The following is a 576716-nucleotide window of genomic DNA, read 5'->3' on the forward strand; positions in this document are numbered from 1 at the left end:
GAGGGAAAAGGGTGAGGAGTTCAAATAAACAGTTGTGATATGGTGTGAATTTACCCAGTGTCCTTGCACCTTCGGGATCCACTGATTGTGCCATTCTCAATGCTTCAGTTGTTGCTATGTCAACATTGCATGGCACTACAACCAGGTTAATGGTCTCTTGTTTCTTAATAAACTTCAAAATAAGACGTCTGATCTAAATGGAAATGAAAGGCAAACATTACTAAGAGTATTATCTGTTGAAACAGACTGCTTACATCTGTCAGCGGTACTTAGTGAATCTGAGATAAGGAGAACTTACCATTCAGTTACTGTAGGGCAAGACATGACCCAAAACACACTGGAAATGCATCTAAAGAGTTGAGTCCCAGGCTTGATGCATTGATGGACCAAATACTAACCTTTAAACTACTTTAACATACATTATGTTAATTTGTCCAAATACTTAACTTCTTCAAATGAGAGGTGGGTAGAAACAGAAAGTGCTTTAATTTCTAAACGGTAAAACATATACATGAAAATACACTGAAATAAAGATGACATTCTGTACTTTTGCCTCATATTCGTCAACAAAGCCACATTCCTGGAATATAAAGCCACTGTCCAAATAAATGTGGAAAGCACTATATATGATTCAGTGAAGTTAAGGTTCAAAATGCACATTCATAATAGTTACATTGTCTACATAGAGTATCTACTTCCTCCTAACCCACATTCATAATAGTTACATTGTCTACATAGAGTACCTACTTCCTCCTAACCCATATTCATAATAGTTACATTGTCTACATAGAGTATCTACTTCCTCCTAACCCACATTCATAATAGTTACATTGTCTACATAGAGTATCTACTTCCTCCTAACCCACATTCATTTTCAGACACTAACCTGATCACCAATATCCTCTGGTTGGCCTGTGACAGGTACTCTGGTAATCCCAGGTAGATCAATAAGTGTGAGGTCACATACATCAGGAGAAGTGATCTCCAGCGTGATCAGGTCATCACAGATCCCAACACCATCTCCGGCTAGAGTATTCTGAGCTTTAAAACAAGTAATTAGGCAACGTTATTCACCCCTGTGAATTTGACATCTAATGAAACCTATAAGCCAACATAAAATGACACTGTCAGTATGTATCTACTGTATATTGTGGGGGTTAAACAGTGAAATGTTATGCTTTGAATTCAGTTGAAACTTGCATACCAGTTCTGACATGAATCTCAACCAATGAGGGGTCCTCAAAAGTCTCCACTACCCCTTGATAGCTGATCTTTGCCTTCCATTTTCCTCCAAAACTCTTCCTTAGTTTCAATTCCAATGGACACCTGGTGACAATACCTAAGAGAAAATAGATTTATTTTAAATAAAAGTTGCACCCAATTGGTATATGTTATGCCATTTGTTATGCAATATAAGAAATGCAGCCTATAAATTGTAAAGAGAACATTTACTGATCTACCTGATAAAATTATGCAGTAGCAGATGCATGACAACATGTTTCCACTCATGCAGCGCTGACTTGAGGAAGACCCAGTTGGGTAGAAACATGTTTCTTCATGCATCTGCTACTCTCTACTCAAAGATAGTTTTCAACTGATCCATCTTACCACTTCCTCTGGGTAGTGCCACCCCAGATAACGCCTCAAGCACTGAGCTCTTCCCTGAGCTCTGGTCTCCAACCACAGCAATGGCTGGCAATGCCAAGTCCTTCTCGATTCCGATCGATCTCAGAAAGTCAATGAGTTCGATGAATGGCCGCACTTGTCTATCCAAATGGCTGTAGAATACCCCACTTTGCATACCATCTCTATATCTGCAGACAAATAAATATACCAAGCAAATGTAGGAAAACCAAGATATGTTTGATAAAATTCAAAGCCAATCAGTTATGAATGAAGATGGAAATTAAGTCTTTAATTAGAAAATTGGAAACAAACATGGATCAATTGTTTGGATTTCAACTTACCTTTCCTCATCCTCAGAACCTGCACCTGGTCTGTGCATTTCTTGATGAAACACACATGCACCAAGAATACATGTAAGGTTAGATGTCATTTGTTCTTCGGTTAAAACTTACAATTTCCATAACAAAAAAATGTACTTACTCAGTATTGCTCAGCTGTGTTTGTCAGAGTAGAAAGAGCACACTGCAGAGACCTGTCAGTATACCTTTGTCCTGCAACAATGTGCAAAAAGGTTACAACCCTAGAATGGACACAGTCTGTAACATCATAACAATGTCCAAAGTACGGTAAAGGAGTGGCTTTATGTGAGCATCTTATGTGAGCATCTTATAAAGGTGCTGATTTCAAAGAAATATAAACTGGGTGCTCCAGTTTACAATAAAGGATGTGGGCCAATCTATGCACTCATCTAAATCTGACCACTATTCATTCCAATGATAAAACTATTCCGTTTTATCATTGGAATGTGATACCAAACAAGGCAACTGTGTGCTTTAGGGCCATGCGGACACCTCCGAGCTGTCCGGCAGGCAGTTTGGCGTGTTTATCCAACTGGATTAAAAAAAATATATATAATAATAATAATAATAATAATGATGATGTCACCTCCACTTTTAAAACCAAGTTGCGCCCCTGATCTTGGGAGTACCATTATGGTTGAATGTCACCATTTCAGACAAGGCAGTATTTAAGAGAGCCCTTAATTACATTCAAAGGTAAATTAACATTAAAACGCCATTTAGCTAACAGCTGATCATTGATGTTCATGATTGATGTAAATCTGCTAGTTAGCTGGCTTGATTTATTTTACTGATTGTGATTTACCTCTCTGTCTTGCCACGCTCTTCTGTGTGTATCAGCCAACCAGACTGAATATTTATGATGATGTAGGCTAAATCAAGTGTTATCAAGTGTTAATCAAATGTTATGCTGCTGTGGCAGTACTGTTGAAATTTAAACTAGGTAGCTAGCTACACACACACTTGACCGTGTAACCAAATCTCTCAAGTCATGCATGTGGATACATGGCATGCAATCGCCGTACAGTGCAGACTGGGAAAAGGGCTCCTAAGGATCCATACAGAGCAGATCAACAGGCGCAACTAGCGGCCGGGGTGGGGGTTGGCCAACTTGACAAAGACTTGTGGGCAGTGGGTTCCGGACAATGAAAAAAAATAATTTGGGGGGGAATTTTACCACCACCCCAAAGGGCACTTGAGGCTAGAAGGGCAAAGGGATATGTGCTCTGCACATTTTTTTTATGTTTCAGGAATCATGGCCCTCTGATTTTAAACACTTTTGACTGGGATCGATTTATAAAGGCTTGGCACAATGCTATGGTCCAACCAGAAGGATTCCCTCTCTACCATGTGTGGTGCGGAGAGCTATTATGTTTATGCACTGAATTACTAGTGGAAGAAATTCATAAATGGCACAAAATCAAAATGTAGGTTAAAAATGATATTGTTCTTATTAATAATGTCCCTATTGTCCTTATCCATAAAAAGGACCAACCCACATAGTTAAAAAATATTAGCTCTGATCCATTGCGGGGACAAAGTCACCAGATGCTTGCTGAGCGTGGATTCAGTTGTGTTGAGGCCTGTCGTGCTCCAGCTCTATTTCTGCCCCATGCAGCCTCCTTCCTTCTCCCTTCTCCCTCTGCGCTGGGTCTCTGGACCCCTTTTAATCACCACCCTGACACCAGATTGCAAATGACATTAGGTATCAATCTATCAACCCATCACTGCTCTGCTCCCTTACCCCCCGTCCTAGAGGAACCGCCAACCCGTGCTCTCAGCATAGGAAAAGTTAATCACAAATTACACAAAAAGGGTGAGGGAGAGAGGGAGGGAAAAATTTGACAGAAATCAGAAAAAACATTTAGCATTTTAAATAGCTGCCAAATCAACCAGGCCCCATTAATTAAAGGACACGGCCCGTCACAGCTGAACTGAAATCTCACTCAAATTTACTGTAAAACAGTGTCAGGGAGAATTATATTTTTTCTCCCTCACGGTAAACCACGTAACCTGGGCTACAGACTTCATCATAATTGGATGAGGACAATTTATGCTGGGCAGAGAGATTAATGATATGGAAACCCCCTTACTCAGTCAGTCAGTGAGGTATAGTAAGTGGATTTCATACACTGGCCAGTTATTCACTCACATCCATCCCCATCCCATCTCGGCGGATGAATTATCGATTACTTATTCTGGCATTGTTGCGTAATTGAGGAGAGTTTAATATGCAAACCATTTATTTAGTGGAGCTGAACTTGGAACCAGACGTGAAGGGGAATAGGATAATCATATGCTCAACGACTGAAACCACAGCAAACAGAATACACAATATCCTGCTCTAAAGTGTGAGGTGTGCAAGCCTCAAGCCTATTCTGTACGGCCAGTGGAAAGAATTTCCATTCAGAAGTACAGCACCAGCATGTGTGGGCGACCTGTAGTACTATCGCTGTTGCATGCTGGGATTCTGCTCCTAGCAATCTACTCCCGACCGTTCCCCAGCTACCTTCCCTCCATCTTCTGCCTTGCGACTTCTCCCCAGAGACACCTTATTGTTTGAACAAAACTTTCCACGGTGGTCTATCTGACTGTTCAGTGGAATAGAGGTTGGCACTTTGGCTTGGACTGAGTGCAGTGAAGTGAACAGCTGAGAGAAAGCAAGGCGTTAAAAATACATTCACAAATGGCTTTTAACAGATCAACTGCGACAGCAGCATTGTACCAATGGCCTCCTCCCTACAGCTTTCTCGTACAAATTGTGACAGCACCTGTTTTTTGTAGACAGCGGGGTGTCCTAGCAGTAGAGGTGCATGGGTAAAATCACTGGGGAAGCCAGAAAAAAAAAGCCATACTACCCCCCCCCCCCCCAAAAAAAATGTATTATTCACATACAGATGTTCAGCAGATGTTATTACAGGTGTAGCGAAATGCTTGTGTACTCTGGTGTTGAAGGCTGAGCTGTAGTCAATGAACAGAATTCTTACATAGGTATTCCTCTTGTCCAGATGGGATAGGGCAGTGTGCAGTGCGATGGTGATTGCATCATCCATGGATCTATTGGGGCGGAATGCGAATTGCAGTGGGTCTAGGGTGTCGGGTAAGGTGGAGGTGATATGATCCTTAACTAGCCTCTCAAAGCACTTCATGATGACAGAAGTGAGTAATACAGGGCGATAGTCATTTAGTTCAGTTGCTTTCTTGGGTACAGGAACAATGGTGGACATCTAGAAGCAAGTTGGGACAGCAGACTGTGATAGGGAGAGATTGAATATGTCCGTAAACACTCCAGCCAGCTAATCTGCGCATGCTCTGAGGACACGGCTAGGGATGCCGTCTGGGCCAGCTTGTGTTGTGATAATTGCGTTGTTTGCTCTATAATTGTCATGTTCGTCGTAAGAATGAGCGGACCAAAGCGCAGCGTGAGTAGAGTCCCACATATTTATTGAGGTGAAACTTCAAACAACAAATAAATAAAGGAACGTGCAGTTCGTACTGCACATAGCACTAAACACAAACAATATCCCACAACACAGGTGGGAAAAGGACAACACTAAGTATGATCCCCAATTAGAGGCAACAATCATCAGCTGCCTTCGATTGGGAACCATACTCACACCAACATAGAAATTAAAGACTAGAACACCCCCTAGTCACGCCGGGGGCTCTCTATGGTCAGGGCGTGACAATAATCTGTTAGTTCATATGCCTTGCGACCATGATATATAGGCCTAAAGGCCAAGACAATAGGAAGACACAGTGGCAGAATAAATTTAACCACACCGTTGTTTCATCACAAAACCGGAGAGCAACCTCTGTCCGGTGAAGTCCACAAAGCATATTTCATGTAACAAACAGTTACAAGACCTACAGCATGGTCAAGCAAGTTAATGTTTCCAACATTTTCGGACCACAAAACAACTATTGATTTAGAACCATGGAGAGTTATCACAAGTCGCAAAGAAAACGGGAGCTGCCTCCACTATTCCAGCACCATTTCAACTTGCAACATTTCAACATCATCAAATCACCTATGCTTAGTCTAATACAGTGACAACTAAAAGACACCAAAAACGATTTAGTCCAATCAACGTAAGCTAAATATGATGTAGCTGTCCATGGTTCGGATTTATGTGTGCGTGTGTACGTTTGTGCAAGTAGAAAAACATGTTATCTCACCATACTTGTAGAGAAACGCAAATTCCATCCTCTCTTTCATGTTGACGAAACGGAATACAGTGAGGGAAAAAAGTATTTGATCCCCTGCTGATTTTGTATGTTTGCACACTGACAAAGAAATGATCAGTCTTTAATTTTAATGGTAGGTTTATTTGAACAGCGAGAGACAGAATAACAACAAAAAAATCCAGAAAAACGCATGTCAAAAATTGTATAAATTGATTTGCATTTTAATGAGGGAAATAAGTATTTGACCCCTCTGCAAAACATGACTTAGTACTTGGTGACAAAACCCTTGTTGGCAATCCCAGAAGTCAGACATTTCTTGTAGTTGGCCACAAGGTTTGCACACATCTCAGGAGGGATTTTGTCCCACTCCTCTTTGCAGATCTTCTCCAAGTCATTAAGGTTTCGAGGCTGATGTTTGGCAACTCGAACCTTTAGCTCCCTCCACAGATTTTCTATGGGATTCAGATCTGGAGACTGGCTAGGCCACTCCAGGACCTTAATGTGCTTCTTCTTGAACCACTCCTTTGTTGCCTTGGCCGTGTGTTTTGGGTCATTGTCATGCTGGAATACCCATCCACGCCCATTTTCAATGCCCTGGCTGAGGGAAGGAGGTTCTCATTCAAGATGTGATGGTACATTGCCCCGTCCATCGTCCCTTTGATGCAGTGAAGTTGTCCTGTCCCCTTAGCAGAAAAACACCCCTAAAGCATAATGTTTCGACCTCCATGTTTGACGGTGGGGATGGTGTTCTTGGGGTCATAGGCAGCATTCCTCCTCCTCCAAACTCAGCGAGTTGAGTTGATGCCAAAGAGCTCCATTTTGGTCTCATCTGACCACAACACTTTCACCCAGTTGTCCTCTGAATCATTCAGATGTTCATTGGCAAACTTCAGACAGGCATGTATATGTGCTTTCTTAAGCAGGGGGACCTTGCGGGCTCTGCAGGATTTCAGTTCTTCACGGCGTAGTGTGTTACCAATTGTTTTCTTGGTGACTATGGTCCCAGCTGCCTTGAGATCATTGACAAGATCCTCCCGTGTAGTTCTGGGCTGATTCCTCACCGTTCTCATGATCATTGCAACTCCACGAGGTGAGATCTTGCATGGAGCCCCAGGCCGAGGGAGATTGACAGTTCTTTTGTGTTTCTTCCATTTGCGAATAATCGCACCAACTGTTGTCACCTTCTCACCAAGCTGCTTGGCGATGGTCTTGTAGCCCATTCCAGCCTTGTGTAGGTCTACAATCTTGTCCCTGACATCCTTGGAGAGCTCTTTGGTCTTGGCCATGGTGGAGAGTTTGGAATCTGATTGATTGCTTCTGCGGACAGGTGTCTTTTATACAGGTAACAAACTGAGATTAGGAGCACTCCCTTTAAGAGTGTGCTCCTAATCTCAGCTTGTTACCTGTATAAAAGACACTTGGGAGCCATAAATCTTTCTGGTGCACAATTGGCCCAGCGTCGTCCAGGTTAGGGGAGGGTTTGGTCGGGGTAGGCCATCATTGTAAAATAAGAATTTGTTCCAAACTGACCTTCCTAGTTAAATAAAACAAAAAGCTGGTTAGCAACAACACAACAAGATGCAACAATTCAAGATGTTTCTGTCAATGACGTATTTCTCTTGATGCGTTGTGTTAGGAGTGACGCAAAATCCAAACTGGCTTCCCTTGACAATTTCTTTGGTGCGCCAGGACCATTCACAGTTTAGCTCAACGCTGATTGGATATTATTTCCTACTTTTTTTAATCAAGGGAGACCAAATGCTCACTGGCTTCCCTTGCATTCAGTGCTACAGGTGGCAACAATGTCATACTCTTTTGGACCAGACAGCATCAGATAGATGGCCTACACATACAGAGACAGAGGGGTGCTGTTTCCCTTGCTCTGAAGCTTTCTCTGCTGAGATACAGTACATTTGGAAAGTATTCAGACCCCTTGACTTTTTCCACATTTTATTACGTTAGAACCTTATTCTAAAACTGATTAAATAGTTTTTTCCCCCTCACCAATCTACACACAATACCCCATGATGACAAACAAAAAACTGAAATATAATAATTTGCATAAGTATTCAGACCCTTTTACTCAATACTTTGTTGAAGCACCTTTGGCAGTGATTACAGCCTCAAGTCTTATTGAGTATGACACTACAAGCTTGGCACATCTGTAGTTGGGGAGTTTCTCCTATTCTTCTCTGCAGATCCTTTCAAGCTCTATCAGGTTGGATGGGGAGCATCGCTGCACAGCTATTTGCAGAGATGTTCGATCGGGTTGAAGTCCAGGCTCTGGCTGGACCACTCAAGGACATTCAGAGACTTGTCCCGAAGCCACTCCTGCGTTGTCTTGGCTGTGTGCTTAGGGTTGTTGTCCTGTTGGAAGGTGAACCATCGCCCCAGTCTGAGGTCCTGAGCACTCTGGAGCAGGTTTTTATCAAGGATCTCTCTGTACTTTGCTCCGTTCATATTTCCCTCGATCCTGACTGGTCTTCCAGTCCCTGCCACTGAAAAACATCCCCACAGCCTGATGCTGCCACCACCATGCTTCACCGTAGGGATGGTGCCAGGTTTTGTCCTGATGTGATGCTTGACATTCAGGCCAAAGAGTTCAATCGTGGTTTCATCAGACCAGAGAATCTTGTTTGTCATGGTCTGAGAGTCCTTTAGGTGCCTTTTGGCAAATTTCAAGCGGGCTGTCATATGTCTTTTACTGAGGAGTGGCTTCCATCTGGCCACTCAACCATAAAGACCTGATTAGTGGAGTGTTGCAGAGATGGTTGTCATTCTGGAAGGTTCTGCCATCTCCACAGAGGAACTCTGGAGCACAGTCAGTGACCATCGGGTTCTTCTCCCCCGATAGCTCAGTTTGGCCAGCTCTAGGAAGAGTCTTGGTGGTTCCAAACTTCTTCCATTTAAGAATGATGAAGGCCACAGTGTTCTTGGGCAACTTTAATGGTGCAAAAATGTTGCCTCGACACGGTCCTGTCTCAGAGCTTTACAGACAATTCTTCGACCTCATGGCTAGGTTTTTGCTCTGACATACACTGTGAACTGTGGGACCTTATGTAGACAGGTGTGTGACTTTCCAAATCATGTCCAATCAATTGAATTTACCACAAGTGGACTCCAATCAAGTTATAGAAACATTTCAAGGATGATCAATGTTAAAACTGTTTTCTGCCCCTCCCAAAAGATAGAATTTGTAGATAATTGGCCCTCTTTCTGGGACTCACCCACAAACAGGACCAAGCCTGGCCTGTTGAGGAGTGACGGACTCCATCCTAGCTGGAGGGGTGCTCTCATCTTATCTACGAACATAGACAGGGCTCTAACTCCTCTAGCTCCACAATGAAATAGGGTGCAGGCCAGGCAGCAGGCTGTTAGCCAGCCTGCCAGCTTAGTGGAGTCTGCCACTAGCACAGTCAGCGTAGTCAGCTCAGCTTTCCCTATTGAGACCGTGTCTGTGCCTCGATCTAGGTTGGGCAAAATTAAAAATGGCGGTGTTCGCTTTAGCAATTTCACTAGTATAAAGACCTCCTCCATTCCTGCCATTATTGAAAGAGATTGTGATACCTCACATCTCAAAATTGGGTTACTTAATGTTAGATCCCTCACTTCCAAGGCAGTTATAGTCAATGAACTAATCACTGATAATAATCTTGATGTGATTGGCCTGACTGAAACATGGCTTAAGCCTGATGAATTTACTGTGTTAAATGAGGCCTCACCCCCTGGTTACATTAGTGACCATACCCCCCGTGCATCCGGCAAAGGCGGAGGTGTTGCTAACATTTACGATAGCAAATTTCAATTTACAAAAAAAAAAACAACAATGACGTTTTCGTCTTTTGAGCTTCTAGTCATGAAATCTATGCAGCCTACTCACTCACTTTGTATAGCTACTGTTTATAGGCCTCCTGGGCCATATGCAGTGTTCCTCACTGAGTTCCCTGAATTCCTATCGGATCTTGTAGTCATAGCAGATAATATTCTAATTTTTGGTGACTTTAACATTCACATGGAAAAGTCCACAGACCCACTCCAAAAGGCTTTCGGAGCCATCATCGACTCAGTGGGTTTTGTCCAACATGTCTCTGGACCTACTCACTGCCACAGTCATACTCTGGACCTAGTTTTGTCCCATGGAATAAATGTTGTGGATCTAAATGTTTTTCCTCATAATCCTGGACTATCGGACCACCATTTTATTACGTTTGCAATTGCAACAAATAATCTGCTCAGACCCCAACCAAGGAGCATTAAAAGTCGTGCTATAAATTCTTAGACAACCCAAAGATTCCTTGATGCCCTTCCAGACTGCCTCTGCCTACCCAAGGACGTCAGAGGACAAAAATCAGTTAACCACCTAACCGAGGAACTCAATTTAACCTTGCGCAATACCCTAGATGCAGTTGCACCCCTAAAAACTAAAAACATCTGTCATAAGAAACTAGCTCCCTGGTATACAGAAAATACACGAGCTCTGAAGCAAGCTTCCAGAAAATTGGAACGGAAATGGCGCCACACCAAACTGGAAGTCTTCCGACTAGCTTGGAAAGACAGTACCGTGCAGTATCGAAGAGCCCTTACTGCTGCTCGATCATCCTATTTTTCCAACTTAATTGAGGAAAATAAGAACAATCTGAAATTTCTTTTTGATACTGTCGCAAAGCTAACTAAAAAGCAGCCTTCGCAAATGGAGGATGGCTTTCACTTCAGCAGTAATAAATTTATGAACTTCTTTGAGGAAAAGATCATGATCATTAGAAAGCAAATTACAGACTCCTCTTTAAATCTGGGTATTCCTCCAAAGCTCCATTGTCCTGAGTCTGCACAACTCTGCCAGGACCTAGGATCAAGGGAGATACTAAAGTGTTTTAGTACTATATCCCTTGACGCAATGATGAAAATAATCATGGCCTCCAAACCCTCAAGCTGCATACTGGACCCTATTCCAACTAAACTACTGAAGGGGCTGCTTCCTGTGCTTGGCCCTCCTATGTTGAACATAATAAACGGCTCTCTATCCACCGGATGTGTACCAAGCTCACTAAAAGTGGCAGTAATAAAGCCTCTCTTGAAAAAGCCGAATCTTGATCCAGAAATTATAAAAAACTATCGGCCTATATCGAATCTTCCATTCCTCTCAATAATTTTAGAAAAAGGTGTTGCACAGCAACTCACTGCCTTCCTGAAGACAAACAATGTATACGAAACGCTTCAGTCTGGTTTTAGACCCCATCATAGCACTGAGACTGCACTTGTGAAGGTGGTAAATGACCTTTTAATGACGTCAGACCGAGGCTCTGCATCTGTCCTCGTGCTCCTAGATCTTAGTGCCGCTTTTGATACCATCGATCACCACATTCTTTTGGAGAGATTGGAAACCCAAATTGGTCTACATGGACAAGTTCTGGCCTGGTTTAGATCTTATCTGTCGGAAAGATATCAGTTTGTCTCTGTGAATGGTTTGTCCTCTGACAAATCAATTGTAAATTTCGGTGTTCCTCAAGGTTCCGTTTTAGGACCACTATTGTTTTCACTATATATTTTACCTCTTGGGGATGTCATTCGAAAACATAATGTTAAATTTCACTGCTATGCGGACGACACACAGCTGTACATTTCAATGAAACATGGTGAAGCCCCAAAATTGCCCTCGCTAGAAGCCTGTGTTTCAGACATAAAGAAGTGGATGGCTGCAAACTTTCTACTTTTAAACTCGGACAAAACAGAGATGCGTGTTCTAGGTCCCAAGAAACAAAGAGATCTTCTGTTGAATCTGACAATTAATCTGGATGGTTGTACAGTCGTCTCAAATAAAACTGTGAAGGACCTCGGCGTTACTCTGGACCCTGATCTCTCTTTTGAAGAACATATCAAGACTGTTTCAAGGACAGCTTTTTTCCATCTACGTAACATTGCAAAAATCAGAAATTTTCTGTCCAAAAATGATGCAGAAAAATGAATCCATGCTTTTGTTACTTCTAGGCTGGACTACTGCAATGCTCTACTTTCCGGCTACCCGGATAAAGCACTAAATAAACTTCAGTTAGTGCTAAATACGGCTGCTAGAATCCTGACTAGAACCAAAAAATTTGATCATATTACTCCAGTGCTAGCCTCCCTACACTGGCTTCCTGTTAAGGCAAGGGCTGATTTCAAGGTTTTACTGCTAACCTACAAAGCATTACATGGGCTTGCTCCTACCTATCTTTCCGATTTGGTCCTGCCGTACATACCTACACGTAGGCTACGGTCACAAGACGCAGGCCTCCTAATTGTCCCTAGAATTTCTAAGCAAACGGCTGGAGGTAGGGCTTTCTCCTATAGAGCTCCATTTTTATGGAATGGTCTGCCTACCAATGTGAGAGACGCAGACTCAGTCTCAACCTTTAAGTCTTTACTGAAGACTTATCTCTTCAGTAGGTCCTATGATTAAGTATAGTCTGGCCTAGGAGTGTGAAGAGGAACGGAAAGGCTGGAGCAACGAACCGCCCTTGCTGTCTCTGCCTTGCCGGTTCCCCTCTTTCCACTGGGATTCTCTGCCTCTAACCCTTTTACAGGGGCTGAGTCACTGGCCTACTGGTGTTCTTCCATGCCGTCCATGGGAGGGGTGCGTCACTTGAGTGGGTTGAGTCACTGACGTGGTCTTCCTGTCTGGGTTGGCGCCCCCCCCCTTGGGTTGTGCCATGGCGGAGATCGTTGTGGGCTATACTCGGCCTTGTCTTAGGACGGTAAGTTGGTGGTTGGAGACATCCCTCTAGTGGTGTGGGGGCTGTGCTTTGGCAAAGTGGGTGGGGTTATATCCTGCCTGTTTGGTCCTGTCCGGGGGTATCATCGGATGGGGCCACAGTGTCTTCTGATCCCTCCTGTCTCAGCCTCCAGTATTTATGCTGCAGTAGTTTATGTGTCGGGGGGCTAGGGTCAGTCTGTTACATCTGGAGTATTTCTCTTGTCTTATCCGGTGTCCTGTGTGTATTTAAATATGCTCTCTCTAATTCTCTCTTTCTGTCTTTCTCTCGGAGGACCTGAGCCCTAGGACCATGCCTCAGGACTACCTGGTATGATGACTCCTTGCTGTCCCCAGTCCACCTGGCCGTGCTGCTGCTCCAGTTTCAACTGTTCTGCCTGCGGCTATGGAACCCTGACCTGTTCACCGGACGTGCTTGTTGCACCCTCGACAACTACTATGATTATTATTATTTGACCATGCTGGTCATTTATGAACATTTTAACATTTTAACATTTTGACCATGTTCTGTTATAATATCCACCCTGCACAGCCAGAAGAGGACTGGCCACCCCTCATAGCCTGGTTCCTCTCTAGGTTTCTTCCTAGGTTTTTGGCCTTTCTAGGGAGTTTTTCCTAGGGAGTTTTTCCTAGCCACCGTGCTTCTTTCACATGCTTTGCTTGCTGTTTGGGGTTTTAGGCTGGGTTTCTGTACAGCACTTTGAGAATATCAGCTGATGTACGAAGGGCTATATAAAAATACATTTGATTTGATTTGATTTAGGCAGAATAATTATCATATCACACAAATCGTGTAGCCTACATTAAAGCCAATGCATGAGAATTGTGAATACAAAATGTACTTTTCCCAACCAATGAGTGGAAAATGTAAATGTCCCATACCTCGAGTCAATTTCCCCTCCTTACGTTTCATATGTTGAGGCCTGATAAAGTGATAACTATGCTATATACAGCTTGTTAAACCATCAGAGCCGGAGGAAATATATAATAAAAAAGCAGGAAAGTAACAGAGTGGTGATACCATTTCCCCTACTGTTTGGGGAGGATGCGTGGCTAATGAAATGGACCATACAGGAGACATACTGCTGATACAGGGGTAAGTACAGAGCTAGTGCTGCTCCTCACCTCCCCCGGGCAAGATTTAGGCATTACTAGGAGCAGCCTACGGATGGGCCCCTCCATATTCACCATCCACCATCCAACCTCTTGTCTAAAACCCACTAATAACAGCCAGACTATGGGTTGCCTTGCATTGCCTTCTCAAGTGCATCAGCCCTCCGCAAGAGGCACAGCGTATGTTCCACTCGGAGCTGTTTTAATCAGGGGAGGGCGTGGCACCACACTGCATAGCCATACATCCTGCAGATCGTTCATAATCAGCCCATCCTGAGAGGAGCCAGGCAGCTACACAGGCCTATCGTTCCAGCAGCAATTAGCATACTGGTACACTAATAGGGATGTGTGTGGAACTCTTCATAGTAATTGAAGTGTTGACTCACAAAAGGGTTCTGATCGTTAGATACAACAGCTCATCGATTACTGCGAAGAATGGAACAAAATCCATATGCAGCCAGAATATAGTTGTGAAGTCAGTGAGGCTATCGAATAAAGTGTTGCTGTTGAGTGAATCGCCTCCAAGAAAAGATACAAGAGAGATATAAATATGACAGTCAATGGGTCAATGTCTTTGTTGTTCCAAGCCCTCCAGATGGCCCATTAAGGGAAGAATCAAGATTTAACAACAACAATTATGTTAAGATCCCAACAGTATGACTAGAATTTAAACACCTGCAGAGGTCCTTACAACTAATTTGGGACAAATCCTTTGAGTGAGACAATAACTCGGGACAAATATGAAGAAACTCGGGACAAATATGAAGAAACTCAATTAACATTTAGCCAAGTGATAAAATAGAACAACACAAACAACTGCACCTTCTGGGCACAGTGGAAATAAGGCCTCATTAGGCAGATGGAAATTATTAAAATGAGTTAATATGAAGTAGTTCCCCAGTGCAAGGCTGCATGGGTAAAAAGAGCAGAGTTTAGTTTATTTGCTCATAGCCAAAAAAAAACCATACAAAATAAGATGAAAATAGAGAGAAAATCAAAAAAACTGTTGCACAGTTGAGGTTTAAAAATGTTTAAGAAAACAGGCTTATGAAAACCTCCAAGTGCATAAATGATAGCATGCTGTGTTTAACTTACATGCCAAAAGCTATAGAAGTCTTATCAAGTTGTAAAGTTGCCACCTTCTGACCGCCTTGATCTGCTTAAAATCAAAACCAAATCCTATCCATAAAACCTAATGCTCATGGTATCTTTAAATAAGATAACAAGACTTATTCCATTCCACCAAATTACTACTTCTACTGTATCCCCATCCTCTCAAATCAGAAACCTAGCCATTGGGTAGGCTAGATAGCTTCATTGATTCAATCCATGTCTATTTCACATAGACAACAGCATATCTAGTCCTGGAATCATAATATAATTAAAAAGATGTCAGGGACAAGAGGCTGGGAAGGGATGGGGGAATGTTCCTCTCTGGTAACGCCTAGTCCTAATGTCTCCTCTCCTTTATGATCTTTTAATAAAGTAATATGTCATTGTAACAGCTTTGGGTGTCTGTTCATATGGCTGTTCCTGGGAACTATATAGCCATCCCCAATCTCCTACTACACCACTTTGCCCTGGCAGTACCTTGACCCCCCTTCATCATCATCATCTCTGAGATTTGTAAGTCGCTCTGGATAAGAGCGTCTGCTAAATGACTTAAATGTAAATGTAGATGCATTTCCAGTCATTTCCCAGATAAATACAGTGACTCCATTCTTCAATTTGTTCCTGGCACTGCCTGCAGGCATGATATTGATTTACTGTTTTTGCCATGCAGCTTATGGCTTTGTCCAGACATATTGTAAAACACAATAGCGAAAAGCAGTAAATCTGCAATTTACACTTCCTCCTGCACAACAATGTGCGTGCACCATTTTTCAGGTGGCAGGCCTTGAGTGTGCTGTCATAAAACCACAGATAGCCCACGTGATGTTATTAGATACACATGCTGTGTAAGAAACAGATTTAGTTTATGGAACACTTCCATCATCTCTCCATTCCTCATCCATATCTAGTGCTATAATTATACTTAAAGGCATTTTTATTGCACTTTCAGACCGTTTTTAAATAAGAAGCACCAAACCCAGGCATATCTTCCAAGTGCAGTTATGTCGCTGTCACTTTGAGAAAAAGAGTGGGGATATGCAAATCTGATGGCGTTCTATAAACATGATGGTGACTTCCTCTTTTGTTTGTCATCTACATGTAGGCTACTCATATGAATCAAATCAAATCAAAGTTTATTTGTCACATGAATACAACAGGTGTAGACCTTACAGTGAAATGCTTACTTACAGGCTCTAACCAATAGTGCAAAAAAGGTATTAGGTGAACAATAGGTAGGTAAAGAAATAAAACAACAGTAAAAAGACAGGCTATATACAGTAGCGAGGCTATAAAAGTAGCGAGGCTACATACAGACAGTATGTAGTATGTAGTATGTAGTATGTACATGTAGATATGGTTAAAGTGACTATGCATATATGATGAACAGAGAGTAGCAGTAGCGTAAAAGAGGGGTTGGCGGGTGGTGGGTGGGACACAATGCAGATAGCCGGGTTAGCCAATGTGCAACTGGTTGGTCGGCCCAATTGAGGTAGTATGTACATGAATGTATAGTTAAAGTGACTATGCATATATGATAAACAGAGAGTAGCAGCAGCAGAAAAAGAGGGGTTGGGGGGCACACAATGCAAATAGTCCGGGTAGCCATTTGATTACCTGTTCAGGAGTCTTATGGCTTGGAGGTAAAAACTGTTGAGAAGCCTTTTTGTCCTAGACTTGTTGATGTGGACACCAAGGAACTTGAAACTCTCAACCTGCTCTACTACAGCCCCGCCGATGAGAATAGGGGCGTGCTCAGTCCTCCTTTTCCTGTAGTCCACAATAATCTCCTTAGTCTTGGTTAGGTTGAGGGATAGGTTGTTATTCTGGCACCACCCGGCCAGGTCTCTGACTTCCTCCCTATAGGCTGTCTCGTCGTTGTCGGTGATCAGGCCTACCACTGTTGTGTCGTCTGCAAACTTAATACTGCTGTTGGAGTCATGCCTGGCCATGCAGTTGTGGGTGAACAGGGAGTACAGGAGGGGACTGAGCACACACCCCTGGGCAGCACCAGTGTTGAGGATCAGCGTGGCAGATATGTTGCTACCTACCCTCACCACCAGGGGGCGGCCCGTAAGGAAGTCTAGGATCCAGTTGCAGAGGGAGGTGTTTAGTCCCAGGATCCTTAGCTTAGTGATGAGCTTTGAGGGTACTATGGCGTTGAAGGCTGAGCTGTAGTCAATGAATAGCATTCTCACATAAGCGGTCCTTTTGTCCAGGTGGGAAAGGGCAGTGTGAAGTGCAATAGAGATTGCATCATCTGTGGATCTGTTTGGGCAGTATGTATTTCCTTATACAGCTGACTGACTGCAGTCTTAGTGCCAGCATCTGTCTGTGGTGGTATATAAACAGCCATGAAAAGTATAGCTGAAAACTCTCTATGAAAGTAGTGTGGGCTGCAATTTATCACAATATTCTCTAATTCAGGCGAGCAAAATCTAGAGACTTCGTTAGATTTCATGCACCAGCTGTTGTTTACAAATATGCACAGACCGCCCCCCCTCGTCTTACCGGAGTGTGCTGTTCTATCTTGCCGGTGCAGCGTGTATCCCGCTAGCTGAATATCCATGTCGTCATTCAGCCACGATTCCGTGAAACATAGGATATTACAGTTTTTGATGTCCCGTTGGTAGGATATTCGTGACCGTACCTCGTCTAGTTTATTGTCCAATGATTGCACGTTGGCGAGTAGTATTGATGGTAACGGCAGCTTTCCCACTCGCCTTTGTCTCTGTACCTGCGTCGCTTCCTCTTGCAAATAACGGGGATGTCGGCCCTGCCAGGTGTTTGGAGAATGTCTTGTGCGTCTTGTTTGTTGAAGAAAATATCTTTGTCTAATCCGAGATGAGTGATCGCTGTCCTGATATCCAGAAGCTCTTTTTTTGCCATAAGATACAGTTGCAGAAACATTATGTACAAAATAAGTTACAAATAACCTGAAAAAACCCCACATAATAGCAGAATTGGTTGGGCGCCCGTAAAACTGCTGCCATTTCTTCCGGTGCCATTTTAGAACCAATATGGCCATTATAAGCCTTTCCATTATGATGCATTTAATATGAAAGTTTATGGGCCGTATATATGTGGACCTGGAAAGGTCACATAAATAGAGAAGAGAGCCATCAAACTGTAATTAAGGAAGAGCCCTAATGTCATCATCACTGCTGACGTCTGATTTCAATACCCAGGAAAGGTAGTCAGGAGAGAGCAACACTTTTACTCAGTTTACTATGGGACTTCCACATAACTCTTCCCAGTCCACTACATGTTGTGTTTACAGCATGGGTAGTAGTGACCGGCAGACCGCCCAACATTAATAGGCCCACGTGTCCTACTGTTCTACTTCCCTTAGCCATTATGGGTTAATGTATGATCTGGTTGCTAGAGGGAAGATTTTTGTCCCCCACATCTAGGAATAAAAGCCAGAAAATATAAAATTAATATTTCATAGCGCTGCATCGCCTGTCAGACAAAATTGTGTGGACATCCCGTCAGTAAATGGCTAAAAGATTGATGAAATTTGATGTCCCCAGGCTGAGCATGAACCAGCTTGTGGGGGTGTTGATACACAGGCTATTTTGGAGGATTCGTAGTTCTCTCCTCTGAGCTACTAGTGGGCTGGCCGACTGACTGACGCATCGTTGCCCACACCACAGTGGTCTAGTAAATGAAAAGCAATGTCACAATAACTTCCAATCTTTGTGCCGGTCCAAATAAAATCACTGGCTCCTCATTGCTATGTAATTGACATGGAGTACTCAGCAAATAAACCATATTATCTCTCAATTCAATTTAGAACTCTTATTTGTGAAGGAACTCACCAATACATGCACTGACTAAGAAACATTTTTCCTCAGAAAATGTATTTAAATTCCAATTTGGTTAACACAATGCAGTCAATGTTCTGTACATTCAATTACCATAATGATATATTGACTTTCTCTGTGAAATATATTTCACTCGTGAAAATGCAATATTATAAATGTAGAGTAATAAAAATGTGCTTTGTTTATCAAAGAAATTGTGTGTGCAACTGTGCCTCAAATGCCTGACTGTTTTTTGTTTATCTATGACAGATTGAATGATTAAAGTGATATTATTGTTCCCGAGTGGCGCAGTGGTCTAAGGCACGGCATCTCAGTGCAAGAGGTACCCCTACAGTCCCTGGTTCAATTCCAGGCTGTATCACATCCAGCCGTGATTGGGAGTCCAATAGGGTGGTGCGCAACTGGCCCAGCATCGTCTGGGTTTCGCCGGGGTAGGTCGTCATTATAAATAAGAATTTGTTCTTAACTGACTTGCCTAGTTAAATAAAGTTTCCATTAGAAAAAAATCTAATTGTATCTGCCTCAAAGCAACAGTTCCTCTGTTGTACCTCAAAACAAATTCTAGATGAGAACTAAATGATTAAAAGCTAATTAATATTTCCCATCATGTTTTCCTGTTTCATTCCACACTTCATGTATTCCCTTGTTTAAATTGTTTCCAATTCTTAGCATGAACGCATAAAACACCAATTATTGTGACTACATTAGGCACTGCAGTGAACAATGAATGTGGAAAGAAAACAGACAAACCAAAAGTAGCGGAAACAATCATCATATTGGTTTTGACAATGACAGATCCTAGCTGTGGAACAGCAGAATCTCACAGATTTGACATGGTCCCATCTTGCTGAATCTGTCAAAATGGCTCTTGAACTTTCACTCTAGAGTTTAAAACACACAGCCCAAAGGAGCTCCTGCATGGGTTTTAAGTAATGTGGTTTATCCCGACAGTGAAGATAAAAAGGTAGAGCTTGGGGGTGAGGAGAAAAAAACTACAGAGGTCTCCTGAGAGCTCACTGAAGGTTAGCTGTGCAATTTTAGGCCGAGATAAGGCCAGTAGTAAATTCAATTATTCCTTAAAGCCTCTACCAGCAATTAATTTACACACAGAGCGTTACCAACACGATTGAGGGTTCTTTGACCTTCTTTTGCACTCCATAAATGCCCCGGCTATACAAATAGCTTCTGCATGAAATTACATGTTTAAATGTTTAAATGCAGTCTTATTTCACTCCTGCAATTGCATCACTGACTTCTTGTGGAGGTGGCGGTGGCAATTTGGCCCCAAGGCTGAACCAGGATAGATAAGCATCCTGTCATGTATGTATGTATTATACGGCAGACATGGTCCATCATTGTCTTTACCATGTATATTCACCCTTTGGATAGATATGAATGTCATCCAGTTGAATATATCAGGTTTGTAGCATGGAAATGAACATTTTCAATCATGGCACGTGCCAGTGGGCTGTACACTCTGAAGGTTTCTCCAGTGGTTTGATGGGAATTCCTCAGTGGGGTTGTTTAAACATCTGACATTTGATTGTAAGGGAACCAAGATCTCCTCCTGAGACTAACCATTGATCCCCAATTTGTACCAACTAATTTCCTCTCTAGATGGTCATCAGAGAAATGATTGTGGGTTTGGTTATCAATGAACAAACAAGCAACCAACTTCAGTCCATCAGATCCACTGACAGAACAAATAGTTAGTGTTAGCTAATCGTACCCCTGATCACCTGATTACCATACTGATGATGCCTTCAAAGGAAAACTGGGTCATTTTTTTCCCACTCAGAGGACATTCAGATCTGAAGCCCTCACTTCCTGAATGATGTGTACGCCGAGGAACTTAAAACTCTCCACCCTCTCCACTACTGTCCCCTCAGCTGTTTGTCCGTGATGTGTACGCCAAGGAACTTATAACTCTCCACCCTCTCCACTACTGTCCCCTCAGCTGTGATATTGACTGGTTCTGATGCAATCTTTTGCTCAACTGCTGAAATGTGGGACACCACACTGTCGGTTATATGAATTTAAAAAAAAGTGTATTTAAAATAAAAATACATATTTTGATAGAGCTCATTATCTTCTCCAAAGGCATTTTCGGCTTCAAAAGCAGCGGGAGTGGAGGAGAGGGAGTGGGATCTTCAGAGACGCTGTGAGATGCGATGGGCTTGATACTCTGGATATCCATCTCTTATTAATTATTCCTGCAGGCATGTCATTATCCCCACCATCCTCCCTCTATAAAGTACTCTCCATATGGCTCCTTAGGCAGAGGGCATTATTTTGTGTCTCAACAGGCGGTCATGGTGAGAGAGGGTTTGCAGAGCGTGAGAAATGTGCTGACGCTTCAACTCCATGAAACAGTGAAGAGGAAAAGGAGGGGGGCTATGTAAAAAACGAACTGCCGCCCCCTTGATTCATTTTATTATGACCTGCGCTCCTTCCCATGCTCATAATTATTTAAGTTAATTTAAGTAATTAAACACCTCCTGAGACTAAAGGAGGGCTCTCAGACGTAAGTGATGTGGGGCTGGAGCCCTTGTCGCCTAGCCGCAGTTGATGGCAAGGTGCTGATGCCAAGCGCTTCCACTCAGCACTCCAGTAGCCTAGTACTATAGCAACAGGCAGGGTGGAACTCTTCTGCCTACACAATAGTTCTGTGCATTCAGAGTCACAGTCCGGAAACAGCCACAGCATATCAGGGAGGCAGCATGCAGCAGTGATATTCAGATAACTTCTATGGGCTAGGTGGGACGTTAGCGTCCCACTCTATTCAACAGCCAGTGGAATCGCGTGGCGCGAAATACAAATACCTCAAAAATGCAATAATTTTAATATTTCAAACATACAACTATTTTACACCATTTGAAAGATAAGACTCTCGTTAATCTAACCACATTGTCCGTTTTCAAAAAGGCTTTACAGCGAAAGCAAAACATTAGATTAAATGTATGAAAAATAAAATGCATGAAAATGTATGCATTCACTACTGTAAGTCGCTCTGGATAAGAGCGTCTGCTAAATGACAAAAATGTAAATGTAAATGTATGTTAGGAGAGTACATAGACACAAATAACCGCACAGCCATTTTTCAAGCAAGCATATATGTCACAAAAACCCAAAACACAGCTAAATGCAGCACTAACCTTTGATGATCTTCATCAGATGACACTCCTAGGACATTATGTTATACAATACATGCATGTTTTGTTCAATCAAGTTCATATTTATATCAAAAAACAGGTTTTTACATTAGTATGTGATGTTCAGAACTAGCATTCCCACCGAAAACTTCCGGTGAATTTACTAAATTACTCATGATAAACGTTGACAAATTACATAATTATTTTAAGAATTATAGATACAGAACTCCTTTATGCAATCGCTATGTCATATTTTAAAATAGCTTTTCGGCGAAAGCACATTTTGCAATATTCTGAGTACATAGCTCAGCCATCACGGCTAGCTAATTTGACACCCGCCAAGTTCGGGGCAACCTAAACCCAGAATTACTATTAGAAAAATTGGATTACCTTTGCTGTTCTTCGTCAGAATGCACTCCCAGGACTGCTACTTCCACAACAAATGTTGTTTTTGTTCCAAATAATCCATAGTTATGTGCAAATACCCCCGTTTTGTTCGTGCGTTCAGGTCACCCTCCAAAGGGTAACGCGCAAGCGTATTTCGAGACAAAAAATGTCAAAATCTTCCATTACCGTACTTAGAAGCATGTCAAACGCTGTTTAAAATATATTTTTATGGTATTTTTCTCGTAAAATAGCGATAATATTCCAACTGGATAATACTGTATTCATTCAAAGAGGAAAATAAAAAATGGCGAGGTCTCGTGAACGCGCATTTCCATTCCCTTTGTCCTCAGGCAGACCCCAATCCGCTTTCTGGCAGCTTTAGAGAGCCAATGGAAGCCCTAGAAAGTGCAACATAACCCCACGGATACTGTAGTTTCGATAGACAAGCAAAAGGAGAACTACAAAATCGCAGACAGGCCACTTCCTACTTGGAATCTTCTCAGATTTTTGCCTGCCATATGAGTTCTGTTATACTCACAGACACCATTCAAACAATTTTCGAAACTTTAGACTGTTTTCTATCCAAATCTACTAATAATATGCATATTCTCGTTTCTGGGCAAGAGTAGTAACCAGTTTAAATCGGGTACGTTTTTTTATCCGGCCGTGAAAATACTGCCCCCTAGCCCAGACAGGATAACAAACATGGTGCAATATGAAATAAATAAATCAATTGATTGGAGACCTGCCTCAGCATCTTCCCTTGAAATGGACTGATACAATGTCACAAGAACTAACTGTGTGTGTGGTGTGTTTCTGTGTCCTGTTTACTCAATCAAATATGTAAGGAAAGCTACAGTACAGTACAGTACAGTGGTGGAAAAAGTACCCAATTGTCATACTTGAGTAAAAGTAAAGATACTTAAAAGAAAATTACTCAAGTAAAAGTGAAAGTCACCCAGTAAAATACTACTTGAGTAAAAGTCTAAAAGTATTTGGTTTTAAATATACAGTACCAGTCAAGGTTTTTCTTTATTTTTACTATTTTCTACATTGTAGAAAAATAGTGAATAAAATCAAATCAAATCAAATGTATTTGGTTAGCAGGTGTTAATGCAAGTGTAGCAAAATGCTTGTGCTTCTAGTTCCGACCATGCAGTAATATCTAACAAGTAATCTACCAATTCCACAACAACTACCTTGTAGTTGAATGAATACAAATATGTACATAAAAATATATAAATGAGTGATGGCCGAACGGCATAGGCAAGATGTAATAGGTGGTATGGAGTACAGTTTATACATATGAGATGAGTATTGTAGGGTATGAAAACATATAAAGCAGCATTGTTTAAGGTGGCTAGTGATACATTACATCAGGATGGCAAGATGCAGTAGATGGTATAGAGTACAGTATATACATATGAGATGAGTAATGTAGGTTATGAAAACATTATATAAAGTGGCATTGTTTAAAGTGGTTGGTGATACATCTAATTACATCAAGACGGCAAGATGCAGTAGATGTATGGCCTACAGTATATACATATGAGATTAATAATGTAGGTTATGTAAACATTATCTAATATAAATAATATAAAGTGGCAAGTGATAAATTGATTACATCAATTTTCCCATTATTAAAGTGGCTTTGAGTTGAGTCAGTATGTTGGCAGCAGCCACTCAATGTTAGTGATGGCTGTTTAACAGTCTGATGGCCTTGAGATAGAAGCTGTTTTTCAGTCTCTCGGTTCCAGCTTTGATGCACCTGTACTGACCTCGCCTTCTGGATGTTAACGGGGTGAACAGGCAGTGGCTCGGGTGGTTGCTGTCCTTGATGATCTTTTTGGCCTTCCTGTGGCATTGGGTGGTAGAGGTGTCCTGGTGGGCAGTTAGTTTGCACCCGGTGACGCGTTGTGCAGACCTCACTACCCTCTGGAGAGCCATCCGGTTATGGGTGGAGCAGCTGCCGTACCAGGCGGTGATACAGCCCGACAGGATGCTCTCAATTGTGCATCTGTAAAAGTTTGTGAGTGTTTTTGGTGACAAGCCAAATTTCTTCAGCCTCCTGAGGTTGAAGGGGCGCTGCTGCGCCTTCTTCACCACGCTGTCTGTGTGGGTGGACCATTTCAGTTTGTCCGTGATGTGTACGCCGAGGAACTTAAAACTCTCCACCCTCTCCACTACTGTCCCATCAATGTAGATAGGGGGCTGCTCCCTCTGCTGTTTCCTGAAGTCCACGATCATCTCTTTTGTTTTGTTGACATTGAGTGCAAGGTTATTTTCCTGACACCACACTCCGAGGGCCATCACCTCCTCCCTGTAGGCCGTCTCGTCGTTGTTGGTAATCAAGCCTAACACTGTAGTGTCGTCTGCAAACTTGATGATTGAGTTGGATGCGTGCATGGCCACGCAGTCGTGGGTGAACATGGAGTACAGAAGAGGGCTGAGAACGCACCCTTGTGGGGCCCCAGTGTTGAGGATCAGCGGGGTGGAGATGTTGTTACCTACCCTCACCACCTGGGGGCGGCCTGTCAGGAAGTCCAGGACCCAGTTGCACAGGGCGGGGTCGAGACCCAGGGTCTCGAGCTTAATGACGAGTTTGGAGGGTACTATGGTGTTAAATGCTGAGCTGTAATCAATGAACAGCATTCTTACATAGGTATTCCTCTTGTCCAGATGGGTTAGGGCAGTGTGCAGTGTGATGGCGATTGCGTCGTCTGTGGACCTATTGGGTCGGTAAGCAAATTGGAGTGGGTCTAGGGTGTCAGGTAGGGTGGAGGTGATATGGTCCTTGACTAGTCTCTCAAAGCACTTCATAATGACGGAAGTGAGTGCTACAGGGCGGTAGTCATTTAGCTCAGTTACCTTAGCTTTCTTGGGAACAGGAACAATGGTGGCCCTCTTGAAGCATGTGGGGACAGCAGACTGGGATAAGGATTGATTGAATATGTCTATATACACACCAGCCAGCTGGTCTGCGCATGCTCTGAGGACGCGGCCGGGGATGCCGTCTGGGCCTGCAGCCTTGCGAGGGTTAACACGTTTAAATGTTTTATTTACGTTGGCTGCAGTGAAGGAGAGCCCGAAGGTTTTGGTAGCGGGCCGTGTTAGTGGCACTGTATTGTCCTCAAAGCGAGCAAAAAACTTGTTTAGTCTGTCTGGGAGCAAGGCATCGTGATCTGCGATGGGGCTGATTTTTCTTTTGTAGTCCGTGATTGACTGTAGACCCTGCCACATACCTCTCGTGTCTGAGCCGTTGAATTGCGACTCCACTTTGTCTCTGTACTGACGCTTAGCTTGTTTGATTGCCTTGCGGAGGGAATAGCTACACTGTTTATATTCGGTCATGTTTCCGGTTACTTTGCCCTGATTAAAAGCAGTGGTTCGGGCGTTCAGTTTTGCGCGAATGCTGCCATCAATCCACGGTTTCTGGTTGGGGAATGTTCTAATAGAATCTGTTGGTACGACATCACCGATGCACTTATTAATGAACTCGCACACCGAGTCAGCATATTCGTCAATGTTGTTGTTCGCAGCAATGCGGAACATATCCCAGTCCACGTGATCGAAGCAATCTTGAAGGGTGGATTCCGATTGGTCGGACCAGCGTTGTACAGACCTGAGGGCGGGAGCTTCCTGTTTTAGCTTCTGTCTATAGGCTGGGAGCAACAAAATGGAGTCGTGGTCAGCTTTTCCAAAGGGAGGGCCTTATATGCGTCGCGGAAGTTAGAATAACAATGATCCAGGGTTTTACCTGCCCTGGTATCACAACCGATATGCTGATAGAATTTGGGGAGCCTTGTTTTCAGATTAGCCTTGTTAAAATCCCCGGCTACAATAAATGCAGCCTCAGGATGTGTGGTTTCCAGTTTACATAGAGTCCAATGAAGTTCTTTCAGGGCCATCGATGTGTCTGCTTGGGGGGGATATACACAGCTGTGATTATAATCGAAGAGAATTCTCTTGGTAGATAATGCGGTCGGCATTTGATAGTGAGGAATTCTAAGTCAGGTGAACAAAATGACTTCAGTTCCTGTATGTTGTTATGAACACACCATGTCTCGTTAATCATAAGGCATACACCCCCACCCTTCTTCTTACCAGAGAGATGCTTGTTTCTGTCGGCGCGATGCGAAGAAACCAGGTGGCTGTACCGACTCAGATAGCGTGTCTCGAGTGAGCCATGTTTCCGTGAAACAAAGAACGTTACAGTCTCGGATGTTTCTCTGGAATGCTACCCTTGCTCGGATTTTGTCTACCTTGTTGTCAAGAGACTGGACATTGGCGAGAAGTATGCTCGGGAGCGGTGCGCGATGTGCCTGTCTACGGAGCCTGACCAGAAGACCGCAGCGTCTGCCCCATCTGCGGCGCCGTTGTTTTGGCTCGCCAGCTAGGATCCAATCCATTGTCCTGGGTGGTAGGCCAAACAGAGGATCCACTTCGGGAAAGTCGTATTCCTGGTCGTAATGTTGGTGAGTTGACGTTGCTCTTATATCCAAAAGTTCCTCCCGACTGTATGTAGTAAAACCTAAGATTACCTGGAGACATCAAAACTATGAAATAACACATATGGAATCATGTACTAACCAGAAAAGTGTTAAACAAATCTAAATACATTTTAGATTCTTCAAAGTAGCCACCCTTTGCCACAGCTTTGCACACTGCCATTATCTCAACCAGCTTCACCTGGAAAGCTTTTCCAACAGTCTTGAAGGAGTTCCCACATATGATAAGCACTTGTTGGCTGCTTTTCCTTCACTCTGCGGTCCAACTCATCCCAAACCATCACAATTGGGTTGAGGTTGGTTGATTGTGGAGGCCAGGTCATCTGATGCAGCACTCCATCACTGTCCTTCTGCGTCAAATAGCCCTTAGACAGCCCGGAGATGTGTTGGGTCATTGTCCTGTTGTAAAACAAATGATAGTCCCACTAAGCGCAAACCAGATGGGATGGCCTATCGCTGCAGAATGCTTTTGTGCCATGCTGGTTAAGTGTGCCTTGCATTCTAAATAAATCACAGACAGTGTCACCAGCAAAGCACCCCCACACCATCACACCTCCTTCTCCATGCATCACAGTGAGAACCACACATGTGGAGATCATCCGTTCACCTACTATGCGTCTCACAAAGACACAGCGGTTAGAACCAAAAATCTCAAATTTGGACTCATCAGACCAAAGGACAGATTTCCACCGGTCTAATGTCCATTGCTCGTGTTTCTTGGCCCAAGCAAGTCTCTTCTTATTATTGGTGTCCTTTAGTGGTAGTTTCTTTGCAGCAATTCGACCATGAAGGCCTGATTCACACAGTCTCCTCTGAACAGTTGATGTTGAGATGTGTCTGTAACTTGAACTCTGTGAAGCATTTATTTGGGCTAACATTTCTGAGGTGCAGTTAACTCTAATGAACATATCCTCTGCAGCAGAGGTAACGCTGGGTCTTCCTTTCCTGTGGTGGTCCTCATGTGATGAAACTCATCATAGCGCTTGATGGTTTTTGCGAATGCACTTGATTAAACTTTAGAAGTTCTTGAAATTTTCCAGATTGACTGACCTTCATGTCTTCAAGTAATGATGGACTGTTGCTTCTCTTTGCTTATTTGAGCTGTTCTTGCCATAATATGGACATGGTCTTTTACCAAATAGGGCTATCATCTGTATACCCCCCCTACCTTGTCACAACACAACTGATTGGCTTAAACGTATTAAGAAGGAAAGAAATTCCGCAAATCCACTTTTAACAAGGCACACCTGTTAATTGAAATGCATTCCAGGTGACTATCTCATGAAGCTGGTTGAGATAATGCCAAGAGTATGAAAATCTGTTATCAAGGCAAAGGGTGGCTACTTTGAAGAATTTCAATGAAAAATATATTTAGGTTGTGTATAACACCTTTTTGGTTACTATATGATTCCATATGTGTTATTTCATAGTTTTGACGTCTTCACTATTATTCGACAATGAAAATAGTAAAAAAATAAAGAAAACCCCTTTAATGAATAGGTGTGTCCAAACGTTTGACTGGTATTGTACTTAAGTATCAAAAGTAAAAGTACAAATCATTTCAAATTCCTTATATTAAGCAAACCAGATGGCATTTTCTTTTTTAAATGTTTTATTCACGGATAGCCAGGGGCACATTCCAACACTCATTTACAAACAAAGCATGTGTGTTTAGGGAGTCCGGCAGATCAGAGGCAGTAGAGATGACCATAGATGTTCTCTTGATAAGCGCATGAATTGGACCATTTACTTTTGGGTGTTAGGGAAAATGTATGTAGTTAAAAGGACATTCTTTTCTTTAGGAATGTAGTGAAGTACAAGTAAAAGTTGTCAAAAGTATAAATAGTACAAAAGTATAAATAGTAAAGTACAGATACCCCAAAAACCTACTTAAGTAGTACTTTGAAGTATTTTTATTTAAGTAATTTACGCACAGCACTTATATCCATATGTACACAAAATCACCCTCCATGAATACAGTATATTAGGGAATAATTACTGACATTTGCATGAAATGGACAAAAGTGCAAGGCTCTGCCACTGAATTAAGTATGATTGATCCACACCCTCTCAGTGCTACCTAAAAACATTTAAAACCATCTTAGACTAGACTGGCCAGTCAGAGTGCAAGAAGTGTAAAATAAGGGGGAGCTGGCATGGCGGGATAAGCACTGAGTAGCACTTATAAAGGTACAGGCCATTAAACCAGAGCTGAGCGCATTGAACGGGAAGCCGATTGATGACATCATGCGCCGCTGGAGAGGAATGGCTTAATTAAAATTTAATCCGACAAATATTCATGTCCATTTAATGATCCCAAATCACTTCATTCCACATGAATGATGAATGTTAATGAACCAAAGGATGGATAAATTGAGTCAGAGGCGAGGGCCAAGGGATGTGACCAGCCACCAGTGTATCGGCACATAAACAGTCACTTCTTCCCAGGGGTTACAGGAGAGGGGACAAATGTAGAGGAACAAAACCCATACGTGACGTCACCACAGGCAGGTGGCCTAGTTCTTGGGCTGGCCTGGTCATCGCGTCTCACTTCTTTAAATGCTCATTCACTCTCATCTCGCACCGCAGTGATATTACCCTTTGGTCTTGTTCTTCACTTCAATCAAAAATAATGCAGGTTCCAAGATATGGGGGCAGAGACTGAAACCAAAGTGGCCAATGTTAATCATGCTAATTGTGTAACATGTTGACATTTCATTTCTCTGGCAAGAAGTGCAATGCCAACATTCCAATCTTTCAATACACTTACTGTAAGTGTCTCCTTAATTATTATAAACATTTAAAATGTCATAGTGCTTGTTATATGCTGTGCTTACTAGATTAAGATGAGAGATACAGCTACAGTGAGGGAAAAAAGTATTTGATCCCCTGCTGACTTTGTACGTTTGCCCACTGACAAAGAAATGATCAGTCTATCATTTTAATGGTAGGCTTATTTGAACAGTGAGAGACAGAATAACAACAAAAAAATCCATAAAAACACATGTAAAAAATGTTAGAAATTGATTTGCATTTTAATGAGGGAAATAACTATTTGACCCCTCTGCAAAACATGACTTAGTACTTGGTGGCAAAACCCTTGTTGGCAATCACAGAGGTCAGACGTTTCTTGTAGTTGGCCACCAGGTTTGCACACATCTCAGGAGGGATTTTGTCCCACTCCTCTTTGCAGATCTTCTCCAAGTCATTATTAAGGTTTTGAGGCTGACGTTTGGGAACTCGAACCTTCAGCTCCCTCCACTGATTTTCTATGGGATTAAGGTCTGGAGACTGGCTAGGCCACTCCAGGACCTTAATGTGCTTCTTCTTGAGCCACTCCTTTGTTGCCTTGGCCGTGTGTTTTGGGTCATTGTCATGCTGGAATATCCATCCACGACCCATTTTCAATGCCTTGGCTGAGGGAAGGAGGTACTCACCCAAGATTTGACGGTACACAGCCCCGTCCATCGTCTCCTTGATGCGGTGAAGTTATCCTGTCCCCTTAGCAGAAATACATCCCCAAAGCATAATGTTTCCACCTCCATGTTTGACGGTGGAGATGGTGTTCTTGGGGTCATAGGCAGCATTCCTCCTCCTCCAAACACGGTGAGTTGAGTTGATGCCAAAGAGCTCCATTTTGGTCTCATCTGACCACAACACTTTCACCCAGTTGTCCTCTGAATCATTCAGATGTTCATTAGCAAACTTCAGACGGGCATGTATATGTGCTTTCATGAGCAGGGGGCCCTTTCGGACGCTGCAGGATTTCAGTCCTTCACGGCGTAGTGTGTTACCAATTGTTTTCTTGGTGACTATGGTCCCAGCTGCCTTGAGATCATTGACAAGATCCTCCCGTGAAGTTCTGGGCTGATTCCTCACCGTTCTCATGATCATTGCAACTCCACGAGGTGAGATCTTGCATGGAGCCCCAGGCCGAGGGAGATTGACAGTTCTTTTGTGTTTCTTCCATTTGCGAATAATCGCACCAACTGTTGTCACCTTCTCACCAAGCTGTTTGGCGATGGTCTTGTAGCCCATTCCAGCCTTGTGTAAGTCTACAATCTTGTCCCTGACATCCTTGGAGAGCTCTTTGGTCTCTGCCATGGTGGAGAGTTTGGAACCTGATTGATTGCTTCTGTTGACAGGTGTCTTTTATACAGGTAACAAACTGAGATTAGGAGCACTCCCTTTAAGAGTGTGCTCCTAATCTCAGCTCGCTACCTGTATAAAAGACACCTGGGAGCCAGAAATCTTTCTGATTGAGAGGGGGTCAAATACTTATTTCCCTCATTAAAATGCAAATCAATTTATAACATTTTTGACATGCGTTTTTCTGGATTTTTTTTTGTTATTCTGTCTCTCACTGTTCAAATAAACCTACCATTAAATTTATAGACTGATCATTTCTTTGTCAGTGGGCAAACGTACAAAATCAGCAGAGGATCAAATACTTTTTTCCCCTCACTGTAGGGGCAACATGTCAATTTATCTTACCATAGCGAGACAAGAGATGAGGTATATACTATAGCTGTGGGTGTTTACTAAGTGAATGCATATTGCTTTCAGCAAGCATTGTGTAAATCTAGATTATTATTTACATAGTTAAATATGACATGAGGTCATTCTGAGAATAATTAGTTGAACAGTTTACAATTTACCAAGCTTGTTGCATTTTTTCAACTTTGACACAATGTTGCTGTTCCAATACATTCAATCCCTATCTGCACTCCGTCATTGGTCAGTTCCACTATCTAACGCTGTGTTAAGTACGAATGAGATTGTCTATGAAATAGAATCCAGGTATACCCAGTAAAGATAGAGTAAAAAGTCCATATTTCTATTTCTATTAAGATTGTTTTCTATTTCTCTTTTTTGCTTTTACAAAAGCTCAATAGTAGGCTATGCCCTTGTTACCACAAGCAAATCAAACCAGTGTTCTTCATGAGGATGCAGTCTATCATCGGAACAACACTGCCATCTGCTGCCATTCTGGAGAGAAACCAATGGGTTAACTCCCTGCCACGACAAAAGAATGCTATCTATGCCACTTGAATAGAGAGCAATCCCAATTGGTATTTCATATTATGAATCTGAAATATGACAATATTTAGGTTTCATCCAAAATTCCATGGAAAAACTACTAAACAGATGTATTCGTGAAATAAAAAACGGTCAGCAGAACCTTTGTTTTCTTTCAGCGTCTCTTCGTTTTTTTTCTTACTCAAAGCGACTAGATCAGCTTGTCTGCTTGTTGTTCCCCACTTTACTCCAATTTCCGCCTATTTTCTGGTTCTGTGGAACTGCTGTTCCTTAGTGCTCTCCTGAATTCCATTCAATGCTATAAAAAGGGAAAAGGCATCAGGGAGATATATGGGCTAATAGCTATTCTGGGTCCAAAAATAGATTAATGTGCCTTAGTCATCAGAGTGCATTGCTGCACAAGTGTGGTTTTATGGTATAGATTTTTTATCGCCAACTGACAAAGATTCAATGCATTTTAAATCATAAATATTGAATGTGAAAGTGCTGATACATCAAGTGTTAACTACCCTATACTGTACACGACACGTGATGCCCATAACAAACTGGGCTGTAAAAAACTGGATGATTTTAGTATTATACTATATATACTGCTCAAAAAAATAAAGGGAACACTTAAACAACACATCCTAGATCTGAAAGAAAGAAATAATCGTATTAAATACTTTTTTCTTTACATAGTTGAATGTGCTGACAACAAAATCACACAAAAATAATCAATGGAAATCCAATTTATCAACCCATGGAGGTCTGGATTTGGAGTCACACTCCAAATTAAAGTGGAAAACCACACTACAGGCTGATCCAACTTTGATGTAATGTCCTTAAAACAAGTCAAAATGAGGCTCAGTAGTGTGTGTGGCCTCCACGTGCCTGTATGACCTCCCTACAACGCCTGGGCATGCTCCTGATGAGGTGGCGGATGGTCTCCTGAGGGATCTCCTCCCAGACCTGGACTAAAGCATCCGCCAACTCCTGGACAGTCTGTGGTGCAACGTGGCGTTGGTGGATGGAGCGAGACATGATGTCCCAGATGTGCTCAATTGGATTCAGGTCTGGGGAACGGGCGGGCCAGTCCATAGCATCAATGCCTTCCTCTTGCAGGAACTGCTGACACACTCCAGCCACATGAGGTCTAGCATTGTCTTGCATTAGGAGGAACCCAGGGCCAACCGCACCAGCATATGGTCTCACAAGGGGTCTGAGGATCTCATCTCGGTACCTAATGGCAGTCAGGCTACCTCTGGCGAGCACATGGAGGGCTGTGCGGCCCCCCAAAGAAATGCCACCCCACACCATGACTGACCGGTCATGCTGGAGGATGTTGCAGGCAGTAGAACGTTCTCCACGGCGTCTCCAGACTCTGTCACGTGCTCAGTGTGAACCTGCTTTCATCTGTGAAGAGCACAGGGCGCCAGTGGCGAATTTGCCAAACTTGGTGTTCTCTGGCAAATGCCAAACGTCCTGCACGGTGTTGGGCTGTAAGCACAACCCCCACTTGTGGACGTCGGGCCCTCATACCACCCTCATGGAGTCTGTTTCTGACCGTTTGAGCAGACACATGCACATTTGTGGCCTGCTGGAGGTCATTTTGTAGGGCTCTGGCAGGGCTTCTCCTGCTCCTCCTTGCACAAAGGCGGAGGTAGCGGTCCTGCTGCTGGGTTGTTGCCCTCCTACGGCCTCCTCCACGTCTCCTGATGTACTGGCCTGTCTCCTGGTAGCGCCTCCATGCTCTGGACACTACGCTGACAGACACAGCAAACCTTCTTGCCACAGCTCGCATTGATGTGCCATCCTGGATGAGCTGCACTACCTGAGCCACTTGTGTGGGTTGTAGACTCCGTCTCATGCTACCACTAGAGTGAAAGCACCGCCAGCATTCAAAAGTGACCAAAACATCAGCCAGGAAGCATAGGAACTGAGAAGTGGTCTGTGGTCCCCACCTGCAGAACCACTCCTTTATTGGGGGTGTCTTGCTAATTGCCTATAATTTCCACCTGTTGTCTATTCCATTTGCACAACAGCATGTGAAATGTATTGTCAATCAGTGTTGCTTCCTAAGTGGACAGTTTGATTTCACAGAAGTGTGATTTACTTGGAGTTACATTGTGTTGTTTAAGTGTTCCCTTTATTTTTTTCAGCAGTGTATTTTACTGCCACATTATGAATGACAGCTATAAATCCTGTGAAAATGAATGCTCTAGTGGGGATCCTGTAAATAAAAACAGCCTTCAAAAGAGTCCCATTGATATTCTACTCTTCTATCTTTCCAGTGTAGTCCTTATACCCAGCCACAATCACAATCTCTATGGGATTTGTCCAGGCATGGGGGAAATTAGACTTTTAATGAAACTAATTAATATAGCAGCCACACACAGTTCAAGTGCCATTTGATTAGGGAGGAAGTCAAGCTTTTCACATGGCTCATTTGACCTCGACACTATGATGCTGCCATCCCCACAAGGCCAGGGGCATACCTCGCAGTGTACTTGAGTAAGTGATCCGATCGCATGCACTGGACTGAGGAATGTACATGTCCAGGAAATTCTTATCAGCATGCACATCGACTTCCAAGGGGATGAGGAGACCTGTGGACAGAGTGGGAGGAGGGCACACTATTACAGTATGTCTGAATCATCACCCTCTCTACTCTATAGAGCTGTTAGTAAGGATAGGCACTTGCTGCAGGAAATGTCAGCGATCTACAGATGAAGTTAGGCAACGTGGTCCCATGGCAATTCGCATTCATCAGCATGTAAATCTGTGACACTCCATTTAGTATGATATGTCGCACAATGTCATACGAATTAGAGGATGTATATTGCTCAGTCCCTTCCTGTACTCCCTGTTCACGCATGACTGCACGAGCCAGGCACAACTGCAACACCATCATTAAGTTTGCCAATGACAATGACTTGACAGCCTATAGGGAAGAGGTCAGAGACCTGGCTGTGTGGTGCCAGGACAACAACCTCTCCCTCAACGTGATCAAGACAAAGGAGATGATTGTGGACTACAGTAAAAAGAGGACCGAGCACGACCTCATTCTCATCGACGGGGCTGTAGTGGAGCAGGTTGAGAGCTTCAAGTTCCTTGGTCACCAACTAACATGGTCCAAGATCACCAAGACAGTTGTGAAGAGGGCACAACAAAACATATTCCGCCTCAAGAGACTGAAAAGATTTGGCATTGGTCCTCAGATCCTCAAAAGGTTCTACAGCTGCACCATCGAGAGCATCCTGACTGGTTGCATCACTGCCTGGTATGGCAACTGCTCGGCCTCCGACCACAAGGCACTACAAAGGGTAGTGCGAACGTCCCAGTACATCACTGGGACCAAGCTTCCTGCCATCCAGGACCTCTATACCAGGCGGTGTCAGAGGAAGGCCCAAAAAGTGTCAAAGACTCCAGCAACCCTAGTCATAGACTGTTCTCTCTGCTACCGGAGCGCCAAGTCTAAGTCCAATAGGCTTCTAAACAGCTTCTACCCCCAAGCCATAAGACTCCATATAATCGAATGGCTACCCAGACTATTTGCATTGACCCCCCCCCCCCCCCCCCGCCCTCCCTCTCTTTTACACCACTGCTGCTCTCTGTTATCATCTATGCATAGTCACTTTAATAACTCTACGTACAGTTGAAGTCAGAAGTTTACATACACTTAGGTTGGAGTCATTAAAACTTGTTTTTCAACCACTCCACAAATGTCTTGTTAACAAACAATAGTTTTGGCAAGTCATTTAGGACATCAACTTTGTGCATGCCAAGTCATTTTTCCAACAATTGTTCAGACAGATTATTTCACTTATAATTCACTGTATCACAATTCCAGTGGGTCAGAAGTTTACATACACTTAGTTGACTGTGCCTTTAAACAGCTTGGAAAACTCCAGAAAATTATGTCATGGCTTTAGAAGCTTCTGACATCATTTGAGTGAACTGGAGGTGCATCTGTGGATGTATTTCAAGGCCTACCTTCAAAATCAGTGCCTTTTTGCTTAACATCATGGGAAAATCAAAATAATCAGCCAAGACCTCAGAAAATAAATTGTAGACCTCCACAAGTCTGGTTCATCCTTGGGAGCAACTTCCAAATGCCTATAGGTACCACGTTAATCTGTACAAACAATAGTAAGTAAGTATAAACACCATGGAACCACGCAGCCATCATACCACTCAGGAAGGAGACACGTTCTGTCTCCTAGAGATGAACGTACTTTGGTGTGAAAAGTGCAAATCAATCCCAGAACAACAGCAAAGGACCTTGTGAAGATGCTGGAAACAGGTACAAAACTATCTATATCCACAGTAAAACGAGTCCTATATCGACTTAACCAGAAAGGCCGCTCAGCAAGGAAGAAGTCACTGCTCCAAAACCGCCACAAAAAAGCCAGACTACGGTTTGCAACTGCACATGGGGACAAAGATGGTACTTTTTGGAGAAATGTCCTTTAGTCTGATGAAACAAAAATTAAACTGTTTGACCATCGTTACGTTTGGAGGAAAAAGGGGGAGGCTTGCAAGCCAAAGAACACCAACCCAACCGTGAAGCACGTGGGTGGCAGCATCATGTTGTGGGGGTGCTTTGCAGCAGGAGGGACTGGTGCACTTCACAAAATAGATGGTATCATGAGGTAGGAAAATGATGTGGATATATTGAAGCAACATCAAGACATCAGTCAGGAAGTTAAAGCTTGGTCGCAAATGGGTTTTCCAAATGGACAATGACCCCAAGCATACTTCCAAAGTTGTGGCAAAATGGTTTAAGGACAAAGTCAAGGTATTGGAGTGGCCATCACAAACCTTGACCTCAATCCTATAGAACATTTGTGGGCAGAACTGAAAAAGCTGGTGCGAGCAAGGAGGCATACAAACCTGACTCAGTTCTGTCAGGAGGAATTGGCCAAAATTCACACAATTTATTGTGGGAAGCTTGTGGAAGGCTACCTGAAACCTTTGATCCACGTTAAACAATTTAAAGGCAATGCTACCAAATACTAATTGAGTGTACGTAAACTTCTGACCCACTGGGAATGTGATGAAAGAAATAAAAGCTGAAATAAATCATTCTCTACTATTATTGTCACGAAACTCATCGTGGTGTTGCAGGGAAGACCAAAATGCAGCGGGTATATGGATACTCATTCTTTTTAATGAAAAAATGTAAAGCATCCACAGAACAAAAACAATAAACAGTACTCACGACTCACAACAGTGTAGCAGGCTAAATAACACAGTGCTCACAAACAATTCCCCACAAACACACCCAACTAATATAGGACTTCCAATCAAAGGCAACACCACACAGCTGCCTTCAATTGGAAGTCCACCCCAATGAACTCTACATAGAAACACCCAACCTAGACAGAACATAGAAAACACAACTTCTTCTGCCACGCCCTGACCAAAACGTATACACCTACTCCACCTGCTGGTCAGGACGTGACAATTATTCTGACATTTCACATTCTTAAAATAAAGTGGTGATCCTAAGACAGAGAATTTTTACTAGGATTAAATGTCAGGAATTGTGAAAAACTAAGTTTAAATGTGTTTGGCTAAGGTGTATGTAAACTTCCGACTTCAACTGTACATCCACATATTACTTCCATTAAGCGGTGCCGGTACCCCCCTGTATATAGTTTCGCTATTGTTATTTTACTGCTGCTCTTTAATTACTTGTTACTTTTATTTCTTATCCTTATCCGTATTTTTTTAACTGCATTGTTGGTTAAGGGCTCGTAAGTAAGCATTTCACTGTAAGGTCTACACCTGTTGTATTCGGCGCAAGTGACTAATACAATTTGATTTCATATTATCATAGGTCTTAACTGGTCGTTCAATAACATACTAATTGGATAATGTTAATGTTTCATACATCTTGGAGGATGTATAGTATTATATGTCTTTCTCTGAGACCAGGTTGCTTGTTGCATCACAACAAAGGAGAATTAGGGGTAGAATTTAGGTAGGTGGTTAGGTGAACTAACAATAAAGGTTTGGATAACTTATGTGAAAGATTAGGGGATCTAAAACAAATTTGGTTAGGTGAATTACGTAGCAGGTTAGGTGAATTGGGTTACATTTAGAATAAGGGTTAGGAGAATGGTTAGCTAAAATGTTACCGTTGTATTCACTGTAAATTAATTTCTCATGTCACTATTTAAAATATATAGATAGATAGATAGATAGATAGATAGATAGATAGATATGCAGAGTTAAGATATATATATATATCTTTATCTTAACTCTGCATTGTTGGAAAAGGACCTGTACATAAGCATTTCACTGTTAGGCTACCTTTTTTTTTACCCCAAATGTGACAAATAAAATTTGATTTGATTCCCCGACACGACTAGAAAACAAAACCTTTAGATTGCTAGAAGGTCCGGATTACGCCCACCCCTCCTCCCTGACCAACTTCCCTACTTTCCTTTCTTTATAGACCATTAGTAGGTGTCTTAAGTCTTGGAGCAGTTAAGCTGTCTTAAAGTATATTTCATATGACTCTGAGGCCAGGATGAGTTATCACCAGTGTATTGGTTTCACACCTTGCCCACCGGCATATCGGACAGCTGGGGACATTCAATCAAATCAATCAATCAATCAATCAATCAATCAATCAATCAATCAATCAATCAATCAATCAATCAAATGTATTTATAAAGCCCTTTTTACATCAGCAGATGTCACAAAGTGCTATACAGATACCCAGCCTAAAACCCCAAAGAGCAAGCCAGGCAGATGAAGAAGCACGGTGAAAGGGAAAAACTCCCTAGAAAGGCAGGAACCTAGGAAGACAACCTAGAGAGGAACCAGGCTCTGAGAGGTGGCCAGTCCTCTTCTGGCTGTGCCGGTGGAGATTCTAAGAGTACATGGCCATTAAGGGTAGATCGTTCTTCAAGATGTTCATAGATGACCAAAGGGGTCAAATAATAATCACAGTGGTTATAGAGGGTGCATCAGGTCAGCACCTAAGGAGTAAATGTCAGTTGGCTTCATAGCCGAGCATTTAGAGGACGAGACAGCAGGTGCGAGAGAGAAAGAGAGAAAGATCCAGGGAGGCTCAGGAATCCTTGCATGATGTTCCGCGTGTTGTAACATTCAGTAAATACAAACTTGACAGGAAGCTAATGGGGGTGAGGCTCATGTGTACTCAACTAATTACATGTTATTTGCAGTGGGGTAAAGTACTTTGCTATTTATATTTTTGACTACTTTTATTTCACTACATTCCTAAAGAAAAGTATGTACCATACATTGTCCCTGACACCCAAAAGTACTAATTTAATTGTCAATGCTTAGCAGGACAGGAAAATGGTCTAATGCACACACTTACCAAGAGAATATCCCTGGTTATCCCTACTGTCTCTGATCTGGCGGACTCACTAAACACATGCTTTGTTTTTAAATTATGTCTGACTGTTGGAGAGTGCCCCTGGCTATCTGTAAATAAAAATAAAAACTAGAAAATGGTGCCATCTGGTTTGCTTAATATAAGGAATTTGAAATGATTTATACTTTTACTTTTGATAATTAAGTATATCTTAACAATTACATTTACTTTTGATACTTAAGTATATGTAAAACCAAATCTTTTTTTACTTTCACTCAAGTAGGATTTTACTGGGTGACTTTCACTTCAGTTATTTTCAATCTTTACTTTTACTTTAATATGACAATTAGGTAATTTTTCCACCACTGGTTTATTTGATGGCATGCCTTTTTTTTTTTTTACAGGAGCTCAACGGCATATGTCGCAAAACATGATGGTTATTGCAACTCGAGTTGACGAATGATGGCAGTTTTACTTTACGGTCGTACCACGGATCAACTGTATAAAAATCGCGCCTTGTAAATTTTTGACATCCGGATAAAGTGCATTAGATATAATTAAAGCGAAATGGGAGTAGCGGATGAAGCAGACCGGACTCTCTTTGTTGGAAATTTAGATCCAAAAGTGACGGAAGAACTTTTATTCGAGCTCTTTTTACAGGTGCAGTAGCTTTGAACTAACTAGCTACGATATAGCTAATGTTAGCTAGCTAATGTCAGCTAGCTAAATTAATTGCGATAATTTCTCTAACTTTTTCGACAAATAATGATGTGGAAGCTTCTGACCCGTGTAATTATCTAGCTATCCAGATCAATATAGTTCATTCAGCCTTAGCTAACTACCTACTAGTATGCAGCAACGACGTTAGTTAGCTATATTAGCGAACACATCTCTAGCTCTGGTCCATTGTACGACAACTATAAGTTGCCTCTGATTTGTCGCCTTTCATAGATCCCCAGCTTTCGTTTCTCCAAAACACAAAATAAAACACTTGCGCAGGCCCCGGATGCACATGCAGTGCAGATCCGATGCATCCGCGTGGACCAGAGCTAGCACACCAAGTCCGCGAGCACAGTGGCAAACTTATTTTACAGTTGTGTTCTTCATCGTCTGTTTTGTGTTCTCTTTGATGCAGGCAGGACCTATGTTCAAAGTGAAAATCCCAAAAGACAATGATGGAAAACAGAAAGCGTTTGGGTTTGTCTGTTTCAAGCATGAGGTGTCTGTACCCTATGGCATGAACCTGCTCAATGGGGCAACTCTATTCGGAAGAACTCTCAAAATACAGTTCAGAGCAGGTGTAAACCCCATACTAATCATATAAATTTATTTGTTAATGTTTTACTTGGGTCTGCCTGCAATTGAGATGTCATTATTTGGATAAATATTTATAGGAAGCAGTCACATTAACAGCCCAGGGAACTCCCAGAACCAAAGCCCTGTGAATACTCCCAATCCACATGGGGCTGGGGGCAGGTATGTTGTAACCTAATGCAAAATCCTCCAACAATGTTAGTATCCATATGTAGGGAATGTATTGTGCATCAATAGCCTCTATTTGTCTGTGTTATGGAATGCCATGTTTCTTGTGCAGATATGACAAGAGCCCAGACCTGGGGTCCATCCAGAGGTCTTTCTCCTCTCCTGATAGTCTGCAGAGACAGGCAATGGTGAGCATACCTTCATCCACACTGACCATTACTCTTGTCAAGCCATTCAATTACGCACTATCCTCGTCTCCAGTAGTGACACTTATGTCACATTGTTGCGATGTGAACCTGCAAGTAACAATTTAATTTTACTGTGTATCCTGAGCATATGACACAGTACTCCATGGTGGCCTGTATCATGATCATTTAACCAGTTGACATGGATCAGTAAAAGTGATTTCAACAGATGAACAACATGTGGCAGATGCAGCAGTTCCTGGGCGTGAATGGCGGCTTCCCAGCCGGCGGGATCGGGCTTCTGGGGCAGCCACCACAGCAGCTACAGAGTGGAGGTGGTGGGTCCTGGCAACAGGACAGCTCCTCACCTCGAGGCAACAGGCAGGGGTACCAGCAGGACAGCGGCAGGGAACAGCGCTACCCAGGAGGCTCTGAAACCGGCTCCAACCGGCGCCAGCGAGATGACCAGCGAGGTGAACACTATCACCATGATGACAGGAGCGGGAGCAGCGGAGGCGGCCGTAGCAGAGATGACAGGTGGCGGGACGGCTCCAGAGATGGTCGGTGGAGACGATACTGATGGACTATGGAAACTTTTAAGGATTATTGTGACTATTTTTCACTTTAAATGACCTATATTTTATAATTTTACAGGATGCCACACTCATTGTGCAAATCCTGATCATATTGAGAGAAAAAAAAACACAATTACAAGCTCAGGAGATGCATTGTTTTTAAACAATCTGTTAGTCATATGTTTAGGATAATGACTTTTTTTTTTAAATACACTGGACTGTGTCCAAGTAAAAACAATCATTTTTTTAATTACCCATGAGGTTTTCCAATTGTTTTACTGTGACAAATTGTAAAAAAAATGTATTGGGAGATGAAATATATTTTCATACCATCCCCTGGAGAATTGGAGAATTGTTAAATCTATCAAAACTGATCATTATACCCCTTAGAAGGGGCGGTTGTCCATTTTTTGGTTTGAAAAGCTGAGCTATTTGTCAAGACTTGGTATTTCATTTCTACAAGGTATGGTGCTCAACTGTTTGTGGTCAATTGCTCAGGTATTTGGTACTATTTCAGCTATATAATCTAATTCCACCCGCAGCACTCTATAGGCTGAAATTTACTGTGACATTTGTTTCTTATGTTACAACTTTAAATTGCAAATGTGATTTTTGGATTAGTCTATTTTAAATTGGAGTACTTTACAATTGTAAGATACACAACAGATTCCATGTACATGTGACACTAGATATTTTCATGAAATATTGGCATAAAAATAATTTGTCTACACTTATTTTATTTACATTTTTTTGGTCTTCTGTTTACAGGAAAAGCATTACTCTGAAAACATCCATTGAAATGTTGCTACAACTGGTACTTTTTACAGACGTGCTTAAGATCACAGATGTGAACCACGCACACCTGCCTGACTCATCTGTCTTTAATGGACCATGTGTAACCAATATGCTTATGCAGTGGGTTAGAAAGTAATCTGCAGGTTGTGCCACACACACCTCTTTATTGACTCAGGAAGATGACCAAGACAACTGATTTGTAGTCTACTCTATTTGGTATGCTCATTCAAGTGAAGGTTTATAGCTTTGTCGCCTAACTGTTTACATAGAATCTATTTCACATTGTGTAACTTTACTATGCAAACTAACTTGTCAAGATGGAGAATGGTGGGACAATATATGGTGGGACAATCATATCATTGCTGACATGTCCCATTGAAGTGTCACCTTTTCATCACTTGAGCAATCAAATGAGGTGTTATTTCTGACATATGGTAGGCTGTAGCTTTAATGCCTGGTCACCTTTGGATATGATTTAAAACAATTGTTCAGCCATGGAATTAGTTATACTTTGGTCATTGTTTCAGCCCAGGCTTGAAACCTCATGTTACAATTAGTGGCCCTGCTGTATGTGATGCCCTTTGAAAAAGTTTGCTTACAACAAAGTGCCTGCCGAAATCCCTCAATGTCCACGTTGAGGTCATAAATACCCTTCCAAAAGTGCTTAGGCCGCTAACAACTGCTCCCGTTGTGTATCAAGATGTACATCCCCAATAAAGCTCTGGGTCCAAAGGTGGAGGTGCATTTGCTCCCACTACACTAAACTCTTTGTCTTGCTTAATCTGGCAAGTGTCAGATTCTGCTCCGATGCTTGGAAGTGGCTCTAATGAAGAGTATCCTCAGTTCCCTGTCACAGGCAGTACTGGAAAGGCTGTAATTACCCCTGCTGGCTGGGGCCTAACTGTTTTAATTGATTGATCTGCTTGGCGTCTCTAGTACTAGAGCAGACGGATTAGAGGCACAGTCAGTGGCCGCTCCTGTGTGGATTTATAGACGGATGCGTCATGACCATAGGGGGCACGGGTACATACTGCCTCAGATTTGTCCTGTTTAACAACAAAACATTTATATTTTTGTTATTGTTCCTCTATGATACTGCCACCTAGCAATTTTATGAAGTTGACTTTAGCCCAGATAGGTTCCCAAGATACCAATAATCCATTTCAGGCTATCAATCCAGTTAGAATAGCTATTCTCAAACTATCTTAGCTGGCATGCCTACTGGCAAGGTTGGTAGACATTAGAAAAACAGGCAATTACTAAATGTACTTAAGACTCACATTCCTTTCAACCTTTTACCCAGATTTTAGCAGAGAAGCATATCTTGTTTCTTATTTAAAAAATAACCAGTCGAGGATATAGACTGCTCAAGAGGTATGCTTAGATATGCAGAAAAAAATGCACATTTTTTACATGAACTTAATGATTATGGCTCTAGATTGCAGGAAAAGGCTGTTTCGACATAGGTTGTAATATGTCTTTTTTGGTGGGTGCAGTTGGCTTCCCCAGTGATTTTACCCATGCACCGCTACTGCAGACCCTATGTAGATTACTGCCGCCATGTTCAAAGTGTGAAGGATTATGGGGAAGAAAACATGGAGCTCTGCATGGGAAAAATTTAGCTCTTTTGGGTTTGATGGCTTGATCAAAGGGAAAAGATGAGAACAACTGTGAGAGGCTGCTGCTGTCTTTAAAGTTGGGAGACTGGATGGCGGGGGCGGGGGGGTCAGTGGGGTTTGGGTACATTGGGGGTTTGGATACTTTGGCACCAATGAACCCTGCAACCTGAGTGCAAGGATTTGAGTTGATGGAAGCAGGCTCCTGGGCTGCAGGGAGGGAAGGGAAAGGGGTGTGCTTCTATATAAAGGCGCATCATGCACCCCAAAAATCTGAGGGGGCACAAAGTGTGTGAGGATGGCTGGGCTGTCTGGTCCGGCACCATCTGTACATTTTTAGAATTGTGCATTTTTCAAACACTTGAAACAGCTTTTTCCTGCAATCTAGAGCCATAATCATTACGTTCATGTAAAAAAATATGTACACTTTTTTCTGCATATCTAAGCATACCTCTTGAGCAGTCTATATCCTCTTGACTGGTTATTTTTTAAATAAGAAACAAGATATGCTTCTCTGGTTCTACATTTTTTTAATGGGGCATGCTTATTTAAGATGGTGAGGAAAGCACTTTTAAAGAATAACCAGGCATCCTCTACTGACGGGATGAGGTCAATATCCTTCCAGGATACCCGGGCCAGGTCGATAAGAAAGGCCTGCTTCCTGAAGTGTTTAAGGGAGCGTTTGACAGTGATGAGGGGCGGTCGTTTGACCGCACACCCATTACGGACGCCGGCAATGAGGCAGTGATCGCTGAGATCCTGGTTGAAGGCAGCAGAGGTGTATTTGGAGGGAAGGTTGGTTAGGATGATATCTATGAGGGTGCCCCATATGTACGGATTTGGGGTTGTACCTGCTAGGTTCATTGATAATTTGTGTGAGATTGAGGGCATCAAGCTTAGATTGTAGGTTGGCCTGGGGTGTTAAGCATGTCCCCGTTTAGGTTACCTAGCAGCACAAGCTCTAAAGATAGATGGGGGGCAATCAATTACATATGGTGTCCAGGGCACAGCTGGGGGCAGAAGGTGGTCTATAGCAAGCGGCAACGGTGAGAGACTTGTTTCTGGAGAGGTGGATTTTTTAAAGTAGAAGCTCAAATTGTTTGGGCACAGACCTGGATAGTAAGACAGAACTCTGCCTTTATGGTAGAGTGGCCAGATGGTAGCCACTCCTCAGTAAAAGGCACATGACAGCCCACTTGGAGTTTCTCTGGTCTGATGAAACCAAGATTAAACTCTTTGCCCTGAATGCCAAGCATCATGTCTGGAAGAAACCTGGCACCATCCCTATGGTGAAGCATGGCGGTAGCATCATCATGCTGTGGGGATGTTTTTCAGCGGGCAGGGACTAGGAGATTAGTCAGGATCGAAGCAAAGATAAACGGAGCAAAGTACAGAGAGATCCTTGATGAAAACATGCTCCAGAGAACTCAGGACCTCAAACTGGAGCGAAGGTTCACCTTCCAACAGGACATCGACCCTAAGCACACAGCCAAGACAACGCAGGAGTAGCTTCGGGACAAGTCTCTGAATGTCCTTGAGTGGCCCAGCCAGAGCCCAGACTTGAACCCGATTAAACATCTCTGGATAGACCTGAAAATAGCTGTGCAGTGATGCTCACCATCCAACCTGACAGTGCTTGAGAGGATCTGCAGAGAAGAATGAGAAAAACTCCCCAAATACAGATGTGCCAAGCTTGTAGCGTCATACTCAATAAGACTTGAGGCTGTAATCTCTGGCAAAGGTGCTTCAACAAAGTATTGAGTAAAGGGTCTGAATATTTATGTAAATGTAATAATTCCGGGTTTTTTCTCCATATAAATTTGCAAACATTTCTAAACTCTATTTTTGCTTTGTCGTTATGGGGTATTGTCTGTAGATTGATGAGGGAAACATACAATTTAATCAATTTTAGAATATGGCTGTAATGTTACAAAATGTGGAAAAAGTCAAAGGGTCCGAATACTTTCCGCATGCCTAAAGGCGGAGACAATAAGACACAGTGGCAGAATAAATGCAACCACACCTTTGTTTTATCAAAAACCGGATAGCAACCTCTCTCCAGTGAAGTCCATAAAGCATATTGTATGTACAGTAACAGACAGTTACATGAACTACAGCATGATGTACAGCATGGCCAAGCAAGCGGGCAAATCAACAACTATTGATTTAAAACCACAGAGAGTAATGCCAAATCGCAAAGAAAACAGGAGCTGCCTCTATTCCAGCACCATTTCAACTTCAACATCATCCTCCCACTATGTCTGCCGAATTCTTTCTCTCTGCTCTTGTTTTCCTTAATAGGATGTCGGTGGGCGGAGCTGTGAGGGTCGTCAGCGAAATGGGAAACGCCGAGAGACTCCACGCAGACAATGTTTTTTTGCTGTTGTGGCATTTTGGGACTTCTTTGTGTTAGTTTATTTTGGCACCTCTCAACACCACTCATTATCACCATTTATGCACGCATCCACTCACTTACACACACACAATTTTTATTTTGTATATAGGTTACTTTATTTAATACATGTATTGTTGTTATTTATGTATCTCCGCGTTGTCTCTCTCCTTGTTATGGCCTACGAGCCGGTTCGTTACATTAGTCGAATACAGTGACAAAAGATGCAAAAAACGATTTAGTCCAAGCAACATAAGCTAAATATGATGTGGCTGTCCATGGCTCTGATTTGTGTGTGTGCGCGTTCGTGCAAGTAAAACAGATGTTGCCTCACCCTACTTGTAGAGAAAAGCCGATGTCATCCTCCTCTCTTTAATGTTGACGAAACGGTCATAGAGTACACGCTTTTATTTTTTATTGGCCTAGGCTACCTGGCTAAAATGTTTGCTCGCTATCCTAACTTCCAATCATCGGCAACGTTAGCTAGTTAACATTCGCTTTCTACATCTAGTTACATATTGCACTTCCATCCTCTCAGGCCAGGGGTACAACAATATATGAATTAATGGTTGGATCAGAAGCGCCGTTATAATCATTGGCCAGTACGGAGAAATAACTCAAAATCCTTATCTCCATCCATGTCTAATTTAGGAAAGGGACAATTTTAGCTAGCTGGCTGCTAGCTAGCCACCGGAGAACAAAAACACAACAAGATGTAACAATTCAAGCTTCTCTGTCAATGAGGTGTGCTCTAAATGGGATTTGATAGGAGTGAAGCGAAATCCAAACTGGTTTCCCTTGACACTCTTTTTTTGGTACCCCACTACCATTCTCAGCTCGCTCGGTTTAGCTCAACGCTGATTGGCAAAAGTGTATACTTTTTTGTCAAGAGAGGCCAGAAGCTCGCTGGCTTTCCTTGCCTTCGACGCTACCGGCGGCAACAATGTCATACTCGTTTGGACCAGACCGCATCAGATAGATGGGCTACACATAGAGAGACAGAGGGGCGCTGTTTCGCTCGCTCGGATGCTTTCTCCTGTGAGATACATTCATCCTCTTGCGAACTGAAGGAACATTATGAAACACAGAGACCAAAGTTAAACTATTATTCATGTATTTTTTCTTAGTCCATTTTTTGGGTGGAAGCATGGCTTGCCTTGGCATCCATGAATACACGCCACTGGCAGGGAGTTATATTTACCCCCACGGCTTGGGAAAATGACAATAATTTATGTTCATGCCACAATTTCAAAGTGTAAACTTGACACTATCGTCTGATGTTAGCGCTGCTGTGGTCTTTCTTCTGCTTAAACACATAATAAAATGAGCCATCTGAAATGTACATAATGTCCATTGAACTGCACATTGAGTTGGTTATCTGAACCGTTTCAGGAAAGCAATCGGGTGATATATGAGCCTACATTTTCATTTTAGCCTATCTGTAACTTTTAATTACATATGTTGTATTACAATCTCAGTTTCTGATACTTCAGCAGGAATACATTTTAAACGTTCCACTGAGACCAAAGGTGGAGCACTGTTTAAGTTTCCTCGTCCAACCATAACGAAGCCCCTGAAGGCATATTGGAAAACATACGGAAAATATGCAGCCTCCCAGCTAAGGAATCACACTTGTCAATTGATGTGTGATTGATTACTAGTTTCCCTTGCATCTGTAACTAGTAATGAAAATAGGTTATAATGGACTTTTGGGCGTTGATATTAATTAACTCACTTTATGAGTAAGATAATAGTTTATTTTATTGGACATTTTAGCATCGGTTGGAGTATTGTTATCAGTCACGTATAAAACTATTTCTGACATATGCCTAAACTGTTGCAGGGTCATATAAGACCCACCAATAAAATACAATGTATTTCTCTAAGCCTACTGATTTATCAGTGTTCTTGTATACTTTGCCCAATTTTCTGTAATTACTTTCGATGGCCCAGCAGTTGATATATAGCCTACAACTGTTTATTTCCTGGTGAAATCAAGTAAATAATCTAGATTATTTTAGTTAAATTACATTTACAAGACCCAAAAGTTAAAATGTGAAAGACAGTAGGCCTATATCTTGGCAGTTACCCACAAACACAAACGAATCAGTAATTGCCTAGTCCTCTCCCTGTTTCATTGAAAAATAGATAGGTATTCGCTTTTAGGCAGTTATCCTATAGCCAGTAGGTAGGTATTCGACAACACTTGATAGTAATAAAGCCAGAAGTTAAATTGAGGGTAAATAATACATATTTGAATGACGTCATTTTTCTTTGCAGGTAAAAAGGAACATAACCTTACTTAAAACGCATCTTTATGTTTGAGTCTTTATGTTTGAAATGTCGGCTGCTTACTTACCTTGAAAATATATCCATGCCATAGCTTTTTGGTTTTAACGTCAAATTCGTTGACAAATAGGACTACAAATCGTTATAACGGCATAATAAACAAATAACCAAACAGTTAACGGCACAATAACAACAATACAATAATAATAATAATAATCTGCTATTACCATTTTAAAAAATACCTTTAGTGTGTTATTGTGTTAGGCTGCGAAAGTAAATTTGGAATAGAAAAGACGATCGTAAAACAAGTGCATAAGAAATTACAAAGGCTAAAAGGTTCTCTTTCAACTCACAACAATTATACTCGCGGTAGTCTGCAATCAGCGTTGTACTGCAAAACATGTTTAGTGTTACTGTTCGTTAATAGTCGTTTATAGTCGTTTTTCTTATCCCTTAATTGCTTTTAAAGAATAGCTACTATAATAATAATAATAATATGATTTTGATTGATGTGTAAGCCCAAATTGATTAAATACATTCATTCCTACGTAGCCTACATATACATTAATTCATTTTATTCCCACCAGTTAGTATAGTCGTTTATAGTAGTTTTTATTATCCCTTGATTGATTTTAAAGAATAGCTATTACAATAATAATAGTGTATTTTTTATTTGTGTGTGAGCCCAAATGCATCAAATAGACTACATGCGTACGTAGGTTACCTATACATTCATTGTAATCCCACCAGTTGGGCCTAACATAATAGGCCTGAAGCTTGTGACAAAATATCATGCTTTTGTATGACCAAACATTTCAATTCATTCTATTTAGTAGTCTACACACTTCTCTATTACAATTAACTACGCACATCCAAGTAATTTCCGAGATTGAGAGTTGCGTCTCAAAATCAGTAGTCCTATTGATTTTCGTGAAATAATATGAACACAATAATTAGCTGATAAAAGGTTAGGCCTAATACTAAAGCAGATAATAATAATGCTAATGATAATAATAATAATACCTCCAATGGTCATCTGAGATATTGTATAATATGGCTAATGTTCCTACTGTAAAGTTTTTAAACTCCTTGTGCAATTAGACTGGATATAGGGAAGACCAAAGGAGCGAGACCGGTTTGGGCTGCGCTGAGAGAGCGAGAGCGGTTGAGGGAGAGAGAGAGTGTGTCTGTAAGTCATAGAGAGATAGTGCGTATTAGACCATATTAGACCATATTAGAGACACATATTTCCCTCAGATTACGCAGATCTACAAAGAATTCGAAAACGAACCCGATTTTGATAAACTCCCATATCTACTGGGTGAAATACCATAGTGTGCCATCACAACAGCAAAAGTTGTGACCTGTTGCCACAAGAAAAGGGCAACCAGTGAAGAACAAACACCAATGTAAATACAAACCATACTTATGTTGATTTATTTTCCCTTTTGTACTTTAATCATTTGCACATCGTCACAACACTGTATATATACATAATATGACATTTGTAATGTCTTTATTCGTATGGAACTTACGCGAGAGTAATGTTTACTGTTCATTTTTATTGTTTATTTCACTTTTGTATATTATCTACTTCACTTGCTTTGACAATGTTAACATGTGTTTTCATGCCAATAAAGCGCCTTGAATTGAATTGAATAGTGGGAGAGAGAGAGGGACAGTGCGAGAGAGGGAGAGAGAGCGAGAGAGACGTTGATTGACATCTGCACTGTCATGCAGTAAAGATGTGTATGGGGAGATCGTTTATATATAGCCGCGCGTCCGGGCACATTGTACTCAGCTCATAATAACCACTCTGAAGCGCACTGCGCGGCTCAAGTTGAAGGCAACTGCAGTTAGTGCTGCTCAGGGATAGAACAAAGCAAGCCTGTTCCGAAAACGGAAAACTAAAATGCACCAATAAATCGCTTGAAGACACCCAACTCTCAAGTTTGAACTGGTTTCATTTTGATATTTTGAGTTCATATTTGGGCACAGTGCGAAAGCCAAGCACATCGGGAAATCATGCACTGTCAAGCCGAGTTGAGACTCTCCTCCCCGGTACAGCTGAAAGCAGCCAGGCGTCGCTACAAGACTTTTATGATTGACGAAATTCTTTCCAAGGAAACTTGTGATTACTTTGAGAAGCTTTCTCTTTACTCAGTATGCCCTTCACTCGTCGTTAGGCCTAAACCTCTGCACTCATGTTCGGGTAAGTGAATATGCTTGAACTCTGTCAAATCAAGGGATGCTGATGAATGCATAATGGTGTTAATGGTTTATATATAATATTTCTATGCATGCAGTGAATGCTAATCATCATTGTATTAAAACTACATCTGATTTTGTTTATCATGAACAAAGTGAGTTATAGGCATATTCTTCTTATTCTTCTGTAACGTTCAGGCTATCGTCCATCATGTGTCTACTCATATCACGAAATACATAAGGCTAATGATTATATTAGGAGTATTGACCAAATATCTTACATTCAATTTTCAGTAGAGACCATAACATGACGCAACACACCTGTGCAGAATCTATTACATGTCAAATAACAGCTTTAGAGAAATTGAGCTGCATTTGCATGACTTTATTTTCGATAAATCTACTCGAATATAAGCAAATAAGGAACAGGGAGAGGTCCAGAATCACATTAGACGTCATGATTGTCAATCAATGTTTAACAATGCAAGACAACAATGCTATAGACATGGACCATGTGTAAAATGAATTCAGGCGACTGGCCTGACTTGTACTTTTACTCATGGTGGTCCTTTATATTCGTGTTAGGCCTATATAGGTCTATATTGATCAAAGGTCTATATTATGGTGAATACTATTGTGATAGCCTGCTATTTACAGAGATTTTGTCATGTAACTTTAACCTGTGAAATTATTAAATCAAAAACACCAAATAAATGCAACATGTACAGTAGATTTAATTTAGACCCCAGTGTTTTAGTAACTTATTTGTTAGACTTGAAAGTTTTAATTTCCTTTTAAAACAGCAGATATGATTGAATCCATTTCCAACCCAAAACATTATTTCACAGTTTAACAGTAATTTCCATGTTATTTCATTCACAATTAAAACCTAATGCACTGGGACCTATAACATTTATTTAACAATTCCTCAATACACTGTCTCACAAGCAATCAGCAAATCCCTCCAATCAGTCTAGACTATTAGTCTACTGTATTACTCTGACATTCAGATCATTATCAGCATCAGTCTTTTATGTTCATGTTAAAGATACAGGATGAACCAAGTCCCAGTGTTGTAATCAAGGCGGTTTGTAAAGTGAAACCTGGTTCCCCGTTAATTATGTTGACACTGTTAACTTAACATATTCTCTTCTGACAAAAGACACATAAACTCAGAACACACAACAACCAACCCTGCACTTAGTTGAACAGCAGGCTTTTGGTTTCTAGAGCCGTAACCACTAGGCCACTTGTCCTCATTCAGAAGGATTCATGTGGGCGCTGTGCTAAACCCAGAGCCTTGCCTAATTACTTTTACTGCTGCCACTTTGCATTTACTGAAGCATGGGCAATGCCCTCTACCTAACTCTCTTTCTGTGTATATGGGGGTGCAAGATGTGGCCCGAGTTCCACGGTTTGATATTGGTGAGGGCAGGTACATGGTGGTTAAGGGCAAGGTTAGTATGTCATCACTGATGGACATTTGTCTGCCTGACACTACAGTTGATTGTGCAAACACCATGAAAGTTTACAGTATGCTGATAAAGTGTGCAAGTCAGGCCCAATGACCTTTATTCATAGAAGTATGTTGCTTTGTGAAGAGAGATTCATTGCAATTGTCATCTCGTAAATTGCAGCACAACTCATAATTTCATGGGTTACGTGCACTTCATCCAACTGTTTCATTGAGGAAGACTACCTTCATTCTTCATTCAGTATCCCGAAAGGCCAATCAAAACAAATAATTATTGCATGTTCTTCCTTAATCAATACAAGCAGATTTGAAAAAGCACAAAACAAAACATTGTCACAAAGTGTGAAGACACAGATAATGCTTTGTTTACAAATCATCTAGCAGCACTTGACCTGTTCACCGGACGTGCTACCTGTTCCAGACCTGCTGTTTTCAACTCTCTAGAGACAGCAGGAGCGGTTGAGAGACTCTCAAAGATCGGCTATGAAAACGCCAACTGACACTTACTCTTGAGTTGCTGACTTGTTGCACCCTCGACAACTACTATGATTATTATTATTTGACCATGCTGGTCATTTATGAACATTTGAACATCTTGGCCATGTGCTGTTATAATCTCCACCTGGCACAGCCAGAAGAGGACTGGCCACCCCTCATAGCCTGGTTCCTCTCTAGGTTTCTTCCTAGGTTTTGGCCTTTCTAGGGAGTTTTTCCTAGCCATTGTGCTTCTACACCTGCATTGCTTGCTGTTTGGGGTTTTTAGGCTGGGTTTCTGTACAGCACTTTGAGATATCAGTTGATGTAAGAACGGCTATATAAATACATTTGATTCGATTTGATTTGATTTCTCTAAATCATCATCAACATCAACTCCTTTTTCTTCCCACTTATCACGGCTTACTAACTGTAATTTAAACACAATTACTGTTGTTCTGCAGTCAGTCATAAAAACTTTCACCACTGTGTTATAATTATACAGGGAATTGATAAATACATTTTCCTAAAATGCATTTGGCATGAAAGACTATCACATTTTTGTCCTTCAATTGCAGCAGCATTTCTAAATCCATTCTTAATGGGTTATCCTGCTGTTATGAGTCAAAACAACATTGACTACTGCTCTCTCAAGTAACTATTATGATAATTGCCTAAACTATGAAATAATAGCCGCTGCAATTTGATGATGACAGTGACAAAGGTATAAATAGCAGGCGATGTGTGGTTTAGGTGTGTGCCAGAGGGCACTATAAAGGGTTTTGGCAACCCTGTGATGGATGGATAGAGTAACCAGCCCACCACCACTTATTCGTAGCTGAGGAGGTGTGAGACACAGTATAGTCCCGCACTTCAATGGCTTGTAACGCTCAATATAGAAGCTGGCAGGCTTATAGGCCCAGGGCCAGTGAAAGGCCATTGGCCCGATGTGGTCCCCATCAGTGAAAGTGGACTCTATATTTTTACAGTGTGGAGCTTCTGCTCCAGCAGTTACCAGTAGAGGCTGCTATAGGACAGTGGTGCTGGGCAGGCAACAAACCAGGCTGTGAGGCCTGGAGGGCTTTTACCCAAATTAACAGCTGTTTGTTTGTTCTTGATGTAATATGGCATCAACTAGTAGGATGCCACTCAACATGTCAACAAAGCGATTACTCCTCTCTTTGATCCGGCAACCCCCTCTGTTCTGTGATGATTTTGTCTGTCACAGATCACGCCTCTCTGCTCCCTGCTTTATGTTTCACAACGGTCCATTTACCTGTGCCAAGCCAAATGCCCTTACGACAGTGTACACAGTAAAACCAGTTGATGAGCTCAGAGCGTATTCTCTGCTCTCGTTTTGTGCCTTGTAAAACTACAGGAGTGATAGACCTGCTAGACAGACCTGACCTTCAGCAGAACATTACCTTGCTGGGGAGCAGTGAACAGTGTAATGGCAGGTTACAATATTTCATTTGGAGTCTTATCTCTCAGCAGAACCCAGGGCAAGGCTTTTAGTTGGATTTCTGTAAGGAGGTGAGAGAGATAAAGATCTACTCCAGCGTAATCTCACATGACAGAGCGATGAAAAACGGCCAAATAGGAGGGTGTGGACCTCGAGTTGCCCAGGTACTGCAGCATAGTCCTATGCCACCGCTGAGGGTTTAGGGAAGAAAGCAGGGAGAGCCAAGGGTTTTCATACCATTTTAACAGTTAATCCACCACAGACAATAAGGCCTGCTATTAACCATGAGGCTAGCTTGAGGAGTAGGATCATGTCTCTGTTAACACACACACACACACACACACACACACACACACACACACACACACACACACACACACACACACACACACACACACACACACACACACACACACACACACACACACACACACACACACACACACACACACACATTTTTACAGTAGATTGCACTGCACGCTGCACTGCACACACAATGCCGTCGTATTGAAAATGAGAAAATAGCATCACAACACTACACATAACATTCAAGAAACATCAAAACATCTCATGAAACCCAAATTTGAGTTGAAATTGGCACTTAACTGGTCTGATCTGTGAGAGTTGAAACAGATTAAAAAGCAGCATACCCTGTTGCCCATCCCATCCCTGCAGTGTTTGACTTGGGCTGGCTTGGCAAGATGGCTGTTGAGTGAAGAAATATATGTCTAATGTAACACTTCTCAACCTGTCACCACATGATGTACCCAAAGCAATACATGTTGCTGTAGGTTCATTTGGCCTTGAGTGCCAAGTCTTGAATCATCATCTTGGAATGCAATTAAACAAAGAGAAAAGGTGCAGAAAATAAGGAGTAAAAAGCAAACAACCAATGAGCTTGTTGCTGGAGATTTCACTGCAAACAGTAAAATGGTGACTCATTCTACTGAGTAACTGCCATTGTCAAAGCCTTCAAATGATAAACAGTACCAGTTAAAAGTTTGCATACACCTACTCATTCAAGGGTTTTTCTTTATTTTTACTATTTTCTACATTGTAGAATAATTGTGAAGACATCAAAACTATGAAATAACACATATGGAATCATGTAGTAATGAAAAAAGTGTTAAACAAATCAAAATATATTTTATACTTGAGATTCTTCAAAGTAGCCACCCTTTGTCTTGATGACAGCTTTGCACACTCTTGGCATTCTCTCAATCAGCTTCATGAGGTAGTCACCTGGAATGCATTTCATTTCAACAGGTGTGCCTTCTTAAGTTAATAAGTGCAATATCTTTCATTCATAATGCGTTTAAACCAATCAGTTGTGTTGTGACAAGGTACAGTGAGGGAAAAAAGTATTTGATCCCCTGCTGATTTTGTACGTTTGCCCACTGACAAAGAAATGATCAGTCTATCATTTTAATGGTAGGCTTATTTGAACAGTGAGAGACAGAATAACAACAAAAAAATCCAGAAAAACACATGTCAAAAATGTTATAAATTGATTTGCATTTTAATGAGGGAAATAAGTATTTGACCCCTCTGCAAAACATGACTTAGTACTTGGTGGCAAAACCCTTGTTGGCAATCACAGAGGTCAGACGTTTCTTGTAGTTGGCCACCAGGTTTGCACACATCTCAGGAGGGATTTTGTCCCACTCCTCTTTGCAGATCTTCTCCAAGTCATTAAGGTTTTGAGGCTGACGTTTGGCAACTCGAACCTTCAGCTCCCTCCACAGATTTTCTATCGGATTAAGGTCTGGAGACTGGCTAGGCCACTCCAGAACCTTAATGTGCTTCTTCTTGAACCACTCCTTTGTTGCCTTGGCCATGTGTTTTGGGTCATTGTCATGCTGGAATACCCATCCACGACCCATTTTCAATGCCCTGGCTGAGGGAAGGAGGTTCTCACCCAAGATTTGACGGTACATTGCCCCGTCCATCGTCCCTTTGATGCGGTGAAGTTGTCCTGTCCCCTTAGCAGAAACACCCCTAAAGCATAATGTTTCCACCTCCATGTTTGACGGTGGGGATGGTGTTCTTGGGGTCATAGGCAGTATTCCTCCTCCTCCAAACACGGCGAGTTGAGTTGATGCCAAAGAGCTCCATTTTGGTCTCATCTGACCACAACACTTTCACCCAGTTGTCCTCTGAATCATTCAGATGTTCACTGGCAAACTTCAGACAGGCATGTATATGTGCTTTCTTGAGCAGGGGGACCTTGCGGGCGCTGCAGGATTTCAGTCCTTCACGGCGTAGTGTGTTACCAATTGTTTTCTTGGTGACTATGGTCCCAGCTGCCTTGAGATCATTGACAAGATCCTCCCGTGTAGTTCTGGGCTGATTCCTCACCGTTCTCATGATCATTGCAACTCCACGAGGTGAGATCTTGCATGGAGCCCCAGGCCGAGGGAGATTGACAGTTCTTTTGTGTTTCTTCCATTTGCGAATAATCGCACCAACTGTTGTCACCTTCTCACCAAGCTGCTTCGCGATGGTCTTGTAGCCCATTCCAGCTTTGTGTAGGTCTACAATCTTGTCCCTGACATCCTGGGAGAGCTCTTTGGTCTTGGCCATGGTGGAGAGTTTGGAATCTGATTGATTGATTGCTTCTTTGGACAGGTGTCTTTTATACAGGTAACAAGCTGAGAGTAGGAGCACTCCCTTTAAGAGTGTGCTCCTAATCTCAGCTCGTTACCTGTATAAAAGACTCCTGGGAGCCAGAAATCTTTCTACTTGAGAGGGGTTCAAATACCTATTTCCCTCATTAAAAAGCAAATCAATTTATAACATTTTTTAAATGCGTTTTACTGGATTTTTTTGTTGTTATTCTGTCTCTCACTGTTCAAATAAACCTACCATTAAAATTATAGACTGATCATTTCTTTGTCAGTAGGCAAACGTACAAAATCAGCAGGGGATCAAATACGTTTTTCCCTCACTGTAGGTGGTATACAGAAGACAGCCCTATTTGGTAAAAGACCAAGCCCATATTATGGCAAGACCAGCTCAAACAAGCTAAGAGAAACGGCAGTCCATCATTACTTGAAGACATGAAGGTCAGTCAATCTGGAAAATTTCAAGAACTTTGAAAGTTTCTTCAAGTGCAGTCGCAAAAACCATCAAGCACTTTGATGAAATTAACTCTCATGAGGACCGCCACAGGAAAGGAAGACCCAGAGTTACCTCTGCTGCAGAGGAAAAGTTTATTCGAGTTAGCTGCACCTCAAAAATGTTTGCCAAAATAAATGCCTCACAGAGTTCAAGTATCTCAACATCAACTGTTCAGAGGAGACTGCGTGAATCAGGCCTTCATGGTTGTATTGATGGAAATAAAACACTACTAATGGACACCAATAATAATAAGAGACTTGCTTGGAAACACATATAATGGAGATTATACCGGTGGAAATCTGTCCTTTGGTCTGATGAGTCCAAATATGAGATTTTTGGTTCTAACCGCAGTGTCTTTGTGAAACGCAGAGTAGGTGAACGAATGATCTCCGCATGTGTGGTTTCCACCGAGAAGCATGGAGAAGCTTTGCTGGTGACATGGTCTGTGATTTATTTAGAATTCAAGACACACTTAACCAGCATGGCTACCACAACATTCTGCAGCGATACGCCATCCCATCTGGTTTGCGCTTAGTGAGATTATAATTTGTTTTTCAACAGGACAATGGCCCAACCCACCTCCAGGCTGTGTTAGGGCTATTTGACCAAGAAGGAAAGTGATGGAGTGCTGCATCAGATGACCTAGCCTCCACAATCATCCGACCTCAACTCAATTGAGATGGTTTGGGATGAGTTGGACCGCAGAGTGAAGGAAAAGCAGCCAACAAGTGCTCAGCATATGTGGGAACTCCTTCAAGACTGTTGGAAAAGCTTTCCAGTTGAAGCTGGTTAAGAGAATGCCAAGAGTGTGCAAAGCTGATATTAAGGCAAAGGGTGGCTACTTTGAAGAATCTAAAATCTAAAATATATTTAGATTTGTTTAACACTTGTTTGGTTACTACATGATTCCATATGTGTTGTTACATAGTTTTGATCTCTTCACTATTATTCAACAATGTAGATAAGAGGAAAAATAAAGAAAAACCCTTCAATGAGTAGGTGTGTCCAAACTTCTGACTGGTACTGTATATAATGTAATTTAAACTCTAAAAATCTACATTTTTAAAAACTTCAATAACGATTACATTATCGATACTGCATGATAAACAGGCATGTGTGTATCAAATGTTTCCAGCCTATTCTTGATCTATTATTAGGAAGTATTTATTCTGTAATGACTACCACAAGCACATTGCCAGTCCGATCATTCCGATTGTGCTTGTCAAGAGTATCAGTGTGCTTTAGCATGGACAGAGTGCGCTCTCCCTGCTACACAAATGGTTTATTTGTAGGGTTTTGACCGGGCATTGGCCCTTGTCAACAATGTGTCAGATCTGGGCTCAGGAAGCCAGCTCAGTTGTCAGTGGAAAGTCATCATGAGGTCTGATTTTTCCCTTCTGACAAGCATCCAAAAGACACAGCTGTCACAACTCTAAAGACAACCTCAAGCTCTGCATTGACAGGAGATTTCCTGAAGAACGTGAAAGAAATCAAGATGTTTCCGTTCTTGCTTTTCAATCAATCTTCTCATTTAAAGTGACAGGAACAATTCATCACTTGGACTTATTATGTTATGATATTTCTGTGTATTTTGTATTATTCCATAATAATACAAATATATTTCTGAAAGACAGATATATGTGTTAAAATGTAACAGAGATAAATATGCCATTTAATAAAAAACAAGTTAGGACATCTGCACAGTTCCCCTCAGTTTGTCACAATCTCAGCATCAAAGACAGAGGTAATATAGGAGAGAAACAGAAAGAGAGCGAAAGAGAACGAAAGAGAGAAAGAGAAAAAGAGAGAGAGCGTTGTGGAGGGAAGGAGGCATCATGTCCAGACAGCAGCAGTAGCAACGATTCTCCGAGGTGAACGATTAGTGATGAGCTCAGTGCCCTGCGATGATGTCTTGCGTGATGTCATATATATAGGGATGAGCCCGAGGTGCTGTCTGAGAGAATGGGGGATGTAGATATGGTAGACCCCCCCCCCCAGTGCCATGCTCAATTACCTCCCAGACCAACCAACCCCACACCAGCTCCCATAACTGCTGAACATTACTGAAAATGTCAGAGAAAGGGGATACAAATTTAAGACAACGGTCTGCCTGGGTGTATCCTCTCAGTTGTGTTGTGTGTGTTGGGTTTGAATAATATAGCTTGTCTATGTATTGGTGGAGAGATAAGAGAGGCAGATCCACCACAGGCAGTGAGGAACACACAAGGGGAAAGAGTATACTGTGTATGTAATGTGACAGCATAATGTCCTCTCTACTCCGTCATTGTATTTTATCTCTCTCTATATCTTCTTCCTATGCACATCCCTCTCTCCTGCCACATAGCAGACAGAGCATTAGTTTCTATGTCAGTCTTAGTTCAGTCGTAAATTATGCCATGGGGATCTGCTGTTTATTTGAAGCCATAAGGTTTTTTCCACCAGATATTATGTTTATGCTGGAGCGCCGTCCTTGGTCTTGGCTCCAGTGGGTGGCCACCCCAGACATTTGTTACTTTTTATTGATTCTGGCGTCTCGCTGCTTCTGTCTGCATAGATAAAGAGATAGAGAGAGGTGGGGGGTGGGCGGAGAGCAAGACGAGAGAGAGAGAGGAATCATGGGGGAGAGAGTTAAACGGCGAGGGGCATAGTCACTTTGGATTTACATCCTTGTGTGTGTGTGTGTGTGTGTGTGTGTGTGTGTGTGTGTGTTCAGGGTGGCAAAGACACATAATTTATCTGGCCAAGGAATTTTTTTATTGGTGGGTTCAGAGTAGCAGAGTAAAACACACAGTGCGTCATTAAGATCAAAACCTTCTACATCAAAGAGGTCAAATCACTTTTCATAAAAAAAGAGCAATTTAAAAGAACCCAGTCTAAATGATTATTACAGGTCTATAAAAACTACCATCCGTGGTGATGCATACAGTACCAAATAAAACCACTACTAAAAATAAGAATTTAAAAGTACAATTGTATTTATTGCTCTGCATTTTACCCTGCCTCTGACCTATCTCTCTTTTTGCTTTTTTAGGGTCCTCCTCACTGCGGGCCTACCCCCTCCTCTCAGTCATCACGCGGCAGCCCCCCAACCTGCCCCCTCACCTTTCCCAGCCCTCCTCCCCTGGCCGGGTTCCCAACCTGACCCTGCTCTCCCCCCAGCACCACTCCCGGGTCTCCGAGCCCTCCCACAGCAAGACACCTGTCAGCATCAGCAGCGAGTCAGACACGGAGCACAGCACCCCCCGGCTGAAGAAGCCTAGACGCAGCCGCACCATCTTCACTGAGCTGCAGCTCATGGGCCTGGAGAAGAAGTTCCAGAAACAGAAGTACCTCTCCACCCCTGATAGGTCAGTATCGTATTGCATCTCACCACTGATAGGCCAAAATGAAAGCAGAGTCTGATTGGTTACTTGAAAGAAGCTACCTCCTGATAGATCAGTGTTATACTACCTCTCAAATGTCATACCGTATTTCATTCGGTGACACTCAAGCTGGTGAAAATGAAAAAATTCTGTGAAAGCAACCAAACTTCATAAAACATAAAACAAATGCAATAGCTGACTAGAGGTTCAGCATCAACATCATAACATTTTGATGTATGTCCTAGGTAATGTGTCATGTAATGTTAAGTTCTCTAATCCAGGCATTACCTCAGCAGTCTAGTGGAGACAAGAGTAACGTTTTAACCATAAGCTTTTGAAAGCCTCAACAAAGAAACACTGCTCTATTCAAGAAAATCGGGACATCTGCCAACACAAGCAAACAGAAATATACTCCATTGATTGACTGCCAATCATGTAATATATGTGCAGGTGTATATAAAATGCATTTAGCTTTATACACTGTATTTAGATGAGGTAATATTCATGTTAATATCCATGTCGTAGGTTCCAGCCCCTGGGTCATTTTCGAGACCTGACATACGGCCATAATACATTTTCCATTTTATTTTAAACCCTACTTTCAGATTTGGCCTACCGGACGTATTTCCATTATAACCCAAGTTAATATTGAGCCATAAACCTCAGATTTTCCTTCGGTCGAGCAACAAGAACACCAGACAGCTAGTAAACCTCAGCAACACATGGTTACAACAGCTTGTTCAGAGCGAGAAGATAAATCATTATTTTACTAAAACTCAACAGCCACAAAATGCTTTGAAAATGGTCAGTTATTTTTTAGATTGTTGTAGATTTGTACTAAAAAGCCACCACTGTATTTACTGGAACTTTACTATTTTAAAACCTGCCTGTTCCTTCTCCTTGGCCCTGAAGAATCTGAAAAAGAATTGGGAGAGCATGTTTGTTATCAACCCTGTTGGGGATTTATGAGGCAAAACAGGCGGGGTTGGCTTAGATTGTTGACAACATGTAAACTATCTTTAGTCTCCAATGTTTATTGAAAACATAAATACATTTGTAGGATGAGCACTTGTTGTCTCTAAAACACATCGTTACAGTTGTTGATTAGCTAGCTAGCCATATTAGCATAGACGTGACATCAGTAAAAACACGTCAAAACAAAACATGGTATCAAGAACAAGCTGAAACTAGCTGAAACAAGCCAACTACGATTCCCCACATGGCAGCTTCTTGTTATTTTTGCTAGCTATCTGGCCATCCAGAATCACAACAACACACGGCGTTCTGCCATGTTGAAATATGCGCATTATTGTTGTGAAGTTATCAACTAACCTGTTTATACACATCTCATCCTGGGGAAAACTCCCACAATGCATCTCTTCTTCAATGCAAATCACACTTCTCTGTTCTAGCCAATGAGCCACACCACACCTCCCCTGTGAACTCCCAGGCAGGCTGAGGTAGACTACAACAGCCCAGCGGTGATCCAAACGACCCACCCTGCCCTCACTGACAAATCTGTATAATGCCAATAATCAAATTCCCACTGGCTGTGATGAACTAGTTAAACCCACAGCTGGATGGAAAACATAAACAGAGAAAATCCCCTTTCAAAGCCCACATCACAAGTGTGGCGTGCTCCCCAGTTCACTTTGTTATGATCCAAAGATAACTCCTTGTCTCTGCTTTTTTTCTTTAGCTATTTCTTGGCTTGGAGACATTGTGGTCTTTGACTGAGACAGTGCTCTGAGGAAAACAGCATATAAAAAGCCCCTAACACCACACCACAGACTGTAATGATTTAAATCATTAGGCAATAATGATTTTATTTAATTGAGATTAGTACAATCAGCATCATCATCATTATCATTATGCATTAAGCTGCAACTAAAATCCCTGCTGATACAGGTTAGAGACTTGAACAGCAAACAGAGGACTTGTAAGTGCCTCCAGCACAGAGTCATTCTACAGTACTGTATGGGAGTCTGTTGCTGTAAGTGTGTGGTTTCCCTCCATAGAAGACTAATGACCATAAATAACTGGGGTGCTTTCCCCTCCTGAAATTACTTTCTTTGCCTCCAGTTCCTCCACTGGGCGGTTTGCCTGTATTTTTTGGTGTAGAGTGTTTTTAAAAAAAGTATGCACACACACTTTTCTTCTGCACTCAATCATTGAGGCCGTGCGGCTGTCTATACTGTCTACAGTTGTATGGACTGAAGTTCCCTCTATGTAATACTTTCAAATCAGGTCAGATAGACATGGTGAGGGCGGGAAAGAAGGGAGGATGAGAAGATAGGAAGAGGAGACAAGATCAGAGGGTAAGCTGATGGATCAGTAGTAATCTAGTCTCTCTCTCTCTCTCTCTCTCCCTCTCCCTCCCACACCCCCCCCTCTCTCTCTCTCTCTCTCTCTCTCTCTCTCTCTCTCTCTCTCTCTCTCTCTCTCTCTTACATCAAATGAAAGCCAGTTCCACTCATTTGAGTGTGAAGGACTTGAGATTTCAAAAACCAGATAAAGCCCCCTCCCTCTGTAGGCTGATCCGTCTTTCACTGACCCCCTTCCTGGGATATCATGTTACACGCCAACCAATATCCTTATTAGTCATGGATCAGAACATGTGGTGGAAGTGTCCAGGATTCCATACCCCCCTGAACATCCAGATACAGATGCTTTGATTGGATAACTGAACTCCCTTACAGATGTTCAATAAGGGTTATCCTATATGCTGCAGGTGTAAAGTCTCTCTCTGGACCATAAGAGGGTGTATCAAAGAGACTACAGTACTTTGATGCACCATGCCAGAATGTGGTTATAAAGTCATGGTTAGGATGCAAGCTGGTCTCCAAAGGGAACGCCACCTAGATGATACAATATATATAGCTGATGATGGCATGCATTTCAGGGCAGGATAGTCAACAGGTGATTGGAAAGATAAAGTAACTCATTCATTTTAGTTTGATTACTCCAGCTACACCCTCTCTGTGTAAATCAGTTGTCTATCTCCTGCTGCTTTTCATCTTATAAAGAATGAACTCAAGTTTAAAAAACATGTACACTGAGTTGCTGTGTATACTGTGTGTCTTTGTTTCCCTGCAGACTAGACCTGGCCCAGTCCCTAGGCCTCACACAACTTCAGGTGAAGACCTGGTACCAGAACAGAAGGATGAAGTGGAAGAAAATGGTGAGAGTGCCACACACCCATAACAACAATGACCCTGGGTCAGTGTAGAGAGAAGGAGTGGTAGGGGTTGAAATGTCTGGGTTTGAGGCATGATGAGGGACTGGGACACCAAAGTCTAGTCTAGTCAGGTCAGCAGCTCAGAGAACAAAAGTCTCAAATCGTTAACTCCCCAAATTAATGACTGTACGTGGGGCAGTTCAGAGCCATACATCTTCCCTTAATTACTATAATAACCATGGTTGCCTTTGACCGCAGCCAGCATTTATCACAACCCCACTGAGCCATGTGTCTGTGTTTGTGTGGGATACGTTGCTCCAGGTGCTGAAGGGAGGACAGGAGGCCCCCACCAAGCCCAAGGGCAGGCCCAAGAAGAACTCCATCCCCACCACCGAGGAGATAGAGGCACAGGAAAGGCTGGCCAGGCTGGCTGAGGATGAGAGGATGAGGATCGCAGCCGAAGAGGCCTTGGCCCACGGAAAAGCTCCCCAATCGGAACCCCAGAACCTCAGCACGGTCGCCGGGGCAAGAGAGACCCACAATCTCACGGCGGTGAGCGAGGGTCGAGTTCAGCGAGAGCAGCCACTCCCAATGCAGTCAGAGACACACGCCACCAGCTAAATAAGACAATTATTAATGTATGAATGAAACAGCTAAAGACTGGTGCTGACTGGAATACAGAAACACTTACTGTAGTGGCTCAAGATCGCTGAAAAAAGCCTGTCTGGTGTAGATTATTCAGTCGTGTTTGAGGTTTTACTGTACTGGATGACTTTCATAGGTACGGTAGATCATTTGGGTTTTGCCATATCACTTTTGGCATATACTGGAATAAAACGAGTTTACATATAGTGTCAGTCATATACATAGAAATGAAAAATCCATAATTGTACAGTGCATTTTGTCCCTGTGTCAACAGTGTCACCTCCCCAGCCTCAAACCTGCTTGTTCTACTGCGAGAGGACTCCTTTAGTCACATGCTATACAGTTTGCCTAAGTATTGTAGTTATAACATAACATAAAATGACCACACTGGTCATGGTGCCTTTTTCTCTCAGAGGATATCACAAGTTTTATCAGTCTAGAAACACCAAGGTTTATTAATAATAAATTAAGTGTTATTTTACAGTGTTTGACTTTTGCTTATTAAAAACAATACATAATTACTATATGCTCTGGATTACAGTTAACACTGCCGTTGTACCTGTTCTGTACAGCTTTGAACGAAATTGTATTTCTGTCCCAGAGCCACAGCATCGTCTCGTTTAATTATGTTGTGTTCCTTTTGCATTTGATGTTTCCAAAACAATATATTTCAATTTGTATCTATAAAGACATGCACTGTAACATACTGTAGCAATATTCTTGAAAGAAAAATATATGTTAGATAATGATATGCAGTATATGTAAATTATTATATTTTAATTTGGAGAAAAATAGGGTGTATCGAATCCTTTACTTTTCTCTTTTGACTCTGGGGCAGAGTGATTTTACTGCCACGAGGGAAGCCTCTTAAACTGTCAGAGACTGTAGAATTGAATAAATCACAGCCTGTGCCAAAGAAACGAGGAAACTGCCAAACATTTAAAATCTTTTAGAGAGGTTCTCAGCCTGCAGGCCTTTGCATCAACGGAGCCCCCCTCCAACTCTGCCTTAGACTCCCCACATAAAACTGTCTTCAGCTGCTTGTCAACACTTTTATTTTCCGCTTTGGCCTCCTGTTGTTTCCTTCCAAAGATGTCTATTTGGAAAGAGTTCCTTTTTTAAAACAAAAAATCTATTTTTAGTTTGATATAAACTAGTACAGTATTTTTCTGATGTAAATAATGCTTGTTGGTAAGCTACTGAATAGTTGTTTTGGCATGGACAACAAAATGCTGATTGTTCTGTATGTTGTTATTTTTACCATGTGTTTTGTGCTTTTATATACACTTAATAAAATGGCAATCATTTCCATATGAATGATGAAAGTCCACCATTATTATTATTATCATATGAATTACTATTTTAAAAACATTAAATAGCAGACCACAAGCATGGACTCCAAGGTTAGTTGATTTTCAGGAAACCACATTTGTATTTTAACACTATTTGAACCAGAATGAAGTGTACTCCTAGGCTTATTTAATCTTCATCCATAAAAATATCTTTATGCTCTCACTATGCTACAAGGAATCTTTGGTTTGATCTGATATGCAATGCAACCACATATGCATGAAACCCTCTGCCGACATGCAGCAAGAGGTTCGAGCTGAGTTGACACAAAAGCTTGTCATAGATATGTGTAACGGCTGTCTGAAGAGAGAGTGGACCAAAACGCAGCGGAGTTAGTGTTCGCCATATTTAATACTTGAACGGAACACTATACAATTACAAAAAACAAGAAACTGACAGCCAAACAGTCCTGTCAGGTGAAACACACTAACAGAAACAATTACCCACAAAACCCAAAGGAAAAACATGCACTTATGTGTGACTTCCAATCAGCAACAACGAGCTTCAGCTGTGCCTGATTGGGAGCCACACACGGCCCAAAACAAAGAAATACAAAAACATAGAAAAAGGAACATAGAACGCCCACCCAATGTAACACCCTGGCCTAACCAAAATAAAGAACAAAAAACCCCTCTCTATGGCCAGGGCGTTACAGTACCCCCCCCCCCCCCCCCCCCCCCCCAAGGTGCGGACTCCGGCCGCAAAACCTGACACTGAAGGGGAGGGTGGGCCTTCATACGGCGGCGGCTCAGGTGCGGGACGTGGCCTCTGCCCCACCCTTGGCGTCACCCTCTTAGGTGGCGCACCTGGCTGCGCCGAAGGTCTGGTGGGCGACCCTGACTTCGCAGGCGGGCCACTCTGGCTGATCCGGGCAGGCGGGCCGCTCTGGCTGATCCGGGCAGACGGGCCGCTCTGGCTGATCCGGGCAGACGGGCCGCTCTGGCTGATCCGGGCAGACGGGCCGCTCTGGCTGATCCGGGCAGACGGGCCGCTCTGGCAGCTCCGGGCAGACGGGCCGCTCTGGCAGCTCCGGGCAGACGGGCCGCTCTGGCAGCTCCGGGCAGACGGGCCGCTCTGGCAGCTCCGGGCAGACGGGCCGCTCTGGCAGCTCCGGGCAGACTGGCCGCTCAGGCAGCTCCGGGCAGACTGGCCGCTCTGGCAGCTCCGGGCAGACGGGCTGCTCTGGCAGCTCCGGGCAGACGGGCGGCTCTGGCAGCTCTTGACTGGCGGGCGGCTCTGGCAGCTTCTGACTGGCGGGCGGCTCTGGCAGCTCCTGACTGGCGGGCGGCTCTGGCGGCTCCGGACTGGCGAGACCCACTGGAGACCTGGTCCGTGGAGCAGGCACAGGACTGACCAGGATGGGGAGACCCCCTGGAGGCCTAGTCCTAGGAGGTGGCACAGGACGGACCAGGATGGGGAGACCCACTGGAGGCCTGGTCCGAGGAGGAGGCACAGGCTTAACCAGGATGGGGAGACCCACTGGAGGCCTAGTCCTGGGAGGTGGCACAGGACGGACTAGGCTGGAGAGATCCACTGGAGGCCTGGACCGAGGAGGAGGCACAGGATAAACCGGGCTGTGGGGGAGCACTGGAGTTCTGGCCTTTACGCTCTTTACCCATACTCCAGGCTGACTGCCCACTTCGGCCCGGCACGGGCGGAGAACAGGCATTGGGCGAACTGGACCCTCCCAGCGCCCTGGAGACCCAGTGCGCAACGCTGGCGCAGGATAACCTGGACCGAGGAGGCGCACTGGAGACCAGATGCGCTGAACTGGCACAACCCATCCTGGCTCGATGCCTGCTGTCGTATGGCACTTGCAGGGGGCTGGCATGTAGCTCTCCGGGCTATCAACGCATACTGGGGACACCGTGCGCTTTACCGCATAACACGGTGCCTGACCAGTACTGCGCTGCCTCCTGTAAGCACGGGGAGTTGGCCCAGAATTAAATCCTGGCTCTGCCACACTCCCCGTGTGCCTCCCGCAGTGGGAGATCGAAGCGGCAAGAGCGGAGAGGTGATGGTATGAGGAGAGAGAGCGCAACATGCACGAGAGGCAGCCCCCCCCAAAAAATTGGGGGGGGGCTGCCTCTCGTGCATGTTGCGCTCTCTCTCCTCATACCATCACCTCTCCGCTCTTGCCGCTTCGATCTCCCACTGCGGGAGGCGATAATCCCCAGCCTGAGTCCATGGTCCCTCTCCGTCCAGGATTTGTTCCCACGTCCATGAGTCCATCATGCTGCTCTCCTGGTGCTGCTCCTTCCTCCGCTGCTTGGTCCTTTTGTGGTGGGTAATTCTGTAACGGCTGTCTGAAGAGAGAGTGGACCAAAACGCAGCATTCCATTGTCAACAGCCAGTGGAATCCCGTGGCGCGATATTCAAATACCTTAGAAATGCTATTACTTCAATTTCTCAAACATATGACTATTTTACACCATTTTAACCTGTTAGGGCTAGGGGGCAGCATTGACACGGCTGGATAAAAAACATACCCGATTTAATCTGGTTACCACTCCTACTCAGTAACTAGAATATGCATATACTTATTACATATGGATAGAAAACACCCTAAATTTTCTAAAACTGTTTGAATGGTGTCTGTGAGTATAACAGAACTCAAATGGCAGGTCAAAACCTGAGAGATTCCTTTACAGGAAGTGGCCTGTCTGACCATTTCTGGAACTTCTTTGCCATCTCTATCATTTACTAAGGATCTCTGCTCTAACGTGACACTTCCCACGTCGTCCATAGGCTCTCAGAGCCCGGGAAAAAAGAGAATGTCGTCATTCCAGCCCCAGGCTGAAACACATTATCGCCTTTCTCAAGTGGCCCATCAAGAGACACTAGCTTATGCGCATGACCCCGACCGCCCCCGCCTTTGGGATTTTTTCCTCTGTTTGCCGAAAAGGAGATTCCCTGTCGGAATATTATCGCTTTTCTACGAGAAAAATGACGTAAAAATTGATTTTAAACAGCGGTTGACATGCTTCGACGTACGGCAATGGAATACTTTGAATTTTATTGTCAGGAATTGCGCCAAGCGCGCGACACTTCTTTACTATTTCGGATAGTGTCTGGAACGCACGAACAAAACGCCGCTATTCGGATATAACGATGGATTATTTTGGACCAAACCAACATTTGTTATTGAAGTAGACGTCCTGGGTGTGCATTCTGACGAAGACAACAAAAGGTAATGACATTTTTATAATAGTAAATATGATTATGGTGAGTGCTAAACTTGCCGGGTGTCTAAATAGCGAGCCCGTGATGCCTGGGCTATGTACTTAGAATATTGCAAAATGTGCTTTCACCAAAAAGCTATTTTAAAATCGGACATATCGAGTGCATAGAGGAGGTCTGTATCTATAATTCTTAAAATAATTGTTATGCTTTTTGTGAACGTTTATCGTGAGTAATTTAGTAAAATGTTAGCGAATTCCCCGTAAGTTTGCGGGGGGTATGCTAGTTCTGAACGTCACATGCTAATGTAAAAAGCTGGTTTTTGATATAAATATGAACTTGATTGAACAAAACATGCATGTATTGTATAACATAATGTCCTAGGGTTGTCATCTGATGAAGATCATCAAAGGTGAGTGCTGCATTTAGCTGTCTTCTGGGTTTTGGTGACATTATATGCTGGCTTGAAAAATGGGTGTCTGATTATTTCTGGCTTGGTACTCTGCTGACATAATCTAATGTTTTGCTTTCGTTGTAAAGCCTTTTTGAAATCGGACAGTGTGGTTAGATTAACGAGAGTCTTATCTTTAAATGGCTGTAAAATAGTCATATGTTTGAGAAATTGAAGTAATAGGATTTTGAAGATTTTGAAAATCGCGCCACAGGCTGGCAGTGGCTGTTACGTAGGTGGGACGAATTCGTCCCGCCGGTCCCATAGAGGTTAAAGACAAGACTCTCATTAATCTAACCACACTGTCCGATTTCAAAAAGGCTTTACAACGAAAGCAAAACATTAGATTATGTCAGCAGAGTACCCAGCCAGAAATAATCAGATACACATTTTTCAAGCTAGCATATAATGTCACAAAAACCAAAACCACAGCTAAATGCAGCACTAACCTTTGATGATCTTCATCAGATGACACTCCTAGGACATTATGTTATACAATACATGCATGTTTTGTTCAATCAAGTTCATATTTATATCAAAAACCAGCTTTTTACATTAGCATGTGACTAGCATGTGACTAGCATTCCCACCGAACACTTCCGGTGAATTTACTAAATTACTCACGATAAACGTTCACAAAAAACATAACAATTATTTTAAGAATTATAGATACAGCACTCCTTTATGCAATCGCGGTGTCCGATTTTAAAATAGCTTTTCGGTGAAAGCACATTTTGCAATATTCTGAGTAGATAGCCCGGCCATCACAGGCTAGCTATTTTGACACCCACCAAGTTTGGCACTCACCAAACTCAGATTTACTATAAGAAAAATTGGATTACCTTTGCTGTTCTTCATCAGAATGCACTCCCAGGACTTCTAGTTAAACAACAAATGTTGGTTTGGTTCCAAATAATCCATAGGTATATCCAAATAGCGGTGTTTCGTTCGTGCGTTCAAGACACTATCCGAAGGGTAAAGAAGGGTGACACGCCCGGCGCGTTTCGTTACAAAAAATTTCAAAATATTCCATTACCGTACTTCGAAGCATGTCAAACGCTGTTTAAAATCAATTTTTATGCGTTTTTTCTTGTAAAAAAGCGATAATATTCCGACCGGGAGTCGTTGTTTTCGTTCAAAGACAGAGAAAGTAAAATGGACTCATTGTTCTCAGATCGACCACTTACCAAATGCGCTACTGTTTTTCAGCCAGAGACTGGAGAGTCATCATTCAACGTTCTGGCGCCTTCTGAGAGCCTATGGGAGCCGTAGAAAATGTCACGTTACAGCAGAGATCCTTTGTTTTGGATAGAGATGATCAAGAAGGCCAAGAAATGGTCAGAGAGGGCGCTTCCTGTTTGGAATCTTCTCAGGTTTTGGCCTGCCATATGAGTTCTGTTATACTCACAGACACCATTCAAACAATTTTAGAAACTTTAGGGTGTTTTCTATCCAAACCAAACAATTATATGCATATTCTAGTTACTGGGCAGGAGTAGTAACCAGATTAAATCGGGTACGTTTTTTATCCGGCCGTGCAAATACTGCCCCCAACAGGTTAATCAGGACAACAGTTTTCAGCTGTGCTAACATAATTGCAAAATGGTTTTCTAATGATCAATTAGCCTTTTAAAATGACTAACTTGGATTAGCTAACACAATGTGCCATTGGAACACAGGAGTGATGGTTGCTGATAATGCGCCTCTGTACTCCAACATAGATATTCCATAAAAAATCTGCCGTTTCCAGCTACAATAGTCATTTACAACATTAACAATGTCTACACTGTATTTCTGATCAATTTGATGTTATTTTAATGGACAAAAAAATGTGCTTTTCTTTCAATAACAAGGACATTTCTAAGTGACCCCAATCTTTCGATTGGTAGTGTATATGTTTGACTATTTAAATGTAGTACGCCACTTGCCAGTCAGAGCCAGGTTGATGTGAATGAGCAGTGATTCACTCAACCAAGCCACCTGGTTGAATTAGAACTAGAAAAACAGATCGATTGGAGCAGGTACAGTGGATCTGTTTTAATTGCAGAAACCGAGGGCAACATGTCCCTATTAAAGCCTTGTGAAAACAAAGGCTGTGGTTGGCAGCCAGCTAGGCAGGCAGGCCTGTTGTATGAGCTGTGAGCTGAGCCAAGCGGAGCGGCAGGTCTCCACAGGTAGGGAGCTGAGCACTGCTGCTGGGTAATTGTTGTATGGCGAGGTAATGAAGGGTTACAAAAACAGCCCTGGGTAAAACACCAGAGGTCTAATTGAAGAATCGGTGTTGTCTGTGCCCAATGATGTTTGTACCATGTTTTGTGCTGCTACCATGTTGTGCTGCTGCCATGTTGTGTTGCTACCATGTTGTTGTCATGTTGTGTTGCTATCATGCTGTGTTGTCATGTGTTGCTGCCATGCTATGTTGTTGTCTTAGGTCTCTCTTTATGTAGTGTTGTGGTGTCTCTCTTGTCGTGATGTGTGTTTTGTCCTATAGTTTTTTTTAAGGCCTTTTGCCTTTTGGTAGGCCGTCACTGTAAATAAGAATTTGTTCTTAACTGACTTGCCTAGTTAAATAAAGGTAAAAAAATAAATAAACAAAGAGCCTGTCATTTTGTCACAGGTTCAGACTCAGGTCATAAAGAGTGGAGCTGGTGTCAATCCTAACCCCCCCGGTAAACATCCATCGCGCACCTTCACCTGTCATCTTAACTCACGCTCTGCAGACAATTAGCCCTGTTGATTTGAGGCGTGCACTCAGTGTTTTAGTCCCTTCTCTGTTATGACAGGGGAAGCAATTTCTAAATACCAAGGGTAGGAGGCACAGCAGGCGTACTAAAGTCAATAGAGGGAGATCCTGCCGACAACAGGAACAATCACCCTATTGTTTTCAACAGCAGCAGAGGAGAACATTACCGTGAACAAGTATATAAACATCCATATGGATGACATATGTGTTGGTCCACCCCACTTCATGTCACGTTATTTGTTATTGGGGTTATTTGTTATTGTAGTTTGGTCAGGACGTGGCAGGGGGGTATTTGTTTTATGTGGTTCGGGGTTTGTTAGTATATGTGTTTATGTAGAGGGGTGTTTGGTTAGAGTATTCCGGGGTTTTTGGGTTATGTTCTATATTTCGTATTTCTATGCTCTGTCTATGTTGTGTATTTCTTTGTTGGCCTGGTATGGCTCTCAATCAGGAACAGCTAGCTGTACATCGCTGTTGCTGATTGAGAGTCATACTTAGGTAGCCTGTTTTCACCTGTCCCGTTGTGGGAAGTTGTTGTTGCATAGCTGTTTGTGTAGCCTGCAATACTGTTTGTTCGATCGTTTTGTTTCGTTTGTGTTCTAATAAAGTTAAGACGAGCACTCAACCCGCTGCGCCTTGGTCCATTACGTACGACGACCGTTACACTTCAATTCAAGCGTGATTGCGAAATGTTCATAAAGCTAGGCGTTCAAATATAATTTTCACCATCAGTATCAGTTGTATTTGACAGATACTGTTACTAAAAAGGACGAAGTATTTTACAATCAGTTCAAACAGGCTTATTATCATTAGGATGCATTTTTAAATGAGCATAACCTATTTCCTGTTTTCCTCATTAACTAACAGCAAACTTCAAAAACTCAATGAATTTGATTATCTTTGTATCCTTTCCTGTTGTTAAGCAATCATGTTCTTTCATCTAGAGAGGTCAACCTCTTAACATCAACACCTTGGTATAGCCAAATCAATTATTACTCCACTTTACGATCTCTTCTCCAGCTAATGTATATACTATGCTGATTACAGTGCTGTCCGCCGCCCTGTCGTCTTGCTCTAGCTAATGCCCTGGCTGGCTGGCTGGCTCCCTCCCTCCCTCCCTCCCTCCCGGCTCTCAGACTCGTTCTTGCTGCAGGTACAATACCGGTCAAAAGTTTTAGAACAGCTACTCATTCAAGCGTTTTTCTTTATTCTTACTATTTTCTACATTGTAGAATAATAGTGAAGACATCAAAACTATGAAATAACACATAAGGAATCATGTAGTAACTAAAAAAGTGTCAAACATCTAAATATATTTTATATTTCAGATTCTTCAAACAGCCACCCTTTGCCTTGATGACAGATTTGCACACACTTTGCATTCTCTCAACCAGCTTCACCTGGAATGCTTTTACAACAGTCTTGAAGGAGTTCCCACATATGCTGAGTATTTGTTGGCTGCTTTTCCTTCCCTCTGCGGTCCGACTCATCTCCACAATTGGGGGATTGTGGAGGCCAGGTAATCTGATGCAACACTCCATCACTCTCTTTCTTGGTCAAATAGCCTTTACACAGCCTGGAGGTGTGTTAGGTCATTATTGTGTTGAAAAACAAATGATAGTCCAACTAAGCCCAAACCAGATGGGATGGCATATCGCTGCAGAATGCTGTGGTAGACATGCTTGTTAAGTGTGCCTTGAATTCAAAATAAATCACAGACAATGTCACCAGCAAAGCACCCCCACATCATAACACCTGCTGCTCCATGCTTCTCGGTGGGAAATACACATGCGGAGATCATCCTTTCATGCACACCGCTTCTCACAAAGACACGGCGGTTGCAACAACAACAAAAAAATGTTGGACTCCAGACCAAAGGACAAATTTCCACCGGTCTAATGTCCATTGCTCGTGTTTCTTGGCCCAAGCAAGTCTCTTCTTCTTATTGGTGTCCTTTAGTGGTAGTTTCTTTGCAGCAATTCGACCATTAAGGCCTGATTCACACAGTCTCCTCTGAACAGTTGATGTTGAGATGTGCCTTTTACTTGAAGTCTATGAAGCATTTATTTGGGCTGCAATTTCTGAGGCTGGTAACTCTAATGAACTTATCCTCTGCAGCGGAGGTAACTCTAGGTTTTCCATTCCTGTGGCGGTCCTCATGAGAGCCAGTTTCATCGTAGCACTTGGTGGTTTTTGCGACTGCACCTGAAGAAACTTTCAAAGTTCTTGACATTTTCTGGATTGATTGATCTTCATGTCTTCAAGTAATGATGGACTGTCATTTCTCTTTGGTTATTTGAGCTGTTCTTGCCATAATATGAACTTGGTATTTTACCAAATAGGGCTATCTTCTATATACCCCCCCTATACCACAACAGAACTGATTGGCTCAAACGCATTAAGAATGAAAGAAATTCCACAAATTAACTTTTAAGAAGGCACACATGTTAATTGAAATGCATTCCAGGTGACTACCTCATGAAGTTGGTTGAAAGAATGCCAAGAGTGTGCAAAGCTGTCATCAATTCAATGGGCACTTTTTTGGTAACTACATGATTCCATGTGTGTTATTTCATAGTTTTGATGTTTTCACTGTTATTCTACAATGTAGAAAATAGTAAAAACAAAGAAAAACTCTTGAATGAGTAGGTGTTATAAAACTTTTGACCGGTGGTGTATATCAAATGGATTGTTAGTGAAGTTGATCATCACCGGCTCAGTGGTATCGGTCCAAAACAATCCCACTTATCCCAGCCCTCCCTCTGGCCAGCCCCGGCGTTAATGACTCGTCTCCCAGGCAGATCGTGCCCTGCAACAATCAAGCAAACTATCATGGCTGGCAGTAAAATTTAATAGACAACACTAAAAGGGCATGGAGGCTAAAATGGTGGTGGTTACTGTCATAGTAGACTCAGAGTTTGATCGTAACTCATCCTGAGGCACAGCTGAGTAGGCTGCGGCCCGTACACACAAAAGCCACCAGGGCCTATGTGATTATTTTTTTATCACGGACTGGTCTGGCCTCTGGGAACTCCCCCCATTGGCTGGTTTAGTCCTCTGGTATTATATTGTTTTTCCTTTCATAAGATACACAGACCCTCAAACCCTCTCAGCAATGGAGCAAGGGGAGACAGCTTTCATGGCAACATTAGGCTCCAGCAACAGGGGCTGTGAATACGAGACCATGGCAACATATATTGGTTGCAGTGGCTTTACTCCCTCGCCCCCTTTTCTCCCTCCCAGTCACCTCCTTCCCTTTGCCAGCATTTCACTCAGGGTTTTCTCTAATGATAAAGAACAGCTCCTAATGCACTTAATTTAGGCAACATGAAAACCAAGCTCAATAGGCTTGTAATCTATATTTTACACCGAGACGCAGGTTTATAAGGGAAGCCGTAGTCAAAGCCAAGGAAATGTCTCTGCGAGAGGGGAAAAAGTGCAACACCACCAACTGTGTAATGTGGGATCAACTTAGTTTCAGGAATGCTGCGCAATTACGTATTTGTTGAAAGCCCTTTTCATAGTTCCTGAGCCCAATAGAAATTAAATGTGCCGATAGTTTTGTCAGGAGCCGTGCCAGTCAGACGACTCCCTCTCTCCACAGTCAGTCAGGAGCCGTGCCAGTCAGATGACTCCCTCTCTCCACAGTCAGTCAGGATCTGTGTCAGTCAGACAACTCCCTCCCTCCCCTGATCCCTCCCTCCCTCCCTGCACAGTCAGTCAGGAGCAGTGCCAGTCAGATGACTCCCTCCCTCCACAGTCAGTCAGGAGCCGTGTCAGTCAGACGACTCCCTCCCTCCCTCAACAGTCAGTCAGGTGGCGTGCCAGTCAGATGACTCCCTCCCTTCACAGTCAGTCAGGTGGCGTGCCAGTCAGATGACTCCCCCTCTCCACAGTCAGTCAGGAGCAGTGCCAGTCAGATGACTCCCTCCCTCCCTTCACAGTCAGTCAGGTGGCGTGCCAGTCAGATGACTCCCTCCCTTCACAGTCAGTCAGGTGGCGTGCCAGTCAGATGACTCCCCCTCTCCACAGTCAGTCAGGAGCAGTGCCAGTCATATGACTCCCTCCCTTCACAGTCAGTCAGGTGGCGTGCCAGTCAGACGACTCCCTCCCTCCACAGTCAGTCAGGAGCAGTGCCAGTCAGATGACTCCCTCCCTCCACAGTCAGTCAGGAGCCGTGTCAGTCAGACGACTCCCTCCCTCCCTCAACAGTCAGTCAGGTGGCGTGCCAGTCAGATGACTCCCTCCCTTCACAGTCAGTCAGGTGGCGTGCCAGTCAGACGACTCCCTCCCTCCACAGTCAGTCAGGTGGCGTGCCAGTCAGACGACTCCCTCCCTCCCTCCCTCCACAGTCAGTCAGACAAAACCCTCCCTCCACAGTCTGTCAGGAGCCATGTCAGTCAGACAACTCCCTCCCTCCCTCCCTCCCTCCCTCCCTCCCTCCCTCCCCTCCCCTCCCTCCCTCCCTCCCTCCCTCCCTCCCTCCACAGTCAGTCAGGAACCGTGCCAGTCAGACGACTCCCTCCCTCTAAAGTCAGTCACGTTTTAATCTGGCTCTTGATTGTTCTCTCCTCGTAGAGCTACCAAAGAAAACTTCCCCAAAAGACTGTTTCCTCTCAGTCAAGTTTTCTTTGAATGCGGTTATTCTTGTTTTCAGACATGAATCCTCACTCTTGAGTTAGGACACTTTCCTGTGTTGACAGAGACAATTTTCCCTGGCTAGGGGTGGATGGTTACAGCCTCTTTCCACTTGGAAAGGTGTGTATGGACGGGTTTATTGTCAGCCATTCTGTGTTGTGTTGGGCATCAAGGAGCTCAGGTGAGTGATGTGTCTCATGATATTTGCACAGGGGGAAAAAAGGGGATATTTGTGATTGGCAGGCTGTGAGGAGCGTCTATTCATTTTCACAGCAAATTTCCCGTCTCCTCTGTCGACTGCTCTGACAGAGACACATGTCAGCGTGGTTGTGAAGGGCTCCTGCTCCTCTATGCTGCCTGGCTGGTGTCAGAGAGGAGGCAGGGGTCAGCCATCAGCCAAAGGGTGGTGCCTGGCTGTGTGATTGACAGGTCTTTGAACAGGAAGGTTCTTTCTGTTGAGTGGAGGGATTGTGGTGGTGATCACAATGAAGTATAGAACAATGTTACTGTGTAGGAGATGCGGCCAACACATCAGCTCACAAACAAGTCCAGAGCCACCCATGCCTGTCGCATGCATCACTTAGCACTGAAACAAACAGAGGGTTAACCGCAAACACCCAAAGCACACACAGCACCTGTAGGTGAGCCAGAGTGCAGGAATGATTCATCCCTCCTATTATGCGCATGTCACTACAGATCTCAAACACATTTCTATTAGACCGCCGCCATAATTTACACGTTTGGATTACTAACCATAGAAGTAACATGTTGCTTTTTTTCTGTTCGAAAAACACAAGTCTATTTTACGTTATAGACTGTATTTGACTGTACTACAATTACCTGCTTCATATATTTTTAAGGGACCCTTGGCACAGGCGATGGATGCTGTGGCACCATCAGTAAAACACAAGTTATCCATGTTTAATGAGTCCAGAGGTAGGAGTAATTCAAACTGCCATGTTCCAGCACCACAATAGCCGTGGTGAGGAGGATTTTTTGTGTGAAAAAAAAAACATTAAAATTCCATTTTGTTTTACAAGCATTAGTTTCGATTGGAAAGTTATCGCAAGCTTTATTAAACTGCAGCTGCTTCTAGTTACATAATGGAAAATGTAAGCTATGGTCTTGCCAGCTTGAGAAAAGGGTCTAAAGCAATGTTGGACTTGAGACAATGGCAGCAAGTAGGAATAGGATAGCAAATGATGGTGTGGAGGTGTCAGTGATTGTGGCTGATGAGTATATGACTCTAGGCCTGCCTATAGTTATCTGATCATACAGTATGCATATGTATGTACGTGTGTTCTCTCTATGCTCTCCTGCTGCACTCCCCAAACAAAACCTCCATTATCTCGCAGCACAGGGCTCACTCAGGTGAGTCAGATGCCTCTTGAGTAGCTGTCCAAAACATCAGAAACCACAGTACCATGAAGAGAAAGCCTGCCAGCACATCACTCTGCACCCCAGCCCTCCCCATGTTGTGGTGCTGGTTGCTATAAACATTTGGGTAATTTGCATTAAGCATGCAATACTGTAATGTTTCCTTCAAGATGTTATCTGCTTGGGTCTGGCGTGCCGCCCTGTATTCAGGACTCACAGGAAGAGGAGGAGAAGGAGAGGGAGGAGGAGAGGGAGGCGGCGGCGGCAGTTGGGTCTCATGTGTCCATGCCCTTGTGGACGATTTCATAAGCGCTTAACCCTTGTGTGGTGTTCGGGTCTGTGGGACCCATTTTCAGTGTTTACTAAAATAAATACAAATTCAACCTGACCCCCCCCCCCCCCGCCACTGGACCCGAGGGTAATAAAAGTGTGGGAAAGTGTGTGTGTAGGTGAAAACAAGTAAAAATTAAACACAAATATTTGCTGTGTGCCTTCACTCTGTCTTCCACCTCCCTGGGCCTGCTGTTTCAACATAGCACCAAGAACCTGTCTGTCTCCCTGCCTGTGTGTCTCCCTGTAAGTCTGCCTGTCTGCCTCTCTGCCTGTCTCCCACTTTTCTTGCACTCTTTACCCTTTGTAGTGTGTGAAACTACACAATGTCTTGCGGGAACCTGCACAATGTTATTACAATACATTTATTTGATACATTATTTCGATACATTGTAGAAAATGCTGTATTTTCCCTCACTCTACCGCAGCCAGGTGCAAATTGGGGGAGGGACACAACAAATAAATAGCTTTGCATGTGTGGCTCCTTACCACAATCAATCAGTATGGCAAAAATAATCTCTGCTCAGAGGGCCTTAGAAATATTTTTTGCAGAGAGAGAAGCTAGTGTGGAAGGAACGTCTTCCACTTTTGAAGATGAAGAATTTTCTGAATATTAGGATCATGTCTCTCTCAATTCGGAGTCTGACAGTGAGTTGGAAGAAGGAGATGAGGTTGACCCTCAGCCAGCCTCAGGACCAGCAGCCTGCAGGAGAAGAAATAAGGTGAAATTGAATGTTCTTCTTGCTCATGGAATGAGCCACCTCGCATGGCTGCCAATGTGATGAGGATGCAACCAGGGCCGACGCGGATGGCGGTTACTTATGTGCAGAACATAGTCTTCTTTTGAAGAAGACACCATCCAGAAAACCATTCTGGACTGCACTAAATTGGAGGGAAGGCGGGTTTTTGGAGAGAGATGGACCAAACTCATTTACATGCACACTTTGGGGTTCCTATCCTTGCTGGTGTTTTCGGATCCAATGGGGAATCCACAGAATCCCTGTGGGATGCAGAAACTGGCAGAGAACATTTCCATGCAACAATGTCTCTGGAAAACTTCCATTTTTTTTTATCCGCTTCGATAACCGAGACACCAGACCAGCTCAGCGGCAGAGAGACAAGATAGCTGCAATCAGGTCAGTGTGGGACAAGTGGGTGGACCGCACAAGCTGGGACAGGAGCTCCTCAAGAGGAATCTGACGATGGTTGGAACACTTCGAATAAACAAGCTAGTGTCACGGTTGTCGTCGGTAATGGAGGACCAAAACGCAGCAGGTATGTGTATGCTCATCGTGTGTATTTATTTACAAACTAAATGAACACAAAAACAACAAAACGAAACGAACTCACGAACAACAAAACAGTCTGGCAAGGCACAAGGCTAAACTCAGAACAATCTCCCACAATTAAACAGACAAACACACCCAACTAATATAGGACTTCCAATCAAAGGCAACACCACACAGCTGCCTTCAATTGGAAGTCCACCCCAATTAACCAAACATAGACATACAACTAACTAGATCAACATAGAAATACGTGAAACTCAAACAGTGCCCAAAAACCCCGGAATACTAAATCAAATGCCCTTACTACAAAAACACCACCCTGAACCACATAAAACAAATACCCTCTGCCACGTCCTGACCAAACTACAATACCAATTAACCCTTATACTGGCCAGGACGTGACAGCCAGAGCTCCCACCTTAGCTGTTGAATACACAGAACAAGCCAATCAATTCCTCTAAGTTTGTGTTCACTGCCGACATGTCCCTAGTGTCCTATGTGCCAAAGAAAGGCAAAAATGTTGTACTCAGGAGTACGCTGCATAGGGATGGGAGAATCTGTGGCCAGGAACATCAAAAACCAGAAATTAAAATGGATTACAATGCCACAAAAGGAGGGGTGGACAATTTAGACAAGCTGGTGACTGGCTCAACTGCAAAAGAAGAACCCTATGCTGGCCACTTGTGATATTCTTCAGCTTCTTGGACATCTTGGCGTACAACGTGTTTGTCACCTGGATGGCGTTGAACCCAGATTGGAACAAAAAGAAGCTCCAGAAGAGAGGGCTCTTTCTTGAGGAGCTGGGCAAGGCATAGTTAAGACCTTAAATCCAGAGGAAGCAACATATCCCAAGGACCCCAGCTTCTGCAGTCATCGTGAAGAAGATTCAGGAGGAGGATGCTGGTGCCCCATCCACCCAACCCACAGAACATACAACTCCAATAGCGGAAGTAAGTGTGAGTGATGTTGTTGCATGTGTGTGTGTCTGACTCTCCTACCTTGGCCTGCTGTAACTATATATGTGAGTGAGTGAGATGTTAGTAAAATTCATGAACTAAGTGTTTTCATCATTCTAGATTGCAGCCGGTAGCAACAAGAAGAAGCGCTGCAATGTGTGTGGACCCAAGAAGGACAGGAAGACACAGTACACATGTATTAAGCGCAAGAAATACATTTGCAACACACACACAGTTAAACTCTGTGGTGTGTAGACCGGCCTTAATTTGTGTTCAATGTGGCTTATTTATCATTTCCTTAAAATACTATATGTAAAATTTGTCCTTCCAATTTGTTCAGTTCAAAGCATTAAACATCAGTAGTGATGAAAACTTTGTTTCATTTATATTTGTTCAAGATAAACATGATTTATTCCACCCATGTTTTGATTATAATTGATTTTTGTTTACAAAAATCTCATTTTATTAAAAAAACAAATAGCGCTTTTATTGATGAATGTAATCGAGCGGAGGTAAATGGAAAATATTAACCATGTATGCTGTCTATATTGCTTGTAATTGATATAAGTCAACATCTAAGTACTATGTATTGTTTTAAAAACCCAATAAAGTTGTGGGTCCATCAGACCCACGAACATTAGGTGAATAACAAAAACATGAACACCACACAAGGGTTAAAGGTGATGAAACAAAAGGGCATGGATAAGTTGCTTTGTTGTTGTATGAGTCTGAGTGTGGATGATTTGTGCGCGTCATTTCTTTAACTGACAAAAAAGGCTCTCATCACTGATCATTGAAATGGCACACTGATGAAAATGATAACTATATTATATATTTTTTTAATGGTGAGGAAAGGAAATCATTTTAGCATTTGACAAAAATAGGAAACAAAACATTTAACACATAAATCAATTAGTTAAGTTGCGCTGTCTCTGAACCTAAATAAATCAAAGTACAAGTAACCCACGCTAATGTGAAAAAGCATAGTGACATACACTCTAGTAGCAGCCTGAAAATGCATCAGAGAATGATGATGTTTTTCTTTCCTGTGGTGTGGGTGGTAATGATTTGATTTCCCTAATATGCAGGGACGAGGTTCTTCCTGATTAGACTGTAGGGAACAAAAGAAAGATTAACAAAATGTCCACCCGAATGGCTTTAAGAATGATAGAGGGAGAGAGAGAAAGAGAAAGAGAGAGAGAGAGAGAGAGAGAGAGAGAGAGAGAGAGAGAGAGAGAGAGAGAGAGAGAGAGAGAGAGAGAGAGAGAGAGAGAGAGAGAGAGAGAGAGAAACATTGTGCTAGATGTGATCTCATGGTCATCAAAAGAAATAAAGAAAAAGTTTCACTATCTTTCTTCCACCAAAGGGGATTTTCTTCAGAGTTGGGGGGTTAATTGTTTGAAACGAATAGTCCCAATATCACAACTCTTTATAACTCAATCCTCTTGACAGATGGACAAGTCATCTGAGAGGACACTTTCTCTCATCCTCCACCCCCTCATATGCAATGGCATTCTGGGACATCTGGTGTAAAAAAAATAGGATGGGAGAGTGATCCCCAGGCCCTTCAGTGTATCATATCACACAAGATATGTGGACTCCCTGCTCCAGGACCTCCTGATTTCACGGTGGACATGGGAAAGACAACAGAGAGGTGTGGAAGTGTGTTTGTTCAATTTCACTTCTTATCTACGAGTTGAACCAGCGGAGCACAAGAGTGCGAGGTCAGACATCCAGGCGTAGTCTCTCTAAATCTGTCTTTGACCCCTCTCACCTTCACCTGGTCCAGTTTCAGGGATGCTAAAAGGCAACACAACTGCTACTGATTTTCATTCAGAATTTTGGAAATTATATTACTTTTGATTATGTTTATTACTTTGTTATTACACACATTTGTAAAGCTTTTTTTAAAGTGCAAAAACTTATGGAAATTTAAAGCTAATCACAAATCTTAATAAAAAGGCACCTGGTACAAGTGAATTCATCCACAAACACAAACATAATTTTATATACTGTATCTCTTAAATGATCGCGTTTTCATGAATTTGATTAAACCATCTTGAAACCACTCAAAAGATTATAGGACAGTCTACAGAAGTAAAGTGGTCATCAATTTCACAGTAAATTACACTAGTGAGCCTGATAACCGTGCTGTCAAGAATACACTTCAGACTCAAGGCCACCTCTTCTGCTTTCCTTGACTGCCTCACTCAGATGGGTCTACCATAGTTATTTAAACCCCATATCTCTGCATTTCATGGTGCTAAATCACTCAGGTCGTGTCAACACAAGTGCTTTCGTGCTGTCAAAGTGTGAGCTGCTCCTTCCCATCAACAGTCTGGACGGAGGTTGAAGTGACGAGAGGAAGAGCTGCCATAAATCTGAGTGCTGTGACATGGGAGGCGGGAGAGTTAGTGTTTGTGTGCTGCTCTAATAACAGCCATTGGGGACTCCACTTCCATGACTTAAGTCCGGTTTACTTAGGGCCTGCTGCTGTCAGGGGATTGGTATGGCAGTAGTGAAGACAAGAGACACTGTAGTGTAGGTATAGCAGGCCATCTAAGACGTCCTGCGTAATTTGGAGGGTTGTGGATGACATGGAGTGGGCGTGAGGACATTGTCCTCTTATCGTGTACCTCTTTTCAGCAGGCTCTTTCCTCCCATTGCATGGCAACCCCTTGATTGACAATAAAGCATGCAAAATACAATGAACAAAATATAAATGCAACATGTAAAGTGTTGGTCCCATGTTTCATAAGCTGAAATAAAAGATCCCAGAAATGTTCTATACACACAAATAGCTTTTTTCTCTCAAAATTTGTGCACAAATTTGTTTACATCCCGGTTAGTGAGCATTTCTCCTTTGCCAAGATAATCCATATACCTGGTAGGTGTTGCATATCAAGAATCTGATTAAACAGCATGATCATTACACAGGTGCATCTTGTGCTGGGGACAATAAAAGGCCACTCTAAAATGTGTAGTTTTGTCACACAACACAATGCCACAGATGTCTCAAGTTTTGAGGGAGCGTGCTATTGGCATGCTGACTGCAGGAATGTCCTCCAGGGCTGTTGCCAGATAATTGAATGTTCATTTATCTACCATTAGCCACCTCCAAAGTCATTTTAGAGAATTTGGCAGTATGTCCAACCGGCCTGACAATGGCAGACCACGTGTATGGCATTGTGTGGGTGAGCGGATTGATGATGTCAGCATTGTGATCAGAGTGCCCAATGGTAGAGGTGGGGTTATGGTATGGGCAGGCATAAGCTATGGACAACAAACACAATTGCATTTTATCAATGGCAATTTGAACGCACAGAGATCCCGTGATAAGATCCTGAGGCCCATTGTCGTGCCATTCGTCCGCCGCCATTACCTAATCAGCATGATAATGCACAGCCCCATGTCGTAAGGATCTGTATACAATTCCTGAAGGCTGAAAATGTCCCATTTCTTCCATGGCCTGCATACTCATTTCACCCATTGAGAATGTTAAGGATGCTCTGGATCGATGTGTACGACAGCATGTTCCAGTTCCCGCCAAGATCCAGCAACTTCGCACAGCCAAGGAAGAAGAATGGGACAACATTCCACAGGCCACAATCAACAGCCTGATCAACTCAAAGAGACGTGCCACGCTGCATGAGGCAAAAAGGTTATCACATCAGATAATGACTGATGTTCTGTTCCACACCCCTACCTTTTTTTAAAAGGTTTCTGAGACCAACAGATGCAACTGTATTCCCAGATGCATCTGTAAACCCAGTCATGTGAAATCCATAGATTAGATCCTAATGAATGTATGTCAGTTGACTGATTTCCTTATATGAACTGAACTCAGTAAATCTTTGAAATTGTTGTTACAAACAACGCAGATAAAGAAACAAAAAAAACAATTGGTTGGGGGCACGTAAAACGTCTGCCTTCTGCTTACATAACATTTGATTTGATTTGATGTTGCGTTTATATTTTTGTTCAGTATACACACACAAAGTATGTTGGGTATCCTCTAAAATGCTTGCCTAAAAAAAAGTGTGATATGAAGGACTTTCGATATTCCTATTCCTAACCTCCGTTGAACATCTTGTATTTTGATAGTCTTTTTAATGTTATAGGTGGGTCAGTGACGAAGGGCACAATAGATGATTGTTCACTGACGGCCTTGGAGGCAAAATAATGGTTGATGACTCTTTATCAACAGGCCCAGAGCAAGTCAAAGACCCAGAAGAGCAATTGACAAAGTTTTTGCCAGGACTGACACAATGTCAGAAATTATTTGCTTAACGCCAATACCTTGGACGAAGTAAAACATTTAGTTGAAAGAGACACCTGATAAAGTATACACATTCACCCACACCCGCATCCAAATAGCTAGCTTGCTCATTATGCAACATGTACTTCACTACATTGTCGTATGTGCAGGGTTAAACAAACAGAGCAGTTGCTAAGATAAACAGTGAATAATACCTGTCCTTTATGTAATACCTGTGCTCTACAGTATGTTAATAATACCTGTTCTCTATGTTAATAATACTTTCCCTCTATACCAGTCCTGCATCAGCCGCTTTTTATAAATGTTCACTTGCTATGTCCTCGTTGTGATTTTATGGACGTGTTCGGTGCATCTTGTCTATACACTTTTGTAATATTTGTGAAATGCATATTGTTATGTTTGGTAGCACTTATTTATTTTTCCTTTGCCTCCAACTCCTTTCCATACGTGGAACGGATGTGGGTGGGGCTAGGTCTACATAGAGGTGCTGTTTTCAGAAAATTCACAAAAGCTCTGACGAAGGCCGTTAGGCCAATACGTAAGCTTATTAAATATCAGTGATACTATCAAGATCAGTGTGCGGTTTCCTTTTTTTTCCTTCATCCTATAAATGTTCACCTAAAATGATATACCCAAATCTAACTGCCTGTAGCTCAGGCATTGAAGCAATGATATGCATATTCTTGATACCATTTGAAAGCAAACACTTTGAAGTATGTGGAAATGTGAAATTAATGTAGGAGAATGTAACACATTAGATCTGGTAAAAGAAAATACAAAGAAATGTAAAAAGGTAAAAGAAATGCAAGAGAAAAGCCACACATTCAGCTAGATGGTGTCCACAAGAGGGAAACAGTGTATGTGCAAAGTTTCAGACTGATAACTTCAAGAATGGGCAAGCTACATGACATTTAGTATGAAGTCACCCAGGTGTCCTTCACGATTTGCCCAAATGTACCCAAGTGGCCTCCAAGTGGCCGAATTGGTAAATTGGTAAATTGATACAACTATAGAAAACCTACAAAAATGCTATGTTAATAACAATTAGAAGTTTGCATACTCCCAGGAATGTAATACATTATGGATTAAAGCTTCCCTACATAAAATGTACTAACAGGAGACGTGACAAGAATGCTGATCTAATGTCTCCATACACAGAAGTGAAATATATAAGATAAGGGCCAAGTTAGCAGCCAACACTGATCTTATGTCATAAGTGAACACACCACAAACCACACACAAAGTATAGATATTTATTTTTTTACAGTATTTAGAAAACCCCCACACAAGATTGTGCTGCTGGTCCCAAGTCTCTTTCTGCTGTTAAGCACTTACCATCCTCTACTTGTCGGCTGGCTGGGTATTCACACTTCTAGATGGCCAGGCGGGAATTTGTTGTGGAGCCAGAGAGAGCAGCAGTCAGACTAAGTGGGGGATGGAGGACTTGAATGTTGTCTCTTTGAAGTCAGTCTTCACCACTATTGGAGATAAAGAAATAAAAATCAGTAAGAACTCAAGTTTATTACTTATTTTATTGAACCTTTATTTTAGCAATGCATCAAATAAACAACACATCTATAAACATATATTATATAGAGTGGAGAACACTGTGGTGAAGTGTGTGTACCAATTATTATTTAACCTGTTAGGGCTAGGGGGCAGTATTGACACGGCCGGATAAAAAAACGTACCCGATTTAATCTGGTTACTAGTCCTGCCCAGTAACTAGAATTTGCATATAATTATTGGCTTTGGATAGAAAACACCCTAAAGTTTCTAAAACTGTTTGAATGGTGTCTGTGAGTATAACAGAACTCATATGGCAGGCAAAAACCTGAGAAGATTCCTTACAGGAAGTGCCCTCTCTGACAAGTTCTTGTTCTTCTTGGCTCTGTTTATTGAAAACTGAGGATCTTTGCTGTAACGTGACACTTCCTACGGCTCCCATAGGCTCTCAGAACCCGGGAAAAAGCTTAATGATATCGAGGCAGCCCCTGTCTGAAAAACATTAGCGCGTTTGGATAGTGGCCGGTCAGAGTACTATGAGACTCAGGCTCGTGCACGAGGGGATCCCATGCTTTTATTTTCTCTCTCTTTGAACGTAAACACGCTTTCCCGGTCGGAATATTATCGCTTTTTTACGAGAAAAATGGCATCAAAATTGATTTTAAACAGCGGTTGACATGCTTCGAAGTACGGTAATGGAATATTTTGAATTTTTTTGTCACGAAATGCGTCGTGCGCGTGACCCTTATTTACACTTCGGATAGTGTCTTGAACGCACGAACAAAACGCCGCTATTTGCATATAACTATGGATTATTTTGAACCAAACCAACATTTCTTATTGAAGTAGAAGTCCTGGGAGTGCATTCTGATGAAGAACAGCAAAGGTAATAACATTTTTCTTATAGTAAACTTGACTTTGGTGAGTGCTAAACTTGCTGGGTGTCTAAATAGCTAGCCCTGTGATGCCGGGCTATCTACTTAGAATATTGCAAAATGTGCTTTCACCGAAAAGCTATTTTAAAATCGGACATAGCGAGTGCATAGAGGAGTTCTGTATCTATAATTCTTAAAATAATTGTTATATTTTTTGTGAACGTTTATCGTGAGTAATTTAGTAAATTCACCGGAAGTTTGCGGGGGGTATGCTAGTTCTGAACGTCACATGCTAATGTAAAAAGCTGGTTTTTGATATAAATATGAACTTGATTGAACAAAACATGTTGATTGAACAAAACATGAATGTATTGTATAACATAATGTCCTAGGGTTGTCATCTGATGAAGATCATCAAAGGTTAGTGCTGCATTTAGCTGTCTTCTGGGTTTTTGTGACATTATATGCTAGCTTGAAAAATGGGTGTCTGATTATTTCTGGCTGGGTACTCTGCTGACATAATCTAATGTTTTGCTTTCGTTGTAAAGCCTTTTTGAAATCGGACAGTGTGGTTAGATTAATGAGAGTCTTGTCTTTAAAATGGTGTAAAATAGTCATATGTTTGAGAAATTGAAGTAATAGCATTTCTAAGGTATTTGAATAACGCGCCACGGGATTCCACTGGCTGTTACGTAGGTGGGACGAAATCAGGCCACTTCCTGTAAAGGAATCTCTCAGGTTTTGACCTGCCATTTGAGTTCTGTTATACTCACAGACACCATTCAAACAGTTTTAGAAACTTTGGAGTGTTTTCTATCCAAAGCCAATAATTATATGCATATTGTAATTACTGGGCAGGAGTAGTAACCAGATTAAATCGGGTACGTTTTTTATCCAGCCGTGTCAATACTGCCCCCTACCCTCAACAGGTTAATAATGCCTGTTCTCTATGTTAATAATACCCGTCCTATATGTCAATAATATTCATCCTGTATCGGATGACACTGCTCCACCCCATACATTTCTTAATATAAAAATGGTATTTAACCAGATGAACGAATAAGGCAACATAGAGATTATATACAAATATTATTAGTAATCTAATTCCTAATTCTATGTTGTAATAATCGGTACACCTCTAGGATGTGTTAACGAACCAATGTTTTCTATTGTGCAGAACATCAACAAAGGTTTTCCCAATGATCTAAAATGAAGTCAGTCAATAACTTACCAAAAATATTATTCGACATTCAAAACATGATCAAATTAAATGCATTTACACAAATCATTCATAAGAGCAGTATTAGGATGAGGTAATTGAGAACAAAGGTCTCTCTGGCATCTCTGGCACAGTATGAACATAATTTATTTTCTCTTAATTTCATTAAAACCTCAAAGTTGGCTGAAGACCTCCCACACCATCCCCATGGAAAAAAATGCTTGTTCATTGTAGATCTCTATCTCAGAAGGTTTTCAATTTCTCAATAGTTATTAGACAAGGATCCTTGTTACAAATTCTTTATTTTATTAAGGCAATAAATCTACCAGCACCACGGCACAGTGGGGAAATAAAAACCTTATTTTCCCCTTGGCAGAGATGTTCTATATAAATAAACAACTATCTTCTTCATCACCCTTCACAATTACTCCTTTTTCCTCTCCTCCTTCTCTTCTGTCTTTCTCAGGTGAAAGGAAACTGTTGCCACATTCAAGTGCTCAGTCAGCCATGATGTACTCACCATCTGACAGTAATCCTGGCTGGGCTCTCAGTGTGTGTGTGTGTGTGTGTGTGTGTGTGTGTGTGTGTGTGTGTGTGTGTGTGTGTGTGTGTGTGTGTGTGTGTGTGTGTGTGTGTGTGTGTGTGTGTGTGTGTGTGTGTGTGTGTGTGTGTGTGTATGTTAGTCTGGGTGCATGTGTGCGCTGACAGCAACCTGCTGGGTGAGCTCAGAGCGAGTTGCCTTGATGACACTGTAACACATGACAGCAGAGAGCATCCTGCTCCTCAGAAACCAGTCCCCTTTAACTCTTTCCTGCCACTGAGCAAGCTGAACAAGTCAAACCTACTGTGCTCTACACATTCCTCTTTTGTCCAACAGCAATACTACAATACAAAGGAGGATTGTCTTGAAGATAAGGAAGGAAACAAGATTATATCTACTGTTAATTGATTTAATAATTTTTTTTAAACAAGATGTGTGTAGGTCTCTGTAGGCATGTTTTGAATGTAACATTATGGTGACTGAATAAATTGTGAAAATAATATTCAGAAACTGCAGTGGGCAAAACATAATACACTTTACATACAGTACACTCAAGTGTCGATCTATCTCTAAGGACTGCACACAAACTAAATACGACTAACAGTAGCAAACGTACACCAGCTGTTGTTTTTTTTCAGTAGAAGCCCGGGCTATGGTTCTGGATGCAGACAAAGGTGGATTGCTATAGAGACGTAAAAAGAAATCTGTGTCTGCTTTTCATGCAGGGCCAAATTTGGTTCTGTTGAACTCCCACACAACCAGGGAGGTTTCCACTAGCTCATCTGAAGAACCCAATCCTTCCTAAATTACAGGGAGATTTAGCTGGATTACACTGCCTCTGAGAATCCCAGGGAGAGCCTGGCTATGATATCCATCAGAGGAGACAGTGGGGAGCACCTGTTGCCACACAGTTGCCCAGAACAGGCAGTTTAGCCCCCGATTTGAGCCAGCTCAACAGGCTGTATTTTGGCTCATTCATAAAAAGAAAATAAATACATTACCTTGGTTCTTAATTTATTTTGAAATTAGCCATATGCTTTTTCTTCTCTCTGATAAAGGCAATTCTGCTTAAAAATAGGTACCTTCTGTAATGTGAAATGTGCTTTGAATTTCACAGTATTACCTCATAACGGGCAAAATATGTCTTTAGCATTCATCATAACATAGTGCAAGCCTTGCTTTATTATCTGTGCAAGCATTTTACTATGTGTATTACATACAGTAATTCAGTTATATGTCATTATCTTGAAATAGCGAGCAATAAAAAAGACAATTTCAAGAAAGTTGTGTCATAATAAGTTAGTAAAACAGAAGTAATTGACATGACTAATAGCACAAATTACTCTTAATACAGTGGTGCAGTGTCACCAGTGAAGCATGCAAGAATGATCATTCATAAAGTAAGTACACATCTTAAAAGCTATTTCACTTGTAGGGATACATTCCAGGAAACAGTAATAGGGTTATTTGACTGTTCAGCATTTGAGGGATCATTCCTTTCTCAAGAATGGCACTGCAGCAAAACAATCAAAAGACTCTTATCTAAATGAATCCACAGTACCTTTTTCCCCAGAGTCAAACAAAATCGCAGAATAGTTTTGGGTACTGTAGAAGCCTACTAGTATAAGACTCCACAGGCACTTCCCATTTTGGAATTTGCAGTGTGTATGTACAGTAGGGCACAAGGTTGCAAACAAAGATGGTGCGTGAATATTGCTATGGCGGGGCTTTGAAGGACACATTATTAAGTGATTATAGATAACTTCTGAAAATACAGCCATGCTTAAACCTCTTAAGGATCTACGGGATCGGTGTCCCTATACCCGGGACGGTTGTTGCTAACGTGCGCTAATGTGACATTGTAAGTAACAGCAAACTTCCCAGGACATAGACATGTCTTAGTGGTCAGAAAGCTTCCATTCTTGTTAATATAACTGCACTGTCCAATTTACAGTAGCTATTACAGTGAAAAAAGACCATGCTATTGTTTGAGGAGCGCGCACAACAACAAAAATCTTTTCACGGCAACTGGTTTGATACATTCACCTCTGAAGGTAAATAATGTACTTACTTTGAGTAATCTTGCTCTGATTTGTCATCCTGAGGCTCCCAGAGATAAAATGTAGTATAGATTTGTTTGATAAAATCTATTTTTATATTCAAATGTAGGAACTGGGTTCTACATTGAACCCCCGCTGTCTCTGAGTTCAGGCATATGCCCATTCATCAGATGGACACAATTCCTCTCCCAGAACCCCACATGCATGTGTGTTTGAGCACACACACACAAACACACACACACACACACACACACACACACACACACACACACACACACACACACACACACACACACACACACACACACACACACACACACACACACACACACACACACACACACACACACACACACACACACATACATACACATACACTTTGTCATAAACGGAAACCCCACGGGAACCTTTACCCAATAGAATCTCTCCCCCACAGGAACCACACCTATTGGAATTCTCACAAACAATCGCAACATTGTTTCAATAATATATAGAACTTCTCTATCAGCTCTGGCATATAAAGCTTTTTTGAGGCCTTGCTCACAATTCATTCTGTGGCAGCACAATGACCAAACGATATACTGTATTACATTTACATTTACATTTACGTCATTTAGCAGACGCTCTTATCCAGAGCGACTTACAAATTGGTGAATTCACCTTAAGATATCCAGTGGAACAACCACTTTACAATAGTACATCTATATATTTTTTGGGGGGGAGGGCTAGAAGGATTACTATATCCTATCCCAGGTATTCCTTAAAGAGGTGGGGTTTCAGGTGTCTACGGAAGGTGGTCATTGACTCCGCTGTCCTGGCGTCGTGAGGGAGCTTGTTCCACCATTGGGGTGCCAGAGCAGCGAACAGTTTTGACTGGGCTGAGCGGGAACTGTGCTTCTGCAGAGGTAGGGAGGCGAGCAGGCCAGAGGTGGATGAACGCAGTGTCCTTCTTTGGGTGTAGGGACTGATCAAAGCCTGAAGGTACGGAGGTGCCGTTCCCCTCACAGCTCCGTAGGCAAGCACCATGGTCTTGTAGCGGATGCGAGCTTCGACTGGAAGCCAGTGGAGTGTGCGGAGGAGCGGGGTGACGTGAGAGAACTTGGGAAGGTTGAACACCAGACGGGCTGCGGCGTTCTGGATGAGTTGTAGGGGTTTGATGGCACAGGCAGGGAGCCCCGCCAACAGCGAGTTGCAGTAATCCAGACGGGAGATGACAAGTGCCTGGATTAGGACCTGTGCCGCTTCCTGTGTGAGGCAGGGTCGTACTCTGCGAATGTTGTAGAGCATGAACCTACAGGATCGGGTCACCACCTTGATGTTAGCGGAGAACGACAGGGTGTTGTCCAGGGTCACGCCGAGGCTCTTAGCACTCTGGGAGGAGGACACAAGGGAGTTGTCAACCGTGATGGCGAGATCATGGAACGGGCAGTCCTTCCCCGGGAGGAAGAGCAGCTCCGTCTTGCCGAGGTTCAGCTTGAGGTGGTGATCCGTCATCCACACTGATATGTCTGCCAGACATGCAGAGATGCAATTCACCACCTGGTTGTCAGAAGGGGGAAAGGAGAAGATTAATTGTGTGTCATCTGCATAGCAATGATATGAGAGACCATGTGAGGATATGACAGAGCCAAGTGACTTGGCGTATAGCGAGAATAGGAGTGGGCCTAGAACAGAGCCCTGGGGGACACCAGTGGTGAGAGCACGTGGTGCGGAGACAGATTCTCGCCACGCCACCTGGTAGGAGCGACCTGTCAGGTAGGACGCAATGCAAGCGTGGGCCGCGCCGGAGATGCCCAGCTCGGAGAGGGTGTATGTGAGGCTCTTGATCATATCTTTGATCGTGACACTGGTGAGGAGGACAGAGTACTTGTTAAACTTTGACACAAAGTAGTCTGTGATAAATAGCACAGTGTGTTTCATCTGAGTATTGGTTATAGTCAAAATAATCCATACATTATGTAGCGGGGTGCGTATTTGGCAGCAGAGAAGTCAGCATCAGGAGAGGAGAACTAATAACCGGAGATTTATTAAGCAAAACCAACGGCATCCAGAACAACAAGATAAATGGGCACAAAAATAACCCGTTGTGCGCTCACGGGGAACGTGCACAAGCACTACAATAAACAATCCCACACAAAGACATGGGGGGAACAGAGGGTTAAATACACAACAAGTAACTGAGGGAATTGAAACCAGGTGTGAGGAAAAACAAGACAAAATACATGGAAAATGAAGAATGGATCGATGATGGCTAGAAGACCGGCGACGCCGACCGCCGAGCGCCGCCCAAACAAGGATAGCACCCGACTTCGGCGGAAGTCGTGACACATTATGCTTTTTTTTTTACTCAAAAACGAGTTGTATGAGCTCAGGTCAATGAGGCCTACAGGCCATAAATAGCAAATAGAAGTTCAAAACATGTAATGTTCACAAGAACTTAAGTTGATAAAAAGATCTAACACAACATTAGGCGATAATATATGTATTATTATGGATTTATAATCAGCTATAATGGGGCGGTCATTTTGGACAGGGAACAGGTCTAGGATAAAAAAAATACTCAACCTTTCAAGGACCACACCTCAGTCTTGCAAAACCTTTCTCTCAGAAGATTTGTTCACATGTCCACTGACAGCACTCACAGTCATGCGAAGAATGAGCAAGCATGTACTGTAATAGTTCAGTAATAATGTACTGCGGTTCAATGTGAAATCCCAGAGACAAGTCTGTCAAAGGCAAGTCTGTTTTAGCTATTTTTATTAACTAAATTGAAAGGATATAAGACTATTACTTCTATGTTCTACATCTTGTAAAAATATCTAATCACAAGGCACAAAGTACCTGAAATACTGCAATTAGTGAAACAGAGCCCCTGTTCCAGCTCCATTTGTAATGTGTATTTAAGGTAGGAGCTAAACACACACTATCTGTCTACGAAGTGATGGTCTGAGTTGGAGACAAAGGCTTTGTCTACCCCAAGAGAAGATGTAACGCATCTGACCATCCTTAAACTAAATAATATGGGGCAATGAATAAAGCAATAGGATGTACTACGCTTGTCAGAGGGAAAACAAGACAGGTAATAGTACAGGAAAACAACCTGCGGTTGCTAGGGAACAGGCAAAAACAAAGAGAGTGGAGAAAGAGATGTGGTTTGTGTAAATAAGCCTGGAGGGACAAGGGCCCAATAATTGGAGCATAGAAGCCAGTTTCAGAACTAGGCCTGTATCATCCACCGACAGTGAAATACCAGCATCTCTAGTTAGTTATTTTCCAATATTTTTGTTCCTTCTCCTGCTAAGGTTATTGTAAGGCAAACTATGTGCTCAGGACAAATTATTGACATGTGTCACAGTCAGTTTGGGAACCATGTCATGTTGTCATTCCTGGATTGCCAATGCTGATTTCCACAACACGTCTATCTGGAGAATGAAATAATGGAGCCAGTTAAATAGAAAATAAATTGTCAATCACCATATTCTATCACCTGCTTGTCTTCTTTGTTCAAGACATATCAGCTGCCCACAATGGATGTTGTCACGTGTGCTCCCTCTCCGACCTCTAGGTCACCAGGCTGCTCGTTAAGGTGCACACCTGTCACCACCGTTACGCACATTAGTGCAATATGACACTCACTTCTACTCCATCACCTCCATGAATACCTGCCCTATATATGTAACTCCCCTTGGTTCCTTCCCCAGGCATCATTGTTTCTGTTTCTTGTCTGTGCGTTGTTTGTGTTCCTTGTTTTGGATTATGTTGCGTTTTTTATTAAAAACTCACTCCCTGAACTTGCTTCCCGATGCTCAGCGCACATCGTTACAGAATGACGCCTCACCAAAGGAAAGCTTCAGGGAGTTGTTTTTGTGTTGGAGGTGATGTCAGGTCCTGGCGTCAGGACCGAGGCAACTAAGGAGGTCTCAGCCGGCTCATCAGGCTCTCAATCCTCAGCCGATTAGTCAGATTTCTGAGCCTCAGCGGAGGCGACCGGTCCGCTACTGATCCCCAGGATCCTCCCTGTGGTTGGCGTCCTGCAGCTGGAGCCGAACGCGCTGGGGAGAGGGTACTGTCACGTATGCTCTCTCTCCTCTGCGCTCTAGGTCGCCATGCTCCTGCGCCTCAGCTGGATCGACAGGTTCCTGTGCCTGAGCAGAGGTGACTGGTCCGCTCTTGATCCCCGAGATCGTCATCTTGGTCGGCGTCCTGTGGCTGGAGCCGCTCGTCGGGAGGGGGTACTGTCACGTGTGCTCTCTCTCGACCTCTAGGTCACCAGGCTGCTCGTTAAGGTGCACACCTGTCACCATCATTACGCTCATTAGCGCAATATGACACTCACCTGGACTACATCACCTCCATGATTACCTACCCTATATATATCACTCCCCTTGGTTCCTTCCCCAGGCATCATTGTTTCTGTTTCTGTTTCATGTCTGTGCTTTGTTTGTGTTTCTTGTTTTGGATTATGTTGCGTTTTTTTTCTCATTAAAACACTCACTCCCTGAGCTTACTTCCCAACTCTCATCGCACATCGTTACAGATGTACTGTATCTACAGTGCTTTAGGAAAGTATTCAGACCCCTTGACTTTTTCCACATTTTGTTACGTTACAGCCTTTTTCTAAAATTGATTAAATTATATTTTTCACTCATAAATCTACACCCAGTACCCCAAAATGACAAAGTAAAAAAAGATTTTTAGAGATTTTTGCAAAAAAAATTTAAATGACATTTACATAACTATTCAGATCCTTTACTCAGTACTTTGTTGAAGCACCTTTGGCAGTGATTACAGCCTCGAGTCTTCTTGGGAATGATGCTACAAGCTTGGCACACCTGCATTTGGGGAGCTCTACCATTCTTCTCTGCAGATCCTCTCAAGCTCTGTCAGGTTGGATGGGGAGCGTTGCTGCACAGCTATTTCCAGGTCTCTCCAGAAAGGTTTGATTGTGTTCAAGTCCGGGCTCTGGCTGGGCCACTCAAGGACATTCAGAGACCTGTCCCGAAGCCACTCCTGCGTTGTCTTGGCTGTGTGCTTAGGGTCAATGTCCTGTTGGAAGGTGAACCTTCGCCCCAGTCTGAGGTCCTGAGCGCTCTGGAGCAGGTTTTCATCATATGCTCCGTTCATCTTTCCCTTGATCCTGACTAGTCTCCCAGTTCCTGCCCCCTAAAAACATCCCCACATTATGATTCTGCCACCACTATGTCACAGTAGGGATGGTGCCAGGTTTCCTCCAGACATAACGCTTGGCATTCAATTCAAAGAGTTCAATCTTGGTTTCATCAGACCAGAGAATCTTGTTTCTCATGGTCTGAGAGTCCTTTAGTTGCCTTTTGGCAATCTCCAAGCGGGCTGTCATGTGCCTTTTAATGAGGAGTGACTTCTGTTTGGCCACTCTACGATAAAGGCCTGATTGGTGGAGTGCTGCAGAGATGGTTGTCCTTCTGGAAGGTTCTCCCATATTCACAGAGGAACTCTGGAGCTCTGTCAGAGTGACCATCGGGTTCTTGGTCACTTCCCTGACCAAGGCCCTTCTCCCCTGATTGCTCAGTTTCGCCGGGCGGACAGCTCTAGGAAGAGTCTTGGTGGTTCTAAACTTCTTCCATTTAAGAATGATGGAGGCCGCTGTGTTCTTGGGGACATTCAATGCTGAAGACATTTTTTCGTACCCTTCCCCAGATCTGTGCCTCGACACAATCCTGTCTCGGAGCTCTGAGGGCAATTCCTTCGACCTCTTGGCTTGGTTTTTGCTCTGACATGCACTGACGACTGCGGGACCTTATATAGACAGGTGTGTGCCTTTCGAAATCACGTCTGAATCAATTTAATTTACCACAGGTGGACTCCAATCAAGTTGTAGAAACATCTCAAGGATGATCAATGGAAACAGGATGCACCTGAGCTCAATTTCGATTTTCATAGCAAAGGGTCTGAATACTTATGAAAATAATGTATATACATTTAATAAAACATTTCTAAAAACATGTTTTCACTTTGTCGTTATGGGATATTGTGTCTAGATTGATGAGGAAAAAGGGAAGGAGTCTGTGTCACAGTATCCACAGAAAATGGTGCCCCTCCTCGGCCAGGCGGCGCTCGGCGGTCGTCGTCGCCGGTCTACTAGCTGCCACCGATCTATGTTTCTGTGTTCGTTGTGTTTTGTCTGTTTAACCTGTTATGGCTAGGGGGCAGTATTTTCATGGCTGGATAAAAAACGTACCCGATTTAATCTGATTATTAGTCCTGCCCAGAAACTAGAATATGCATATAATTATTAGCTTTCTAAAACTGTTTGAATGGTGTCTGTGAGTATAACAGAACTCATTTGGCAGACCAAAACGTGAGAAGATTCTGTACAGGAAGTACCCTGTCTGACCATTTCTTGAACTTCTTTGCCATCTCTATCCATTACAAAGGATCTCTGCTCTAACGTGACACTTACTATGGCTCACATGGTCTCTCAGAGCCCGGGAAAAAGCTGAATGACGTAATTCAAAGCCCTGGCTGAAACACACGAGCGCTTTTGCTAAGTGGTCTATCAGAGGACAAAGGGCTTAGGCTCGTGCACTGGCCGCCCCCGTCTTTCTGTTTTTCCCTTTATTTGCCGAAACACAGATTCCCGGTCGGAATATTATCGCTTTTTTACGAGAAAAATGGCATAAAAATTGATTTTAAACAGCGGTTGACATGCTTCGAAGTACGGTAATGAAATATTTAGAAATCTTTTGTCACGAAATGCGCCATGCGCGCGACCCTTATTTACCATTCGGATAGTGTCTAGAACGCACGAACAAAACGCCGCTGTTTGGATATAACGATGGATTATTTTGGACCAAACCAACATTTGTTATTGAAGTAGAAGTCCTGGGAGTGCATTCTGACGAAGAACAGGAAAGGTAATCAAACTTTTCTAATAGTAAATCTGATATTGATGAGTGCTAAACTTGGTGGGTGTCTAAATAGCTAGCCCTGTGATGCCGGGCTATCTACTGAGAATATTGTAAAATGTGCTTTCACCGAAAAGCTATTTTAAAATCGGACATATCGAGTGCATAGAGGAGTTCTGTATCTATAATTCTTAAAATAATTGTTATGTTTTTTGTGAACGTTTATCGTGAGTAATTTAGTAAATTCACCGGAGGTTTGCGGGGGGTATGCTAGTTCTGAACGTCACATGCTAATGTAAAAAGCTGGTTTTTGATATAAATATGAACTTGATTGAACAAAACATGCATGTATTGTATAACATAATGTCCTAGGTGTGTCATCTGATGAAGATCATCAAAGGTTAGTGCTGCATTTAGCTGTCTTCTGGGTTTTTGTGACATTATATGCTAGCTTGAAAAATGGGTGTCTGATTATTTCTGGCTGGGTACTCTGCTGACATAATCTAATGTTTTGCTTTCGCTGTAAAGCCTTTTTGAAATCGGACAGTGTGGTTAGATTAACGAGAGTCTTGTCTTTAAAATGCTGTAAAATAGTCATATGTTTGAAAAATGGAAGTTTTCGGGTTTTAGAGGAATTTGTATTTCGCGCCACGCCCATCATTGGATATTGGAGTCGGTGTTCCGCTAGCGGAACGTCTAGATGTAAGAGGTTAAGTCCGCACCTGTTTCCTTTTCTGTAATTAGTAGGGGGGGTATTTAGTTTGTCCCTTTTGGTTTGTGTTTTGTGCGGGATTGTTTATTCGTCAGCGGGCAGGTCTGTGAACGTTCTGTGTTTTTGCAAATTTTTCCCCAGCAGATTCTCGCTAGAGGAATGTTATAGTTGCCGGGCTGCGCCCCGTGTGTATCTTTGTTTTCTCGGGGTTTACTGTGTTCCCGTGTGGTATCTGGGCATACCCTATGCCCTTTTGTTACACCGAGTGGTTTTTCGGTGCAATAAATATACTGTTCTACGGCACTACTGGACTACGTCTCCTGCGTTTGACTCTGCCTTTTCCTCCTGCCTTACGGAATCATGACAGAATCCCGCACCAATAAAAATATGGAGTCAGCAGGAGCGGAAGCACCATCAGTGGCAGAGCAGGTGTCACAGCACTCCAACCTCCTCCACCGCCTGGGCTCGGCGATGGACCAAGTACTGGCCAGATTGGAGAACTGGGAGAGAGGGGCTTCAATCACCGGACCAGCTCCGGTTCCTCAGCCGGCGCCTCTACCAACCCCTCCTGAAGCGTGCGCGAGCGGCATCCGGATTATGCCACCGAGGGAGTTTGACGGGACAGCTGCGGGATGTAAGGCGTTTTTACTACAGATTGAACTCTACCTGGCGACCGTTCGCCCCTCTCCCTCCGACGAAGAAAAGGTGAGCGCCCTCGTCTCTTGTCTTACGGGTAGAGCCCTGGAATGGGCCAACGCGGTTTGGGATGGCCCAGACTCGGCTCGGTGTGACTACCCGGAGTTCACCCGCCGCTTCCGGGCGGTATTCGATCATCCCCCGGAGGGCAAGGCGGCGGGTGAGCGATTGTTTCACTTAAGACAGGGGACGAGGAGCGCTCAGGACTTCGCCCTGGAGTTCAGGACTCTCGCCGCGGGGTCAGGGTGGAATGAGCGGGCCCTGATGGATTCTTATCGCTGCAGTCTCCGAGAGGATGTCCGCCGGGAGCTGGCCTGCAGGGACCACGCCATCACACTGGACCAGCAGGTGGATTTATCCATCAGACTGGACAACCTGCTGGCTGCCCGGGGACGTTCCAGTCGGGCCTGTTCGTTCCACCTCCCAGCCCTCCTGCTCCACAGCCCATGGAGATAGGAGGAGCTGCATCGAGGAGGCCCGGGGGGAGGGGCCTCTCCTGCACCCACTGCGGGCGCAGAGGACACACTGCGGACCGGTGCTGGAGGGGTCCCCCCGGGAGTTCGGATGGCAGGCAGAGCACCACATCGACCCACCAGGTGAGTCAGCACCAGCCACACCCAGAGCCCCCTGTCGACCACCTGTACCTTTCAGTTTGTTTTCCCGATTTTTCCCCTCACTTCCAGTATAAGGCACTAGTCGATTCAGGTGCAGCTGGGAGTTTTATGGACCGTGGGGTCGCTAAAAGGTTAGGGATTCCCCTGGTTCAGCTGGACCACCCCTTCCCTGTGCACGCCTTAGACAGTCGACCACTAGGGTCCGGCCAAGTGGGGGAGGCTACTGTACCACTGGTTATGGCGACGTGGGGGGGTCATGTGGAACGTATCAGCCTCTTCCTCATTGACTCCCCGGCGTTTCCAGTGGTACTGGGTATCCCCTGGCTAGCCACTCACTACCCTCAGATTTCGTGGGGACAGAGGGCTCTTAAGGGGTGGTCGAGGGAGTGCTCAGGTAGGTGTATAGGAGTTTCCATCGGTGCAACCACGGTGGAGAGTCCAGACCAAGTCTCTACTGTGCACATTCCCTCTGAATATGCCGATTTGGCTATCGCCTTCAGTAAGACGAAGACGACCCAATTACCACCCCATCGAGAGGGGGATTGTGCGATAAACCTCCAGGCTGACGCGGTCCTTCCTAAAAGCCACGTGTATCCTCTGTCTCAGGAGGAGACAGTGGCTATGGAAACATATGTCGCTGAGTCAAGGCGGTGACCCGATCCTGTAGGTTCATGCTCTACAACATTCGCAGAGTACGACCCTGCCTCACACAGGAAGCGGCGCAGGTCCTAATCCAGGCACTTGTCATCTCCCGTCTGGATTATTGCAACTCGCTGTTGGCTGGGCTCCCTGCCTGTGCCATTAAACCCCTACAACTCATCCAGAACGCCGCAGCCCGTCTGGTGTTCAACCTTCCCAAGTTCTCTCACGTCACCCCGCTCCTCCGCTCTCTCCACTGGCTTCCAGTCGAAGCTCGCATCCGCTACAAGACCATGGTGCTTGCCTACGGAGCTGTGAGGGGAACGGCACCTCCGTACCTTCAGGCTCTGATCAGGCCCTACACCCAAACAAGGGCACTCCGTTCATCCACCTCTGGCCTGCTCGCCTCCCTACCTCTGAGGAAGCACAGTTCCCGCTCAGCCCAGTCAAAACTGTTCGCTGCTCTGGCACCCCAATGGTGGAACAAGCTCCCTCACGACGCCAGGACAGCGGAGTCAATCACCACCTTCCGGAGACACCTGAAACCCCACCTCTTCAAGGAATACCTGGGATAGGATAAAGTAATCCTTCTAACCCCCCCCTTAAAAGATTTAGATGCACTATTGTAAAGTGGTTGTTCCACTGGATATTATAAGGTGAATGCACCAATTTGTAAGTCGCTCTGGATAAGAGCGTCTGCTAAATGACTTAAATGTAAATGTAAATGAGTCCTTGAGACAGGGATACATTCGGCCATCTAAATCCCCTGTCTCCTCGAGCTTCTTTTTTGTGAAGAAGAAGGAGGGAGGTCTGCGCCCGTGCATTGACTATAGAGGTCTAAATTCGATCACAGTGGGGTTCAGTTACCCGCTACCTCTCATTGCTACGGCGGTGGAGTCATTTCACAGGGCGCGCTTCTTCACCAAACTAGATCTCAGGGGCGCGTATAACCTGGTGCGTATCCGAGGGGGAGACGAGTGGAAAACCGCATTTAGTACCACATCTGGCCATTATGAGTACCTCGTCATAAAATGCTCCCGCTGTCTTCCAATCCTTTGTGGACGAGGTTCTCAGAGACATGCTCGGACAGGGTGTGGTGGTGTACATCGATGACATTCTGATCTTCTCCGCCACACGCGCCGCGCATGTGGCTCTGGTGCGCAAAGTGCTTGGAGCATAACCTATACGTCAAGGCTGAGAAATGTGAGTTCTCCAAATGAGCCGTCTCTTTCCTGGGATATTGCATTTCCACCACAGGGGTGGTGATGGAATGTGACCGCGGTACGGCCGTGCGTAATTGGCCGACCCCTACCACGGTGAAGGAGATGCAGCGGTTCTTGGGGTTCGCCAATTATTACCGGAGGTTTATCCGGGGTTTTGGTCAGGTGGCAGCTCCGATTACCTCACTGATGAAGGGGGGTCCGGTGCGACTGCGGTGGTCGGCAGAGGCGGACAGAGCCTTCCGTCGTTTGAAGGTTCTGTTTACCGACGCTCCGGTGCTGGCGCGTCCGGATCCCTCTTTGCCATTCATAGTAGAGGTGGACGCGTCCGAGGCTGGGGTCGGAGCAGTGCTGTTGCAGCGCTCGGGTGCTCCTCCGAAGCTCCGCCCCTGTGCATTCTTTTCTAAGAAGCTGAGTCCGGCGGAGCGCAACTATGACGTGGGGGACAGGGAGTTGTTGGCCGTGGTCAAGGCTTTGAAAGTGTGGAGACATTGGCTTGAGGGGGCACGTCACCCTTTTCTCATCTGGACCGACCACCGTAACCTGGAGTACATCCGAGCAGCGAGGAGACTTAATCCTCGTCAGGCCAGGTGGGCCATGTTCTTTACGAGGTTCCAATTCACCCTTTCCTACATTCCGGGGTCTCGGAACCGGAAGGCCGACGCACTGTCGCGTCTCTACGACTCTGAGGAGCGGACCATCGATCCGACTCCCATACTCCCAGCGTCCTGTCTAGTGGCACCGGTGGTATGGGACGTGGATGCGGACATCGAGCGGGCGGTTCAGGCGGAACCCACTCCCCCTTCATGTCCCGCGGGTCTGAAGTTCGTTCCGCTTGGTGTTCACGATCGCCTGATCCGATGGGCTCACACTCTACCCTCCTCGGGTCATCCTGGAGTGGAACGGACAGTGCGAGGCCTGAAAGGAAAGTACTGGTGGCCCACCTTGGCTGAGGATGGAAGACACTATGTCTCTTCCTGTTCGGTGTGCGCCCAGTGCAAGGCTCCTAGGCACCTGCCTCGGGGGAAATTACAGCCCCTCCCCGTCCCACAGCGACCTTGGTCTCACCTCTCCGTGGATTTCCTTACGGATCTCCCGCCATCTCAGGGGAACACTACCATCTTGGTTGTTGTGGATCGGTTCTCGAAGTCGTGCCGCCTGCTCCCATTACCCAGTCTTCCTATGGCCCTACAGACCGCGGAGGCCCTATTCACCCATGTCTTCCGGCACTACGGGGTGCCCGAGGACATCGTATCTGATCGGGGTCCCCAGTTTACTTCCAGGGTGTGGAGGTTGTTTATGGAGAGGCTGGAGGTCTCGGTCAACCTGACCTCGGGTTTTCACCCCGAGAGTAATGGGCAGGTAGAGCGCATTAACCAGGATGTGGGCAGGTTCCTGCGGTCGTATTGCCAGGACCGGCCAGGGGAGTGGGCGAGGTTCGTGCCATGGGCCGAGATGGCCCAGAACTCTCAGCGCCACTCCTCTACTAACCTGTCACCTTTTCAGGTTGTGTTAGGTTATCAGCCGGTCCTGGTGCCCTGGCAGCAGAGCCAGACGGAGGCTCCTGCGGTGGAGGAATGGGTACAGCGCTCTCAGGAGACCTGGAGGGCTGTCCAGGAATGCCTGAGGCGAGCGATAGATCGACAGAAAGAGAGCGCTGACCGCCACCGCAGTGAGGCTCCCGTTTATAATCCGGGAGACAGAGTCTGGCTCTCGACCCGGAACCTGCCCCCCCGCCTGCCCTGCTGGAAGCTGGGTCCGCGATTTGTGGGGCCGTTCAAAGTCCTGAGGAGAATTAACAAGGTGTGTTATAGGTTGCAACTCCCATCATACTACCGTATTAACCCCTCGTTTCATGTGTCTCTACTCAGGCCGGTGGTAGCTGGTCCACTACAGGACGCTGAGGTGCGGGAGGTCCCTCCGCCCCCCCCTGGACATCGGGGGGGCCCCGGCGTACACAGTCCGGGCCATCCTGGACTCCCGGCGTCAGGTAGGGGGCCTACAGTACCTCGTGGACTGGGAGGGGTACGGTCCAGAGGAGAGATGCTGGGTTCCGGTGGGGGACATTTTGGATCCCACTATGCTCCAGGAGTTCCATCGTCTCCGTCCAGACCGGCCGGCGCCTCGCCCTCCGGGCCGTCCCCGAGGCCGGCATCGGCGCGCTGCGGGAGCCGCGCGTCAGGGGAGGGGTACTGTCACAATATCCACAGAAAATGGTGCCCCTCCTCGGCCGGGCGGCGCTCGGCGGTCGTCGTCGCCGGTCTACTAGCTGCCACCGATCTATGTTTCTGTGTTCGTTGTGTTTTGTCTGTTTTAGTCCGCACCTGTTTCCTTTTCTGTAATTAGTAGGGGGGGTATTTAGTTTGTTCCTTTTGGTTTGTGTTTTCTGCGGGATTGTTTATTCGTCAGCGGGCAGGTCTGTGAACGTTCTGTGTTTTTGCACATTTTTCCCCAGCGGATTCTCGCTAGAGGAATGTTATAGTTGCCGGGCTGCGCCCCGTGCGTATCTTTGTTTTCTCGGGGTTTACTGTGTTCCCGTGTGGTCTCTGGGCACACTCTATGCCCTTTTGTTACGCCGAGTGGTTTTTCGGTGAAATAAATATACCGTTCTACGGCACTACTGGACTACGTCTCCTGCATTTGACTCTGCCTTTTCCTCCTGCCTTACGGAATCATGACAGTCTGAATAATTTCCAGAACTACTGTATGTTCGTATCTATGGAAAGGTAGAGGGGAAATTACAATGAGGTGTCTGCAATTGAACCTGCCACTCTAAACTGCTGAATCATGATTATGTCTGTTTTAATAACCTGTCCCCTGTTGTCTGACAACAAATTGTTCATGTCTACTAATGAAAGGTTAACTGCATACTTTGACCTTTTGCAGGAAAAGACCTTCCTGTACAGTTATAGAACAAATTGAGACGGCCTTGCTCTTACTACTGCTGGTAGCATAAAATATTAACTTCATGAGTTCCTTCAACCTTCCTTACAGCGTGTAATTTTTATGACAGACATGCTAAAAGAGTCAAGCAGTTGAACGTGTGGTGCTGAAATCTGTCCTTGGTTACCATGGCCTTGCAGGTCTCCCTGTTCTGCTGAAGTGATACCTGCGCTCCAGTTTCGATGCAGTTTCACTCAACCGGGTAGACCAGGGATATTCCTTAGAAGTGCAGGGCCACATTTACAGAACACACACACCCTGTCACACCACAAAATTCATACACACAGGGACAGCATCCTGTGATGTGTTTCTTTGCATAACATGTGAAGTGGTGGAATGAGTATGTATGACCACAGAGATCATTACAGAGGCTTAGATGTGTGTGTTTCAGCACCTCTGTCTCGTCTTTGACAAGAGCTGACTGACCTTAATCACCTCAACACTTGCAATGCAAGTGTCACAGTTCCTCAAGTCCCTCCATGTTCCACAACTTCAATGAAAATGGTAATGGTAACATGGCACGTAGCATGACAAGAAGCTATTTCAAACTGTTGCAAAACATGATCAGTAATGGAGACTGCCATGAGTAAGATACTACTCAAAAGAAAATCCTGTGGTAAAAACAACCCAACCAGCGCTGGGTAAATATCGGACCGAACAAACTCTGGGTTATTTTAACCTATGCCAGTTGGGTTGCGTGAATAACCCAACATATTGGGTTGTTTGGAATACCCAAACATGGTGTAATTTAACCATCCTTTTTTTACCATCAGTTGGGTTGACCTAGCAGCTGGGTCTTTTTAATTTAATCCATATGTTGTTTTCAGGAGGCATGGCCTATTAAGGGCATAACTTTTTGATCTTTTTTTTGTGGGGAGGGACCTGTAAGAGTAAATGTCATTCCCATTCAGGATGTTAAGTTTGTACACTGCAGTGCAAATTTAAATTTCCTTGAATATATTTTTGCACTTTACATATTCTATGTAATTCAAACATTATTATTTATATATCCCAACTGTCACGTCCTGACCCTAGTAAGATGTCATTTTCTATAGTAGAGTTGGTCAGGGCGTGTTTTTTCTATGTTTTCTATTTCTATGTTTAGTTCTAGTTTTCTATTTCTATGTTGGAGTTTTTTGGGATGATCTCCAATTAGAGGCAGCTGGTTCTAATTGGAGATCATCCCAAAAAACTCCAACATAGAAATAGAAAACTATAACTAAACATAGAAATAGAAAACATTAAAAAAAACACCCAAACACCCCCTGTCACTCCCTGACCCACTCTACTATAGAAAATGACATATTTCTAGGGTCAGGATGTGACACCAACATTGAGATACAGATGAACTGGTATGACATTTACTCTCACGGGTGGCCAAAAATAACTATCTGAATGACACGCCACTACTAAGCCACGCCTCCAGTCTTCTGAGTTGATCCGCTGGGTCACATCTCAATAACCCAGCAGATTTGAAAGAAAACAACCCAACTAAATAACCTAAATAACCCAATGCCTGCAACCCATTCATTAATTTATTCATTAATTTGTTTATTCAATTATTCATTCATTCATTCACATCATAAAGAAAATTGACACTCACGGTGAGATACTCAAGGAAAGTGCTCAAGGCCAAATGATCAAAGGGAGTAGCACAACAAGGAAAACTTTTAAGGAATTTGTCATTTCACAAATACTTTCCTCCTATTAACAGGACAACATATAAATAGACTTGTTAGGCTCTTGACATAAACAGCATCTTTAATAACATCTTATTAAACATGCCAAAAACTAACAGCTGGCTCTAACTAACCAGACATAAGTCCTTCCCTCTCAAGAGCTTTTGACAATACTCTTGAACATAGAGAAGTGGAGAAGGTGCATAGCTCATCACCCGCTTGCTTTCTTCACGCTTTTGGCTGGATGTCGTCGGTCGGCCCAGCTGCTGCCGATGTCAGTCGTCACCATCACGGCCGTGGTGTGGAGCGCTCAGAGCTACTTCATCACACGGCTAAGTGGTGCTCCATTTAAAAGGGGGCTAAAATGACCGCAAAGGCACTAATAAAGCCATTCAGATGAGAGGGCTTCTCCCGAGGTTCATGGGGCTGCTCATGAATACATGAAACGTTCTCCCTTCCAAAATGCCTAGGTGTATCCTTCAACTGTAACTTTCACTGCTCAATCACTCATTTATGCACTGGGAGGGCGGCTTTCAAAGCATGCCAGCACGTGCAGGTGCATGGGACGTTTACTTTGCATGTACACTAACTAAACCACAACCAACAGTATCTTTTTTTCCAGGAGGAAAACAGCTCCTGATACGGTCATTATATTAATTAGTGTGGCTTTTGATTGGCTTTGATATTGCAATAACTGCCACTGCAGCAAAGTTGGTAATTAAACATATTTGAAACTGCATTGCTATCATGTGGAAAGACATCTATAGTGAAGTTCACATTTTTCCAATGGAAGTTAATTACTCTCTGCCAATTTTGCAATGATGACAACAATGGTCTGCAATGCAGTTGAAGGCCATTTGCTTTTTTTGGGACAAAATAGTTGATGCGCTTCCCATCAAGTGGTGAAGAGACATGCATCTGCTACCCAAGGTATATTCTACTATGACATAACAACATTAGCCGCAAAACAACGCTGTGTTGGATCTGTTCAGATTGAGTTGTGCTAGAGACTGTCGGACAGAGGGTGACATTGATATTCCCTCCAGGTTTAACTCACACACACAGAGAAGTGTGTCTGTAGCTCTGGGATAAACACCATAAGGCCAATTAACCATACAGAGATAGCAACATTTGTGTAAGAATTCATGGGGATAGAGACACCTGTCTGGCTGTAAATATGTTTTTTAAGAGAGCCTCAATCATACCTTAATGGGATGAGACAGTACATATCTTATATGGGGCGGCAGGTAGCCTAATGGTTAGTGCATTGAGCTAGTAACCGAAAGGTTGCAAGGTAAACAAGGTAAACATCTGTTGTTCTGCCCCTGAACGAGACAGTTAACCCACTGTTCCTAGGCCGTCATTGTGCATAAGTATGTCTTCTGACTTGCCGAGCTAAATAAAAAAATATATATGTACTGGATCGTGGAATCAAATCCCTCGTCACTGAACCCCCTCACAGTTTTTTTTGGCAACCTGGGATTCACCTCAAAGGCATCCTAAGTCTATAAATTAAAAACAATTACAGCATTGGTTGAAAAAACACAATGCTTGTGCATCTGTGTGAAGCTTGACATTTCGGGAAGCCTGCCAACACATAATAGATGGCCCTGGCTGGGTGTGAACATGAGTTTGTAAATCAATCTTCTGCTAGTGCACTGAGGGACAGAAATGCTAAACTTCTGCTGCAAATAAATCATGGCTGGGCCTATTGAGGTACACTACCGTTCAAAAGTTTGGGGTCAATTAGAAATGTCCTTGTTTTTGAAAGAAAGCACTTTATTGTCCATCAAATTAACATCAGATTGATCAGAAATACAGTGTGGACATTGTTAATGTTGTAAATGACTATTGAAGCAGGAAACGGCTGATTTTTTATGGAATATCTACATTAGCGTGCAGAGGCCCATTATCAGCAACCATCACTCCTGTGTTCCAATGGCATGTTGTGTTAGCTAATCCAAGTTTATCATTTTAAAAGGCTAATTGATCATTAGAAAACCCTTTTGCAATTATGTTAGCACAGTTGAAAACTATTGTTCTGATTAAAGAAGCAATAAAACTGACCTTCTTTAGACTAGTTGAGTATCTGGAGCATCAGCATTTGTGGGTTCGATTACAGGCTCAAAATGGCTAGTTGACGTCAGAAGTTTACATAAACCTTAGCCAAATACATTTAAACTCAGTGTTTCACAATACCTTGACATTTAATCCTAATAACGATTCCCTGTCTTAGGTCAGTTAGGATCACACAATGACAGAATAATAATAGAGAGAATGATTTATTTCAGCTTTTATTTCTTTCATCATATTCCCAGTGGGTCAGAAGTTTACATACACTCAATTAGTATTTGGTAGCATTGCCTTTAAATTGTTTAACTTGGGTCAAACTTTTCAGGTAACCTTCCACAAGCTTCCCACAATAAGTTGGGTGAATTTTGGCCCGTTCCTCCTGACAGAGCTGGTGTAACCGAGTCAGGTTTGTAGGTAACCTTGCTCGCACACACTTTTTCAGTTCTGCCCAAATTTTCTATGGGATTGAGGTCAGGGCTTTGTGATGGCCACTCCGATACTTTGCCTTTGTTGTCCTTAAACCATTTTGCCACAACTTTGGAAGTATGCTTGGGGGTCATTGTCCATTTGGACGACCCATTTGCGACCAAACTTTAACTTCCTGACTGATGTCAATCTATCCACATCATTTTCCTGCCTCATGATATCATCTATTTTGTGAAGAGCACCAGTCCCTCCTGCAGCAAAGCAGCCCCAAAACATGATGCTGCCACCCCCTTGCTTCACGGTTGAGATGGTGGTCTTCGGCTTGCAACCCTCTCCCTTTTTACTCCAAACATAACGATGGTCTGTTTGAAAAATGAGGTTTAATGACTCCATCCTAAGTTTATGTAAACTTCCGACTTCAACTGTAGATGTACTTCTTCAGGCTAAGGTCTATTTTTCTGCACTTCTTGTCTGACTGACGTGCCCAAAGTAAACTACCTGTTACTCAGGCCCAGAAGCCAGGATTTGCATATAATTGGTACCATCGGATAGAAAACACTTTGAAGTTTGTGTAAATGTTAAAATAATGTATGAGACAACACAATTGATATGGTGGGAGAAAATCCAAAGATTTGTTTTTTAGAGAGTTCATGCTCTTTCAATGGATAGCTATGGGTCCTATGCAATTCATATGGCTTCCACTAGATATCAACAGTCTTTGTTCAAGATTTCAGGCTTGTTTCTTCCCAAAGGAGGAAGTATTTTGAGTTTTGGTACAGGGAGTCAGAGTTGGAAATCAGTCGCGCACACTTGCTAATTTAGCTTTTCAATCAAATGTATTTATATAGCCCTTCTTACATCAGCTGATGTCACAAAGTGCTGTACAGAAACCCAGCCTAAAACCCCGAACAGCAAGCAATGCAGGTGTAGAAGCACGGTGGCTAGAAAAAACTCCCTAGAAAGGCCAGAACCTAGGAAGAAACCTAGAGAGGAACCATGCTATGAGGGGTGGCCAGTCCTCTTCTGGCTGTGCCGGGTGGAGATTATAAAAGAACATGGCCAAGATGTTCAAATGTTCATAGATGACCAGCAGGGTCAAATAATAATAATAATCACAATGGTTGTCAAGGGTGCAACAGGTCAGCACCTCAGGAATAAATGCCAGTTGGCTTTTCATAGCCGATCATTCAGAGTATCTCTACCGCTCCTGCTGTCTCTAGAGAGTTGAAAACATGGGGTTGGGAGGGGCTGCGCGTAGGGAGACTGGAGTAGGAGCCATCACGTGCACCATCTGTGGCCGCAGAGGGTACACTGCTGGTCAGTGCCATGTCGGCTCTTCTGGGAGTCGAGGCAACAGGCAGGGCACTCTGGTGTCACCCCAGGTGAGTCTGCACCACACTCATCCAGAGTCCTGTTTGTTTCCCTGATTTTCCCCCGCATTCCCAGCATAAGGCGTTCGTCGATTCAGGCGCAGCTGGGAATTTTATCGACAGAGCGTTAGCCCTTAGTTTAGGGATCCTCATTATTCCTGTAGTTAGACCTTTCCCGGTTCACGCTCTGGATAGTTGACCATTAGGGTCCGGGCTAATCAGGGAAGCCACCATCTCCCTGGGCATGGTGACGCAGGGGGGTCACAAGGAGAGAATCAGTCTCTTCCTCATTGGCAATAGAGGGCTCTGATGGGGTGGTCGCGAGAGTGCTCGGGGAGGTGTGTAGGGGTTTCATTGGTGTAACCAAAGGTGTAAAGTCCAGACCAGGTCTCCACCGTGCGCATCCCCCCTGAATATGCCGATTTGGCTCTCGCCCTCTGTAAAAAGAAGGTGACTCAATTACCACCTCATCGACGGGCGGATTGTGCGATAAATCTCCTGGCAGACGCTGCGCTTCCCAGGAGTCACGTGTATCCCCTGTCGCAAGCGGAGACGGTGGCTATGGAGACATATGTCTCTGAATCCCTGCGTCAGGGGTACATTTGGTCTTCCACTTCACCCGCCTCCTCGAGTTTCTTTTTTGTGAAGAAGAAGGATGGAGGTCTATGCCCGTGCATTGACTATAGAGGTCTCAATCAGATCATGGTGAGGTACAGTTACCCGCTACCACTTATCGCCACGGCGATTGAGTCAATGCATGGTGCGCGCTTCTTCACGAAACTGGATCTCAAGAGTGCATATAACCTGGTGCATATCCGGGAGGGAGACGAGTGGAAGACAGCGTTTAGTACCACCTCAGGGCATTATGAGTACTTAGTCATGCCATACGGGTTGATGAATGCTCCATCAGTTTTCTAATCCTTTGTCGACAAGATTTTCAGGGACCTGCACGGGCAGGGTGTAGTGGTGTATATCGATGACATGTGTCCTTGGTACGCAAGGTACTTGGACGACTGTTGGAGCATGTTCTGTATGTCAAGGCCGAGAAATGCCTGTTCTTTCAGCAGGTTGTCTCCTTCCTAGGGTATTGCAATTCCACATCAGGGGTGGAGATGGAGAGTGACCGCATTTCAGCCGTGCGTAATTGGCCGACTCCCACCACGGTAAAGGAGGTGCAGCGATGTTTAGGGTTTACTAATTACTACCAGAGATTTATCCGGGGTTTGGCCAGGTGGCTGCTCCCATTACCTCACTGCTGAAGGGGGGTCCCGTAAGATTGCAGTGGTCGGCTGAGGCGGACAGGGCTTTTGGGCAGCTAAGAGCTCTGTTTACTTCGGCGCTCGTGCTGGCCCATCCGGATCCATCTTTGGCGTTCATAGTGGAGGTGGACGCGTCCGAGGCTGGGATAGGAGCCGTGCTCCCACAGCTCTCGGGTACGCCACCATAACTCCGCCCCTGTGCTTTCTTCTCGAAGAAGCTCATTCCAGCGGAGCGTTACTATGATGTCGGGGACCGGGAGCTATTGGCTGTGGTTATTGCGTTGAAGGCGTGGAGACATTGGCTTGAGGGGGCTAAACACCCTTTCCTCATCTGGACTGACCACCGCAAGCTGGAGTACATCCAGGCAGCGAGGAGAATGAATCCTCATCAGGCAAGGTGGGCCATGTTCTTTACCCGTTTTGTGTTTACCCTGTCCTACAGACCAGGTTCCCAGAATACGAAGGCAGACGCACTGTCCCGGCTGTATGACACAGAGGAGCGGCCCATGGATCAGACACCCATACTCCCGGCCTCTTGCCTGGTAGCGCCGGTCGTGTGGGAGCTGGACGCGGACATTGAGCAGGCGTTGTGTACAGAGCCCGCTCCCCTCCAGTGTCCTGTCGGGCGTATGTACGTTCTGTCTGCTGTCCGTGACCAGTTGATCTATTGGGCCCACACGTCACCCTCCTCTGGTCATCCGGGGATTGGTCGGACGGTGCGCTGTCTGACTGGGAAGTACTGCTGGCCCACCTTGGCTAAGGACGTGAGGGTTTATGTTTCCTCCTGCTCAGTGTGTACCCAGTGTAAGGCTCTGAGAAACCTGCCCAGAGGTAAGCTGCACCCCTTACCCGTTCCACAACGACCTTGGTCACACCTGTCTGTGGATTCTTTAACCGATCTACCTCTTTCACAGGGAAACACTATGATCCTGGTCGTTGTGGATTGTTTCTCTAAGTCCTGTCGTCTCTTCCCTCTGCCCGGTCTTCCTACGGCCCTACAGACTGCGGAAGCCCAGACTGTGGAAGCCCCTACACATGTCTTCTGGCACTACGGGGTGACTGAGGATATAGTGACTGATCGAGGTCCCCAGTTCACGTAGAGAGTCTGGAAGGCGTTCATGGAATGTCTGGGGGGTCTCGATCAGCCTTACCTCGGGTTTTCACCCTGAGAGTAATGGGCAGGTAGAGAGAGTCAACCAGGATGTGGGCAGGTTTCTACGGTCCTATTGTCAGGACCGGCCGAGGGAGTTGGCGGCGTTCATGACATGGGCCGAGATGGAGCAGAACTCGCTTCGCCACTCCTCCACTAACCTCTCCCCCTTTCAATGCGTATTGGGGTACCACCCGGTTCTGGCACCGTGGCATCAGGGTCAGACCGAGACTCATGCGGTGGACGACTGGTTCAGGTGCGTGGAGGAGACATGGGAGGTCACCCATGTTCACCTCCAGCGAGCCGCGCTTCGCCAAAAGACCAGCGTGGATCATCACCGCAGTGAGACCGGGTCTGGCTCTCGACCTGAAACCTGCCCCCTCCGCCTGCCCTGCCGGAAGCTGGGTCCGCGGTTTGTGGGGCCATTCAAAGTCCTGAGGAGGGTGAACAAGGTGTGTTTCAGATTACAGCTTCCCTGTGATTACCGTATTAACCCCTCGTTCCATGTGTCTCTCCTCAGGCCGGTGGTGGCTGGTCCTCTCCAGAGATCTGAGGTGCGGGAGGTCCCTCCGCCCCCTCTGGACATTGAGGGGTCCCCGGCGTACTCCGTTCATTCCATCCTGGATTCGAGGCGTCGGGTAGGGGGCCTTCAGTACCTCGTGGAGTGGGAGGGGTACGGTCCGGAGGAGAGGTGCTGGGTTCCGGTTGCTGATGTTTTGGACTCCGAACTGCTGCGGGAGTTTCACAATCGCCGGCCGGATCGCCCTGCGCCTCGCCCTCCGGTTCGTCCCCGAGGCCGGTGTCGGCGCGCCGCTGGAGCCGCACGTCAAGGGGGGGGGGCACTGTCACGACTTCCGCCGAAGTCGGCTCCTCTCCTTGTTCGGGCGGCGTTCGGCGATCGACGTCACCGGCTTTCTAGCCATCCCCACTCCATTTCTCATATGTCCATTTGTTTTGTCTTGTTCCATACACACCTGGTTTTCATTCCATAATCACACTGCATGTATTTAGTCCTCTGTTACCCTCCATGTCTTTATGTGTAATTGTTTCGTGTTACGTGGTTATCATTACGCGCCCAACTGGGTTTTCATGTTTCCGTGTTTTTTGCACACGGTTTGTTTATTTTGTATTACAGTGTCTTTTGCCTTGTGGGCTGGAGGTTTTCAAGAAGCTGCGTTCTTCTGTTATTTTCTTTACTGCCATAATAAAGTGTGCGCTTGTTCAATACTCCCTGCTCTCCTGCACCTGACTTCTCCACCAGCAGCACACAGCCCTGACAGATGTGGGGCGCCGGCCTCAAACAATCACATGGCATGCTTTCGCTGTAAAGCCTATTGTAAATCAGACAGTGCAGTTAGATTAAAAATAATTTAAGCTTTTAACCGATATAAGGGGGGCACTGTCCTAGATGTTTAATATGTCCTAGATGTTTAATATCCATAATATCCATAATTTTTATGATTGTCTATTTGAATTGCGCGCCCTCCAATTAAATGATATCTTTATATAAAACAATTCCAGTCATTTCAATAAATGTTATACCCCTTGATCTTCAAGAATAGGACTTGGAAATATGGAAGTGTAGATTAGCCAAATTGTTTTACCTAAGCATAACCCCAAAACTAAGGACTTATTTGCCAGCCCTACTCTGTTTTTTATACTTTTTGTTGTCATGAAGGCCTGATTGGGCTCATTGATTCGAGTTGAAAAATACATGCTGCTCTCGTGAAATGGCATGCTTTGAGCACTACTGAAAAGTGCTATTTACATGTGAAAAATGAAAGCCACATGCTACATTTGCTCTAGGCCTAATATTTACATTTTTGTTGGTGACACTTTGATATCGTGATAATACGCTACTGTTTAAAAGGAACATCCACAGATGAAGCTGGCTGAGAGAATGCCAGGAGTGTGCAAAACTGTCATCAAGGCAAAGGGTGGCTATTTCAAGAATCTCAAATCTCAAATATATTTGGATTTGTTTAACACTTTTTTGTTTACTACATGATTGCATGTGTTATTTCATAGTTTTGATGTCTTCACTATTATTCTAGTCCACAAATAAATGTAGCAACTACAGATTAGCCCTTTAAATATATCAAAAGTGTACCAGTTAGAGCTTGTGTCCATTAGGCCTATGGATTTTTTTATTTTTATTAGCATGAATTAGATTGAGCACCACTTTTATTCCATAGGTTGGGATCCGCACTATGCAGCTGTTGCAAAAGCACATTTTTCACTGGCTGTCCACTGGTTTCAAAATCAATGACTGATAGGTAGCTTAAACTTCTTGAATTCAACCATTATTGGGTTCAAACACATTTAGATTTCTGAACAGCCATCCACAACAACCACAATCCGTAAGGCGAGAGAGCAGCAGTGTAATTCACATCAATGCGCTGTGTAGATATCAATAATATGTTATATCTGTATCACAGTAGACTACACCACCGCTATTATTCTTACCTCCAAGCATAAATAAAAGTTGTATAATATTTGGATGCTGACAGCAGTCGCTCCATTGGAAGACATACCTTGGACTGTAGCCTACAAAAGCCTATTCCTGCGCTTTTCCCTCGATCGATCAAACACATTTGGTTTGTCATCAAAGTGGTCTCTGACCTGTGGTCAGACTCGCTCAGGTGGATCAAACTTAAAATTGGGCCTTTTTTCAATGCTGATTTGAATGTCATTGAGATAACCTCTAGGGGACCCCTTCCCGTTCTTATCCTGTTAACGGGATTGATTTTGACAACAGCCAGTGGAAAATCAGAGCGCCAAATTCAAAACAGCTAAAATCTCATAATTCCATTTTCTCAAACAATCAACTATTTTACACCATTTTAAAGATAAACTTCTCGTTAATCCAACCACATTGTCCGATTTCAAAAAGGCTTTACGGCGAAAGCATAAAATTAGATTATGTTAGGACAGTTCCAACACAAATAAAAACCACACAGCCATTTTCCTAGCACGGACAGGCGTCCCAAATACCAGAAATTCAGCTAAAATTATGCACTAACCTTTGACGATCTTCATCAGATGACACTCCTAGGACATTATGTTACACAATACATGTATGTTTTGCTTGATAAAGTTCATATTTATATCCAAAAACAGCATTTTATATTGGCGCGTAATGTTGAGAAATGTTTTCCCTCCAAACCTCCCGGTGAATGAGCACAATGAGCACACATATTACAGAAATACTCATCATAAACTTTGATCAATATAGAAGTGTTATGCACAGAATTATAGATACACTTCTCCTAAATGTAACCGCTTTGTCAGATTTCAAAAAAGGTTCACGGCGACAGCACAATTTGCAATAATCTGAGTACAGCCCAGAAGACACCAATAACAAGCAAACAGAAACCCGCTATCTTGGAGTCAATAAAACTAAGAAATGACATTATAAATATTCACTTACCTTTGATTATCTTCATCAGAAGACACTCCCAGGAACCCCAGCTCCACAATAAATGTTCGATAAAGTTCATATTTATCTCCAAATAATCAATTTTGTTCGCACGTTAGGTTCACTATCCAAATCCACAACGCGCATGCTTACTTAGTCCAGACGAAAAGTCAAAAAGTTATACTACAGTGTCACGTCCTGGCCAGTATAAGGTTAATTGTTTTTGTAGTTTGGTCAGGACGTGGCAGAGGGTATTTGTTTTATGTGGTTCGGGGTGGTGTGTTTGTGTAAAGGGTGTTTGATTTAGTATTTCCGGGTTTTTGGTTGATGGTCTATGTGTTTGTATTCTATGGTTAGTCTAGTGTGTGTGTTTCTATGTTTGGTTAATTGGGGTTGGGACTCTCAGTTGAAGGCAGGTGTTGTCTATCTGCCTTTGATTGAGAGTCCCATATATTAGGGTGTGTTTGTGTGTGTGATTTGTGGGTGATTGTTCTGAGTTTAGCCTTGTGCCTTACCAGACTGTCTGTATTTCGTTCGGTCACTTGTTTTGTTATTTTGTACGTTCATTTTGGAAGTTAATAAATCTCAAGATGAGCATACACATACCTGCTGCGTTTTGGTCCTCCATTACCGACGACAAGCGTGACAGAATCACCCACCAACTATGGACCAAGCAGCAGAAGAAGGAGCAGAGGGACTTCGAGTTGGACTGGCGGGAGAAGTGTACCTGGGATGAAGTTCTGGACGGGGCCGGACCTTGGCACCAGGCTGAGGATTATCGCCGCCCGCAGTGGGAAATTGAGGCAGCCAAGGCAGTGAGGCGTAGGTACGAGGCCATGGACGCGCTGAGGGAGAAGCACGAGAGGCACACCCAAGATTTTTTTTGGGGGGGGCACACGGGTAGTTTGGCTAGGCGTAAGAAGAGCCGGAAGCCAGCTACCCGTGGTTATATGGAGGAGCGTATGGGGTGGAGAGCGCTATGTTTCGCTGAGGAGCGCACTATCTCACCCATACGCACGCACAGTCCGGTGCGCGTTATTCCAGCCCCTCGCAGGTGCCGTGCTAGAACGGGCATCCAGCCTGGTAGGAGGATGCCTGCGCAGCTAATCTGGTCGCCGGTACGCCTCCGAGGACCAGGCTACCCAACTCCCGCTCTACGCACGGCTACCATCAGGCCCCTGCACAGCCCAGTCTGCCCTGTACGAGCACCCCGCTCGTACAGGGCTACTAGTTCCATCCAGCCAAGGCGGGTTGTGCAGGAGGTAAGATCTAGACCGACTGTGCGCCTCCATAGCCCTGGGTTTCCAGCTCCTGTCTCTCGTGCGGACCCGGAAGTGCGTCAACCCAGTCCGACTCGTCCTGTTCCCGCTCCCCGCACTAGCCTGGAGGTGCGTGTTCATAATCTGGTAAGCCCAGTACCAGCACCACGCACCAGGCTACAAGTGCGTCAACCCAGCCACGCCAGTCAACAGTCACCAGAGCTGCCCGCCAGTCAACAGTCGTCATCAGAGCTGCCCGCCAGTCAACAGTCGTCATCAGAGCTGCCCGCCAGTCAACAGTCGTCATCAGAGCTGCCCGCCAGTCAACAGTCGTCATCAGAGCTGCCCGCCAGTCAACAGTCTTCATCAGAGCTGCCCGCCAGTCAACAGTCGTCAGAGCTGCCCGCCAGTCAACAGTCGTCAGAGCTGCCCGCCAGTCAACAGTCGTCAGAGCTGCCCGCCAGTCAACAGTCGTCAGAACTGCCCGCCAGTCAACAGTCGCCAGAGAGGTCAGACTGCGCTGAACTGCCGGAGTGGCCAGACTGCGCTGAACTGCCGGAGTGGCCAGACTGCGCTGAACTGCCGGAGTGGCCAGACTGCGCTGAACTGCCGGAGTGGCCAGACTGCCCTGAACTGCCGGAGTGGCCAGACTGCCCTGAACTGCCGGAGTGGCCAGACTGCCCTGAACTGCCGGAGTGGCCAGACTGCCCTGAACTGCCGGAGTGGCCAGACTGCCCAGACTGTCCCGAGTTGCCAGACTGCCCAGACTGTCCCGAGTTGCCAGACGGTCCAGACTGTCCCGAGTTGCCAGACGGTCCAGACTGTCCCGAGTTGCCAGACGGTCCAGACTGTCCCGAGTTGCCAGACGGTCCAGACTGTCCCGAGTTCTCCAGACGGTCCAGACTGTCCCGAGTTGCCAGACGGTCCAGACTGTCCCGAGTTGCCAGACTGTCCCGAGCTGCCAGACTGCCCCGACAGCCTGGAACGGCCTGAGCCGGAGCCACCTCCAGAAATAGGTGGGTTGGAGAGGGGGGGTGTAGCACAGTGCCGTCGTTGACGGCAGCCACCCTCCCTTCCCTCCCTTTAGAAAAGGGGAATTTTTTTTGGTGTTGCTTGGGGTTATTTTTTGTTAAGGTGCTTCTGGGGTAGCACCTTTAAGGGGGGGGGGGGGGTACTGTCACGTCCTGGCCAGTATAAGGTTAATTGTTTTTGTAGTTTGGTCAGGACGTGGCAGAGGGTATTTGTTTTATGTGGTTCGGGGTGGTGTGTTTGTGTAAAGGGTGTTTGATTTAGTATTTCCGGGTTTTTGGTTGATGGTCTATGTGTTTGTATTCTATGGTTAGTCTAGTGTGTGTGTTTCTATGTTTGGTTAATTGGGGTTGGGACTCTCAGTTGAAGGCAGGTGTTGTCTATCTGCCTTTGATTGAGAGTCCCATATATTAGGGTGTGTTTGTGTGTGTGATTTGTGGGTGATTGTTCTGAGTTTAGCCTTGTGCCTTACCAGACTGTCTGTATTTCGTTCGGTCACTTGTTTTGTTATTTTGTACGTTCATTTTGGAAGTTAATAAATCTCAAGATGAGCATACACATACCTGCTGCGTTTTGGTCCTCCATTACCGACGACAAGCGTGACAGAATCACCCACCAACTATGGACCAAGCAGCAGAAGAAGGAGCAGAGGGACTTCGAGTTGGACTGGCGGGAGAAGTGTACCTGGGATGAAGTTCTGGACGGGGCCGGACCTTGGCACCAGGCTGAGGATTATCGCCGCCCGCAGTGGGAAATTGAGGCAGCCAAGGCAGAGAGGCGTAGGTACGAGGCCATGGACGCGCTGAGGGAGAAGCACGAGAGGCACACCCAAGATTTCTTTTTGGGGGGGCACACGGGTAGTTTGGCTAGGCGTAAGAAGAGCCGGAAGCCAGCTACCCGTGGTTATATGGAGGAGCGTATGGGGTGGAGAGCGCTATGTTTCGCTGAGGAGCGCACTATCTCACCCATACGCACGCACAGTCCGGTGCGCGTTATTCCAGCCCCTCGCAGGTGCCGTGCTAGAACGGGCATCCAGCCTGGTAGGAGGATGCCTGCGCAGCTAATCTGGTCGCCGGTACGCCTCCGAGGACCAGGCTACCCAACTCCCGCTCTACGCACGGCTACCATCAGGCCCCTGCACAGCCCAGTCTGCCCTGTACGAGCACCCCGCTCGTACAGGGCTACTAGTTCCATCCAGCCAAGGCGGGTTGTGCAGGAGGTAAGATCTAGACCGACTGTGCGCCTCCATAGCCCTGGGTTTCCAGCTCCTGTCTCTCGTGCGGACCCGGAAGTGCGTCAACCCAGTCCGACTCGTCCTGTTCCCGCTCCCCGCACTAGCCTGGAGGTGCGTGTTCATAATCTGGTAAGCCCAGTACCAGCACCACGCACCAGGCTACAAGTGCGTCAACCCAGCCACGCCAGTCAACAGTCACCAGAGCTGCCCGCCAGTCAACAGTCGTCATCAGAGCTGCCCGCCAGTCAACAGTCGTCATCAGAGCTGCCCGCCAGTCAACAGTCGTCATCAGAGCTGCCCGCCAGTCAAAAGTCGTCATCAGAGCTGCCCGCCAGTCAACAGTCTTCATCAGAGCTGCCCGCCAGTCAACAGTCGTCAGAGCTGCCCGCCAGTCAACAGTCGTCAGAGCTGCCCGCCAGTCAACAGTTGTCAGAGCTGCCCGCCAGTCAACAGTCGTCAGAGCTGCCCGCCAGTCAACAGTCGTCAGAGCTGCCCGCCAGTCAACAGTCGCCAGAGAGGTCAGACTGCGCTGAACTGCCGGAGTGGCCAGACTGCGCTGAACTGCCGGAGTGGCCAGACTGCGCTGAACTGCCGGAGTGGCCAGACTGCCCTGAACTGCCGGAGTGGCCAGACTGCCCTGAACTGCCGGAGTGGCCAGACTGCCCTGAACTGCCGGAGTGGCCAGACTGCCCTGAACTGCCGGAGTGGCCAGACTGCCCAGACTGCCCAGACTGTCCCGAGTTGCCAGACTGCCCAGACTGTCCCGAGTTGCCAGACGGTCCAGACTGTCCCGAGTTGCCAGACGGTCCAGACTGTCCCGAGTTGCCAGACAGTCCAGACTGTCCCGAGTTGCCAGACGGTCCAGACTGTCCCGAGTTGCCAGACGGTCCAGACTGTCCCGAGTTGCCAGACGGTCCAGACTGTCCCGAGTTGCCAGACTGTCCCGAGCTGCCAGACTGCCCCGACAGCCTGGAACGGCCTGAGCCGGAGCCACCTCCAGAAATAGGTGGGTTGGAGAGGGGGGGTGTAGCACAGTGCCGTCGTTGACGGCAGCCACCCTCCCTTCCCTCCCTTTAGAAAAGGGGAATTTTTTTTGGTGTTGCTTGGGGTTATTTTTGGTTAAGGTGCTTCTGGGGTAGCACCTTTAAGGGGGGGGTACTGTCACGTCCTGGCCAGTATAAGGTTAATTGTTTTTGTAGTTTGGTCAGGACGTGGCAGAGGGTATTTGTTTTATGTGGTTCGGGGTGGTGTGTTTGTGTAAAGGGTGTTTGATTTAGTATTTCCGGGTTTTTGGTTGATGGTCTATGTGTTTGTATTCTATGGTTAGTCTAGTGTGTGTGTTTCTATGTTTGGTTAATTGGGGTTGGGACTCTCAGTTGAAGGCAGGTGTTGTCTATCTGCCTTTGATTGAGAGTCCCATATATTAGGGTGTGTTTGTGTGTGTGATTTGTGGGTGATTGTTCTGAGTTAAGCCTTGTGCCTTACCAGACTGTCTGTATTTCGTTCGGTCACTTGTTTTGTTATTTTGTACGTTCATTTTGGAAGTTAATAAATCTCAAGATGAGCATACACATACCTGCTGCGTTTTGGTCCTCCATTACCGATGACAAGCGTGACATACAGTTTGTAGAAACATGTCAAACGATGTATAGAATCAATCTTTAGGTTGTTTTTATCATATATCTTGAATAAAATTCCAACCGGACCTATCCGTTCTCTTTAGGAGTGAATATGAACTCAGCTCGCTCCCAAGTCCTTGCGCATGACTGAGCCCATGCCTTATAATGGGACACCTACTTCCTTGTGCTGTTATTCCCATCAAATTCACCATAGAATCTTCAAACACCATTCTAAAGACTGTTGACATCTAGTGGAAGCTTTAGGAAGTGCAAAATGAACCCTAAGTCACTGTATACAGTCAAGGCAATTACTTGAAAAAACTACAACCTCAGATTTTTCACTTCCTGCTTGACTTTTTCTCAGGTTTTTGCCTGCCATATGAGTTCTGTTATACTCACAGACACCATTCAAACAGTTTTAGAAACTTCTGAGTGTTGTTTATCCAAACCTACTAATAATATGCATATTCTAGTTTCTGGGCCAGAGTAATAACCTGTTCAAATTGGGTACGTTTTTCATCCGGCCGTGAAAATACTGCCCCCTAGCCCCAACAGGATAACAGAGAAGAGTCAAAGATTTTTTTCTGAAAAACATCCTTTCTGAATATAAAAGTAATCCTCGAAGTAATGTAGTTTTTCAAAAGTATCTGTAAACTGATTACAATATTTTTGCTGGTAACATAACGGATTACAGTTACCGTTTTTTGTAATCCCTTACATGTAACGGATTACATGTAATCTGTTACTCCCCAACCCTGTATACAATATGTCAGACACCAGTGGCCCGATTTTGACTAAACTTGGGTGAATTATGAGTCTTGCCATAGACATTTGTCATTTATAAAATTACACTGATTGGCCCAAAGGAGGGACAACATGTTTACTGTTGCCTAGTTTGATTTGGTTATTAAATTAACAAAATAATACCATCGGAAGCTAAAGCATCCTGTTATACTACTGAACATCCAAGGAAATGTACTGGACCATCTAAATCACTCAAACAAATCAACCGAACAAACCATGAACCGTTTTCGGGCCGTTTGCCCCAAAATAGACCAAAACGTACACAGCCCCAGAGGATAATGCTTTACACTAGGTTTGATAACGTCACGGCTGTTCGAAGGAGCGGACCAAAATGCAGCGTGTTCGTAGATCCACATATTTATTAAACATGAAACTGAATGCAATACACTTAAATACTTGAATATACAAAAACAACAAACCGTGACGCAGAGGGGAAAACACACAATTCAAAATATAATAACCCACAAACGACAATGAGAAAAACCCCTACTTAAATATGATCTCTAATCAGAGGCAATGAGGATCAGCTGCCTCCAATTAGAGATCAACCCCAAACAATCCCAACATAGAAATAGACAAACTAGAACTTAAACATAGAAATAGAAAACATAGAACAACCCAAAACACCCCCTGTCACGCCCTGCCCAACTCTACTATAGAAAATGACATCTTACTAGGATCAGGACGTGACAGATAAACTAACTGTAGACAGATCTATGCTATGGTATCTTACTGTGCAAACACAGAGAGAGAAAATAGTTAACCTCACTCAGCAGGACAATAATTCCTGGCATTCATTTATCACAGAGTAGAGAGCGAGCTGCAAATCTTGACATCTATCCAGCTGTGACAACAGCATTTCCCAGAGTCAAACGCTCACATTATGAGGAACTACTATCTTGACTACTTTGTGCAATAATCATTTTGTCAGGTCTAACACACCACTTGCAAAAACTTGCTGGATTTGAGTTAATGTTGTATTGATAAATCTCATAATGCTGGGGGATCAACTCACTGTGCGTCTGACTGATGTTGTCATAACAGGCAGGCATGGCATGGATAATGGAAAGTTTAACAATCTATCATGTGTGCATTACGACCAGAGCAGTTCTCCAAAATATTCACTGCTAAAGAGCAACAATAAAGAGAAATAGATTGGAGAGAAGGAGCCAAGGAGGTGAGGAAATGCAAGGAGGGAATGCAAGGAGGAGGAGATGGGAATGCAGCAGATTCATATTGCTGGAGACCCAGGTAGCTTAAGTTTCCTCAGGTTTCAGCTCGAGAGCCCATCAGTGTTTACAGTGAAAAAAGGACATCTTAGGGCCTCCCGTTGTCTATCTCCATGGCTGTAGGATTCAACAAACACTTCCATTAATCTTAATTGGCTGTCAGCCCATTCCTGCATCAGGCTGGAGCACAGGCATGAATCACAGGCCTCCGACCCAAACATTGCCACAGGTTTCCGTGGAGACACCCGAGCAATCTGGGGATAGCATTATCCATCGTGTGAAAAGTGCCCTCTGTGTTGTGTCACTTGATTGGAATCTCTACACGATTCTGACTCTCATGAGGTTTGCATTGCTGTTTTGTGGTGTGGTTGACTCACTCTGAGATTTAATTCATAATAAAATAAATAAACCTTCTCATACAGGAATCTTCTGTCATATCGGTTCACGATGCAACAGCAACAACAATGGGATGCACCAGAGTTTTTCTCTGACTTTGATGGCAAAACAGTATGCTTTCAAAAGCAATAGAATAATTTGTTTTATAACATTTATGGATTCAACCATTTAATTTCAGACAAACCAGTACGAAAACCCATGTGTTTACTCTTCATGACATATGAATCCCCCTCATTAAGTTAGCGAAATAGAGAAGTGGAGAAGGGGGCCCTCGAACCTAGAGTCTGTCCCCAAAACACTGGACTATTATCTGGCCTCAATCCTTCTCTGTTCAGAGGTTCTATTACGTGCAAGCAAAGACCATTTATATATATCTGCTCCTGGGCAAAACTGTATAGAAGAGGAAGTAAGAAAAGCATCTATTCATAACTGTTAAAAAACAGAGCCCTTCCTGCAGGCCTATTGCTGCTGATAGACTTATTCCCATTGACTGATAAGGAGAAGCACATCTTTCACCAGTTATTCACCTGGAGGGCTTACTTAGAGAGATGCACAATTCACCATTCAGGATCTGGTGTTACACACGTCTATCTGTCTCTTAAGTGGCATACACGAGTTGAGTTGTGGCATAAATAAAGATAATCTGTCAACTGTATGAAGAGGAATAACCATACTGAATGACTGCACGGGGGAATACAGTGCACTGAGGTTAGAGAATAAACCACAGCAATCAAGTATAGGTCAAAAAAGAAAAAAAATTGTGATTCTGAATAGTGCAGTAACTTCGCCCACATTGGGCATAAAGAGGAGAGCTGAAGGCAGTGCAGAGAGTTGGTGGGGAGCCCAGCCAGGCTCGGAAGCCGTCCAACAAAGATGATGTAATAGAGTTTTAAGTAGTTCTGCTGCTTTGGCAGTTAGAGAAAAGTCTGTCTTCTTGGGGTGCCTTCTTGGGGTGCCATAACAATCCCTCGATTCATTTCACCCTCTTACCGCCTTGAAGGAGGCCAGGTCGTATCACTGTGAAGGGGGACGATTGAGAGAGCTGCAGCCCCTTGCCCCCTCCCCCTCCTCTCTCTTGGTGGCGGTGGTGTAAGCAACAAGCAAAGAGGCCTGCAATATGTCAGTCTGAGACATGCAGTCTTCGCTCCCAGCCACGGTCTCAGTGTGGTGTGATTGGGCAGGACTGAAGGATGAGCTCTGAACACCCAAAACTTAAAGAGACATCTCTGCTTCCCCCCAGAACTGCTATACTAAATCAATGGAAGAGAGTCTGACACATTTGATATATTATATTGAATATACATTGAATCATTGAGCCATTGTTCAAAAAATTCATTATATAGTTTCCTTCTCAAATATATTTGATAGGAGATATGGGTATCACTTTAGAAACAAATAGCTGAGTCTAAAAAAGCAGGTTGCTAGCTCTATGTATGTGAGTGATAGATTTAAGGTGGGAATGACAGAAGTACAAAAACACCCACTACATAGCCCTGTCAGTGAGGGTAATAGTACAGTGATTCATTGCAGTAGCTCAATTAAATGCAGGCTTATTCCTCTCTTTCAGAGAAGTTGGGCAGTGTTGGTTTACACAAGGTATATTTACACAAAACTAGCATCTCAGTACACGTTCAGATGAGTCACGTTGCTAAAATTGAACAGTTTATACAGCAACCGAGAGTGCATTGTCCGACTACGGTGTGCAATCACATCCATTCAGACAGAGCCCATTCAGACACACTGTGGGGGCCGTTATCCTGCACTAATCCTAGGTAAACACAGAGGATGTTATGAATGCAGGGTCAATGAAGCAAATGCTTGTGAAGGTAAATCGTTTTCTGTGCGATATCAATGGGTCAAATAATCCTTGACACCTTTACACAATTGGCTTAATCTCTGGAATAAATCATGAAATTAACCTGTTTTCAATGGTCGTTTATTGACAAATCTGCTAAATCACACAAGGAGGGAGTATATTCAGAGGCACAGAAAATGTTTTACAAAAATAACAATTAATGAAAAAGGGAAGGGAAAGGGGGATACCTAGTCAGTTGTACAACTGAATGCATTCAACTGAAATGTGTCTTGCACATTTAACCCAACCCCACTGAATAAGAGAGGTGCGGAGGGCTGCCTTAAGGTGTGACATACTTCATTGCTGACAATGTCTTACTTTACCTTGTGATCAGAAACAATTAATCAGTCACATTCCATTATTATTGTCTGCATACATTGCTCTGAGGGTGGAACAGATTTAGTGATAAGTCATAAACCCTTAAATCTGTTTATTCTTCCCACAGGAATCAGTGGTGTGATTTGGCAGCTACAATGACCTTATCATAAAGAATAAATTAAAAGTAGAATAGAAGCAAGAACATTAACTACAGTACATGAAGAGACATTTATTACAGTAACTACAAATGTTTAATTGGAATTTATCTGTCCATTCTGATCCTCATTGTGACAATAATGCTAGTACGAACTCAGACGCAGAGAAACACAGCAGGCAGAGGTAAGGGTAAATCCAGAACATTTACTAAGGTCTTCACAGAAAAAAACTAAGCAATACTAGCACACAGACCAAAACATAAGACCTAAGCAAAGATCCCTGCCCACAGAGGAACCTAAATAGCCAGGCAACAGGTGAACCGAGAGGGCAATCAACCACAGGTGAAACCAATAATAACAATCAGGGTAACCTGGACACTAGAAACAAAGTAAGGGTGCCCTCCAGCGGTAACCTAAGGGAGCACACTCAAAAATGAAACAGAAACTGTGACACCCGTGTAGTCATAACAAAGGAGAGTGATAGAGTGCTACATCAGATGACCTGGCCTCCACAATCACCCGACCTCAAGCCAATTGAGATGGTTTGGGATGAGTTGGACCACAGAGTGAAGGAAAAGCAGCCAACAAGTGCTCAGCATATGTGGGAACTCCTTCAAGACAGTTTGAAAAGCATTTCAGGTGAAGCTGGTTGAGAGAATGCCAAGAGTGTCATCAAGGCAAAGGGTGGCTATTTTGTATATTTTTTAAATTTATTTAACCTTTATTTAACTAGGCAAGTCAGTTAAGAACACATTTTTATTTACAGTGATGGCCTACCGGAGAACAGAACTGCCTTGTTCAGGGGCAGAACAAAATATTTTTGCCTTGTCAGCTCGGGGATTCGATCCAGCAACCTTCCGGTTACAGGCCCAAAGCTCTAACCGCTATGCTACATTCCGCCCCAGAATCTAAATTCTAAAATATATTTGTATTTGTTTAACACTTTTTTGGTTACTACATGATTCCATATGTGTTATTTCATAGTTTGATGTCTTCACTATTATTCTGCAATGCAGAAAATAGTAAAAATAAACAACAACCCTGGAATGAGTAAGTGTCCAAACGTTTTACTTGTACTGTATATAAAACCAACCAGTCAGTGTATGATCTAATAATAACTGTTTGTATTCCCCAGCCTTCAAAAACAGCCAGTAGCCCTATGGCAGATCTATTGAATGCCAATTTAATAAAGTCGCTATTTTTTGGCCCCATGGCAATGATAGTGAATGCTGCCTGTGTTACAAAACAGTCAAGGTTACTCGGGAAATATTGAAAATGACGAGATGTTCATTTGAATACATTTTTTTATTTAATGTCAACAGACTGTTGTGCCAGGCAGCCTAATATTACCGGTTGGTTTGAGTCTCTGTGCAGCATTTAAAGATCATTGATATAAATGGTGGTAGTGGGAAACACTCGCCTTAGGCTTGATTGAAGAGAGTACAGAGACCAAAGATCTGCCAGTGCATATGAAGCTAACCCAGTCTCATATCCACATTACATTATGCCACACTTGATCAGACTAAAGCTCTATTATTGGTCACAGGAGAGGACATTTGCAGAGAATGGTTTGTTTTATGAAGCAGGTCATAAAAATACAGGGGTACAGCACTTAAAAAGTTTGTAAAAGGGACATGTCACAGGAGTAATTACTTTAAGCCACCACTTTAATCTGTATAGAAGAATGTTTAACTTCAAATCAAATGTAATAGTCTGGGTGGCCATTTGATTAATTGTTCAGTAGTCTTATGGCTTGGGGGTAGAAGCTGTTAAGGAGCCTTTTGGTCCTAGACTTGGCGCTCCGGTACCGCTTGCCATGTGATAGCAGAGAGAACAGTCTATGACTTGGGTGACTGGAGTCTTTGACAATTTTTTGGACTTTTCTCTAGTACCGCCTTGTATAGAGGTCCTGGATGGCAGGAAGCTTGGCCCCAGTAATGTATTGGGCCATATGCACAATCCTCTGTTGCGCTTTACGGTCAGATGCCGAGCAGTTGCCATACCAGGCGGTGATGCAACTGGTGAGGATGCTCTTGATGGTGCAGCTGTCAAACTTTTTGAGGAACTTGGGACCGATTTAACTGGGGACCGATGCCAAATCTTTTCAGTCTCCTGAGGGGTAAAAGGGGTTGTGCCCTCTTCACGACTGTCTTTGTGAATTTGGACCATAATAGTTCGTTGGTGATGCGGACACCAAGGAACTTGAAACTCCCGACCCGGCTCCACTACAGCCCCGTCAATGTTGATGGAGGCCTGTTCGGCCCGCCTTTTCCTGTAGTCCACGACCAGCACCTTTGTCTTGCTCACATTGAGGGAGAGGTTGTTGTCCTGCCACCACACTGCCAGGTCTCTGACCTCCTCCCTATAGGCTGTCTTATCGTTGTTGGTAATCAAGCCTACCACTGTTGTGTCGTCAGCAAACTTAATGAAGGTTTTGGAGTCAGTGTTTGGCCAGTCGTGGGTGAACAGGGAGTAGAGGAGGGGACTAAGCATGCACCACTGAGGGGTCCCAGTGTTGAGGATCAGCTTGGCAGACGTGTTGTTGCCTACCCTTACCACCTGGGGTCGGACCGTCAGGAAGTCCAGGATCCAGTTGCAGAGGGAGGTGTTTAGTCCCAGGGTCCTTAGCTTAGTGAAGAGCTTTGTGGGCACCATGGTGGTGAACACTAAGCTGTAGTCAATGAACAGTATTCTCACATAGGTGTTCCTTTTGTCCAGGTGGGAAAGGGCAGTGTGGAGATTGCGTCATCTGTGATCTGTTGAGGCAATATGCAAATTGGAGTGGGTCTAGGGTGTCCGGGAGGATGCTGTTGATGTTAGCCATGACCAGCCTTTCAAAGCACTTTATGGCTACCGACATGAGGGCTATGGGTCGGTAATCAATTAGGCATGTTACCTTTGCTTCCTTGGGCATAGGAACTATGATGGTCTGCTTGAAACATGTAGGTATTACAGACTCGGTCAGGGAGAGGTTGAAAATGTCAATGAAAACACTTGCCAGTTGGTCCGTGGATGCTTTGAGTACATGTCCTGGTAAGAAATGTCTGGCCCGCGGCTTTGTGAATGTTGACCTGTTTAATGGTCTTGCTCACATGGGCTACCGAGAGCATTATCACACTGTCGTCTGGAACAGCTGGTGCTCTCATGCATACTTCAGTGTTGCTTTCCTCGAAGCGAACATAAAAGGAATTTAGCTCATCTGGTAGGCTCACGTCACTGGGAAACTCGTGGCTGGGTTTCCCTTTGTAGTCCATAATACTTTTCAAGCCCTGCCACATCCGACGAGCATCAGAGCCGGTGTAGTAGGATTCAATCTTAATCCTGTATTGACGCCTTGCCTGTTTGATCGCTCATCTGAGGGCGTAGTGTAATTTCTTATTAGCGTCTGGATTAGTGTCCCGCTCCTTGAAAGCGGCAGCTCTAGCCTTTAGCTCGATGCGGATGTTGCCTGTAATCCATGGCTTCTGGTTGGGATATGTACATACGGTCACTGTGGAGACAATGTTGTCGATGCACTTATTGAGGAAGCCGATGACTGAGGTGGTATACTCGTCAACGCCGTTGGATGAATCCCGGAACATATTCCAGTCTGTGCTAGCAAAACAATCCTGTAGCGTAGCATCCGCGTCATCTGACCACTTCTGTATTGAGAGAGTCACTGGTACTTCCTGCTTTAGTTTTTGCTTGTAAGCCGGAATCAGGAGGATAGAATTATTGTCAGATTTGCCAAATGGAGGACGAAGGAGAACTTTTTATGCGTCTCTGTGTGTGGAGTAAAGGTGGTCTATAGTTTTTTTCCCTCTGGTTGTGAAATGCTGGTAAAAATTTGGTAAAACAGATTTAAGTTTGCCTGCATTAAAGTCCCCGGCCAGTAGGGGTGCCGATTCTGGATGAGCATTTTCTTGTTTGGTTATGGCCTTATACAGCTTGTTGAGTGCGGTCTTAGTGCCAGCATCGGTTTGTGGTGGTAAATAGACGGCTACAAAGAATATAGATGAGAACTCTCTTGGTAGATAGTGTGGTCTACAGCTTATCACAAGGTACTCTACTTCAGCAATTAGTTAAATTTTAGACATATCTGTCACAAGGTGTGGCTCAAGGAAGCAGGAGAGGTAGAGTCAAGCGCAGGAGACAGATGATTCCGTGAATACTTTAATATATACACATGGAAAAAAGGTACAAGCACGGTCGGGCAGGGCGTATAAATAAAATGCACCACCCTCTCCAAACATAACGCAGGGATGCAGCCCAATATAAACTCCGCGTAAAACACGGGCAGAGGAAAAACACAGAACCTCACTTCAAAACATGAGCCCTGACAAAAACAATCCCACACAAAACACAAACCTACCTAGCTAGACTAAATACCCCCCCCCCCCCACTAACAACTAATACAAAACAGGTGCGTGCCTATCCTAGACCTAACTAACAGAACGTGAAACAGAGGATCGATGGCAGCTAGTAGGCCGGCGACGACGACCGCCGAGCGCTGCCCAGGCGAGGAGGGGCGCCACCATCCGTAGGTGTCGTGACAATATCGCACCAGCTGTTATTGACAAATAGACACACCCCCCACCCCTTGTCTTACCAGACGTAGCTTCTCTGTCCTGCTGATGCATGGAAAATCCCACCAGCTCTATATTTTCTGTGTTGTCGTTCAGCCACGACTCTGTGAAACATGTCCCGTTGGTAGGATAGTCTTGATTGTATATCATCCATTTTGTTTTCCAATGATTGCACGTTGGCCAATAGAACAGATGGTAGTGGAGGTTTACTCACTCGCTTACGAATTCTCAGATGGCATCCTGACCTCCGCCCCCTTTTTCTCTGTCTTTTCTTCACTCAATTGACAGGGATTTGGTGACGTCCCCGAGAAAGCCACGTTGGACTCATGAAAGAAAAAAGATGAACCTTCCAATTACATTGAGGTAATGGCCATGTTAGATCACAGAAAAAGCTCAAATAATTTGGGGGGTGATTACGTTGGGTAAAGCCATTACATTATTTTCAAACTCGTTGGATATGAAGGAAAGATTAAAACTAATGGTAAGCGCAAACATTCAAGGAGAGTAAATTGTCCTAATGGATGTTTATCACAAGGTACCTGTCATTTAACATGTTCATCTGGCTTGAGCAGTCAGGGGATATATATATTTTTCAGTTTTTTATGGCCATGGCAGAGCTTTTCAGCTTTCCTTGAAATATGAGAGCAGCACAATAGGTTACCTATTCACACAGACCTCAGACAAACCCATCACTACTCCAACAACAGCACAGAGCCAGTCAAAAATCACTTCATTTTACACTCCCATCGAGAGCAGACACACTTATTGCATTTGGCGTTTTACCTCTTGATCCTTGTATGACCATAAAATATGTTTCCAAGTAAAGATACTCACGATCTCACACATGCACCTCACACTCAAAGCCTCTGCAATGACTGAAGTGAATGTCCAGTTTGTTGAATGACGTGTTTGTATTCCTTAAAGAGTAATTGATTATTATTACATAATATGTGCAGCAATTTACAGTATTTTATTTACATTTCTACATGTATTCAGTCATATTATCCACAGTTAATATGCAAGAAAATACTGAAACTGACTTACAGCACAGTAGCAACAAGTGGGGTAATATGTTGTGTAATTACCATGTAAGTTAGTAAGTTCAGAACAATATCTTCATTCGCCTTTTTGCATATTCATGGCACCAGAATAGTGAGAACCATCATTCCCTGGTAGTAGGCTAATGTAAAGTACGGTACAGCCCTGCGTATTTGGATGTATTTTTTATATATTATTTTGACAAATCATATGAATTACTATTTTGAAAACATTATTAGAACTTATGTTGTGTTTGCAGTATATCATAACTGTAACAGGCGTCGTTGTGAAGAGACCAAGGTGCAGCGTGGAATTTGTTCATCTTTGTAATTTAATGGAAAAATGAACACTTTACAAATAAACAAAACGACTGCCAACAGTTCTGTCTGGATAACTAGAACTAAACAGAAATTAACTACCCACAACAACCCTGTGGGAAAAGGCTGCCTAAGTATGGCTCCCAATCAGAGACAACGATAGACAGCTGTCCCTGATTGAGAACCATACTCGGCCAAAACAACGAAATGCCAAAACATAGAAAAAAGGACATAGAATGCCCACCCTAGTCACACCCTGGCCTAACCAAAATAGAGAATAAAAACCTCTCTATGGCCATGGCGTGACAATAACAATATGATATTTTTCACTGGCTCACCACATGAGAGTAGAACTAGGCTGCACCCAGGCAGATACACAAGCTGAGCGACCACTACGTCAACAGAGTTTTGCAAATGAAACACCTCAGGCTTCCCTTTTTCCCTTCCCTGTCAAGTAGAGGGAGGATTTGCAACATATTAAGACTTTTGATTCTCTGTCATTTAGTAATTATGTGTGTCGTGTGGGGGAAATAGGGAGAAAATCCTCATGGACGAGATGAAAGGACACCATCTCTGGGACAGAGAATTGAGCTAAAACACAGGACTTCTGCTAGAGTGTGAATTACCCGCCGTGGTCTCTTTCCTCCATCTCTGTCTCTCTGTGGAGAGTCACCGAGTGGCCACCTTTGAGCATGGCACTGAGCTGATGTGATCTAATGGCAATAAAATGCCAAATAAAACTTATGGACAGCAATTGCCAGAGCCGGAGCCATGTAGCACAATGGATCATTGTTATGGAATGGGTGAAGTCATGCCGTATGCTCAATCTATCAGTCCTGCTTCTCTCCACTTTCTTTTTTTAATTCGACAGATATTAACTGGTATCTATGTGTTATGATGTCATGTTTTATTTCAGGGCTCTTCTGAAAAAGAGACTTTGATCTCAGCATGACTCCCTGTCAAAATAAAGGTTAAATAAAACATTTATCTTCTTGTACATGTACATGTGCTTAATAGTTATGTGAAGGGTTCTCAGATAAAACAATACTAGGACCAGAGAAAAAATCTTTGATGCTCAATCTCTCACAACTATGCTTTGAACAGTTAGAACATCGTAGTCTTAAGATCATGATTTATGAGTGTCTGTATACCGTCAATAATAGGGCATACAGTGGCTTGCGAAAGTATTCACCCCCTTGGCATTTTTCCTATTTTGTTGCCTTACAACCTGGAATCCAAAATGATTTGTTGGTGGTTTGTATAATTTGATTTACACAACATGTCTACCTCTTTGAAGATGCAAAATATTTTTTATTGTGAAACAAACAAGAAATAAGACAAAAAAACTGAAAACTTGAGCGTGCATAACTATTCACCCCTCCAAAGTCAATACTTTGTAGAGCAACCTTTCGCAGCAATTACAGCTGCAAGTATCTTGGGGTATGTCTCTATAAGCTTGACACATCTAGCCACTGGGATTGTTTCCCATTCTTCAAAGCAAAACTGCTCCAGCTCCTTCACGTTGGATGGGTTCTGCTGGTATACAGCAATTTTTAAGTCATACTACAGATTCTCAATTGGATTGAGGTCTAGGCTTTGACTAGGCCATTTCAAGACATTTAAATGATTCCCTTAAACCACTCAAGTGTTGCTTTAGCAGTATGCTTAGGGTCATTGTCCTGCTGGAAGGTGAACCTCCGTCCCAGTCTCAAATCTCTGGAAGACTGAAACAGGTTTCCCTCAAGAATTTCCCTGTATTTAGCGCCATCCATCATTCCTTCAATTCTGACCAGTTTCCCAGTCCCTGCCGATGAAAAATATCCCCACAGCATGATGCTACCACCACCATGCTTCACTGTGGGGATGATTGTCTTGGGGTGATGAGAGGTGTTGGGTTTGCGCCAGACATAGTGTTTTCCTTGATGGCCAAAAGGCTCAATTTTAGTCTCATCTAACCAGAGTACCTTCTTCCATATGTTTGGGGAGTCTCCCACATGCCTTTTGGCGAACACCAAACATGTTTGCTTATTTTTTTCTTTAAGCAATGGCTTTTTTTATGGCCACTCTTTCGTAAAGCCCAGCTCTGTGGAGAGTACGGCTTAAAGTGGTCCTATGGACAGATACTCCAATCTCCACTGTGGAGCTTTGCAGCTCCTTCAGAGTTATCTTTGGTCTCTTTGTTGCCTCTCTGATTAATGCCCTCCTTGCCTGTTCCATAAGTTTTGTTGGGCGGCCCTCTCTTGGCAGGTTTGTTGTGGTGCCATATTTTTTCAATACTTTAATGATGGATTTAATGGTGCTTCGTGGGATGTTCAAAGTTTCAGATATTTTTTATAACCCAATCTTGATCTGTGCTTCTCCACAACTTTCTCCCTGATCTGTTTGGAGAGCTCCTTCATGGAGCCTCTTGATTAGTGGTAGCCCTTGCTTAGTGGTGTTTCAGACTCTGGGGCCTTTCAGAACAGCTGTATAAATACTGAGATCATGTGACACTTATATTGCACACAGGTGGACTTTATTTAACTAATTATGTGACTTATGAAGGTAATTGGTTGCACCAGATCTTATTTAGGGGCTCCATAGCAAAGGGGTGAATACATATGCATGCACCACTTTTCCGCAAATTTTTTGAAACAAAGATTCAAAAAGTTTTTTTTTTCATTTCACGTCACCAATTTGGACAATTTTGTGCATGTCCATTACATGAAATACAAATAAAAATCCATTTAAATTACAGGTTGTAATGGAACAAAAAAGGAACAAAGCCAAGGGGGATGAATACTTTTGCAAGGCACTGTAATTCATAGTTTAACACATACAGGGATAGGTGTTCCGTCAACGGGACAGGTGTAAGTCATGTAGCGCCGTGTGTCATGATTGCACATTTTAGAGAAACAACAAATGTTGGTACATATAAGTGTCTTATATTGGCTGAAAGCTTAAATTCCTGTTAATATAACTGCACTGTCCAATTTACAGTAGCTATTATTACAAAACAATGTCATGCTATTGTTTGTCGAGAGCTCCTAACAACAAAACACTTTTTTACTGCGATAGGTTTGATAAATTCACCTCTGAAGGTGAAATGTGTACTTACATTCTGAAATCTTGCTCTGATTTATCATCCCAAGGGTCCCAGACCATGAAGTGTGGTTTTGTTAGATAACATCATTTTTCATATCCTAAAAAGGTCCATATAGCATGCACGATCGATTTTGTATTTCCACTTGTTCAATTTGCAAAGAAAGGAATCTGTGAAAATCTAACCCTAACCATTGTTTCAACCAGTCAAATTACGTTCGTATTTTTTCCTCAGAGATCCTAGAACGTAACCAGACTTCACTATATCATCAGGAGTGTCGTATATCCGATAGGACACCAAATGTGGTCAGAGAGCGACGCCTTTATAGCGTGCCGATGACACGGGCGGTCTTCACTTGATTGACTGTAACTGTGTCAAATAAGCACCAATTGGGGCCAAACAAAGCTAGCTAGATAGCCAATGAGCTGGACTTTACGGGAGTATGTGGAAACCCTGTAACTGTCGCACAATTTTGCTGCTAACCTTGTGCGACCGCAAGCCTTTTCCTTTTGGACAAAAATTGCAAGAATATGGAGAGGTATGAAGCTATGAAAAATGAGTGTTTTGCAAATGTTGAACTTACAATATGGCTACTAATACTGTAAAAGCTAAATCAAAGTCCAAGTATACAGATTTGACGATTTTCTTGCAGAAAAATGTAATGTAAATGTAAATGCGTCCTTCACGATTTTCCCAAATGTACCTGGGTGACTTCCCACTAAATGTCATGTAGTTTGCTCATAATTCAAGTTATCAGTCTGAAGCTTTGCACATACACTGCAGCCCTCTGGTGGAAACCATCTGAATTACAACCAGAGTGATGGCTAGATTAGATTTGGGACCTTTCTGTTGCATTTCAAAGATAGGGGTAGAAAAAAATTCAGACCATTTGCTATGAGACTCGAAATTGAGCTCAGGTGCATCCTGTTTCCATTGATCATCCTTGAGATGTTTCTACAACTTTATGGTCAATTCAATTAATTAGACATGATTTGTAAAGGCAGGTGTGTACCTGTCTATATAAGGTCCCATAGTTGACAGTGCATGTCAGAGCAAAAACCAAGCCATGGGGTCGAAAGAATTGTCCGTTGAGCTCCGAGACAGACAGGATTGTGTCAAGGCACAGATCTGGGGAAGGGTACCAAAACATTACTGCAGCATTGAAGGTCCCCAACAACACAGTGGCCTCCATCATTCTTAATTGGAAGTTTAGAACGACCAAAACTCTTCCTAGAGCTGGCCACCCGGCCAAACTGAGCAATCGAGGGAGAAGGACCTGGGTCAGGGAGGTGACCAAGAACCTGATGGTCACTCTGGCAGAGCTCCAGAGTTCCTCTGTGGAGATGGGAGAACCTTCCAGAAGGACAATCATCTCTGCAGCACTCCACCAATCAGGCCTTTATGATAGAGGGGCCAGACGGAAGCCACTCCTCAGTAAAAGGCACATGACAGCCCACTTGGAGTTTGGGCAGGGACTGGGAGACTAGTCAAGATCTAGAGAAAGATGAACGCAGTAAAGTACAGAGTACAACATTTCCTTGATGAAAACCTGTTCCAGAGTGCTCAGGACCTCAGACTTGGGCGAAGGTTCACCATCCAACAGGACAAAGACCTTAAGCACACAGCCAAGACAACATAGGAGTGGCTTTGGGACAAGTCTCTGAATGTCCTTGAGTGAACCAGCCAGAGCTCGGACCTGAACCCGATCGAACATCTCTGGAGAGACCTGAAAATAGCTGTGCAGCGATGCTCCCCATCCAACCTGACAGAGCTTGAGAGAATCTGGAGAGAAGAATGGAAGAAACACCCCAAATGCAGGTGTGCCAAGCTTGTAGCGTTATACCCAAAAGACTCGAGGCTGTAATCGTATTATTTTATATTCTTTAATAAATGTGCAAAAAAAGTATTTGTCATTATAGGGTATTGTTTGTCGAATAATGCATGCAAAAATTTATTTAATACACTTTTAGAATACGGCTGTAACGTAACAACATTTGGAAAAAGTAAAGGGTTCTGAAAACTTCCTGATTGCACTGTATCTTGATTTGTATTTTGGAATCTAATGCAGAAACATGTAATGCATGTAAACTTTGTGTAAACTCCACTGTTGGTATTCTGTCTCTAAATGTTATCTATCACTAGCAGCACCATATCACCAAGTCACATTCTGAGTATGTGTAAACGTACTTGGTGAATAAAGGTGATTCTATTTCTGATTCTGAAAAGTGTCAGTCAGCCATTAATCAACAAGACATTAATCACAAACACTTTATAATGCATTCATCATGCATAACACCATATGTCTTACATTGAACTGAACTCAGATTTTTGTAAACACATAATTACATACCTTCTAACCCGCATCATCGACATAAATCATGATAAGTCTTCCTGTCATTACCCGTTCTGCAAGCTAGGTAATAATTTAGTATGTTACCCTGATCTTGGGCATAAAGTATGCATGGGTAGTAATTCATTCCAGACAGTATCAATGGGCAGGTGAAATTTAACTAGGACTCCTAAATCTCTCACATCATTTATGTGGACTCTACGCTTCTTGTTCAGGATCGTCTTTCATCAGGACTTTTTAATTGCATTTATCGTTGTGTGATTGTAAACACACGACATTTGAAAGGATGTTTACTAGAGTGACTCAGGCCAAACAGGCTGAAGTTTTAACACTCACAGCTGAAACATCTGTTATTTCCCCTATGGGCATAAAGGGGCAGATATTTCATCAGTGTTGGTCTTGTGTAGAGAGAAAATCTACTACACCATCACTCTTGCTTAATCCCAAGCATTTAGCTGAAACTGTGCAATTACTTTGAGTACTTCTGATCTGTTACATTCAATTAGTTGTTTCATGTATTTAGAGGTAAATTTACTCTAGCAAGGGCACCAAAACAGGTTCAGTACTTTCTAAGGATCACAGACATGTAACCGCCGAGCGGCCCTCAGAGCTACATTCCCTTTCTCTTGCTGCGTCCCCACCACCACCAGTCCTCTTCAGAGAAGCCGCCACGGCCCTGCCACTGCCAGCACCAGCAGGCCGTCCACGTCCCACCCTCCGCCATCCTCCGTTACTCTGGCGTCGCGTGACATTCTTTCCCACAGGCAGTCACATAGTTCCAGCGTCTCCTCATGCAAGGGGGCCTGGGACATTGCAACAGGCGAGGGGCACTTCAAGGCCACAGCTGCAGCCTGTCGCTCCAGCAGCCAGCTCCGGTTTGTAATCATTATTAAAGGCTTGACCCCAGAGGCATCTCTGCCGCTGTTCGCACCCCCACCCACCCCCAATAGTGCTGCAGAGGGCTCCTCTAAAGGCGACTCCAGTTACCCATCAGTGGCCGGGGGGGGGATAGGTTGCCCGGTGGTGATGGGAGTGCCATGGTTTGGGCAAGGGAGGGCAGTGCTCACTGTCCAGGCACTTTCCACCTGTAGAGCCACATATTCAGGTGATAATCCAGCTAATGGAGCTTTGTCTCAGGTCTGACACCGAGTAAGGAAAACCCTAAAGCTTTGAAGGGCATAATGGTGGTCATTCATAATGCTAAATGTGAGTGAGAGCCACATTTTCAGGTGATACTCCAGCTAATGGATCTCTGTCTCAGGTCTGACACAGTGTGAGGAGAAACCCTAAAGCTTTGATGGGCATAATAGTGGTCATTCATAATACTAAACGTGAGTGAGAACATGTCTGGTTCTGAAAGCACGGCTGATCCCGTGCCCCAGCGTGGCCTTGCCCTCCTGTCTGTCTGGCCAGGACTGTGGGGGTGGCAGGCGTCTGTTATTAGCTCGTTAGCCCTGGTGTGATGAAGAAGGAATTTATAGATACAATTTGCAACCTATATCAGTCCTTGGGAAATCTGATCGTCCCTTTATTACAAGAATACAATATGCAGTCATTGCTGCTGGAGCTTTCCTGCTTTCCTCGTTAGCCACCGTTAAAGCCCATGCATTAGTGGTTGGCTTGGAAACCAGTGGACCCTAAACACCACCCACCTATTGGCCGAATAACATCTCACATGCTCTGGCTACTGGTCACCTCCAGTGACCCCTTCCATTGGCCATCATCTACTTGTAAAGCCTATTGTGAATAGGCCTAATACTGCCAAGGCAACCATATACAGTACCAGTCAAAAGTTTGGACACACCTACTCGTTCAAGAGTTTTTCTTTATTTTACTACTTTCTACATTGGAAAATAATAGTGAAGATATCAAAACTATGAAATAACACATAGAGTTGATGTTGAGATGTGTCTGTTACTTAAACTCTGTGAAGCATTTATTTGGGCTGCAATTTCTGAGGCTGGTAACTCTAATGAACTTATCCTCTGCAGCAGAGGTAACCCTGAGGCTTACTTTCCTGTGTTGGTCCTCATATGAGACAGTTTCAACTTAGCGCTTGATGGTTTTTGAGACTGCACTTGAAGAGACTTTCAAAGTTCTTAATATTTTCTGGATTGACTGACCTTCATGTCTTAAAGTAATGATAGACAGTTGTTTCTCTTTGCTTATTTGAGATGTTATTGCCATAAATAGGGCTATCTTCTGTATACCACCCCTATACCACAACTGACTGGCTCAAACGCATAAAGAAGGAAAGAAATTCCAGAAATTAACTTTTAACAAGGCACACCTGTTAATTGAAATGCATTCGAGGTGACTACCTCATTAAGCTGATTGAGAGAATGCAAAGAGTATGTAAAGCTGTCATCAAGGCAAAGGATGGCTACTTTGAAGAATCGCAATTCTGAAATATATTTTGATTTGTTTAACACTTTTTTGCTTACTTCATGATTCCATATGTGCAATTTCATAGTTTTGATGTCTTTACTGTTATATACAATGTAGAAAATAGTAAAAATAAAGAAAAACCTTTCAATGAGTAGGTGTGTCCAAACCTTTGACTGATACTGTATATTTACTTTCCCTATATGCATGATTTTTCCCCAGTTACCTGTGTTTATCACACAACTGCGTGCTTCCTGATAACAATCATTAGGACAAGTGTTCCTTGCGCTCATGGTAGCTTGAGGACATGTGGGCCAGATGGCGAGCCGTTAACAGCTAGGATGCAGCAGTCTCTTCGTTCCTTTTTTTATTCCACACGTCAGATATTGATGTAATATCCTTGAGTCACTAAAAACAGCAGCAGCAGGTGTCAAATAATGGCAGCCTTGTCAGACGAGGGGGAGTTGTCTTTTCAGGTGCGCTGTTGTGGTAACAGGTTACATGGACTTTGATAACTATTCATTAAAGATTCCATGCTAGGTACGCCATGCAACTGGAGCATGATTTCCCCCCAGCAATTCACCGTACACATACTATAAACAATAAATCAGCGGTTTTATTGCCCATCTACCTATGGATGATGACTCACCTCGTGGCAACTGACATTCTATAAACCAACATCAAGTTTATTGACCTTTTGTTGTTCTATACCGAGGAAATAAATCATGCAGAGAGGACATTGTTTCCATATTTTAAGAAAAACAACAACATGCGACAAATTGTACAGTATAATTTGCCTTTTGAAACAATAGTTTTACCTTTAAAACTTTCCATATAGATTGGATGTCCAGTCATCTGTCATCAGGAGCTTAACTTAGACAATCTTTATAGTAGACTGTGAAGGCTTGTGCTTAACTGTATAAGGAGCCTCTTTATCATCTCCATAATGCAGTATGCCTCAACCCTTAATGTTGACTGCAACCTTTGACCCCAGCTCAACTTTCCATATCCAAGGATTTATAATGCACTGGGTAGTATTATTCTCTACAAAACTGAATATACAGCCAAAGGTGAATTGCATTGTTTGGCTAAAAGAAAATAATGAATACAATGAAGTATGCCTTCTACAATTACCATAGCTCTTCAATATCATGGCTATTATTTGAATAGATAATTCCTCTGGATAAAGCCTCAACAGAGCCATCTCATTAGCACATTTCATTATGGAATCTAAACTTTTTACATAATCTTGGTATTGTGGGATGAAATTATTTTGCGAAGATAACAGTAATGAAAATATGGATAACGTAATCAATTAACAGCACAAAGCAAAATGTCACATTATGTTTATACAAAGCAATAGACTCAGAGCTTTGTATGGATTATCATATTTGCTATTAGATGCTATCTACAGACAGCCATTAAGTATGATGTGCCAGCTGTGATAAAAATTCCCATGATTGTTTATCTTTGCTTTGTTGCACCATATCTATACAAACATACCTCACAAAGAACCATTGAAGCCCGGAAATGAAAACAGAACTAAAACAAAAGTACACCCAAATTGCTAATTGGTATGCATCCTGAAAACATATCATCCTAAAAAAATGTCCGCTGCCAATCTTCTCTATGTACTACGTTCACCATAGTAATGCCATGTAACACCATAATGTACTCTGGCAATAATGAGCACCTGGCAATGTATTTTATACAGTATGGCTAGCCTGACCCTGAAACAGAGCAGTCACTAGTGGCGAGGATCATCCAGCACTGTGGCCAGGGTTGACAGAGCTTCAGCAGGGTTCTGTGGTATTGGGGGTGGGTAGGTGGTACTGTCTCTCTATGGTATGGATTCACTCCAGGAACAACAGTGACATATATAGATAGATGCAGAGACAGTCAGGCTCTGCCCTGCCTCTTTGTCCACCTTCCCTTTTGCTTTGTTGATTTGTTGATTTTTGGTTTCTATACGATCAGGCCCCCTGAGCGCTGAGTGGGCGGGCCAGGACCCCTGAGCTCTGTGTGGGCGGGCACTAGACATAATATGGTAGTGGTGATGGACGAGAGGGGGGTGGGAGGGGGGGACCCCCAGGAGTGCTGCCTGAGAGGGGTACACTGTAGCAGGATGCCAGTCATGGCTCAGTGGTCCCAGCGGCACGAGCCTCCGACACTTAACAAGCACCTTCCAGTTGTCCCGAGCCTTGACCCTGTCTCGTCTTAAGACCCTTATGGAGCTTAGACAGCAGGGAACCTCTGGGGCATTATCAATTACACTCTGTCATACTATAAGAATATCTTAGATTACTTTTTTGCAGTGTGGTTTAAGGCAACTTTAAGTTAACGTTAATTGGAGCAATTATCTACTAAAAAGTGCATCAAGTGTCTTAGATCAACTAGACAGTTTGGAACTGAGTATTTTGACCAGTCTCATTAAGAGAGTGGCGCTGTAGTAGCCTACTACTACGATGGTGACATATCACTCAGAGGGTGGGCTGGGTAGACAGACAGACAGACAGACAGACAGACAGACAGACAGACAGACAGACAGACAGACAGACAGACAGACAGACAGACAGACAGACAGACAGACAGACAGACAGACAGACAGACAGACAGACAGACAGACAGACAGACAGACAGACAGACAGTGACTTCACTAACCCCATGTCCGGGGATATGGGTGCTACATTTAATATATTCTAAGGCTGGCCAGGCTGACCTCAGCTGCCCAAATCCCAGTGTTTGACAGGCAGGCCGGGCCAGGGCAAGGAGATGTCTCAGCCACAGCATCCCATTACAAGACCATAACAGGCAGTGCTTCGGAGTAACAAGGACACATTCTCTGGCTTCTTGCAGTCCTCTGGGATGGAATGGATCACATTCTGAAATCCATAATGTAGACTGAAGGGGTGTAAGAACCAAAATGGTGTTGCGAATTCATTTAAAAAAGTGCCAACGTGTATTGAAGGGTGATATAAGGTTGTGGACCAGTGAAATGTACAACTGGAGCACGTCCAAATGGATCTACTGGCCAGGGACCATGGGAGCGGTATTTAAACAGAGCTCGTTGTACACTATCAGGGACAGAATGTGCCAGTGCTGAAACACGTTGGGTAATACTGATGCTACCCAATGGCATGTAGAGTAGAGCAGGGATGACGAATACCACTGTTTGTGTTTGAAAGTGTTTTAGAGGCAGTAAAAAGGCTGGGCCGACCGTTGCAAGTCACAACCTGGAAGGCCTATGGTTTTATTAATATTTCCACACAAGGAAAAGAGGAAGAGCCATGCTATGCTAATGTTTTTATTCCCTTGGTTATGTGGGATACTGCCAAAAATATCACAAGGTGTTATTATTCCAACAGAAAGGCATACGTACGTACTTCAAACCACGAGACAATACATAATTCAGGAAAATAAAAGGTTTGGTTGTGTTGGAAGGGAAACAATGGAATACATTAATGAGCCACGTATGACAAGAATAACAGTACTTTATGAATATTTGCAATTCAAGTGAGGATAAGGCAGAGTTCATGGAACAATGTTAATGACAAATCGTAAAAACCAAAGTCTTTGAGCTACATTCTTCTCCTCATTCAAAGCATACTGAGTTATGTTATGTATTCTGAAGCCTTTCTATCTATACATGTCCATCATCCTTTCCCAAGCTGACACATTTAAGATCAGCACTCCACATGCTGGCCAATTAATGTGTTGGACAATTGCCAAGTGTGGATTCGATGGAAAATTAGCTGCCCCCTTTGTCTAATGGAAAGGGAATATAGACAAAATGCTCCACACGTGTTACGTAACCCTCAATTGTGCTTTTGAAATGTGTCTTAATGTTGCTCTAATTTGGGAGCATTAAACAATTGTGCTCCATCAGCAGAGAGAGGTTGAGAGGGCCTTCCTCCTACCCTCAGTCCAGCTCTCTGCCCCTGGACCAGCTGGCTTATAACAGCACCACACTCACCCTCAACAAATCACTTTTGTCTCCATCCATCAAAGCAACATTAATATTCCAAACCCGCCCACCTCTATCTTGGACTCTACTGTATGTCTTAATTACCTTGGGCCATGCCAGGAGAAGACGACCTCACTGTATCAGCTCTCTCGTACTGTCAATTACCAAACACTTACACCCCATCAGGGACTTGAGACTCTTTCAAGCTCGCCCTCCATCGCATTGGGTAGCAGCGGCTCAGGGGGCTTGGGTATCAGAAACCCGGGACAATGGCAACAACTGCACATCTAATTTAGCCCCTTGTTTATCGTGAGTTTGTAACAGGATCTGGACTACAATACCGTGGAGCACAATGGAATGGCGATCTGGTTGCTATTGTTTTTCAAGCTAATTAGACCTCAGGCATGCCAACGAATCCTCCGAGGTGCACCCCCAGAGTCAAATGACGGCTAAAAGCGGCACCGTTAGAAAAGAGCCCTATAAGTCCATGGTATTTGGGGATGTGTAACGTGGCGGCCCAGTTATCTGGTCGTTATATGGTCCGATGATGGCAGGCCCGGGATTCAACAGGTCACTTAGGGAGAAGGGTGTCCACACCACACGGAGGTTGTTTTTGCTTTTAGGGAGGTTTAATGTGGCCCTCTTAATCTTTTTTTGTGTGCTGCCAATTCACATTGTCCTATCCAGGACTGTCACTTGAGGCAAGCAGGGGATTGGGTAACAGAAGGGGTGGTGTGGACTGTTGCCTATACACTTTACCCAGCCATTTTCCTTCATACTGTACATACTTCTAAACCAATCAACCCAAGCCTCAGAACAAAGGATTATAATTAGTCTATTCTTAGAGGAAAAGTTTACGGTAACGCTGGCTCTATTATTATGTTATAATTAGCTCAACAAGAGTAGTCCAATAAATGTGAATAATTTTACTCTTACACTTTAAATGTCTATATATGTAGATCTATTGTGATAGCTCTGCCACTAGTTAGCTCCCTCATCTATAAATGTGGTTTGCTCCATTCTCACTTCACTTATAGAGCTTGCCTGTTGATTGAAGCCAACCCAGTTTTGTGGAAACAACCTCTGCCCTTAAAGCATTAGCCTCTGACCTGCGACAGGTGGAGAGAGTGTCTTTTCAGCGAATTGGACCAAGTGTGAGGGGCCGCTAGCATCTCCTCTCAGCTCTCTGGACAAATATTATCATTTGCTGAGGACTACCGAGATGAGGATGGTGCAGACTACATGTGAGGTCCAGCAACACGTGTTCTCCAGGAGTGAATGCTGTGTCTGGGCATATAGAGCGTCTAGGAAGAGATGATCCACCATGCAAAACAACCCAGACATCTGTCTCACTTTCAGTTGCACACAGCACACTCATAAAGCCAGCTAGGACTGTGAATGCTGAGATAAAATCATGTATAAGACATTAGGTTAATGATGAATGAATAAGTTATCAATTAAGCTGTGATAGAGCAGTAAGAAGTTATAGAGTGGTAATAGAGTGGTTATAGAACAGTAATATATTACAGGGCCTTTAATTGACTCATTTTCAGACTAGCGTAGCACATGGGGATTTGTGAAACTCACTCTTCAACCTGAAGTATACCCACTTGTCCCACTGAATAGCTAGCTTTTCACCTGGCGTGACTTGGGGAGGGTGTTCACGTGTGCTAGCAAGGCAGAGGTTCTGGGTTTAAGCCTCATAATAGCTGAATCAGGAGAAAGTGGTACTCGCTAAGCAAGCAGCATGTCATCTGCTACAAATGGTTCCATGACGGATCTGCAGATGCACTCAGCTCAATGATGGGGTCACTGTGGGGTCGCTGTGGAGTAAGTTTGGGGTGTGAATGTAGCACATGGGGATGTGTGAAACTCACTCAGCCTGAAGTGTCCCCACGTGCACCGCCCAATAGCTAGATTTTCCTTTGGTGTGACTGGTAAGATGCTTCGGGAGGGCGGTCACATGTGCTAGCAAAGCAGTGGTCCTGGGTTCAAGCCTTGGTGTGAGCCAAATCAGGAGGAAGCTGCACTCACTAAGCAAGCAATATGATTGATGTATGTTGCACTAGCTTCAGCATGTAATGTAGGATTTAAATGTACTTATTTCTCAATCAAACAACATTATTTCACTATAATTAAAATGGCTATTTGAACCAGAGAATGAACTTTCCTTTAAATAAAATCCCCTCTCCTTCTCCCGATCTTCTCCCATTAAACCCATATGTCTCAGGCAGACACTGTGTGTTATAGCGGTTGTGTGTGCTCATGCCAGGGCTGAGAGCTAGGGACCTGTTGGCTCAGCACCACATGTACAATCTTTGATGTGCAGCTATGTACAGATGTAGGATCTTAATTTGAGCCAGTTTGCTACAGCAGAACAATTATCCTGCATCAACAGGAAATGTGAATTATTATATTGATTATACCTAATGGACATTCTCGTAGGGGTTGATGCATTTTTTTTGTAAGTGAAAACCAAGTCGGAAATTTCAAAGTGGAAATTACCAACTTTAGATGCCTTTTAAAACCTAAAATACACTACAGGTTTTACATTTCCTGCACTCCTATATCTGTAGTTTTTCTGGGGCCAGGCTGTTGGGCAGCAAAGAGGAGGTCAGATAAGCTTTTCCAATAGATATCGGCAATCTCTCTGGTCTGTCCTCATCACGGGGGAGATTGCTTGCAAGTGGCCCTCGGAGACTCAGCCTTACGTGGCTCTGATGGCAAACAAGTTTTGTGTGTATGTCAGGGAGAGTTCCCGGGCCTGCAGGGCCAGGCCAGGTGACACATCAAAGCGTCCCACTGCGCTGCTATCCCCAGAATGCGACACTATGGTGTCGGCAAGTTTGCCTCTGATCAGGACGGGAGAGGCTCGCCAAATGCAGGGGACTTGGGCGCTGGCTCGATTTGAAACGTAGGCTGTACAGTTTGAAAAAGCCATTCGCTTGCCGTTTTTCTGAATGGAGTCTGGACTGAGGCAAGTAGGAACGATTTATTTATTTTCAGCCCAAGGTAAATAAAAAAGTAAAGGCTCTTATTTTTGGTTTTCTTCAGCTGTCTGCTCTTGCTTTTTGAATATAAAAGCATTCATATAATTTAGCAGAAACTCTTATCCAGAGTGACTTACAAGAGCAATTAGGGTTAAGTGCTTTGTTCAAGGTCACATCAGCAGAGTTTTCTCTTAATCGGCTCAGGGATTCAAACCAGCAACCTTTTGGTTATTGGCTCAACACTCTTAACTGCTAGGCTACCTGCCACACATTTTATAGCCTGCCTCAATGAGAATGGAAATCATTGTGTTATATTTGATGATGATTGAATGCACATATTATTAATACAATGCTACATAGCTATAGAGTTTAAGAAACTATTTGTGATTTTTGCCTGTTCTAATGCAATGCTGGTAATGTGCTTAACTTAATGACATCAACATAGTAATTTACAATGTCAGGAAGATCTTATGACAGGAGACAGGTTAAAGATTGATTTTTAAGCCTTGAGACAATTGAGACCTGGGTTGTGTATGTGTGCCATTCAGAGGGTGGATGGGCAAGACACAATATTTAAGTGCCTTTGAATGGAATAGGAGGTGCCAGGCGCACCGGTTTGAGTGTGTCAAGAACTGCAAGGCTACTGGGTTTTTCACACTCGACAGTTTCCTGTATGTATCGAGAATGGTCCACCACCCAAAGACATCCAGCCAACTTGACACAACTGTGGGAAGCATTGGAGTCAACATGGTCCAGCATCCCTGTGGAACGCTTTCGACACCTTGTAGATTCCATGCCTGACAAATTGAGGCTGTTCTGAGGGCAAAAGAGGTGCAACTCAGTATTAAGAATGTCCACCTAATGTTTTGTACACTCAGGTTATATTGAGATGTCAAGAGAGTGAGACACTCCAAGATATTCTCACACTGGTGCTTCACCAATGCCCTCTGCTGGAGGAGCCACATACCTCAGGTTTTCTGAAGAAAATCACAGATGTAAGAACAATAGCAAACACTTCACCGAAACTGAATTTTCAATTTTTCTGATTACGATACCCACACACGAACACACCTGTCAACACTACAGGGCTCAGGTTACATGGGGGCCATTTGGGTTCCCTCTTTCAGTCGCATATTGTAATTCTTTAGTAGTCTGTAGGCCATTTTGGAAAAGGACACTAATTAGCTCACTTACGGCCCACCAACTGACTCTGTCATCTAGTGGCTATTGAGAAGAGAAGAGGCAGCCCCCTGCTTCTCCCAGCTGCTCAAATACATTATTGTAGAAAACCCTCTGTGTCTGGCCAGCTGTCTCATTATTTTCACCACACAATCCTCCTAAAGTCCTCCAAAACCACATGCTTTAAATATGGCAGCGTGTCTGTCTGACCGTCGAAAGTCACATCAGGAGCACTTACTGTACGAAAGGCCCTATCAGGTGGCTGCTGAGTAATATACAATGAGTATTCTAACCTAACAATTTCACAACAATTACCTTATACACACAAGTGTAAAGGAATGAATAAGAACATGTACATAAAAAATATATAAATGAGTGATGGTATAGAACGGCATAGGCAAGATGCAGTGGATGGTATAGAGTACAGAATATACATATGAGATGAGTAATGTAGGATATGCAAACATATAAAAGTGGCATTGTTTAAAGTGGCTAGTGATACATTACATCAAGATGGCAAGATGCAGTAGATGGTATAGAGTACAGTATATACATATGAGATGAGTAATGTAGGGTATGTAAACATATTACAGTGGCATTGTTTAAAGTGGTTAGCGATACATTACATCAAGATTACAAGATGCAGTAGATAGTATAGAGTACAGTATATACACATGAGATGAGTAATGTAGGGTATGTAAACATTATATGAAGTGGCATTGTTTAAAGTGGCTAGTGATACATTTATTACATCAATTTTTCCATTATTAAAGTGGCTGGAGTTGAGTCAGTATGTTGGCAGCAGCCACTCAATGTTAGTGATGGCTGTTTAACAGTCTGATGGCCTTGAGATAGAAGCTGTTTTTCAGTCTCTCGGTCCCTGCTTTGATGCACCTGTACTGACCTTGCCTTCTGGATGATAGCGGGGTGAACAGGCAGCGGCTCAGGTGGTTGTTGACCTTGATGATCTTTTTGGCCTTCCTGTGACATTACCCTGAGGAAGGCACAGTGATGCCAAAACGTTGGTAAATACCCATTAAATTGCTGGGAGTTATTACATGGAGTGTGCAACTTCCTTTATTTTGATAGTTTATAGTTTATTCGCCGTTAGTCAGCACCTCCACACAAACTATTATTTTGGGTGTGCGCCAGCTCATGTTTTTTTATCTGTATTTCAAGGCCAACATTCAAACTCAGTGCCTCTTTGCTTGACATCATGGGAAAATCAAAAGAAATCAGCCAAGACCTCGTTTTTTTTTTAGGCCTTCACAAGTCTGGTTCATCATTGGGAGCAATTTCGAAATGCCTGAAGGTACCACGTTCATCTGTACAAACAATAGTACACGAGAATAAACACCATGGGACCACGCAGCTGTCATACCGCTCAGGAAGGAGACGCTTTCTGTCTCCTAGAAATGAACGTACTTTGTTGCGAAAAGTGCAAATCAATCCCAGAACAACAGCAAAGGACCTTGTGAAGATTCTGGAGGAAACAGGTACAAAAGTATCTATATCCACAGTAAAACGAGTCCTATATAAACATAACCTGAAAGGCCGCTCAGCAAGGAAGAAGCCACTCCTCCAAAACCGCCGGTTTGCAGCTGCAGATGGGGACAAAGATCGTACTTTTTGGAGAAATGTCCTCTGGTCTGATGAAACAAAAATAGAGCTGTTTGGCCATAATGACCATCGTTATGTTTGGAGGAAAAAGGGGGAGGCTTGCAAGCCAAAGAACACCATCCCAAACGAGAAGCACGGGAGTGGCAGCATCATGTTGTGGGGGTGCTTTGCTGCGGGAGGGACTAGTGCACTTCACAAAATAGATGGCATCATGAGGATGGAAAATTATGTGGTTATATTGAAGCAGCATCTCAAGACATCAGTGAGGAAGTTAAAGCTTGGTCGCAAATGGGTCTTCCAAATGGACAGTGACCCCAAGCATACTTCCAAAGTTGTGGCAAAATGGCTTAAGGACAACAAAGTGAAGGTATTGGAGTGGCCATCACAAAGCCCTGACCTCAATCCTATAGAAAATTTGTGGGCAGATCTGAAAAAGCGTGTGCGAGCAAGGAGGCCTACAAACCTGACTCAGTTACACCAGCTCTGTCAGGAGGAATGGGCCAAAATTCACTCAACTTTTTGTGGGAAGCTTGTGGAAGGCTACCCGAAACGTTTGACCCAAGTTAAACAATTTAAAGGCAATGATACCAAATACTAATTGAGTGTGTGTAAACTTCTGACCCACTGGGAATGTGATGAAAGAAATAAAAGCTGAAATAAATCATTCTCTCTACTATTATTCTGACATTTCCCATTCTTAAAATGAAGTGGTGATCCTAACTGACCTAAGACATTACATTTTTACTAGGATTAAATGTCAGGAATTGTGAAAAACTGAGTTTAAATGTATTTGGCTAAGGTGTATGTAAACTTCCGACTTCAACTGTATATCACCTATCTTGGCTAGCTAGCTATCAGTCTCAGACCAGACACATCTATATGACCACAGGGTCTTTAAGGGAAGCAAAGTCTTTGGACTGTGTAGTAAAGCTCTAATGTACTCACTGAATACCATTTGCATATACATTCCCCCAGTGAATAATTCACACAGTATCACGTATGAAGGTAAGACCCAGATGCAGACATGTCAAATTAACAATGGTTTAATGATCCAACAGTGGCAGACAATAGACAGGTCAAGGCAGGCATGGGTCAGTAAACCAGAGGAGGGGCAATGGTACCGGACGGCATGCTCAGGGTCAGGGTAGGCAGAGTAGTCAGCGAGGCAGGCTTAGCGTCAGGACAGGCAAGGGTCAAAACCAGGAGGGTGAGAAAAAGAGACTGGGAAAAGCAGGAGCTGAGAACAAAAACGTTGGTTGACTTGACAAACAAGTCGAACTGGCAACAGACAAACAGAGGACACAGGTATAAATACATAGGGGATAATGGGGAATATGGGCGAAACCTGGAGGGGGGTGGAGAAAATCCCAAAGACAGGTGAAACAGATCAGGTTGTGACACACAGTTTTGCCAGTAAGTAACATTTAATTGTTTCATCAGAATGCTCATTAGTGTAAAACACAACACTGGGTGTAATGTCATCTTGGCTCTGCTGAGTGAACAGCATTTGTTGTTTGTTTGCAGCCTATTTACACCTCAGCAGTTTAATTAGGAACTTACACCTCCAGAACCAGCTAATTTGTGTATTTATTTATTTTCTAGTGGAACATTCATTCATAATGCAACTACCCTATTGTGAGTTTATAATCCTCTCATGCCAGACTCACACCATGTAGTTCTGAGCAGTGGCATTACAGCTTTCTCTCAGTCAGATAGAATACTATTTTCAGTTTTACTAAAATGTCCATGTCAATCCTTTCTCTCCCCTTTGTCACATGGTCCATGTCCAGTATTTTCATAAAGTAATGTTTTAAAGAACTAACAGAAATACACAACAAGCCTCAGTTAATCTCCACAGAGTTCAGTCAACGTTTACATTGTTTTCCCACACAGAGGCCAGAACAAAACCACCTAGCAATTTCCCTCTCTCTCCCTTCCCCTCATTCACAGATAAGATGAAGATGAGAGAGTGATAAGGGATGTGTTGTGCTGAATTAATAGTGCCAGTCTGACCTGACTGATCCAGGGAATGCACTGCCTCTTGCATACAACTAAGGAATAGCACCATCAGAAAACGTATGTTTATTCTCACCGGAGGTACTGTTGTGTTAAGGGCAGTCTTCCAGAATAACTCATTGATTGTGTAACGTAGCGAGAAGCAACCATTTTGGAATCACAAGCTCTCTGATTCAGCTCAGGAGTTGTTTTCCAACGTAAGAAACACAAAACGTGCAATGTTTATGGTAACTGGGATGCAAACACCTTTAAAAAGTTTAACAGGAACCTGTTTTTCTCACTTTCTGCTTGAAAATTTGATTTCCGCACATTGACAATTTGTCTGTGTAAATGCGTGTGGGTAATTATAGCACAAGGCTGTTGGCTATGAAAATATCTACTATGAAAATTCATAACATTCGCATGTGTGGTTTCACTAGGGGAAAGTTAGACGTCAATAATGTAATCATACAATCTGAAGTGGAATAGAGTGACAGCAAATATGGTGTTTTGTTTACAAGCACAGATACTAGCTCTCATATGAATATGCCACTCGCTGAAGTGTGAAGTGGGTAGTAGGCCTACTGGAGTTGTGAATCGTCCTGTCAGTTTCAGTCAGTCAAATTCACCACTTCAAACGGTCCTAATTAACTGAACCCTGCTTCCTCAAAGAGGTGAGGATGGCTGCCTGTTATTGTAACTCACTAAAGAGCTTTATTGACCTTGATTAGGTCTCCACAAGTGCTTTAAGCTGAGATAAAAGACCAGATAACACGTAAGCGGCAATGATTTATTCCTGTTTCCCCTTCAGTAAAGCTGACAGCTATTACATTCGGACATTGTAAAAACGTTAAGACCCTTAGAGAGCTCCAATAAAGCAGCTCCTCCATCAGGCATGACCGCTGGTTAATGAGCTCTGCCATATACTAGTGTGACACAGGACATGAACATGGTCATGTTGTGTTTATACAGTATGTGACTGAAGCATGGTTGTTTGTTGTTGTTGTGTTCTGGTCATACAGCCCTGTAGGTGTGACACAGGAACATGTGTTAGGGATAGATAATTGTTCAATATCATTTTCTCTCTGCTGACCCAAACAGTTATTATACAGAACCAAGAGGGTCTAATAAACCAAGGCCTGGTACCAGAACCAATACATAGGCTGGGTAAAATGTTTTATGACAGAGTTTGATATTTTATTATTGAGAAATGTGTTATAGTGTGTTTAGGGTATAAGCTACATGTACGTATTTGGCATAACAGAGAAATGCATATGAACAAAAACCTAATATGCAACAAATATAAGAGCATCCTCCAATACCTTTATGAACAACATCCCCCGACCCTGCAGCAAATGCTAGTTTGTGACTCACACACATAGTGCAGGGCGCTTTAAGTTATCTCTGTGTAGCCTAATCAATGATCATAATCTGTTGGATGAACCTCCTTAGTAAATCAGAAGAGGCGCGATAAACATTAATTCTGTTGTTATCTTCGTTAGGCTTTACGTGGATCATATTTCAAACGTCTTCTTCCACATCACGTGTTTCACGTAGCGTGCTATTGTCAATCCTGTCTCTTCTCATTTAATAAGGAGGTTTATTGGACCTTCCTTAGAAAGCCTTGTTTCTGTTTACTGATTGACTGGGTCAGCAGAGAGACAATAATCTTGAACATTCAATTTTCCCATACACATAGGCCTAGTCGTGTTGTTCTGGCCACACAGGGCTTGCATTCATACTGGCCAATCAGACAATAGCATCATAGGTGGGAGATTGTGAGTGTCATTGTCATACTCAAAGCAATATTGATGAACCATGAATGTCATGACTATGGCTGAAGAAAATGTAATGATGATGATAACAAGTGAAGTGCAGTGGCTGGTTCAATAGGTTTGGGGTCTGTGTGTTTACCCAGGGCTTTGAAGCTACAGTACAGTATGGACACTGGAGCTGGGGCTTTTGGGCTTAAGATAGACTGGGGAAAATAGAGAGAAAGCAAAAGAAGAGAGAGGGAGAGTGACGAGAGAGAGAGAGAGAGAGAGAGAGAGAGAGAGAGAGAGAGAGCTATGCCAGGACAAATCAAGGTTTGGAGAGGATTAAAATCTGGTCTCAGTATACTGGCCTCCAGAAACAAACACAGTCCTCAGCAGTGTCCAAATCCTCCATGCTGGCCCTGTGTGTCTCCACACTGCCATCCATGGCTGACTTCCCTTGCAGATGTAAGCATTGCCTTACTTTGATCAAAGCTTTATCATGCATTGCTAAACCCTGGCCATATCACACTTAGCCAGCCCTACGTTTTAAATTATTTAATTATTCCCTGACAGTCCAGTAGATGGTGCCAAAGCAGTGTCAGAGAGCTGAGATAAACTGAGTGTGCTGCCAGGCAGATATCCCCACAGACGGAGAGGAAGTGGGTCTGATGAACAGGGTTTTCACCACCACTGAGGGGGTGAGATTTGGATGAGTGGGTGGAATGGGAGATGTTGTGAAAATAGGAGGTCTAAAGTCCCCCCCACCGCTAACAAGATTTACTAAACATCTGCTGTGTTCTGCAGATTGATCTGTTATTTATGTAACCATGCGTTCCCTTTAACGCCCTGCTTGCACAAAGACCTGGGTGTATTTTTACATGTAATACCTCACGTCCCTTTAATCTGGCATCCTCTTAACGGTGTGCATCTATTCAAAACACTGCCATATCCCTAGCTCTAAGCTCCTTAGTGTGAAAAGATACACAAATATGTAAATTTATGTTTTTTTTCCATCTTCCTTTCTTTCTCTCCCTGGGAGACAAATGTTTATTTTCAATAGAATTGAATGCATTGAAGTTTAAAATTGATAATTGTTAATCCTAAGAACATCCTTCTTTCCATTTCATATAGGCCACAGAATATTTTTGGTGAAGATGCTACAGTACAAAATAAACCTACATGCCTAACTAGTAGCTAGTATCTAAGACTATATAACTCATTTATATATATGTTTAAATTCAATGGGTCATAAAATTATTTAGGAAAACAATTAGAACCTGTATCTGTCAGTGATTGTCTACTCCACCACTGTGATTTTCAGTTGACATTGCTAGAGTAGACTAGAAGTTATTTTTCTTATCTGAGAAATGTCCATTGAACGCAACACTTTGTATGAGGGTGAATAGGTAACTGATTGAGTTCTCCTTTTCTTATAGTGAATTGGATAGTCTGCACAACGTACACTGAATGTATAAAACATTAGGAACACCTACCTAATATTGAGTTGCATCCCTTTTGCCCTCAGAGCAGTCTAAATTTGTCAGGGCAGGGTGTCCATGTTGACTCCAATGATTCCCACAGTTGTATCAAGTTGACTTACCTAGTTAAATAAAGGTTAAATAAAAAAGTTGTTTGGATGTCCTTTGTGTGGTGGACCATTCTTGATACACACAGGAAACTGTTGAGCGTGAAAAACCCAGCAGCATTGCAGTTCTTGAAACAAACCAGTGCCGCTTGCACCTACTACCATACCCCGTTTAAAGGCACTTAAACTCTTAAGGATACGCCCCTTTTTTTAAATGTTCACCTAAAATGACATACCCAAATCTAACTGCCTGTAGCTGAGGCCCTGAAGCAAGGATATGCATATTCTTGGTACCATTTAAAAGGAAATCTTTTGGACTTTGGGAAATGTGAAAGGAATGTAGGAGGATATTTCAGAATAGATCTGGTAAAAGATAATACAAAGAAATAAAACAACCATTCTTTTGTATTTTTTTTGTACCATCATCTTTGAAATGCAAGAGAAAGGCCATAATGTATTATTCCAGCCCAGGTGCAATTTAGATTTTGTCCACTAAATGGCAGCAGTGTATGTGCAACGTTTTAGACTGATCCAATGAACCATTGCACTTCTGTTATAAATGTTTTATCAAGACTGCCCAAATGTGCCTAATATGTTTATGAATAACTTTCCATGTTGAAAATTATGCACTCTCCTCAAACAATAGCATGGTATTCTTTCACTGTAATAGCTACTGTAAATTGGACAGTGCAGTTAGATTAACAAGAATTTAAGCTTTCTGCCAATATCAGATATATCTATGTCCTGGGACATTTTCTTGTTACTTACAACCTCTTTGTAATCACATTAGCCTATGTTAGCTCAACTGTTCCGTTGAACAGGAAGTACAGAAGTGACTGCTACGGGGTGATAGTCATTTAGTTCAGTTACCTTTGCTTTCTTTGGTACAGGAGCAATGGTGGACATCTTGAAGCAGGTGAGGACAAAAGACTGGGATAGGGAGAGATTGAATATGTCGGTAAACACTCCAACCAAGTGGTCTGCGCATGCTCTGAGGACCCGGCTAGGGATACCTTTTGGACCGGCAGCCTTGCAAGGGTTAACACACTTGAATGTCTTACTCACGTCAGCTGCGGAGAATGAGAGCCCACAGTCCTTGGGAGTGGACTGCGTCGGTAGCACTGTGTTATCCTCAAAGCAGTCTAAGGTGTTTAGCTTGTCCGGGAGCAAGTCATCGCGATGTGGCTGGTTTTCCCTTTGTAATCCATGATTGTCTGTAGACCCTGTCGTATACGTCTCATGTCTGAGCCATTGAATTGCGACTCCACTTTGTGTCTATACTGACGTTTTACCTGTTTGATTGCCTTACGGAGGGAATAACTACACTGTTTGTATTCAACCATATTCCCAGACACCTTGCCGTGGTTAAATGTGGTGGTTCGCGCTTTCAGTTTTGATCTGTCCACGGTTTCTGGTTTGGGTAGGTTTTAATATTCACAGTGGGAACAACATCCCCTATACACTTCCTAATGAACTCAGTCACCGTTTCAGTGTATACGTCAATGTTATTCTCAGAGACAACCCGGAACATATCCCAGTCCGAGTGATCGAAACAATCTTGAAGCATGGATTCTGATTGCTCAGACCAGCATTGAATCGACCTTAGCATGGGTACTTTCTGTTTGAGTTTCTGCCTATAGGAAGGGAGGATCAGAATGGAGTCGTGATCTGATTTGCGGAAGGGAGGGTCGGGGGGGGGTGGGGGCTTGTAGCCATCCCGGAAGGGAGAGTAACAATGGTTGAGAGTTTGTAGCACGAGTACTACAGGCAATGTGTTGATAGATCTTCGGTAGCATTTTCCGCAAATTTGCTTTGTTAAAATTCCCAGCTACAATAAATGTGGCCCCGGGATATGTGGTTTCCAGTTTGCACAAAGTCAAGTGTAGTTCCTTGAGGGCCGTCGTGGTGTCCGCTTGAGGGGGAATATAAATAGCTGTTACTATAATCGAAGAGAATCACAATCACACCATGAGTAGTTCATCAGGAAACATAAGCCACCGCCTTTCTTCTTCCAGGAGAGTTCTTTATTCCTGTCTGCGCGATGTACTGAGAACCCAGCTGGCTGAATGGACGGGGACAGTATATCCAGAGAGAGCCATGATTCTGTGAAACAGAGTATGTTACAGTCCCAGTCTCTGGAAGAAGATCCTCTCCCTGAGCTCATCTACTTTATTGTCCAAGGACTGAACATTAGCGAGTAAAATACTCGGAAGCGGTGGTTGATGCGCACGCCTCCTGAGTTGGACTAATAGTTCACTTCGAATACCTCTTCTCCGCCGGTGGCGTCTTGGAGCAGCATCTGGGATAAGTTCAGTTGCACTGGAGGTAACGAACAAAGGATCCAATTCGGGAAAGTCTTATTTCTGGTCGTAATGCAGGTGAGTTACCATCGCTCTGATACCCAAAAGTTGTTTCCGGCTGTATGTAATAACACAAAAAACATTTTGGACCAATAATGTAAGAAATAACACACAAAAAAACAAAATAATTCAACGTTGCTTAGGAGCTAGAAGCAGAGCTGCCATGTCTGACGGCGCCATCTTACTCTTACCTGTCTATGTCTTGGAAAGAGCAGGTGTTCCTAATGTTTTGTACAATCAGTGTGTACTGGCTCTTGCTCATGTGCTATAGATGTGTAGAAGGCAGAAAGAACACAGAAAAAGCTCAAGATGTTTCCACAAAGAATGGGACAGGCTTTGGTGATTTCCCTGCATATTAGTGTAGTTGTCTGGTGCGAAATGTGACGTGCTTAGTTTTCCAATGGGCATATTTTCATGTTGAATCTGCCTGCATGGCAGGAGCACAATAAGTCCTAGCCTTCACATTCTGATTGAAAATATTTATTTTCTTCACTTTTCAATTACAGCTTGCTCAATGCCGAAGCCCGTCTCCCGCATCACTTGCCAATCCAAAAATGGACGGAAGAGCCCTAGATAGTAGAAATAAGACAAATTAGACGTGTCCTGTCGAGACAAAATGAGAGATGGTATGCTAAATATTTCCATGACATCCAGGAGATGGGGAGAGTAGGGTTGTCAGTGCATCTGAATAGAATGCAGTCTCAATGCATCATCCCCATCCAAAAACAATGAGGATGACTGACTGGCTCTCCGAAGTGAACGTCTCAACATTAAAAAACTCAAAAAGAAAGTGGCCGGTGTACAGGCCTGTATCTGTGTGTATAGAGAGCAAAGACGCTAACGATAAAAGTTTAACCTAGTTTCTTGAATGAGTTCAAAAGTAATATCAAGAAATCCCTGCTGTGCTACCACTGCCATGTATACTCTACAGTGCAATTAATGCAGATTGAGGAAGGCTAAACCACTGTGGGGCTAAACCACCATTTGCATGTAGAGGAATGGCCTGGATAAGAGAAATAGAGTATATGTTCCCTCAGAGGATGTGGTTTAGAAAGTCTAATTTCAGTGTTTCCCCTATATGCATTTAAGATGTATAGATATTACCCCCCCCCCCCCCCCCCCCCCCGCTAACTCTGCCACTGCTGCTGAAAAACATCCTAGGGGAAACACTGACTTTGATTCTCCATTGGTATTCATGACTGATATTTGGGCTAGCTTGGGCCGCCCTACACCAGAGACCTAGTCTGCTGCTTTTAAACGAACCGCCCACCTCAATCAATGTGTTCATGGTCTACAGTTCCTCAGAGAAAAAATTGGACTGACCCAATGCAACACTTACAAACACTTATCCTTCCCCTCGTCAACAACAGACACAGAGGCTATTAGTTCAGAATGCTCTGAGTGAAGCAAAATCATTACTGTGAACCGTTGGTCTGCACTACCCTGCAGATTTATGTATACGGTGTGAAAAGCTGACCACTAAGATTTCATTAGATCTTCAGGGGTTAAACCCACCAATCTAAAGTGCGGGAGCTATTCAGTGTTTTCTGAATTTCCTAGTGAGAAACATAAAGTATGGATATTTGCAGGGAAGAGAAGGGGAATCGGTTACCAATCGTGCTTTGAAGTGCTTCACAGGCTATGTTCCTTTTTAGGTACCTCAGCCTGCTGTCCTCTGTCAACTCAAAAATGTTTCCTCCTTTTAATAACCAGGTGAAGAGCCCCCTCTCTCTCCTCTGTACTCCAGCTTTTCTCTTTATTTGGCAATCCACAGGCTCCTGCACAGTGACCCGGAGTGAGGAAAATTAAAAGATAAGGCCCTGTAGGGGAACGAGGATCATACAACTAATAAACTCTCCTGACCGTGAACGCTGCCCTCGATATGCCCTAATTTCTTTTAGAGGCTTTTTTTCACTTAATTCAGAGCAACCCTTGCCAAGGCTTAGAGATGCCTTTTACGGCTTAGCTTTTCTCTTTCTTCCTCCTCTGCTACTCCTCTGTTAATAGCTCCCTCTCACCCAGACGGTCAATAATTCAGGATTTCCTAGTAAAGTGATAAGAGTACATGGCTTGCTAGGTGCCAGGAACATCCCCAACACTCTTGTCTCTAGTATCTGTTAAATAATTGGTAATGCATATTTCTTCTAAATGCTTTCATCGCTACAATTTTCTACCATAGTGGAGTAAGGTGCTTTCACAAATCTCCCATTCACAGTGTGACAGCTATAGAACATGGCAGAGGATGGTAAAGCAATAGACCCAGCCTCCTTTTGAGAAGCGTCCACTGCCAAAGTACAGTAAGTACATCATGTAGCTCGCAGGGACATTATTGTCATGAAGTATGATGCTCTAGACTTATTCAGTGAGTCCCTTGGCAAGATGGCTCTTTTTATGGGCGCCAGCAAAGCACAAGGTGATGACACGGCATTTGTGTACGGCACAGTTTAAGTGGTTCAACCGAGATGTGTTCTCTGAGTTTAATACTGTGACGTGGATTGTAAAGTCTACAGAGTAATGGGCAGAGCAGGTCACCAAGGTAAGACTTCTAGCAGTGGGCCTGACAGGCAGCATGAGTTTAACAAACTTGAGTGATTTCTTAAGCAAAGCCTTGAGAAGGGGGGGGGGGGGGTGTGACCTGGCCATGACCTGAGTCAGAACACACTAGGTGAGGACAGCAGAGGAGTCAGTAGCTGCTGCTGGCTCACAGCTCAATTGAGAGCAGGAGGAGGAATGGAGGGCTGTTTTCTTCACCCTCTCTCTTGCTTTATCTCTCTCTCTCTCTCTCTCTCTCTCGTTTGAATAGTGCAGCCTAATGAGCCATGCAAGGTAATTAGCAGCAACAGCAGCCTCCACAAACATTCCCCGCCCCCTCCCTCTCTTCTCTCCTCTCCTCGCCCCCTCTTTCCTCTCTTCTCTCCTTTCCTCTCTTCCCTGCCATGGAGGTCTTACCTGCTAGTGACGAGAGAGGGCAGTAGGGCCATTCTCAGCAAACAGGCATATGGACAGCATCTAAACAATACTACCAGCCAGCCAGGCAAATGGATAGAAAGACAGACACATGAGATGATAGACAGATATTTTTACAGTTGATTAACTGCAATAGGGATCCCTCTTTCCCAAGGGACTTTCCACTAAAAGTGAATGGTAGGAAATTGATTCAACTATGTGTAATCTGACCTCCAGCCTATGGATATGGGGTCTTCACCTGAGGGGCATTGGTGAATGTCCTTTGTGGAGAGCAAATGGGTTGTTCATACCAGTAGATTGAAGATCTGTATTAAAACTGGCAACACATATGATTCAAACCATTGCGATCTATTCAACCATGTATTTTCTAACTTTGAAGGTGCATTAGGTTTACATGAAAGATGCCCTCCATGGGAGGACCATAAAGTGATTGGCAGGGGGAATGGGGATATTAATGGTCTACTAGCCTAACCAGCCATGCGGATGGATGGACAGGGGTTCAGGATGGGAGTGGGGTGGTGCTGGTGGGGGTGGTGCTGGTGGAGAGTGTTGGAAGTCAAACTGGCTTACAGGACTGATCCGAAATAAACCGGTGAGCTGGCCCCGTCCACTGTTCCCACTCCAGCTTACATTCCAGCTATTGATTCCATGGATTGTAATGAGTTGTTCAGGGCCGTGTGGGATTCCCCTCTGGCTGCCTTCCACTCGTTGTCCTCTGTTTGTCTTTTCTTGATGAGACTAGGAGTTGTTGTTGTTTTGTTTATTAGTGTTTGGTTACCCCTCTCCCCTCCATGAACAAGGTTGCTTATCACAGTTTGATAAAATAAGCATTAATCCTCACACGTCTCTTCTTGTATTTCCATTTCTAAGTCTTGTTGGTTTCATAACATGTTTACCTCAGCCTTATGCCTAAATCAATATAGATTTCTAACTTTGGATTTATTAGAATCCTCCCCTTGCAGCTAGATGGATGCACTGCAGGTGCTTAGTATGAGATCTGGGGTACTTGTCTAAATCCTCCTACTCTACAGGGTTGACATCACACAGTCCCTAACATACATTAACATATGTTCAATTGCAGGTCTCTTTTAATCTGCCCTTAGTGTATGGAGCTCAAGATCTATCATTGTGCCGCTGGCATTACTCTGCAAAGCATTCCCATGAATCATTGCTGAAACCTGCTCTAAGGCCAAACAGTGCAAATAAGCTTTTGGCGGTGTCATATATTTAAGACAGCAACATAATTTAATCTTGTGCAATGTGAGAGTCCTATGTATGTGAGGGTCCTAGGTATGTTGCAGGACCATATCACAGCACAGGAATGTTGGTGGGGTTTTACGAGATGAGGCAGAGGAAGGAAGAATGTCACTGTGACCAGAGGCTAAGGAGGCATTCTACTGAGATGTGCTAATGTTATTCATATCTAGACGTGTCAGTACACTTTGTCATAGGATTCATGATTTATGGATGGGATGTTTTGGCACCACTTTTTGGCACCAAGGGCGTAGCTGTAATTTTATAAATCTCAGGCCAGATAACTCCACCATTAGAGGGTGAAGGAGTTGCCCATCCCTGAGATACAGGGTACAAGTTATTAAGTCTTCTGGAATGCAACACATCAAGGATTTCCTTTTTGAGGCAAGACATTCAATAGGTAATTTCAGCCAAGTCATGTACAGTACAATCCAATGGACATCCAAATACCTAGTCATCAAAACACAAAGTGAGCACATGTTAAATACACTGTTGAATGTATCCAAAGGTTTTTTATTTAACTTAGGCTAGGGGGCAATGTTCGGATGAATGACGTGCCCAAAGTAAACTGCCTGTTACTCAGGCCCAGAAGCTAGGATATGCATATAATAACATGGTAGCATTGGATAGAAAACACTGAAGTTTCTAAAACTGTTAAAATAATGTCTGTGAGTATAACAGAACTGATATGGCAGGCGAAAACCCGAGGAAAATCCATCCGGAAAAAGTATTTTTTGAGGTCAGTCCATTTCAATGCTTGTCTATGGGATATACAAATAAATAGCTCCCAGATTGCAGTTCCTATGGCCTCCACTAGATGTCAACAGTCTTTAGAAAGGGTTTCAGGCTTGTTTTTTGAAAAATGACCGAGTAGTTGTAGTTTTTCCAAGGTGTCTTCCAAGATGTTCTCCAAGATGGAGTAGCAGTCAGACGTCTTTGTCCTTCGTCTTGTCCCATGTGTATATATATATTTACATATTTTCTTCGCATATCTTTTTATATTTTTTCTAAAAACTCAACCTCAAAACTCTCCCCTGCAACCCGCCTCACCAATTTAAAAAAATAAGTATTATTTACCTCAAATCTGAAATCCTCAACAGAAGCTAGCCAGAGGTTAGCCAGTTCACTGGCTAACGTTGGAGTTCAGCTAGCCACGGTTAGTGGTCATCAGCTATCCCTTAGCTCGAAAAGCTATCGGCAGTTTTGTACAGCGCGACTCAGACCAGAGCATACCAGACCTATTTTATCTCTATGTCCCCGGATTTCTACCGCAGGCTCTGGACACCTACACCTGGATCTTGCAGCTAGCTAGCTGCTACCCGAGTGACTATTGGCTAACGTCGGTCCTGGAGCTAACATCAATTATTCTGGAGCTAGCAAGCTGAAGAGTTCCAACAGCCACTCCTGGGCTACAATCACCTATCCGGACCCGTTTTTACTGCCGATGCGGAGCCCCATTGGGCCTTCACGACTGGACTACCGACGTTATCTGCCCGAGGGAGCTATCCAACTGGCCCCTCCGTCGCGATGTAACCTGAACGCCCATCTGCGGCCTGCTAATCGTTAGCTGTCTTATCGGCTGATATCTGATTAGGTCTATCGGACAATTTTCTTGGGCCACTATAACTATAACTATTTTGCCAATTGGACTGGTCCCCCCTACCACACGGAACCCCACTAATCTACAGATGGAAACGCACGAGGTGGCTAAAAACAGACCTCCCTCCATCTTCTGCCAGCTTGCTACCCATGATCCGGCTAGCTGTCTGAATCTCACGGGACCATTATGATCACTCAGCTAAGCATGCCTCTCCTTAATGTCAATATGCCTTGTCCATTGCTGTTCTGGTTAGCGTTTATTGGCTTATTTCACTGTAGAGCCTCTAGCCCTGCTCATTATACCTTATCCAACCTTTCAGTTCCACCACCTACACATGCTATGACATCTTCTGGTTTCAATGATGTTTCTAGAGACAATATCTCTCTCATCATCACTCAATGCCTAGGTTTACCTCCACTGTATTCACATCCTACCATACCTTTGTCTGTACATTATACCTTGAAGCTATTTTATCTCCCCCAGAAACCTTCTCCTTTTACTCTCTATTCTGGACGTCATAGACGACCAATTCTCATAGCTTTTAGCCATCCCCTTCCTGCTCCTCCTCTGTTCCTCTGGTGATGTAGAGGTGAATCCAGGCCCTGCAGTGCCTAGCTCCACTTCTATTCCCCAGGCGCTCTCTTTTAATGACTTCTGTAACCGTAATAGCCTTGGTTTCATCCATGTTAACATTAGAAGCCTTCTCCCTAAGTTTGTTTTATTCACTGCTTTAGCACACTCTGCCAACCCGGATGTCCTAGCCATGTCTGAATCCTGGCTTAGGAAGTCCAAAAACTCTGAAATCTTCACCCCTAACTACAACATTTTCAGACAAGATAGAATGGCCAAAGGGGGCAGTGTTGCAATCTACTGCAGAGATAGCCTGCAGAGTTCTGTCCTACTATCCAGGTATGTACCCAAACAATTTGAACTTCTACTTTTAAAAATCCATCTCTCTAAAAACAAGTCTCTCACCGTTGCCACCTGCTATAGACCACCCTCTGCCCCCAGCTGTGCTCTGGACACCATATGTGAACTGATTGCCCCCCATCTATCTTCAGAGCTCGTGCTGCTAGGTGACCTAAACTGGAACATGCTTAATACCCCAGCCATCCTACAATCTAAGCTTGATGCTCTCAATCTCACACAAATGATCAATGAACCTACCAGGTACCACCCCAAAGCCATAAACATGGGCACCCTCATAGATATCATCCTAACCAACTTGTCCTCTAAATACACCTCTGCTGTTTTCAACCAAGATCTCAGCGATCACTGCCTCATTGCCTGCATCCGTAATGGGTCAGCGGTCAAACGACCTCCACTCATCACTGTCAAACGCCCCCTGAAACATTTCAGCGAGCAAGCCTTTCTAATCAACCTGGCCCGAGTATCCTGGAAGGATATTGACCTCATCCCGTCAGTAGAGGATGCCTGGTTATTTTTTTTAAATGCCTTCCTCACCATCTTAAATAAGCATGCCCCATTCTTGAAATTTAGAACCAGGAACAGATATAGCCCTTGGTTCTCTCCAGACCTGACTGCCCTTAACCAACACAAAAACATCCTGTGGCGTTCTGCATTAGCATCGAACAGCCCCCGTGATATGCAACTTTTCAGAGAAGTTAGAAACAAATATACACAGGCAGTTAGAAAAGCCAAGGCTAGCTTTTTCAAGCAGAAATTTGCTTCCTTCAACACAAACTCAAAAAAGTTCTGGGACACTGTAAAGTCCATGGAGAATAAGAACACCTCCTCCCAGCTGCCCACTGCACTGAGGATAGGAAACTCTGTCACCTCCGATAAATCCACTATAATTGAGAATTTCAATAAGCATTTTTCTACGGCTGGCCATGCTTTCCAACTGGCTACCCCTACCGCGGTCAATAGCACTGCACCCCCCACAGCTATTCGCCCAAGCCTTCCCCATTTCTCCTTCTCCCAAATCCAGTCAGCTGATGTTCTGAAAGAGCTGCAAAATCTGGACCCCTACAAATCAGCCGGGCTAGACAATCTGGACCCTTTCTTTCTAAAATGATCTGCCGAAATTGTTGCAACCCCTATTACTAGCCTGTTCAACCTCTCTTTCATGTCATCTGAGATTTCAAAAGATTGGAAAGCAGCTGCTGTCATCCCCCTCTTCAAAGGAGGGGACACTCTTGACCCAAACTGCTACAGACCTATATCTATCCTACCCTGTGTTTCTAAGGTTTTCGAAAGCCAAGTCAGCAAACAAATTACCAACCATTTCGAATCCCACCGCACCTTCTCCGCTATGCAATCTGGTTTCAGAGCTGGTCATGGGTGCACCTCAGCCACGCTCAAGGTCCTAAACGATATCGTAACCGCCATCGATAAGAAACAATACTGTGCTGCCGTATTCATTGACCTGGCCAAGGCTTTCGACTCTGTCAATCACCACATCCTCATCGGCAGACTCAATAGCCTTGGTTTCTCAAATGATTGCCTCGCCTGGTTCACCAACTATTCTCTGATAGAGTTCAATGTGTCAAATCGGAGGGCCTGTTGTCCGGGCCTCTGGTAGTCTCTATGGGGGTGCCACAGGGTTCAATTCTTGGGCCAACTCTTTTCTCTGTATACATCAATGATGTCGCTCTTGCTGCTGGTGAGTCTCTGATTCACCTGTATGCAGACAACACCATTCTGTATACTTCTGGCCCTTCTTTGGACACTGTGTTAACAACCCTCCAGACGAGGGCTTCAATGACATACAACTCTCCTTCCGTAGCCTCCAACTGCTCTTAAAAAAAAACTAAATGCATGCTCTTCAACCGATCGCTGCGCGCACCTGCCCGCCCGTCCAGCATCACTACTCTGGACGGTTCTTACTTAGAATATGTGGACAACTACAAATACCTAGGTGTCTGGTTAGACTGTAAGCTCTCCTTCCAGACTCACATCAAACATCTCCAATCTAAAGTTAAATCTAGAATTGGCTTCCTATTTCGCAACAAAGCATCCTTCACTCATGCTGCCAAACATACCCTTGTAAAACTGACCATCCTACCGATCCTCGACTTCGGCGATGTCATTTACAAAATAGCCTCCAATACCCTACTCAATAAACTGGATGCAGTCTATCACAGTGCCATTCGTTTTGTCACCAAAGCCCCATATACTACCCACCACTGCGACCTGTACGCTCTCGTTGGCTGGCCCTCGCTTCATACTCGTCGCCAAACCCACTGGCTCCAGGTCATCTACAAGACCCTGCTAGGTAAAGTCCCCCCTTATCTCAGCTCACTGGTCACCAAAGCAGCACCCACCTGTAGTACGCGCTCCAGCAGATATATCTCTCTGGTCACCCCCAAAGCCAATTCCTCCTTTGGCCATCTCTCCTTCCAGTTCTCCGCTGCCAGTGACTGGAACGAACTACAAAAATCTCTGAAACTGGAAACACTTATCTCACTTACTAGCTTTAAGCACCAGCTGTCAGAGCAGCTCACAGATCACTGTACCTGTACATAGCCCATCTATAATTTAGCCCATACAACTACCTCTTCCACTACTGTATTTATTTATTTTGTGCCTTTGCACCCCATTATTTATATTTCTACTTTGCACTTTCTTACACTACAAATCTACCATTCCAGTGTTTTACTTGCTATATTGTATTTACTTTGCCACCATGGCCTTTTTTGCCTTTACCCCCCTTATCTCACCTCATTTGCTCACATTGTATATAGACTTATTTTTCTACTGTATGTTTGTTTTACTCCATGTGTAACTCTGTGTTGTTGTATGTGTCAAACAGCTTTGCTTTATCTTAGCCAGGTCACAATTGTAAATGAGAACTTGTTCTCAACTTGCCTACCTGGTTAAATAAAGGTGAAAATAAATAAATAAATAAATAAAGTGTCTCTCATTAGAAATGTAGTCTTGTTGCGCGTGTGAATGAGGTGCGCGCTCTTCGTGATTTATCTTCCCTATTGAACATACTACTCTCCGTCTTAAATTTGATCATTTATTTAGATATTAGAGTACCTGAGAATTAATTACAAACATCATTTGACTTGTTTGGACGAACTTTACTGGCAACTTTATATATTCGTTTGTATGCATGTTGAAAGAGTGGATTACTGAATCAAGTGCGCCAACTAAACTGCCATTTTTGGGATATAAAGAAGGACTTTATCAAACAAAACAACCATTTGTTGTGTAGCTGAGACCCTTGGGATTGCAAACAGAGGAAGATCTTCAGAGTTAAGTGATTTATTTTATTGCTGTTTGTTACTTTTGTGACACCTGTGCTGGTTTGGAAAAGTATTTTGGTTTGGGGCGCTGTCCTCAGATAATCACATGGTGTGCTTCGCCATAAAGCCTTTTTGAAATCTGACAACGCGGTTGGATTAACAAGAAGTTAAGCTTTTAAATGATGTAGGACACTAGTATGATCATGAATGTTTAATATAACATTTTTGTATTTTGAATTTGGCGCGTTCCAGCTTCACCGGATGTTATCGATTTTGATCCCTTTGGCGGGATCCCTGCGCTAAGAGGTTTTAATCCCCTTGGCTGTTTTTATTCCACACTATGAAGCCCTTGCCAATTTCCTGTTTTGTTTGTGTTCATAATAAAATAAAATCGTCCTCAGGTCACCCCTCTATCTTCCCTTGACGACATATAATTCCACAATGGGAAAAGATAAAGTCATGGAAAAAATCTGGTCTCGGGTAAACAGCATTATTCTCAAGTGGGAATATCATAGATTAATTCTGCAGCACACACATATGTCTGTGACTAGTTATATTTGATGCCATTTGCCTGTTTGTCTGTTTGTCTGCATGTCTGTCTGTTTGTCCCTGGGGACCCTCAAACTCAGATTACCTGCTCCCTCCCTCCCCCATCCCACGGCTGGGCCGTTGCCATTGGAGACAGAGGTCAAGGCCCAGTTTTTCGGACATTCCAGTCAGATAGGATCAGAGCAAATCCCCTCCATCGTCCCACAGGGAGGATTTTGGATGTTCCTACTGACATTGCTCTTTTTGTCCCCTGTTAAATCCCTCTGTATCATGCTATGAGACCACAGCAGCAGCAGGAAAGGAGAGGCACGTTGGTCTGTCTGACTCCCTGGTGCCTGGCTGGCCTTGAACACAGCATTCTCTGTGCCTGATATGTGTCATCATGGCATGCGACACCCCGCGGCTGTGTACAAGCCCTGTGTGCTGAACCGTGTAGTGAAGGCAGGGGTCCGTGGGCACTGTCAAGGCTGTGGTGAGAGGTGGGGGTGCTGGAGCGCGGGGATGCCCCAGCTGTCTCTGACATGGTGGCCTACCTGGTGTTTTGACAGCTCCGAGCAGAGCAGTCAATCCTTTCTCTGTGTCACTGCATCCTCTGCCCTGAGGCACTCTCAGGTCAGTATGGACGCACCTAGCTGCCACGGATCCACTCATGACATGAACACGATTAAGGTTATGTGTTCTTTCCTGCTCTGGTTGGGCTAGACTCTTCTTTCCTTTTATTTTTCCCTTTCACTTCCTCTCTAGCTTTTTCTTCTTCTTCTCTCTCTATTTTTCAGAAGTATCACAGACTTCTCTGCATGGTCAGAGTTTTCTGTACAACTACTACCCTTCCCCCCTGTAGACCTTGGATAGTTTTATACACAGTGTTATTTTAATTGCTCCTGTTCATGTATGTTGGCAACTAATGGTTGAGGCATTACTTTACTATAACAACACTACTTATTCTCAGAAGTTGACAAGTTGTTTCTGTTGGGAAAGGTGAAACTTTGAAGAATTGGTCAGGCGAGTGCAACACAGTTTAGACTTATTTGACAGTTTAACCACTTATTTCTCCAGGGAGCGGGATCTGAGTAATTGGTTGGGATCCTACTGGACTGTGCAGACACAGATGTTTTGCTCTCTTCCTGGTGATGTGTCTCAGTGAAGAGCCAGGGAAGCAACAAACTGCACCGCTCAACCATCTCACTCTAACATCCAGCCACTGGTGGGTCTGGTTCTCTGCTAATGAGGCTTGTTTGTGACTTCACTCTTCAATCTTGTGTTTGCGTGTGTGCGTGTGCAAGTTTGAATAAAGAACGCTGGCAGGGGGGCATTCTCTGTCATTCAGTGATCTTTATGTCTCTACGAGTCTGCCTTCACAAACAAATCCCACTGTGAAGCTATTTATAACACACACCTTCCTGTCTGGGAGTGATTAGAGAGGAGAGGAGAGAGCACAGCAACTCCAACTACTGTACGTCTACATCTCTAAGTCACCTCTTACCATAATTCAACAAGAAGCGGGATGTTTTTTGATCAACATAATTTCCTTAGCAGCACGTTTCCTTTGTTGTATCATATCAATGGTGATAAATATGGCCAATTTCCACTGGAAAGGGGAAAGTAGGATTAACACATTGTTTGTTCAGTTCAAGTAGGATCCCAACCGAAAGATACAGACCCTAGTATTTGATACTTGATTTATAATATCACCTGTTACGTTGCCACTAAGACAAACTCAAAATGTCAGAAGTAACAAAGTAACAGGTTTTGTTTTTAAAGATTTCTGAAAGACACAAATGGGGGTGTCCACAGAAAGTTAACAAGAAACTAGAAAATGGGTCTTAAAAGACACCCACCATGGATGTCCACAACATTTGCCTAAAAAAAGGCAAACTAAAAGAAAACCCGACACCAACTTAGGATAGGAAGAAAACAGAAAGTGGAGCAAACCAAACAGGGGAGAACACATGTTTCAGGCTTTGTCTGACAACTTAAAGTGGAAGAGCTAACAAAAGGTGTTGCTCTCCTATCATATATTTTGCCAACAGAAGCACCGCAGCTTCTGCAGCCAGCAGCTCTTAAATATCAGCTTGGCCAGCCCAAGTGAAACACCTTCTGGCTAACGAGGACGACAGGTGAAACACATCCTGCCCAACGAGGATGATTCAGTTGAGTGAGTGCCATACCCAAACAGAACCAACCTCGAAAACGAGAGAAAAAAACTAATCCTGTAACACACCACTGACATCCAGACAGGAGATAGGAAGTCTAGCACAAGTCATCTGGGAGGGATGCTTGGCTGTAGGCCACAGGACAAAGCTGTGAGGAGCCATGAAGAGCCTCAAGGCACCTCTGCCTGGCTAACGAGTCTCAGTAGCCTTGATTAGGTCTGTTGTTGCCAATGCACCCTACATAGCAAATTGGCCAGTGTGACAAGTGTTCATTTTCTTGGTGTTACATTTTTAGTGTAAAGAGGTGTTGATTTCAGAGTTGTTTTTACACCATCTATGCTAATATAACTCCCATGTGAGAGTTATTGTACAGAGGTTGGGCGGTGGCACTGAGCAGTGTTGATTGAGCTACCGGTTTTAACTTCCTTTTCATCTAATTGCTGATGGCGCAAGGACAGCTGGAATTGCGCTATTAATTAGCTATCTAGCTAAACGTCAGCGGGAACTTTGTCTCAACTTCATTAGTTTGCTAAAATTAGCAACCTATTAGATTTCTGTAAATGAATCGAAATCCGAGTTAGGCCGTACCGTTAGATGATTTCAATTATGTGCGTGTTGAGTTCACAATGCCAACTAATATTAGCCGTGCAGCACGTGCATGGTGTTAGTTGGGGTGTGACCTAGTGTGATCAATTCGAGCCTCATTTTGTGCAGCATGTAGCTAGCCAGGAAGTGAAGGTAACAACATGGCTAATATCTACTAATTTGTTCTTCATAATGCATATAACTAAGAATGTTTGTCTGGCCCAAAATGGTTAGCTAGCTAGCAGGGAAGACAAAGGGGAGAAGGTATAAGGGGGCATTTTGAGTGATTGTTTATATATTTTACCCTTGTCCTAAGTGATTGTTTTGAGAATTCTTGAGTCTTTACGCTAAAGATATGTGTGCATCCATCATAGCCAAGTTGCAAGCTAGTGGTGTTGCAAATAGTGTTGTCAACAGTAGTGTGTGAATTAGAAGAGCTCACTACTGGGCTGCACTCTCAAATTAAACAAGTTCTGTCAGTTATGCCTATGGATAACCCCTATACATCTGCTGTAAAGGATAGTTTCGAGAACTTTGAAAACCAATTTGTCAGTTTTAACTCAGAAACCAAGAGAACTAAGTACTTCAACCAAGAATGGGGTATTGTGGAACCAGTAGAAGTAGTGTTGGGAGTTAGATATGATAGCAGGCGAAATAAATAAACTGGCATGTATGATCAAGTTCAAGTGAAATACATTTTTGTATATATTCCTATACTGGAAACATTGACATTCATGTGTCACAATTGTGAAATCTGTAAGTTATTGGAAAATGCACCTAGGGATATATCTGTGGAAGACACTTATGAAGACTTTAGTGATGGAAGTTACTTTACAAATGCTTTACAGATCCAAATGTACTATAATGCCATTTATTATGTCCTCAGGAATTTGCCACCCAAGTTTAACTCTGCTGTGATGAATATTAATTTAGTGTCATTATTTCATTATCAAGTTCTAAAGAAATTTGGTGTTGATGCCATTCTAGAGCCCTTGGTTAATGATGTTAAAAAACTGGAGAGTAATGGTGTAAATTTGCCTTTTTCAAATATCTGCCAAATAACTGGACACAATTTGGGGATGTATGCAGTCCTTGGTTTCAGAGTCTTTCAGTGGTCATTGCTTTTGCCAGTTCTGTTTGACAGAAAAGTCTAATGCTCAGACAGTTTACAGTGAGGATGACCCTAAGATTGTCTTGCGTGGTAAAGATAATTTGAAATGCATTTGAATCGGTTGCAATCAGACCCACAGCTCTTATCTGTGTATGGTGTAAAGAAAAATTCTGAACTAAACAGTTTGCAGCACTTCCATGTTTGTAGTAATTTTTCTGTGGATATAATGCATGACATTCTTGAAGGGGTGGCTCAGTTTGAGTTAAAATTGTTGTTTGAATATGTCTCAGAATCTACTTGTTTGACTATGGGTACTTGGAGTGCAAAGCCGTCTAACTAAAGTCAACCTAGAGAACAGTAGACATGGCATAGCACTTAATTATATTCAAACTTTGTCTTGTGAGAAACATTCCCTTGATTTTGGGTGATGTTGTTCCACCAGGAAATGAAAACTGGAATTTTCTGCTCAGCTTACTGCAAATAATCACCCCCCCTCCTTCATATTCTTAGACAGGGCATGACTGTGTATCTGAAGCATTTGATAATTGAACAAACAGTTGTACCTGCATAACTTATACCCAGACATCACTTTACGATAAATTACCCAGCATACATAAGACAAATCGGTCCTTTATTACATTGGTGGAGCATGAGGTTTGAGGCAAAGCACAAACTCTTTAAGAACACCCTCAAAAACATTAGTATGTCCAAAAAACACCAATTTGCTATAGGCCATCACCATAGCAACATATTGAGTATGAACCAATGAAACCATTTTCCCAGAGTGGTTTTACTGGTGGTGAGGAGTTGGCAGCATCACTTCAGGTCACTATGCAGAAAGCCATTTACTCTACCAGCTGTGTTAAGATGGATGGCACCGAGCACATTATTTTACATTTACATCATTTAGCAGACGCTCTTATCCAGACCGACTTACAGTAGTGAATGCATACATTTCATACATTTTTTTGCATACTGGTCCCCCGTGGGAATCAAACCCACAACCCTGGCTTTGCAAACACCATGCTCTACCAACTGAGCCACACAGGACCTAAGTGATGGAGAGAGAGAGTCTGTTAGTTTGCAGTAAGATGGAGCATGAAACATCATTGTGGTTGACAATATTGAATACCTATTGCTGGACAAGTTTCATACTGATAATTTCAGTGAACATTACCATGCATTCACTGTGTTTCATGGTGGTGTCAAAGTTGATCATCTGAAATGTTATACACCTTTTGTCCTTCAAAGTGCTTATGGTGCTGATGAGAGCCTTTGCTCCTTTGTTTGAAATGATTGAGTATTAGTAAGAGTATTGACAACTTTATCAAGAAAATGGAGTACCTAGTCTTAAGACTTCCACTTGTGTTAAATAGCAACTCTGCAAATACTCTTGTTCTCATATAGCACATGTACTGATGCACTGATTTTCATGTGCCTGTGATGCACTGATTTTCATGCGCCTGTGATGCACTGATTTCATTCTGATGCACACTCTCTTTGGGGCCTAAATAAATGAAACAATGCAGAGTCCCTACTCTTGTAACAGATCCTTTATCGCTTCTGTTTAACTCACCTACAACTTGCAGGATTTATTGTTATTTCCTAGTGTGAATATTTAGCACTTCCTGGTGTCAATTCAGCTACAGGATGCATTCTCTAGAGTTGATCCTCAACACTGAAAGATGTTCATGCTTAATACTGAGTGTTGAAAAAAACTCTCCCATTGGCCATTTGAACAATATCTGAAGTGTTATATTTTAACACTCAGTGTTTCAATATTAACACTACAAAAACTGTTACATTAACACAGAGTGGACCTATATAAACACTGGACGAGTGTTAAAACTAACATTTTCAAATTTGCTGTGTAGCCTGCTCTGCTGTGGCATCCTCCCTGATCTGGTGGGATGACAAGCTGTTTGAAGAGAAGCTCCCTAATGAAAGCACAGAGGAGAGATGGAGGCAATGCAGAGGATGCAGTCTTCAGACAGATTTTCTACACTGGTTCATGAATGTGTTCTGGGTCATTCGCCGTCGTGGGGTTTCTGGTCAGCCCAAGCTCACATCTCCGTGTCAACCACTCAAAGCGATGTTGACAAACCGAGGGGATCGAAGTTCTGTAGAAATGGGGAAAAGCAAGTTAACAGGCGTGGATACAAAATGCAGCAGCGGACAGCAGCATGTTTGGTGGGTGGAGGATTCTTTGGCTTAAATTTCATTGTCAGACCAAAACACTGTGTAACCGAATATACTGCAGCATGGACACAGTCACATCTTTGGGCATGGATGTTGAAGATTTTTATCAACCCTCTTCAGGTTGAATAGGTAGGCATTGCTGTACCTTTAAGTGAAAAATGTCTTCCTGGTCTAGCGAGCGTCCCTGTTGTGTGCGCTCACATCGAGAGGGGAATGGCAGAGTGAGGAGTAATGGGAGCTGAAGGAGGAAGTGTTGATTTGATAAATCATTTTTACGGTGCCCAGACGACTCTGGCTCTGCTAAGCAACGCTGACCCTTAGTGTGACGGCATGCACTAATAAAATGCACCACGAGACACCCTAAGCATCCTAATATGCCTGTGTCAGGCTCGATGAGCAGCCTCTTTAAAGTTGAAGAGGTGTACCTGCACACCTGTTTGTTTGTGTGAATGTGTGCATTCGTGTGAGTTTTTGGTATGTATATGAAATTATTTTGTGTGTGTATTAAATCTGTGCATGCAGGGGGTGGAGACAGGCACAGTGTCTAATCTACAGTAAATATAATTTCATTTGAATACAGCCCTCATTTCAGTGATGATAATGATCTGTTCTCCAGTGAAGAGAAGAGAGGAGAGGACAGGTTCCCACTGTGTTTTTCCACTCTGTCACTCTGTGTCAGTGGTGCTAGACACCGATAGGACGACACCACAGCAGCCCACCATCGTGTGACCCATGACCAACCACTGTTGAGAGTAGGGATTATGGCACAAAATAGCAGTTGTTTCAGTATGTGGGACATGGTACACTACATGGCCAAAAGAAAGTGGACAGCTTCTCGTCTAACGTCTCATTCCAAAATCATGGGCTTTAATATGGAGTTGGTCCTCCCTTTGGTGCTATAACATCCTCCTCCTCCTTCTGGCAAGGCTTTCCACTAGATGTTGGAACATTGCTGCAGGGACTTGCTTCCATTCAGCAACGAGCTTTAGTGAGGTTGGGCACTGATGTTGGCGATTAGGCCTGGCTCGCAGTAGGCGTTCCAATTTATCCCAAAGGTGTTTGATGGGGTTGAGGTCAGGGCTCTGTGCAGGCCAGTGAATTTCTTCCACACCGATTTCGACAAATCATTGTTGTGTGTGGAGGCATTGTCATGCTGAAACAGGAAAGTGCCTTCCCCAAACTGCTACCACAAAGTTGGAAGCACAGAATCGTCTAGAATGCTATTGTATGCTGTAGTATTAACAATATCCCTTCACTGAAGCTAAGGGGCCTAGCCCGAATTATGCAAAACAGCCCCAGACCATTATTCATCCAAACTTTACAGTTGGCACTGTGCATTGGGGTAGGTAGCGTTTTACCTGTCATCCCACACACCCAGATTTATCCGTCGGGCTGCTAGATGGCGTGATTCATCACTCCAGAGAACGCGTTTTCACTGCTCCAGAGTCAATGACGGCGAGCTTTACACCACTCCAGCCGGCGCTTGGCATTGAGCATGGTGATCATAGGCTTGTGTGTGGCTGCTCGCCCATGGAAACCCATTTCATGAAGCTCCCGATGAACAGTTCTTGTGCTGATGTTGCTTCCAACAGATTGACAGACGATTTTTAGGCGCTATGTGCACAGTGGTCCTGTTCTGTGAGCTTGTGTGGCCTATCACTTATCAGCTGAGTCGTTGTTGCTCCTAGACATTTCCACTTCACAATAACAACACTAACAGTTGACCGGGGCAGCTCTAGCAGGGTAGAAATTTGACGAACTGACATGTTGGAAAGGTGGCATCCTTTGATGGTGCCATGTTGAAAGTCACTCAGCTCTTCAGTACGGGCCATTCTGCTGTCAATGTTTCTCTATGGAGATTGCATGGCTGTGCGCACAATTTTATACACCTGTCAGCAACGGGTGTGGCTGAAATAGTAGAAACCACTAATTTGCGGGGTTGACCACATACTTTTGACAATCGAGTGTATGTGTGAATTGTGTGGTCATGGTATGTTTTGAGGTAGCGAAGCATAATATCGTTGATGTCCTGTAAAGTCCTGCTCTTAGTGGGAAGCTTTGCTATACTATAAGGACATGCTTGTGTCCTTAGAGGTTCATCCAATGGGACAAAGGTCAGGAAGGTGTCTCACTAAGCCAACGGTCCAAAAATGACACATGGAAGATGGTTATATGACATTATACATGGACTGACTGTTGTTGTTTGCTGTCATTTTATGATGGATGACCAGGGTCAAAATGATCTGTCTAAAATACCAAGGGCACATCCCCCCCCAAAACACAAAAACCCAACAAATCCTAAAAAGTGCCATACTGTAGGAGTAATATATTTATAAAACACTGAACTATATCGTAGGGCTGTGACAATGCCAGTGTCGCAATATTTTTTTCATGTCAAAAATGAAAACATGAAGCAGGCCAAACTCTTTGGTCCATTAAAAACCAGCTGTGTGTAAAAGATTGTGTGTTATAGCTTTGAATATACATACATGTGACTCAGGATGACAACATAAGGATGTTTGCTTTCCTAAAGAAGTTAAATTCTCTACGTGTTTTGTTTCTTTGTCACGATAGTAACGAGTATTTGCAATACTGGTGTCGTCCCAGCCCTAATATCCAGTGGGGACCCCCATTGGGATTTATCCTTTACGTCCATGGCTGCCCTGGGTATGTCATAACTTGTACCTGTCACACTCGAGGTGACACAGTGACATGGTAGAATTGATTGTACTTGCCTTTCCTATTTACTGTCATTGTTATTGATGTCATTAACCAGACATAAACACCTCTCCTATTAGCTGATGAGATGCATTTGTATAATGGTATAATGGTAAACCTTTCACCTTGCAGAAGTAGCAGGACATTCAGGTAAAGACAGTGAAAGGATAACAGATTAAGCTATGTATCCATCGACAGTGCTACTGTTTACTTGTACTGAACTCTGAGCTTCCACTCCACTTGGCCTGATCTCGTGGAGATGCTAGCAGACGTCAGCCTGCATTAAAAAAGATCCCAGTCATGTTGGAGCTAGGCTGCAGCCAGCTTCCCTTTCCCCTACAGTGGTAACAATGTTCTCTGCCTCTGTTGAACCTCTGTGGTGGAGCCGCAGCCTCTCACGGAGAAAGGGCCACAAATGGGATCGAACAGGTGTCACTTTAATTATGGTCCCTCTCAGGCAAGGAGGGAGGCGGTGGCTCCCTTAATTAACCCCGCCGCTCTGCTATTGAATCGCATTGACAGCCCTGCACTGGGCGGGGACAGATAGGTCGACAATATGTCCGCCGGTATATACGACTCTCCAGCTTTTAATTTCAAGTGCCTGGGGAATACGCTGACTTGTCTTCCCATCTCACCTCTCCCTCCTCCCCCTAGATCACTACTTATGGTCACATCAGTTTCACATCTCTCTCACACACTGCCATCAGTCCACTCCACTAACTCCACACACCAGTCTAACCCAGACCTTCTACTTGTTGTACATCTTTCCCATCTTTCTCAGTCTAATCCACTACCTCTAAACAGTGAGTCCCTCGCACTTCCATGAAATGATGCCTGTGTCATTCAACCAACCCACTGTACTTTTCAATGGTATAGTAAAACAGTCCATAATCTTTTGTGATTATGGACTGCAAATGTTTAATTTTCCCCCTTCTCCAGATGATGCTGGGTGACAGTCTTTCAATAGCTCCTGATTTGACATTATCATCCAATTATAGTGCTCATTATTGTACTAGATACAGATGTTCCACCTTGCACGTATTTCCAGGTTGGTGAGAAACATGTTGTGGATCAAAGTTTACCTCCATGCAACTCCATCTTCCATCTAGCTTCCTGCTTTGTTGTTTTTCACAGTCCAGGAGCATGTGTGCTCAGTGTTTTGTTATTCCACTCCACCAATGTACATAAAAAATACGGTATATTCCGTGAGTTAGGGGTCAGGTCGCTCTCAGGGCACTAAGTAGAGTGCTATGTATACACAGCTCTGGATATTGATTGTTTTATGCTAGCTGGTGAGATAGCTCCAGCTCTGTGAAGGTGAGTCCGAAAGAGGAGACTATTATTTTTCTTCATTTGGCAAGTAAGAGTGGGCAGAGACAATTTTTTGAGCTTTTCTGTGTGTTAATGCAAAGCTAGAAGGTCAGAGTAAATTACTGCTCAACAGGCAGAGGCCAGATTTAATTTCCACATTCCTAAATACCAAGACGGAATGACTTATGCAATATCGTTGGATGTCAGTCTCCCAGCAAAAGACAAGCAATTCAATAACATGTTAAATAATATATCTATAGAGATAAAGAAACAAACAAAAGGGAGTTATTTGTAGCCTCCACACACACACACACACACACACACAGGCAATTTGTTTGTTGTATCATCTTAGTACAATATCATTACTGTACTATATCACCATTGTTTGTGTATTGTTTTCTTTTTTTTTGTAAAATATTTTTTTTTTAAGTTTGAGAGTAGAAACATTCAAGTGACACTATCAGAAGCCTGACCAGCAGCTAACTCAATCCAAGGAGAGGTGGGCATTATTGAAAGGCATAGGAGGAATGACTGTCCAGTCAAAGCCCCAGAAACGCAATAGCCTCCAGCGAGAGGACTCCCTGTGATTCTGGAAAGAGAATGAGAGTTAGAGAGAGAGAAAAGGAAGGAGAGATAGGAACAGAGGATGTAACCAAAAACTGGGCTGCAGATTGAATAGAAAATGTTTTGTGTGTGCATGCGTGTGTGTGTTTGTGTGTGCGCGTATTAAGTTTTCCGTTAGGAAAATGTGGCACTGGACAACATGACCGGGAAGATTTTAATTACCGGCCTTTAGGCAAATTTAACGGACCCAATTATTGGGTGTGTAACCAATTAGGGTGTCAACCAGGATTGCCCCTGTGTGTGTGTTTGTGTTTGTGTCTCTTTAAGCTTGTTCACATTACACAATGTCGATACCCAGTATCATATATTGATGCACATAATTTGTATTCTACATTGGTGCAGACCACGTCGACATCAAGTCTAGTTTTCAGCAGCTGAAGTTCACTGTCAATAATGCCATTCTTCAACAATATCCAATTTGCCAGATCTGAACAGCTCAGAAGTGGATACTAATATCTTTTGAGTCAACAGGACATTTCATCATTGTACCTTTGTGTTGAGTAAATGAGGAATGAAGCCTTGCTGTTATCGACACATCTCCTGTCTCTTCTACTGGAGTTTTTGAGCTATGGAGGTGATTGTCAGCTGCAGTACACAGGAAACTCATCTCCAAAAGGTCAACAGGCTAAGGAATTTTCAGAAATGCGGTAAAATGGCAGAAATTCTTGTTTTAATGGTCCATCGTGTACAAGGTCATGCCTTTCTTGGAGCTTTGAGCACTGCATATGTGCGTTGGGTATTCAAGACTGCTGTTATCTATAGTGAGTTTGCCGAAAGTACTGATGATAAGCTAGGTAATGTGTGTAGAATGGAAGACCTTAGAAGTCTGTTTTCTGAGGAACTGTTGCTGAGACTGAATAGTAGAGTAGCACAAAATTATTTGTGGCGTTGGATGCCTATCCAATGCACAATAAAACCCTGATTTCCAAGGGTGTTGCTTTTAATAAAAGCATTCGTTATTAGCTGATCGCAATGATCAAAGCTAGCCTTTTACTCAATGCTATAGGCCTACTTCCCTGTTCTTGTTAGGGCTAGGGGGCAGTATTGACACGGCTGGATAAAAAACATACCCGATTTAATCTGGTTACCACTCCTACCCAGTAACTAGAATATGCATATACTTATTACATATGGATAGAAAACACCCTAAATTTTCTAAAACTGTTTGAATGGTGTCTGTGAGTATAACAGAACTCAAATGGCAGGTCAAAACCTGAGAGATTCCTTTACAGGAAGTGGCCTGTCTGACCATTTGTTGAACTTCTTTTCCATCTCTATCATTTACTAAGGATCTCTGCTCTAACGTGACACTTCCCACGTCGTCCATAGGCGCTCAGAGCCCGGGAAAAAACAGAATGTCGTCATTCCAGCCCCAGGCTGAAACACATTATCGCCTTTCTCAAGTGGCCGATCAAGGGACACGGGCTTATGCGCGTGACCCCGACCGCCCCCGCCCTTGGGATTTTTTCCTCTGTTTGCCGAAAAGGAGATTCCCTGTCGGAATATTATCGCTTTTCTACGAGAAAAGTGCCGTAAATATTGATTTTAAACAGCGGTTGACATGCTTCGAAGTACGGTAATGGAATATTTAGAATTTTATTGTCACGAATTGCGCCATGCGCGTGACACTTCTTTACTATTTCGGATAGTGTCTGGAACGCACGAACAAAACGCCGCTATTCGGATATAACGATGGATTATTTTGGACCAAACCAACATTTGTTATTGAAATAGCAGTCCTGGGTGTGCATTCTGACGAAGACAACAAAAGGTAATCAAACTTTTATAATAGTAAATATGATTATGGTGAGTGCTAAACTTGCCGGGTGTCTAAATAGCGAGCCCGTGAAGCCTGGGCTATGTACTTAGAATATTGCAAAATGTGCTTTCACCAAAAAGCTATTTTAAAATCGGACATATCGAGTGCATAGAGGAGGTCTGTATCTATAATTCTTAAAATAATTGTTATGCTTTTTGTGAACGTTTATCGTGAGTAATTTAGTAAAATGTTAGCGAATTCCCCGGAAGTTTGCGGGGGGTATGCTAGTTCTGAACGTCACATGCTAATGTAAAAAGCTGGTTTTTGATATAAATATGAACTTGATTGAACAAAACATGCATGTATTGTATAACATAATGTCCTAGGGTTGTCATCTGATGAAGATCATCAAAGGTGAGTGCTGCATTTAGCTGTCTTCTGGGTTTTGGTGACATTATATGCTGGCTTGAAAAATGGGTGTCTGATTATTTCTGGCTTGGTACTCTGCTGACATAATCTAATGTTTTGCTTTCGTTGTAAAGCCTTTTTGAAATCGGACAGTGTGGTTAGATTAACGAGAGTCTTGTCTTTAAATGGCTGTAAAATAGTCATATGTTTGAGAAATTGAAGTAATAGGATTTTTAACGTTTTGAAAATCGCGCCACTGGATTACACTGGCTGTTACGTAGGTGGGACGAATTCGTCCCGCCTAGCCTAGAGAGGTTTTAACAAGAAACCAGCAGCATACCACGCTGCATCCCTACTGCTGGCTTGCCTCTGAAACTAAGCAGGGTTGGTCCTGGTCAATCCCTGGATGGGAGGTCAGATGCTGTAGGAAGTGGTGTTGGACTCTTTCCTCTGGTCCCCAATTTATTTTCCCAGGGCAGTGATTAGGGTGCTGTCTTTCGGATGGGATATTACACGGGTCTCCTGACTCTCTCTGGTCACTAAACATCACATGGTACTTATTGTAAGAGTAGGGGTGTTAACCCTCGTGCCCTGGCTAAATTCCCCCATCTGGACCAGATTGAGGTGCTTTTAAGGTGGAATCTTGAAAGGTTAAGGTGGACTCGATGACAATAACTTCATATTTATTATGTTGATGTAACTTGTTTTTTCCTTCATATCATCTTTGCTATGTTTACTGGGACCCCCCATACATAAAATGTATGAGTGTAAGTCGCTTTGGATAAAAGTGTCTGCTAAATGGCATATGTTACTATTATTACTGAGCCACTAACAATGTGCATGTGCTCTATAGTCTAATTGCTCACTTCAGAAAAGGGAAATCTGTATAGCAAAGCAGTTGGCCCAGAATAAACCGTTTTTCTCTCTTGATTAATTTGTTAACACAATTTGAATTACACGCTGGTGGAAAAAAAGGTTAATGCAATTATATAGCATCAAAGAAATGGATCCTCGGGTGATTATTATATATTTTTTTCACAAGGAAATGAAACGCCATTGATCCCTTTTCAAGCGTCTTCTCTGTTCTATAGTCTTGTAATGACTTCTCAATTAGAGGTGTTTCTTAAATTGCCCAATTAGCTACACTGACTAGGCTTGACATTCCATTCTGGATTGCAATACATTTTCCTAAGGTGTGTAAATGACTCATAGTTTCCCTAAGTTATGCAAACATAATCACTAGCATTTCAGGTGCTGTGGAATGTTGGAGGACCAATGTGAAAAATAAATAGCTTGTGACAAATAACTTGTAAGACGAGTAATAACATGTTCACATAATTGGCCAAAAGATCAAACCAGGCTCCATGTGTAAACGCAGCCATTGTGCTCTCCATAGGCAGTGGTGTCAAACTCATTCCATGGAGGGCCTAGAGTCTGCTGGTTTTAGTTTTTTCCTTTCAATTCAGACCTAGACAACCAGGTGAGGGGATTTCCTTAGTGACCTTAATTCCCTCAGTGACCTTAATTCATCAATCAAGTACAAGGGAGGAGTGAAAACCTGCAGACACTCGGCCCTCAGAATGAGTTTGACACGTGCCATGGCAATCAAAGAGACATGTCATAATGTAGTTATACCACACGGGGGCAATAGGGATTCACTGTGTTGGAAGTGACACAGACACACCATCAACATGTTAATGACCTGCATGTAGTCATACACATTTGTACAGAGTAAAGAGTTCTTAGAAGTCTTGGATAGGGAAAGGGTGTTTGATCAAAGCTGAGTTTTACAATCTCTCTCTTGCCTGTAGTCACCACTGCAACAAATCAGTTACCTTCTACATCCTTCAACCCACTACCTCTATCTTTAATACTGGAGACACTAGCTGTTCTGGGGGGGCAGGGGGGGCGGGGGCAGTGCCCCTGTGACAACAATTTTGGACCCCCTTGTGGCCCCCCTAAATGTGGAGTATGAAATAATTTTTGCATAACAAATTTTTGCTATCGTTCTTTTTTTACATCCGTTATTAGACAGTGGCAACGATGATGATTATGAACATGGTCTTTTGCCTGCTAATGCCTGCCATGCAGTGAAGAAAATGATATGACAACAATAACATCTAATGTAACCGGCCCCTCTAACAGTACAACTGGCCCCAGCTTGGCCCCCCCAGTTGAAGTGGTCTAGAACCGCCACTGACTGGAGCACTCACACTACAAGTTCGATCATCCCTAATACTTCACAATCCACAACCACATGCAGCCACTGTAATAATAGGCTAAACTTACAACTACATATGTTTCTAGGACTGAAACTGGTTAGTCATAGTTAATATCATGTCGCCAAAGCAGATGCTCTCTAATATGATCGAGTCACGTCTGACTGCACATGGAGCTGTTTTAAAGACAGCATGCTCATTCTCATTAGGGGATGACTCATTGTTCCCAGAGCCCAGGCTTCTTGACCGCTGGCTTAGCTGCCTCACCCCAAGCCCCTGTGTCAATAACTCAATAACTCCCATCTGTGGCACAATTAAGACATTATAAAACCGTATGTTGGAACCTGAGCTCCAGGCTCAACCAGAGGTGCCTTCCCCTCCACACTCCCCTCCTTCCCATCGCCAACCCTCTCCATCCCCATATGTGAAACCCTGGCAACCCCCTCCTTATCTCTGACCCATTTCGCCCCACTCCCCCTTCCTCCCCCAGCGGGCAAAGCCATGGCATCGTGAGTCATGTCAGTGCCAACAGCTGTGCAGTGAACAGTCCATGTGGGCACTCCTCATCTGCCAGAGAGGTGGGGGTGTGCGTGGTCTGATGTGCTACAGTGTAATGTCACAAAGAACCCTTCCACCTCTCATCTGCCTACCCTCCTCCAATTTGCCCCTGTCACAGTGATCTGTGTGAGTGAAGGCATCTGTTTTAGCCAGTAGCGGTGTGTGGGTAAAATCACAGATGAAGCCAGGACAGGGGAAAAAAGCCATATTACTACCTGCGTTGTGATAATTGCGTTGTTTGCTCTATAACCTGTTAGTTCATATACCTTGACACTGTGATGTATAGGCCTACGGCCGAGACAATAAGAAGTCACAGTGGCAGAATAAATTCAATCACACATTTGTTTCATCACAAAACCGGAGAGCAACATCTGTCCGGTGAAGTCCACAACACATATTGCATGTAACAAACAGTTACATGACCTAGAGCATAGCCAAGCAAGTTAATATTTCAGACATTTTCGGGCTACTAAACAACTATTGATTTAGAACCACGGAGAGTTATCACAAGTAGCTAAGAAAATCAGAGCTGCCTCCACTTTTCCGGCACCATTTCGACTTCCAACAGTTCAACATCATCATATCAGCCATGATTAGTCTAGTACAGTGACAACTAAGATACCAAAAACAATTTAGTCCATTCAACGTCAGCTAAATATGACGTGGCTGTCCATGGCACTGATTTGTGTGTGTGTGTGTGTGTGTGTGTGTGTGTGTGTGTGTGTGTGCATGCATGCAAGCAGTGATAGAAAAAGTACTCAATTCTCATACTTGAGTAAAAGTAAAGATACCTTAATAGAAAACGACTCAAGTGAAAGTCAACCAGTAAAATACTATTTGAGTAGTATTTTAAATATACTTAGGTATCAAAGTAAATGTAGCTGCTAAAATATACCTAAGTATCAAAAGTAAAAGTACGAATAATTAAAAATTCCTTGTATTAAGCAAACCAGACGGCAGAATTTATTTACATTTTTGTATTTATTTACGGATAGCCATGGTCACACTCCAACACTCAGAGATCATTTAAAAACAAAGCATTTGTGTTTAGTGAGTCTGCCAGATCAGAGGCAGTAGGGATGACCAGGGATGTTATCTTGATAAGTGTGTGAATTGGACCATTTACTGTCCTGCTAAGCATTCAAAATGTAACGAGTACTTTTGGGTTTCAGGGAAAATGTATGGAGTAAAAAGTACATCATTTTCTTTAGGAATATGAATAGTAAAATGAAGTACAGATACCACCAAAAAATACTTAAGTAGTACTTTAAAGTATTTTTACTTAAGTACTTTACACCACTGCATGCAAGTAGAAAAACATGTTGACTTACCCTACTTGTAGAGAAATACCAGGCTAAAATGCTTGCTAGCTAGCCTAACTTCCTTTCATGTGCAAAGATGCGCCAGGCCAGCAAGTTACCATTAGCCTACTACATCAAGCTACTTCCCTCCTCTTAGACCAGGCACACAATGTATGAATTTTGTTTTGTGCAAAGATGCGCCAGGCCAGCAAGTTACCATTAGCCTACTACATCAAGCTACTTCCCTCCTCTTAGACCAGGCACACAATGTATGAATTTTGTTTTGTGCAAAGATGCGCCAGGCCAGCAAGTTACCATTAGCCTACTACATCAAGCTACTTCCCTCCTCTTAGACCAGGCACACAATGTATGAATTTTGTTTAGACCATAATCGCTGTTATAATCATTGACCAGTACGGAGAATTAAGTAAAACCACAAGCCCAAATACCTATCCACATCCATGGCTAATTTACGAATAGCTAGCTAGCCAGCCACCTGAGGATAACACAACGAGATGCAACAATTCAAATGTTTTCTGTAAATGACGTGTGCTTTTGATGTGATGATATTGGGGTGAAGCCAAATCCAAACTCTCTGGCTGCCCTTGCATTCAATGCTATGGGTGGCAACAATGTCATACTCTTTTTGACCAGACAGCATCAGATAGATGGCATACGCATACTGAGACAGAGGGGCGCTGTTTCTCTCCCTCGGATTCTTTCTCCGATAAGATACATTCAGCCTCTTGCAAATTGAAGGAAAATTATGAAACAGAGAGACAAACGAGAAACAAACAAAGCATTTTTTGGGGGGAAGCCAGGCTTCCCTTGGCATCCATGAATACATGCTACTGGTTTTAGCTCAGCACGCTGCCTCAGTAGTAGACAGACTTCAACTCTCAAGATCTGTGGTGTAATAGGATGCACTCTGCACCTCAACCCCTCTGTCAACAGCAATCACCTCTGTCCATCTGCTATAATTATTTATTTGTGACTACTACGGCGGTTCACCCACTCACTCTCAGTCCCATAAGAGACCATTTTCAGAGTATTAAACATATGTTACAGTTCTTACCTCAACATACGTATGAGCCAACATACTGTATTTGGTTTTGTCATGATGTTTGTTAGATGCTGCTTGGAATGTTGTTCTTTGTTATTGCTTGATCAGTCCTGAAGGCTATACTACATACTGGGTTTGAGGAGCTAGCGAGGTAACTTTGGTCAATACTGAGTTCAACGTGGGTTAACCTGTCACAAGAAAGTGGCTCATCTTTTAGCTAGGTACATTTTTAAGGCAACAAATTATTCAGAACTAACCTGTCCGGGGGAGGCTAACTCCATTTATCCAGAATGAAGTGTCTGAGCCACGAGTTGAGGACCAATGGCATCAGATAACTTCACTCTCGCAAAGATTGTGTCATCATCCCCTTCATTTGATGGAGATTTTATTAATAAAATGTTTTTGTTGTTGTTGTGAAAGACAATAACAATCACCTGACACGTTTAGTAAAGACAGGATTTGCTTTCCAAACTGTACGTTTTACGTGGAATTGTATTTTGAAATTTGCAAAGGCAAACTGACAGCCGCAAACAACCATAGACATATAATTCGTAGATGGCAGTTCCCACTCAAATCAAGATTTGCAGCCATTGCTAATATGCCCATAAATTTAAATGTCAAATTGCCAGGGTTAGAGGTTCCAAAACCATTCCATGGATTATATGGCTATGGCAACAATGCAACAAGTTGTTCCACAGATAGAAGAAAAAGCAGGAAGCACCAGTGACTCGGTCTATAAAAAAAGTGCTTAGATGAAGCCGATGCTAAACTACAGGACTGTTTTGCTATCACAGACTTGAACATGTTCCAGGATTCTTCCGATGGCATTGACGAGTCCACCACATCAGTCACTGGCTTTATCAATAAGTGCATCGAGGATGTCGTCCCTATAGCAAATGTACGTACATACCCCAAACAGAAGCCATGGATTACAGGCAACATTCGCAAGAAATCCTGCTATGCCCTGCGATGAACCATCAAACAGGCAAAGCGTCAATACAGGGCTAAGATTGAATCATACTACACTGGCTCCGACGCTCCTCTTATGTGGCAGGGCTTGCAAACTATTACAGACTACAACGGGAAGCACAGCCGCGAGCTGCCCAGTGACACGAGCCTACCAGATGAGCTAAATAACTTCTATGCTCACTTCGAGGCAAGCAACACTGAGGCATGCATGAGAGCATCAGCTGTGTGATCGACTGTGTGATCACGCTCTCCGTAGCTGACGTGAGTAAGAACTTTAAACAGATCAACATACACAAGGCTGCGGGGCCAGACGGATTACCAGGACGTGTGCTCCGTGCATGTGCTGACCAACTGGCAGGTGTCTTGTCACGTCCTGACCAGTTAAGGGTTATTTGTTGTTGGAGTTTGGTCAGGATGTGGCAGAGGGTATTTGTTTTATATGGTTTGGGGTGGTGGTGTAGGTAGTAGGTCGTTTTATTTATGTATTCCGGGGGTTTTGGGCACTGCTCTGTGTTTATGTATTTCTATGTTTAGTTAGTTAGTTGTGGGTATAGGTTCTAGGTCCGTTTTCTATGTATAGTTAATTGGGATGGGACTCCCAATTGAAGGCAGGTGTGTTGAGTTGCCTTTGATTGGGAGTCCTATATAATAGGGTGTGGTTGTCTTTGTCTTTGTGGGTAGTTGTTTTTGCACTGCGTTTTGTATAGCCTGAAAAACTGTTGCTGTCGTGAGTATCATTTATTGTTTTTTCCCTGTGGATGCTTTACTTTTGTTTATTAAAAAACTATGAATATCCACATACCCGCTGCAGTTTGGTCAATTCAACACGGCACCTTTTGTGACATGTCTTCACTGACATTTTCAACATGTCTCTGATTGAGTCTGTAATACCAACATGTTTCAAGCAGACCACCATAGTCTCTGTGCCCAAGAACACATAGGCAACCTGCCTAAATGACTATAGACCCGTAGCACTCATGTCTGCAGCCATGAAGTGCTTTGAAAGGTTGGTAATGGCTCACATCAACACCATTATCCCAGAAACCCCAGACCCAGTCCAATTTCCATACCGCCCAAACAGATCCACAGATGATGCAATCTCTATTGCACTCCACACTGCCCTTTCCCACCTGGACAAAAGGAACACTTATGTGAGAATGCTATTCATTGACTACAGCTCAGCATTCAACACCATAGTACCCTCAAAGCTCATCACTAAGCTAAGGATCCTGGGACTAAACACCTCCCTCTGCAACTGGATCCTGGACTTCCTGACGGACCTACCCCAGGTGGTGAGGGTAGGTAGCAACACATCTGCCACACTGATCCTCAAGACTGGATCTCCCCAGGGGTGTGTGCTCAGTCCCCTCCTGTACTCCCCTCCTGTACTGCATGGCCAGACACGACTCCAACACCATCATTAAGTTCCCAAACGACACAACAGTGGTAGGCCTCATCACCGACAACGACGAGACAGCCTATAGGGAGGAAGTCAGAGACCTGGCCGGGTGGTGCCAGAATAACAACCTATCCCTCAACGTAACCAAGACTAAGGAGATGATTGTGGACTACAGGAAAAGGAGGACCGAGCACGCCCCCATTCTCATCAACGGGGCTGTAGTGGAGCAGGTTCAGAGCTTCAAGGTCCTTTGGTGTCCACATCAACAACAAACTAGAATGGTCCAATCACAACAAGACAGTCGTGAAGAGGGCACGACAAAACCTATTCCCCCTCAGGAAACAAAAAAGATTTGGCATGGGTCCTGAGATCCTCAAAAGGTTCTACAGCTGCAAAATCGAAAGCATCCTGACTGGTTGCATCACTGCCTGGTACGGCAATTGATCGGCCTCTGACCGCAAGGCACTACAGAGGGTAGTGCGTACGGCCCAGTACATCACTGGGGCTACGCTGCCTGCCATCCAGGACCTCTACACCAGGCGGTGTCAGAGGAAGGCCCTAAAACTTGTCAAAGACCCCAGACACCCCAGTCATAGACTGTTCTCTCTACTACCGGATGGCAAGCGGTACCGGAGTGCCAAGTCGAGGACAAAAAGGCTTCTCAACAGTTTTTACCCCCAAGCCTTAAGACTCCTGAACAGGTAATCAAATGGATACCCAGGCTATTTGCATTGTGTGCCCCCCCAACCCCCCCTAACCCCTCTTTTAAGCTGCTGCTACTCTCTGTTCATCATATACTCATAGTCACTTTAACTATACATTCATGTACATACTACCTCAATTGGGCCGACCAACCAGTGCTCCCGCACATTGGCTAAACGGGCTATCTGCATTGTGTCCCACGCACCACCCGCCAGCCCCTCTTTTACGCTACTGCTACTCTCTGTTCATCATATATGCATAGTCACTTTAACCATATCTACATGTACATACTACCTCAATCAGCCTGACTAACCGGTGTCTGTATGTAGCCTCGCTACTTTTATAGCCTCGCTACTGTATATAGCCTGTCTTTTTACTGTTGTTTTATTTATTTACTTACCTATTGTTCACCTAATACCTTTGTTGCACTATTGGTTAGATCCTGTAAGTAAGCATTTCAATGTAAGGTCTACACCTGTTGTATTCGGCGCACATGACAAATAAACATTTATTTGATTTGAAAAAGGTGCTTGTGCATGCATTGATAGGCACATCTAAAACCGAATTAACGATACGTATAAAGACAGCACTTCTAAAATAAAGACGGCACAAATTAAAATGTTGTATTGACTCGACCATGGATTGATGTTTCAGTGAAGTGTTTGGCGTTCCTTGGTTACCCGAAGGCTTTGGTGCCTCTGCTGTCAGACTCTCCTTTCAAAGATCTGTTTGTAATGCCTTCAGAACCTTCAATAGGCAACGATGGATTTTGAAGATTTCAATTATATTCAAGATTGTTTCAAGGTTGTACAACGTCTGGCATTACATCTCCTATTGAGAGCTTTGAATTCAGCTCTAACGAATGTTAAACTACGATTTTTTTTTAAGACTATTTATGCCACCGAGATGTGATGTAATGTACTCCACTCGACATTTTGTAATGTCCTCAACTCGATCTCGAAAGTTAATCTATTTTGGTGTGTCCTGAGCAACTCTCTGATAATATAATGACTTCCTTCCAAATTGAGGAGTATGCAAGTCCGACAAATGGATTGGTGAAAGGAGAGGGGACACTCCAAATGCCACGTCTGCTTGCTGCTCCATTCGTTTTGAATGCACTCCAACTGAAAAGCAATTTGAGAGCGCCAACCTTTAGAAAGAGCCCTAGTTGTTGAAGTGCAAAGGCAAACTTAATTAGGAAAATTATAATTGTGCACTGCGCAGTTTCCTTTACATTTGGCTCAGCCACTTTGTCAGCACTTCCTCACGCAAATTAAGTGACGGCGCACGTTGACATTTACAAAATGTCAATACATCAGTAGACAGTAAATTATAAGCAATACTCTGTCAAGAAGCTGCATCTGTCACATCAATACCAGCAGTTGATTAACTGGGTGACACTTCTCTTCTCTTGCTGGCAGTGTGTAGACTGTCATTTATGTCCAACGGCAACAATAAGACCTGAACTACCATGCTCCCATCCGCGAGCCCTGTCGAATGCACAACGCATGATGGGAAATGTAATTATGTTGAAAATCTGACATGCTTCTGTAATTGCTATTGCTTTTTCCCCAAAAAAGTGTATTGATTTAATTTAGTTTTCTAATTCCACATGTCGACGAAAATGTGTTATTAGACTACTTTGTTCAAAATGTCCCCCAAATCAATATACACTCTTAGAAAAGAAAAGTGCTATCTAGAACCTAAAAGGGTTCTCCTGCAGTCCCCACAGGAAAACCCTTTGAAGAACCCTTTTTGGTTCCAGCTAGAACCCTATTTGGTTCCATGTATAACCCTTAACCCAGAGGGTTCTACATGGAACCTAAAAGAGTTCTACATGTAACCAAAAATGGTTCTAATATAGGGACAGCTGAAGACACTTTTTGGAACCCTTTTTTTGAAAGGTGTAGCAATAAATCACGCATCAGAATGAGATCAGTGGAATATAGCTTTCTCGAACTTTGGAAAAACCATTATAATGAGGATGTTGTGCCATAATTCAGGGTAATGTTATACTTCAGCCCTATAATGAAATAGATTTTTGTGGCTTACATTTATTTTGTATATACACAATCTATACAAAGGTATGTGGACACCCCTTCAAATTAGTGGATTTGGCTATTTCAGCGACACCCATTGCTGACAGGTGTAATAAATTGATGACACACAGCCATGCATTCTGAATAGAAAAACATTGGCACTAGAATGGCCTTACTGAAGAGCTCAGTGACTTTCAACGTGGCACCGTCATAGGATGCCAGATTTCCAACAAGTCTGTTCGTCAAATTTCTGCCCTACTAGAGCTGACTCGGTCAACTGTAAGTGCTGTTATTGCGAAGTGGAAACATCTAGGAGCAACAATGAAATGGTAGACCACACAAGCTCACAGAACGGGACCGTGAGTGCTAAAGCATGTAGCGCGTAAAAATAGTTTGTCCTCGTTTGCAACACTCACTTTCGAGTTCCAAACTGCCTCTGGAAGCAACGTCAGCACAAGAACTGTTCTCCGGGAGCTTCATGAAATAGGTTACAATGGCGGAGCAGCCGCACACACGCCTAAGATTACCATGCGCAATGCCAAGCACCAGCTGGAGTGGGAAAAAGCTCATCGCGATTGGACTCTGGAGCAGTGGAAACTGGTTCTCTGGAGTGATGAATCACGCTTCACCATCTGGCAGTCCGAAGGACAAATCTGGGTTTGGTGGATGCCAGGAGAACTCTACCTGCCCCAATGTGTAGTCCCAACTGTAAAGTTTGGTGGAGGAGGAATAATGGTCTGGGGCTGTTTTCATGGTTTGGGCTAGGCCCCTTAGTTTCAGTGAAGGGAAAGCTTAATGCTACAGCATAAAATGGCATTCTAGATGATTCTGTGCTTCCAACTTTATTTATTTATTTATGGTTCGGGCTAGGCCCCTTAGTTTCAGTGAAGGGAAATCATAATGCTACAGCATACAATGGCATTCTAGATGATTCTGTGCTTCCAACTTTATTTATTTATTTAACCTTTTTTTAACTAGGCAAGTCAGTTAAAAACAAATGCTTATTTACAGTGACAACCTGCCAAAAGGCAAAAGGCCTCCTGCGGGGACGGGGGCTGGGATTAAACATACATCATGACAAGAGAGATACCACAACACTATATAAAGAGAGACCTAAGACAACAACACAGCATGGTAGCAACACATGACAACAACATGGTAGCAACACAACATGGCAGCAGCACAACATGGTAGCATCACAAAACATCGTACAAACATTTTTGGGCACAGACAACAGCACAAAGGGCAAGAAGGTAAAGACAACAATACATCACTCGAAGCAGCCACAACTGTCAGTAAGAGTGTCCATTATTGAGTCTTTGAGTGTTTTTTGCAGCTCGTTCCAGTCGCTAGCTGCATCGAACTGAAAAGAGGAGTGACCCAGGGTTGTGTGTGCTTTGGGGACCTCTAACAGAATGTGACTGGCAGAATGGGTGTTGTATGTGGAGGATGAGGGCTGCAGTAGGTATCTCAGATAGGGGGGAGTGAGGCCAAAGAGATTTTTATAAATAAGCATCAACCAGTAGGTCTTGCGACGGGAATACAGAGATGACCAGTTTACAGAGGCGTATAAAGTGCAGTGATGTGGCAACAGTTTGGAGATGTCCCTTTCCTATTTCAGCATGACAATTCCCCCGTGCACAAAGCGAGGTCCACACAGAAATGGTTTGTTGAGATTGGTGTGGAAGAACGTGACTGGCTGGCACAGAGCCCTGAGCCCCACCACATCAGTCACTGGCTTTAACAATAAGTGCATCGAGGACGTCGTCCCCACAGTGACTGTACATACATACCCCAACCAGAAGCCATGGATTCCGGCAACATTTGCACTGAGCTAAAGGGTAGAGCAGCCGCTTTCATGGTGTGGGACTCTAACCCAGAAGCTTACAAGAAATCCTGCTATGCCCTGCGATGAACCATCAAACAGGCAAAGCGGCAATACAGGGCTAAGATTGAATCATACTACACCGGCTCCGACGCTCATCTTATGTGGCAGGGCTTGCAAACTATTACAGTGACACGAGCCTACCAGATGAGCTAAATAACTTCTATGCTCGCTTCGAGGCAAACAACACTGAGGCATGCATGAGAGCATCAGCTGTTCCGGATGACTGTGTGATCACGCTCTCCATAGCCGACGTGAGAAAGACCTTTAAACAGGTCAACATACACAAGGCTGCGGGACCAGACGGATTACCAGGCTGTGTGCTCCGGGCATGTGCTGACCAACTGGCAGGTGTCTTCACTGATATTTTCAACATGTCTCTGATTGAGTCTGTAATACCAACATGTTTCAAGCAGACCACCATAGTCCCTGTGCCCAAGAACACAAAGGCAACCTGCCTAAATGACTACAGACCCGTAGAACTCACATCCGTAGCCATGAAGTGCTTTGAAAGGTTGGTAATGGCTCACATCAACACCATTATCCCAGAAACCCTAGACCCACTCAAATTTGCATACCGCCCAAACAGATCCACAGATGATGCAATCTCTGTTGCACTCCACACTGCCCTTTCCCACCTGGACAAAAGGAACACTTATGTGAGAATGCTATTCATTGACTACAGCTCAGCGTTCAACACCATAGTACCCACAAAGCTCATCACTAAGCTAAGGATCCTGGGACTAAACAGCTCCCTCTTCAACTGGATCCTGGACTTCCTTACAGGCCGCCCCCAGGTGGTGAGGTTAGGTAGCAACACATCTGCCACACTGATCCTCAAGACTGGATCTCCCCAGGGGAGTGTGCTCAGTCCCCTCCTGTACTCCCTGTTCACCCACGACTGCATGGCCAGGCACGACTCCAACACCATCATTAAGTTTGCAGATGACACAACAGTGGTAGGCCTCATCACCGACAACGACGAGACAGTCTGTAGGGAGGAAGTCAGAGGTGGTGCCAGAATAACAACCTATCCCTCAATGTAACCAAGACTAAGGAGATGATTGTGAACTACAGGAAAAGGAGAACCGAGCACACCCCCATTCTCATCGACGGGGCTGTAGTGGAGCAGGTTGATGGCTTCAAGTTCCTTGGTGTCCACATCAACAACAAACTAGAATGGTCCAAACACACCAAGACAGTCGTGAAGAGGGCACGACAAAGCCTATTCCCCGTCAGGAAAGCAAAAAGATTTGGCATGGGTCCTGAGATCCTCAAAAGGTTCTACAGCTGCAACATCGAGAGGATCCTGACAGGTTGTATCACTGCCTGATACGGCAATTGCTCGGCCTCTGACCGCAAGGCAATACAGAGGGTAGTGTGTACGGCCCAGTACATAACTGGGGCTAAGCTGCCTGCCATCCAGGACCTCTACACTAGGCGTGTCAGAGGAAGGCCCTAAAACTTGTCAAAGACCCCAGCCACCCCAGTCATAGACTGTTCTCTCTACTACTGCATGGCAAGCGGTACCGGAGTGCCACATTTAGGACAAAAAGGCTTCTCAACAGTTTTTACCTCCAAGCCATAAAACTCCTGAACAGGTAATCAAATGGCTACCCAGACTATTTGCATTGTGTGCCCCCCCCAACCAAACCCCTCTTTTTACGTTGCTGCTACTCTCTGTTTGTCATATATGCATAGTCACTTTAACTATACATTCATGTACATACTACCTCAATTGGGCCGACCAACCAGTGCTCCCGCACATTAGCTAAACGGGCTATCTGCATTGTGTCCCACCCACCACCCGCCAACCCCTCTTTTACGCTTCTGCTACTCTCTGTTCATCATATATGCATAGTCACTTTAACCTCTTGACGTTACCCTAGGATAAGGGGCGCCACAGCGCATTTTGGAAAAAATTCGTGCCCATTTTCAACGGCCTACTAATCAGACTCAGAAGCTAGGATATGCATATAATTAATACCTGTGGATAGAAAACAGCCTAAAGTTTCTAAAACTGTTTGAATGGTGTCTGTGAGTATAACAGAACTCATATGGCAGTCAAAACCCCAAGACCGATTGAACCAGGAAGTGGAATTCTGAATTGTGGACTCAACTTCACGTCGTCGCCTATTATTCACACCGTGAGATATCGTTTATTGAGCACTTCCTATTGCTTCCACAAGATGTCGCCAGTCTTTACAAAGTGTTTTGAGCCTTCTACTGTCGAAACTCAGTGAATGAGACGCGTTGGAAATTGGTCACAGCGGGAGGGCCATCACCATTATGACGCCGGCGGCCCTGTCTACCCCCACCTTTGGAAACGTTTTTGAAACACAATGAAATCATCCCCCTCAAATCTTATTGGCTCTCTTGTTGAAACAGGCCCTGAAGATTTATGTTATACAACGTTTGACATGTTTGAACGAACCTAAATGTGAAAAAAAAGGATTATTTCGAAACTGCTGTGGCGCGCACGGCAGAGTAGTTGGATACACCCTTGGGACGCGCCAACAACAGCAAGCTAATGGAACATAAAGGATGGACTTTTTTTACCGAAAATACATCTGTTGTGGACCTGGGATTCCTGGAAGTGCTTTCTGATGAAGACAACTAAAGGTAAGGGATTATTGACAATATTATACAACATTAGATGTGATATGCGATTGTTCCAAGATGGCGCCGAGCTGTATTTACTAGCTCATTTTCTGAGTATCGCATCCCCTTTTATCGCTAAGTGTGATTACCCAGTAAAGTTATTTTTAAATCTGGTATGACAGGTGCTTTCAAGAGATATTCATCTATAAATCTTAGAATGACAATATTACATTTTAAACATGTTTTCGAATAGTAATTCAGTAAATTGTAGCACTGTTTCATCGGATGCTTTTGACGGGAAAATAGTTAGTCAACGTCAGACGCCGATGTAAAATGATGTTTTCATATATAAATATGAACTTTATTGAACAAAAGAATGCATGCATTGTGTAACATGATGTCCTAGGTGTGTCATCTGATGAAGTTTGTAAAAGGTTAGTGCTGCATTTAGCTGTTTTTTTGGTTATTTGTGATGCATGTGGTTGGTCGGAAAATGGCTATGTTGCTGCTTTTTACGATGGACTCCTCTAACATAATCTAATGATTTGCTTTTCCTGTAAAACCTTTTTGAAATCGGACGACGTGGGTCGATTCAGGAGAGGTGTATCTATAAAACGATATAATTTGAAAAAAAATTAAATAAAATAATAATATTAAATTTTGTTATGCTAATGGCGATATGATTTTTCGCTGGATTTTGATCCCTCTGACGGGATGAGACGCTGAAGAGGACCATATCTACATGTACATACTACCTCAATCAGCCTGACTAACCGGTGTCTGTATGTAGCCTCGCTACTTTTATAGCCTCGCTACTGTATATAGCCTGTCTTTTTACTGTTGTTTTATTTCTTTACCTACCTATTGTCCACCTAATACCTTTATTGCACTATTGGTTAGATCCTGTAAGTAAGCATTTCACTGTAAGGTCTACACCTATTGTATTTGGTGCACGTGACAAATAAACTTTGATTTGATTTGACCTCTACACCATCAAAAACCTTTAAAATGAATTGGAACGCCGACTGCGAGCCAGGCCTAATCGCCCAACATCAGTGACCGACCTCACTAATGCTCTTGTGGCTGAATGGCAGCAAGTCCCCGCAGCAATGTTCCAACATCTAGTGTAAAGCCTTCCCAGAAGGAGGAGGAGACTGTTATAGCAGCAAAGCGTGGACCAACTCTATAATTATGGCCATTATTTTGGAATGAGATGTTCGACGACCAGGTGTCCACATACTTTTGGTATGTAAGCATTTGTATCTGTCATGTGTGAATGTTGCTGTTTATATCTTTATCTTGTCCAACAACTGAAGGTCCTTCCGGAAAAATAATGTAATTCAATTCAATACTAAAGTGCAACTATGTCCAAACATGCTGAGAAGCAGGGGATAGAGGTACTGGAAAGCGACTCCTCATTCTTACGTGTCACCTGTTTAAATTATCTGCAAACATTGGCGTGGGTAATTAACAGTCTAATATGTACAGCTAATGTTTCATTAATCAACATTGTCTATAGTGCGAGTTAAGTCAACACCGCTGGAACAAACAAGAGAACCTTAAACCAGAGAAAGGTCACAGGATCAATAATCCATTTAAGATGCTTGGATGGATTCTGCTCTCAACTCTGCTTGTAATCAAGAGGGGAGATTTATTTATCTATCTAACATTGTATCCAGATTCCCTTGTAAAGAAAAGCCCAAAGTGCTACGGCAGTTGATTTTCAGTGCCCTGGCAAGGCCAAGGAATAGTCTGAAATCAAATAAAAATGTATTTTCACATGTTTTGTAAACAGGTGTAGACAAACATTGAAATGTTACTGATGGGTCATTTTCCAACAATGCAGTGTTAAATATAAAAAACACACACAAAAAACAAAGAATAAATGCACAGTGAATAACCAGTGGTGTAAAGTACGACATAAGTCGTTTTTATGGGTATCTGTACTTTACTATTTATATTTTTGACAACTTTTACTTTTACTTCACCACATTCCTGAAGAAAATAATGTACTTTTTACTCCATACATTTTCTCTGACACCCAAAAGAACTCGTTACATTTCGAATGCGTAGCAGGACAGGAAAATGGTCCAATTCACGCACTTATCAAGAGAACATCCCTGGTCATCCCTACAGCCTCTGATCTGGCAGACTCACTAAACACAAATGCTTTGTTTGTAAATAATGTCTGAGTTTTGAAGTGTGCACCTAGCTATCCGTACATTTTTAAATCAAGAAGATCGTGCCGTCTGGTTTGGTTAATATAAGGATTGTGAAATGATTTATACCTTTATTTTCACTTTTGATAATTTAGTATATTTTAGCAATTACATTTACTCTTGATAGCTTCAGTAAGTATATTTAAAACCAAATACTTTTAGACTTTTAATCAAGTAGTATTTTACTAAACAGTAAAATAGACTTTAACTTTTTACTTGAGTAATTTTCTATTAAGGTATCTTTACTTTTACTAAAGTAAAAGTAACATATATACAGGGAGGAGCAGTACCGAGTCGATGTGCAGTGGTACGAGATAATTGATGTAGCAATGTAGGCCTACATACTGTATAAAAACTCTTTACACACACACACACTTTTTTGCACTAACTATCCTGCCTGACTCTATGCACACACACACACACACACACACACACACACACACGACACGCGCACACTGACGTCAAACACACACACACACACACACACACACACACACACACACACACACACACACACACACACACACACACACACACACACACACACACACCACATAAGCTGCTGCTACTGTCTATTAGAAGGTTGAGAGCTTCAAGTACCTTGGTGTCCACATTAACAACAAACTAACATGGTCCAAGCACACCAAGGCAGTCGTGAAGAGGGCATGACAAAACCTATTCCCCCTCAGGAGACAGACATATTTTGGCATGGGTCCTCAGATCTTCAAAAGATTTTACAGTTTCACCATCGAGAGCATCCTGACGGGTTGCATCACTGCCTGGTATGGCAACTTCTCGGCCTCCGACCGCAAGGCACTTCAGAGGGTAGTGCGTACAGCCCAGTGCATCACCGGGCCAAGCTTCCTGCCATCCAGGACCTCTATACCAGGCGGTGTCAGAGGACGGCCCTAAAAATTGTCAAAGACTCCAGCCATCCTACTCATAGACTTTCTCTCTGCTACTGCATGGCAAGCGGGACCGGAACGCCATGTCTAGGTCCAAGAGGCTTCTAAACAGCCCCCAAGCCATAAGAGTCCTGAACAGCTAATCAAATGGCTACCCAGACTATTTGCACTCCACCCCCCCCCCCCCCCCCCCCCCCCACACACACACTGCTACTACTCTCTGTTAATATCTATGCATAGCCACTTTAAAAACCTTACCTGCATGTACATAATTATCTCAATTACCTCGACACCGGTGCCTCCGCACATTGACTTTGTACCGGTTACCCCTGTATATAGCCCCGCTATTGTTATTTACTGCTGCTCTTACTTTTATCTCTTAATCTTATCCACATTTTTTTAAACTGCACTGTTGGTTGGGGCTCGTAAGTAAGCATTTCACTGTAAGGTCTACACTGTTGTATTCGGCGCATGTGACAAATTAAATTTGATTTGATATTGTCAAAGACTCCAGTCACCCAAGTCAAAGTCTCCAGTCATAGACTGTTTTCTTTGCTACTGCACGGCAAGCGATACCGGAGCGCCAAGTCTAGGACCAAAAGGCTCCTTAAAACCTGTTAGGGCTAGGGGGCAGTATTTGCACGGCTGGATAAAAAAAATGTACCCGATTTAATCTGGTTACTAATCCTACCCAGTAACTAGAATATGCATATACTTATTATATATGGATAGAAAACACTCTAAAGTTTCTAAAACTGTTTGAATGGTGTCTGTGAGTATAACAGAACTCATTTGGCAGGCAAAACCCTGAGACATTTTCTGACAGGAAGTGGATACCTGATGTGTTGTATTACCTTTAAACCTATGCCATTGAAAAACACAGGGGCTGAGGAATATTTTGGCACTTCCTATTGCTTCCACTAGATGTCACCAGCCTTTACAAAGTGTTTTGAGTCTTCTGGAGGGAGATCTGACCGAACAAGAGCCATGGAACGATGATGGCCCATTAGACACCTGGCGCACGAGTTCATGTTGGGTACCCTCGTTCCAATACGTTATAAAAGAGTATGCATTCGTCCACCTTGAATTTTATTCATGTTCTGGTTAAAAAAGGCCCTAATGATTTATGCTATACAACGTTTGACATGTTTGAACGAACGTAAATATATTTTTTCCCCTTGTTCATGAGGTGAAGTCCGGCGGGCTTAGATCATGTGCTAACAAGACGGAGATTTTTGGACATAAATGATGAGCTTTTTTGAACAAAACTACATTCGTTATGGACCTGTGATACCTGGAAGTGACATCTGATGAAGAGAATCAAAGGTAATGGATTATTTACATAGTATTTTCGATTTTAGATCTCCCCAACATGACGACTAGTCTGTATCGCAACGCGTATTTTTCTGGGCGCAGTGCTCAGATTATTGCAAAGTGTGATTTCCCAGTAAGGTTATTTTTAAATCTGGCAAGTTGATTGCGTTCAAGAGATGTAAATCTATAATTTTTTAAATGACAATATAATATTTTACCAATGTTTTCTAATTTTAATTATTTAATTTGTGATGCTGACTTGACTGCCGGTTATTGGAGGGAAACGATTTCCTCAACATCAATGCCATAGTAAAACGCTGTTTTTGGATATAAATATGAACTTGATAGAACTAAAAATGCATGCATTGTCTAACATAATGTCCTAGGAGTGTCATCTGATGGAGATTGTAAAAGGTTAGTGCATCATTTTAGCTGGTTTTATGGTTTTGGTGACCCTGTCTTTGAATTGACAAAACATTACACACAACTCTTGTAAATGTACTGTCCTAACATACTCTAAATTTATGCTTTCGCCGTAAAACCTTTTTGAAATCGTAAAACGTGGTTAGATTAAGGAGATGTTTATCTTTCAAAGGGTGTAAAATAGTTGTATGTTTGAAAAATTTGAATTTTGACATTTATTTGGATTCAAATTTGCCGCTCTTGAAATGCACCTGCTGTTGATGGAGTGCACCACGGGTGGGACGCCTGCGTCCCACCTAGCCCATAGAGGTTAACAGTTTCTACCCCCAAGCCTTAAGACTGCTGAACAGTTAATCAAATGGCCAGCAGACTATTTACATTGATGCCCCCCTCCCACTTTGTTTTCACACTGCTGCTACTCACTGTTTATTATCTACCCTCTTTATATAGCGTTGTTATTGTTATGTCATTTTCTTGTGTTACTTTTTGATTAGATTTTTTTACTTTAGTTTATTAGGAAATATTTTCAATGCTTTATTTCTTGAACTGCATTGTTGGTTCAGGGCTTATAAGTAAGCATGTTATGGTTGGGTCTACACCTGTTGTATTCAGTTGTCACGTCCTGACCAGTGAAGAATGTCATTTGCCATAGTAGAATGGTCAGGGCGTGGCAGGGGGGTTTGTTTTGTATGTATTTTGGGTTTTCTGTTTCTATGTGGGTTTGTTCTAGTTATCTATTTCTATGTGTTGGTTTTCATGTTCGGCCGGGTATGGTTTCCAATCAGAGGCAGGTGTCTTTCATTGTCTCTGATTGGAAGCCATACTTAGGCAGACTGTTTTCCTTTGGGGTTTGTGGGTAGTTGTTTTCCGTTTTAGTCGTATGTACCTGACGGGACTGTTGTTGGTCGTTTTTTCATGTTTTGCTGTTGAAGTGTTTTAATTAAAGAATTAAGAATGAGCACTATCCACGCTGCGTCTTGGTCTCCATTCCACGACCCCTGTGACAGAACTACCCACCATAAAAGGACCAAGCAGCGTGAGAGGAAGTACCTGGAGTCATGGACGTGGTAGGAGAGCCCTTGATGAAAAGGGACCATGGAGCCAGGCTGGGGAGTACCAGTGCCCGAAGGAGGAACTGGAAGAAGCTAAGAGGGAACGACGGTATTACGAGGCGTTGTATTACGAGGCGGAAAGGGCACGACGGTATTACGAGGCGGAAAGGGCACAATGGAGCAGACGCACAGATGGAAGAGCTATGCAGTATGGAGGGGTTGAAGAGGCAGCCCCCCAGAATTCTTTTTGGGGGGGCATAAGGGGAGTTTGGCTAGGTCAGGGGGGAACCCTGACCTAACTTCCCGGGCATTTCGGAGGGAGCCATGGAGTAAACCAGAGCCAGTCGGGGAATCAAGAGCGGATTACAACGCTAGATTCCGGAGAGAGGGACTGGCGGAAAGGGCACAATGGAGCAGACACACAGAGGGAAGAGCTATGCAGTATGGAGTAATGTGCACTATGTCGCCCATACGCACTCACAGCCCGGTGCGGTCGATACAGGCTCCTCAACGTTGTCGTGTGACAGTTTGCCGGCAGCCAGGTAAAAGTGCGCCGGCTCAACGTATCTGGCCTCCAGTGTGGCTCCTCGGCCCAATATATCCTACCCCTGCTCCACGTACGATACCCAGCATTCTCCAGCACAGCCCAGTTCGTCCTGTGCAAGCGCTTCGCCCTTGCCGGGCTAAGGCCAGCATCGAGCCAGGACCGGTTATGCAAGCTGTAAGCGTCAGATCTCCAGTGAAAATCCATGGCCCAGTATATCTTACGCCTGCTCCACGCACGGTACCCCGCATTCCCCAGCACAGCCCAGTTCGTCCTGTGCCGGAGCTCCGCCCTTGCTGGGCTAGCATCAGCATTGAGCCAGGACGGGTTGTGCTAGCCGCAAGCACCAGACCTCCAGTAAGCCTCCATGGCCCAGTACGTCCGGTGCCGGCTCCGCGCACTCGTCCCCCAGTGCGCCCTCCGCTCCTCAGTCCGGAGCCTCCAGCGACGCTCCTCAGTCCGGAGCCTCCAGCGACGCTCCTCAGTCCGGAGCCTCCAGCGACTCTCCTCAGCCTGGAGCCTCCAGTGACGCTCCTCAGCCTGGAGCCTCCAGCGATGCTCCTCAGCTCGGAGTCTCCAGCGACGCTCCGCAGCCCGGAGCCTCCAGCGACGCTCCTCAGCTCGGAGCCTCCAGCGACTCTCCTCAGCCTGGGGCCTCCAGTGACGCTCATCAGTCCGGAGCCTCCGGCGACGCTTCCCAGTCCGGAGCCTCCGGCGACGCCTCCCAGTCCGGAGCCTCCGGCGACGCCTCCCAGTCCGGAGCCTCCGACGACGCCTCCCAGTCCGGAGCCTCCGGCGACGCCTCCCAGTCCGGAGACTCCGGCAACGCCTCCCAGTCCGGAGCCTCCGGCAACGCCTCCCAGTCCGGAGCCTCCGGCGGTGGTCTGCAGCCCAGAGCCTGCAGTGGTGGTCTGCAGCCCAGAGCCTTCAGCGGTGGTACTGTCACGTCCTGACCAGTGAAAGAGGTAATTTGCCATAGTAGAATGGTCAGGGCATGGCAGGGTTTTTTTTTGTATGTATTTTGGGGTTTATGTTTCTATGGGGGTTTGTTCTAGTTATCTATTTCTATGTGTTGGTTTTCATGTTCGGCTGGGTATGGTTTCCAATCAGAGGCAGGTGTCTTTCGTTGTCTCTGATTGGAAGCCATACTTAGGCAGCCTGTTTTCCTTTGGGGTTTGTGGGTAGTTGTTTTCCTTTTTAGTCGTACGTACCTGACGGGACTGTTGGTCTTTTTTCTTGTTTTGCTGTTGAAGTGTTTTCATTAAAGAATTAAGAATGAGCACTATCCACGCTGCATCTTGGTCTCCATTCCACGACCCCTGTGACATCAGTGCATTTGACAAATAACATTTGATTTGATTTAATAGGCAGTAGCAGCAGGGTATGTTTGTGTGTGGCGTCAGTGTGCATGTGTGCACGTGTTATGTGTGTGTGGGCGTATGTAGTGAGTGTATGGGTAGTGTCCAGTGTGTATGCATAGAGTCAGTGCAAGATAGTTAATATAAAAAAGGGTCAGTGCAGGTAGTCCAGGTAGCCGTTTGATTTAGCTATATAGCAGTCTGGTTTAGCATTCTTATTGCGTGAGGGTAGAAACTGTTCAGGGTCCCATTGGTTCCAGACTTAGTGCACTGGTACCGCTTGCCGTGCGGTAGCAGAGAGGACAGTCTATGGCTTGGGTGGCTGGAGTCTTTGACAATTTTTAGGGCCTTCCTCTGACACTGCCTTGTATAGAGGTCCTGGATGGCAGGGAGCTCGGCCCCAGTGATGTACTGGGCCGTGCTCACCACCCTCTGTAGTGCCTTGCGGTCGGGTGCCTTGCAGTTGCCATACCTTGCGGTGATGCAGCCAGTCAAGATGCTCTCAATGGTACCTGCTGTAGTAATTTTTGAGGATCTGATGGCTCATGCCAGATCTTTTCAGCCTCCTGAGTGGGAAGAGGCGCTGTCGTGCCTTCTTCACAACTGTGTTGGTGTGTGTGTGGACCATGTCAATTTCTTGGTGATGTGGACACCGAGGTACGTGAAGCCCTCGACCCGTTCCACTACAACCCCATCAATGTGGATAGGGGTGTGCTCGTCCCTCCGTTTTTCTGTAGTCCAAGATCAGCTCCTTTGTCTTGATGACGTTGAGGGGGAGGTGGTTGTCCTTGCACCACACTGCCAAGTGTCTGACCTCCTCCCTATAGGCTGCGTCATTGTCATCTGTGTTCAGTCCTACGACCGTTGTGTCATCAGCAAACTTCATGATTGTGTTGGAGTCATGAGCGGCCAGGCTGTCGTGGGTGAATGTGAAAGCAATGATTTGAATTGTGGAGCTCATTACAGCCTAAATAATGTTATTTTCCTCATCGCAATGCAAACAAGGCTGATTTTCCATGACAATTTCGCTGTTTAACTTTATCGGGGTAGGGGGCAGTATTTTGACGTCCGGATGAAAAGCATGCCCGTAGTAAACTGCCTGCTACTCAGGCCCAGAAGGTAGGATATGCATATTATTAGTAGATTTGGATAGAAAACACCCTAAAGTTTCTAAAATTGTTTGAATGATGTCTGTGAGTATAACAGAACTCATATTGCAGGTAAAATCCTGAGAAAGAATCCAACCAGGAAGTGTGGAAATCTGAGCTTTGTAGTTTTTCAAGTGATTGCCTATCTAATACACAGTGTCAATGGGGCCATTTTGCACTTCATAAGGCTTCCACTAGATGTCAACCATCTTTAGAACGTGGTGTCATGCTTCTATTGTGAATGGGGAGAGAATAAGAGCATATGGAGTCAGATGACTGAGAAAATGACATGAGCTCAATCGCGCACACTCACATGAGAGTTAGCTGTGTTCCTTTTAATTTCTGAAGACAAAGGAATCATCTGGTTGGAGTATTATGGAAGATTTATGATAAAAACATCCTACAGATTGATTCTATACATCGTTTGACATGTTTCTACGAACTGTAATATAACTTTTTTGACTTTTCGTCTGAACTCACTGCGCGAGCACAGTGGATTTGGAATACTCGACTGAACGCGCAAACAAAATGGAGGTATTTGGACATAAAGATGAACTTTATCGAACAAAACAAACATTTATTGTGGAACTGAGATTCCTGGGAGTGCATTCCGATGAAGATCATCAAAGGTAAGTGAATATTTATAATGTTATTTGTGACTTCTGTTGACTCCAAAATGGCGGGTATCTGTTTTGATGTCTGAGCGCTGTACTCAGATTATTGCAAAGTTTGCTTTCGCCGTAAAGCTTTTTTGAAATCTGACAAAGCGGTTGCATTAAGGAGAAGTTTATCTATAATTCTGTGCATAACACTTGTATCATTTATCAAAGTTTATGATGAGTATTTCTGTAAATTGATGTGCTCATTCACCGGAGGTTTTGGAGGCAAAACATTTCTGAACATTACACGCCAATGTAAAATGGGGTTTTTGGATATAAATATGAACTTTATCGAGCAAAACATACATGTATTGTGTAACATGAAGTGCTATGAGTGCCATCTGATGAAGATCATCAAAGGTTAGTGATTCATTTTAGCTGGTTTTTGTGGGTTTTGTGACGCCTCTCCTTGCTTGGAAAATGGCTGTGTGGTTTTTGTTGTCTAGGTGCTGTCCTAACATAATCTAATGCTATGCTTTCGCCGTAAAGCCTTTTTGAAATTGCACAGTGTGGTTGGATTAACGAGGAGATTATCTTTAAAATGGGATATAATAGTTGTATGTTTGAGACATTTTAATTCTGAGATTTTTGTTGTTTTGAATTTGGCGCCCTGCTATTTCACTAATGCAGGACATCAGGTGGATCCACGTCTGGGTGTTGGGCAGAAACTCTCAGTCCTGGAGAACAGGAGCAGAGTTTAAGGGAACAGGATAGAAGACATAGACGTAAACAAGCAAACACACAGGTTACACTTTACTGTTAGAAAATTTGATGGATTAGTGCAGTGTTATAAATGGGAGATATGTACTTTTCAACACTTTTGGAAGGCATAGCCTACCTCAAGCTGGTCCCCCTCTGACTCAAAGCACAGAGAATCAGACTAATCCGAACTCACTGGTTCTGGTACATGGGATACCTCCTGGGGGGCTTGGACAGTCAATGATTCTAAAGTCATTTGGAGAGGTAAATTGAAGAGAACTACCATTACTTGCTTTCTTAAATGTCAACCAAAGTTTAACATTCTTTGTCTATTGGGCTTCACTAAAGTGTAGGACGTTAGTGCGTCAGTGCGACTGTCCAACTGCTCTAACTGGAGAAGGTAACCCTAGGAAGACAAAGAGAAAAATATCAGTGTTAGGGAAACTAAAACCAGCTTCAGGTTATTTTGTGTGCAAATGAAAACAGTTATTATCTGAGATTTTTTATAGATGGAGACCCCAGCTAGGAGCGAAAGAGCAGTCTCTCCTTCCTTTCGGCCTTTTTCCAAACCAAGTAATTCACCTGGATGTCGTAGCATTTGGTCCCCTTCTTGATTCTGCTCCGGTAACTCTCCTACTGTTTGCTCCTGCGCCTTGTCAATGTTCAGTCTCACCTTGATTGATAACATGAATAAATGTAATTTATATTTCATATTACAAATACATTAATTACATATCGCTTGGAGGGACAGAAAATAAATTAACAGTGGACAATCATTTTTACCTGGTCAAAAACCTTCACATCCTTCTCAGTCTGTGCCTGAAGGCGTTCTGATCTGGTTCGACAACTTCCACCACATCTGCTCTGACAGCTGATGCTTAAAGTTGGAGAGGGAGATATAAGTCTCCAGTGATTTTTGCAATTCGTTCCAGTCATTGGCAGCAGAGAACTGGAAGGAAAGGCGGCCAAAGGAGGTGACCAGTGAAATTTACCTGCTGTAGTGCGTGCTATGGGTGGGTGTTGCTATGGCGACCAGTGCGCTGAGATAAGGTGGTGCTTTACTGAGCAAAGACTTATAGATGACCTGGAGCCAGTGGGTTTGGCGACTAATATGTAGCGAGGGCCAGCCAACGAGAGCATACAGGTCGCAGTGATGGGTAGTATATGGGGCTTTGGTGACAAAACGGATGGCACTGTGATAGACTACATCCAATTTGCTGAGCAGAGTGTTGGAGGCTATTTTGCAAATGACATCGCCGAAGCCAAGGATCAGTTGGATAATCAGTTTTACGAGGGTATGTTTGGCAGCATGAGTGAAGGAGGCTTTGTTGCGAAATAGGAAGCCGATTCTACATTTAATTTTGGAATGGAGATGCTTAAAACCTCTTACATCTAGACGTTCCGCTAGCGGAACACCTGCTCCAATATCCAATGATGGGCGTGGCGCGAAATACAAATTCCTCTAAAATCCGAAAACTTCCATTTTTCAAACATATGACTATTTTACAGCATTTTAAAGACAAGACTCTCGTTAATCTAACCACACTGTCCGATTTAAAAAAGGCTTTACAGCGAAAGCAAAACATTAGATTATGTCAGCAGAGTACCCAGCCAGAAATAATCAGACACCCATTTTTCAAGCTAGCATATAATGTCACAAAAAACAAAACCACAGCTAAATGCAGCACTAACCTTTGATGATCTTCATCAGATGACAACCCTAGGACATTATGTTATACAATGCATGCATGTTTTGTTCAATCAAGTTCATATTTATATCAAAAACCAGCTTTTTTACATTAGCATGTGACGTTCAGAACTAGCATACCCCCCGCAAACATCCGGTGAATTTACTAAATTACTCACGATAAACGTTCACAAAAAACATAACAATTATTTTAAGAATTATAGATACAGAACTCCTCTATGCACTCGATATGTCCGATTTTAAAATAACTTTTCGGTGAAAGCACATTTTGCAATATTCTCAGTAGATAGCCCAGCCATCACGGCTAGCCATTTAGACACTGACCAAGTTTAGCCCTGATCAAACTCCGATTTACTATTACAAAAGTTTGATTACCTTTGTTGTCTTCGTCAGAATGCACTCCCAGGACTGCTACTTCAATAACAAATGTTGGTTTGGTCCAAAATAATCCATCGTTATATCCAAATAGCGGCGTTTTGTTCGTGCGTTCCAGACACTATCCGAATGGTAAATCAGGGTCGCGAGCATGGCGCAATTCGTGACAAAAGATTTCTAAATATTCCATTACCGTACTTCGAAGCATGTCAACCGCTGTTTAACCTGTTAGGGCTAGGGGGCAGTATTTACACCGCCGGATAAAAAACGTAACCGATTTAATCTGGTTACCACTCCTACCCAGTAACTAGAATATGCATATACTTATTACATATGGATAGAAAACACCCTAAAGTTTCTAAAACTGTTTGAATGGTGTCTGTGAGTATAACAGAACTCATTTGGCAGGCAAAAAACTGAGAAGGTTTCATGCAGGAAGTGGCCTGTCTGACAAGGTGTCGTTCTTCTTGTCTCTGTTTATTGAAGAGTGAGGATCTTAGCTGTCCCGTGACACTTCCTACGGCTGCCATAGGGTCTCAGAAGGCGGTAAAAAGCTGAATTGTGGCTTTGCAGGCTCTGGCTGAAAAAAAGTAGCGCGTTTGGGTAGTGGCTGGTTACAGTACTGTGAGACTCAGGCTCGTGCCCGCGTCGACCGAAAGCTTTGTTTACTTTCCTCTGTTTAGCTAAATGGACATTCCCGGTCGGAATATTATCGCTTTTTACGAGAAAAATGGCATAAAAATGGATTTTAAACAGCGGTTGACATGCTTCGAAGTACGGTAATGGAATATTTAGATTTTTTTTGTCACGAATTGCGCCATGCGCGCGACCCTGATTTACCATTTCAGATAGTGTCTGGGACGCACGAACAAAACGCCGCTTTTCGGATATAACGATGGATTATTTTGGACCAAACCAACATTTGTTATTGAAGTAGCAGTCCTGGGAGTGCATTCTGACGAAGACAAGAAAAGGTAATCAAACTTTTATAATAGTAAACCTGATATTGGTGAGTGCTAAACTTGCCGGGTGTCTAAATAGCTAGCCCGTGATGCCTGGGCTATGTACTTAGAATATTGCAAAATGTGCTTTCACATTTCGAGTGCATAGAGGAGTTCTGTATCTATAATTCTTAAAATAATTGTTATGCTTTTTGTGAACGTTTATCGTGAGTAATTTAGAAAAAAATTTGTGAATTCGCCGGAAGTTTGCGGGGGGTATGCTAGTTCTGAACGTCACATGCTAATGTAAAAAGCTGTTTTTTGATATAAATATGAACTTGATTGAACAAAACATGCATGTATTGTATAACATAATGTCCTAGGGTTGTCATCTGATGAAGATCATCAAAGGTTAGTGCTGCATTTAGCTGTCTTCTGGGCTTTTGTGACATTATATGCTAGCTTGAAAAATGGGTGTCTGATTATTTCTGGCTTGGTACTCTGCTGACATAATCTAATGTTTTTCTTTCGTTGTAAAGCCTTTTTGAAATCGGACAGTGTGGTTAGATTAACGAGAGTCTTGTCTTTAAATAGCTGTAAAATAGTCAAATGTTTGAGAAATTGAAGTAATAGCATTTCTAAGGTATTTGAATAACGCGCCACGGGATTCAACTGGCTGTTACGTAGGTGGGACGAATTCGTCCCGCCTAGCCCAGAGAGGTTAAAATCCATTTTTATGCCATTTTTCTCGTAAAAAAGCGATAATATTCCGACCGGAAATCTCCATTTAGCTAAACAGGGGAAAGACAACAAAGCTTTCGGTCGACGTGGGCACGAGCCTGAGTCTCACAGTACTGTAACCAGCCACTACCCAAACGCGCTACTTTGTTTCAGCCAGAGCCTGCAAAGCCACGATTCACCATTTTGCCGCCTTCTGAGAGTCCATGTGAGCCGTAGAAAGTGTCACGTAAGAGCAGAGATCCCCTGTAATTGATAGAGATAATCAACAAGGCCAAGAAATGGTCAGACAGGGTACTTCCTGTACAGAATCTTCTCAGGTTTTGGCCTGCAAAATGAGTTCTGTTATACTCACAGACACCATTCAAACAGTTTTAGAAACTTTGGAGTGTTTTCTATGCAAAGCTAATAATTATATGCATATTCTAGTTTCTGGGCAGGAGTACTAATCAGATTAAATCGGGTACGTTTTTTATCCGTCCGTGAAAATACTACCCCCTAGCCATAACAGGTTAATGTGAGTCTGGAAGGAGAGTTTATAGTCTAACCAGACACCTAGGTATTTGTAGTTGTCCACATATTCTAAGTCAGAACCGTCCAGAGTAATGATGCTGGTCGGGAGGGTCGATGCTGGCAGCAATCGATTGAAGAGCATGCATTTAGTTTTACTAGCATTTAAAAGCAGTTGGAGGCCACGTAAGGAGTGTTGTATGGCATTGAAGCTCGTTTGGAGGTTTGTTAACTTGCCTTTCGAAGATTTTAGAAAGGAAGGGCAGGATATATATAGGGCTATAACAGTTTGGGTCCAGAGTGTCTTTGAAGAGGGGGATGACCGCGGCAGCATTCCATTCTTTGGGGATCTCAGACGATATGAAAGAGAGGTTAAACAGGCTAGTAATAGGGGTTGCAACAATTTTGGCGGATAATTTTAGAAAGAGAGGGTCCAGGTTGTCTAGCCCAGCTGATTTGTAGGGATCCAGATTTTGCAGCTCTTTCAGAAAATCAGCTGTCTGGATTTGGGTCAAGGAGAAGCGGGGTGGCTTGGGCAAGTTGCTCGGGGGGTGCAGAGCTGTTGACCGGGGTAGGAGTAGCCAGGTGGAAAGCATGGCCAGCTGTAGAAAAATGCTTATTGAAATGATCGATTATCGTAGATTTATCGGTGGTGACAGTGTTTCCTAGCCTCAGTGCAGTGAGCAGCTAGGAGGAGGTGCTATTATTCTCCATGGACTTTACAGTGTCCAGAAACTTGTTGGAATTAGTGCTACATGATGCAAATTTCTGTTTGAAAAGCTAGCCTTAGCTTTCCTAGCTGACTGTGTTTATTGGTTCCTGACTTCCCTGAAAAGTTGCATATCGTGGGGGAAATTCGATGCTAATACAGAACTCCACAGGATGTTTTTGTGCTGGTCAATGGCAGTCAAGTCTGCGGTGAACCAAGGGCTATATCTGTTCTTAGTTCCACATATTTAGAGGGCAAGTTGGTCAGGACGATATCTATGAGGGTGCCCATGGTTACGGATTTAGGGTTGTACTTGGTAGGTTCCTTGATAATTTGTGTGACATTGAGGGCATCTAGCTTAGATTGTAGGACGCCCGGGGTGCAAAGCATATTCCAGTTTAGGTCACCTAACAGTACAAACTCTGAAGATAGTTCCTCTTAATCAGGGAACATGAGAGGACTTAGCTGTAAATACAAATAGTAGATACATTCCATTACAGCTGAGCCATTGTAGGATTGGACAACAAGTTTCTTGTTAAACTCAGACATCTCAAAAATCATGAAGTCAAACACAGACTGCACATCTCATCCACTTGACACATCAATGTAGCTCAAGAAAACGTTCCTGAATAAAGCCCTGATCATCCACAAACCTGACAATAACTGACAACTGCAAGCAGACTGGTGGCACCATAGGTCCCAGAGTGGTTGGGCAATTTCTACCCCTTAGGACCTGGAGTTTTTTCTTATATGTTAACCTAGCTAGGAAAAATCTGGACTTTATAAGGTACGACGGTGATTAATCAGTTGTATTTGTTCATCTAAATCAGCTACCTTATATTTGTTCATATAAATTATATTTAGACTAGATTAGGAGGGGGATTTCCTCTACCCAGACACATAGACAACAACTGATAGACAATAGAACTCACAGGGCTGAGCTTGCTTTATGCATGTTTGCATCATGCAGGCCTATGCAACTGTAGGCCTTATAAAAAAATACTCACATCTGCCATCACTCTTATGTCGATTGATTAATTCCAGGTAATCATTTTGGATTTAAAAAGTATAGGCATTCCTTATTTGGAATATAATCTAAATTTGATCACACTCACATTTTCTCCTGACACACAAATGGACAATAAATACATAACGTTATCAATTAGTTTACCCCGACTAGACGGACAGGGCGCATAGGCTGTATGCAGCTGCACTTATTAGTAGCTTACAGTTGTTTTGCTTACAGTTGTCTTGTTTTCGTCCCATACAGCATGTCAGATATCTAATGTTTAGGTGTAGCCTAGTGTGCTGCGTCAACCGCTCTCTTTAATCCTAACGTTTAATGGATGATGCGATGGAAGCTATCAAATCATTTGGAATTGTTTTCGACATCCCAGAAAAGATGTTCAGCATGTAAAGCATCGTAACGTGTAATTACAGGCGGCTTGATGATAGGCTCCCTCTTAACCAGATATACATCTGATACCAGGTATTAAACGCTCTCACCTTTTCATCCTTCTTCATGAAACTGATCTCAGGCAGAGGTCGACCCTCGCTTTTAATTCACACCTTTTCCGTGTACCCCAGAGAATGAAAGGGGTTCTTCAACAAAAAGTCCACAACATCTTCAGCAACATTGGCCATTCTACCATTCTGGTGGAGAAAAATGCACACTGGAGCTAGTAGCTAGCTACTGAAGTTAGCAAGGCAACGTTAAATAAATTGCACTAACTAGTTCTAAACCCAAGAAAACAATGTATAATATACCTCCTTCATCTCCTGTAATTTGAAAAAACAAATTTGAATTGAATAATGTCCCAAAAATGCTCAACTATCACTCTTCACTCTTAATCTCTATCCAGCAATGTCACCAAGCTTCTCAACACATACAACTCCCATAATGCTCTGTGGCACAAACCCAATTCAACACACTAGGTTCGTTCTCTGATCCTACATCTATGATAGGATGGACAACATGTCAGTTCATACTGCAAAAGCTTTGATTGTTTAGAGGACGTCTTCCGGAATTGGTCATAATTACCATGTTTATCTATGGAAGGGGGTGAGGTCTACCAGCCTCCTAGGTTTTGAATTGAAGTCGCTGTAGCTAGAGGAGGATGGAAGCTAGATGTCCTCCGGCTACACCATGGTGCTGTTGAAATTACTGTAGACCTTCATTGCAAAACAGTGTATTATTTTTGTCACATATGAATATATTTAGTATAGTTTTATCTAAAAAGGATAACTTTTTAAATGTTTCGCTATTTATATTTTTATGAATTGTCACTGAGGAGGATGGCCCTCCCTTTCTCCTCTGAGGAGCCTCCACTGGTAGATACATATGATTGCCTAACAAGTTGGAAGAAAAGAGTTGTTGAAATACTCTAGTCTAAGTACATTTGCACTGCTGTCTTTCTCTCTGTTTCTCTCTCATCTCTCTCTCTGTCTGTCTTCCACTCTCTTCCCACCTCTCTCCCTCTCTCACTTTCATCCTTTCTTTCTTACTTTCTTCCTCTCTCCCCTTTACTCCAGACATTATTATGAGCCATCCTCCCCTCAGCAGCCTCCACTGAACTATACGTATAGCTAGCAACATGTAGATGACCAAATAGCTAGATTTAAAATGGTTGTTGAAAAATAGTTGTACATAGCTAAATCCATCCAGTTATCTAATAGATGTTAACTGCTTAACGTTACCCTGAATTGTGCATTTCTCTGAATGTTGAGCCTCTTGTCGAGATCAGTGGTGCCTTCATAGTACTTTGCCTGGTTGGAAAGATAAAATAAAATCTCCTTGAGGGATGCCATTGAAGTGCAAGCTCCCTAAAAACAGAAAGCTACAATAATGGTTACAGTAGCTAGCTAGCTAGCTAACGTTAGCTAAATAAAACTGTCTGGCTACTGTAGCTGGCTAGCTGACAAGGCAGGCTGAGGTAAATAAGTACAAAAGCTAGCAATGGCAATCTAAAAACAGCTTAAATGATTCCTTCCAATTTATTTATTTTGTATTATTATATAAAGACAAATATATGTGACCGACTGGCTCAAATCAACCTTATGTAGCAAAATCTTTTATTTGTAATTTTTACATTGGATAAAAGTAGAGACTCAGAGCTACATAATGGTAAATCATACACTACAGTTGAGGAACAATGGGAAATACATTTTGCTTTGAGAGTTGATAAACTTGTAAACTCACTTTTGAGAAAATGGCCTTTGAATGTTTTGGTACTACTACTGGAGAGCCCTTCTTAAGCTTTAGCCCCACCCATCTCCTTAACTTCTCTAGGGTAGGTGGGACGGTAATGTAACGGACGGTAACGTCCCACCTAGCTAACATCCGGTGAAAATGCATAGCTTTAAAATTCTAAATACACCATTAGTAATATTAAACATTTATGTAAATACATGTATATTACATAATTTAAAAGCTTAGCATCTTGTTTATCCAGCCGCTGTGTCAGATTTCAAAAAGGCTTTATGGCAAAAGCACACCATGCGATTTTCTGGGGACTGCGCCCCAGACACACAAGTATTACTAGCATTTTCCAACCAAGCATTAGCATCACTAAAGTGAGAAATAACAATAAAATAAATCGCTTACCTTTGAAGATCTTCCTCTGGTGGCAATGCCAAGTGTCCTAACTACTTAGTGAATGTCCGTTTTGTTTGATAAAATCCATTTTTATAGCCGAACACGAAACATTTGTAAACCGCTTGCGTCGTGATTTCCGTCTCGTTCAACTTTGGACGAAACATTCGTGGTAATTACTCACACAAAACAAACGTTTATCCAGTTGTCGTGTCTTTGGCTATGCCGGATTAAGTGATATGACATGCTAACCTATAAAATTATTTCTCTGTAATTAATATTACCTGATTAAGCTAATCATGTAAATGTAATTAACTAGAAAGTCGGGGCACCACGGAAGAACGTTTATAGAGCCGTTATCTTCCGAATAAACTCTTAAAATACTTAGTAATACTTTACATCGGTAGCAGTCAATATTAACCCTTATCTTATTTTCAGTCTCATAATGAAAGTTGTAAATTCTTGGCTATCTTCACGAACCCTGGCTAACAAGTTGAATCAGCAATACCAAATTGGGTTTCATTATTTATTTACTAAATACCTAATCACACAGAATTACATATACACAGAATACAAATGATGTCATACAGAAAACGTCCTGGTGGACGGAACCTGTATGATGGCTGGTTACACAAAGGAAAGGGGGTTGGGCTTGAATGAAAGAGCGGGAAGACTTAGGAACGAAGAAACAGCAGCTATGCTATCGCAAATACATTATCTTATGCATTCAAAATTACCGCCCATTTGGAAAAGGAAAATGCAATAAATATTTACTCTGAGCTGCGCTTCGGTAGATTGGTCGTAGATGCTGGCCGGGTTGGCCAACAGATCTTCCTGTCCTCGGAAGAATGTCTCTGGTGGTAAATTGGATACGTGGTGGTATCTTCGTCTGTCTGTTAGACTGGATCCGTCGTCCGTCCTTTCCTAGCCCACGTCTACAGCGGCCGCTGCTAACTCAACGGCTAGGAAGTATCACTTCTGTAGTGAATAAGCTCAAAGTTCATACCATTTTCCACCAAAGCTCACGCCGAGGTTGGCTTAGTTCTGTACTTGACGTGTGTCCTTCTAACGTAGAGGCTGCGGACCTCACGTACTGGAACAACGTTGTTATCTTTTCGTCAAAGGCTTATATAGTGGAGAGGGGGAAGGATGTGTTTCATCGTTTATAACCCCTCCTCTTCACAGGGGTGGGCCACTGATCAAGCAGGGCACTTTCCTTATGAAAACCCAATTCTCTCATTTGGAAGCTAAAATTACATTTAATCTCCTAACAAACAATTTCAATATCAAACATTTCAATTGCATAACAATTCCATGTTACTCTGATAACTAGAGGGTGTATACTTTCTCAGGTACAGTTTATGTCGTCCTGTCATCAGTCATAATGTCTCAGATGACAACCGAACTGACATACATACTCATTACGTTCCCAAGCATATTTCCAACTGGTTTTATTACCAAAATATGGTTCCTTTTCCCCATTTGTTTGATGTTCCCAGACTCTCTATATTTAACACAGGCTATTCAAGTCCTTCAGTAGGGTCAGAGGGGAAGGGAGAAAGGTATTTATGGGGGGGGGGGGGGTCATAAACCTTACCCACAGGCCAACGTCATGACACAGTCATGGTTGGTTTCATTGCAATCCTCTGGTTGTTACTAACACAACTATACTTGATGGTTCTATTCCTGGGACGTATTGACCGAAACAAACCGATACAGCAATCAATGACCTCATTGCGCACCAATGGTAGGACCGGTCTATTGTTGATTGACTGTATTTTGGCCCAATGACCACTGATCATCTTGAAATCTATCTTGGAAGATAGCCAATGAGCTAAGGTAAACGACAATGTGTAATGGTTATACGTTCGAAGACCAGCCTTTGTCGTAAACTCTGCCGTAAAAGAGGTTCATTCGCCATTGCAAATCCTACTTGACGGAGCCACGAGTGTTACGCATAGCAGTACATAGTCAATAGCATTTTCAGCAAGTTTATATATTGTAATTATGGCTAGTAAATCAGGAAAATCTAAAACAAAGTCTCGGTATACAGATTTAACGCAAATTATAGAGGAAATTGACAGAGAAAGCGAGACTGAGTTGCTAGAGGAAGATGAAACTTTCAGCGAAGCTAGTTTTGACTCCCAGGCGGAGGCATGTTTCTTCATGGAGATGATGCCATGCTGGACAAATAAGTTCTAATGCTAATGTCGTTGTTTGAAATTAATAATATCAAATATTACTAATTTGAGATTTTTTTTTAGATGTTCTTATTTTATTTGCAATATATAAAAATATCATCAGTAATGAAATGTGTAAAGTACACAGTGGCTATACTGTGTGTGTGTGTGTGTGTGTGTGTGTGTGTGTGTGTGTGTGTGTGTGTGTGTGTGTGTGTGTGTGTGTTATATATATATATATATATATATATATATATACACTGCTCAAAAAAATAAAGGGAACACTTAAACAACACAATGTAACTCCAAGTCAATCACACTTCTGTGAAATCAAACTGTCCACTTAGGAAGCAACACTGATTGACAATACATTTCACATGCTGTTGTGCAAATGGTATAGACAACAGGTGGATGAGAGGATGGTAGCCTCAAAGGCCAGAATCAGCCTCAAACAAACCAACCAAATGGGGTTACAAACTGTTTGTTTTGGCTGATTCTGTGTGTGCCTACACATGTAATTTTTTTGTTTATGAGGGGAAAAACAGTTTTGCTACCAGTAATGGACTGAGATATGATTCCGTTATGGAGTTATTCAATTTTCAACTGCTGGGGAAGGGCTATAAACTATTTGTAGACAACTTCTACACAAGCCCTTTTCTACACAAGCCCTTACACAAGCCCTTTCCTGTTTACAGAGCTGAGGAAGTGGGATGTGTGGGCTTGTGGCATTCAGACCAACAGAATGGGCTTTACGAAAACAAAGGAGAACGACATGCCTAAGCGGGCTGAGCGGGGTACCATGCGATGGATTCGTGAAGATGGCCTGCTCTTTGTGAAGTGGGTGGATACCAGAGAGGTAGTCATGTGCAGTACTATCCACAAGTCCTTCAGTGGCGATCACGTCGTCAGGCGTGTGAAGGACGGTCACGGGGCATGGACAACAAAAAATTTCCCCATTCCAGCTGCTGTGAAGGACTACATGAAGGGCATGGGAGGTGTGGACCTGTCAGATGCACTGATAGGATACTACAATGTTCTCCACAAGACCATGAAATGGTATGTCATGACGTTGGCCTGTGGGTAAGGTTTATGACCCCCCCCCCATAAATACCTTTCTCCCTTCCCCTCTCTGACCCTACTGAAGGACTTGAATAGCCTGTGTTAAATATAGAGAGTCTGGGAACATCAAACAAATGGGGAAAAGGAACCATATTTTGGTAATAAAACCAGTTGGAAATATGCTTGGGAACATAATGAGTATGTATGTCAGTTCGGTTGTAATCTGAGACATTATGACTGATGACAGGACGCCATAAACTGTACCTGAGAAAGTATACACCCTCTAGTTATCAGAGTAACATGGAATTGTTATGCAATTGAAATGTTTGATATTGAAATTGTTTGTTAGGAGATTAAATGTAATTTTAGCTTCCAAATGAGAGAATTGGGTTTTCATAAGGAAAGTGCCCTGCTTGATCAGTGGCCCACCCCTGTGAAGAGACAGGGGTTATAAACGATGAAACACATCCACCCCCTCTCCACTATATAAGCCTTTGACGAAAAGATAACCACGTTGTTCCAGTACGTGAGGTCTGCAGCCTCTACGTTAGAAGGACACACGTCAAGTACAGAACTAAGCCAACCTCTGCGTGAGCTTTGGTGGCGAATGGTATGAACTTTGAGCTTATTCACTACAGAAGTGATACTTCCTAGCCGTTGAGTTAGCAGCGGCCGCTGTAGACGTGGGCTAGGAAAGGACGGACAACGGATCCAGTCTAACAGACGGACGAAGATACCACCACGTATCCAATTTACCACCAGAGACATTCTTCCGAGGACAGGAAGATCTGTTGGCCAACCCGGCCAGCATCTACGACCAATCTACCGAAGCGCAGCTCAGAGTAAATATTTATTGCATTTTCCTTTTCCAAATGGGCGGTAATTTAGAATGCATAAGATAATGTATTTGTGATAGCATAGCTGCTGTTTCTTCGTTCCTAAGTCTTCCCGCTCTTTCATTCAAGCCCAACCCCCTTTCCTTTGTGTAACCAGCCATCATACAGGTTCCGTCCACCAGGACGTTTTCTGCCTCGCGTGTTTCAGACGCGTGTTGGCTAGGTCATTATTAATTTCTCGAGCGAGGACAAAGAGCCAGCCGATTGAAATTTAGGAGAGATTAGCTTGACCAGCGATAAGTATCTCTCTGTCTCTCTCGCGTTTCGATGCGAGTAGACCACGGTGCATTTCGTTGTTTGCCGCGAGTTCCGGTTAAAACATCGTCAAATATCGCCGAAAAGGGTTTGAACATAATACGTTATAAGTAAAACCTTTCCCTTGCCAAGGGAATCCTATGTTGAGCATTTTTCAGGCATAAAGTAGCATTAGCTTGCTCGAGATGCTAAGCTAACAAAAGGGAAAACAGCCATTTTGTTATGTGCCACATTGTAAATCCTCCGCCTTGGGTACTTCCGCTTGATTTCAGCGTGTGCCAGCAGGGACCTCTGAAGAGTCACCAGTACTTTCCTTCAAGAAGAATTAGTCAGGTGACACTCAAGTCGTTACTCGTGATATCCAGACGGATATCGATGTCTTATTCAATTGAACTAATAAGTGAAATTGCCAGATTTACATTCTCAAGTGGATCTTTTAAATAATATCCAAATTGATGAGTTTTCTAAATTAGACATTGTAATCTTTTTTCCACATTAACCTAGATGAATAAACCTCTCAGGTTAATTAAAGTTTAAATCCCAAATAGCCTATACAGGTTTGATTTATCATAAAAATTGATCAATCAGTAAAATTTGGTTTTTGCAAAACCCATTCAGTAATCCAGTACTGACAGAAGTCCCGCCCCCGCGGGAATCCCATGTGGCTTCGGCCCAAGGAAGAAGTGTACCATAGTGGGGAGTGTTCCCAACATTTGAACTACTGTTTACACTTATGATATCCAATCAATGGAGATTGTATGGATTATCATCTCATTCAATTTAATAAGTTAAATTGTTGAACATACCTTAAAGTTCTTGCAATCAAATGAGACACTTTTAAACTTCCCATATTAACCTGGATGAAGCAACCTCTCAGGTTAATTCAAGTTTAATACCCAGATAGCCTACCCAGGTAGGATTAATCATTGGCATTGATTAATTAATTCAATTTGCTTTTGCAAATTCATTCACGTCCAACTTCCACATTACTGGTACAGTACTGATGGTTCGTCAACATCTATGAATAGATTAAATGTGTCTTTGCAGCTTCCAATGAATTCCAAACCCAAACATTGAAAAAAAATAGGAACATTTTTCCTCTAAATGTTTCTAATAATGTGCAAGCTACCAAAGGAGGTGGTCACCACTCCTCCGCTAATTAGTGAACCTCAACCCATAAAAGGATCGATCTCTGACCTCAGCAGGGATACCAACCCTAATTATGACATTAGCGAAAACACAGCCGAAATTGCGAACGCTCTCCAAAATCAACCATCAAACACAGGCTTTGTGATGGTTCTCTCCACTTTAGCACTTATGTATCGCCATCAAAGGTTGGCATCGATCCAATACCACAGTGCACAGCTGAAGCACGTGCAAGACATGGCTAACATGAGGGCAAAGGTGGAGAGAACTGAGCAACTATTGACAAAAGCAGGAAATGAAAACATTCTGCTAGCCGAGGAACTGCGTTTGAAATCGGAAGAATTAAAAGTAATTGCAAAAACTTATGACGATGAACGAGCACAAACTCTCCAACAAAATCGTCATCTGCAGGAACAACTCAATTTAGCCAAAACTAAATGCGATGTAGTCCACGCCAAACTAGATAAATCTGTCGAGTTATCTACAAACAGGAACGCGCAATTTGATAACATGCAGGCAGTTTTGTTGAACGTTACTCAAGGTAACAATGTTCTACTCCAAATTCTGCAGACCAAAGACGATCAGTTGATGAACACAATGACAAAGTTGGATGACAAATCAGCAGAACTTATTGAAGTCGCTGACCAATTGAATGATGAGAGAACTCAGGTGATGAGGATGGAAATATTGATTTCTAAGCAAGCAAAGGAAATCTGATCACTGAACTCTCGCTCCGTCCTCAAGACCTCTATCTGCAAACCATGACAGATAAGTTTGAGACCGAAAGGAGCAGAGGTGACACTCACGTGTCCAAAATCGGTACTCTAAGCGCTCAAGTGGACTCTGCAATGCAGCCGAATATCACCCTTAGGTACCATCTGGAGGAAGTCCAGAATGGTCACGCTCTACAGCATGACTACCCATCCAAGCAACCGGAGTCCGGTACTCAAAGGAGTGAAGACAATAGGTTTCAGACATTGCCTCCATCATGTGTCCCTCAGTCTTCTCCTCTTGGCCATTCGGCACTGAGTAATATGGAGCCTCTTGGCCAACAAAGCCAAAGCTTGGCTTCTCCTCTTGGCCTGTCGGCCCCAATTTCTCCACAGGATGAAGCCAATCCTCTCCGCCCGCTTGGCGGGGAATACCTTGACAAACTCGTCAAGAATTTCCCCACCTTTGACCCCGTTCCAGGTCAGCCAAACGATACTGAGACGTTCCTAGCTGACATAGAGGACGCGTTGGGTGGCTACCCGAATGCTACGGGTTCTGACAGGGTTTACCTGTTGAAGCGAACGTCGAATAGACACGTGACGAGGTTCATTCGCCTACAACAGCAACACGTGCTAAATGACTACGCTAAACTTGCCACAGCTTTGAAATTAGAATTCAGTGGTTCTGCGACTCGCAAACACGATAGCTCACTGGCTAACACGGTCAAACAAGCTCGGAACGAACACCCACAAGCTTTCTATCATAGGCTTCGTTCAGCTTACTTTGGCCTACTCACGGAAACAGGAATGGAAGAGCTGTTACCATTCAAACAAATGTTTCTGTCGAACATGTATCCCACCTTCAGTACCTACTTGGGCCCTGCAGCCCACGTTGGCTTGCCTATCTTACAACTCAGAGAGCTTGCAAGCACAGCTTTTGAGGCATCAAAAGCTCGCAACTCTAAGAGCCCTGACCACTCGGTTTTGAAGTTTGACCAGGAGCACTCACTCCAGTTAGAGGGTGCATTATCAGGTATTGGAGCGTCGAGAGATGACGCACAACAACAGTTTCTACCACGAAACCATGATTCCAATAACCGCCGCGGTCTAAATAACTGTACGTCGCCTTCAAAACGACTACCGCTACAATCGACCTGTTCGCTACGTTCCTGCACCTAACCCACACAAAGTGTCAGAGCACAAGTGTAACAAAGGGTTGAAGGACGATCAAAACGTAGACCAATGTTCTCCAGAAGTCCCACTATGGGAAGAACTAAAGCGAGAACAATTTGAGAAAAGGGTAAAAGATAAGTCACAAGGACTAGACGGGGAATTACCGGACACCAGGTCCGCAGAAATGAACACCCATAGCAAAGACGTTAAAGTTCAAATTTCTCCCGCTATCATTCAAGACCCTATCCAGGGCCCGCCTGATCAAGAAACAAGCCCCCGGGCTTTGTCTGTAGACTCTGATACAAAATTTAAGAAGAAAAAGGTCAAACGCTTCGTTAAAGCCAAGCCCACTCAAAATCGGAAAAGTCAATCTGCTTCCACCTTGAACAGAAATGGCACATCACGTCGTTGCAAACGACCACTCCACTTTGTGGGGAATATGTCCACTAACCACGAATCTAAACGGCCATACCTGGAAACAGTCCTGGAGGACTGCTTAACTTGTCATGCGCTAATTGATTCGGGTGCGATAATATCACTCATCTCTCAAACATTGTTTGATGATCTCAAAAGGGCTTTGAAGCCAACTAAACGTTGGTTAAAAGTGGAACAATGCGAAACTACACTTCGAGGGGTCACTCAGACTACCTCGCCTCTCACATTGAGAGTCATGGTGAAACTACAGTTCAAGGACGTATCGCTCGTTCACCCTGTGTATGTTACCAGCCTCGAAACTGTACCCCTGCTACTTGGAGCAGACTTGATGGATCGATTACTCCCATTGATGGATTGGAAAACCAACCAGGTATGGTCACAGGCCACAGTGCTTTCTCCACTGACCACACTGTCTTCCCCTAACGCTAGCTGCAACGCAGTCATTCACGAGGGGTATCTGTCGAAAGCACCCCTTGGGAAAAAGACGTTTAGAAACCTCTTGGTGCAGAATCCGATCCAAGGAGATATTACGATATCTCGACACATTCCATCAGCCAATCTGATTGACCATTCTTTTCATGATTTTGAGCCAGCTGTCTCTGTGAATGAGCAACTTCCCTCCTCCTTGCAGTCGTGCAATACGGTAGTTGAGATGAACTTCTCTGGCCCTTCGGACACTTCCGCAAGCACTGCGGCCGTCTCAGCAAGAAAAACATTGATGCGCAGAGTACACTCTGCTTCCGATGATACACCTTCTGCTTTGTTGGGGACTGTCACCCCTTACAATGACACTAATGGCGTCAGTCCAGCAACTGACCCGATGACTCCCACTGGTGAAACACTTTGCGATATCACAGACCGATATCCTCGTCTCAGTTTGCAGGTACTGAAGAGGTTGCCACACGCGGATGCGGTGGTGACTGACAGACCTCGACAGCCACTGAGGGTGTTGAAGCACAAACACCAGGAGATTTGGTTGAAAGGTTACAGCCATTCTCATAATAACGCGGCCACTGACAACTCGTACATAGGGTCCGACCTTTTCGTTTGCGCCTCGGACACCAACACCACCCGCTGGTGGGGGGGTCCCGAGACACAAAGGGGGGGAATAGTAGCCCAGACCCATGATGAGCCTCATCGAGGCCGGTGGGGGGGGTCGAGACTACAGACAACACCGTACGAGGCCGCCAGAGCATAAATCAAATCTAGTTGTAAACTCCCCTATGAGAACAGTGAGGAGCAGACAGGCCCCTAGACGGGGATTATCTTAGAACACACCTAAGATAGTACTGAGGTGTACCACACTGGTCGTAAAGGAAGTCCAATGGACTCCACCTCCAAAACAAATGGCAACAATAATAATTCCTTGCCATGTGTAGGTTCAACTACAATACAACTAGTAATATGCTCCAATCATGTGTTCCGGTAGATAATATTTCAGAATAAATCGGTAGGACAACTGGACCCCTTGAATACCAGTACCAATACCACAGTCAGTCCAGCAACACTCAGTAAGAGGATTAGTAACCTCACAAGTTAAATTGCTATTGATAATAGCGACATAGGAGTCACTCAGAGTGCAACACGGGGAAGGGAATCTCCATTGCACTCTTCCAATGGTTAACACATGCCACTAATAAATAGAACCCTCCGTTCAGGAGAAAATTATTAGAAGTCATGAACCATGATCACACCACGTACGACTGGTCTAATACTTAGAGTACTTCCGTCGTGAGGTTAGCTCCTCCGTGGATAACATAGCTATGAAATAGACTTCATACCTATCGCCACTACAGTAGTGGAAGACACAGTGACTTGTAGAAAAACTACTACAGACTCCCTTGACACCAATTCTGACTGACCTCCAGGCATTGACCTGAAAATGACCTGACTACGTCACACTCATTCTGAACAAGTTGTAATCTGCCAGGATACTTGGCTTTCTTCCCTTGACATGCGCGATTGTGTAAGCATAAACGCACATGCACAACGGAACATCCAATTAGGATTTATGCTAGGATCACTTAAGGGTCCAAGCAAAATACCAGCCTTAGTAAAGTTGAACATTTACTTCTAGGCCTTTGACTCTACAGCACTCACCAGTTTTCTAACCAGAAGTCCATAGGTCATCCCTGTAGACTGCCCAAAACTAGTGCCTTACAGCTGTAGACTTATCATATAGTTGTCAACTTAGGATAGTACCCTAAGCGCCACCCCGCAAATTAGGAAAGCCCTAGATATGACCTTAGACAATGCCATGATAGGGTCATTTTGCCAAGACCACGGACGTAGATAGAATACAGTCCAATTAGATGATTAAGGTGGCATAACTATATTTTGTTTTGTTTATGCTTTCATTCATTTTGTTTCATTTTCTTCGGCACATAGAAAGTGATAGAGCCATAAACAACTCCCCCATACAACCATCAGTTAGTGCCACAATGCCGCTCATTTGGGAGGAAATGTAATGATATATTTCATGAGTGTGTGTGCGTTGTTAACATCTGCCTAAGTTACTGCCCAGATATTCCAGTCTGGACGACCAGACGACGGGTCCGGAACGGCGATCCCAATCCGGACATCCGCTGCCGAGCCATGGAACGGACTTCTTCATTTGCAGAGACCCTACCCGGGTCGACCACCAGAGGGGGGACTGCAATAGCAACCACCAACTGGACATCTGCTGCCCAGCCTTGGAGCGGATTTCTTCATTTGCAGACACCGTACCCGGGTCGACCGCCAGATGGGGACCACAACGATGATCCACAACCAGGACAACCCACGTTCATTTTTATGTTGGTTTACAACATGCAGTTTAATCGCAAGATTGAACCCAACATGGGGGGACTGTCATGACGTTGGCCTGTGGGTAAGGTTTATGACCCCCCCCCCCCCCATAAAGACCTTTCTCCCTTCCCCTCTCTGACCCTACTGAAGGACTTGAATAGCCTGTGTTAAATATAGACAGTCTGGGAACATCAAACAAATGGGGAAAAGGAACCATATTTTGGTAATAAAACCAGTTGGAAATATGCTTGGGAACGTAATGAGTATGTATGTCAGTTCGGTTGTCATCTGAGACATTATGACTGATGACAGGACGACATAAACTGTACCTGAGAAAGTATACACCCTCTAGTTATCAGAGTAACATGGAATTGTTATGCAATTGAAATGTTTGATATTGAAATTGTTTGTTAGGAGATTAAATGTAATTTTAGCTTCCAAATGAGAGAATTGGGTTTTCATAAGGAAAGTGCCCTGCTTGATCAGTGGCCCACCCCTGTGAAGAGACAGGGGTTATAAACGATGAAACACATCCACCCCCTCTCCACTATATAAGCCTTTGACGAAAAGATAACCACGTTGTTCCAGTACGTGAGGTCTGCAGCCTCTACGTTAGAAGGACACACGTCAAGTACAGAACTAAGCCAACCTCGGCGTGAGCTTTGGTGGCGAATGGTATGAACTTTGAGCTTATTCACTACAGAAGTGATACTTCCTAGCCGTTGAGTTAGCAGCGGCCGCTGTAGACGTGGGCTAGGAAAGGACGGACAACGGATCCAGTCTAACAGACGGACGAAGATACCACCACGTATCCAATTTACCACCAGAGACATTCTTCCGAGGACAGGAAGATCTGTTGGCCAACCCGGCCAGCATCTATGACCAATCTACCGAAGCGCAGCTCAGAGTAAATATTTATTGCATTTTCCTTTTCCAAATGGGCGGTAATTTAGAATGCATAAGATAATGTATTTGCGATAGCATAGCTGCTGTTTCTTCGTTCCTAAATCTTCCCGCTCTTTCATTCAAGCCCAACCCCCTTTCCTTTGCGTAACCAGCCATCATACAGGTTCCGTCCACCAGGACGTTTTCTGTATGACATCCTTTGTATTCTGTGTATATGTAATTCTGTGTGATTAGGTATTTAGTAAATAAATAATGAAACCCAATTTGGTATTGCTGATTCAACTTGTTAGCCAGGGTTCGTGAAGATAGCCAAGAATTTACAACTTTCATTATGAGACTGAAAATAAGATAACCTCTTGATGTTACCATAGGATAGGGGGCGCCACAGCGCATTTTGGAAAAAATTCGTGCCCATTTTCAACGGCCTACTAATCAAACTCAGAAGCTAGGATATGCATATAATTAATACCTGTGGATAGAAAACACCCTAAAGTTTTCTAAAATTTCTAAAACTGTTTGAATGGTGTCAGAACTCATATGGCAGTCAAAACCCCGAGACCGATTGAACCAGGAAGTGGAATTCTGAATTGTGGACTCAACTTCACGTCGTTGCCTATTATTCACACCGTGAGCTATCGTTTATTGAGCACTTCCTATTGTTTCCACAAGATGTCCCCAGTCTTTACAAAGTGTTTTGAGCCTTCTACTGTCGAAACTCAGTGAATGAGACGCGTTGGAAATTGGTCACAGGGGGAGGGCCATCACCATTATGACGCCGGCGGCCCTGTCTACCCCCACCTTTGGAAACGTTTTGAAACACAATACAATCGTCCCCCTCGAATCTTATTGGCTCTCTTGTTGAAACAGGCCCTGAAGATTTATGTTATACAACGTTTGACATGTTTGAACGAACCTAAATGGGGAAGAAAAAAAAATATTTCGAAACGGCTGTCAAGCGCCCGGCAGAGCATTTGGATACATCATTCAGACGCGCTAACAACAGCAAGCTAATGGAACATAAAGGATGGACTTTTTCGACCGAAAATACATCTGTTGTGGACCTGGGATTCCTGGAAGTGCTTTCTGATGAAGACAACTATAGGTAAGCGATTATTGACAATATTATACAAGATTAGATGTGATATGCGATTGTTCCAAGATGGCGCCGAGCTCGGTTTACTAGCTCATTTTCTGACTATCGCATCCCCTTTTATCGCTAAGTGTGATTACCCAGTAAAGTTATTTTTAAATCTGGTATGACAGGTGCTTTCAAGGGATATTCATCTATAAATCTTAGAATGACAATATTACATTTTAAAAATGTTTTCGAATAGTAAATCAGTAAATTGTAGCACTGTTTCCCTGGATGCATTTGACGGGAAAATAGTTAGTCAACGTCAGACGCCGATGTAAAATGCTGTTTTCATATATAAATATGAACTTTATTGAACAAAAGAATGCATGCATTGTGTAACATGATGTCCTAGGTGTGTCATCTGATGAAGTTTGTGAAAGGTTAGTGCTGCATTTAGCTGTTTTTTGGTTATTTGTGATGCATGTGGTTGGTCGGAAAATGGCTATGTTGCTGCTTTTACGATGGACTCCTCTAACATAATCTAATGATTTGCTTTTCCTGTAAAACCTTTTTGAAATCGGACGACGTGGGTCGATTCAGGAGAGGTGTATCTATAAAACGATATGAGACAGTCCTATATTTGAAAAAATATATATATTCAATTTCGTTATGCTAATGTCGCTAGGAGTTTTCCCTGGATTTTGATCCCGCATACGGGACGGGACGCTGGAGAGGATAAGGGTTAATATTGACTGCTACCGATGTAAAGTATTGCTAAGTATTTTAAGAGTTTATTCGGAAGATAACGGCTCTATAAACGTTCTTCCGGGGTGCCCCGACTTTCTAGTTAATTACATTTACATGATTAGCTTAATCAGGTAATATTAATTACAGAGAAAGGATTTTATAGGTTAGCATGTCATATCACTTAATCCGGCATAGCCAAAGACACGACAGGTACAAGACATTTTTCTATCATTTCATTGACATTGCTGTGGTGAATTCCTTCATCCTCCAGAAGGAAATGGCCAAGAGCTGTGGACAGCCCCCCATCTCACAGCTAGCCTTCAGGGAGCTGCTCATCCAGGGGCTTGCTAGCTACAGCAAGTCCACTGCAGCACCTTCTGTCCCCTCTACCTCTGTCCCTTCTGCTCCAACCAGTGGTGTTCACCTGTCCAGATTCATCTTTGCAGGCATGAATGTGCCTCAGGGCAAAAGGGCACAGTAGGGAGGCATCGTTGTGCCCTTTGTCACAGGGAGTGGCCCCCATCACCTGCACCACCTGCTCAGTAAGCCAGAAAGAGACTGCTATGGGCCATGGCACCAGCAGCACAATATTGTGTAGCGGACTGAGGGTCTTCACAATATTGTAAATAGAAAATGTGTTACTAGTTACCCTTGTTATTTTAGATTATTATTATTTTTTTGGGGGGGGGTGTGTTACAATGGCATTTATGTATTTTGTATATAGTTCTTTCCTTCAAAATGTATCACTGTACCAATTTGGCCACTTGGGTACATTTGGGTACATTTGTGTGGGACACAAGGGTGACTTCATGCTCAATGTCATGTAGCTCACTCATTTTTGAAGTTATCTGTCTAAAACTTTGCTCAGCTATTGTTGCCATCATATGTTCTTTATTCAAATCATCCCGAGCATCCTATCTGAATGTTTGGCTGTTCTTGGTCATTTGAAAGAGGATGCAGAAACAATACAAAACAGAAAACGTATGTTTATTTCCTTGTATTTTCTTCTACCAGATCTATTGTGTTATATTGTCCTACATTCAATTCACATTTCCACAACATTCAGAGTGTTTCCTTTCAAATGATACCAAGAATATGCATATCCTTGCTTCAGGGCCTGAGCTACAGGCAGTTAGATTAGGGTATGTCTTTAGGCGGAAATTGAGAAGAAGGGGGTGTCGTGTCTTTGGGGTACCATTAAACTGAAGACATGTTTATCAATTAACTCCCTGTAATTATTATCACGCGATTAAACTGATTAATCGTTTAATTGTAATTAACTAGGAGATCGGGGCACCAAGGAGAATATTCAGATTACAAAGTTATAATTTTCCTAATATAACTTTCCTATATTATAGTATAGGCCGATTATCTTCTGGTTTAAATGGTGTATTTTACCTCTAGTCCAGTCTCATTCCAAACGTCGTAAATTGTTGTATCTGCACGAACCCAGTCTTTACTAAAATCATCCATACATCAATTGTCTTAAAATCATTTATTTACTACACTAAGTAATTAACAGAAAACATACAAACAGTAATTATCGTCACAAAGGATTGGTAGAGGAATGTGCCCTTGTGGGCTAAACAGGCAGGTCGGCCTGTTGAACGATGGATCATAAAAGTCAGCTGAGGATGCACACCTACAGAGTTCATTAATATTACAATTGATATGCTAATCCTTTGCACATGAACGCTCACTCCTTCGGGAACAATTGCAATCAATATATATTTACGCTCAGTGTGTCGTCGGGATCCTTGTTGGAGAGTTCTGTTCTGTTGGGGAGTTTTGTCTCTCTCTCTCTCTCTCTCTCTCTCTCTCTCTCTCTCTCTCTCTCTCTCGGTTAGAATGGATCTTTCAGAGCGACATTCATTAATGTCGTCATAGAATGGATGTTTCGTTGGTCTTCGCGTTCGATGATATAATTTACTTAGCTGCAGACTAATAATTAATATCAAAGACTTGTTCTTATTCTGTCGGTCTCGATAGTCTAAAAGTTAACCACGTGGTGTAGTTCACTTTCAGTAGAGGAATTGGATGGTAATACCTACTGGCCAACTCACTAATGGAGTGGAGGCCTGGTCTAAAGAAATGTAGCTCAGGGTATAGTTTTATAGTGACCCTAGAACAGGCTTGTCAAATGACGCCTGGTCCTGTCTGTGTCCCTGGGGGCGTGCCGATGGCTGAGTTAGGCTTGGTACAGAAATCCAATTCTATCACATTAACATCAGTACATAGCATCTCAATGTATTACAAATAGCTTTATCCTTATTAATCATTTGCAATTATGTCTACTCATGATAAGGTAAAAAGTTTATGTTTCTGTCTCCATATTATATTGCAAATATATCCAATGCAAAAAACATCTACATTTAAATGGTATTAATATTAATTTGCATATAGCTAGCTAACATTAGGCTATAACTAGTCAAGCAAATGTCTTTGAAATAGAAATAGGAAGAATAAGATCATACACGTAATGTTAGCTAGCGAGACAGCCAACTAATGTTAGCTAGCTAACAATACACTTCAACTTGAAATGAAACCACTTTCTGTCAAAATTTGAAAAGTGTAATATTTGAAAATGTAGCTAGCTAGACTATCTTACTACATGTCCATACATATATCATGGATGGACATGTCTCCTGTTGGATGCCATGGTTACCCTTAGTTTGAAGATGTAATCCGGAGAAAGGTGTTTTCTCCAGCTCCTTAGCTGTCATACTCAAATTGCACTGATTTCAAAACTCTGTCCTCCAGAAAGTGGAGAGCATACATGTAACATTAGCTAGCGAGCCAGACAGCCCACTCATTATCTCAGCCAATCATGGTTAACGTGAAGGTCCCCCCTTTTTCTGTGGCTAAACCAACTAGGCTCGTAATTTAACAATTTTATTTGTATTTACAGATGGCATTCAAGTTTGTTATTAAGGGACATGAAAGTTCACATGTTGGAGAAGGCATTTCTGCCAAAAAACACATTTTGACAAAAACGTCTCTCCTGTGAAGTAGTGACCCACGACATACTGTACGCCTAGTTTCCTGAAACGGGTCACATATGGTAAAGAAAGAGTGTTCTCTTTCCAGTCTTTTCGGTCCTCTGAAGCAGCAGGTTGTCATTGTCAAAATACCATCTTTGGAGAACAATTGTGAGGTAATAATTTTGCACTGACTGAGTGAGCGTTTATGAGATGAAGTAGAACTAGAACTGCCCGCGTCCTCCTTTCTTAGAAAATTGGAAAAAGGGGCCAATCCTTAAGAGGTTTTTAAGGTCTTACTCACATAATCTATGAGAACAGCTGGTTCTCTCATGCATGGTTCAGTGTAGAAGGAATTTAGCTTGTCTGGTAGGCTCACATTGCTGAGCAGCTCGCGGCTGAGTTTCCCTTTGTTTACAAGCCCTGCCACATCCGTCGAGCGTCAGAGCCAGAGTAGTAGGATTCAATCTTATTCCTGTATTGACGCTTTGCCTGTTTGATAGCAGCTCTAGGATTTAACTCATTGTGGATGTTGCCTGTGGATGGCTTCTGGTTGGGATTTGTACGTACGGACACTGTGGGGACGACGTCATCGACGCACTTATTAAGCCAGTGACAGATGTGGTAAACTCCTCAATGTTATCGGATGAATCCTGGAACATATTCCAGTCTGTGCTAGCGAAACAGTACTGTAGCTTAGCATCCACTTCATCCGACCACTTCTGGATTGAGAGCATCACTGTTTGAGTTTTTGCATGTAAGTAGGAAGCAGGAGGATAGAGTTATGGTCTGATTTGCCAAAATTAGGGCGAGGGAGCACCAGGTATGCGTTCTTGTGTGGAGTAAAGGTGATGTAGTGTTTTGTCGCTACTAGTCGCAGAGGGGACATGCTGATAAATGAGGTAAAACTGATTTCAGTTTCCCTGCATTAAAATCATTAGCCAAAGTGAGTCCGGAAGTATGCCGGTTTGTCCTCCTTTTACCGGTATGTGGTAAATCTAAAAAGTAATTACCATTATCAACATCTTTTGGTTGGTTTCAACTTTGAATATGTTGAGAACTTTTTGGTTCAAAGAGCGAAAAGACACAGGACGCCTATAAATGAGTCATTTTATGCCAGCTTCAGTTGGGGGCTTTAGTTAGAGGATCTATAATTTACTAAAAGACAGATGTTGGTATAATGAGCTTTCCACTGCAACAGCTGTCCTTAAACAAATGACAGTAAGGGAGGGATTTTACAGGCAATTGCATTGAGGCTACAGCAGTGTAGGACTTTTTCATGTAATGACGTGTCACTGAACTCTATTCAATATCCCATAAGGACACAAGGAGGAAACATTTAGATGAATACTAGTCTGGCATATGCCTACAAGAATAGAATAGATGTATAACATTATTTCTAGAGAACCAAGGTACAAGGCAGATTTGAGAGTTCAGTTAATATTACTGGGTACATCCATTATGGTTGCTGGTATGGACTAAAGAGAGGGAGCACCTTTGTTTCTGTGTATTTCCGATAAACAAATGCTAGCAGACATAATTTGCATATCGGGCCTCACTGCGCAGGCCTTCATTGTACAGTTCCCTCCCTCTTTCCATCTTTCCATCTCTCTGCTACCTATTACATGCCATGTAATAGCTGTCTGTAGATAATTCTGTAATGGAGTGCTTCAGCGCATCAAACGCTGATTCTGCCATACGCACCAATTTTGGGCCTTTTGTCAAATTGGATTTCAAATCCAATTATCAGGCAAGGTAATCCACAACAGAATAACCTGCTGTAATCACTCATTTGGACGGATGCAGAGTCATTTGGGAGTCATTTCGGGAACAATCCTGCATCTGTGGGAAATTGGGAATAGGGGATGACGCCCGGGGAGGGTTTGGGGAGGGAGAGGTGGAGGTGGAGGAAGCCCCCTACTTTGACAGAAAATTGAACAATTAGAGGTCAGTCAGGAATATGTGTTTAAAATGCATTGGTGAGGTGCATGTGTACAACTTTACTGTAACGTTAATATGAGCAATTATGTACCGTCTGGGTTGTATTAAATTAGTTTATTGATGATTTTACTGTGCAATTCATATTGTATTTTCCCTACTATGCAGATGCTGTGTTTATTGTCAAATATATTTAAGACACCTTTTCAATGACAGATAGGTGTTCAATTTTAATACCACAAGAGAACTTGAGAACTTGTCATGGCATTGGCTTTGAAGAAACGTTCTGTACATCTTGGAACAATCACGTGCACAGTCTGTCTGGTTACCCTTATTCTTTTTCATAGCCTTTCAGGGCTCACAAAGAGAAATAATGCTGTCTGAGACAGGATTTCAAGACTGCGGCTAACACTGAGAAGGATAATTATTTGGTAGACAAGTGTTCTGTCTCAGTCGCCTCTTTCTTTCCCTTCCCACATATTTGATCCTCAATGGGAATTCGACATCTGGTCAGATGGTGAGCTGATTATACCTTTAAAGACTAAGAATAGCATTTTTTTCTCTGTATTATTATAATCATACAGCTATGTAGACAAGCACTCTCCAGGGTTGGGGAGTAACGAATTACATGTAATCCGTTACATGTAAGGGATTATAAAAAAACTAACTGTAATCCGTTACCAGCTAAAATATTGTAATCAGATTACAGATACTTTTGAAAAACTAGATTACTTCTAGGATTACTTTTAAATTCAGAAAGGATGTTTGCGTAAAAATAATATTTGACACTTCTCTGTTTCTCAATGACATTCAAATCAGCATTGAAAAAAGGCTCAAGTTGAAATTTGTTCAATGTGAGCAAGTCTGACCATAAGTCAGAGACCACTATGATGACACACCAAATGTGTTTGTGTGTTTTGATGGATTGTGGGAAAAGAGCAGGAATAGGCTTTTGTAGGCTACAGTCCAAGCTAAGTATTCTAATGGTGCGACTTCTGTCGGCATCCAAAGATTATCCAACTTGAATAAACGCTTGACAGCAGTGGTGTCGTCTATGGCGATACGGCTATCACTTATTATTGATATCTATATAGCACATTGATGTGAATCACACTACTGCTCTCTCATTTAGCTATTTGCGCATTACGGATTGTGGTTGTTGTGGATGGCTGTTCACAAATCTAAATGTATATTTGAACAGAATAATGGTTGAATTCAAGAAGTTTAAGCTGCTGATCAATCATTGTTTCTGAAACCAGTGGACAGCCAGTGAAAAATGTGCTCTTGCAACAGCTACATAGTGCAGATCCCAGCCTATGGAATAAAGTGAGGCTTTTATTGCTCAATCTAATTCATGCTGATAAAAAAAATTCAACCATAGGCCTAATAGACACATGCTCAAACTCGCACACTTTTGATAGACTTAAAGGGGCAATCTGTAGTTGCTACATCCATTTTTGGATATGTACATTTTATATACAATACCAGTCAAAAGTTTGGACACACCTACTCATTCAATGTTTTTTCTTTATTTTGAATATTTTCTAAAATGTAGACTAATAGTGAAGACATCAAAACTATGAAATAACACATGTAGTAACCAAAAAAGTGTTAAACAAATCAAAATGTACATATTTGTAATGTGTATACTAATAATTGGGAAGCAAGTACAGAGAGTGAATTTAATAAATAAATGAACATGGAACAAAACAAGAAACATGAATAGCCTGAGGAAAGAACCAAGTGGAGTGACAGATATAGGGGAGGTAATCAGGAAGGTCATAGAGTCCAGGTGAGTCTCATGAGGCGCAGGTGTGCATAACTATGGTGACAGGTGTGCGTAATAATGAGTAAACTGGCGACAATGAGCAACAGAGAGGAGGAGCGCTAGTGGACGTGACAATATTCTATATTCTTTAAAGTAGCCACCCTTTGCCTTGCTGACAGCCTTGCACACTCTTGGCATTCTCTCAACCAACTTCTCCTGGAATGCTTTTCCAACAGTACTGAAGGAGTTTCAGTACTGCTGAGCACTTGTTGGCTGCTTTTCCTTCACTCTGCGGTCCAACACATCCCAAACCATTTCAAATGGGTTGAGGTCGAGTGAATGCGGAGGCCAGGTCATCTGATGCAACACTCCATCACTCTCCTTCTTGGTCAGATAGCCCTTACACAGCCTGGAGATGTGTTGGGTCATTGTCCTGTTGAAAAACAAATGATAGTCCCACTAAGAGCAAACCAGATGGGATGGCTTATCACTGCAGAATGTGTGAATTCAAGGCACACTTGAATTTAGAATTCAAGTGTGCCTTGAATTCTAAATAAATCACTGACAGTGTAACCAGCAGAACACCCCCACACCATCACACTTCCTACTCCAGGCTTCATGGTGGGAACCACACATGCAGAGATCATTTGCTTACCTACTCTTCATCTCACAAAGACACGGCCGTTGAACCCAAAAATCTCACATTTGGAATCATCAGTCCAAAGGAATGATTTCCACCGGTCTAATGTCCATTGCTTGTGTTTCTTGGTCCAAACAAGTCTCTTCTTATTATTAGTGTCCTTTAGTAGTCGTTTCTTTGCAGAAATTCGACCATGAAGGCCTGATTCACGCAGTCTCCTCTGAACAGTTGATGTTGAGATGTGTCTGATACTTTAACTCTGTGAAGCATTTATTTGGGCTGCAATTTCTGAGGTTGGTAACTCTAATGAACTTATCCTCTGCACCAGAGGTAACTCTCGGTCTTCCTTTCCCGTGGCGGTCCTCATGAGAGCCAGTTTCATCATAGCGCTTGGTGGTTTTTGTGACAACACATTTTCCAGATTGACTGACCTTCATGTCTTAAAGTAATGATGGACTGTCATTTCTCTTTTCTTATTTGAGCTGTTCTTGCCATAATATGGACTTGGTCTTTTACCAAATAGAGCTATCTTCTGTATACCACCCCTACCTTGTCACAACACAACTGATAGGCTCGAACGCATTAAGAAGGAAAGAAATTACACAAATTAACTTTTAACCTCATGAAGCTGGTTGAGAGAATGCCAAGAATGTGCAAAGCTGTCATCAATGCAAAGGGTGGCTACTTTGAAGAATCTCTAATATAAAATATGTTTTGATTTGTTTAACACGTTTTTTGTTTACTACATTATTCCATATGTGTTATTTCATAGTTTATGTCATCACTATTATTCTATTATGTAGAAAATAGTAAAAATAAAGAAACATCCTTGAATGAGTAGGTGTATGCAAACTTTTAACTGGTACTGTTTATCCATTGATTCTTGAAGAATATAACTTATAAATGCCTCATGAGCTTAGTTCAACTGTCACATTCCACGATAACCCAAAATATAAACTTGTTTTTCTCCAATGTTTGTAAACTTTGTAAATGTAAACACACTGTATAGCCTCATAACATGGTTAAAACAATCATTTTGATATCATGGATGGTCAGTCCTTGCATCCATAGCTCTGTTCTATGACCTGAGAGGGGTTACGTTTCTCCAGGCCCATCCCTCAGCTATTTACTAAAACAGAGCCTCCGTTTTGTTATTGTTTCATCTGTGGATTTGCCCTTTAAACAGCTGCATATTATCAAGATATCAACATGTCCCCAACAAAAAGTTTAACAATAGGCCTATAGGAAATGCAGCATATATATGGCATTCTTTTTTCCCATGTAAATAGCACTTTTCAGTAGTGCTCAAAGCATGCCATTCCATGAGCGTAGCATTTCTTTTTAAACTCGAATCAATCAGCCCATCAATCAGTAGGGCTGGCTAATCCTTAGTTTTGGGGTTATGCTGAGGTAAAACAAATTGGCTAATCTATACTTCCATATTTCCAAGTCCTATTCTTGAAGATCAAGGGATATAACATTTATTGTAATTACTGGAATTCTAATAGACTTTGTTTTTTAATTTAAAGATATAATTGAATCGTATTATTATATGTATTAGAAAACGATGGGTTAGAGGAAGCCTACATAACCAAACCATATAGTCAAATTTAACATCCATATTTGGCCAGCTTTGTAAACTTTAACATTGATTATCCTGCAGTAGATGTCGTTCAATTGGTAACATACACTGTTGACTTCTTCTAATGCCTCTTAAGCAGAAGGTAATCTAAAAGCAACTGTATGTAATCAGATTACGTTACTGAGTTTGGGCAATCCAAAAGTTATGTTACTGATTACAATTTTGGACAGGTAACTAGTAACTGTAAAATATTACATTTAGAAAGTAACCTACCCAACCCTGGCACTCACACATCTGACTCATAGATAAACACTCACGCTTCTCTCAATGACAAACAAACAAGCACTCTTGAAGGTGAAATCAAGACACGTTCAGACAATTATTATAATTTTTTCCCCCAAATATACAGAGCAAAAGCATCATAGATTCACAGACCAGTACGGGTAAAATACATTTTTTCATCTTTTTTAAAATTTGTTTTAAATACAGAGGGCCACTGCGTGAAAATAGTGGTTTAGCCAGTACAATGTTCACTTTCTCTTTAAATTACAGTATATACGTTGAGGATTCACTATTTATATTGACTTTTAAAACTTCCATGTCAATATCTTTTTGTAGCAGACTATCAAGATATTGATTGGTAGAAAAGAAAATGGAGGACGTTGTAGCATATACTAGTGTCTGTAAACCACCATTTTCAGGCAGAGCTACATTATGACAGTGTCAGTGTTTGGCATGATATATTTCTTCATACATTTTTTTCTACTATTTAACTCAGACCAAGCAAAATGTTCTGTGGGGCACAAGTCACTGATGCAATATAGCCACATGTCACAGAAATCATTACAAAGAGAACTATCCACCAATCTGAGACTACTGTAGCGCCCCCCTCTCCCCTCTACCCCAGAAACAGCCTTGTGGGATGGGGAAAATGTGGACCAAACAGTGGTCTTCAACACCACTGAAAAATGGAGGATTTACCTCCCTGGCTCGGTGACCCTGGAAATGGATGTTGTGTTTTATCAGGGAAGGGCAGCAACCCTGTGTTATCATTGTGGGCATATTTATTCATCTGTTTGGCCAAGGCATATTTCTAAAACATGGCAAACAGCACCAGCTGGTGCCAAACAAACACCCCTCCTCAGGTCAAACATGCAGACTGGTGTATGTGTACCCACATGGGCTTTGATTCCCACAGCAGTATATGTGATGAGCATGGCACAGGTGATACTGTATACAGACTCCCACGGTAGCAAGTTGACGGTGGGGGGTTGGTAGAATAGCATTTAATTTATTAATCCATCCAGTTTGCTGGTCACACAAAGACAGATGTTAGAAAACCTCACGAACGTTGTGTGTCTGGAGTTGATGCACTACGGCTCCAGTTAGTTGGTACTATTCTAACCCATCAGTAAGACAGGGCTGAATCTGGGAAGGGAAGCAAGTGGAAGAGAGTCTCTTTTCTCTAGGGACATTCTAGCTCCCATCTCACCCCATGAACAGTTCCCGTGCCACACCCAAGGGCCAAACAGCTTTGACCGTGTGACTGTGTGAGAGAGACTGCCACAAAGAGATTAAAAACTGCTCACACAAACAACATGTTTGCAAAGACAAGCTTGGTTGGAGATGTCAATGAATGCTGAGAGAAAAAAAAGGAACGGAAAATTGATTGTCTGTCTGTACAATATTGATGGTATAGGGATTTGTTTTGCCCTAATATACTGAAAACTGACTGAGAAAATAAGTAACTGCAAAATTATATACAGAGAGAATTGGAGATTTATATACAGTGTTCTAAGAGCCAAGCTGAATTATCAGCATTGACACAGACCTTTTTGTGTTTAAGCCGTACAATGGGCACCAATCCATTTGTAAAATTAGAGTCAAACCACCACCACTCATGTAGAAAAGCCCATTGAAATGCCTTGAATATAATCATATGTAAAATGCTTACAGCAACAACTTTCTCATTGGTCGAAGGTACAGTCTAACTCTTAGAAAGGATTGTCAATTTTCAGCAAGACAACAAAAGTGAAGGACTAGTTAGTACATTTATCTATTCCATTGGCCAAGTATTCCTGCAGAAGAAGAGTCATGCAAAATAATGAGATACGAGAGGACTGTTTTAGATTTGAAAAACAGGAAATTACATCATCATTACAACTCGGTGTCTACTGTATTGCCGTTAAACTGGAGCATGTTGTTTTCCTGGCATTAGGCTACATTTTAACCTTCTCTGATGCTATATCTAATAATAATCAAACTGATGTTAGAAAGCAGGGCCTGTCTGTCCAGAACTAGAAGCCACCCACAGGCAAACATCTTTTAAAGGCTTTTGAAGGCTAACTGATGATGTAACCTATGATACTGTATAATTGCGAGGTTGAATTGCAGACAAGTAATATACTGTAACTAACTGACACTCCAAGAACTGCCCTTGAGAATTACTGTAATTCTTCCCCACCCTACTTAAGACCTCTACAATGGAGGACTCATAAGTCTTGTACTGTATGGTAGCGCAGGCCTGACTGTATGGTGTGTGGTGATATGTAGTGTGGTGGCAAAATGATGTACTGTATATTTTAGTCATTATCACCAACACAACCACATTGATTAACTCATCCAATATAGTGTGCTGTACTGGATTAACATTATCGTGGTTGGTATTGTCTGGTGTTAAAGTACTTGTCCTGTACGTGACATGCCCTGTGTTTCATGTGACCATGTCACCTTCCACAGCAGGCTAGCTAGCAGAGACGAGGCATTGTGGATCTACCCTACAAGTCCAGTTTGTATTTATCAGTGATGTTGTTTGTTTTTGTCTTTCCCTCATCTCTCGACTAAAATGACAAGAATGATAATGGTGAAAAAAGTGAAATTCCATATCTGGCATGAACAATACGCTCACTTAAAACAGTCAGCGTATATACAGTAGTCTCACAGCAGCCAAATGAACAAAATACAGGAAATAAAAATAAAAATGTACATAATATATTCCTATCCATTTCCATCGATGAGCAGCTAGATCACAGTAGGTATACAGTCTGGATTGACTGAGCTCCAGTGTTAACATGGTATTGGGAAAGCCACATGATGATGAGAAGCTCTGTTACAGTACACAGTGTTTACATTTGGTTCCGCAGGCAGCATCCTATCCTGTGGACATGGCTGATGATCTAAAGCATATAGTATGAAAGACTTCACATTACATGGGTAGGGCACACATTATAGTCAGGCAGCTATGCTCTCCTCCATTTGAGCTGGCATGGTGCCAACAGGTTGACTGAGTAACCAATCCCCTTCTTTAAATTAGAACATATCCCGTTCAGCTTCTGAATGCAAAAGTTTATCTCCTGAAATATCTCTGGGCATTTCAAATAGTCCCACTCAAGGCAAGACATAAAAAAGGGTAAAAACTCTATTCCGAGACCTCAAAACAAGTTAACTCAAACAGCCAAATAAAAATAAAGAATGCTGAATAAAGATGCATAATGTACACTGATATTATTCCTTTATCTCAGAGTGGCAAACTGTGAAACGACGACCCAGACTTTCCGGTTGAGATCACGGGCCTCCTTATCTACAGAGTTCTGAGAGCTGGGAGCCCGGGGAAAAGTCTGGCGTCGGTTAATTGTTTGGCAAGTCTGGGCAAATTTGGAGAGTTTTACTCCACCCACACACGGGATGAAGTTGAATCAGCCAAGCTTAACATGTAATGTGTGTGAGCGGATGCTGGGGGGAGAGAGGGGATAAGAAAGAAGAAAAGCTTTGACCATTAATACACATTCACAGTTGTGCTTAGAACAACAAGAGAGCAGCAGAATATTGGCTTACACGTACCAAGTGATGGGTTACTTTTGCCACCCATAAGAGAGTGGTCTCACTTTGTTTGAAAGAGAACTTGCTGTAGACCAAGACTCCTAGCCCCCAGCCTCAGTGTTTGGTTATTTTGCTGTCTTATATGGGATCCTATTTCCACTGAAATCAGTGCAGCAACCACCTCCACACTTGAGTTGTGTCCATGTTGGCAAAATACCTCTCTATGGCGCAGCTACTGTATGTTTATGGGTTAGTGGAAAACTGGGCAACAGGAGGTGGTTTCTGATGAGCTTAGGATGAGACGTGGGGAGAATGCAAGGCTTCTTGATCCACTGGTTGGAACACAGAGAAGTCTGAACAAGTTCAATGTGAGTTAAAGCCACCTATTTCAAGGCTTCCCACAAACACATCATGTGCTTTGAAACGTAGGTCCCTTCTCTGTCTCAGGAAGCTGTGTTTCCCATAGTCCCAACCCATGGCTGGATGCCCCAAGACAGGCAGGCCTTCTCTGACGGTCAGGTCAGACGTGGGTCTGCATGCGCTTCTGGAGGGGCCGTGTGAGGTCTGAGTTCTGGGAGGAGGACTGGGAGTAGTGGGATGAGGAGGAGGCGGAGGCCTTGCTGTCCTTGTCGAATTGCACGTAGCCATCCTGCTTGCTGTAGCTGCTGACGCTGCTGTCACACTGCGTGTCGATGAAGGAACTGGAGTCGCTGAGTGATCCTCTCTGGAACTCCCTCTCGCACAGCTCGATGGAGCTGCTGCCCATGCCCAGCACGAAGCGCTGGCTGTAGTCGTACAGACGGTTTGGCCCGGCACCTAGGGTGGAGTAGATGTTGGTGAAGGACATGCCCGTGGGTACCCGCTGCTTGCCCCCGGTGGTGGCAGCGGTGGGATTCCGCATCTCTGTAGTCTGGTTACCTTTCAGGGTGATGGTGGGGGTGGAGTGGTGCTCCTTGAAGGTGTTGACACTGTAGTATCCGTTGGTGGGGTCCTTAAAGAGGCAATATGGGAGAGGAGAGAAGAGGAGGGGAGAGCATTTTAATTAGTTTTATCATTGTCAAGTTTGAAAAATGACCCGACTAGGTATGCCTTGTTGGCAATGCACAATAGAGGACAAAAACTACTTTTCTTAGTAAGGAAAATGTCTGTAAAGCAGAACATCTCTGGGGGGAAACATAGAAAATTAAGTCATCCCATTATTTGTATGTGTTTATTCTTCTCAAAGCTTAACCAGTGTCAAGGTCAAACTGGTTTTAAGTACCATTCAAATTGGCAAATAAATAAGGATTTTTTTATAGCTAAAGCTTAAAATTATGATTTAGTCTTCTTCTGCATAAACCTCTACAATCATGTTACTTGCTAATTAACAAGCCTTGATGATTCACAGATGATTCACAGTCACTAATTCCCCAGTTTTAATTGGGCCCAAAATTGTTTGTGAAAACATAGTCTTGAATTTGATATGTGCAAAATAAATGACTTGTGTGGAGCCATGGCTGCCATGCCGAGGTTGCTGTTGTCACAGCTCCTGGCTCTTGCCTCGGTGATTGCTGTTGCTAAGAATCAGGTGTGACAAGGCTGTGAGAATGAACATGAATGTCAAGACCAATGAGCACAATGCCGCCATTGCTGCAGTGCAGAGGTTGAGGTTGTCACACAGCTCCTGGCTCCTGCCTTGACAATACTGTTGCTAAGAAGCAGCCGGGACAAGGCTGTGAGAATGAACGTAAATGTCAAGCCCAACGAGAACAATACTGGATCCCAGAGGAGCCATTCTAATCATGGGCAAATGACACAACTATGACAACCTAAAAGAATCCTCGTCATTATCAGACTTTGTGTTCCCTTATCTGGTGTCTGGTCCACAGTGATCTCCTCCCATACACAGACTCATCAGTGTGGATCAAAAGAGCCAAGTCCAATGGAAACAGGTATACAGACAGAACACCAGATGAATACTCTCGGGTACTGGGGAAACAATCATATGTACAATGGCATAAATAAACCTGACCACAATTTTGTTTTCAGCTCCTGATTGGCTTTGGCGTTCTGTGTGCTGAGTTTGAATTGGCCATCGTTCATAGTGAGTTGCTTGTTCCATAGTCTAATGATATTATCTGTGCGTCTTGTTTGGAGGTTTTTATTTCAATATTTATTTCTTTAGAAGTATAATGCCATATCTCCCACACTGTAGATGTGCTAAACTCTGCATAAATAGTGAGGTAATGGTGCTGTTAGCACAGTGCTTGTCTAATTGAGGAATTTGCATATCTGAGATCCAGGGGGCCTCTTGTTAAAACATCCCATACTGACTCTTTGCCTGTCTGTTTTAACTATAGCATCCTCAACTGCCTTATATACCACTCCAAGTGAGAGTGTTTATGTTGAAATAACAAGAATTGGTGTCATATCTGAGAAGTATCTGGAACAAAAGCAGTGCGGGAATCCCTTTCTATTCATAGGCTTACTGCTCTCCTCATTATGAACATAGAAAAGTACAGGATATCCACCTTTATATTATACAGAGGGATCATTGTTTAATATTCATAGCTTGTGCAGTAAGTCCAGACAGGTATAGTGCGCTGGATATTGAGTTTGTTATAGTGCTATTAACTTACAGTAATATATCTTTTGTCAGAGTGTTGGCAAATTAAAAGCATCTCCCTTCCGAGGCACAGACTCACCAAGTCCTCCAAACTGTATCTAAAGCAGCAGTAATGGGGCTTCTCTGGCATAACAAGTATTGTTGATTGAGCATACTGAAATTCTAGCACACTAACCTTCCTCTTAATTTTTGTCACATTAAGAGCTCTTTCATTACAGTGAAAATATGAGGGAGGCAATCATCACACTGAATGATACATTATTGGTTTTGGTTGAATATAATGGCTCTGGAAATTTGTTTCCACTTTTTAAGTGATTTGATTGCAGAAATGGTGAACTCTCATTACAAAAGTGTAACACTGATTCTGCTTTGCCGAAGTGTGACTAATGAATATTATAATGCATCACATGATTCTCTATCTGGTGAAGTTTACAAACGTAATTTTGCCATACACATACAGTACGTACTTTGTACTTTTAGTATGGTTTGCTTTCTAAGTCATTGGTAGCTGGTAGTGTCAGTGTGTTCTGCATTCTACAGCATGGCTCCTCCACTTTTAACCTCCAGAGCCAGACGCATCCTGATTCCATATACTGTACACCACCTTTGTTGACCACCTAATTAATCAAATTAAACCTTAATTGGATACATTTGACTCCTGGTCTTATCCTCTCCAAAGCCAAGGTGGTTGGAAAAAAGGTCCTGAGTTGAAGATCAGTCTGATCCCACTTTCCTGCATCCTCCCCTCTTTCTCCTTCTCTACCTCTATCTCCTTCTGTCCTCCCTCCATCCTCCATACTCCTGGACCTACCTTGATATTCTGGTACTCTTTCTCATCCTCTTGCAGCACCTCTAGCTGCTTCAGCACTGACTCCTGCTGGAACTCCCCACGTTCTACCTGCACATAGGCAAGGCACGGAAATATGAAAAGAAGTGTTGAGCTCGCAGCTTCTTTGGTCTCTTTGACGTTATCAAAACAGTCAGAATACAGGAATTTCCCTTCTGAAAAATTCTCTAATAACATTTCGACTTCAGTCGGGGCAAGTAACTATAAATAATGTATCCATGAATCTCATTAGAGAAATGCCGATATATAAGGTATCACATGCAGACACATGAACTCCCGTGAAGTGATACAGAGCATAATATTATCAAAGGCCCCTTGCTAAAACCATAGTCCTGCCCCTTTGCCATTTCAAAGTTCTTATGTAATTCCCAAAAATGAGGCAGGGTTTTTTAATAGGCATAGAGAGGGCATAATTAAAACTGCCTGCGACCCCATCCGAGTTTCAACATCTCAATAGCTACGCCTTACAGCGGCATTTTCTCTCACTGGGAGAAAGAACGTGGGCCTGTTCTCTAAATATAGGCCAACACAGTGCCTTGATCACAGTGTATACATCTACACACCTCAGTCCTGTTCCATTATTCAGCAGGTTGCTTTTGTGCCCTAGAACAGTGCTTTTAATCCTATCCTAGAGATAATTAGCATTCATTATCTGTGAGTATGAAGAGGGCTGGAAGGGATAGAGTTTTCTGTTGTTTTTACATTGGGTACAGGTGAAAATGGTGGCAGGACACTCACACTCACCATCAGTTGCTTCATGGCAGTGTGCTCCTCGTTTTCCCGGGCCGCGTTGTGGTCTTTGTGAACAATCTCTACTCGGATGTCGTTCTTGGCCGACACCACCCCTTTTAGATCTGATGGAAACAACAGTAAATTACAGCTCAAGATGCTAAGACACACAATATTCACAAAGACATTGCACTTCCCCCAATATCTTCAATACACTGGACTTCAAATTCCCTTGACATGGCTTTTGAGACAAGAGTCACTTTCCCCATCAATACAGAGCAAGATATGCAGTTTATTTTGTTTTGTTGTTAAGATAAGATTGTTTTCTGCGTACAGTACATAACAGTTGAAATCGGAAGTTTACATACACTTAGGTTGGTGTCATTAAAACAATTTTTTCAACCACTCCACAAATTTCTGGTGAACAAACTCTAGTTTTGGCAAGTCTACTTTGGACATCTACTTTGTGCATGACACAAGAAATTTTCCAACAATTGTTTACAGACAGATTATTTAACTTATAATTCACTGTATCACAATTCCAGTGGGTCAGAAGTTAACATACACTAAGTTGACTGTGCCTTTAAACAGCTTGGAAAATTCCAGAAAATGATGGCATGGCTTTAGAAGCTTCTGATAGGCTAATTGACATCATTTGAGTCAATTCGAGGTGTACCTGTGGATGTATTTCAAGGCCTACCTTCAAACTCAGTGCCTCTTTGCTTGACATCATGGGAAAATCAAAATAAATCAGCCAAGAACTCAGAAAGAAATTCTGGTTCAGTCTGGTTCATCCTTGGGAGCATTTTCCAAATGCCTGAAGGTACCACATTCATCTCTACAAACACCATGGGACCACGCAGCCGTCATACCGCTCAGGAAGGAGACGTGTTCTGTCTCCTAGGGATTAATGTACTTTGGTGCGAAAAGTGCAAATCAATCCCAGAACAACAGCAAAGGACCTTGTGAAGATGCTGGACGAAACAGGTACAAAAGTATCTATTTCCACAGTAAAACGAGTCCTATATAAACATAACCTGAAAGGCCACTCAGCAAGGAAGAAACCACTGCTCCAAAACCGCCATAAAAAAAGCCAGACTACGGTTCGCAACTGCACATGGGGACAAAGATCATACTTTTTGGAGAAATGTCCTCTGGTCTGATGAAACAAAAGTAGAACTGTTTGGCCATAATGACCATCGTTATGTTTGCGGGAAAAAGGGGGAAGCTTGCAAGCCGAAGAACACCATCCCAACCGTGAAGCTTGGGGGTGGCAGCATCATGTTGTGGGGGTGCTTTGCTGCAGGAGGGACTGGTGCACTTCACAAAATAGATGGCATCATGAGGTGGGAAAATTATGGGGATATATTGAAGCAACATCTCAAGACATCAGTCAAGAAGTTAAAGCTTGGTCGCAAATTGGTCTTCCAAATGGACAATGACCCCAAGCATATTTCCCAAGTTGTGGCAAAAGGACAACAAAGTCAAGGTATTGGAGTGGCCATCACAAAGCCCTGACCTCAATCTTACAGAAAATCCAACTGAAAAGGCGTGTGCGAGCAAGGATCCTACAAACCTGACTCAGTTACACCAGCTCTGTCAGGAGGAATGGGCCAAAATTCACCCAACTTATTGTTGGAAGCTTGTGGAAGGCTACCTGAAACGTTTGACCCAAGTTAAAACAATTTAAAGACTATACACTCAATTAGTATTTGGTATCATGTAAACTTCTGACCCACTGGGAATGTGATGAAAGAAATAAAAGCTGAAATAAAAAATTCTCTCTACTATTATTCTGACATTTTCACATTCTTAAAATAAAGTGTTGATCCCAACTGACCTAATACAGGGAATTTGAAAATAGGATTAAATGTCAGGAATTGTGAAAAACTGATTTGGCAAATTTGGCTAAGGTGTATGTAAACTTCTGACTTCAACTGTAAGCATTGTCCTAAATGAGCCACCATCAGGCCAGTTTCAGATGTGCAGTTCATACTGTCGTATAACAAAGTCTTACTTTCTGTCTTAATTTTGCTTGCAAGCTCTCTCTGGTGAGCACAGATGGAGACGGGTAGTGAGGGCATAACCAGGTGCGCTTCCTCTGTGGTATACAACAACAACATGCTGAACGCAAGTAAAAGGTCCCACACAGGTAAAAGGTCCCTCGCACGCAGCAACACAATTTTAGCAAAGCGCAATGGCTGACTGTTTCTAACCTGAGGCACTGTTAGGGATGGAGTTTTGATTTGAATATGAGAAAGGATGGAAGTAACTGTAGCCAGCAATTAATAGTGTGGTAAGTTATACTGCTCAATTATGAGACATGAGCCCTCACACCCTGTCTATCTCTTCCTGAGGACCATGCCTCATTAAGCTTTGGCATGCATTGGGTGACACAGGTACAGTGATACGTACTTCTCTGAGAGCGGGTACAACAGAAAGCTCCGATGGTTCCCATGAGGACGATGAAAGCTACTAAGGCCCCGACTGCCACCCCGATGATGACCGCCACCGGGAGAGACTCTGTGGATGACAAAACACATATAAAGTATACATAAATACAAACATGTAAAATGAGGACCAAAGTTCAAACAATTCCATTGTAAAATAATAAAGACATTACTTAGTTTTACAAATACACACATCTCCATAACATATTAATCATAAATATTTCCCCAAATGTTTTGGTGGCTAACATAAGAAATATATATATATATACATTTTAACATACACTACATGACCAAAAGTATGTGGACACCCGCTCATCAAACATCTCATTCCAAAATCATGGGGATTAATATGGAGTTGGTCCCCCTTTTGCTGCTTTTCACTAGATATTGGAACATTTCTGCGGGGATTTGCTTCCATTCAGCCACAAGAGCATAGTGAGGTCAGGCACTGATCTTGAGCGATTAGGTCTGGCTCGCATCCGGCATTCCAATTCATCTCAAAGGTGTTCGATGGAGTTTAGGTCAGGGCTCTGTGCAGGCCAGTCAAGTTCTTCCACACCGATCTCGACAATCCATTTCTTTATGGACCTCACTTTGTGCATGGGGGCTTTATCATGCTGAAACAGGAAAGGGCATTCTGTAAACTGTTGCCACAAAGTTGGAAGCACATGCTGTAGCGTTAAGATTTCCCTTCACTGGAAGTAAGGGGCCTAGCCCGGATCATGAAAAACAGCTCCAGACCATTATTCCAAACCAAGATTTGTCCGTCGAACTGCCAGATGGTGAGGCGGGATTCACTCCAGAGAACGCGTTTCCACTGCTCCAGAGTCCAATGGCGGTGAGCTTTACACCACTCCAGCCGACGCTTGGCATTGTGCATGGTAATCTTAGGCTTGTGGGTGGCTGCTCAGCCATGGAAACCAGTTAATTAAGCCAAATCCACAGTTTTGAAAGGGTGTCCACATACTTTTGTATATATGGTGTATTTATTATTACAGTGCTGATTCCTTCCATTCACATTTAATTCATCCTCATTTACAGAAGTGGCTGAGTGTTTTTTTTATTGAGTTGTTAAATAGCAACAGGGCTGTGAGTTGAATCAGCCTAATCCTTTAAGGGATACTTTGAGATTTTGGCAATGAAGCCCTTTATCTTGTTCCCCAGAGTCAGATTAACTTGTGGATATCATCTTTGTCTCTGCATGCAGTTTGAAGGAAGTAGCGCAATTACTAAATTGGCATTAACGCAATGACTGGAAATCTATGGGAACAGCTAGCATGCTCCTGTAGACGTTCAGTCATTTCGCTGACGCTACAGTAGTTAGCATTGTTAGCATCATACTGGACAGAGACATTAAAATGGTATGTACGAGTTCATCTGACTCTGGGTAAGTACAGTAGATAAAGGGCTTCAATGCAAACATCTTGAAGAATCCATTTAAAGTATCTATGAGTGGCCTGATTCCAACCCACCTACATGAATTACCTCCCTGCACTTTATACAAATGCAACAGAACAGAGTGGCTTAACCCCAGCATTAACGTCTATTTAATGCCTTCATTAATCAATGTCCCTGTCAAATAAGCCAGCAATACATGATCATTTATGGAGAGTGAATACAAACAAATCTTCACCATTGAAAAGACAGAGCAACACATCCAGCTATGAAACCCAGCCAGACAATTAAAGGCTTTTACTAACCGCACTTGTACCTTATCTTAACTAGATAATTTCAACAGTCTGGGTCATCCTATTGTCCTAAAGCGAAATAATGTGAAGTGCTGATAAACCAGACACAACAAAAATGTCCCACACAAACGAGATGGGTGTTGTCAACGCCTAAACACTGAATAGTGCATGCAGGTTTCATTGTGATTTGTGATAATGGTTGGTTGAACAGTTGTAAACCCATCAAATCCATTGACGTTCATACTCTCATGTTCGTTTACACACACACACACACACACACACACACACACACACACACACACACACACACACACACACTACACACACACACAACATATCACTACTCTATTTGTCTCTACACTACACTAAAACCACGGCCATCACAGTGTTAAAGTAGAGGTGGAACCTGTCGAACCTTGGCTCCCACCTTGTTCCTTGAGGCGGATGATCTCCGTGTCAGAACCAAAGCTGTTCCAGGCTGTGCAGTTGTAGATGGTCTGGAAGTCTGCAGGGACGATGTTACTCATGGTCAGAGTAGAGATGACCCCTTCCTCAGTGCTGACCGTCTCCACTGTGTAACGGCCAGACGTCCCTGACTCCAGCACTGTCTCCTTCCATGACCAGGCCTGTAAGGGAATCACAAGTTAAACATGAGGGGGGAGGACTTCCCTGTACTGTTCTAATTGACAACAATTGATTGCAAACAAAGAGGATAAATTGCAAGCACTATTCTGGTTGTTAAATCATATTCATAAGCATGAAAGCAAAATTACTTTCACATTTATCCTGGATAAATATGCCTCTTTAGACCCTCCCATCAAATCAACATCATATTAATTATGCAGCAAATTGATGGCCATCCTCAATACACAAAACACTAATTAGTATATTGCAATTATGCAAAAACATACACACTCACATGTAAACTCACATGTGTACACACACGCGCACACACACACATGCACACACACACAGTTAATGGAACAAGAGAGGGCTCTGAGAGTAAGCTGTTTATCTAAGGGCCATAAATCTTAATGGGATCTGTGCTAACAGAGCATCAGCATGCATTAAATGAGAAATTAAGGGTCTAAGCTTGCCATGCTTCATGCCTTCTTATTCATACAACAATAAATGGTTAGAATACTGTTATATTCATTAAACTGCTATCTTTCTCAAATCAAATTCAAATTAAATTTTATTGGTCACATACACGTGATTAGCAGATGTTATTGCGGGTGTAGTGAAATGCTTGTGCTTATCGCTACACCCGCAATAGCATCTGCCAATCATGTGTATGTGACCAATAAAATTTGATTTGAATTTGATTTGTTTTGAGAAAGATATCAGTTTAATGAGTATAATAGTATTCTAACCGTTTATTGTTGTATGAATACAACTTGTCACTTGTATTGCATGTGTTCTTAGATGGTGTAATCAAATGCTAATAACGCAAGAGGCACGCTGTCAGGGCACCATGGCCATAATGCAACCCATATACCATGCAATGCTGTGGCCAGTAGAGATAAGTAGAAGAGATACATTTTGAAGGAAGTGGTGTTGGTGATACTCACAATGCGGTCTGGAGGTGGAGTGCTCCGGATGAAGCACTTGATCTCTCCCTTCTCCCCGTGGAGAGCCTGATGTGTCTGGGTACTGGAGATGGTGGGTGGGCCTGTGGAGAGGGCACAAAGGAGAACATATCAACACTGTACCATGAAGGCCAATCACAAACCCACACATTACCAAAATCAACCACTTACAGATTCCTTTGGGTTCATGGTCCTGAGGGGCACAGCAGTCTAAGGCACTGCATTTCAGGGCTAGAGGTGTCACTACAGACCCTGGTTCAATTCCAGGCTGTATCACAACATGCCATTATTGGGAGTCCCATAGTGTGGCGCACAATTGGCCCAGCGTCATCCGGGTTAGGATTTGGCTGGGGTAGGCCATCATTGTAAATAAGAATTTGTTCTCAACTGACTTGCCTAGTTAAATAATGGTTAAAAAATGCCATGTAATACTGATTCAATCAAGTTGTGCCGCAGTCAGTTAAGCGGTATACCCCGAACAGCTTTCTTTCTCACAGAAAACCCTACTTCCAATTTCCAACCGACTCGGAATGCCGGCAGTAAACGCCAATTTTGGACTTCCGGCACTGAGGATTGAATTGTGGTTTGATAGGAACATCTCATCTAACCTCCACAATATCACCAAGGGCATGTCAGGGCTGTATGAAGGGCATCCATGTGGGCCCAGCCTTCATTCTGAAAAGTTGATTTATGGTGCCCTTGATTTCTCCCACTAAGATAAGGGTCATGGTGGCGAGTGGAGAGGCATTTATATGGGCGTAATCATGATGGGAGAAATGTCATTGCGGAGAGATTCCACTCCTCCCTGTGTCTCTGCACATCAATTTAGCTCTCCAGAGTCTTGCACTTTGACCCGCAGCGATGCCATCAATCGGATAACCTCCAGTCCTCCCTCACGACAACAGAGGAAGCAGTCTATCATCTTAAACAGCCATTAAAAACATTGAAAAAACAATTTCTAGTGATTTAAGAGGTTTAAGTATAGTGTAGTGGGGAAACAACTTCATTAGTAAGAAGGTGAGCTTCCTACCAACTTCCCTCCAACCCGTTTCCGTTCTCTCTGCCGATACATAATTGCAGTTTATTACCTGTTTCCTATTAAAATAAATTAGCATTTTAATGAGATTCTGGCAGATGGTGTCTTGGTATGCTACTGCATGCAGGAGACTGGGAGCTAGTTTGCTGCCGCTGTGGAATGATTGCTGCAAACTAACAGCACTGCATTGAGCACTATGCCCCAACACCACTGTCTTAGTAGCCTATGGTGGACTGGCATGGGGGGTCCGGTCTGTGTGGACCTGTGCGGATTTGTCAGTGTGGTTGCATGCATAAGAATGTGTGTGCGTGGGAGTGTGTGTGGCTGGAATGGGTTCCTGTGGTAAACACACTCAGATCTATTCCTCCCGGGTTGAACAAGGCGAGCGCTGGTGACTCAGGAGAATCTGCTCTGTGGATCAGGGCTGCAAATGAGGAATATAATTAGATGGTTTTATCTCCCTGCTTCAGACAACTGGGGTGTGGTGGCTCCTCCAGAGGATAGGGAGGTGTGTGTGTGTGTGTGTGTGTGTGTGTGTGTGTGTGTGTGTGTGTGTGTGTGTGTGTGTGTGTGTGTGTGCGCGCATGCGTGCATGCATGCACAGACAGTGTGATCAGAGAGAGAGGGAGTTGGTGGATGGTGTGAGTAGCACAACTACACTACTCCAACTGTCAGTGGACACAGTCGATACGGTATGAGACGTTTGTTTAGAGAGGCGGGGAGGCTATGGAGTGTGCCGCCTCACAATCTGAATCTTTGTTATCGTTTGTTCATCACCTTGTCGAGACCAGGCCTTGCATTTCCACTTCCAGAGTTGGAAGTATAGTCTGAGCTTTGAAAAGATGTCATTTTGTGCTTCCTTGCAACAGCTCATTTCAAAGCACCTCAGAGCTGTGTTACTGTGTTACTCTGTCACATCTATTTGAATGGCATTTCTCTACTGAATTATTCATTTGATCTGTTTTTTTAAATGTCTGTCTTGGCACTTGGAGAAGGAATTAAATGCTAATTTATTGAGCATATAAAGACTATATCTGGGAGAAGGAAAAAAAACTTCAACAACAAGATGCCCTGTGGGAGACTAAAAGGCTCATCGGGCCACTTTCTCCATTAATGTGTTAATGTGCTCCCTCTCCCTGGGCTGCCTGACATCTGATCAGACAGACAGACAGACAGACAGACAGACAGACAGACAGACAGACAGACAGACAGACAGACAGACAGACAGACAGACAGACAGACAGACAGACAGACAGACAGACAGACAGACAGACAGACAGACAGACAGACAGACAGACAGACAGACAGACAGACAGACAGACAGACAGACAGACAGACAGACAGACAGACAGACACCAAGACATACACACGTGGAAATATGGACGGACTCATACCTCTACGAACCAACACTCATTCAAATATAATATATATGATATATATGTTCTTTGATAGAGACAGAAACACATGCACGCTACCAATCTCATGCATATATTCACACATATACCTACTATTTTTTTTTCCCCTGTGTGCGTACAATGTATCAGGATGCATTGAACATACGATCAAAAGAACAAGCACAACACCATAACTTCACTCAAACAAATATTGAAGCTCAGACTGACTGTGTGAGGATGTTAAACTAGGGTGAGCGATATGTATCCATTAGTGACTTCAACATAAACTGCCTCCCCTGCTAGCTGTTTGATTATAATTAAATTACACCAGTCCCCAGGGAAGGAGAGGATTCTCTTGTCTGTGTTGCTGCACAGTGGGAGTCGTTGACATGCAATGGAGGAAAGAACATATTGACAAATTCTAAACACATGGATTTTAATTGTTTGGGTAAAATTATCCAGGCATAAGCGACGGGAAGCAAATAGCAAAACATCAAACACATACACACACACTCCACCACACTGAGCATATACTCTTGAGTATTCCTCAGTCATTCTGACACATGATCAAGGCAGTCTCCCAAAATGCACGGTCATCATTCATGACTTTCTCTGACTGTCAGAGCCAAATGGATCCTATTGGATGTCAAAGACTGCAGGTTGATGAGGGTGAGGAGGATGAAGCTTCATCTGCCATAAAGACGACAACTTAAAACAATCAAGCAGCAAACCGTCGGAGAGTCCTTTCCACGTGCTGCAACTTCAAAGACTCTGTTTGTACTTTGTCGGCTTGACAATCGGATTCACTGAGAGGACTTGGTAGGGTAGAAATGTGAACATTTTGTCTGAGGACCCCTTCTGTGGTTTTCAGAAAGCGTGGATTTAAATTATTCAAAAGTTAAAAAATGATGTGGCTTTTTAATGTCTGAGACAGATTCAGGCCATGAGGCAAAAGAGGCAGAAGAACAGGAGAACATAACAAAATAAAAGAGAAGTCAAAGACCGATAAAGAAGTGGGTAACACTTGACTGAAGTCTATAGAGACCAAGTAAACGTTTTCCGCTTCGTTATTTTTCACGATGAGTGTCCTATGAGTTCTGTTATCATATATAGTGTTGTATACAGAAGTACCGTAATTTCCGGACTATTAAGCGCACCCACTGAATTTAAAAAATGTTTTTATTTTGAACATAAATAAGCCGCACATGTCTATAAACCGCAGGTGCCTACCGGTACATTGAAACAAATTAACTTTACACAGGCTTTAACGAAACACGGCTTGTAACAAAAATAAATAGGCTTTAACGAAACACGGCTTGTAACAAAAATAAAAAATTTGCAGTAAGCTTTAGTTCTCTTTTTGCACTGAGTCAATTCCTCACGCTGCTGTTTCCAACGTCTTATCATCGACTCATTAAGACCAAGCTCCCGTGCAGCAGCTGTATTTCCTTTTCCAACAGCCAGATCAATCGCCTTCAACTTGAAAGCTGCATCATATGCATTTCTCCGTGTCTTTGCCATGATGAGGGTGACAAAATTACTACCGTAATCAGAATGATGGGAAGTTTGAGAGCGCTCGATTTAATCTAAACAGTAAACAAAAAAGTTGTTTGACCTTAACCCGTTCGCAAATTTCATTGGTCAAATGAAAGCTTCATGCCGCCAAAAAACTGAGCACGTCACAGAATGTGTTTTTTTGGAGAAAAAAAATTGAAAGCGGGGAAAATCCAATAATCTTTGAACCTCGCGTCATTGTTTAAGCCGCGAGGTTCAAAGCCTGGGAAAAAAGTTGCGGCTTATAGTCCGGAATTTACGGTAATGCAATTCCCATAGATAGTTGTACATAAAAGAAAGAACACATGAAATGGAAAATAAACCTGAACAGAGATTTTGTTTACTAGTTCAGACAGTAAAAAGGATGCTGGGATGAAACAAAACTGTTAAGATGTTAATTAGGAATGACTTTGCTCCATACTAGTGGAGCTCTGATCTTGAACAGAACTAGGCGATGGATAGGAAAGGGTCTCACAGCACACACTAGCGGTTGCAATCCAATGCCGAAGGAGACATTTGCATGCCATTCTCTTTTATGCACAGCTACTGTACAAGTTTGAAAATAAGTAATGTTTGGTACTTGATGTATATTCAGTCCCAATCTAGCAACAACGCCGCTAACGACAGACATTGTACGTTTGCATTCAAGATATCCAATATATTGTTGAGGACAATACCTCAGCTAAACATTCATCTCAACCTCCTTTCTTCTATCTATCACCCCATGCAAACGGACGTGGTGAGAAAAAGTCCTTTAAAGAACGTGTCAATTCTGCCACTGAAGGCTGCTGCAACGCTAATGCGCACTCTGTGAATACCAAGCGGTGTTAATGAAGTCATTTGTCTGAGAGTTGCCGGGTCTCCCACCATTCCATTCCCCGACATTCATTAGTCAGTCACTGCCTGAAAATGCCAACCTCCCTCTCCTCAACTCCTTCAGAATCTAATCTGCATTAAGCACATTTCCTGTCTTAAGGAACATAAGGCTACATCCTGGATGTGCTAGCTATATTTATCCATCCATCCCTGTGTCTTTTTTAATAAGGACTGATGAAACATAATGGAAAATAAAGTGTAAAGGAAATTAATTTTATCGCATCTGTTACTACGCTTGCAGTTTCAATAATGCTGTGAATCTCTCTGCTGTAGTCTACTACACTGTAGCAGACATGTCTGCAGAGTTGAATTTGAACCCTTCTTCTATTGTAAATACATTGAGAGACGGCCTCACCACAAAGATTTATTCAGAGCTTAAAGACCTGGACACTCTGAGGCCCAATAGCAAACTTTCTCCTTTCACTGTATTGTTGGAGAGTCCTTGGGGTAAAGATGTGTTTTTGTGTGTAAACCAGTGACAAATGACTTTCTTCTTAGCAGATGTGACCCCCAAACCTTCCAAAACATTCCTGACCTGCTTGACACTTACCGTTGACGGTGAGAGAAACCTCCTTCTCCCCGGCGCCGACTCGCGGGACCACGGCACGGCACACATATTTCCCAGCATCTTCCTGCCTCACAGCCTTGAGTGTCAGGATGTTCTCATTGCTTAGTACCTGCCACACAGAGGTTAAGGGTCACTGAATTAGCAGCAAGAGGTCACCTTCACATTTGAGGTAGCACATAGCAGCCCGTGCTCCTCTTAACGACTTAAAGGCCACCTCTCTTCTATTATTAAAATCCAATTTGGGACCAGGCTCATATGAGAGAGGGGCGGTTTTGATCTCCAGGCTCTGATGGTTGACGTATACGGAGTTGAGGAATGAGCCTGACTGGCAGATCAATTGCATGCCCCTATGCTCACCTCAACACATCTCCAGTCAGTATTCAGGGAGCAGGGGCACTAACGAGCCCGAACCGCTAGCTGCCTCTGGATTTTTTGATTAATGAGACTTTGAAAAAAACTGATTTAAGCTCAAAGGGCACTGCTTGGTCACATGAATCCTGAATTACCTATAGTGTTAGATATTTTAGGTTTTCAAATAGAATAGTTAATGAAGTTACTGTTGTGGCCAGCATGATATGAGGGTGGTTGTGGAAAATATATCACTATAAATTAAATGACATTGAAAGTATTGGCTAACCTGATTGTTCCAATCTATAGTGTATTGCACCTAGTCAAAACATATACAATAAATGATGAAAGACATTGAATATGGGAATACATACCACTCCAGAGCCCCTCTTCATCCAGACGATTGTGAGGGAGGGGTTTCCCGTCCAGGCACAGTTGAACACAGCATCAGACCCTAGATCCACCTGTAAGGACTGGGGCTCTGCAGCCATGCGTGGACCAACTGCCAGAACACAGAGAGCCACCCAGTCAGCATCTAATCAATACACCACCAGCACCACAACAGAATACTCTATTAACGGTCAGATACAGAATGTCTATAATCTAAATAGGATGCATAACGTTGGCTGGACATCATCACAGAAAGAGCAACACATTAGTAGCACTCACAGTAGACGTCGACGTTGCGGCTTATGTTGGTGCTGCCCAGAGGGTTGGTGACCTCACAGGAGACCGGCTCAGTGAAGAAGGAGTGGTCCACAATGACCTCATAAGTGTCCCCAGAGACCTCCTTGATCACGTTGCCTCCTTTGGCCCACCTGTAGTAAAGGGAAATACACAGAGAGAGAGAGAGAGCGAGAGAGAGGAGACCTTGCATGAGAGGGGTGATCTGATAAGAAACTGTTATTTGCAACTTGCTTTGACCTTAATATTGACCTATGGTCGCCTGGTTAATGGTGGTCAGGAAATACTCTGCTGAGGACACAGAATACCTGAGGTAGAAAGACCATTTGAACTAGCACCAGACCAGTATGAAGAATGGATTGCTTCTGATTTATAACGTTTCAGTTCCGGTCATCAGCGAAGGAGGATGGCATTTGTCTGAAGGATGGGAGGATGAGGGGAGAAGAGGGTGGGATAAAACATTAAGACAGTTTCTCTCCCTCCCTGTCAATGTCACATTGTTCTCTGAATAAATAATTCCTGTGCAGGTTATCTGCTGGCTTCAGCATGTTTATGTGGCAGCCATTCATGCTGTGACGTCACAAGCATCTCAGTGACTGGGAGAGCAGACAGCACGTTCTTCATTAGGACGAGTGGAGCAGAACAGAGCGCAGAGTGGCTTAGACAAACTAATCACAAAATGACAAATACGTAGAGTCCCTCCTGATGATGCCAGCTGACTTGTACTGTACGGTAGAGTCCCCCCTGACGATGCCAGCTGACCGGTACTGTACGGTAGAGTCCCCCCTGATGATGCCAGCTGACCGGTACTGTACCAGGGGCGAAAATGTGATATCAACTTTGGAGGGGACAATTACATGAAATTTTCTCAAGAGCAATTCCTGAGGGGGACACCAAAAGTAGTGCTGTAACACATAGCCTACATTGTAATATGGTAAATGTATATTGAGGAACCAAAGAAATAAGGTGTTTGCCGTACTCCTAACTACCGGTACCCAAAACTACACAACTAATCACAACAGCAATACCATTGCCTTTAACAAATCTTAGTTCAGTCACCAGTTTAAGTTGAGAGTGGGGGTATCCTTGGCATTTTCCAATTATGTTCCTATTTTACAAGTCAAAAAAATTGAGAACCTTTCATAATGTTGCCAAACAAAGACTCAACAAACTTACCTGAGACTCCCTGTCTCTGCCAGTCTGTCCCTGCATATCTGTCCCCAACTCTGCTGTCTGTGTGCCATCTGTTGCCTGTTCTGCCTAATGACATCATTGTGAAACATTTCCATTAGAATTTAATTTCTTTCTTATGAACATTTTATCGACTAGTCTTTGAGATATTAGGCTACTAGGGTTCTTACTATGCGTTTTGGTGTATTGAAAAATACTCTAATGTCCGTCTTTTATTTTTCTGCCATTTTTCTACCTGGCTGGCTGGCTGGCTACACACACACACACACACAGTGTGTAGGTTATTTACAGTAGGAGATGGGCTTCTATCATCTTCTATCATTCTATTTGGGCTTCGATCTAAAAGGTAGCTAGCAAATGTGAAACGGATTAAAATGACAAGAGTTGACAGCTGTATGAGTTCACCATTTACACAACATATGCTGCAACCTTTTGTAATTTTAATAGTTTGTTTCATATTGGCTGGCTTCCAACAATAGCTGAATTTGCAAAGCTAGCGAGCACCAATTCAGTTTCAGTGGTGTTTGCTATAATCTTTGCTACCCGGGTTAAATAAAGGTGAAATAAAATAAATAAATAAAAGTTCACTTGCGACAATTTAGCTTTTGCAACGAGACCATTAAATATATTTAAGACAATGGTAGAAGAGAGTGTAGTTCTGTTCAGTTTGGATTTCAGTTTATCGCTAACCTTATCACAGGGACTTTGAAGCACTAACTTACATCATCTGCATGCTGATTCCATCTTTGACGATGCCACATAAATGGAATAGGTACTAGCTAGCTTAATAGTTAATATTTGCACGCTAGCTCTGCATATTCAGCTAGTGTGTGTGCGCGATTGACTGGATTAACCTCACGTCAGTTATGTGCATTGAGTGCCTTTCAGACAGTAGAAACGACCTCTCTGTTACCTAGCAAGCTAAGGAACTGGCAGTGGATCAAACCATTGTAAGGCAAAGGGTGGGGGGGTTGCAATCTTTTGAAACTTAAAAACGCACTATTAAGTGTCTATAATCAGCACAATTGTTTTCATTGCGTATTATTAATATTATTTAAATTACATAGTTATGTTTCAGTGATATATTGGGGGGGACAAATCATATTTTTCCCAGGATGGGGGGGTCGTGTCCCCCCCGTCCTCCCCGGGATTTCCGCCCCTGTACTGTACGGTAGAGTCCCACCTGATGATGCCAACTGACACGTAGTGTATGGTAGAGTGCCCCCTGACGATGCCAGCTGACACGTACTGTATGGTAGAGTCCCTCCTGATGATGCCAGCTGACCGGTACTGTACGGTAGAGTCCCCCCTGACGATGCCAGCTGACAAGTAGTGTATGGTAGTGTCATGATGTTGCCCTCTTTGGGTACAGCGAGCACCATCCCCCTCTCTCTGCACCATCCCCCTCTCTCTCTTCCCCCTACACCAGGCTCTGTTAGGCAGGTCATAAATTCCTTGAGTTCTCACCTCATGGCCAGAGTATAAGAGAGAGTGTTTTCATAGAGAGAACAAATGAACTTCTTCCACCTCACAGAACTTGAGAACTGAACAATATTCATGTTCTGGAGAATGTATAAATGGTCAATGAAGTAGCCAGCTACGAACTGGTCCATTTTGTACAATTTTGTGAAACTCATGAGAGACAGTACAGCCACATTACCATAACCCTATTAATACAAGAGTCTCAGTTGTGAGGCTTGCATCTAATTGTTGTATAAAATTAATGAGTAAAGATGAAACTATTTGTGAAATTATGTAATGTGATTTTAAACTGTTTAATGAAGGAAACTCCAATTCCCTTTGGAGATTAACTAAATCATTGGCCCGCCCCATGAGCACAGACATTGATCTGGCGTCATGAGACAGCCCCTTTCTGCTCGTCCGAATATAACCCCCACCTTGGGAATTTATCTTCAGACCAGCTTACCTCGATAACCACGTTTACATGATTAAGTTAGTTTAATCACGTAATAATAATTACGGAGAATTTATTTGATAAAATTAAGTCTTCATTTTAATGATGCCGAAGACACTGATGATGCCGGCTGACACATACTGTATGTTAGTCCCCCCGGTGATGCAGGCTGAAATGTACTGTACGGTAGAGTCCCCCCCTGGCGATGCAGGCTGAAACGTACTGTACGGTAGAGTCCCCCCCTGACGATGCAGGCTGAAACGTACTGTATGGTAGAGTCCCCCCCTGACGATGCAGGCTGAAACGTACTGTACGGTAGAGTCCCCCCCTGACGATGCAGGCTGAAACGTACTGTACGGTAGAGTCCCCCCCTGGCGATGCAGGCTGAAACGTACTGTACGGTAGAGTCCCCCCCTGACGATGCAGGCTGAAACGTACTGTATGGTAGAGTCCCCCCCTGACGATGCAGGCTGAAACGTACTGTACGGTAGAGTCCCCCCCTGACGATGCAGGCTGAAACGTACTGTACGGTAGAGTCCCCCCCTGACGATGCAGGCTGAAACGTACTGTACGGTAGAGTCCCCCCCTGACGATGTCAGCTGACACATACTGTATGATAGTCCGCCCTGACGATGCAGGCTGAAACGTACTGTATGGTAGAGTCCCCCCCTGACGATGCAGGCTGAAACGTACTGTACGGTAGAGTCCCTCCCTGACGATGCAGGCTGAAACGTACTGTACGGTAGAGTCCCCCCTGGCGATGCAGGCTGAAACGTACTGTACGGTAGAGTCCCCCCCTGACGATGCAGGCTGAAACGTACTGTATGGTAGAGTCCCCCCCTGACGATGCAGGCGAAAACGTACTGTATGGTAGAGTCCCCCCCTGACGATGCAGGCTGAAACGTACTGTACGGTAGAGTCCCCACCTGACGATGCAGGCTGAAACGTACTGTACGGTAGAGTCCCCCCTGACGATGCAGGCTGAAATGTACTGTACGGTAGAGTCCCCCCCGACGATGCAGGCTGAAACGTAGTGTACGGTAGAGTCCCCCCCTGACGATGCAGGCTGAAACGTACTGTACGGTAGAGTCCCCCCCGACGATGCAGGCTGAAACGTACTGTATGATAGTCCGCCCTGACGATGCAGGCTGAAACGTACTGTATGGTAGAGTCCCCCCCTGACGATGCAGGCTGAAACGTACTGTACGGTAGAGTCCCTCCCTGACGATGCAGGCTGAAACGTACTGTACGGTAGAGTCCCCCCTGGCGATGCAGGCTGAAACGTACTGTACGGTAGAGTCCCCCCCTGACGATGCAGGCTGAAACGTACTGTATGGTAGAGTCCCCCCCTGACGATGCAGGCTGAAACGTACTGTACGGTAGAGTCCCCCCCTGACGATGCAGGCTGAAACGTACTGTACGGTAGAGTCCCCCCCTGACGATGCAGGCTGAAACGTACTGTACGGTAGAGTCCCCCCTGACGATGCAGGCTGAAATGTACTGTACGGTAGAGTCCCCCGCGACGATGCAGGCTGAAACGTAGTGTACGGTAGAGTCCCCCCCTGACGATGCAGGCTGAAACGTACTGTACGGTAGAGTCCCCCCCGACGATGCAGGCTGAAACGTAGTGCACGGTAGAGTCCCCCCCTGACGATGCAGGCTGAAACGTACTGTACGGTAGAGTCCCCCCCTGACGATGCAGGCTGAAACGTACTGTACGGTAGAGTCCCCCCCTGACGATGCAGGCTGAAACGTACTGTACGGTAGAGTCCCCCCCTGACGATGCAGGCTGAAACGTACTGTACGGTAGAGTCCTCCCCTGACGATGTCAGCTGACACAAACTGTATGTTAGTCCCCCCTGACGATGCACGCTGAAACGTACTGTACGGTAGAGTCCCCCCCTGGTGATGCAGGCTGAAACGTACTGTACGGTAGAGTCCCCCCCTGACGATGTAGGCTGAAACGTACTGTACGGTAGAGTCCCCCCCTGACGATGCAGGCTGAAACGTACTGTACGGTAGAGTCTCCCCCTGACGATGCAGGCTGAAACGTACTGTACGGTAGAGTCCCCCCCGGCGATGCAGGCTGAAACGTACTGTACGGTAGAGTCCCCCCCTGGCGATGCAGGCTGAAACGTACTGTACGATAGAGTCCCCCCCTGACGATGTCAGCTGACACATACTGTATGATAGTCCCCCCTGACGATGCAGGCTGAAACGTACTGTACGGTAGAGTCCCCCCCTGGCGATGTCAGCTGACACATACTGTATGCACATAAAGTTACCCGACGTTAATAAATTGACACAGGATTGGGAGAAGAACATCCGTTTGTGTTGGAGGCATCTGTCAGAGGGATGTTTTCTCCCAACTGCTGGGTTAATACTTTTCTTATGTCATCACTTCTGTCTTGCTCAGCATGCCATACTGGATGGCTCCCTGTTGCTGTGGGAGACAGGGACCATTTATTAAAGCGAGCCAAGGCATGAGTGGATGTATGGGGCTTCTTCTCTGGAAGATTTACAAGGTATTTTGGGACATACAACTCTATATCCTCCTAAACCTCTCACCTTGCCCAGACAGAGATGTGTTTGCATGCTGATATGGGCAAAGAGAACCTTTGAACTTCTAGCTGTCACAAAACATGGATCTATTTTCTCACCCAAGAGCACAGGGTGCACTGTGCAGTATTCCAGGGATCGGGAACTCGCAGTATTCCAGGGATAAGGGACTCATTTGTTATCCATGAGTGAAGCCTTGGTCTATGCTTAAAAGGAGTAGTATAATTTAAATGAGAATAGACCTCATTCATTCAGCAAGTGAAGTGAAGCACCTTTCTAATTGGCTCCAGTTGATTTTTCTCTGCTGCACATTGGGCTGCCGAGGAGACTGTTTCCACACTGTAGGAGCTAGTTTTTCACTGTGTGAAAAATGAAGTCGCTGAGAGCACTGTCAGCTTAATATGCACAGGGACACCTGTGTTTCCAATAATAAAAAAATGAGGGCAGATGGGTATGCATGGCTCATCTGTCCCTTCCTTACGTAATTGATCCTGGAGGAGAATGTGCTGGATTTGGGAAAAGCTATTATTACCGTTGCAGTAAGCTACACACAGCGTTCTGTAGGTATTGTCCCTCAAGAAAACAATTTTGTACACAAAATATATAATAAAAGATAATGATAATGACTATAGTAATGATGATGATGGTTTCTAAATCTCACAACACACTGTCTATGAATATAAGATAAGAATTCACTAGACAATGTCAATGATGACAGCGATCATCAATGCCCTCTGAATCTCAGTGTCGGATGATGAATGACTCTCCACAGGCTGTGACTGAGAGTGTATGGTCGCTAGAGTACTGGAGGAGTTAAAGTGAGTGAAGCACAGAAGTTTGTCCAGCAGGTCTCTCCCAATTGGATTGTGAGGCTGCAAGGGCTGGGAGGTCCACATTTCAGAGAGAGCAGAGACAGAATGCTAGTGCCTGCAGGGAGTGTGAGGCTGCCAGGGCTGGGAGGTCCACAGTGCAGAGAGAGCAGAGACAGAATGCTAGTGCCTGCAGGGAGTGTGAGGCTGCCAGGGCTGGGAGGTCCACAGGGCAGAGAGAGCAGAGACAGAATGCTAGTGCCTGCAGGGAGTGTGAGGCTGCCAGGGCTGGGAGGTCCACAGTGCAGAGAGAGCAGAGACAGAATGCTAGTGCCTGCAGGGAGTGTGAGGCTGCCAGGGCTGGGAGGTCCACAGGGCAGAGAGAGCAGAGACAGAATGCTAGTGCCTGCAGGGAGTGTGAGGCTGCCAGGGCTGGGAGGTCCACAGTGCAGAGAGAGCAGAGACAGAATGCTAGTGCCTGCAGGGAGTGTGAGGCTGCCAGGGCTGGGAGGTCCACAGGGCAGAGAGAGCAGAGACAGAATGCTAGTGCCTGCAGGGAGTGTAAGGCTGCCAGGGCTGGGAGGTCCACAGTGCAGTGAGAGCAGAGACAGAATGCTAGTGCCTGCAGGTAGTGTGAGAGATCGGCTGGTGTGCTGGTCCCCATCCAAGAGAGTCTAAACATAGCCAGCTCTGCATCCATCAGACACCTGCATCTCCTCTGAGAGGGCAGAGTGGCCAGCGAGAACTTACTCAACAGCTCACTTACCACCGGGACCTATTCAGGGATTTAGGTCATACAATGAGGTGCAAGTCAGGTGTATGCCTCAGGGTGTTTGTGTACATGTGTGTGTGTGCATGTGGCAATATCAGTGAAATCAGTGTGTACCATGGAAAGAACAACCTTGTTCTCTCTCACTGATATGATTAAGGGGATAGCAATGGTAAACTGAATTATATCAAATTAAACAGCTATCTATGTCATTAACATATAAAATAAATTATTATTATCGGCATGGTTAAGTACACCACAGCACAGATTATGTTGCTCATTTGAATTTTCATAATGTTGAATATATCAAAATACTTATTTCAATGGAAAGTAGAGACTTTCATAACGATGCTTTGATCAAATCGCACCCTGATGTTCCTTGAATGAAATGTGTATATGAAAATAGACAGAAATGTCTCTTTGTTTTACATAATATGACAAAAGGCCCAATATTAGAAGGGAGAACAAAAACATTGTCTATAGTTTCAAAACATTGTGAATGACATTTCAATATACTCTCTGCCATGAGGTAGGGGACATGAGCATAGATGATGTGACTGTCAGTTTGGTGTCTTACAATTCAAATAAAACCAGGGCGTCTGTTTGTCTGGCAATGAATTCACAGCATGGTAGAACATCACTGTTGTACCTTCGCAGTTGCGGATGCCTCGCGTGATGTATTGTTGTCTCTACCTTCTTGCCCTTTGTGCTGTTTTCTGTGCCCAATAATGTTTGTACCATGTTTTGTGCTGCTGCCGCCATGTTGTGCTGATGCCATGTTGTGTTGCTACCATGCTGTGTTGTCATGTGTTGCTGCCATGCTATGTTGTTGTCTTAGGTCTCTCTTTATGAGGTGTTGTGGTGTCTTTCTTGTTGTGATGTGTGTTTTGTCCTGTATTTAACATTTTTATTCCAGCCCTGTCCCTGCAGGAGGCCTTTTGCCATTTGGTAGGCTGTCATTGTAAATAAGAATGTGTTCTTAACTGACTTGCCTAGTTAAATGAAGGTAACAAAATATATATACAGTACCAGTCAAACGTTTGGACATGCCTAATCATTCAAGGGTTTTTCTTTATTTTAACTATTTTCTACATTGTAGAATAATAGTGAATACATCAAAACTATGAAATAACACAAATGGAATCATGCAGTAAGCAAAAAAGTGTTAAAAATATCAAAATATATTTTATATTTGAGATTCTTCAAAGTAGCCACCCTTTGCCTTGATGACAGCTTGGCACACTCTTGGCATTCTATCAACCAGCTTCATTAGATAGTCACCTGGAATGCATTTCAATTAACAGGTGTGCCTTCTTACAAGTTAATTTGAGGAATTTCAATCCTTCTTCATGCGTTTGAGCCAATCAGTTGTGTTGTGACAAGGTAGGGGTGGTATACAGAGATAGCCCAATTTGGTAAAAGAGAAAATTCATGTTATGACAAGAACAGCTCAAATAATAAAAGTGAAACAACAGTCCATCATTACTTTAAGACATGAAGGTCAGTCAATCCGGAAAATTTCAAGAACTTTGGACGTTTTTTTCAAGTGCAGTCATAAAAAGCATCATGCACTATGATGAAACTGGCTTTCATGAGGACCACCACAGGAAAGGTAGACATAGAGTTACCTCTGCTGCAGAGGATACGTTCCTTAGAGTTACCAGACTCAGAAATTGCAGCCCAAATAAATGCTTCACAGGGTTCAAGTAACAGACACTTCTCAACATCAACTGTTCAGAGGAGACTGCATGAATCAGGCCTTCATGGTCGAATTGCTGCAAAGAAACCACTACTAAAGGACACCAATAAGAAGAAGAGACTTGCTTGGGACAAGAAACACGAGCAATGGATATTAGACTGATAAAAATCTGTCCTTTGGTCGGATGAGCCCAAATTTGCGATTTTTGGTTCCAACGGCCGTGTCTTTGTGAGACGCTGAGTAGGTGAACGGATGATCTCCGTGTGTGTGGTTCCCACCGTGAAGCATGGAGGAGGTGGTGTGATGGTGTGTGTTTGCTTTGCTGGTGATACTGTCTATGATTTATTTAGAATTCAAGGCACACTTAACCAGCATGTCTTCCACAGCATCCTGCAGCGATACACCATCCCATCTGGTTTGCGCTTAGTGGGACTATTATTTGTTTTACAACAGGACAATGACCCAACACACCTCCAGGCTTTGTTAAGGCTTTTTGACCAAGAAGGAGGGTGATGGAGTGCTGCATCAGATGACCTGGCCTCCACAATCACCTGACCTCAACCCAATTGAGATGGTTTGGGATGAGTTGGACCGCAGAGGGAAGAAAAGCAGCCAACAAGTGCTCAGCATCTGTGGAAACTCATTCAAGACTGTTGTAAAAGCATTCCAGGTGAAGCTGGTTGAGAGAATGCTAAGTGTGCAAAGCTGTCATCAAGGCAAAGGGTGGCTACTTTGAAGAATATAAAATATAAAATATATTTTCATTTGTTTAACACTTTTTTGTTTACTACATGATTCCGTATGTGTTATTTCATAGTTTTGATGTCTTCACTTTTATTCTAAAATGTAGAAAATAGTAAAAATATAGAAAAACCCTTGAATGAGATGGTGTGTCCAATCTTTTGACTGGTACTGTATATATATTTTTAAAACATTACTGGCATTAGTGGCATGGCACCAGTCAAGATAGTGTGTTCAGCCAAAGTGTTTATGCCAGTAGAGCAGACAAGATGGATTTAATTTGCTTTGCCTGTTGCTTTGTTGTTTTTTTTTCTCTCGCTGTCCTTCTCGTCGGCTGGATGCACTGGGTGGCACAAAGCCAGTCACAGGGGAAAACAAACAGTGGCTTGTGCCCACAGACAACGTGACGGAAAATGCCATGATGTAAAACTTCTTCATTAACCACCTCAGAGACACAGACGAGGAAAAGGTAGATGATAGAACTGACCATTTTTTTTTTGAGAAACTAGCAACAACATCATAATTGTTTAACTGGGGAGAAAATTGGGGATGGTGTTTGCTGGGTGTGGAGAGGGATGTGTTTGTTGTCGCGTGGTAGATTGCGCAGACGAGGGACCTGAAACTCCTCTTCTGTCGTGTCCCTCTCTGGACCTCCTCTGCTTTGAGTAGTGAAAAAAAAGCTTTGTATATTTATCACCATGGCGTTGAATATGATGTATTGTGTTTGCCCCTCCTGCTTCCATTAGGTAATGAAGATTCCATAACAGCTCTATTGTTTTACGATTCCTCTATTCACACCAACACACTCAGACCAAAACACAAACTTACTCCAACAGTACTTCCCTCCATATCTAGAATATATGGAGTCGCCAGAAAACATTAACATCTGGTTTTGAGAGATACAGTATTTTAAACCTAACTTCCATTTCTCTGAAAAATATAAATGGGAACTCCGCTCAGGCGTCTTTCTATGCCTGCTACGTTAGGTCACTCCCTATACTCTACTCAGCAATATCCCTGAGACACATGTTCTCCCCCCAGGAGTTAGAGTGCTGGCTCTGCCTGAGAGATATCTGTCTCAGGGATAGTGCTTTCCATTCGCTTTTGTAAGCAAGATTCCTAGACCGGCCAATCACAGCAGATCATAGAGAATAGAAATCACCATGTCATTGACTCCTCCTCTGCTACCTTGGCTCTGTCTGTGTGTGAAGTGCTTATTGAAGTGGAGAATGGGATGGCAGAGTGGCGGGCTGGGGAGATTGGCAGAGAGGCCATCACTCTAAGGCCTGCCCTGTCCTTGTTCCATATCTGATCTCCAGAGACAGGGTGTATTAGAGCTGACTAACGGCCACACCACACCGCTGGCTCCCTGCTCTGCACTGCTGTAACTCTCTCCAGGGGACAAGGGGGGTTCTCCTCAGTCAACTCCCCAGTGGAGAGCTCTCCCTGGGAGACAGAAGCAGTCCAACACTCCCCCATTTGGACTGGGGTAGACTGGAGATAAAATAACCTATGGTTCTTTATGAGAACGTGTGCTAAAATGAATCAGAAATGAATCTGCACTGTTGCATATTAGAAAAAGGTTATATATTTCACAGTCCTGTGAACAGAAGTGAAATGTGGGTTCAGATGCAAATGACTCAACTCAAAGTGGTATTGGACCCTAACTCTAGTGAAACCCTTCTAGAGAGTGCCTATTTCAGCCTGAAGTTCTACCCCTCTCCTTCTTTCAATCCATTCTCCCATGGTTTCCCATGCCAAAGGAAAAGTCGTCTCAATGTAGACATGTCAGCGGAATGTTGATCTGGGTCCCACTACAATAGAGACTGATTTCCACAGTGATGGTAGCAGAAGACCTGCCTTTGGTGTATAGCTGTACAGTCAAACACAAGTCTTGTTTGCCTTGATATCTGTTTTTTGTAAAGGGCAGAATCCATCAAAGGAATGTCTCTGTTTTGCCACTTGTGAGTGTGTTGTAGATCCATTTCATTTCCCAATACAGCTTCAGACTCAGTGTCGGCCAGGTAATTCCCTTCGCTATTGATTTTGTTCCACTTATTCTTCCCTTGGTTTTAAAACCCACACAGAAAAGCATGTCTTGACAAATCACCTTGGCATTACACCTCTTCAAGGACCAAGTGAGATTTCATGAGAGTAAATAACTTCTATTTCACATTTCTTGTGAGAATTGAAAAACTCAGTGCTCCAAATCAAGCCTCTCAATGTGTGCTTGCAGTTGTCAGGCAGAATCCAAAAAGGATTGCGAAAAAGAATAAGACATGTGTTCAGCGAAGGTTCAGAAGATCAACCCACTCCTTCCACACAAATGTCCACTAGCCCTCCTTCAGTACTCTGACTCCCATGTCGCCCTTTTAACATGAGACCTTGTAACCTTGACAACCTCATCAGATACAACACAATACCAGCTGTTCTCCCACTCACCGTAGTGTATCTATCTTCAGGGTATATAGACAACATTATCTCAAAACAAAAGCCATGCAAGTCAATGCATTCATTAGCCTCTAAGTACATGACTGGGAAGCAATTTCAACAGACATTTGTCATTACATTTTCCTCTGTGAATATTTTCCAAATCGATGAGAGATTTAATAGTGTCATGGCATCATAAGAATTCTCTGACAGTGATTAATGCCATCAACACTGAAGTGTTGCTATAAGCAACATCTATCAGAGAGGACCTTTGTATATCATATGAAGTTTGTTTCAGTGTTTTTCTTTCTCATTACGGGGCATTGCATAATGCAGGATGTCTAGCCCACATATATTTTGCTATGATACATTTTTCATTTAGAGACTAGTAATGGAGTTTCGAGTAAAGTTCCCAGACAGCAAGTTCAAAGTCTTCACAAGGAACCAAGTTCAGAGTGAAAATAATCTGATATAGACTATCATGAGAGAGGGGTGGAGACAGACATACATTAGTTGTGCATGTACAGTATAGGTAGAGTTGAAGTCAGAAGTTTACATACACTTAGGTTGGAGTCATTAAAACTTGTTCTACAACCATTCCACAAATTTCTTGTTAACAAACTATAGTTTTGGGAAGTCGGTTAGGACATCTACTTTATGCATGACACAAGTCATTTTCCAACAATTGTTTACAGACAGATTATTTCACTTATAAGTCACTGTATCACAATTCCAGTGGGTCAGAAGTTTACATACACTAAATTGACTGTGCCTTTAAACAGCTTGGAAAATTCCAGAAAATGATGTCATGGCTTTAGAAGCTTCTGATTCATCCTTGGGAGCAATTTCCATACACCTGAAGGTACCACGTTCATCTGTACAAACAATAGTAAGCAAGTATAAACACCATGGGACCACGCAGCCGTCATACCGCTCAGGAAGGAGACGCGTTCTGTCTACTTGAGATGAACGTACTTTGGTGCGAAAAATGCAAATCAATCCCTGAACAACAGCAAAGGACCTTGTGAAGATGCTGGAGGAAACAGGTACAAAAGTATCTGTTACGTTCCCCAGTTTCTGTGTTCTGGTTTTGTTCGTATGTGAGTTTCAGGAAATGGCTTCCTGAAATTCCCCCCAAGCAGCTGATTGGTCGGCCCCCTTTGCTAATTGGAGCTGACCCCGCCCTCTCGTCAGAGGATACAGCTATATCCAATTACAGACTCCTCCAGCTTTAAAAGCCAGTGTTCCTTTGTAAGAGGAGAGCTGAGGGTTATGTCATAAGTTGGTTGTTTCACAGAAAGAGATTTGGTATGTACTATGTTAGTTGTTGCTAAGAGAACTGGTTATAGTCTGTGTTAGTTTTTTGCTCAGAGAGAGCTTCTTTATTGTCCTGAGAAGGTTTTTTCTCAGTTTTTGATGTGAAGTAGTTTGTGTTATTCTGTTTCATTTGTTCCCAGGGGGGAAGGCACCTAGGGAGTGCTTAGGCAAGAGGCCTGTGGGCATACATAACCCTTAGTATTTATTGTCTATACACACTAGGTAAGACCTGGGTGGGCCACCCTCTGTATTTTGGTTAGTGCACCAGGTGGTGGTAAGTAATGGGTAGGTAGGAGAGGGGGCTTTGACCTTTACTTTCTTAGCTTTGCTTCCGTTCAGCCCCTTTTCCCCAAATTTACCGTGTGAAGGAATAAATTCCCTGTAAACGGTAAATTCTCTGCTTTTGTTATCCTTACTTGCACCTACAATCCCATACCTCTTTCACTCCACGGGGAGTTGAGTTGTAGCAGGGTTTTGCGTTTCCTCTTCCTAGAGGCGTGCGTAACAGTATCTATATCCACAGTTTAACGAGTCCTATATCGACAACCTGAAAGGCCAAACAGCAAGGTAGAAGCCACTGCTCCAAAACCGTCATTAAAAAGTCAGACTACGGTTTGTAACCGCACATGGGGGAAAAACATTGTATTTTTGGAGAAATGTCCTCTGGTCTGATGAAACAAAAATATAATTGTTTTGCCATAATGACCATTGTTATGTTTGGAGGAAAAAAGGGGAGGCTTGCAAGCCGAAGAACACATTCCGAACCGTGAAGCACGGGGGTGGCGGCAGCATGTTGTGCGGGTGCTTTGCTGCAGGAGGGACTGGTGCACTTCACAAAATAGATGGCATCATGAGGGAGGAAAAATATATTGAAGCAACATCTCAAGACATCAGTCAAGAAGTAAAAGCTTGGTCGCAAATGCGTCTTCCAAATGGACATTGAACCCAACCACACTTCCAAAGTTGTGGCAAAATGGCTTAAGGACAACAAATTCAAGGTATTGGAGTGGCCATCAAATCCCTGACCTCAATTCTATAGAAAATGTGTGGGCAGAACTGAAAAAGCATGTGCAAGCAAGGAGGCCTACAAACCTGACTCAGTTACACCAGCTCTGTCAGGAGGAATGGGCCAAAATTCACCCAACTTATTGTGGAAGGCTACCTGAAATGTTTGCAATGCTACCAAATACTAATGGAGTATGTAAACTTCTGACCCACTGGGAATGTGATGAAAGAAACAAAAGCTGAAATGAATCATTCTTTCTATTCTGACATTTCACATTCTTAAAATAAAGTGATGATCCTAACTGACCTAAGACAGGGAATTTGTACTAGGATTAAATATCAGGAATTGTGAAAAACTGAGTTTAAATGTATTTGGCTAAGGTGTATGTAAACTTCCGACTTCAACTGTAGGTCATCTCACCTGAACAGTGTGATGGGTGGGTTAGCCTTGGCTGAGCAGTGGAACTTGACCAGGTTTCCTTCCAGAATGGGCTGAGGCTCCACTGACAGATTGACAAGTGGCAAATCTGAATGGACACACACCAGAGACAGACAACCAATTAGAAAAGACCCCCGTAACAACTTTACAGTAATCTAGGGCGGTTGCAGAAACTTGCTTGCCATTTCAATTTACCATAGACCAGCATATTTCCCCTACAGTAACTTGTGTTGTGATATATTTTCACAGGTGCGTAAATACATTACCCATACTTTTTTTTTTCATTAGACATTAAAGAGCAGAAAAACACAGGAAATCAAAGCAAATAGTGCAACTCTTGATGAGTTTTTCAGTAATTGGTGATTTGAAAATAAGGATTAATAGAAACAGCCTGCTAAGCACTCCATTATAATTACAAAATCAATAAACACTGAGACACAATTAAAACTGCTCTTAAAATAGCAAACACATAGATTATGTTAATTAAATAAACAGCAATTAAATGTATCTAAATGACAAAGATATAGCATTCTTTTTGAAGATATGTTTTAATCGCTTTTCATCTCTGAAGGCAAATGGTTAATCTTCCACTTTGGTCCTCCTTTATATTCAGATAAAACATTTCAACTATGGTAAGCTATTTTTCAATGAAGTCTAGCATTGATGAAAGGGCCATTGCTATAGCCTGTAAAGTATGTAAAGGGTTTGGAGGGACAAAAAGCCTCATCAAACACTGACAGTCTGAGTGATAAAAAAGCAACAGTCTTTCAGTATTTGCCCCCTCTCTGAATATTATGGGGCGACTCAAAGTTTGCCTGATATCACTAATGGAACACGGCAGCAACGAGCATGGCCCCTCTCACATTTCTCTACGTCCGCTGCTTCAAACCAAATGGACTACTGCCTCTTAACGTCTACTGTGGCAACTGTCCAAGCCGTTTCCATATCTAGCTTATGTAGATTGCTTTAATTCAATCAAGTCCTTGATTAAACTTTGCTTGATGAAATCTAACTCTGCTGGGAAAGAGGGTGGCATGGAAGCTAGAGGGAAGCTCTCTCTCTGAGTGCATATCCATAAATTATATGACTAATCATATACAGTGGGTTCCAAAGTTATTGACACCCTTGATAAAGACGAGCAGTAATGACTGTATAAAATAAAGAATTCAAATACGGAGCTCTATTGTTTGCCAATGAAATTGGGAAATTATATTATTTTATACGTAGAGATTATATACAAGAGATTTTGTTTAACAAGGGATATTTTTTTCTCAAAAAGGTAGAGGTCAAATTTATTGACACCACTAAAGAGTTTAGTACTTGGTACCATGTTCATACTGTACCATACATTGTGCCCAATAGAAAATGAATGTTATATAAGGTATTGTGTCATTTTGGAGACACTTTTATTGTAAATAAGAATAGGATATGTTTCTAAACACTTCTACATTAATGTGGATGCTACCATGACTACAGATAATCCTGAATGAATCGTGAATAATGATGAGTGAGAAAGTTATGGAGGGTCAAAGAACACACCCCCAAAGCATGCTAACCTGATCTTTGACCTTGTGTAACTTTTTCACTCACCATTATTCACGATACATAAAGTAAACTTTTGACTACTTTATGTCTATAAAAAAAATCTGCAAAATTATGATTGCAGTTGCTACAGCAGGATGTTGTTTCCAATGATAAGTTTGGCTTGACCCTACAGCCTACAGACGAATACATGAATGAGGAATGATAGATATGTGTAGCAAGATGTTACAACATCATTATTTCAATACTGGACCCCCATGGGAATCAAACCCACAACCCTGACATTGCAAGCATCATGCTCTACCAACTGAGCCACACAGGACCTGGATGGGGACCTGGATGCATGTGTGATGATGTGTGTGTGTTTCTGTGTGTCTGTGTTCTTGCGCGCAAGTGTGCATACATCCCTCTGTGTGTGTGTGTGTGTGTATGGGCATGGAGGGGAAATACACTGTGCAGCTGCTCTAGGCAAGCTCAGCTGCCACCGCACCCCAGAGGGAGGGTGGTCCAGGTGCCATGCTTACCCCTCATCTGCTCCCTTGACTTTTTGGGGCACTATGCCCCCTTACAAATACACAACAACCCACACACCCGTGCCAGGTCTCCTGCAGGCCAATGAAGGTAGGAACAACATGCTGGATCCTGGAAGACCAGCTAATTGGGTGGACAAAGAGGCAGGCAGAGGGAACTGCGGAGAGGCAGAATGGCACATGTAGAGGTGGTGGCAGTCTACCCTGCTACTTTGCTTTGTGTTTGGAGCTTTTCCATGGGCCTACTACCTTGCCAACATTATCCTTATAGCGTGCTTGGACTCTGTAATACCAAACTAAATATGTTCAGCAGCTAGTGAGGTCTGAGGGCATCTTGGCCCAATGCTGTCTATTTTATTACTGATTGGGAGTTCTTTCAAGTCAGTCATCCTGTGAAGACTGACCCTCCCTGAATGAGAGAAGCACCCGAGTGTCTCTCGCTTATGAGACGTTGAGGCATAATGCCATTATGTCTTTTGTAAGTGAATAAGATGAGCGACTTGGCTCTTCTGCTTGGATAGCTCTGTCCTTGGAGAACCGGGGGAAGGGAGTGACGGCCGCCAAAACACCCGATGAGAGGGACTCTGGGATGGGATCTCTGGATGCCAATTTGCCGCCCCCTGACCCTCATGCAGTCAGACACAGCCACTTAATAAAGAAGTCTGTTTGTCACTTTGATGTATAAATGCATGAGTGGGAGTGAGCTCATTTGAGGCTTCACGCGACAGGCCCATCAAAATGCAGGGGCGCTAAGTCTTCAGATTAATCGTGAGAGTGAAATGGAGATGGTGGGAGGGGTGCTGGGAATAGCAGCGCTGGTGATGATGGCAGTGGTGGTGACAACAACAGCATGGCTAAAAAAAGAGGAAGACAGTGTAGTTTGCTGACAGCTTTTGATCGGAAGTTCAAAGAGAGGAGCAGATGGCGTTTTTGAACAATCAGCCAACTTCTCTAGATTTCCCAGAGATGGTGCCAACGTAAATTGCTTTCTTCCCTTTCTTAAAGCTCAATTTCAACTCTCTTTGGGTACACAGCTGTTCCTCCATGAGGATAAGCCTCCAGGAGCAACGGCTGGTTCTGAAGGATGGGGAGTCTGTTTATTCACAACTAGGGCAGTGGCATATCCCTAGCAATGCGGATATTGATGGTGCCTGCTGGTTGGCCCAGTGTATTACTGGAGGCGGGCACACAGGGGCAGACAACTGCAGGTTCACGGCTTGACTAACACACAAAGCAAACACCATGCATTTATTTACCCACTCACACAATGCAGGCATATGTTTTGCCATTCCGACTGTAGGCCATATGTTTGGGCTTTTTACATTTTCAAGTATACCTGGAAGGTTCAACAGTAGATCCGACACATGGTTTACTTTCAAAAGTTTGAAGAGAAAACAGTTGAGGCTGGTGGGCATAGCTTAGTTGAGTGACGGTACAGATGCTACTGGTTTCCATTCAAAACCTTACATATAAGTAACAATACAATGAATCCAGATTCAGCCACTGCTCCCAATTGTAATCCTTATGATAAAATCCTTACACCTCTGGCATACTCGAACTACCGGCCAAAACTAATTCCAACCCATGTTTCCCTCTCTTTTTTCCAGATCAATTTGTCATTATGTGCTCGATTAGGCAACGAGAGCATGAAGCGGAGCTGGGTAACAAACACAAATCCTCCCCCACCACACATCTGCATGTTTTTTTATTAATTAGTCTCAACAAATGGCATTACTTTGCCGCTGCTCGACTTATTTGCAATGCAAACGCGTTAGCCTTAACCCTCACCCCACCCCTTGTGTGGGGGATGCCGTGCACACATGTTGGATGCAGCTCAACAGACAGATTAACACATAGCCAGCCAGGCTGAAGATATTATCATGAGGCTTGCTATATGGTGTCTTTGGTTCAGAGTTGGAGGATGTGATTTTCAGGCTTTGCCCTACCCTAAAAAAAGTCTACAGAGCACAATATAAAGAATGCCCAAAGTCATGGTGTAGTTAAGAGAGAACCATGGGCTAACTCTGCTATCAAATAATTACAGTGAACTAATGTACTCACTCGCACAACTAAAGTCTGCACTCTGTCCATGGTCCTGAACTCACCCTGCCTCCTGCCTCCTGCATGTTTAGATACTAATATGCTTAACCTCCAGGTCAGATAACTCTGTATGAACTTGTGTTGAGCTGAAAATTTTGAGGCCAATGTAATTCACAAGCACATTAACGTCAAATTGTGTATTGGAGGCGAAGCCAGGTGCAGGAGAGCAGAGTATAATGAACAGGCGCACTTTTATTATAGTTCCAAAACGAGAGCACTACATAAATCAAACATGCTCAAAAAATGGAACATAAAAGTAAAGCACGTAAACTAACACCACATAACATGAAGCAATTACACACAAAACATGATGGGAAACAGAGGGTTAAATACAAGTAGCTTAATTGGGGAAATGGAAACCAGGTGTGTATGGAAACAAGACAAGACAAATGGATATATGAAAAATGGAGTGGCGATGGCTAGAAAGCCGGTGACGTCGATCACCAAACGCCGCCCGAACAAGGAGAGGAGCCGACTTCGGAAGAAGTCGTGACAATTAAAGTGATGATAAAGGGAAATAGTGCCCACAAATTTATTGGATTTGACACAGGCTTACGCTGTGCAGTAAAGTTTTGGGGTAATGTTTAGATTACTCAAAATTAGACTGAGAGGAGTTAAGGCTTTTAAAAAGGGAAAGGTGTCCAAAATAAAAGTTATCCACAGAGTTAAATCTACAAAAACATTTATTACTTTTGTTGTAGCTGACATTATCACATAGAACCAGAACGCCAATTAGTCAAATTTAAATTAAGGGATCGGAGACAATCACTAAAATTAATACGTGGAGACACACGCACACAAGTGCTCACGCACATCCTTCCTCTCTTTCGCAATAGCATTTAAACATAGAGAAACATTTCCTCTCCTTCTCAATAGCATTTAAACATTGAGAAACATGTTTTCTCTTTCTCAATAGCATTTAAACATACAGTAGAGAAACATTTCCTCTCTTTCTCAATAGCATTTAAACATAAAGAAACATTTCCTCTCTTTCTCAATAGCATTTGAACATAAAGAAACATTTCCTCTCCTTCTCAATAGCATTTAAACATAGAGAAACATTTCCTCTCTTTCTCAATAGCATTTAAACATAGAGAAACATTTCCTATCTTGTCAGTACTTAGGCTACTGTGGTACTGAAGACAATCTTTCTCTCTCTCTTTCTTTTGCTCTCTGTTTCTTTCCCGTCTCTGAAACACACACACAGACACATGCCCTCTCATGACCGTAAAATATTACTGTGACAGAAGATCACTATCAACCCTCTCCACCACGATCCTCTCTTCTCCTCTCCCATCGTAACTGGCCTCCATTGAAATAGATAAATAAATCAAAAGCACAACCTAAATTAGATTTGTGTATTAGGTAGTTGTTGTGGAATTGTTAGATTACATGTTAGATATTGCTGCACTGTCGGAACTAGAAGCACAAGCATTTCACTACAATTGCAGTAATATCTGCTAACCATGTGTATGTGACCAATACAATTTGATTTGATTTGATAAATACTCAGTGTTCCAGAGAGAATTCCATGCAGGGGGAGCAGACTAACTAAAATAGGACATGGTGTGTGGATGTGTAGTTGCTTCACCAGCACCTCAAAGACTCTATGTACTGTATCTAGCCTTCATGAAAGCCTAGGCAGGACTAATAGCCTTCATTCACCTGGAACTGGCATCGATACTGCCAGCCTTTGTTGGAGGGGCCTGGGAAAACTTGTTCACCAGTCATAACATATGAGATACAACATACAAAGGCAACACGCATAGATTTTTTTCTTAGTACTTGACATGGACTACACAAATGGCTGTAATGTATGTTATTCCAGGCTTTTCATCTTGAGTTTGCTTCGGTAACACAGCAACTGTACTATTAAGTTAGCCATTCAGGACTCAATGTTGTGTGTGGCCCAATGGAATATTTGCTTTGAGGGGTTTAAAGCAACCCTCAAGAGTTGAAGGGAACATGGTCACGTATTCTCTTAGCTTAGCCTTCATCTGGTGGTACTGGGTGGGGGCCCCAAAAATAAAATGTTGAATTTGCATCCTCCTGCAAAATGGCTTGACTTAGTCTTACATTTATGTGTGTGTCTATTTCGGTGTGAAAGGGCTGGAAAGGTATTTATTTAGGTCCTTTCTCCACTATTTCACTCCCCCAGGTACCTCCCTGTTCTGTGAGCAGAGAGCTGTCTCTCATCAATATTTACTGCCCCCTGTCCTACACACTGCACCCCTGTAGAGAGGTGAACAGGACCTCTGTGGTGACTACTGTCGTGTCTTTGGCTATGCCGGATTAAGTGATATGACATGCTAACCTATACAATTCTTTCTCTAATTAATATTACCTGATTAAGCTAATCATGTAAATGTAATTAACTAGAAAGTCGGGGCACCACGGAAGAACGTTTATAGAGCCGTTATCTTCCGAATAAACTCTTAAAATACTTAGTAATACTTGACATTGGTAGCAGTCAATATTAACCCTTATCTTATTTTCAGTCTCATAATGAAAGTTGTAAATTCTTGGCTATCTTCACGAACCCTGGCTAACAAGTTGAATCAGCAATACAAAATTGGGTTTAATTATTTATTTACTAAATACCTAAACTAATCACACAGAATTACAAATACACCGAATACAAATGATGTCATACATGATGGCTGGTTACACAAAGGAAAGGGGGTTGGGCTTGAATGAAAGAGCGGGAAGACTTAGGAATAAAGAAACAGGCCAACCTCATGACACTACTCAGTCAACGGGAGGTTTGGGGGGAAAGAGGGTGCATGTCTACCTCTCTCTACCTAGCCAATCGCTCCATCATTTATTCATTCAACACCCGTTTTCTCTTGTAGCAATCGGAAACCAGATGGATACCTCTCTTTGCACACTTCCTCTACTAGAAAATGATTTGTCTGTATTCACACTCAAGTGGTCTTTAGGCTGTCTATAAATGCTCATTGGAATCTAATTCTATAAGCTCTAGCAAGTGTTTAAACTTTCACCATCCACCTCCTAATATGTATTTCATTGCACACAAGCTTTGTATTCATCGCTCTCATTTTCCTCTGAATGATATTTTCAACAGTGTATTTTGAGGGTTTCATATCCAGTTGCCAAGGCATGAACCCCATAATCAAATGAGTCAGCATCGGAAGTTATTAAATTGCTACCCAGCACCAATGACTCAAACATAAATTAAAGTGCCTTTTATTTCTTGTACGGCTTAATTAGTGTGGATTTCAGCATGAGCACTGGAGACAGAGGTGAGGAACACCAGCCTCGCTACCTGTCCACATGCCAAGAGTGGAGGTGGAGGTGGAGAGTGGCAGAAGGTGAGTGGGAGGCCTGGGGTAACACAAAAGGTGAGTGGGACGCAACATGACGCTAGTCAATTTCCTCTTGCTCACACTCATTTGTTCTTCACCCTGTGAAAAGCTGTTGTTGAAGCCCCAGTTTTGCAAGTTGGAAAGATTGTTTTCCGGGATTATTTGTTAGCAACTACTCCTTCCCTTTGTTAAGCCTTGTGTCACGACCACAGGAACCCCGTTTGGAGCGTGGAGGGAAGAGCCATCGTAACATAGCTCCTCACTACTCTCTGTTTCACACAATCACACCACACTTCCTCTCACTTTGCATGACAAAAACATTAGAACAAACTGCGAGGGATGCAAACACCAACAACTGTTAATCATTTGTACACCGGCGCCTCCATTCGTCTGCATGCTGGCATTGAGCTGGAATGCGCCTCTCGTGGCGTACATAATGAAAAGAATGGAGCCGTCACTTGTAATGGATCTCTAAATAGCATTTTCTGCTTTATTAGTCGTACTTAATGGTGTTGAAGGGGGCTGATGCGAAATCCCTTTGTTCAGAATTAAACTCTTACTGTGAATAGTTCTTGATCGAAAAAGATTCTCTGACAATTGAAGCTCAATGTGTTTTACACGCTGGGCTTACTTTTCCTATTTTGGAGAGGAATTGTGCATGCTCTCGTCATAAAGATTTATAGCATAGAAGAGGAAATAAAAGAGCCAGGGATATGTGCATAATGCCGCGGAAAGATTGTTGGAGCAAAGAAAAAATCCCATTCACTTAAGACAGACGGGTCTAGTGATATTTCATCACTGGAAACAACAAGGTGATCTCATACCAACCCACACAAGAAATGCAAACCCAAAACTAATTATGCATATGCATCAGAGCTTATTCAAATGTATCTAGATGTTTATAACTGCAACTGTCAAAATGGCCTCTTTGTGCTCAAAATACCTCCTCTTCCAAGTAGAAATGGTAAACATAGAGAAACATATTATCCATCGAGTCAGGGGCTGATACTGTGGTGGGAAATACCCAGGGGCATGCTAATGTTTTTTCAGGGACCAGGTTATAGGCCTTTAGAGGAGGGGAAACTCACGCTGGATGTCGATGTTGACGCTGGTCTCTTTGCCATTAGGCACAGCCTTGTTAGATGCTCGGCAGATGATCTGCTGGCCTGTCTCAATGTTGGATGCAGACAGGTAGAGGGTGCTAACCGTACTCTCCCTCCTTCCATCACGAAGCAGTGTCTGAGAGGAAAAGAGAAAAGGAAAGAGTTTAGAGTTCACCGATGAGGTGGTAGTGGAGAGACTGGAACATTCTGAATAACATCATAAATCTACACTCAAGGCCTGGAACGCAAATGCAGCAATTTACCTGAATGCCCTGGATGCCCCTGTGGACAACACAGACAAATAAACCCCTGGCATGCTCAAGCCTGTAGTCTTGCTCCAAGGCTGATTGATCCGAGAAAAGGAATCTGTTTCTGACCCTCTTTTGTGTGACTGGAGAGTTGTGCTCTGGCGCATGGCTTGTCATACACCACAAAGGAAATCAATCTTCTTTTCAGTGCTCATCCTCTGAGCTGCAGCCCTACTCGCATTGTGAGAGACATCTGGAGGCCGCCCGGTACAATTCTGCCTTGCCTGGTGCTCAGGGAGGACTGTGGGAGCCCTGTAACCACCATGCCACAGTGCACGCTCACCCACCAGAACAAATTGGCCATGCAAGGGGCACTGTGTGGCCAACCACAATGTCAAGACTGATACTGCTTCAAATAATACTCTATTGGTGCTCTATACAAAGATACTGTCCATTTCCACGACCCCTGGGTTAGCTTTACAAATTAACTACTGGGATTCACAGTAGAATCTCTTCCAATATCACATCATTTTCTTGGCTCTGCAGGTTCCACACTATGATATGAGCAAAAAAAAGAATAATTTTCACTTATAGAGGTCCAGCTATAGAGGACATATCAGGCAAGGCCAAGTTAGGACATGTTGCTCTTCATTATATAAACTCCTTTGATGCTTTGTGTGCGTGTGCGTGTGTGTGTTTGTGTGTGTGTGTGTGTGTGTGTGTGTGTGTGTGTGTGTGTGTGTGTGTGTGTGTGTGTGTCCCACTATAACCGCAAAACAAAATGCTCCTCTGCAATTTCTCTACAGTTTATTCACAATTTAATTACTCAATTCACAAACAAATAGGTTGTGATGAAACTCTTTATTTACAGCAGCACTATGAGGAGCTCTGATGAGAACTTCTTTGAGGATGTACTTTATATACTTTTCAAACCAAGGTTATGACTCACGTGGGAGGAAAGTTGACAGCTACCCTCTGAAACCGGCTCTCCACAAGTCCTTGTATATAATCATCTGTCAGTTCGCCAAGGGTGACAATATATATTTTAGCCGCAGTAATCCTTAAATATTAAGGCATGTCACAATGAACGCTATTGACAGGTTGCCGGATAATAGCAGATAATAGCAGAAACCCAGCTAGATATGCCACACACTGACTGCATATTAAAGTGTTAAGGAACCTGGCATTATATTAGTTTGGAGGTTTTTACATACAGTACATGTATGCCTTTTCATCATCCTACTTTCCTGCTTTCTCCAGTGAACGACTATACATCTTCTAAAGAAATACAGGAAACTACCAAAATGTCTTAATGGGGCGTTGGGCCACCACGAGCAAGAACAGCTTCCTTGCACCTTGGCATGGATTCTACAAGCGTCTGGAAATCTATTGGAGGGATGCGACACCATTCTTCTACAAGAAATTTCAACATTTGGTGTTTTGTTGATGGGGGTGAAAAACACTGTCTCAGGCGCCGCTCCAGAATCTCCAATAAGTGTTCAATTGGGTTGAGATCTGGTGACTGAGATTGCCATAGCATATGGTTTACAACATTTTCATGCTCATCAAACCAATCAGTCTCCACTCATGCCCTGTGGATGGGGACATTGTCATCCTATGGGAGCATAGCCATGATGGCCGAAGTAATGGCCCGCCCAGCATTTTTATACATGAACCTAAGCATGATGGGATGTTCATTGCTTAATTAACTCAGGAACTACACCTGTGTGGAAGCACCTGCTTTCAATATAATTTGTATCCCTCATTTACTCAAGTGTTACCTGTACCTAGCCAAGAAAAAATACTATTGTCTTGGAGTGAAATAATAGGTATGTAAGGAATACGCAAAATAGCGTAAAGATACTGTACATTCATATATTGTTCTTCTGCATTTGCACTAAAACAAAATGCCTTTGTGAAGAGTGTCTCGATCTCACCAGGCTACAAAAGGCCTGGAACTCACCCCTAAAGCAGAACATATTAGCTGTCAGCTGTTGGATGTGTCAATGTAATATCCTTTCTGACACCATCAGGATTGTTTCTCTCATAGCTCTGGACCTGTCTGAAGTCATTCATCTTGTACAGGCCCAGCTACAGCATAGAACTCAACACCCAAGCACTAGCTGTTTTAAAATAGCCCAAATTATAAATTGATGATTTCTCATATCACTGCCTGGAGCATGTGAGGAGAATACCTTTCCCAAGTTAAGAAAGTAACTGAAAAATGGAGAATGAGAAAGTTGCTCTTCAAGATATGGGATAAGGGGGCAGAGACAGTAGAAGGTCATATTGAGTGAATATGGGAGAACGTATAGTATAGTGATTATGCTGGTTACATTTCTACTGATAAATATGGAGCTTTTTTTATTTTTCAGGAATACCTGCAAGTTTTAAAGTAAATAATCTAATTCTGACAGGCTGTATATTGTTTTTACCTAACCTTTACACTAATTGTTTTTCTGTTTATTACAATTAACAGGAAGGCTTATTCAAATAAAAGATGGACAGTTTTCACCTTGCAGGCATGTCTGAAATTCCTTGATTAGTTTAGGTTAGAATCCCAGTGAAAGGGAATATGAAGGGAGGCTCAGAGGGATGTCTAATAATTTGGCTGACATTAATATTCTGCTGTTAATCTAACGAGCCTTTGATATGTCCAAACTTGAAACGTAGCTCCAGGTTAAATTAAATCAGCATTTTTTTTAATTGCAGACCACACCAGAAGCTCATTTCAAATCTCAATACTGGATATTAATTTCACTTAGGAATAAGATATTTTGCATAAGCTTTGTACTACCTATTTCTACAAAAGAGAAAATAATATATTTACATAATTGTTCTGGTCATGGGGTTAAAGAGGTCTTATTTGATTAACTTATCTAATCCTACTACTGAAAGTCAGATATTTTCTACAATTCTGTTTAACAATATTAATTATATTACTCTTTTAGTGCACCTAAGGCCTAGTTTAAATGTATCTTGCACAAAGCCAGTGAGGTTAATTACATTGACAAGAGAGAAAAACAATGGAAGAGAGAGAGAGACTGATCGTTTTTTAATGATTTGAAACAGGTTAAATGTAGCGAGCAATATATAAATACTGGAAAAAATAAGGGGTATTATAGATTAATATGCAGATCAACTACTGGGAACTCTGTCTCTTGAATGTGAAAAATGTGACATGTATAATGCACTCTCTAAAGTTAATTAGCTTCTTTTCCCCGGGATGATTTTCCCGAGCCTCACTTGGTGGTGAGCATTACCTTTTAAAAGGAAATCTCTCTAATTATACAGAAAACTTTGCTGAGATGAAGGTTGGGAGGAAAATAATGAAATTGAAAGACAGATAAAGAAGCGTCTTTGAAGGTTTGTGGGGGAGTAAGGGAGGAATGAGCAGGGAAACTTATCTGTGGAGGAAGAGAGGGACGATTAGCAGAACTTCCTTTTTTGTGTCATGCATTTGAATGTTTCACAGAGCAATAGATTCCCTCCTCCCTGTGGCTGTTCCTACTGTTATACCCCTTATGTTTTTCCTCAGTCCATCCATGAGGAGCTGACTGAAATGTGGTTTGGGTTTACATTTACATTATACATTTTAGTCATTTAGCAGACACTCTTATCCAGAGAAACATACAGTAGTGAGTGCATTCATTTTCATACTTTTTAGTACTAGTCCCCCGTGGGAATCGAACCGACTACGGAACTGTTAGGGTTTAGATATGAGACCTTGTTCTCAAATTCAGATGTTTCCACCATCTAAAGCTTCTACTAGGCCTCCTCACAACGTATGTAACGACTACAACAATCTACATCCGCAGGTACCAGGTCAATCCCATACTCAATCCCATTCACATGCAGTATAACCAGATATTTTTAATAACTGCTTCATACAGTAAGACCATACCAAGTCCAATAACTTACCACAAAGTAACACCTTAATGAAAGATAAATGGTAGATAATGGATCCATTTGGATATTGAGGGAGGGGATTCTGAGACCTATGGGGGTCAAAGCCATCCTGGGAAGCCATCATCAGGTAACTCCCATCTCACTCTGGTACATCTGGCCACATTACCTCCCATCATCTGTGGGGTGTGGAGCGAGGCATGGGGCGAGGCAGGACGGCCAATTATCCTCTCAAAAGCTCCATTATTCAGGAGACAATCATCTGCTTTTAATTGAACACTTTTCTTTTTAATGGTAGTGATATGAAGGAGGTCTGTGTCTAGAGACTGCATGGCTCAGCTGCTGCTGCCATCCATCAGCTGGGCTACAATGTCCCCACATCGCTGCTGCTGCTGTTTCAGAAAGAGGAAGTGCATGCAGGAAGCACACTGTCTCCCTACTATTAGCAAACGCCACCTCCGGCAATCATTTTATTCAAATTGCTTGTGCCGTATCCTAGCCCAATCAATAGAATTTATCTGCTCTTTGGAAAAAGTTGATAATGGGATGAGACAGCGGAGAGAGAGTTGGTTCCCGCTCACTCTCCTCGTTTATATGGAAATTCACACAGTGGGGTTCATTACAAGTTTAGCCTGCGAGTTAGTGTCATTGAAGTGCCAGAGAGGTCTGATGGCAGTGTTGTGTGGCATTACGTGTGGTGGAATGATGGTTGAGTTGAACCCTTGGTTGGCAGGGATCAGGGATGGCTTCTCCAACAGAGAAGTGACTGAAAGGATCTCTTTATGGACCCTGCCACTGAAAAGAGAAAGCAGGGAACCTAGGAGAAAGCGAAGGTGCTCGAGAGTCAGCAACATCCATTCTTATCATCTACCATCTGCTTGATTGAGTAGAAGCATTAGCTGTGCGAAGAGGACAAACATCCTTTAGATATCCCAGGGAAGACCTTGGATTTTCAGGAGATTTTATTCCAATCAAACTAGGCTGAAACACAGTTTACAAATGGCACAAGTAATCACCCATCACAGATGGCTAGTGCTCTTTATTTTACCTTTATTTAACTAGGCAACTCAGTTAAGAACACATTCTTATTTACAATACTGACCTACCCCAGCCAAACACAGACAACACTGGGAGAATTGTACGCAACCCTCCCAATCACAGCCAGATGTGATGCAGTTTGGATTTGAATCAGGTACTGCAGTGACACCTCTTGCACTGAGATGCAGTGTCTTAGACCACTGCGCCAGTCAGGAGCCCTTAGTGGCTATTCACAACAAACTTCAAGGAAAGGATTGACTAACGTCAACTGTAATTTGATGAGTGACATAACCTATTACATGGAGGAAAAAAGTGTTTGGTTCACTTTGCCGGTAATAATGAATGAGGGCTTTTGCTTTCTATCTACAGGAATGGGTAACTGTCTAACCACTTCACCCCCAAAAACCCCAACCATCCCTCTAACCTTAAAAAACAAACTGTGTATTACACACCTTGATGCTTACCTTGGAGTACATGGCTCCATTGAGGACCTCTCCATTGCGGATCCAGATGATGGATGCGGCTGGCTTGGCGTTGTCAGCGTGGCAGGTCAGGTTTAGGGGATCTCCTGCTCTCAGGCTCACCACTGGACCACCACTGATCACTGGGTCTTCAGGAGGCACTGGAGGGAAAACAGAAAGGCATTGTGTTCTAGCTATGTTATAAACATGTAATGGCATATACTTGTATACAACAACAACTGTTGTTTTCAGGTCAGAGTGTCATATGTTCACTGATAAAGGTATTGGTCAAGCCTTACACTAATCCATTGGATTGATAGAAGACATGTCTTGGACAGAAGAAGGTTCATATTAGGTGAGGTCTGCAGCTGTGTGACTATGTGTAAAACTGCCTGTTCGCTCTTTTTAAATAATACCTGTGCGAGGCAAGGACAGAGATATTTCTACAAATACAATACAGCTTTGTGAGAGACAGGCGAGGTGAGTGGTTTCAGTTTTGTTTTCTTTTTCTCTCCTGTGAAATTGAAATATCTTGTGTCCATGTTCACTGATGCAGCGATGTCAGAGGAATATTGGGCAGATTTTGGTCACGTCATATGTGTGGCTTGTAAGCAACAATGGAATGAGAATAAGCTGCCTCAGAAATCCAAAGCACAGTTCAGCTTTGTGCTGTTACTGACAATGTGAATGGATGATACAGACACTGCTGCAATTTAATCATGACTTTCACATGTCCATACATGGAGGCAATTGGGGCAATCAAAACTTTGAATAGAATTGACAGTTTGGAAAAAAGACAGATAGAGGAAGATCGTGGTGGATGCAGAATGTAGGCCCCTGATTGGCACTGATTACATTCTGCTTTCTACACACATGCTGATCACCCACTTTTTATTCAACTCCAGTGAATTATTGATTGGCCTGCACACTCATTACAGTGCAGATCTGGGGCGTGATGAAATCAAAGGCTACTAGCAGCTGGCATATTCGCCTACAAGGGTGAGAGGGTCGGATTAGAGAGGGTGGCGCGGGTCTTCTGTCAAACAGCCAAGGGTTGGTATGAAAAAGGGGGAACTATGGATAGTGTGTTACACTGCTGAATGATTTTATGGATAATGGGGGTTCTACTAAGCTATATGGAACTTCTTCGGATCGATGTCCCTTCCACGGGACGGTTGAGCTAACGTAGGCTAATACAATTAGCATGAGGTTGTAAGTAACAAGATCTGATAATGTCAGAAATATTAAATTCTAACTGCACTGTCCAATTTACAGTAGCTATTACAGTAAAGGAATACTATGCTATTGTTTGAGGAGAGTGCACAATTTTGAACATGAAAAGTTATTAATAAACAAATTAGGCACATTTGAGCAGTCTTGATTTAAAGAAAATTTAACTGAAATGCAATGGTTCATTGGATCAGTCTAAAACTTTAGATATACACTGATGCTATCTAGCGGCCAAAATGTAAATTGCACCTGGGCTGGAATAATACACTATGGCCTTTCTCTTGCATTTCAAAGATGATGGTACAAAGAAATACAAGAACGGTTGATTTTTTCTTTGTATTATCTTTTACCAGATCTATTGTGTTATATTCTCCTTCATAAACGTCAAATGTTTCCTTTCAAATGGTACCAATAATATGCATATCCTTGCTTCAGGGCCTGCGCAACAGGCAGTTAGACTTGGGTATGTCATTTTTGGTGAAAATTTAAAAAAGGGGCTAATCCTTTTCAGAAGGTCATACCAGTGATAATTTTGCTATTTGATTTAGAATTTTAAGACCCCTTGAAGAATAAAAAAGCAAATATATAAACAATTATTGACATTAGCCCATACAAAACACATTGACCATCATTTTCACTACATGGAACAACAGATAGCAGACCCCCCAAAAAATCCAGAGGAAGTCGTTCTGAAGTGGCTATCCTATATGTGACCCGTTTCAGGAAACTAGGCATATGTCTCAAGTCACGACTTCACAGAAGAGCCACTTTAACGTATTTATACATTTTTTTTATCAAAATGCATTTTTGGGCAGAAATGCCTTCTGAAACATGTGAACTTTCATGTGCCTTAATAACAAACTTGTATGCCATCTGTAAATACAAATACAATTGTTAAATTACAGGCCTTGTTGGTTAAGCCACAGAAAAAGTCAGCAACCTTTCCACTAGCCATGATTGGCTGAGATAATGGGTGGGCTGGACATGCCGAGAGAGGAGTTCAGATTGGTCTGCCAAATAGAAGGATTCTGTCTATTAGAGCTGGTCAGTCTGTGTTGGTAATCCTGTCGAACGCGGCTTTAAAATATATATATTGTGTAGTGGAGCTGCATAAGTGTTGCTCTCCACTTTCTGGAGGATCGAGTTTTGAAATCAGTGGAATTAGAGTTTGATAGCTAAAGAGATGGAGAAAACACCTGTCCCCGGATTACATCTTCAAACTAAGGGCAACCGTGGCATGGCATCTGTGGCATGGAGACTCATCCATCATCCATGATGATGTATACGGGTAAGATAGTCTAGCGTTAGCTAGGTACATTTTTAGATATTACACGTTTAAAGTTGACAGAAAGTTGTTTCATTTCAAGCTAAAATGTACTGTTAGCTAGCTAGCTAACGTTAGCTGGCTGGCTCCCTAGCTAAAGTAAAGTGTATAACATTATTAATCATATCCCAGAACCATTTGCTTGGCTAGTTAGAGCCTAATGTTAGCTAGCTAACATTGAACCTGGTTGGTTAGATCCCAGCCAATTCATGCAGGATATTATCTGAGAGATATAAGAAGATCAGGAATTGTTTATATATTTTTTAATATGTATTCAAGCCTTATTTTTGGCACTAAACAGTCTCCATATACTGTAGGTGGATGTGGTGGATTGAGATGCATCCAATGCAAAAAAAACAGATATTTCTAGCTTAAACTGACAGATTTTTGTGAGGATTTGTTTATTATGCTAATTAGATTCCTGCTGGGGTGTGGACCTTAAGGGGTTACAGATGCAGCCCGGGATCTTAGGCTCAACACATTTGTAACATATTGTACGAATTGTATTCGAAACATATCATACGAAATTGCTGAAAAAATACATTGTATTTTTTTTTAAATGTATGACGTAATATATCATACGGATTAGATGATGTAGTACACAATTGGATGACGTACTATAGTGTACAAAAAAACGGGGACCTGTTTTGCCTCGAGCACCAATTCCAAAACTACTGGCTGAAATGATGCTAAAGTTCCAGATATCACTTTAATGGTTAGTCTTCCATTCATGTTTAAGCTTTACAGTACTAAACAACCCACATTCAGCAGGATCAACACTTTCAACAATTCCTCTGAAACATTGAGCACTGCCTAGTTAACATCCTATGGGAGTCATAGCAGACCTGTGGATGATCAACAAGAACTGTGTCACCATCAACACATCTACAACTTCTGATGTCAAATAGAGCTAACATCCAAACTCAGGAAGGAAGGTCATACAGGTTATTTTTACTGCCTCTAGTTAATTTCATTTTTGGGGTTATGGGATGAAAAAAACAGACTAAATATAACTGATGCTTCTCCCTCCTTCCACCCACGTCCTCCTTCCTAAGGACAAGCAATTAAAAAGGCAGGGCTGTATTGTCACACCCTGATCTGTTTCACCTGTCTTTGTGCTTGTCTCCACTCCACTCCACTCCAAGTGTCACCCATCTTCCCCATTATCTCCTGTGTATTTATACCTCTGTTCTGTATGTCTGTTGCCAGTTTGTTTTGTTCGTAAAACCTACCAGTGTTTGTTTCCTGTTTTCTAGTCCTTCCCGGTTTTGACCGTTCTGCCTGCCGTTTTCTACCTTACCCCACCATACTGAATTGTTGATCCCTGCCTGCCCTGACGTGAGACTGCCTGCCGTTCTGGACCCTTTACACCCTCTCTGGATTATTGACCCCTGCTTGCCTTTGACCTGTCGTTTGCCAGCCCGTTTTTTAGAATTAAACTTTGTTTCTTCAACACTGTCTGCATCTGGGTCTTACCTAAAACGTGATATGTATATGATATGTATAGTACCGGTGACACCGGGACTATACCACAACTCTATACTTCTGATTCCTGCTTACAAGCAAAAATTTAAGCAGGAAGCACCAGTGACTCGGTCTGTAAAAAAGTGGTCAGATGAAGCAGATGCTAAACCACAGGACTGTTTTGCTATCACAGACTGGAACATGTTCCGGGATTCTTCCGATGGTATTGAGGAGTACACCACATCAGTCACTGGCTTTATCAATAAGTGCATCGAGGATGTCGTCCCCACAGTGACTGTACGTACATACCCCAACCAGAAGCCATGGATTACAGGCAACATTCGCACTGAGCTAAAGGGTAGAGCTGCCGCTTTCAAGGTGCGGGACTCTAACCCGGAAGCTTACAAGAAATCCTGCTATGCCCTGCAATGAACCATCAAACAGGCAAAGCGTCAAAACAGAGCTAAGACTGAATCATACTACACCGGCTCCGACGCTCATCTTATGTGGCAGGGCTTGCAAACTATTACAGACAACAAAGGGAAGCACAGCCACGAACTGCCCAGTGACACGAGCCTACCAGATAAGCTAAATCACTTCTATGCTCTATTCGAGGAAAGCAACACTGAGGCATGCATGAGAGCATCAGCTGTTCCAGGCGACTGTGTGATCATGCTCTCCGTAGCCGACGTGAGTAAGACCTTTAAACAGGTCAACATACACAAGGCTGCGTTGCCAGACGGATTACCAGGACGTGTGCTCCGGGCATGTGCTGACCAACTGGCAGGTGTCTTCATTGACATTTTCAACATGTCCTGATTAAATCTGTAATACAAACATGTTTCAAGCAGACCACCATAGTCCCTGTACCCAAGAACACAAAGGCGACCTGCCTAAATGACTACAGACCCGTAGCACTCACGTCAGTAGCCATGAAGTGCTTTGAAAGGTTGGTAATGGCTCACATCAACGCCATTATCCCAGAAATCCTAGACCCACTCCAATTTGCATACCGCCCAAACAGATCCACAGATGATGCAATCTCTATTGCACTCCACACTGCCCTTTCACACCTGGATGTGAGAATGCTATTCATTGACTACAGCTCAGCATTCAACACCATAGTACCCTCAAAGCTCATCACTAAGCTAAGGATCCTGGGACTAAACACCTCCCTCGGCAACTGGATCCTGGACTTCCTGATGGGCCGCCCCCAGGTGGTGAGTGTAGGTAGCAACACATTTGCCACGCTGATCCTCAACACTGGAGCTCCCCAGGGCTGCGTGCTCAGTCCCCTCCTGTACTTCCCTCCTGTACTGCATGGCCAGGCACGACTCCAACACCATCATTAAGTTTGCAGACGACACAACAGTAGTAGGCCTGAACACCGACAATGACGAGACAGCCTATAGGGAGGAAGTCAGAGACCTGGCAGGGTGGTGCCAGAAAAACAACCTATCCCTCAACGTAACCAAGACTAAGGAGATGATTGTGGACTACAGGAAAAGGAGGACCGAGCACGCCCCCATTCTCATCGACGGGGCTGTAGTGGAGCAGGTTGAGAGCTTCAAGTTCCTTGGTGTCCACATCAACAACAAACTCTAATGGTTCAAACACACCAAGACAGTCGTGAAGAGGGCACAACAAAGCCTATTCCCCTCAGGAAACTAAAAAGATTTGGCATGGGTCCTGAGATCCTCAAAAGGTTCTACAGCTGCAACATCGAGAGCATCCTGACAGGTTGCGTCACTGCCTGGTACGGCAACTTCTCGGCCTCTGACCGCAAGGCACTACAGAGGGTAGTGCTTACGGCCCAGTACATCACTGGGGCTAAGCTGCCTGCCATCCAGGACCTCTACACCAGGCGGTATCAGAGGAAGGCCCTAAAACTTGTCAAAGACCCCAGCCACCCCAGTCATAGACTGTTCTCTCTACGACCGCATGGCAAGCGGTACCGGAGTGACAAGTCTAGGACAAAAAGGCTTCTCAACAGATTTTACTCCCAAGCCATAAGACTCCTGAACGGGTAATCAAATGGCTACCCAGACTATTTGCATTGTGTGCCCCCCCCCCCCCCCCCCCCTAACCAAACCCCTCTTTTTACGTTGCTGCTCTCTCTGTTTGTCATATATGCATAGTCACTTTAACTATGGCTATCTGCATTGTGTCCCACCCATTGTGTCCCACCCACCACCCGCCAACCCCTCTTTTACGCTACTGCTACTCTCTGTTCATCACATATGCATAGTCACTTTAACCATATCTACATGTACATACTACCTCAATCAGCCTGACTAACCGGTGTCTGTATGTAGCCTCGCTGCTTTTATAGCCTCGCTACTGTATATAGCCTGTCTTTTTACTGTTGTTTTATTTCTTTACCTACCTATTGTTCACCTAATACCTTTTTTGCACTATTTGTTAGAGCCTGTAAGTATGCATTTCACTGTAAGGTCTACACCTGTTGTGTTCAGCGGACGTGACAAATAAACTTTGATTTGATTTGACAAAGTGTGAGATTTTGCAACGGGAGCGCTGGGGAAATGTTTTTCTGCTTGGCCAGTGGAGTCCGGCTGGACCTTGTGACTCAACTCCCAGGAAATTCTCCAACCTGTTTCTAGACCAGAACTATTGACACATTCCTGCCTCTTCAAATGCATCTGGGAAAAGTGATATAGAGTGCAATGTTTTATTTGTACAGAAAATATTGCAGTTATTTCATGACTTTTTGACCTGGTGTTCTTCATGATGTAAAGTTACACAAGTTTGTGGAAGATAGAAATGCTGGGTCTTATTTAGAAGACAAAGATATTTGCGTATCTGAACTAATGGACATACATTGTGGTATGGTAATATTGTGGTGTAAGATTGGAAACAAGCTTTATCCTCATTTGTCACCAGAATGAGAGCAGCCCTACCTGATCAGCTTGCATACTGGCCAACCAACCATCTAATTTGTTTATGAAAATATGAATAATAGTGAGGAACAGAGATGGAGAGATGACTGTTGCTTCTAGAGTTCCAGTGTTATTGGCTTGCTGTCAGTGCTCACTCAATGCTGCTGAAACATTAATTAACTGTCAAGTTGTTTGAGGTATGCAAGGCTCCCATCTTCTGAAGGGGCCAATTGAGAGGAAAAACTGCTCCATTTGGAGTTCTCTGAGAGCCTAACACTATGTGACTGACGACAGCGCAGACATGCATATTAAATATGGAGTAAGTGGGTTGTGGATTCAGGCTGGTATTGACTGTCGCCACTCCAGTCACAATACCAGGCCATCAAGGAAGAGCAATGGCTGTGAACTAATATAAGTCAAATGTGTTGACGTTCTACCTGAGAACACGACAGATCTAGGCTTCCAGAAATCACATACCCACTGGGCGCACACTGGTTGAATCAACGTTGTTTCAACGTCATTTCAATGAAATTACGTTGGTCCAATGTAGAATAGACATTGAATTGATGTCTGTGCCCAGTAGGTACAGTACAGCCAGGAAGTGATGCGATGCCACAACAGAATGTGAAAGAGTGTAATAGTTTAAAGGCTATTTCCAACCCATCTCCTAGAGACATTATTGACCCATCTTGACCTGTAAAACTGATAATAGTTTAGCCATTAAACCATCCATAAGGTTTCCCTCAGAGAGGACCTAAGTGCCGCTGTAGTGAAGGATAAGATTTAATGCATGGAAAACTCCATACGCAGAGGTCCATGGCAGCGCACACAGATTGTCGTTATGCTTTCAAGTCGTGTGCTCTGCTCTGGGAGACAGGCGGTGATGTGTCAAGGCTGGATGGAAAACAGACAAAGAGGAGAAAGACACGCTTGGCTGATTCTGACAGGGCTTTTTTCATTTCCACCATGTGTCCGATGTCTGTCACAAGGATGACACAGAGGATCTCTGAGTAGAATGAGTGCCAGTGTCATCTCTTTGCTAAGTGATTGGCACAGGTGGCATGCTCTCCATCTGCACACCTCAATCTTTCACTGTGGGTTCCCCATTTAGGGACACAGGGGCAATCCCCTCACAAAACAAAAGGCTCACTCAGACGTACTGTAAGTACTGCCTGACCAAACAATGGGCAGGTAGTTTACCTCAACCTATGTACATCACATGCCATTGATCTACGACTGTACATTCTACAGTGGACTTTCTACAGTGGACAATGAAGCAACGTTAAAGAGTAGCCTATACTGAGTCACAGTGGAACTCCCAGGACAGTTATAAAAGTAGGTGTAATTCCAGTTCCCTCTCACTCTCTCCATACAGGGCTTCTGTTAAGTCATCTCTCCACCACCACCGTCCCTCTTGCGGGCCGGTCTGACAACCGCACAAAGGCCTCGAACCCCGCCAGTCATCATCATTACAGGCCTGTTTGCAAACTCGGCAGCCCCTAATGGTTCCAAATTAGCCCTTTACTGTGGCCCCGCAAAGGATTTCTCACGAGCCGGTCAGTGGCTCGGATTGATCGCTCCTCTTTAATTACCAGCTGGCTCGTTGAAATCCTTTCTCTTTCCCCACTTTTCTCTGGGAGAGTATAATGCAATCTCACACCACACACTTCCACACACAGACAAACACACACACTGTTCATTAGTTTCTCAACTAGGTTAGAGAGCAAAAAACATCCTCTTGTTGTCTGAGATAGGGAATGGAAGAGATATTCTGTGAGTTTTCTTTAAAGGAGTAGATCAATCAAGAGAAGATTAGTTATGTAGTATGTGTTCTTGTCTTACTTGTCTCATACTGTTAGTTTCCCTGTTTTTCCTTCCTGCTCACGAGGAGGGATTTCAAGCATGTATTTAACATTTTACCTCTAAATGTACTTTGCGTATAACTTTTTCTCACCTTTAATGATTATCTGGAGGGTTATTGTGTGCCTGTCTGTCACTTTTTCATGGCCATCACAGGTGTACCAGTTAATTTCACATATTTATGCTCCAAGCAACATTTTTCAGGGAGTGAGAATATTAGGTGTGTTTTGAGGGGGCACACAGTCTTACATTAGCCCAGCCATCCGCCTCAGATTAGAGATTCCATTGAAGTTCATTAAAGGAGCACTGGAGTTTAATGGAATTGCATCGCCCCTTCCCGAGAGAGATAACAATAGGGGTTGTTTCATGTTTTTGCCCAATCCAGAGCTCAGAGCCATGTTTTACCGCAAAACTCAGAGCAGGCTGGGGAGAAGAAGTCAGTTCCTATTGATTGTGTTTTAGTGAGATCATTTACTTTTAGTGTATAATCAAAAATATCTATAAATGAGACTGAGGCATACAGTATGGATTTGTAATTAAGCAAACAGTGTGGGCCAGTAAGTCTGTCATGGTCAGGGCTTGTCTGAATAAACCTTGAGTATAAACCTGCCCTGTGTCCTGGAAGACATTTCAATACCTCAGAACCTCTGGGATTAGCCTGGTCTGAGAAAACACCTTGATGGCGCCATGACTGGGGGAGAAGTAAAGCCAGTCTATTACCTTTGGGGCTCTGCTGATGGCGGACAACCTGAGTTATAAACAGCCAAACCCAGGCTGGGGAACATTCTCCATACAGCATGTAGTCCTATACACAGCCATCCAGGAGCAGGAGATTTGGTTGAAAAGGCAATTTGGAGGTGAGTGAATGAGAGGGGTAACCTCAGAAGAAACTCTGAGATGGGGGAATGGGAAAGGAAGGGGGGGACTGGAAATGCAGCGTGCACAGTGCTGTGCTTCTGCCGAGGTGTCTGGAACAAAAATGGGTTGGCTTGCCTGGTCGGTTTTGGCGGAATGCTCGCGCCAGCAGCCTGTCACCCCAATGCGACGGCGCCGTGGCAGCTTGCAGAGGTTGTGATCGACAGATCACAATAGAGAAGGGCAAAAATAACTATCCATTGTAGATGGAAGACAAGAGACATATGTGGCTCACTGGCCCAAAACACAGGCCTATTCAATTGATGTCACCATACACCTGTTTGTAGGCCACAAGATTCTGGCTCACACAGACTCTCTATCTCTCCCTCTCTGGTAATACCATCTGTGTTAGTTTTCCTTTCTTTTTTTATTTTAAGATGTGTGCATGAATGATGCCAATCCAAAGTATCACAGTGGACCCTATCCTTATGAGACGACAGATGATCAGGGATTAATGTGAGTCAAGGTTTAACTGTGTGTGTGTGTGTGTTTGTGTGTGTGTGTGAGCGTGCGTGCGTGTGTGTGTGTGTGAGCATGCGTGCGTGCGTGCGTGGGTGCTGACCCACACAGGGAGAGTGAAGACAGGGTTGGGGAGGTTTTCTGGAGACATGGGAGGGGTGGTGAGATGCCAGACTTGTCAGCAGCGTGCAGAGACGGCTCCGTCACAGAGCAGCGATGTGCAGCGCCAAAGCTGCTCTCCACAGATTGGGAGGGCACTAACGTGTTCGTGTGTGTTTGTGTGTGTATGTTTATTTGTGAGTAGCTATGTCGCTGTGATTTTGCATGAAATGTAAAAGCAGGGTCCAATGAAATGTTATGGAAATGCTTTGTTCCTTGCAGTGTGTCAATCAATCTCTCACCTCCTCCAGTTCTAGATTTGTTTCAGTCAATAATCATTTTTGTTATGATAAATTATTACTGAACATATATGGAATTTAAAATACTTCAAAAACACAGCTGTGTGTGTGTTTGGAAAAGTACCATTGCCTATTAAAACTCGCTCAAACCCAAAAACATACCCTACCTGCAATCTGTTGGTATTAACGTACAGCTGTTCATAGAGTCACTGATATTATAGATGGTCTCACTTTGTCTTAGATCTCAGACAAGTCAGTAATGTACTTTAATGTAAATCAGGGTAGTGTGAGCAGAATAATGTAAATGGTAGAGCCATATTTCTAACAAAATGACTGCTGATCAGGGGTTCTTATCTGGCCCTACTTGAGCGGCGATGCTTGGCTAGAGCCAAATTGACTTTTGTGAGAGATAAATTAGTTACATACAGAACACTAGTACACTTAAACTGATAAATGAGGTGTTTCAGCATTTTCTTTCAAGACTTTGCAATTTTGTCATGCACAGTCATGTAGCATCATTCAGAGATATAGAGAAAGGGAGAAAGAGAGAGCTGGGAGTAAAACCAGTTTCATGAATTAGTTGGAGGGGTAAAAGTGGTGGCGATAGAAATACTGCTATCGTCGTGACTGCTACTGGAAGCCAATCATCTTGCATTCTCGCCCTTGTGCTTCTTCAGTAAGGCATTCACTTTGTGTCCCTTCTGTTTTCATACAGTGCATCTATTTTCAAATGCTTGATTCAGTAAAGCATAAGTGGGATTCAGTGGGTTGAACTACAGGAGACATAGGGACAAATACTGCTTCATGTTTGTGTCTGGTTATCAAAACACAATGCTCCTCATGAAGTTGCCCTTCGGTTCAGTGTCAAGATTTCAATACAGTTCCTTGAGTGAGACAAAACATTTGAAGGACACATTTTCATTAAAATGTTGAACTTTTATTTCCTTTGTCTATCACTGTTTTAAAGTTATCCTTCATAAAATAGAAATTGCAATGTAATAGAATAAACATATGACTGAACCTTTTTAAAGTTGAAAATTGAGGCACTTCAGTAGAGACACATCACTAAGATGTCATGCTAAAAAGACCCTGTGGTGCAGAGCAGCATTGTTTGGTCCAACACTATTGGAGAAATCTAGTGAATGACCTACACTCCCCAAGGTGTGTTAAAGTCAAATAAGTCACCGGCTCCCTCCCCTGACTGGAGAAGTACATTTTTCTGAGGACAAAGAAATGACAGGATGATGAGGTGGATTCTAAGGTAAAAATAACAAAGGGTCACGCTGAACAGACACTCAATCATTTCACCACAGGACGAAAAACTAGACATAAGAAAAGAGGTGAGCTCCAAGCAGTAACAGGACGACACTGGGAAGCAAACTATCTGTGCACAGTTAGATATAACTTGATTTTCTCCTTCCAACGTCATGCTGTGAGGCACATCATGACCCCTGGCACTGTGCAAGGCTGGAATAGAAGGTAGAATAATAATCATCAAGCTTTCATGGAAAATTTAATTTTTGCCTCTGAAAAAAACCTTTTCAAAGGCAAGTCAGAACTCAACATAGCTGATTGCCCTCCCTTGTCTTTGGCTGCTCCAAAGAAAAATGTTTAGCAATTTGGAAGGAAGTGTTTTATCAGATCTCAAGTCTTGCTCTCTTGCAATTAAAAGTTAATAATCGGAGTGCCTCCGGACGCTCTCTAAAGTGACAAACAAGGATAGAAGGCTGTCTGGGACATTACAGCTCTAAGACCTGCTATTTACCATTATTAATTCCATGCTAAGGAAACTTGATCTTCCCATAGCAGTGTGACTGTAATGAATAATTAGCTTGACAGCAAATGAAAACTGATGACAGATCTAGCTCTGGTATATTCTTTGGAATTAATCTGCAGCAAAGTAAATATTTCCTAATGAGCAATATCAAAACATAACTTCCCAGAGAATACTTATGAATGTATTAGGGCCTTGTGGCATTACTTTGTATCACTTTTTAATCGTTTTTCATCTTGGACTGCAACACATGTAGTAATCAGAGAGGACGACGACCTTGCATTAACGAGCAAGACCAAACGAGGAACGGGAAGGAACAACAAAGGAAAACATAAGCGATTGATGAGGACTGAAGGTTCATTAGAAGACCTGTCGGTGGATGAATGTCAATGAGCTCTCTAAATGTCACAGTAGAGTCAACAGCAGACCTCAACACTCAATGTAGGCCTACTCTGAAAACAGCAGCAATAACGCTTTCTCCATCGCTAAATGGTAAATGTTGCACATTTCTCTTACAAAAAACTACCTGGCCTCACAGGTCTGTTTAAAGGTAGAGACCTTATTCCAGAGAGCCCAGGCCTCCCCCTTTGCTCCTACCCCAGACCAAGGTGAACACATTGATGCATAGGTTTGGCTGCCTGCTACCTTGCTGCAGAGGATATAATTAGACTGAGGACCAGGGGCGAAAATCTGATATCAACTTTGGAGGGGACAATTACATGAAATTACAAGAGCAATTCCTGAGGGGGACACCAAAAGTAGTACTGTAACACATAGCCTACATTGTAATATGGTAAATGTATATTGAGGAATCAAAGAAATAAGGTGTACCCAAAACTACACAACTAATCACAACAGCAATACCATTGCCTTTAACAAATCTTAGTTCAGTCACCAGTTTAAGTTGAGAGTGGGGGTATCCATGGCATTTTCCAATTATGTTCCTATTTTACAAGTCCAAAAAATTGAGAACCTTTCATAATGTTGCCAAAGACTCAACAAACTTACCTGAGACTCCGTGTCTCTGCCAGTCTGTCCCTGCATATCTGTCCCCAACTCTGCTGTCTGTGTGCCATCTGTTGCCTGCTCTGCCTAATGACATCATTGTGAAACATTTCCATTAGAATTTAATTTCTTTCTTATGAACATTTTATCAACTAGTCTTTGAGATATTAGGCTACTAGGGTTCTTACTTTGCGTTTTGGTGTACTGAAAAATACTCTGATGTCCGTCTTTTATTTTTCTGCCATTTTTCTACCTGGCTGGCTGGCTACACACACAGTGTGTAGGTTATTTACAGTAGGAGATGGGCTTCTATCATCTTATCTTTTATCATTGTATTTGGGCTTCGATCTAAAAGGTAGCTAGCAAATGTGAAACGGATTAAAATGACAAGAGTTGACAGCTGTATGAGTTCACCATTTACACAACATATGCTGCAACCTTTTGTAATTTTAATAGTTTGTTTCATATTGGCTGGCTTCCAACAATAGCTGAATTTGCAAAGCTAGCGTTTCAGTGGTGTTTGCTATAATCTTTGCGACCCGGGTTAAATAAAGGTGAAATAAAATAAATAAATAAAAGTTCCCTTGCGACAACTTAGCTTTTGCAACGAGACCATTAAATATATTTAAGACAATGGTAGAAGAGAGTGTAGTTCTGTTCAGTTTGGACTGCAGTTTATTGCTAACCTTATCACAGGGACTTTGAAGCACTAACTTACATCATCTGCATGCTGATCTTGGAATAAATTGATGATAGCAAAGATTCCATCTTTGACGAGGCCACATAAATGGAATAATTACTAGCTAGCTTAATAGTTAATATTTGCCTGCTAGCTCTGCATATTCAGCTAGTGTGTGTGCGCGATTGACTGGATTAACCTGTTATGGCTAGGGGGCAGTATTTTCACAGCCGGATAAAAAACGTACCCAATTTAATCTGATTATTACTCCTGCCCAGAAACTAGAATATGCATATAATTATTAGCTTTGGATATAAAACACTCCAAAGTTTCTAAAACTGTTTGAATGGTGTCTGTGAGTATAACAGAACTCATTTGGCAGGCCAAAACCTGAGAAGATTCCATGCAGGAAGTGCCCTGTCTGACAATTTCTTGCCCTTCTTGATTATCTCTATCCATTACAGAGGATCTCTGCTGTTACGTGACACTTCCTACGGCTCCCATGGGCCCTCAGAAGGCGGCAAAAAGCTGAATCGTGGCTTTGCAGGCTCTGGTTGAAAAAAAGTAGCGCGTTTGGGTAGTGGCTGGTTACAGTACTGTGAGACTCAGGCGCGTGCCCACGTCGACAGAATGCTTTGTTTTCTTTCGTCTGTTTACCTAAACGCAGATTCCCGGTCGGAATATTATCGCTTTTTTACGAGAAAAATTGCATAAAAATTGATTTTAAACAGCGGTTGACATGCTTCGAAGTACGGTAATGGAATATTTAGAAATCTTTTGTCACGAATTGCGCCATGCTCGTGACCCTTATTTACACTTCGGATAGTGTCTTGAACGCACGAACAAAACGCCGCTATTTGGATATAACGATGGATTATTTTGGACCAAACCAACATTTGTTATTGAAGTAGCAGTCCTGGGAGTGCATTCTGACGAAGACAACAAAAGTAATCAAACTTTTGTAATAGTAAATTGGAGTTTGGTCAGGATTAAACTTGGTCGGTGTCTAAATGGCTAGCCGTGATGGCTGGGCTATCTACTGAGAATATTGCAAAATGTGCTTTCACCGAAAAGCTATTTTAAAATCGGACATATCGAGTGCATAGAGGAGTTCTGTATCTATAATTCTTAAAACAATTGTTATGTTTTTTGTGAACGTTTATCGTGAGTAATTTAGTAAATTCACCGGATGTTTGCGGGGGGTATGCTAGTTCTGAACGTCACATGCTAATGTAAAAAAGCTGGTTTTTGATATAAACATGAACTTGATTGAACAAAACATGCATGCATTGTATAACATAATGTCCTAGGGTTGTCATCTGATGAAGATCATCAAAGGTTAGTGCTGCATTTAGCTGTGGTTTTGTTTTTTGTGACATTATATGCTAGCTTGAAAAATGGGTGTCTGATTATTTCTGGCTGGGTACTCTGCTGACATAATCTAATGTTTTGCTTTCGCTGTAAAGCCTTTTTGAAATCGGACAGTGTGGTTAGATTAACGAGAGTCTTGTCTTTAAAATGCTGTAAAATAGTCATATGTTTGAAAAATGGAAGTTTTCGGATTTTAGAGGAGTTTGTATTTCGCGCCACGCCCATCATTGAATATTGGAGCAGGTGTTCCGCTAGCGGAACGTTTAGATGTAAGAGGTTAACCTCACGTCAGTTACGTTCATTGAGTGCCTTTCAGACAGTGGATACGACCCCTCTGTTACCTTGCCAACTAAGGAACTGGCAGTGGATCAAACCATTGTGAGGCAAAGGGTGGGGGGGTCGCAATCTTTTGAAACTTAAAAACGCGCTATTAAGTGTCTATAATCAGCACAATTGCTTTCATTGCGTATTATTAATATTATTTAAATTACATAGTTATGTTTCAGTGATATATTGGGGGGGACAAATCATATTTTTCCCAGGATGGGGGGGTCGTGTCCCCCCCGTCCCCCCCGGGATTTCCTCCCCTGCTGAGGACTAACCCCAGATTCCCCACATTCATGTCTAATTCACCAGACCTTAGCCCCCTTGACCTCCAGGGCTCTATGGCTGCATCCTGGATCCCATGGCTGCACTCAGATATGGGGTTCAAAGTTCAAGGATAATTTTTCCAAGGGGCCATATTTTGTTGAAACATTTCTGAGGAGGGAAGTAGATGCCTGTTTGCTTTATTGACGACCCTTTCATTCTTCTATGGTGTTTCCCCCATACCAAATGTATTTTATAAGCTTACTTTTTGCTCCAAATGCTACTCACATAAGACACTCCAAACTCACCAACACATGTTTTTACTAATGTGGAAACAGGAGAAGGGTCAGGTTAGAGACTGTATATCCTTGGCTTAAATGCATAGCAAAATTGAATGAACTTTTTTTTAAATAAATGAACATATTGACACAGTACCATTCTTATGGGAGAATATCGAGCGACAAAAAAACACTCAAAATCTGTGTCTTTTATCTGTAAATATCAAAGTTATAAAGAAAACGGTTCCCTTTGATATAGAACACAGTAGGGCTGGGACAGATATATGGCTGATGAGAGAGAGAGAGGAGGGGAATGTTTTTAGATTTATTTGACAGTCAGGTAGGAGAGAAGGGAGACTGTTCCACTCTATGACGGACCGTCGGTGTCTTCCGAGTCGATAGACACACTCTGTCACCACTGGCGGGTAATTGACAGCTTAGAGTTTGCAGTGACATGGGGTTTGCATATATTTATTCCATTACCTTGCATGTGTGCCTGCCTGGGGGCCCTCCTTCGCAATGTATTCAGGAGTCAGCCAGCTAGGCAGGGGATTAAACAAACATCTTATGGCCTGGCTTATGAGAAAGGATGATACGTGTTTCACCCTCAAATAGCCAAAGAGGAATAGAGACAAATGGCTCCCCTCGTTGATTGATGATTAATCATTTTAATGGAGCTTGAACAGACAAGCCCTTTCCTCTAAGTAGCCAGTTTTACCTTGTTAGAGAATGTGACTACAGCTCAACAGGGCTGGGTTAGAAACGTATCAACTGTTGCAGTAGTGTACTGAGCAGGAAAAGGATGCTTTAGTTCAACTCTAAATGTTTAGCAAGCCCCAAGCAACACTATCATCAAGAGTCAATTAATCAAATCCAACTGAGAGAAACCACAAATAAATGGAAGGTATGGCAATGCATCCTAAATTATTTGTATCTCATACCCTTCTCCTCTCCTTGAGGCCTTGATCAAACGACTTAGCTGCTGTGAACGGCGGGGTTGGAGGGAGATAAACTTAACTTTGGGGGAAGGGGAGGGGAGGAAGGGGAATCGGCGTATAGCTGCTTTGACTCTCTGCAAAGAACTCATAATTATTAATTAATATCCATTTGCAGGGGGCGCGGCAGAGTGAGAGACGTTGGTCCTCAATTTGTCTTCCCTCTCTCCTTTCTCTGGCTGCCTCCACCCCTACAGATCATTAGTTTCACTTTTCATTAGCGGAGATCAATAAAGCGAATCAGTCTCTCGTGGCGAGGACACTCAGCTTCACGGACCTCCCACTTTCCCTCCTCCTCTCCCCTCAGTTCTTCTCCCTTGTTCTCTGGCTCTATCATTGACTCCAGCTTCCCCTCATATTACCCATCATCCTCCACAGCAGAAGGGTATACAGCATAGAGGGCAGAGAGAGTGGGAGAGAGCCTACAGGGCTATAGAAAAAAGTGAGCAGTGAGTTTACAAATGCTGCTCAATATGGCAGAACTGGCAATGCTGAATGATAACCCAATAAAGTTTAATTAAGAACCAGTAACCTCTCAGGCTTAATAATGAAGATGGCTGGGTTTGTAGAAGGAAATTAAAGTAAAAACATTAGGGACTGGCAATGTTAAGAGATGCTGTACTGTTTCCATTAGCTGCAGCATTATCTTGATAGTTCCTGTTATGCTGATAAAAAGCTGTGGCTTTTCTGGCATGATCATTGATTCAGTGCACAGATTTAGTGGATTTTGAAAGTGTTGAGGGAGGGGAGGAGCACTACAGGTATGACATTGTGGTTGGTTTGAGGTGGCTACTAAGTAACTGCCTGCATCCATTGCCATTGTATCTGTGCAAATTGTGTCTATGCATGTATGTGTGGTGTGCATTTGTGTGTAAACGTAATCCTCACTTACCCAGCACAGTGAGTCGGGCAGGACGGGACCTCATGGCTGCCTGGATTGCCTGGCACTCAAAGACAGCATCATCCATCAGCTCCACACGTTGGATCCGAAGGTGGTGTTCCCCTGTACTGTGGTCCCCAATCACTGTGTAACGAGGGTAGCCTGGAACAACAACGCAACATATGCTCTGTCAGAACCTGGAGTCTGGTCTTTCAACCTACATCAGCACCATTCAATCCAACCTTTTTTAAAAGATAGGAGATATCAAAGCGTGCTACAAACAATGCCAGAATGCAGGCAATCACAAATTAGTGAAGGATCAGTGGTGCAATATTGATTGTTGACTGCTGTGTTACTGTACATTTTAGATAATTTTAAATGGGCTTTTCTTTTTCCAATGAGATGAGACCTTAATTTATTATACCTGTCTCAGAATTATTAGTGTCACCGATGTGAAGCCAGATTTTCTTAAAAATTATACATGTTAAAGTAGACATTTTATAACTGGATGAAAACATGAATTCCGTAGATGACAATGATGATAGGGGTTGAGGAGGTTTCTGTATTTGGGAGAGCGAGTATGTTTTATTGCCATGGTGAAGACGCACGGCTAGATATTGAGATGTGTTTCAGCAGGACAGTGCTGTGAGATTCATAGTTTAATAATGCAGGAAGAGGGATGTATGTCCAGGAGTCCTGACCATTTTACAGCGCAGAGTAAAGTTGGATAGTTCTAAAACACAAAAAAATAAGTGACAAAGGGATATGTTTGATTGTGAAGCTTTATGGAAAATTGCACAAGCTTTCAATATGAATAACTTGAACAGCTGTCTAAAGGCTGAGTTCTGTGTAATTATTGGAGAAATGTGAATTGAAACGAGAATCTTTGCTAGTGAAATTCTCCAAAATGTTCAGTATTTCTTGGCAGTGATTGCTTTCTCCTCCTAAGGTTCTTCTGTAATTCACTGATGACAGAACCCGATAGAGTGGAGAGTTTTAAAGCATAACCAGGCCAACAGTTAAACATTTTATCCAACGATGTGGTTTGTCAAACTGAAGTTATACATCAGATGGTATTCAACTCTAACCCGCTACAATCTCTGCAAACCCCGCTGTTGAATCACTGCCATTAAATGTCTGGATGAAAAATGTATTCCGTTGCATCTATCAATGAGTCATGTTCTCTTCAAAGATTTTCTGGTGATTTAGTATAAAACACTGGGGATTTAAAGAGGTATGTTTTAGCACATGCCACCCAATATGAGTATAATAGACTAGGACTAATAGACTAGGAGATATAATGGCTTTTAAGTCCTTGAGTTCGGCTATGGAGACCACTGTGTTCCGAATGCCCAATTATCATCCATTGCTTTACTGGATCCCATTCAATTTCATAGACCATGAAGTGGCCCTAATTTTCTCATAGTGGGATGAGTTATAGCCGATTAAACCACTCTGCATTTCATCTTCCCACATAGCTTTGAAGCTTTAAGAGGGTGGGGGATGGAAGCAGGACGGATTTGTTCAGGCACTCACCTCCCCGCGTTGACAAAACATATATTACTATGATAGTATATAGCATAAACATAGGCGCTACTTCCTGTGGCTATGATAGTATATAGCATAAACATAGGAGTTTCTTCCTGCGGCTATCAAAGTATATAGCATAAACAAAGGAGCTACTTCCTGCGGCTATGAGAGTATATAGCATAAACAAAGCAGCTAATTCCTGCAGCTATGAGAGTATATAGCATAAACATAGGAGCTACTTCCTTCGGCTATGAGAGTATATAGCATAAACAAAGGAGCTACTTCCTGCAGCTATGAGAGTATATAGCATAAACATAGGAGCGCTTCCTGCGGCTATGAGAGTATATAGCATAAACAAAGGAGCAGTGTACAATGAGGTACCAAACAAAGAGATGGGGGGGTAGGCTATGTGAGCTCTGAGTGGTTCCTCTGTTTATAAGATCGCCAGATTCTCAGATAGAGAGTGCTCTCTCCTGCCCACATACCGCTTGCAGTTATGGGTCTTATTATTCACATTGATACATAAGCTTCCATACAGGGCCAGAAGAAGGTCAAAAAGGTTACACATCCCTCTAATATATTGTTGATAAAACTGAGCAGCATTCGCTTAATAACATTAATGACCATTGATCTTGAGTTCCATGCTGTTGTTGATTATGCAGCCAGTGAGTCAATGGCTTCGTTGAACTATTTATTAGAGATAAAGAACAGTTTGACTGATGTCTTTCTCTAAAGTTGAATGAGACTCCATTCCTGAAATACATGCTTTGAATGAAGGTCATTCCTTCAAATACGAGAACCTGCTTAAGCACAATGCACTGGGGTGACCCTGTGTAAGCTCAGGAGACATGATAAATTATTTCTCCACAACAAGCAGGCCTTGTAAATGGTATGACCTTGAGGTGACCCCATCTGCCTTATATCCAGTGCAGGAGCTTATGTACTAAATATTTACTGTAGGCATATTGTTCATGTACATTAACAAATGACCCGGTCAATTCACTCCTCTTGCCCTCTAGCAGATTGAACATAAGATGTGCTGTTGTAATACAATAAAGCTTGCTAACTGAGAGTAAATGAAAAAAATACCTTAGCGTAAGCCTCGTTTAATGGCATTTAAATGCCTTTTAAATAGACATTGGTGGATTTTGTCCTGTGGCATAACTGGGTTACGTTTAGAGCATGCAAAAACATTGCTTTATTCTATGTGAGGAAATTTCAGGGACGTCACTGTTGTATAAATATAACTCACATTGATCTCAATGAATCTCAAAGACAAGGTGTGTTAACTAAAGCAAACAATGTAAAATAGTCCCATTAAGTGTAATGAATCCATCAGGACAGAAATGGATTTGTCTTTATGGTGGATCAATGGCAGGGGAAGGGACGATGAATTGGCCAGGGGGGTAGTGATTTACACTGTTCAGGAAGAACACGTCTCACACTGACACCTCCAGGGATTGAAATAGGGTAGGTTGATGCTGAGAAATGGATGACCAATGTTTAATTTGCTGTCGGGGGACAAGCCAGAGGAGCACGTTTGTCAGGTAGCTTCCAATGACTCTACGCCTCTGTCTAGAATGTTATGAACAATATCTGGAACATTCTAAGACTTCGGTTTTCAATCATTCCATTTTTGCCCTCCAAAAAAGTGCACACCAGTGGGCACTCTCTGTGGACTGCTTGGAGATATATTCATGCCATTCATGCATATTCATGCCATTCATTTGGTGCAGCGTTGGGCCGGTGCATCTCTCTCTTTAATTAGAATAGAAGACGCTACACAAAGAGAAGGAGCAGGAATTCAGGAAGCGATAGGAATCATCCTCTTTGTCCTCTGATTTATCAGACTCAATAGTGAAAGATTTCTCTCATTTTAATCACTGTTCCCCTGAATTGAAACGGGCCCAGACAGAGCGAGCTACTGCTAACGCAGCTCCTTCTATGAATAGCAGAGTGGTTGCTATATTGAAATGCTCTGCACAATATTAGACGCCTCACACTTTTATGTATACAGCTGCTTTCCTTGTGTATATAGCCGTGTATATGCCATCATTCTGTATGGCTGACTGTATTGCTTGTTGACGTAGGCAGAGACGATTAAAAGAGCAGCTGTGGTACACTTTATTTCAAAAAGTGACATTCATCTTAATACACTGCTCTAAGACCCTGTCTGTGCTTTTTAATAAAGATATCTTTCGTCCATGATAACCTTCTCCAACTCGATGTATCTCATCGACTCATGCTGTATGGAGAGGGGCATTCATATTCAGCCCATCTCTGAGCGTCCTGGCCCGGCCATTGATCCGCATACAGAGGGAAGTGTTGGTTCATAGGGGTAGAGACACGATGAGGTCAGTCCACAGCCTCCCTCCACAGCCTCTCGCCCATGACCGTTAAACTGCTGATGATGTGCCGTTAAGAGTCGCTCTCACCCTCTCTCTCTTCTCGTTAGCATAAGTCCTTCTCCCTATTCTCCCTATCTTCCCTCTCCTCTCGACCACTTCAAAACTGTTGGGCCATTGTTTACTGCCTTCCCCAGCCTCCTGGGGGCCTGATAAGGGCCACACTGAGGAATGGAACACATTTATTTGGACACCGTCGTCAACTGAGGTTTAATTAAAGAGTTCTATCGGTGACAAGGCAGGTACACTAGAGCAGTCACTGAAAGTCAGAGGTTAGGAGACCGCATATCTCTAGTGGAATACATATTTAATCGTCCAGATCAAAAGAGGCCCCCGCTTTTAAAGGGCCCCAGTTGCGTTTTTTGCCATGACTTGAATGGCAAGTACTCTGAGAGACAGGCTAGAGATCCCTCAGTGATGGAGGAAGAGAGGTGTGAAAGGAACTTGGCTATTTTCACTCATCACTCTTACTCCCTGTAAAAGGCCATAGAATGTCTTGGAATCCCATGGATCCCATTTCTAAAGACAGTCGGGGGGATAAGTTAACCTGTTAGGGCTAGGGGGCAGTATTTACACGGCCGGATCAAAAACGTACCCGATTTAATATGGTTATTACTACTGCCCAGAAACTAGAATATGCATATGTCATGACTGTCCTGATCAGGTCAGGGTACAGGAGACCACCACCCTACAGATTATCTCCCAAACCCCCAACAGAGGAGGAGAGATCTAGGGGTCTGAAGATGTGGGGGGTTTTATGACACCTCACGCCCATAATAAACCTTAGGCCACTGAGAAATTCCTTTGTCCTCTCACTATGGAGAACTGGCCTCAGAACATTAAACATGCAATAAAGGGACTTTGGAACAATGGTTTCCGTCAGCCACAACGGTGGTCATGACGAGAGGTGGAATATGAAAATGTATGTAACTTTTGAATTGTTATTAAAGGTTAAGAGATGACGTTATTATGAAAACATTGTACCTTTAAGAGTTTTCCCAGTATATGCCTGATGTTTATACATTGTACGTTGTGTGGAAAATATCCAAATCAAAGAGAATGTTTTGGTAAAGATGAGATGTGAAGGTAGTGTCTAAAATAGGATTTTAGTCAAATCTAGGCCTTGCCCCTTAACTTGGTCCGCCCAGAGAATTGCCCTAAAGGCGGTTACGCCCACTTCTGACCCTAGGGTATAAGACAGGAGAGTGAAGAATTAACATAGGAGACTAATTGACCCCAAGCTGCAGCGAAGGTCTAACAAAATCAACGAACCCCAAAACGAAACACAAGGTTGAAGACAAAGAAATCTTTTTCTACACGAGCTACGGACGAGTAGCTGTGTCTAAGCGGGTGAATTCAAGCCGAACCACCCAGCCTCCACTCTCCATTGAATCGTGGTATATACACTGTTCGAGTCCGAAGCTGTGAGCTCTGAGCTACAGAGCTGTCTGTCCTCAGAAGACCGCTTTCAGATCAAGGGCGAGGGATCAGACCACTTAGCCAAGAAGGACACTGACATCGTGAGGACAACCCAGAGAGTTGCGCCGGAGAAGTGCGTCATTGAGAAGCCTAAACGACCCACGCGGAGCTTCCCACCTGAGACCTCCAACACGTAATTACATCATTATATTCTGACCCATAAGAGCGGCAGTTCGGGGCAAGGCTAGGTTTATATAAGCATGGCTGACAAATGAACCCAAATGTATATTTCTCTCGTGTACTTCCTTTGTTTCTCTCTCTTTTAAATCCCCATTTTGGGTAACGCGCCATAGTGTGTTGGCCCGTTATACTAAGTCCTAATCAATAGCTAGACTGTGTTTTGTGTATGTGTATTTTTATCATCATTTTAGCTTGCTAGTAAATAAATAATCAACTAAGATTGGTGTGGTAAACTCATTGGTGAAGCCCGGGTCCGTGCAGATTCCCGGATTATGCGACGTTCAGAATGAGACTGTAGAGGAAATTGATTAATTTAGCGACTGTTGTAAAATCGATATTCTGATATCCTTTGAGTTAATTTGGGAAATAGAAACTCAATCAAAATACTGTTCCCATGGTGCCCCAGGTTGATGAGTTAATAATTGCTTGATTCATTGCTTAATTCATTTAATCACGCAATTATAAACCGTTAATCATTCGATGAGCAACAGTCGTCACATTAACTAATACAACGTCATGACACATATAATTATTGGCTTTGGATAGAAAACACCCTAAAGTTTCTAAAACTGTTTGAATGGTGTCTGTGAGTATAACAGAACTCATATGGCAGGCCAAAAACCTGAGAAGATTCTGTACAGGAAGTGCCCTCTCTGACCATTCCTTGGGCTTCTTGACTCTTTTTATTAAAAACTTAGGATCTTTGCTGTAACGTGACACTTCCTACGGCTCCCATAGGCTCTCAGAACCCGGGAAAAAGCTGAATGATGTCGAGGCAGCCCCTGGCTGAAAAACATTAGCGCCTTTGGTAAGTGGTCTATCAGAGGACAATGAGACTGAGGCGCGTGCACGAGGCGACCCCATGTTTTTATTTTCTCTCTCTTTGTACTAAAACACAGATTCCCGGTCGGAATATTATCGCTTTTTTGCGAGAAAAATGGCATAAAAATTGATTTTAAACAGCGGTTGACATGCTTCGAAGTACGGTAATGGAATATTTAGAAATTTTTGGTCACGAAACGCGTCGGGCGCGTCACCCTTCTTTACACTTCGGATAGTGTCTTGAACGCACGAACAAAACAGAGGATATTTGAACATAACTATGGATTATTTTGAACCAAACCAACATTTGTTATTGAAGTAGAAGTCCTGGGAGTGCATTCTGATGAAGAACAGCAAAGGTAATAACATTTTTCTTATAGTAAATCTGACTTTGGTGAGGGCTAAACTTGGTGGGTGTCTAAATAGCTAGCCCTGTGATGCCGGGCTATCTACTTAGAATATTGCAAAATGTGCTTTCACCGCAAAGCTATTTTAAAATTGGACATAGCGAGTGCATAGAGGAGTTCTGTATCTATAATTCTTAAAATTATTAATTGTTATGTTTTTGTTATCGTGAGTAATTTAGTAAATTCACCGGAAGTTTGCGGGGGGTATGCTAGTTCTGAACGTCACATGCTAATGTAAAAAGCTGGTTTTTGATATAAATATGAACTTGATTGAACAAAACATGCATGTATTGTATAACATAATGTCCTAGGCGTGTCATCTGATGAAGATAATCAAAGGTTAGTGCTGCATTTAGCTGTGGTTTGGGTTTATGTGACATTATATGCTAGCTTGAAAAATGGGTGTCTGATCATTTCTGGCTGGGTACTCTGCTGACATAATCTAATGTTTTGCTTTCGTTGTAAAGCCTTTTTGAAATCGGACAGTGTGGTTAGATTAACAAGAGTCTTGTCTTTAAAATGGTGTAAAATAGTCATATGTTTGAGAAATTGAAGTAATAGCATTTCTAAAGTATTTGAATAACGCGCCACAGGATTCCACTGGCTGTTATGTAGGTGGGACGATTTCGTCCCACCTTCCCTAGAGAGGTTATATATTTATAAATAATTCCGATTTTTCAAGCTATATGAATTTACTCTCCCAAGATTGAGTTAAAGATTGTAAATATCTATTTGGAAGAATAGATAGTCATCACGTCTCATGAATATGGATCAGGCGCCAGCGTCAAGTAGAGAAACTGCAGGCTACTAAAATGACAGTGCAGCAGTAAGTGGTACTCCAAATTAAACAATTAAGGTAATAATACAAAAGCTACAATGCAGTTTGGATTGTGAGTTACTCTTCAAAAGCCCATTTACTCGCTAAAAGTACTTGAAATGTGACCCCTGGCTATATTGATTTCACATTCAGTGTTGATTTTGGGGCTTCTTTGCCCACCACAAACTGTTATTGAATTAGGTTAATCTTTCTATTAGATAGTAATGAGGTCTTGGCTACATTTTTGTGGTAGTACTAAAGTGAATACAACTGTCTGGGGTATTTCAATGTATCTATTATTGGATACTAGGTATTTGGGGTGGAAAATGGAGTGTGGTAATTAAATCTTGTGTCCCACTGTCACGCCGACATGTTTTAAACATTGTGTTAGAGTTACAGAGTCCAAGGGTTGCACCATTGGATTCGCCGATGTCTTCTGCATTTACTGATATCAACCATTCATATGTGTGATTAACAGGGGCTGAGTTAGAGTGGTGTTTGTGAGACAAGAGCAGATCCGAAAGGGGTCTGGGAGCGGATCTTCTCACAAAAACGTCTGTAGCGTCCGAATGGTTTGAGTTACAAACTATTATGCTGAAATGATCACAAATACATACAGCTTCCCTGTTGCTCAGTTGGTAGAGCATGGTGTTTGCAACGCCAGCATGGTGTGTGCAACGCCAGGGTTGTGAGTTCAACTCCCACAGGGGGCTAGTACAAAAGAAAATGCATGAAATGAAATGTATGCATTCACTACTGTAAGTCGCTCTGGATAAGAGTGTCTGCTAAATGACTAAAAATGTAAAAAATATACAGTACCATTTAAAGGTTTGGACACACCTACTCATTGACATGAGTAGACAATGCAGAACATTTCAAGAACTTTGAAAGTTTCTTCAAGTGCAGTTGCAAAAACTGTCAAGCACTATGATGAAACTGGCTCTCATGATGGCCGCCACAGGAAAGGAAGACCCAGAGTTTCCTCTGATGCAGAGGATAAGATCATTAGAGATAACTACACCTCAGACTGCAGCCCAAATTAATGCTTCACAGAGTTAAAATAACAGACACATCTCAATATCAACTGTTCAGAGGAGACTGTGTAAATCACAACTAAATGACCGCAATAAGAAGAGACTTGCTTGGGCCAAGAAACACAAGCAATGGACATTAGACCGGTGGAAATCTGTCCTTTGGTCTGATGTGTCCAAATTTGAGATTTATGGTTCCAACCACCGTTTCTTTCTCAGATGCAGAGTAGGTGAAAGGATGATCTCTGCATGTGGTTCCCACCGTGAAGCAAAGGAGATGTGATGGTGTGGGGGCGCTGATTTATTTAGAATTCAAGGCACACTTAACCAGCATTTCTACCACAGCATTCTTCAGCGATACGCTATCCCATCAGGTTTGCGCTTAGTGGGACTATCATTTGTTTTTCAACAGGACAATGACCCAACACACCTCCAGGCTGTGTAAGGGCTATTTGACCAAGAAGGAGAGTGATGGAGTGCTGCATCAGATGACCTGGACTCCACAATCACCTGACCTCAACCCAATTGAGATGGTTTGGGATGTGTTGGACCGCAGAGTGAAGGAAAAGCAGCCATATATGCTCACCATATGTGGGTACTCCTTCAAGACAGTTGGAAAAGCATTCCTCATGAAGCTGGTTGAGAGAATGTCAAGTGTTCGCGAAGCTGTCATCAAGGCAAAGGGTGATTACTTTGAAGAATCTCTAATTTAAAATATATTTTTATTTGTTTAACACTTTTTTGGTTACTGCATGATTTCATATGTGTTATTTCATAGTTTTGATATCTTCACTATTATTCTACTTTGTAGAAAATAGTAATAATAAAGAAAAACCCTTGAATGAGTAGTTGTGTCCAAACTTTTAACTGGTACTGTACACAATCTATTTCGTTCTATGACACTCAGGGTTTCTTCTACATAGAGGTCATAGGAAATCCCAGAAAATATTATCTCTAATACTGTAAGCTCACATTTATTGTCACAAACTCCAAACTCCACACAGTCACTTATTTGTTGGATATTCATTTCCCACTGAGAAAACAGTTTCTGTACTTACAGCATTCTTATGAATTCATTTTTTATCAGGGTTTTGCTATGCAGACCTTATTTGTTTATTGACATTTGTAAATACAAACATCATGAATGTAACTGTTTATGTCAAATTGTTTCATCTTCTACTTGTAGCCCAATGTTGGGCTAAATATGAAGGCAGGGCAAGCAGATTGATGAAAGTAGTGAATTTCAGCTTGTTTTGCTGTGCTTACAATGAAGTTAACACCACATTTAATGTAAAGTAGTGCATTGTTATAGGATTTTGTATGTTTGTTTACCTGCTGAGTGATATTTTTACAGCGATGAGGAAGAAGACTTAACCTTTCAAAAGATTAAAAGCAGTCAAGTGAGACATCCCACATTGACAAATATATGACAGTGTGTCAGTAATGTAAGTAGTTATAACACATTGGAAAATGAATTGGAAATAGACACATGACAGAAGGAGATTAAGAGAGTGGATTGAGTGGTTTGATAAATGTCTTTCCTTACCTGATAGGTCTCTGCCAACGCCCAGAGCCAGGCCATCTTTGATCCACAGGACAACACCATGGTAGCCAGGAATAGAGCAGGGCAGGGTGACGGGCTGGCCAGCCACCACCACCAGGTCCTGGGGCTGCTGGGAAAACGTGGCCTGGACCCCTGGAGAAACACACAGAAAGATAGAGGCACGGTCAGAAACTATGATCCATAACCCTGGGTAACCAGTTCTCTAACACATTCAAAGACATCGCCTTCAAGTGTGGTGTGACAGACCCCATTAGGGGTAGGGAGAGGGTGGCAGGGTGGACAGGGGGTACTGGAGGCACAGTGGGGAATGGCACTTAGCGAGAGGTGTCACTGCCATGCAGAGTGTTGATGAACGTGTTGAGGTTCTGATATCTTTGAAGCTATCTCCCTCTGAGTCCACCTAAACAGCAGCCCCCCTCCTCCTCCTTGACATCCTACCACACTGTAGCACAAAGGCCGATGGGTAATTGGAAGGCATTGTGAGAGGAATAGCGGGGAGAGAAAAAGCCTTTTAAAGTCAGCCTGTCATCTGGGCTTTAGCTCTTGCCTGCCTGTGTCTCGCTGCCTCCATCTGAAGCCGGGGTTGGCTGAGATGTCAGCCTCTCCAGCACATTGTGTTTACCAGGAGCTAAAGCACGGTCTGCGGCTTACTTTAATGTAAAGACAGGCAATGCATCTTGGGATGGGGGGATAAGGCAGGAATCTCGACTGAGGTTAACAAGTGACACTTGTGGTCTCTCAGATCAATAAGATGGACTCTCGTTTGATTTCTCTCCTGCTTCCGTCTATTTCTTATATATTGTTTTAGATTGTTGTGCAAAGCTTAGGGTGGCCTTGGCTACCTTGTTTGTATTCTCTCCCTCTTAGGTACACACACAAGCAACCCAAACACCCACACACACACAAAGAAAATAATGAAGAGATATGTGCTTCCTCCCCTGATAATTATGTTGCAATATCTCCAAGGGGAGTAAAAGCGGCAGATAGGAGAGGAAATGTAACGGATTGCAATAACAGCAATAACAGCATACATAGTAAATTATGTTGCTGTGTTTAATGCACCTCTTTCCACACAACATATTGGATTTGCTTACAATAATCCTGTTATTTTTATGTTTTGGGTTGTTGTTTTCCTATGTTCAGATAGTAATTACAGAGAAGAAACAGATTAGCTTTGTTTTACAACATTAGTACAATGCAGAGATGGGGACAATAATAGATTATAGAAATACAAACACGATGTCTTTAATTCCATGGAAGTATTACATTAGTAAACACATCAGTCATATCCAGTCCTCCGGTCGGTGAAACGTGAGTGATAGCTAGTTAAAAGGTAAAGACAAGTCTCCATATTGATTTATACAAATTCTCCCCCACTGTATGCCATGTCTCCTGCATGCACCCCCATTATTAAATAAAATAAATGTGCGGGAATCCTTAAGCATACTGTATATTGGACTATTCATCTTCGGGAACCCGACGGGCCTCTCCGGCATGTTTTTCTGTGAAGTTTTTGTTGTGTTGGCCTTGGGTATACTACCCAGACAGCCTTGTTCCGTCTCCCCTATGATAGGTTTATCTTGGCTGCACGCAGCGAACCAGTCAGCGCTCAGACACATGGTAGGAGTGCGGCGGCTTGGCGAAATCTCTTGGCATGTGTCAGAACAAGAGAATGCGAGAGAATTCGCTTCTATTTTGTTCTCTATCCTCCCAGTCCGGATTGCTATTATCAACCACTTCAACCTGTGCTGTAATTGATTTAACGTTGGTGGTGTCTCCACCTTGCCAACACTAATACCCCCATACCTTCTCCCCCTTCTAACCTGCTGTTCAAATCCCTTCCCCCCACCATGTCAAAATCCTTCTCATCATTGTAAGAAATTAGACAGTTTAGGATGATTTTCTCAGAGGTTGTCATAGCCTCCCCTCCTACGTCAGGTCTTCAACTCACCAGTAATTATTATTATTCACAGCCTAGGATAATTATTTTAATTATTACTAACATCTAATTAAAACAGTAATGAAAAATAATACAATGCCAAAACAAATCCTGCCAAACAAACATGCAAACCTAAATATCCCCTTCTGGAGATACTCTGTTTCACAACAGAAGCTAGGTTTCTATCCAATTGGCAACAGATTTTCAAGCAAATATTCTAAAATCCGCATAAAGAAAATATGCACACTAACACACACATTATGCAGAAATTCCAGCTGCTGTAGGTGAATGGAAACTTATATCAAACAGCGCCGAAGCCATTGTTAACTCCCCAGTATAAACCACCCCCTTAGTTGATGAAAGAGTAATTCTCCACAGACAGAAATAAGAGAGCACAGAGGTTTCTCAAAAGTACAGACTCTCCTAGACCTTTACAGACACAGGAGGGCTACAGACGTCGGTGGAAGAGAGAGAGAGGGAGAGAGAAGCTTGGAGATTAAGAGGTGCCCTCCCACAGAGAAAAATACAGTCCACTTGGTGTGGCCACTTGACCAGCAAAATGGAGATCTGCTTATTTCACATAAAAAGGCTATCTATGGAAGTCCACATATGTAGCTCACCAGAGGAGCACTGAGAACAGGGTAAGTATGGGGGTTAGGTAGGGTGGGTTGGGGGGGGGGGCAGCATAAGCCCATAACAGACTGGAGGTCCTTTAGCAGTGTTGGTGAAGTCACAGCCCTGTGCGTCGTACAAGGCTCCGTCGCATCTGCCAGCTTTCTGCTCCGGTGGACGGCAGTGCGGCTTTAGCGGAGCCCCCTCGTTTACCTCCCACTCTTCCTCCCTGGGCCAGCTGCAGGGGCAGCCAACCATGACGTGCAGTGGAGTGGAGACAACAGATTACTCTCCTCCTCTCCTCCTCTCCTCCTCTCCTCCTCCTCCCCCCATGCAGAAGAATGGGGGGTCGATAACACCAGATGATCAGAAATGAGGAGCGAGAGACAAAAAACTAAAGCGTAGCAAGAAATACCCAGGCGATTTAATAATAGCAAATAAACAGTGAATGAAAAAGTTCTGTGCATGTTTGGGAGGTGCTGGTAGCCGGAGAGAGGGCTGACTGCAGTGAGGTTCAGGTGCTGGAGGAGATAGAAGAGAGCAGAGATCTCTCTTAATAATGCTTTATTAACATCTGCTATTGGAGGAAGATGAGAATGAGCCTTGTGAAATGTCTACACAGAGCAATGTGGTCTGATTAGAGCGGTCAGGTGTGTGTGTGTGTGTGTGTGTGTGTGTGTGTGGGAGGGGGGGGGATGTTTTGGCATTTGTAGAGCTATTGTAGATACCAGGTGACTATCACTGAGGACAGTGAGGGAGGTGGGCTTTCCCACCTAGAAACAGCTCCTCAAGCTAACACTTCTCACCTGTTTTTACAAACATTTTATTTAAAAAGCACTGACCAGTAACTCTCTATTATTCTGTGAATGGGAGTTATGTTTCTCTCAGATGGAGATATAAGAGTGCCACTACATGGTACCTTGGCTCGGCTCAGTCCACAGCAATAGAATAAATGGGGTCTAACTTTTGTTTGTTTTCAAGTAGGACCATACAGAACATGAATACCTCTCACCATTGACCCATGGGCCTCCGGACCTCTGCTCACCCCCTGAGTAGCCTTGCAGCTGCCTCTCTTCCTATTTACCCAACACAAATCACTAATCATTCACACAACACCTTTTGATTGAACACCGTGGGTCAATTGAGGAGGTAAAGGCAGCAGACCTTTGACCGGGAATGAAGGGCTCAGGGTTCCTAAGGAAGCAGGCTGTTAGAGGCACTGAGCTGCGCCACACAATGCCTGTACGAGCACTCTGCCTTCACCTAATGTTTTCATTTCACTTCAGATAGTTAGTTTACTGTTGGACAGCGACCACGTTTCCACACACTCCAGCGCTATTTTCATGCAGCGCTAATGGCCTCGCTGCGGCCCCCAATCTCGCCGCTGTCTGCCAATCAGCCCTGGAAATTACCATTGGAGTTGCACATCCTGTCCACTTGAAATTACTAATCAGAGCGTTGGCCGCCCAACGCCTGCCATGCCGTCCGTGTTGCCTGGAGCTCAGCTACGGATCATAACCAGGGACTATTACCCCCTCTGGTCTTCACATTTCCTCAGGCCTGAGAGAGCTGAAATGTACAATAAGGAAGGTATGTGCAAGGTAGTTTTGTGATATCTTTGGCCAGCCGCATGGTGTGGCTTTCCCTGATGGCTAAATTGGCATGGATCTGCCCTCACCTGCCCTTCCACCCATCGCTCCCTATACCTCCTCTCCCACCCACTGGGCATGCTGTGTTGGTTTGTTCATTTGCTGGGGGCGGAAGCTCCGTCTCCTAATCCTGTGCCTGTTTACCACAGGGACTGTCTGCCGAGCACAGCTACCTCTAATGAGAGTGTGAAAGGAATGAATAAATCCCATCATTATTGTGTTTTCCTTTTCAACATGCAAGGCAACCTCAGTCACATTAAAATCACCATCCACTCAGCTAGTGGGCCCCTACTGTTCTATTTCTTCCTGCCCAAAGATGAAAAGTGCCCAACTGAAGGCAGATAGGCAAATTATCTAAGCGCAGCGACAGGCTTTAAATTTACCTGTGCCGAGGCGATGTGAGTTATTTGAGGACATAATAATAGGTAAAAGGACTCCAGCATTTCTCCACTAATCCAAGCCTGAGAACCTAAGTAAACACAAACCCAAGCAATATGGATTACTGTATCTTAACCCATCTCTCTCTAATTGAATTCTGGCTATTGGGCACAACCTGATGGCTGGATCAATCTGAGCTCCCCATCTCTCTGCTTATACCTCCATAGCCAAATGTTTATCTACAGCTCATCCTTCCGGCTTATCTCCCAATGCATCGCTTTGGCTCCTTAATTCTCCTCACTCAATCCCCAACAAGGCACCTCAGTAAAAACAGCCCAAAAGTTAATACCATGCACCCCTATGTGTGATGTATAGATTACACACAAAAGAAAGACATCAGAGAATATGGAGCAGCAAAACAGGAAGGTCAGTCTATCAATATTAATCTTACCCTGGACCAACAAGGGTTTCAAATCTGTCATTAATAGCACTTCTTTCAGAAGGGCAGACATAACTGCTAAAGAACACTTGTTTACATGCTGCTGTGTGTTTTGTTGCCAACCTTACTTTACTACCTGACAACTTTACGGTTTTTACTTTTTAATTACTGTTTATATTTTTAGTTTTTCCCTCACTCAAGTTTTTTCATTCAACTTTTTCACTCCGGACGTTTTATCTGGACATGGTTCGTCAGGACCTCCACCAGCCGAAGCTAAGTAGTAACATTAACATGATGCCTTCTAATTGCTGTCGCTGTACTCATAATATACAGGAGAACAATCGCCTTACGGCGAGGATAGCTGTGCTGCAAGCCCAGCTTCAGACGCAATCGTTAGGCAAAGGTAATTTCAGTGTAGGAAAGGATGAAACAGCGTCTGTGCCACCAGTAAGTACAGATAGTAACGTTAGTATAAATCCCCTCGCAAGGTCCTCCAAGCCGGACAACTTTCTCATGGCTTCTGGAGGGAAATGCTGTAGGAATGCTCAAACGGTGTCGCTCATTCAGCCGACAGAAACTTTCGACCGGTTCTCCCCATTAAGCAGCGAGTCGGAGTCAGAGGCCAAGCCTTCTCTGGTCTCTACTCCTCCCGTTACGGGGTCTGAGACGTCGAAGCTTCCCACCATTAGCTCTGACAAATTGAAAACCCTAGTCATTGGCGACTCCATTACCCGTAGTATTAGACTTAAAACGAATCATCGCTGGTTGAAAACTGTTTTCTGTACCTCCCAAAAGATAGAATTTGTAGATAATTGGCCCTCTTTCTGGGACTTAATGTATGTACTTAATGTTAGATCCCTCACTTCAAAGGCAGTTATAGTCAATGAACTAATCACTGATCATAATCTTGATGTGATTGGCCTTACTGAAACATGGCTTAAGCCTGATGAATTTACTGTGTTAAATGAGGCCTCACCTCTTGGTTACACTAGTGACCATATCCCCCGGGCATCACGCAAAGGCAGAGGTGTTGCTAACATTTACGATAGCAAATTTTAATTTACAAAAAACAAAATACAACGTTTTCGTCTTTTGAGCTTCTAGTCATGAAATCTATGCAGCCTACTCAATCACTTTTTATAGCTACTGTTTACAGGCCTCCTGGGCCATATACAGCGTTCCTCACTGAGTTCCCTGAATTCCTATCGGACATTGTAGTCATAGCAGATAGTATTCAAATTTTTGGTGACATTAATATTCACATGGAAAAGTCCACAGACCCACTCCAAAAGGCTTTCGGAGCCATCATCGACTCAGTGGGTTTTGTCCAACATGTCTCTGGACCTACTCACTGCCACAGTCATACTCTGGACCTAGTTTTGTCCCATGGAATAAATGTTGTGGATCTTAATGTTTTTCCTCATAATCCTGGACTATCGGACCACCATTTTATTACGTTTGCAATCGCAACAAATAATCTGCTCACACCCCAACCAAGGAGCATCAAAAGTTGTGCTATAAATTCTCAGACAAGCCAAAGATTCCTTGATGCCCTTCCAGACTCCCTCTGCCTACCCAAGGACAACAGAGGACAAAAATCAGTTAACCACCTAACTGAGGAACTCAATTTAACCTTGCGCAATACCCTAGATGCAGTTGCACCCCTAAAAACTTTTGTCATAAGAAACTAGCTCCCTGGTATACAGAAAATACACAAGCTCTGAAGCAAGCTTCCAGAAAATTGGAATGGAAATGACGCCACACCAAACTGGAAGTCTTCTGACTAGCTTCTAAAGACAGTACCGTGCAGTTTCGAAGAGCCCTCACTGCTGCTCGATCATCCTATTTTTCCAACTTAATTGAGGAAAATAAGAACAATACAAAATGTATTTTTGATACTGTCGCAAAGCTAACTAAAAAGCAGCATTCCCCAAGAGAGGATGGCTTTTACTTCAGCAGTAATAAATTCATGAACTTCTTTGAGGAAAAGATCATGATCATTAGAAAGCAAATTACGGACTCCTCTTTAAATCTGCGTATTCCTCCAAAGCTCAGTTGTCCAGAGTCTGCACAACTATGAAAGGACCTAGGATCAAGGGAGACACTAAAGTGTTTTAGAACTACAGTGAGGGAAAAAGTATTTGATCCCCTGCTGATTTTGTACGTTTGCCCACTGCAAATCAATTTATAACATTTTTTACGTGTGTTTTTCTGGATTTTTTGTTGTTATTCTGCCTCTCACTGTTCAAATAAACTTACCATTAAATGTATAGACTGATCATTTCTTTGTCAGTGGGCAAACGTACAAAATCAGCAGAGGATCTAATACTTTTTTCCCTCACTGTATATCTCTTGACACAATGATGAAAATAATCATGGCCTCTAAACCTTCAAGCTACATACTGGACCCTATTCCAACTAAACTACAGAAAGAGCTGCTTCCTGTGCTTGGCCCTCCTATGTTGAACATAATAAACGGCTCTCTATCCACCGGATGTGTACCAAACTCACTAAAAGTGGCAGTAATAAAGCCCCTTGAAAAAGCTAAACCTTCACCCAGAAAATATAAAAAAATAATCGGCCTATTTTGAATCTTCCATTCCTCTCAAAACTTTTGAAAAAGCTGTTGCGCAGCACCTCACTGCCTTCCTGAAGACAAACAATGTATACGAAATGCTTCAGTCTGCTTTTAGACCCCATCATAGCACAGAGACTGCACTTATGAAGGTGGTAAATTATCTTTTAATGGCGTCAGACCGAGGCTCTGCATCTGTCCTCGTGCTCCTAGACCTTAGTGCTGCTTTTGATACCATCGATCACCACATTCTTTTGGAGAGATTGGAAACCCAAATTGGTCTATACGGACAAGTTCTGGCCTGGTTTAGATCTTATCTGTCAGAAAGATATCAGTTTGTCTCTGTGAATGGTTTGTCCTCTGACAAATCAACTGTAAATTTCGGTGTTCCTCAAGGTTCCGTTTTAGGACCACTATTGTTTTCACTATATATTTTACCTCTTGGGGATGTAATTCGAAAACATAATGTTAACTTTCACTGCTATGACACACAGCTGTAAATTGCCCTCGCTAGAAGCCTGTGTTTCAGACATAAGGAAGTGGATGGCTGCAAACGTTCTACTTTTAAACTCGGACAAAACAGAGATGCTTGTTCTAGGTCCCAAGAAACAAAGAGATCTTCTGTTGAATCTGACAATTAATCTTGATGGTTGCACAGTCGTCTCAAATAAAACTGTGAAGGACCTCGGCGTTACTCTGGATCCTGATCTCTCTTTTGATGAACATATCAAGACTGTTTCAAGGACCGCTTTTTTCCATCTACGTAACATTGCAAAAATCAGAAACTTTCTGTCCACAAATGATACAGAAAAATTAATCCATGCTTTTGTTACTTCTAGGTTAGACTACTGCAATGCTCTACTTTCCGGCTACCCGGATAAAGCACTAAATAAACTTCAGTTAGTGCTAAATATGGCTGCTAGAATCCTGACTAGAACCAAAAAATGGTATCATATTACTCCAGTGCTAGCCTCCCTACACTGGCTTCCTGTTAAGGCAATTTTTTACTGCTAACCCACAAGGCATTACATGGGCTTGCTCCTACCTATCTTTCCGATTTGGTCCTGCTGTACATACCTACATGTACGCTATGGTCACAAGACACAGGCCTCCTAATTGTCCATAGAATTTCTAAGCAAACAGCTGGAGGCAAGGCTTTCTCCTATAGATCTCCATTTTTATGGAATGGTCTGCCTACCCATGTGAGAGATGCAGACTCGGTCTCAACCTTTAAGTTTTTACTGAAGACTCATCTCTTCAGTAGGTCCTATGATTGAGTGTAGTCTGGCCCAGGAGTGTGAAGGTGAATGGAAAGGCTCTGGAGCAACGAACCACCCTTGCTGTCTATACCTGGCCAGTTCCCCTCTCTCCACTGGGATTCTCTGCCTCTAACCCTATTACAGGGGCTGAGTCACTGGCTTGCTGGTGCTCTTCCATGCCGTCCCTAGGAGGGGTGCATCACTTGAGTGGGTTGAGTCACTGACGTGGTCTTCCTGTCTGGGTTGGCTCCCCCACTTGGGTTGTGCCGTGGCGGAGATCTTTGTGGGCTATACTCGGCCTTGTTTCAGGATGGTAAGTTGGTGGTTGAAGGTCTCCCTCTAGTGGTGTGGGGGCTGTGCTTTGGCAAAGTGGGTGGAGTTATATCCTGCCTGTTTGGCCCTGTCTGGAGGTATCATCAGATGGGGCCACAGTGTCTCCTGACCCCTCCTGTCTCAGCCTCCAGTATTTATGCTGCAGTAGTTTTTGTGTCGGGGGGATAGGGTCAGTCTGTTATATCTGGAGTATTTCTCTTGTCTTATCCAGTGTCCTGTGTGAATTTAAGTATGCTTTCTCTAATTCTCTCTTTCTCTCTCTCGGAGGACCTGAGCCCTAGGACCATGCCTCTGGACTACCTGGCATGATGACTCCTTGCTGTCCCCAGTCCACCTGGCCGTGCTGCTGCTCCAGTTTCAACTGTTCTGCCTGCGGCTATGGAACCCTGACCTGTTCACCTGACGTGCTACCTGTCCCAGACCTGCTGTTTTCAACTCTCCAGAGACAGCAAGAGCGGTAGAGATACACTCAATGATCGGCTATGAAAAGCCAACTGACATTTACTCTTGAGGTGCTGACTTGTTGCACCCTCGACAACTACTGTGATTATTATTATTTTACCATGCTGGTCATTTATGAACATTTGAACATCTTGGCCAATTTCTGTTATAATCTCCACCCGGCACAGCCAAAAGAGGACTGGCCACCCATCATAGCCTGGTTCCTCTCTAGGTTTCTTCCTAGGTTTTGACCTTTCTAGGGAGTTTTTCCTAGCCACCATGCTTCTACACCTGCATTGCTTGCTGTTTGGGGTTTTAGGCTGGGTTTCTGTACAGCACTTTGAGATATCAGCTGATGTAAGAAGGGCTATATAAATACATTTGATTTGATTTGATAACTGAATGCAGTCTTGCTTTAAAAAGTAATCTTCCTATGCTGGGAATGTGATACAAAATTGCATTAATATGACAGCACTTTCATGTCATTTGATTTCTCCACGATGATAACATCTAATTCGAATACAGACGTTCCCTGCACGAAGTCTTCAGTACAAGAGTCCCCACAGTAGCATCAAGTCAGGATTTTTGATTAATATATTTCAGTTTATCCACTTAAGGGTTTTGAGGGAATAGGATAACAAGAATACTAAACAAATTAATTGAATGTAATTCTCAACTGTAAACAATGTCTATATCTGCTGAGGTCGTCATAAACCTCACACATCAGTAAATGCTCTTTGAAGCAGTACTAGACTGCATCATACACACAGTACACTCAATTCTTTGTCATTTCTCCTCAAATGGCTATGTTCCAACAAAAACCGATCATTTGGCCTTGCCTTATTGTATTCGAATGGCTTTGTTCCAACTCAAACTCCGATCATTTGGCCTTGCCTCCAACTTATTCAAGTGAAATGCCACGTTGTGATTGACAGCAGAGATTTACAATGCATCCCCCTCCATCTCGCCACCAGTTGTACTTCCTCCTGGAGACAGAGACACATGCTCTTGCCCTTCATCGCCACACGCTGATCAGTCACACACTAACCACTCCACCGCTCGCTCTCCGACTGACCGTGCCAGAGCCGTGATTGACGCACTTAATTATCTGGAGCGCTATCACTAATTCGACAACCTCAAAGAACCGTGCTGTGAGGTGCATCAATTAATTAGTAGGGCAGAAAGCCACAGTGTGTAATACTCAAAGTCATGGCATTTTCCTGAGTTTCTTTCATTAAGTATGAGAACAAGCTAGCGAGCTGGTTCGCTATATTGACTCCCTACACTACTTATCAATCTCTTTTGTTTCTACCATTACTTCTAGACTGGACCATGGGGACTAAGTGGCTGACAGGAAGTGAGTTAAGCCTGGACTATTTTGAGGATGTGATACATGAAACATTTGACTAACATTAACTACAGCGAGGTGAGGGCACAGCTGAGGCCCTACACCCCATCTATCTCTATTATGCTAACAACCAATCAGAGAGAAAATGAAGGGTCTTCTATGGAGCGATTTCAGTCCCAACAGAAATTGTATTTCAATTCCATAATTTTAAAATTGTATTAGGATATTGAATTTGAATGTAACAGTTTTAAATGTTTTCTGTACAAATTGAATAATTTAATTAATAAATTGATCTGGAATTGAATGATTTGAAAGTTAATAGAGTGAATATTCCATTCAGTTTTAAATTCAATTTCAATTTAATTTAATATTCAAATTTAATATTTATTCAGTTTCATATATATATTCAGTTTCAATATGGTAGATATTGTATACATTTTCTCTGTATCAAGTTTACAAGCTCAAATGTCAAATTCAGTTCTCTAAATTCAGATTCATAACCAGAGACAACATCCTGGTACTTTGCCAGCCAGGAAAGGTAGGAGAGAATCAAACTGTCACTGTGGTAAGCAGAAGGCATTCTGTTTGCAGTGGCATTCTGTTTGCACTGAAATCACTCCATAGTCATCCCTTTTGAGACAGCTAACATACTGTATGACATTTCCTGACACTAAAATGGATGAGTTACAGATTTGATGGATTCCTTTGCTACTAAGCTGCATGACAACATACTGGGGCCTGATTGTAGGTCAACTTCAAATCAATGGTCATTATAATCTAATATATTATGATATTTTAATAATGTATGACATGGGAAAATAGTGATGAGGAGATTACGGGACACCACGTCAGTCCCAAATTAACTTTTCAATTATTTATCATTAATTTACTTCTTAATAGAGCTTAATATGCCAATTATAAGGTAATTTTCCTGATGTTTGGTCATCTCGATATTCCATTGCATTCCCACATGCACAGATGTACACACAAGTATTGTAATATGACCAAGAGCTTGGTTCTATATGCATTTTAGTCAACATTTAATTATTGACATAACCTTATTCTGTTCAATGTTCTCTACCTATATAGTACTCTAAATATCCCAATTCATGTTGTTAAGTTCAAAATAACACAATATACAAATTGCTGACACCATTAATTCAAACCAATGAGGGCTCAGAAATTTAAAGCCAATTATCTCAGAATCATATTTTTGCAGATAGAACCTTATACGTAGCTAATAGTCTTTAAATTATGTTTGCTTGAAAGCAGGATAAGACACTTTGCTATTCTTCACCTTTTTCTCCTCTGAAATATTCTGGATGTCTTCAGAGAGATTCTTTGAGCAATGTCTAGGGCAGATTGACTGACTGACTGACTCTTCAAATAAAAGGGCCTGGAAATGGACAAATGGTTAGCTCGCCAGCCAACAATAACTCACTTTTGATATGCAGTCAGAGTATTGTAAATTAACTGGTATTACACCTGAAGCCTATGCACTGGAAGGCTTTAAATGAGCTGTTCAGAAAATATAAATCATTCTGACAGTAATTGCTTTTGTCTTGATCCGAGTTACTAAAAATTACATTTAATGTAGAACAAGCATTTTGAAAGTCTGTCCATGAGAAACATTTACTGGGAAAGAAAAGGAAATTAGGCTAATCATCATGGAGAATTTGTTCGCCGCCCCAACCAGGAAAGAATCCACATCTCCGTGACAAAGCTACAATTCTATGTATTAGTGATGATGGGCCAAAACTTTTAAGTTCGATTTTTTTTGTAGATATTGGTTCAGCCTAGGCTCCATTATTTTTGACCCTCCCCCACCTGAGTCATTAGATTAATTGTCTGAGCTGCACATTACATCGTGTATTACCTTTTCTGTATACTTGATCCCTCGACCACAGCTGGCAAAGTTATGACAATAGTTAGCAATAATGAATATTTCATAAAGTGGCTGAGGAATCCATTAGATGAGGCATTGCATTGCTGCCTTTATCTTCCTCTATCAGAAAGTACAAACCCATTTTCCTCACTCGGTCAAAACAAATAAGCCGACATATGATCAACCAGGCCATCTCTGCAATGTGATGGCTGCTGTTCTAATGAAGATTTGTCTCTGAGACTGTAAATACATGGAGCAGGAAAGATAAACATCGCAGCCGCCGGAAGCCTGTGTATATATGCCCGCTCTCGCGCTGCGCATTAGTGGTACAGGACAGTTGCTGAGGCACAATCAAGACGGATTGCTTCCAATGATGAGTTCTAAAAATTATAAATGGCAATGGGAGAGAGCCTCACAGACGCACACTCTATCATCAGCCACAGGGGCAGAAAGACCAACAAAAATATCACAGACAACAAACATTTGAGTATCAGTAGCAGAAACCTTTATTAAATATTTATGGCCTACATCTTTCTTTCAGTTGGCATAAAATCAAGTCAAATGAGCTTTAAGGCTTCAAAAGCCACAGTATAGGTTCTTAAGTCTTGTTCTGTCCTATGTTAATTATGTTTCCACATTTTTATAATAGACGGGAAGAGGGGTTAAGGAATGGCTGGCCAGACAGCCTTTTGAATTTTTAAGTGGTCAAATATAGTAGAGATTAATTCAAAGTAGGCCTATCATATTTTACCAGGGCTTTTTGCTGTAAACAATGGGACTAATCTGACCAGCGATTGTAATTACTGTCATGAAAAAGAGTGTACTGTGGGTTTGTTTCCAAGGTAACTCCAGTTGAACAGACATAACAGTTCACTTAGAATAGAATGCGATGTAACACAGAGCAACCTCTCAGGGCAAGTATTGATTGAAAACAGAGAGGCTCTCTGCAAACTATCCATGTTTTTTTATAGCAGCTTCAAGTTGTGCATAATGACAAGTAAGAACATAAAATAGATGCTAATGAAAAATGGGGAGAAGGAGTGTGAAGTTCAGATGTGTCTGATTGAAATTGAAAAATGGAATGGCCCCTTCTGTTTCCCCAGCATTACAATTATGTTCTCTCTCTATGAACTTCCTCCACTTCACTTCCTCCCTGGCTCTTCATGCCTTTCCATCACACAGTCGCGAGGTGTCTTTGAATGCCAGTGTGTAATGGCAAGGCTTTCTTGGCGATATCGTAATGGGGTTGTAGCTGAGCCATTGAGACCTAGCATTTTCTTGGAATAGTTGTGTGGTGAAACTCTTGATGCTTTGTAACGGGAATTCGTTTTGGTAGAGATGGATCTTGAAAGGTCCATTACACACTGGCATCCTTGCACTTTATTACAAATGCAAAGTCACTCACCCACCAGTGCACCTTGTACCAAATGGTAGGATGGACCTCGCTTTATATGCGCAGAAAGATACATTTGTATGTGTTCATCTACAAAGCCCTTTTGGGTAAACTCCCTCTTTACCTCCGTACTCTGGTCTCCTTCACCACCGGCAGTTGCCATACCTGGTCTGCTAGGTGGTTGCTACTTAAAGTCCCCAGGACATTCATAGTATTAGGCGAGACTGCCTTATCTTCTTGTGCACCAGAGGTATGGAATAGTCTACAATCCATGCTTCATCTAGCTATGTTAGTGCCACTGAATGAATTTAAAATATTGTTAAAATATCTGTTACGGAGGAGTGTAAATGCTTTTTTTAGGCTGGATCATATTGTGTTGTATTGTATTGTTGTATGTTTTAATTATGTAATGTATTGATTGTTGCTGCCTTCTTGGCCAGGTCTCGCTTAAAAAAGAGACTCTGGGTCTCAATCGGCTTTTCCTGGTTAAATAAAGGTAAAAAAAATAAAAACGGTCCAGTCAGTGTGATTTTATTGGGATTGATCAGATTCATTATTCTGTGGAGATCTTTGGCCAGCCTCGATTGAGTTGTTTGATGGATGTGATATAGAGAGGGCCTTCCTCCAATGGACACACCCTACATTTAGAGGGAGAGTCCAATTTTCCATTACATGCTGTGTAACAACAGGTATAGAGCACTGCTCTTTGTCCAGCTGTAACCGATGTGAAATGGCTAGTTAGTTAGCGGTGGTGCGCGCTAATAGCGTTTCAATCGGTGACGTCACTCGCTCTGAGACTTGAAGTAGGGTTGCCCCTTGCGTTGCAAGGGCCGCGGCTTTTGTGGCGCGATGGGTAACGATGCTTCGTGGGGTGTCAGTTGTTGATGTGTGCAAGGGTCCCTGGTTCGAGCCCAGGTTGGGGCGAAGAGAGGGACTGAACCTACACTGTTACACAGCCATAGCTCCTATTTTGTGGGTTGACAAGATAAAATATATCACTGAGATATTCTCTCCTCTTTGACAAAGATTACATCAAAAGATAGATCAAAGTGTTTTGAAATAAGCCCAAAGGCATATGCGCTGTGTCATGAAAGGATAGGACATGTGTACAATTCACATTCAGGGACTAGTAAATAGAGAAAACCTAACCAAGTTAACAATATGTCAAGTTCTGAAATATATGCAGTGATATTTGTTCAGCTTACAAAAGCTGTCAACCCCAGGATTGTAAAGAGAATTAAATATTATCAGCATCATATATTATTCTATGTGGAAGGCGTGGTTTTTTTCTATTAAATTGTTGTCCTCAAATTTTGCTTTGACGCTTGTCATGCAATGACTTGTCATGGTTTGGAGCACATGCAACACATTGTCTAGAGGGAGTTTGTTTAGAAAATGTATTCACTCTGAAAAGTCAATGTTTTATGAGTCTTTTTATTGAGGAAATAAAGAGATGACAAAGTCAGTGAGCTTACGTAGGGGGTTGCTAATCTCCAAACATTTAAACTGGAGAAGGGCAATAATTGTAAGCTCTATTTAATTGTTAGAGTAGACAGGAAAAGGTGTACTCGGAAATATGGAGTTTGTGCGGTAAATGGTGTCAGCATTGGAAGCGTTGCTGATGGCTCATTAGTTCAGCTTTATAAAGCTAACAGTGCTGAACACAGTAAGTTGTCCCATAATGGGTCTCTCACTTGCCGACTTGTTGTATTGTGCCACAATATGTATCTACTTGCAGATTGGTTGTGCTGTGCCATAATGTCTCTCCTTTTCAGACTTCCTGTGTTGTGCCATAATGTCTCTTCTTTTCAGATTCCTGTGTTTTGCCATAATGTCGCTCCATTTTAGGCTTGTGTTTTGCCATAATGTCTCTCCTTTTCAGACTTGTTGTGTTTTGCCATAATGTCTCTCCATTTTAGACTTGTTGTGTTGTGCCATAATGTCTCTCCTTTTCAGACTTGCTGTGTTGTGCCATAATGTCTCTCCTTTTCAGACTTGTTGTGTTTTGCCATAATGTCTCTCCATTTTAGACTTGTTGTGTTGTGCCATAATGTCTCTCCTTTTCAGACTTGCTGTGTTGTGCCATAATGTCTCTCCTTTTCAGACTTGTTGTGTTGTGCCATAATGTCTCTCCTTTTCAGACTTGTTGTGTTGTGCCATAATGTCTCTCCTTTTCAGACTTGTTGCAACCAAAACAACAATGGGATTAGAGTATTGTTGTATTTTCTGCTGCTGTGAAGGCCTGGTTTGTCCCATTGACAATTAAAAACTGTGTTGGCCTTGCCCAATGTAATTGATTGACACCATTCTCGTGACAAGTGAGCATTGTTTGAGAAGTGCAACACAGAAGGGTAAATGCAGCCCAAGTTGCTGACCATTCTCTACAGTGAAGTATGCTGTTGATGTGTCATATACTTCAAGGTTTTTTCTCAAACCTAACATTTGAAAGAAAAAAAATCACAGCAAGCTGTGGATAATTGCATTCTGTTCTCAGTGAAAAAAAGTGTGCTATATCAGATGCTGGGTTCGTTCTGCCTAGTGTTTGGCAGATTGAACAAGAGTGGAGGGAGTAGGAGAGAGAGAGAGATATATGTATCCTCAGCGACTTTGATTCCTTCAATTGATTCTCCTGCTGCAAGTACAAAAGACTCTAAAACACAGCCCAAGGCCGTCAGCCAGGGAGGAGGGAGAAAGAATAGGGGGGTCTGGGACAAAAAACCTGAGCGCAACTTAACAAATCAAAATACGTTGTTTTTTACTCTGTTTTTATGACAAAGGTAGTTGGAGATGGCTCAAGTTAATACATTTCCTGTTCAGTGTGTGATCAGCCCGGGGTTCAGGTCCATTAAAGCACATCTGAGGAATTCTGAAAGGCTCCTTGGTGGCTCTACAGGGGTCTGCTACCTACAATGAATTATTGTCTGAGAGGAAAAAGCAAGAAATAGCAAATGCAACTAATATTTTGCTGGTGAAATAAGGCTGTTAATGCTCCGATGCTCCAAGAGAAATGGGATTTCCATTCCATGGATGGCATTGGAAGGTGGTAAGCTAAGCGGGAATAACTGACAGCTTGTAATGTGGCGAGGATATAAAATGGAAAGGAGGGTTGATGAGGCATGGGTGGGTGCAAACCATTCAAACTAATGCTCCCAGCCAGTAGCCAAGTGTACAATGGTGAAGGACAGGATGGTGGTTACATCACTGTTGTTGCCAAGGCTCCTAATTGTCTGCTCTCTCCCCATAGATGGCCTTTCCTTCACACTACCAGAGAATCTATGACAACAAGATTCATCAACACAAGGCCATGCAGTCTAAACATGATGTCTTATGATGAAGGGAGGAGTAACGTGGCTTATGCAATTGTTTATAGTTTTACAAATATCAAGTAATTGGAAATTGTATTACCAAGCAAAGATTGAAAATGATCCTCTGGCAATGGGATATGGGACTCATTAAAAAAGATGCTTGCACTGCTCACGCTTTCTCTCACTCATAAAAAGCCCATCTAATGCCCTCCAGACAGTGGAGACATCCATTTTCCTCTTGTCTTCCCCTATCTCTGCTGCTCCCTTAGCGAGGACCTCGTCTCATTTTTATCTGCTGGCCGCCTTGACATTGAGAGAGACCCTTAATCAAAACATTTGTCTTTCTTTCAGCCGGCGCTCAGATCGGTGAATGAGAGCTGACACCAGAGGGAGACGTATTTGTCCCAATCAGGGCCCGCCGCCATTTCACCACTAGGCGAATGTTCTGTGTCGGCGGAACACTGATGAATCCGCCACTTAGCCTTGATTTGGAGGAGCTGCTCGCCACACCAAACTGCCAGGTTAAATCAAAAACGATGACAACGATACTGCCATAACCATTACCACCAAGCAGCCATCCCATCACCATCACCATAAACTCTGACATAATGATCCCACGCTTGTTTATTTTCACATATGCTGTAATTAGGATTTTTACATTGTGCATGAAACATGTATTGTTTTCTTTGCTTTGGTGTGTGTGTCTGTAGCCGCCACCAGGTTACGACATTAACAAGACTCAGCCTGCAGTTGCTTTTCTTGTCTAAATGGCATTGTGTGGCTGTAAGATAACTACAGTGTTCCAGCTTTCACTGCACATCACCAAATGGACCACATTACATGGTGTCATCCTTTAAGACAGCATGTTGCAACGCTTGTGTTGTCAGAGCAGCCAAGCATTAAATGCAAATGCTCTCCAATCTAGTCGTGATGCATTTGCAATGCTTCACTCTCCCCCTGCCAGTAGGAAGTAGACTTCCCTCTTGTGGCAGAAACAGAGAGAGAGAGGGTTCTGGGTCAGAGTTCAATGAAATTTCCCTGATGACAGGATCATTAGTCTGTGTATTCTATTAAATAGTCTGGGGGTTGAAAGTCTGGGGGTTGAGGTGTCAGACTCGCAGCATATCAAGAATTCAAGTGATGGAAGTGTCTCTAATGTAATGTACTTCTTTGACTTGAGCAGGATGCAGCAGCCGTCTCTCCAACACTATCTGTAGCATTAGAGAGGAAGATGAGAGGCAGACTGCAGGTAGCAACCTGTCAGAGACAGGGCTGTTATTACAGGAAGAGCGGGGAAAGGAGGCTTTATCAGACAGTGTGTATGAGGCTGCGGACATGAGATAGTATCCTGAGTCAAAGTGGCATTACACCACACCTTCGCTAAGAGGAAGCCATTGAGTTAAAAATAAAGAGACCCACTTCAGTCGGGGGCCGCTATAAAACATGGCTAAAGAAAGTCATTATCCCTCAAGTGAACACTTCACCATAAGTGAAAATGTAATTTGGACCTCCTTCGTCTTTCTTTGAATCCTTCCCTGACAGCATTGTATTAACGTTTTACTGAAAATGGGTGAAGGTAGGTCAGGAAGCCCTTTTGAAATTAGTGCATACAGTATATCCTATTACTGAAAAAAATACAAGATTATGGACTTTCCCTGGATTTGTGGAATTTTTTTCTGTGCTGCAGAGGAGGTGATGTGGGCTAAAGGTTATAGAATGAGATGAGGTGACTTGTCAATGGCAGAGAGTTGTCACAGAGAAGGCTAGACAGGCCGTATTGGCAGCTTTCTGATAGCTTTCTCCTTGGATGTCCTCTACAACTCTGGATTTTTCCAGAAGTACATATCAGTGCCCAAATGGGACTAAAAACATCTCCCTTTGGATGTGTTTTCATGCTGCCACCTTGTACAAAACATTTTCACAAAAATCACTCAATCAAAACTGAATTAGCATTTCAAAGTAGCGACTTTACAGCTGTGGTGAGGACATAAAATCACATCTGCCTTCAAATAAATAAATGGGAATTCAAAACAGAGTAAAACATATTTTATAAAAGAGGGAGCTGCCAGAAAACGAAGCCATTTATATTTTATGTCATTTACAGTACATTAACAATGCCATAAAAGTGCACAGCTGTGCTGTATTCTGTGGGCACAGCATTCAGGAGACTTAAGACAGTGATATAAGAGAGGGTAATGATGGAAAAGGTTTGCCAGAGACTCTGTGGGCAAACAGCCCCAGAATGCATCAGTATTAATCAGACGTGTAACGGATTCTTTGAATCCGTGTGGCTCAGTTGGTAGAGCATGGTGTTTGCAACGCCAGGGTTATGGGTTCAATTCCCACGGGGGACCAGTACAGGAAAAAGAAAATGTATGAAATGTATGCATTCACTGCTGTAAGTCACTCTGGATAAGAGCCTCTGCTAAATGACTAAAAATGTAAAAATGGATCAATGGAAACGCTCCCCTTAATTTTTTTACATTTTTTACCTGAGAGATGAGCGCTTATCCTTCCAGTTCCAGGGTAATCTTCAAAAAGCTGTTTATCAAACTACTGCGTTTCAGTGAAGAAAAAAACATATTATGCAATAGCTGGATTCAGGGAGAGAGCCAAATGTCACTCTTTAGCAAGATGAAGGCATTGCTCTTAAGTCAAACCCAACCTAAAAAGACTTAGCTCTCAACATAAGGGTTCTCCTCTTTATATAAACATCCTGCTTGTATACTATTAAAAGTGGAATCTGCACTATAGACCAGAACACCACTTTTCAAAAAAGGCAGGGCCCTGTATCTCACAGCACATCTCAATCTCCAGTCATTTCAAAGGTACACCAACACCCACACTTCTCCTCCTTGACTGCATGGTAACCAGCAGAGACCTGGGCATTTAGAGACTAAAGAGGGTGCCAAGACTGGGCATTTTCTGGATAATAGTCAACAGAGAGAGCCAGTCCTCAGAGGAGTGCTGGAGGTTTGATATCTTAGCTCAAGTGAGTCTTATCCCAGGTTACCCTCACTCCCTTTGGGCTACAGGCCTTCCCTCTGGGGCCCATGTCAGATCCCCATCCACACCCGGTGAATTGGAGTGTGAAGCTACAGGACAGCTTTTTTGCACGGTTCACCTCCTTCAACTCCCACCTCTTGAACTTTCTGTTGCCAGCACCACTTTCTACTTCAGCGGGCTTGGGAAGTTCACTAACTGTCTCATACAGACTCAATAAGTGCTAATTAACTGTATACCTAACAATGGTTTAAAGTCTGTGTGACTTAATGGGTCCACAGTTCCAGTCTCATTAAGACTGCAGAAGGACGCAGGTCCCTGGTGAAGACTCCTGCTCCACACAGGTCTACGTGGGCTTGATGAGGGGAAGAAAAGGCCAGGAGTGAACAGTGAAGTGGGAAAATATTAAACAATGGCCTTGGCTCTAATGAGAGCATAATGTGGATATACTGTACTGTATCCGGCTGAGAATCCTGAAGTTAGTCTTAGATATTGTGCCATCCACTTCCCTCCCCAGAGGTTAGATATACCTCATTATGTCACAATGAGATCCACTTAAACCTGTTAATGATATAGGAACTCCTGTCCACTACAGTGCCTACTAGGTTATGTGGCATGTCTAAGTGGTGATGATGACATGTGTTCTAAAGCAATTAGAGGTCTTCATGAGGAGAGGGTGACCATTATGACTGGCTAGAGCTGGATTACAGAGTGCTAGCACAGACCTGCTAGCCTCACCGGTGACTAGACTCATTCATACACTCTCTTACACTACACTCATGCACTAGGAGGATATTACCCTTCCTCGCTGTCGCCCAGGTTAAAGCAGGTTATAGCCCTGCTAACGGGCATGATGCCAGCTATCACACCCACAAGTGGGCAGATTCTGCATAGCATCCCTGGTGTAGCAGTGTAACCTCAGCAGCCGCTAATGGATCTAATGTAGCCTTAGAAAGGTCGGGTGGAGAGAGGGAGATTAGAACGCGTGCCCTGCTCTTACAGCTAGTCTGACCTTTAGCAGGCTAATCCTTGCGGGAAGGACCCTCCACAGACACGTCTTTCTGGCTCTCCTTGCCTAGCGACATCTCCAACGCCTCTGCCTCCCTCCCAGGCACGGGGGCAATCACCTCACCTCAACCCAAATGGGGGCTGGCACACAGTGTGAAAATGCTGCTGTGAGGGGGAAACACGGTTCCAGGCTGAGTGAGTTGGACTGTTGCCCTGGGGTGGGGGAACACTGTTCCAGGCTGAGTGAGTTGGACTGCTGCCCTGGGGTGGGGGAACACTGTTCCAGGCTGAGTGAGTTGGACTGGTGCCCGACTGTTCCAGGCTGAGTGAGTTGGACTGGTGCCCTGGGGTGGATAAGCACACCTCTGACACACCGCCGCCCCGGTCTCTGCTGTGTTGGCTTCCACATGCAGGACATATGTGGCTTGTCTACTGTAAGTGATGGGCTACAGCACAGCTAGCTGAAATTAGCAGTGGGAACAAAAGGCGTACTAACAGTTATTAGGATAATCAGTTAAACTGCCTAGCGGTGGCACATGCTGGTATTACCGCTTCAGCTCATGTACTGTAGGATTACAACATGAACATAGCTACCACATTTCAGTCTGAAACCACTAAGAGGTGTTAGGACTTGAAGAGCAGTGGGAGGATAATGATGACTGGTATTACTAGAGAACAACTCAGAGATAACAAAGATATTGCGCCATCCACTTCCCTCCCCAGAGGTTAGATATAACTCATTATGTCACATGGGATGGAACTCCTCTCCATTCTCCTAAAGATGAACAATTAATTAAATGGCCTCCCGGACTATTTGCATTGACCCCCCCCCCCCCCCCCCCCTTTTTTTACACTGCTGCTACTCACTGTTTATTATCTATGCATAGTCACTTTACTCCTACCTATATGTACAAATTACCTCGACTAACCTGTACCCGCACATTGACACGGTACTTAATTATTGTTATTTCATTGTATTATTATTATAATACATTTTTTGGTGTGTTTATTTAGTAAATATTTTCTTAACTCTATTTTCTTAAAACTGCATTGTTGGTTAAGTGCTTGTAAGTAAGCATTTCACGGTACCTGTTGCTTTCAGTGCATGTGACAAATAACATTTGATTTGTCACTGCCACAAACCACGCTTTAGCAATGTTCTGTAAATGTGGTTGTTTACAGTGAGAAGCTGAAGTCTGTTAGTCCATTGTCTGTATACTGTAAGAGGGCATGTTGCTGTTAGTTCCCAATGTGTGTCAGGGAGCTAGGTGAGGAGGAGAGGAAGGAGCAGAGGAGAGGAGATGTGTGTGACTCTCCTTGGCTGTTCCTGTTCCCCCGCAGACTGCAGGCTGATAACTCTCTCCCACACCTGCATGACTGGAGAGGAGCAGGTTTTCTCTGTAATTAAAATGTCACAACCTAAGCTCTTTCTCTCTCTCTCACGCTCTCTCTCTCTCTCTCTCTCTCTCTCTCTCTCTCTCTCTCACGCTCTCTCTCACGCTCTCTCTCACGCTCTCTCTCTATCACCTTCTGTTTCTCTCTTACACCCCCCCTTCCTCTCTCTGTACTGTTTTACTTCGCCACTGTCTCCCCTGCTCCCCCACTGGCCCTGGTGTGACCCAGTCATGGTGACAGGAGGTGCAATAACTGCCCTCTTCAGCCCCCAATTAGCAGAGTTTACCCTTGGCCAACAGCAGCCAAACGTGTACTGCAGGTGTGTGGGGGGAATCACACGATGCAGCTGAGCTCTACATTGTGCCACTAGTGAAAACCACATTGCTTCTTTTCTATCTCCAATGCTCAAGGGAAACTAGAGGTGAGTCCTAAATGGTACATTAAGGCAAGGTAACCCAGATGACTTGGGAAACCATCATAGAACCATCAAACCATACTACCCGTGCAAAACTAGATGTCGTACAGTTAATATATTCCTACCAAACCACCTAAAACACTGCAGGAAGTAATGTATGCTACAGTGTTCCAAACCAGGTATAATGAGGACTTGTTCCTGAGAAGTGCTAAAATGTAACATTTTATCATTGAGATTCAAATTGGCTTGCTCCATATGGACGTGTCAGGTTTTGATTTACCTGTCAGGCATCTCTAGGGCCAAACAGAGCCAAGTCAATAACAAACACAAGCTGGATAATGAACCAAACAAAGGACTTAAGAGTGGTTATCTGATTGAAATGCTTGAGTATGCAGGCGGGGATTCTTGATAACATGAGTGTGGTGTGCATTAACATATAGCCCCTTGTAGTGGGGTCCCTATTACCGAGGTGTCCTCTTCACATCCCTCTTTAACCTTGAAAGAACTGCATGAATAATGAGTTTCAGGTCCTTAAAATGTGTGTTGTGCTATCTGGTGTTAAAAATACCTTCAAATACATTAGACAGATGGAGCACTAGACATAATAGTTGTTGCTTCGATTTGAAGGTGGATTTTATTTTGTATTAATCATTATTGCCAGCCTCTCAGCTCCTCCGCATTAATGAAGTGCCTATGCTGAGAATGGGGACCAGAGATTTGTGATGAGCCACAATAACGGTGGCCAGACCACTAGGCCTAAACCGATTGCTGAGGGGAAAGTTGACACATTTGCTTGAGATTTTATTTAAAAACAAAAAATGATTTATTGAGGTCCTCTGCTCACAAACGTGATATCTAATGACCAGAAACACTTATTGTTCTGAAAGTATTAAACATATCCATCCCTATGGTTTTCTGACTCTTCTGTAACTAGATGCAAGAGGCATGTGATGTAATTATGCATAACATCATTTGTAACTCAGGAAACATTTTGTTTTAAATAAATAAAGCATACATTGATATATTCTGCTTAGCTTTAGTGGCTGGTATGATGCTCCTATCAGAAAACCATCTGGTGTGTAGATAGGGAGACACACTACGTTTTTGACTGGTGAGTGTTCAAAAAGTGGCGAAGGAACACCTTCTATGATCTAGTCCTTTCAGTGTCATACTGCTGTTGCAGGCATCTTCATTGTCCCACCACCCTGCTGTCTGAGGGAGCAGCGTTGTTTACTTTCACTGTTCTGTGCATGTTTATCACTTTTGACAGACAGTGGGGCCGGAGTGGGAGAAAAAAAACTCTAGTATTTTGGAAGAAACAGGCTAGACAGCCAGAGAGAGAGAGGCGAGGCTCCATGAGAATTAGATCAGCGTGGAGAGTCCAGATTGAGAATCAGACGAAGCCCCCTTGTGGTCATATGAGGCTAACGCTGAACGCTAGCTACCCTGCTAACTGAATGAGCAGCAGGCCAGCAACACAGGGCATGCATACCAAGTGTGCTAGCGCTAGCATGATGGAGCGCAGCCCAACGGGAGGGAAGCCGAGTTGTTTACGTTCATAAACTAGCTACTGGCCCTTTGACAGAGACAGACACATTCAAACATGATGGGATAATAACAGCAAATGTGTTATTTCTGACCGTAGGCTTGAAGACTGATGTGACAGATGTAAATCCACTCCCGGACTCCTAGGGGGCGCTAGGGATTGTATATGTGGTCACAAACCACCTCTGGGCAGTAGATCTCTCCTGCTCACACACAAATCTGTTGGCTGCCATGGCTCTGCTACAGCTCTGGGCAGTGCGTGTCAAATGCAGGGCCTTACATGATGTGACGTTTCATCTGGAGCGCAGTCACATGGTAGGTGTAGATTATGTTCTATCTCTCTCTTGCTGCTGTTCCCCATCATAAGCCTCTGGTGTAACTTAACACTGCAATTTTTTCCTCTGGATTTCTATGACCAATGAATCAGTATGTTATTAAATGCCAGCCTAAGAGTGCAATTTGTCATGCAGAGGAAGTGTTCTCCTTTCTCCAGTCAGGCACAGCATATTGTCATGATCTCAAGGATCAAGGGTTTCCAATGGGAGACTCAATAGCACTCAGTAGCTACACTGTCTGACTACAAATGAGGCACTGTATCACTGTTCACAGTTACAAATGGATGGAACTACAAACCTTTTCCCTGCCGATTGAGCTGTGACCTGGCAAAGCTCTGTCAAATCAATGGCTATTTTGAGTTCATTATTTATTTATTTGTGACAGTGAGCACAGATCATGATTAAAGAAAGCAAAATAAAAGAAGTGGATGAAAACAAATAGTTGGAAGATTTCATCAAATATAATACTTCAAAAGAGCTGAAGGTCACAGATGCTAATAAAAAGGAAGGAAAAAAATAGCCATGTCTATGCTTTACTACAGCAAGAACCTTAAAGGAAGTGCAGCAAGAAGGAAAAGGAAAAGAGAAATGATACCTCATCATAATGATATTAGTGTGTGTGTGTGTGTGTGTGTGTGTGTGTGTGTGTTTGTGAGTCACTTTGCCTGAATTTGTCATCCGACCATTCTACTTTGTCAGGGCACATTTTGGGGTCCATTCACTTATTAAGCCCCTTGCTTTCATGGTTTTACAATTAGGACAAGTCATCCTCAGTTGAAAAGGTTGGTCTCGTTAGATAATGGCAGAACGCATCACTATTTCTAATCAGCTGCAAATGAGCTTTGGGAAAGAAGGTTCTTTGGAAAGATGATCCTCAAAGGGAGTGACTGACAAGCCTTTTCCATAGAGAAGAAAATCCAGCAACTGCCATTTTCCCATCCCATTTGCAGCATAATGACATCTCAAACAGTGCCGCTTTTCCTTTCTAGCCTGTAAAGACGTCAGGCTGATTCCTAATGAACAAAGGGAAGCTGAAACTAGTAATGGTTCAGCGTTGATCTGATGCTAGAAGGAAGAGGCTGACAGTGGGTTTTGCATTATCAAAGCTTTGTTGCTCGAGCATATGTTAGCGCAGGCAAACATCCACGCAGACACATGTTAGTCATTACAGAAAGCTTTTGTGCATCAAGGCAAATATTTCCTGGAGGAGAGTCCGCGGGAGCGGGCGCTTGGGGTAAGAGAGTGACTTGCCTGTCCTCCGCAATGTCAAGAAAGCTTCAGTAGGGCCCCAGCTTCTCATTAAGGCCTCCATTAGCGTCAGCTCCAGTTAGCGTAAACCCAGCCAGTGCCACGATGGAGGGAGCACCATAGCCATTACCCATATAACGTCCACTTCCCCTTCCCCACACTGCACAGCTAGTGGGCCTTTATGACACGTAGGGGGACAAACTCCTAGCTCGCACAATAATTAACCTGTTGGGGGTAGGGGGCAGTATTGACACGGCCGGATAAAAAACGTACCCGATTTAATCTGGTTGCTACTCCTGCCCAGTAACTAGAATATGCATATAATTCTTGGCTTTGGATAGAAAACACCCTAAAGTTTCTAAAACTGTTTGAATGGTGTCTGTGAGTATAACAGAACTCATATGGCAGGCAAAAACCTGAGAAGATTCCTTACAGGAAGTGGCCTGTCTGACAAGTTGTTGTTCATCTTGGCTCTTTTTATTGAAGACTGCGGATCTTTGCTGTAACGTGACACTTCCTACGGCTCCCATAGGCTCTCAGAGCCCGGGAAAAAGCTGAATGATATCGAGGCAGCACCAGGCTGAAACACATTTACGCTTTTGGCAAGTGGCCGATCAGAGGACAATGGGCTTAGGCGCGTGCACGAGTTGACCCCGTGCTTTATTTTCTTTCCTCTTTTTACCTAAACGCAGATTCCCGGTCGGAATATTATCGCTTTTTTACGAGAAAAATGGCATAAAAATTGATTTTAAACAGCGGTTGACATGCTTCGAAGTACGGTAATGGAATATTTAGACATTTTTTTGTCACGAAATGCGCCATGCTCGTCACCCTTATTTACCCTTTCGGATAGTGTCTTGAACGCACTAACAAAACGCCGCTATTTGGATATAACAATGGATTATTTGGGACCAAACCAACATTTGTTATTGAAGTAGAAGTCCTGGGAGTACATTCTGACGAAGAACACCAAAGGTAATCAAACTTTTCTAATAGTAAATCTGACTTTGGTGAGTGCTAAACTTGCTGGGTGTCTAAATAGCTAGCCCTGTGATGCCGGGCTATCTACTGAGAATATTGCAAAATGTGCTTTCACCGAAAAGCTATTTTAAAATCGGACATATCGAGTGCATAGAGGAGTTCTGTATCTATAATTCTTAAAATAATTGTTATGCTTTTTGTGAACGTTTATCGTGAGTAATTTAGTAAATTTTTTGTAAATTCACCGGAAGGGTATGCTAGTTCTGAACGTCACATGCTAATGTAAAAAGCTGGTTTTTGATATAAATATGAACTTGATTGAACAAAACATTCATGTATTGTATAACATAATGTTCTAGGTGTGTCATCTGATGAAGATCAACAAAGGTTAGTGCTGCATTTAGCTGTCTTCTGGGTTTTTGTGACATTATATGCTAGCTTGAAAAATGGGTGTCTGATTATTTCTGGCTGGGTACTCTGCTGACATAATCTAATGTTTTGCTTTCGTTGTAAAGCCTTTTTGAAATCGGACAGTGTGGTTAGATTAATGAGAGTCTTGTCTTTAAAATGCTGTAAAATAGTCATATGTTTGAGAAATTGAAGTAATAGCATTTCTAAGGTATTTGAATAACGCGCCACAGGATTCCACTGGCTGTTACGTAGGTGGGACGATTTCGTCCCGCCGGCCCTAGAGACGTTAAGAAACGCTGGGCTGGGAGGGGTGACTTCCGCTTTCTTCCTTTGCAGGGGGGCAATATGTCATGTGCACGAATGTGTTTAGTGTGCAATACATTGTCGATGGATTTTGAATAAAATCATAAAGGACACTTAGATTGCCGTTACATGGAAGTAGACCTCCATATATCAACTTCCCCGGTGTGTGTGTTCATTTCAAGGAAATTACTTTGGTCCTTTGCTGTGATGTATGGTTTATTGGCGATCTTTCTCTCCCTGCACCAGAGCATACTGTAGTTTAAAACTGAAAGATGTTGGACGCAAGAACATCTTAATTAGATTATTGACTTGGCTGAGATGCAGACACATGTTGTGTCTTAGAAGAACAGTTTCAGATATGGAGGAAATTAAAACTGTGTGGGAAGACATGCATGTACAGTGCTGTGCTAATGAGCAAGATGGATACTATTAAGGTTAAATGTGTTGTGTTAATTCAGACTTTATTGGCTAATATTGTGAAATATCTTAGTCAATCTGAGCCTGACTATATCTCGATTGCCAGATGTGATATATATGTACTGTATGAGTAAAATCTCAGGTAAAAATAAGATTCTGCTTAGTGTCAGTTAAAGCTGAGCCATTGATTCTCTTTACACCAGCCAGCATTACAGTCTTTCCAGCCAACTGATCTCTAAACCGTTTTTGAGCCGCCGTGTCCAGGGACCACTAGAGTGACACTGAGAGAGGATAGGAGAGAGGGAGGGAGAGAGGAAAAGGTAGAAAGAGAGGGATGGAGGTGGAAAGAGAAAGACATAAATTCATGTCTGATCTTAAGTGACGATTTGCCTTGCCATTTTGCCAGGAGTACGGACCCTGATGAAAGAGTACATAAATAAGGGATGCAGAAGAGATGTCTGAGAAGAGAAGAGTGAAAGAGACAGAGGAAGAGAGGGGAGGTGAGAGGATTGCACCCCGGGCTAGATCCCATTCCCATTACAGACTCTGGATCAGACTTCACATGTCATTAGAGGTGGTGTAAATCAGCAATTATCCTCACAAATGAAGAAATGTCAGCTATTACCTGGAGCACAACAGGCCATCAGACCGCATCACAGAGCAATGCTGCACACACACCCAGGACCTCCCACACACACACCCAGACAGACGCCCAGACTCAGAAAACCCTCCCCCTCCATGTCAGGGGCAGTTGACGGAATCCGGCAAGAAGGCGGCACTGAGGCGTGTGGCTCAATTAGAGATATTTGTTGTAGTATAGGCATGACAACTGTCCCGAGAGGACCTGTAAAGACAGCTCAGACTCTCAGCTAAACACAGCACAGTGGAAGGTGGAAGAAACTAAGGAGGGGGAGGAGAGGGAAAGAAAGAAAGAGAAATACAAAGGAAAAAGGAAAGATCATAAGAGAAGACAGATTTTTGATGCCTGCGCTCGTACCCCCAAGAACACTGTAATGAAAGGGAAAGCCTCAGTCAGACAGAGAGAGGGGAACATGCAGGGCTTCTCTATCTCCCTTTTCCCTCAATCCCATCCCTTGCTCCCTGAAGGCCGGGAATATTTTACCACGTATAAAACCGGAAAAACCGCACAATTTACCCATCTACATTCACATACATACATTATTAGCTGCAGAACCTCTGCATTTTTTTTAACTCTGTCCCATTCCATATCAGAATCCCTGAATACTTAAGTTAAGTTGCCTTAGTTTTGGCTCTAAACCACTTGCCCTCATTCAACGCCACCCGTGTATCTGAAACCCATTTAGGTACTTTGGCCATAACATGGGGGGTCCACACACTGGAAGAGGAAGATGATGAGGAGGAAAAGGAGGAGGGGTTCTGAGCAGCAGGCCACTTTCCAACACAGTCAACAGACTGGCCTAATTATGCAGTCACCCAAACAGAGGGCGCTAATCCGCAGGCACACTGGCCTGTCAGCTCCCCACTACGTTCCAGTACTGCCAACAGGCAGCAGGCATCTAGTTAAGGGCTAGAGAGTTACACAAGTGCAATAAGATCCAACAAGATCACTGGGTGCCCCAGATTCCTCCATGTTCAAGGGTTGCCATTGTCAGAGATGCTGTTCTAAGTGTAGGAGATAGACGCACCCAAGATCTGAAAAGAAGGAGGATCCCTTTGGGGATGTGCTTACAGTTAATTCATGTTATTTCACCAAACATCTATGGTTAGCCATAGGGCAGTGATGTAAAGGGAAAGAAGAGCAGAGCAGAGAGGCATTAACATCCAACACTGACACACTCGGTGCTCGCTATGGGGATGTAAAAAGACCAGACATGACTTCTGTCTTTTTCTGTGTTCATCAGAGCTGTAAAACGCAACCGCCAGATTCTCTTTGTAATTGGTATGAATTCCTTGCTAGTAGTAATAAACAATTCAAGGAGAGATTTGGTAAGATGACACCTCATAATGAATGGTTGTTTCCTGTCTGCCACATAATTTTGCCCCCGGAGCCACCCCCACCTCCTCCCTCCCCACATCCCCTCCCACTCAACAGCACCAGGTACTTGTTGGCTGTAAAAGAGCCCAGTGCGGTCGTATGGCACCAGGTTGGAACAAACCAATTAGAGCAGAGCCAATTTACCCCTGTGGCAGCAGGTTACAGGTGCGGAGAGTTGTGTGGAAAAGTGTTACCTGCAGGAACGACAGCTAACACTACCCCAGAGAGACCACCAGTTTATCAGGCTGACTTGTTCATTTGTGTGAGGGCTGGTTTGGTAAGCAGGAGGACTCCAAGTCATACAGAAATAATGAAGCCAGATTTATGAATGACAAATTACATTTCCTTCTCTACACATTGGAGGGGCCTCAGTCTGCTTTTCCAAATGTTGCCATTACATTTCTCCTCATAATTGAGTGTGTGTGTTTACATAGGTGTGTGTGTGTGTGTGTTTGTGTGTGTATTCTTGTTTGTGTTAGCATGTCATGGTTAGGGTGGCAAGGACTGACGAAATGTGTAGTTTGCTGACTGGGTGTCTGTGCCTTCCCTCCTGACATTTCCCATTTAAAGAAACATAAAACTGTAAGGACTTGAAGACAGTGGAGATGCCTGGACCGGGAGAAACAACAGGCATGTAGCTGAAGGCCGCTCTGACAACCGTGGCATTAAAAAAGCCAGTGTCTCTCGGAATAGGAGACGGCAGATCCCGTTGCTGTGGATAGGGACTTCCCGAAAATAAAACCCTGTTGCAGCACAGCCCAGCTATCTGAGTGACTTTTTTAAATATTTGCTGAAGCCCCTTCTCCTGCCAGCCAACTGCTGTTTGTCTTATTCCCCTTGCTTTCGAAAACAAGTAATTTTTTGGGGAGATTTGAGCACTCTCTGGGGTGGAAGTGTTTGGGGCCGGGGGCTGGCTTCCTGTGACCAGTGTGTGGGAAGGCATAATGTGGCAGAGCCCCATCAGAGCCCCCTACTCTCTGCAAAGCCATCAACTGTAGTGGCCGTGGGGCTGCCAGCACAGTAGGAGTAGGAAGCTGAGCTAACTCGCTCAGTACTATTTTCAACCCCCCACCACCAAGAGAGGGCTTTGTATGCTAATGAAACTCTGCAGATAAGCAAAGACAGGCAAAAAAAAAACAGGGGGCATTAAATCAACCCAGCATTAAATAATAATAATAATGGCTTAATATTGTGTAGTGCATATTGCCGAACAGCTAGACATCCTGGTTATTGATGTCTCTTTTATGACAAACCTCCATTGAACAGAGTAGGACGTTAATGCCTGCCCTGTGGCAGGCTGGGGAATCAGAGCCAGGGAATGTTAATTTATTTGCATAAGCGAACAAAAGTATGCTCAGTCAAAAAAAACATATACTTTAATAATTTCAAAATCCAATTTAGTGCCGTTATGAAGCATGGGAGCGTACGTCAACAATAACACTGGCTCTCACAGCGATTAGTCATTATTTATTTTGTTTTTTATTGACGTCAGAGTGCATAGCTTTGGAAAGTGGGCCATAAAATAACTTATCATTACCATGATATTGGGGCAGTTTCTCTACTGCCCCTCTACTGCTTGCCCACAGCCTGATTGTGGCACAGAGTGCCAGAGGGGCTCAGATGGGCCGAGCTCGACCACCATTTTCCCGCCCCGTTGGCAGCGCTTTGCCTCCATAAGCTGTGGAGTGTATGGGCGATTTGGTACACTCAGCTGTGGCCTGCGGAGGTGAGGGTTTGGGTTTGTGATCCAGGGGACACTTTGCCTCTTTGGTGTTTACAGCTTCCTCAGTAATCTGTCAGCTCATATAAGCCCTCATCAACTGAACAGGAGAGCAACGCTAAGAAGCCCAGAGCACAGGCACCAAATGGACATTAGGCTGCAGCAGCCATGGATGGAGATGGACATGGGGGAGTGAGTTACGTACCTCAGAGAGGACTCAGAGAGGACTCAATTACCACATAGCAAGTATGCATGTTGATTGTATTTCTTCAGAATATTTCTCCGTCTGTCCTTGCTGTTGTTGTTACACACTGCGCTTATAGCAGAGGACAGAGCATCTTTCTTTGTAGAGCGAGATGTTCTGAGAGGTAGCTGCCCCATCACATTGGGATAGGACTGAGAGAAGGTCATTTTCTCTCCATCTCACCACTGCTGACCCAGGAGAGATCTGGCTGATTCCAGACATATGCATGGCAACCGCTGACGTGTTCTCTATCATCATCATCATCATCATTTGTGCTCTTCTCTCTCTGTTCCAGTACGCTAAGCCAAGCTCAAAAGCTGAGGTCCCTCTCCTCTCTGTACTCATTCCAGTAGCTCATCTGTCCTCCTGGCTGGGTCTCTCTTCATCCCAGTAGCTCATCTGTCCGCTGGCCTGGGTCTCTCTTCATCCCAGTAGCTCATCTGTCCTCCGGCCTGGGTCTCTCTTCATCCAAGTAGCTCATCTTTCCTTCAGCCTCGTTCTCTCTTCATTCCAGTATATCATCTCTCCTCCAGCCTTGGTTTCTCTTCATCCCAGTATCTCATCTCTCCTTTGGCATGGGTCTCTCTTCACTCTGCCCCCTCTAGGCCCAGCGCTCGGTCTCTAATCCCCCTCAGCACCTGTTAGCCCAGGGCCAGTCTGAGAGGTCATCCACCAACACAATTGGAGGAGAAGAGCTTCCATTCTCCATGCGAGGCGGGAGGCATCCTCAAATGTGTTTGTACGGTGGGAACACCAGGCACATTAAATAGCATCTTTAAAAGTATCTGAGTGTGCTTGAGGGAAGAGGCCAAGATCCTCACGAAATGCCAAGCTTTTATTTTAACATCCTATGGCTATCTGTGTTAGTAATCAACATTTTCTAAGCTCTCCAACATTTTCCAGTGGTGGGTGGACATGCAGAGTTAGTTGATTTCATTTTTTCCTTCCTTTTTTGAACATGATCGTTGCAAAGCAGCACAGCTGTGACAGATTGTTAAACCAGCAGGTCAATTGGTTGTTGGGACTGGCACAGAAACGGTAATGCATTGAATCACTTTCTGCATAACGCTGTGGCGTTAATGGGGGGCAAGGGTGACTGTAATGCTGTATGAAATAGTAGTCTTGCCGTGTACTGGCTTGTTGTTGCTGTCTGATGGATTTTTAATATTCTTTGCCGGGTCGTTCCGGACGGGTGGATTTGGCTGTTTAGTCACAATGTCCTTTAAGATTGAGGGCTTCTGGAGAGCACAGGGTCAATGTTAACTTAATGATTGTCTGCGGTGAGTCAGACACTGTCTTGCCCTGTCTGGGTGACTGGGACGGCCACATTTGCTCTGTGACTAAAAGGTTTGCTCTAATTAACAGGGCAGAGGGTGGCGGTGTCTGGATGGAGAGTCGAGAGGAAGGGGAGAGGTTGGGGAATGAGAGGAGGGGGAACCTGTGAGGAGAGATGGCGGGATGGAGGGATGAAAAAAGAGAGGAGGAAGTGAAAATGATTACTAGCAGATTCTAAATGTCTTCTTAGAAGACCTCACTACAGTGACCTTGGGTGAATCATGTCATATCTCCACAGTAGTGTATTAGAACCAAAGCTTTTAGCATGACAAGGACTTGCTACTTATAAATAATTTACATAATTGTACCTTTCCATTTAACCTCACCCAGGAATTTATGGAGAGAACCTAAGGGTCCTGTTTCCTCCTCTGTTTTTTTGAATTAGAGAATTTTCTGTGAGCTGGTTTATGAATTCCCATTAATTTGCAGGTATGCCTAATTTGACACCTGCCTCATCATTTACAATTAGGCATTATGGGATCTAATTGGCCATCTGCCTCAGCCATCTTGTGTTCCTGGAGAGCGGCCATGTTGGTCTCCAGCTGTTTAGCACGGCAAGGCCACACTGAACAGTCAGATGGCCTGGATGGATCATCATACTCCACTGTTCTGACGTGACCACCGTCAGGAAAGGAAATAACAGGACAGACCTGCTGCTGCTATGAGGAACAATGTGGCAGTTTATATATGTGGAAATAAGTGGCATACAGGTTTTTAATAGATATTCATGGGGACTAGCATTCATTGTTCTGTAATTGCTGAGCAAATGGGCTCATTGTGCTAAAAACGTGCTGGAGACAAAAGGAGGCTATTGGTGTGCATGGGAGATTGTCTGACACAAGGAATGAGAGGGAAAGAAAGAGAGGCGAGGTGGAGGGATGTTCGCTCCTTTGTCCTCTAGCTTTGGCAGGTATAATAGCACTGTTCTTTCTGTCAATCAATGTTTACTGTCCTCATTGCTAAACCCTTTATTTAGCTCCACCTCTATTCCATGCACTGCCCACTGTGCCACAATGTACTGTATGCATCATTCTTAATAACAAAGCAAACATATTGAGTGATAGCAACTGTTTCTATGATTCATAGTTTGTGCCTAGCCATATGGGGGGGGGGTCTCCAATAATAAAACAATTAAAAAGACCCATTACCGCTGGGCTTGACAGGGTTTCGTCCTGCACTGCTTAATGTGGTATAAATCATTAGCATTGGATTGACTCTGCTTTGTTTTCCTCTCTCCTGTAGATGAGATGGGTTATTTTAAGTCCACTGCTGTCTTGAAAGCAGGGCCAAGCACCCGTGAGACTCCCCAAATTTTCCCAATAGCATATTCTGCAATCTATTGTTGTCTTTCTCCAAACTGCAGTGCTACCTTCAGGCAACGAGAGTCCAGCAATCTTGTTTATTATGCTTCCCTGCCTCTCTGTACAATATATTATTTCCAAGTAACACTTTTTAAAATATTTTGTTGTGTATTATTTGATTTCATATTCTGCACTACATGGCTTCAGGACAAGTTATCAAATTATTTTGTTGACACAAGCATTCTTCCACGTAATTTGGATACAGTATTTGGAAGTCATTGAGTGATAAAAGTTTAGATGATCCAAGAAGTGCATAGTATTGAAATCTGGCTTGATAAATTCCTTCCCATCCAATAAACGCCTGCAGCCTGCCATACTGTCTCAGCTCTCTTTTCGAAGCAGAGGAGAGGAGAATGTGAAACATCATACTGAGAGTTTGAGGGCCGCTGAAGTTGTGTCTGTAGGACCTGGACAACTATGACTTTGCCCTACGACCCTGGGGCCGCATCATCCCCTCACACATTTTGATGCAGTCAAATCTTCCTTCCACTGCACACTGCACACACACATGCATGCACATGCACACACACACACTTCTGCCATGCTAACATGACACTCATTGACACTGCCCGCCTGTCTATCAAAGCCTGACAGCAGTCCCTCAACGGGCCCCGCTGGAGGAGAGAAAGAGTTCTGCCTTGCCTTTTTTCTACAGAACCCCTACCATGGTTAGCAAGGAATCAGCCTAATCTTGTCAAGCCAAGTACTCCACCCTCTTGCACTTGCTTGATTCTGTACATGTTCTTTAGAAGCTTCACTCGCACATCATTCCGAAGAGCAAAAAATGAATTCTACAAACGTGTTATTAAACAGTTCAAGGCTAACAAGTAAAGTAGGAATTTTCAGATGGGTACTACCGTTGTTTTGAATTCCTCTCAGAGCTTTTTGAGAGATTTGATTTCCATGAAAGTAATTCAGAAGCTGAACCAGACATATGCAGAGCGATGAAAAAAATAAGTTAGAAAGTACGTTTGAACATCTTTTGAAAAATTTGAATTTTTATCTGGCAATCTCTTTATACTATAAGTCGAAATTGCATTGCAGATGCTATAGGGTAAGAACAGACTCCAGTGAATTACATTACAATGCAGTGATGGCCAGCAGATATTCTTGCTGATTTAATAGTATTTTCTAGGTCAGACTTAATACATTTTCCCTGACATCAATACTGTGTTGAAGGCTCCACAGTACTGTATGTGAAAAACAAAAACAACTCAAATACATCAAACACTACAAACTCAAAATTTCACGTTAGTCTGATATTGGTCGAGATTACATCCGATATGCCCTTTTTGGCTATGCACCATTTAAAACAATGTTACCATGGTCACAGAGATCGCATTCAAGGTAAACGCTGCATATTTCAGCTCAATCGGAAATTTCCTTTAAATGTCAAGCAAGCTAAGTTACAAAGCTGATCCACTGCGGTCCGGATTTAACCCTGGCCATGGTCTGTTTCTGCCTGTGAATGTGTTTGCCTTGTGCCTGTTTAAGTGTGATAATGTACTGTAGGAATGCGTGTGTGTTCAAAAGTTTATGCATGAGCTCATGTGTGTGTGTCATATGTGTGTGTGCAGTGTGTGAACTTGTGTGTGTGTGTCACGTGGGTTCCTGCCATACAGTAGAGGTGGGAGCTGAGTCTGACTGGTTGCGGTGTCACTGTGACATGACATGACAGACGTGTTTGGACAGTGGAGTGCCGGCCCTGCCACACAGCATTAGACTCGACTCACCAGAGAGGAGAGGACAGGACTATTCCCACACGAGAAGCCCAATCATGGAGATAATAAGGCTTCATCCACTGAGAGATAAATTACAGTACCAGTATGGATTCGTTCATCTGAATTGTAAAGAGTGTGATATGGTTCTTGACTAGACTGCTGAGCATATAAAACGTGCTCTTCCTTAACACAGTAATAGTAGGCTTGGAAATGGTGAATTTGAACTGTTTAATCATTTTTAATATACATTTATGATTGAGAGCAATTTTCTCAGAAAATCCTTGTTCTTTCATCGTTTATATAATTTCCTGGACATGATTTATCACTCATTTATCACAGGAGCTGAATAGCAGAATAGGCGTGGGACATTGACAGGTTTGGCAGGTATCCTGTCTCTGACAGTGGTTCTCATGTTCTTTCTTGTTCCTCCTTTGACCCAGTCTGAGCAGAGCGCCACTCAGTGAACTACATAGCAGCCCATTGTAGATAGACATCTCCAAGCCGACATCGGAGGACTCTTAAAAAATTCAGTATGCACAATGAATTATGGAATGGCGTAATGAAAGTGGTGGGGGACCTTTCTTCCGCACACAAGTCCAAATGAGTCATCCTATCTTCCATCCGCCCCATAAAAGAATGGACTTGGACACATAATGAACATACCCTTTTGTCCCCATTATCAGTTCACCTGAGGATTCCCAGAGCCGATTTTATTGCGTTAAACGACAGCAATTACCCTCAGTACCAACCTCAACTCAACATAACGCCACTGACGGAGAGGGACCAAGATGGGGCCTGCAAATAACCTTGGGAAAATGGGTCTCTTATTAACATAAAATTAATTGCCACATTTATTACATAATAAGCGCATGGACATTTATGTGAGCAAAGGGAAACCTTTGCTCTGTATGGTGTGGAATATGATAACACGTGGCTTAATTACCATATAGGAATTAATTAATGTGCGGAGGCCAATTTATGAATACTTAAAACCTGGGGAAAGCCAACATTGTGCGATGCCATCTCAACTGAAGCTGTTTATTTTACTTCTATTCCAATTAGATGAAATGATACTCTTTATATTGGGTGGCTGTTAAAGTGTTCCTTTATTAAAACAGATTACATTTTTTGTATAAATAAAGATAGCTCAAGCCAAGCTGTCTGGCTGACTGGCGTTTAGGGCAATTTTCACACCAGAGCTGCCATTCTTACACCAGAGCGAAGCCCCCAGTACTATTGAAACACATTGGCTGTTTACTTACATCACGCCGGTGGAGGACAAACTGGCTCTGCATCTGAACAGAACACAAGCTGTTTCTACCTCCCCCAAACACAGCGGAAAGCAGTGGAAAGCAACAGACAAAATCCTGAGCAAACATGAAGGAGAGTGAACCCTGAAGTTAATATTGGAGTCGATGGCTTACAATGCTATGCACGAATGTTGGTTCTTTCTGTTTGCTCTGGTTTCATATCTTCCCTGACGGGTGCAAGCAGCCCACTGAGATGAAAGCCTACTGGAGGAACTCATCTCAGTCAGTCTGTCTGGCTGCCTGTGCTGTATGAGTGATATGACACCACATGGTGTTTGGTATTGTGTTAGGCTGGGCGGCGGGCGGGTGCGAGCAAGCGAGCGTCTGGTCTCCTCTCTCTCTCTCTGATTATTGTGGACAGATCGTACCGGAGGGAGTGTCTGTGATGTGTGGCTGCTGTCTACAGAGCTACGGTCACGGCGGAGGTCAGAGCAGGTTGGCCCCAGGCTAAAGCTAAGGTGTCATCTTTTAATGTCAGGATCACAGTGCTTTCTCTCCCCTCTCCCTCTTTCTCAATTTATTTACATTTACATTTACATTTAAGTCATTTAGCAGACGCTCTTATCCAGAGCGACTTACAATTTATCTCTCTCAGACGTTATTACTCCCTCCCTGTCCCTCCATATCTGACACATACTTATTTATACATCACACTCACACATTCCAGCTTAAAATCTTGTAATGCAAATCCAATTCGCTAAAATGCACTTAAAGAAAATAATCAATGCATTGCTTATCATGTGTCAAATGATAGACCCTAAGGTTTATCACAACTCGTTGATTGACCACTAGACTCAGAAGCTGAGCAGCCCATTCACAGAGTGACGGCCTCAGACTGTCACAAACAACATGAACAGGCTGCTAATGTATCCAAGAGACCACTCACCAGCCCTTCCTGCCGTGACTCATAGCTGTTGCCATGGCAATTTGCATCTTCTGATGACAAGCTGTCCACCTTTGCAAGCTCTGAGTCATGGTTTGGCTGACATAGTACAGGCTCACACAAGGGAGGTGGTCTTTCGTATTCATTTATTAGCTCTGATCCTCCTTAAGATCCCAGCCCTCTCATGTTCCCCACATTGGAGGCTAATGAGAACACACATCTGCAGCTCTGGAGTTGAAAATAGTTGTGACATCATACCAGCCTGGAGGGTATTGGACACAGGCGGTGTGTGACTTCTTTCTGGTGCATTGTTACATACCTTTCGAGACCCCAAAGCTGCAGGGGGGTGGAAAAAAATACTGAGAATGAAGAGAATGAGAAACCATAATACTACAACCACCTCCGGTCTGTCTGATACTGCAGTCTAATTTGCCATTTTTAACCCCTATATTAGATGGTTTGACAATACGAGAGAGTGGATACAATATATAGCTCTGACTGGCATAGGAGACGTGACTCACAACACACAGCTCAACATGGTGACTGATGGAGAGAGATATTCCACCATAGGTGATGCACACGGTGTGTTTGAGATGAAAAATTATGGATTTAAGTGGACTGGTCAAAGGAGGCCTGCCTATCTGGGTGAATATATACTCCAGGCAGGCCTGTACAAACAACACAGCTGAAATCTCAACCTACTGTCTCTCAGTGTGTTTATCGTTACTCTCCAGGAGCATAGAATCAAACCGAGAGAGTACATTTACCTCTCAAACAAAGCATTGGGTTAGAAATCATCTGCCAGGCCTTGGTTTCCATGCATTCATAAACACCTGGGGGCCATGAGAGCATTTATTTTATTAGTAATTTGGAGAGATTTGGGAGATATCAGGTGGGAGATAAGTTTACTGGATGGCCCTATATGTGTACCTAAAACAACTTGAACCGCTTGAACTGTTTTGAAGAGGCTACACAGGTCTGTCTTACCGAGAACAGAGTGGTACTATAGAAGGCAGTGTTCTGGAGCTGTTATCTCAGTATTGAGGCAAGGTGTGGTGTTTTCTCCTCACTGACGTTGATTGACACTGAAGCCCGTGTATTATTAAGACACTGCGGTCCAGCACACTCCAGGCACTACCCTAATGGGAGAAGCATCTAGCCTGGAGGTGTGGGTTTCTGCCCTGCGGCTGTTTTGTACTGTGCTGGAGTTTTGACCTGCAGCAGGAGAATTAAAAGCAGCATCAGGTGCCATGCCAGGTCCGGGCTCTTTGCTCCGTTGCACACTGCTGTGCTCCCAGCCTTTTAACCCTAATTGACAGTCTAAAGTCCACTCTTCCCCTGGCAGAGAGAGGCCGAGGAGCGAGAGAGACAAGGAGAGAGAGACAAGGAGAGAGAGACAAGGAGAGAGAGACAAGGAGAGAGAGAGAGAGAGACAAGGAGAGGGATAGACCCAACATCACAGACAGATAGAGGATCACTGTTGCGAATTACGCCCTCGCTTTATCAGGCTGACTAAATCCAATAACGGACCCCTATATACTGTCTCCACTGTCCAGAAAATGTGAACTTCTTTATCTGCTAAACACTGCAAAAGCCACTGAACTAGTCTCATCATAAGCTCTATAACCCGACTTCCCCCTCCCCCCCTAAACTCCTAAACCGAGTGCTGTGCTAATCAACGGGAAAGAGGCAAATAAAGCCGACTTAATCCATTCTGGAATTACGGGGGAGAACAAATGAAGAAACCGCAACTCATTAGCTGAGCATTCATTTGCCGCCCCTCCTGGAGTTATCCCTAAACTCAGCCTCTCCAGTTCAATATGGCAGAGCCAGGCTTGTTGTGGTGGGTTTGTCTCGTCTGTCGGGCGGCTAAGGGGCAGCCATGACCCCATTAACACATGACCAAGAGGACAGGTCCCACAGAGAGTCAATGAGGAACTGAACAGTGTTTTACCTAAGCTAAACTCAGACAAACTTCTGATTAAGGTTGTATCTTTCAAAGATTTTGCGAAATCTGTCACAAGACATCTAGTGGCCCTTTTGGGTACTTTAGATTATCACAGGTGTCTGTTATTATCTCTGGCCTTCTGTGTGGCCGTATCACATGTAACATATATTAAATAATTAATTAAGATGATCAAAAAAATATTTATTGCATATTTTATGTTATGTCAGTATGTATTTGGTGTCAATGTTTTGGCGTCAAACTGGTAGCAGTTGTGAAAAAAAGTAAATAGTTGGAAGAGTTGCAGAGTTAATTGAAAACAATGCCATTGTTGAGTAGATTCTCTCTTGACCTATAGGCTATATCTAGTAGAAACTCATCGACAATATGGACACAGATTAAAAAAATAAATACTATATATGAATATATACAGTACCAGTCAAAAGTTTGGACACACCTACTCATTCCAGGGTTTTTCTTTATTTTTAGACGTCAAAACTATTAAATAATATGGAATAATGTAGTAACCAAAAAGTGTTAGACAAATCAAAATATATTTTATATATTAGATTCTTTAAAGATGACAGCTTTGCACACTGTTGGCATTCTCTCAACCAGCTTTACCTGGAATGCTTTTCCAACAGTCTTGAAGGAGTTACCTCACGTGTTGGCTGCTTTTCCTTCACTAAGCAGTCCAACTCATCCCAAACCATCTCAATTGGGTTGAGGTTGGGTGATTGTGGAGGCCAGGTCATCTGATGCAGCACTCCATCACTCTCCTTCTTGGTCAAATAGCCCTTACACAGCCTGGAGGTGTGTTGGGTCATTGTCCTGTTGAATAACAAATGATAGTCCCATTAAGCGCAAACCAGATGGGATGGTGTATCGCTGCAGATTGCTGTGGTAGCAATGCTGGTAAAGTGTGCCCTGGATTCTAAATAAATCACAGACTGTGTCACAAGCAAAGCACCCCCACACCATCACACCTCCTCCTCCATGCTTCACGGTGGGAACCACACATGCGGAGATCATCCGTTCACCTACTCTGCGTCTCACAAAGACACAGCGGTTGGAACCAACTATCTCCAATTTGGACTCATCAGACCAAAGGACAGATTTCCATCGGTCTAAGATAAAAATCTGTCATTCTGCCCCTGAGCAAAAAAATGTGCATTGCTCATTTCTTGGCCCAAGCAAGTCTCTTCTTATTGGTGTCCTTTAGTAGTGGTTTCTTTGCAGCAATTCGACCATGAAGGCCTGATTCACACAGTCTCCTCTGAACAGTTGTGTCTGTTACTTGAAGTCTATGAAGAATTTATTTGGGCTGCAATTTCTGAGGCTGATAACTCTAATGAACTTATCCTCTGCAGCAGAGGTAACTCTGGGTCTTCTTTTCCTGTGGCGGTCCTCATGAGTGCCAGTTTCATCATAGAGCTTGATGGTTTTTGTGACTGCACTTGAAGAGACTTTAAAAGTTATTGACATTTTCCGCATTGACTGACCTTCATGTCTTGAAGTAATGATGGACTGTCGTTTTTCTTTGCTTATTTGAGCTGTTCATGCCATAGTATGGACTTGGTCTTTACCAAATCATGTACAATCAATTCAATTTACCACAGGTGGACTCCAATCAAGTGGTGGAAACATCTCAAGGATGATCAATGGAAACAGGACGCACCTGAGCTCAATTTCGAGTCTCATAGCAAAGGGTCTGAATACTTATGTAAATAAGTATAATTTTTGATTTGTCATTATGGGGTATTGTGTGTAGATTGATGAGGAACATGTTTTATTTAATCAATTTTAGAATAAGGCTGTAACGTAACAAAATGTGGAAAAAGTCAAGGTGTCTGAATACTTTCCGAATCACCTGTACATTGAATTGTACATCATGTCCACCAATGATCAATCTATGACTAATTTGCTACCATTTTGTTGTAGCTGACTTGATTATAGTGCTCTTTGTCCTCAACCTAGAAGTGGAAATCAATAAGAACCATGTTTAATGAATTGCCATGGTGTTTGCCATGGTGGATAGGAACATGTCCACAAAAAGGACATAGTTACAAAATTAAACACTGCTCTGATTGGATTTGCTGGAACTCAAATAGTATTTAATTCTTGACACCAGATGGGTAAAAAAATATAACATCTCTCAAAATATCCTTTCCTGGGTTATGGAGTGTTAAAACATTGTATTTTTCAATCCATAATAATGAAAGCTCTCTGTTGTGAACTGCCTTCATCTGTTCAGTAAATTAAATGGGCCATGGTGACAGAGAGGTCTGTCAGAAGAGCAGTTGAATGGCTCTATGAGCTGTGTGGATGGATGAATTGAACTTGCCATTACATTGGTGATAAGCCACTGATAAGAGACACTTTTTGATTTTCAATATGGATAAGTGGGCTGTGTGGAAAGAAGGATGTGGCTACGGAGGCTTGCACTTTCATACCACTCCATGTTCTCATCTGTCCCAGCGACACATACAGTGATTGTTCTAATCAGCACAGGCACTCCAGGAGGACTAAATTGAATGCCATGTAATACCTGTTCCAATTTGTTGTTGTTTATGCTCCACTCACAAGTAGCTCGGCGGTTCGCAATCACCGTGGTGATAATTAACCAACGCACAGCAGCCCAAAGGATATGGCTGACGCTCCACACTGATCCATGGCCCAAACCCCTCCTCCTGCACCCCGCTGTGAACGCATTGATTTCTAGCCCTCTGGGGTTAGTGTTGGGGCCGCTGGGCATGGATCTCCCATCAGACTAACAAGGTGTGCCATGACAGTCCGACAGTGGGGCGAGGACCGGCTCATGGTGTATGCATTCTGTCAGATGGCAATGTATGTCTAGGCCAATCTCCCAGTCCCTGCACCATATGAGAGCCATTAGGGCCTTATTACAGACAGAGGTCAAGATCCTCTGAAATCCTGATTAGCATTTCAATGATTATGTGAGAGTAACAAGCAGTGGTGTCTCTCGGCTATCTCTCTGCCTGGTGCCATTAATAGGGGCCTTTTTCATTATGTTACTGTGCTGCAATGATACAAGGAAACAAGCTTTTAGGTGGCAATGAGGATAGATGAGGGAAGAACGGCAGTGATAGAGAGGTGAAGGTTGATGACGCTTGTGTGCAATGTGCAATGTGCATAAGCACATTACCTTTATCACATTCATAGTTCTAAGTCATGATTCATTTTAAAAGTATAAAGGTGCAATGTAATGGAAAAAGACTGTGAGAAACATAAGAAAGCTTATTTTGATTTCAGTAATGACTTTCTCCACTCAGATGATGTGCTGCATGAATCAGTTGTTTGCTTGTCTCCTCATTGTTTTTCAGATTGATTTGTTCTCTCTTTCGTATGACGGCATTGTATCTTCTGTCAGAGTTATGGGACAACCTTGACATTTGAAGAAGTCTATTGAGAAAACTGTGTCTAACACTATACTCTTAGAAAAAATGGTTCAAAAGGGTTATTCGGCTGTCCCCATAGGAAAACCCTTTTTTGTTTCATGTAGAACCGTTTTGGGTTGAGTGAAGAACCCTCTGTGGAAAGGGTTCTACATAGAACACAAAAGGATTTTACTAGGAAACAAAAGGGTTTTACCTGGAACAAATGATGGTTCTTCAAAGGGTTCTCCTGTGGGCATCCATACTGAGCAAATCCAAATTACCTCCCATTCAATCTGACCCATAACGAGACATACTCATCTCCATGGTCTACTAATAGGGTGAGGATTCTGGCTTCCCTGAAGGATCAAATGCAAGAAAACTACATCTACACTCATTCCAGGAGGTCGGCCTCTGCAGAAATAATCTGTATTTAATACCTGCTCCTCATTAGTGCTCAAATCTGGGTTAATTAACAAAAAGAGGTTAAATTAAAGGATTGGGATTTACATGGCGGCATGCTGGATTAAAACACCCAGGCTGTTTTTCTCAGACCTAGTCATGCCTGATAATCCCTAGCCCTAGCAGAGCATCACTGTTATGCCCCTGACTCCTTTCTCCCAAGCATGTCTATGTGTGTGTTTCTGTGTGGGTTTGTGTGTGTACTTGTGTGTGCTTGCATGCATGTGTTTATGTGTGTGTGTGTGTGTATGTGTCTATGTGTGTGTGTGACCCCTCTCTCACTACATAAAGGTCATCATATTGGCCAGTGATTAATATGTGGTTACAGTATGTGCTTCTCTCCCATGGGGTGTCTGTTTGAGCAGCACTAATGAATGGCATGGCATGGTCACAATTAGAAACACCTGTCACATAGCGATATGGTAGCGCTAAAAGGAAATTAGCCTCAGCTACCTCAAAGGCATGTAGCATGTACCCTACCCCTAAAAGGGAGCAGAGTGCAGTAATGAATGTGCTTAATTGACATGATCAGCTAATGAGCATTACAAAGCTACGGACTCTGTTAATAACTCCAACTACAAATTAAAGATTTTGTATCTCTCTAATCATACGTGTTTCAATCAACATTAATACATTGTTAGGATGTAACTCTTTCTAATGTAGCTATATACAGTTTCGAATGGACTGCTTGACAGCAATTAGGATGGACAGCGTGGATGATGGATGTGTATTTCATGAAGCAGGGATATCCTCTCTGCGAGTAAGGCTAGTTTCCTGAATTTCCGCCTCGTCTGATGTGTCCAAAGTAAACTGCCTGTTACACAGGCCCGGAAGCTATGATATGCAAATAATTGGTAGAATTTGATAGAAAACACTATGAAGTTTCTAAAACTGTTAAAATAATGTCTGTGAGTATAACAGAACTGATACAGCAGGCGAAAACCCGGCGACAATCGATCCGGAAATTTTGTTTTTTGAGCTCAGAATGAGTTCCAACGCAATGCTATTAAAAGATCGAACTTCCACCTCTCCGATTGCAGTTCCTATGGCTTCCACTAGATGTCAACTATTTTTACAAGGTTTTAGGTTTGTTTTTTTAAATGAAGAAGTATTTGTAGTCATTCCAAGTTGAGCGCCAGGGCGAAAGTAGTTTTTGCGCGTGTGAACATGGATGCGCTCTTCGTACTTTTCTTTTGCTGTTGAACACAGTAGACAGAACAAACACATCTCCATCTGAAATATTATTGATTATTTAGATATTATACAACCTGAGGATTAATAAAAAAACATTGTTTGACTCATTTGGACAAACTTTGCTGGTAACTTTTTCGATTCCTTAGTATGCAAGTTGAAGGAATGGATTATTGAATTCAATGGCGCCAACAAAACAGCATTTTTGGGATATAAAGAAGGACTTTATCGAACAAAACGACCATTCATTGTGTAGCTGGGACCCTTGGGATTGCAAACAGAGGAAGATCTTCAAAAGTAAGTGATTTATTTTATCGCTATTTTGTGATTTTGTGTCGCCTGTGCTGGTTTGAAAAGGATGTTGTTGTCCTCAGACAATCGAATGCTATGCTATGCTAGCCTTTTTGAAATCTGACAAAGCAGTTCGATTACCAAGATTCTAAGCTACAGAATCATGTATTACACTTGTATTTTCATGAATGTTTAATATTACGATTTTGTATTTTGAATTTGGCGCGCTCCGATTTCACCAGATGTTGTCGAATTTGATCCCGCTAGCGGGATCTCCACTCTAAGAGGTTTTAAACAGTACCAGTCAAAGGTTTGGACACACCTACTCATTCAAGAGATTTTCTTTATTTTTACTATTTTCTACATTGTAGAATAATAGTGAAGACATACTATGAAATAACAAATATGGAATCATGTAGTAACCAAAAAAGTGTTGAAGAAATATATTTGAGATTTGAGATTCTTCAAAGTAGCCACCCTTTGCCTTGATGACTGCTTTGCACACTCTTGGCATTCTCTCAACCAGATTCACCTGGAATGCTTTTCCAACAGTCTTGTAGGAGTTCCCATATATGCTGAGAACTTATTGACTGCTTTTCCTTCACTCTGCGGTCCAAACCATCTCAATTGGGTTGAGGTGATTGCGGAGGCCAGGTCATCTGATGCAGCACACCATCACTCTCCTTCTTGATCAAATAGCCCTTACACAGCCTGGAGGTGTGTTGGGTCATTGTCCTGTGGAAAAACAAATGATAGTCCCACTAAGCGCAAACCAGATGGGATGGCGTATCGCTGCAGAATGCTGTGGTAGCAATGCTGGTTAAGTGTGCCCTGGATTCTAAATAAATCACAGACAGTGTCACCAACAAAGAACCATCACACCTCCTCCTCCATGCTTTACGGTGCGAACCACACATGCAGAGATCATCCTTTACCCTACTCTGCGTCTCACAGAGACATGGTGGCTGGATCCAAAAATCTCAGATTTGGACTCATCGGACGAAATGACAGATTTCTAATGTCCATTGCTTGTGTTTCTTTGCCCAAGTAAGTCTTTTCTTCTTATTGATGTCTTTAAGTATGTTCTTTTGCATAAATTCGACCATGAAGACCTGATTCAGGGAGTCTCCTCTGAACCGTTGATGTTGAGATGTGTCTGTTACTTGAACTCTGTGAAGCATTTATTTGGGCTTCAATTTCTGAGGCTGGTAACGCACTTATCATGAACTTATCCTCTGCAGCAGAGGTAACTCTGGGTCTTCCTTTCCTGTGGCGGTCCTCATGAGAGCCAACTTCCTCATAACGCTTAAGGTTTTTGCGACTGCACTTGATTAAACTTTAAAAGTTATTGAAATGTTCCGTATTGACTGACCTTCATGTCTTAAAGTAATAATGGACTGTCGTTTCTCTTTGCTATTTGAGCTGTTCTTCCCATAATACGGACTTGGCCTTTTACCAAATAGAGCTATCTTCTGTATATCAACCCTACCTTGTCATAACACAACTGATTGGCTCGAACACATTAAGAAGGAAAGAAATTCCACAAATTAACTTTTAACAAGGCACACCTGTTAATTGAAATGCATTCCAGGTGACTACCTCATGAAGCTGGTTGAGAGAATGCCAAGAGTGTGCAAAGTTGTCATCAAGGCACACTAAGGACAGGCCTAAGCATGCATGATGCATTAACATGAATCACCACAGCACTTTAGTGTGTGAGGGGCAAGGCAGGGTCCAGGTTGAAGCTTTTTTAGAATAACATGTTTTGGTGCTCGATTTGCAGCATGCCCTTGCGACATCACCACATTCAAATGTGTGAAGGAGACATCTAAAAGAGCTCTCTACTCCCACCTCCATTGTCTTCTCTTTTTATCTCCCTGGACTGCAGACAGGCAGTGCTGGGTGTTAGTGTGTTTGTGAAAGGGGGACATTAACACAGTGCCACACATCCTCTCCTCAGGGAGAACTGGCCTTCGTAGAGGAAAGACCCGAGACAAAATCTAAATCACTGAATAAATATTTACCTGTGCAAGGGCCCCCGCACATCCACAAGCATCCACAAGCACCCACAAGCACCCACAAGCATACACAAGCATCCACAAGCATCTACTAGCATCCACAAGCAATACACAATCATCCACTAGCATCCACAAGCATCCACAAGCATCCACTAGCATCCACAAGCATCCACAAGCATCCACAAGCATCTACTAGCATCCACAAGCAATCCACAATCATCCACAAGCATCCAGAAGTATCCACAAGCATCCACAAGCATCCACTAGCACCCAAGCACTGCCCCTTCTTCCTTTCCTCCGAATGCACACACATCTATCAAAATGAAAGCCTGCCACATTTTATTTGCAAGAGAATCTCTCGACAAACGATCCACCGGGGGAGGAGAGAGGCAGCAGATTGGACAGTCAGTCTTTTTAAGGACAAAGGTAGCGTGAGGATATCTTTCTGCACCTAGCACATCAAAGCCAGCGGTTGTTGTCGTCACCTGTGCTTGTTGCTCAGGCAGGTGCTGTTCAGGCTTTCAGCTTTAGTTAGTTTTACTTCAGAACAACTGCCGCCGGTAACTAATGGCATCCACTAGCCTTCTAGTTCTCCAAAGACTCCAGGATGTTTTTTGTGTGCCTCAAACACCCCTGAACCTCCCTATGATTGCCTTTAATTGTCCAGCCATGGTGAATACCTCAAGAAGATGGACATCGCTCCATTTATCTCCTTTAATGGGCCCTCACACATCGTGTCCTTATACCCCCTGTTAGAAGCTGGTTCCCTGAGTCAACAGAATGAGCACATGGCACTAGCTGCTTACAGGGACACCTTTTATGCGTTTCTGAAGGAGAACCGCCACTCAGAACAAGCTTTTATGCGTTAATGCGTTTAGCATGATGCCAGACTGAGAGAGTGGCCAAAGAATGTGGAGAAGCAATGGGTCCCAGTGAGGGATCCCTGTTATGATTTGTCTCTGGCGTTATGAGGCCTTAAGTATCCCATTGTGCCTTGTTATAACCCCTCCATCGCCATCGGAGCCAGGGCCTCGTAATTATCAGTTGGAGAAAGGGGTGCATCGCTCTTTTGGAGACTTCACAAGCATCATAGCTAAAGTGGCTGTACACAGTCGACAGTTCAAAGATAAGAATATGGTATATATTTCTCTCTCTTATTGTCTCTCCTTATCTCTCTCCTTGTATCTCTCCTTCTCTCTCTCTTCTCCCTCTACTCTCTCTCTCCTGTCTCTCTCTCTCTCTCTCTCTCTCTCTCTCTCTCTCTCTCAAATCAATTCAATTAAATTCAAGGGTTTTATTGACATGGGACACATATGTTAACATTGCCAAAGCAAGTGAAGTAGATAATGAACAAAAATGTATTAAACAATTAAAATTAACAGTAAACGTTGCACTCACAGAAGTTCCAAAAGAATAAAGACATTCCAAATGTCATATTATGTCTATATACAGTGTTGTAACGATGTGCAAATAGTTAAAGTACAAAAGGGAAAATATGGGTTGTATTTACAATGGTGTTTGTTCTTCACTGGTTGCCCTTTTCTTGTGGCAACAGGTCACAAATCTTGTTGCTGTGATGGCACACTGTGGTATTTCACCCAGTAGTTAATCAAATTGAGTTTGTTTTTGAATTCTTTGTGGATCTGTGTAATCTAAGGAAAATATGTGTCTCTAATATGGTCATACATTTGGCAGGAGGTTAGGAAGTGCAGCTCAGTTTCCACCTAATTTTTTGTGCAGTGTGCACAGAGCCTGTCTTCTCTTGAGAGCCAGGTCTGCCTACGGCGGCCTTTCTCAATAACAAGGCTATGCTCACTGAGTCTGTACATAGTCAAAGCTTTCCTTAAATTTGGGTCAGTCAAAGTGGTCAGGTATTCTGCCACTGTGTACTCTCTGTTTAGGGCCAAATATCATTCTTGTTTTTGAAAAAATGTTGTTAATTCTTTTCAATGTGTCAAGAAATTATATTTTTGTTTTCTCATGATTTGGTTGGATCTAATTGTTTTGCTGTCTTGGGGCTCTGTGGGGTCTGTTTGTGTTTGTGAACAGAGCCACAGGACCAGCTTGCTTAGGGGACTCTTCTCTAGGTTTATCACTCTGTAGGTGATTGCTTTGTTATGGAAGGTTTGGGAATCGCTTCCTTTTAGGTGGTTGTAGAATTTAATGGCTCTTTTGGATTTTGATAATTAGTGGATGTCGACCTAATTCTGCTCTGCATGCATTATTTGGTGTGTTACGTTGTACACAGAGGATATTTTAGCATAATTCTGCATGTAGAGTCTCAATTTGTTGTTTGTCCCATTTTGTGAATTCTTGGTTGACCTCACAACCACGAAGGGCAATGGGTTCTATAACTGATTCAAGTATTTTTAGCAAGCTCCTAATTGGTATGTCGAATTTTATGTTCCTTTTGATGGCATAGATTGCCCTTCTTGCCTTTCTCTCAGCTCGTTCACAGCTTTGTGGAAGTTACCTGTGGTCGTGATTTTAGGCCGAGGTATGTATAGTTTTTTGTTTGCTCTAGGGCAATGGTGTCTAGATGGAATTTGTGTTTGTGGTCCTGGCGACTGGACCTTTTTTGGAACACCATTATTTTTGTCTTAGTGAGATTTACTGTCAGGGCCCAGGTCTGGCAAAATCTGTGCAGAAGATCTAGGTGCTGCTATAGGCCCTCCTTGGTTGGTGACAGAAACACCAGATCATCAGCAAACAGTAGACATTTGACTTCAGATTCTAGAAGGGTGAGGCCGGGTGCTACAGAATATTCTACTGCCCTTGCCAATTCGTTGATATATATGCATCTCTGTCTCACCACGGCCCTGTGGAAAGAAATGTGTGTTTTTTGCCCATTTTAACCGCACACTTGTTGTTTGTGTACATGGATTTTATAATGTCGTATGTTTTTTCCCAACACCACTTTCCATCAATTTGTATAGCAGACCCTCATTCCAAATTGAGTCAAAGGCTTTTTTGAAATCAACAAAGCATGAGATGACGTTGCCTTTGTTTTGGTTTGTTTGTTTGTTAATTAGAGTGTGCAGGGTGAATACGTGGTCTTTTGTATGGTAATTTGGTAAAAAGCGAATTTGACATTTGCTCAGTACATTGTTTTCACTGAGGAAATGTACGAGTGTGTTGTTCATGATAATGCAGAGAATTTTCACAAGGTTGCTGTTGACGCGTATCCCCCGGTAGTTATTTGAATCAAATTTGTCTCCACTTTTGTGGATTGGGGTGATCAGTCCTTGTTTCCAAATATTGGGGAAGATGCCAGAGCTAAGGATGATGTTAAAGAGTCTAAGTATAGCCAATTGGAATTTGTTGTCTGTATATTTTATCATTTCATTGAGGATACCATCAACATCACAGGCCTTTTTCGGTTGGAGGGTTTGTATTTTGTCCTGTAGTTCATTCAATTTAATTGGAGTATCCAGTGGGTTCTGGTAGTGTTTAATAGTTGATTCTAAGATTTGTATTTGATCATGTATATGTTTTTGCTGTTTGTTCTTTGTTATAGGGCCAGAAAGATTGGAGAAGTGGTTTACCCATACATCTCCATTTTGGATAGATAAGTCTTCATGTTGTTGTTTGTTTAGTGTTTTCTATTTTTCCCAGAAGGGATTAGAGTCTATGGATTCTTCAATTACATTGAGCTGATTTCTGACGTGCTGTTCCTTCTTTTTCTGTAGTGTATTTCTGTATTGTTTTAGTGATTCACCATAGTGAAGGCGTAGACTCAGGTTTTCTGGGTCTCTATGTTTTTGGTTGGATAGGTTTCTCAATTTCTTTCTTAGGTTTTTGCATTCTTCATCAAACCATTTGTCATTGTTGTTCATTTTCTATGGGTTTCTGTTTGAAACGTTTAGATTTGATAGGGAAGCTGAGAGGTCAAATATACTGTACTGTTGAGATGTTCTACTGCACGTTTACACCTTCACTCTTACAGTGGAATGTTTTGTCCAGGAAGTTGTCTAAAAGGGATTGAATTTGTTGATGCCCAATAGTTTTTTGGTAGGTTTCCACACTACGTACCTTCCATCTATAACATTTCTTAATATTATTCAGTTCCTTTGGTGTTGATGCCTGATGATTGAGTATTGCTCTGTTCAAGTAGAATGTGATTTTGCTGTGATCTGATAGGGGTGTCAGCGGGCTGACTGTGAATGCTCTGAGAGACTCTGGGTTGAGGTTAGTGATAAAGTAGTCTACAGTACTACTGCCAAGAGATGAGCTATAGGTGTACCTATCATAGGAGTCCCCTCAAAGTCTACCATTGACTATGGACATACCCAGGGTGTGACAGAGCTGCAGGAGTAGTGACCGTTTTTGTTGGTTATGTTGTCGTAGATGTGCCTAGGGGGCATATGGGGGGAGGGAATGCTGTCACCACCAGGCAGGTGTTTGTCCCCCTGTGTACAGAGGGTGTCAGGTTCTTGTCCGGTTCTGGCATTTAGGTCGCCACAGGCTAGTATATATCCCTGGGCCTGGAAATGATTGATTTCCCCCTCCAGGATGGAGAAGCTGTCTTCATTAAAGTATGGGGATGCTAGTGGGAGGATATAGATATTTTCCATTTGAATTTCGAGCCAAATTTAAAATGTTCCTCTCTCTCTCTCTCTCTCTCTCTCTCTCTCTCTCTCTCTCTCTCTCTCTCTCTCTCTCTCTCTCTCTCTCTCTCTCTCTCTCTCTCTCTCTCTCTCTCTCTCTCTCTCTCTCTCTCTCTCTCTCTCTCTCTCTCTCTCTCTCTCATCCATAAATTCTGAGATACAAAGATAAAATTCTCTCTCTCAGCATACCCCTGTTTCCTAGACATATGGTATGCCCCTCTTGTCTGAACCCCCCCTGAGGTAACCATTGGTTTAGGAGGTGGGAGGAGGGGGGCTTTGGCAGATACATTTTTGTTTTCCTGTTCCCATTGTTGACCCTGAGAGCAGACATGGTCTCTGAAGCATACAGATTTTATCTCTCTACTCGCGAGTCATTACTGGGCACTGCTATGGTTGAGACAGAACCCAGTGGCTGTGGTCTGTTTAGTACTACATTATGTCCTACTATGGACATTTTCTACTCAGTGACAACCGTGCTGGTGACCCCAATGTCCTCTGCACGGCTAAAATAAATGTCCCTATAATTCATGTGTACTCCCTCAAAGGGACCTGTGTATGTTGCAGTCCTACTGACATGGAGTTGGAAACCAAAGGAGTCTTTGGAAGAGATTATTAGAATAATTTGCAGGTTGAAGTGCCCATTGAGAATTAATGGATTACAAAAAAGTAATTTGGAGTTCAATATCTGAGTCCATCCTGAAGCCGACAGGGTATATCTTGATGTTTGACCATTGTTGTGACATGTGGCCTCTTTCTGATACTGGCAGCTGAGTACCTCAGAAACCCTACAGTCTGTAAACCTCTTTCAATTCATAATACCACAGAGGTCAAAAGGACATGCACATACCCTGCACACAAACGGTACACACATAAATACCCACACACACAGACACACTATTCCCCAATTGCATAGATACAGACAGTCCCCCTACTTTCTCTATTCATATAACAGAGATATGTCCATGTACACTGTCCACAGCACCAATTGAGTGATTCATCTCTGAAAGCTGTCTTGAAGTGTGATGTGATAAGCGAGCATCGGATATAATCTTCCTTTTCCTCTCCAAGGCAGCGGGCGGGTTGCGAGGTAGCTAGTTGGAGATTAACTGAGCAGCCACTGAGATGTGCTGGCTGGCAGTAATGACACAGCAGCCCCCCATCCCTCACTGCTGCCACTGGCAGGACCCCGTCTCCTGGGAGCTGCTGAGGTAACGGCCAGGCTAATCAACTCCATCTGACATCATCATCATCATCAGCCCCACACACACATTCACACACACTCCTCGGCTGTCTGTCGCAGAGCAAAGCCCGGCACAGTGGACAGATGAACACGATTGGGGTCCTATAGGCCAGGAGAGTACAGGAGGGGGGATGTGTGGAGGATGTGTGTATAAGTGTGAGGGAGAGAGAGAGAGAGGACACACAAATACACAAAGCACGTAATATCCTCTCATTACAGAGCACACAGCCTTTTCCCTTTCCTCTCCCTCAATCACTCCTCTGTGTGATTACTGCGCTCAATAGAGGAGTAATGTAAAATTACTTATTGACTTTAACAGGGAAGTTTACTTATAACATCAATGGCTAATTCCCCCAAGACCAGTGCATGTTACACTAGCCTGACAGGTTTTTGTCCCATTCCAAGGTGGGTTAGTGCTGCAAACAACATGATTTGCTACCCCCTTGGCTGACATCATCATTGGCTGTTTTGTGTTTGTGCAATTTCACATAATGATATGGCATTTTAGTTTGCCAGTGATTATTTCAATGCTAGAAAGAGCATATCATTAAAAAAATAACCCTTTCAATCACAAAAATCACTATTTTGTCAAATGCAATAATGAATATATATAGATTTTAATCCAGCTCTAACTACATAGGGTACAAAGCCAGTGTACATGCTCATTAAAGTCAAAATGAGCACATTACAGCACTCTTCTCTCTTGTCTGGCCACTGAGGATCTATCCCCTGTAATTGATTTCTTTGTTCTCTCCAGACGAGACCAAACTTCCTCTGGGTTGCAGACGGAGGTCCCTGCTCGGGTGCATGGTGGGTTAGCGAAGAGTCGCTCTTCGTCAAGACCTCGCCGCTAATGATTGCCGCCCTCTTTAGCATGTCTTTGAAATGGAGTCGCTAAATGATCACACGTTTACTAAGTCGTCAATCGAAGTCGAGACCAATCAGAGAGCTTAATTTATTACCCTCAGGGTTTGGGAGGGAGACCAAACAGCCTTGTGCCTCTGCCTCTGCCTCTGCTTTCTAGGCATCATCACCTCTTGGCCTCTGCCTCACAGACATACGCTTAATACAGTGCCTTCGGAAAGTATTCAGACCCCATGACTTCTTTTCACATTTTGTTACGTTATTGCCTTATTTTAAAATGGATTAAATAAATAAAAATCCTCAGCAATTTACACACAATACCCCATAATGACAGAGTGAACAGGTTTTTAGACATTTTGCAAATGTATTAAAAATAAATAAACAAATACCATATTTACATAAGTATTTAGACTCCTTGCTATGAGACTTGAAAATTGAGCCCAGGTGCATCCTGTTTCCAATGATCATCCTGGGGATATTTCTATAACCTGATTGGAGTCTACCTGTGGTAAATTCAATTCAATGGACATGATTTGGAAAGGCCCACACCTGTCTATATAAGGTCCCATTGTTGACAGTGCATGTCACAGCATAAACCAAGCCATGACAGGAGACAGGATTGTGTCGAGGCACAGATCTGAGGAAGGTTACCAAAAAAATGTCTGCAGCATTGAAGGTCCCCAAGAACACAGTGGCCTCCATCATTCTTAAATGGAAGAAGTTTGGAACCACCAAGACTCTTCCTAGATCTGGCCTCTATCGGGGGATTGAGCAATCGAGGGAGAATGGCTTTGTTCAGGGAGGTGACCAAGAACCCAATGGTCACTCTAACAGAGCTCTAGAGTTCCTCTCTGGAGATGAGAGAACCTTCCAGAAGGACAACCAACTCTGCAGCACTTCACCAATCAGGCCTTTATGGTAGAGTGGCCAGACGGAGGCCAGACGGAAGACACTCCTCAGTAAAAGACACATGACAGCCCATTTGGAGTTTGCCAAAAAGGCAGATAAAGACTCTCTGACAATGACAAACAAGAGTCTCTGCTCTGATGAAACCAATATTGAACTCTTTGGCCTGAATGCCAAGGGTCACATCTGGAGGAAACCTTGCACCATCCCTACGGTGAAGCATGATGGTGCCAGCATCACGCTGTGGGGATGTTTTTCAGCGGGAGCGACTGGGAGACTAGTCAGGATCAAGTCAAAGATGAATGGAGCAATGTACAGAGAGATCCTTGATGAAAACCTGCTTCAGAGCGCTCAGGACCTCAGACTGGGGCAAAGGTTCACTTTCCAACATTATTATACCTTTATTTCAACAAGGAACACAGACTGAGACCAAGGTCTCTTTTACAGCTGGGCCCTGCATATACATGTTCACACATACAGTTTAGATACAATGATTAAGAAATTACACAAGACAAACAAAACAATCACAGATAACACCAAAAATACAGCAGCAGATTGTTACATTTACACATAGGTTATTCCCCTAACGGCGCAATAAGCAATACAAAAATAAAAATCATCCAATAAATATTTAAAATGTGCAAGGGGGACAAGAGTCTCAAGTTTAAGTTTAGTCTGCAGGCTATTCCATAGGCAAGGAGCGTAACAGGAAAAGGCAGCCATACCAAACTCTGTTTAAATCGCATGGGCCTCAAGTGTAATCCATGCTTGAGACCTGGTTTTAGGAACTTTAATTCTAATGTTGATGAGTGATGATAAATTAGAAGGTAGTTTATTCAGAAGTGCTTTATAGACAAACTCGAGAGCATGTTGTTTTCGTCTCATGGACAGCGAAAATACAACCCACATTTTCATATAAAACACAGTGGTGAGTTCTGTAGCCAGCACCCGTAATAAACCTAAGTGTGCAATGATAAGTAGCATCCAGCAATTTAAGAGTGGATGCCGTAGCATGCATGTAGATAATATCCCCTTAATCTATAACAGACATGGGGCAGCAGGTAGCCTAGTGGTTAGAGCGTTGGACCCGTAACTGAAAGGTTGCAAGATTGAATCCCCGAGCTGACAAGGTAAAACTGTCATTCCTGAACAAGGCAGTTAACTCAACATTCCTAGGTTGTCATTGAAAATAAGAATTTGTTCTTAACTGACTTGCCTAGTTAAGTAAAGGTAAAACATGAAAGTAGCTTGCACAATTTGACCACAACCCTAAGCACACAGCCAAGACAATGTAGGAGTGGCTTTGGGACATGTCCTTGAGTGGCCCAGCTCGAGCCCAGACTTGAACCTGATTGAACAGCAAACCACTCCTGGCTTGCTTCTGAAGCTAAGCAGGGTTGGTCCTGGATGGGAGATCAGATGCTGCTGGAAGTGGTTCAAGAGGACAAGTAGGAGGCACCCTTTCCTCTGGTCTAAAAAAATATGCCACCGGGCATTGATTGGGGACACTGCCCTGTGTAGGGTGTCATCTTTTGGAAGAGATGTTAAACGGGTGTCCTGGCTCTCTGTGGTCACTAAAGATCTTATGGCACTTACTGTAAGAGTAGGGGTGTTAACCCCGGTGTCCTGGCTAAATTCCCAATCTGGCCCTCATACCATCACTGTCACGTCCTGACCCTTGTAAGAGGTCATTTTCCATAGTAGAGTGGTCAGGGCGTGACAGGGGGGTGTTTTGGGTGTGTTTTGGGGTTTCTGTTTCATTGTGGGGTTTCCAGATTTCTATTTCTATGTTTTCCTTTTCTATGCGTTGGCCAGGTATGGTTTCCAATCAGAGGCAGCTGTCTATCGTTGTCTCTGATTGGAAGCCATACTTAGGTAGCCTGTTTTCTATGTGTGGGTGTGGGTTGTTAATTTTGAGTAGTGTTTTCCTCTCTGCGTCACAGTTTGTTGTTTTTGTATTTCTAGTATTTGGTGTATTGCAACGTTTCACTATAAATAAAAAGATGATGAACTACAACCATGATGCGCGTTGGTCCGATCATTCTGACAGCCGTGACAATCACGGTCACCTAATCACCCCCAGCTTACAATTGGCTCATTCATCCCCTCTCCCCTGTAACTATTCCCCAGGTTGTTGCTGTAAACCAGGTAAAAATAGTTGTGCAGCAACACTACCCATCCAACCTGACAAAGCTTGAGAGGATCTCCAGAAAAGAATTGGAGAAACTCCCAAAATACAGGTTTGCCAAGTTTGTACCATGATACCCAAGAAGACTCAATGCTGAAGTTGCTGCCAAAGGCGCTTCAACTCAGTACTGAATATAGGGTGTGAATACTTATGTTTAGCAAACATTTCTAAAAACCAATTTTTGCTTTGTCATTATGGGGTATTGGGTGTAGATTGATGAGGTGGAAAAACGATTTAATGCATTTTAGAATAAGGCTGTAACATAACAAAATGTGGAAAATATCAATGGGTCTGAATGCTTTTTCCGAAGGCACTGTATATTCACTCACTACTCCCACTATTGCGCAGAACATTATACACCAATGTCCAGCTTTCATATAAGAAAGACTGGAAGAATAAGGGGAATGAAATGGAGAACTATTATTAAGTAAGGGAAAGATAATAGATGTATTTAGTGGAGTATAAATATATGAACAGGAGATGATACAAAGGCCAAGCCTCTCTCTCATACCAGAACCAGCTTTGAAGACCATTAGAGAATCAAAATGGCTGTCTCTCAATGAGTTGAAATAGAATGTAGAAATGTCCTGTGTTAGGCCCTCATCCAGATTCAACACATGAAAGGGGACAGATGAAATGCAGACCTGAGGATTTACAAAACCTGCTTCATTAACACACATTATTGTATTCAGCTCCTATTAAGTGGTCCTTTAGCAAAGGGTACCTTTTGTGAATTGTCCAGGAAAGAGACTATTTTATCGAGAGTTAGGGGATTCTATGAGCTGATGCTATTCAAATCCTCGGAATGACTTTCTACCACAACAGATAAGACCACAAGGTCATCAGGTACAGTGTACCAGCATTGTTGGGCTCTCGAGTGGCGCAGAGGTCTAAGGCATTGCATCTCAGTGCAAGAGGCGTCACTACAGTCCCTGGTTTGAATCCAGGCTGAATCACATCCGGCTGTGATTGGGTGGCGCACAATTGGCCCAGCGTCGTCCGGGTTTGGCCGGGGTAAGCCGTCATTGTAAATAAGAATTTGTTCTTAACTGACTTGCCTAATTAAATAAAGGTCAAAAAAGTACTATTGTTGACGCTGAGCGCAGACATGTATAAAACGCATAGTCCAAAAATAATGGTGTGTATCAAGCACCATGTTCACTGTAGATCCGCTATGTCAAATAGATTCTTTGCCAGGATCACATAAGCCACTAACAGTCTATTTCCTGAAGGGAGAATAAAGTAATGCTCTCTCTGCAGGCAGTGAAACCAATTACCCAAAGTACCACAATCCAGAAATACATGCTTCACTGTGTGGGCTAAAAGCACTGCATTTTGTGAGGTGTGTGTGTCAATCAATCAGACATGGCAGCTTGTCCTGCTGGCTATAAGTAGACACAAGAGATCAAAGAAGCAAACTAGCCTGCTGACCACCCCCACACCTGGTCTGGCGGGCTGCTGTACTGTATAACTCATGCCCAGCCTGGATAAGCCCCTGCATTACCCCAGCTCACTGCCCCCCATGATCCCTGTTCCCTGGCCAGGACTGAGGCTTGCGCCAACAGCTGGGCATCTAGCTGGGAGCAGCTGCTGTCTGCCTGCAGCAGGAGAGCAGGAGACACGTCAGGTAAAACCTGGCTATCCTTCCCCTTTCACCTAACAAATGCCTCCTTCCCTCCCAGCGCTCTGTGCCCCCGCAGAGCAGTCAGGGTCCTCTCATCTTTGAGACAATTGAATCCTGGCAGCCATGGTAAACCTAGCATTTACCTCAGCTGCTGGGTTCACCAACGGCTGCAATTACAACCATTAGCATGGTTAATTAACAGATTAGCTGGCAGCAGCCGGTGTAGGCTGCAGACAGAAACATCTTCCTTTAGTCTATGTCCAAACCACCAGGCCCAGAAGCCACCGCAACTCAGCAAGTTGTATTATTTGAAAAAAGTGATAAAATTGCCCTATTTTTTTCCATCCACTTACAGTTGGCTCAGCTGACAAAGGCTCCACATTGCCACACACTGATGGTGCAGCATGACGGTGATCTTGGAAGCGTTTGATATGCAGCGCTCCAGAGACAGTGGTCTCTGATGTGACATGGATCATTCATACTAGGGCAGAAAGATAAAAATATCAACAAACACAATGAGAGGAAACAAAATCGCTTGTCCTAGTTCGACCGATAGGGGAGCTTGGCAGAAATATTATGGTTGGCATTTCTCCGAAACACAAACCAATGGTGTCAGATGCCAAAAACGGCTACTCTCCACAACGCCCACTATCCCTCACTTCTATTGTTTTATTAAAATGGAGACAATACACTTTGATGTTGTTAGTGACTTCTTGTCCTCCCCTTAATAAAGTTGTGATTGCCTTCTGACAGGCCAACACAGTTGTTTAGGTGCCTCTGACCTGCCGCTGTCCCCTTGACACCCACTGAACTCATTAGACGGTCAATTAATGACTTTTTAATGAACTCCAAATGGACTCCTTCATATGAAAGTGATTAAAGGGAAGCCTGGATGCTTTGTGAAAAGGAAACAGTTTCAATTACCGGCCCTGGTGATAATTTTTCTCGGACATGTTTGTTGTCTGATAACTGCATTACTGGGTGAATTATGTCTTAGACACTCCCTACTGCAGCAATAATATCAACAACTACTCATTTATGCTCCCTTGTATAGCTAGCATATTTCAAGGTTTGCATGAGCTTTTAGTTTTATAAAGTAATTGATGAGAAAAAAAATGTATAAAAGCTCAAATTTGTTTGAATGTGGCATAATCAATAAAATGTATTTCAATGAATAAACATTTTTAAGATCAGCAGTGCTTATACAAAAAGTGCTTAGTCAATTACGTTGTTGTTCCATAAGTCAAGCTGGAATGTAAAACAGAATGTTTGGCTATTTTATGTTATGGTTGGGAAAGTTACATCTGAATTACTTGGGAATAAAGGATCAACTTTATGGCAGTGATGTAACGCTGGAGAGATATTGAAGTAACATAAAAAACAATTAGATGTGGGTACTGCACATGGCCCTCTGGAGGCCTCCTCACACTGGTAGAAATGGATCATGTTCTATTGTGCCAAATTAAGATGTCATCTGTTCAAACATTGTTGGTTTGAGGTGAATACCCCTGTGGCACATTCTTCCGTGTACAGTCTATCCGCCCTGTCGCTCTTTAGCTGTCGATGGCTCTTTAGGGCCTGTCCCTGTGCTTCACAAACATATAGTGCTTTTTCACATAATTAGGCTAGAGGGATTTCATTAAAAACACTGGTGCGGGGGCTTTCTACTTGCACCAGTAACACTGAAGCAGCTACTGCTCCACTGCTCCCAATCTAGCTAGGGCCTGTCTCTCTCTCTCTCCCTCTCCCTCTCTCTCTCTCTCTTTCTTTCTTTCTTTCTTTCTTCTTTCACTCTCACTCTCTCTTTCACTCTCACTCTCTCTTTCTCTCTCATTCTCTCTCTTTCTCTCTCTCTCTTTCTCTCTTGCTCTAAGCTCTCAATTACACACATTACAATATCTCAGGATACAAGTGTTTAGGACCAACATAGAAAGTCTTATGTTTTATGTACACTGCCTGGCACTTGGCAGCAGTTTAAGATTCCTTTTTGATTGTGGTTTGAGGTCTTCAGGGGTCATATCCACTATTAAAGGTTTACAATTTCATGCTGTATGTATTTCTTTACCATACCAATTACTAGAGCAAGTTTACTGTACAAGTTGACCTACTAGCCAGTTTGGCCATCCAAGTCATGCAAAAAAATCCTGAATAAAGTGAGAAAATGTTTAAATTTGCAATTGTTATTGTCTATTCATACTGTACCTAACCATAATGTGCTTTCAATTGAATTTCTTTCTTACTGCATAATGCAAGAAGAAACATAAATGTACAGTACTCTCCAATTAGATTATAGACAGAGAGTACTAATCTGAACACAATTATTCAAGTCCTTTATTGGATCTCTGTTCTATGCCCACCGCTCCTCCCTACTCCCATGTCGACAGCCCCAGCCCCACACTGCCTGCCCCAGCCCCAGTGATACTGACCTGGGTTCAGCAGAGCTGTCCGGGATTCCTGTGAGGAGGATAATACAATTCCTACAGCTTCCTAACCATTAATTACTGGTAGCCTGAGCTCTATCAAAATATTTGTACAACAGTTTGCAGATCCAACCTGGTTATTACAACAGGCTGATGCACCACTGGTCTACTGCATATTAACAAATGGTAACTATTTACAGTATAAAATTACAGAATACTCAGATAATTGAGATATGGTGAAGTAGAGGCCTTATGTTACATAGTGTTACATATCCCAGCTGGGTGTTCTGATTTAGGAGTGCTAAACGCATACCCTCTGTTGGTAAATACAGATTAGTTTCAGAACATAGACATAGCAAATACATTGTTATTGAGTTTATATTTTATAAATCAACTTGCTCAAACAAAAACTAGGGTTTACTACAGCTAGTTCAAAGATCTGTAATCCCATTGAATTGACAGGATCTTTGAGAGATAAAATGACCTTACAGTAGTTTGAGTTCTTGACAGGTCAAATTGAACTAAAAGTAACTAATGTTCTCTGTAAATTCTCCTTCATATAATTGTAGCTTCAATAAAACATTTGTAAAGGAATATTTTCCAAGGCTTGACTGTAGAGCTATGACAGATGGTCATATACCACAGTAACAATAGGGCTCTCTCTGATATAAAGCTTGCAATATAGTATTTATCCTCTACACTCTTTGAAAAAAAAGTGCTTTCTAGAACCTAAAATTGTACTTTGTACTTTGGCTGTCCCCATAGGAGAACCCTTTAAAGAACCCTTTCTGGTTCCAGGTAGAACCCTTTTGGGTTCACAAACATTGGCACATTCTGAAATATGATAGTCTCGGTAATGTGTTTTCTGATCTTCCCCTGGTCGTATTCTCGCGGGGCAGAAACCTCAGAGACCAATTGGTACACTCTGATTTACCACCCCAAGATATTCCTGAACAACGCCTATTTGCGCCCATACTGGATGGAAATTACAAGTGTAATGGCTGTGCTCAATGCAATGGCACTTATAAATGTAGATCCTTCAAACACCCCCAAACAGGGAAATCTATCCCAATTAAAGGTGTTATTACGTGTTCCACTAAGGCAGATATTTATCTTATAACTTGTCCCTGTGGTAAAAATTATGTGGGCAAAACAAAGCGTGAATTAAAAGTACGTATCTCAGAGCACCGTAGCACCATTAGGTGCAAAAACTTGACTTACCCAGTTGCGGCCCACTTTTTGGAAGCAAACCATTCGATTTAGTCTCTGCGTTATATTGGCATCGAACATGTCACCCTCCCGAGGAGAGGGGGTGACCTTGATAATTTATTGTTAAAACGAGAGCCTGCCTGGATCTTTAATTTAAAGACCCTTGCTCCCTTCGGTCTCAACATAGACTTTGATCTGAAGCCATTCTTGTGATTATTGTGATTTTGCCATTGTAATTGTTTGTTAGATACATTTTAGACTACAAATGCTATGATCGTATGCTATCCATTTGTTTGTCTTTTTGTATGTTCTTTGTATGCCATTTTTTTTAAATATTTGAGTTAACCAATGATATTAGGCCATACTTGGCCATGATTACAAACACCTGTGTGTCTCTTGACATGATATAAATGACTCATCTCGCAGTGTTTGTGATGATACCCTGATGAAGACAGCTTCGCTGTCGAAACGTTGGTTATTCAATTTTTGCATCTGAGCTCTTAGAGTGTGCGGCTTTCCTTTATTTTCTAGAACCCTTTTGGGTTCCATGTAAAACCCTTTCCACAGAGGGGTTTTATATAATAATTATACTTGGAACCAAAAAGGGTTCTCTTATATGGACAGCCAAATAGATTTTTTTTTTAAGAGTGTAGAGCTGTACTAAACATGCTGTAATTACTGTTGAAGTATTAAAGTTGTTCCTGAATTACAACCATAATTTCAAAACACTCTTAGGAGTTTTGTCGGAACACAGACTGCCAGCTATGAGGTAAAGCAGAACTACAATCATAGAACAAGAAGGGCATTTGGTTTGACTATATAGGCAACTATAATGACCACAATATACCTGCCGTGTTCAGAGGACCATCAATAGCATAGCTAAACACAGGGCCACATGAGCAATATCCACAGCCGGCTCCTGCAAATCAATCCAGATGGGAGATAACATGCTGGTTTCAGTGGGCTGGGGAGGGTAGACAGACAGAATTATCACAACACATTGCACAGGGTACTTGTTATTGAATGGTTCCTCATCAGGCCACTAATTCAGTCTGAATAACCTGCATGCGGATGTATTGTAACGTCTGTGAGAACATACAAAAAAGATAAGACGATAATGGAATGAGAGAGATGGTATTCACTACATAGTGTAAAGGAATTTAAAGGACACATACATAAATCATATTTCATATCCATATTTTGAAAACACGCAAACACTCCCCTCTGCTCCCTGGGTCAGGCAACAGCTGTGTTTGGTGCAAGTGGAAGAGCAGCTAATGAGCCAAACACAACGCTTGACAATTCAAATCTGAGGCCACTCTCCAACCTCTGACAGCACCCCAGCCTGACTGGGCCTCTCTGGACAGGGGCCTATGGCCAGGACCATGGACACACACACACACACACACACACACACACACACACACACACACACACACACACACACACACACACACACACACACACACACACACACACACCTTAAACAAGCATTACACTCACATACACACAGTGAGGGATTAGACTGGAGACTATATCCATTCACATCCCTCATCCAACAGCAGACCCACATCAAGGGTCATTACGTGCTTTCCAGGAAATGGTTTGGAAAGTAGCGTTGATGGCCATCACGTCAACGTCTGATTTGTATTTCCACCCGAGAGCAACGTGAGACCCCTCTGTGACAACCATTGCTGCTGATCATTTGAAACTTAAAGAGGGGTGTGTGTGACAGGGGCAACTCCCTGATACCAGGGCTGAATTGGTTCTCCAATGGGAGCTGCATTGTGGCTACAGGGCTTTACTGACCGCAGGCGGTCATGTTCTCGCCTCAGGCTGCTCTCCCACAAAGCCAGTCCAGCCACCGGTGGCGTAACCTGTGGTTCGGCACGCTCTTCTTAGGCCTATCTATGCAGAAGGCTCATGAAACCAGTGCTGGCCGAGTCCAAAACGACCACCAGACCACCAAACTTACCTTATGTGGTCACAAGCATGTGTGGCAGAGGGGGATATATGGATTGCTATTAGAATATTTTTCTGGAGACAGTGATGATGGTATGCTTGGCTAGGCACCAGGCCTCTCTACCTACTGGGCCATCTGGATGGTCTGTGAGAGCAGTATGGTAGAACAGGATAGCTAGGCACCAGGCCTCTCTACCTACTGGGCCATCTGGATGGTCTGTGAGAGCAGTATGGTAGAACAGGATGGCTAGGCACCAGGCCTCTCTTCCTACTTGGCCATCTGGATGGTCTGTGAGAGCAGTATGGTAGAACAGGATGGCTAGCTTCCCAACGTCAATGTGTGCATATGTAGACCAAGAAGACTGGGCATGCATGAGAATGCACATATGCAGACATAAGCATGCATGTTCATGTCTACACACACACACAATCACACACACACTACAGCGATCCCATCTGGTGCCCTTAACTTTGTGACAAGTTGCCATGCTTCGACTGTGGCATGGTAAAGTCTGTGTACAGTGCTCTCGCAGTGCAGGGTTGAAAAGCTGTACTGTAAAGTAGTCCCCAAGGTGTTTTTGTTGCCTAGTCTGTGACCTCATTTAAACAGCAAGAAACGGTTCACCTGCTGGTTGAACCTGACCACACACCCACGTGCACACACACACACTCACACAAAGACATGCACACACGAAGACATGTACCCACACATGCAGAATACACATTAAGCTAGCAAAGACCCCCAGCAGACACCTGCTGAAACTTGTCAGTATCTCCTCCATCCTCCAGGTTTACCCAGCATCTTATCCCCCTAAAAATTTCCGTCTTTCTCTAATTGCATTTGATAACAATTTTGTCAAGGCTCCTCTGGTAGCCAATGTGCGGTGGTCCCTCCAGCAGCTGTGGCTAATTAGCTGCTATCGCTAGCTCTTTTGGCTCGCCCTCTAGCGCATCCCCTGGCCCATTCCATCCTAAGTATAAATGATTGGATTGTCGAGGATAGTGAGAGCTGGCGAAGTGAGCGAGAGATTGAGGGTGATGAGAAAGAGTGTGAAGGGAAGAAAGATTGAGGGTGAAATGGTGAAAAGGACTCCAGACTCCCGTTCCTTGATTATGTGCTCACGGCTTTCCAAAGTGTTGTCCTTGGCCATGACAAAAGAGGTTGTTAAGCCAACACAAGGTCACGGTAACTATTCCAATTACTCTAGTCAATGTGTTTCTGTATTGAACTGTAGTCAAATTGACTCAATACACTCTCACCCTGGGTCAATGGTGTGTGACCTTCCGATAGTCTCTGCACTGATACATTCCTCTCACCGTGTGGTTGCCTGCTTCCAGGCACTCTGAGACATTACAATGACCTAAAGGTCATTCACTGACCTTAAATTATGAGGAGAAGTTTAGTTTGTGCTAGAGTTAGCATTATGGTCAAGTGGAGAAAATGTTTAGTGCCAAACAACTGATCTGTCTAAGATAAGATAACACACATAGACCAGAGCCCAAACCCAATCGGAAACAACATGCACGGATCTAAAATCCAGTGGAATCAGCCTTTTAACAACCCAATAATGATAGTGACTACAGCCTCTGAGCACAAGAACATAAGGTGTCGGAGAGTGCAGGTGAATTACCCTGATGAAAAATGCTCTCGGATTAAACACAAGGCAACTGGAGAGGGGGGAAAGTCTAGTCAAGGACAAACAGTGAAAACGCACGGCAACCATCTTTTGTCCCCTGATTAATTAATAGCTGTGTGCCTCTCCTCAATCCTCTGTACACAGCCACAGTGTCATCAAGCGCCTGCCTCTATGTGGGGACCAGAGCTCAGATAGCTGGAGGTGTGTACGATGATTAACCTGCTGACCTCTAAGGGGATTAAGTTGTTTTAATTTCTCATTCTGGTGTGGATGTTTGATATACCTGTAGTATGCCCTACGTATACCATACCGTGATGGGAAACCTACTACATACTTACACATGTTGTTGTGTAAGAAATGACTCCACTGGCATCTGTTAATCAAAGAGCATCAGCTTTGAGTGAATGGTGAGGCAGATAGGGGAGAGATAATAAATATCATCACGAAACATTCCTTTAGATTTGAGTGATGTCACATCTCATCATCTCATACAGTATGTGTCACATCTAGCTCCTCTGCAATGAGTCAAGTTTACAAATTCTTTGTACATTTTTGACAATTTTCAAAAATACAACTCTTCTCCTGAACATGGCAAAAAATATATATATTTGTGGAATATGACTTTGTTAATTTAAATAGGCCACCTAATGGAGAGCGGATCTACTACAGTAGAGAGACAGCAAAAGTCCTATATCTTGTTGTTGCATCTTGTAGCAGAGCATCTTGAACCCCATAACCCAGAAGAGCCTGCATGTATTAGCTATGGCTATACTCCCATATCACTACATCATGTATGAGTATCATTGGTATGGTTACTGTCATAGAGATCCTGTTCAATTACTGTAAGTCCTTATTCAGTGGCTACTGTGTTCTCCCTCTCCCTCCGGGGGACTTCTATAGTGGGGTAGATAGTAACCTGTTCTTCCCTAGCAAATAGAAAATTCAATATATTTATTTTGAAAAAATATGACATAGTTGAGTATGTGACCGCACACTGAGTCACAATGCATCAATCACTTAGGAGTTTGAGTGAAAGATTGTCATCGGACGTCAGTGTTTGTCATGGCACTTTTCACCATCTGAAGGTTGATGGATGAGAATAGATAACTGTGGCACCTCAGATCTATCATCATTGTAGCTATTCATAAAGATGGTCCTGTGAATACTAACTCTCTATGCATTGATATAACTCTGAATGGTCATTTTTACTTAGATTTATGGGCGAATTATGTGGATGGATGGACAGGAATGCTATACTTCAGTGGTAAAATAGGACTCTGTAGGACTCTCTGTATCACAGGAAGATGGAAAGATAGACATCTGACAAAACCTGAAACATTGCAGTCAAATTGACAGGACTCCAGGCTATTTTGCTATGCTGTATCTAACCTTACATTACACAGTTCAGTTCTGTCAAGGGCTTGTTCACTAAGCTGCAGGTGGTAAGGGATCTGAATAAAATACATATAAAACAATAAAGTAGACAGTCTTCTCAGTATCAGACAACAGGTGTTGCAGCACAGTGTGAACATTATGCCAACCGTGCTATTGGTCTCAGTGGGAGAAGAACCAGAGGTGGATTGCAATTCAATCAAGATGGATGATGCAAATATGCTTTAGTGTTACATCCTGTATTTACTGGGTTCTTCACTACGCCCACATACACAAGCTCTCGGCACAGCGAAGCTGCAAGGTGTTCAGGGGTAGCTGTGCAAGGGGAAAGTATAAATCAGAAGAAACATATCATTGGCATCGATCACAAGAACTTTGTGTTTGATTTCGTAGTTCTTGTCATTCGTAGTTCTTGCCATGACCAGGTCAAACACATCAGAAACAATTTTTTGTTATGTTTCTATTGTGTTCGATTTTTTGTAGCGGGAAGCCAAAATTGACGATTCTACCCACAAACAAATTGTAAAAACACTTTACAGTTAAATAATTTCTGTCAGGAAAGAAGCTGGATTTGGGCTGGGAGCGAGAAAAAACACATATCAAGCAAATGGAACCCTAAACTGTGACCCCACTTAAAATCATTACAGATTGCCATTTTCAATTTGCATGTCATCTCTGATAGCCTGAAAAAACAGATTTTCTTTCCCACGATGCCGCCATGAACCCTCTTCCTCCAAACCTACCTCTCTCCCCAATGGATGCGAAAGCTATTGAAATGCTGAAACTCGGACTCCTCTGAATGACAAACTGCCCTTTTGACAAAAATCTTCATAAATCCTCCAAACAAGGAAAAGCCAAAGCCAAATGACGCACACCGTTAGCTGTGGGGTAGGGCTATTCGAATCGACAAGCTGTTCAAATCGATAGCTGCACTCCTGTCCTAAACAGAGCCCACCCACTTCCCTTGAAGACCTGTCTAATAATGACAACAGAACTGTCTGATTTGACACCTCTATTTGGTAACTCTGATGCATTCATATGACACATCCTCCTCACCTAAACATCCACAACAACTAGAGTGAGTTAAGAAAGTGACGAATCATGACCCGTCTCACCGTGTCTGGGCAGCAATGTTTCAGTGAAAAAACAAACATACTGTATCTCTGAAAATGTGCAATATCAGTATACGGTCTCAACAGTGCTTATTTGATAATCTTGCCTACCATTGAAAGAGGTGCATTCTCTTTGAGGAATTGTATTGTTCTTTTGGTAGTTGATAAATGTGCTCAATGCTGATATTTAGACAAACTAATTAATCTCTATAGTAGAACAAAAAATCACTTTCACGTTCAAAGTGTGCCATCCCACTATGCACAGACTTAAAAACATGATGTCAGGGGGTTGCTTTGATGGATGTTTTTTGAGTAATAACTTAGCGTGCTGTGCTACTTCCTCCAGGTCCATGCGCTGCATCCTATCTGGGGGAAGACAAAGCTAATGCTGGAGGACGGGGAACAGCAATGTGAGGGATCACTGTGGACGGGCTGACCACAGGGCAGCTGGGCTCATGCCGGGTGTGATATGTACATCTATGACCAGAGGCTTCTAGGCTGTAGGTGTCATGGTCCACATATCACAAAGATTTACCTCATCTGTGTGTACATGTACATGTCTTCAAGCTGTTGACCCAACTGGGATGTCCATTTACAGCTTACAATGATTTGGCAAGCATTGCAGATATTGTTGCCCATTTTCTGTGGTTGACTGTCTACATGACAAACAACATTAGCCTGTCTGGGTAGTTGCATTTGCCGCTATTAGTTCAATATAACTTTTTTTCCATTAAAACTGTTGGTCCAGATATACATCATCTTCCGATTCTGCTTATCGTACTGTGTTAACACTTTAGATACAGTTGTCGTGACGTTGTATTAGTTAATGTGACGACTGTTGCTCATCGAATGATTAACGGTTTATAATTGCGTGATTAAATGAATTAAGCAATGAATCAAGCAATTATTAACTCATCAACCTGGGGCACCATGGGAACAGTATTTTGATTGAGTTTCTATTTCCCAAATTAACTCAAAGGATATCAGAATATCGATTTTACAACAGTCGCTAAATTAATCAATTTCCTCTACAGTCTCATTCTGAACGTCGCATAATCCGGGAATCTGCACGGACCCGGGCTTCACCAATGAGTTTACCACACCAATCTTAGTTGATTATTTATTTACTAGCAAGCTAAAATGATGATTAAAATACACATACACAAAACACAGTCTAGCTATTGATTAGGACTTAGTATAACGGGCCAACACACTATGGCGCGTGTTACCCAAAATGGGGATTTAAAAGAGAGAGAAACCAAGAAAGTACACGAGAGAAATATACATTTGAGTTCATTTGTCAGCCATTCTTATTTAACCTCTTATGGCTAGGGGGCAGTATTTTCACGGCTGGATAAAAAACGTACCAGATTTAATCTGGTTACTAATCCTACCCAGTAACTAGAATATGCATATACTTATTATATATGGATGGAAAACACCCTAAAGTTTCTAAAACTGTTTGAATGGTGTCTGTGAGTATAACAGAACTCAAATGGCAGGTCAAAACCTGAGAGATTCCTTTACAGGAAGTGGCCTGTCTGACCATTTCTGGAACTTCTTTGCCATCTCTATCTTTTACAAAGGATCTCTGCTCTAACGTGACACTTCCTACGTCGTCCATGGGCACTCAGAGCCCGGGAAAAACCTGAATGTCGTCATCCCAGCCCCAGGCTGAAACACATTATCGCCTTTCTCAAGTGGCCGATCAAGGGACTGTGGGCTTAGGCGCGTGACCTGGCCGCCCCCGTCTTTGTGATTTTTTCCTCTGTTTGCCGAAAAGGAGATTCCCGGTCGGAATATTATCGCTTTTCTACGAGAAAAATGGCATGAAAATTGATTTTAAACAGCGGTTGACATGCTTCGAAGTATGGTAATGGAATATTTAGACTTTTTTTGTCACGAATTGCGCCATGCGCGCGACCCTTATTTACCATTTCGGATAGTGTCTGGGACGCAGGAACAAAACGCCGCTATTCGGATATAACGATGGATTATTTTGGACCAAACCAACATTTGTTATTGAAGTGGCAGTCCTGGGAGTGCATTCTGACGAAGACAACAAAAGGTAATCAAACTTTTATAATAGTAAATCTGATATTGGTGAGTGCTAAACTTGCCAGGTGTCTAAATAGCTAGCCCGTGATGGCTGGGCTATGTACTTGGAATATTGCAAAATGTGCTTTCACCAAAAACCTATTTTAAAATCGGACATATCGAGTCTATAGAGGAGTTCTGTATCTATAATTCTTAAAATAATTGTTATGCTTTTTGTGAACGTTTATCGTGAGTAATTTAGTAAATTATTAGCAAATTCCTCCGGAAGTTTGCGGGGGGTATGCTAGTTCTGAACGTCACATGCTAATGTAAAAAGCTGTTTTTTGATATAAATATGAACTTGATTGAACAAAACATTCATGTATTGTATAACATAATGTCCTAGGTGTGTCATCTGATGAAGATCATCAAAGGTTAGTGCAGCATTTAGCTGTCTTCTGGGTTTTTGTGACATTATATGCTAGCTTGAAAAATGGGTATCTGATTATTTCTGGCTTGGTACTCTGCTGACATAATCTAATGTTTTGCTTTCGCTGTAAAGCCTTTTTGAAATCAGACAGTGTGGTTAGATAAAGGAGAGTCTTGTCTTTAAAATGCTGTGAAATAGTCATATGTTTGAAAAATTGAAGTTGTTGTATTTTTGAGGAATTTGTAATTCGCGCCACGCCTATCATTGGATATTGGAGCAGGTGTTCCGCTAGCGGAACGTCTAGATGTAAGAGGTTACCTAGCCTTGCCCCGAACTGCCGCTCTTATGGGTCAGAATATAATGATGTAATTACGTGTTGGAGGTCTCAGGTGGGAAGCTCCGCGTGTGTCGTTTAGGCTTCTCAATGACGCACTTCTCCGGCGCAACTCTCTGGTTGTCCTCACGATGTCAGTGTCCTTCTTGGCTAAGTGGTCTGATCCCTCGCCCTTGATCTGAAAGGGGTCTTCTGAGGACAGACAGCTCTGTAGCTCAGAGCTCACAGCTTCGGACTCGAACAGTGTATATACCACGATTCAATGGAGAGTGGAGGCTGGGTGGTTCGGCTTGAATTCACCCGCTTAGACACAGCTACTCGTCCGTAGCTCGTGTAGAAAAAGATTTCTTTGTCTTCAACCTTGTGTTTCGTTTTGGGGTTCGTTGATTTTGTTAGACCTTCGCTGCAGCTTGGGGTCAATTAGTCTCCTATGTTAATTCTTCACTCTCCTGTCTTATACCCTAGGGTCAGAAGTGGGCGTAACCGCCTTTAGGGCAATTCTCTGGGCGGACCAAGTTAAGGGGCAAGGCCTAGATTTGACTAAAATCCTATTTTAGACACTACCTTCACATCTCATCTTTACCAAAACATTCTCTTTGATTTGGATATTTTCCACACAACGTACAATGTATAAACATCAGGCATATACTGGGAAAACTCTTAAAGGTACAATGTTTTCATAATAACGTCATCTCTTAACCTTTAATAACAATTCAAAAGTTACATACATTTTCATATTCCACCTCTCGTCATGACCACCATTGTGGCTGACGGAAACCATTGTTCCAAAGTCCCTTTATTGCATGTTTTAATGTTCTGAGGCCAATTCTCCATAGTGAGAGGACAAAGGAATTTCTCAGTGGCCTAAGGTTTATTATGGGCGTGAGGTGTCATAAAACCCCCCACATCTTCAGACCCCTAGATCTCTCCTCCTCTGTTGGGGGTTTGGGAGATAATCTGTAGGGTGGTGGTCTCCTGTACCCTGACCTGATCAGGACAGTCATGACACAGTGATAATGTTTATTATGTATGTCCAATTTGTTCTTAACTGACTTGCCTAGTTAAATAAAGGTTAAATAAAAAATAAGAATGTAAAACATGCCAGCCAGTGTCAGTGTATCTGTTCATTGCTCAGAATGGATCATATTTGAAAGGTTGATCTGGCTTACATTGAGTGTGTCCTCTCTGGCTAGTTGTAAGGCTCCCAAACTGGAAAGGACCCAAGCCATTTCAGTGCAATCATTTTCTATTTTCTTTTGTTTTATCCCCACTGTACTTTTCTTGTACCTTACCATCAGTATGTATTTTATCCCTCTCGGCGATGTTTAAAATTACAACAGGCTCGGGGTAATGGAGAGGGATTCGGAACTCGGCTCACATAGGCACATTTTAGCATAATAAAAGCTCAAGTAACTTATGACAGGATCCCAACCAACACAACAGGAGAGCACAGAGCTGGTTAGGAGCTTTATGTGCTCAGAGCCGACTGCTGTCATTGACTCCCAGGTGTAAAAGGTAAAGACAATGCTTTCAATCTCTGTTGACTGGCTGTGGAGCAATGTGGTATTACAATGGAAAGATACTGTAGTGGAATGATGGGGTCGAGACAGGCAGTTATTTGCCAGATTCAACACAGAGTGGAGAAAATGGTGGAAGCCGGAAAACAGAGCAGGAAATTAAATAAAGGACGTAGGAAGGAGAGAGAAATAGAAAAGCACTGCCTGGCCCTCCCAACACCAGGGCAAACAGAGAAGAGGTTTGGGGTTGTGAATAGCAAATTAATTAAAAATGAAGCAAGATAGGCGAAGAAAAGGAGGCACATAGCCCGGCGTCTGGGGAAAAAAGAATTGCTGCACAACGAGCTGTGAGCCCCATCCATTATGTGGGGACTGACAAGTTACCAGCAGTCAGGGAGGGAGCTGCACTTAATAAATCAAACCTGACAACTCCTCCTCAGCCCCATCTCAACTACAGCTTTCCCACTTCCCTCCCCTTACAGCCATTAGACTTAACCTTCTTCCCAACAGCTCCACCACTGCACACCATCAAGGGGGCTCCGTCGCAAGTGAGCAACAGCATACAAGGTGGAAGAGAAGGGAGTGGAGAGTTTGATGGAGGGAGAGAGAGAGTGAGAGAAAGTGAGAGAGTGAGACAGAAGATAGATAGATCGAGAGAGAGAGAGAGAGAGAGAGAGAGAGAGAGAGAGAGAGAGAGAGACAAAATAAAAAAATCCACCAGATTTACAACTATTCCTGTGCATCTGGGTGGTTTGATCTATGAAAGTAAGGCATTTGTGTCAAAGAGCATCTGCCCCCCTACCAGAGTGGAGTAGTATAGTGTAGTGTAGTATGTTTGTTGACGGTTCAACTCGGCAAATGGCTCAAACACCACTAATCAGCTTTTTACAATCTGTAGCCCAATTACTCACCATTTTACACTTAATGAAAGTAGATTTCCTGGATACCTCAGTTTTAATTAAAAGATAGTCTGCATGTGCTTCCAACGGTGGAGAGTTTTTCATTAAGTCAAAAATGTTCCACTGGCTGCTGAATTAGTACCTGCCAGGGAGGCAGAAAATAAGCAAGTAATGTGTAAACATAATTGCTGAGAAGTTAAGAGCCTTTTTCCCTCCTAATTCAACAAAAGGCCTGGCATGCTGCATGTGCGGTACGTTGTTTTCACCAATTAAGTCTTGTTTATCCCTCTATTTGTCTTCTTTTCACAGGTTGCTTGTAGTAAATGAAAATAGTTATTTTGGTGAAAGCAATATAAAAAAATCTGAGAAACAATTAGGAGCACACATGTTTTGACTGGAGACCCCTCCAGAATCAATGCTAATCAAGCACCTAAAGGTCGCAAATCAACCTTGGCATTCCTTCCCACTCCATCCTCCAAGGAATGGGTTTCTCCATGCACGTTCTCTCTGAGATGTCTTGTGTGGAATCCCAGGCTATATGTGAATGTCAGCATAAATGAGGCCATAGCATGTTGAGTTGCTTTGGCACTCACGAGGCAACCGTCAACATGTGAGGGAAAGCGAATGAGAACAACCTGGCTCTCAATAACCTGTGTGGCAGCTTCCCAGCATTGTTGACACTTTCCCAAACATCAGCTGTTTTCCTCAGCCATTTTATCCCCCAGTTTTTCTGCTCATACCCTCATTTCTAAAGTGTATGAGCATGTAAATCATTATGGGGTAGGGTTTGCAAATGTTTGTAAATGAGAGAGGATGTTGGTGTTTGTCACACACTTGGGTGGAATTTTAAATAATGCACATTCTCTGGTCTATTCACCTTTGAATCCATCAAACATTTTCCAGATATGCCTTCATTCCCAATAATGGAAAGGTTAGATATCTTCAAATAGACACCACCACAGACCATATTAAAGAGATGGTTGATATGTAGACAGAATTCCTGGACATTTTGAAAAATTTATTTAGTTTTCATCCTGAAATACCATACTTTACCTTCACTGACAAAATGATTAGATGTACCTGTAGTTTTATATTAAATGAAAAGAGAGTTGTCTAAAATTTGAGCTGCTTACATACAAAATTATTCATTTCCTACTGCTAAATAAACATAGTGCAAGATTTTAGTTTGGTCCTAATCTGGAGGCCTCGTTTGATGTGCTGATTAAAAATGTATACCTGAGAGACGAACAAAAAAACCAGAGAAGTATTTGAACTACAACATGTCACAATTTCTCTGAACTTCATGTCTTCCTCACATTCCCATTTCTAAGCAGTTAAATGTTAAATGCTCTTCAGCGAATAATCAAACTGAAATCGATATACATGTATATATAGTGCCTTCAGAAAGTAAGAACACACCTTTACTTTTCCAAGTGTTTTTAGTTTTATGGTCTGAATTTAAAAGAGATTTTCTCTTACTGGCCTACACACTCCATTATGTCAAAGTGGAAATATATTTTTTGTCATTTTTACAAGTTATTAAAAATGGAAAGCTGAAATATCTTGAGTCAGTAAGTATTCAATCTCTTTGTTATTGCAAGCCTAAATAAGTTCAGGAGTAAAAATTAAGTCACAATATACATTCCATGGACTCATTCTGTGTGCAATAATAGTGTTCAACATGATTTTGGACTGACTACCTCATATACAGTATATACCCCACACATACAATGATAAGTAAAATCCCTCAGTCGAGAAGTGAATTTCAAACACAGATTCAACCACAAAGACCAGGGAGGTTTTCCAATAGCTCGCAACAAAGGGCAAAATAAAAAAAAGCAGAAATTGCACATCCCTTTGAGCATGGTGAAGTTATTAATTACACTTTGGATGGTGTATTAACCTGTTGGGTCTAGGGGGCAGCATTTGCACGTCTGGATAAAAAAAATTTACCCGATTTAATCTGGTTACTAATCCTACCCAGTAACTAGAATATGCATATACTTATTATATATGGATAGAAAACACTCTAAAGTTTCCAAAACTGTTTGAATGGTGTCTGTGAGTATAACAGAACTCATTTGGCAGGCAAAACCCTGAGACATTTTCTGACAGGAAGTGGATACCTGATGTGTTGTATTGACTTTAAACCTATCCCATTGAAAAACACAGGGGTTTAGGAATATTTTGGCACTTCCTATTGCTTCCACTAGATGTCACCAGCCTTTACAAAGTGTTTTGAGTCTTCTGGAGGGAGATCTGACCGAACAAGAGCCATGGAACGGTGATGTCCCATTAGACACCTGGCGCGCTACTTCATGTTGGGTACCCTCGTTCCAATACGTTATAAAAGACTATGCATTCGTCCACCTTGAATATTATTCATGTTCTGGTTAAAAAAGGCCCTAATGATTTATGCTATACAACGTTTGACATGTTTGAACGAACGGAAATATATTTTTTCCCCTCGTTCATGACGAGAAGTCCGGCTGGCTTACATCATGTGCTAACGAGACGGAGATTTTTGGACATAAATGATGAGCTTTTTTGAACAAAACTACATTCGTTATGGACCTGTGATACCTGGAAGTGACATCTGATGAAGAGAATCAAAGGTAATGGATTATTTACATAGTATTTTCGATTTTAGATCTCCCCAACATGACGTCTAGTCTGTATCGCAACGCGTATTTTTCTGGGCACAGTGCTCAGATTATTGCAAAGTGTGATTTCCCAGTAAGGTTATTTTTAAATCTGGCAAGTTGATTGCGTTCAAAAGATGTAAATCTATAATTCTTTAAATGACAATATAATATTTTACCAATGTTTTCTAATTTTAATTATTTAATTTGTGACGCTGACTTGACTGCCGGTTATTGGAGGGAAACGATTTCCTCAACATCAATGCCATAGTAAAACGCTGTTTTTGGATATAAATATCAACTTGATAGAACTAAAAATGCATGCATTGTCTAACATAATGTCCTAGGAGTGTCATCTGATGGAGATTGTAAAAGGTTAGTGTATCATTTTAGCTGGTTTTATGGTTTTGGTGACCCTGTCTTTGACTTGACAAAACATTACACACAACTCTTGTAAATGTACTGTCCTAACATACTCTAAATTTATGCTTTCGCCGTAAAACCTTTTTGAAATCGTAAAACGTGGTTAGATTAAGGAGATGTTTATCTTTCAAATGGTGTAACATAGTTGTATTTTTGAAAAATTTGAATTTTGACATTTATTTGGATTCAAATTTGCCGCTCTTGAAATGCACCTGCTGTTGATGGAGTGCACCACGGGTGGCACGCTAGCGTCCCACCTAGCCCCAAGAGGTTAATACACCCAGTCGCTACAAATACATTTGAAGTCGGAAGTTTACATACACTTAGTTTGGAGTCACTAAAACTCGTTTTTCAACCACTCCACAAATATCTTGTTAACAAACTAAAGTTATGGCAAGTTGGTTAGGACATCTACTTTTTGTTTAACCTGTTATGGCTAGGGGGCAGTATTTTCACGGCTGGATAAAAAACGTACCCGATTTAATCTGGTTACTACTCCTGCCCAGTAACTAGAATATGCATATAATTATTGGCTTTGGATAGAAAACACTCCAAAGTTTCTAAAACTGTTTGAATGGTGTCTGTGAGTATAACAGAACTCATATGGCAGGCAAAAACCTGAGAAGATTTCATGCAGGAAGTGGCCTGTCTGACAAGGTGTCGTTCTTCTTGTCTCTGTTTATTGAAGAGTGAGGATCTTAGCTGTCCCGTGACACTTCCCACGGCTGCCATAGGCTCTCAGAAGGCGGCAAAACGCTGAATCGTGGCTTTGCAGGCTCTGGCTGAAAAAAAGTAGCGCGTTTGGGTAGTGGCTGGTTACAGTACTGTGAGACTCAGGCTCGTGCCCGCGTCGACCGAAAGCTTTGTTTTCTTTCCTCTGTTTAGCTAAATGGACATTCCCGGTCGGAATATTATCGCTTTTTTACGAGAAAAATGGCATAAAAATTGATTTTAAACAGCGGTTGACATGCTTCGAAGTACGGTAATGGAATATTTAGATTTTTTTGTCACGAATTGCGCCATGCGCACGACCCTGATTTACCATTTCAGATAGTGTCTGGGACGCACGAACAAAACGCCGCTATTCGGATATAACGATGGATTATTTTGGACCAAACCAACATTTGTTATTGAAGTAGCAGTCCTGGGAGTGCATTCTGACGAAGACAACAAAAGGTAATGAAACTTTTATAATAGTAAAGCTGATATTGGTGAGTGCTAAACTTGCCGGGTGTCTAAATAGCTAGCCCGTGATGCCTGGGCTATGTACTTAGAATATTGCAAAATGTGCTTTCACCAAAAAGCTATTTTAAAATCGGACATATCGAGTGCATAGAGGAGGTCTGTATCTATAATTCTTAAAATAATTGTTATGCTTTTTGTGAACGTTTATCGTGAGTAATTTAGTAAAATGTTAGCGAATTCCCCGGAAGTTTGCGGGGGGTATGCTAGTTCTGAACGTCACATGCTAATGTAAAAAGCTGGTTTTTGATATAAATATGAACTTGATTGAACAAAACATGCATGTATTGTATAACATAATGTCCTAGGGTTGTCATCTGATGAAGATCATCAAAGGTGAGTGCTGCATTTAGCTGTCTTCTGGGTTTTGGTGACATTATATGCTGGCTTGAAAAATGGGTGTCTGATTATTTCTGGCTTGGTACTCTGCTGACATAATCTAATGTTTTGCTTTCGTTGTAAAGCCTTTTTGAAATCGGACAGTGTGGTTAGATTAACGAGAGTCTTGTCTTTAAATAGCTGTAAAATAGTCATATGTTTGAGAACTTGAAGTAATAGGATTTTTAAGGTTTTGAAAATCGCGCCACAGGCTGCAAGTGGCTGTTACGTAGGTGGGACGCAAGCGTCCCACCTAGCCCATAGAGGTTAATTGTCAGATTCAACAGAAGATCTCTTTGTTTCTTGGGACCTAGAACAAGCATCTCTGTTTTGTCCGAGTTTAAAAGTAGAAAGTTTGCAGCCATCCACTTCTTTATGTCTGAAACACAGGCTTCTAGCGAGGGCAGTTTTGGGGCTTCACCATGTTTCATTGAAATGTACAGCTGTGTGTCATCCGCATAGCAGTGAAATTTAACATTATGTTTTCGAATGACATCCCCAAGAGGTAAAATATATAGTGAAAACAATAGTGGTCCTAAAACGGAACCTTGAGGTACACCAAAATGTACAATTGATTTGTCAGAGGACAAACTATTCACAGAGACAAACTGATATCTTTCCGACAGATAAGATCTAAACCAGGCCAGAACTTGTCCATGTAGACCAATTTGGGTTTCCAATCTCTCCAAAAGAATGTGGTGGTCGATGGTATCAAAAGCAGCACTAAGATCTAGGAGCACGAGGACAGATGCAGAGCCTCGGTCTGACGTCATTAAAAGGTCATTTACCACCTTCACAAGTGCAGTCTCAGTGCTATGATGGGGTCTAAAACCAGACTGAAGCGTTACGTATACATTGTTTGTCTTCAGGAAGGCAGGGAGTTGCTGCGCAACAGTTTTTCAAAAGTTTTGAGAGGAATGGAAGATTCGATATAGGCCGATAGTTTTTTTATAATTTCTGTGTCAAGATTCGGCTTTTTCAAGAGAGGCTTTATTACTGCCACTTTTAGTGAGCTTGGTACACATCCGGTGGATAGAGAGCCATTTATTATGTTCAACATAGGAGGGCCAAGCACAGGAAGCAGCTCTTTCAGAAGTTTAGTTGGAATAGGGTCCAGTATGCAGCTTGAGGGTTTAGAGGCCATGATTATTTTCATCATTGTGTCAAGAGATATAGTACTAAAACACTTTAGTATCTCCCTTGATCCTAGGTCCTGGCAGAGTTATACAGACTCAGGACAATGGAGCTTTGGAGGAATACGCAGATTTAAAGAGGAGTCCATAATTTGCTTTCTAATGATCATGATCTTTTCCTCAAAGAAGTTCATACATTTATTACTGCTGAAGTGAAAGCCATCCTCCATTTGCGAATGCTGCTTTTTAGTTAGCTTTGCGACAGTATCAATAATACATTTCGGATTGTTCTTATTTTCCTCAATTAAGTTGGAAAAATAGGATGATCGAGCAGCAGTGAGGGCTCTTCGATACTGCACAGTACTGTCTTTCCAAGCTAGTCGGAAGACTTCCAGTTTGGTGTGGCGCCATTTCCGTTCCAATTTTCTGGAAGCTTGCTTCAGAGCTCGTGTATTTTCTGTATACCAGGGCGCTAGTTTCTTATGACAGATGTTTTTAGTTTTTAGGGGTGCAACTGCATCTAGGGTATTGCGCAAGGTTAAATTGAGTTCCTCGGTTAGGTGGTTAACTGATTTTTGTCCTCTGACGTCCTTGGGTAGGCAGAGGGAGTCTGGAAGGGCATCAAGGAATCTTTGGGTTGTCTGAGAATTTATAGCACGTGGACTGGGATATGTTCCGCATAGCATCGGACATTAACATTGATGAATATGCTGATTCGGTGAGCGAGTTTATTAGCAAGACGACGAAATATCAATCACACTGCACACTGCCCTAACCCATCTGGACAAGAGGAATACCTATGTAAGAATGCTGTTCTTACAGCATTCTTACTGACCCCGCCCTGTGCAACTGGGTCCTGGACTTCCTGACGGGCCGCCCCCAGGTAGTGACGTTAGGTAACAACATCTCCACACCGCTGATCCTCAACACTGGGGCTCCACAAGGGTGCGTTCTCAGCCCTCTACTGTACTCCCTGTTCACCCATGACTGCTTGGCCATGCACGCCTCCAACTCAGTCATCAAGTTTGCAGACGACACTACAGTGGTAGGCTTGATTACCAACAACAACGAGACGACCTACAGGGAGGAGGTGAGGGCCCTCGGAGTGTGAAGTCAGGAAAATAACCTCACACTCAATGCCAACAAAACAAAGGAGATGATCATGGACTTCAGGAAAGAGCAGAGGGTGCAGCCCCTTATCCACATCGATGGGACAGTAGTGGAGAAGGTGGAAAGTTTTAACTTCTTGCGGATTAGTGTCATGCTAGCGCCAATTTCAAATTAAATTACTGTAAATATTAAACTTTCATGAAATCACGAGTGCAATACATCAAAATAAAGCTTACCTTGTTAATCCAGCCGTCGTGTCAGATTTCAAAAAGGTATTACGGCGAAAGCAAACCATGTGATTATCTGAGGACAGCGCCCGGCACACAAATGCATAACAAATCATTTTCAACCAGGGAGTTGCGACACGAAAGTCAGAAATAGTGATATAATATATGCCTTACCTTTGAAGATCTTCTTCTGTTGGCACTCCAAAGGGTCCCAGTTACATTACAAATAGTCCTTTTGTTCGATAAAATCCTTCTTATATCCATAAAAACTCAGTTTAGCTGGCGCGCTTCAGTCTATAATCTACTCGGTTTCCCTACTTCAAAATGCATACAAAATGAATCCCAAACGTTACCAATAAACATATCCAAACAAGTCAATCAACGTTTATAATCAAGCAATAGGTACCCTAACGCGCAAATAAATGATAAATTTAAGAGGGAGAATTGTTATTGTCTTTACCGGAGAAAAATACCAAAGAACGTGTTCTCATTGACATGCTTGGATACACTACAACCAAAATAGGAGCCACCTAGAAAAACTACAATTTCTGGCTCATTTTTCCAAAAACCAGCCTGAAACACTTTCTAAAGACTGTTGACATCTGGTGGAAGCCCTAGGAACTGCAATTGGGCACGATTTCGCCTTATTATAAAAGTGCCAGCCATTGAAATCAGTGGTAGGATGATTTGTTTTGGGGGGGGATGGTTTTCCTTGGGGTTTCACCTGCCATTTCAGTTCTGTTATACTCACAGACATTATTTTAACAGTTTTAGAAACTTTAGAGTGTTTTCTATCCAAATCGACCAATTATATGCATATCCTAGTTTCTGGGCCTGAGTAGCAGGCAGTTTACTTTGGGCACGCTTTTCATCCGGACGTCAAAATACCGCCCCCTATCCCTTGGAGTACACATCACGGACAAAATGAAATGATCCATCCACACAGACAGCATGGGGAAGAAGGCGCAGCAGCGCCTCTTCAACCTCTGGATGCTGAAGAAATTCGGCTTGTCACCAAAAACACTCACAAACTTTTACAGATGCACAATCGAGAGCATCCTGTCGGGCTGTATCACCGCCTGGTATGGCAACTGCCCCGCCCACAACCGTAAGGCTTTCCAGAGGGTAGTGAGGTCTGCACAACGCATCACCAGACGCTCGCACACGTTTTTTTCAGTTCTGCCCACAAATGTTCTACAGGATTGAGGTCAGGGCTTTGTGATGGCCACTCCAAAACCTTGACTATGTTGTCCTTAAGCCATTTTGGCCCTTTGGGTGTGGAAGGTGTGTTTAGGCTAGAGGAAGCACCAGTGGAGATGTTTAGCCCAGTGTTAATATAGTGGAGGCCTTTAATGGTGGCTAGGAGAGCATGGATCTGTTAGACACATTAACCCACAGAGTCTGAGAGGACACAACAGTGTCTGCACACACAAACACACACAAACGCACACACACTGCAGTACTGCAGTTAGAGAGTGCACAATGAGCTTATAGTGGAGTCCAGCTGTTTAGATGTTTGGAGCAACGTCTCTAATATTTATTAGGAAAAAGATGATTGCTGAGGGTGTTCTTTACATCAAACAAACACACAAAGCCTCTGATACGTTTTTTGCTTGTGGCTCTACTTTTATCCTAGGTATCCAGCTGTGTCTGTTTAAAAGTTAGGCAACACAAAGCTCAATAACAATCAAATGTAGAATCCACATTGGAGGATAACTATGGTTAGCACTATCCTTTGTGTCCTCATATCTAAAAGTTGCATTGAAAAACCAACATAATTAGAGCACATTTTCAGATTGATCCAAACAAGAATGGACTCAAATATAGAATATGGCCTATTTGAGATATGGCAGTCGAACAGAGAAATGGCCAGTGGCCAAAGCCTTTGCAGCTGGCCGGAGTTTTTTCTCTGTGCTTGGAACTCTCCCTCAAAGGAGCATACAGTATATAATTCTGCAGTGAGAGTGCAGATCTATCTGGTCCAGATATGGATGAGTGGGGCCGGGGGAATTACTCACTTCGAGGCAAATTGTTCTTCTCCCTCCCACGCTCCCTCATTCCGCTGAGACTACTTTTCACAGCTTTATTCAAGGTCAAACAACCCATCTGAGAAAACAGTGGACATATACAGCAAAATAACCTCATGCACCCCTGTGGACCACTTCCGTTTAAAGACACTGATCCTGTTTTCCATTGTCACTTCTCCACTTATTCAGGTAGTATGTAACAAAGAGATAATATGGTGTAGTGGTATGTATGGGAATTGTCTCCATTTCTTGTCTACCTTGTCTAAGGACAACATTTTCCCCTCTCTATGCACAGAGTACCCTTCAGCAACCACAAGTTTGTGTTTAGGGCTGTCTATGATGGACACTGCATTCAGAGAGTGTTCTTTCATAAAACAATGGAGCTCAGTCTTAGGGTATTAATTAAGCAGGAAAAAAAGGTATAACACATCATCCCTTTTCTCCTTCCAGCGACCATTCTCCTTATAGTCACATTCCCACTGTCTCTTCTCAGACGTCTGGCTTCATTCAAACATGGCTGCCGTGTCCCTGCATGAACACCTGGGCAATCATCAATCCACTTCACCTGCAGAGACAACAGAAATTCCGGGGGACAATTTCCATTCCTCTGACACCTTCTCCATTGCAGCCTTGACCCCTTTGTCACCGATCTGTCACGGACGTGACTGACAGCTTCTCCTGATTGACTGACAGCCTCTCTGGATCCCTTAACCTTCTTTAATCAATCTGTCACTCAGCATCACCCTAAACATAAACCGGGGGGGCTTTTGTCTTTATATTAGCTCATTGGAAATGTAAATGGGCTTTCCTTGAGAAGAGGGAGCAGATTCATCAAAGTGATAAAGTGGACTTTGCACTGCGGAATTCTTGGGAGGGAACAGAGGAGAGGTGACAGAAACAGAGACAGAGAGAGAGAGAGAGAGAGCAACAGGGAGAGAGAGTGAAATAAATAAATGAAGTCCGCTGACCTTTGGTGCATTGCGGGAGTGAGTGCCTCCTCCAAAAGTGGCATAGGGGCGCTTAGTTTGTGTGACTGGATGTGGAACCATGAAACTCAAAGGCGTGTTTTTAGAGGCACAAACAACCAATAGCTGTGTGCATTGAAGGAATATGTGTACAGGGATTTCAGAGTAAACACAGCCTATGTTCTCAGTCAGCGCCACATGCAGTACATTGATGTATTGATGATGCCAGAAGCTTTAGCGTTATGCTAAAATGCCATCAGTAAAAACAATGCTTTACATATTTTCCATTGTGTGTATATCAGTTATCTACTGAAAAAGCATTCGAATGATCAATGCATAACCATGTGAGTCAGGACAAATCACATCAAATCACATTATTTGTCATATACGCCAAATACAACAGGTGTAGACCTTACCATAAAATGCTTACTTACAAGACCTTAACTAACAATGCAGTTCAAAAAATAGTTAAGAAAATAATATATTCTCAAATAATAATAAAATGTCATATTCTTCAGAAAAGTTTCTCTAGTTGACTGACTTGGTCATTCAGGTGATGGTAAAATAATCATTGTACAGTAGCTAAAGCTTGGGTCTCGCAGGAGTGGCAGTAAACCTGAGTAAGAGAGTGAGATTTGCGGGGATAACTCCAGTAGTCTCCACACCAGCCCTCGCAGGCCAAAAGGTCATTAAAAGCAGAAATGCGGTCATGTATAAAACAGGATTGGATGGTTCCGCTGTTACACAACACCCACTGCTGTCACACCTCTGAAGGCTTAGCTAGCTAGTTGCTTCCTGTTTCTGATGCACTGGCTCAGGTAGCAACATGCAGCTTCTTCAAGTCTCCTCCCCTCAGTCATTTTGGATAGAGAGGAGCACAGCTTTTGTTTCACCTCCTGCCAAACGTGAGTCTTTTATGACTAATCGTATCACTCACTCATGCACATGAACATTGCCAACTCTCCCACTGAAGAAAAATAGATTTGTGGCAATTATAAGGAGCTGTGTGTGTTGTCCCAGGTGCATTAGACTGGCGCTGGTGCAGGTCGAAGGTCGGATCTTAAAAAGCGTTGTGGTCGCCAGGGACGACCTTGTCTTTAATCAGAGGGCACATTTTAATCTCGCAATGACAACGAGCAAAAACCAAGGTGTCTGCCACTGCCTCTCTCTCTCTCTCTCTCTCTCTCTCTCTCTCTCTCTCTCACCCTCTCTCTCTCTCTCTCTCTCTCTCTCTCTCTCTCTCTCTCTCTCTCTCTCTCTCTCTCTCTCTCTCTCTCACCCTCTCTTTTTATACATGCCAGCCACTAAGACTCGTCAAGGGACAGAAGGAAGATGTGCGAGTGTCGAGGAATACATTTTTTTTCTCCCATAAAACTGTTCAGCGAATCTGAACACCCCTCTTTCTCTGGTAGAACCTTCTGCCGCCACAAGGTGGAAAATATCCCTTTCCCTGGCCTTGACTTGACAGACTGAATAATCAGACCTGGATTGTGCACTTACTAACATTGCTCAGATGGAGAGAGAGAGAGATGGAGAGAGAGGTGGTGTCTCCACCAGTCCTCTCCCGCCTTGGACTCCCTCCCATCGTGCATATGTAAACAGTGCAGCCAGTGCACTACCTAACAATCTAAAGACCACCGTAGGCACTTTCTCATTCCCTTCCAGATTCTTCAAGGACGTGTCCTCCCATTTATCGGCCTGCCTCAACTACCTGAGGGATCTGAGAGCAAAGTCATCATTAAAAACTCTAGTTCATCCAGCTCACTCCACCATGTAATACTTACCGTTGGCTGTGATAATCTATGTAGCCTCTAATTGTTTACCTGCTGGGGCTAAAGGGACTGGAAAGGTCAAGGTACAGCACTCCGCAAAGGACAAACAGCGCGGGCCACGCTGAAAGGTCACAGCCTTACCTTTTAGATGAGGCAGTGGGAGGATGAGCTAACAGGATGCCCAGGGGAGAACACAGCTTGAGTCCTTTTGGGACAGACGGTAGTGCTTCCTAAATATAAGTGGTCAAGCTGTGCTCACTGGCACAGCTTGATGACCCAGTCGTGACACAATGGAGGAATCCAGGTCAGGTGGATTTGTTCTGGAACATTGCTACACACTCAGAAGACCAACAGGAGTTGTTCAATGGTGGAGCTACCCCTGGACCACCAGGGATGACTGCTCTACTGGGTGACTGATCCAGTCAATAGGCTCCATCCAATCTCAGGTGTATCTGTATGCTTGAGTATCTGGCCTGTATATGTGATGTATGAGTCTCAGCACAACACATACAACCTTTCTGCAATCTCTTGGCTTTGCTTTAAAAAGTAAAACCCCTCTTCCCAACATCATTACCTCACAGCTTAGCTCTCTCCACAGGAAGTCTTTCCCACGGAGGGACTCTCTGCATTTCACAGGATATGAGTCAATTACTAACTATTAAATACTGCAAATGCATTTCAGAGGGAGTTGCAGGCATTTCCGCCAGATTAATTAGCTGTGGCTGCGTTTTTCGCTTGTGCCAGCACAAGTTTTCCTACTTGTAGGTTACACTCAGAGATATGCCTCAGTTCATCAGCTTGTATGTTTGTCAACTGAAAACTTCCCAACACACACATGTAGGGTTGGAGAGCACATGTAATCAGATTTTTTTTAAATTGCACCTTTAAGCAGTTACGTTACCTGCTAAAATATATATATTTAAACTAAATGATTACTTCTTAGATTACTTTTAAATTCAGAAAGGATGTTCGGGAAAAAAATACATTATGACATCTTTTTGTTTTCTCAATGACATTCAATTCAGCATTGAAAACGTTTTTTTATTCCACTTGAGACACGTCAAAGACCACTATTTTGACACACCAAAGTAACGAGTGTGCTGAGAGTCAGGAATCAAGTTCAGGGAGTGAGTGTTTTAATAAATAAACACAACTAAATACAAAACAAGAAACAAACAGCGCACACACATGACACTGGAACAGAAACAATAATGCCTTGGGAAGGAACCAAAGGGAGTGACATAGACAGGGAAGGTAATCAGGGAGGTGATGGAGTCCAGGTGAGTCTGACAACGTGCAGGTGCGCGTAACGATGGTGACAAAACGAGCAGCCTGGTGACCTAGAGGCCGGAGAGGGTGCACACGTGACAGTACCCTCTGCCCGACTCGCGACTCCAGCCGCAGGATGTTGACCAAAAAGACTATCCCGGGGATCAGGAGCGGACCTGTCACCTCTGCAGAGGCGCAGGAAACTTGTCAATCTGGCTGAGACGCAGAAGCATGGTGACTTGGAGCACCAGAGAGAGAGCACACCTGACGGTACCCCCTCCCCGGCGTGTTCGGCTCCAGCCGCAGGACGCCAACCCAAGGGATGATCCCAGGGATCAGGAGCAAACTGGTCACCCCTGCTACTGCGCGGTAACCTGCTGCCGGCTGGGACGCGGTAACCTGACAGACTGACTGAGGCAGTAGAGCCTTTCGATCCGGCTGAGGCACGAGAGCCTGACGAGCCGGTGGAAGCAGGGGAGCCTGGCGATCTGGCTGTGGCATGAAAGCCTGTAGCGGCTCCCGGAACCAACGTCATTCCACCTGGCACAATAAAAAAAAACACTCCCTGACGCTTCCCTTAGGTGAGGCGCTATTCTGTAATGAATGCACTGACAGTCGGGAAGCAATTTCAGGGAGTGAGTGTTTTAATAAATAAACACAACTAAATACAAAACAAGAAACACAAACAACGCACACACATGACACTGGAACAGAAACAATAACGCCTGGGGAAGGAACCAAAGGGAGTGACATATACAGGGAAGGTAATCAGGGAGGTGATGGAGTCCAGGTGAGTCTGATGTTGCGCAGGTGCGCATAACGATGGTGTCAGGTGTGCGCCAAAACGAGCAGCCTGGTGACCTAGAGGCCCGAGAGGGAGCACACGTGACACCAAATGTGGTTCAGGATCCATTTAGTATTTTTTCCATCTAGAATATGCATATTATTAGTAGATTTGGATAGAAAACACTCTGAAGTGTCTAAAACTGTTTGAATGTTGTCTGTGAGTATAACGGAACTCATATGGCAGGCAAAAACCTGAGAAACATCCAACCAGGAAGTGGAAAGTCTGAGAATTGTAGTTCTTCTTTTGATTCTCTATTGAAACTACAGTTTCTGTGGGGTCACGTTGCACTTCATAAGGCTTCCATTGGCTGTCAACAGCCTTCAGAAAGTGGTTTGAGCATTCTCCTGTCACTGGGCAGAGTATAGGAGCTCAGTTACTGAATGGACTGCCTGGCAACAAAGGGATTGGATATGCTCGATCCCGCGAGCGCGCCGTTCCTTCTTTTTCTTCTTGAATGAATATGCTATTGTCCGTTTGGAATATTATCGCAATTTTACATTACAAATACCATAAAGATTGATTTCAAACATCGTTTGACATGCTTCTAAGTATGTAATGGAACATTTTGATTTTTCGTCTCTGGTTCCGCGCTCGTGCGTTATGCCTTTGGATAAGTGATCTGTACGCACAAACAAAACGGAGGTATCTGGACATAAATATGGATTATTTCGAACAAAAACAAGATTTATTTTGGAAGTAGCAGTCCTGGGAGGGCATTCTGACGAAGATCAGCAAAGGTAAGAGAATATTTCTAATACTAATTCTGAGTTTAGGTGGCCCCGAAATTGGCGGGTGTCTGTAAAGCTTGCTGTGATGGCTGAGCTATGTACTCAGAATATTGAAAAATGTGTTTTCTCCGTAAAGCTATTTTAAAATCTGACACAGCGGTTGGATCCAGGAGTAGTCTATCTATAATTCCTTAAATAATTGTTATATATTTTGTCAACATTTATAATGAGTATTTTTGTAAATTGATGTGCACATTCACCGGCTGTTTTGGTGGGAATACATTTTCTGAACATCACCCGCGAATGTAAAATGCTGTTTTTGGATATAAATATGAACTTTATCGAACAAAACATACATGTATTGTGTAACATAATGTCCTAGGAGTGTCATCTGATGAAGATCGTCAAAGGTTAGTGCTTCATTTAGCTGTGTTTTAGGTATTATTGACACATGTCCTTGCTTGGAAAATGGCTGTGTGATTATTTTTGTCTATGTACTCTCCTAACATAATCTAATGTTTTGCTTTTGTAACGCCCTGGCCATAGAAAGGTTTTTTTTGTTCTTTATTTTGGTAAGGCCAGGGTGTTATATTGGGTGGGCGTTCTATGTTCTGTTTCTATGTGTTTACATTTCTTTGTTTTGGGCCGTGTGTGGCTCCCAAATCAGGCACAGCTGAAGTTCGTTGCTGTTGATTGGGAGTCACACATAAGTGCATGTTTTTTTCCGTTGGGGTTTTGTGGGTAATTGTTTCTGTTCGTGTTACTGTGTTAAACGTGACAGGACTGTTTTGGTTGTCTGTTTATTGTTTTGTATTGTATAGTGTTCTTGCCGTAATTAAATATATGACGAACACTAACTCCGCTGCATTTTGGTCTTCTTCCGACGACAGCCCTTACAGAATTACCCACCAAACCAGGACCAAGCAGCGGAGGAGGAAGGAGTAACAGGAGAACAGCTTGATGGACTCGTGGACATGGGAACAGATACTGGACGGAGAGGGACCATGGACTCAGGCTGGGGAGTATCGCCTCCCGCAGTGGGAGATTGAAGCGGCGAGAGCGGAGAGGCGATATTATGAGGAGAGAGAGCGCAACGAGCACGAGAGGCAGCCCCAATAAAAAAGAAATTGGGGGGGGGGGGGGGCACACGGGACAGTTGGCGGAGCCGAGGTCGGAACCAGAGCCATTCGGGTTGACATTGGAGGTGAGCGAGGGGTACGAGGCAGAGACGGAATTAATGTGAAGGAATTAATGGGGAAATTAAAGGAGAGAGAGATGAGAGAGCTGCTAGTTTGGTGCATAAGGCACGGCATTTGCCCTACGGAGCGTGTCGTTGAAATGATGTCACCTGAAGCAGCTCTCCATACTCGTCCTGAGGTGCGTGCTGGTTGTCTGGTGAAGACTGTGCCTGCGCCCAGAAACAGGCCTCCTGCATGTCTTCCCAGCCATGCACGTCCTGTGCCTACGCCCAGAACCAGGCCTCCTGCATGTCTTCCTATCCTGGTCAAGCCCGTGCCTCCTCCACGGACCAGTCCTCCAGTGGGTCTCCCCATCCTGGTCAAGCCCGTGCCTCCTCCTCGGACCAGTCCTCCAGTGGGTCTCCCCATTCTGGTTCGTCCCGTGCCTCCTCCAAGGACCAGTCCTCCGGTGGATCCCTCCACCCTGGTCTCTCCTGTGCCGCCTCCTAAGACCAGGCCTCCAGCGGGTCTCCCCTGCCTGGTGAGTCCAGGGCCTGCGCCCAGAGCCAGGCCTCCTTCATGTCTCCCCAGCATGGTGAATCCTGAGCCGGATCTGCCAGAGTGGCCCGCCGTGCCGGATCTGCCGGAGTGGCCCGCCGTGCCGGATCTGCCGGAGTGGCCCGCCATGCCGGATCTGCCAGAGTGGCCCGCCGTGCCGGACCTGCCGGAGTAGCCCGCCTGTCCGGAGCTGCCGGAGTGGCCCACCTGTCTGGAGCTGCCGGAGTGGCCCACCTGTCCGGAGCTGCCGGAGTGGCCCACCTGTTCAGCGCAGCCAGAGTGGCCCGCCTGTCCTCCGGCGCAGCCAGAGTGGCCCGCCTGTCCTCCGGCGCAGCCAGAGTGGCCCGCCTGTCCTCCGGCGCAGCCAGAGTGGCCCGCCTGTCCTCCGGCGCAGCCAGAGTGGCCCGCCTGTCCTCCGGCGCAGCCAGAGTGGCCCGCCTGTCCTCCGGCGCAGCCAGAGTGGCCCGCCTGTCCTCCAGCGCAGCCAGAGTGGCCGCCTGTCCTCCGGCGCAGCCAGAATCGCCCGCCTGTCCTCCAGCGCAGCCAGAATTTCCCGCCTGTCTGGAGCTGCCAGAGTGGCCCGTCAGCCGGGCGCAGCCATCGCCGCCCGTCAGCCGGGCGCAGCCATCGCCGCCCGCCAGCCGGGTGCAGCCAGCGCCGTCCGCCAGCCGGGTGCAACAAGGGTCGCCCGCCAGCCAGGCGAAGCCAGGGTCGCCCACCAGACCTTCGGCGTGGCCAGGTGCGCCACCTAAGAGGGCGACGCCAAGGGTGGGGCAGAGGCTTCGTCCCGCACCTGAGCCGCCGCCGTAAGAGGGCCCACCCAGACCCTCCCGTTCAGTGTCAGGTTTTGCGGCCGGAGTCCGCACCTTGGGGGGGGTACTGTAACGCCCTGGCCATAGAGAGGGGTTTTTTGTTCTTTATTTTGGTTAGGCCAGGGTGTTACATTGGGTGGGCGTTCTATGTTCTGTTTCTATGTGTTTGTATTTCTTTGTTTTGGGCCGTGTGTGGCTCCCAAATCAGGCACAGCTGAAGTTCGTTGCTGTTGATTGGGAGTCACACATAAGTGCATGTTTTTTCCGTTGGGGTCTTGTGGGTAATTGTTTCTGTTCGTGTTACTGTGTTAACCTCTATGGGCTAGGTGGGATGCTAGCGTCCCCCCCGTGGTGCACTCCATCAACAGCAGGTGCATTTCAAGAGCGGCAAATTTGAATCCAAATAAATGTCAAAATTCAAATTTTTCAAACATACAACTATTTTACACCCTTTGAAAGATAAACATCTCCTTAATCTAACCACGTTTTACGATTTCAAAAAGGTTTTACGGCGAAAGCATAAATTTAGAGTATGTTAGGACAGTACATTTACAAGAGTTGTGTGTAATGTTTTGTCAATTCAAAGACAGGGTCACCAAAACCATAAAACCAGCTAAAATGATGCACTAACCTAGGACATTATGTTAGACAATGCATGCATTTTTAGTTCTATCAAGTTCATATTTATATCCAAAAACAGCGTTTTACTATGGCATTGATGTTGAGGAAATCGTTTCCCTCCAATAACCGGCAGTCAAGTCAACACCACAAATTAAATAATTAAAATTAGAAAACATTGGTAAAATATTATATTGTCATTTAAAGAATTATAGATTTACATCTCTTGAACGCAATCAACTTGCCAGATTTAAAAATAACCTTACTGGGAAATCACACTTTGCAATAATCTGAGCACTGCGCCCAGAAAAATACGCGTTGCGATACAGACTCGACGTCATGTTGGGGAGATCTAAAATCGAAAATACTATGTAAATAATCCAATCCTTCTCGTCATGAACGAGGGGAAAAAATATATTTACGTTCGTTCAAACATGTCAAACGTTGTATTGCATAAATCATTAGGGCCTTTTTTAACCAGAACATGAATAATATTCAAGGTGGACGAATACATACTCTTTTATAACGTATTGGAACGAGGGTACCCAACATGAACTCGCGCGCCAGGTGTCTAATGGGCCATCATCGTTCCATGGCTCTTGTTCGGTCAGATCTCCCTCCAGAAGACTCAAAACACTTTGTAAAGGCTGGTGACATCTAGTGGAAGCAATAGGAAGTGCCAAAATATTCCTCAGCCCCTGTGTTTTTCAATGGGATAGGTTTAAAGGTAATACAACACATCAGGTATCCACTTCCTGTCAAATGAGTTCTGTTATACTCACAGACACCATTCAAACAGTTTTAGAAACTTTAGAGTGTTTTCTATCCATATATAATAAGTATATGCATATTCTAGTTACTGGGTAGGATTAGTAACCAGATTAAATCGGGTACATTTTTTTTATCCAGCCGTGCAAATACTGCCCCCTAGCCCTAACAGGTTAAACGTGACAGGACTGTTTTGGTTGTCTGTTTATTGTTTTGTATTGTATAGTGTTCTTGCCGTAATTAAATATATGACGAATACTAACTCCGCTGCATTTTGGTCTTCTTCCGACGACAGCCCTTACAGCTTTGCTGTAAAGCCTTTTTGAAATCGGACAATGTGGTTACATCAAGTAGAAGTATATCTTTAAAATGGTGTAAAATAGTTGTATGTTTGAGAAAGCTTAATTATGACATTTTGTTGTTTTTGAATTTGCCGCCCTGATATTTCATGCTAGCGTCCCACGTAGCCCATAGAAGTTAAGGGGAAAGTAATCAAAAAGTTACTGAAAGTAATCAGATTATGTTACTGAGTTTGAGTAATCCAAAAGTTATGCAAGTGACTACAATTTTGGTCAGCTAATTAGTAACAGTAACGGATTACATTTAGAAAGTAACCAACCCAACCCTGCAGATACACACACATACAGTAAACACACACACGAACACACACATATGCGCACGCGCACACACACACGCACACACACACAGTCACACGCTTGTATGCACCTACCGGTATCATCATCTCATCATTTCCCTTTCCTGTAGTCAACAGGAAAGGGAAATGCTTTTGATTTTACAGCTTAAAAGGCCTGTTATAAAAATGCACACCGGGTCCATTTGTCAGTGGAGGACTCTTGCTTTGGCCTTTATACACAGCTCCCAAAACACTATGAAGTGAAATGGAGGCGATAGCCACCGCCTCGCGAGAACAGGCCAGACATCCCCTGCTAACACAGGAACAAACTAACAAGACTAATGTACACTTCAAGGGCAAATAAAGGTTGAATAATTGAAAGTCTCTTGCTAGGACTACGTGTTAAAAGAGCCTGACGATCACATCACATCGTTTCACATTTCCACTTGGTTTATCTGCTCTGTGCAGTCTGGTGAACCATTAGCTATTCATTCACGTAATCCCTATTTCCCCCATGAGCACCAGCGCTCTGTTCAAGGTAAGAAAAAAAGGAGAGAGAGATAGTGTTTGCAGTCTTTGTTTTACCGATGGGGCCCGCAAAGACAAAGACAGCAGAGGGTCAATCTACACAGAAAGCAAGCTTTGTAGACGGCGGTTTACCAACGGGTTCCCTCAGGACTTGGGGCTGCTTGTCAGGTTGATGCACTTCATGTTGCCATTTGCGCTCTTAATGAGGGGATCTGCCTCCCTTAGAGCCCAGAGGGCCGTACTTTTAGGCAGCGGAGGTGTGAAGATGCAGAGGGAAAGTATCAGCAATCACAGCCTTCAATGGAATAGAACCTTAAATCAAAAACCAACAAATTATACGTTGAGTCCTATGCACTCTCTCTGACAAACACACAGTATGGATGGAAGCTCTCCTCTCTCTGCAGCCTGGTTTGGTTCCATTTCACTCTGTATTACCTTTAAGTTAGCCAGCCCCACTTTAGCGTAATATGAAATCACCTGCTGGCTTGCAACTCAAAGCCCTTTTTTATTGTTACTGTAAACCCTTGCACCATGTGGACAGGCCTCTAGTCTATCGCAGGGCCTTACCCCCAACCTATCTCCTTAATGCTGAGTGCCAAGCGGAGACGCATCAGGTCCCATTGTTACAGTCTTGTGTATGGGATTAAACTCACAACCTTCCAATCTCAGGGCGGACACTCTAAGCACATGGCCACTGAGTTGTCGCATATGTGGTGACACATCTTTCTCATATAGTCAATGCTGCAGCTGAAGCCAGAAAAGATATCGTAATATCCACTACATAGTTCTGCAAAGTTTTGGGTGGAGATGAGGAGTTGAAAAATGTTTGGTTTAAGTTTTGATATAGTACGATATGACATATCCTTTAAATATCAAATATCCTGGCTTACTATGCACCTGAGTGAGACAGGTCACAGAAAGGAAAGGCATTTCCCTTGGTGCCTGTGATAAAATGGCAGCAGGGGTCTGCACTCAGGCAATTAGGCTGGACACCCGCTGACACAAACACAATCATTCACTGCCAGGACCCATCAATCAGTTCCTGGGTAACGGAGGATTCTGACCCAACTGATTGATATCATGTGTCATTTTAGCTTAAATGGAATCTGATTTAGGTGTTCCTGAAAGCCCCAGAAAGCTTCTGTCAATATTTTCCATGCCATACTATAATTAGTAAATGGGCTTTCTATTACTGGGCAAGGTAATCCGGTGAATCAGTTATCAAGTTGGGCTGTGCACGAGGAGAGAACACCAAGACATGGTCAACTCCTGTGGATAGGGCGAACTTTAGAATTGAGCGTCTTCTTCATTAGACGTACAGTACATGACAGAAACAACAATGCACTGTGGGGCCTTTCATATCAATGCCATGAAACATTCCTGTGATCATAGAACGACCTTGAAATAAGAATAATGATAATGACATTCAAAAGCTATTCCAATGTTAGTTTTGTTTTAATTTGATTACCAACTCAAAGTAATGTCATATGCTTGAATGTCTGTATTTAATGATGTTGTTATTTCATCATGTCCATCTCAGTATATGCCATGGATTCAAAAGAGAGGTTTTTTCTGAATTGCTTTATTGAATTGCTTTCAACTAGCATATTATAATTGTATTGTATTACATTGTATTTATTATGGATCCTCATTAGCTGCTGCTTTGGCAGGGACCAGCAACATTAAGGCAGTTTATACAATTTTAAAACATTACAATACATTCACTGTGTGCCCTCAGGCCCCAACTCCACCACTACCACATATCTACAGTACTAAATCCATGTGTATGTATAGTGCGTATGTTATTGTATGTGTGTGTGTGTGTGTGTATGCATGTGTCAGAGCCAATGTTTGTGTTGCTTCACAGTCCCCACTGTTTCATAAGGTGTTTTTAATCTGTTTTTTTTAATCTTATTTTACTGCTTGCGTCCGTTACTTTATGTGGAGTAGAGTTCCATGGCTCTGGCTCTATGTAGTACTGCGTGCCTCCCATAGTCTGTTGTGGACTTGGGGACTGTGAAGAGACCGCTTGTGACATGTCTTGTGGGGTATGCATTGGTGTCCGAGCTGTGTGCCAGTAGTTTAGACAGACAGCTCAGTGCATTCAACATGTCAATACCTCTCATAAATAAAAGTAGTGATGAAGTCAATCCCTCTTCCACTTTCAGCCAGGAGAGATTGACATGCATATTATTAATATTAGCTCTCTTTGTACGTCCAAGGGCAAGCCATGCTGCCCTGTTCTGAGCCAATTGCAATTTTCCTTAGTCCTTTTTTGTGGCACCTGACCACACGACTGAACAGTAGTCAAGGTGCGACAAAACTATGGCCTGTAGGACCTGCCTTGTTGATAGTGTTGTTAAGAAAGCAGAGCATCGCTTTATTATAGACAGACTTCTCCCAATCTTAGCTAAAAATGCATCAATATGTTTTGACCATGACAGTTTACAATCTAGTGTTACTCCAAGCAGTTTAGGCATCTCAACTTGCTCAATTTCCACATTATTTATTACAATATTTAGTATAGGTTTAGGGTTTAGTGAGTGTTTTGTTCCAAATACAATGCTTTTAGTTTTATAAATATTTAGGGCTAACTTATTCCTTGCCATCCACTCTGAAACTAACTGCAGCTCTTTGTTGAGTGTTGCAGTCATTTCAGTCACTGTAGTAGCTGACGTGTATAGTGTTGAGTCATCCGCATACATAGAAACTCTGGCTTTACTCAAAGTCAATCGCATGTCGTTAGTAAACATTGGAAAAAGCAAGGGGCCTAAACTGCTACCCTGGGGAATTCCTGATTCTAACTGGATTATGTTTGATAGGCTTCCATTAAAGAACACCCTCTGTGTTCTGTTAGACAAGTAACTCTTTATCCACATTATAGCAGGGGGCGTAAAGCCATAACACGTACGTTATTCCAGCAGCAGACTATGATCAATAATGTCAAAAGCTGCACTGAAGTCCAACAACACAGCCCCCACCATAATTTTATCATCAGTTTCTCTCAGCCAATCATCAGTCATTTGTGTAAGCACTGTGCTTGTTGAGTGTCTTTCCCTATAAGCATGCTGAAATTCTGTTGTCAATTTGTTTACCGTAAAATATCATTGTATCTGGTCAAACACAATTTTTCCAGAAGTTTACTAAGGGTTGGTAACAGGCTGATTGGTTGGCTATTTGAGCCTGTAAAGGGGGCTTTACTATTCTTGGGTAGCTGCATGACTTTAGCTTCCCTCCAGGCCTGAGGGCACACACTCTCTAGAAGGCTTAAATTGAAGATGTGGCAATATCGTCTGCTATTATCCTCAATACTTTTCCATCTAGATTGTCAGATCCTGGTGGCTTGTCATTGTTGATAGACAACAATGATTTGTTCACCTCTTCCCCACTGAGTTTACGGAATTCAAAAGTACAATTCTTGTTTTTCATAATTTGTCCGATATACTTGAATGTGTAGTGTCAGCGTTTGTTGCTGGCATGTCACCCTAAGTTTGCTTATCTTGCCAATGAAAAAGTCATTAAAGTAGTTGGCAATATCAGTGGGCTTTGTGATGAATGAGCCATCTGATTCAATAAATGAAGGAGCCGAGTTGGATTTTTTCCCCAAAATTTCATTTAAGGTGCCCCAAATCTCTTTACTATCATTGTTTATGTAATTTGTCTTTGTTTCATAGTGTAGTTAATTTACATTTTTATTTAGTTTAGTCACATGCTTTCTTAATTTGCAGTTTGTTTGCCAATCAGTTGGGCTGCCAGACTTAATTGCCATAACTTTTGCCTCATCCCTCTCAACCATACAATTTTTCAATTCCTCATTAATCCAAGGGGATTTAACAGTTTTTACAGTCATTTTCTTAATGCGTGCATGCTTATTAGTAACTGGAATAAGTAGTTTCATAAATGCGTCAAGTGAAGTGTCTGGTTGCTCCTCATTACACACCACAGACCAGTAAATATTCTTTACACCATCAACATATGAATCACTACAATACTTCTTCTATGACCTCTTATACATTATATTAGGCCCAGTCTTTGGAACTTTGGCTTTCCTAGATATGGCTATTATATTGTGATCACTACATCCTATGGATTTGGATACTGCTTTAAAGCAAATATCTGCAGCGTTAGTAAAAATGTGATCAATACATGTTGATTTAATTCCTGTGCTGTTTGTAACTGCCCTGGTAGGTTGACTGACAACCTGATCCAGGTTGCAGGCACTGGTTACAGTTTTTTTTGAAATCCTGAGTGGGCAGCTTGATGATAGCCAGTCATTTATCACCCGGAAAATATACTTCTCTGTTGATATCACACACATTATCAAGCATTTCACACATATTATCCAGATACTGACTGTTAGCACTTGGTGGTCTATAGCAGATTCCCACAAGAATGGGCTTTAGGTGAGGCAGATGAACCTGTAGCCATATTGCTTCAACAGTATTTAACATTAGATTGTCTCTAAGCTTTATAGGAATGTGGTTCTGAATATAGACCGCAACACCGCCTCCGTTGGCATTTCTGTATTTTCGGTCGATGTTATAACCATGTATTGCTACCACTGTATCATCAAAGGTATTATCTAAGTGAGTTTCAGAGATAGTCAGAACATGAATGTCATCTGTTACAAGCAAGTTATTGTCTTCATTGACCTTGTTTCTTAGGCTACATATGTTAACATGGGCTGTTTGTAGAACTTTCCTGGTTTGCTTGATTGTTTTTAATGAGTTACTGGGAAGCTCATCAGAGGTAGACTTACTCATGTTATTTACAATGGAGCTGATAGTGCAGGGTGAGCTGCATAAAGTGGTCTTCCTAGTATTGCACACCGCCTCAGTGCCAACAGTGTAACTCTGGTTTATAGGCTCATGATTACCGCTTACAATAGCTGTAGGATAAACAGCTGTATTCGGTGCAATTAGGGTACATAAATTAAATTACTTACATTGTGTTTGCCAATACCCCTAAGATCATGTACATTTGATGCAGCATTATGACAACTCATTGTCACAATGGTAGGGATTAACTGAGCTGGTCTTGGATCATTTACCGGTCATTGTTTCAACACAGACTTGAAATGCGTAGACAGAGTCCAGGAGCCAAGATGATTTGGATGGACTCCGTCATTCCTGTAGAGTATCTTCTGTTTCCAGAAGGTGTCAAAGTTATCAATAAAAGTGACTCCAGCAGAGCTACAGTAGTCTTTTAGCCAGATGTGTAATGCCAGCAGTCTACTGAATCTTTCACACCCGCGGCCCAACAATGGTACTGGACCTGAAGTTATTGGCCGTTTTTTGGAGTCTTTTAATGCTAAAGTCAGTTCTTTAAAATCCATTTTCAAATGTTCCGAGCTAGCCCTCCTGATGTTGTTTGACCCCACATGGACTACGACAGTGTCAGCTCCAGGCATCTGTGGTAGAACAGTCGGAAGCAGCCTTGTTATGTCCTGTACTCGTGCTCTTGGGTAGCACAGGGTTTTTGCCTTTATAATAAAGCTTGAGAGAGTAATGGGAGTGGTTGAATGTGTGAGTCCTCAAAACGTATACTGTATAGTAAATATGTTGCATGTAGGACTGTTGTATGCATGTTTACAAATGCAAAGGACACAGCAGAAGAAAGTCAAATACATACATGGATATAATGAACTTGTGAAATCCTTACAGAATAAGAGTAACCACTACTGAAATCATTAACAAAGGAATGGAAGGAAGGAGAGGGAGAAAGAGGGGGAAGGAAATGTCGTACACACATGCACCTGAGGACAGACACACACGTGCACAAACATCCAGCTGTTTGAGACAGTAGAGTGATGGCATGTAATTATTTCTTCAATGGCCAACCATGGGTTTATCAGAATGTTAATGTTTGCATAATAACAGGCTCCACAATGCTGCAGAGAATGTCAAGCCTGTCGGTCCGTCAATCAAACCTCAAAATAGAATGGCAAATAAGCACGCGCTGCTGTCTCACAAAGCGACAGACAGAGCAGCCAGAGCTACAGCCTTTAAGCTGACAAATATCAGGCCGGTACAGGGGTGGAATTATTATATCGGGGAGAGAGGAGAGGAGAGAGGAGAGGAGAAAGGAGAGGAGAGAGGAGAGGGTGGCCATCTCAGCCCAGTTGGACTAGCACCTGATCTTATCACACTGAGAGAGAAAGCACTAAACTGGAGTTTGGGATGAAGAGAGGGAGGGAGGGAGGGAGGGAGGGAGGGAGGGAGGGAGGGAGGGAGGGAGGGAGGGAGGGAGGGAGGGAGGGAGGGAGGGAGGGGTGAAGTAACACACTGGATACAGTAGAAGAAATAGTGGCAGAATGGAGAGAATGGAATCGTCCTGTTGTTTACGAGGCATCTGTGGTACAGGGTATAGAAGAGAGCAGACAGAGCAGAGCACCACTGTGCCTTTCACTTGTAGACACATATTGATTATAATGGGTCCTCTGTGGCTCAGAAAAAACAAGTAACAAACAGTCATGGAAAAAATCTCTCTCATACCCACCAGGTCAGCACAAAGAAGAAACTTCTTTAAATGTTTTGGTTGCTGATGTTTCTGTGTGTGTGTGTGCATGTGTGTGTCTGTGTATGATATACAGTAAAACGGCATGGAGAGAAGCTTCTTGGCGGCCGAGGTACACAGCACACTAATGCATACCATTTGCCTGTTGTCTGGCACCCATCTCCCTCTCCATTTGCATGGGCGTTGGTATGCAGGCTCCGAATCAAACATTCCCCTTTTAAATTCTGAAGATCAGGTATTCACCACATATATGTAAGCCAGGAAATTAGTGAACATTTTCCCACTTCTACCTGTGGCTTTCCACATCATTACATATTTTGATGATTACTTGTGTAACTCAATGTTCACAATTAATTTTGAACATACCCTTAGGAACCATCATTTGTGGTCCCTCCCATCCCTCCCATCCCTATTGATCGGTGGATCCTTCCTAGTTTACCACCTCCACTTAGCTGTTGTAATCAGTTGTCAGCATGACAGCACTTATCTGCTTCGTCTTATTGAAGGATGAAGTTGATAATCATTGTCTCCAGGAATGATTTTCCTCTGATTACTTCTTAGACAGCTACTTAAAGGGGGTCGAACCAGGCAAGGGGGAGTGAGGATGCAGGTAAGGCCTCTGTAGGGTGTCCTGGTTGAGCCTCTCCACTCTCGACTCAGGACGCCCCCCCCATCACTTTTACCCCCTGCTGAGCTCTCAAGTGGTATCTGACTGGATCGCAGGATTATGGGGCCTTGGGAAACCTGCTTTCAATGGAGACACACACACTACTGTACAGACCACCATGACAGTCCTGAATTTAATTCCAAGGGACTTAGAGGTGGCTCTTTCCCACTGACCGATGAAGTCTTTGCTGAGTCATTTTTTTAATCTCCTAAATTATTTTTTTCTTTGCTTCTTCGGTGTGATTTGAATGGCGACACATACAGTAAAATAGAAAGCATATAGGGATTTGTCTAGCTGTGTAATGCATTGAATAAGGTGCCATTGATCTGTGTAAAACAGGGAAATAAAAGAGAACTCTTCCATTTAAAAAATAATAATATTCTTGAGCAATTCTTATTCCCAGTGATGACGACGAAACAAGATTAATCAAAAGATCTCTTGTCCTTAAGTATATTGTTTACAAAATCACTGTGAAACCCATCACCAACTCTCTCCCCGCATGTCACAATCCTTTATGGCATCTCAGCATCCGGCTTGTTCATTTTTCATCTCTGTTTTATTGCAGTTGCCTAGAGAACTGCCTTAAGTAAATTGTGATGGACAGTTGGAATCCACATGTCAGGGATCACAACTGTAATTGCAATCAGAAAGGAGTGGAAATATTCCTTAGGTGACTCTAACCGCTGTCTTCACCTGCTATGGCAACCGAGGACTAATACTGTCAGTCAGTGGGCTCCGGAGTGTTGTGGAGCCTACAGCCCGAGCTCTGGGCAGCAAGGACACAGGGAGGCGAAGGAAGACTTGCCTGTGTAAATCTTTAAACAGAGATTTGAGAGAATGAATGCCTGACCTAGGGGAGAGGAGGGAGGAGCGTGTGAGCCAACAGAGCTGAATGGGGATAACCAAGCAGAAGTGTCATACAATAATCAATTCCTAATTCCATGCCGAGTGCCTCAGATGAATCTGAACAGCAGCAAGAGGAGAAGGGGAACTTTGGGCCCTGCTATCATGATGCTGGTAGAACGCTGGTAGGGGGAGGGAAGGGATGAATGGAGAACAGAGAAGGAGGACAATGGTGCATTGGACAAATACAAGGAAGGGGAGTTACTGAAGCCGTAAAACTCCCTATTTAAGATATTGAATAATAATACATTCTATCAAAAACAGCATCCCAGTAGTAATTATCTGATGTGTTTCTTCCAGTTTCTATTAACAGCCCTTGGATAATGCATTCATTCAACAGCAAATATTGTTCCATTCCACCTTGTGAGGCAAAGCACCTAAAATATCAGTACTTATATCTGGCCTGTCATACTAGGACTGAGGCCACAGTGTTTTGATATTGTTAAAGTACAAAAGGAACACAGCAACTTGTTATTCACCTCTGTTGCTTTAATATCAACATTGTGGATATTACACACAGTCAAAGCAAGTAGCCATGGAGACCAAGACAAAGAAGAGGTAAGTGGTAGACTAGAAAACTTTAGAGTGTCTTACTGTACTACAATATGTGTTGGCAAAAGGCAAACATGTTGTGCAAATGTGTTGTTGGTATAGTGGGTAAATCTAGCTATGTTTACTAATATGTTTATTTCTTGAAGTGGCAACAAGAGTTAGATGTATGGGGTTTTGCAGTGTATAATAGGCAATAACCGTGTTAAAGCAATATGCCTCAGCAAATTGTTTATTGAACCAAGACCTGGAAGTTTTTTTTTTCTTAATCGTGACTATCAACATTCAAGAGAGAAAGAGAGAAGGAGAGAGAGCAAACGAGAGAGAGAGAGAGAGAGAGAGAGAGACAGAGAGAGAGACAGAGAGAGAGAGAGAGAGAGGCTGTTACATATTGTCTTCTGACGGGAGAGTATCACTTAATCCGATTCTCCTCCAGGACGACCGTTATCAGAGCAGCCACCCAACACAACAAGCCTGCACACACACAAATACACACACACACACACACACACACACACACACACACACACACACACACACACACACACACACACACACACACACACACACACACACACACACACACACACACACACACACACACACACACACTAATCACCGGGCTCTATCCAGTGAAAACAATATCTTTCTTAATTGAGATCAGCAGTTTAGTAGGAGAGTCTCCCACACAGAGCTTACAGGGAAGTCTTCGTTATTTACCAAGTCATAGAAACAGTTAGTGAGTGGGAGTGCAATCTACTGTGCTATTCATTCAAGTCTTAGATCAGTGGAAAAATGAGAAAGGTATACACATTCCAAATCCATCATTCATGGCAAAGTGGCCAGACTGCTCAATTGGAAGCAATGCTAGGCCACCACAATAAATTATCGCCATACATCACATTTTTGACAGATATGTGTTTTTCATGTTGTGATTTAAAACCGCCAACAAGTAAACACACAAAGATCTAGTTTTATTGAAGATTAACCGTGGAAGTAGCATGGCGGCGTCTGGCCATGGTGATTGATGAAGGCGTTGACCTTGTGTAATTGAATCATAACTAATTGTAATGAACAATAAGTGGGCACGCCCACCTGCTAATGACGTGCATGCATGCAGGCTAGGAGGCCCACCTCCCCACTGTGACACACTGACTCTAATGTGGGGGTTTAGTCTTCCTTTCAGAGAAACCAGATGAATCACGCAGCACCGACAGGGAATTAATAACACATATATCAACGCTGAGGAAGTGGATATGGGGATACAGAGAGGGAAGGCTAAAGTACCAGTGTATTGGAATGGAAGAGCTCAGTGTGGAGCTAATATAGTGTATCAGTAGGCCCTAAACAATCTGCACTAAGACCAGAGTTGAGGAACTTGTTCTGGGGTATTTTTCCCACTATGATTTATACAGGGAGAGCTGGGCATTCCTTTGTAGAGGGACATTGCTAGCACCCTTTCATGCAGACATGTATTTAAGTGGTAGAGGAGGGGTGAGAGTGAGAGAAGAAGACCACTACCCTTGGGATTAAATTCGGTCTTTTTTACCTTTTGTATATGGTCTAGGCTAAAAGTGATAAAAACAGTTATTTGTTGTTAGTGAGAGCTGTGCGAGTGCAGTGGTGGTTTTGTTCTGTAATATCCCTATCTACACCCCTCCCCAACTACCACCACACACACTGTCAAATCTTTGAAAATGCCTCCTTTTCACATAATGCAAAGGTAAGTATGCTATCTCCCACAGTGTCTGTCAAGTACCATTAGTTTCCCAGTGATACTATTTCCCTGTGTGGATCCATGCTCTGTGCTTGGTATGGATAAAGTTACTTAAATGGATGGCTCTTCTGCCCGCTGCAGATAGATAGAGACAGAGAGGAGCGGTCCCCGCTGTTCCATTACTTCAAATGTTCACCTCGTTTTAGTTACTATGCAGTACAGTTTTTAACACAGCACTAAACGTGATACATGATTTATTACAAAGACTTTCTGCACTCCTTAGCTATATCCTTCATGTAGATAACATTATATGAATAGTACCCGGGTGTGCATCTTCAGAATAGAATTATGAAGAAATCTAGGCGATGAGAGAGCAATGCGCCTCCACGTTTAATCTACAGGAATAATGTGATCATATATTTGGCGTGTTGAAATTGCTCGTATAAATAAAGCGCAATGTGTGCTGCTCGTTCATTGAAGATGGGCAAATCCTCCGGTGACAATGCAGTGTCACTTCATGGATGGAGTCTCCGAGGTAGGATATATATTGTAATAGGGTTAGAGAATGTGATTTTCAGAGTGCGAATTAGAATTGAGGACTGAGTTTAGTAATGTAAGCTGTATTTTATAATGTCCATTAATACCCCCAAATAGGATTTGAAAAGATCTTCCTCACATTGATGTGTGGACTGAATTAGAGATTTCCGCTGTCAGCTTTTTTTAAGTGCGTTCCAGATAACATCACTGGAGCGCTCTCAAATAGGCAGATGTGTTCAACTACCACATCCTTCCTGTCCTAAATGTATAGAGGCGCAATCTTGCATTGAGCTACTGTATGATCTCAGCATCTGCAAATCCAGCCAAGCACAGCACATCTTGCTCATGCATAGCGCACAGCACACTGAATCCCTCCATCAAGAAGCCTGTCTGGGGTATTGCCATATAAACAGTGGTGGAAAAAGTACCAAATTGTCATACTTCAGTAAAAGTATGGATACCTTAATAAAAAGTTACTCAAGTAAAAGTGAAAGTCACCAGTAAAATATTACTTGAGTAAAAGTCTAAAAGTATTTGGTTTTAAATATACTTAAGTATCAAAAGCAAATTTTGTTGTTAAAATATACTTAAGTATCAAAAGTAAAAGTACACGTATAAATCATTTCAAATTTCTTATATTAAGCAAACCAGGCGGCACCATTGTCTTGTTTTTAAAATATACGGATAGACAGGGGCACACACCAACACTCAGATATAATTTACAAACAATACATTTGTGTTTAATGAGTCCGCCAGCCCATAGGCAGTAGGGATGACCACGTGTTCTATTGATAAGTGTGAATTTCACCATTTTCCTGTCCTGCTAAGCATTCAAAATGTAACGAGTATTTTGGGTTGTCAGGGAAAATGTATGGAGTAAAAAGTACAATATTTTCTTTAGGAATGTAGTGAAGTAAAAGTAAAAGTTGTCAAAATTAGAAATAGTAAAGTACAGATACCCCAGAAAATGACTAAAGTAGTCCTTTAAAGTATTTTTACTTAAGTACTTTACACCACTGCATATAAACGTAACACTCCCTTGCATACTAAATAATTAGTCTCTTTTTAACTTAAGTCCAAGTTCTTTCGCCAGCATTTGTTATTATAAACACATATTTGAGCACAGACATATACCAGCCATTGCCACTGCAGCTGACCATATGCTTTGAGCTCCCAAGCTGCTTATGATAAAAATATAAAATCCATAATTGTGAGGCTATCTGGCCCTAACTACAACAGTAAATGCTGTGCAAAAGCAGATTGCATCTACTGCTTTACTTGACTTAAAACAATTGAGTGGGCAAGTTCTCTCGATATCCATCACAGAGTGCATGCCTTAGCAGCAGGGGTAGGGAAGACATGGAGACATCTGGACACATCTGTTTTGCAGAGGGAACTGATCAATAGAAAAGCTGCTTACTGCCTAGGTGTCACGTCCTGACCATAGAGAGCTCTTATTTTCTATGGTAGAGTAGGTCAGGGCGTGACTGGGCGGGTTTATCTAGTTTATTTAGTTCTATGTTGTTTTGGTTCTAGTTTCCTTTTTCTATGTTGGGCTTTTTGTATGAGCCCCAATTAGAGGCAGCTGGTCCTCGTTATCTCTAATTGGGGATCATATTTAAGTAGTTGTTTTTCCCACCTGTGTTTGTGGGAGATTATTTTGAGTTAGTGCATGTTGCACCTCTGTCGTCATGGTTTGTTTATTGTTTGTTTGGCTACGTTTCACAATATAATAAAGATGTGGAACGATACGCACGCTGCGCCTTGATCCGTTCCTACACACTCTCTTGACACTAGGTCCCTCTGTATAGCTGCTTTTCCATTTTAGAGCTGTGCGACTGAATAGTGGCATAATTGCAGGTTAACAATTGTCTATTTTACAGGTCTCTCAGCCATAAAGTCTATGCAGTGAGGTTGCTGATGCCATTTTAACATCCCATTTGGATAATATTTGGCTATTATAAAAAGCTTAACTAAGTAAATTCAAGACTGAATTTCCATTCAGGGTAATTTACTTTACACAAACAGTGCTGTAAGACCTAATCGAGTGGATATCCATGACGACACAGACCAGTCAATGAAAAAGCCCCAAATTGCCTGATTTCACAAATAAGTGGAGCAGTCGGATGAGGCGCCACATGGGTTGTGTTGTGACAAGGTAGGGGTGGTATACAGAAGATAGTCCTATTTGGTAAAAGACCATGTCCCTATTATGGCTAGAACAGCTCAAATTAGCAAATAGAAACGACATGTCCATCACTACAATACGACATTAAAAGATCAATCAACACGGAACATTTGAAGAACTTTGAAAGTTTATCAAGTGCAGTAGCAAAAACCATCAAGCTCTATGATGAAACTGGCTCTCATGAGGACTGCCACAGGAAAGGAAGACCCAGAGTTACCTCTCCTGCAGAGGACACGTTCATGAGAGTTACTATTCTCCAAATTCCAGCCCAAATAAATGCTTCACAGTTCAAGTAACAGACACATCTCAACATCAACTGTTCAGAGGAGACTGCGTGAATCAGGCCTTCATGGCAGAATTGCTGCAAAAAAAAACAGTACTAAAGGACACCAATAATAAGAAGAGACTTGCTTGGGCCAAGACACATAAGCAGTGGATTTTAGACATGTGGAAATCTGTCCTTTGGTCTGATGAGACCAATTTCAGATTTTTGGTTCCAACCACCTTGTCTTTGTGAGACACAGAGTAGGTCAACGGATGATCTCCGCATGTGTAGTTCCCACCGTGAAGCATGGAGGAGGAGGTGTGATGGTGTGGGTGTGCTTTGCTTGTAAAACAGTCTGTGATTTATTTAGAATTCAAGGCACACTTAACATGGCTACCACAGCATTCTGCAGCGATATGCCGTCCCATCTGGTTTGCGCTTGGGAATATAATTTGCTTTTCAACAGGACAATGACCCAACACTCCTCCAGGCTGTGTAAGGGCTATTTCACCAAGAAGGAGAGTGATGGAGTGCTGCATCAGATGGTTTGGCCTCCACAATCACCTGACCTCAACCCAATGGAGATGGTTTGGGATGAGTTGGACCAGAGTGTGAAGGAAAAGCAGCCAACAAGCGCTCAGCGTATGTGGGAACTCTGTCAAGACTGTTGGAAAAGCATTCCAGGTGAAGCTGGTTGAGAGAATGCCAAGAGTGTGCAAAGCTGTCATCAAGGCAAAGATTGGCTACTTTGAAGAATCTAAAATCTAAAATATATTTAGATTTGTTTAACACCTCTTTGGTTACATCATGATTCCATATGTGTTATAACATAGTTTTGATGTACTCACTATTATTCTACAATGTAGAAAATAGTAAAATAAAGAAAAACCCTTGAATGAGTGTGGGTCTCCAAACGTTTGACTGGTACTGTACGTACTTAGGATGAGAAGGAAAAGAAGGGACATACATAATCAAATTTGCCATTATTATTCTGGTGTCTAATCCCTCTTAAATTCAATGCTCTTGGGATGCTTTGGTTTGAAATCCATCTTAAATACCGGGACTCTGCCCAGTCTATTACCATTCTGTACCACAGAAAACAAGAGAGATGTAAGCCCCCCTTGTTGAGTGGATCTACTCTCTTGTCTTTTAAGGACAGGAACTTTAGTTTATGACAGTTTTGTGCCTTCAAGTTCTTCCAAGTTTAGAAAGCCTAAAATAGTGATTACATGAATAGAACATTGTTTTAATAAACCCCAAGCATCATAACACAAGATATGCATCCCGAAGGAGAGAAACTACATCATTGGATCATGGCAGAACACTCCATTTTGTTAAGTTATTTTAACTTTGAAATGTCAGCTGAGTGTGCTTTTGATTGATAGGTTGGTGAATGCATAATGTCCTGGTGGAGACCCATTAAACTATTATGTGTAAACTTCAGGAAATGGAAGCATCAATAATGTATTACCCATAAACCCACGCTGGAATGAAATAAACTGTTTTCAAGGAGAAACTGGGACACTTGTCGTCTCTGTCGTGTCAAGGATTTAAGACAGATAAATGCTGTTTCGTTTCTACACAGTCGACAGTGTGGAATCAATATTTGAAGTGCATAACAAGAGGGTGTTTCTTGCAAGGTGTCAGAGGCTTGGTCAATTATGGTACATGCTAGCTATAGGCTGTACGTGACAACTTATTGTGCGAGCTTGAGAGTTAAGTGATATCCATGAAGAGACATAGGGAACCAGATGGGACACAAGAATGAAAGAAAGAAAAAAACTGACAACAACCCTCGGCGTGTATCTGACGACGTGGGCTAACAAATTGAGTAAACAAACAAAAAAACAAGGCCTCCTGTTGTGAGAGTGGCAGCTTGGGCTGAGTGAAGGGGACCCCTCTGCCCTCCTCCTCCAGTCCCATGGGGTAAGGAAGGGTATAGGGGGATCAGTGGAGAGAATCCACTCATCAACATTGGTCCTGGATAGGCGGACAGGCTGTCAGACAGCCCTAGGCTCTCGGGGGGAAGGGAAAATCAAAAAGAGCAAGTTAGCTAGCCAACTGTGTGTTTAGCCGGCACAAAGATGGCACTTAAGAGATATCAGGGGGAAAACAGCAACAATAAGGGAATCTTAAATAAAGTCTTTCAGTGTCATATTGAGAGTGACAATTTTTAGAAGCAGTCCGACAAGGCGACACAAAGAAGGATCGTTTCTCCACAAAGATGCCAGGGCGAGGGGACGATACAGTCCTTTTTGGTTGTCTCTCAGATCATTCTCTGATCCTTTCTGGGTGGTTGAGTCAAGGGGAAGTTGCTTCTTCTTCCCTTATTTTCTCTGCTTTCAGATTAGTCTGTTTACTTTCCAATCCTTAGGTGGAAGGCACTGGTCATTGATCGCTCTAGCGGTCACACCAATACAGAGCTGCAGGACTCTGGGTGATAATAGGAGGTGGGGTGTTTGGGTTTATCAGACAAAAGTCAAGCTGCATGTCTTTCATCAAGATCCCTCATCCTATTTAACCCAACACTAAGCCAATTCCTTCTTTTTTTGTTTTACTGGTAGGTCCAGGGCAATCTTGTCAAAATAAAATAGGAATTGGCTTAGTGTTGGTTTAGATAGGATGAGGGATCTTGATGAAAGAAATGCCGCTTGAGGTAGGACCCATTTTTTGTGCATGTTGCACCAGGGCAGAAATTACAACACTGCCTCTCACTGGCAATGTCTTTATTAGTTTTGAAGATAGCATTTTTGTATAGTGCCACTGACACAGAGATTACAAAATCCGATCCTTACTAGCTACATACAAGCCTTATGAGAACCAATACAAAACCAATAGTTTGATGTCAAATCAATATAATCTCATATTGGCGCTATATTCAATCAATTACAACATAATATGCAATATTGCAGTCTATTAAACCACAAAGGAAATATATTGTGTATTAATGGAATTCAAGCTCATTGTTTTTTTGCATCCCTCTGTTACTGATGCCGTTGAATATATTTGATGGTGGGGAAGAGTCAGTGCAGGGGATATGGTGTGGTGGGTTGGGTTGGAAGGTAAAGGTCATTGGTGGCTAGGAGAAGTGGTTGAGAATAAAATGCTTGGTGGTCATCTAGGTTGAGGTTTTAATGATCATGGGATCAGTGATATGACTGGGATCAGGGATGTTTCTGGAAGGTGTTGGAGTGGGGATCAGGGGTCGGACTTGGTGGGTGTCTCTCAGGGTGGGGAGGATGGTGGGTTTTACCGTCCAGTAATGCGGGGTGCTATGGGGATTAAGACGGCCCTAAACTGAGTCCAGCAGATTGTCAGGATTTAAGGATTTGGTAGGAGGGATTGCTGATGGTGCGTGTGGATCGGGGTGGAGATTGAGAGCAGATGGCTGTGATTTGGGTGTGATTATCCCTCCAGAACTTTCACTGATCCCTTTCATCCTGTTTCATTTTCCCAGGAAGCCTGGTTCATCTCGGACACTGAATCAAACCCCCCAATCCTTCCCTGGCAATGGAGTCCACTAATGGGAAGGATTTAAGGTGTCTAGCTATCCTCCTCCTCTTGTCATATTTTTCTATCTTTCTCTCCATCATTCTCCCCTCTCGAGCATCATCCACTCTAATACTCACAAGCTATTAAATTGCCTCCATTTCTCTTTCCCCATCCTCCTCAACAGTATATTTTTTTCTCAATCACTCGAAACCTAAAGGTCAAATGTTGTTATGTGTATGGGTCGTTATCTATTTTCTCCCCTCCTCTCATTACTACCTGTAATGTGTATGAGAAGAAACGATGGAGAACGAGGTGGTGGGTCCGACTTTTGTTTAGCGAATGTACTTTGAATTATGAGCGAGACAGAGAGAGCGAGAGAGAGAGAGAAAGATATATACAGTTGAAGTCGGAAGTTTACATACACCTTAGCCAAATACATTTAAACTCAGTTTCACAATCCCTGCCATTTAATCCTAGTAAGAATTCCTTGTTTTAGGTCAGTTAGGATCACCACTTTATTTTAAGAATGTGAAATGTCAGAATAATAGTAAAGAGAATGATATATTTCAGCTTTATTTCTTTCATCACATTCCCAGTGGGTCAGAAGTTTACATACACTCAATTACTATTTGGTAGCATTGCCTTTAAATTGTTTAACTTGGGTCAACTGTTTCGGGTAGCCCTCCACAAGCTTCCCACAATAAGCTGGGTGAATTTTGGCCCATTCCTCCTGAAAGAGCTGGTGAAAATGAGTCAGGTTTGTAGGCCTCCTTTCTCGCACACGCTTTTTCAGTTCTGCCAACAAATGTTCTATAGGACTGAGTTCAGGGCTTTGTGATGGCCACTCCAATAGCTTGACTTTGTTGTCCTTAAGCCATTTTGCCACAACTTTGGAAGTATGCTTGGGGTCATTGTCCATTTGGAAGACCCATTTGTGACCAAGCTTTAACTTCCTGACTGATGTCTTGAGATGTTGCTTCAATATATCCACATAATTTACCATCCTCATGATCTCATCTATTTTGTGAAGTGCACCAGTCCCTCCAGCAGCAAAGCACCCCCACAATATGATGCTGCCACCCCCGTGCCTTATGGTTGGGATGGTGTTATTCGGGTTGCAAGCCTCCCCCCTTTTCCTCCAAACATAACGATGGTCATTATGGCCAAACAGCTCTATTTTTGTTTCATCAGACCAGAGGACATTTCTCCAAAAAGTATGAACTTTGTCCCCATGTGCAGTTGCAGACCGTAGTCTGGCTTTTTTATGGCGGTTTTGGAGCAGTGGCTTCTTTCTTATGTCGACAAAGGACTTGTTTTACTGTGGATATAGATACTTTTGTACCTGTTTCCTCCAGCATCTTCACAAGGTCCTTTGCTGTTGTTCTGGGATTGATTTGCACATTTCGTACCAAAGTATGTTAATTTATAGGACACAGAACGCATCTCCTTCCTGAGCGGTATGATGGCTCCGTGGTCCCATGGTGTTTATACTTGCATACTATTGTTTGTACAGATGAACGTGGTACCTTCAGGTGTTTGGAAATTGCTCCCAAGGATAAACCAGACTTGTGGAGGACTTGGCTGATTTCTTTTGATTTTCCCATATGTCAAGCAAAGACGCACTGAGTTTGAAGGTAGGCAGGTACACAGGTACACCTCCAATTGACTCAAATGATGTCAATTAGGCTATCAGAAGCTTCTAAAGCCATGACATCATGGGTTTAGAAGTGCCTCCATCACAAACCCTGACCTCAATCCTATAGAAAATTTGTGTTGAGAACTGAAAAATTGCGTGCAAGCAAGGCATACAAACCTGATTCATTTACACCAACTCTGTCAGGAGGAATGGGCCAAAATTCATCCAACTTATTGTGGGAAGCTTGTGGAAGGCTACCCAAAACGTTTGACCCAAGTTAAACAATTTAATGGCAATGCTACCAAATACTAATTGAGTGTATGTAAACTTCTGACCCTCTGGGAATGTGATGAAAGAAATAAAAGCTGAAATACATCATTCTCTCTACTGTTATTCTGACATTTCACATTTTTTAAATTAAGTGGTGATCCTAACTGACCTAGGACAGGGAAGTTTTACTAGGATTAAATGTCAGGAATTGTGAAAAACTGATTTCTAATGTATTTGGCTAAGGTGTATGTAAACTTCCGACTTCAACTGGATATATATATAGCTAGATAGAGAGAGTGCATGAGTGCTACAGTACAACATTGTTTACCTCCAATATGAATATCTAACTTCTCCATTCTTGGCGCAGTGAGGTCCATTAACATGCAGGTAATCAGCTGTGATATTTCACCCCACTCCCCGGTCATCCTAAAATCAGCCAATCTTTCCCACACCGTTAAAGCAAGGTTAATCCACTTTCTGTCTGCAATTTATATATTGTGCACTAATCTGAGTGCTCCATTTTAAAGCTCAGAGAGTTTAACCCAAAAGCTTTTGAGCAGACACAAATGGCCACTTTTAAAACACAAACGGCCACTGACACATACACAACACACAACACACACAACACACAACACACAAATACACAAACACATGTGGAGACCCTTACAGGTTTGTGAGCCATGATACAATGTGCAGTTACAATAATGGATGTGGTTTTGTCAACTTGGCTCTTACAGTTAACCAGATGTCCTTGCCAGTTCAGTGGTCACTTTCCTTTGAGAAAAGCCATTGTTCAGCATTCAACTCAAATTCAGGTTACACTTTTTCCTATTCCAAAATCCTGTTTTTGCATTTTTGTCCACATATAAACAATATTACATTGTTTTTTTATTGCAAGTTTAGATTCTGATAATAATGTTTGTGTTTCATATAGGTAAAGATACAAAAAAGTAGTTTGATATAACCAATACTCTTTTGTAGACGGCCTGTCTTTACGGTGATTTCACACATTTGGACCTGTCAATCACATCAAGCAGTCAGGAAAGCCATCATATGCCTGATGACAAAATAAGGACAGAAAAGCCTTCTCCCTCCCAGACATTGTTCACTCCATTTGAGTTCATGTTTTATTTATTTGAATAAAAACCCAATTCCAAAAGAAACTAAGTTAATGCCAAGTTCAATCAGATAATCAAAATTCAATCAAAAACACAGAGTAAGAGTAAGAAAATACCATTATCAACACCTATTGCCCCTACATTTCTAAATGCACACAGTCTACTTTGGCACAGTGACATGTACAGACAGTGTATGATTGATCTGTGTCCAATCTTCCTGACAGGACCTCTGTAAGAAAGCAAGCCTGAGGATTTACACTGGTACATAGTGTGGAGAGCCCCTCTTCCCCTCTGTCTCTGAGCCAACCCCAGTCTGGCTGATGGGCCCTGTCAGGGGGGGAGGGGGTTGATATACAGGGGCCAGGGCAGGTGGCTAGCACAGGAGCTCTAAAATTGGAGGTGCTGGCACCTTTGTAATGGGACGAGATAGGGGCAAGATTGAAAGGCCATGACTGGACGACCATGCAAGCTGTCTCTTTGTGACATTGTGGTGGAACACTGGAGATGAACTGCAGTATGGTCCCCAAATGCCCCAGTCAGTCACCATTGTGGGTTGTTTAGCTGTAGATGACTCAAACACATATGGAGCTCTTATTTTATTCTCCTTCATCTCCTCCTATTCAGCCTCTAATCTCTTTACATGCATCTGGACCTTATGGAAAACACATAGAACAACATTCAATCAACTTTGAAGGACCTTTGCTTGCAGAATGGCATTAGAAGCTCATTAAGTAAGACAACGGAGAGCATTGCTTCTATTCTATGTATTGATGGAAATCATTGCTTTTTTAAGATGAAAATGCAGTAAAGATTTTGCAATCTTACTATCCTTTTGTCAACTCATTCAATGCCAGTTACATCTGTTGAGTAAATAACATGACTGAATCTCACTAAACTTCGAAGGACCAAAGACTTTTAGATCATAAAGTAACTAAACGGAGAGCTGTGCTCTTACTGTATTTTATGTATCGCTTGAACTCGTTGTTCTTCAGAAAACGTCTCAGGTGAACAAGCAGTACAAAAACAAGGTTTCCCCATTGGTTCTCATGAGTAATGATACATTCTGAGGACTCTTGCTGTCCTTGTGTTGGGAGTACACTGGAGTAAATGTCAACAGAGAAAGTGCAGCCTGAAACGGTCATACCAAAGTGTATGAATGAGGACTGAGGAGAAAGGGAGACATATTTATATTTGCTTAATGTCTAAGAAGCCAAGTGGTACAACTAGAAATGAAAGTGGCCTTATTAATGTTGATGAGTCACTCACAGCACAGGTCAAGCATTCCTCCACTGGAGAGCTAAGTGTTACTGTAAGTGCTTCAGTGAAATGAAATGACGGTTAGAGCAGTTAGAGCGTTGGGACAGTAACCAAAAGGTCACTAGTTCAAATCCCTGAGCCAACAAGGTGAGAACCCTGTTGATGCACCCTTGAGCAATTCTCTTAACCCTGCTCCAGGTTTGTTGTTGATAATGGCAGACCCTGGCTGTGACCCCATTCTCCAAGGGTGGGATCTAAAAAAGAAATACAAAAATCCAATTCACACATGCATATTTATACACATGTGTGAAATAGGAGAAGTATAAGCACCCATCAAATGATTATTATTAGGATGATGATGTGGCACAGGGACACAGTGGTATTGGGCTTTGGGCTGTTTTGGTCATTTTATTTCAAGCCTTTGGAAGGGGACAATGAATATATTTACTTCATAGGATATAGTATTATGCAAAAGAGAGCTTTCCCTGTAAAAAATATATTTTAAGACATGCTGTTGAGAAACATTTTGGCTCCTGCCTTGAGAACTAATTGAGTACTCTGACAATGCTGTACTTGGCTGATTCACATGGGTGGAAAATTCAATTTCCCAGCAGGTTCAGAGCACTTTATGTGCGGATAGGAAAAAACAACATTGGATTAAAGAGTGTCAGAGCAGGCTGTATGGCTGTGTGTCTACCCCAGCGTGCAGATTCCTTTCAGTTCATTGTTGGATTTTATTGACCAAATGACACTGAGCCTGAATATAAAGAACAATATCATAGCGTATCTTTCCCTCAGCTCCCTCATTATATCATTCTATGTGTTTACATTGATTTTCTGTTTGTATGTACTCGTGCTTCCTATTCTACACTGTTTGGTCTGGATGAGGACAGAGGGAGGCAGACGTTCAGGGGTCCACTGCTGTATGGCCTGTTGGTGGAACTTCTGAAACTTTTTTATTTTCTGTAATAACATAGACAGTCAATGATGCTGGAGAGGGACAGTGACAATGCTGAAATCCCAGAGACACAAGCTAGCTCCTGTCACTCCTCCTCTGACCCTCTCTGTTTCTGTCTGTCAGTTTGACGCTGCCTGGGCACTGTGAGTCACAGAGGGACCCATCTGGCGCTACTGGCCCTGGACCCTGACCTAGACGCAGTACAGGGTTGATGCCAGTCACAGAGGATTGCTCCCTGTTCCCGTCTCACAGACACAACTTAGATGAAGCAGGGCAGAGGAGAGGGAGTCAGTGACATTCAGTGCAAGCCCCTCAGAGGACTGAGAGTGGAAATGGCAGAATGAATTGGCCTCTCATTTTGGTCACATGACTTTCCAAACATAGACCATCTGACACTGTGTCTCCTCATCAGAGTCCCATCACTGCCCAGTAGAAGGTCTTGGATGATAGTAATTCCTCCATTTCCTTAATAACTCGAACAACATACACCTTCATTCTATGCAGAATATATTCCTTTGTGGTTCAATTAAATGCTATAGCTGTGGATCCATTATGATTACTGTACCTGAGTCATGACAGCATGAAACAAATAAACTGGTCCACTTGATTATTTCTCTCTAGAGTGCTTTCTGGACTGGAATACCATCGGAATACGTTATTGATTTTTTTTCTTCTGTCAGCTACACATTGCTTTGTGGTTGTTGACTGCTCTCGCTGCAGTGAGTGTTCTCAGAACATGTTGATGAAACCCACAGAAAATAGGATGTTTCATAGGAAAAACAAAGAGTACTTTGAAGGTGAGGTTATGCCACTCTTGGGACAGCCAGTAGACTTCTCATTGTGATCAAATAGTGACATGCCCTTGATCAAAGAGACACTCTTCCCAACTGCTTGTCCTGGTCTAATGGGAGGATACTTCCCTCTCTGTGATGGTGAAGTACTGCTGTGCACTTCTCTATTCATTGCTGTTTCAATTCCCTTTGAAAGAGATGTTGTTGAACAACTCCTTGTCTGACAAATTAAAACCCATGTACAGACCAAAGAGGAGTTGAAACTTGAGTAGGGGAGATGTTCCCCCAAAAAGAAACATTTTGTATCAAAGGTAACATTGAAGCTCATTTAAATGTACAGTTTGTTTCACTACAGTAATTGTTTGGAAGGGAAACTATTTATATTTCAAGGTGTCATGACTGGCCTGCACGGGTCAGTTTACCGTGGACCACAATCCTACAGAGAGATCTCTCACACCCACCAGAGGGGAAGAGATCGAGAGGTATGGCGATGGGGTGGTTTTATGACACCTCACGCCCATTGTAAATCTTAAGGTAGCAGACAAAATTCATTTGTCCTCTCACTATGGAGAACCGGCCTCAGAACATTAACATGCATTAAATGGCCTTTGGGACAATAGGCTTCGTCAGCCAGCCACAATGGTGGTAATGACGATAGATGGAATATGAAAATGTATGTCGTTTTTGTTATGTTATTAAAAGTTAAATAACAACTTTATAACGAAAACATTGTAACTTTAAGAGTTTTCCTAATATGTGCCTACTGTTTGCATATTGTACGTTGTGTGGAAAATGTCCAGATCAAAGAGAATGTTTTGAAAGATGAAATGTGAAGTTAGTTGTCTAAATTGGATCTGAGTAAAATCCAGACCTTGGCTCGTAACTTGGTACACCCAGAGAATTGCCCTAAAGGCGGAAATGCCTATTTCTGACCCGAGGGTATAAAACATGTGAGTTAAAAATTAACATATTAGACTAAGTGAACCTGAGCTTCAGCCATGGTCTGATTGGTCAACAAACCCAGAACGCAACATGAGGTTGAAGAAGAGAAAACAGCCTTTTAACAACCTATGCTACGGACGAGTAGCTGTATCTAAAGGTGGTGAATTCAAGCTGGACCACCTTGTCACCATTCTCCAAGGAATCGTGTGTCTACACTGTTTTCCTTCCCACGCTAGAACCATCCACACGTCTGATTATCCCTTCTCTGAAAACCCCTTTTCAGAGCAAGGGCAAGGAAACAGATCACTAAGAGAAAGGACACTGACATCGTGAGGAGAAACAGAGAGTTACACCCGGTAACCGAAGACGGACCGTCATCAGAGAGGTTGGAATCTGGTCCACGCAGAGACACCACAAATAAGCGTAGCTGACAAATGCACCAAGTGTGTTTTTCTCTCATGCACTCTCTCGCTCTCTCTCTCTTGAAATCCCCATTTTGTCTAACACGTGTCATATTGTGTTGGCCCGCTAGGGACCTGTTTTTATCGTACTAAGTTCTAATCAAAAGCCTAGACTGTGTGTTTGTTTATGTTATATTATCATTTTAGCTTGTTAGCAAATAAATAATCAACTCAATTGGTGTAGTATGGACTTATTTGGTGAGACTCAGGTTTGTGCAGTTTCCCGGGTTATGCAACGTTCAGAATGAGACTGTAATTAATTAGTGACTGTTGTAAAATCAATATTCTGATATTCTTTGAGTTAATTTGGGAAATAGAAACTCAATAAAGCTAAAACTTTCCCATGGTGCCCAAGCTTAATGAGTTAATAATTGCCTGATTTATTTAATCACGTAATTATGAATCGTTATTCATTCGACAAGCAGCAGTCGTCGCATTAATCAATACAACGTTACGACAAAGGTAATGGCTACAGTCATTTGGGCTGGTAAATGCCAGGAATATTTTTAACCTAGTGGGCATGTCAAATGTATATCTTTTTTTGCTTAAAATTATAATTACAATGGGTGCCTCAAGGAAATAAAATGGGCCGGTATGGCAGGCTCAATGAAAAAAATTGGCCAGCGTGTTAGTAATGCGAGGGCCGATTTTTAGCCCCAGTTCGCCGCTGGCTACAGTAGTATACTGACTTTTTGTATTGTGAATATTGTAAGCATTGGCTGAGGTGTGGAAGGCAGCTCTTGTGCTTTGCTCTGTGAAAGGACATGTTCAGTAGGTGGGTGAATTAGCTGCTAGGCATTGTGCTACGAAAGTGAACTCAATCTCCAGCTAAATTACTCTTAATTCAATGTGCCCTTTTCACTCGCAGAGTGCCGATACATTTACCATTTAGCACTGGCAGTGCTATAGATTTAGTTTGGCTTATGGGGGTTGTGACACCATCCAGTGTTGACCATTTACTGCAGTGTGGGGGAGGTAGGCCAGTCGTGGGAGGGAGGCAGAGGCAAGATGCCATTTCACATCTCCACGTAGTTCTGTCTCTCATTTACTCACTCATCCTGGCTTCGCCGCTGGGAGGCTTGTCTGTGGCGTTAATGATGCTCCCCTTGTGTAATCCTCCTCTGCGTTCCGACATGGAGGAAGCAAAAGCGGGAAGGAATTATGGACAAAAAGAGAAAAAGCAAGATAGAGAAATAGAAAGCAAGATAGGGGCGGCAGGTAGCCTAGTGGTTAGAGTGTTGGGCCAGTAACAGACAGGTTGCTAGATCAAATCCCCTAGCTGACAAGGTAACAAATCTGCTGTGAACAAGGCTGCCATTGTAAATAAGACTTTGTTCTTAACTGACTTTCCTAGTTAAATAAAGGTCATTTAAAAAATAAAGAGGAAGACCAGGGCACTGCCACCAGATGAGGTCCCCAGAACAAAGACAGAGTGGTGGAGAGGGAGCATGTTTGTCTGGAGGCTGAGAGTGGCAGTGGAGTCCAATGTTCCATCAGAGGTTTTCACTGCTATACCACACACCATAGCATGATAGACAGCCTCAGCCTATAGATGGACTGGATGGGTAGCTGTGATGCAAACTGTCTCTCTTTTAGAATAATTCAAAAGTTCATCTTGGAGTTGAACTGCCTACGTGAAACTCTCTTGTGGTTCACATCCAGTTTTTCATCGTGTCCCTCACCTGGGAGGTGAAGCTAAAGTAGACAAGTACCTATCTCACCAGCAGGCTTTCATACTCATCCCCCTACGATAAGACACAGGCCAGCATCACTCATCTCTCCACAGCACTAGTTGTCATACAGGCCATATGTCGGAGTTGTCCTGTCATGTTGCGTTTGCTGAACTTTAAGATGTCTTGACCTGCTTTACGTTGCCTGAGGCGGGGGGGACGGGAGCACACTGGTGCGCCAGGGCCTCTGGGAACAGGTATAAGTGCATATCTGATGTACCGTCATGTTAATACTTTTATGTTTGTATTTATTTCTTAATTTTTTTCCTCATGACACACTACCCCAGCATGCACTGATTCAATTTCCCAGCTCTCACTCAGCCCGTATGACTTAATCAGTCTGACAGACTCTGTGTGCCTGGGGAAAGTCTCTCTGCAGTCCCTTTTCTCCTCGGCATTACGCTCCCCGTGACAAACGCACTCAGGCACCTTTCGCCGTGCAGCACTTGTTCACAGCCTTTGAGTTTCCATCACACACACACACACAAATGTATGTGCACACCAGACATCCTTCTCCGTCTGTTCCTGTCCTGCTTTCACTTAACGTGCTTATGAAACAGCTTGCATGCACAAACTGTGCGCTAGCAGTCTTTTGTGGAACGCAGCTATTCAACCAATTGTTATTAGGTGACACTCAAATTAATTACGGCTGTGTCTTATGGAGCCTGTCCTCTGTTACATCAATCCTTTTTAGACTCATAATAAAAGCAGCAAGATAGAGAGCAGTGTTGGTTAACCTTGGACCAGAGCCGCACAGTCTGGCTAAGAAAGTGAACTGGAGAAAACTTCAGCGGACTGTTGAGAGCCTTCCCACAGGGTCAGTTCCTCAGCAATCGAATTTGGTAACACAACATTGCCCCCATGGCATCTTCAGACCTTGCAACACTTACTGAGAAACTGAACAAAACTGACACTTTCCTTGGCCCTTTAAGAACAACCGGTTTCTGCTTCTTCCTCTTTTGGCCTCTTTGTTTTTTCGTCTTCCACCTGCCTGACCTGATAAAACTTCACAATCCCTGCCGTTAAAAGTCTGGTTATTCTCTGTAAGAGCATGGGCGCATGTTGATTGAAAGCAGAAGGTGAAGGTCTCAAACTTTAAATATGACGGCTGAGGTCAATAGAGTTTATTTGAAATTCAGTCTTCTTTTAATCGGTTTCACCTGACTTGTTCTCATCTCACATCAGCTCAGCCGTTTCACCTCTATCTCCACTCTGAGCTGGTCTGAAATCTCTGATACATCTTCATTTGGCTTCGCCCCAAGCCTTTTTCCTATCAAATTAGGTGAAACAACACTCACACCTGTCAGTTCATATTCTTGAAGATGGAGCAATTCGAGCTTTTCTTGACTCCTCTAGATCTCATACTATCTTTTAAAGAAACATTCTTCTCTTCACCCTCCTTCACACCCCACTCCCTCTTCCTCACACAAACATCTCTCTCTCTCTCTCGCTCTCTCTCTCTCTCTCTGAGAAGTTGAGGAGAGTGGTGGGGTGTTCTATTTTGGCTCCCCCTTGACCTGCCTGTCTGGCAGGGGTCTCTAGGTGGCTGGTTATCATGCTGATTGCACCTGACAAACTCTTCCCCAGACGTAACATTTCTCCTTGCCTCTCCATCTCTCAACGCTTCCTTCCGCATGTCTAAGCATTCTAATGACATATGCTCGCAGGCTTTCTCCAGCCGAGCTGTATTAGTGGAGCGTGGCTTCCTCGGAGAAACATGGTGCGTGTGTGTGTGAAGGAGGGAGAAGAAGGGAAGATGGAGGAGGGGATGGAGGGATGGGGATCTGAGGTGGTGATGCTGTTAGATAACAAGAAGGGGGCATTTGTTGGTCTGCGGAGCGATTTTCTTTCTTTCTCCATTTTCATTATAAATAATGATGGAAATGAAAACATATTTTCCTTTCTCAAAGTGGCAATTTGCCTTTGTAACGATCAAGTCTGAGCCTGCATCTTTTTCATCCTCTCTGTCCTCCTTTCCTCTCATTCCTGGGCTGATAATTTCCACTTTATTTCCATTAGGCTGTTTGTTCACAGCGGTCTGTCGCTGTAATTGATTAGAACTGTCGGTCTAACTGATGAGGCACGACATCTCAGCCAGGCAAACAGCCCCCACCCCCCCCACCCTCTTCCATTCAAAGCTGCTCTACTTTTAGAGATGGGGGGGCTATTACGTCGGTGGTGATGGTGACATAGAACCCCCTCCCAGCAGTGATAGAGTTCGGTGACACTGTGGCCTGTTGGATACATGCAGCCCTCAACCCATGGGAGCCCAGGTTGAAATCTGGTTCATGTCTCGATGGGGGCCACCACAGCTCCCGCTCCATCATTAATTCAGGGATAACAGATTCTGTAAGCAACAGCCCACTTTCTCCCTCTTTCTCTGTTTGTGTGTGTGTGTGTGTGTGTGTGTGTGTGTGTGTGTGTGTGTGTGTGTGTGTGTGTGTGTGTGTTGTGGTAGGGGAAAGATATTACGTGTAACCATCTCTAACCCATGTTGAACTGTCACATGACACACTAGCCCCAAGAAATCCAGTATGTGAAACTTTGGTTTAAGACGCTCCTCATTTCACAACAATACAGAGAGAGATCAAGTGTATGTATGGCTGTATGTCTCTGATACCCTTTGCCTGTTACCTGCTGTGGCTGATGAAATCAGAGTATCAGTTACATGTTCCAATTCATCATCCCACCTCATTAACTGTGGAAAGCATCAGGGTGCTTTTCCAGTTTTGTAAATGGTCAGTTCGCTTTGCACCCTAATTGGACTCAAGCCTTTTGATGGGGTCTGGTTTCTCCCTTTCTTCATCTTGCTTTAAAGAGAGGGGTCAGAATAAATGTGTGGAGAAACTATGAAGTAGATGCCATTTCCTGAGGAGGCCTCAAAGGACAGGCAAATAAAGAGACCCCAAAATCTTCACTTTCTGATCTACTACCAATGGACACTGATCTCTGATCTCCTACCCCTGAATACTGATCTCTGATCTCCTACCCTTGGATACTGATCTTTGTCTGTGTTATTCTCTTTCTGTATCAGACATCTGCTGGTTTTAACATGCAATACATTTGTTTGGCAGCCTTCAAAGAGGCACTGAAAGTCACTTGTGTTTTCGGGTTGTTCATTCCCCATTTTTTCCCAATATGGAGGTGATCAAGAGATGCACAGCAGAGAAAAAGCAATGATCGCTGCTTTTGGGAGAACAACTACATAACATACCACACCGATGCCAGGGCTCACACAGGCACTCCTCATTAGGGTTGTTTTGGTACTTTGGCTCATGCATACAAAGTATGTTTTCAGTAGGGAATTCTGTATTAATAAACACACTATGAATACCTACGGTTACATTCAAATAACAGAAAGGATTTGGAAATGAAACGATCATAGGCAATAGACTTCCATGGGAGAAGAGCAAAGAGGGGGACAAGATGATATTTGGCAGTTAGAGAGCAGCAGCACAGGAGGAGTGACGGCAGACTCCTAGCCATTAACTCCCCACTCTGTGTGGAACAGGCCCATCTGGAAGAGACCCTTTAGACTGCTGGACATCCAACTTTTCCTGCCGCAAATCTCCACCACAGTGCCGTGTCTCCCTTAATCCAAATAAGTCCATCAAACTAGCCCGAGTTTCTCCGGCTGCAGCCCGGAAAAGTGCCTTTTAATGAAAGACTGTTAATAATTCAATCTGGTCCCCATGAATACAAAGACTTGGAGAAGTTTAAGGACATTCAGAGGAGGTGAGTGGGGGATTGGTGACACCTCTGAACATCCCAGAGTGCACTGCTATGATCAACTTTAGATGCCCTTTTGCATTTTTTATGTCCTGCAGTGCTATTGTCACACAGCATTGACCTGGTGGCATGCACCATCCTGCACCACTATTCAAAAGTCAGACAAGGGTATTTCAAAACCTATTCCACTGGGCACGGACGTCAGTTCAACATCTAGTTTTGATTTACATTTGGTTGTGTGGTCAATTAACTTAAATTCAATGTGAAATCCACAAAACACTTCAACATGTCTTTGGTTTTATCTTAAAAGTTGGGTGAAAGAAATATAAAATTCCCTTGATTACTTTTTTGAAATTTAACCAGTTTTCCAAGTTGATTCAACGTCATCACATAGATTTTTTGTTGTTGTTGAAATTACATGGAAACAATGTTGATTCAACCAGTTTTTGCCCAGTGGGATTGTTCTTTTCTTACTCCTCAAATATAAGCAAAATTGTGTCCAACATCACAGAAACCGAATGTGAGAGGCCTTTTAAACCTCAAAAGTCAAGCTGCTATGAGTCAGATACACAAACAATGTGTTGTAATACAATTAGAATCCAGTGAAAGAGGAGAATAATCTCATTTGTGCTCAGTCACACAAAAACACACATGCACATCCCTAGCCTGGATTAGGACTGCAAGCTTCAGATACGTTTAACTTGTGACAACCCCCCCCCTTCCCTTTGAGTTTTTTTGCTCCCTCTTCCAAGCAGGAGATAGCGTTGTTTACCTTGGGAGGTATTGTATTCTGATGTTCTTAATCAGACAACAGTTAGATAACATAGACTTCAGAAGGGAGAGAAAATCCCCAGTTGACTTACCTAAATACCTCCAAACGTTACTTTGCTGCTAACCGGGAAACCTAAGATGCCTCTTTCTTGTTATTCTTGTTATTTTTTTATTTTTTTTACCTAGCAGCTTTCTGTGAGCATCAACAGTGCAGTACACCCTCCCTGAGAGTGATCCTCTCAGACACACTGCTTTGTCAAACTATAGTACAAATATATACTTCTACCTCACACACATCTGAGAAAAACATCTCCATTATATGACTTTTAAAATGCCTTGGACATATCGAAGCTAAAATAGCCCTCAAATTGCAGCAACATACCAGGGTTCTAGCTGTGCCCTTCTGAGCGAAGGCAACACTTGTTCTGATGATCACACCACAGACCAACTAGAAGTCTTGCAATTGAGGGTCGATTTCAGAGGAGCTATTCCCTGCTGCTTGAAAGCTAGCCCTTCCTGTTTTTTTCAGAAGAATAAGTGTTGACCATAAAGTTGTTGCCTGTACGCCAAGCTATCTGGCCCATTGTTATATGTATAAGGGGTACCATCCACTCATCCATCATTGCATGACTCTGTGGTAACATTATCACTTTAGATAAGGTTACAGTAAACTGCACTCTGCTTTTAAGGATCGCTATTCCTCTAATCCAATCTCTGACATGGAGTCTGTTTATCATTGGACTGCCGGAGAATCTTCTGTGTCCCTCCACTTCCCCTTACACAGGAAATAATGGACGACCCTTCTACCTGCCGACGCTCAGGTCTTCTTCCTTCACTGTTTGTTTGATCTCTCTCAGGGTAAGAGCCAGGGCAGTTTTGATGCATTATGATTAAATCAGGTTTAAGGGGAGTCTCCTGGCACGGTATTGTTGGCCAGAGAAAGCGCTGCCATTTAGCTTTGGGTGCTGGCCAAGGGAGATTGGCAAACTGCGATGACTCCAGTGTGTGCCTCGGTGATTTGCACTGATGTCCCCCAGGGATTGAGCAATGACCACTGTCAATTCACCAGTGAGGCCTGCCAGATTGAAACCCCTGCCAACAGATTTGAAAGGATAGCAAGAAATGTAACCGCCCGATCGTGCATTAGTATTTTTCATCGCCTGGGCCTTAAATAAAAAAAAGATCTCCTCAATATTCATTTGCAGTTGAACTTCAGCTCCAAAAGAAAAGCGGTGTGAAAAGTGCCCGTGAAGCCCCAAATCATTAAAGAAAAATAAATGACGAACAATTAATTACAGTTTAATTTACAATGTTTACACTTTTACAATGTTTCAATCACAATGTTTACACTTACTTATTTCTGAAACCCATTTGAATTGGCATGCCAATAAACAAAGGAGTCAGAGGAAGATGATGAGAGACAAATCATAAAGTAGAGGGTGGGGCTGAGGCCCTGCACTGAGACATGATATCTGTGGATTACTTACAGCTGATCCTGAGTCTGAAAACCAGTTATTGCTGCATGCAAAAATAGACCTCTTTGTTCCATGTGGAGAGGACTCAGTGAATACGATCTGCTATGTATCAGAGACATCAGAGAGACTCTCAATCAATATGGGACCTTGAGAATATTTATGTTCAGTGTGAGATGGATACAAACTTGGATATATACTTCAGATGATCAGCCCCCAACCAATCCAATATTCTGCCTGAGTTGAGGCTACAACTCAAGCAGCAGTGGTCTGCTCAGTAGCGCCCTCCGCAGGACAGCTTGTGAAATGGAGGCATTGGTGTTGGCAGATTGCTCTTTGGTACCTCAGGGAGAGGACTGATGAGGATATAAGAACGAGGCAGGAGGGAGTGGGATGATAAACATCTCCATAATGACACAGAGACAGGCCTAACATTAGAGGCATGTCTGTGGGCCAACGGGATTTTTCTGTCTAAGCACCAACCAAGAGCTCCATCTCATCGACGGGTCTGCAGTGGAGCAGGTTGAGAGCTTCATGTTATGGAAACTGCTCGGCCTCCGACCGCAAGGCACTTTACATCACTGGCGCCAAGCTTCCTGCCATCCAGGACCTATATTCCAGGCGGTGTCAGAGGAAGGCCCTCAAAATTGTCAAACACTCCAGCCCCCCTAGTCATAGACTGTTCTCTCTGCTACCACATGGCAAGCGCTACTGGAGAACCATGTCTAGGTCCAAGAGGCTTCCAAACAGCTTCTACCCCAAGCCATAAGACTCCTGAACATCTAGTCAAATGTCTACCCAGATTATTTGCATTGCCCCCCCCCCTCCCCTCTCCACACCACTCTCTGTTGTCATCTATGCATTGTCACTTTAATTAACTCTACCTACGTGTACATACTACCTCAACTAACCGGTGCCTCGCACATTGACTCTGTACCAGCACCCCCCTGTATATATTGTTATTTTTTTCAGCTGCTCTTCAATTACTTGTTACTTTAATCTCTTATTCTTAACCATATATTTTTTAACTGCACTGTTGGTTAGGGGCTCGTAAGTAAGCATTTCACTGTAATGCTGTTGTTTTTGGCGCATGTGACTAATGAAATATGATTTGACATGTTTCCTAAGCCTGATGTTTAACGCTCCTACATTTCCTGCAACAAACATGCTAATAACGCTGGAAAAAAATTGGCATCATGCCACCATTGGTTGGAGATGGAAGATGGGTGGCTCTGTCTATCTCTAATAGCAGCCTTCTGATCATGACTACTGAATGGCCTCTCCCTCAATTGCCTAATTGTCTTAGTGGGACAAGCAGGTGGCTCAACCCCCCGTTTGGCAACTGGTGAAACACTATCCACATCAACAGACTGATGCAGGGGATGGGGCCTGACACTATTATGAAGTTTAGATGAAGAGAAATTTTAGCGAGTGCTATTGTGTCTGATGTGCTTTACTGAATAAAACAATTTTCTTGATCAGTGCTGTATTAAATAGCCTCTCTTAACAAATACCGTATGCCTGGTTCCCACAGAGAACGCTGTACCATTAAAAACAAGTATCATCCAGTTGCATTGACCCCGACTGAGCAGGAATGAGTTGGGCATACTCCAATGAGCATAAAACATTTGCATGTATACTGAACAAAACCAGAAATGCAACATGTAACAATTTCACAGATTTTACTGATTTACAGTTCATTTAAGGAAATCAATCAATTGAAATAAATAAATTAGGACCTAATCTATGGATTTCACTTGACTGGGCAGGGGCGCAGCCATAGGCCCACCCACTTGGGAGCCAGGTCCACCCACTGGGAAGCCAGGTCCACCCACTGGGGAGCCAGGCCCAGCCAATCAGAATGAGTTTTTCCTCAGACAGAAATACTCCTCCGTTTCATCAGATATCCCGTTGGTTGGTCTGAGACGATCCCAAATCAAATCAAAGTTTATTTGTCACATGCGCCGAATACAACAGGTGTAGACCTTACAGTGAAATGCTTACTTACAGGCTCTAACCAATAGTGCAAAAAAGGTATTAGGTGAACAATAGGTAAGTAGAGAAATGAAACAACAGTAAAAAGACAGACTATATACAGTAGCGAGGCTATAAAAGTAGCGGGGCTACATACAGACACCAGTTAGTCAGGCTGATTGAGGTAGTATGTACACCATTCTGTATACTTCTGGCCCCTCTTTGGACATTGTGTTAACCTGTTAGGGCTAGGGGGCAGCATTTGCACGTCTGGATAAAAAAAATGTACCCGATTTAATCTGGTTACTAATCCTACCCAGTAACTAGAATATGCATATACTTATTATATATGGATAGAAAACACTCTAAAGTTTCTAAAACTGTTTGAATGGTGTCTGTGAGTATAACAGAACTCATTTGGCAGGCAAAACCCTGAGACATTTTCTGACAGGAAGTGGATACCTGATGTGTTGTATTGACTTTAAACCTATCCCATTGAAAAACACAGGGGCTGAGGAATATTTTGGAACTTCCAATTGCTTCCACTAGATGTCACCAGCCTTTACAAAGTGTTTTGAGTCTTCTGGAGGGAGATCTGACCGAACAAGAGCCATGGAACGATGATGTCCCATTAGACACCTGGCGCGCGAGTTCATGTTGGGTACCCTCGTTCCAATACGTTATAAAAGAGTATGCATTCGTCCACCTTGAATATTATTCATGTTCTGGTTAAAAAAGGCCCTAATGATTTATGCTATACAACGTTTGACATGTTTGAACGAACGTAAATATATTTTTTCCCCTCGTTCATGACGAGAAGTCCGGCTGGCTTAGATCATGTGCTAACAAGACGGAGATTCTTGGACATAAATGATGAGCTTTTTTGAACAAAACTACATTCGTTATGGACCTGTGATACCTGGAAGTGACATCTGATGAAGAGAATCAAAGGTAATGGATTATTTACATAGTATTTTCGATTTTAGATCTCCCCAACATGACGTCTAGTCTGTATCGCAACGCGTATTTTTCTGGGCGCAGTGCTCAGATTATTGCAAAGTGTGATTTCCCAGTAAGGTTATTTTTAAATCTGGCAAGTTGATTGCGTTCAAGAGATGTAAATCTATAATTCTTTAAATGACAATATAATATTTTACCAATGTTTTCTAATTTTAATTATTTAATTTGTGACGCTGACTTGACTGCCGGTTATTGGAGGGAAACGATTTCCTCAACATCAATGCCATAGTAAAACGCTGTTTTTGGATATAAATATGAACTTGATAGAACTAAAAATGCATGCATTGTCTAACATAATGTCCTAGGAGTGTCATCTGATGGAGATTGTAAAAGGTTAGTGCATCATTTTAGCTGGTTTTATGGTTTTGGTGACCCTGTCTTTGACTTGACAAAACATTACACACAACTCTTGTAAATGTACTGTCCTAACATACTCTAAATTTATGCTTTCGCCGTAAAACCTTTTTGAAATCGTAAAACGTGGTTAGATTAAGGAGATGTTTATCTTTCAAATGGTGTAAAATAGTTGTATTTTTGAAAAATTTGAATTTTGACATTTATTTGGATTCAAATTTGCCGCTCTTGAAATGCACCTGCTGTTGATGGAGTGCACCACGGGTGGCACGCTAGCGTCCCACCTAGCCCATAGAGGTTAACTAACCTCCAGACGAGCTTCAATGCCATACAACTCCCCTTCCGTGGCCTCCAACTGCTCTTAAACACAAATAAAACTAAATGCATGCTATTCAACCGATCATTGCCCGCACCTGCCCGCCCATCCAGCATCACTACTCTGGACGGCTCAGACTTAGCATATGTGGATAACTACAAATACCTGGGTGTCTGGCTAGACTGTAAACTCTCCTTCCAGACTGATATTAAGCATCTCCAATCCAAAATGAAATCTAGAATCAGCTTCCTATTTCGCAAACAAAGCATCCTTCTCTCATGCTGCCAAACATACCCTCGTAAAACTGACCATCCTACCGATCCTCAACTTTGGCGATGTCATCTATAAAATAGCCTCCAACACTCTACTCAACAAACTGGATGCAGTCTATCACAGTGCCATCCGTTTTGTCACCAAAGCCCCATACACTACCCACCAGTGCGACCTATATGCTCTCGTTGGCTGGCCCTCACTTCATACTCGTCGCCAAACCCACTGGCTACAGGTTATCTACAAGTCTCTTTTAGGTAAAGCCCTGCCTTATCTCAGCTCGCTGGTCACCATAGCAGCACCCACTCGTAGCACGCGCTCCAGCAGGTATATCTCACTGGTCACCCCCAAAGCCAATTCCTCCTTTGGTCGTCTTTCCTTCCAGTTCTCTGCTGCCAATGACTGGAACGAACTGCAAAAATCTCTGAAGCTGGAGATTCCCATCTCCCTCACTAGCTTTAAGCACCAGCTGTCAGAGCAGCTCACAGATCACTCCACCTGTTCATAGCCCATCTGTATACAGCCCATCTATCTACCTCATCCCCATACTGTATTTATTTATTTATTCTGCTCCTTTTGCATCCCAGTATCTCTACTTGCACATCCATCTTTTGCACATCTACCATTCCAGTGTTTCATTGCCATATTGTAATTACTTTGCCACCATGGCCTATTTATTGCCTTAATTCCCTTATTTTACCTAATTCGCACTCACTGTATATAGACTTTTTTTTCTACTGTATTATTGACTTTATGTTTTGTTCATTCCATGTGTAACTCTGTGTTGTATGTGTCTAACTGCTATGCTTTATCTTGGCCAGGTCGCAATTGCAAATGAGAACTTGTTCTCAACTAGCCTACCTGGTTAAATAAAGGTGAAATAAAAAAATAAAAAAATAAAAAACATGTAGATATGGTTAAAGTGACTATGCATATATGATGAACAGAGAGTAGCAGTAGTGTAAAAGAGGGGTTGGCGGGTGGTGGGTGGTGGGTTGTGGGTGGCGGGACACAATGCAGATAGCCCGGTTAGCCAATGTGCGGGAGCACTGGTTGGTCAGCCCAATTGAGGTAGTATGTACATGAATGTATAGTTAAAGTGACTATGCATATATGATAAACAGAGAGTAGCAGCAGCGTAAAAAAAGAGGGGTTGGGGGGGCACACAATGCAAATAGTCCAGGTAGGTATTGGTTACCTGTTAAGGAGTCTTATGGCTTGGGGGTAAAAACAGTTGAGAAGCCTTTTTGTCCTAGACTTGGCACACCGGTCCCGCTTGAGAACAGTCTATGACTGGGGTGGCTGGGGACTTTGACAATACTTAGGGCCTTCCTCTGACACCGCCTGGTGTATAGGTCCTGAATGGTAGGCAGCTTAGCCCCAGTGATGTACTGGGCCGTATGCACTACCCTCTGTAGTGCCTTGCGGTCGGAGGCCGAGCAATTGCCGTACCAGGCAGTGATGCAACCAGTCAGGATGCTCTCGATGTTGCAGGTGAAGAAGCGGGAAGTGGAGGTTCTGGGCTGGCGTGGTTACACGTGGTCTGTGGTTGTGAGGCCTGTTGGACTTACTGTCAAATTGTCTAAAATGACGTTGGAGGTGGCTTCTGGTTGAGAAATTAAACTGTATGCCAATGTAACAGATTAGCTTCCGTCCCTCTCCTCGCCCCTACCTGGGCTCGAACTAGGGACCCTCTGAACACATCAACAGCTACCTCCCACAAATCATCGTTACCCATCGCTCCGTAAGGGGAACAACTGCTTCAAGGTCTCAGAGCAAGTGATGTCACCGATTGAAATGCTATTAGCGCGCACCCTACTAACTAGCTAGCCATTTCACATCGGTTACACTCACCCCATTTTTGACCTCCTCCTTTTCCACAGCAACCAGTGATCCGGGTCAACAGCATCAATGTAACAGTATAGCTTCCGTCCCTCTCCTCACCCCTACCTGGGCTCGAACCAGAGACCCTCTGCACACATGGACGACAGCCACCCTCAAAGCATCGTTACCCATCACTCTACAAAGCCACGGCCCTTGCAGAGCAAGGGGAACAACTACTTCAAGGTATCAGAGCGAGTGACATCACCGATTGAAACGCTATTAGCGTGCACCCTGCTAACTAGCTAGCCATTTCACATCGGTTACACTAACAGCTCTGGTGGACATTCCAGCAGTCAGCATGCCAATTGCAAGCGCCCTCAAAACTTGACACATCTGTGGCATTGTGTTGTGTGACAAAACTGCACATTTTAGAGTGGCCTATTATTGTCCCCAGCACAAGGTGCACCTGTGAAATGATCATGCTGTTTAATCAGCTTCCTGATATGCCACAACTGTCAGGTGGATGGATTGTCTTGGCATAGGAGACATGCTCACTAACAGGGATGTAAACAAATGTGTGCACAAATATGAGAGAAGTAAGCTGTGTATATGGAAAATGTCTGAGATCTCTTATTTCAGCTCATAAAACATGGGACCAGCACTTTACATGTTGTGTTTATATTTTTGTTCAGTATATATTGCCGCACAAGGCTTGCAGACATAATTGGCATTGCACAGCACTACTCCCGCAACTCTGACACACATACACACACATTAATTTTGATATGCATGGAACAAGCACACACAGCTAGCTGGCATCGGCCAATTTAAAAGCCATTTCCATCTCTGGTAAGAAACATTGACATGAGAGAGGGAGAACAGAGAGAGAGAAATGGAAGGAGGGAGTGAGGGAGGTAGAGACAGCCGAGTTCATCCAGGTGTAATATTGGTCTGTCCCAGAAACTTCCTGCAAAACACTTTGAAGCTGTTATCAGATCAGAAACCCAATTCCTCAAGTGCCTCCTGTGCCGAAACACCAAATGCATCTTCCATCCAACACGGCCTGTAACAATCCTGTCAATGCATTTACTAGGTGGTTTACGCACAAATGCTTTAGCCGCTTCCAGGATACACAACATTATATCGGCAGCAGTAGGCAGCGAAGAGGATGGCATGCGATTTACCCAAGGTAATAACTCCAGATCTGCACTTATAACAATATCAATGCCGGGAGCAACTTTTTTTCCACTCTGCAAGAGCAATGGGCAGCAAAAAGAGCCCGAGATGGGAAAACACATGTGGATTGTTATTTTGAGGCAAAGTCAGGAGTTCTCAAGAACATAATAGACAACCATAACACATTAGAATCATCATTATTAAACTCTCCAAAGTCGATTGAACTGCTAACATAATTTGCTCCTCTATTTTGGCACTAATGGCACTATTACGTGCCATTTATAAATCAAGAGAAACAATGCTCTGAATCCAAACATGCAGTGTATAGCCTCACGCTGATCATATCTGCATACATTTTCGATACAACACACCCTAAACTATATCATTGAAAAAATTATCTTTACTAAAGAGGAGGAAATTGAGTTAACAACTGATGAGCAAGCTACACTCAAAGTCATAGCATTGCTTCCACTCTACTACCCCCTTCCCACCCTTTTCTCTGCCCAGTTACCCCCTGCACAAGAACAAGGAGGTAGGCACAGGGTTTTGACCAGCTGTGCCATGCTGACGCTGCCGGAACAGAAGCGCGGTATACGACCCGCCTTACCCCGGCTCTGTTGATCTCCCTTGCCAAGCCACTGCGCTCAGCTCCCACTGAGACAGAATAACATTGCCTGTTGTTTCCTGTGCATTAGGCTGCAATTTAGAAACCATTAATCCCCTCTTTAATCTGTCAAAAATTCCTGACTGTGCTCAGAGAAGGCAGCTGCCTCCCAATGTGCCTGTCTTCCCCCTTCTGCTATCTCCCCATATCCTGACACTCCTTATGAGAGACAGACAGGCCACGTATGGTGCTGCCCCACGTCTTCAAGGAAAGAGGGGGAATAGGGAAAGGGTGGGACTGAGGAGTGCAGGTGGGTGATAACCCTCACTCCACAGGTGACCTCGTGATCACAACAGCATCTGGTTGAATTACTTAACATTTCGCCCAGCAGACATGTAATCCGGGATAATGCCCTTTTGCCGAGAGTGCTCCAATCTGGATAAATTCATCCCCTAGGAATGAGATCCAAGAGAAAAGTCTCAGCGAGGGAGAGAAGGCGTGGCTGGGGGTTGGAGGGATATTGGAGTATGTAATACCGAATGGTAGGGAGGGGGTCTTTGGAGTATACTTTGGAACAGTGATGCCATTGGAGAATTCTAATGAACTCCAGTAAACATAGTTTTATTTTTGTTGACTGCTTAAGAGGAAGCGAATCATTGCCTGGTTTGCAAGAATAGTTTCCAAACTAATGATTTTCCTTTCCTCCCTGACCGGAATCCGACTTGAAGAGATTCCATCCATTTAATCGGATTAAGCAGACAGATAAAATATGAAGAGAATAGAGAACATTGCATGTCTCTGAAATGATCTCTTACTTATGCTTGTTTGGCATCTGCTAAAGGCCCATGATGCAAGCATCAAGATACATGATGCATATCAATGAATTACAAAGACAACAGCTGATTAAAATGCAATAGCTTTAATTACACAGTAACTCAATGATCTAATTACTCTAATCGAATTGTAACAAAAGCCATAACCTATTATCAAGTATCAATGTAAGTGAAAAACAAAAACAATGCCAGCTACTCTGAAGGCAAAAACCTACTAAACAATGTCTATTCACTCAACATAAACCTGTAACCTTATCTAATATTCTTGGAAATAACTTTCTGTAAAATGACCCCTTTTGAAGGCCTATCCATTGCTTACCACTGGGACTGAGAGCCAAAGCTTTCTAGACACAGCTCCTGATTATTTATTAATATGTTTACTACCAGAAATATCCATTGGGAATCGTCAGCCTGGATTGGATTAGGCTTAATCTATTATGACAGAAAAATCAGCAGGGGTCATGGGCGTCTGTGGTGACTTATATCGCTAGCCTTGATGGTACACAAAGCACAAACAAGGAAACAAAGGTTGGCTCACAACGTCACATCCCAGTGGAGGACATCAATATCAATCTCCCGTGGAGATGTGGCCCGGCTAGGGTTACGTCCTTACAGCATGTGTCATCATTGAGGGGTGAAGAGTTAAGATAGAGGAAGGGCACATAATGTGTCTTCTATCTCCTTAGCCACCATGTTGACAACAGAAACAGGAAGATAGACCACAGCAGAAGCTATGTGAGAAAGTCTGTATGATGACTAAAGGAGGGCGTTTGACAGTATATGGAAAAAATATCTACATTAATTTGTTTTCGCTTGTGGTTGAAATGGCAAAATCTATTAATTACAATTGGATTATTATGTGTCATAATCCATACATTTACAAGGGGTTTAACACATGAATTGCTTACAAATAACTATTTATAATGCAGAATGATGCAATAAAATGGAGAAAACATTGACCTATGTTATTTGGGGATGATTGGTATTTTGAAATGTGATTGAGGGTTTTTCCTCTTTCAAAGAAGCAAAGAGATTTACTCCAAAATCCCAAAAACCAAACATGACATTGTGTTGACATTTAATTATGAAGCTATTAGGAATTTGGTATCAAAGCTTGTGTTCCGTGAAAAGCGGGTTTAGGTTCAGAATAGGCAGACAGTTAATAGACAGCAGTAAATTAAATCGAGGCTTGTGGGGTGCTAAGACTTTCTTTCCAGGGTTAAGAAACAGCTTAGTGTCATGGCAGGGTGGTGACTTAGCACTAGGAGGTCTAGGAGTGTGCTTGTGAGCTGGGAAGGAGGAAGGAAGCCAAAAGATGGAGAGGGAGAAGGAGAGAGAAAGAGAAAGGAATGGAGTCCATTGATGTGCTGCACTGCCCCCAGTGTGCAAACCCGAGGCCAGTAGAATGATTAGACGTGTTGCCTATAAGTACCATCCAAGCAACTACTGGACAGTTTGCTTATGGATTTAATAAGGAGGCCAGGGATCTGGGTTTAGTTTGAGAGAGAGTCACTCCATATACCTCTGTGTGGTTTTTCAGTTCCAGTCTGCCACAGGGACAGGCACATCCAGTACAAGACTCTATTCTTAAACTGGCTCCCTCCACAGGGACTTTCTGTACTCAGAAATTCCAGCACCATTTCCCTGACAGCAGAGATGGTGTTCAATCACATTGTACCCCTTATGAGAGCCATGGATAGAGGGAAAGAGAGAGAAAGACAGACAAGGTCTCAGGACAGGTTTTACATTTTAGTAATTTAGCAGACGCTCTTATCCAGAGCGACTTACAGTAGTGAATGCATACATTTCATTTCATGCATTTTTTCTTTTGTACTGGCCCCCCCCGTGGGAATCGAACCCACAACCCTGGCATTGCACACATCATGCTGGCATTGCAAACACCATGCTCTACCAACTGAGCCACAGGGAAGGCCCCTGCGGTGACTGCCTTCTTGGGGACATTCTTTCAGGATCCTCCTGGCTCACACCGTGTCATCAGTCAGTAGTGGATCAGGTGAGTGCCAGGGTGCGAGGGAAGGGAAGGTGCCCTACATAACCCTCCATACAGTACTGGCAGGATTGAGATCAGCACAACTCAGGACCAATCTCTCCCTCTTTCTCTCTCTCTCTCTCTTTCTCTCTCTGAGTCTCACTAGAGAATGTCTCTCTCTAGAAATGTGAGTCTCAGCCTCACAATTCCCTCCATCCCTTTTTCATAAAAGATATCGGCTGAAAGTAGCTGGCGACATAAACAGAGTAATAATTTGTAAAACTAGAATTAGCTATAAGGGTAAAGTTGCTTGTAAAATAGCTGGTAAAAGGCAAGCAGACGGGTTGTTATCTCTGTTTACCTACCAGGGCTTATATTATTTCATATTATGGTAATAACAAACTCAGCTGAATTGCAGAGCAATCTCACACCGTTCTGCATTACCTGAGATATGTGCTGGTTGGTTTTTAGTTGTTTTTCCCAAAACTGAAATTATCACTTATAATGAAGGGGAAAATGATGATGCTGGTAAAATAACTGGGCACACAGAGCAGATGTATCGAGATCTATGCAGCGATGAGATTAGAATGTTCAGTTGGTGTATATGCTATTTCAACAGGTAGGCTATCATCATCAGGTAAACTCAGCAAAAAAAGAAAGGTCCCTTTTTCAGGACCCTGTCCTTCAAAGAAAATTCTTAAAAATACAAATAACTTCACAGATCTTCATTGTAAAGGGTTTAAACACTGTTTCCCATGCTGTTTTCCATTCAATGAACCATAAACAATTAATGAACAAGCACCTGTGGAACAGTCGTTAAGACACTAACAGCTTACAGACGGTAGGCAATTAAGGTCACAGGTATGAAAACTTAAGTCACTAAAGAGGCTTTTCTACTGACTCTGAATAACACCAAAAGAAAGATGCCCAGGGTCAATCAATAAATTGCAATGTCCGTACTGTGAGACGCCTAAGACAGCGCTACAGGGAGACAGGACAGACAGCTGATCGCCCTTGAAGTGGCACACCAGGTGTAACACCACCTGCACTGGATCGGTACATCCGAACATCACACCTGCGGGACAGGTACAGGATGGCAACAACAACTGCCCGAGTTATACCAGGAACGCACAAACCCTCAATCAGTGCTCAGGCTGTCCGCAATATTCTGAGAGAGGCTGGACTGAGGGCTTGTAGTCCTGTTGTAAGGCAGGTCCTCACCAAACAACAACGTCGCCTATGGGCACAAACCCACCGTCGCTGGATCAGATAGGACTGGCAAAAACTCCCCTTTGTTCAGGGACACATTATTCCATTTCTGTTAGTCACATGTCTCTGAAACTTGTTCACTTTATGTCTCAGTTGTTGAATATTTACATATGTTAAGTTTGCTGAAAATATATGCAGTTGACAGTGAGAGGACGTTTCTTTTTTTGCTGAGTTTAGTTTGGCAATTATCAGCTTCTTAGTTTAATAAAGGGGAAAAGCTTGAGGATAGTAATTTTGCACATAAGGCAGATACCTAATGTTAGAGTCTAACTGTGTCCAATTAAACCTATTTCCAGAGTACACTGATGTTGGAAAAAACTTCTCTTCATGAAAAATAAACTGTGGAATATAGTCTCGATATAGCTACTCTGTACTTTCTAACTACTTCATAGAAAAACAGTATGCTTTTGTCAACATCTACAGTAACACAACCATCAAAACGCATACAACCGACAACCTCCTCAGACGTATGTACAACTCCTGAACCAGTAGTGCCGAGAGCAATATTAACAGCTTTAGTACCAGAGTCAACGTCAAATTAGTCGGTTGTGTAAGTTCGTCCGGTCGTACATTTTTTTCCGCTTAAACATACGCATACATCATTTTTAGTGCCTGGAATAGACATTGAAAAGGGCACCATAGGATGTGTTTCAAAGTGAAAACAAGCTTGACTTTTTCTATTATTTTTATGATTAACTTGATTTCTCTCTATGTGATCTAGAGAACAAGGGGGATAAAATTCTGGAAAATAAATGAAGAGCTCATAACGGCAGTTCCCTCTGCTGAAAATGTTCCAATCTCAAAACTGTAAGATTCAGTTCAATCTGACACAAATTAGAAAGAATTGATTTCCATTTTCCCCTGTTGATTTTGAACATAAGGTTATGCCTCTCTCTGTGCGCGCACACACACACACACACACACACACACACACACACACACACACACACACACACACACACACACACACACACACACACACACACACACAAGGAGAGCTGAGGGACAGAACCCTGCTTAGATGGCAACCCAGAGCGAGGGGTCAAACTTTGAAAAGAAGCTGTGACAGCTCCGCTGACCCTGACACACTCTGGGATTAGCTCCTGCTCCCATTGTGGGTCAGTTACCATGGCCACGGAGGAGCTAACACACTGCACAAACACTCTCCCTACTCTGCGTGACCACGAGGAGTAAACACACTCCCTCTACTCTCTGTCTGGTCTCAGTCCAGTCACATCTCACTCAGACCCCACATAGTGACGATCCCAGACTTCTCACATGTTACTGACAGCGATAGTTACATTGTTTTCCAAAGACAACCACCTGCTGGTAAGAAGGGGAAACAACCCATCCACACATCTTTATTTCTAACCCACTGTCTAAGATTGAAATCACCTGCAGACTTGGTCCAAGGGGATAGTGTTGTTCAGAGTGCTCTATTCTAAGCACTACTTATCTTCCTCTGTGGTCTTGACCAACCCCCCGGCACGTTTCTGGCAAAGAGATTGTCAGGGGAAAGAAATTGCTCCGGCAAAGAGATTGTTTTGAAACTGTGACAATGTGAGTCGTGGGGAGCAAACGCTTCATCGAGTTGGGATGTGAGCACTCCTGCTGAGGAGCGTGTCTGGTGACTACATTCAGTCTGAAAAGGACTGTCTAACCAGACTGACAGGGCACAAGCGGTGATGAACTCCTGAGACAGGACACCACCGGCTACAGCTGTTAACAGCTCTAAACACAAGTATTCCATTATTATCCACCAGTTTCCTCCCCATATAGCACAGTGACAGATCATTGAGGCAAAATAAGAAAAATCTGACTGCATCAGCTCTGACAGCTCACAGCAGAGACTACTTCAAAGAAAATGCTCCCTATTCACATGCAGTCACGAACTAACACAGATAATAACAGAAGGGTACTAGACAGATGCAGTGGATAAAAGGAAAAGAGCCAGTGGACTTACCATGTCCGGAGATCCACAGGAACACAACGACCCAGGGGATCATGGCTGGAGAGGGAGAGGGTGAATCTCTGAAACACAGTGGGCGAGTGTGTGAAATTAAAGTTGGCATACACACACACACAACAGTGCTCTTCTGTGCAGTTCTGGATGGGTGCTACAGTCCCTCAATGATGTCCCTGCTGTCAGGGATATAGCTTTAACTCTTCTGTCCTGTCTTCCTCCTCTTCTTTTCCTCTTGTTCTTCTCTCTCTCCTTCTCTCTATGTCACTCTTCAGAGTTGCCAATGGTCAGCTTTGCTTCTCTCTCCTGTTGATGTGTAGACTCTCAGCGTGAGCTTTCTCGCATTCTCTCACGCTTATGCTGGCTCGGTCTCACTGATGTTCCATTCTCAATCTCTGAGCATCAGTGTCTCTACTCGCACCCCTCCCCTCTTTCTCTCTCTCTTTCTCTCTCTCGCCCACTCACTCTACCAGTAGAAGCTCCTGGTAAGGCTCCTCCTTCCAGCTCCCTCTCTCCTTCTCCTCTGTCTCTTTCTCTCTGCCTGCCTGTCTGTTTCAGTGCCTGTGTCGGAGCCTGTGCTGGAGCGGGTCTGGTTGGGAGAATCAGCTCGCTCTAATCTCTGAGAACTAGGATCTCTATACGGGAGAATTAAAATAGGACCAGGTTTGGCTGCACTACGGACAACACAGGCGTCCACAAACAATAGTGCAGCTGTCCTCCCTGGCTTCCTGCCTAACATGGGACTAGTATTCCACAGTGTCAGAACTGGGTTTGAATATCAGTGTGTGTTTGCCATATAGAGCAGTGAGGATAAAGTAATCACATACATTAGAATCCAAGACCAATGTCCTATAATATTCATTAGCCTGCAAATTCTATCAGGAGTGAGTTAGATTTGCAGTCCTTCATTGATTGACCTCTAATGTAAAGGCTATAAATCCTTCTAATGCAGTGCTTGCTAACAAGTCTGTTTCACCTTGTAAATATTTTAAGGAGCATTCTTTCTTCAGCTTTTAACTTGCCTGGCTCAACCAGTTTCCTACACCCATTCTCATATTTCTCGAAATCAAGCGCTACAGGGCTACTTATAGCTATTAGGTCAATGAAACCTTCTTTGTATTTGTATAAATGATTCAGCGAAATTAACATTGTTTTTAACTGGCCTCTTACAAATGAATGTATACGGAAGTGCATGTGTGAATGAGGATATGTATGTGTATGTGCCAGTTTGTGTGTTTCTATATGTGTGATCCTGGGATATTATTTTGGACTGGAAATTAAATGGCCAAAGAAACTTTTTTTTTTTTTTACAATTCTGGAGAAAGATATTAGTTCACAGAGACTGAGCACACAACATGCTCAAAGCCTGAAAAGGCATAAACAATATGGAATTTCCACCTTCTGTGAGAGAGTTTATTTGTAAGCTTTGTTGTAGTTTTGAGCCTTGGGTGGCAATGCTTTTATTTGGGCAGATTTCAAAATGAAAAACTCCAAGAAACGTAAAACAGGAATCAAAATTTAACAGCAGCGGTTTTGTAGTTTTCGCTGGTTTGTTTACTTGATACACTTCCGGGGCTGTTAGTAGAAGGACACAGTACTGTAGAAGTGCCACAAATTTAGTTCAGGAAATATAGTATCTACAACATATTGTTGTAGATTGGCTTTCATATTAACATTAAATACACTTCATTCAGTGCAGTGCATAATGTCCAATATCCTGAAATGACTTGTCTATGACCAAAGAAGTTATTTAGAAAGTATTCAGACCCCTTGACTTTTTGCACATTTTGTTATGTTATTCTAAAATGGCTGGGAAAAAAATCCTCTTCAATCTACACACAATACCCCATAATGAGATAGCGAAAACAGGTTGTAAGAAATGTTTGCAAATGTACTGAAAAAAAATGAAAAAAACATATTTACATAAGTATTCAGACGCTTTGCTATGAGACTCAAAATTGAGCTCAGGTGCATCCTGTTTCCATTGATCGTTCTTGAGATGTTTCTACAACTTGATTGGAGTCCACCTGTGGTAAATTCAATTGATTAAATATGATTTGGAAAGGCACACACCTGTCTATATAAGGTCCCACAGTTGCAGTGAATGTCAGAGCAAAAACCAAGCCATGAGGTCGAAGAATTGTCCGTAGAGCTCCGAGACAGGATTGTGTCGAGGCACAGATCTGTGGAAGGGTACCAACATATGTCTTCAGCATTGAAGGTCCCCAAGAACACAGTGTCCTCCATCATTCTTAAATGGAAGAAGTTTGGAACAACCAAGACTCTTCCTAGAGCTGGCCGGCTGGCCAAACTGAGCAATGGGGTGAGAAGGGCCTTGGTGAGGCAGGTGACAAAGAACCCGATGGTCACTCTGACAGAGCTTCAGAGTTCCTCTGTGGAGATGGGAGAACATTCTACAAGGACAACGATCTCTGCAGCACTCCACCAATTAGGCCTTTATGATAGAGTGGCCAGATGGAAGCCACTCCTCAGTAAAAAGCACATGACGGCCAGCTTAGAGTTTTCCAAAAGGCACCTAAAGGACTCTCAGATCATGAGAAACAATATTCTCTGGTCTGATGAAACCAAGATTGAACTCTTTGGCCTGAATGACAAGCGTCACTTCTGGAGGAAACCTGGCACCATCTCTACGGTGAAGCATGCGGGTGGCAGCATCCTGCTGTGGGGATGTTTTTCACCGGCAGGGACTGGGAGACTAGTCAGGATCGAGGGAAAGATGAACGGAGCAAAGTAGAGAGACATCCTTGATGAAAACCTGCTCAGGACCTGAGACTGGCGCAAAGGGTCTTTGTCCAATAGGACAACGAACCTAAGCACACAGCCAAGACAATGAAGGAGTGGCAAGTTTCTAAATGTGCTTGAGTGGCCCAGCCAGAGCCCGGACTTGAACCCAATCGAACATCTCTGGAGAATCTTGAAAATAGCTGTGCAGCGACGCTTCCCAACCCACCTGACAGAGCTTTAGAGGATCTGCAGAGAAGAATGGGAGAAACTCCCCAAATACCGGTGTGCCAAGCTTGTAGGGTCATACCCAAGAAGACTGTCATGCTTTGACAAAGGTATATGTGTGACATTAAGAATTTACACCACATTTTCCACAACTTGAATCTAGTAATGAAATAACAAGCTGAAAATGGGTGGTCTAGAATCATAGGACTGGCTGTACTTGTATTTCCTAATATCCATTCTAGCATGAGCATATGCAACATGTTCAACCTGTCAACAGTTTGCTTTGTTTTTGTATGTCATAATATGGTCCAAAAACCCAGCTTTAGAACTATTTTCATGTCTGGGAAGAATCCCCCCAATAAATGAGAACCTGTGTGAATGTTGTGAGAAAAAAAAATACACACATTTTTTGCAGCAAAACCCAAAAGCCTTAACACTAGGATTAGAAATTGATTTCCATGTTAGCCAGGTTTCAGGACCAACAACATTATGCTGGCAGCAGGAAGACTGGTTTTCTCACTTGGAGAAATGGCAATAAATCTTAGTTCTGCATACTTTCTCATCCCTTCATCTCAAGCTGCTGCACAACACATACATCTCCACCCCACTCACAGTACGGCCCAGAGGCATGGCAGCAGCTCCAAACTAATGTCATTAATTAAGTAGAGCTGCTACGTGACCTTTATAACTTGAAGGCTTAAAAATTACCTGGAACAAATTGAGCATCAATCCAAAACTCGTATTCAGAGCAGATGAGTAACTGTGAAGCACTGAATGTCAGATGGTCTACCAGGGAAGATATAATGCCAAATTGGCATGGAAAAGAAAAATGAAAGTCTCTGACTGAAGCTGTAAAACCCAGCTTCCCTGAAATATACATTAACAAATATGAATTCAAGTCTATAAATCAATTCAGTCACAGCATGCTAACCATGAAAACCTCCCAAAACACAAGATGTGTTTTGAAGATGTACCATACACCTCTTAAGCTCAGTAGTAACTATAAACTCATTTTGTCTCCCTCCCCTCCTCCCAATACCAGATGAACTGTGAGAAGAGAAGACATTCCTACACTCAGTGACATAAAGATGATGGACAGGTCCTCAGTTTGAGCTAGATGGATAGTGACAGGTCTGTTTATTCATCTCGGGCCTGCATATCCCTTACTTGCCGCTGAAAAGCTCCTAATGCTTCTACGCACGCGTGTGCCTGTCGGTGTTTGTCGATGTGGGTGTGTGTGTGTGTCACCTCAGTGTGTTTCTAGCAATTTGTGTTCGAAATGAGTATATCAGCCTCTTGTCTTCAAGGAAGGACATCCGCTCAATCTTTGTCAGTCAGATTCCCGGGAGGGGAGACGTCTCCAACCCAGATGTGTTTGATTCTCATTCTAATCAACCCTGTACAGTGCAGCAGCAGAGGCTCTAAATTGATGAAATGAAATAGGAGGGCAACAGGTCGGGAAACAGAAGACAGACGAGACTGTGTTTTCTCCCGGCACACTTTTTAAAATACAAATATTGCGTAATCTTCAGGGATGTTGGGGCATATTCTAGAATTAAGTTTTAGCCTGCGACAAATAGGAAGCCTATTGTGGCTGAATGAGTTATAATTTGTGTTAAGCATTAAAGTATTTTAATCATAGAATTACCACTGTGTCAATGGCAAAGTAGTCACACTTCAAGGCACTTCTTACAATTACTTTGCTGGTGGCTCTTCTGAGGCAGTCAGGCCCAACTTCAAGGCATCAATAGCATACTCAAACTCCCTGAGACACAACCAAGGCTTAGCCAAGAGCTTCACTGCCTCCGCTCCAGACAAGATCACACAGCCACAGGCCTGGCTGTGCCACACGACCCCATCACATTTGAATTTCATCTGCATTGCATTGAAGGAGATGTGGTTTACATGCTATGCAAAGACTGTATGGATTTGTTTACCTCGCCTTGTCTGATGTTAAGTCAACAATAAAGTGGTCAGCAACAGTCTGCACCTTGAGGGACTCATCACGGGTCAGAGCGTTTTTTGCAAAATTCAAGCTTGACTCCTTGCTTGAGAGGAAAATTCGAAGAAAAACATTTCCATTTCAAAGACTAACTATCGACATCTTCATTGAATGTATTATGTATGTATTATGAATGTATGACTGCCCTCTCCTGACAAACTGAGCTGTAAACAACAGCAATGGGTTGAACAGTGGATGTGCCCTCAGGCTGCGGGAAGAACGTTCTCTCTACATGGCAGCAAGAGAATACTGCTAATTTCTGTTAACACTATGTTGATACTGCAAATGAAAGTAGCTCTCTGAACCATTCATGCAGATGTTTTTATTAGCCTTACTGTAATGTATGGATGCACTCCAGTGACAACCACTAATGTCTTTTCAAATAGGTCTCATGCAATTCTCCTCTTAGAATGAAAATGTGTCATCGGTCTCATACATTCCTCTGCTTAGAACGAAAATGTGTCATTATAAAAATGCGTGGTTGAACAAATGAGTTCGAGCATGAAAGTAGTAATTGGCCTGAATTACATTCCAAATTATATACTGTAATACAATATCACTGATATATTGTATAGTTGATCTACATGAACATGAGTGAATTCATTGAAACCCACTAGATACTTCAATCTTTCAGTTTGTGTTAGAAAACCAGATTGATCTATTTTGAGTTAAAAGTAGGAACAAAAGACATCAATCCATATGGAAAACATTCCTATTTAGTGAATATGGTAACTGTTTTTACACATGTGTGGGTGGATAGAGGGGGTTCCACATATATTTAGAGGGGAAAATGCTGATGTTTGTGCCGCATGGCATCAAAGTAAAACACTGTAAAATACGCTGATTCAACCATTATTAGCATAAATTAATATTCCGTTTGGAAGTATTTTGCCACTGGTCCCAATTGAAAATGCAAAGTGAAGCAGCCAATACGCTCCATACCCACATCTCTGAAGCAGCCCTAAACCCAACCCTCACCCTCTGACACACGTTACTCCTGAGATATGGAGGAATGCACTTAAAAACATATGGAGGGGTAGTGATACCAATCTGAATTTATTTGAAGGTGCTGGCTGCACATGTGGGCAGTTGTAGGGATTTTTAAACCTCAAAGCTAGAATTGAAGAGACAAACAGCCACACGGAATAGACCTACACCTCGAAGGATCTAACACCTGAAAAAATTGCAAACTTCACCATTCATTATGGCTGAATATATATTTAAGAAATAAATTATGATAATTAACTTTTTCGGGATCGGTGTTAAATAACAAAACCATACTGTACAACAATAGAGCCTCTTAGGACCTATCCTAATAATGGTAATTTTATCCAGACTAAGGTAAGAGACTGGTTAAGTGCATTTATTTATAAACAAGGAAAGCATTGAAGTGGAATTGACAGCATTTTAGCAACATGAAATCATATTAAAACAATTTGTTTATATACACACCCAGGAAGAATATAACACTTTTAAAAACATTTTCTGACAAGCGAGCACTTAGATATGGTCATTTTCACATTTTCATAAATTCTTATAATGTTTGGAATTACGTGTACTAAAGCATTTCTGAAAATTCTATAGCAATATAGAGTGGGAAAGTGGCTTTGCATTTGGACAATTAATAGACACTGCAGTAAATAAAACCTAATAAAAACATTGGTGTCGCCCAAGACCGGAGTCTGCGCAGACCGGTGTGACATTTGCACACACTGTATACAGATGTTCTATTGTGTTATTGACTGTACGTTTGTTTATCCCATGTGTAACTCTGTGTTGTTGTTTTTGTCTCACTGCTTTGCTTTATCTTGGCCAGGTCTCAGTTGTAAATGAGAACTTGTTCTCAACTGGCCTACCTGGTTAAATAGTTTTTGTCACTGGCAGCAGAGAACTGGAAGGAAAGGCGGCCAAAGGCAGTGCTGGCTTTGGGGATGACCAGTGAGATATACCTGCTGGAGCGCGTGGTACGGGTTGGTGTTGTTATCATGACCAGTGAGCTGAGGTAAGGCTGGGCTTTACCTAGCATAGACTTATAGATGACCTGGAGCCAGTGGGTATGGCGACGAATATGTAGTGAGGGCCAGCCGACTAGAGCATGCAGGTCACAGTGGTGGGTGGTATAAGGGGCTTTGGTAACAAAATGGATGGCACTGTGATAGACTGCATCCAGTTTGCTGAGTAGAGTACTGGAAGCTATTTTGTAGGTGACATCGCCGAAGTCAAGGATCGGTAGGATAGTCAGTTTTACTTGGGTAAGTTTGGCGGCATGAGTGAAGGAGGCTTTGTTGCGAAATAGAAAGCCGATTCTAGATTTGATTTTGGATTGGAGATGTTTGATATGAGTCTGGAAGGAGAGTTTACAGTCTAGCCAGACACTTCGGTATTTGTAGATGTCCACATATTCTAAGTCAGAACCATCCAGAGTAGTGATGCTTGTCGGGCGGGCGGGTGCGGGCAGCGAACGGTTGAAAAGCATGCATTTGGTTTTACTAGCGTTTAAGAGCAGTTGGAGGCCACGGAAGGAGTGTTGTATGGCATTGAAGCTCGTTTGGAGGTTAGTTAGCACAGTGTCCAAAGAAGGGCCAGATGTATACAGAATGGTGTCGTCTGCATAGAGGTGGATCAGGGAGTCACACGCAGCAATAGCGACATCGTTGATATATACAGATAAAAGATTCGGCCTGAGAATTGAACCCTGTGGTACCCCCATAGAGACTGCCAGAGGTCCAAACAACAGGCCCTCCGATTTGACACATTGAACTCTGTCTGCGAAGTAGTTGGTGAACCAGGCGAGGCAGTCATTTGAGAAACCAAGGCTATTGAGTCTGCCGATAAGGATGTGGTGATTGACAGAGTCGAAAGCCTTGGCCAGGTCAATGAATACGGCTGCACAGTATTGTTTCTTATCGATGGAGGTTAAGATATCGTTTAGGACCTTGAGCGTGGCTGAGGTGCACCAATGACCAGCTCTGAAACCAGATTGCATAGCGGAGAAAGTGCGGTGGGATTCGAAATGGTCGATAATCTGTTTGTTGACTTGGCTTTAGAAGACTTTAGAAAGGCAGGGTAGGATAGATATAGGTCTGTAGCAGTTTGGGTCAAGAGTGTCCCCCCCTTTGAAGAGGGGGATGACCGCAGCTGCTTTACAATCTTTGGGAATCTCAGACGACACGAAAGAGAGTTTGAACAGGCTAGTAATAGGGGTTGCAACAATTTCAGCAGATAATTTTAGAAAGAAAGGGTCCAGATTGTCTGATATGTAGGGCTCCAGATTTTGCAGCTCTTTCAGAACATCAGCTGACTGGATTTGGGAGAAGGAGAAATGGGGAATGCTTGGGCAAGTTGCTGTGGGGAGTGCAGTGCTGTTGACCGGGGTAGGGGTAGAGAAGTGGAAAGCATGGCCAGCCATAGAAAAATGCTTATTAAAATTCTCAATTATAGTGGATTTATCGGTGGTGACAGAGTTTCCTATCCTCAGTGCAGTGGGCAGCTGGGAGGAGGTGCTCTTATTCTCCAAGGACTTTACAGTGTCCCATAACGTTTTTGAGTTTGTGTTGCAGGAAGTAAATTTCTGCTTGAAAAATCTAGCCTTTGCTTTTCTAACTGCCTGTGTATATTGGTTTCTAACTTCCCTGAAAATTGCATATCATTACATTTTTTTTTAAACATTTTAGTCATTTAGCAGACGCTCTTATCCAGAGCGACTTACAGTAGTGAATGCATACATTTCATACATTTTTTTTCTGTGCTGGCCCCCCGTGGGAATCGAACCCACAACCCTGGGCAGAGCTCAGAGCTCAGAGCTCATGCTCTACCAACTGAGCTACAGGGAAGGCTGTTCGATGCTAATGCAGAATGCCACAGGATGTTTTTGTGTTGGTTAAGGGCAGTCAGGTCTGGAGAAAACCAAGGGCTATATCTGTTCCTGATTCAACATTTCTTGAATGGGGCATGGTGAGGAAGGCATTTAAAAAAAAAAAACAGGCATCCTCTACTGAAGTTCAATATCCTTCCAGGATACCCGGGCCAGGTCGATTAGAAAGGCCTGCTTGCTGAAGTGTTTCAGGGAGCGTTTGACAGTGATGAGTGGAGGTTGTTTGACCGCTGACCCATTACGGATGTAGGCAACATACCTACACGTACGCTACGGTCACAAGACGCAGGCCTCCTAATTGTCCCTAGAATTTCTAAGCAAACAGCTGGAGGCAGGGCTTTCTCCTGTAGAGCTCCATTTTTATGGAATGCTCTGCCTACCCATGTGAGAGACGCAGACTCGGTCTCAACCTTTAAGTCTTTATTGAAGACTCATCTCTTCAGTAGGTCCTATGATTGAGTGTAGTCTGGCCCAGGAGTGTGAAGGTGAACGGAAAGGCACTGGAGCAACGAACCGCCCTTGCTGTCTCTGCCTAGCCGGTTCCCCTCTCTCCACTGGGATTCTCTGCCTCTAACCCTATTACAGGGGTACTGGTGTTCTTCCATGCCGTCCCTAGGAGTGGTGCGTCACTTGAGTGGGTTGAGTCACTGACATGGTCTTCCTGTCTGGGTTGGCACCCCCCCTTGGGTTGTGCCGTGGCGGAGATCTATGTGGGCTATACTCGGCCTTGTCTCAGGATGGTAAGTCGGTGGTTGAAGATATCCCTCTAGTGGTGTGGGGGCTGTGCTTTGGCAAAGTGGGTGGGGTTATATTCTGCCTGTTTGGCCCTGGCCGGGGGTATCATCGGATGGGGCCACAGTGTCTCCTGACCCTTCCGGTCTCAGCCTCCAGTATTTATGCTGCATTAGTTTATGTGTCGGGGGCTAGGGTCAGTCTGTTATATCTGGAGTATTTCTCCAGTGTCCTGTGTGAATTTAAGTATGCTCTCTCTAATTCACTTTCTCTCTCTCGGGGGACCTGAGCCCTAGGACCATGCCTCAGGACTACCTGGCATGATGACTCCTTGCTGTCCCTAGTCCACCTGGCCGTGATGCTGCTCCAGTTTCAACTGTTCTGCCTGTGGCTATGAAACCCTGACATGTTCACCGGACGTGTTACCTGTCCCAGACCAGTTGTTTTCAACTCTCCAGAGACAGCATGAGCGGTAGAGATACTCTCAATGATCGGCTATGAAAAGCCAACTGACATTTACTCCTGAGGTGCTGACCTGTTGCACCCTCAACAACTACTGTGATTATTATTATTATTTGACCATGCTTGCCATTTATGAACATCTTGGCCATGTTCTGTTATAATCTTCACCCGGCACAGCCAGAAGAGGACTGGCCACCCCTCATAGCCTGGTTCCTCTCAAGGTTTCTTCCTAGGTTTTGGCCTTTCTAGGGAGTTTTTCCTAGCCACCGTGCTTCTACACCTGCATTGATTGCTGTTTGGGGTTTTAGGCTGGGTTTCTGTACAGCACTTTGAGATATCAGCTGATGGAAGAAGGGCTATATAAATACATTTGATTTGAATAACAATAGCGAGACTCTATACAGGGGGTACTGGTACAGAGTCACTGTGCCATTTACCGGTTAGTCAAGGTAATTGAGGTGATATGTACATGTATGTAGAGTTATTAAAGTGACTATGCATAGATAATAACAGAGAGTAGCAGCAGCCTAAAGGGGGGGGGGGGGGGGGGGGCAGTGCAAATAGTCTGGGTAGCCATTTGATTAGATGTTCAGGAGTCTTACGGCTTGGGGGTAGAAGCTGCGTAGAAGCCTCTTGGACCTAGACTTGGCGCTCTGGTACCGCTTGCTGTGCGGTAGCAGAGAGAACAGGGATCAGCTATGAAAATAAAATTGTCTGTACTGGTCATTCATTCTTTATTCTTACATACACAATACGGTCTGGACTAAGATATTTGCAATGACTACCCAATGATTCAGGTCTCCCAAGTGGCACAGAGGTCTAAGGCACTGCATCACAGTGCTAGAGGCGTCACTACAGACCTGGGTTTGATCCCGGGCTGTATCACATCTGGGAATCCCATAGGGCGGTGCACAATTGGTCCAGCGTCATCCAGGTTAGTGGAGGGTTTGGCTGGGGGGGGGATTTACTAGTATGCCGTCATTGTAAATAAGAATTTCTTCTTAACTGACTTCTTATGGATGGTGGCAGTATTGAGTAGCTTGGATGACTGACGTGCCCAGAGTAAACTGCCTGCTACTCACTCCCAGAAACTAAGATATGCATTATCTTAGTTATTAGTAGATCTGGATAGAAAACACTCTGAAGTTTCTGAAACTGTTTGAATTATGTCTGTGAGTATAACAGAACTCATATGGCAGGCAAAAACCTGATAATAAATCCAAAGTGATTGCCTATCCAAACTACAGTGTCTGTGGGGTCATTTTGCACTTCCCAAGGCTTCCGCTAGATGTCAACAGTCTTTATAACCTTGTTTGAGGCTTCTACTGTGAAGTGGGGGAGAATAAAAGCTCATTGAGTGAGAGGACTGCCAGCAGGGCATGAGCCTCAGCCATGCGCACTTCCCTGTAGCTCAGTTGGTAGAGCATGGTGTTTGCAACACCAGGGTTGTGGGTTTGATTCCCACGGGGGGCCAGCACAGAAAAAAAAAAATGTATGAAATGTATGCATTCACTACTGTAAGTCGCTCTGGATAAGAGCGTCTGCTAAATGACTAAAATGTAAATGTAAATGTAATGTGAGAGGTAGCTCAGTTCCATTGCATTTCTGAAGACAAAGGATTTCTCCGGTTGAAACTTTATTGCAGATTTATGATAAAAACATCCTAAAGATTGATTCTATACATCGTTTGACATGTTTCTACGAACTGTAATGGAATTTTTTGAGTTTTCGTTTGACCTGTGCACCGTGAATTTGGATTTGTGAACTGAAGGCGCGAACAAAAAGGAGGTATTTGGACATAAAGGATGGACTTTATCGAACAAAACAAGGATTTATTGTGGAACTGGGATTCCTGGGAGTGCATTCTGATGAAGATCATCAAAGGAAAGTGAATATTTATAATGCTATTCTGACTATTGTTGACTCCAACATGGTGGATATATTGTATGGCATGTTTTTGTGTCTGAGCGCTGTACTCAGATTATTGCATGGTGTGCTTTTTCGGTAAAGCTTTTTTGAAATCTGACATAGCGGTTGCATTAAAGAGAAGTTTATCTAAAGTTCCATGCATAACACTTGTATTTTCATCAACATTAACCTCTCTAGGGTAGGTGGCACCAAATCGTCCCACCTACGTAACAGCCAGTGTAATCCCGTGGCGCGTTATTCAAAACCTCAAAAATGCAAAGACTTCCATTTTTCAAACATATGACTATTTTACACCATTTTAAAGACAAGACTCTCCTTAATCTAACCACACTGTCCGATTTCAAAAAGGTTTTACAACAAAAGCAAAACATTAGATTATGTCAGCAGAGTACCCAGCCAGAAATAATCAGACACCCATTTTTCAAGCTAGCATATAATGTCACATAAACCCAAACCACAGCTAAATGCAGCACTAACCTTTGATGATCTTCATCAGATGACAACCCTAGGACATTATGTTATACAATACATGCATGTTTTGTTCAATCAAGTTCATATTTATATCAAAAACCAGCTTTTTACATTAGCATGTGACTAGCATGTGACTAGCATTCCCACCGAACACTGCCGGTGAATTTACTAAATTACTCACGATAAACGTTCACAAAAAGCATAACAATTATTTTAAGAATTATAGATACAGAACTCCTCTATGCACTCGATATGTCCAATTTTAAAATAGCTTTTCGGTGAAAGCACATTTTGCAATATTCTCAGTAGATAGCCCGACATCACAGGGCTAGCTATTTAGACACCCAGCAAATTTAGCACTCACCAAAGTCAGATTTACTATAAGAAAAATGTTATTACCTTTGCTGTCTTCGTCAGAATGCACTCCCAGGACTTCTACTTCAATAACAAATGTTGGTTTGGTTCAAAATAATCCATAGTTATATCCAAACAGCGGCGTTTTGTTCGTGCGTTCAAGACACTATCCGAAAGGGTAAATAAGGGTGACGAGCATGGCGCAATTCGTGACAAAACAATTCTAAATATTCCATTACCGTACTTCGAAGGGGTTTTAGTACTCTGATCGGCCACTTGCCAAAAGCGATAATGTGTTTCAGCCAGAGCCTGCCTCGATATCGTTCAGCTTTTTCCCGGGCTCTGAGAGCCTATGGGAGCCGTAGGAAGTGTCACGTTAGAGCAAAGATCCTCAGTCTTCAATAAAAAGAGCCAAGATGAAACACAACTTATCAGACAGGCCACTTCCTGCATGGAATCTTCTCAGGTTTTGGCCTGCCATTTGAGTTATGTTATACTCACAGACACCATTCAAACAGTTTTAGAAACTTTAGGGTGTTTTCTATCCAAAGGCAATAATTATATTGCATATTCTAGTTACTGGGCACGAGTAGTGACCAGATTAACGTTTTTTATCCGGCCGTGTCAATACTGCCCCCTAGCCCTAACAGGTTAATGAGGAGTATTTCTGTAAATTGATGTGGCTTTCTGCAAAAATCACCGGCTGTTTTGGAGGCAAAACATTACTGAACATAACGCACCAATGTAAACTGAGATTTTTGGATATAAATATGAACTTTATCGAACAAAAATACATGTATTGTGTAACAACAAGTCCTATGAGTGTCATCTGATAAAGATCATAAAAGGTTAGTGATTCATTGTATCTCGATTTCTGCTTTTTGTGACTCCTCTCTTTGGCTGGAAAATGGCTGTTTTTTTGTGTATAGGCGCTGACCTAACATAATCGTATGGTTTGCTTTCAACGTAAAGCCTTTTTGAAATCAGACACTGTGGCTGGATTAACTTCCCTGGGCTAGGTGGGACGCTTGCGTCCCACCCTAGTCAACAGCCAGTGGAATCGCGTGGCGCGAAATACAAATACCTCAAAAATGCTATAACTTCAATTTCTCAAACATATGACTATTTTACACCATTTTAAAGACAAGACTCTCGTTAATCTAACCACATTGTCCGATTTCAAAAAGGCTTTACAGCGAAAGCAAAACATTAGATTATGTCAGGAGTACCCTGCTAAAAATAATCACACAGCCATTTTCAAAGCAAGCATATATGTCACAAAAACCAAAGACACAGCTAAATGCAGCACTAACCTTTGATGATCTTCATCAGATGACACTCCTAGGACATTATGTTATACAATACATGCATGTTTTGTCCAATCAAGTTCATATTTATATCAAAAAACAGCTTTTTACATTAGCATGTGATGTTCAGAACTAGCATACCCACCACAATCTTCCGGTGAATTTACTAATTTACTATTGATGAACGTTCACAAAATACATAAATTATTTTAAGAATTATAGATACAGAACTCCTTTATGCAATCGCGGTGTCAGATTTTAAAATAGCTTTTCGGCGAAAGCACATTTTGCAATATTCTGAGTACATAGCTCGGCCATCACGGCTTGCTATTTTGACAACCACCAAGTTTGGGACTCAGAATTACTATTAGAAAAATTGGATTACCTTTGCTGTTCTTCGTCAGAATGCACTCCCAGGACTTCTACTTCAACAACAAATGTTGTTTTGGGTCCAAATAATCCATAGTTATATTCAAATAGCTCCGTTTTTGTTTGTGCATTCAGGTCACTAGCCGAAGGGTAGTGCGAGCGCATTTCGTGACAAAAAAATTTCAAAATATTCCATTACCGTACTTAGAAGCATGTCAAACGCTGTTTAAAATCAATTTTTAATGCTATTTTCCTCGTAAAATAGCGATAATATTCCAACCGGGCAACGTTGTGTTCATTCAAAGGCTGAAAGAAAGAAATGGAGAATTCTCATGAATGCGTATCTCAGTCTCACTGTCCCCAGGCTAACCACTCACAAACTCTCCTGCTGTTCTTCGCCCAGAGACAGCAGACACCCCATTCCACTTTCTGGCGGCTTTAGAGAGCCAATGGGAGCCTTAGAAAGTGTCACGTTACAGCACAGATGCTGTATTTTCGATAGAGATGCAACAGTAGGACAACAAATTGTCAGACAGGGCACTTCCTGCATGGAATCTTCTCAGGTTTTGGCCTGCCAAATGAGTTCTGTTATACTCACAGACACCATTCAAACAGTTTTAGAAACTTTAGAGTGTTTTCTATCCAAATCTACTAATTATTTGCATATTTTCGTTTCTAGGCAAGAGTAGTAACCAGTTTAAATCGGGTACGTTTTTTATCCGGCCGTGCAAATACTGCCCCCTAACCCCAACAGGTTTTAACAAGAAGTATAGCTTTAAAATGGTGTATAATACTTGTATATTTGAGGAATTTTAATTATGAGATTTTTGTTGTTTTGAATTTGGCGCCCTGCACTTTCACTGGCTGTTGTCATATCAATCCCGCTAACGGGATTCCAGCCATAAGAAGTTAAATAAAATAAATAAATAAACGGCGCCTTCAGAAGCTATTCACACCCTTTTACTTTTTCACATTTTGTTGTGTTACTGCCTGAATTTAAAATAGATTCAATTTAGATTTTGTGTCACTGGCCTACACACAATAGCCCATAATGTCAAAGTGGTTTTAGAAATTGTTACAAATTAATTCAAATGAAACCCTGAAATGTCTTGAGTCAAGAAGTATTCAACCTGTTACGCTGGTATATATGATTCGGGAGACAGACACAGGAATGTGTAATAGGGTTTTTTATTAAACCCCAAATTACGGTGTGCCGTGTAAGGGCACAGGGACGAAGACCAAACAAACACGTAACAAAAACACAGGGTTGAAACCCAAACAAAAGAGCGAGGAGTACCTTGAATAAATACACATATGCACGATGATTAATATTACAATTTTTGTATTTTTAATATCGCGCTCTGCAATTTCAAAGGATGTTGTCGTAGGTGTCCCGCAAGCGGTTCATGCGCCCAATTAACTCATGGGACGAGATCCGTAATCATCTGCGCAATCCACAAGGCCACGAATGCTCAAAACACACAGCACAGGTAACCACACGCACCAAAGGACATTGTAACAATAATCAACACCATGGTGAACAAAGGGCACATAAACGTCCTCTCACTGTCAACAGCGTTTATTTTCAGGAAACTTAACGTGTGTAAATATTTGTATGAACATAACAAGATTCAACAACTGAGACAAACTGAACAAGTTTCACAGACATGACTAACAAATGGAATAATGTGCCCTGAACAAAGGGGGGGTCAAAATCAAAAGTAACAGTCAGTATCTGGTGTGGCCACCAGCTGCATTAAGTACTGCAATGCATCTCCTCCTCCTGGACTGCACCAGATTTGCCAGTTCTTGCTGTGAGATGTTACCCCACTCTTCCACCAAGGCACCTGCAAGTTCCCGGACATTTCTTGGGGGAATGGCCCTAGCCCTTACCCTCCGATCCAACAGGTCCCAGATATGCTCAATGGGATTGAGATCCGGGCTCTTCGCTGGCCATGGCAGAACACTGACATTCCTGTCTTGCAGCAAATCACGCACAGAACAAGCAGTATGGCTGGTGGCATTGTCATGCTGGGGGGTCATGTCAAGATGAGCCTGCAGGAAGGGTGTCACATGAGGGAGGAGGATGTCTTCCCTGTAACGCACAGCGTTGAGATTGCCTGCAATGACAACAAGCTCATTCCGAGGATGCTGTGACACACCACCCCAGACCATGACGGACCCTCCACCTCCAAATCGATCCCGCTCCAGAGTACAGGCCTCAGTGTAACACTTATTCCTTCGACGATAAACGCAAATCCGACCATCACCCCTGGTGAGACAAAACCACGACTCGTCAGTGAAGAGCACTTTTTGCCAGTCCTGTCTGGTCCAGCGATGTTGGGTTTGTGCCCATAGACTCTGTTGTTGCCGGTGATGTCTGGTGAGGCCCTGCCTTACAACAGGCCTACAAGCCCTCAGTTCAAACTCTCTCAGCCTATTGCGGACAGTCTGATCACTGATGGAGGGATTGTGCGTTTCTGGTGTTACTCGGGCAGTTGTTGTTGCCATCCTTTACCTATCCCGCAGGGTTGGTGTTCGGATGTACCGATCCTGTGCAGGTGTCGTTACACGTGAGGACGATCAGCTGTCTGTCCTGTCTCCCTGTAGCTCTCTCTTAGGCATCTCACGGTACGGACATTGCAATTTATTGCCCTGGCCCTCCTTGCAGCATGCCAAAGGCACGTTCACGCCGAGGAGCAGGGACCCTGGACATCTTTCTTTTGGTGTTTTTCAGAGTCAGTAGAAATGCCTCTTTAGTGTCCTAAGTTTTAGTAACTGTCACCTTATTTGCCTACCGTCTGTAAGCTGTTAGTGTCTTAATGACCGTTCCACTGGTGCATGTTCATTAATTGTTTATGGTTCACTGAACAAGCATGGGAAACAGTGTTTAAACCCTTTACATTGAAGATCTGTGAAGTTATTTGGATTTTTAATAATTATCTTTGAAAGACAGGGTCTTGAAAAAGGGACATTTCTTTTTTTTCCTGAGTTTATATACAAATACAATCAGTGGGAAGAGGGGTCAGGTGTGCGCAATGAAAGTTCCAGAGGGATCTGTGACACAACCACTTTTTATGGCAAGCCTAAATAAGTTCAGGAGTAAAACTGTGCTTAACATGTCACATAATACGTTGCATGGACTCACTCTGTGTGCAATCATTTGTGTTTAACATGATTTTTTATTGACCATCTCATCTCTGTTCCCCACACATGCAATTATGTGTAAGATCCCTCAGTTGAGTAATGAATTTCAAACACAGATTCAACCACAAAGAGCAGGGAGGATTTCCAATGCCTCGCAAATAAGGGCACCTACTTGTAGATGGGTAAAATAAAAACAAAGACATTAAATATCCCTTTGAGCATGGTGAAGTTATTAATTACACTTTGGATGGTGTATCAATACACTCAGTCACTACAAAGATACAGGCATCCTTCATAACTCTGTTGCTGGAGAGGAATGAAACCACTCTTGGATTTCACAATGAGGCCAATGATGACTTTAAAGCAGTTACAGAGTTGAATGGCTGTGATAGGAGAAAACTGAGGATGCATCAACAACAATGTAGTTACTCCACAATAGTAACCTAAATGACAGAGTGAAAAGAAGGAAGCCCATACAGAATAAAACATATTCCAAAACATGAATCTTGCAAGAAGGCACTAAAGTAAAACTGCATACAAATGTGGCAAAGAAATTAACTTTATGTTTGGGGAAAATCCAACACATGACCAAGTACCACTCTTCATATTTTCAAGCATGGTGATGGCTGCATCGTGTTATGGGTATCGGGATAAAAATAAATGAAATTAAGCTAAGCAGAGACAAAATCCGATATGAAAACCTGATTCAGTCTGCTTTCCAACAGACATAGAGACAAATTCACATCTCAGCAGGACAATAAGCTAAAAGATGGCCAAATAAACACTGGAGTTGTTTACCAAGACAATATAGAATGTTCCTGAGTGGCCTAGTGACAGTTTTGACTTAAATCGGCTTGAAGAATTTTAAAAAGAATGATGTGCAAATATTGTACAATCCAGGTTTGCAAAGCCCTTAAAGACTTACACATACAGACTCATAGCTGTAATCGCAGCCAAAGGTGATTCTAACATGCACTTTCTCAGGGGTGTGAATACTCATGTACAGTAAATGAGATATCTATGTATTTAATTTTCCTCAAATTAGCAAAAATTTCTAAAAACATGTTTTCACTTTATCATTATGGGGTATTTTGTGTAGATGGGTTAGAATGTTTTTTATCAGTATGATTAAATTTTTTATTGTATCAGTACATGTGGCATTCATACAGTATTTTACTGCTCTTAACCTTATATTTACCATATATTTTACGGTTTACCAGAAACAACCTTTGCCAATTTGAACATTTGAAGTATTTGCAGACAGAGTGGCAGAAAGCACAGGGCATTTGATACATTGTAAGAGTGTGTTCGCCCAGTCGACATTGTACACCCTCCACCTGCAGTGTACCAATATGACCACTCTGGTCCTTATTCTATTAGAAAGACGAAACTGTATGTGCTGTCCCAATCTTTCGAATAGATGGTATGCTGCTCCATGGGCTTTTAAAGGTCTGTGTCCTTACCCACGCCACATCCCTTAGTGAGCTTCAGGGCTTTTTCAGTGGGCGGTAGTGCCATTTAGGCCCTTGCAAATATGACCCGGACTCCAAAGTACAGATGACAGTAAAAATCTAATTTTCGTGCATTAACGCAAACGGAAATGGACAGGATGGCAAGAGAAGGGACCACAATAGGTCACATCTTGCTGTTAGAATGAGGCACTCTGCCGGCCTGCTGCTATTGCTGCTGCTGGTGCTCACTAGCCACATCTGATTATCATTCTTCACCTTTCCCTGGCTGTTTATTACTACAAATACTTTCATATAATCATTGGTGTATAAAGAAATATTATCCAGTCATGCCTTAAGAGTCCACTGTCCTTATTGTCTGGATTAAGCCTTTGTTGTTTTCCTGTTTGTGATAATCACATTTTCAAAGAGGGAACGTTCTTTCTTGCTTGAAAGACGCCAGCACTTTCTGCTAGGCAAGTGTGAACAATCCCATTAGAGATTGTGTATGTGTTCCACCTTAAAAAATAATAATAATCCATGCAGAAGCAGCTACCTTTTGTTACTGGTCTGCAATATGAAGCTTTTCTGCCAAGGATAAAAAAGTGAATGAGCATCTGAAAAGGTCAAGGTGACACCCATGTCTGTGCACGTTCTCATTTGTTATTTCAGTGGAAATACTCAATGTATAAAACTTTTCTTTTAAGAATTTGGTTTTATGGCTGGGAGCATGCACACTGTATGTTGTCATGTCATTAGTATTCAAAATAAATCAAGTGGACTATTACTCAGCTGGAATGTAATGTAGTTTCTGGATTGCTTAACGCCATGCTATCAATCTAGAATATCATAACATGTTCCAATGTTTTGAAAAGCAGAACAATGATGGGCAATAGGTCTGTGTGCTAGCTAGTCATACAAGTGATCAAACAAAAAATGCTAGTCCATGCAGTCTCCATCAAAGTCATCATGGAGCTACATTTTCTGTCTAAAAGTACAATCACTCATGTCTTCAGCAATGTCTGGTATAGGAAGGACATCTATCTACCTTGTCAAGAAGCCCATCCAACTACTGGGAGACATCCCATCATTAAGAAAAACATAAAAAAGCTTCCACATAGAATTACATCCCACCAAGGAAAATAGACAAAATCAAGCATCCAGAGATAAATAATTCCTTGGACAAAACACAAAAAAAACAAGAGTTTAAAGACAACTATGCTTGGTTGTATACACGACTCTTCCCATCTGTGCAGCTACAGCATGTCTTACTCTTTTTCGGGAATAATGTCCTGAACGTAAGCAGTTTTTTGTTTGCAAATATATCAGTTACTTTTAGCCAGCACTAATCCGGTGGGATTACGGGAGACTCTCTTGGATCAATGGGAGCTTTATGCTTCAGTCTGTTTTATCCCCTGACAGACTCCAGTGCGCCGCTAACCTCCACTATTGCCTTGATTAATGGCAGAGAGTACGATCCTACCCTCAGATGGAAGGTCTTCATCGCCACATGTCTTTGGACAGAGAAAAGCAGTTGACGGGCTCCAGAGTGTTTTTATCGTGTGCCTCGCTCCCTCTCGCCCCACCGCTGAAAATGAAATAAATGGCTGTGACCCAGTAGTTACACAAATGCTACATTTACTGAGCTGGCTGAGAAATAGAAGATGGAGAAAGCTCTATACATGCCTCCCTCCATCAGAGGATCCAAAACACAGCTCAGACTATAGTATTGCTAGCTAAAGTTTATGATGGTTATCTTGTTCAAGTGGCGAAAAGGCACTTCATGCTCTTAGAAGAACAAAAGCAAAGAAAATGTTAGATGATGGTTCAAGAACGGGCAGTTTGAAATGTAAACAGCCTTTCAGGACATAGTCTTGCAGTGCTATCAAGCCGAAGTGAAAGCTTCTTCAGACTAATGTTTTGCTTGTCACTGAATTGAGCTATGCTCTAAAATCTGTACAAAATACATTTTTCCTTTAAAAGTTTTCTTTAATGGAAATCATTACTGTTAACATAATCTTCAAAACCTTTGTTTAAACTGAATTTCGAGCCAGATGGATTAAAGAGTTTCAAAGAAGGAGTGACTGCTAGGATTCATAATGCACTTCGTTGGACAAGAAAGACTATTCAGTGGATTATTCTACCCTATATAGTGCTTTTCACAGTCATTATTCCATAGAAGGATATTCCTACGTATTATGCTCTTTTCATTTCCATGATAGAGCTCCTGCTGAAAATAATCAGTGACTATCTCTGCATTTCGAGTGCTGACGACTTCTTATTCAAACAGATAATTCTCCTTTCTCAGCAGAATGAAAGAAAGAAATACACTTCTGCTCTGAGTGACACTTCAATTAGCCTCTCGTCCTCCCTGCCGCTAAAAATCAGATTGCGAGCCATGTTGGGGACAAGGCAGGTCATTAAAACATCCTCAAAAACCCACAAGATTTACTGTAGGCAATGGATTTAGGTTGCATTTGCTGACAGACCTAGCTGCACTCACTCTCGCCTCCCCAGATGGAATAAAAGCTATCTAGTGGTAATTGCAGAGGAAAAAATGATTTTGTGGTGTCAGAAACACTCTGTTTGCCCTCTCATTTCTCTCTGCTCTTGCTTGGATTGCTGCCCCTTTCCTGGTGGCCCTCATCCATTCCACTCAACGCTCGGGTGCGGTTCCAGGCCCATTCGAGTGTAGTCTGGCTGCTTGAGTACACTGTACTGAGGTCTTTGAGGGGTATTTGAGACAGAGGCTCCTTGTGTATCAGCTCTTGTCTCTGATGTGGCCAAACTGTCTGAAAGCAGTGGGGAGTCTGTCAGGAAGATACACTTGATACAGAGGATGGGGTGCATTTAATTTCCCTATTGTGACATAAAAACGCCATTCCTAATGTCAATAGTGAGGGACTCTCGATTACACACTAACTATGTGAACAGCAAACCAACTAGGACTACAAACGTTGTTAGGCGTTTGTCAAACAATAGAGTTCCAAAGTTACTGTTGGAAGGCAGCTGTTGCATGCTCTGATTCCTGACAGCTGTTCACAACTTTGTAACGTCACCATCTCAAACACACTTAAACAGACTCTGCTTCACACAGCATGATAGCATCTCCACTCTGAGGTGCTAGTCTGGGCTGCTATGCTGGTTTTGAAGTTTTTGTTAGTGAAGCCTTTGAGATACTATTCTTTCAGATGATGTGTGGATTACGATTAGGTAGTGGAAGTTGTGTGTAATACAGGATAGATAGCTTTTCAGGATCTAACGAGTCTGAGGAGCCAAGACACAAACGGTTCTGTTTTTGAATGCACAGGATGTCCTTCTAAATGCATCCAGGAACCCATGATGTGATGTAATGATGTGACGAAGCTACCACGTAACATCAGTATTCACTCGAATTGACCAATGAACAAATATGATCACTCTCACGTGTTGTCTACTCTCCAGAATAGCAATATACTTCATGCCATACTAATGGATAACGAGACTTAGCATTTGTAGAATAGTTCCATTCTACAGTGTCTTCCCATACCATCCCCCAGCTATTAATTGCCACAGTCTGGACCAAGTTAAAGTCTCTCCACGCCCCACACTGCCTTGCAGGATCCTCTTAATTTTCTGGGATCTTCAATGATTTTGTGTTCCATTAAATGTTTTCCCTGTCACACCAGAAGTTATGCAGGATTATAATAATTGAAAAAAATGGGCTGATTTACATTTAAATAGAAAATCAGTGTCTTCCTAATAACAATGTGCTATAATCCACCTTAACTATCATCCAAGGAGGTTAAATTGTGAAATGTTACATGCAGCGGCCCATGGATCCTTTTCCTTGTGGGCCCTCCTGGGATCCTAACCCTGGCGCCTGACCATTCTCCTTTGAAGAGAGAGGAAGAGAGTGAGACAGAGGGAGGAGGTGTGGCAGAGTGCACATAGTGTACTATCCCATTAGTTTATTATTTTTCAGGTTTGCCTGTATATTGTATGACACACTGAGTGTGATGCCTGCTTTTATCTGTTGTGTGGGTATAATTGAAAGGGAGGAGTTGCAGATTTCAAGTCTCTATCCTTAGGTATAGTGTAAACCAAAAGGGTGGCAGACCTTGGTCAGATTTGACCACGTTATAACAATCTGCTGTTACAGACCATAAGAAACACATCTTGTTTTAAGGCATGCTTCAGCCCAACACCTGTTTCTGGATAGTCAAAGTTTGTTCTATCTATTGTTTTCTAAACACTGTACATTACAATTCCACGCCCCTGATTTTTACTTCTCAGCTAGAGAGCATGATGAGGCTAAGAGAGTTCAACACTGGGACTGCAGCATACAATACTGGTCAAAAGTTTTAGAACACATTCAAGTGTTTTTCTTAATTTTTACTATTTTCTACATTGTAGAATAATAGTGAAGATCAAAATCATAGTTTTGATGACTTCCTCCATGCTTTACGGTGCGAAACACACATGCCGAGATCATCCGTTGACCCACACCGCGTCTCACAAAGACACGGTGGTTGGAACCAAAAATCGAAAATTTGGACTCCAGACCAAGGGACAAATTTCCACCAGACTAATGTCCATTGCTCGTGTTTCTTGGCCCAAGCAAGTCTCTTCTTATTATTGGTGTTCTTTAGTAGAGGTTTCTTTGTAGCAATTTGACCATGAAGGCCTGATTCACAGTCTCCTCTGAACAGTTGATGTTGAGATGTCTCTGCTACTTGAACTCAGTGAAGAATTTATTTGGGCTGCAATTTATGAGGCTGGTAACTCTAATGAACTTATCCTCTGCAGCAGAGGTAACTCTGGGTCTTCCATTCCTGTGCCGGTCCTCATGAGAGCCAGTTTCATCATAGCACTTGATGGATTTTGCAACTGCACTTATAGAAACTTTCAACGTTTTTGACATTTTCCATATTGACTGACCTTCATGTCTTAAAGTAATGATGGACTGTCGTTTCTCTTTGCTTTTTTGAGCTGTTCTTGCCATAATTTGAACTTGGTCTTTTACCAAATAGGGCTATCTTCTGTATACCCTTACTACCTTGTCACAACACAACTGATTGGCTCAAACACATTAAAAAGGAAAGAAATTCTACAAATTCACTTTTAAACTGCATTCCAGGTGACTACCTCATGAAGGTGGTTGAGAGAATGCCAAGAGTGGGCAAAGCTGTCACCGAGGGTAAGGGTGGCTATTTGAATAATCTTAAATAATACATGTATTTTGATTTGTTCAACACTTTTTTGGTTACTACATGATTCCATATGTGTTATTTCATACTTTTGATGTCTTCACAACTATTCTACAATGTAGAAAATAGTAAAAATAAAGAAAAACCCTTGAATGAGTAGGTGTTCTAAAGATTTGACCAGTAGTGTATGACCTGAAGGGTCTTGTATTGTGAAACCGAAGAAAGTCTCATTGAACACATCTATAGCCAGTCATTGGTAAGCCCATGTGTAAAATGTCATGTTATAACTAATGAGCCATAACCACAGCCTTTACAATGCAGTGAATGGTTAGAACGTCCCTTTATTAAGCTGTGTAGCAATTTCCCTAATGAAATTCATGTCTGCTTGTCACGTACAGGTAAATTAGTTGGTGCTAAACTGGATAAAGAAGTTTGAGTTTGATCAATTCATAGTATAGTGAGCAGCTTCTCTGACAGCGTCAATATCAGATGCTGTACAAACTACACAATACTTTCCCTGTCCATTTCTCGCTCTCCGTCAATGTCCTGGCATTCAATGTTTTTCCCCTGCACTCTTCTCTCTGGGTTTTCCATCGGGGATAGATTGCGCGTCACTTAACCGAGGCCCCTCCATTGCTTCAGGTGTGCATGGTTTCACTGTGAACTAATTTCATAGTCATTAGGAGAACTGGGGAACATGTGAAAAGTGTTTTGCTGACTGAGGCATAATGGTTAAAGAATCAAAGCAAGCAGAGTACCTATTTCTAATACTTGACCTTGAAAGTGTTAGTCAGAAGAAGGATGGGATCCACAGGCCTATTTTTCACTGGAGGGATTTTCAGAACAATCAGAGCTCCAACTATCTGTCTGATCCTGCATGCTAAAAGAAGCATAAACTCTGCCCCAAGCACTGTCATTACTACTGAAGACTGTTGAACATAAATGTAAAAACAATTAATGCATTTTTATTATTATTAAGAAGACCAGATATATAAAATATGGTCCTTTCTATAACATTTAGCACATTGTGCAGTGAAGAATTTACATACTTTAGAGATCAGGCAATTTAGGTGTATTATATTATTCAGTAGAATGTATTTGATTTCAATTACTGTGTCAAATAGTGGTCATAAGAAAAATAAGAAAAAGAGAAAAGATCATACAACTATCTCTTTAATCTTCCAATTGTTATGCTTTAAAGTAACTATCCAGTGAAAATCAGTTTTAAAAGTTTGTATTATGTTAACTTATACCCAAACTATGTTATTGACTCGTCTTATACTCGTATTTGTGGCCAAAGCATAAATGGAAGAAAAAAACACGTAAAAAACTCCACCTAGGGCTTGACATTTAAAAATGTCTTGTTTTTTCTCATAGAACATGATGTCGTGTTGGCTCATTGGCTGAGTTGCCCAATCAGTGGTCTACTCAGATGATCAGTATACAAACATATCATTCTGTTGTTGGGGTACGCCTACATCATTCAAACACAGAAAAGCTACTTTTTAACATACAATATTTTGGAAGGAAAACTATTTCACACATATTGTAATTAATTATTGGTCATATTTCATAGAAATCTGGAAACACTGGACAAAGCGGAAGTTTACCAAGAAAGTAAAGGGAATAAATATTGAATCAATTGTAAACATTTTGACAACAATATTTAGAAGATTTGGATAACAGACTTTACTTTCAGACGGTGCTCTAACTGCCTTTATAGAAGAGGTCATAATTTCTTTTACAGCAATTATGCTCTTTAGTATCTGCATAGCCTAGCTATTTTGATTGAGATATCTGTATCGTATTTGACCTTGTGTTTTTTTCTGTCTTAAGGTAAATAGTAAGAGTTATAACTGTGTCATGACGTTGCCCTGTTGGTGAGGTTTATGACCCCCATAAATACCTTTCCCCCATTTCTCTCTCTACTCTACAGAAGTAAGAGTTACAACTGTGTCATGACCTTGCCCTGTTGGTGAGGTTTATGACCCCCATAAATACCTTTCCCCCATTTCTCTCTCTACTCTACAGATTTGACTCTTGGAAAGCCTTTTGTAACCTGTTGGGGCTAGGGGGCAGTATTTGCACGGCCGGATAAAAAACGTACCCGATTTAAACTGGTTAGTACTCTTGCCTAGAAACGAGAATATGCATATAATTAGTAGATTTGTATAGAAAACCACACTGTCCGATTTCAAAAAGGCTTTACAGCGAAAGCAAAACATTAGATTATGTCAGGAGAGTACCCTGCCAAAAATAATCACACAGCCATTTTCAAAGCATGCATATATGTCACAAAAACCAAAACCACAGCTAAATGCAGCACTAACCTTTGATGATCTTCATCAGATGACACTCCTAGGACATTATGTTATACAATACATGCATGTTTTGTTCAATCAAGTTCATATTTATATCAAAAACCAGCTTTTTACATTAGCATGTGACGTTCAGAACTAGCATTCCCACCGAACACTTCCGGTGAATTTACAAAATTACTCACGATAAACGTTCACAAAAAACATAACAATTATTTTAAGAATTATAGATACAGAACTCCTTTATGCAATCGCTATGTCCGATTTTAAAATAGCTTTTCGGCGAAAGCACATTTTGCAATATTCAGAGTAGATAGCCTGGCCATCATGGCTAGCTATTTTGACACCCACCAAGTTTGGTACTCACCAAACTCCGATTTACTATAATAAAAATTGGATTACCTTTGCTGTTCTTCGTCAGAATGCACTCCCAGGACTTCTACTTCAATAACAAATGTTGGTTTGGTTCCAAATAATCCATAGTTATATCCAAATAGCGGTGTTTTGTTGTGCGTTCAAGACACTATTCGAAGGGTGACGAAGGGTTAGGCGCCTGATGCGTTTCGTGACAAAACATTTCTAAATATTCCATTACCGTACTTCGAAGCATGTCAACCGCTGTTTAAAATCAATTTTTATGCAATTTTTCTCGTAAAAAAAACGATAATATTCCGACCGGGAAACCCTGTTTTCGTTCAAAGACGAAAAAATAAAAACATGGTGTCACGTCGTGCACGCGCCCCAGTCTCATTGTTCTCTGATCGACCACTATCCAAATGCGCTACTGTTTTTCAGCCAGGGCCTGCAAAGGCATCATTCAACATTTTGCCGCCCTCTGAGAGCCTATGGGAGCCGTAGGAAGTGTCACGTTACAGCAGAGATCCTCAGTTTTCAATAAACAGAGTGTAGAAGGCCAAGGAATGGTCAGAGAGGGCACTACATGTAAGGAATCTTCTCAGGTTTTGGCCTGCCAAATGAGTTCTGTTATACTCACAGACACCATTCAAACAGTTTTACAAACTTTGGAGTGTTTTCTATCCAAAGCTAATATTTATATGCATATTCCAGTTTCTGGGCAGGAGTAATAATCAGATTAAATCGGGTATGTTTTTTTATCCGCCCGTGAAAATACTGCCCCCTATCCATAACAGGTCCGGCGTAGCAAAAACATGACAACTGTCACACCCTAATGTTTAATCTGTTTTGTGATTGTCTCCAACCCCCACCAGGTGTCTCCCATTACCTCATATGTATTTAAACTTGCGTTTTCCTGCCTGACGTCCTGTACCTGCCTGACTCTGATTTGGATTATGACTCTTTGCCTGTCTTAACCTACCGATTGCCTGCACCTTTTACTGTAATAAAATCTGAGACTCGTATTATCTGCCTCCTGTGTCTGCATCTGGGTCTTAGCCTGAGCTGTGATAGTACGAACTGGCCATGACTGACCCAGCAGACTCGGACCAGCCCTGCAATGCTGTCTCCTCCCCAGGAGCCATCATTGGAAGACACGAGGAGTTACTGCAAAGCCTTATGGAGGGACTCCATACCCTGGCAGAACACCATGACCATGCATTGAATACATTGCTGGAGCAATTCCACAGATTCCCAACTTGGCAGCAAGCCACAACAGTAATCCCCTAGACTCTCAGCAACCCCGCCACCAGCGACTCTTCTTCCCAGCGACTCTTCTTCCGAGAACCTCGCTTACCTCCTCCGGAGCACTACTCTGGAGATTCTGGTACCTGCCGCGGGGTATCAGGATTTACATGAGGTTTTCAACTCTGCCCACACCATATCTCTTTCTACACATCAGATCTATGACCGTGCTATCAACCTTCTCCTGGGCACCACACTGCCTCGACTTCATTCCCTGTTGGGTCCGGACCCCAAAGCGATGGAAGAGTGCATTGGGAACTCTCTCGCTGCAGGGATTATACGTCCATAATCCCCACCGGTGCATGGTTCTTCTTTGTGGAGAAGAAGGGCAAGATCCTGCATCCGTGTATCGACTACTGGGGTCTTAATGACATTACTGCTACCACTCATCTCCTCTGCTTTCGAGCCGCTCCAGGGGGTGGTCATCTTCTCCAAGTTGAACCTTCGGAATGCCTACCATCTGGTTCGGTCACTGGAAGGAGACGAGTGGAAGACAGTCTTCAACACGGCTAGTGGGCACTACGAGTACCTGATTATGCCGCTCGGACTGACCAACGCTCCCGCTGTGTTCAAGGCCCTGGTCAATGATATGCTCCATGACATGTTGAACCAATTTGTGTTTGTCTATCTCGATGACATCCTCATTTATTCCCGGTCAGCTCTAGAGCACGTCTTCCATGTCCGACAGGTCATCCAGCGTCTCCTGGAGAACCAGCTTTTCGTGAAGGCGGAGAAATGTGACTCCCATTGCTCTACCATCTCATTACTAGGACACGTCATTGCTGCAGGGAATATTCAGATGAACCCTGACAAGGTGAGCGTGGTGGTGGATTGGCCTCAACCCACTTCCAGAGTGAAGCTGCAATGTTTCCTGCTAATTTCTACTGTCGTTTCATATGGGGTTACAGCAACCTTGCTTCCCCCCTCTCTGTACTCACCTCTACCAAGGTTCTGTTCATATGGTCTCCAGCAGTTGACTGAGCGTTCTCAGACCTCAAGCAGTGACTGACTACAGCTGTCACGCTCTGACCTAGGAGAGCTTTTTCTCTGTTTAGTTAGGTCAGGGTGTGATACGTGGGTGGGCATTCTATGTTTTGTTTTCTATGTTTTGGCCAGGTATGGTTTCCAATCAGAGGCAGCTGTCTATCGTCTCTGATTGGAAGCCATACTTAGGCAGCCTGTTTTTCTCTGTGTTTTTGTGTGATTTTGTTTTTGTGCAGCTGTGTGTGAGCAGCCCCAGAACATCACGTTTGTTTCAGTTTTCACCTGTTTTCTTGTTTTGTTCGAGTTCACAAATAAAATATGTGGAACTACCGGCACGTTGCGCCTTGGCTAATTTATGACAGGGAATTCGAAGACAGCACTCGTGACAGAAGATCCCACCAAAAGAAAGCCAAGCATCGTGCACTCACCAGGAAGACGAGCGGGACCAAGCAGTGTGGTTCAGAGGAATGGACCTGGGAAGAGATCCTGGATGGGGCAGGACCTTGTACAAGGCCGGGAGAGTATCGCCGCCCGCCGGATGAGATAGAGGCAGCGAAGGCGGAGCAGCGATACTGGGAAGAAAAGCTAAGAGAGCTACAGGAGCCCGAGAGGCAGCGGCAAACATTTTTCGGGGGGGGCACACGGGGAGATTGGCTAAGGCGGGATTAAGACCTGAGCCAACTCCCCGAGTTTACCCTGGCGAGCGAGTGACTGTACAAGCACCGTGTTATGCGGTGGTGCGCACACTGTCGCCCATGCGCACTCACAGCCCGGTGCGCTCAGCGCAAGCTCCTCACCGTGGTCGTGCTAAGGTTGGCACTCAGCCAGCTTGGACTATGCCCGCTCAGCATTCCTGCCCTCCAGTGCGCCTCCAGAGCCCAGTACGTCCTGTGCCTGCTCCGCGCACTCTCCCTCCAGTGCGCCACCATAGCCCAGTACGTCCTGTGCCTGCTCTGCGCACTCTCCCTCCAGAGCGCCACCATAGCCCAGTACGTCCTGTGCCTGCTCTTCGCACTCTCTCTTCAGTGCGCCTCCAGAGCCCAGTACGTCCTGTGCCTGCTCCGCACACTCTCCCTCCAGTGCACCACCATAGCCCAGTACGTCCTGTGCCTGCTTCTTGCACTCTTCCTCCAGTACGCCTCCATAGCCCAGTACGGCTGGTGCCTGCTTTGAGCACTCAGTCCTCAGTGCATCTCCCCAGTCCGGTGAGACCTGTTCCAGCTCCACGAATAAAGCCTCCAGTGATAATCGATGGTCCAAAGCCTGTAGACATGATCCATGGCACGAAGCCTCTGGTGATGATCCATGGCCCGGAGCCTGTGGGGATGTTCCATGGCACGAAGCCTCTGGTGATGATCTATGGCCCGGAGTCTGTAGGGATGTTCCATGGCACGAAGCCTCCAGAGGTAATCCATGGCCCAAAGCCTGTAGAGATAATCCATGGTGAGAAGCCTGTAGGGATTATCCATGGTCCGGAGCCTGTAGAGATAATCCATGGCACGAAGCCTGTAGGGATAATCCATGGCCCGGCACCTGTAGAGATGATCGATGGCATGGAGCCTGCAGCAACGGTCCCTAGTCCGGAACCTATAATGACGCTTCCCAGTCCGGAGCCTCCGGCAACGCTCCTCAGTCCGGAGCCTCCGGCGACGCTCCCCAGTCCGGAGCTTCCGGCGACGCTCCCCAGTCCGGAGCCTCCGGCGACGCTCCCCAGTCCGGAGCCTCCGGCGACGCTCCCCAGTCCGGAGCCTCCGGCGACGTTCCCCAGTCCGGAGCCTCCGGCGACGCTCCTCAGCCCGGAGCCTCCGGCGACGGTCCGCAGCCCGGAGACTTCAACGGCGGTCCGCAGCCCGGAGTCTTCAACGGCGGTCCGCAGCCCAGAGTCTTCAGTGGCGGTTGGCGTTCCAGAGCCTCAAGCGATAATCCACGGTCTGGTTCCTCCGGACACACAGAAGCAGGGGGATCAGTGGGCAGGGGGGAGTGCTACACCTGGAATCAGAGCCGCCGCCAATTATAGATGCCCACCCGGACCCTCCCCAATAGGTTCAGGTTTGCGGCCGGGATTCCGCAACTTTGGGGGGGGGGGGGGGTACTGTCACGCTCTGACCTAGGAGAGCTGTGTTTTCTCTGTTTAATTAGGTCAGGGTGTGATAGGTGGGTGGGCATTCTATGTTTTGTTTTCTATGTTTTGGCCGGGTATGGTTTCCAATCAGAGTCAGCTGTCTATCGTTGTCTCTGATTGGAAGCCTGTTTTTCCCTGTGTTTTTGTGTGATTTTGTTTTTGTGCAGCTGTGTGTGAGCAGCCCCAGAACGTCACGTTTGTTTCAGTTTTCACCTGTTTTCTTGTTTTTTCGAGTTCACAAATAAAAGATGTGGAACTACCGGCACGCTGCGCCTTGGCTAATTTAGGACAGGGCATTCGAAGACAGCACTCGTGACAACAGCTCCCATCTTAATCAATCCGGACCCGTCCCATTACTTTGTGGTGAAGGTCGACGCCTCGGATGTTGGAGTGGGGGCTGTCCTGTCCCAACGTTCTGCCTTGGACCCAAATCTGCTTCCCTGCACCTTCCTTTCCCATCGTCTTAACCCCACTGAGGGGAACTATGATGTGGGAAATCGGGAATTACTCGCAGTTAAGATGGCGTTGGAGGAGTGGAGGCACTGGTTAGAAGGGGCAGAACATCCATTCTTGGTGTGGACAGACCATAAGATCCTGGAATATCTCCGCACCGCCAAGAGCCTCAACTCCAGGCAGTTGAGATGGGCCCTTATTCACTTGTTTCCATTTCACTATTTCCTACCGCCCGGGGTCCAAGAATGTGAAGCCTGATGCACTCTCAGGTCTGTACAGCTACTACACCATCGGACCCCAAGATGATCCTTTCTACTTCCTGTCTAGTGGCTGATATCATCTGGGGAATAAAGAGTCTGGTCCGCAAGGCTGACTGGATGTTTGTCCCAGACTCTGCCCATGCTCTGGTCCTGGAATGGGCTCATTCCTCGAGACTCACCTGTAATCCTGGCTCCCATCGGAGCTAGGTTTTCATCCGACAATGTTTTTGATGGCCCGCCATGGTTCCTGAAGTCTCCACGTTTGTTGCCGTCTGTGTGTGCGGAGAACAAGACTCCGAGGCAAGCTCCGACTGGCCTACTTCAACCACTCCCTGTTCCTCACCGCCCCTGGTCCCATATATCCTTGGACTTCGTCCGTCAGATGGCAACACCACTATCCTTACGGTGATGGATAGGTTTTCCAAAGCCGTCCATTTAATCCCCCTTCCTAAGTTGCCCTCAGCTAAGGAGACGGCCCAGCTCATGTTGCAGCACATCTTCTGGATCTATGGACATCCGGTAGACATGGTCTCTGATCGCAGTCCTCAGTTCTCAAACGGGTTCTGGAAGGCGTTCTGCACCCTCGTTGGGTTGTCGCCCAGCCTGTCCTCTGGTTTTCATCCCCAGTCTAAAGGTAATTTGGAGCGAGCCAACCAGGACTTGGAGATGACTCTTCATTGCCTCTTCTCCACCAATCCCACCACCTTCCCTGATCTGCTACTGGTCTCTCGCCTTTTGAGTGTTCCCTGGGATATCAGCCCCCACTCTTCCCTGAACAAGAGGAAGAGGTCAGCATACCTTCTACCTAGATGTTCGTCTGTCACTGTCACCGTACATGGAGGACCACTCTTCTCAAAACCACCTCCATGTATTGATGACAGGCAGACCGCCACCGGACCCCTGCTCCCTGCTACCATTCTGGCTCTGCCCCTCTGGGTGGAGTCCCGCAAACTTTCCCTCCGTTATATCGGCCTTTTCCCAATTTCTAAGGTCCTCAACCCCTCTGCTGTTCAAATTCTGTTGCCCCGCACCCTCCGTACACATCCCACTTTCATGTATCGTGAATGAATCTGCTGTCGCACAGCCATTTGTCTCCTGTGTCCGACCTGCGTGTTCCGTGTTTCTTATGCTCTAGTTTTTGCTTTTCCTAGTCTTCCCAGTTCTGACCTTTCTGCCTGTCCTGACCCTGAACCTGCCTGTTGTCCTGTGCCTGCCTGACTCTGATTTGGATTACGACTCTTTGCCTGCATTGACCTACCGATTGCCTGCCCCTTGTTCTGTAATAAACTCTGAGACTAGTACTATCCGCCTCGTGATAACAACACTACAAGATTCTGGCCTTCGTGTCCAATGAATCATATTCAATCAAATCATTGAATCAAATGAACAGGGAATCTTTAGATGACAACTCGTCAAATGTGTCTGAGTGTGCAGCATGCATATTACATTAAATCATTTTCTTTCTTGGATTGCTAATAATTTATTTTACAGTAATTATGTTATTTAGTATCTGTATAACCAAGCTATTTTGATTGACGTGTGTGTCAACTGTATCTTATTTGAACTATAATTTTTTTACTTCTTAAAATGAGTTTTGCACTGTGTGATTAAGTTCAAATCAACTGTTGTGTGTCACATGCTTTGTAAAAAACAGAACAATAATAACACAAGGAATAAATATACCTTGAGTAACGATAACGTGGCTATGTACACGGAGTACCAGTACCGAGTCAATGTGCAAGGGTACGAGGTAATTGAGGTAGATATATACATATAGGTAGGGGTAAAGTGGCTAGGCAACACGATAGATAATTAACAGTAGCAGCAGCGTATGTGAGGAAGTTGCACTATTTTCAAATGTCAGAACAGAAGAGTTTTTGCCAAAGTAAGAGTTATGCTGGACATCATGTCCAATGAATTCTATTCAATCAAATCATTAAAGTTAACAAGGACTCTTTAGATGACAACTTGTCAAATGTGTCTCAGTGTGCAGCATGCATATTACATTGAATATGAAAATGTAAACCCAGTGCTGATGCTGCTTAATACTTGTCTAAAAATCAATTTCAGCTGATTTATGAATTGTCAAGGCCTCCCCACTAATTGGGGTAGCTTAATCAATGGCAGCAGGCCACAGAAACAACCTTTGATGAGATCTCATCTCCAATATTCCTTGACACGAGCACTAGCCTTGGTCTTAAAAAAAACACATAATCAATACCATCATCACTTTAGCTGTCTTACTCTAAACTGTATTTCTTACTCTCCCTTTTTCCTTCCCATCCCATTTCTTATCTTCTCACTCTTAATGAAATTCACACACATAACTTAGCAGCATTCTCCACTGGACGGATTGATTTCCACCCACCACAGTTCAATTGAACTGTACTGTAAGGAGGGGATGGGAATATTCCCTTAGTTCATTCCCTTAGTGCTTAATTTCCCCTGGGCATGTCAGCGTTATCTTCCATACCTCATGGCCTTTACAATTGGCTCAATAGGGTGGCCTATAGTGTGCTTTACTAAGCAGAAATGTCTCAGCCTTAGACCATACTGTAGGTTCCTCTGGCTCATCAACACTTAGGAACAGAATGAACCATAGGTATGTCCCAAATACTACTGTCTCTCAAGGCATTGGCGTAATCAGTGAAGGTGATAAAGCCATCTTCATCAGTATTCAACCACTGTGAAGAATTTAGAGAAAATTATAAGTTCTTACTGAGTTGGGTCAGTTCACTTTGAATGATCTTTTTGTATCTCTTCACTTGTCCAACTCGTCACATTCCTACCTTACAGGCTAAATCTTATTTAAGATCTGTCTCTACTCCTCCGACACCTACTGCCTCAATACACACCATGGAGAGACCTTGTAGTGCTGCATACAGATTCAGTTTAGGTTCTGTAAGGATTACTGGTCAAAACAAGATCAACAAGTAGACCTTATGTGAGAAGGGCTTAAGCTGTAAAACATTATGTGGAAATGACTTACAACACAAAACAAACTATTAATATTAAACAACGTTTGGACTACAAAGTCTCCATTTCGTATGAAAGGAAGAATCTCGTGAGATAACATTTAAATGCAAAGTCTTAAAAAAAGCACATTAATAGTATAGTGGAAAGCATGTGCTCAACATACCACTTTTCTTCCCGTAGATGAGCGCCCATGGAATATACAGCAGTCATCCTCAGCCAGTGTTATTAAACCTCTGCAATGAACGCTTGAGAGAAAAAAGTCACAAATTAGTAAAAATAAAATAACCTGCTGACAGAGACTAGACGAGAGAGAGCCTGTGCTAAATATTGTCATGAAGTTAATTAATGAAAAACCCAATAAAGTCAGAACAAAGCCCACTGTCTTTGGAGCTTAGGAATAATGCAAGCTTGTCAAGAGTTTGAGAGGCTGCAGAGGACTTTTTTATTGAATAAGTTTATGATAGCCAGGCTCTGGGACTGGAGAAGTTGATTAATTATGCAAGTATAGCATGCATTTTTTATTTCCTTGTGTTGAGAATGAACTGGAAGACAGTGTCAAGGGAAAGCTCAAATCTGCTTTAGCATGTAGTATCGGTGCATCTTTATATTGTACTATTTACAATAGCAGAGCCGAGGCTTAATCAATGGCAGGTTGTCAGATTCCTTTCCGTCAGGTGTGCCGTGATCGTAGGCAGCCATTGCTTTTTTATTTGTTTATTTTTTATTAACCCTTCCCTCTTCAGAGGACAAATATATGTTTGTATTTTTTACAGCTTTTCTGCTACGTATACATTCATTTTACATATACATTTTACATACATATGTTGAAAACACATTTTACATACATGGTACTTTTGTATAAAGCAGTCACATAACAATAATGCATTACCAAAGCTAAGCTCTTTAATCCCACCCCTCAACCACTCTCAGCCCACCCCTCAACGTGCCATATATTTTTCAATTGTGCTGTGATGTTTTTCCATACATGTTGAACATTTCTAATCGTATGGTATCCAGAGATTGTGAGCTAAAGACGAAAACCTTTCCTACGTAAATTATTATATTATTTATTGACTGACTATGGCTTTCCAAATCGCCCAACACTGCTATTTGTAAGGTTAATTTTAAGTGAATGTTGTGATTTTTTAACCATTCCTGAACCTGTGACCAGAAACAAGCTACACAGGGGCAATACCAGAATAAATGATCTAGTGATTCTGTCTATTCACAGCAAAATCTACAGAGCTGAGATTGTTGTATGCCCCGTATATATAGCATTCTGTTGGTGGCAAGAATTTAGAATAATAATTTAAATTGAAAAACTTGAAGGATTGAATCAAGTGTTGTTTTTTGTACTAGTTCATGAACCACGTGCCATGGAATCGGTACATCGAAAATCTCTTCCCATTTATTTAGCAACTTGTGTGTTGCATCTGTCAACATTTTTGTCCTCAAATGAAACTGGTATATTTTTGTATTTACCCCAATTCCTTTCAGACAATTTGTATATTTTCCCTTTTTCCACTTGCCTCCTCCATTTTTGTGGAAATGCTCTAATCAATTGGTTGTAAATTTGGATTGAGCAGTCATTCCAATTAACTTATTTTTTCCCTCATCAATATACACACAATACCCCATAATGGCAAAGCAAAAACAGTTTTTTAATGTTTACTAGTTGTAAATATCACATTTACATAAGTATTCAGTACATTGTTGAAGCACCTTGAGCAGCGATTACAGCATCGAGTCTTCTTGGGTATGACTCTACAAGCTTGGCACACCTGTACTTGGAGTTTCTCCCATTCTTCTCTGCAGATCCTCTCAAGCTTTGTCAGATTGGATGGGGAGCTTTGCTTGCAAAGCTATTTTCAGGTCTCTCCAGAGATGTTCGATCGGGGTCAAGTCTGGGCTCTGGCTGGGCCACTCAAGGACATTCAGAGACTTGTCCCGAAGCCACTCCTGCGTTGTCTTGGCTGTGTTCTTTGGGTTGCTGTCCTGTTGGAAGGTGATCCTTCACCCCAGTCTTGGGTCCTGAGTGCTCTGGAGCAGGTTTTCATCATGATTCTCTCTATACTTTGCGCCGTTCATCTTTCCCTTGATCCTGACTAGTCTCCCAGTCCCTGCCTTTGAAAAACATCCCCACAGCATGATGCTGCCACCACCATGCTTCACCGTAGGGATGGTGCCAGGTTTCTTTCAAATGTGACGCTTTACATTCAGGCCAAAGAGTTCACTCTTGGTTTCATCAGACCAGAGAATCTTGTTTCTCATGGTCTGAGAGTCTTTAGGTGTCTTTTGGCAAACTCTGAGCGGGCCAAGGGGTCTGAATACATTCCGAAAGGCACTCTATTTTTGATTGCTGCATATGTGACATAACTCTTCCGTTTCTATTCATTGCCATAATAAATAGATATGGAGACAATGGACAGTCTCTTAAAAGTTCAATACTTTCTGAGAAGTAACCATTATTATAAAATACGACTAGAATTTTATATAAATTCAAACGCCTTTTCAAAATCTGCTATGAAGGCCAGGCCTGGTATTTTTGATCTTTCATAATGCTCAATTGTTTCAAGTAATTGTCATATTTTATCTCCATTATGTATAATCCATGTAAAAAAACGGATCAGGATTAACAATATCTGGTAAAAGCTTTTTTTATTCTATGTGCTTTTCATTTCGCCAGGATTTTCGCATCACAACATTAAAGTGGAAGAGTCCTCCAGTTTTTTAAATGGACTGGATCTTTATACTTACCACTTGGGTCCTCTTTTCGTAGTAATGAAATCAGACCTTCTTGTTGAGCGCCTGGAAGTAATTAAAACATCCTAATAATGGATCTTTGAGTACATCAAAAAAGGTCTGATATAACTAAACTGGTATACCATCAAGCCCTTGTGTTTTTCCAAAGTGAAAAGACTTAGTTGCCTCAAAAAGTTCCTCTTCTGTAAGTTGGCCTTCACACAGGTTTTTCTGTAAATTTGTTAATTTTACATTATTGTTATTATTAGGAAAGAAATCCTTACAGTTATCATCATTCAGTGGAAATGGAGGAGACTGAAAAGAAAACATGCTTAAAAAATGTTTAAAAAAATAATTTGGTGAATCATGGATGACTCCATTTGTAATGAGTTTCCATGAATTGTTTTTGGTAGCATTTCTATGTCGAAGATTCGAGACAATTGTTATGCATTTGAACCTTTTTCCATCCAATTTGCTTTATTTTTGGGAATACATTACACTTGATCATTCTTGAATATTTCCCTTTTAAGTTAATTCTTTTAGTTTTTCCTCTAACCTATTTTGTGCCTCTATAGTATAGTTTCATTACCTGTTATTTCCTCTATTTCCTTTATTAGTCTAATCTATTTTGACCTAAACTGCTTTTGTTTGAAGATGGCGCCAGAGAAGATGGCTGACGTTTTACGTGCTCCGAACCGATTGTGTTTTTATGTTCATTTTTTTGCATTGTTTGTAACTTATTTTCTAATTTATTTTGTACATAATGTTGCTGCCACCATCTCTTATGCCCGAAAATAACTTCTGGACATCAGAACAGTGATTACTCACCACGAACTGGCAGAAGCTTTTTTTTCCTTTAACGAGCTTGAAGAGCCCCACGTGAACGACATACTGCTTTCCCGGGAACAGGCCGAAATCCCCGTCATTTGCATGAAGAGACGACGGACTGCCTTCTGAGAATTCGTAGGCGATCAAATAAACGCCCCCAGCCTTCCGTTCTAATTGCTAACATGCAATCATTGGAAAATAAAATTGACGACCTACGAGGAAGATTAAACTATAAATGGGACATTAAAAACGGTAAAATCTTATGCTTCACAGAGTCGTAGGCTGAACAACAACATTATCAACATACAGCTGGCTGGTTATACGCTGTATCGGCAGGATAGAACAGTGGCATTGGGTAAGCCAAGGGTTGGTGGACTATGCCTACAGTAAGTTTAAATTTGACGCAGTTAGACACTAAAATGAGGTGTCTGCCTTATGTGCAAAATTACTATCCTCAAGCTATTATTTCCCTTTAAACTAAGAAGTTGATACAGTGCCTTGCGAAAGTATTCGGCCCCCTTGAACTTTTCGACCTTTTGCCACATTTCAGGCTTCAAACATAAAGATATAAAACTGTAATTTTTTGTGAAGAATCAACAACAAGTGGGACACAATCATGAAGTGGAACGAAATTTATTGGATATTTCAAACGTTTTTAACAAATAAAAAACTGAAAAATTGGGCGTGCAAAATTATTCAGCCCCTTTACTTCCAGTGCAGCAAACTCTCTCCAGAAGTTCAGTGAGGATCTCTGAATGATCAAATGTTGACCTAAATGACTAATGATGATAAATAGAATCCACCTGTGTGTAATCAAGTCTCCGTATAAATGCACCTGCTCTGTGATAGTCTCAGAGGTCCGTTTAAAGCGCAGAGAGCATCATGAAGAACAAGGAACACACCAGGCAGGTCCGAGATACTGTTGTGGAGAAGTTTAAAGCCGGATTTGGATACAAAAAGATTTCCCAAGCTTTAAACATCCCAAGGAGCACTGTGCAAGCGATAATATTGAAATGGAAGGAGTATCAGACCACTGCAAATCTACGAAGACCCGGCCGTCCCTCTAAACTTCCAGCTCATACAAGGAGAAGACTGATCAGAGATGCAGCCAAGAGGCCCATGATCACTATGGATGAACTGCAGAGATCTACAGCTGAGGTGGGAGACTCTGTCCATAGGACAACAATCAGTCGTATACTGCACAAATCTGGCCTTTATGGAAGAGTGGCAAGAAGAAAGCCATTTCTTAAAGATATCCATAAAAAGTGTTGTTTAAAGTTTGCCACTAGCCACCTGGGAGACACACCAAACATGTGGAAGAAGGTGCTCTGGTCAGATGAAACCAAAATCAAACTTTTTGGCAACAATGCAAAACGTTATGTTTGGCGTAAAAGCAACACAGCTCATCACCCTGAACACACCATCCCCACTGTCAAACATGGTGGTGGCAGCATCATGGTTTGGGCCTGCTTTTCTTCAGCAGGGGCAGGGTAGATGGTTAAAATTGATGGGAAGATGGATGGAGCCAAATACAGGACCATTCTGGAAGAAAACCTGATGGAGTCTGCAAAAGACCTGAGACTGGGACGGAGATTTGTCTTCCAACAAGACAATGATCCAAAACATAAAGCAAAATCTACAATGGAATGGTTCACAAATAAACATATCCAGGTGTTAGAATGGCCAAGTCAAAGTCCAGACCTGAATCCAATCGAGAATCTGTGGAAAGAACTGAAAACTGCTGTTCACAAACGCTCTCCATCCAACCTCACTGAGCTCGAGCTGTTTTGCAAGGAGGAATGGGCAAAAATGTCAGTCTCTCGATGTGCAAAACTGATAGAGACATACCCCAAGCGACTTACAGCTGTAATCGCAGCAAAAGGTGGCGCTACAAAGTATTAACTTAACCTGTTAGGGCTAGGGGGCAGTATTGACACAGCCGGATAAAAACGTACCCGATTTAATCTGGTTACTACTCCTGCCCAGTAACTAGAATATGCATATAATTATTGGCTTTGGATAGAAAACACCCTAAAGTTTCTAAAACTGTTTGAATGGTGTCTGTGAGTATAACAGAACTCAAATGGCAGGCCAAAACCTGAGAAGATTCCATGCAGGAAGTGGCCTGTCTGACAAGGTGTGTTTTATCTTGGCTCTTTTTATTGAAGACTGATGATCTTTGCAATAACGTGACACTTCCTACGGCTCCCATAGGCTCTCAGAGCCCGGGAAAAAGCTGAAGGATATCGAGGCAGGCTCTGGCTGAAACACTTTATCGCTTTTGGCAAGTGGCCGCTCAGAGTACTATGGGCTTAGGCGCGTGCCCGAGTCTACCGAATGCTTTCTTTTCTTTTGTCTGTTTACCTAAACGCAGATTCCCGGTCGGAATATTATCGCTTTTTTATGAGAAAAATGGCATAAAAATTGATTTTAAACAGCGGTTGACATGCTTCGAAGTACGGTAATGGAATATTTAGAAATCTTTTGTCATGAATTGCGCCATGCTCGTAACCCTTATTTACCCTTTCGGATAGTGTCTTGAACGCACGAACAAAACGCCGCTGTTTGGATATAACGATGGATTATTTTGGACCAAACCAACATTTGTTATTGAAGTAGAAGTCCTGGGAGTGCATTCTGACGAAGACAGCAAAGGTAATAACATTTTTCTTATAGTAAATCTGACTTTGATGAGAGCTAAACTTGCTGGGGGTCTAATTAGCTAGCCCTTTGATGCCGGGCTATCTACTGAGAATATTGCAAAATGTGCTTTCACCGAAAAGCTATTTTAAAATCGGACATATCGAGTGCATAGAGGAGTTCTGTATCTATAATTCTTAAAATAATTGTTATGCTTTTTGTGAACGTTTATCGTGAGTAATTTAGTAAATTCACCGGCAGTGTTCGGTCGGAATGCTAGTCACATGCTAGTCACATGCTAATGTAAAAAGCTGGTTTTTGATATAAATATGAACTTGATTGAACAAAACATGCATGTATTGTATAACATAATGTCCTAGGGTTGTCATCTGATGAAGATCATCAAAGGTTAGTGCTACATTTAGCTGTGGTTTGGGTTTATGTGACATTATATGTTAGCTTGAAAAATGGGTGTCTGATTATTTCTGGCTGGGTACTCTGCTGACATAATCTAATGTTTTGCTTTCGTTGTAAAGCCTTTTTGAAATCGGACAGTGTGGTTAGATTAACGAGAGTCTTATCTTTAAAATGGTGTAAAATAGTCATATGTTTGAAAAATTTAAGGTTTTGCATTTCTAAGGTATTTGAATAATGCGCCACGGGATTACACTGGCTGTTGAGTACGTGGGACGAAAGCGTCCCACCTAGCCCATAGAGGTTAAAACCTCTTGAGGATACCGTAGGATAGGGGGCGCCACAGCGCATTTTGAAAAAAAATCGTTCCCATTTTCAACGGCCTACTAATCAAACTCAGAAGCTAGGGCATGCATATACTTATTATATATGGATAGAAAACACTCTAAAGTTTCTAAAACTGTTTGAATGGTGTCTGTGAGTATAACAGAACTCAAATGGCAGTCAAAACCCCGAGACCGATTGAAACAGGAAGTGGAATTCTGAATTGTGGACTCGACTTCTCATCTTTCCCTATAAATAACACCGTTAACCATGGTTCAGTGAGCACTTCCTATTGCTTCCACTAGATGTCGCCAGTCTTTTCACAGTGGTTTGAGCCTTATAGAGTCAAAACTCAGTGAATGAGACGAGTTTGAAATTGGTCACAGGGGATGGGCCATCACCATTATGACGCCGGCGGCCATGTCTGCCCCCACCTTTGGAAACGGGTTTAAAGGCCATGACATCATCCCCCTCGAATGTTATTGGCTCTCTTGGTGTTACAGGCCCTGAAGATTTATGTTTTACAACGTTTGACATGTTTGAACGAACCTACATGCGGGAGCATCGCATTTTATCCGGAACTTCAGCCCTGCGCTTGGAGAGAGCCATAGGACGCGCTACCAACATCAGGCTAATGGAACGTGAAGTATGGACTTTTTGACCGAAAATACATCTGTTGTGGACCTGGGATGCTTTCTGATGAAGACAACTAAAGGTAGGCGATTATTGACAATATTATACAAGATGAGATGTGACATGCGATTGTTTCCAAGATGGCGCCGAGCTCTGTATATTAGCTCATTTTCTGAGTATCGCATCTCCTTTTATCGCAAAGTGTGATTACCCAGTAAAGTTAATTTAAAATCTGGTATGACGGGTGTTCTCAAGAGATATTCATCTATAAATGTTAGATTGACAATATAAATTTAAAAAATCGTTATAGGATAGTAATTTAGGGAAATGTAGCATTGTTTCCCGGGACGCTTTTGAGGGGAAATTATATAGTCAACCTCAGACAGAGATGTAAAATGCTGTTTTTATATATAAATATGACCTTTATTGAACAAAAGAATGCATGCATTGTATAACATGATGTCCTAGGGGTGCCATCTGATGAAGTTTGTAAAAGGTTAGTGCTGCATTTAGCTGTTTTTTGATTATATGTGATGCAAGTGGTTGGTCGGAAAAAGCCTATGAAGCTGCTTTTTACGATGGACTCATCTAATATAATCTAATGATTTGCTTTTCCTGTAAAACCTTTTTGAAATCGGATGACGTGGGTCGATTCAGGAGAGGTGTATCTATAAAAAAAAAAATATATATATATTTTTATTTTTTTTAAATTATGATTTTTTTTTAATGCTAATTGGAGATATGATTTTTCGCTGGATTTGATCCCGGTGACGGGATGAGACGCTGAAGAGGTTTTAAGGGGGCTGAATAATGTTGCACGGCCAATTTTTCATTTTTTTATTTGTTAAAAAAGTTTGAAATATCCAATAAATTTCGTTCCACTTCATAATTGTGTCCTACTTCTTGTTGATTCTTCACAAAAAATTACAGTTTTATATCTTTATGTTTGAAGCCTGAAATGTGGCAAAAGGTCGAAAAGTTCAAGGGGGCCGAATACTTTCGCAAGGCACTGTATGTGAACTTTTAACTTCAACTGTATATGTAAACAACAGCTGGTGCATGATATCCAAGTAAGTCTCAAGGTTTTGCTCGCCTGAGGTAGAGTATCACATGATAAGCTGTTGACTACGGTGTCTACGTAGAGAGTTTTCATCTCCATCTTTCGTAGCTGTCTACATACCACCACAGACCGATGCTAGTGCTAAGACCGCACTCAATGAGCTGTATTCCGCCATAAGCAAACAGGAATACTCTCAACCAGAGATAGGACTTTAATGCAGGGAAACTTAAATCAGTTTTACCAAATTTCTATCAGCATGTTAAATGTGCAACCAGAGGGAAAAAAACTCTAGACCACCTTTACTCCAGACACAGAGACGAGTAAAAAGCTCTCCCTCGCCCTCCGTCTGACCATACTTCTATTTTCCTGATTCCTGCTTACAAGCAAAAAGCACCAGTGACTCGTTCAATAGAAAAGTGGTCTGATGAAGCAGATGCTAAGCTACTCAACCTTTTTGCAAGCACAGACTGGAATATGTTCCCGGGATCCTTCCTATGGCGTTGAGGAGTACACCACATCAGTCGTTGGCTTCATAAATAAGTGCATCGATGACGTTGTCCCCACAGTCACCGTACGTACCAAACCCAACCAGAAGCCATGGATTACAGGCAACATCCGCACTGAGCTAAAGCCCAGAGCTGCCGCTTTGAAGGAGCGGGACTCTAACCCAGAAGCTTATAAGAAATCCTGCTATGTCCTCCGACGAGCCATCAAACAGGCAAAATGTCAATACAAGACTAAGATTGAATCGTACTACACCGGCTCCGATGCTTGTCGGAAGTGTCAGAGCTTGACAACCATTACAGACTACAAAGGGAAGCACAACCGAGAGCTACCCAGTAACACGAGCCTACCAGACGAGCAAAACTACTTCTATGCTCGCTTCGAGGCAAGTAACACTGAAACATGCATGACAGCATCAGCTGTTCCGAATGACTGTGTGATCACGCTCTCCGCAGCTGATGTGAGTAAGACCTTTAAATAGGTCAACATTCACAAGGCTGCAGGGCCAGACGGATTACCAGGACGTGTACTATGAGCATGCGCTGACCAACTGGCAAATGTCTTCACTGACATTTTCAATCTCTCCCTGTCCGAGTCTGTAATATCAACATGTTTTAAGCAGACCACCATAGTCCTTGTGCCCAAGAACACTAAGGTAACCAGCCTAAATGACTACCGACCCGTAGCAGGTCACGTCTGTAGTCATGAAGTGCTTTGTAAGGCTGGTCATGGATCAACAATGACGAGACAGCCTATAGGGAGGAGGTCAGAGACCTGGGTGTGTGGTGCCAGGACAACAACCTCTCCCTCAACATGATCAAGACAAAGGAGATGACTGTGGATTACAGGAAAAGGATGACCGAGTACGCCCCCATTCTCATCGATGGGGCTGTAGTGGAGCAGGTTGAGAGCTTCAAGTTCCTTGGCATCCACATCAACAACAAACTAACATGGTCCAAGCACACCAAGACAGTCGCGAAGAGGGCAAGATTAAACCTATTCCCCCTCAGGAGACTGAAAATATTTGGCATGGGTCCTCAAATCTTCAAAAGGTTCTGCAGCTGCATCATCGAGAGCATCCGGACCGGTTGCATCACTGCCTGGTATGGCAACTGCTCAGCCTCTGACTGCAAGGCACTGCAGAGGGTTGTGCGTATGGCCCAGTACATCGCTGGGGCCAAGCTTCTTGCCATGCAGGACCTCTATACTAGGCGGTGTCAGAGGAAGGCCCTAAAAATTGTCAGACTCCAGCCACCCTAGCCATAGACTGTTCTCTCTGCTAATGTACGGCAAGTGGTACCGGAGCGCCAAGTCTAGGTCCAAGAGGCATCTAAACAGCTTCTACCCCAAAGCCATAAGACTCCTGAACATCTAATCAAATGGCTACCCAGACTATGTGCATTGACACACCCTTTACGCCGCTGCTACTCTCTGTTATTATCTATGCATAGTCACTTTAATAACACTACCTACATATACAGTTGAAGTCGGAAGTTTACATACACCTTAGCCAAATACATTTAACTCTGTTTTTCACAATTCCTGACATTTAATCCTAGTAAAAATTCCTTGTTTTAGGTCACTTAGGATCACCACTTTATTTTAAGAATGTGAAATGTCAGAATAATAGTGAGAGAATGATTTATTTCAGCTTTATTTCTTTCATCACATTCACAGTGGGTCAGAAGTTTACATACAGTCAATTAGTATTTGGTAGCATTGTCTTTACATTGTTTAACTTGGGACAAATATTTCGGGTAGCCTTCCACAAGTTTCCCACAATAAGTTGGTTGAATTTTGGCCCATTCCTCCTGACAGAGCCAGTGTAACTGAATCAGGTTTGTTGGCCTCCTTGCTCGCACTCGCTTTTTCAGTTCTGCCCACAAATTTTCTATAGAATTGAAGTCAGGGCTTTGTGATGGCCACTCCAAAACCTTGACTTTGTTGTCCTTAAGTTGAGGACAGATGTTCTGCTAGCGGTACCCCTCGCCAATGGAATAGCAGGGCGCGAAATACAAAACAACAAAAATCTCATAATTCAAATTTCTCAAACATACAACTATTTTACACAATTTTAAAGATAAACTTCTCGTTAATCCAACCACATTGTCCGATTTCAAAAAGGCTTTACGGCGAAAGCAAAACATTAGATTATGTTAGTACAGCACCTAGACAAGAAAAACTACACAGCCATTTTCCAAGCAAGGAGAGGCGTCACAAAAACCAGAAATACAGCTAAAATGAATCACTAACCTTTGACGATCTTCATCAGATGACACTCCCAGGACTCTATGTTACACAATACATGTATGTTTTGTTCGTTAAAGTTCATATTTATATCCAAAAAAAACATTTTACATTGGCGCGTGATGTTCAGAAAATGTTTTGCCTCCCAAAACTTGGGAGGCAAAATGAGCACATCAATTTACAGAAATACTCATCATAAACGTTGATAAAATGTACAACAGTTATTCAAAGAATTATAGATACACTTCTCCTTAATGCAACCGCTGTGTCAGATTTCAAAACAGCTTTACGGCGAAAGCACATTGTTTAACTTCTCTAGGGCCGGCGGGACGAAATCGTCCCACCTACGTAACAGTCAGTGGAATCCTGTGGCGCGTTATTCAAATACCTTAGAAATGCTATTACTTCAATTTCTCAAACATATGACTATTTTACACCATTTTAAAGACAAGACTCTCGTTAATCTAACCACACTGTCCGATTTCAAAAAGGCTTTACAACGAAAGCAAAACATTAGATTATGTCAGCAGAGTACCCAGCCAGAAATAATCAGACACCCATTTATCAAGCTAGCATATAATGTCACAAAAACCCAGAAGACAGCTAAATGTAGCACTAACCTTTGATGATCTTCATCAGATGACACACCTAGGACATTATGTTATACAATACATGAATGTTTTGTTCAATCAAGTTCATATTTATATCAAAAACCAGCTTTTTACATTAGCATGTGACGTTCAGAACTAGCAAACTTCCGGTGAATTTACTAAATTACTCACGATAAACGTTCACAAAAAGCATAACAATTATTTTAAGAATTATAGATACAGAACTCCTCTATGCACTCGATATGTCCGATTTTAAAATAGCTTTTCGGTGAAAGCACATTTTGCAATATTCTCAGTAGATAGCCCGGCATCACAGGGCTAGCTATTTAGACACCCAGCAAGTTTAGCACTCACCAAAGTCAGATTTACTATAAGAAAAATGTTATTACCTTTGGTGTTCTTCGTCAGAATGCACTCCCAGGACTTCTACTTCAATAACAAATGTTGGTTTGGTCCCAAATAATCCATAGTTATATCCAAATAGCGGCGTTTTGTTCGTGCGTTCAAGACACTATCCAAAAGGGTAAATAAGGGTTACGAGCATGGCGCATTTCGTGACAAAAAAATTCTAAATATTCCATTACCGTACTTCGAAGCATGTAAACCGCTGTTTAAAATCCATTTTTATGCCATTTTTCTCGTAAAAAAGCGATAATATTCCGACCGGGAATCTGCATTTAGGTAAACAGACGAAAGAAAATAAAGCATGGGGTCGACTCGGGCACGCGCCTAAGCCCATTGTCCTCTGATCGGCCACTTGCCAAAAGTGATAATGTGTTTCAGCCAGAGGCTGCCTCGATATCGCTCAGCTTTTTCCCGGGCTCTGAGAGCCTATGGGAGCCGTAGGAAGTGTCACGTTAGAGCAAAGATCCTTAGTCTTCAATAAAAAGAGCCCAGATGAACAACAACTTGTCAGACAGGCCACTTCCCATATAAAATCCTCTCAGGGTTTTGCCTGCCATATGAGTTCTGTTATACTCACGGACACCATTCAAACAGTTTTAGAAACTTTAGGGTGTTTTCTATCCAAAGCCAATAATTATATGCATATTCTAGTTACTGGGCAGGAGTAGTAACCAGATTAAATCGGGTACGTTTTTTATCCGTCCGTGTCAATACTGCCCCCTACCCCCAACAGGTTAATATTCTGAGTACAGAGCTCAGCCTTCAAAGCAAGCTATACAGTTACCCGCCAAGTTCTGGAGTCAACAAAACTCAGAAATAGTATTATAAATCTTCACTTACCTTTGCTGATCTTTGTCGGAATGCACTCCCAGGACTCCCATTTCCACAAGAAATGTTTGTTTTGTTTGATAAAGTCCATCATTTATGTCCAAATACATCCGTTTTGTTCGCGCGTTTAGATCACTATTCCAAAGGCACAATGCGCGAGCGCAAAACCCGAGACGAAAAGTCAAAAAGTTCCATTACCGTTTGTAGAAACATGTCAAACTATGTTTACAATCAATCCTTAGGGTCTTTTTTTATCATAAATCTTCGATAATATTCCAACCGGACAATAGTGTATTCATTACAGAGGAAAAAGAAGGAACTGCGCGCCTGCGTAACCGCGCAGTAAACAACTTGTTGGCCTCAGCCTAGTCCACTTGTTGAATCCCTTCTTATTCTCTTCCCATTCACAGTAGAAGCATGAAACAAGGTTCTAAAGACTGTTGACATCTAGTGGAAGCCTTAGGAAGTGCAAAATGACCCCACAGACACTGTAGTTTGGATAGGTAATCACTTGAAAAACTACAAACCTCAGATTTCCCACTTCCAGGTTGGATTGTTCTCAGGTTTGTGCCTGCCATATGAGTTATGTTATACTCACAGACATCATTCAAACAGTTTTAGAAACTTCAGAGTGTTTTCTATCCAAATCTACTAATAATATGCAAATATTTGCCTCAAAACAGGTTTTAAGCCATTTTGTCACAACTTTGCAAGTATGCTTGGGGTCATTGTCCATTTGGAAGGCATATTTGCGACCAAGCTTTAACTTCCTGACTCATGTCTTGAGATGTTGCTTCAATATATCCACATAATTTTCCCGCCTCATGATGCCATCTATTTTGTGAAGTGCAGTATCATGTTGTGGGGATGCTTTACTGCAGGAGAGACTGGCACCCCTGTGCTTCACGGTTGGGATGGTGTTCTTCGGCTTGCAAGCCTGCCCATTTTTCCTCCACATATAACGATGGTCATTATGGCCAAACAGTTCTATTTTTGTTTCATCAGACCAGAGGACATTTCTCCAAAAAGTACAATCTTTGTCCCCATGTGCAGTTGCAAACTGTAGTCTGGTTTTTTTTATGGTAGTTTTGGAGCAGTGGCTTCTTCCTTGCTGAGCGGCCTTTCAGGTTATGTCGATATAGGACTCGTTTTACTGTGGATATAGATACTTTTGTACCTATTTCCTCCAGCATCTTCACATGGTCCTTTGCTGTTGTTCTGGGATTGATTTGCACTTTTCACACCAAAGTACGTTCATCTCTAGGAGACAGAACGCGTCTCCTTCCTGAGTGGTATGATGGCTGTGTAATCCCATGGTGTTTATACTTGCGTACTATTGTTTGTACAGATGAACATGGTACCTAGACGTTCCGCTAGCGGAACACCTGCTCCAATATCCAATGATAGGCGTGGCGCGAATTACAAATTCCTCAAAAATACAAAAACTTCAATTTTTCAAACATATGACTATTTCACAGCATTTTAAAGACAAGACTCCTTTATCTAACCACACTGTCCAATTTCAAAAAGGCTTTACAGCGAAAGCAAAACATTAGATTATGTCAGCAGAGTACCAAGCCAGAAATAATCAGACACCCATTTTTCAAGCTAGCATATAATGTCACAAAGACCCAGAAGACAGCTAAATGCAGCACTAACCTTTGATGATCTTCATCAGATGACACACCTAGGACATTATGTTATACAATACATGCATGTTTTGTTCAATCAAGTTCATATTTATATCAAAAAACAGCTTTTTACATTAGCATGTGACGTTCAGAACTAGCATACCCCCCGCAAACTTCCGGGGAATTTGCTAACAATTTACTAAATTACTCACGATAAACGTTCACAAAAAGCATAACAATTATTTTAAGAATTATAGATACAGAACTCCTCTATGCACTCGATATGTCCGATTTTAAAATAGCTTTTTGGTGAAAGCACATTTTGCAATATTCTAAGTACATAGCTCAGCCATCACGGGCTAGCTATTTAGACACCCAGCAAGTTTAGCACTCACCAATATCAGATTTACTATTATAAAAGTTTGATTACCTTTTGTTGTCTTCGTCAGAATGCACTCCCAGGACTGCTACTTCAATAACAAATGTTGGTTTGGTCCAAAATAATCCATTGTTATATCCGAATATCGGCGTTTTGTTCGTGCGTCCCAGACACTATCCGAAATGGTAAATCAGGGTCGTGCGCATGGCGCAATTCGTGACAAAAAAATTCTAAATATTCCATTACCGTACTTCGAAGCATGTCAACCGCTGTTTAAAATCCATTTTTATGCAATTTATCTCGTAAAAAAAGCGATAATATTCTGACCGGGAATCTCCTTTTCGGCAAATAGAGGAAAAATCACAAAGACGGGGGCGGCCAGGTCACGCGCCTAAGCCCACAGTCCCTTGATCGGCCACTTGAGAAAGGCGATAATGTGTTTCAGCCTGGGGCTGGGATGACGACATTCTGTTTTTTCCCGGGCTCTGAGCGCCTATGGAAGACGTAGGAAGTGTCACGTTAGAGCAGAGATCCTTTGTAAAAGATAGAGATGGCAAAGAAGTTCAAGAAATGGTCAGACAGGCCACTTCCTGTAAAGGAATCTCTCAGGTTTTGACCTGCCATTTGAGTTCTGTTATACTCACAGACACCATTCAAACAGTTTTAGAAACTTTGGAGTCTTTTCTATCCAAAGCCAATAATTATATGCATATTCTAGTTACTGGGCAGGAGTAGTAACCAGATTAAATCGGGTACGTTTTTTATCCAGCCGTGAAAATACTGCCCCCTAGCCATAACAGGTTAAGGCGTTTGGAAAATGCTCCAAGGATGAACCAGACTTGTGGAGGTGTACATTTCTTTTTTTTCTGAGGTCTTGGCTGATTTCGTTTCATTTTCCCATGATGTCAAGTAAAGAGGCACTGAGTTTGAAGGTAGGCCTTGAAATACATCCACAGGTACACCTCCAATTGACTCAAATGATGTCAATTAGCCTATCAGAAGCTTCTAAAGCCATGACATAATTTTCTGAAATTTTACAAGCTGTTTAAAGGCCCAGTCAACTTAGTGTATGGAAACTTCTGAGTCACTGGAAGTGTGATACAGTGAATTATAAGTGAAATAATCTATCTGTAAACAATTGTTGGAAAAATAGATTTCCTAACCGACTTGGCAAAACTATAGTTTGTTAACAAGAAATTTGTGGAGTGGTTGAAAAACTAGTTTTAATGACTCCAACTTAAGTGTATTTACACTTCTGACTTTAACTGTACATATTACCTCAATTACCTCGACTAACCTATGCCCGCGCACATTAACTCTTTACTGGTACCCCCTGTGTCACGTTTGTCATCGTAGAGAGAAAGGGACCAATGCGCAGCGGGTTTCGTGCTCAACATATTTATTAATCAAATAATGCGAACACCACGGAAGAAAACAATAAACAAACTAACGACATGAAACAGTGAAAGCAGGCTCAACAAAAAGCAGTGCTCTCAAACAACTACCCACGAAAAACAAAGACACTACTATATAGGACTCCCAATCAAAGGCAACTCAACACACCTGCCTTCAATTGAGAGTCCAACCCCAATCAACTAGACATAGAAACACAGACATAGACCAGTGACAAACCCCATAATACATACATCAACTACCCTCTGCCACGTCCTGACCAAACTACAATAACCAAATATACTCTATACTGGTCAGTACGTGACACCCTGTATATAGTCTTGCTATTGTTATTTTACTGCTGCTCTTTAACTACTTGTTACTTTTATTTCGTATTCTTATTCATATTTTTTAAACTGCATTGTTGGTTGGGGGCTTGTAAGTAAGCATTTCACTGTATTCGGCACATTTTACTAATAACATTTTATTTTATTTGGTTTGATTTTAATGAAGAGTATTGTATGGCCTCTAAAGTACAATTAAAAGTGTCCCATACAATAAGGGTATCTGCTGTACCTACAGTACCAGTCAAAAGTTTGGACACAGCTACCCATTCCAGAGTTTTTCTTTATTGTTACTATTTTCTACATTGTAGAATAATAGTGAAGACATCACAACTATGAAATAACACATATGGAATCATGTACTAACCAAAAAAGTGTTAAACAAATGAAAATCTATTTTATATTTGAGGTTCTTCAAATTCGCCACCCTTTGCCTTGTTGACAGCTTTGCACACTCTTGGCATTCTCTCAACCAGTAGTTCCCACATATGCTGAGCACTTGTTGGCTTCTTTTCCTTCACTCTGCGGTACAACCCATCCCAAGCCATCTCAAATGGGTTGAGGTCAGGTGATTGTGGAGGCCAGGTCATCTGATGCAGCACTCCATCACTCTCCTTCTTGGTCATATAGCCCTTACACAGCCTAGAGGTGTGTTTTGGGTCATTGGCCTGTTGAGAATCAAATGATAGTCCCACTAAGAGCAAACCAGATGTGATGGCGTATCGCTGCAGAATGTTGTGGTAGCCATGCTGGTTAAGTATGCCTTGAATTCTAAAAGAAATCACTGACAGTATCACCAGCAAAGCACCCCCACACCCTCACACCTCCTCCTCCATGCTTTACGGTGGGAAACACACATGCGGAGATCACGTACTCTGCATCTCACAAAGACACGCGGTTGAACCAAAAATCTCAAATTTGGACAGACAAACAACAGATTTCCACCAGTCTGATGTTCATTGCTCATGTTTCTTGGCCCAAGCAAGTCTCTTCTTCTTACTGGTGTCCTTTAGTAGTGGTTTCTTTGCAGAAATTCGACCATGAAGGTCTGATTCACACAGTCTCCTCTGAACAGTTGATGTTGAGATGTGTCTGTTAAATTTTAATAAGGCACACCTGTTAATTGAAATGCATTCCAGGTGACTACCTCATGAAGGTAGTTGAGAGAATGCCAAGCATGTGCAAAGCTGTCATCAATGCAAAGGGTGGCTACTTTGAAGAATATAAAATATATTTTGCTTTGTTTAACACTTCTTTCTTCTACTACATGAATCCATTTGTGTTATTTCATAGTTTTGATGTCTTCACTATTATTCTACAATGTATCAAATACTACAAATAAAGAAAAACCCTTGAATGAGTAGGTGTGTCTAAACTTTTGACTGGTACTGTATATGAAGGCCAATTAGACGGTTCCGTTTGGCATTCGGTCTCCTTTGGTCTCCTTCTTTTTTTACTTTAGATGCCAGCAAGAATGAGACCAGGAAGTAATCAAGACGGCTAGCTAGGTTAAGCCTCCTCCATGTATATCTCGGTCAGGGGTTTTCAGTCTCCATATAGACAGACATTGATTTTTCTAATGGTTGACCTCAGGGCAATTCCACAGTAACAGAATTATGCTAAGACTCAGATTTTTCACATTAAAATGTATGTTATCAAAATTCCATGACTGCAAAGTTAAACAAACCATACAACTGTTTGCACAAGGACCTCTATTAACAATTTCTAGTGAAGATTTTACAAAACACATCTACTTGAAGAACAGTGCAGATGCAAAGTTTGGTAACAGAATGACAGCTTGATCCAAGATCCGTATGCTGTCAATATGAACACCCCCACCTATACCTTCCTTTGCATTGTGATGAATATGCTCTGTACAGAACCTCGCCAGCAACCTAATTAATCTATATGCTATCCTCACGGCAAGACAAACACATTTGCAAGGATGCCAGGCATGATGAATAAGCAGTGACTCAAATTATAGATGCCATTAAATGATTAGATGTGACTGGTGATGTAGCGACAGAGATGTTCTGGTGGAGATATAGAGGAGAGAAGGGAGGCGAGTGTGATGTTGAGCCCTCCTGACTTTACAGGAAGCTAAGAGTGAGAGCCTTAACTTTGATTACACATCTGACCACATGAGATATTTGAATTACTGCTCGCCCACTCACGCATAAAGTAAAACACATGTTGGGAAAAAAAATGGGCATGGACAGACAAAAGCAATTGTCCATTTGCAGAAATAGATTTGTATTATTCTGACTTTTGATTTCTGTTTGAGCTATACCAGCCAGAGTTTGCCTTTATTGTGAATAGGATGCAAATAATCTATACAAATTCATATCGGTGTTAAAGCCGAAGATATGCATAACATTTTTCCTGACCGATTCCATGCCAGAATGGCCCGGAAATATCTTTTCTATCACATATCGTTCTGGCAATTCTCACATAAAAACGTAATTCGGAGTTATGGTGCTAAACATTATTTTTATATTTATATCACAAACACATTTTTAGAAAATTGGGACATTTTAGGCCCTTTTTATACCTATACATGCCTCCTGTAAGACTATGATCCGTGAACTGTACATGGTACAGACAACATCTTGGTGTTATTGTATCAAATCAAATATTATTTGTCATATCCGCCGAAAACAAAAGATGTAGACCTTACAATGAAATGCTTACTTACAAGCCCTTAACGAGCAATGCAGTTTTAAGAAAAATACCTAAAAAAAAGAAATAAAAGTAACAAATAATTAAAGAGCAGCAGTAAAATAACAATAGCGAGGCTATATACAGGGAGTACCGATACAGAGTCAGACTTGATTTTCCCAGACTTGATTTTCCCTTAAGAAAGCAAACTGGCTCTAATTAATATCCTACATCTGTAGCTCATGCTGGTGATACTGTAGCTCAGTGGTTTCACTATCAGACATCACCACTTTGCATTGTGCTGACATTTCTATGGCATTGCTTTGGAATCCAACTCTGTTATGGGCAACCCCATTTTTACTGCAGATGATGTGGTGTCCTTGTTACCAAATGAGTTGTGCCTGTAATGGCAAATCTGTTTTGGAGATTTATAGATACGATTGCCTGCTCAAACGTTTTTCTTCAGACTTTAACTGACATTCTACAAATGTCTATCATTACCTTTTATTGCTTGTGTTGTTATTTTACACAGTTACCTCTATTTCTTTCTGCTTCTGCTGCAATGTGTCAAAACTAACAGAACAAATATGCTTGTAACCTTTTAAGTGGCTTTGGACTGATCACCGATCCAGTCAAAATAACTGGACCGCTGGATTTTGATATGCTATCCCCCTAGGAGGCTCAGCATGACATGCAGATACTGGAGGTCAGCCAGGCAGGCAGACAGACAGGCACTATGGCTAGTGAGCCATAACTTTCAAAACATCAGGCAGGAAAAAAATAGAAAAACAAGCACTGAATGAATACTCTTAGCAGGTGAGACTGTTGCTTTGATGGTATTGAGCCAACCAATCCATAAATTAAGGTCCAAGGGAAACCTGGTGCCGTTGATTTTCTTCCCTGTTTCATTAGAGCCGATCCCTTTCGATAAACAATGGTGGAGTGAGGGTCCATGAGTTTGATAGACCATGCACTCCTAACGCCGCCCGTTACAGATAAATCAACTTAAGTCAATGCCAGATTGAGGACTTTGGCCTCTGTTGTGCAAATGATGCCACTATTTCTGCTTTGATAAATCGAGTGACACAATGGGGGGCCTTCGAGAGTTGGATACATCTGACTGTGAACACTGCTAATAAAACATGAGGAAGGTCTTTGATAAGCGAACACAGACAGTCAGTAGTTATATTTTATAGCTGTATCTGTCCGCAGATGTTGGTATTAATTATCATAATCAATGATGCAACATTTTCCTTCAGGTGTTCATTATTGTTCTGGTATAACTGCAGTATTCATAGTGCCTTTGAATGTCTGAACACGAGCCCAAATAATGAATTTGTGATTGGATGTAATTTAGTTGGGATGATAGAAGAGGAGATTGCTTTGGCCATGTCTTTGATGTTACCCAGCTATGCATGACCAATGTGCCTGGCTGGTGCTCCAGTCTGGATAGGCCAAGGAGAGAAGATCCTGTTATAGGAGCCAAGCAGGTATTACCCCCTGATAGATGTGGGATAAGTGTCAGGTGCCTGCTATGCCAAAGTGCTAGATTGGTGAAGGAAGGAAATTACTTTCCTTTCTGGCCTCAGTCTCCCTTTGTACCTTGGTCCCAAGGGCAAGTGGTGACAGGAATGTGAAATGGAGAAAGTCAACTCCAGCTCAATGGCACCACCTTCCCTACCTCCATCTATTCCTCCCTCTGTCCCAGACTCCACTCTTCTGATTACCTCGACGGCCATTTGATCACATCATCTCCCTCCGTCTGTACTATTTCCAAGCATGTCCCTCTCCCTGTACTATCTACAAGTTTTTCTCTTTCCCTGTACTGGCTCCAAGCCTGTTCCTCTATGTCTCCAAAACAGTCTTCACCCCAAGACAACCGTGTTTGTGTGGATACAAGTGTGAATGTGTTTGTCTGTGGGTGTCCAAGGATGTGTCTCATTGTGAACACTCTTATAGTGCAAAACCAGTACCCTCAACACTCATTGTGACCACTCCAGTACCCTTATCACATCTGTAGAAGAGCATAGACAGAAAACAAAAAACACAATGTTTCCAGAGACTCTGCTTATTAGTATGCAACACTAAAACTGTCAAGTTGTGTGCGCTCAAACTGTTCACTCTGTTATCAGCAGTCACTCAATGGTGGCACTACTGTCACATTTTGGAAGCTGCAAAATCACTGGAAGTCTACAACACAAAAAGCTTCAGTGTTAATTTATTGGGATTTTTTTCTCCTTCTCCGTCCATTCAAAACAGAAGTGTTTGCCTTAAAGGAATCAGCATTGAGAAGTCTCATGTTCCTGCTGTCCCTCACTCCCTTTTTGTACTTTGCATTCACAGACAGACTGAGGAAGTGGAGTCAGTTATACCCTGCACCAATATTGAAAAGTGTTATTGTAGCCTATTAAATGTAATGATTTGCATACCCTTGGTTGGATATATGACAGTGCCCTCATGAATTATTGGCACCCTAGGTAAATATGTGACTGACTGGCTTGATTTCGTCTTTTGCAGCAAAATGTGAAATTGTGTTGTTTACATTTGATAAAAGTAGACTCAGAGCTAGAAAATGGTAAAGCATACACTACAGTGGAGGAACAGTGGGAAAGTAGTTCTGCTTAGAAAGTTGATACATTTGTAACCCCACTTTTGAGAAAATGGCCCTTGAATGTTTTGGTAAATCTACTGGAGAGCTATACTTTGTCTACACCCATTCAGCATCGTTCACACCCTCTTAAGGCTTAGCTCCACTCATCTCTTTAAGGATTCACGTGAGGCCAGTGCGAACCAGAGTGAGTACTGTAGTGTACTAAGCAACCAAAGATTTCAAGACTAAAGGCTGGTTTATACTACGTCAATCGACATGTCTGTATACAGTTGTCGCAGCGACATCATGAACATTCTATTGTCATCCAACATCAAACTTGTTATTGTCGTTATGAAAAAAAAAATCAACAAAAAAATGACAGGCTGTCACGGTTGTTGAAAGGAAAAGCAGACCAAAGTGCAGTGTGTGTGTCGTTCCACATTTTATTAACACTGTGAAACTATGCAATACATAAACAATAAACTTAACTAACAAAACAACAAACCGTGACACAGAGGTGAAACATCTCAAAAACAATCTCCCACAAATCCAGGTGGAAAAAAACCCTACTTAAGTATGATCTCCAATTAGAGACAACGAGGACCAGCTGCCTCTAGTTGGAGGTCATCCCAAACAAAAACCCCAACATAGAAATACAAAACTAGACCCTGACAACATAGAAATAGAAAACATAGAAAAAAATCCTGTCACGCCCTGACCTACTCTACCATAGAAAACAACATCATACTATGGTCAGGACGTGACAGTACCCCCCCCCCCCCCCCCCCAAAGGTGCGGACTCTGACCGCACCTAAACAAAAGAACCAACAACAAAAAAGGGAGGGTGCAAACGTTTTTGGCGGCTTTGGTGCAGTAAGCAGAACCTTCTCATCCCGCAGATCCTCCAACAGAGGAGGCGGCTCCGGTTCAGGGCATAACCCCCGCTCCGCCCGCTGATCCCTCCGTTTTTGTGTCACCGGACTGTGGATCATCACCAGAGGTTCTGGACTGCTGACCGCCGCTGGAGGTTCTGGACTGCGGGCCGTCGCTGAAGACTCTGGATTGGGGGCCGTCGCTGAAGACTCTGGACTTGCGGCCGTCACTGAAGGCTCTGGACTGCGGGCCGTCGCTGAAGACTCTGGACTGCGGGCCGTCGCTGAAGACTCTGGACTGGGAACTGTCGCCGGAAGCTCTGGACTGGGAATACGCACTGGAGGCCTGATGCGTGGGGCTGGCACAGGTGGCGCCAGACTAGTAACACGCACCTCAGGGCGAGTGCGGGGAGCAGGAACAGGACACCCCAGACTGGGCAGGCGCACTGGAGGCCTGATGCCTGGGGCTGGCACAGGTGGCGCCAGACTGGTAACACGCACCTCAGGGCAAGTGCGAGGAGCAGGCACAGGGCGTACCAGGCTGAATAGACTCACTGGAGGCCGGGTACGTGGCGCAGGCACAGGATATACTGGGCCATGGAAGCGTACTGGAGATCTCGAGCGTAGAGCTGGCACAACTCGCCCTGGCTGGATGCTCAACCTAGCTCGACAAATGCGGGGAGCGGGCACAGATTGCACCGGCCTGTGAATGCGCCCTGGCGACACAGTGCGCATCACCGCATAACACGGTGCTTGCTTCATCACAGTAAGCACGGGGAGTTGGCTCAGGTCTCCAACCTGACTCTGCCAAGAACTTGGACACTGTCTCGTTGGCCTAACGTTATATCCTAATTTGACTTTGGTGCAGATCATGTTGTTCTTCACATTACCGTCTCCGGTAAATACACACTATATAATAAAATCAAAGTTTATTTGTTACATGCACAGGAAACAGAAGGTGTAAACGATACAGTGAAATGGTTAATTGCATAGTGGAGTCTTTAGTTTAGACATCTAGCTACCTAAACAATAAACTATAATCCCAACTCATATTGTTACTACCCTGCATGAATCTGCTGGTAGATAAAACTAACCGACTATGTTCAATGTTAGCTAGCTAGCTAATATTAGACTATATCTAGAAACGCAAAAGGCTCTGAGATACAAATAATATTACTACACACACCATACATGTAACGTTAGCTAGCGATGCAGCCAGCCAGTTCACATTAGCTAGTTAGCTAACAGTACGCTTTAACTTGCATTAAAAATGACTTTCTGACTAAATTACAAACAAATAATATCTAATAATGTAGCAAGCTAGACTCTATAACCCAAAAACATGGATGAACGCTTCTGCCTCTCTGTCACCGATGCCATGGTTACCTTTAGTTTGAAGATGTAATCTGGAGACAGTAGCTATCATACTCTGCTTCCACTGGGACTTCTACTGATTCCAGAAAGTGGAAAGCATTAGCAAAACTTGCAGTTTTCGTGATATCTTTAAAAAAAGCTATGTTAGAAAGGATATCCTACACATACTGAGCAGCTCTTGTTAAAGACAGAAGCATGCTACATGGAAGACCAATCCAAACCCATCTCTCGGCATGTCCAGCCCATCCACTATTTCAGCCAATCAACAAATAGTTTTGTTATTCATTATTCATTCGCACACTCCCTTTAAAACAGTCTCTCTCACACATACACACACTCCCTTTAAAACATCCTGTCTTTTCCGTGGCTAAACCAACTAGGCTCATCATTTAACAAATGTGTTGATTTTTACAGATGGCATAAACATTTTTATTAAGCACATGAAAGTTCACATATTCCCGAAGGCATTTCTTCAAAAAAACTAATTTTGATCAAATAAAAAAAATGTTGTTCAAATGCCTCTTCTGTGAAGTAGTGACGTGCAGCATCAAATTAAATGTTATTTGTCAAATGTGCCGAATACAACCTTAACCAACAATGCAGTTTTAAGAAACACCCCCCAAAAACGTAATAGATAAGAATAACAAATAATAACAAATTATTAAAGAGCAGCAGAAAATAACAATAGCGGGGCTATATACAGGGGGTACCGGTACAGAGTCAATGTCAATGTGTGGGAGCACCGGAGTCGAGGTAATTGAGGTAAAATGTACACACTACCGTTCCAAAGTTTGGGGTCACTTAGAAATGTCCTTGTTTTTGTCTATTAAAATAACATCAAATTGATCAGAAATACAGTGTAGACATTGTTAATGTTGTAAATGACTATTGTATCTGGAAACGGCAGATTTCTTAAGGCAATATAGGCGTACATAGGCCCATTATCAGCAACCATCACTCCTGTGTTCCAATGCCACGTTGTGTTAGCTAATCCTAGTTAATCATTTTAAAAGGCTAATTGATCACTAGAAAATCCTTTTGCAATTATGTTAGCACAGCTAAAAACTGTTGTTCTGATTAAAGAAGCAATAAAATTGGCCTTTTTTAGACTAGTTGAGTATCTGAAGCATCAGCATTTGTGGGTTCAATTACAGGCTCAAAATGGCTAGAAATAAAGAACTTTCCTCTGAAACTCATCAGCCTATTCTTGTTCTGAGGAATGAAAGCTATTCCATGCGAGAAATTGCCAAGAAACTGATGATCTTGTACAACGCTGTGTACTACTCCGCTCACAGAACAGCGCAAACTGGCTCTAACCAGAATAGAAAGAGGAGTGGGAGCGTTGCATGAGATCTTCAGTTTCTTGGCAATTTCTCGCATGGAATAGCCTTCATTTCTCAGAACAAGAATAGCCTGACAAGTTTCATTAGAAAGTTCTTTGTTTCCTGACATTTTGAGCCTGTAATCGATCCCACAAATGCTGACGCTCCAGATACTCAACTAGTCTAAAGAAGGACAGTTTTATTGCTCTTTTAAATCAGAACAACAGTTTTCAGCTGTGCTAACATAATTGCAAAAGGGTTTTCTAATAAACTATTAGCCTTTTTAAATGATAAACTTGGATTAGCTAACACAACGTGCCATTGGAACACAGGAGTGATGGTTGCTGATAATGGGCCTCTGTACGCCTATGTAGATATTCCATAAAAAAATCTACTGTTTCCAGCTACAATAGTCATTTACAACATTGGCAATGTCTACACTGTATTTCTGATCAAGTTGGTGTTATTTTATAGGACAAAAAAAGCTTTTATTTTAAAAACAAGGACATTTCTAAGTAGGTAGAGTTTTTAAATTTACTTTTTATAGATACAAAGTTAATGTGTGGGGGCATCAGTTTGTCGAGGTAATTGAGGTAATATGTACATGTAGGTAGTGTTATTAAAGTGACTATGCATAGATAATAACAGAGTAGCAGCGGCATAATGGGGGGGCAATGCAAATAGTCTGGGTAGCCATTTGATTAGCTGTTCAGGAGTCTTATGGCTTGGGGGTAGAAGCTGTTTAGAAGCCTCTTGGACCTAGACTTGGTGCTCCATTACCACTTTCCGTGCGGTAACAGAGAGAAAGTCTATGAGTCGGATGGCTGGAGTCTTTGACAATATTTACGGCCTTCAAATCAAATCAAAGTGTATTTGTCACGTGCGCTGAATACAACAGGTGTAGACCTTACAGTGAAATGCATACTTACAGGGTCTAACCAATAGTGCAAAAAAGGTATTAGGTGAACAATAGGTAGGTAAAGAAATAAAACAACAGTAGAAAGACAGGCTATATACAGTAGTGAGGCTATAAAAGTAACGAGCTTACATACAGACACCGGTTAGTCAGGCTGATTGAGGTAGTGTGTACATGTAGATATGGGCCGTACACACTACTCTCTGCAGTGCCTTGCAGTCGGAGGCCGAGCAGTTGCCATACCAGGCAGTGATACAACCCGTTAGGATGCTCTCGATGCTGCAGCTGTAAAACCTTTTGAGGATCTGAGATCTCATGCCAAATCTTTTCTATCTACTGAGGGGGAATAGGTTTTTCGTTCCCTCTTCACGACTGTCTTGGTGTGCTTGGACCATGTTCGTTTGTTGGTGATGTGGACGCCAAGGAACTTGAAGCTCTGAACCTGCTCCACTACAGCCCCATCGATGAAAATGGGGGCGTGCTCGGTCCGCCTTTTCCTGTAATCCACAATCATCTCCTTTGTCTAGATCACATTGAGGGAGAGGTTCTTGTCCTTGCACCACATGATCTCTGACCTCCTCTCTATAGGCTGTATCATCGTTGTCGGTGATCAGGCCTACCACTGTTGTGTCATCAGCAAACTTAATGATGGTGTTGGAGTCATGCCTGGCTGTGCAATCATGAGTGAACAGGGAGAGGGCTGAGCACACACCCTTGAGGGGCCCCCATGTTGAGGATCAGCGTGGCGGATGTGTTGTTACCTACCCTTGCCACCTGTGGGCAGCCCGTCAGGAAGTCTCGGATCCAGTTGCAGAGGGAGGTGTTTAGTCCCAGGGTCCTTAGCTTAGTGATGAGCTTTGATGGCACTATGGTGTTGAGTGCTGAGCTGTAGTCAATGAATAGCATTCTCACATAGGTGTTCCTTTTGTCCAGGTGTGAAAGGGCAGTGTGGAGTGCAATAGAGATTGCATCAATTGTGGATCTGTTTGTGCGGTATGCAAATTGGAGTGGATCTAGGGTTTCTGGGATAATGCTGTTGATGTAAGAGATGACCAGCCTTTCAAATCATTTCATGGCTACAGACGTGAGTGCTACTGGCCGTAGTCATTTTGGCAGGTTACCTTAGTGTTCTTGGGCACAGACACTATGGTGGTCTGCTTGAAACATGTTGGTATTACAGACTGAGACAGGGAGAGGTTGAAAATGTCAGTGAAGACACTTGCCAGTTGGTCAGCGAACGCTCGGAGTACACGTCCTTGTAATCCGTCTGGCCCTGCAGCCTTGTGAATGTTGACCTGTTTAAAGGTCTTACTCACATCGGCTGCGGGGAGCGTGATCACACAGTCATCCGGAACATCTGATGTTCTCATGCATGTTTCAGTGTTAGCATAGAAGTAGTTTAGCTCGTAGGCTCGTGTCACTGGGCAGCTCTCGGCTGTGCTTGCTTTGTAGTCTGTAATGGTTTGCAAGCCCTGCCACAAGCGTCAGAGCCGGTGTACGATTTGATCTTAGTCCTGTATTGATGCTTTGCCTGTTTGATGGTTCGTCTGAGGGCATAGCGGGATTTCTTATAAGCTTCTGGGTTGGTGTCCCGCTCCTTGAAAGCGGCAGCTCTACCCTTTAGCTCAGTGTGATTGTTGCCTGTAATCCATGGCTTCTGGTTGGGGTATGTACGTACAGTCACTGTTGGGACGACGTCCACAATGCACTTATTGATAACACCAGTGACTGATGTGGTGTACTCCTCAATGGCATTTGAAGAATCCCGGAACATATTCCAGTCTGTACTAGCAAAGCAGTCCTGTAGTTTAGTTTAGCATCTGCTTCGTCTGACCACTTTTTTATAGACCAAGTCACTGGTGCTTTGTGCATGGTTTCCTGAAACGAGTAACAAATGAACAAAACGGGCCGTGAAAAACATGTCATTGTTGTTTATCAGCTTGATCTTACATTCAAAATTTCATATGAATCTAACCTTTAATTGAGTTAAAATTGTTTAAAGAAAAAAACATGGTCATCAAGAAATAATTATTATATTCAAAAACATCAATATTAGAAATATTGGCACCCTTGCTTTTAGTACATTGTGCACATTGTGCACCCTCCCTTTGCCAAGATAACAGCTCTGAGTAGACTCTTATAATGTTTGATGAGGTTAGAGAACGCATTGGAAGGGATTTGAGATCATTCCTCTATACAGAAACTCTCCATATCCTTCAGAGTCCTTGGTCCTCACTTGTGGACTCTCCTCTTCAGCTCACCCCACAGGTTTTCAATGGGGTTTAGGTCAGGGGACTGGGATGGCCATTGCAAAAGCTTGATTCCATGGTCAGTGAACCATTTTTGTGTGGAGTTGGAGGTATGCTTTGGATCGTTATCCTGCTAGAAGCTCCAAAGACAACCCAGTTTTGGCCTAAAATCTCCTGGAACTTGATGGAGTCCATGATGCCATGTATCATAACAAGTTTCCCAGGCCCTTTGGAAGTAAAACAGCCCCACAATGTCACAGATCCACCACCATACTTCATAGTGAGGATTAGGTTATTTTCTGCATGCCCATGACTCTTTTTACGCCAAACCTACCTATGGTGTTTGTGTCCAAAAAGCTACATTTTATTCTCATCAGACCATAGAACCTGGTTCCAACCAAAGTTCCAATTTTATTTAGCAAACTCTAGGCGCTTAGGTTTGTGGTTTGATGACAGCTGAGGCTTTCTTCTGGCAACCCTTCCAAATAACTTTGGCTTGAGGTGGCTTCTAATTGTAGTTTTGGAGACTTGGTGACCCGAAAATGTAGCCAACTTCTGCAATTCTCCAACTGTGATTCTTGAAAAAAAATGTGCCGCTTGAACCATCCTCACTGTGCTTGGGGGCAAAATAGACTTGTAGACTTGCATTGTCTTCCAGGCAGGTTCATCACAGCTCCAGTTGTTTTACATGTTTACTTATTGCCCTAATAGTGGAGATTGGTATTTTCAGGCGTGTACCTATATTTTTATAGCCATTGCCTGATTTGTGAAGGTCAACAACCTTTTGTCTCATGTAATTTGTGTGTTCTCTGGCCTTTCCCCATGTTGATGGATGACTAAGGGAGTTTAGCCTCATATTTTTACCCCAGTGAATCAGGAAGTCATGGATGACCACTTAAGAGTTCCCAAAGATGGGCCTCCCAAGTGGCGCAGCAGTCTAAGGCACTGCATTGCAGTGCTTGAGGCATCACTACAGTCCCGGATTCGATCCCAGGCTGTGTCGCAGCCGGCCACGACTGGGAGACCAATGAGGCGGTGCACAATTGTCTCTGCGTCTTCCGTGTTTGGGGAGGTTTTGACCGGCTGGGATGTCCTTGTCCCATTCCGCTCTTGCGACTCCTTGTGGTGGGCCGGGCCCATGCATGCTGACTTCGGTCGCATGTACAGTGTTTCCTCCGACCCATTGCTGCAGCTGGCTTCCATGTTAAGCAGGCAGTGCGGCTTGGCAGAGTCGCGTTTCAGAGGTTGCATGGCTCTCGACCTTTGCCTCACCCGAGACCGTACGGGAGTTGCAGCGATGGGACAAGACTGTAACTACCAATTGGTAAAGAATAGAGTTCCCCAAGACTCAAATAAACAAAAAAAAGTAACAATCTTAATTGAAATATACACACAGTACATTTCATTTTGTTGAAAAGTATTTCTAAGGGTGTCAATAATTTCTTAATTACATTTGTTTTTCTTTTTAACAATTTTTACTCAATTAAAGGTTACATTCATATTATATTTTCAGTGTAAGATCAAGCTGATAAACAACTATTCCAATTTTTTTCAAAGCCTATTTTGTTCATACTTACCTAGGGTGCCAATCATTCAGTAGGGCACTTACAAACAGAGCATAGAGGTATGCGGGCCCGGCTCCACAAGGGGGCAAAAGGGGACTTTTATGTTCCTACATAAAAATAGCAAAAAAGTTCAAATGATTGAGTGACAGTTTGGTGCAACATCTGTATCTCTGGTAAGCTGTGTCAGTACAATGGACAGAGCTCGCCACGGAGTGTGTAGGGGAGCTATGGAAAACTTCTGGGGTGGTTAGGTATTACCCCTTTGGGTTTCCATAAAAAGTGGGGGGAAATGGTTCTCATCTGTGGTTGGCTAAGTGAATAACATGATAATTCTGTGCCTCTAATATTTGATTTAGATTTATAAGGGTGGGGTCAAGTTTACAGATAAAGCTGCTTCACTCAACTCTGCCTCACACCCCACCACTACGGAGTTTAGTTGGCTTCTTAGCTAACTTTAAAAATAGTTTGTGTTATTAGCCTTAGCCTATTTAGCTAGCTTCACCAAAGTACCCAAACAAAGCCAAAAGGAGAAGGAGAGTAATTAGCAGCATCATCCAACAAGGCCGCCGCCAAGCCCAGCAGCGATGATGCTCCAGCTAGCTCTGCGTGCAGAGCCTACCCACCCTTCCACAAGCAGCGTCAGGATAATAGCTCCACATCCCCCTCCACCTCCGACTGTTCCTGATGATCTTGGAACAGAGGAGCCAGCCCAGGTTAGCCTAGAATCCTACCCTACCCAAGGTTTTTTCTCCACAAACATTAATTTAATAGCAACAGTTTCATAGGAAGATAGTGAATTCAATTTAATTCCAATGCAAGAACCTAAATGATGGCCCTGGGAATAGCTACATACAGTGCATTCGGAAAGACTGACTTTTTCCACATTTTGTTACGTTACAGCCTTATTCTAAAATCAATCTACCACAAAATGCCATAATGACAAAGTGAAAACAGGTATTTAGAAATGTTTGCAAATGTATTACAAATAAAAAACAGATACCTTATTTACATAAGTTTTCAGACCCTTTGCTATAAGACTCAAAATTGAGCTCATGTGTATCCTGTTTCCATTGATCATCCTTGAGATATTTCTACAACTTGGAGTCCACCTGTGGTAAATTCAATTTATTGGACATGATTTGGAAAGGCACACACCTGTCCATATAAGGTCCCACAGTTGACAGTGCATGTCAGAGCAAAATCCAAGCCATGAGGTCGACGGAATTCTCCGTAGAGCTCTGAGGGAGGATTGTGTTGAGGCACAGATCTGGGGAAGGGTACCATTTCTGCAGAATTGAAGATCCCCAAGAACACAGTGGCCTCCATTCTTAAACAGAATAAGTTTTGAACCACCAAGACTCTTCCTAGAGCTGGCCGCTCAGACAAACTGAGCAGTTGGGGGAGAAGGGCCTCGGTTAGAGAGGTGACCAATAATCTGACAGTTCCTCTGTGAAGTTGGAAGAAACTAGAAGGACAACCATCTCCACAGCCCTCCAACAATCAGGCCTTTATGATAGAGCGGCCAGACAGAAGTCACTCCTCACTAAAAGGCATATGACAGCCCGCTTAGAGTTTGCCAAAAGGCACCTATAGACTCTCAGACCACAAAAAACAAGATTCCTGGCACCATACCTATGGTGGAGTATGGTGGTGGCAGCATCATGTTGTGGGAATGTTATTCAGCTACAGGGACTTGGGAGACTAGTCAGGATCGAGGCAAAGATGAATGGAGAAAAGTACAGAGAGATCCTTGATGAAAACCTGCTCCAGAGCGCTCGGGACCTCAGACTGGGGCGAAGGTTCATCTGAATTGCCCAGCCAGAACCCGGACTTGAACCCGATCAAACATCTCTGGAGAGACCTGAAAGAAGCTGTGCAGCGATGCTCCCCATCCAACCTGACAGAGCTTGAGAGGATCTGTAGATAAGAATGGGAGAAACTGCCCAAATACATGTGTGCCAAGCTTGTAGTGACATACCCAAGAAGACTCAAGGCTGTAATCGCTGCTAAAGGTGCTTCAACAAAGTACTGAGTTAAGGGTCTGAATACTTATGTAAATGTGACATATGTATGTATACATTATATATACAGACGTGCTCTAATTTGTTGGTACCCATACAGCTCAATGAAATAATGCTTCATTCCTCCTGAAAAGAGAAACAATTAAAAGCATTTTTATCATGTATACTTGCATGCCTTTGGTATGTCATAGAATAAAGAAAAGAAGCTGTGAAAAGAGATAAATTATTGCTTATTCTACAAAGATATTCTGAAATGGCCTGGACACATTTTTTGGTACCTCTTAGAAAATATAATACATCATTGGATTATGGTGATATTTCAAACTATTTAGTTTCTATAATTAGTATCACACGTCTTCAATCTTGTAATCAGTCATCCAGCCTATATAAATGGAGAAAAGTAGTCACTGTGGTGTTTGGTATCATTGTGTGCACCACCCTGAACATGGAGCAGAGAAAGCAAAGAAGAGATTTGTCTGAGGAGATCAGAAAGAAAATAATAGACAAGTATGGTAAAGGTAAAGGCTACAAGACCATCTCCTAGCAGCTTGATGTTCCTGTGATAACAGTTGCAAATGTTATTAAGAAGTTTAAGGTCCATGGAACTGTAGCCAACCTCCCAAGCTGAACTCCACAGTGAAGGTATGTCAGTTTCTGATCGCAACATCCGTTGCTTTTTGAGCGAAAGTGGGATCCATGGAAGAAGACCCAGAAGGACTCCACTTTTGAAAGAAAAACAAAGAAGCCAGACTGGAATTTGCTAAAATGCATATTGACAAGCCACAATCCTTCTGGGAGAATGTCCTTTAGACAGATTAGTCAAAACTGGAGCTTTTTGGCAAGTCACATCAGCTCTATGTCCACAGACAAAAACATGAAGTTTTCAAAGAAAATAACACCATACCTACAGTGAAATATGGAGGAGGCTCGGTTATGTTTTGGGGCTGCTTTGTAGGGCCTGGCACAAGGTGCCTTGAATCTGTGCAGGGCACAATGACATCTCAACACTATCAAGGCATTCTGGAGCGAAACGTACTGCCCAGTGTCAGAAAGCTCTGTCTCAGTCACAGGTTATGGGTCCTCCAACAGGATAATGACCCAAAACACAGCTAAAAGCACCCAAGAATGGATAAGAACAAAACATTGGACTATTCTGAAGTGGCCTTCTATGAGTCCTGAACTGAATCCTATCAACATCTATGGAAAGAGCTAAAACTTGCAGTCTGGAGAAGGCACCCATCAAACCTGAGACAGCTGGAGCAGTTTGCTCAGGAAGAGTAGGCCAAACTACCTGTTAACAGGTGCAGAAGTCTCATTGAGAGCTACAGAAAACGTTTGATTGCAGTGATTGCCTCTAAAGGTTGTGCAACAAAATATTAGGTTAAGGGTCCCATCATTTTTGTCCATGCCATTTTCATTTGTTTTATTATTTACAATAGTATGTTGAATAAAAAAATCTAAGCAAAGTCTATTAAATATGAAATAAACAATGGTGGATGCCAATTACTTTTGCCAGTTTCAAGTTATTTCAGAGAAAATTGTGCGTTCTTCATTTTTTGTGCGAGTGGTACCAACAAATTTGAGCACTTCTGCATATTTTATATTTATACATGTCAGTATGGGGTATTGTGTGTAGATTGATGAGGGAAAAAAATGATTTAATCAATTTTAGAATAAGGCTGTAATGTAACAAAATTTGGAAAATATCAAGGGGTCTGAATACTTCCCCAATGCACTGTATCGGTATGTTTCATCATAGAAATAGATACAGGTACGTTCTATTCTGTTTTTCTTGGTAGCCTATTGGTTTTCATGGTTGTAGATGGAACTGTACGTATTTGAAACATGTTCATGGTATTCTGCTTAATTGATTGTGTGGGTAGAATTTTTGTTCAGTATTTTTGCTTTTTCTATGAATATCTAGGCTACTACTTTCATTTAGTTTGAATTATTTTGGTAAGACAGCTGTGTGTAGGGCGCTGTCCACTGTGCTGGTACAGCGCAGGTTTCATGCCAACCTGTCACTTCAAAAGCACTCAATCAATGGTCTCAGCATTTTAACTTTATGTTTATTGTGGAATGTTGTATATTGAGATATTAGCAGAATTCAATATAATTCAAATGAAGCACCTCCCAAAATTGTACCCCCTCACTGATGGCAACTGCCCCTTTAGTCACTTTATCCTCGCGCCGGGTCTGGAGGTATGTGGAGCCTTGTGGAATTCATTTAAGGGAGGATGTTAAAGAAACTCATGTCTCTGAGAGTAGCTGGAAGGCTTCTTCATGTAGAAGCAAGTGCTTTACTCTCAATTACTTTTTTTACCTTGATCATTCTGACTGAATAAAACGTAATTAGGGATTACAGTAAAATGAGTCGAATATTGGAGCGCTCTTATTCAGGCAACAATTTGTTTTCCATTCTCCAGTGGTTTGCCACAAGAACAGCAACATATCAGAGCTATCACAAAGTCATCCACCACCACCACCACCACCACCACCACCAGCCTGCTATTTCAAAACCACTCAGAAGCGAGCTGGGTTGTGCAGCAGCACTTTGCAGGGTTTTGTCTCTACATGACTGGCCATTAGAAACGCTGCGTCAGACTAAAGCTTCAGCTGTCCCTGTCACTATCACTGGCTCCAAGGTGAGGGTGACACTTGCTTGCATGCTGCCTGCCTTATCGTACTACTGCCTCCCCACTCTCTCGTGAGGCGTGAGGATACTGAACTGTAGCAGGTCTCGCTCACAATAAAGGCCTTGCATTTTCAAAGGAGCTCACTAAGTCAACATCCTAGGCTTTTTCCTTCCATTTTCCATTGGTCCGCCCCCTCCTCCACTCCTCCCTTGACATCCACCCCCTAATCATCCTCCCCTTTATCCTCTACCCCTATTCACTGTGCCTGTCTCCTTCTCTCCTCCTCCTCCTGGGTCTAAATAGAAAGTGACAACTCTTCCAGTTTCTGTAAAAAATGTATGATTAATGTTTCATTAATCATGGATTTTTAAAACATTCAAGTCCGCTGGGCTTTCTTTCTATCCTTAAATAAAATAATACATGAGCCAAGTGCTCCAGAGCATGGAGAAACATTGCTTTTTCCATGCCAGTCTTTCTTACAAGTCAAATAATGGTCATTGTTTATGGCACCCCTTCACTCAAAGCCACTTTCCCTTTAAGACTAAGGAAATCCAATGACCCCCAGTGTTTCATGTGTTATCTAAATGTCATATCTTGTCTTGCCAAGAACTACAGGGATTAAACAATACACAGCATGGGTCTTGTAAGTATTTAAAGGACTAGAGACACTATTCAATCAAATATGTATTACAGGATTGACTGACTCAGTAACAACGGCTATACTAAGGTTATAGCAATATTATAACAAGGTTTTCCCATTATTTATATCAAAATATATATGATTGTTATATGTGCTTGAATTTACGTAGCATAGCACCATAACTAAATGCTGTATATGAAAACATACATCTGTGTAAACCCAAGCAACCAAAGAACTACAGTAGGCAATACTGTTCCAGAATATGGGACATAGTACAGCGAGGGAAGTACATTTTAAACCCAGTATCTCATCACAGGCTTAACTCCTGCTCATCATTCTATCGATACATCATCCCAGGGCATTGTGCTGCAGGAAAATTACTTTCAACACTCTCAGCAAGGAATAGCCTTTATAACTGATGGCCTGCCTCAAAGTGGAGGATCAAAAGATCATTGCCTCACATCTTATTTTCAGTAAACAAGCAAGTATGACCTTTCAGTTAACAATGCTCTCTCTCATCTAGGAGAAAAACTTTGATACATTTCTGTGGTACAAGTAGTATCGGATTGAAAATGATCCCCTGTAATTTCATCTGCTGGAAAAAGATTTTAGCAAGTGTTTCCTATAATGCATTGAAATGATCTCATCGAGGTAACATATTAACTTATGGCTGTATATGGGAGATGGCACTAAAAATGAGGATCAAGTACATTGGCTCAACTGTCTGAAGTCAATGACCTGTGCCCTGATTTTGAGAATTATAGGCCCCAACAGAGTATGCCAACTCCATAATTAACTGTCCAGAACAGGGTGACTTTAAAGGTTATATTTAAAATGGACGCACAAATGTGATTAATGCATAGTCCTTTGGTCTACAAAGTGTCTGCAATCTTTTTACTCTGTGTAAAAATATTAAAGAGGTCAAAAAACCTCATATATCCTACCCGAATAAATTAGGAAAATCTGTCTCCCCATCTGATATATTAATAGCCAACCTTTACATAATTTGGGTACATTTAATTATATGTAATCAGATGAAATACATACTCACAGTATATAATATAAATATGAGGTAAAGAGTGATGGGTGTTCAGAAGGTATTTTGTAGAGATACACCTAGCTGCCTCACACAGTATCTTGGCAACGAGATGCACTTGTTCTGCTGTTTCACAAATCTTGTTTCCAGGTTAGACCTCAGTAGACATTTCTATTCATAATTTTCCAAGGACTTCCCAAATGACAACCAATCCGAGGAGGCACTGGATGGAGAGAGCTATAAAACGAGTGTGTGGCAGGCAGGCAGCACCGACATGCGATCCGCTGCAGAAGAGGAGGAAAACACAGACTGCTGACTCCTTTAAAAGAATGGGAGGACATTAATACTCAGGGAACACAATGCATCTGTTTACCATTCATTTATTTCTCTCCTCTTACTTGGGATCAATACAATTTGCAGAGGGAGTCAATCTTTTAGAATCGAGCGCCATTGATTACGACTTGTGTATCAGCAGCCTATTGCTGTAATGAGAAAATTCCCCTTGTACTGTATGTTGCAGCAGGGGATTCTACATGCACTAGCCCTGCAATAAAGAAACCCATAGGGCGGGAAGAGAATCCATAAGCAGCCTCTGATAAGACTATATGGCCATGATAATTATTGATTTTCCCTCCCTCTCTCTGCATTGTAGCAGATATATGTGGATGATGGCTCTTATTAGCTTTTGTTTGAAGTTGTGAAAATCTATTTTTATTCAGTGTACTGTAGGCTCATATATAAGAAGAATACAACCTCTGGCACAGACCAAACAAAAGTTTGATAAAAAAAGATTATTATAGACTTATACTATCTTCAGCTGAGTTTGTGGGGCCCAATATAAACCTATGAACATGAAAAAGAATAGGGGGCAGAAAAAGAGGCTAAACTCTGGTGCCCAAACACTGGGCATCCCCTGGAGCTGTTGTCAGTGGACAGACTAGGGTCCCCCAGCCACATCATAATTCACACGGACACAAATGACCTGAGGGCACAGCAGGAAAGGGTGCCAACAGTACTCAAGGGAGTGATTAAAAAAGCTTCTTCCACTTTCCCCAACTCACATTCTCCACCCTGTTACCACAAAAATACTTTCACCCTGCTACCATACAGCGGGTGAAAACAAGCCTCAAAACCTATTGTCAACTGTACCTGGCCCACCACTCCACCCTGGACTTGAACAGCCTTTACGACCAGGTCCACCTCTACAAGGCTAACTTTTGCCAGGACACCATCAACCGTAGCCTTAGCACCACACACTGGAGCAACAGAGCAACGGACACCATGCCTAGACCAGCGAGACGCCCTCCCATACCTGCAAGACCCCCTCCAGAAGGACCTGCACTGAGAGAACCCACGCCAAGAGGACCTACACCCAGACCACAGCATCACCAGCCACACCCTATATAGCCCCCCCCCCCATATCAGACCTATGCCCCTTCTGCCCACCCAATGCCCCCAGCCCTGCGGCAAGGACCTCAGAATGACAGCAGGACATATGCCCAGGCCGTGAGCAGAGCGACAGGCCCAACCATTACTATTACACCCGCCCATCCTGCGACCTAAGAGGTTTGTATCAGATACTCAACATTTGTTTTATTTATTTTTTATTTAACCTTAATTTACAGTGCCTTGCGAAAGTATTTGGCCCCCTTGTACTTTTCGACCTTTTGCCACATTTCAGGCTTCAAACATAAAGATATAAAACTGTAATTTTTTGTGAAGAATCAACAACAAGTGGGACACAATCATGAAGTGGAACGAAATTTATTGGATATTTCAAACTTTTTTAACATATAAAAAACTGAAAAATTGGCCGTGCAAAATTATTCAGCCCCCTTAAGTTAATACTTTGTAGCGCCACCTTTTGCTGCGATTACAGCTGTAAGTCGCTTGGGGTATGTCTCTATCAGTTTTGCACATCGAGAGACTGACATTTTTGCCCATTCCTCCTTGCAAAACAGCTCGAGCTCAGTGAGGTTGGATGGAGAGCGTTTGTGAACAGCAGTTTTCAGTTCTTTCCACAGATTCTCGATTGGATTCAGGTCTGGACTTTGACTTGGCCATTCTAACACCTGGATATGTTTATTTGTGAACCATTCCATTGTAGATTTTGCTTTATGTTTTGGATCATTGTCTTGTTGGAAGACAAATCTCCGTCCCAGTCTCAGGTCTTTTGCAGACTCCATCAGGTTTTCTTCCAGAATGGTCCTGTATTTGGCTCCATCCATCTTCCCATCAATTTTCACCATCTACCCTGCCCCTGCTGAAGAAAAGCAAGCCCAAACCATGATGCTGCCACCACCATGTTTGACAGTGGGGATGGTGTGTTCAGGGTGATGAGCTGTGTTGCTTTTACGCCAAACATAACATTTTGCATTGTTGCCAAAAAGTTTGATTTTGGTTTCATCTGACCAGAGCACCTTCTTCCACATGTTTGGTGTGTCTCCCAGGTGGCTAGTGGCAAACTTTAAACAACACTTTTTATGGATATCTTTAAGAAATGGCTTTCTTCTTGCCACTCTTCCATAAAGGCCAGATTTGTGCAGTATACGACTGATTGTTGTCCTATGGACAGAGTCTCCCACCTCAGCTGTAGATCTCTGCAGTTCATCCAGAGTGATCATGGGCCTCTTGGCTGCATCTCTGATCAGTCTTCTCCTTGTATGTGCTGAAAGTTTAGAGGGACGGCCGGGTCTTCGTAGATTTGCAGTGGTCCGATACTCCTTCCATTTCAATATTATCGCTTGCACAGTGCTCCTTGGGATGTTTAAAGCTTGGGAAATCTTTTTGTATCCAAATCCGGCTTTAAACTTCTCCACAACAGTATCTCGGCCCTGCCTGGTGTGTTCCTTGTTCTTCATGATGCTCTCTGCGCTTTAAACGGACCTCTGAGACTATCACAGAGCATTTATACGGAGACTTGATTACACACAGGTGGATTCTATTTATCATCATTAGTCATTTAGGTCAACATTGGATCATTCAGAGATCCTCACTGAACTTCTGGAGAGAGTTTGCTGCACTGAAAGTAAAGGGGCTGAATAATTTTGCACGCCCAATTTTTCAGTTTTTCATTTGTTTAAAAAGTTTGAAATATCCAATAAATTTCGTTCCACTTCATGATTGTGTCCCACTTGTTGTTGATTCTTCACAAAAAATACAGTTTTATATCTTTATGTTTGAAGCCTGAAATGTGGCAAAAGGTCGAAAAGTTCAAGGGGGCCGAATACTTTCGCAAGGCACTGTAACTAGGCTAGTCAGTAAAGAACAAATAAATCTTATTTACAATGACGGCCTACCCCGACCAAACCCTAACCCGGATGACACTGGGCCAGTTGTGCAGTGTCCTATGCTGTGCTCACACCTACTGTGATGGTCCCGGCCTAAACCACACAAAAACAACACTAGACACTATGGAACACAAAGCTTTTACTATCTCATCCTGGAATATACAAGGTCTGAGGTCATCTGCCTTTGGCATAAAGAGCAGGAACCCAGACTTTATCAAAGAAATTGGAATACAGACATTGTCAACCTACAAGAAACATGGTATAAATCAGACGGACCCACTGGTTGCCCTGTAGGCTACAGAGATCTGGTAGTCCCATCCACCAAACTACCAGGTGTGAAACAGGGAAGAGACTTAGGGGGTATGCTAATTTGATTTAGAGCAGAACTAACCCACTCTATTAAATTAGTCAAAATAGGAACATTTTACATCTGGCTAGAAGTTAATAAGTCATCACCTACAGAGAAATGAACCTGGTGTAGCATTCCCTAAGCAAGCTGGTCCTGGGGCTCTGTTCACAAACACAAACAGACCCCACAGAGCCCCAGGAAAGCAACACAATTAGATCCAACCAAATCATGAGAAAACAATAAGATAATTACTTGACACATTGGAAAGAATTGTCTAGAATGCTATTTGGCCTTAAACAGAGAGTACACAGTGGCAGAATACCTGACCACTGTGACTGACCCAAGATTTAAGGAAATATTTGACTATGTACAGACTCAGTGAGCGTAGCTTTGCTATTGAGAAAGACAGCTGAAGGCAAACTTGGCTCTCAAGAGAAGACAGGCTATGTGCACACTGCCCACAAAATGAGGTGGAAACTGAGATGCACTTCCTAACCTCCTGCCAAATGTATGACTGTATTAGAGACACATATTTACCTCAGATTACACAGACCCACAAAGAATTCAAAAACAAATCCAATTTTGAAAAACTCCCATATCTATTGGGTGAAATACCAGTGTGCAATCACAGCAGCAAGATTTGTGACTTGTTGCCACAAGAAAAGGGCAACCAGTGGAGAACAAACACCATTGTAAATACAACCTATATTTACGTTTATTTATTTTCCCTTTTGTATATAGACATAATATTTCACTTGAAATGTCTTTATTCTTTTGGAACTTTTGTGTGTTAATTTTTTATTGTTAATTTCACTTTTGTTTATGATGTATTTCACATTTATTTTGCAATGTTTCCCATGCCAATAAAGCCCCTTAAATTGAAATAGAGAGAGAGAGGAGAGAGTGAGAATGGGACACTGACACCTTTTGATGAATGTGGCTCTGCATTTTCCCCTTCCCTCTGGTCTCTGATAGATTTCCCCCTGTGGCATCTGAGATCCATCCCCTCATAATGAGAAGCAGATAGAGCATCGCATTTGGTGCACATTATCGTTATGCATATTGGCATTCGAAAAAGCAGCCTCATCAATTGCTCACAAAGCAGCAAACTGTTGGTTGGGGACAAAGTGAGTCATGAAATGTGCATGGAAATGCATGGTTGAGTTAAAGTAATTCCCTGTGTATTGAAACGACTCTGCTTCACAGATCCCAGCAGTCTGTGCATACAACATCAACAGCTTGAGTGACTGTATTATTAGTTAGATAGCTGTAAGGATTGCCAATGTTACCAAGCACCAATGCAATTGGGAATTAATAACTGGTTCAAAAGCCTTACTCCTCTAACAAATAGATATCTGCTTCTGAATAACTTAATATGGTTTGAGAAGTTCTCTCCCAGAAACATACTGGTTTACCCAATGTATTTGAAGGGAATCTGTGAAGCATTTGTAAGTGTATAAAGTAGATGTCTTTTGGTAGGAGAATAGGCCTCTAAGCACTCATATCATACTGGGATACAAGAGAGAGCTGCAGCAAACAGTCTGGGCTAGGCTGATAGGACCATGTACAGCTGTTAACTGGAGTTTAATGATGAAAGTGTTTAATGTAAGAGAGCAGCATTTTATGTACCCCGGCTGCATCCACACATACTATAGCTGTTCCAATGAGGAACAAAATGAGAATAGGTCAGAACAGTAGAACATGTACATTGAGTTCTCGCTCAGTACATAGTTTAATGCCTGACTGAGTTGAGTGTTTTTACATTTAGTTTCAGCTAAAAACAGAACATGCAGCTGTTTTATGTATGCTAAAGCACTGTTTTGCGATGGCTCTTTGCAAGTACATTGATTCATGAAAAAGAGCCTGTAAGATGGAATGTTCAGAAGCCTTTAGTTCTCTGATCATGAGAGGACATGTAACATGATCTACTGAATAACTTCAACTGATCTGGAAATGTGAGCAGTTATGATTTGAATCAGCACAGTACAATGATAAGGACTCATTAGTCTTTCTGTACTGCAAGAATTACTGAATAAATGACTGTATAAATATATTTGAATCTCACTACTTTCTCACATATAAAAATAGTGGCATGGCAATATTTCTTCCCATCTGAATGGCACTTAATTATATTTTTTGTGTAAATGTTTTCCTCTTGTTTTCCTCACTCTCGCTTACTCATAATTCCTTAGTGTCTCTCTGATAATTGGAAAAGCAGGGGCATGTCAGCTTGTGAGCATTCAAGGAGGACATCAGAAGACCAAATTATGAGAAAGTTGCCTCAACAAATGAAATACTAGCACTCTCTTCCACAGTGAGGCTTTCTAATTTTCTCATAATCACGAGCACATTACTACAATGCAAACGTGATTTATACACTAATCAAAAATAAAAAAAGTGTTGGTCCCATGTCTCAAATAAAAGATCCCAGAAATTTTCCAGACGCACCAATAGCTTATTTCTCTCAGTGTCACGTCCTGACCAGTAAAGGGGTCTATTTGTTATTGTAGTTTGGTCAGGACATGGCAGAGGGTATTTGTTTTCATGGTTTTGTGTATGTGTTTAGATAGAGGGATATTTTGTGTAGAGTGTTTCTGGGGTTTATTGGTGTAAGTGTCGATGTAGAGGGGGTAGTTGATTTAGGTGGTTTGGGGTGTGTGTATTGTAGAGGGGTATTTGATTTATGTGTTCCCGGGGTGTTGGGTATGCTCTTGTGTTTGTATTTCTAAGGGGCTGTTCTAGTTTTGTATTTCTTTGTTGGCCTGGTATGATTCTCAATGAAGAACAGCTGTACATCGTTGTTGCTGATTGAGAGTCATACTTAGGTCGCCTGTTTTCACCTGTTAGTTTGTGGGAGATTGTGCTGTGTATAGCTTTGTGCCTTACCGGCATGTTATTCGTCGTTGTGTTGTGTATACGTGTTTGTTTTGGGTTTTTCCTTCTTTGTCCCAATAAAAGAAGATGAGTGTACATATTCCCGCTGCGTTTTGGTCCTCTCCTTACGACTACTATGACACTCAGATTTTGTCCACAGACAGAATCTCCCACCAAAAACGGACCAAGCAGCGGAGGAGGGAGCAGCAGCAGTACTCGGTAGAATCGTGGACATGGGAGAAATTTCTGGACGGGGCTGGACCTTGGCACCAGGCTGGGGAATACCGCCGCCCAACGGAGGAGATAGAGGCAGCCAAGGCGGAGCGGCGCCGATATGAGGCCTTGTACGCGCAGATGGGGAAGCACGAGAGGCACCCCCAATACTTTTTTTTTGGGTGGGGGGCACACGGGTAGTTTGGCTGGGCCAAGGTTGAGCCATAAGCCAGCTCCCCGTGCTTATTACGGGAAGCATTTGGAGCGGAGAGCACCGGAGTATGCTGTAGTGCGCACGATCTCCCCCATGCGCATGCACAATCCGGTGCGAGCGATCCCAGCCCCTCGCAAGTGCCGTGCTAGAGTAGGCATCCAGCCTGGAAGGAGGATGCCTGCACAGCGCATCTGGCCACCAGTGCGCCTCCTAGGCCCAGGCTACCCTACGCCTGCTCTACGCACGGCAACCATCAGGCCTCTGCACAGCCCAGTTCGCCCTGTACCAGCACTCTGCTCGTGCAGGGCTGCTATTACCATCCAGCCAGGACGGGTTGTGCAAGAGGTGCGCTCCAGACCTCCATTGCTTACCCATGGCCCGATGTATCCAGTTCCTGCTTCTCGTGCTGGCCCTGAGGTGCGAATCCCTAGTCTGGCACGTCCAGTACCCACACCACGCACCAGGCCTCCAGCGCATCAGCCCAGTCCTACTCGGCCTGTTCCTGCTCCCCGCACTAGCCCTGAGGTGCGTGTCTCCAGGCTGGTACCTCCACTACCAGCCCCACGCATCAGGCTTCCAGTGCGTCAGCCCAGTCCAACTCGGCCTGTTCCGGCTCCCCGCACTAGCCCTGAGGTGCATGTCTCCAGGCTGGTACCTCCACTACCAGCCCCACGCATCAGGCTTCCAGTGCGTCAGCCCAGTCCCGAGCTTCCGACGACAGTGCCCCTTCCAGAGTGTCCGACGACAGTGCCCCTTCCAGAGTGTCTGACGACAGTGCCCCTTCCAGAGTGTCCGACGACAGTGCCCCTTCCAGAGTGTCCGACGACAGTGCCCCTTCCAGAGTGTCCGACGACAGTGCCCCGTCCAGAGTGTCCTACGACAGTGACCCGTCCAGGGTATCCGGCGACAGTACCCTGTCCAGAGTATCCGGCAACAGTGTGCAGTCCGGAGCCGAGTGAGACGGCCTACAGTCCGGAACCGAGTGAGACGGCCTACAGTCCGGAACCGAGTGAGACGGCCTACAGTCCGGAACCGAGTGAGACGGCCTACAGTCCGGAACCGAGTGGGTCGGCCTACAGTCCGGAACCGAGTGAGTCGGCCTACAGTCCGGAACCGAGTGAGTCGGCCTACAGTCCGGAACCGAGTGAGACGGCCTACAGTCTGAAGCTCCCGGAGACGCTCTACAGTCCTGAGCCTTCAGCTTCGCTCTGCAGCCCGAGGTCTCCAGCGACGCATCATAGCCGGGAGCATTCAGCGGGGGTGGACAGGTTGGGTGGTGGAAGTAGACCTGAGCCTGAGCCACCTCCAGTATAGGTGGGTTGGGGAGGGGGAGTGTAGCACAGGAACCGTCGGTGACGGTAGCCACCCTCCCTTCCCTCCCTTTAGTTTGGGGGGATTTATTTTGTAGATGTTTTTTTTGTGAGGTGCATCCGGGGTCTGCACCTTTGGGGGGGGGGGGACGGTACTGTCACGTCCTGACCAGTAAAGGGGTCTATTTGTTATTGTAGTTTGGTCAGGACATGGCAGAGGGTATTTGTTTTCATGGTTTTCTGTATGTGTTTAGATAGAGGGATATTTTGTGTAGAGTGTTTCTGGGGTTTATTGGTGTAAGTGTCGATGTAGAGGGGGTATTTGATTTATGTGTTCCGGGGTGTTGGGTATGTTCTTGTGTTTGTATTTCTAAGGGGCTGTTCTTATTTTGTATTTCTTTGTTGGCCTGGTATGATTCTCAATGAAGAACAGCTGTACATCGTTGTTGCAGATTGAGAGTCATACTTAGGTCGCCTGTTTTCACCTGTTAGTTTGTGGGAGATTGTGCTGTGTATAGCTTTGTGCCTTACCGGCATGTTATTCATCGTTGTGTTGTGTATACATGTTTGTTTTGGGTTTTTCCTTCTTTGTCCCAATAAAAGAAGATGAGTGTACATATTCCCGCTGCGTTTTGGTCCTCTCCTTACGACTACTATGACACTCAGATTTTGTCCACAAATTTGTTTACATCCCTGTTCGTGTGAATTTTAGCCTTTGTCAAGATAATCCATCGACCTCAACTTTTGAGGAAGCATGCAATCGACTGCAGGAATTTCCACCAGAGATACTGCCTGAGAATTCAATGTTCATTTATCTACCATAAGCCACCTCAAACGTCGTTTTAGAGAATTTGGCATTACTTCCAATCAGCCTCACAACCGCAAACCATGTCATAACCTAATGAATTTATTTCAATTGACTGATTTCCTTATATGAACTGTAACTGAGCAAAATCTTTGAAATTGTTGCATGCTGTATTTATATTTTTGTTCAGTATATATTGTGACTGACCGAATCACCTAGGGAGAAAATGAAACGTTTTACCCTGGTCACCACCGCAGAATATACATGGAATTCATTAAGTGCTAGTGAATTAATTATGAAAATCATCCCAGAAACAATATTTAAACATTGTCACTGCTACAAAGTAGATTGAAATGTATACAGTGCAGTGAGGCACACATTCAAAATGGAGTATGCATATTTATAACCTTTTCTCAAGATTGTCCTGCATAAATTATCCAGTGAATGATCCCTCTTTTGTTTTCCAGAAGACGCATAGCAATTCTGTTGATTTGTTTGGACCAATCTCATCTCCGTCCATAGGCCATCCAAATCACCATAACTGGGGTTCCAGACCTGCATTAATTATTTCATATCTTCTATAGAGTAGGACTGAAAGGAATAGCCTCTTGTTTACCAAGCCTTCAATTTGAGTCAATGGTAATACACTCAGTGGACAAACAAACCAGCAACTTGTAGAACTACTGTATTCATCAAGAAAACATGCAAACGAACAAACAAACACACAAAAAAAACAACTTATAGATGTACTGGCCCTATATGTAATGCTCCTGTCTGTCTCTGAGGTAAACAGGAAAGAAGAACATGTTGTTTTGTCTCTAGGGATGATATAGTGTCCTAGGCTAAAAATAGTGAGGCTTTGTTGACATTGACCTGTCGTATTAATGATGGATGTTTTTGTTGACAGGTCAATACCATTAGGCCTCTTGAGTTTATATAGTGCACCCCCTCTCTGTCAAACCAACTCACCGGTGATACATCCGTCTAACATCTCATTGGATGGAACGGAATCCTTTTACTTCAAGTTATTTTCTTTTACAATGAGAAAATGGGGGCCCACAGGAGAAAGGTTGGACATTGGAACTGAAAATGATGTCTCACTCTATAGTGCCATTACCTCCTTTTCTCTCTTTCATGTACATACTGTGCAGTACTATAAGTCCCAGACTATGTCATCCTATGCCCTGAAGTAAGTCCTCTTCTAATGAATACCTTCTTGCTTTATAACTCATTAACAAGGACCCCTGTCCCAACTGGCTCCTGGTCAAATTAGTCACCATCTCATTCTGTGAGATGATGTCAATACTATTAATAAGGGATCCCGAGTGGCACAGCGGTCTAAGGCACTGCATCTCAGTTCTAAAGGCATCATTACAGACCCTGGTTCGATTCCAGGCTGTATCACAACCGGCCGTGATTGGGAGTCCCATAGGGCATCACACAATTGGCACAGCATCATCCGAGTTAGGGTTTGGCCAGGGTAGGCCGTCACTGACTTGCCTAGTTAAATAAAAGTTAAATAAAAGAGTAAAAAAATGAGAGGACAGATTCCAATTGTACTCAGTATCAATTCAGAGAGAGACTCATTTGACACCATTATATTGCAGGATGGATACTGATGAGGAAGGTACAGTACATTAAGTTAATGGTTTCAAAGGAACTTTTTCAATTATCTTCAATGTATTTATTCTGTCCTTCTTCCTCACTAAATGTCAAAGTAAAGCCATTAAAAGTCAGATATGACCATTCTACTCAGATAAGGATAAGATAGGGTACATTTAAATATAGCCCATGTTTCAATTGGTGGTGTGCAAATGGAAAGGCAGTTTGACCTCTGGGCATATACACTGAGTATACCAAACATTAGGAACACCTACCTAATATTGAGTTGTCCCCCCTCCCCATAGTAGCCTGGAATCTTCTACGATACCCAAAGGCACTTAAATATTTTGTCTTTCTCATTCACCCTCTGAATGGCACACATACACAATCAATGTCTCAATTGTATCAAGACTTAAAAATCCTTCTTTAAGCTGTCTCCTCCCTTTCATCTACTTGAAGCAAATGTAAGTGACATCAATAAGGATCATAGCTTTCACCTGGTCAGTCTATGTCATGGAAAGAGGAGGTGTTCTTTATGTTTTGTACAGTTTGTGTAGAAGGAGCACTGAGTCAGACATATTTGCCTGCCTGCAACACAATTCAAACATACTGTACATCCTACAACTAGATGTTGGTAACATTTCTCTGTCCTGCAGAATAATCAGAAATGAAAAAATATGAAGACCATTTGTATCCTGTACTTGACTGTACCCAATACTGATTGACCAATTGTACAAGAATGTAATGACTGATGAAATAAACAAAACAAACATCATCAGTCGTCAGTCATAACAGACATTATTGCACATGCTCCTGTAGAAACCGCCACAGTTATGTACTGGTAGTGTGTCTAATGTACAAGGTAATTCCAGTGATTTAAATGACTCACAGAAAGGGAAGGGGAGGGATATCAAAACAACTAATCCTGGACTTATATCCAAAGTATAGTGACCCGCGAAGCCTGCGGTGTTGACATATTGAGTGATGCATGAGTCAGAATCCGATAATAACTCTCCCTCCCTCTTCACCCCCCTCAGCCCGACATTCTGTGAAGAGAGAGAGGAAGGCCACCGCTGCATCTCCATACCAGGAGAGGACTTAGCTGTAGTAGTTTTCTTGTTCTTACATTTTTCAGTTTTTTAAATGAAAACTAAATTTGGTGAAAAGTATAACATGGTTTAAAAAGCTTCAAGATATTGGAAAGTTATAATATTTTTTATGTATATGTGTTTATTCGATAAGGTACTGTATAAGATTACTGCAGTTATCATCATAGTTTCTTCCAAAGTTTATATTTTGGATCATGTAAAAATGGCACCAATATAAACTGTTATGTACTATAAAGAGACAATAATTTTGCCTATATTCTCAGATTTACAAAATGTAACTAAGAAATGTAAATACTTTGAATTGTCATGTGGCCAGTTTAAGTCTATGGTGAAGATTGGGCTGCTTGTTTTAAGCATAAAATGCACAAATGCATTTTCAGCCATATCTGTACATGGAGCCTGATTTGTCTTTTAAATGTAAAATGGTTGCAATGATCCCAGGGTGCACATTTGGTGGATAACGCTATGCAGCATATTTTTACCTATCCTCTATAACAGATTTATGTCTGTATTCAACACCTTGACAGTCCCTCTAATTATATTATAGGCAATTTTCACCATACAAAATGATTACAGCTGCGCATTTGTTTTATTGCATAGTAAAAACCACTTGTTTCTACTGTAGGAGCATGAGACTCATGTTGCTATGTGACTCATATTTCAATCAGATCTCATTGCTCATAAATCCATATTTATTTTGACATTTCCAGTGCAGTAGGGAAGTTATATACGAAATATATGGTTGTTCTTATTATCAAATTATTGTACCTAAAATACAAGTACATTGTTAGGGAAATTATACCTTGGGTTTAACACTAGTATGTCTGCTTCCCTGCTTTTTCTGTGTATCCCATGCAATAATATGTTGTGGGAATCTATACATTCAGGGTGCCAATCAAAACGTAAAGGGAATGCCTATAGGATTCTTTGTCTGACACATTGCTCCACATGGTGATTGAAAGGATAGAAAGTCTGCCTCCAAGACATGGGAAAATTTGTTTTTTGGGGGGGAGTGGCGAGGTTCTGGGGGAGATGGGTGTTTGCTTCTGCCACTCTAGCCAACAGAATGACAACAAGCCCAGGACCCAGGCCCTGACAATGGATGCATTGTGCTCTGTCTGGCTTCCAGCATTGGACTGTAGGCTCTGCCAATTAGGTCAGGACTGATAGAAAGTCGCTTTGTCTATCAGGATTAGCTAGCCGGGCTAGTCAAGCAAGCCGCCAATGGCTGGACCAAACAACAGAGACCTCTTGTGTAGCTGCAGTCATGCACTGTCATTCATTTTTCAGGCCTCATCTATTCTTTGTCTGCTCGTCTCTGTCTGCTAGTTAGCCTCTTGAGGATACCCTAGGATAGGGGGCGCCACAGCGCATTTTGAAAAAAAATGTTTGAATGGTGTCTGTGAGTATAACAGAACTCAAATGGCAGTCAAAACCCCGAGACCGATTGAAACAGGAAGTGGAATTCAGAATTGTGGACTCGACTTCTCATCTTTCCCTATAAATCACACCGTTAACCATGGTTCAGTGAGCACTTCCTATTGCTTCCACTAGATGTCGCCAGTCTTTTCACAGTGGTTTGAGCCTTATACAGTCGAAACTCAGTGAATGAGACTCATTGGAAATTGGTCACAGGGGATGGGCCATCACCATTATGACGCCGGCGGCCATGTCTACGCCCACCTTTGGAAACGGTTTGAAAGACAATTAAATCATCCCCCTCGAATCTTATTGGCTCTCTTGGTGTTACAGGCCCTGAAGATTAATGTTTTACAACGTTTGACATGTTTGAACGAACCTACAGGCGGGAGAATCATTTTATCCGAAACTTCAGCCCTGCGCACATCGGAGAATTTGGAGAGAGCCCAAGGACGCGCTACCAACAGCAGGCTAATGGAACGTGAAGTATGGACTTTTTCGACCGAAAATACATCTGTTGTGGACCTGGGATTCTTTCTGATGAAGACAACTAAAGGTAGGCGATTATTGACAATATTATACAAGATGAGATGTGACATACGATTGTTCCAAGATGGCGCCGAGCTCTGTATATTAGCTCATTTTCTGAGTATCGCATCTCCTTTTATCGCAAAGTGTGATTACCCAGTAAAGTAAATTTAAAATCTGGTATGACAGGTGTTCTCAAGAGATATTCATCTATAAATGTTAGATTGACAATATAAATTTAAAAAATCGTTATAGGATAGTAATTTAGGGAATTGTAGCATTGTTTCCCGGGACGCATTTGAGGGGAAATTCGTTAGTCAACGTCAGACGCCGATGTAAAATGCTGTTTTTATATATAAATATGACCTTTATTGAACAAAAGAATGCATGCATTGTGTAACATGATGTCTTAGGTGTGTCATCTGATGAAGTTTGTAAAAGGTTAGTGCTGCATTTAGCTGTTTTTTGGTTATATGTGATGCAAGTGGTTGGTCGGAAAATGGCTATGTTGCTGCTTTTTACGATGGACTCATCTAACATAATCTAATGATTTGCTTTTCCTGTAAAACCTTTTTGAAATCGGACGACGTGGGTCGATTCAGGAGAGGTGTATCTATAAAAAAAAAATATATATATTAATTTTTTTTTTTTTTAATTATGATTTTTTTTAATGCTAATTGGCGATATGATTTTTCGCTGGATTTTGATCCCGCTGACGGGATGAGACGCTGAAGAGGCTGCTACTTAGAATGTAGCAGTTGCAGAACTGCTGTAAGGTTATATACGCAATGTTGAGTTTGGTTGTACAATCTAGCTAATCCAAGGCTACAATCACAAAGATCAAGTCAGGATCTATTCATCCTAATCAGTCAGGTTTTTTGCATGGATGATACATTGCAGATAATATAAGACAAGTACTGGAAACAATAGAACACTATGAAATATCTGGGAAACCAGGCCTGGTATTCATAGCTGACTTTGAAAAAGTACAACTGGAGTTTATATATAAACGCCTGGAATATTCACATTTTTTATTTTGAACAATCTCTTGTAAAAATGGTATAGTAAGCCTAGGAGTAAATAGTAAATAATGGCTACTTCTCAGAAAGTTTTAAACTGTCAAGAGGAGTAAAACCAGGTTGTCCACTATTGGCATATCTATGTATTATTGTAATTGCAATATTAGCTGTTAAAATCTGATTCAATAATAATATTAATGGATTGGAAATCCAGGGCTTAAAAACAAAGGTGTCATTGTATGCTGATGATTCATGTTTTCTTTTAAATCCACAATTAGAATCCCTCCACAGCCTCATAGAGGATCTAGATACTCGTTTTTAACCTCTCTGGATTAAAACCAAATTATGATAAATCTACTATATTACGTATTGGATCAGTAAACATTTTTACTTTTACATTACTGTGTAGTTTACCAATAAAATGGTCTGATGGGGAAGTGGACATACTTGATATACATATCCCTAAAGAAAGACATGATCTCACTCCCATACATTTTAATAAAAAGTGAGCAAAAATAGATAAGATCTTGCTACCATGGAAAGGAAAATACCTGTCTATTTGTGGAAAAATCACCCTGATTAACTCTTTAGTCACATCACAGTTTACCTACTTGATATTGGTCTTGCCTACACCTAGCAACCTGTTTTTTCTATTATTTAAGCAAAAACTATTCAATTTAATTTGGAATGGCAAGCCAGACAAAATGAAAAGGACATATTTATATAATGAATATGATTTCGGAAGAGGCAAGTAGAAGTAGGAAAAAGTAAGGAACTTGTCGGCCCTGCATTAAAGACCGAAATTGGTTAAAGAAAATTGTGATAAAGAAGAATATATACCAGTTTATTTTAAGGACCAAAGAATTGACAGCTGTGACATATAGATTGCAAAATAGTTGTGAAGAGATCATTTGAGGCAATTGGAAGTGTACCTGTGGATGTATTTCAAGGCCTACCTTCAAACGCAGTGCCTCTTTGCTTGACATCATGGGAAAATATAACGAAATCAGCCAAGACCTCAGAAAAATAATTGTAGACCTCCACAAGTCTGGTTCATCCTTGGGAGCAAATTCCAAATACCTGAAGGTACCATGTTCATCTGTAAAAACAATAGTACGCAAGTATAAACACATTGGGACCACGCAGCCATCATACTGCTCAGGAAGGAGACGCGTTCTGTCTCCTAGACATGAACGTACTTTGGTGCGAAAAGTGCAAATCAATCCCAGAACAACAGCAAAGGACCTTATGAAGATGCTGGAGGTAACAGGCACAAGAGTATCTATATCCACAGTAAAACGAGTCCTATATCAACATAACCTGAAAGGCCGCTCAGCAAGGAAGAAGCCACTGCTCCAAAACTGCCTTAAAAAAGACAGACTACGGTTTGCAACTGCACATGGGGACAAAGATTATACTTTTTGGAGAAATGTCCTCTGGTCTGATGAAACAAAATTGAACTGTTTGACCATAATGACCATCATTATGTTTGGAGGAAAAAGGGGAAGGCTTGCAAGTCGAAGAGCACCAACCCAACCTTGAAGCACGGGGGTGGCAGCATCATGTTGTGGGTGTGCTTTGCTGCAGGCGGGACTGGTGCACTTCACAAAATAGATGGCAACATGAGGCAGGAAAATGATGTGGATATATTGAAGCAACATCTCAAGACATCAGTCAGGAAGTTAAAGCTTGGTCACAAATGGGTCTTCCAAATGGACAATGACCCCCAGCATACTTCCAAAGTTGTGGCAAAACGGCTTAAGGAAAACAAAGTCAAGATATTGGAGTGGCCATCACAAAGCCCTGACCTCAATCCCATAGAAATGTAGTGGGCAGAACTGAAAAGGCGTGTGCGAGCAAGGAAACCTACAAACCTGACTCAGTTACACCAGCTCTGTCAGGAGGAATGGGCCAACATTCACACAACTTATTGTGGGAAGCTTGTGGAAGGCTACCCAAAACTTTAGACCCAAGTTAAACAATTTAAAGACAATGCTACCAAATACTAATTGAGTGTATGTTAACTTCTGACCCACTGGGAATGTGATGAAAGAAATTAAAGCTGAAATAAATCTATTCTCTCTACTATTATTTGGACATTTCACATTCTTAAAATAAAGTGGTGATCCTAACTAACCTAAGACAGGGAATTTTTACTAGGATTAAATGTCAGGAATTGTGAAAAACTGAGTTTAAATGTGTTTGGCTTAGGTGTATGTAAACTTCCTGTATGTATGTATGTATGTATGTATGTATGTATGTATGTATGTATGTATGTATGTATGTATGTATGTATGTATGTATGTATGTATGTATGTATGTATGTATGTATGTATGTATGTATTTACCCCCAAAAAATATGGGGGCTTGGAAATTATGCAAACAATTACATTGATGGAAGCTACAATCTATCCCCAATATTAAAGCTGATCTACCCCCCCCCCCCCCCCCCCCCCCCGCAAACAAAACTAGATATATATAAAGATCAAGTCAGGAAGGCCATTGTTGCACGTACAGTACTTAAGCTAAGGTATGTCTTTCATTGAAAATACAGTATAAATGGTAACTTGCACTATCCACTCTGTGACCCAGGAATTTAATTTGAGGTTGTGATGCTGTAGATTTATCCAAGCACCTTTACTAATCACTCATATCAGTACAGTTATTTGATAAGGTTATTAATATACTTTCAAAATCAACGATAAAAAACATTTGGTATAATAAGTTGACCTGAATTACTGACTGCATATCCTTATACACCCCCTTCCCTTTCCATTTTAATTAACCATCGCCTAGAGAAAGCTAGGAAGTCACTCCTTAAATAACTGGCAGCTGCTTTAAATGAGAGTTAGATTAATTTTCTGCTGAGTGCAATCAAAGTGATTAGAACTGATTAGATCCAGGAAGAATTTTGAGGAAGCATCATTTCCTAAGGATTTAATGCAGTACAATATCAGGTACCGCAGTTTATTTGGCTGAATTGAAATGGACTGAATTGAAATAGTGTTGTCATTTTCAGATTTAGCCCCTAATACTCCTAATGGTCTTTTAGCCAACTTCTAGAAGCAACATTTTTTTGAATCCACATTTTTTGTATGGTCAGGGAAGGAAAACCAGCTGTCCAGATCAAAAATACTCGACTATCAGGTGCATGTATTTAATAGAGAATTATTTTAGTGTAAAAGAGTTCAAGTGAACATAGTGTTCTGTTAACTGTACTGTGGAGAATTTCTCCAGTTATTAGACCACAGACAGTACACATCCACTGATAATGAACTTGGTGAATCATGTGGTTGGTTGCTTGGGGCATCTCATTTTAAACATTTTAGATTTTAGTCATTTAGCAGACACTCTTATCCAGATCGACTTACAGGATCAATTAGGGTTAAGTGCCTTGCTCAAGGGCACATCGGCAGACTTTTTACCTAGAAGGTTCAGGGATTCGAACCAGCGACCTTTTGGTTACTGCCTCCCTGCATGCATCTGTCTTATCATAGGTATCAGAGGAAGAAAACAAAACCAATAATGAAATCCACATCCTACAGTCAGCGGCGACCCGTCATTCAGGACAGGTGAGCCGCATACAAACATTTATAGTTTGTAAAATTTTATTTCACCTTGATTTAACCAGGTAGGTCATTTGAGAACATGTTCTCATTTACAACTGCGACCTGGCCAAGAATAAGCAAAGCAGTGCGACACAAACAACAACACAGAGTTACACATGGAATAAACAAACATATAGTCAATAACACAATATAAAAGTCTATATACAGTGTGTGCAAATGAGATAAGATAAGGGAGGTAAGGCAACAAATAGGCCATAGTGGCAAAATAATTACAATTTAGCAATTAAACACTGGAGTGAAAGATGTGCAGAAGATGAATGTGCAAGTAGAGATACTGGGGTGCAAAGGAGCAAAAAAAATAACATCATGGGGATGAGGTAGTTGGATGGGCTATTTACAGATGGGCTATGTACAGGTGCAGTGATCTGTGAGCTGCTCTGACAGCTGGTGCTTTAAGTTAGAGAGGGAGATATGAGTCTCCAGCTTCAGTGATTTTTGCAATTCGTTCCAGTCATTGGTAGCAGAGAACTGGAAGGAAAGGCAGCCAAAGAAGGAATTGGCTTTGGGGGTGACCAGTGAAATATACCTTCTGGAGCGCGTGCTACGGGTGGGTGCTGCTATGATGACCAGTGAGCTGAGATAAGGCGGGGCTTTACCTAGCAAAGACTTATAGATGACCTGGAGCCAGTGGATTTGGCAACGAATATGAAGCAAGGGCCAGCCAACGAGAGCATGCAGGTTGCAGTGGTGGGTAGCATATGGGGCTTTGGTGACAAAATGGATGGCACTGTGATAGACACCATCCAATTTTTTGAGTCGACTGTTGGAAGCTATTTTGTAAACGACATCGCCAAAGTCAAGGATTGGTAGGATAGTCAGTTTTACAAGAGTATGTTTGGCAGAATGAGTGAAGGATGCTTTGTTGAGAAATATAAAGTCGAGTTTAGATTTCATTTTGGATTGGAGATGCTTAATGTGAGTCTGGAAGGAAAGTTTACAATCTAACCAGACACCTAGGTATTTGTAGTTGTCCACATATTCTAAGTCAGACCCGTACAGAGTAGTGATGCTGGACGGGCGGGCAGGTGCGGGCAGCAATCAGTTGAAGAGCATGCATTTAGTTTTACTTGCATTTAAGAGCAGTTGGAGGCCATGGAAGGAGAGTTGTATGGCATTGAAGCTCGTCTGGAGGTTAGTTAACACAGTGTCCAAAGAAGGGCCAGAAGTATACGGAATGGTGTCGTCTGCGTAGAGATGGATCAGAGAATCACCAGCAGCAAGAGCGACATCATGGATGTACACAGAGAAAAGAGTCGGCCAGAGAATTGAACCCTGTGGCACCCCCATAGAGACTGCAGAGGTCCGGACAACAGGCCCTCCGATTTGAGACACTGAACTCTGTCTGAGAAGTAGTTGGTGAACCAGGCGAGGCAGTCATTTGAGAAACCAAGGCTGTTGAGTCTGCCAATAAGATTGTGGTGATTGACAAAGTCAAAAGCCTTGGCCAGGTCAATGAATACAGCTGCACAGTATTGTCTCTTATCGATGGCGGTTATGATATCGTTTAGGACCTTGAGCGTGGCTGTGGTGCACCCATGACCAGCTCAGAAACCAGATTGCACAGCGGAGAAGGTACTATGGGATTCAAAATGGTCGGTGATCTGTTTGTTAACTTGGCTTTCGAAGACCTTGGAAAGGCAATGTAGGATAGATATAGGTCTGTAACAGTTTGGGTCTAGAATGTCTCCCCCTTTGAAGAGGGGGATGACCGCGGCAGCTTTCCAATCTTCGGGGATCTCAGACGATATGAAAGTGAGGTTGAACATTCTAGTAATAGGGGTTGCAACAGTTGTGGCAGACAATTTTACAAAGAGCGGGTCTAGATTGTCTAGCCCGGCTGATTTGTAGGGGTCAAGATTTTGCAGCTCTTTCAGAACATCAGCTATCTGGGTTTGGGTGAAGGAAAAGAGGGGGGGCTTGGGCAAATTGCTGCAGGGGGTTGGCTGGGGTCGGGGTAGCAAGGTGCAATGCATGGCCAGCCGTAGAAAAATGCTAATTGAAATTCTCAATTATCGTGGATTTATCGATGGTGACAGTGTTTCCAAGGCTCAGTGCAGTGGGCAGCTAGGAGGAGGTGCTCTTATTCTCCATGGACTTTACAGTGTCCCAGTACTTTTTGGAGTTTGTGCTAAAGGATAAAATGTATGTTTGTGTATATTGGTTCCTAACTTCCCTGAAAAGTTGCATATCGCTGGGGCCACTTGATGCTAACGCAGTATGCCACAGGATGTTTTTGTGCTGGTCAAGGGCAGTCAGGTCTGGGGTGAACCAAGGACTAGAACTGTTCCTGGTTCAACATTTTTTGAATGGGGCATGCTTATTTAAGATGGTGAGGAAAGCACTTTTAAAGAATAACCAGCCATCCTCTACTGACGGAATAAGTTCAGTATACTTCCAGGATACCCGGGCCAGGTCGATTAGAAAGGCCTGCTCGCTGAAGTGTTTTAGGGAGAGTTTGACAGTGATGAGGGGTGGTCGTTTGACCGTAGACCCATTACGGACACAGGCAATGAGGCAGTGATCGCTGAGATCCTGGTTGAAGACAACAGAGGTGTACTTGGAGGACAGGTTGGTTAGGATAATATCTATGAGGGTGCCCATGGTTACGGATTTGGGGTTGTACCTGGTAGGTTCATTGGTAATTTGTATGAGATTGAGGGCATCTAGCTTAGATTGTAGGACGGCCAGGGTGTTAAGAGGATACCATAGGATAGGGGGCGCCACAGCGCATTTTGAAAAAAAATTGTTCCCATTTTCAACGGCCTACTAATCAAACTCAGAAGCTAGGACATGCATATACTTATTATATATGGATAGAAAACACCCTAAAGTTTCTAAAACTGTTTGAATGGTGTCTGTGAGTATAACAGAACTCAAGTGGCAGTCAAAACCCCGAGACCGATTGAACCAGGAAGTGGAATTCTGAATTGTGGACTCGACTTCTCATCTTTCCCTATTAATCACACCGTTAACAATGGTTCAGTGAGCACTTCCTATTGCTTCCACTAGATGTCGCCAGTCTTTTCACAGTGGTTTGAGCCTTATACAGTCAAAACTCAGTGAATGAGACGCATTGGAAATTGGTCACAGGGGATGGGCCATCACCATTATGACGCCGGCGTCCCTGTCTACCCCCACCTTTGGAAACGTTTCAAAACACTCTACAACCGTCCCCGTCGAATCTGATTGGCTCTCTTGGTGTTACAGGCCCTGAAGATTGACATGTTTGAACGAACCTAAATGGGGAAAAAATGTTTTATTTCGAAACGGCTGTGCCGCGCCCGGCAGAGTATTTGGATACAGCATTCAGACGCGCTAACAACAGAAAGCTAATGGAACATAAATGATGGACTTTTTCGACCGAAAATACATCTGTTGTGGACCTGGGATTCCTGGAAGTGCTTTCTGATGAAGACAACTAAAGGTAGGCGATTATTGACAATATTATACAAGATGAGATGTGACATGCGATTGTTCCAAGATGGCGCCGAGCTCGGTTTATTAGCTCATTTTCTGTGTATCGCATCTCCTTTTATCGCAAAGTGTGATTACCCAGTAAAGTTAATTTAAAATCTGGTATGACAGGTGTTCTCAAGAGATATTCATCTATAAATGTTAGATTGACAATATAAATTTAAAAAATCGTTTTCGGATAGTAATTTAGGGAATTGTAGCATTGTTTCCCGGGACGCATTTGAGGGGAAAATAGTCAGTCAACGTTACGCGCCGATGTAAAATGCTGTTTTTATATATAAATATGACCTTTATTGAACAAAAGAATGCATGCATTGTGTAACATGATGTCCTAGGTGTGTCATCTGATGAAGTTTGTAAAAGGTTAGTGCTGCATTTAGCTGTTTTTTGGTTATTTGTGATGCAAGTGGTTGGTCGGAAAATGGCTATGTTGCTGCTTTTTACGATGGACTCATCTAACATAATCTAATGATTTGCTTTTCCTGTAAAACCTTTTTGAAATCGGACGACGTGGGTCGATTCAGGAGAGGTGTATCTATAAAACAAAAACAAAAAAGTATTAATTTTTTTTAAAACAAAATATTAATTTTTTTAATGCTAATTGGCGATATGATTTTTCGCTGGATTTTGATCCCACTAACGGGATCAGACGCTGAAGAGGTTTTAAGCATGTCCCAGTTTAGGTCACCTAACAGTACGAGCTCTGACGATATATGGGGGGCAATCAATTCACATATGGTGTCCAGGGCACAGCTGGGGGCAGAAGGTGGTCTATAGCAAGCGGCAACGGTGAGAGACTTGTTTCTGGAAAGGTGGATTTTTAAAAGTAGAAGCTCCAATTGTTTGGGCACATACCTGGATAGTATGACAGAACTCTGCAGGCTATCTCTGCAGTAGATTGCAACTCTGCCCCCTTTGGCAGTTCTATCATGTTGGAAAATGTTATAGTTAGGGATGGAAATTTCAGGGTTTTTGGTGGCCTTCCTAAGCCAGGATTCATACACGACTAGGTCATCCGGGTTGGCAGAGTGTGCTAAAGCAGTGAATAAAACAAACTTAGGGAGGATGCTTCTAATGTTAACATGCATAAAACCAAGGCTTTTACGGTTACAGAAGTCAACAAATGAGAGTGCCTGGGGAATTGGAGTGGAGCTAGGCACTGCAGGGCCTGGATTAACCTCTACATCACCAGAGTAACAGAGGAGGCGTAGGATAAGGGTACAGCTAAAGGCTATAAGAACTGGTCGTCTAGTGTGTTCAGAACAGAGAGTAAAAGGAGCAGGTTTATGGGCACGGAAGAATAGATTCAAGTCATAATGTACAGAGAAGGGTATGGTAGGGTGTGAATACAGTGGAGGTAAACCTAGGTATTGAGTGACGATGAGAGAGGTATTGTCTCTAGAGACACCATTTAAACCAGGTGAGGTCACCGCATGTGTCTGAGGTGGAACAATAGGGTTAGCTAAGGCGTATTGAGCAGGGCTGGAGGCTCAACAGTGAAATAAGACAATAATCACTAACCAAAACATGCAATGGACAAGGCATTTTGACATTAGGGAGAGGCATGCGCAGCTGAGTGATCATGGGCTCTAGTGAGTAGCTAGGTGGGCTGGAGACACGGCGATTCAGACAGCTAGCAGGCAGGGGCTAGCAGGCTAGCAGAAGGGCCTTAGGGGGACATCGTGACGGAAGAATTAGTTGTAGCCCTTCGGGCAGTTACGTCGGCAGACCAGTTGTGATGGATCGGCAGGGCTCTGTGTAGTAAAAGGGTCCAGGCAATTGTAAAAATAGGTATTATAGCCCAAGAAAATTGGCTGATGGACCTCTTCAGCTAACAGTCCGATATGCTCTAGACAGCAAGCGGGCCGCGGCTAGCAGGCTAGCCTCTCTGGGCTAGGCGGGACGAATTCGTCCCACCTACGTAACAGCCAGTTGAATCCTGTGGCGCGATTTTCAAAACCTTTGAAATGCTATTACTTCAATTTCTCAAACATATGACTATTTTACAGCTATTTAAAGACAAGACTCTCGTTAATCTAACCACACTGTCCGATTTCAAAAAGGCTTTACAACGAAAGCAAAACATTAGATTATGTCAGCAGAGTACCAAGCCAGAAATAATCAGACACCCATTTTTCAAGCTAGCATATAATGTCACAAAAACCCAGAAGACAGCTAAATGCAGCACTAACCTTTGATGATCTTCATCAGATGACAACCCTAGGACATTATGTTATACAATACATGCATGTTTTGTTCAATCAAGTTCATATTTATATCAAAAACCAGCTTTTTACATTAGCATGTGACGTTCAGAACTAGCATACCCCCGCAAACTTCCGGGGAATTCGCTAACAATTTACTAAATTACTCACGATAAACGTTCACAAAAAGCATAACAATTATTTTAAGAATTATAGATACAGAACTCCTCTATGCACTCGATATGTCCGATTTTAAAATAGCTTTTTGGTGAAAGCACATTTTGCAATATTCTAAGTACATAGCCCAGGCATCACGGGCTAGTTATTTAGACACCCGGCAAGTTTAGCACTCACCAATATCAGATTTACTATTATAAAAGTGTGATTACCTTTTGTTGTCTTCGTCAGAATGCACTCCCAGGACTGCTACTTCAATAACAAATGTTGGTTTGGTCCAAAATAATCCATCGTTATATCCGAATAGCGGCGTTTTGTTCGTGCGTCCCAGACACTATCTGAAATGGTAAATCAGGGTCGTGCGCATGGCGCAATTCGTGACAAAAAAAATCTAAATATTCCATTACCGTACTTCGAAGCATGTCAACCGCTGTTTAAAATCCATTTTTATGCCATTTTTCTCGTAAAAAAGCGATAATATTCCGACCGGGAATGTCCATTTAGCTAAACAGAGGAAAGCAAAAAAAGCTTTCGGTCGACGCGGGCACGAGCCTGAGTCTCACAGTACTGTAACCAGCCACTACCCAAACGCGCTACTTTTTTTCAGCCAGAGCCTGCAAAGCCACGATTCAGCTTTTTACCGCCTTCTGAGACCCTATGGCAGCCGTAGGAAGTGTCACGGGACAGCTAAGATCCTCACTCTTCAATAAACAGAGACAAGAAGAACGACATCTAGTCAGACAGGCCACTTCCTGCATGAAACCTTCTCAGTTTTTTGCCTGCCAAATGAGTTCTGTTATACTCACAGACACCATTCAAACAGTTTTAGAAACTTTAGGGTGTTTTCTATCCATATGTAATAAGTATATGCATATTCTAGTTACTGGGTAGGAGTGGTAACCAGATTAAATCGGGTACGTTTTTTATCCGGCGGTGTAAATACTGCCCCCTAGCCCTAACAGGCTAGCAGATGGGCATTCAGGGGACGTCGCAACGGAGGAGCCTGTTGAAAACCCCCTCGGGCGGACTACGTCGGAAGACCAGTCATGAAGTATTGGCGGGGCTCCGTATTGGTAGGGAAATGGGTCCAGGCCAATTGGCAAAATAGGTATTGTAGCCCAAGGTGTGTCTGATGGACCTCTTCAGCTAGCCGGGAGTTGGGCCTAGCATAGGCTAGCTCCAGGCTAATTGGTGTTTGCTTCGGGACAGAGACGTTAGCCAGGAGTAGCCACTCGGATAGCAGCTAGCTAGCTGCAATTATCCAGGTGAAAAGGTTCAGAGCTTGCGGTAGGAATCCGGAGATGTGAGGAAAATGGGTCCAGTATGCTCTGGGTTGAATCGCGCTGTGCAGACTGGCAGGAGTTGTCCGGGCTAAAGGTTAGCTGATGACCGCTAGCAGTGGCTAGCTGACTACTAGCTAGCTTCTGTTGGGGGTTCCGGTTCTAAAATAAGAAAATAACAGATCCATACCACATTGGGTGAGACGGGTTTCAGGAGAGGATGTTGGAGTTGAGGTTTCAAAAATATTTTTTAAATATATACAACATTTATGAGAAAAAAGATATATACACGGGACACGACAAGACGAAGACAAAGACGCCTGAGTGCTACACCATCTTGGATTTAGTAAGTCGTTTTCTTGAGTAAGGCGGCTCAAAAATGCAGGTGTTTCAGCCTTGCTCAGTGCTTTCTGTGGTGGTGGGGCAAGCCAGCAGAAAATACGGAGCATTGCATCATCATTGGCTCAGTGTTCTGTCACTCATGGGGATACTACGTCACCGCCAAGTCTAAGGGTAGAGCAAGAAAATTCAAGCCCTGTAAGTGCTGCCATAGAGTTACATCATTGGCCACAGAAAAAATGACATCAAATCACATTATATCTACAGGGGCTTTGATTGGACTGATCATGTCAACATCATAGCTAGCAGTCATCATCGTGAATCAAGTCAACAATCTACTGGCAAATCCTTTAAAATCCTTGTCATATGAAGATACAGTGGGGGAAAAAAGAATTTGATCCCTTGCTGATTTTGTACGTTTGCCCACTGACAAAGAATGGATCAGTCTATAATTTTAATGGTAGGTTTATTTGAACAGTGAGAAACAGAATAACAACAAAAATATCCAGAAAAATGCATGTCAGAAATGTTATAAATTGATTTGCATTTAAATGAGGGAAATAAGTATTTGACCCCCTCTCAATCAGAAAGATTTCTGGCTCCCAGGTGTCTTTTATACAGGTAACGAGCTGAGATTAGGAGCACACTCTTAAAGGGAGAGCTCCTAACCGCAGCTTGTTACCTGTAAAAAAGACACCTGTCCACAGAAGCAATCAATCAATCAGATTCCAAACTCTCCACCATGGCCAAGACCAAAGAGCTCTCCAAGGATGTCAGGGACAAGATTGTAGACCTACACAAGGCTGGAATTGGTTACAAGACCATCGCCAAGCAGCTTGGTGAGAAGGTGACAACATTTGGTGCGATTATTCGCAAATGGAAGAAACACAAAATAACTGTCAATATCCCTTGGCCTGGGGCTCCATGCAAGATCTCACCTCGTGGAGTTGCAATGATCATGAGAACGGTGAGGAATCAGCCCAGAACTACACGGGAGGATCTTGTCAATGATCTCAAGGCAGCTGGGACCATAGTCACCAAGAAAACAATTGGTAACACACTACGCCGTGAAGAACTGAAATCCTGCAGCGCCCGCAAGGTCCCTCTGCTCAAGAATACATATACATGCCCCGTCTGAAGTTTGCCAATGAACATCTGAATGACTCAGAGGACAACTGGTGAAAGTGTTGTGGTCAGATGAGACCACAATGGAGCTCTTTGATATCAACTCAACTCGTCGTGTTTGGAGGAGGAGGAATGCTGCCTATGACCCCAAGAACACCATCTCCACCATCAAACATGTGGGTGGAAACATTATGCTTTGGGGGTGTTTTTCTGCTAAGGGGACAGGACAACTTCACCGCATCAAAGGGACGATGGACAGGGCCATGTACCGTCAAATCTTGGGTGAGAACCTCCTTCCCTCAGCCAGGGCATTGAAAATGGGTCGCGGATGGGTATTCCAGCATGACAATGACCCAAAACACACGGCCAAAGCAACAAAGGAGAGGCTCAAGAAGAAGCACATTAAGGTCCTGGAGTGGCCTAGCCAGTCTCCAGACCTTAATCCCACAGAAAATCTGTGGAGGGAGCTAAAGGTTTGAGTTGCCAAACGTCAGCCTCGAAACCTTAATGACTTGGAGAAGATCTGCAAAGAGGAGTGGGACAAAATCCCTCCTGAGATGTGTGCAAACCTGGTGGCCAACTACAAGAAACGTCTGACCTCTGTGATTGCCAACAAGGGTTTTGCCACCAAGTACTAAGTCATGTTTTGCAGAGGGGTCAAATACTTATTTCCCTCATTAAAATGCAAATCATTTTATAACATTTTTGACATGCGTTTTTCTGGATTTTTTGGTTGTTATTCTGTCTCTCACTGTTCAAATAAACCTACTATTAAAATTATAGACTGATCATTTCTTTGTAAGTGGGCAAACGTACAAAATCAGCAGGGGATCAAATCCTTTTTTCCCCACTGTAAATTATATATAAAACATATTGGTGGTCATCGGACATTGGACATAAACATTATACAACAAGTTTGAAATCGCAAATTCAACAATGAGTGGTTTGGAAGGAATCAATGTCGCTAACTGCAAGCATTGCAAAGCAATGTTTAAAATGATAAACACTGTACATTGGTTATGCTGTCAATGAAGAATGATTTTTGCCGCGCTCAAACCAACTGTTAACTCGGAACTCTGAAAAAAAATCTGACAATAGTGAGTTCAAGACAACTGGGAACACCGGCAAAATTAGCTACGACTGGGAAAGTACGTTTTGAACTTTCATCCAACTCAGAATTGTAAAATTCGGAGCTCGGGCCTCTTTCTAGAGCTATGACCTGAAGATCACTGACGTCATCATGATTCAACCTTTTTTCTTTCTTTGAGTTCCCAGTTGTCTTGAAAGCACCATAAATCAAGAGAATGACAGACTTTGATGACAAATTTTGCCCACATAGGACCACTGCACCACCTTCCTGTTCAAGGGAGCACAGCACAACAAGGTGAGTCCAAAAATGTATTGTATGCTGCTGCATAAATGATGTAATACGCCAGGGAGTATTGTATACTGTAGCTAAGAAAGTCATACCATTCATCACATTTTGTAAGAGCTATCATTGTCTGCTTAAATGCCCCCTTTATATATCCTACGGTTCTGACTTGGTGTACAGGGAGAACATTGTAAGAACGGCCCATGTTCTGAATTCTGTTGCTGTACATTTCAAAAGAGATGAACAAATAGTTAAATTGACTACCTCTGTCCTAGCTCGCTCATTAATGTCTTACTTGAAATTACGGATTGCCTCTTATCCATTTGTTGTCCCCTTATGCCATAGTTTGTACATCGCAATTGTCAGTAGAAACCACATTTATTTAAGCAAGTGAGCCATATCAGCAATGCTATCAGCTTTTTTAAAAGGCAGTGAATGAGGCTGAATGTCAAATCAAATCAAATCAAATGTATTTATATAGCCCTTCGTACATCAGCTGATATCTCAAAGTGCTGTACAGAAACCCAGCCTAAAACCCCAAACAGCAAGCAATGCATGTGAAAGAAGCACGGTAGCTAGGAAAAACTCCCTAGGAAAAACTGCCTTGACAGGCCAAAACCTAGGAAGAAACCTCGAGAGGAACCAGGCTATGAGGGGTGGCCAGTCCTCTTCTTGCTGTGCCGGGTGGATATTATAACAGAACATGGTCAAGATGTTAAAATGTTCATAAATGACCAGCATGGTCAAATAATAATAATCATAGTAGTTGTCGAGGGTGCAACAAGTCAGCAACTCAAGAGTAAGTATCAGTTGGCTTTTTCATAGCCGATCTTTGAGAGTATCTCTACCCCTCCTGCTGTCTCTAGAGAGTTGAGAACAGCAGGTCGGGGACAGGTAGCACGTCCGGTGAACAGGTCAGGGTTCCATAGCCGCAGGCAGAACAGTTGAAACTGGAGCAGCAGCACGGCCAGGTGGACTGGGGACAGCAAGGAGTCATCATGCCAGGTAGTCCTGAGGCATGGTCCCAGGGCTCAGGTCTTCCGAAAGAAAGAAAGAAAGAAAGAAAGAAAGAGAGAAAGAAAGAGAGAATTAGAGAGAGCATATTTAAATTCACACAGGACACCGGATAAGACAAGAGAAATACTCCAGATGTAACAGACTGACCCTAGCCCCCCGACACATAAACTACTGCAGCATAAATACTGGAGGAATGAACAGTTTCTCTGCCAGACAAGGCTCTGCTTATAGCCAGGTGTAGCAGTGATAAGGTATTGGGACTGCTGTTGGGACTCTGCTGTTGGGACAGCTTTATGTAGGTCCTAACAGTTTGTGGGCACCGCTATAGTGCAATTAATTTATTGTTTAGTATTTTGTTGTGTAGTGGCATTTTTTTCCCACACCAAGAAATGTCCTCTCTCTGTCAACTGCATTTATTTTCAGCAAACTTAACATGTGTAAATATTTGTATGAACATAACAAGATTCAACAACTGAGATATAAAGTGAACAAGTTCCACAGACATGTGACTAACAGAAATTGAATAATGTGTCCCTGAACAAAGGGGGGGGGGGGGTCAAAATCAAAAGTAACAGTCAGTATCTGGTGTGGCCACCAGCTGCATTAAGTACTGCAGTACATCTCCTCCTCATTGACTGCACCAGATTGACCAGTTCTTGCTGTGAGATGTTACCCCACTCTTCCACCAAGGAACCTGCAAGTTCACGGACATTTCTTGGGGGAAGGGCCCTAGCCCTCACCCTCCAATCCAAGAGGTCCCAGACGTGCTCAATCGGATTGAGATCCGGGCTCTTCGCTGGCCATGGCAGAACACTGACATTCCTGTATTGCAGGAAATCACGCACGGAACGAGCAGTATGGCTGGTGACATTGTCATGCTGGAGGGTCATGTCAAGATGAGCCTGCAGGAAGGGTATCACATGAGGGAGGAGGATGTCTTCCCTGTAACGCACAGCATTGAGATTGCCTGCAATGACAACAAGCGTAGTACGATGATGCTGTGACACACCGCCCCAGACCATGACGGACCCTCCACCTCCAAATCGATCGCATTCCCTAGTACAGACCTTGGTGAAACGCTCATTCCTTCGACGATAAACGCAAATCCGACCATCACCCCTGGTGAGACAAAACCGCGACTTGTCAGGGAAGACTACTTTTTGCCAGTCCTGTCTGGTCCAGCGACGGTGGGTTTGTGCCCATAGGCGACATTGTTGCCGGTGATGTCTGGTGAGGACCTGCCTTACAACAAGCCCTCAATCCAGCCTCTCTCAGGCTATTGCTGACAGTCTGAGCACTGATGAAGGGATTGTACGTTCCTGGTGTAACTTGGGCAGTTGTTGTTGCCATCCAGTACCTGTCCCGCAGGTGTGATGTTCAGATGTACCGATCCTGTGCAGGTGTTGTTACACGTGGTCTGCCACTGCGAGGACGATCAGCTGTCCATCCTGTCTCCCTGTCTTAGGCGTCTCACAGTACGGACATTGCAATTTATTGCCCTGGCCACATCTGCCGTCCTCATGCCTCCTTGCGGTATGCCTAAGGCACGTTCACAAAGATGAGCAGGCACCCTGGCCATCTTTCTTTTGGTGTTTTTCAGAGTCAGTAGAAAGGCCTCTTTAGTGTCCTAAGTTTTCATAACTGTGACCTTAATTGCCTACCATCTGTAAGCTGTTAGTGTCTTAATGACCGTTCTACAGGTTCATGTTCACTAATTGTTTACGGTTCATTGAACAAGCGTGGAAAACAGTGTTTAAACCCTTTACAATGAAGATCTGTGAAGTTATTTGGATTTTTACGAATTACCTTTGAAAGACAGGGTCCTGAGAAAGGGACGTTTCTTTATTGCTGAGTTTACATGCTAAAATCGCCACTGCATACAGTCATGCTTCAAATTACATTTAGCAATTCAATATGAACATTAGGAAGTAGAATATTGAACATTGCATGCATACCATTTTCTTGAATCTTAATCAGAAGGACAAATAAACAAGACATGCATTAGATGATTAGAAATAAAAGATTACAACTATGAATATGCTTCCTACACCAAGGCTTTTTTAGAGGAAAACATCCACATACACAGTGTATATTTCCAGTTTCAACCAAACAATAATTAGCTGGGAGGAATGTATCTCTTGTATCAGAGGCCCCATAGATATTACTTTGATCTGCTGTGCATTGAGTGATTACGCTCAGAAAATCGTATGCACACAGAAATGCCATGGAGGAGAAAGAGGACGAAGGAATGAATCTAAATGGAGATAATGATGCATATTTTCTGAGGCTGCTTGTGCATTTATACAGTTGATACTGAAAACACTTATGAATCATGGCGAATGAAACACTCCGGGTCACTGAGGAGCAAGTGCATTACGAACCGAGTAAAATCTGTCCCAGGCAACAACCTCTAAGAAAGAGCCGATGATCCAAGTGCTGAATAAAACTGAAAGTAAAGAGGGAAAACATATTTAGTTATTTAAGGATTGTTTTGTCTTCAGGCACTCTGAAACAAAACAGTGGGAAATGTTCGCTAAAACGCATAAAATGGTCATTAATAATTAAAGGAAAACTCTACCCAAAAACCTACTTTGGTATTTGTTTCATTAGTCCATTGTTGACTTAGTTCCAAAATGTTTTGCTTGTCAGCAATCAAGTTTTCAAGAACGCAGCATCATATGATGATTTCTGTATTTTGAAAAAGTTCATTGCTGACAAGCAAAACATTTTGGGACAATGCTAAGAATGGACTAAAAGGCAAACTTTATAGGCCTACTAATGATACACATACGCCAAGGGATCCAGTACACTAGTTGTCTGCTCTTGCATTTTCATAGGTGTCTTTGCATTATCCCACTGGGAACACACTGGTTGAATCAACATTGATTCCATGTCATTTGAAAGAAATTACGTTGAACCAACGTGGAATAGACGTTAAATTGACGTCTGTGCCAAGTGAGATATTCCTTGCTTTTTTTCTTGCGTGTTGAAAAAATATGACCAAAGGAAATGTTTCTCTTCTGAATACAATTATTTATTGGGATTAATTGTCTTTGTTTTGCTGCAGTGTATATCCAGCAGTGCATGTGGGGATGAGTGCATGCTTTGTGGTGCCTCAATAAATGACTAACAAGAAGCCAAATGAAATTAAATGAAATTTTATTTGTCACATGCGCCAAATTCAACAGGTATAGATAGACCTTACCATGGAATGCTTAACCAACAATGCAGTTTTAAGAAAATAGAGTTAAGAAAACATTTACTAAATAAACAAAAGTAAAAATGTAAATGGCAAAATAAATAACACAATAAAATAACAATATTGAGGCTATGTACAGGGGGTACCGGTATCGAGTCAATGTGCGGGGGTACACGTTAGTCAAGGTATACTTCATACTGTAACCAACTGGGGGGCCATGCCTCACAATATATGTAATAAACCATACATTCATGTTCCATTTATGACATGATATATACTGCCTTTTCCTTTCGCTCCAAATGTCTTATAACTTGGGCACCAATGGACAGGACCATTTAGTTGTTATTTAGGTCACACGGTCCATTGGTCACAAAGCATATGATTTAGGGGAGTGCAGAATAAGAGCAGCTAGGATGCATGTCACTGTGACTCTATATCAAATAGGACCCAATAGTCTGGGGAGAGAGATTTGTACTCATGTATTCTACACTATTGATTTTTGCAAATACTATAGTTGGCTATTGATATTCCCACCGGTTGAACATATAGGACACCCTGCATTTGGTAAAGTAAAGGCATATCGGCCTGAGTGGAAACCTGAACACTGTAGTATTGAGTTTGGTCTCTGAGGGTTACGACCGTGTGTGTGTGTGTGTGTTTGTGTGTGTGTGTTTGTGGTGTGTGTGTGTGTGTGTGTGTGTGTGTGTGTGTGTGTGTGTGTGTGTGTGTGTGTGTGTGTGTGTGTGTGTGTGTGTGTGTGTGTGTGTGTGTGTGTGTGTGCGTGAAAACAAAGCTGTGTGTGTGTATATATGTGTGAAAACAAAGCTGTGGGTGTGTGTATGTGTGTGTTTACCCCTCCATACGCATGCATTCATGTGTGAAGAGGCTTGAGAGATTAATGGCTTATTGGTATTAGTTAGCAGGCTGTGATTGAAGATGGATCCTCAATAATGGAGAAATGTGTTTATGAACAAATACAGGAGACTGAGGTAACTACTCAGACTTTATTTCATTATCTATTTTTTGTTGTTACCATTGTTCAGATTTAGTATGCACAGCAATTTAGGTCCAAATTGACCCTCTAATTTCTCGTGCCCTTGTTAGTTACCAATCTGTCTCAGCAGCTCGTCCAGTGAAGGTGTGCCATTAGCACATTCTCCCGGAGGTAGCGGTGTGAAATCAACCGGAACATTCACCTGTGAAGCTGTGAAAACAATAGACGGGTGCCTGGCTCGGCAGTTTGTGTTGAGAAACGGGGGTACAAACAAACTTTCAAAGACAAATGTGAGAGGCTGTGTTAAATTTTATTTAACTTCACTCTCTGTTTTCTCAGTCTGCGTATTCTGGGTGACCTGGCCACCCTCAAAATAATGCTAGAATCTCCCTCCATCCACTATGGATATTCCATCCATTCCAGTATTCCATGCTGTTCGGCATATTTCTTGTGGCGTGGGATATTGATAATATAATGCATGCGTGCAGGGGCCATAAGGGCATTATTTGGGGAACTTGTTCTGTGCAACAATAGTGTATTGATAGGAAAATCGTAGGTTCAACAAAATAATGATTCAATACTCAACATATGAACCGTCCAAAGTAATTGAAGACATTATTCTTACAAGAACGTCTGGTTGAGTATTTGAGGAGGAAGTCCAAGCAAAAATCTACGAAATCAATATGATCCATTGATTAGACACAAAATAACTATTTGAACTATTATTTGTGTATTATGGATCGGAGTAAAGAGGCCTGAAATCCATATTTTTAGCAAACAATGCTAGGCACCTATAAGTTGGAATGGACACCCCTCCAACCACACACATACTGCAGACACATACAGTACCTGCAGCCTTAAAGGCCTAATCAAATTTTCAAATCAAATGTATTTATATAGCCCTTCTTACATCAGCTGATATCTCAAAGTGCTGTACAGAAACCCAGCCTAAAACCCCAAACAGCAAGCAATGCAGGTGTAGAAGCACGGTGGCTAGGAAACACTCCCTTGAAAGGCCAAAACCTAGGAAGAAACCTAGAGAGGAACCAGGCTATGAGGGGTGGCCAGTCCTCTTCTGGCTGTGCCGGGTGGAGATTATAACAGCACATGGCCAAGATGTTCAAATGTTCATAAATGACCAGCATGGTCAAATAATAATATTCACAGTTGTCGAGGGTGTAACGAGTCAGCACCTCAAGAGTAAATGTCAGTTGGCTTTTCATAGCCGATCATTGAGTGTATCTCTACCGCTCCTGCTGTCTCTAGAGAGTTGAAAACAGCAGGTCTGGGACAGGTAGCACGTCCGGTGAACAGGTCAGGGTTCCATGGCCGCAGGCAGAACAGTTGAAACTGGAGCAGCAGCACGGCCAGGTGGACTGGGGACAGCAAGGAGTCATCATGTCAGGTAGTCCTGAGGCATGGTCCTAGGGCTCAGGTCCTCCGAGAGAGAGAAAGAGAAAATTAGAGAGAGCATACTTAAATTCACACAGGACACCGGATAAGACAGGAGAAATACTCCAGATATAACAGACTGACCCTAGCCCCCCGACACATAAACTACTGCAGCATAAATACTGGAGGCTGAGACAGCAGGGGTCAGGAGACACTGTGGCCCCATCCGACGATACCCCCGGACAGGGCCAAACAGGAAGGATATAACCCCACCCACTTTGCCAAAGCACAGCCCCCACACCACTAGAGGGATATCTTCAACCACCAACTTACCATCCTGAGACAAGGCCGAGTAAAGCCCACAAAGATCTCCGCCACGGCACAACCCAAGGGGGGGCGCCAACCCAGACAGGAAGACCACGTCAGTGACTCAACCCACTCAAGTGACGCACCCCTCCTAGGGACGGCATGGAAGAACACCTATAAGCCAGTGACTCAGCCCCTGTAATAGGGTTAGAGGCAGAGAATCCCAGTGGAGAGAGGGGAAACGGCCAGGCAGAGACAGCAAGGGCGGTTCGTTGCTCCAGAGCCTTTCCGTTCACCTTCACACTCCTGGGCCAGACTACACTCAATCATAGGACCCACTGAAGAGATGAGTCTTCAGTAAAGACTTAAAGGTTGAGACCGAGTCTGCATCTCTCACATGGGTAGGCAGACCATTCCATAAAAATGGAGCTCTATAAGAGAAAGCCCTGCCTCCAGCTGTTTGCTTAGAAATTCTAGGGACAATTAGGAGGCCTGTGTCTTGTGACCGTAGCGTACGTGTTGGTATGTACGGCAGGACCAAATCGGAAAGATAGGTAGGAGCAAGCCCATGTAATGCTTTGTAGGTTAGCAGTAAAACCTTGAAATCAACCCTTGCCTTAACAGGAAGCCAATTTTGGGGTTCTAGTCAGGATTCTAGCAGCCGCATTTAGCACTAACTGAAGTTTATTTAGTGCTTTATCCGGGTAGCCGGAAAGTAGAGCATTGCAGTAGTCCAATCTAGAAGTAACAAAAGCATGGCTACATTTTTCTGCATCATTTGTGGACAGAAAGTTTCTGATTTTTGCAATGTTACGTAGATGGGAAAAAGCTGCCCTTGAAACAGTCTTGATATGTTCTTCAAAAGAGAGATCAGGGTCCAGAGTAACGCCGAGATCCTTCACAGTTTTATTTGAGATGACTGTACAACCATCAAGATTAATTGTCAGATTTAGCAGAAGATCTCTTTGTTTCTTGGGACCTAGAACAAGCATCTCTGTTTTGTCCGAGTTTAAAAGTAGAACATTTGCAGCCATCCACTTCCTTATGTCTGAAACACAGGCTTCTAGCGAGGGCAATTTTGGAGCTTCACAATGTTTCATTGAAATGTACAGCTGTGTGTCATCAGCATAGCAGTGAAATGTAACATTATGTTTTCGAATGACATCCCCAAGAGGTAAAATATATAGTGAAAACAATAGTGGTCCTAAAACGGACCCTTGAGGAACACCGAAATATACAGTTGATTTGTCAGAGGACAAACCATTCACAGAGACAAACTGATATCTTTCCGACAGATAAGATCTAAACCAGGCCAGAACTTGTCCATGTAGACCAATTTGGGTTTTCAATCTCTCCAAAAGAATGTGGTGATCAATGGTATCAAAAGCAGCACTAAGATCTAGGAGCACGAGGACAGATGCAAAGCCTCGGTCTGACGTCATTAAAAGGTCATTTACCACCTTCACAAGTGCAGTCTCAGTGATATAATGGGATCTAAAACCAGACTGAAGCATTTCATATACATTGTTTGTCTTCAGGAAGGCGCAACAACTTTTTCTAACATTTTTGAGAGGAATGGAAGATTCGATATAGGCCAATAGTTTTTTATATTTTCTGGGTCAAGGTTTGGCTTTTTCAAGAGAGGCTTTATTACTGCCACTTTTAGTGTGTTTGGTACACATCCGGTGGATAGAGAACCATTTATTATGTTCAACATAGGAGGGCCAAGCACAGGAAGCAGCTCTTTCAGTAGTTTAGTTGGAATAGGGTCCAGTATGCAGCTTGAAGGTTTAGAGGCCATGATTATTTTCATCATTGTGTCAAGAGATATAGTACTAAAACACTTCAGTGTCTCCCTTGATCCTAGGTCCTGGCAGAGTTGTGCAGACTCCGGACAACGGAGCTTTGGAGGAATACGCAGATTTAAAGAGGAGTCCGTAATTTGCTTTCTAATCATCATGATCTTTTCCTCAAACAAGTTCATGAATTTATTACTGCTGAAGTGAAAGCCATTCTCTCTTGAGGAATGCTGCTTTTTAGTTAGCTTTGCGACAGTATCAAAAATAAATTTCGGATTGTTCTTATTTTCCTCAATTAAGTTGGAAAAATAGGATGATATAGCATCAGTGAGGGCTCTTCGATACTGCACAGTACTGTCTTCCCAAGCTAATCGGAAGACTTCCAGTTTGGTGTGGCGCCATTTCCGTTCCAATTTTCTGGAAGCTTGCTTCAGAGCTCGTGTATTTTCTGTATACCAGGGAGCTAGTTTCTTATGACAAATGTTTTTAGTTTTTAGGGGTGCAACTGCATCTTGGGTATTGCGCAAAGTTAAATTGAGTTCCTCAGTTAGGTGGTTAACTGATTTTTGTCCTCTGATGTCCTTGGGTAGACAGAGGGAATCTGGAAGGGCATCAAGGAATCTTTGGGTTGTCTGAGAATTTATAGCATGACTTTTGATGCTCCTTGGTTGGGGTCTGAGCAGATTATTTGTTGCGATTGCAAACGTAATAAAATGGTGGTACGATAGTCCAGGATTATGAGGAAAAACATTATGATCCACAACATTTATTCCACGGGACAAAACTAGGTCCAGAGTATGACTGTGGCAGTGAGTAGGTCCAGAGACATGTTGGACAAAACCCACTGAGTCGATGACAGCTCCGAAAGCCTTTTGGAGTGAGTCTGTGGACTTTTCCATGTGAATATTAAAGTCACCAAAAATTAGAATATCATCTGCTGTGACTACAATGTCCGATAGGAATTCAGGGAACTCAGTGAGGAACGCTGTATATGGCCCAGGAGGCCTGTAAACAGTAGCTATAAAAAGTGATTGAGTAGGCTGCATAGATTTCATGACTAGAAGCTCAAAAGACGAAAACGTTTTTTTTTTGTAAATTGAAATTTGCTATCGTAAATGTTAGCAACACCTCCGCCTTTGCGGGATGCACGGGGGATATGGTCACTAGTGTAACCAGGAGGTGAGGCCTCATTTAACACAGTAAATTCATCAGGCTTAAGCCATGTTTCAGTCAGGCCAATCACATCAAGATTATGATCAGTGATTAGTTCATTGACTATAACTGCCTTTGAAGTGAGGGATCTAACATTAAGTAGCCCTATTTTGAGATGTGAGGTATCACGATCTCTTTCAATAATGGCAGGAATGGAGGAGGTCTTTATTCTAGTGAGATTGCTAAGCCGAACATTGCCATGTTTAGTTTTGCCCAACCTAGGTCGAGGCACAGACACGGTCTCAATGGGGATAGCTGAGCTGACTACACTGACTGTGCTAGTGGCAGACTCCACTAAGCTGGCAGGCTGGCTAACAGCCTGCTGCCTGGCCTGCACCCTATTTCATTGTGGAGCTAGAGGAGTTAGAGCCCTGTCTATGTTCGTAGATAAGATAAGAGCACCCCTCCAGCTAGGATGGAGTCCGTCACTCCTCAACAGGCCAGGCTTGGTCCTGTTTGTGGGTGAGTCCCAGAAAGAGGGCCAATTATCTACAAATTCTATCTTTTGGGAGGGGCAGAAAACAGTTTTCAACCAGCGATTGAGTTGTGAGACTCTGCTGTAGAACTCATCACTCCCCCTAACTGGGAGGGGGCCAGAGACAATTACTCGATGCCGACACATCTTTCTAGCTGATTTACACGCTGAAGCTATGTTGCGCTTGGTGACCTCTGACTGTTTCATCCTAACGTCGTTGGTGCCGACGTGGATAACAATATCTCTATACTCTCTACACTCGCCAGTTTTAGCTTTAGCCAGCACCATCTTCAGATTAGCCTTAACGTCGGTAGCCCTGCCCCCTGGTAAACAGTGTATGATCGCTGGATGATTCGTTTTAAGTCTAATACTGCGGGTAATGGAGTCGCCAATGGAGTCGCCAATGGAGTCGCCTACTGCATAATAGTCTCATTTCATTTTTACTTTTATGCTTTATGGTAACGCGTGTTACAATATGCTTGCCTCAGATGGCGAACTTGTGTCTGAAAAAAGAAATGTGCACAGAATCCAAATGTATTTCTCGTCAAGGAGTTTGCACCAAGTGCTAATAATTTGTTAGTTAGCTACAGTATCTCTGGCAAATATAATAGGATATAGGCTCTACTGGATATCTGTCTTTGCTGCTCATTTTCTTCTGAAAGTTAGTGAGGCAGATGTATTGTGCCCTCTTAACATCTCTCTCTCCATCCCTCTCTCCTACCGTCCCTCTGTCCTACCCATCTCTCAACTACCATCCTTCTCTCTTACCATCCCTCTCTCCTACCGTCCCTCTCTCCTACCAGATGTATTGTGCCCTCTTAACATCTCTCTCCATCCCTCTCTCCTAACATCCCATTCTCCCAACCATCTCTCTCTCCTACCATCCCATTCTCTTACCGTCCCTCTCTCCTACCAGATGTATTGTGCCCTCTTAACATCTCTCTCTCCATCCCTCTCTCCTACCGTCCCTCTGTCCTACCCATCTCTCAACTACCATCCTTCTCTCTTACCATCCCTCTCTCCTACCGTCCCTCTCTCCTACCAGATGTATTGTGCCCTCTTAACATCTCTCTCCATCCCTCTCTCCTAACATCCCATTCTCCCAACCATCTCTCTCTCCTACCATCCCATTCTCTTACCGTCCCTCTCTCCTACCAGATGTATTGTGCCCTCTTAACATCTCTCTCCTACCATCCCATTCTCCTACCCATCTCTCTCCTACCATCCTTCTCTCTTACCATCCCTCTCTCCTACCCATCTCTCTCTCCTACTGTCCTTCTCTCTACTGTCCCTCTCTCCTACCAGATGTATTGTGCCCTCTTAACATCTCTCTCCATCCCTCTCTCCTACCATCCCTCACTCCTACCCATCTCTCTCCTACCATCCCATTCTCTTACCGTCCCTCTCTCCTACCAGATGTATTGTGCCCTATTAACATCTCTCTCTCCATCCCTATCTCCTACCATCCCTCACTCCTACCCATCCCTCTCTCCCACTGTCCCTCTCCCCTACCATCTCTCTCCTACCCACCCCTCTCTCCTACCATCTCTCTCCTACCCATCCCTCTCTCCTACCATCTCTCTCTACTACCCATCCCGCTCTCCTACCATCCTCTCTTACACCTCTCTCTCTCTCTCCTATCATCCTTCTCCCTACTCGTCACTCTCTCCTACCATCCTTCTCTCCTACCATCCCTCTCTCCTACCCATCCCTCTCTCCTACCATCCTTCTCTCGTACCCATCCCACTCTCCTACCATCCTTCTCTCTTACACCTCTCTCTCTTCTACTATCCTCCTCTCCTACCATCCCTTTCTTACCCATTACCCCCCTACTCCTCTCTCCCTCTCCCAGTTTCAGTGACATGCCTTGTTACATGAGCAGACTGCCAGTGTGCTCTGTGTCAATTGGGCCAGCTCTGGGGACGCGGTGAGCAACCCTTTATCTCCAAGAAACAGACGCGTCCCATTGCCTCCTCAGGGGGCTGCTGTGGGAACAGAGGGAGGGTGTAAACCAGGAGGGGGCCAGCAGGTTCTCCTCTATTACAAACCAAGAATCAGACAACAACAAAAAACTACACACACACACACACACACACACACACACACACACACACACACACACACACACACACACACACAGAGAGAGAGAAAATGCAGGAAGGCGCGCACACACACACACAGAGAGAAAATGCAGGAAGGCGCGCACACACACAAACACATGCAGTATTACACAAAGGCACATGCGCAAACACACTCACTCACACACACACAGTCACACACCCCCAATACACACACACACACACCCACACGCACACACACACAACACACACCCACACACACTCATCCGCACAGTCAGCCGTTCTGGGTTCCCAGTGCTGAGGATGGGTCGATTTATGATTTCTGTATTAATTAACATACCTGTCCTGCTCCCTCTGGGCAGCTTTTCCCTTCCCTTAAAGTTAAATTACCTTTTTTCCCTTCTCAGATTGCTCTCTCTCCTCAGTTAAAAGCAGAACACAGGCCTGAGCTGGACCTACATAATGTCCTTTCAAAATTAAACACTCTGTCTTTGTTTCCTGATCTCTCCTCTCACTGCCGTCATGTCATTCATCTGCCAGGAATACTCTCCTCATGATAGAAATGTATCAGCTGAGCTGAGCAGGTGACTGAGTGTACTTGACCTGCTGCAGCCTAGCTGCATGGGCTCTATTCTGTTGGCGTTGTTCCACTTGGAGAGCTCCAATTGAGCTGCCAACTATCTATAGTGCATTCCTAAAAGGTCTGAATTACCCACAACTTTTTAATTAAAACCTGACTGTAGGTCATCTAAGGTATAATGTCCACTCCAGCCTGTCAGTGTGCCCGCTCATAGACTTGTTGTGGCACTTGATACACAAGTCTGCTTGATCAGGACCTTGGTCTTTTATTACCCAGCGTATACCTCCCCTTCTCCCAGGCGCCATCTGGCAGCGGTGGCTCTGCTTACACCATCACTTTCTCCGGTTAAATGTTTTTAATGGGATTCTGGGACCTGGGTGACATGGTCGTCACATAAAGCACCACCAACATCAGTGCTTTGCAGTGCCAGTAACATAATGAACATATCAAACATGTCTGCCAAGCTCCAACGGGAGACGGTGACAGCACACTCAGGAACCCTCTATTAAGAGGGCCCACAAAACCCTCGACAAATAGCAGTGACTTTCAATGGGAAGGTGAAAATATGGAGGCAATTGAGCCTTTCTATGGTTGGTGTGTGCAGAGAGGTGATACAAGAATAATGTGCTGAAAAATAAAGTTAATGGTATTCCTGCAGGTTTGTAGTCCAGGGGGACAATAATGAATATTAAATGGCTACTCTCCCTATTCTTTTTATGAGCACATTCTTTATGAATTATTGGGGCCATGCAGTAATTTGGCAGACCATTCACTCTGCAGAGCACTCCCTGCATGGCCCTGTAAATTCACTCTATTTTTACCCTGACCTCTCCCTCCACCTCCTTGCCGAACACACATTTGCGCCAACCCTACCTTTGTAGTGGATGTGGGGTTTTTCATTAGGGCTCGTTCTGACCTCTCTTTCATCCACTGTTTTTCTATTAGGCATCAAAAAAGTTCTGGATGGATCAGTCCGTTGCTTTATCTGTAGGATTTTGTTTTGTCTTTTCTGAGCTGTTTGATCCTCTCTGTGACGGGTGGACCAGGCAGGGTAGACCAAGCACTGATGGGGTGGAAAAGTTTTCTTTGTGTGATTTTAACAACCAGGTTATAGCCCAGTCTTAGGCCAGTTCAGTTCTATTTCTGTAGAGGTACACCTCGAAAGGCATAGGTTGCCCTAGTTCTCATTCTATTTGGAAGGTTCTTGTGCTGTCTCCGGAAGCATTACACAAATGATGACTCTCATACTTTTGTTTGAAGTGGAGGATATTGTCTGAATTCAGTTGCCTCCATTTTTATTTTCATGCCATGCTCCATCATTTTGGAAATAGTAACTCACGTCAGCAAACAAACCTGCACTCTTAGAACAGATGTGTTAAAAACAACACGTTGTGTTGCACATTCATGTGTCTAGTTAGGGAAGACACATGTTGTGTTACTTTTAACACAATCACCCTGTTGGCTCATTTAACAGATGATTTGTGTTACTTTTACATAATGTGTTGGAAAATTAACACAACAAACTTCTTCCCCTGGCCCCACTGTGGTAACACAGGACACAGACAGACTATGTACAGGGAACACAACACTTTTTTTTTTTTCAACATACACATAAATGGTCTAGATTAAGCACAAAATGTCCATGGGATAAGAAACAAACAAACATTAAAGAAAGTTTCATATCTCACCGGATGGTGACACAAATTGTAAGCAGTTCAGTTCAGACAAACCAACATTTATTTTCCTCACACTTCCCCCCCCCCCCCCCCTTTTCTTGCTTCCCCACATAACATATTTCCACAAACATTCTGAAGTTAGGTCATCCATTGGAAATGACAGGCATCCATAATGATATGCATGCCTCCTAGTCCAGTGGGATCTATCCCAGATATGCTGGCCATGGCTGCAGTGAGGAGGGAGTGCTCTGTTTGTCCATATTAACTTCTCAGGACCAGAGGATGGGGCCGGCGTCATCAGCATTCCTCCTCTGATCCAGGCTACTGCATTAGCTTAGAAACATCAGTTGGGGGAAAGAGATGGAGAAAACTCTGTGATCTACATAAAACCACAAACAAGCAGCCTGCTCACAAACTTCCCTCAATTACTGCAGCTCTTGGAACACAAGCAGTTTATTCAAACGGCTGAACCATCAGAAACCTCAAAGCAGCACAATTTCAGGATGGTCCCCAGAGTTTACAGATTAGTTAGAATTTTGTTATTATGTTGTATTTGTTATAGAGTCCTCAGTATATCAGAGAGAGGGTAAATAAATATGTGCATGTATAGCTCTGATGGTTTAATACAATATGTTGGTCTATTTTCCAAACACTGTCATAGATTTATAGTTTACTTGCAGAAATTGAAAGTTTATGGATATATGCTAAGTAGTAAGTTTGATTGAGGTTTTTTATGGAAGTTATCCATTGACACATGGACCAACTCTTGGGTTTTTCAAGGTCATATCGAACATTCCAAGAATCTGACTATGAAGTATTATTTCTTCTCACCCTTATATTCAAGTTAGCATAATGGAACTGAGAGCTTTTCTCAAAAGTAGTGCCGTGGGCAAACACTCACCCAGAGACAAAGTCAGAGCAGGGAAATTAAGGTGAGGTGCTTCATTGAAATGATAATATTATTCATGCAAATAAATAACTGTACCTCCAAACCCGCCCTTGTTGACATGAGTGGATATGCGGTGAGGTAGGTAAAAAGAGTTTTAGAAAGAGGGCAGTGAATTAGTATGAGTGTTGTGAAATGTACCTACTGTTTGACTACTGCTGTTGCTTTGGCATGTGAGTACATGTACTTCATCATATGAAATAAAACCTACACTGATCAAAAATATATTTTACATAGTTACAGTTTATATAAATAAAATCAGGCAATTGAAATAAATTCATTAGGCCCTAATCTATGGACTTCACATGATTGGGCATACAGATTTGCCCAGGTCACAGACACCTTAAAAAAACATTGAGGTGTGGATCAGAAAATCAGTCAGTATCTGGTGTGACCACCATTTGCCTCAAGCAGATTACACATCTCCTTCGTAAAGAATTGATCAGTCTAGTGGTTGTGGCCTGTGGAAGAACTGGCACATTTTCAGCTTCCAGGAATTGTGTACAGATCCTTGCGACATGGGGCCGTGCATTATCATGCTGAAACATGCAGATGAATGGCACGACAATGGGCCTCAGGAATTTATCTCTGTGCATTCAAATTGCCATCGATAAAACGCAGTTGTGTTCATTGTCCGTAGGTTATGCCTGCCCATATCATAACCCCACTACCGCCATGGGGCACTCTGTTCACATTGTTGACGTCAGCAAACCGCTCGCCCACATGACGCCATCTGCCTGGTACAGTTGCCATTAGCCATTGCGCTTATATTTTTTGTTCAGTGTAGATATTCCAATACCAAATATTAGTGAAGCTATCTCTGGACACTGTCAACAGCTTAGCAATGGCCATGTGACATGAACAACTGTCCAATGCTCAAGGCCTATGATGTCAGAAGTGACCTTGCAGTCTGATGTGTCTGTCTGGAATGGACAGTCACCGACACTTTGTGGATGAGGGTTTTCAAAAACATTATTTTCAGCTAATTATCTATTTACTTTCTCTCTATAGCCTGTTTTTCTTTCATGTTTGATGATTAAGTCTTTGGTATGTCGGCACAGGCGCAAGATAATTTGTCAATTCCTGTACTTTTGTACAGTTGTAAAATCTTAATTTGAGCCAGTTTTCTACAGCAGGAAAAGAATCCTGCGTCAACAGGAAATGTGAATCCTTATATTTATTTAAACTAATGGACATTTTTATAGGGATTGATAAATGTTTTGTAATGGAAAAACAAGTCTGAAATGTCAAAGTGGAAATGACAAATTCAGAAGCCTATTTAAATCTCAATTACATTGCAGGAAAGTTCTCCTGCAACAGGGTGGTCAAATTAAAACCCTACATCTGTATGAGGAGATTCATTCATTTGGAAAGAAATACATTCCACAACAGATTCTAAAAGTGTAATCAAAAAGAAAATGATCTATTAAATTCCTTAGCTTTCTCAGGTCCTTGAATATGTCCACTATGGCACTTTTTCCAATTACGCTATGATGTTTTTTTTGTGCTATTGATTTTCAAAAACACCTTACATTAAAACATACAAAGCCAATGTCATGGGTCACAATGGGCCGATTCAGACTTGTATGCCTCTCCTACGCACACCTTTCCTACACACTTCTCAGTTGTTGGCATTTAGACTTACCTTATGCAGGTCTGTAACGGGCTTTGCAGGCATGGTTCCCTTGTTCGTACTGAATACAATTAATTAAGCCGCTGAAAACACTCCCATTTGCTGGCCAACAGATTTTCTCATGGAGTTTTCAGTACATCTAACGCCAACCCTTTAAATTTGGTGTACCTTAAATTAGAAATTTCGACAGACTCACTACAATATATGATGAGAACAGTTCAGAATATTAGCGATCAATGAAAGAAAGCCACGTAAATGCATGCATACTCGTCTACTTTTCAGAACCAAATTGGTAGATTTAAAAATACTCAGACCTTGAATATTATTTAGGGTTAGGAAAGTATTTATTAACAATATAAAAACAGTTTGCAAAGCCTTTGCACACTAAATATATTGGTGAATAAAAAATACAGGGGTATGATTTATCCTGAAAGAATCCATATTCAATTGTTCAATCCATGAAATATTGGAAGGTGAGAAAAGTACAATAGTAGTATTTTTAGAAATCTACCCTAATAAGACTCAATTATCTTGGAACCGTGATGACAATGGTGCAGTCGTCATGAACCGTGTGCCAGGCTCCAGGTTTAAACTGCTATGTATGGCCTGCATTCCATAATGATTCAAATAGGCTACATGTCCCAAATTATTGCACAACAAGCCTAATATGATCCACCATTGCTAGCAATCCTCAGGAACAAAAACACAAATGTGACAGAGGAAAGAAAGGTCAGCTAACGATGTAATGGAACGTGCAAAATGTAACGAAGCGAACACTAAAGTGACAATTATAAATGTGGGTATAACTGACAGTGGCTACCGGTAATGGCTAATATTTTACACAATACACATTTTTTTTAAATACAGTGAAAAGTCTGGGCATACAGTATAATTAAAACATTCTAGAATTCATAAATCAACTCGGTAGGTTTGGCGTTATACTGTCATGGCTAAAGCGTATAGCGTGGGTCTCCAAATTTCATCCCTGCAAGGTTGTAAGGCCAGCATTTCATAAACGTCACTGTGGAAAGGGGGATATGTTTACATGCTTCAGTTTGCTGCCATATGACTGGTTTCACATTTGTCTCCAGCGATCATAAGGTAAAATAGATCTAACACAATTGTAATTTATATTTACAATCCCCTTATCAAAATGGCTTACTCATTTACCTAGCTCTGATCAATAGCTCTTATCAGTTTGTAAATTACAGTGCATGGAGACTGGTGTTATTTCTATCGGGAAAAATAAATGACATGTTATTCCACTTGGAAACGACAGCTTGCTCAACCTTATTCATTGTTTCATTCAAAGTCAGAAATCAAATCAAATCATCAAATCAAATGTTATTGGTCACATACACATGGTTAGCAGATGTTAATGCGAGTGTAGCAAAATGCTTGTGCTTCTAGTTCCGACTTTGCAGTAATATCTAACAAGTAATCTAACAAATTCCCAACAACTTCCTTATACACACAAATATCCACAAATGTAAAGGGATGAATAAGAATATGTACATATAAATATATGGATGTGCGAATGCGTGCAGCATAGGCAAGATGCAGTAGATGGTGAAGAATACAGTATGTACATATGAGATGAGTAATGTAGGATATATAAACATTATTAAAGTGACTAGAGATAACTTTATTAAGTCCATTTATTTAAGTGGCCTGAGATTTGAGTCTGTATGTTGGCAGCAGCCTCTCTATGTAAGTGATGGCTGTTTAAGTCTGATAGCCTTGAGATAGAAGCTGTTTTTCAGTTTCTCGGTCCCAGCTTTGATGCACCTGTACTGACCTCGCCTTCTGGATGATAGCGGGGTGAACAGGCAGTGGCTCGGGTGGTTGTTGTCCTTGATGATCTTTTTGGCCTTCCTGTGACATCGGGTGGTGTAGGTGTCCTGGAGGGCAGGTAGTTTGCCCCCGGTGATGCGTTGTGCAGACCTCACTACCCTCTGGAGAGCCTTGAGGTTGAGAGTGGTGCAATTGCCGTACCAGGCGGTGATACAGCCCGACAGGATGCTCTCGATTGTGCATCTGTAAGTTTGTGTATTTTAGATGAAAAGCCAAATTTCTTCACCCTCCTGAGGTTGAAGAGGCACTGTTGCGCCTTCTTCTTCATGCTGTTTGTGTGGGTGGACCATTTCAGTTTGTACGTGATGTGTACGCCGAGGAACATAAAACTTTCCACCTTCTCCACTACTGTCCCGTCGATGTGGATGGGGGGTGCTCCCTCTGCTGTTTCCTGAAGTCCACTATTATCTCCTTTGTTTTGTTGACGTTGAGTGAGAGGTTATTTTCTTGACACCACACTCCAAGGGCCTTCACCTCCTCCCTGTAGGCCGTCTCGTCGTTGTTGGTAATCAGGCCTACCACTGTAGTGTTGTCTGCAAACTTGATGATTTAGTTGGAAGCGTGCATGGCCACACAGTCATGGGTGAACAGGGAGTACAGGAGAGGACTGAGAACACACCCTTGTGGGGCCCCAGTGTTGAAGATCAGCGGGGTGGAGATGTTGTTTCCTACCTTCACCACCTGGGGGTGGCCCATCAGAAAGTCCAGGACCCAGTTGCACAGGGCGGGGTCAGGACCCAGGGTCTCGAGCTTAATTGTACATTTTATTTGACCTTTATTTAACTAGGCAAGTCAATTAAGCAAACAAATTCTTATTTTCAATGACGGCCTAGGAACAGTGGGTTAACTGCCTTGTTCAGGGGCAGAACGACAGATTTTTACCTTCTCAGATCTTGCAACCTTTTGGTTATTAGTCCAACGCTCTAACCACTAGGCTACTTGCCACCCCAATGACGAGTTTGGAGGGTACTATGGTGTTAAATGCTGAGCTGTAGTCAATGAACAGCATTCTTACATAGGTATTCCTCTTGTCCAGATGGGATAGGGTAGTGTGCAGTGTGATAGCGATTGCATTGTCAGTGGACCTATTGGGATGGTAAGCAAATTGGAGTGGGTCTAGGATATCAGGTAGGGTGGAGGTGATATGGTCCTTGACTTGTCTCTCAAAGCACTTCATGATGACAGAAGTGAGTGCAATGGGGCGAAAGTCATTTATTTAAGTTACCTTAGCTTTCTTGGGAACAGGAACAATGGTGGCCATCTTGAGGCATGTGGGGGAAACAGATTGGGATAGGGATTGGATGAACATGTCCGTAAACACACCAGCCAGCTGGTCTGCGCATGCACTGAGGACGTGGCTAAGGATGCCGTCTGGGCCGGCGGCCTTGCGAGGGTTAACCTGTTAGGGCTAGGGGGCAGTATTGACACAGCCGGATAAAAAACGTACCCGATTTAATCTGGTTACTACTCCTGCCCAGTAACTAGAATATGCATATAATTATTGGCTTTGGATAGAAAACACCCTAAAGTTTCTAAAACTGTTTGAATGGTGTCTGTGAGTATAACAGAAGTCATATGGCAGGCAAAAACCTGAGAAGATTCTGTACAGGAAGTGCCCTCTCTGACCATTCCTTGAGCTTCTTGGCTCTGTTTATTGAAAACTGAGGATCTTTGCTGTAACGTGACACTTCCTACAGCTCCCATAGGCTCTCAGAACCCGGGCAAAAGCTGAATGATGTAATTCCAGCCCCTGACTGAAAAACATTATCGCCTTTGGTAAGTGGCCGATCAGAGGACCATCAGACTGAGGCTCGTGCACGAGGGGATCCCATGTTTTTATTTTCTCTCTCTTTGAACGTAAACACGCTTTCCCGGTCGGAAAATTATCGCTTTTTTACGAGAAAAATTGCATAAAAATTGATTTTAAACAGCGGTTGACATGCTTCAAAGTACGGTAATGGATAATTTAGAATTTTTTTGTCACAAAATGCGTCGTGCGCGTCACCCTTCTTTACACTTCGGATAGTGTCTTGAACGCACGAACAAAACAGAGGATATTTGAACATAACTATGGATTATTTTGAACCAAACCAACATTTGTTATTGAAGTAGAAGTCCTGGGAGTGCATTCTGACGAAGAACAGCAAAGGTAATAACATTTTTCTTATAGTAAATCTGACTTTGGTGAGGGCTAAACTTGGTGGGTGTCTAAATAGCTAGCCCTGTGATGCCGGGCTATCTACTCAGAATATTGCAAAATGTGCTTTCACTGAAAAGCTATTTTAAAATCGTACATAGCGAGTGCATAGAGGAGTTCTGTATCTATAATTCTTTAAATAATTGTTATGTTTTTTTGTGAACGTTTATCGTGAGTAATTTAGTAAATTCAC

At 42.9% G+C, this 576716-nt stretch overlaps 4 protein-coding genes across 6 annotated transcripts in view; 2 read left to right on the top strand and 2 right to left on the bottom strand.

The window, feature by feature from the left end:
- The window catches only part of LOC106612969 (interferon-induced GTP-binding protein Mx3), a 16123-nt gene extending 13935 nt beyond the window's left edge, over positions 1-2188 (bottom strand). For both annotated transcript variants that reach the window (XM_014214722.3, XM_014214723.3), the window contains exons 1-6: positions 2107-2188; positions 1968-2007; positions 1609-1814; positions 1205-1339; positions 887-1041; positions 55-193 (exon numbers count right to left, since the gene is read on the bottom strand). In XM_014214722.3, coding sequence (XP_014070197.1) covers positions 55-193; positions 887-1041; positions 1205-1339; positions 1609-1814; positions 1968-2005 — 673 coding nt within the window. In that variant the 5' untranslated portion in view covers positions 2006-2007; positions 2107-2188. The remainder of the gene's footprint in view (positions 1-54; positions 194-886; positions 1042-1204; positions 1340-1608; positions 1815-1967; positions 2008-2106) is intronic.
- Positions 2189-39785: 37597 nt separating this feature from the next.
- Positions 39786-42370, top strand: LOC100195238 (RNA-binding protein 7). 2 transcript variants are annotated; one of them, XM_014214720.3, is made up of 5 exons: positions 39786-40054; positions 40530-40692; positions 40789-40870; positions 40989-41064; positions 41291-42370. In XM_014214720.3, the coding sequence occupies exons 1-5, from the start codon at positions 39962-39964 to the stop codon at positions 41639-41641; spliced, it is 765 nt and encodes a 254-aa protein (XP_014070195.1). In that variant the 5' UTR covers positions 39786-39961; the 3' UTR covers positions 41642-42370. The 2 variants fall into 2 exon arrangements, with proteins under 2 accessions (XP_014070195.1, XP_014070196.1); XM_014214721.3 differs by having other exon boundaries at positions 41309-42257.
- An 8117-nt stretch (positions 42371-50487) lies between these two features.
- LOC106612968 (homeobox protein BarH-like 2) lies at positions 50488-65968 on the top strand. Its single transcript, XM_014214719.3, has 4 exons — positions 50488-50940; positions 60498-60813; positions 63925-64009; positions 64328-65968. The coding sequence occupies exons 1-4, from the start codon at positions 50754-50756 to the stop codon at positions 64625-64627; spliced, it is 888 nt and encodes a 295-aa protein (XP_014070194.2). The 5' UTR covers positions 50488-50753; the 3' UTR covers positions 64628-65968.
- Positions 65969-231007: 165039 nt separating this feature from the next.
- Positions 231008-455472, bottom strand: LOC106612967 (kin of IRRE-like protein 3). Its single transcript, XM_082956364.1, has 16 exons — positions 454947-455472; positions 314620-314769; positions 304415-304564; positions 286289-286446; positions 280618-280768; positions 272014-272119; positions 257143-257291; positions 256848-256975; positions 256108-256234; positions 250680-250780; positions 249536-249734; positions 247386-247493; positions 246988-247071; positions 244986-245095; positions 244206-244292; positions 231008-241780 (listed from the first exon to the last, which is right to left on the bottom strand). The coding sequence occupies exons 1-16, from the start codon at positions 455053-455055 to the stop codon at positions 241310-241312; spliced, it is 2388 nt and encodes a 795-aa protein (XP_082812490.1). The 5' UTR covers positions 455056-455472; the 3' UTR covers positions 231008-241309.
- Between the last annotated feature and the right edge of the window lie 121244 nt (positions 455473-576716).

The sequence above is a fragment of the Salmo salar genome, chromosome 09, assembly GCF_965601325.2.
Source record: "Salmo salar chromosome 09, fSalSal1, whole genome shotgun sequence".
In the NCBI taxonomy this organism is placed as follows: domain Eukaryota; kingdom Metazoa; phylum Chordata; class Actinopteri; order Salmoniformes; family Salmonidae; genus Salmo; species Salmo salar.

Coding starts and splice junctions, on each gene's coding strand:
- LOC100195238 (XM_014214720.3), top strand. CDS start 39,962: ATGGGAGTAGCGGATGAAGCAGACCGGACTCTCTTTGTTGGAAATTTA. Junction 40,055..40,529: donor TATTCGAGCTCTTTTTACAG/GTGCAGTAGCTT, acceptor TCTTTGATGCAG/GCAGGACCTATGTTCAAAGT. Junction 41,065..41,290: donor GTCTGCAGAGACAGGCAATG/GTGAGCATACCT, acceptor TGATTTCAACAG/ATGAACAACATGTGGCAGAT.
- LOC106612968 (XM_014214719.3), top strand. CDS start 50,754: ATGCACTGTCAAGCCGAGTTGAGACTCTCCTCCCCGGTACAGCTGAAA. Junction 50,941..60,497: donor ACCTCTGCACTCATGTTCGG/GTAAGTGAATAT, acceptor TTGCTTTTTTAG/GGTCCTCCTCACTGCGGGCC. Junction 64,010..64,327: donor GGATGAAGTGGAAGAAAATG/GTGAGAGTGCCA, acceptor ACGTTGCTCCAG/GTGCTGAAGGGAGGACAGGA.
- LOC106612967 (XM_082956364.1), bottom strand. CDS start 455,055: ATGCCAACTTTAATTTCACACACTCGCCCACTGTGTTTCAGAGATTCA. Junction 280,769..286,288: donor ATGGAGCCATGTACTCCAAG/GTAAGCATCAAG, acceptor TTTTCCTCTCAG/ACACTGCTTCGTGATGGAAG. Junction 244,293..244,985: donor CTGCCATGAAGCAACTGATG/GTGAGTGTGAGT, acceptor GCCTATGTGCAG/GTAGAACGTGGGGAGTTCCA.